Genomic DNA, 511,440 nt, shown 5'->3' with positions numbered 1-511,440 from the left:
CGATGTCGAGCTCGTCTTTCAGCAACGGCGTCGGGTTCACCGGGATTCCCACGGTATTCGCCGGGTCAACCATGATTCAATGGGATTGGATCTGATCTCGTCGGTGGATTTTGATTTGTTTTAGTTTTTTTAAGTCTCTTGAGAGTTTGATTTATAATAGATCTGGCGCGTGTTTAATGGTGGGCATGTGATAGAATGATGACTCGACAGATCTAATTGGAGAGGTTGTGTTGTTAAAGTGCAACGAGTTCAATTATAAAGTGACATCTGTAAAGTGGGTGATAGATAGATTTTGAAACGAATTTGTGATGATATCAAATATTTGAAGGGTTAAGGCTGCTAGAAGTTAATTTTTGGTTGAAAAAGGTTAATAATCAGGTTTAAACGATTAATAAATAACATGTGTGGTTAATTCATTGTTTTGTTACATTGTTGGAGTGTTAAATCATGTTTTTAGTTTTTTTATTTAAAAAAAGTTGATTCAGTGTGTTTCAAAGAAAAAATAAACAAAGTTTTGATTCAGTAGTTTTGTATAGTTTGATTTAATTTAAACGTATTAATAAGTATCAAGATAAAGAATTATAATAATTATTTGGCAAATTTGGTAAGATCAAAAACTAAGATTTGTTTTTTTCTTCAGTGTGGTTTGGGTTCAATACCATAAAAACTTATCTTTCAAACGGTATAAATATTTATTATAATTAATAAAAAAGTTAAACTATATATTATTTTTTATTAAAAAGGGGTTAAATTTGGGTATATTAAAGACATAGGCTTACCGCCTAATCCTCGGGTGGAAGGTGTAGTCCACGGATAAATTTTTTCTCGGATATTCAAATAGACTAAAAAACAGTAATTTATTTTCGGATAGAATAACTAGAAAAATGTGATTTAGTTTATCATGACAAGTGGATCAAACCTGAAATGTGATGACATCCAAGCCAAATTAATTTGTATTTATGGTTTTGTTAATGTAATTCTTGTTTAGAATGACTATATACCGTCTGTGCTAATCAAATGATAGTGAAAATGAAAAAAAAATAATAACAGTAAACTGACAAGTTTATAAATGCTCTGTAACGTAACGAAGTAATGGTGCATGTGGAGAGATATGGACTATGGTAGTCTCTTAAATTTTTTTTTTTTTTTTTTTTTTTTTTAGTGTCTTAAATTCTTCAACATGTAACATGTAATTAACTTACTTTTGAGTTAAAGTTCGTATATGCAAGTTAAATTGTCGTCAAAGAGTACATAATCAAGTTCTTTAATTTATTCACTAATAGATTCGAATCATTTGATAAAATTCCATGATATTTTCTGTTAGTAAAACAAATCCTCATTCATTTTAAACATATAGAATTAAACAAAATTGATAAAAGTTGAAGCGTAATCCTTACGTTGTGGTCGTGGACTCCTCGTTGATGCACGTCGTTTATGATTATTGCATAAATCATGTACCTATCATATAAACGAGAGTGCATTCACGTAGGTGATGCCGTGATGGTCCAATCACTGATGGAAACTTAATAGTTATTTTAGTCAAAAAAAATTATAGTTATTTCATCAATAATTAAGAGCTCCCTTGTTTAATTTCAAGTTAATATTTGCATTAATATTTTCCAATCTAGTCGGATTTGTTTTATAGGATGTAGAAAGAAAGAAAATCGCAATAAAAAGTAGGATATTTCAAAGAATATACTCACAGGGGAATATACGTTCGTGATATCTTAAATATCCCCGTATGTAAGATATTTTGTTTAATTAACTACGAGTCTATAACCATGCAATGTAGATAGGCTTTATGTTGGCCCAAATAACCAAATTATTCAAAGAAGCAGAGCTATACTAAAGTATACGAGCCCTATATTAAAGTATACGAGCCATAGTAGCAAGTTGATTGTTTTTATTTCACTAAACAACTTTTGAAGATTACTATGCTCATTGATGAGTCAGAGCGATGTAGCACAAAAATGGTTATGGTAACAGTGTGCTTGAATATGATGATGATTGTATCAACGAGATTGAGGATAGTTGTTGGAAGACATTGATCCAAATGAGAAGGCAACTTCAAGCAAAAAGAGACTAAGTTCTTGGATGTTATGGCAACATATCTACTATATAAATGATTATGAAAGTTGGAAAACTGATGGCAAAATGGGATTTCAAAAACCACTGACAGTGCTTCTTAAACTCTCAGAAGCTAATAAAGAAGAAGACCATTATCTAGCGTTTCTTCTGCTGTAAGAATACACTCCAAATACGCAAAAGAATGATTACAATAACGGAACTCACACTTCAAATCTGAAAGAATGGTCGGAATGTATAAAAACGGAAAGCTCCCAATAACCAAAATTCGAATCATGTCTATTCGAGTTAGTCCAAGGAGAAAAAACCAACGAATAGTAGTAGTGAGGCCTTTTCTAATCTTCTATTGCACACAGACGCTCTGAAACAAAATCAAGCAAGAACGAATTAAGTTAGAGAAAGAGTAGTAAGCATTGCAAAATGACTCAAAATGATATATAGCTTACTTAGGTATTCGTAAGTCAATATCATCGAGGTTCCCCAAGCGGACATGCTGAAGAATCTTGGACCTAAACCCCTATAGAACCCTTTCCACCCATCTTGCGCTATCAGATCCTTCACCACTTTTTTAGCTGATGGTCTATTCTCTTGGTGTCCCATCACCTGAATATTATATTTATTCAGCTACAATTACTTCAACATAAAAATCACATCTTTTATCATGAATGGGAGTAGCTAATACCTGCAGCCGAGTTTTGATTGTATCCAATGGTGTCGTGATCGAGGACGCTGTTGCACCGGCGATAATACCTCCCAAAGCCTGGACGAGTACAATTTTTGACTGACTAGGAGCAGCAGTAGCCTTCGAGTCATTACCATAGCCTAAGAGTCTGCTCAACATTAGCAGATACTGGATCAGTGAAACAAGTAGCCTGAAACAAATGTTGTTGCATTCAACATCAATTTTTATCAACAAACTTTCATGATTGTCTATAACCTCCAGATAACACGCTGACTTGATCCATAGCTAGCCCACCAAGCAGCACTTGAAGGAGAATACGTCATAACAGACAGACCAAACCCCCTGTATAATCCCCTTACGCCATACGACTTGATGATCTTCGTGGCGACATCAATACCACCAGTGTACTTAGTATGACCTGAGTACCCCTGCACCATCAACTTTTGGCTAACCTGAACCAAACAGGAGACATTAGCTCAACATTCACAGCATGAGAACAAATTGTGATAAATTACTTACAACATCAATAGGGACAAACACGGCCTGTGAGAAAAGAGAAGCCGTCATCCCAGCAATGCCGTTAGCAATAGCAGCTTGCGTAGGCTCGCTCAGCTCCAAAGGCGCAACCAACTTAAAAGCAGAGATCTTTGTAGTCTCCAATGCAGTTAGGAATATGATCCTCGCTGGCACAGCGCCTGTGATCACAGTGCCGAAGCCTCGGTAGAGACCAGGAACGCCGTCGTTTTTGAGAATGCCTTTAACCACAGAGAAGGCGCTTTTCTCAGCGATGTCTTTGGAAGCGACTTGAAGGCGTGTTTTGACGACGGAGACAGGGTAGAGAGCTACTGTGACGCCAGTGAAGAGTCCAGCTCCATTAACGTAAAACCTCCTTTTGTCTAGCCTGCATATTCAAAAAAAAAATTCAAATTATAGCTTTTAAATAAATAATCCAAGGCCTCTCTCTCTGATCGATCTTATCACCAACACTACAATTAGGTTAATGGAATCTGAAAATCGAGCAAGGAGCTATCTGGAATCTTTGATTACCTCCACCAAATCAAAGTGGCGATTACTCACGAATCAACTAAAGAGCCAATCACGAAGATCTGGATCGAATCAAATACAACAAATCGGAACTAACAAACGCTACGAAGAACAAAAATCAAATCGAGGAGACGTACTTGTCCCAGTTAATCTCCGTCTGACCAAACGATGCGACGCGAGAGCTCGGCGGCGTGTTCATGGCTCTCGGATGCGGCGGCGAGACTGGGCTGGAGGCGGAATTTAACTGATCTTCCCTACGAATCAGGAAGAAGACGGCGAAATGGAATTTCTAATTGGAGACTACTTTGGGAGGCAAATTCAACAAAACCTTTGGGAGAATTTTAAAAACGCACCCAACTTCTGCGTTTTGGTCAACTTGCTCCCATTTTTTTTTAATCTCAGTATATGTTAATAAGGAATTGTATTGTAAAATAAATATGTTAGTTCAATTCAGTCGTTTTTCGTTGCTGTATTTTAGCATCAATGCCATTCACATGGATATATAAAACGTTGATATTAACTGGTGTTAAAGAATTTTAACTTTAAAAATAAATAGACCAAGTCCGCTGTAAATAAAATATTTTCAATCAATGGAATAATATATGTAGATGTTATTATCTTAAATAGCCTTTCATTCCATTGAAAATTTATAGATTAAGCAAATGTTAGACTAGCGACTAAAAAAAATAGAACCATATGGAGAAAATATCTTTACAGAAAAAGTGTCTCCGCAAGCAAAACGCCGTTCTTGACCTTTTGCCTTTTCGGACCAACAAAAAAACATAAATAAAGCAGGGCCTATATTGGGCTTATCTTGGCCCAATTAAAAACGTTATTTGACTATTATATCCTTTCGTTCTTAGTCAACGTTTTTCACTTTTACATTTGAGACTTTGAGTAATAAACAAAAGCAAAAACAGCTTTGGATCTCCACCAACAAGAGTACAGAACCATTACACATCTCTAACCACATTCTCTTACAAAAAAAAAAACATTTTCTGGTTCTGTTTCTGAAACCCAGAAGGATCAGATCAAATCACCAAACGGAGATGAACACAAGAACAAGAATAGTGAATGATAGCGTCGAGAGAGAAGCCAAGCTTCCTCGTGCAGAGTTTGGTAGAAAAGGGTACGAATCTGGTGAAGGCAACATACATTCATCTCCATTAAAGTAAACTTTCCTCGGAAAAGCCCAACCTTGCTTGAAAGTGAAAGTCTTTTGATCTTTCTGTAGCAAAACCTCTGATTGAACATTCCCTGAAGGTCCAGCTTCCATCAAAAGATCATTATAAAACTTCGTTCCAAAGAACATTCCAGTATCATCTGCATAACAGATACAACAAAGTCTCAGTCTTTCAAAATATTTAACTTCAAAGGTTGAATCTTTGTAGTGAGAGAGAGGTTTACTTATGGATCCATAAGGAGCAACTGATTTGTAATCAAAGCTGAAAACTTGAGTCACGTTGTTGAGATTCGGGTGCTGAACTGCTAGAGTCCATAGCGTATGATTCATCCGGTAGTTAAAGTTTGTTATAGCTATCTTCACGCGCCAATAGTCTTTGTAGTTAGTTTTAACGTGCCAGTGAACTCTAATCGGGCACATGTGGTGTGTGCATTGTAGCAATGGTGCGTTGTCTTTTCTCGGTGTGTTGAGTCCTTTCTTGGTTAGAATCTTAGAATCAGCCCTGCAATAGTAAAATGATTAATAAAGTTTTATGACATGGATTTTAATTGATTTGTGTTTTTGTTTGCTCACTTGACGCAGCTCCTTTTGTTCTCGCAGCCACAAGCACAAGAAGGGCAAGGAGTTATGGTGTCGTTGTAGAAAGATGAGAAGGAGACGCAACAACTTGGATGCTTTCTCGCTAGAAACTGTGAGTATGTGCAGGTCACATTCCATGTCACTGCAGATTCACATGTATGAAATGTTGTTTAGAGATCAATGATGCTTATAGATTCTTTTCGTTCTAAAAAGATATATGTTTTTTTGGAAAAAAATTGTTTTAAATAGATACATTTTTATATTTTAAATGCATGTTCTGTCAACTAATAATGATTAATTGTAAACTAAAAAAAACTATTGCGTTTACCGATCTCTTATGGATTTAAAGTTATGGGAAATATGTTGTTACAAAAATTATTGATTTATAGTTAAAATTTAATGTGTGAAAACTCTAATACGTGCTTTATTTTGAAACAGAGAGAGCATAAGTTAACTTACTCAAAGCTTGTGTTTTCCTCCTTTTGTCAGTAGTGAGAAAAACAGTAGACGGCACGATTTTGGCAGGACCGCAAGTGTAACCAGGTCCAGGACCAAGCAACGTGAAGTTCTTAGGGAGCTTGACAGTCTTGTTTGTGGTTCCAGCCAAACCAACGCTAACCTGAAACTGTGACACAGCGGATGAAGGATCTTGACCCCAAGCCCCAACTACACCGCCTTTGCAGCAGTTTGAGATCTGTTGATTGTAAGGGACACCTGGCAAGAGATCAACGACGGTCGGTGTTTTCTTACAGCAGTGAGGTACGTTTCCTTTGAACTTGGAACAGTCTCCTTGTTCTGTTGCTTGTGCACCAACCATTGACCAGATCACTTCTTTCTTTGCCCATGCCCAGCCTAGTGTCCAACCGGGGGATTGTATGTGCCGGTAGATTTGGAAGTTGTTCATAGTTACCGTAGCCTGCAAGTAGATATAATGAGATGGTGAGAGTTTGTGTGGGGTTCAAACACACAGGCATAAGTTGGGGAAGGGGATTCTTACCACATAACCATCTGCTGTCCAGGACATGATGTCCCATTTGATTGTTATGTTCCCATTAGGATCCAATGGATCATAAGCAGCTGCAGAGAAGAAAAAAAACAGAATTAGAAAAAGAAGTTGTGGGTTTACAGATAGCTAGTGGAATTGAGTATTTAAAACTCACATGCGTTGAAGATGATCATGAAGAAGAAGCAGAAGCAGAAGAGGAGCCTCATCTTTCTGTAAAAATTTCTGAAAGATGGAAGGAAGTTGATTGCAGATATGGTTCTTAACGTCAGTTTCTTCTTGACTACAGGATTTAAACAGAAGCTTTTTCAAAGATTATTTTCTACCTACTTGTTGTTGCTGCATTCTCTAAATTTATTCTTTCTTTGTTTCCCTTAACTTAAAGCAATGTTTATGGTGATTGATAGTAAAACAGCAACAGAAAAATGACGTGCTCTTGTCCGAACACAACATCTCAACTGTCTTTTTTTAGTTTTAAGAAACGGAAACCCTAATGATCCAAAGATGAGAAGTGAGAAGGTTACTTGGGGTTGAAGACAAAAAAAGAAAATGAGGTCTAGCCATAAGTCAACTTCTGACACAAACATATCTCCCAACAAACCTTGCTACCTTCCTAAGCGATCATTTCCTCTTTTAAAACGTTGTCTAAAAATGTTATTAATTATATCACAACTTCATCAATGCTTTTTCACGTCCTTAAATCAGATCATATATCTTCGCATCTGCTTCACAGAGCCTACGTGTGGAGAAGGTTGGACTCGACATTATTCAATATGGATTTTTTTTCCGGGCGGGTAGGTAGTTTCTTATGTGTTTTGTTTATCGACGATTTTCTTCATATCAATTGAATAAATCAAAAATTCTTTCAGTAACTATTTGCAGCCTGATTTTAATATTACTAGATTCTTAGATTTTATATATGCAGCACTACAGCGTTATATTGCAACATGCCACACTCAAAAGAAGTTACCGAAGCACACCGTCGGTATATTTTTTGTTTGAATTTTCTTAAATATGTTTTTGTATTATTTTTTGTAATCATATTTATATTTAATATTAATTTAATTTAATATAATTTTTGGTAACCATATTAAATATGTCAAGTTACATAACTATACATTTGTGTCATATGTATTTTAGAAATTATTTTTAAACTTTATTCCTAAAGTTTGCAACATATTATATTTTTTAGTAGTTACCTAACATAATTAGTCAAGAATATTTGTGCCTAAAAAACCCGATTCGGAATCGATCCGAAAATCAAAGTTTCATACTTTATTAGACATGGCTTATATATTCGAACAGTTCTTAAAGTATTATACCCGAAAACCAATATGAAATCCAACCCGCACCGAAAACAGAACAATTTTCTAAAAAATCTTTGAAAAAATAATTTTAGTATATTCTGTTTAATATATATATGTATTTAATAGAATGGATATTACTTAATTTAAGCTTCTTATAAAACAGTTCTCGTTATATATTATTTAGCTTAATTGATTTTTATTTTATTGGTGTAAAATTTGATTTAATTTTGAAAATTATATATTATTAAATTATATTTTTTTTATATTGATTTTTACTCATGGGCTGTTGGGTAACTGTATATCACGATAATAACAAATATTAATTATAACTATTTATTATTAAGTTAACAAATACCATTGAAAGTGAGTTTATATTTATTTTAGGTTAGGCTTTATTAATGTAGCAGTTGTACTCTCTTTTTTATAATGGATCCATTTAGGTCAAGCAAACAAATATACAATTGCCCAACAATCGATGTAAACATATTGTCTTTGATCATATGATGATCGTTCAAGATTGATTGAAACAGAAAACAAATTAAAGCACGAAAGAACCTTCTTTTATGTTTGGGAGTTATGGGTCCCGACTCCCGAGAATATAGGAACTAACTAATGGAGGTGGTTACTATATTCGGTAGAAATATATAAGATTAACAGCAGTTAGTGTTTAAATAATAAAGAGAATAATAAAAAAACTTTTAAATAGAAGGAATAATAGTTGGACACAACCTTTATCAACTGGTCATACTGATGTTTTAATAGAATAGATACCTTCTACAGAGGTTAAAAGCTAATTAGTACTAAGACCTATGGATTTGGTGAAGCCGCTTCAAGCCATTTCCTCTTCCACCTACGCCATGCACCTGAAAATCAAAGAAAAAGTCAAGACTTGCACCTACACGGTCCTAACTCCAAAACATTTGAAATAGTCAGAGCTCTCATATATTGTGAACTGTAAACTGCCTTATGATGTTGACTCAAGTTCAACTTGCTAAAACTTCCAATAATGGAAATCTCACTTCGAGAAAAAGAAAGAAGAATAACAACTTGAGGGAAACACTCAAGACCATTAGATTCATAACACTTACCTTTTATAAAGTTTTGGGCTTTGAAGTTCCCCTGCTTTGCTCATAACTTGAGCTTGAATCCCTTGGACAGAAAACCATCCCCCCTGAGATTGTAACATAATATGTTAAAGCAGGTTGATTGATACATTTTACCATTTGCAAGCCTCAAAATCTCAAAGAATGAAGATAACCAAGACTCAGATTTGCATTATTGTCTTGTACACATCTAAAAATATAACCAGGGAATCAAAACGAGTAAGAAAGCACATTATAAAGATGAGCATACCCACCTTTTGTTACCCATCTTCTTCTCTTGAGCTCTGCGAGGATCACCTTTACATCCCAAAACAAGGCTACTCACAACAATTTCCATGTTACATGGAAGACCCTCACAGCCCTTTATTTCAAGCGTCTCAAAACTCTTACTCGCCAAATCAAACCAAAAGAGCTTCCCATTGTTTATCTCCAGCAAAATCTTGCTCCTGTCCTTAGAATAGATCAAAGGCCTCACAAACTCAAACGAAACCGCAGTCTCAGGTTTCGGCACCGAAATGAACTTAGACCATTTCCCTCGATATTCCCTCAAAATCCAAACACCCACATGGCTAGACTCGCTGTAACACATCAAGCAAAGGCAGCCATCTAACACACCTATGCCCATACCATCTTCATGGAGAAGCTCCAGTGGGTACCTGAGGATTCCAAGATCGTCAGAGGCGAGATCAAATCTGATCACGGTGTTCCAGGCTATATATCCTCGACTTCGAGGTAGAATCCAGTGAAGCCTGTTGCTAGCAAGAACACCATTTCCGCGGCGGTAAAGCAAACGGTAATATACTTTTGTGAAAAGAATCTGAACGTCAAATAGAAGATGGATTCTCTTCCATTTATTACTTTTCAAGCTGAAAACTTTGATTTCAAAAGCGCGACCAAAGCTTTCTCCATGGCCTTTATGCGTAGACTGAACCATCCTCACAACTTTGTAATCATCGCTCACCGAATCGTAGCCTAATCCGTAAAACACATTCTCGCGAGAGATGTAATGCTCAGGGAAATCGATAGGCTCAATCGGTAAGCGGTGGATTTTGCGAGACGACGGATTGAAAATCGCTAAATCAACCGGAGAGTTTGTTAAACCGATCACGCCGTTAACCGAACCGAAAACCTCCGTGAAACCACCGGCTTGCAGAGGATGATCGACGTCTGAGATTTTATCCGGTGCGTCGAGGTACACCGTACGTAGAAGGCGAGGCGATCGCAGTATGATCATGAGGTGCTCTTCGGTTTCGAGAACGCGTTTGAGATGCGAGGCGATGAAGTCGGGACTGTCGATAAGAGAGAAGCAAGGCTTCGAGAGGAGGCGGCATCGGACCAGTGTAGTAGCAGGCAGACGAAGGAATACATCGTTGACGATATCCATTGGCATATTCGCCATTGTTTTCTCTAGGAAGCTACGCTCTGAGTCACTGTGAAGGGTTTTACTACAATCCCTGGTGATTTAGATATTTGTTTCCAAGTACATTTGTGGGCCTCGTATTCTCGGCCCAATAAATCTCGTAAGAAAAAATGTAGTAATCTTTTCAAGTCACAACACAATCTCATGGACAAATTTGATCAAAGAAAAAAACAGATTGCCTCTTCTTCAACAAGACAGTCAATCCTCTGTTGACTTGTTAGCTTGAATCAACTCTGGTAGCTAGTTTCTTATGTTTTTGTTTATCAACGATTTTTTTCATATTATTGTGTATCTAATCAAATATTCTTCAGTAACTATTTGCAGCCAGATTTAATTTTACTAGATTTTTAATATATGCAACAAACTATAGTGTTGTATTGCAATAGTCCATACTCAAAAGAAGTTACCTACGCACACTGTCTTCTCTTAAGAAATATACCTTCTACAGAGGTTAAAGCTAATTAGTACTAAGACCTAATATGGGATTAGAATTTGATAGAGCTGCTTCAAGCAATTTCCTCTCCCCCCTAACGCCATGAACCTGAAAATCAAACCAAAAGTCAATTTCTGCAACTACACAGTTCAAACTCCTAAACACTTGAAATAGTAAGATATCTTATATACAGTGTTGTGAGTTGTAAATGTTAGATTCATTACACTTACCTTGATAAAGGTTTGGGCTTTGAAGTTCCTCTGCATTGCTCAGAACTTCAGCTTGAATCCCTTGGACAGAAAACCATCCCCCCTGAGATAGTAACATAAGATGTTTAAGCAAGTTACCATTAGCAATCCTCAAAATCTTAAAAAGACAATGCATACAACCTTTTGTTACCCTTCTGCATCATCTTCTTCTCTTGAGCTCTGCGAGGATCACCATTACATCCCAAAACAAGGCTACTCACCATGATTTCAGCATTACACGGACTCTCACAACCCTTTATTCCAAGCGTTTCAAAACCCTTACTCTCCAAATCAAACCACATCAGCTTCCCATTGTTTATCTCCAGCAAAATCTTGCTCCTGTCCTTAGAATAGATCATAGGTCTCACAAATTCAAACGACACCACAGTCTCAGGTTTCGGCACCGTAATGAACTTAGACCATTCTCCTTCATATTCCCTCAAAATCCAAACACCCACATGGCTAGACTCACTGTAACACATCAAGCAAAGGCAGCCATCCAGCACACCAATATCCATATCATCTTCCAAGTAAAGATCGTTTGGGAAGCTAAGCACTCCAAGATCATCAGAAGCAAGATCAAATCTGATTATCGTGTTGAAGGCAGTATGTCCACCAGTTCGAGGCAAAATCCAGTGAAGACTATTGCTAGCGAGAACACCATTCCCACGGCGATGCAGCAGATCGTAATAAAAGTAGATGAAGAGAATCTGAACCTCAAAGAGAAGATGGACTCTCTTCCATTGATTACTCTTTAAGCTGAAAACTTTGATTTCTAAAGCGTAACCAAAGCTTTCCTCGACTCCATCGCCTTTGTACTTGGATTGAATCATCCTCACGACTTTGTAATCATCGCTCACCGAATCGTAGCCTAATCCGTAGAACACATTCTCGCGTGTGATGAACTGTTCCGAGAAATCGATAGGCTCAATCGGTAAGCGGTGGATTTTGCGAGTCGATGGATTGAAAATCGCTAAATCAACAGGAGAGTTTGTTAAACCGATCACGCCGTTAACCGAACCGAAAACCTCCGTTAAGCCACCGATTTGCAGAGGATGCTCCACGTCAGAGAGTTTATCCTGTGCGTCGAGGTACATCGTACGTAGAAGGCGATGGGATAGCAGCAAGATCATGAGGTGCTCTTCGGTTTCGAGCGTGCGTTTGAGATGAGACGCGGCGAAGTCAGGACTGTCGATCAGAGAGAAGCAAGGCTTCGAGAGGAGGCGACATCGGACCAGCGTAGAAGCGGGGAGACGGAGGAAGACATCGTTGACGATATCCATCGGCATATTCGCCATTGTTGTCTCAGCGAAGCTATTCTCTGAGTCTCAAGTGTGAGTGATCAGCTCTAGGGTTTCTTTCAGATATTTGTTTCGAAGAGGGACATTTGTGTAACCGTAAAACTTTTCTATATTTGGGCCTCGTGGGTGGGCTCGGCCCAAGAAAAAAATGTATTTAGCTTTATAAGTCTCAACACAATCTAATGGAGAAAAATGAGGTCAAGGCTAAGTAGAATCAAAAGATCCAACGGTGGAACAAAATCTGTCAAATAAACTGAGAGCCTTCAACGGACAGTCGATCATGAGACGATGATGATGCATGAGTGCCTTTCTCTGTTGCCTCGTTAGCTTGAATTTGTGCTGATAACTAACATTTGAATCATTGTCCTGCACAACTCTGATAGCTCGTTACTTACGTGTTTTGTTTAACGGCGATTTTCTTCATCTATCATCGTGTGTAGCTAGTCAAATTTTCTTCAGTAACTATTTGCAGCTAGATTAAATTTTACTACATTCTTGGATTTTATAAATTCAACCAACTACAGAGCGTAGGACACAGTCTTTTCTTCGTGAATATACCTTCTACTACATAGGTTAAGCTAAATAGTACTAAGATCATCTAATATAGGATTAGGATTTGATAAAGTTGCTTCAAGCAATTTCTTCTCCCTCTTACGGCCCTGCACCTGAAATTCAAACAAAAAGTTAAGATTTGCACATACACGTTTCAAACTCCAAAACACCTGAAACAGTCAGATTTTTCATATATTGTGAATGCACATACACGTTTCAAACTCCAAACCACTTGAAATAGTGAGGTTTTTTTCATATATTGTGAATCGTAAACGTTACCCTAATGATGTTGACTCAAGTTCCACTTACTAAGATATCCAATAATGTACACAGGTTAAAAATTGGAGATCTCACACTAAGAGAAAGAAGAATACAAACACTCATCACTTACCTTTATAAAGTGTTGGGCATTGAAGTTCCCCTGCTTTTCTTATAACTTGAGTTTGAATCCCTTGGACAGAAAATCATCCCTCCTGAGAGTGTAACACAAGATGGTTTAAGCAAATTGATACAATTTACCATTTGCAATCCTAAAATCTTAAAAGAATGAAAAAGATACACAAGGCTCAAATTTTCTCCATATCTAAGAATCTGATCAGGGAATCAAAACAAGTAATAAAGCACAATATAAAGATGAGCAATAGCACCTTTTGTTGACCTTCTGCATCATTTTCTTTTCTCGAGCTCTGCGAGGATCACCTTTACATCCCAAAACAAGGCTACTCACAACAATTTCTACGTTCCATGGACGATCCTCATCATAACCCTTTATCACAAGCATTTCAAAACTCTTACTCCCCAAATCAAACCAAAAGAGCTTCCCATTGTTTATCTCCAGCAAAATCTTGCTCCTGTCCTTAGAGTAGACCAAAGGTCTCACAAACTCTAACGAAACCACAGTCTTCGATGTCGGCACCGTAATGAACTTACTCCACTTTCCTCCATACTCACTCAGAATCCAAACATCCACATGGCTAAAATCGCAGTAACACATCAAGCAAAGGCAGCCATCTAACACACCTATATCCATATAATCTTCATGGTAAAGCTCCTCTGGGAAGCTAAGGACACCAAGATCGTCAGAGGAAAGATCAAATCTGATGACAGTGTTGAATTCGATATATCCTTCACTTCGAGGTAGAATCCAGTGAAAACTGTTGCTAGCAAGAACACCATTCCCACTACGATACGTTAGATTGTAATAGAAGCGGACGAGGAGATTCTGAACCTCAAAGCGAAGATGGATTCTCTTCCATTTGTTACTCTTTAAGCTGAAAACTTTGATTTCGTAAGGATAACCTCCAGCACCATCTTTATGCTTACACTGAACCATCCTCACGACTTTGTAATCATCACTCACCGAATCGTGACCTAATCCGTAAAACACATACTGCCGAGTGATGGAATGTTGAGGGAAATCGATAGGCTCGAACGGTAAGCGGTGGATTTTGCGAGTCGATGGATTGAAAATCGATAAATCAACAGGAGAGTTGGTTAAACCGATCAAACCGTTAACCGAACCGAAAACCTCCGTGAAACCACCGGTTGGCAAAGGATTCTCAACGTCGGAGAGTTTATCCGGTGCGTCGAGGTACACCGTACGTAAAAGGCGATCGGATTGCAGCAAGATCATGAGGTGCTCTTCGGTTTCGAGCGTGCGTTTGAGATGCGATGCGACGAAGTCGGGACTGTCGATGAGAGAGAAGCAAGGCTTCGAGAGGACGCGGCATCGGACCAGCATAGAAGCGGGGAGACGGAGGAAGACGTCGGTGACGATATCCATCGGCATATTCGCCATTGTCTTCTCTGGGAAGCTACTCTCTCTCAGTCTCGGTGTGACTGAGAAAATCAAGGGTTTCACAAAATTACAATCCCTGGTGATTTAGATATTTGTTTCCAAGTACATTTGTGGGCCTCGTATGCTCGGCCCACTAAATCTCGTAAGAAAAAATGTATTAATCTTTTCAAGTCACAACACAACCTCATGGACAAATTTGATTTAGAAAAAAATCTGATTGCCTTTTCTTCAACAAGACAGTCAATTGACTTGTTAGCTTGAATCAACTCTGGTAGCTAGTTTCTTATGTTTTTGTTTATCAACAATTTTTTTTTTCTAATTATCACGCTTTTCTTTATATTATTGTGTATCTAATCAAATATTCTTCAGTAACTATTTGCAGACTGATTTTAATTTTACTAGATGCTTAAATTTTATATATGCAGCAGTCAACGACAGCGTTATATTGCAACATGCAATACTCAAAAGAAGTTACCTAAGCACACTGTCTTCTCTTAAGAAATATACCTTCTACAGAGGTTAAAGCTAATTAGTACTAAGACTGGGATTAGAATTTGATAGAGCTGCTTCAAGCAATTTCCTTTTCCTCTCCCCCCTAACGCCCTGAACCTGAAAATCAAACCAAGAGATCAAGATTTGCACCTACACGGTTCAAACTCCAAAACACTATAAACAATATGATTTTCCATATATTGTGAAGAATGCCAACTTGAGGGAAACATTCACGACCATTAGAATCATTAAGTTTACCTTTATAAAGTTCCCCTGCTTTGTTCATAACTTCAGCTTGAATCCCTTGGACAGACATTCATCTCTCCTGAGATTGTAACATAAGATGTTTTAAGCAAGTTACAATTTACAATCCTAAAATCTCAAAGAATGAAGATACTCAAGACTCAGATTTGCCTTATTGTCTTAACTATATCGAGAAATCTGATCAAGGAATCAAAAACAAGTAAGAAAGCACATTATAAAGATGAGCATACCCCCACCTTTTGCTACCCTTCTGCAACATTTTCTTTTCTCGAGCTCTGTGAGGATCACCTTTACATCCCAAAACAAGGCTACTCACAACAATTTCTGCGCTACATTGAAGACCCTCACAACCCTTTATCACAAACGTTTCAAAACTCTTACTAGCCAAATCATACCACACCAGCTTCTCACCGTTTATCTCCATCAAAATCTTGCTCCTGTCCTTAGAATAGATCAGAGGTCTGATAAAGTTATACGACTCCACAGTAATGAACTTAGACCATTTTCCTTGATACTCCCTCAAAATCCAAACCTCCACATGGCTAAACATGCTGTAACACATGAAGCAAAGGCAGCCATCTAACACACCCATCTCCATATTATCTTCAAAGTAAAGCTCCTGTGGAAAACTGAGGACTCCAAGATCATCAGACGCAAGATCAAATCTGATTATCCTGTTGCCGGCGATAAGTCCTTGACGCCGAGGCAAAATCCAGTGAAGACTGTTGCCAGCAAGAACACCATTTCCACTAGGATACAGAAAACGGTAATAGAAGTGAATGAAAAGAATCTGAACCTCACGGATTCTCTTCCATCTGTTCCTTTTTAAGCTGAAAACTTTGACTTCGAAAGGATAGCCAAATCTTTCAATACCTCTATCCTTAGACTGAACCATCCTCACAACTTTGTAATCGTCGCTCACGGAATCGTAACCTAATCCGTAAAACACATTCTCGCGAGAGATGGAATGCTCAGTGAAATCAATAGGCTCAATCGGTAAGCGGTGGATCTTCCGAGTTGATGGATTGAAAAGAGCTAAGTCAACAGGAGAGTTCGTTAAACCAACTAAGCCGTTAACCGAACCAAAAACCTCTGTGGAGCCATCGGTTTGCAGAGGATGCTCAACGTCTGAGATTTTATCCGGTGCGTCGAGGTACACCGTACGTAGAAGACGAGGGGATCGGAGTAGGATCATGAGGTGCTCTTCGGTTTCGAGCGTGCGTTTGAGATGCGAGGCAACGAAGTCAGGACTGTCGATGAGAGAGAAGCAAGGCTTCGAGAGGACGCGACATCGGACCAGCGTAGTAGCTGGGAGGCGGAGGAAGACGTCGTTGACGATATCCATCGGAAGATTCGCCATTGTTTTCTCTGGGAAGCTACTCTCTCAGTCTCAGTGTAAGTGAGCACCGCAAGGGTTTCACAGGATTCAGATATTTGTTTCGAAGAAGGACAATTGTGTAATTAATTGTAACTTTTTCTCTTTTTGGGCCTCGTGGGCTCGTCCCAAGAAAAATTGTATTTAGCTTTATAAGTTTCTTAACATAATCTAATACTTCCTCTTTGAACAAAAAAAAAAAAAAAAAAAAAATCTAATACTTCCTCTGTTCTGTTTTTATTTATAAGTAGTATTAGCTAAAAATGTGAATATTAAGAAAACTTTTACTTTTGAAAAAAATAGTATTTAATACATAAATTCAACCAATAATAAAAATGCATAAATTATTTGATTGGCCACATAACATGTAATAAATGTAAATAATGCTTTGGACTATGTAAATATCTTACATTGTGAAACAAATATTTTTTTGGTAAAACTACTTACATATCAAAACAGAGGAAATATACAAAACGAGGTCAACGCTAAGAAGAATCAAAAGAACAGTGGAACAAAATCTGTCGAATAAACTGAGCATTTTGAACAGCCAGTTAATCCCTGAGACGATGATGATGCATTAGTTGACTTCCTCGGTTACATTGTTAGCATGAATTGTGCTGATAACTTACCAATAATACATAAGGGCATTGGTTAAGAGATGATAAGAACAAGCATTGGTTAAGGGAGGATAAGCGCAAGAAAGTATAGTATAATCAAAGTAACTATGGTTTAATAACTTTTTGGTTTACTTATTTTGTCTTATATATTGAGTGGAGGGGTTTTGGTGGTGGTGAGGGTTTAGGGTGAGATGGGAGAGTGTGAGTGATCATTATCTCTTGTAATCAATCAATTAATAACATTCAAAACATTGTCCTGTGCACAACGCCGTAGATCGTTTCTACTGTATTTTGTTTATGGACGACTTTCATCATATCAATTGTGTATTTAATCAAATATTCTTCAGTAACTATTTGCAGACTGGTTTTAATTTTACTAGATGCTTAAATTTTATATATGCAACCAACTACAGCGTTATATTGCAACACGCCATACTCAAAAGAAGTTACCTAAGCACACTGTCTTCACTTAAGAAATACACCTTCTACAGAGGTTAAAGCTAATTAGTACTAAGACTGGGATTAGAATTTGATAGAGCTGATTGAAGCAATTTTGTCTCCCCCCTAACGCCCTGAACCTGAAAATCAAACCAAAAGATCAAGATTTGCACCTACACGGTTCAAACTCCAAAACACTTGAAACAATAAGATTTTTCATATATTATGAAGAATGCCAACTCAGGAAACACTCACGACCATTAGATTGCTTACCTTTATAAAGTTCCCCTGCTTTGTTCATAAATTCGGCTTGAATCCCTTGGACAGACATTCATCCCCCCTGAGATTGTAACATAAGATGTTTAAGCAAGTTACCATTAGCAATCCTCAAAATCTCAAAGAATGAAGATACACAAGACTCAGGTTTGACTTATTGTCAAATATACCAGGGAATCAAAACAAGTAAGAAAGCACTTTAGAAAGATATGCATACAACCTTTTGTCACTCTCCTGCATCATTTTCTTTTCTGGAGCTCTGCAAGGATCACCTTTACATCCCAAAAACAAGGCTACTCACCACGATTTCAGCATTACACGGACCCTCACAGCCCTTTATTTCAAGCGCTTCAAAACTCTTACTCTCCAAATCAAACCACACGAGCTTCCCATTGTTTAACTCCAGCAAAATCTTGCTCCTGTCCTTGGAGTAGATCATAGGTCTCACAAACTCAAACGAAACCACAGTCTCTGGTTTCGGCACAGTAATGAACTTGCTCCATTTTCCTTGATACTCCCTCAAAATCCAAACATCCACATGGCTAGACTCACTGTAACACATCAAGCAAAGGCATCCATCTAACACACCAATATCCATATCATCTTCACAGTAAAGATCCTGCGGGAAGTTAAGGACTCCAAGATTGTCAGAAGCAAGATCAAATCTGATAATCGTGTTGAACGCAGTATGTCCACCAGTTCGAGGCAAAATCCAGTGAAGACTGTTGCTAGCGAGAACACCATTCCCACGGCGATGCAGCAGATCGTAATAGAAGTAGATGAAGAGAATCTGAACCTCAAAGTTAACACGGATTCTCTTCCATTGATTACTCTTTAAGCTGAAAACTTTGATTTCTAAAGCGTAACCAAAGCTTTCATCGCCTTCATCACCTTCATCATTACACTGAATAATCCTCACAACTTTGTAATCATCGCTCACGGAATCGTAACCTAATCCGTAAAACACATTCTCGCGACTGATGGAATGCTCAGGGAAATCAATAGACGCAATCGGTAGGCGATGGATTTTGCGAGTCGATGGATTGAAAAGCGCCAAGTCGAGAGGAGAGTTCGTTAAACCGATCACACCGTTAACCGAACCGAAAACTTCCGTGACACCGCCGGTTTGTAGAGGATGCTCAACGTCGGAGAGTTTATTCGGTGCGTCGAGGTACACCGTACGAAGAAGCTGAGGCGATTGTAGCAGGATCATGAGGTGCTCTGCGGTTTCTAGCGTGCGTTTGAGATGCGAGGCGATGAAGTCGGGACTGTCGATGAGAGAGCAGCAAGGCTTCGAGAGGACGCGACATCGGAGGAGCGTAGTAGCAGGGAGGCGGAGGAATAGATCGTTAACGACATCCATCGGCATATTCATATTCGCCATTGTTTTCTTTGGGAAGCTACTCTCAGTTTCAGTGTGAGTGAGCAGCTCTAGGGTTTGACAACATAGGGACGCGGATATTTTGATTCGAAGAGGGTGTAATTTTATTCTTCATGGGCCTCGTTGGCTCGGCCCAATAAAAGTCCGAAAAATGTATTCATCTTAACACAATCTAATGGACAAAAAGCATTGGCAATTTTTTAATTGTTTGCACATTTCAGTCGCTGTGTGGATACATTTTCTTGAGTTTGGCCTTACTGTCGTCTTCCTACCCAATTATTTCCTCTTTTAATTCTTGTCTAAATGTTATTAAACAAAAAATATTAATAAGACCACTTTATTTCATAAATAATTTTTAACGTCCATGAATCATCCTGCAAATTTCATTCTGATCTTAGATTTGATATATGCAACTAACGAAACGAAAACGTCCTGAAAATCCCGTTTGGCTATTTAGATTTTTGATGAGGATGCGAGTCTAAGCGGAAACCAAATTACGTTATACTGAAACATGCCATACTCAAAAGAAGTTACCTAAGCACACTGTCTTCTCTTAGGATATATACGTACTACATAGTTAAGCTAACTAGTACTAAGACCTAATATGGGTTTAGCATTTGATGAAGCTGCTTCAAGCCATTTCCTTTCCACCTACGCCTTGCACCTGAAAATCAAACAAAAAGTCAAGATTTGCACCTACTCGATGTCACGGTTCGAACTCTAAAACACTTGAAACAATAAGATTCTTTCATAATTGTGACAGCACCTACACAGTTCAAACTCCAATAACACTTGACATAGTAAGAATTGTTCACCATATTCATATATTGTGCGACTCGTAAACGTTACCCTACGATGTTGACTCAAGTTCCACTTACTAAGGTTTCCAATAACGTATCCAGGTTAAGAATGGAAATCTCACACAAAGAGAAACAAGAATACAAACTTGAAGGAAACAGTCACGAGTCACGACCATTAGATTCTTTACACTTACCTTCATAAATTTTTGGGTTTTGAAGTTCCCCTGCTTTGCTCACAACTTCAGCTTGAATCCCTTGGACAGAAAATCATCCCTCCTGAGATTGTAACACAAGATGGTTTAAGCAAGTTATTACATTCGAACCATTAGCAATTTTAAAAACTCAAAAAAATTAAGATATGCATACAACCTTTTGTTACCCTTCTGCACCATTTTCTTTTCTTTACACCCCAAAACAAGGCTACTCACAACAATTTCCGCGTTACATGGAAGAACCTCACAACCCTTTATCACAAGCCTTTCAAGACTCCTACTCGCCAAATCAAACCAAAAGAGCTTCCCATTGTTTATCTCCAGCAAAATCTTCCTCCTGTCCTTAGAATAAACCAAAGGCCTCACAAACTCAAACGAAACCACACTCTCCGGCTGCGGCACAGAAACGAACTTGCTCCACTCTCCTCCATACTCCCTCATAATCCAAACATCCGCATGTCTAACCTCGTTATAACACATCATACAGAGGCAGCCACCTAACACACCTATATCCATCCCTTTAACATAAACATCATGCGAGAAATTGACGACTCCAAGCTCCTCAGTAGCAAGATCAAATCTGATTATCGTGTTCATGCCTATATCTCCTTCGTTATGAATCAAAATCCAGTGAAGATTGTTGCTAGCGAGAACACCGTTCCCGCGGCGATACAGGAGATGGAAATAGAAGTTGTCGAAGAGAATCTCAACGTCCTCGGAGAGAAGATCGATTCTCTTCCATTTGTTACTCTTTAAGCTGAACACTTTGACTTCGAAAGGATAGCCAAAGCTTTCATCACCTCCTCTATCTTTAGACTGAATCATCCTCACGACTTTGTAGTCATCGCTCACCGAATCGTGACCTAATCCGTAGAACACGTATTCGCGAGTGATCTGACGTTCGAAGAAATCGATAGGCTCAACCGGTAGGCGGTGGATTTTGCGAGTCGATGGATTGAAAAGCGCTAAATCAGTAGGAGAGTTGGTTAAACCGATTATACCGTTAACCGAACCGAAAACTTCCGTGAAACCACCGGTTCGCAGAGGATGATTGACGAGGGAGACTTTATCCGGTGCGTCGAGGTACACCGTACGTAGACGGAGATAGGTTCGCAGTAGGATCATGATGTGATCTTCTGTTTCGAGCGTGCGTTTGAGATGCGAGGCGATGAAGTCGGGACTGTCGATAAGAGAGCAGCAGGGCTTCGAGAGGACGCGACATCGAACCAGCGTAGTGGCAGGGAGACGGAGGAATATATCGGCGACGGTATCCATCGGAAGATTCGCCATTGTTTACACTCGGAAGCTACTGTCAGTCTCAGTGTGATCGAGCAGCTCTAGGGATTCAGATATTTGTTTCCTAAAAAGGCGTGTATTGTCATGGGCCTCTTTCTCTTCATGGGCTTGTAGGCTCGGCCCAAGAAAACTCGTAAGATTAGCTTTCTAAGAGGTCAACATTACTCAAAACCTTGGTCACATGCTTTTGTCTCCGGGTGGTAGCAAGATTCTTGTGTGTTTTGTTTATCCACGATTTTTCGTTATATCATTGTGATTAATAAATATTCTTCAGTAACTATTTGCATGCAGCAAGATATAGTTTTACTAGATTCATCGATTTGATATAAGCAACTAACCACAACGTTAGATGGCAACATGCTATACTCAAACGAAGCTACCTAAGCACACTGTATTATCTTAGGAAATATACATACTACATAGGTTAAGCTAATTAGTACTAAGACCTAATATGGGATTAGAATTTGATGAAGCTGCGTCAAGCCATTTCCATTCCACCTACGCCGCCTGAAAACCAAACCAAAAGTCAAGATTTGCACCTACACAGATCAAACTCCAGAACACTTGAAATTGTAAGTTTTCTATAAACTGTCAACGTTATCCAATGATGTTTGTCGACTCAAGTTCCACTTGCCAACACTCCCGTCAAGAAGACAATGACTTTGCCGTAACGAAAATTTACGGTGGCAGTAATTTGGCCCAAATTATTTATAATTTTCACTGTCAATGTAAGCTTCTGAAATAAAACATGTGCAGTTACTAAGATTAATGTTTATCTTCAACGATTAACGGAACTATGGATAAAAAGGCTACAATAATTGTAACCAGGTTAAGAATGGAATCTCACATCGAAAAGTGAAAGAAGAATACCAGCTTGAGGGAAACATTTCATGAGCATTAGATTTATTATAGTCACCTTGACGAAGGTTTGGGCTTGAAAGTTCCCGTGCTTTGCTCAGAACTTGAGCTTGAATCCCTTGGACAGAAAACCACCTCTCCTGAGATTGTAACATAAGATGTTTAAGCAAGTTGATACGTATAAGAAAGCAGTTTAAAAAGATGAGCATAGCACCTTTTGTTACCCTTCACCATTATTTCCTTTTCTCGAGGATCACCTCTACACCCCAAAACAAGGCTACAAAGATGAGCATACCAACTTTTGTTACCCTTTTGCAACATTCTCTTCTCTGGAGCTCTGCCAGAAACACCTTTACATCCCAAAACAAGGCTGCTCACAAGGATCTCCGCGTTACTTGGACCCTTATATCCCTTTATTTGAAGCGTTTCAAAACTCTTATCCACCAAATCAAACCACATGAGCGTCCCACTGTTTATCTCCAGGAGAATTTTGCTCCTGTCCTTGGAATAAATCAAAGGTCTCACAAACTTAAACGACACCACAGTCTCTGGTTTCGGCACAGTAATGAATTTACTCCAAGATCCTCCGTATTCCCTCAAAATCCAAACATCCACATGGCCATTCCTGATGTTGTGGTAGTCGTGACAAATCAAACAAAGGCAGCCGTCTAACACACCTAAATTCATAACTTCATGGCAAAGCTCCAGTGGGCCACTGAGGACACTAAGATCATCAGTGGCAAGATCAAATCTGATTATCTTGCTGAGGGCGAGAGGGTTTCCAGGCAAGACCCAGTGAAGACTATTGCTAGCAAGAACACCATTCCCACGACGATACAGCACATGGTAATACAAGAACATGAAAGGAATTTGAGGCTCAAAACGAAGATGGATTCTCTTCCACGAATTACTCTTTAAGCTGAAAACTTTGGTTTCGACAGGATAACCTTCCATTTGGAGAGGATAACCTTCCATTTGGAGAGGATAACCTTCATAGCCTTTATGCTTAGACTGAACCATCCTCACAACTTTGTAATCGTCGCTCACCGAATCGTAACCTAATCCGTAAAACACATACTCGCGTGTGATGGAACGTTCCGAGAAATCAATAGGCTCAATCGGTAACCGGTGGATTGTCCGGGTTGACGGATTAAAAAGCGCTAAGACGACGGGAGAGTTCGTTAAACCGATCACACCGTTAACCGAACCGAAAACCTTCGTTAAATTACCGGTTTGCAAAGGATGGTCGACGTCTGATAGTTTATCCGGCCCGTCGAGGTACACTGTACGTAGAAGGCGATGAGATTGCAGCAGGATCATGAGGTGCTCTTCGGTTTCGAGCGTGCGCTTGAGATGCGACGCTAGGAAGTCAGAACTGTCTATAAGAGAGAACCAAGGCTTCGAGAGGACGCGACATCGTACCAGCGTAGAAGCCGGAAGACGGAGGAATACATCGTTGACGATATCCATCGGAACACTCGCCATTATTCCCTGAGTCGCAACATTGTCCTGCACAACACAGACACAAAGAACATGCAACAATAAATATGCTATTATTATTACACAAGCATTCTCAATGTAGCTGTGTTCTAAAATTGCTAAGTCTTGTAATTACCCGCCAAGCTGCAAGCTTTGTTCTAAGAGATTGCCATTGCGTTTGTCCAAATTCACTCTCTACACAGCGACTGAAATGCGAAAGCAGTATTAGAATGCGTGCGACTTTATATAAACCGAAAGATAAAGCGTATAAAACTTGCCTGACGATTACAAATTGGTTCATCTGATCCATCTTACAATCAACCAGTTTCGCAGATATTGCCTTAACCACCCACAACTCAACCTCCTCGTCATTTACCTGCGGCCCACCAAAATAGATTCTATGACTCTGAGAAGCAACGAAAAAAGGCCTATCAACGTTTTATGTCTTGTTCAAGCAAAAGGCTTTACCTGTAGAATGTTCTTGATAGAGGCATATGGTATTTTGCCAGATTCATCTGATGCCAAGTCCACCAGTGACAACAATCTCATCTTCGCTACACAGTCTTCCTCAACAAGAACTGCAAACACCATCTAAACATTATTACGCTGTTCAACTCAAGAGATCACTAAGAATATATAATAAAACTGATAAGAAACTTACCATAGGTTTGCAGAAATTCTGAATTTGCATTTTGGAATTCCATGTATGCGTCCAGCCTCTGAGTAATAAAGATCTTAAGTAGCTGGTAAACTAGTGCACTGTTAGGATCCTTCTCCAGTTGTGCGACGGCTGGCATGTCTAATAAATCACACTGCACTTCGTAAAGAAGAAAAAAAAAAGCCGTAGTTAAAAACTTCCAATGACATTAGAAGTCAGAAGCAAGAATTTATACACATTTGAATCAGCTGATGCTTTCTGAATTATGATACCTGAAATATACTGGGAGCCTTGATAAAATCAATAGCTGCTCGTACAGCTTCGTCTTTGGCTTCACTCAGGACCTGGGCATCCTCATTTGAGAAAGTCGCCAAGTATCTTGTCACAAACTGAAGCGATTCTTTCGCCAAACTGGAATATTGATAGAACACAAAACCATTAACCTAAATGAGAGAGAACATCCACTGAGCAATGGGTAAATTTGAAAAAAAAACTTGTTGCAGACTGTACCTTTTATTTTCTCTAAGCACATTAGCAATGGCAAGAAACAGTTCCCTCTGATCTTTGATGTCAATATTCCACTCTTTCAAGAAGCTGTCAACCTTCTTAAAGGAAGGCACTATATCATCTGCCACCTTCCCGCTAACAGCCAGTTCCAGAGCTTTCATGTATACTTGGAAACGAGCATTTGGGTGGTCCAGCAGGTTATATAGATTGAAGAGACTGTACAAAGACAAACAACAGATCAGAAACGTGTAAAACATAAATGAAAAAATATGGCATATGCTTATAGAATCCAAAAAGTGAAATGCTGAAAGATTCATACGATCATACATTTTCAAACGCAATGAAGCTTTGTCATTCGGCTGTTGAACAACCTTAGAAGCGATCACTTTCACCATTTCAAGGACTTCCTCAGGGCTGCTCACATTCTTGACAAGGCTGCAAATTATGGTGTAGGTACACTCAAGATCTAATAAGAGGCAAACAACATCGAATTAAAGGATTGTAAAAGACACAAATGAGCCGATGCTATGCTAGAATGATTAAAGACTGACCCTTGTCAGAGATCTTGGATGAAACCAAGTCAGCTGAAGTTACCATCAACGTTGCCAAATCCAGCCACCTTCCTGCTACTATAGACTCTTCTGCCTCCCTGCATAGTCTTGTAACCTGAGGCTCTGCAGCCTAAGCAAATGAACACAATCGTAAAAGCAGATCAAGTGAGATTGATGTAGTCAATTAGTCACAGTACTTAGAACACAAAATTTCTCAATTCGAATTAGTTTCAGCTGTATAAGATCAGATCATACTTCAAATACACACATACGCATCAAAATATAAAATCGCCAGCCAAATTCTACAATTGAAAACATCCAATTCCTCATAATCTATCGATTCTAACTTCCAATGTATATGCATGGGAATGTTCACTAAGAATCAAATTATTCAATCGTTTGCACATGTTTGTGATCCAGAGACGAGGCTGTATACCTCGGGACCAGCGTCGACCCAGGCAAGCTGGGAAGTGAAACGGACGATCGCGAGCGAAGGATCCTCTTCAGAGGTGGGAACAACTGTCGTCATTGTTTTCCGCTGCGATTCGAATGCACAAGTTCTTCGGTAGCTGAGCACACAGTGTGGGGACAAAGGGATAAACGAATACCCTAATCGAGGGAAATCGACTAATTCCTACGTAACGATTTCCCTAGCATTTCTTTACTGAATTCGATTTGGCACAGTGGTAGAGTGAAGGATGAGTAAATGCTTCAACCTGGGTTCGATTTCTTTTTTTTTTTAACCAATTTAAAAGGAAAGCTGCTTTTTATTAATTATTAATTATTTTAATTGTAAAAACCAGTATGATTTTCTCATGGAGATAAGCAAACTGTAACTGACATGTTCGTGTATGTAAAAACAGTATTTCGCTAGTTCGTGTATTGAATTTGAATTAATTAATTGTTAGGCAAATATATTTGCACTGTTTATGTGTGTATGTACTAATCGGAACTGTTAGTTGGAGTTTGTTGATGTATGAATTAGCTGATTTTTCTTAGTATTTTTTTAATTAGTTTTGGATATTCCAAACCTATGAAAAAGTTCTTACTAATCTTTGGACGGAAGTGCAGTTCACAAATAAACTCTCTCCGAGTATTCTGATGAAATATGTTTCATGGTTTCATATTTGCATGACCACTCAGTGTTTAGTATTTTTTTAAACTCAGGTTGTTTAGCTTCCCAAATATTCTCTCTTTAAATATTTTTTATCACTTAAAAAGAACGTCTAGTTACATCTATGGTGAAGAAAAATGGAAACTGCATAATCTTATTCGCTTTTACTGATTTTTTTTTCTTAATTTTCGAGACATTATCTACTAGACAAATGTTTTGATGATGTCAGTAGTCATATCGGCAATATCATGAACGGCTTTGTTACGTTGGCTCACCGGTAATGGACAACTTCCGGCGAACTGGTTCTCACAATCACCCGTCGCATCCATAACGTCTTGCAAGTTAGCTATCGCAGCAGAGTATTTCTTAGCCTTTAGATTTGCCAAAGCCCCCGGTAAATACCTATCAATAGACGCACCGTAATCCTGATCAACACAGGTTCCGTACTCCTCAAAAGCTGCGCGATCTCCTCCAGTTCGGTCTAAACAATTGGCGAGATAAGTTAACGTCTCGTTCGTTTTCTTTGTCGTCGCATCGATAGAGATCGACGCAAGCCCTGATGCATGAAAAGTAAATCAAAATAAAACATATATATAAGTGTATGTGTTAGCTAGATATAACTTTGAAATATGCACGACAGCACGAGGGAATAACAGATGATGAGAAAGCTCACGTGAATCATATGTTAAATATCATAACCATATCTAGTCATGTGTTTACAGAAAAATATTATTATTAATCAAGTTGTTATGACACAATGATTTGTGATCTTACCTTGGAGATCTGAGGTTTTGCTTCTAGGATCAAGATTGAGAGTAGAGACGCATAGGGGTTCATAACGGTTTTTTTGGCAGAGTTGTTGTATAAGATTTTGTTGAGACAAGGCTAGCTGGGTTTGGATGAACAAGAACATTGCGAAGAACTTCATAAAGTTATTCATTTTGTTATACTGAGAACTACAAAAAGAAAAGAAAGTTAGTAAGAAAGACACTTTTATATATGGTTCTTAATTTATGCTTAATGAATTATGGAAAAGTTGACTACTTATCAAATTTGAAAAAGTACAATAAGTAATAAATTATAAAATATTTTAAATACATGATACTATCATATATGATTCCTATTATGTTTAATGAATTATAGAAAAAAATTATTACTTATCAAATTTGAAAAGTATAATAAGTAATAAATTTCATATCTTCTATATATTAAAAGAAAACATTGTAACATTTTGTCAATGACATATTCTCAAAATCTATAGAAAAATATATCGATCTACTGAATATATATTATATTTTTTATTAAATTAATTATAAAATTAATTAATCATGCACCGTCAATATTTTTCAATTTTCCTCAAATAAAATTTAAGAAATTACCATATATGATTATAATATATATAATAATAAATAATTTTAATAATAAATATTTACTAACAATTTATGTATTCTCCATCATTTATGTTTTAAATTATATTATTAACATAAAATAACTAATCATATTAAATATATAATAAAAATTAAAAAATTTCATACATTTTATAATTTGAATTTTTTTAAATGACTTTAAATAACTAAAACTATTAAAAGTCCAACATCAAAAAATTTGTGATCAAGGGTTCAAATTTTTTTATTACAAAACATATAAATGACTATAAAACCAATATTATTTCGACATATTTCTACTTCTTTTTTTTTTGAACAATTTCTACTTTTTTTTGAACATATTTCTACTTTTTTTCTTATGTTTTATGCTTTCCAGTTATTAATTAAACCGGGTCCGGTACGAAGATGTAATTTGAAAGTGGTGGGATGGGATTATTGAGATTCCGTCGCAAACCAATACCATTTCGACACATTTCTACTTCTTTTTTTTGCACTACCTCTTTGGGCCTACGCAGAGCCCACCTCCAGGATCCAAATGATCGGAGGTTAGTTTCGTAATTGAAGCCATTTCGTTAAACCCTTCTTCTTGAGTTAGAACCCTAATCTATCTCTGCGTCTTCCTTCTTGCTCTGTAATCCGCTATCGAAGAATTTAGAGGCGAAGATGAATGGCGAAGGAGACGATGCATCCAAAGTAATTCACGTGAAGTTCTTGACGAAGCTTGACTCTCCGTTCAAAGTTCCGGTCACCTCCGTCGTTATCCCTTCCAGTGTCACTCGTCTCGGCCTCTCTTCCATCGTCAACTCTCTTCTCACTCTCGGTATACCTCTCTCTCGCTCTTTACCTGTTGATTTTTTAGAGTTTTCAGTTTCAATTGCTTGCTTATACTTATGAATTAGAGATTTAGAGGGCACATGAAAACTTATCTATCACTGATAACTTGGATGAACAGAAAAGGCTGAGGCATTTGACTTCCTGATCGATGGGGAGCTTATTCGAATGTCACTTGAACAGTTTCTTCTCGCCAAGGGAATCTCAGCGGTAATGTTTTTAAATCATAATCACTAACTAATCACAACAACTTTTCATTTCGTGAGGCGCATCAAATTGGTGTAGATAGTCTTTATCTTGTAAATGTAGACTTAACTTAACGGTGGCTTCTTGCAGGAAAGGACTCTTGAAATCGAATACATAAGGGCTGTGGCACCACGGAAGGAGGAGAAACCTTCATTGCATGATGACTGGGTCAGTGCGGTTGATGGTTCTTCCCCCAGGTAATTTTCTTTCTTTTTATGTCTACTTCAATTACCATATGATGTAGAATGGTCCTACGTGTTCTACAGTTTTTCTCCTTTATAACCAGTAATGTCATTAGATCTTAGTCTATATACTTTATGTTACCACCTGCCAGTTGATGCCATATGGGAGCGTCATACCATTGTGTAAATAGTTAATGTACACGACTGCCATATCATTGTTATTGTGACTTGTGATTATACTTCCAACTGTTCCTTTTGTGGATTTTGTTAAAATTTAACAAACTAGTTTCATCCAGTGATTGCTATGATTTTAGAGGATAGTCTTTTGTTTGTTGTCCTGATCTCGTTGATGTCATTTGCAGGTTCGTTTTGACCGGCTGCTATGATGGTCTAGGAAGGTAATCATTTGAAATAATTTATTATATATCTGCTGCTTATCGTTTGGGTTTTTTTGTATTGCTGTCAACAACATTTGCGAGAATCTTAGATTTTAAGTTTTTTTTTTCTGATAAGGTTATGGAGCTCTCCTGGATCGTGTACGCACATTTTAGAAGGCCACACTGGGGCAATCTCCTCTATTGCTTTTGCTAACTCCGAAGGTATGAGCATTGCATGATAAATATATACTCTGCAGGTTCTTCACTGGCAAATAGTTTTAATCAAGAAGGACTCCACCTTTTTCCCCTATCTATATCACTTCCTTACATTTTCTAATTTATCTTTCGTGTTGATTTTTTTTCCATCCAGGTGCAGAAGGTGTTACCGTAGCAACCGCCTCTAAAGATCGGACGTTGAGATTGTTTAAGGTAAACATTGTTAATAATATATAATCGAAGGTAAAGGTTCCAATAACTAAAATCTTCTCTTTCTGTATAAAGGTTGATACAGCTGAATCTGGTGACACTACTACAAGACTTGGTGCTTACAAGATATTACGTGGACACAAGGCCTCAGTGTCAAGTGTTACAGCTCAGAAATACGGAAGCAAGGTTTGATGTTTTCCCTTGCGCTTGGCTTGTGTGTTGCAAGTGAAACTACAGTGTATTCCATCGCGCTCACCTACTGTATAATGTAACTCAGGTTTGCTCGGGTTCATGGGATTGCACGATCAATGTGTGGGACACCAATGAGTCGACTTCAGAGTTGTCAGTACCAGGGAAGAAAAGAAAAGGGAATAATCAGGCCGAGGAGCCTCAGTTAGAGGTACCCTCAATATATGCACACTCTTTTGAAACACGTTGTATGTGCTTCAGATCAAGATGAAGAGACAGGTGTACTCTTCAACAGTTAAGTTTTCTCAGTTTAAGTGTCTAATTGCAATTTCGATATTGACTTTCTTACAGGGAGAGGCGGAGACTACACTTGTTGGACACACACAATGTGTCTCATCAGTTGTTTGGCCAGAGCATGATGTTATTTATTCCTGTTCATGGGACCATTCCGTAAGGAGATGGGATGTTGAGACAGGGAAAGATTCATTGAACTTGGTATGCCTTCTCACACTTACTTTGCTTTCTCATGAATTCAGGCGCACACCAGACCCCCTTAAGCTGAATTTGTTTGTGCTTTTAAGTTGTTTCCGTCGAATTTTGAAGCCAGTTTGTTTCTGTCAAATTGTAGTACTCTGGAAAAGCTCTCAACACCGTCGATGTTGGTGGTGAAGGTTCTGCACTTGTAGCTGCAGGTGGTTCAGATCCAATCCTTAGAGTATGGGATCCTCGTAAGCCTGGTGAGTGGATCCATAAGAACACACGTAGAGTCAAAAACTCAAAATATATAACCAACCATACACCGAGTTTATCACACTATTAACTCTTTGCATTGTGTAGGAACATCCGCTCCCGTGTTTCAGTTTGCTTCACATTCATCATGGATATCTGCCTGTAAATGGCACAAAAGCTCTTGGTTTCACTTGCTCTCAGCTTCATATGATGGCAAAATCATGCTCTGGGATCTCAGAACCGCTGTAATTACACACACGCTCTCTTTTCTGTTATAACCCACCCGCAGTTTTCTTGCTTTGAAACTAATATTCTTCCTCTATTTGCAGTGGCCGTTGTCAATTATCGAAACACACAAGGATAAGGTAAAGCAAGCACACGCTCTTATCTTCTATCTTCTACTCTTCCATTTCGTTTTATTTTGTTGTTACTCAAAGAGTGCGAACATGTTGGTTTTGTAAGGTTTTATGTGCTGACTGGTGGAAAGGAGACAGCGTAGTCAGCGGAGGAGCAGACTCTAACTTTCGAATATCGTCTGGAATCTCAATTTCTTAGGTCTGAAATCGAAAATCTTTCGACCACTTCTTTTGTTACTAGTTGCTATTGTATTGTTTTTTGTGATCTTTGGATGGTATTCACTTTAAATGATTAATCTGTTGGTAAGTATTACATTTTCTAAACTGGTAATTAAATTTTGTTGGATGGAGAATGCTCATTTGTTGCACTGGTTGCGTTTTGAATCTAACATTTTCTCTAAAGTTATATCCTCCGAGCAACATATTTCAAATCAAACCAGGGGAGATAGTATAACACACCGTAAACGGAATTGTTTGGTCGAAATTATCCTAAAAACATGCAATAGTAATACGTCACGTGATTCATACAAAAAGGTGAGGAAAAACAAAAAAACGAAAAACCAAACCAACCTGACCGAAACAATTACATAAATGATTTTCAGCACGTCGGTATTAGCTAAAATGACGCTTCAAGGCACGATGGTAAACAGAGGCTGCAAAGTTTGTTGTAATAGTAAACCACAAGTTAACACTCTGTAAAACTAATTCTAATAAGAAAACCGGTATAAACCGGCGAGGATAGAGATAGATCGGTACCGTGTCAACGCTAACCGGTTTTCCATCTTCAGCCAGTAGCTCAGTGATGGTTCCTGATTTCTCAGCCTGTTTTCAACACACAACTTTCACAAATTAAAGACTCTGAAAGTTCACAACTTTAGTATTTGTGTAAAGAGTATCAGACCTCAATCTCATTCATGAGTTTCATAGCTTCAATAATGCAAACAACTTGGCCCTTCTGCACCTTATCTCCAACCTGCAAAGTGCAAACACAAAGTACTCACTCACACTCGATAGTTTCTCCATTGAAGCAAAGATTTTGTTTTGGAATCCTCTTGTACCTTGACAAAAGGAGGTTCACCGGGTCCAGGAGACCTGTAGAAAGTACCAGCCATAGGACTCTTTAGTGGAGGATGAGAAGAGGAAGGTGGGGTTGCTGGTTTAGCTGTTTCAGGGGCTGAGGAGGGAGAAGAAGCAGGAGGAGGAGCAACTGGTTGAGATGGAGCCATTTGAAGGCCTGCCATAGGAGGAGGAGGCATAGAGTGATAAACTGGAGCTGGTGGTGCAGCTTGCTGCTGTAAAGCTTCCTTTTTCCGAATAACAATCTCACAGTCAAGCTGCTTTAGTTCGAGTTCCACTATATCTCTTGAATCCACAAGCCTTAACAAGAAGGTAACAAAACAAATGTTTGATTAGAGAGGAACTAAACTAAAGGACTGGTAAGGACTCTTGGGATTCAGACTTACTTAAGAAGACCTGAAACTTTAGCCATAAAGTCAGAGAGTTCAGCGGATTCAGGAACATTGCTCTTCACGTTCCCGTTCAAGCACCCACCGTTAGTCACTGGGGTAGAGTTAGAGACAACCTTGGAAGGAAAAAAAAAAGAGAGAGTAAGAATGTTACATAGTAGTAGGGTACTACTTAACTGTATTGAACCTTGTTGGTAAAATACAAGAAAGCTTTATACCTCGTTGGTTGTCGCACGCAACCTCCAGATTGTAGACTGATTCTGTACCAGAGGAATGAAACATAGATACAACTTTATCATCACTGTAATATATATATATATATATAGATTGAAGATGGAAGACTGTACATGCAAAGTGAGTTCCATTGTTAAACTATGAGTGTCACAACAAGGTGCAGTAATCGAAACTTATTCTAACACTAAACAGATCATGATTACCTAATAAGATAAATCAATCACAGGAAAAAGGCTAATCTTTTCGTAAAGAAAGTCTCACACTTTTTAATTACAAGATAGAGAAGAGAAGCAGAGGAAACCTGAGATACATCGGAGGGAAAGGAGACGCCATTGAGTTGCGGCTGCCGTCGGATTCTAGGAAATGATCCGAAGCGCCGATTTGGCGCAGAGATCTTGGCGTAAGGTACGGACAATGACGACATTAATGTTGAGATAGATGAAATGCAGTTGACGATGAAACCGAGGAAGCAGCAAGAATAGAGAGAGAGAGAGAGAGAGAGAGAGAGAGATATGTTTTACACTATAGACTTCTCCTTTTTTTTTTCTTTTTTAGTTTGGGTAAAAGGAACCTGATTTCGATGCTTACGAAGAAAACCAATTAACTATAACTTCACCAAACCTGTCCAAGTGTTGTTGTAAAGACAATGCTCATTTTGTCTTGTTCTCAGGTCCATCGCTAGTGTCTGTATTTCTTTTTTTTTTTGGATAATGTGTGTTTGCTTATATATCACATCTATATACATTTACGTGTGTGTTATATAAGATAAATTAAGTATTCAGCTTAAACCCTCATTGATGTGTTCAGTGGCGGAGGCAGAATTTTATTTTAGAGGGGTCAATGTGATAACAGATGTATTTTGCAAGGGTCAATAAGCTAAATTCATCAGATTTTTCTTTGGAAATACAAGTAAAATTTTTTTTTTCAAAAATTGACAAGGGTCAATTGACTCCCCTGATTTTACATTGGCTCCGCCACTGGATGTGTTACTTGATCACTGGCATGAACCTCTGCAAATATATACACTTTCAGCTTCCATCTATTCTGCGTTGATTTTAAAAAAAGTCCAACATTCTAATCTTTGGTTTACCAATCTTTTGGACATAATGTAAGCAAGATTCAGACTTAGAGCCAAATCCAAGGTAGGCCTGGATTTCGGAAAGGTTTTCCGAAACCGAACCGTCGATTTTCGGTTAACCAAAATTTTGAAAATCAATTTCGAAATTAACCAAATAAAATTTTGATTTTGTTCGGTACGGTCATCGGATAATTTCAGTTTTCAAATTTATTTCCGAAAATAATCGATTTTTTGGTTTTCGACTAATTCCGGTCTAATTTTCCAAAAAGTCGATATTTTTGGTTAAATTCGGTTATGTCGGTTAAATTCAGATATTTTCGGATTTTTCGGTTAAATTTGGTTCGGTTTTTCGTATATTTTCAGATATCTGCGGTTATTTTTGGATAGGCCGAAAGCCAAATTACTTTTTAAAATCCTACCGATCTCAAAACTGAAACCGAAAACCAAAATTTTTGGTTCGGCTCGGCCTGTTCGGTTCGGACAAAAATGGCAGGGCTAATCGAAGGTAAGACCTAGGCTAAGTTGCGGTTCAAGTAGTGTCTGGTAGTTTGTGGATTTGACCTGAGATCCACCACTTTCTATTGGTCCTATGATGGGCCCCCAGTATTAAAGCTTAATACGCAAAAGGATCATATATATGATTTTAGCAGGACAGAATTTGAATCTTCGTCGAATGCCACGAAGCTTCTTGTATTGTGTTTCTTCTCTATTGTTTACTCACTTTTGGTAGAAGTTTGATAACAAGATAGATGTATGCTCAAATGAGCTTAATAAACTAGAGAGAGGCTGCACTCACGGCAGCCAAGGTTCCATAAACTTTATTTATATCAACTCTATCTTAACTAGAAACCCTGGATACATAATAACTTTGACAGCAAACAGCCTTGTATGATATTAGCCGTTGGAGATCATAGTCACGTCAAAATCTTCCAAGAACAATTATTTTCCATCTAATTGAAGCAAGGTGATAAACATGCTGACTTAGTCCACGTAAACTGTCACGTCGTATATTACTTTCCACAGTTATCGTATGCTTAATTAATCGAATAACCTACGTTCACAGACTACTTATCATTTCGTAGCCAATTAAGTTTTGTCACGCGAATGGCTTATCATCGATTTAATGACACCATAAAACCTTCATATATTCCCTCAAGTCTTACTTAACTAATAATGGATCAGAGGTCATTAGAAGCTGCTGCTAAGTCTGGAAACATCGACCTATTATACGAACTTATCCGTGAAGATCCATACGTCCTCGATAAAATCGACAACGTGCCTTTCATTGACACTCCTCTCCACGTGACAGCCCTCGCCGGAACAACAGAGTTCGCCATGGAAATGATGCACTTGCAACCTTCTTTTGCTAGGAAACTTAACGCCGACGGGCTTACTCCGTTACACCTCGCCATCGACCATGGCCACTTTTGGCTAGTGCTCGAACTAGTTAAGGTTGATCCAAGCCTTGTACGTCTTAAAGGGAGACAAGGTACGTACCAAATATATATATATATGTACTATTTAATTTGAGAGAATTTATAATACATATAATAATTTCTTTTTGGAACTTTCAATTCAAATAATAATTCTCGAATTGTTTATTTTATCTCTGGTTAAAATTCCAAATCTTTTAACCGGAGTGGTTTTGATTCGGAATTGATAACCTTAGCCTAAGTGAAACTTCACTTGGTTGGATTGTATGCACGAACTAAACATTATGTTTTAACCTGTAAATGAAAAAGGTAAAAATATTTTTTTATTTTTTCTCATTTCTAATTAAAAATTATACGGTTACAGTTCAACCAATCGTCCAATTGTTTTTATAACAAAATGGTTTTACTTGATTTATGTCCCACTCGGTTCAATTTGGTTTTGTTTAGATATGGGCAAGTTTTGGTGTTAGCTTATATCAGGTTTCGTTTGGTTTAGGATTAGTTTTTTTTCAAACTCAGGTGAAACTTTACAGATTAACCCTAATCTTTACCTTCATTTTCCTTGTTCCAAAAAGGTATGACGCCATTACTACTTGCGGTGAGCAAAAAGAAAATCGATTTAATATCAGAATTCTTTTTGGTTTGCCCCAAGAGCATCGTGGACGCAAACGTGAATGGAGAGAACGCTCTCCACATTGCTGTGAAGAACAACGAACCTAGAGAAGGGTTAATAGTCCTTAATGTTCTCATGGGATGGATCCTAAGATTGTGTCAAAAGGATGCAGAGCGGACCGAGACAAGAGTCATAAACTGTAGAGACAAAGATGGTAACACGCCTTTACATATTGCAGCGTACCATAACAACCACCAAGCTATGAGATTGATGTTAAAGAGTTCCAATGTTAATGTCAACATCGAGAACAAGAACGGTTTAACCGTTCTTGACGTTGCCGTGTTACTCAGAAGAGAAGGCAGCAGATGGGGTCGCGTAGAGAGAATGGTCAAGTGGCATGGCGGGAAACGTTCGGCTTCTCTGGTTAAGATTAAGACAACATCTGATATACTCAGCTCCAAGCTAACATGGTGTGAATCAAGGCGAACGAAGAGTATTCGGTCTTATTCTTGGATCTCCGAAGAAAGAAGAAACGCTCTTTTAGTTGTCGCCACTCTTATAATCACAGCTACTTATCAGACCGTTCTCCAGCCTCCCGGAGGCGTTTCTGACAGCGGTGAAAGCGGTAGAGAAGCTAGCAACGGAACAATTAGCCATGGAACAACTAGCAACGGGACAAAAGCGGGTTCCGTGGTAATGGGTGACGGGGATTTTGTATGGCTATGGATATGGAACAGTGTGGGTTTTAACATAGCCACAGCACTGACGCTGCGTTTGTTGAGCTTAGGACAAGAGAGTGGGTTTTGGTATATTCCTCTCTTCATACCTCTTCTACTGGCTTACTATGCTGCAGGGGGAGTGATCTCGCCGAACGAGATAATGCTCCACATCGGAAACGTGGGTTCGTTCATTATTCTGCTCATTTGGGCTTTGGTGGTCTGGTTTTGGGAATGGTTACAGTCTAAGCGAGGCAAGGTGCGTGGACCCAAGAGCGGATTGGTGTGGGAAGGTTTCGCCACGTTGGATCAAGCTAGAGGTGTTACTCCTAAGGGGTATGTGATTAAGTGATCTTAAATTGGTCTAATTATTTTATTGTGAATTTTGTACTTATTTTTAAAATGTGTAATATCCACTGGAGAAGATCATAAATAACAGTTATGGACGTAACATATTAAGCGGCTGGTAAGATGAACAATTTATTGTTTAAATTTTAATACCTAAAACTCTATGATCTATACTATTATTTGCGAAGTGAATTTTTTGGAATCGAGCTCTCACATTAAAAGTTATAGTGATTAATATCGTTTTTACCCTTAATGAATAAAATATATAACTAAATTAAAAAATAAAAACGAAATTTTAATTGATTTGATTAGATAATTGATTAATAGTACTAATAATAAGAATTATCCAAAATCTGAAAATATAATTTTAAAAAGAGATAATTTATGTATATATTGTATCGTTATCTGAAAAAGTCTTTTAGTAAAAAGTTAAAAACATGAATTATATAACTAAATATTAATCAAATAAAATTCTTAATTATATAACTAAAAATAGAATATTGAATTATTCAAAATCTAAAATATAATTAAAAAAAGATAATTTCTATATATATATTGTATTGTTATCTGAAAAAGTATTTTAGTAAAAAGTTAAAACATAGATTATATAATAAAATATTTTTTTAATTATATAATTAAAAATATAATATTAAAATTTATTTTAGTATAATAAATATAGTGTATAAAAAAAACTTTTCAAAAATTATGAAAATGTTTAAGCCCGCATCGCGGGCAAAACACCTAGTTCGAATAATATGTAGTAAACTATATTTATGTGTGATATGCTTCAACCTTTGTTGTTGTAAAGTATCACTTTGTAAAATAGAATTACTCGTCATATATAAAATTTACCATATATATCAAACAATTATATTTAACTAGATAACTAGTAAAATAATTAGGGGTTTAGAGTCATCTATAGATAAAATAACATAGCAAACCAAACTGAGTTGTATTACGAATCAGCTTCTTGGGTGATCAGCGTATACAAACCATGTTGTGTTTGCATTTTCAGAAGATTTGGTTTCAGTTTTTTATTTTGATTTTATTTAATGTTATATATTTTCAACCGCACTCTTGTTGGTATATTTTATTAATAGCTTGAAAACCACTTCATAAAATGTGACTGAGTTTTCAAGCAAAGTGCAATTAAATCTTTTATCTCAAGTTTGTCCAGCAGACTCCATTACACCAATCACGTAAGTCCTGATACAAATTTGGGTTTTAATAATAGTAGATTATGATGTACATTATTGAAACTAAACACCAACCTTTGGGCAGAATATTATAGACTACAAGAGGGACAGTGACGCACAGAAAAAAAATACTGCGGGTGAAAGAGAGCATTCCTCGTCAGATATAGAGATGATTCGAACATTATATTCTTCATATGCATGTGTTGGAGGGAGACTTCTCCGATCCATAGCCCAGAACATTGCATATAATTTCAGTTTATCTTCTTGGTGACCATCTAGAAAAGACTATATGACTATGATTTATGAGATAACCGTCATGATTTCTCAAGATCCAATAAGCACTGCAATTTACGTTTGAATTTAACCATGAGCATCTACAAGGTAATTAAAAATTATTCAACAATTTTTTTTCATTTTGGAGATCACGAAAATAGTCATATATTATATATTCAAATTGTTTCCAAAATTTCTGAATAATAAATGTATTTTCGAATTAAGTATTTGCATTAATGTTAGTCGAAAACACTAAATTCAAAGGAAAAAAAAGTTAGACAAACAATCAATGAAATATATTTTGTTTCCTACGGTGTATACATTTATGTCTAAAACAGTTAAAAATCCAGCAAAAGAAAAATAGATACGTAACTCCTACATACTGTAGCATAAATTAACTGAAAAACCAGTTACAAAAAAAAAATAACTGAAAAACGATATACAATTTTTTTTTTATTAATGTTGGTTGAGGTCCAATCATATGATGTAGTATGTCAAATGTTTAACGTGTCTTTAAGACACTGGACCTGGCAAACAATGTGAGCCCCATCGTTTTTCTACCTCTTGTCATTAAGCAAACCTTAACTGAAAGTTTAATTTAATTTGTAATTAGCAATAAATTAACCAAAAACACAGTGTCAAGGGCATTTTAGGAATATCCTCACGTATATAAACTCGCCACTCGCCCCGCTCTTCTTCAACATCGTCAGATTTGCGATTAATTTGGTTTCCCTGCAATTCCATATTCTCCGATAGTGTAGACCAGAGGCTACACAGCTTGCACAAAGGTACGATCAATCGTATCTTCTCTCTGTTCATAATATCCAATTTAGTGACTATCGCGATCCGATCTCGTTTCGATTTCGATCTATTTAGCTAGCTTAGAGTTGGTTTTGAATGTTTGTGTTGGTTGTTAAGAATTTTATGCGTCGAGGTTCGATCTGTGTCGGTGATCCGCAGAAAATTCACGTAATTTCATTTTCATGTACCAGATCTGAGATTTTGATTTGAATTTCTCTCTGCTTGTGTGGTTTTTCTCGCTTTGAAACGGCTCATTGTTAAGCTATGATCACGACGAGTATATAATCTCTCTGGGGTTCATATGAATTGGTAGCTTCACCTTATATACGGTTCATGTTTACGTATAATGCATTCTGTGTGCATCTTCTAATTCTTATGACACTGGATCTGAGTTTACTATAACCAAAAAAAGGTTAAAGTTTAGCCCTTTTATACAATTCTTCTTTTGAATGCTTATAGCTATAAGAACATTTTGTGAATTCATATTGTTGAGGCTTGTGTAAATTATTGAGCTTTATTTCTCAATTACGGTGTTTATTAATGACATTGATTAATGAGAGATCTGTAGCTTACTAAATATCTTTTTTTATTAGTTCAGTTAATTAGCAAAATGGTGAAGATTTGCTGCATAGGAGCTGGATATGTCGGTGGTCCAACCATGGCGGTCATTGCTCTAAAGTGCCCATCTGTTGAGGTAGCCGTTGTTGATATCTCTGTGCCAAGAATCAACGCCTGGAACAGCGATCAGCTCCCTATCTACGAGCCTGGTCTTGACGACGTGGTTAAGCAGTGCCGTGGAAAGAATCTTTTCTTCAGCACCGACGTTGAGAAACACGTCAGAGAAGCTGACATTGTCTTCGTCTCTGTCAACACCCCGACCAAGACTCGCGGTCTCGGAGCAGGAAAGGCCGCGGACTTGACTTACTGGGAAAGCGCGGCGCGTATGATCGCAGACGTTTCGGTTTCCGACAAGATCGTTGTCGAGAAATCAACTGTCCCTGTCAAAACCGCAGAGGCCATTGAGAAGATTCTTACGCACAACAGCAAAGGAATCAAGTTCCAGATCCTCTCCAACCCTGAGTTTCTCGCTGAAGGAACCGCCATTGAAGACCTTTTCAAACCGGACCGTGTACTCATCGGTGGTCGTGAAACAACCGAAGGGTTTGCAGCTGTTAAAGCCTTGAAGGATGTTTATTCCCAGTGGGTTCCTGAAGAGAGGATCCTCACCACCAATCTCTGGTCCGCCGAGCTCTCCAAGCTTGCAGCTAACGCCTTCTTAGCGCAGAGGATCTCATCGGTGAACGCAATGTCTGCTCTCTGTGAAGCAACCGGCGCTAATGTCTCAGAAGTCTCATACGCCGTAGGTAAAGACTCTCGTATCGGTCCCAAGTTCTTGAACTCGAGTGTCGGCTTCGGAGGATCATGTTTCCAGAAAGACATCCTCAACTTAGTCTACATCTGCGAATGCAACGGCTTGCCCGAAGTCGCAGAGTACTGGAAACAAGTCATCAAGATCAACGATTACCAGAAAACCAGATTCGTCAACCGGATCGTCTCCTCGATGTTCAACACAGTCTCCAACAAAAGGATAGCAGTTCTCGGTTTCGCATTCAAGAAAGACACGGGAGACACCAGAGAGACGCCAGCCATTGATGTCTGCAAAGGCCTTTTAGGTGACAAAGCTCGTATCAGCATCTACGACCCGCAAGTCACTGAAGAGCAGATCCAGAGAGACTTGACCATGAACAAGTTCGACTGGGACCACCCTCTTCATCTCCAGCCCATGAGCCCCACCACTGTGAAGCAAGTTTCGGTCGCTTGGGACGCGTACGCTGCGACCAAAGACGCTCACGGTATCTGCATTTTGACGGAGTGGGATGAGTTCAAGAAACTGGATTACGAGAGGATCTTTGAGAATATGCAGAAGCCGGCTTTTGTTTTTGATGGTAGGAACGTTGTGGATGCTGAGAAGCTGAGGAAGATTGGGTTTATTGTTTATTCTATTGGTAAGCCTTTGGACCAGTGGCTCAAGGACATGCCTGCTCTTGCCTAAACCATACAAACAAACCTCTTCCTTAGCTTTTTATTTCATTTTTTCCCCAATTATCATGAACTTTTTTTTTCTTTTCCTGTTTACTATGTTTTGATCAATAATTGTCCAGCAGAGATTTTAGGCTTGTTTTTTTTCTGGTAATTATGTACCTTGGATTATATCATATACTGTAAGCTTTTCAAGTATTATTTCTGTAATATAAAAATTTCTCACAATTAGAAGCATTTCTACTTGGTGTTATTATTTCAAAATATAATTTTGGACAAATCTCTTAGATAACACCTCAATAATTTATGAAAGAAATAGCACAAAGGAAAAATCTTCATAATAGCATTCAGGTAAAATGAAAAAACTACTTCAAATCTTAAACTATATCCTAACTACAATCATCTAAATAGTAAATTCTAAATCATAATGATCGTATACCGTAAACTTAAATACAAATTTTCCTTTTTGCTAAATATTATTTTTAAAATTTTCCATTTATATATATTTTGGTACAAAGATATATTTTTTGTTAATATTTTAAAGTATTTAATATTTCTCTATATTTTTCCATATATATTGCCACGTCGAACCTTCTAATTCCAACCAAAGTATCGCTCCCTCTGTTCTTGGCGCCACCTTTCTTCTTGTTCGGTAGCTCAGTGCTAGTTATAACGTCCTCCGCTTCTCTCTGTTTCAATTCTTCTCGCACACACTCGTTCTCCAGAAAAGTCAAAGAAACTCAAAACATCTTTCTTTCTCATCGTATCATATCTCTTCGTTAGCCTCAAGCTCCTCCCTCCTCCTCTCTTCTTTCTTCCTCTCCAAGAAAACTCTTTACTTCCCATGTCTTTGTGAGATGTTTTCGTCTTGCGTTTGTTGCCTCCTGCTACTCCTCTACATCATCTACCTCATCTTCTCCTTCTTCTACTTCTTCACTCAAGTTCCCCATGTCCTCCGCGCCTAAATGGAAGAACAACATCAACGAGGAGTTCTACGACCTCTCAAGAACACTCATTCACCTAAAGAAGATGCACCAACGCGCCAAAAGCGAGAACTATCTTGCTACTACGGCCTAAGGCAAAACCCAAAGAAGACAACCCACAAATCTTTCGCGTTAGAATCGTCAGAACCGAGGAAGAAGATCTTGTTCAGATGCGGAGAGTGTGGGAAAGGGTTTCGTTACGAGAAGTGTCTCTCGAATCATCAAGCGGGGGCGCATCTATCGACGGTACAGAGGGTTTGCGAAGAGTCGATCAAGAGTCTGTGTGGTAGCTTCAGTCTTGTGAGGAAGAAGAAGAGATCATCGAGAGTTGTCAGGTACAAGAAGACTTCGTTTACTACGTTTCTTGGATCGTCTTCTGTTTTTGGTGAGAGTGATGAGGAGTTAGAAGTGGCGGAGTGTTTGATTCTATTGTCTAAGAGTAGTCCTAAGATTGTAGTAGACAGAGGGAAACTTGTTGGTGAAGCAACGGATGCTATTCCTGAAAGGCTTAATGGTTACTTGAGAGGCAAGAAAGTGAGAAGAGCTGCTGAATTTGAATATGGGTTTTTGAGGGAAGAGAAAAAGCTTCTGGAAGAAGGGGAGAGTAACGAGATCGATCAACAGCTTGTTGGTGAAGCAATGGAGGCTGTTCCTGAAACGATTCATGGTTACTTGAGAGGCAAGAAACTGGAAGAAAGGGTTAGTATACACGAAGCTTCAAAAGAACCAGCTAGTTTCTTGGGAGGCAGTAGCGAGATCGATCAACAGGAACAGAGAAGAGCTTGTGGATTTGACTCTGTGATGATTAGTGGTTACGAAACATGGAAAGAGGCAGCGAGTTTCTTGGGACACAAGTTTGAGCTTGGAATAGGAGCTTTGGAGTGTTCTGATTCAGATGATGAGATTGTTACTGAATCATCTGGTAAAGGCAATGCTGAGCACCAATGCAGGCTGTGCAGCAAGGTGTTCTCGTCTTACCAAGCTCTTGGTGGTCACCAGACGTCTCACAGGATGAGCAAAAGCAAGAGCAAGAAGAGCTGCCGAGAGGAATCAGTAGAGCTTGATGATGATGCAGCGCAAGTGTAGCAATCTGCTCAAGGAAGGTTCATGCTTTAGGTTGTCACAGTAAGTACAACACTCTAAAACAGAGCATGATGAGGTTATGCTAAAACTCTGTTTTGAAGTTGTGAAGAGTTAGGTAGTCAAATTTTTACTCTGTTTTTTAGATGAGAAAAAAAAAAAGACATTTACTTTGAGTTTTATAAATTTCTGGTAAAGTTTGAATCTTTTACATTCTGAATCGAAGTTGTACATAATGCGATAAGTCAAGATCGAGACTTTTTGCTCTGTTTTTGTAACAGAGTTTTTCCTCTGTTTTTCCGAGGAAACTGTTATGTTCTTTGTTTCATTAACTCGTATTTGATTCTTCCGGTTCGAGTCAATTTTTGTGGATTTGAAAATTTGAAAAGTCTTAATGGAATGTGTCGGTTGGGTCTATGGTATTCAACAAAACTTTTGAGCATATAAATGAAATTAAATAACTACTTTTTTTTTCTTAATATGGTAAACGAAAACGACAAAGAGAATTGTACGTCATTCTTGTAATTAATTTGAAAAAGTCCATGTGGTGAAATTGGACCTACCAGGTGAAAAATAACATCAAATCATTATGTGTAATTCACTCAGTTTTCACGTGGACGACGCCAGTTTACTGTGCTCTGGTTTCTTTTCTAGAAGTATAAAATAAAGATTAGCTTCTAAATGTTAAGAAATTTTACAAATTAAGACTTTTAAGCAGATGGAGTAAATGTCATATTTATGTGTTTGTCAATTTTCATTAATAAGTAGTATATTTTATTACAATTGGTTTTATATCAATCATTTAAGAGGAAAGATGAAAAAGCAAAACTCTTGGCTTAGCCATGAAAATAGGTGGATGGAGACAATGTATAATTTTAGCACTCTATAAAACACAAAGGCCTAAACTCAAGGTCAAGACACCAATATTCATTAGCACTAGTATAATTTTAGATCTTTAATAAATTATTACAATTTTCTCTTGTTTTTTTTGGGATTTTTTTTTTAAAAAAAAAATGTTTTTGTTTTAATAAGTTTAGATCCACCGGCAAAATCACTTGAGAGAACAAAAGCTCCATATTCCTCCTCTCCTTTGTTTCTATTCGCTTCTTCTTCTTCCTCTTCCTCCTCTGCTCTTTGATTTTGAATCTTGATAAGGTCTACTCAAGACGTGAATTTGAGGCAAACCCATTTCGATTCACGTATTCAATTTGATTAAAACCAAGGCGGGAATCTCAAATTCGGATCTTCCAACTGGTGGGTCGGAAACCCCCAATGCGGTCTACGAGAAGACCACAAGGAAGAAGAATAAGAATAGCCATAAGCAACCGAACAGAGACGCATTTGGAGCTGAGATCGAGAATCGGGAGATCGGCGGAGAATCTGATCGGATCTGATGTTGGGATTGGGATTGTTAGGAATTAGGGTTTTTGGATTGGGTTACGAAAAAGGATGCAGCTTCACGTATCGCCTAGCATGAGAAGCATCACGATTTCGAGCAGTAATGACTTTACTACTGACTTGATGAAGATCAAGCTCGCAGCTCGTCACATCTCTTCCCGAACTCTCTTCCACACCATTTTGATCCTCGCCTTCTTGTTGCCTTTTGTATTCATCCTCACCGCTCTTGTTACCCTCGAAGGTGTCAACAAGTGCTCCTCCATTGGTAAATTAAAAAAATACCTCCTTTTGTTTATGTTTACACATTTGGTTGCGCTTTGTGTTCTTCGTTTTTACTGGTTCGGATCTGGATTAGATTGTGTTTTTTTTTCGTGCAATGATTGATGATTGGGATCTTACTTAGCTGCTGGATCTGACGCACAAGTTTGCATCTTTTATTGTCACAAGCATCATCTTGAAAGCTTTGTTTGGATCGTACTAAGAACCAAGTTTTTAGATTAGTTTTTGGACTTTTCTTGTTAGGTCCCCACTAATAAATGTTTGGAGGATCTTGGTTCTTTAGGAGCTGTACGACCTTGAATTTTTAGCACTCAGTACCTATGATTTTTCACTATCTATGTCTCACGTTTCCCCATGAATGCATTTTGTTTGAATGTGGAGCTTCATGACATTCTTTTGCAAAAATGCTTTTGTTTGTGTGTGGAATAAAAGCTACAGATTCCTCTGCATTACTAGTTTTGAACCAAAATGAATTGACTCTTTAGGGTATTTTCCCTTTAAATTTATCTATATGCTGATTAAGCTGGGTGTTTGATTTCATTGACTGCCCAGTTCCATTGTGATGATCTCATTAAAGTTTTTTTTATTTTCAGATTGTTTAGGGAGGCGGTTAGGTCCACGTTTCCTTGGTAGGGTAGATGATTCAGAGGTGAGCGTTTGCTTTCTTTAGTTTTTTTTCAGTATCTTTTTCATGTTCTAAATAATAGTTTTTTTTTTCGCCTCATGTTTCTCTTTGTTGCAGAGACTAGCTAGAGACTTTTATAATATTCTAAACGAAGTAAGCACTCAAGATATTCCAGATGGTTTGAAGCTTCCAGATTCTTTTAATCACCTTCTTTCAGATATGAAGAATAACCACTATGATGCAAAAACATTTGCTCTTGTCCTGCGAGCCATGGTACGCTTTGTTCTAGTCTGAATACAACTATGATGCACTATGATGCAACTAAACATTTGTCTTATGTGATTTGTTTATGTCTTTCTTAAAAACAGATGGAGAAGTTTGAACGAGATATCAGAGAATCTAAATTCGCAGAACTCATGAACAAGCACTTTGCAGCAAGTTCCATCCCCAAAGGCATTCACTGTCTCTCTCTGAGACTGACGGATGAATACTCCTCCAACGCTCACGCTCGTCGCCAACTCCCTTCACCAGAGTTTCTCCCTGTTCTTTCAGACAATGCTTACCACCATTATATTCTAGCCACGGACAATATTTTAGCTGCATCAGTTGTGGTCTCATCCGCTGTTCACTCATCTTCAAAACCGGAGAAAATCGTCTTCCACATCATCACAGACAAGAAAACCTACGCGGGTATGCATTCATGGTTCGCTCTCAACTCCGTTGCACCAGCCATTGTGGAAGTCAAAGGTGTTCATCAGTTTGACTGGCTGACGAGAGAGAATGTTCCGGTTCTGGAAGCTGTGGAGAGCCATAACGGTGTTAGAAACTATTACCATGGGAACCATGTCGCTGGGGCAAACCTCACTGAAACAACTCCGAGAAGATTTGCTTCGAAGTTGCAGTCTAGAAGTCCCAAATACATATCTTTGCTCAACCATCTTAGAATATATATACCTGAGGTGAATCTTATATCTCCTTTTTTTCAATTTTTCAGTTGTGATTCATTCATATGCTAATTTCATCTCTTTTTTTAATTTGAATATTAGCTTTTTCCGAACTTGGACAAGGTGGTGTTCTTAGACGATGATATAGTTGTCCAGAGAGACTTGGCTCCACTTTGGGATATTGACCTTGGTGGTAAGGTCAATGGAGCGGTGGAAACTTGCAGGGGTGATGATGAATGGGTGATGTCAAAGCGTTTAAGGAACTACTTTAACTTCTCTCACCCTCTCATTGCAAAGCATTTAGATCCTGAAGAATGCGCTTGGGCGTATGGTATGAATGTGTTTGATCTACAAGCTTGGAGAAAGACAAGTATCAGAGAAACGTATCACTCTTGGCTTAGAGAGGTAAAGCTTATACTTTATCAGAGTCTCAAGTTATATCTCACTCTCTTACTCTGTTCGCTTTTGATTTTTGAGCAGAATCTGAAGTCGAATCTGACAATGTGGAAGCTTGGAACCTTACCACCTGCTCTTATTGCGTTTAAGGGTCATGTTCACATACTAGACCCGTCATGGCATATGCTTGGATTAGGATATCAGAAGAACACCAACATAGAGAATGTCAGGAAAGCTGCAGTGATCCACTACAACGGGCAGTCAAAGCCATGGCTGGAGATTGGTTTCGAGCATCTCAGGCCGTTCTGGACAAAATACGTTAACTACTCCAATGATTTCATCAAGAACTGTCACATCTTGGAGTAGCGAAAACCGAGACTTTCAGATGATATTGAAGGTGCTGCAGGAGTAAAACACAGAGGGAAGGTATTAGGAAGTGAAAGAGAGGAGACAAAACAGGAGAACTGCAGGTTTTACTCACTATAAAGATTCAGAAATTTTAGTTTGCTACATACATAAGATACTTGCGGCGAAGGGGGGAAGCTGCCTGGATAAAGAGAAAGATATTAAAGATTCATTCTTTCTGTAAAATAGAAGGTACCCTTTTTTTGATAATTCTTTGGAGAACCCAATTCTTGAATCTTTTATATGATTAGAGAAAGATTGGAACTTTTGTATTACTTTTTTCTTTTGGGTTATTAAGGGGTCTCATGATGATCAAAAGGGGCCAGTTGTTGTTTGACAATTGAAGAACAGTTTATACACATTTGCTCCACATTTCTTATTATAATATCATTTGAGTTAATAATGTTGTACAATTCTCTATACTCTAAGACTCTGTTTATTGGATCATAAAATGTATCTTCTTTCTTAGCTTCATAATCATTTGAAGCTGTCATATTTATGATGTAATCTGTTGCTGAGCAGAAGTTGATGAATAAAAAAGGTCAAAATATTAGTATTTTTTTTTATTAAATAATTAAGAAGGAGATTATATGTACAGTGCATTTCGGATCTTTGATAAATAATTTTAAAAAGGAATGTAAAAAAGGTAAGAGCATTTTCATTGGCGTATAGAATGGGAAGAAGGACAGAGAGGAATGGAACATTTGGTTTCTATTGATTATCTTCTCTTCTTCTGAGATCTCTTAATCTCATCTCATACCTCTTCCTCTCTTCTTCTTCTCTCTGCTCGGAGATCCTCTGTATCATCAAACTTAGATCAGCTGCGACCCCCAAGTAAGAAAGTTAGGTCCTTTCTCTTCATTTCTGAGTGTGTTCGTGTTCGATCGATTAACCCAAATCGCTAGTTTTGGTGGGGTTGGTTTAAAGATTGTGTTTTTATTGGTAAACTTCAATTGTTGATTGATTATTCCTGATACCCTTTTGGAGAAAATATGATTCATGATTATATCTTTTATCATTTATTCACATCATTTAATCAAATGCTTTTATATTCAGTTACGCCTTTCAAGATTCAGAATGACATGATGATTACTTCATAGCTGCTCTTGTTTTGTAAAAACATTGTTCCCTTTTGCAGAAAGCAAAGAAGCAACGAGTTATAGTCTTGGTGCCTGACTCGAGCTCTTGTTAAGTCATTTGGTGAGAGGAGAGATTGGTTCTTTGGAGAGATATATATGGCAGAGGTTAAGGATCACTTAGAGATTAAGTTCCGTCTCAATGATGGTTCAGATATTGGTCCTAAATCGTTTCCTGATGCTACAACCGTTGCTGCATTGAAAGAAACTGTGGTTTCTCAATGGCCAAAAGGTTAGTACTTACTACTCAGTATAGTGTGTGTGTGCTTCTGCTTCACATTTGTGAGATTCATCTTATTCAGAAAAGCTTAAGACGTTATAATTGCATTATGTTTATGTGTTTAGATATTGGTCTGGACCGTAGAGAATAAGAAACCTGCTTTGAAACTGATTGTGAATCATTCAGTATGAGTGTTTTTTAATGATTTTGATCGGTTGTATGATTTAAGCAGAGAAGGAGAATGGGCCAAAGACGGTGAAAGATGTGAGATTGATAAGCGCAGGTAGAATATTGGAGAACAACAAGACGGTTGGAGATTGCAGGAGTCCTGTCTCCAATCTCTCAGATGCTGTCACCACTATGCATGTCCTCATTCAACCTCAGGTTACTGATAAAGGTAAAAAAGACTTTTAATATCTTCTTACAAAACTACTCCATTGTTATTACTGTTTGAGGATCTCAGCTGTCTAAAAGGTTATGTATTTGTATGATAGATTCTGATCTATTTGTTATGCTAATGTTTCTAAGCAGAGAAGAAGACGAAGAAGAAGCCTAAAGGTGATCTGAAACAGAACAATTGTGTCTGCTTATGTTTTGGACGCCGGTTATGAAAAGACTAGTAGAGCTCAAAGCTTTGGCAGATTCACATTCTCTTCTTCAGTCTCTTTTTGTGTGTGTGTGTGGCAACATTGGCTTTTTGGTCGCTTGAGATTTGGTTTCTAATGTAATTCTGATTCTTAAACACAGTGGAATCATAGATAACATTTCAAATTTGCAGACTAGAGTGAATCATTAAGAATTTTATAGTGGTTTTCTTACATTCAAATCACTATGATGTTCTGATCACAGTGGTCAGTAACCTCAGCAAAAGCTCATATTCATCAGTAAGATTACGAGTTGAGTCAGAAACAGCAGATGCAAAGCTTTCTCAAAACAGAGAAATAAAAATCCGACACCTTTTGAAACCCAAGAAGTTTTTTTGAAACCCAAGAAGTTTCAGACATTAAGTACATAACTTCTAGTGAGTAGCTTGTGACAGAACACAATAATAACATTTATCTCAATGCGAGTGTATACAAATCATAACCAGAGATTATGTAAACTGTTGATCATAACTTAACTGTAAAATGAATGAAATCTCTGAAGATGCAATAGAGTTAGTAGAAGAATTACACAAAATGACAACAAATTTACAGAACGTTTTCACACATCAATGTCACACTGATTCGAACTGGTCAGTCGTTTTTGAGGCGAAGGTCCATTCTCACTTCCACCCAACAAAGAATGTCTCCTTTTCAATCCATTTTCTTTAACCAAGCCATTGTCTGCACACACACAAACAAAAAAAAGAACAAACGTTAGCTGTTGTCAGGTGACAGAAGAAGCATGTCTTGGATTGTGTAAGATTACCTTGTTTCTTCTCTGTGTGATTGCTATCTTCACTAGGAACCGCCTCCTCTGAATCAGACAAAGGCGCCAAAGTGCAGATACCAAGCAAATGACCATTAAGGCAAACGAAATACTCAATGCAGTCTTCATAAGCCTCCAAACGAATGCAAGCACTCTGCGGTATGATCTTAGCTTGGAGCATGCTCCACAGTTTAGCTTTACAATACGGACAAACCTCAGACGGATGAAACGGAACCGCCTTGTTAATAATAACTTTCCTGACTCTAGACGTAGGAAACGACTTGAATATCCCTCGGAACAAACCCACGTCTCCTTCCTCTCCTTGATCAAGATGCTCACACGGATCACTAACGTAGAGCACGTCGGTTCTACACTGAGGCGGCAGGAGGCTTCTCCCTAAAGTTCTCGAGAATCTTGTTCTGTAAACAAAGTGGCCAGGGATTTGAACCGTGCTGTTGAAGAGGCCGCCTTGTGTGCATCCTGAGCAGTAGATGAGAAGCTTCCCTAGGGCTCTCCAGTTGCCGTCGATGCAGTGGCTGCCGCTGGATTGCAGATCGAGCATCATTCTGGGGGCGCGAGTCTTGCAGAACTCTTTCCAGAGGACTCGTTTGGCGAAATCGTCGAACCATTTGCATACGCAGGAGAGTGTTGCGACTAGTTTCGGGTTCCAGTTTAAATGCTGGAAGACTAGTAACAAGACGTCTTCGCTTAGATGGCCTCTTGTGCATTGGCAGGTAGGGGAGTGTGTGCAACGGTACTGCTTTGGTAGAATCATTTCTCTCTGCGTTTCAATCACACAAAGAAGTTACAAACTGCATAGTTAGAAACAATAGATCCATCAGCTCCCTAGTCTACATGATAATCATCCCGGCGTCATACAGTCTCTACAAGTAATGAAACAGCCAACTAAACAAGATTCAAGACAAAGCCTCAAGGGAACAACTTTCTCACTCCCATGTACTCTCTCTACACCCAAAAACGATCCTAATAGAAGAAGACAAACTTCAGAATCAATAGTTCTCTAGCCATCATCACTTGTTAACAAACAAAACTCAATACTTCTACATACTCAAGGCTAATATAAATCATCTACAACCAATAACAATTGAAGATAAACACTCACAATGTAAATCAGATCTATAAGAGCAAACACTCAGATTGAAAAAATCCAGAGAATCCATACCCTAAAACCTTATTCCCAGATCTTAAAAAGAGTAAAGGAACGAACTTTACCACAATAAAACTTGTGGGTACTTCAGCAAAACATCAACTTTGCTTCTGCTCAATCCCAGAAACCGCAAACTAGAACTCAGATTCCAGAAGAAGAGAGTTTTCGGTGGGAAGCAAGCAACGAATGAGGGAAACCTCGAAGACTCCGAAACAAAAACTCAGATAAGCAGAACAAGGGAAGGAGGAGACAACAAACGAACGATTCGCTGATAAAAGAGAAGTCGATAAGAGAGGAAAGAAATCTCAAACCTTTTTTTTTAACTTTTGTTTACTCCATGTAGCGAAGACTGGAATGGTAGTGCGACAGGCTGTGACATTAGTAAACGACAACAGCCAGTTGACAAATGACACGTCGGATAAAGAATCTGGGATGGTCAATGGCTTTTAAAGTACGGCGTGCCGTGGGGCCGAGGTTTTTAGTTGTTTCTTTTCCAGTCCCTTAGTTTTATGTAAACTCACAGATATGTACCCATAGTTACAAAATGTAAATACATAACCTTTAGTCATCTTTTATCTATTCAGTGACTGTTACAAATTTGACTTTTAGACATGATGAAGCTCACAAATTGTAGAGAGTTTTAGGCGAGCCATCACAATTTTACACATCTACATATGTTTTACATACATACATACACAAAGGTTTTATGTTTTCTTTTCTAGTCCCTTATTTTATGTAAACTCACAGATGTGTACCCATAGTTACAAAAATTAAAAACATAACCTTTCTTTTAATCACAGGATTAGTGAGCATGATAACGCTCACAAACTGTATAATTTTATGCGAGTGATGATTTCACTCTTATACATCTACATATGTTTTACATTACATACATAAACAATTGTGAAAAATATGAAAAATAATATTTAGTTAGAGAAGAATGATGTTTGTTGTGTGTTAGGTTGTTGTTGGAGAAGAGTTTCTTTCTTGGAGAGATATGACAGACTCAAAAGCACCAACAAGAGCCTTAACTTTGCTCTTGCGAGTCTCCACAAGCTTGTTAGCTGTTTCCTCGATCACATTGTTGAACAACAACGCTCTTGAAGAATCGATCTTCTCCTCTGTGTCTTGGTGTTTTAAAACAACTTCCAATGGTTTGGGGTTGTGCTGTTGTTGTTCTTTCGCGTTGCTGAAGTCTGTTCCTTTGGTCTTTAAGCTTCTCTGACTTGAGGCTTTTGAGGATGTGTCTGCTCCGGTGACGGTTTTTCCTTTCTTAAACTTGAGCTTTCTTGGACTGTTGTTGTCTTGTGATTCAACGTCCAGGACCTTTCCTCTTTTGAATCTCAGTTTCATGGACTTGCCGTTTAGAGTGGATTCTGTTGAGAGGGGTTTGCTTTTTACTTGCCTTGTTGTGTTCTCATCTTCAGAGAAAGACTCATTCTCATCAGCCTCTTCTACTTCCTCTTGTTGAGGAGATTCACCATTAGCTTCAGTCACAACACACTCAGATTCCTCTTGACACTTTTCACTCTTTGGATCATCAATAGGAGGATCCATGACACATCTTTGGTTCTGATCAGATGCAACAGTCTCATTCCCTGTGTTCATCTTAATAACATAGAGAGTCTTCTCTTCAACCAAGTCTTTACACTTATCCTCCACCAGCTTCCGGGTTTTGATTACTGTAACACTACGCAAGCTATTGCTCTCCTTCTTTGTCTTCAAGCTTCTAGAACACCGCTTTGGAGTCACTATAGCTCTCAAAGGCACAACTACTTTCTTTGGTTCTGAAGCTTCAGATCCTCCACTAACCTTCTTCCTATTCACAGTACTGCGTCTAAGAGCCTTAGCTGCTGTTTGCGCAACAGACTTCAGCTTCAAAGCAGTGACACGCTTGTTCTGCTCAACCATCTCCACCGCTCTCCTCCTTGACACAACAGTAGCTTTGAAAGAGTGTGAAACCGTCTTCTTCCTCTTAGAATCTGATAAAGACACAGCCTTTGTCCTTGACCTGTGTCCAGCTTTGCTCACCTCATGTTCACATCCACCATCAGAACCAAGAGAAGGACTCAACACTGATTTGGTCAAAGCCTTCTTCTTCCTCAAAGGTGAATCAAAGCTTAGAGTTCCAGAGAAGCTTCTGTTAACCCTCTTGAGAGGCGAGACTCTAGCCTTGTCTTCTTGAGATTCATGTTTTCTTCCGTACTTGCAGGCATCATGACAAGAACCAGTGGGAGACCTGAGGTAATTAGGAAGAAGGGTCTCTTCGGTGTATAGAAAACTCAGCTTTCTAGTGGAAAGCCTTCTCCATGATCTGTTTACATCCGGTGAATCAGGCAAACAACGTACTGTCTCCTCAGCCATTAATCAGCTACAGAGATTTAAAGGATCAGATGTTAAGAACAATTCAAAAGAAAAGGAGAATGCTTGATTAATGAAAACTAAAGGACTAACCTTTTTGATGGTCTTAATTACACATTTAGGCTAGAGAAGATCATCTACCTGAAAAAGAAGATACAATCATAACATTGTTAACGTTGAACATGAATCAATCCATTGCACACGAGAGGCTAATATCCATCATCATAATCATAATCATATACAAAGAAAGCATTTTGATTTGTTCCATATTCAAGAGACATTGAATGATTAATCGTTTCCATGGTTACACCCAAATCATTATGTTTAAAGCTAACAAAAGAAGCTCTAAAGCATAGAAACAAAAAAAATATCTCACCTTTTTTTTTGGTTTCTGCAGGATGTAAAAGACAGACATTGATTCTTGCTCTCATGTTTCTATTTCATAACCACCACGAACGGAGAGAACAAATCTGTTTCTTTTGTTTTGTTTTTTTTTTTGCGTTTCAGACAAAAATAGTTAAAAGTTTAAAAATACTCCGACACGTAGGAAGAAGCGTGTGATCACTTTTAATGAGCCTGATTTGTTAGACTGGCCCATAATAATTAGGCCCAAGTCTCAAAGCCCGAAACCACAGATGATCCGGGCCATTTAACGGGGCACATTTGACATCGGTTATGTTAATACCGGACATCGAGTTAAAGGCGATAATCGATGAGTTTGTGAGGTCCCATCAGTCTAAGAAACAAGCAAGGGTAGAAGATGGCAGCAACAAGGAGAGCCCGGTTAGTAATGTACTCTTAGGAATGTTAAATCGATAAGTACTGTACTATTAGGAATTTAGGAACAAACAAAAATGATAACTGAACCACTCTCTTTTTTTTTTGCCAGCCATTGATTTGATGCAATGGAACAAATTATATCTAACCTCATATTTGAGGTCTTGTAATTTTTATTTATAGGAGGAAAAATATATATTTATTTATAGTTATTTCCAAATGTATTACGAAAGTCAGTATTAACTATTGAAGCCACAAAATAATAAAATTGAGCTTTGAATAGTATCTATAATAACTAAACAAATTGACAAAAATTTGGGCAAAATTAAGAATAATCAATTGCGTAAAATGTGAACTGGAACGTTCATAAAAAAATTGTATCATCACATGCAAAGAGCGTATAAAAAAACCTGTGTTTGATAATTTGAAATAAAGTATTACATTATTAACTTTCACGATTATTTAATAAGAATACTTTAGACATGCAGCGTGGAGTTCTGGATATGGTCTGGATTTAAAATTAAGCATACTTTTTTTGTCAGCTCAGCCTTTACTGGATTTCCCCCCCCCCCCCCCCCCCCCCCTAATTTTTTCCCCTTTTATGTATCTCCATAATCTCTGAATTCGATTTAATGTTTATGGTTAGTCTATTTTTAAATAATTTATTTATTTATTTTATCATTATACAGCAACAGCCGTTGAAAAAAGGAAAAAGATGGGCTCCTATGAAAACCCACTAGTCTAGTCCACCTCTAACTCACAAGTTGCGCAACTAACAAGTCTAGAGTGAGAGAGAGACAAGACAGAGAGAAAAACATGGCGAGATTCACGGTGTTGATTGCGGCAGTGATACTAGCCTTTGTAGTGGCGGTGCCGGAAGTGACGGCGAAGAAGTACACAGTCGGCGAGAACAAGTTCTGGAATCCAAACATCAACTATACCATCTGGGCTCAGGGAAAGCATTTCTACCTCGGTGACTGGCTCTGTACGCTCTCTCTCTCTCAGCCTTCTCTCTTTCTCTACATTGTCTATACTCTCGGATCTGTTTACATTAGATCTGATTCTTAAATGGGTTTCACTTTAAATCTGGTAATGTTTTCAAAAAAGTTTCAAATTTTCTACTAAAGTTCAACTTTTATTGGGTTTTTTTCAATAAATGTTTCTTTATTAGTCCAGATCTGGTCTAGAACACAATGTTAAGGTTGTCTGAATGAGACACAGTAAACCCATGTCTTTCTCTCTATCTGCGACCATTGTCTGAAAATAGCAACCTTTCTTTGTCACACTAGTTAAAGTTTAAACCTTTGATCATACATTTCCATAATAACTAATCTTGTTTTGGGGGTCTCTTTGTTAGATTTCGTGTTCGACAGGAACCAACACAACATTCTCGAAGTTAACAAGACCGACTACGAAAACTGTAACGCCGACCATCCTCTCGTAAACTGGACTCGTGGAGCTGGGAGAGACATTGTCACTCTCAACGTGACCAAACATTACTATCTACTCGACGGAAAGGGTGGCTGTTATGGAGGCATGAAGCTCGCTGTCAAAGTCGAGAAGCTTCCTCCTCCGCCAAAAGCTGCACCTGTCAAGAGCATTGGTTCAGTTTCCATGGCCACTGGTGTGGCTCAGTTCGTGATTCCGTTTGCTCTTTTCTCTGTTTCGACGGTGTGGGATGCCATCTTAAGGATGTGGTAGTGACCACCAGTCTCGGAGTTCTTTACATTGGAATCCATTTTCGATTTGAGAGACATTAAATTCTTTTTCAGGGAAAGCATTTTAATTTAGAAAGTTCATCAGTTGAGTTTATGTTTTGTAATGTTGGATTGTTGGTTTTAATATTTTGTTTTGTTTGTGTCTTTGAATTAATTGTTGAAAAAAAAGTTGTATTTGATTTACTTGAGATTAGTTAATGGTTTAAAACTTTCATTTAAGATCCGAAAGTTCTCTTCTTTTTTTTACCCTTTTGTGGGAAGTGAATGAATTGGCTGTATGTAATAACCTTGTGTAATTGTTTGGTTAAATATCAATCTAATCTGGTCAGTGAAAAGAAGAAGAATCCGTTGAACTAATGGTTGAAACAGTGTGTATCTGGATTATGGCTTATCTGTTCCATGTGGGTTATCTGTGAATTGTAACAAATCCAACCACCACATGTACCTTTCACAAAGCTGTCAGATTCATTATCAATAGATTAAAATTAAATTATTTGTTTTTGTAATATGAAACAAAAATACGAATATTCATATAATGTGTGTTTAAAGGGATGTTAGTTAGGATTATGAGTAGATTTCACATGGACCCCTATAAGAATATTTAAAATGATGATATTGACTGGTGGGGACGTTGAGATTTGTAGATTTGATAGACAATGAAGATTCTGGACGATCTATACATGTTTTTCTCATTGTACGTCTTTGTCAGTGACGGTTTAGATGATGTGACTTTAATCTATTGCCCAAATGTGGATAAAACCAGAAACATCTGGTTCTCGAAGAAAAATCTACAGCTGTAAGAAAATATTATCTTCAACTTGTATGATTGTAGGTATCTTTGCAATGGCTATTGTTAAGCTTAAGAAAAACTTCTTTTTCTTGTATGTGTGAAGAGAAACTGTATTGTTAAAGCTTAAATGTAAGCTCTTTCAAAAGGCGCTACGTTACTCTGACCCATCAATAGACCCCGAGAGAGTCTAGAAATGATAGGCCCATTAATCAAACCTCGAGTGGATGTGGCCAGTGTATTGGTTTAGTTCATGAGAGGTCACACTCGATAAGGGAAAGATATCTACTCTAATTTGAATGAACTTGAAGGGATTAGATCAGTTGGTTATGTCCCTCATGTTCTGATTACTGGTGAACAGATCAAATTTCTGCTGGACAATACAGGTTCTTGAGACAGTCGAGAAAATAATTTATTAATGATCTATGAAGTATATTAGTTCCTTTTTCATGATAAAGATGAATCATACAAAAAAAAAAATGCTAACCAGGGCGGGTAGACATCCCCGCCCCAAGCGTTTGGTTTCTTATTGTAAAGACAAAACAATGGTTTAGTGATGAGCAGTGGCTTCAACCTTGTGTGGCTTCTTTGTCATCTGTAGGTGAAAAAAAAAACAATAAGTTAGTACGTAACTTAGCATACAGTAAGATTCAAGAACATTTAACATACAGAGATATCCACCTTCAGAAAAGAAAAAAAATTGTCAACGAATGCAAAATGAGCAAACAACACAATGCAACAACAAGAGTAAACCTTTTTGCAACATGATGTTGAAATAAGCCAGAGAAAGCGTTAATTCAAGATAAGAGTTCAAAGTGGTGGAAACATAACAAGACAACACTAAGAATCAAACCCTATTTAACAAAACTTTGCTCCTTTCACACGAACTAAGATCAAAGTCGGTAACTTTCGAAATATCATGTGGCCCACCAAACCAATTCAAAACGTCAGAATCATCAAAATGTAATGTATTGCAGATTCAATCAGCAGATACGAGCACTACTAATCATAAATTCGAAAGTGTTACCTTCAAGACCTTGAGCTTCATGCTCCCGTAGAGGAGACCCACGCTGAACGCCGAAGCACGAGCCACCTGATCCAAAAGACTCAGATTAATCACACAAACTCACAAAAATCGAATCAGAGAGAGATGATATACGAGAGCAAGGGAGCTGGTGCCGGAGTAAAGTCCTGGAGGCAACGCCATTGATTCAGAGAAGAAAATAAGATCCCAAATCAATCGCAATCTCAATTATGCCTTTTCTTCTCTTCCTTTTTACTTACCTTACAAACTTATTTCTTGGGCCTATAATGGGCCAACATTTAATATAGTAATTGGGTTATAGTATAGTTCTTGGACCTTGTTAGATCAAAAACACTTGTAAGTTGTAATTATCGTTTTTTTTTAATTTCACAAAAACTTTATCGTAGATTAAAAAAAACTCGAAGAATAATATGATTGATAACAAAAAGAATTACAGATGCGACTCTATATTTTTTTACAAATTTATTAAAAGGACAAAAGTATTTAAAAATATTTAACGTGTAATTATTTATTTTTGTAGCTTAAACTCTCAAAATACATATCTCCACACACACAAAATGAGTCTCTAAAAATCAATATTTCCTTCTTCTTTTTACAAATAAATATCCAGATTTATTTATAGTTTTTTTTCTTATTGTAGTTCTTATGAATATATTTGGCTTATTTAGTGTTGCACATTTATCATGGTGGTACGCGGTAGTGGTGACAGACTGATTAAAGCTCTCTAATGCTCAAGTTATATGAAAGGTGACACGATTGGTCAACGAGTTGTAATTCAAAAACAACTAAAGAATCAAAACAACGAAGCGTCTGTAGTCCAACGGTTAGGATAATTGCCTTCCAAGCAATAGACCCGGGTTCGACTCCCGGCAGACGCATTGAACTTTTGTTCCGTTTATTCAGAACATCATTGGCGTTGAAGGATCAACGAGACTGAAAATGCTGTCCAAGTAGTTCTTGTTGTCCTCGTAGTAGTTGCTGCAGTCACCACCACCACTCCTCTCTTTCACCGTTTCGTTTTTCTCGGCGGAGAAGCTCCGGCCTAGTGAATCTCCGGCGAGCATTAGACCGGTGAACCCTTCGTCCACTCCTCCCGCCATCTCCGTGGCTTCAAACTCGTGAACCGTTGAGTTGAACCAATCGTTTTCAGGTTCTTTGATCAAGTTTAGACACGTGGATGAACCAACCAACTCTATCTTCGCCGACGACGGCTCCTTCATCTCAGAAAACGACACTGTAGATGTCGGAGACTCAAGTTGTTGCTGTTGATGATCTGCATTACCTACACAAGATAGAGAATCAAACAAGTTTTCAAATGCAGTTACTCGTCTATGTTTATGGGCCGGTCCCTTCTGGGCCTCGGCCTGGGACACCTCAGGTCCATTAAAAAGCGTTTTTTTTTTACGTCCATATAAAAAAATGTTTATGTTTAGTCTACCTTGGTTTGTTTTACTTGTCCAAGTGGTTAACAATGTCTTATGAGTGAAACCATGATGATGATGGGATGATGGTTTGGTTTGGTAATGAAGAATCTTTGATTCTCTAGCTAACCTTGCTTCAGCTTCAAGCCTAGCACTTTCCCATTGAGCCATGTGGCTAAGTATGGCTGCGTTCTTGGTTAAACCAAGAGAAGACAAAGGAGTCTCGTTTTTGGGTTTATGAGTGACTGGATCAATCCCCATTTTAACTAACCGTTTCTTCAAATGAGTATTCCAATAGTTCTTGATCTCGTTGTCTGTTCTCTTCGGCAAATGAGTCGCAATCGCCGACCACCTAGTATTACAACAACGACAAAAGTTTTTTCAGACAAAGGTCATGGAAAAGAAGCTGTGTTTGTTTGTTTGGAGAGAGACCTGTTTCCTAAGAGAGCATGGAGTTGAATAATGGTTTGTTCTTCTTGCAAGTTGAATTTGCCTCTTTTGATGTCAGGTCTTAGGTAGTTAGTCCATCTTAGTCTGCAGCTTTTGCCGCATCGGTGAAGACCTGAGAGATTTAAGGAAAGATACATGAGAGAAAGTTTTTAATATAGAGAGGTAATAGAGCTAGAGTTTTGATGTACCAGCTTTCTCAGGCAATGAACGCCAGCTTCCATATCCATGTTCTTCAATATACGCCAAAAGTTTCTGGTCTTCTTCTTGTGTCCATGGTCCTTTCTTCAAACCTAATTTATCGCAGCACGGTGATCTACCCATTATTACAGAACTAAGAAGAAGGAAATGAGAGATATATCACATGATGATCATCATCATCATTATCATCACCATAAGAGCACAAAGAAATGGTCTTTTTGGCTACAGTTGTAGAAGTGTTACAAGTGAAGCATATCTGAGTGATACGGTATGATATATAGAGGTGAGAGAAAGACACACACACACAAGAAAATGAAATGCATCCCCTTTTTTCTCGGCTCTCTCACATGCATGAGCACTTATTAACAATGGGGTCTTGAGAAGTTATTGCCTTTTGTGGTTTTAAGACTTGGAAAGCAAGTCCCCTTTCTAAATAACTCAGAGAGAGAAAGAGATAGCCTTTATTACCTACCACTGTTATTTCTTGTGGTAAAAGTAAATTTAGGTCACTGCTATAGCTATTATTTATTACAATAGCCCTCATCTCTTTGATGATCTTGTGTATCAAAATGTAATAACCCTCTTAAATTTAATGGGTACTGCAACTTTTTCCCTTCAGCTATCCAGTTTTAGCACTCCAGTTTCATCATTCCATGTGCGATCATCCTTCTTAGGCCCTATAGAAGTTACCAAAAGACTAAAAATTTCAACTAATCTATTTGTAGACTATGTTTGAAAAAAAGAGGCCTTTGATTTGTCTAAGTCCTCCACAAACGTTCTCATTGTTTTTCTCTCTATGTATATAACGTACAAACTGGTTTTCTATTTTACACTTTTCTCTCATCAACCTTTACTAGAAAGAGCAAATTAGTAAATGCTGTTAAAAAAGTGGTGGCTAAGAGGAAACTGACACTACAGTAGCAAATCAATGAGACAGAGAGCATAAAAAAGTCAGAGAAGACTTAGTGGATGAAGTAAATTAATTTATGCAAAGGCCTTCTTTTCTCCATTGTTTCATTTCTATGAAAATGGTAAAATTCTATCCTGTGTAAGAAAACTAATAGAAACATTATGGCTACAATAAAAGTCACATGTAACACTGTATTACGAATGCACTAGATAATCCCTCTACTCTACCTACTATAGTAGTATTGGTTCAAATATAGTTGCGTGGAGAGATGTTTCTTCCACAACACATGAAACTATATACTTGAGAAAAAAGTTAAGGAAACTCTCTAACCTTAAAATGGTTTAAGGAGCATTATGTGGGTTGTGGAGAGATAAAGTACTTCTTGCTGAAAATCCTTCCCTTGTGCAGTGATCTATCTCTTCATTTAATGAAATGTTCATTGGCTGCTACACTGTTCTTGGTGTCAAGTCAGTCGAGTATCAAAATTTTCACGTTAGATCAAACAAAAACAAACAATGTCATCTTAACCAGAACCCAAGTCTGCTTGGATTGATGTTTGAAGTAATGGTGCATGGGCATATTTATCTCATTTTATGGTATAAATTCAAGAAGTCATACCTTGATTTGATCTCAACTGTTTGATCTTATATTAGTTATGGTACGTACCTTGCAGGAATACAAATGTTTTCAGCAAGGTAACTTTTCCTGCCAAGAAATGTAGATGATTTATGAAGGCCAACGGTGACATTAAAGAGATTTTGATTTTACTAGACCATGCAAACAAGGAAGAGTAGCTCAATGTGTTCCATGAAGGCAAGATTAAGATGGATTTATTGAGGTGGGCTTCAAGCATGTGGGGTACAAGAAGTATCTTCATCGAATCAGAGAACGATAAGAGACAAAGTCATAAAGATTTGTCCAAATAAAAACAAAAGAAAATCAGATTTATAAGAAAAGAAAAAGGAAAATGAATAAATGTGAATATGAAAGCTGAAGAAGAGAGATAGAGGGAGAGAGAGCTCAAGGATGAAAAGAAAATCATATTGGCTGCAAATGATGTAAAGGACAATGGGGACAAACCTCTATAAATGTTTTGCTGACTCCATATTGACAGCTTCTACACTCTGTATGGTCCTAACATACTTCAATATTGCCTTCATAAATGATGCCACTTGTCGATATTGTATCGATCCACGGCTTCCCACATTTGATGCTACAAATCTCCTGCATTAGTGTACTTGATCAGCCATTGCAAAAATCAAGAAGTCACACATGTGAAATAATAAACTGAGCCTTAAATCATGCCATGTGAGAAGAGAGTACTCTGCATCACGCTCGGTCTGAAACACCAGACTGAAAAGGTTTTAACACTTTTAGCTTGGTTTGTTAGTTGCTGAAGCTTTTTCAGGTGGTGCATAGGAACACGTTTACATTAAAAATCTCTTATCAAAACTACCATGTGATACAAAAAATTGGATATAAACAAGGTCCATTTTCAAGTCTCTGTTTGGTATCTTTCAATAGTGATAAGCATCATCATAACCCTGACGAACAGTAGCAATTAAGACGTGGAAAACAAGTTTTTAATCACTACCTTAATCAACTCTTTCAGTGTTTGCTCTCCTAATACTAAAATTCATGCTAGTTATATGTTATAACTCCCAAATATTTCAAACCTTTCTGCTCCTTAACCAAAAAATCACTAACCACAGAACTTCTTGGTTTCTTGATAAGACACTCTTTTTAAGTCTAATTCAACCTTACTTTCTGGTCGTAGTCACATCATCTCTTAGTAATGTGTTAACCACACTCTATTTCTTTAAAAATAAAACATGTTATTCAATCAATCACAACTACAAGTCAACAAAGGAAAAGAGACCAAACAACATTATAATGGCGTTAACCACAAAAGGCAAAACATAAGGCATTATTTGTGAGAAGTCAGTTCGGTAACAAACAACCAACTAACAAAAACTCACTAAAAGAAAACGTAGAGAGAAACAATTATGCAAACAACTTTGTACAAACAGAGCAATCAATTGTCAAAAGGACTAAACTTAATACAAGGCTGAGTAGTAACGGATCAAATCCTTGAAAAGCCAACTTCAAGTGAGTAATACAACATTGGAGAGATCTCGCACCAAGATAAGAAGTAGAAACACAAGTAAGTAGTAACTTAGAGAAACGAAGATTAATGTTCTACCACCAACAACAGCAGCTACGTTACAAGATTTAATTGTCTTTAATTGCCGTAAGGCGAATCAACAGCTCGTGTACTTATAGTAAATTTATACCGGTTAACTGGAATGGGAATAACCTGCAATGATATACTACACAATGATTATTTCCTGTTGACGTAATGAAACATAGCTTTTTTTTGTCTTGTCACACCATCTATTATGTTGATTGTGGATTTATCATAGATTAAAGCGAGAATAAGATATTGAATTGATGGTTAAACACACACAAATTTTGAAATAGTAACCCGTTACATACATCGCAATGGAGATGATAATAGAAAAACCACAAATACAGAGGACACACGCTGAAAACTCAAGTTCACACTGTACACACCAAACCATATATTTTTAAAATCAGGGGACAAACAAAACCCATATTTCGAGTTAAGACCATATCTTCAATGGCGTCGAGAAATAGCAATAGCTGATAGAATAATGAGAAGAATGAGGAGGACAACGGCGATGAAAGATCCAATCAAAGACCCTGAGATACGCTCACAGAAGGAGTTGAACTGCTGACAAACAGCGAACCAGTTTGTGTTATTGTTCCCATTGTGCGCCAAGTAGACAATATCTGCTGCTGAGGCTGCTCCCGAAGCTAGAAGACCCACCATTGCCTAAACATGAGGAAGAATCAATCATAAGCTAACGAGAAGACACATCCCTTATGAGACAGAACAAGTTTAGTTTGCTGATGGCTTACCACATCAAGAATGATAAGAAGTATTCTACTGTTCTCAGTCTTGTTCTTGACAATGTGGACAAATGCTAAAGGTAGAGTTAAGATTAGGTAGCCACTTACAACAGCATTTGCAACCACAAAGAACCTGATATATCATATATCAATCAAACCAAAAGCAAAACTCTTCAAGGATTAATAAGGTCATCCCCAAAAACCAAAAAGAGGTAAAATGAGTTTAAAAGAATCAAAATCACATACGTTAAAGCTGGAAGATCGTTGTAATCTGCATGGAACCGTATGAACTGAGTAAAGAAAGGCAGAGTTTCATTTGTGGTTGCCATGAGGATTGCACTACTTATGGTGTTAAAAAAAGCGATGATCCTTAGGATAAACTCGAAAATCGCAATTTTTCTGCTCATCAAACCTCTCTTTTTGATACCTTTGCTTGTTTCAGCGATTTCAGCCTGACCAGACTTCATTTTGTTTCTATTCTTGATGGGGTTTTAGGTTTCTTGTACAGGAAGTTAGGGCTATTTGAGTTTCTTGGTATGAAAGAATGAATAGTTTGGTGAGGGTTAAGAGCAATGACTGAGTGTGTATATATATTGCATGCATGTGGGACATATAGTGGTTGTGATAAGGTCATTATCGCAATTGTCCTTGCTAAAGGTATCCTTTTGAGTGTTATATAATTCCGTTACACAAAGGATATTCTTTATGGATCCATGCATTTAACCTTCCTAATCCACCAAACCAACATAGACCTTTCCAGATTTGGAGAACAAAACCCTATCTAATTTTGTATAAAGATCTTGAGGTCAAACTTAAAAAGTTTTTTTTTTGTTGAAGGGAACCATGCATGTGGAGTAGTTAAACTTTATACTTGATATATAGAGGGTGATAAGTTAGAATAATTGAATTAGTTATGTTGGCATATGATTTAACAAACCCCACTTGCGTTTAATCTTCTTTGAAAATAGCGAAAGTTGTGAATTTAGAACTAAAACTCCCAAATGATCGGAGATGTTGAAACCCAAATGGTTCTCTGTGTCAAAAGACTCAAAACACATAATTTTATTTATTAAGAAATAGACATCATTATATATAATGACCAAACACAATCATATCGAACTGAAGCAGGACACCTAAACCAATTGAAAATATTGAAATATTTACAAAAGTGTGTAGGCTTTACAAAAGTGTGTAGGCTTTTTGAATGAAGATATGATTATCACGCTTTCGAGCTGGCCTATTATCTGTTGCAATTCGTGTTATTTGTTCAAATAAATATTAGTCACAATGATCTTTCTCCCAGCATAAACTTTAACTTATCAATAGTTTAAATTAATAAACTGTAAAGAAATATTTACAGATCCAACTGGTTTTACAAAGGAAAAAAACAAAACTTTCAGTAATTCTAACTATTCTTGAAATAATATAATTGTTTCTACCAATTTAACTCATCATTCAACATTCTAGATATCAAGAGATTTCTCGGAGATAGGCAACAAAACCAGTTGGTTTAAGCAAGAAAACCGGACAGTCATAGAACTGAACCGGATTTGGAGCTGACAACGATCCGACTAGTGATCAAAAGATTGGTTTCCAGTTCCAGAGATAGAAGCAACCTGTCTTAAGTGCTGGCAGAGAAGCATATGTGCAAAGAAATAATGAATGAGGAGAAATTTATATACCTTTTCATGTGGACCAACGAGAACGGTATCTATATATTCTCACTTATCGCTTTCCCTGCATATGATCTTTAAGAACTCTGAAAAATTATCTAAGGTCATATTTTGAGATAACTGAAACCTGTCAGGATGCTGAAAACTAGGAGCGTGTTTAACATAAATTATATAATTCATACAAATGCAACTAAGCATAGCCAAACCAAAGGTTTCTGAATCTGATCCGAGGAAAGACAAAGGTAAACTGAAAGATGATACATAGATAGACAGCATTACAGGCAACTAAATATGGTTTAACGGGTAGGAGCTTGGTGGTAGTTTGGTCTCAAGCAGACATGGAAATATTTGAAACAAACTTAAATATGTCAACAACATGTAATCGGTGAGTTTGGTGGTTCAGCTTTGTCATCTTGTTTTGTGAAAAGGCTTCAGCTGTGGGCTGTGGGGTAGGCATCAGGCTTCAGGATCTCACACTGTTTTAGAGGTACGAGGGGAAAAGGTCACAAAGGGAAAAAAAGCAATGCACCGGGACAGATCAGATCAGATTATCTCATATACTTGGGGCAAAAAATAGCTAGGTTAACTAAGTTCAAAAGATAACTTAAACAAATCCATAATATAAAAAATCTAACCTTTTTCATCACCCACCAATAGCTTCTAGTAATCATAGTTTCTGCGTCGATGGGTTGATGAATGGCTGGATAACCTGTATGACAAAACCCATGATAAGGATCAACCACCAAAGAGTTGTAAGGCAACAGGTAACAAGTATGTGTAGTACATCGACTTTAGAAATAGTTGGTATGGTTGTTATAAATACATCAGGGAAGAAATAATCTCACCCAGAACTGCCACTGCGTCCAGATGCATAACCTCCTCCATACACTCCATATGGAGTACTACTACTACCGCCAACCTGAAAAATACACGTCAAAAGAGTCATTCACTGAGAACCGGTATGATAAAACAACATGTAATGGAACCTTTAAGCAGACATACCGGCGCACCATAAGGCGAATATTCAGAAGACAGACCACTTGAGCCATAACCACCAGGATAATGATTCCCGCGTTCAGGTCTTCTGCTATCTCTTCTATCATAGTCCAATCTATCACCAGTATCTGGTGCTACAGGAACATAAGGCAGGACCGGCATGATTGCAGAAACAGCTCCTTCTCTGTCAAAAACGTTGGCTCTTAATCTTGATGTAATTTGTAAGAGAGCTTCTTTGGCAACATCAAGTTCTCCGGAGATCTGAATATCAAATTGCTTCTACTGTTAGAAACTCCACGTAGAGGGCTTTAAGAGTGAAAACATGTAAACTGCAATAACTATGTTATTGTGAATCTTACCTGAACCATCTCATCATCTTCGGATGCAACTTTCGGAAGATTTTCCTTCCCGAGAACTCGGATGTTAGCTCTCGTCATTCTCCTCATCTCAGTAATGATAGCTCCTCCTTTACCAAGAAGACAACCAATCCTAGAGCTTGGCACAAGAATGCGAGTTGTAAACGAAACAAGTCCAGAGTCTCTTTCAATCTTCTCGCTGCATTTTGGTTGCAGACGCATAGCTGCCTCTATGGTTGGGGAATACGCATCGTCGAAAACCTAAGAAAATTAGACAGCGTCAAGGAAGAAAAGCTGGATAAACTATCTTTACAGAACCATTGAGAAAAGGTCAAACCTCTCTTGCTGATATAGTTATCAAACAATCATTTCCTTCGGTTCTGGCGCTATCAACTTTAATAGTTGCCCTGGTTTCCTGACGAAGCTGATTGATTAGAGCACCACCTTTACCAATAACACTTGCAATGTTCTCAACTGGGGAAACTAGCCGAATATAGAAATCTGTCGCCGGCGGCTCATTTCTCCGAGCTTCGTACAAAGGGCGTGCAAAATCTCCGGCTTCACTTTTGTACCCTCCGTAGGAACCCATCAGCGGTGCTATCCCCACAATTCGAGGACCACCCGCATGGCTCATGAGTGAGCCAGAAGGATATCCACCGGCAACTGCAGAGGAAAGTAGGTTCTGTGTACGTGAAGGATTCTCATGAAGGCGGGCGGCTATCTGATGCAGAGCCTTCTTAACAAGAAGCACTTCTCCAGATATCTAGAAATAAAAAGTGATAAGCTAAGTGAACATAAATGTGAAGACAAGGCAATAAAAGTAAACACATATTTAATCCGTTTCATTTTAATTGTCGTATAGATTTATACAGACAGATTAATAAAACATTTAATTTTGCGCATTTCCAAAATAGAAACATCATTACCTATACACCTAACCATATTTCAACCAACAGAAAAATAAACTAGAGAATATTGTTAATAAATTTTGCATTATAATTCTAAAACACACTTATTTTGAAACGAAAATTTTAACTCTACAACGACAATTAAACTGAAACGGGGGAGTATGTTCTTCGCAGTTACCTGAATGAGCTCATCTGAACTCAAGGCACAAAGAGGCATGTTCCTATCCTTGATAATACGAATCTGAGCACCAGTTTCACTCCTAATATTCTGAACAATCTGGCCACCTCTCCCGAGAATACACCCAATCTGATCCGAAGGAACAAGCAGCTTAGCAATAGCTTGCTGCTCTCCCTCAGAGCTATCTTCGCTCCGCCGCGCATCATCCGCAGCAACTCTGTCATGGATTTTAAACAAAGCATCCTGCGCAGGAGAAAGAGCTTTCTCTCCATCATCCCCAAAGGCATTGGTCTCATCGCTAGCGCTATAGATCGTGATCACTCGCTCGTCGCATCCAGGGATAGCTTCCCCTATCTTAATCTTCGCCCTAGTCTCCATCCTCAGCTGCTTGACGATATCGCCTCCTCTCCCAATGACGCTCCCAATCTTTTTAACCGGGCAGAGGTAACGGAACACAGTGTCGTCGCGATCGATCGTATGCGAGTCTCTATCGTCTCCTCCGCGGTGCCTCCTCTTGCTTCCACCGTTGTCGTCGTCGTCGGAGTGAGGACGCGACCTCTTTCGATGGCTGTCTCTGTGATCCGGTGACATTGTAAATCTGTAAATCAAATACAAATGTAGCAAATCACAAACCAATCAAACAAGTATGCAATCACAATCAGTAAACCGTAACAAACGAACAAGCTCCGAAGCAGCTATCGAGTAACGAAGACTCAGAACAACAAACGATGGAGTAACGGATTCAATTAGATTAGAGATTCAATATTACGATCTCAGCTACTTCGGGATTTGGAGGGAGCACGAACCTTGGTTATCGATTCGTCGGATTTGGGGATTAATCGATCTAGGGTTCGAGCTGACTTGATTTGATTCGGTTAGTTATGTTAACAGTTTTTCGATTATATTATTTTCGTATTTTACTAATACACCCCCCCCAAGAGTTTTGCCTGTTGTGATTATCTCCCCCTTTATTATCGCTTGTCATATTTAGACCCTTTTCTTGAAACAAATACTTGTATGCAGATGTTTTTTTCTTGAATATGTGCTATAGATCCTAGTCTTCAAAGGCTGTCAGATTTTCAGTTTTATAATCATATTGTTTTGGGAACAAAAATAGGGTATGTTTAACGCTTATTTTGAGTTATGGGGCAAATGAAGCAAATTGAGAAAAGTATTAGGGATTTATCAGCAAATATTTGCAAGATATTTAATGTAATTTCGGTTTGAGGATGAACGTAAGACCAAGGGTTTTCGTCGAAGTTTAACAACAAGGTTAAGGTTCTGATCAACATGCAAGATCTTAGGATTTTAAACAATTTAACTGTATGTATTCTCGCTACTTGTCTTTCGTATACTCTCTCCGTTTCGTATTATTTGTCGTTTTAGATTTAAAATTTTGTTTCATTTTAAATGTCGTTTTATGTTTTCATTGCAAAATTTAATAACAATATTCTTTATTTTATTTTTTTATTAGTTAAAATATGATTAGGTGTATAGATAATGATGTTTTGTTTTGGAAGTATGCAAAATTAAACGTTTTTTAATTTGTGTGTATAAATCTAAAACGACAAATAAAGTGAAACGGAGAAAGTATCCGATTGATAGTAATTTTGAAAAAAAGACAAAATATTTTCTAAGTGCAAAAATTAAAAAAACAACATTGATGTGTCGGAATTTAACTTTTTTCAGTCAAAGTGGCGTTTTACATGCGCCCACCAACCATACCAAACAAATATGTTACAGTTTGAACTCATATTTTCAACAATTGAGACAGTAAAACTTAACTTACCAAAATTACATTTTGTAACTTATTGCAAAAATATCAGATATCAAACTTTGTTTTCCAAAAAGAATCCCGAAAATAGTTTTTTTTTTTCGAAATTATGAAAGTGGAGGAGATTGGGGAGGAGGAGTGGCGACGAAACCATTCCAGTTGGTATTAGACTCCACCGGTTGATAATCCATCAGCTCCATCATGTTCCGCACACTCTCATCCTGTAGTTTTGGATATATGTCATAAATAACAATATGATTCTCCTCTCTTTAACATGAACAACAATATGGTTTTTCTTTATTTACATCCAATATTAGAAGTTCCTTAAGATCGTTATTTCGTAACATTCTGTGAAAAGAAGAATTAAGTAATTAACTAAATAGATGTGGAGGACAAATAAGTACCTTGGAGGGAGATAGCTCAGCAGCACTGTAAACTCCTTGTAAACTCGCAGTATGCAAGTTTCTCCCCATGGCTTAAAAATTCAGAAACAAATATCACAGGCTTATATATATACTCGAACCCCAATCATATAAGGGTCAAAAAAATAAACACTTAATACTAGCAGTGTAATCAAGAAGAAGATGACATAAGCTATTACCAGTGGAGAAGAAGACTAGTAGTAAAAGAGAGGAAACAATAAGAACATTGAAGAAACAAGATTGACCCATTGTTGTCTGTTTGACGTTGTGAAGATTTCATTTATAGTATTAAACTCTAGTAGTATTATTTTACTAATCAGATTTGTTAGTTATTAATCCATTCTTCTTATAATAGTAGTAATACTTTAACATGAGTAAAGAGAAAAGGGAACCTTTAGTTTCAAGGTTTACCATTTTTCCTGGAAACTGCGTCAGCTTCAGATCCAATGAAGAAAGATGTAATTAGTTTGATTAGAATACTCAATAAAACTTAACTATCGTTTAAATTGCAAGTTGACTACTATTATGGGGCAAAGTCGCACGTATGGGTTACACGAGTAACATAATGACTCCACGTGATGTGAACTGGAGTCAAGCTTCTTATGTCTGCCACTACCAAAGGATATCAATATTGACCGCGTAAATAAACAGTTAGATTTTTTGAAAAGCTGTTGATAGTATATGAAATCTGCCAGATTTTATAATAAAAGCAAGACTTTCTTCATTTATAGACACTAAGTTAGGCACTTAGGTAGGTTATTGTCCACGAGGTTGGCAATGACAAGTATTAGAATTGAAAGAAGAAGAAGAAAAAAAAACAGTTTGAGATGAAGAAAATCAAACAAAAGTTACACGTTCTCACGGACTCTTTGATTACCGTGTACTTATAGCGAATGAAAAAGGTTTGACTTGTATATCATGCTGCCATTTTACTACTATTACAAAGGAAGCAGTAACCTGTGTTATTTAAAGTTAAAATAATGTTGAAGCATGTGATTATGAGAGGTTTTATGAAAATCAATGCATTGGCAAATTTTATAAAATAAGCCAAAGAAACGCCTAGAATGGTATCCCACGAGCTCTAGAGAGAACGGAACGGGAAAATAGCCGAACAAATACGCTTCTCCAATCCACCATTTGTAGTTTAGTCAACTTTACAGCCTTTACACTCGAGTTTTTAGACTCTATAGGAAGTCAACTACAAAAATTGGACCTGGGCTTTTAAGTCATAATCTTGGGCTATTTATAGTGGGCTACGATATATTTTGAATTTAGAAAAGTAGAAAGTGAAGTCTGGCGGAAAAGAGTGGAACTTCAAATAAATTTTCCTCTAATACATGTCGAGTCTCCTAACTCCAGATTTATTCTCTGTTCCGTCAGTTTCTTATATTCAACGGTAATGCACTAGTCTCCTAACCACAGATTACGTTTCCATATTCGATTCGCCAGCTTCCCTTATTTATAATTGATTTAAAATGCTTTCGAGTATTGTGTTGTTGAGATTGATTTGATCTGATCAGATTTTCGAATTCTAGTTCCGGTAAGTTTCAATTGATTTTCGATCAAATCCAATCCAATCTGATTTCATGCCTTTGATTGATTGATTAGGATTAACCAAACCGGGAAATCGATTGATTTTTATAAACCGGTTTAGTCGATTTTCTGAGATGGTTATACATCCAGAGCTCAATCACCGTCGTCGAACAATCACCGATCATGGCGAACCACCACCACAAATCAATAACCACCACCAGAAAATCATCATCATCATCATCAACAACCGTCTGCTGCGAAGGATCTCTATCAGCAGCCATCGACGTCATCATCCTCCTCGCAGTCATCACATCCTCCGCCTTCTTGATCTTCCCTTACATCAGATTCATCGCCCTCAAATCCCTATCAATCTTCTCAGACCTCTCTTCCTTACTCAAGCAAGAGATCATCCGCGACCCGGACCCGATCGTGCACGGGCTAATCGCGTGGAGCGTCTTGTGCACGGCCTTATCCGGGTTGATGATTGTTCTGATACTGTGTAGTAGTCGTCGTAGATGTGGGAAACCTAATTGTAGAGGGCTTGGGAGAGCTAACGCTGAGTTTGATATTCAGATTGAGAGTGAGGATTGTTCTGTTAAGAGGTTGAAGAGTGGTGTTGTTAGTAAGAAGGGGTTGTTTGAGGTGGCTCGTGATCGGCATCGGGAGTTGGAGGCGGAGTTGAAGAAGATGGCTCCGGAGAATGGTAGGGCTGTGTTGGTGTTTAGGGGGAAGTGTGGGTGTTGTGTTGGGAGGTTGGTGGTTCCTGGGCCTAGGAAGATCAAGAAATGATTAGCTTATGAACAAGTTGTTATTTTCTGGTTTAGTTAATTTGAAAATTTCTTACAGAAACTTAAAATATGTTAATCTCCATGTGTTTAAATAAAACCTTAGAAAGAGGATACTGCGGAGAAAAAAATAGTTTCTACTTAAGAATAGTGATTTCATTTTGAAGTCTTGAATGTGTTGTGGTGTTTCTTGATTCTGTGGTTTTTGTTCCAACGTTCATGGTTAATGACTCGAGTCGTTACCCTATGCTCTGTGTTCTGGGGCAATGGGCATTTCTGTGTTTCTGGTATATGATATGGTTGGGACGTAGATCATTATCCCTATGCTCTGTGTTCTCGGCATTTCTGTGTTTCTGGTTATGATCTGGTTGGGACTTGGATCATAGTTGATAAACTCTTGGGACTGTTACTTCCATCAAAATCCCTTGAACTCTGAAAGTTTATTCAGTCTAGAGTTTTATCATGGATGTTAGTTCAACATAGAAGATCCAATTATGTGAATAGAGGAGGAAGTAAGAGACGATCTGGTCAGGAAGGTTGAAGGAGAAGAAAGTAGATTTGTCTGCTCATCTCATAGATGTACCAACTTGTACATTTTGGTCTTGCAAGTACGTTTTCTTGTAAGAGAAGCAAAGCTAAGTATGAGATTGTGTATTTGTTTGGGGAAAATTATTTGAAACACACAAAAATATTTAAGAAAAATATCATTCATAGGCCACTCTCCATTTTTTAGGATCTGAAACAAAATCCCAAAGGAGTGACATAACATTACAACATTTAGGAATAAAATAAGATGAGAAAAACATAACAAGCATTGCTCAAAAGTGAATAAAATTATCATCAGTTCATTTTTTTATTATAAAAAAGGAACAATATATCAAAAACGATTAGAAGAGGTTTTAAGGGCATTTTGGTCCACCCTCTTGAGTTTTCCAGTTGTTGTAGCAAGAGCAAACTTGTTTGTTTCCATAATACCCCGGAGGCACACACAAACACTTCCTGCAGCATTTGTTGCAGAACAAAATGCAAGCGTTGTGGTATTGTGTCTGGCTACACCTCCTATCACATTCCTTGGGGCATTCTGTTCATTTCACACATCATATGTTTTAGACATAAATTAACTGAATCACGTGAAAAAAAACAAGGTGAACGTTCATGTCATTCGGCCGTTTAAGGGTCCCACGACAGTGGGTTGCTTTGACTATTGGCCCATTAATCACGGGTAAATTAGTTTGTATCAAATCGTTTAAGAGGCTACAGATCTGACCAAACAGTCCACTTAACAATCCACTTTCAACTTGTTCAACTGTTTCTTTTTTTATCGATTTGTTTTTTCTTTTAATTTAATCCAGATTATTTAAGAAGAAACTGTGAAGTAAACACTTACGGGAACGTTTCAAGCTTCCTGGTCCATATCGTTTCTGAATGTTATCCAAAAAGTTGAAAGCCATTAATCACATTTGTTAAGAGATAGATAGGTAAAAACTATTAATTTTAAGGCATTCAGTTTGAGGAGTAAGGCTTACCGGGTTATACTTCACTCTAGATCCACTTGAAGCCATAACCTAAAGACCAAATAGAGTTCAAGAACGTTTAACATCTCATAAACAAGGCAATCTTTAAAGTATCACACCCTTGAGTGGATCACATTATCTTAATGAATTCAACAGGAAAGTATATGAGATGACTAATAAAATGAGAAGTTACCATGGTTTGAAGCAAGGAGAAGACAATGAGGGCCAGGAGGAAGAGAGCTCCATATGACTTAGCCATGTTTTGTTTAGGATATTGTTATCCAAAGAACCAAACACTCCTCTAAATATCTCAAACTAGTTTGAGGTTTGAAAAGAAGTGTGTACTGAGAGAGGAGTTTTGGTTGAGGACCCTATGATGTTGCATATAAGCTATATATACACACTCAGTTGCTTCTACTAAATTATTCCGTGCGGCGGTACATATCGTTATTACCATATTTCTCGAACTGAAATTTGACACGTGTACATTTGTCACTTGCTATAGCCTAGGTAACTAAACTGTGGTGATGGTTTGGTTGCACATGCTTTGCGAGAAGATTAAGTATAGTTTTGAATGCAATGTTGTGTAAAATATTATGAACTTTGCATAGATTTAGGTGTATTAAAATCTAAGAGAGATACTATTAGTGTAAGTTTCATATGCTGATAAATGATATGCTATAACTTATGTTTGCAATCTCACAGATTATCAGAGTAACAAGAGGATATTAGTCATTGTCTTTAAACCAAACAAAAAGGATAACCAGCAATATATTTTAAGAGGAAAAAGAAGAAATGGACGGTGCATTGAAGAAGGAGACGGGAGTTAGATCTGACCAACGGTCTCCCAACTGTAAATTGTAATCACAATCTTACTATACTATTGTTAATAAATACTATATTACTTGTTGACGGATCATAATTAACTAAATAAAGTTTTAGAATATAGTCAAGACAAACTCATTACTCAATTCGTATTTCTTAAGACTAATTATTCTTGTTTTATATAAAATCAGATCTAGATCCCCTGTTATGATCAGGGGTTTTTGGATTCATTGCTTATTTCAACTAAATCATTCAAATCTATAGATGAGCAAAATCGTGTAGTTCCACCAATAGATATATCATTTTGTGATATGAAAGAAAAATAAAATCAAGATTTACAAAAAGCAACTTGAAAGACATGCAACAACGCAAAACGTATATACTTTTTTTTTCTTCACAAAACGTATATACGTACACATGCATACACAAATGACAAATTCATTCACATCCCAACTTGTGTACTGCGTGAATATCAGATCATGTAAAGTTGTGTTTTTTTTTATGTTCAAAAAAAAAAATACAAAGCTGTTTTTTATACGTAAAATAAATACTAAAAAAGTTTGCTCAAAAAAAGGTTTGAAATGAAAGAAGAGAAGAAGGCATGTGCAGTTAACCAGTTCCACATGCTCAATGCTCACCCAATTATTGTTTTGAGTCACTCTGTTAGGAGAAAAGGAGGGAACATAGGGATATTTTTGGTTTAAGATATACTACTATTATCTTTTCTATAGTGAATAATAAACGAATAAAGTCAATTTTACCGGAAATAATAATAAGTATATTTCTTTGGTTGAATAAAAATGTAAGACTTATCTCCAAAATAATTGATGTGACACAAAATTGATTGCAAGGGTTATTATAAGAAACCTGTAGGGTCGGGGCACGGCACGGCCAAGCACGGACCGTAGAAGTGTAGAACCCTTAACAAGAATAAGCATTGAAATATCAAAATATTTGTATAAAAAGATTTCAAAGCATGTGATCACATGGGATATTGATTACTGTCTAAAAAAGCATATAGATCATGTCAAGTTGTTCAAACACATGCATACATATTTTAACAATATTTAGAAGTAAAAGATAGTGATCATCATGTCAACTTGCTCACACATACGGCCCTAAGATATTTACATGACCATTATAAACTGTGGGCAATTTTGGTTTCTTTCCAAAACTTGAGATTTTGAAACGAGACCATTTTTCTGTGTCACAGTGTTGTCAAATATATTTTTACATTACACACAATGCATGTTATGATACACGAATACGGAATAACAACTGCAAATTTGATCTCAGAGGTAAAACTTGGTTGATAAATCATTCCTCCAAAAAGTCACAGGGAAATTTTGGCTACTATGAAAATTGACACTTTTGTGTTAGATTTGTCACTTTGTTTAGAATACTGTAGACACAGCTTGTGCTTATTAAAATGATCAATGTCATTGTTTTCGAACAACGCATTGGATACGGTTTTTGGCTCTAAGTGTGCAACGACAATGAAAGTGTTTCACCACACAGTCACTGGTTCATCGACTTTACCCAATAAAATGAATGAACTTACCATAGAGTCGCTCTCCTCTTCAAGCTTGAAAGCAGGGGCTGATAGTGTCGTGAGATCTTTAGCAGTAACTGATGCAAGGAAGGAAGTAGATGCCTTTGCTACCCTAGCTGAGAAATATGTCTTGCAAACTTCATATTCGATTTTTGTTTTGTTTACTTGGCCACGAAAGAGTTTATCTCCATTTTCCTGAACTCTACTGGTTCATCATTTCATCCCCTTTGGTTTCTAACGTTGAAGCTTCTCAACAAATTGAGCACTTACCCTTATCAAGGTGAAGACATCTTTTCATGCAAATGTCTCTTCAAATATCACTAGTTTTCCAAAATTTAGCAAAAAAAAATATCACTAATTTTACAACAATGATCTAATTAAATACTACTACACTTTTTTTTTTTTTTTTGCAAATCATCTAACTCCAATAGATTTGTTGTTTGGATTTAGCTTAATTAAGCACACTTGGTGGAAACATGGTTTCAAGTTGAAACTTTCAACTCGTCTATCCTTTCCTTCTATGCTTTATGCTTTAGAATATTGTATGCTGTGTTGCTACTTGCTACTTTCCATTCTTGCTGAACTGTATCAAATTATACAATTTTGTATGTAAAAATAAAAATAATAATATCGAGAGCAATTTTTTATTTTTGATCCAAATTAAAGTACAGGGGTGATAATGTAAAAAATGGGAAACATCAAGGACCCACTCTGCCTAAAGTTGACACTTGCGAGTGAGGGTTTACAAGCTACGCCATTTCCCTCTCGAGCCGTCGCCGTCCCCGTCGCCATTTTCAACTGTAATCGAAAATTTCCGGTAAGTATCTTCCCTTCTCATTACCCCGCATCCGATTCGATTTCGTCCGGGTTGCAAAAATCCATTAGGAAAATTTCGGATTTGATCGCCAATTCATATAATTAGGGTTTTTGATAGACGGATCGAATCGAATTGAAGTCGAATCTAATGTGATTGATTGTATTTGAGTCTGATAAGTTATCTAATCGTTGCGCAGAAGACCAATGAGTTGTACACTTGATGCAGTTATGCATTTTCGAATTTGAAGTGGTATAAAAAGAAAACTCATTTGCTCTTCTTTTGTTAATTGCAGATTCTGAAAAAAAAATGAATTTCTTCAACTCAGCAGCATCCTTGTGCAGAAGAGTTAGCTTGAGGGAGCTTATCACCGAGGTTCCTGCTTACGGTGGCAGTGGCATTTCCGGTAATATATATATACTTCTATCAATCTTGTCTTTTGAGTCTGCTTTCGAAATCTATCCGTGTGTGTTTGATGATCCTTGTCTTTTTGATGTTTAAGATGGTTCTTCAAGTGGGTTGAGTTTGGTCTTTAAGCGTTGGGCTACAAAGAAAACCGCTGGTTCCACCAAGAACGGCCGTGACTCTAAACCCAAGAATCTCGGTGTCAAGAAGTTCGGAGGAGAGGTAACGATTACAGCAATGAACTCATTACGATGCAGAGAAACAAACTAATCTTTGCGTGTGTGTGTGTGTGGGTTTTGTAGAACGTGATACCGGGAAACATAATAGTTCGTCAACGTGGAACACGGTTTCATCCAGGAGACTATGTCGGGATCGGGAAAGACCATACGCTGTTTGCATTGAAGGAAGGACGAGTCAGGTTCGAGAAGAACAAGATCACTGGACGCAAATGGATTCATGTTGATCCCAAGGGAGGTCATGTTCTTCACCCTATCTACACTAGAGCTGCTGCCGCCAAGTCGACTAAGATTGAGACAGCTTCGTCGTGAAAAGACAACGATTCAACAAATCTTAAGGTGTCTTCTTTTGTTAGAGCATACGATCTCTTTGAGTTGTGATGGTGTCTTAGAACAGCAACGCTCAATTCAATAACATCTGCTGTTTTATGCAGATGATTGTCAATTTTTTTTCTTTCTGAAGTGGTTTTTATTCAATACTGAACACTCTCAACTTCTAAAGAATCTCGCAATTACTAGGAGAATGTATTCAATGTAATATTGGATGAATGATTTAGAGTTTTATATTTTCACTAAAAAAATCACCAGAAAAAAATTTAAAACATCACAAATCTCTTGAAATCAACTATTTAATGGGAAATAATGAATTTCAACAAATGATCACACGTCTAAAAACACTGGAATTGAAAGAATATTTTAAAATTCACATATGAATAGCAAATGATTTTTTATTTTAATACAAACCACTTAAACTCCAGATTGAATATTGATCTGACTTAAAATATATGTAAAGTGATAATTGATTTGATTTACTACTATATATAGATAGATTCCCTTTACACGGACAAATAAAACTTGGTAACAACAAACAAACATAGAACGAATTGTAATTTGAGCCCAGAGTCCAATACATATATTACAATTAAAACAGGCCCATATATTCAATAAAGCCCATTAAAAACCTAAACTTTAGGGTTTTAGACACTCGTATAAAGCAGTAGAGTTGTTCGTCTCCTCCATTTCTCTCTGGTTGCCCTAGTTTTTCCAAATCGCCGTGTCTCACTAAAGAAGACGAAGCCATGGTGCACGTTTGCTACTACCGCAACTGTAAGTCCCCTCTATCCATCTCTCGTAGAGGATTACTCTAAGCTTTTAATCTAGAATACGTTAAAACTATAGTCTATGTTTATTCATGAATCCCCGATGAATAGATCTGTTTCCGAGATCTCACATTGTTGATTGAACGTATGTTGTTTTACTAGATGGGAAAACCTTCAAGGGCCCGCGACGTCCTTTCGAGAAGGAGCGTCTCGACTCCGAGCTGAAGCTCGTCGGCGAGTACGGGCTCCGCAACAAGCGTGAGCTCTGGAGAGTCCAGTACTCCCTGAGCCGCATCCGTAACGCTGCCAGAGATCTTCTGACGCTCGACGAGAAGAATCCCAAGAGGATCTTCGAAGGAGAGGCGCTTCTCCGTAAGATGAACAGGTACGGGCTTCTCGACGAGAGCCAGAACAAGCTGGATTACGTCTTGGCGTTGACCGTGGAGAATTTTCTCGAGCGTCGTCTTCAGACTATTGTGTTCAAGTCTGGTATGGCGAAGTCGATTCATCACTCCCGTGTCCTCATCAGGCAGAGGCATATCAGGTAATGGGTGGGTTAAATGTATCTGAATTAGTTTAATTTTCTCTGGAACTTGTTCTGAATTATTTGATTATATGTTTTTTTATTACAGCTTGGTTGTAGAACGTTAAGCATTGTCTGTTTTGTCTTTATAATACCGCATTTTGTTTAGTGTTACTTTTTTTTTTGTAGTAACACATTTTTTGTTAGCATTACTATAAACTAGAACATATTCTGAAACTTATACTGAGATATATACTAAAGTATCGTGTATCACATTTTAATTATGGAAGTTGAAGCATTGTGTTTTTGTATTGAAAGCTTGTCTGAAACTTTATTATTGAATCTTCTGTTTTGGTTTTGTTCATTAGAATGGTTTTACTACATTGACTTTAGATATTCTTGTTGAATCATTTTCGTTGCACATTTGTCTTTTTTGGATTCATAGTTAAAATTTTTGAATAGTGTAATCGTCTTAACCTTGTTACTGATCTTGATTTTGGTTTTGTTTCACTATTTTTATAGGGTTGGAAAGCAATTGGTGAACATTCCATCGTTCATGGTGAGACTTGACTCGCAGAAACACATCGACTTTGCTCTAACCAGTCCCTTCGGTGGTGGCCGTCCAGGAAGAGTGAAGAGAAGGAACGAGAAGTCTGCCTCCAAGAAAGCCTCAGGTGGCGATGCTGACGGTGATGACGAAGAGTAAATCTAACTCTCGCCGGTTTTAGCTATGAAACAATCTGCGTTTTGATATTTTGTAGTCTGGAACTTCGTTTTCTGAAGGATTGTTTTGTGCTTTTTATTTCTCCTAAAGAGTTTGTCGAACCTTATGCTTATTTACATTAATCACATTATCTTTAAAAGCTTTCTTGTTTCTTGAATTTTCTGTATGCTAAGTTCCAAAAAATGAAATTATGACACATAAGGAGTGCTTGCGTTTTGCTTCTAAGTGTTTGCGTTTATTTGAAACTGATTGTATGATTTTTTTTTTAATTAGTGATATCGCAGTTAGTGATTACATATGAAATGGACAGTGCCAATTGTTTACTAACACTCGGTATTTTCTCCACACACGTGTTATATTCTATACCACGCGGAAAGCATCTCTCCATAGTAAACAATTAATACAATGGATTTGTTTGAACAACGTCGGTTATTGCCAGCGACACGTAAATGAAAGGGAAGTATCAGTAACCCTCGACTATAGTCTAGAGCCAAAAGGCAACCAAATCAATCCCCCAGTTTTACACGTTCAAAACTTTGAGAATCGTCTTTTAAAATTTAATAAATTTGAGAAAATCTGCTGCCGATGGATATGATCCTTACCCTTCTATGATCAATCATTCGACCATTACAACTCTGCCAATATTATAGGGGATACTTAGATGGTCAGAATAGTATTCATAGTTAGTATATGTTTTTTGAACTTTGATGATTAGTATATATATATATATATATTTTTTGACTTAATGATGATTAGTATATTGGTATTTTACTTCACTGATTAGTGTATTCTATCGAATGCTAACGATACATATATATTCATATCTGCTAATATCAATACTGACAATAAATAAATACCAGGAGTAGCCTACATCTGTACGAAATAACACGATGTTTGTAAAATATTGTTCATAAACATAATCTAAAGGAGTGTGTGTTACAAAAAAAGACATAATCTAATTATCTAAAGGGAGACTTTGTAGGATTGACGTGGCGACGGTCGTTGGAAGTTAACGAACTAGTTTATGGAAGCTGCCGAATAAAACGGCGCCAGATTGGTCGCTTTCAGATCCGATTTCCTCTTCTTCTTCCACTTCCACACGTCTCACTTAATCTCGGTCAAACGACACACAGAGAGATCCGGTTCGGTCCCCACCATTTTCTCTAACCGACCGCCTCATATAACTATCCACGTGTCAAAACATATATGGTTTAAATTTCTCTTGATGTCATCAATACAGACACGTCAACACTAGCTCAGTATATAAATGAAGAAGCAGGCTCCGCTTCACATGTCTCTCACACTTGACAATAAATTTCAAAATTTCGAATTTCTTAAGAGTTTTTTTTATAAAACGATGAGAGGAGAAGCTGATACTTGGCCAGAGATGGAGGCGGTAGCGAGGAAGATGGCGGAGGAGGTTGAGACAGAGAGCAGTGGATCATCGGAAGCTGAGACGGAGTCTCCGAGATCCGTCGGGCGTTGGGGAGCTGCTCCGATCACGGGGAAGACTGGTAAGGAGCGAGTACATAGCCAGGTTTTGAAGATCAGGGAGGAGGATCTCTGTGTTCTCGTGGAAGACAAAGCTGCGAATGGAAGATTTGTTCAGCATCCGCGTCGTCTCAGTTTTGTCCTGATCTCGAGGCCGAATCTTCCTTGTTCGCCTCTTAGTGGAAAAGTGAGATCCGTCAACGCTGTTCAGTGATGATGATTCGCAGAGATCAAAATCAATCAAAGGTTCGACTTCAGTAGTTCTCTGTATGGATCTAATGATGTAACTGAGCTTATAATATTTATTATTAAATCGTTGAGTTAGTTTTTGATTGTGCATCGTTTTATTTTAATTTCTCTGTTTTTCTTTCTTTTAACTCCTTTTGTTGGTTTTGTTTTCTTGTCATAGTGTCATGTCGTGTATATAAAACCGTGAATGTATATATGAGCTCGTGAAACTTTATGCTTTACCTTTTTTTTACATTTATTTCTCTGTTATGCCTTTATCAATTATGTTCACACATATTACATACCAGAACGTGTTCATGAAATTGGCTGATAAAGCTGGTGATATTATCAAATGGTGATGGTAATTACCTGGGCCGTCTCTTCTTCCCTTTTCACACGTAAAGCTGAAATAGTTGTTAATGCAGTTATATATTACGGGTTAATTTCTTTCAAAAAATATATTACGGGTTAACAAAACGGGCATGGAATGTCCAAGTAGCCTTATAGAGGCCCATAATATCCAAAGCCCAGTAAAAATAGAAGTTGATGACCTTCTCCCCGCGCTGGCTCTCCCCTAATCAATCTGTTGATGACACAATTAAACGGAAAGGCTCTTACATAATGTAAAAAAATGTCTGAGCCCGGGTTCGAACCGGGGACCTCTAGTGTGTGAGACTAGCGTGATAACCGACTACACCACCCAGACTTCGTTGATGACCATCTTCTGAATGATTATTCTATTAGTATAATCATAATAATTGAGAATTCGGCCAAAAAAAACCTCAACTTTACACGAATTGCCAAAACAAACATGAACTTTGGGGCTCGCCAAAAAAACACCAAACTTTCATTGACTTTAGAATTAATTAACAATGTTTTTGCTGACTTGCCAATTTAGCACGCCGTCAACAAATTTAACAGAAATATTTGACGTCGTTTATTATTGACGTTAAGTGAAACGACGTCGTTTTCAAACGAGATGAAACGACGTCGTTTTACACGATTTGAAATTAAAAATATGTAAACCCCTGGATTCGAACCCAGGTTGGTTGGTCAAATAGGAAGGTATTTTACCACTGGGCTACTAGCACTTTTAATGTACTTACTAACATGTTTACTTTTATTTGGTACATATTAAATATAAAAAATTCTCTAAAAACTTAATAAGATCTTTAAAATTCCAAAAAAATTAAAAAAATAAAGAAGATTTTTATAAAATTAATTTTGAAATTAAAATTGAAAATAAATTTTTTCTTTTTAAAAAATAAAAATTCTTCCAAAATTTTCTAAAAAATTAAAACGAACTTTAAATTCCAAAAAATTGAAAAAATAAAGAAATTTTTTATAACATAAATTTTGAAATTAAAATTGAAAATAAAATTTTATTTTTCTTTAAAAAAAATAAAAAATTATTTTTCTTAAAAAAAATAAAAAAATCTTCCAAAAATTTCATAAAAATAATTTTGAATTAAAATTAAATATTTGTTTTTCTTTAAAAAATCAAAAACAATTCCAAAATTTTCATTTTTTTAAAAAAAATCCAAATTTTTTAAAATTATAATAAAATGCAAAAAATTAAAGTTAGAATTATCAACTTTTTATGTGTGTATAATTAATTTCAACTTTTAGCAAATGTATTAAAAAAATTGAAAATTTTGGAAGATTTTTTATTTTTTTGAAAAGAAAAAATAAAATTTTATTTTCTATTTTAATTTCAAAATTAATTTTATAAAAATTTCTTTATTTTTTCAATTTTTTGGAATTTTAAAGATCTTTTTAAGTTTTTAGAAAGTTTTGGAAGAGTTTTTATTTTTTAAAAGAAAAATAAAATTTTATTTTTAATTTTAATTTCTAAATTAATTTTATAAAAATCATCTTTATTTTTTAATTTTTTGGAATTTTAAAGATCTTATTAAGTTTTTAGAGAATTTTTTATATTTAATATGTACCAAATAAAATTAAACATGTTAGTAAGTACATTGAAAGTGCCAGTAGTCCAGTGGTAAAATACCTTCCCATTTGACCAACCAACCTGGGTTCGAATCCAGGTGTTTACATATTTTTAATTTCAAATCGTGTAAAACGACGTCGTTTCATCTTATTTGAAAACGACGTCGTTTCACTTAACGTCAACAATAAACGACGTCAAATATTTCTGTTAAATTTGTTGACGGCGTGCTAAATTGGCAAGTCAGCGAAAACATTGTTAATTAATTCTAAAGTCAATGAAAGTTTGGTGTTTTTTTGTCCTGCCCCAAAGTTCATGTTTGTTTTGGCAACTCGTGTAAAGTTGAGGTTTTTTTGGCCGAATTCCCCATAATAATTCTATTGCTGAAGCTGTGGTGGTGAGATTGTTGCCGCCGGCGTAGAAAAATCGTTACTTACCGTTACGCTAGAGATCATAAATTTCTTCTTTTAATCGTTTTGTTATGATTTGGGCCAACTTAGAGAAGATCGAGAGAGCTTTTATAGGGTCCCCCAAAACGCTGCGTTTTACTTCTTCTTCTTCCTCTATACGCTTCACTGCAAAAACCAAACTCAGACACTCTCGAAGCTCTCCTTAATGGCATCCTCTCAGGTACTCGAATCAAAGCCCTAATCCTCACTCTCTCTCTCTTCCAATTGCCCAAACCTGAAACATCTCTTTCTCTTGATTCTGTCTCTGTTATACAGGTAGCGTATCTGATTCCACTGAAACCAGACCTAAAGGAAGACAATTCCTCCCCGAGGATAACCTTATCCGAAGGCCCAAACACCATCGGACGCCTCAACGTCTCAACCACCGATAAGCGCCTCAGCCGCAAACACATCACAATCACCCCTTCCGCCTCCGGCTCAGCCTCCTTATCCGTGGTATATAATAAAACCACAAACCCTAAACTTTTTCTCATCGCTAATTCGCTTCTCCGTAATCAAAGTTTGAATCTTTTCTCTATTGGGTAGGAAGGAACGAACCCTGTGGTTGTTAGGTCTTCCGGAGAGAGGAAGAAAGTTAACCCTCGTGGAGAGGTTTCGTTAGCTAACGATGATCTTATCGAATTGATCCCTGGTCATCATTTCTTCAAGCTCGTGTTGCCACGAGAGAGTGAGAGAGGAAGCTATGAGAGAGCTGCTAAGAAAGCTCGAAAGGTTACTTACTTAACTAAAGAATGGATCTTTATATTTTGTAAGCTTTGTTTTGATGTGGTGAACTTGTTCTAGGAAGGAGATGATGTGGAGGCGATTAGAAGTTTTTGTCCAGATAGTGAGAAGCTACCTTCAACGTTTCGGCTTTTGAGTGTTGATGGTTTGCCTGATTGGGCTAACACCTCTTGTGTTTCCATTAATGATGTCGTTGAGGTTAGTCTTGACAGTAGTTTAGTTGTTTTTTGTTCAGATGGTTTTGACTAAAGAGAAGAGACTTGTTAATGACAGGGAGATGTTGTTGCTGCAGTTTTATCGAATTATATGGTTGATCTAGACTGGTTGTTGTCAGGTGAGTTTTTTCTCGTAGTTTTAATTGTTTTAGTTCAGACGCTGTTAACTTATTAACTTGGATCACTGTATTGGTAGCTTGCCCGAAACTGGTGAACATTCCTCAGGTTATGGTCGTTCATGGAGAAGGTGATGGTAGGCAAGAGTACATTCAGGTTTGTCATAACCGTTTGCTGATCATTTCTTCTAAATGTCGTTAATGTTAATCTCCAATATCTGTGTTACTGAACAGAGGAAGAAGCCAGCGAATTGGATTCTTCATAAGCCACGTTTACCTATTTCGTTTGGGACACATCACTCCAAGGCTATCTTCCTCGTCTATCCTCGAGGAGTCAGAGTTGTGGTACACACAGCGAATCTGATCCATGTTGATTGGAACAACAAAAGCCAAGGTTTGTGGATGCAAGATTTCCCTTGGAAAAGTGATGATGATAACATAGATACACCTAAAGTTTGCGGATTCGAAGATGATCTTGTCGATTACCTCGCTGTGCTCAAATGGCCTGAGTTTACTGCATGCTTACCTGGTCGTGGTAATGTCAAGATCAATGCAGCCTTCTTCAGAAAGTTTGATTATTCCAGTGCTACGGTACCTTCCATCTCTCTACAATTGATTTGTATACTTACTGTATACTAAGATAAGCGATTTTCAGGTTAGACTAATTGCATCAGTCCCTGGGTACCACACTGGTTCCAACATGAGAAAATGGGGACACATGAAGCTACGGACGATTCTTCAAGAATGCATTTTTGATAGAGAGTTCCGCAGATCCCCATTAGTTTATCAGGTAATGTTCCATTTCTCTACCAAGTTCCTTTTTCTATTTTGTTGTTGTATTGCTTAAAGAGATTGTTGCAGTTTTCTTCACTCGGTTCTTTGGACGAGAAGTGGTTAGCTGAGTTTGGAGCTTCTTTGTCTTCTGGTATAACAGAGGACAGAACTCCTCTCGGTCATGGGGATCCATTGATAATATGGCCTACAGTAGAAGACGTCAGGTGTTCTCTAGAGGTAATCTTAAAGAATACATTAAATATCTTATGGTCCTTTATTCTAAACTGTGAATTTTGAAAAGGGTTATGCTGCTGGCAATGCAATTCCGAGCCCATTGAAGAACGTGGAGAAACCATTCTTGAAAAAGTATTGGGCAAAATGGAAAGCGGATCATAGTGCTCGCAGGTAACTTAAAGAACCAATCCTTTATGATTACTACTCAGTTTTGATCCTTTTTTGAATGTTTTCAGTCGTGCAATGCCACATATAAAGACATTCACACGTTACAGCGACCAGAAGATTGCGTAATGTTCATAAAGTCTCAATCTTTTAGTTAATAGAGAAGTGTCTGCACGTAGTGATCAGTGTTAATTGTTTTGCTTCGATAGATGGTTCTTGCTAACCTCATCGAATCTTAGCAAAGCGGCGTGGGGAGCACTTCAGAAAAACAACTCCCAGTTGATGATCCGTTCCTATGAGGTAAAGCCCTGGTGTTTTCCACGTGACCAAGTCTTGATCTTTTGCATAACCACTAACCAAGTTTTATTCACTGTGTGACGCTGTTAGTTGGGCGTCTTGTTCTTACCCTCTCCAGTAAAAACACAAGCTTGTAATTTTTCATGCACCGACAACAACTCGAGTACTAAGAAGGTGAAACAAGAGACGAAAGGTGAGGTGGAGAAGAGGAGTAAGCTAGTGACAATGACATGGCAAGGAGACAGAGATTCGCCTGAGATTATCTCACTCCCAGTTCCTTATCAACTTCCTCCTGAGCCTTACTCATCTGAAGGTTTTCTCGCTCCCATTCTCCAACATAGTTCAGTTCTTTGATTCCTAACGTTTTTATTGGCACTGTTATTTTTTTCAGATGTTCCTTGGTCATGGGACCGAGGGTACTCGAAGAAGGATGTGTATGGACAAGTCTGGCCAAGATAGTTGTCGTTTTAGCTAATTATGTTATGACTTGAAACTGAGAGAGTGGCTTTGCAGGTTTTACTACCATGACGTTTTAGAATTAGGCATGCAAATTTAAAAAAAATCAACGTTTTACTTTTTTTTTCTTAACAAAACATTAATATATTCTTACTAAAATAACATGATTAACCTAAAGTGAGAGAAATTGGAGACATAGTATTTCATTTTATTATGACAGAAGTGTGTCGTTGGTTAGAAGAAACCTACGATTCAAATTCTTGACATAAAATTACAATGTAAGAAAGATGAATTTTTGGTGGTACATATTCGATGGACATTTAGAATACAAACAGACGAAGACAAGCATTCACAATCAATGTCTTCATTTCCAAGAACACCCGTCCCTCCCCTTTGATGATTTTGCCTATATCATACTGCATCTAACAAAAAGTTGCGACAAAAAAGATTGCTATAATTAAAAGAGTAAATACATAAGTTACTGTTTGACATTGTAAACTAGTCCTTGGATCTTAATAAATAGTAATCATAAATTATTTATTTGATTGAGATCATGATCTTTCTTCTATGTCCTAACCATTCTAAAACTTGCCATGTCAGTATTCAAAAGTTTAGTTCGATTAATTTGTTCAGTGCCTTGAATTAGGATAGAAATGTATCAGAAGTTTGAATAATTTGATCCAGTGCCTTGAGCATTAGGATATCAATAATATCTAGAGAAATGATATAGAATCACCGAATATATAATTAAATTTCATTAGTTATGTTATGGTTTTCATAATTAGAGCACATATATGCATATCTATTATGAACTATACTAGTAAACTAGGTAATAACCCGCGCCTTGCGCGGAATGTGATTATTAGTTTCGTTATTTTTAATAAAAAAAACAATAAATCTGTTTAATCTAGATATTAGTTAGGTTTTACGTTTTTTTGTTTTTAATCTTATAAAATATAACTATTATTTTAAATTAATATTCATTTTAGTTTATTCAGTTAAAACATTTGATTTTTAGGTTTTTTCGGATAAAAACCTAAAATTAATATTATATGTTTATTTTTATATTATGAAGTTTAGATAGTCGTCATGTCGAACCAATAGTTTCATATTATAGTTTTTAAACAGATAATAGTTTAAGAAAAAGAAAAAAAATTATTAAGACAAATCATTTCACTACAATTTGGTCAATAGTGAAAGAAACATTAAGAAAAAATATTTCAACTTTTAAAAAAATTAGATACTTCAGTTGTGGTGAATACTTAGTTATAAGATGCTCACATCAAGGTGCACATGTATATTTATGTAAAAAGTATATAAAAATAGTTGAAAAATATATAAAGATATTGTTAATTAATATTAAATGACATTTTTGTTTAGAATAATACATGAAAGATAAAATTAAAATTTATTTAAAATAAAAAGACCTTGACATTGGTCATTTTTTCATCAAAAGAAAATAAAATTACATTCGTAAATAGGGGTGGACACATATCAAGTATCTGGATATTTGGAAGCATTTTTGTCGATTCTTAGCCACCTAGATATTCGGTGATTCGGATATCCGAAATGTTTTAGAATTTTAAAGAATATTCCATTTGATTCGTAAATAAAATAAAATTTTAAAAATAATTTAATAATAACATTTTATTACAAAAATAAAACATTATATAACCTTTTAATTCTAGTACCTAATATAATAAATTTATATTGTAAAACTGATATAAAGTATAATATATATAACATATATATATACTACATATATAAATAAAATTACATTCGTAAATAGGGGTGGACACATATCAAGTATCTGGATATTTGGAAGCATTTTTGTCGATTCGATTTTTAGCCACCTAGATATTCGGTGACTCGGATATCCGAAATGTTTTAGAATTTTAAAGAATATTCGATTTGATTCGTAAATAAAATAAAATTTTAAAAATAATTTAATAATAACATTTTATTACAAAAATAAAACATTATATAACCTTTTAATTCTAGTACCTAATATAATAAATTTATATTGTAAAACTGATATAAAGTATAATATATATAACATATATATATATAATTCTTTTCATATATGTATATATATGCATATAACATATCGAATTAGATATATGTTCCTAAAAATATTGGTATTAGTGATTTGCTTCTTTTTTGGATATTGTATTTTAGTATTTGATTTGTTTCGTAGAGTTTCAAATATCAAGATTTTTTGGTTCAAATCAAAACGGATAACAAATCGAATCAAAATTTATGAATATTTTGCTCAATTTTATCCGTAAACAATAAAAATAATATATATAGTTTAGCTTTTGATTCGTTATCTATTTTTATTCGAACCAAAAAATCCAGAGTTTTATTGGAACTATGTATGTGAGTTTTATATTAAAAAAAATCACAAAGTACATAGTGTGAACACATTTATGATTATAGTGTGAACGCGTTAGCATATTTATTATCAAATTATTGTAAAGCTTCCACGTGTCTATTATAATGTGAATGCATTTATTACAATGCTTCTCTTTTAATATATAAGAGATTAGTGATGCCCTGATTATGGGATTTTTTTTTTCTGTTGTTTTTCAAATAATTTTGAAACAAAGGAATCAAACAAAAAATCCACTGCGTAAGTTGTGGATATTTGGTGAGAGTCGTGTTCTCGTGAGACCATCCACTCTCCTTTTGGTCTACTGAGACGTTGAACTGTACAGTAGTTACCTACTTCACCTGTAAATATTCCGAAAGAACATAACATTTTTTTTTGTAATTTATAACCAACGACATCCCTATATTTATTATGTTGAATTTGTAGCACTACAAACTTCTTGAACAAAAGAGTCAAAAGTGTTTGTTGTAAAAAGAGAGAGAGCGAGAAAGAGAGAGTCAAAAGTGCTAAAAACATAGAGATTTTGATGAAAATGTAGAGATTTTGATGTTGTTATCTCGCTACAATGAGAAGAAAAGATAAAAGAAATAAACAAAAAGTGAGTCATGTGGTAGGAGGGGCGTGAAGGAGGGTGATGCTCCCTGATTATAGGGGAGAAAGAGTGTCATGTCATCACATGGGAGGTTAAAACTTGTTTTTGTTTGCAACAAAATTAACTTCAAAAGTATTTAAAACATAAATAGTCCCACCTTTGTGTGCTCATCAACAAACATTATTCATTAATGTCCAATTCATCACACCATCTCCTTGTTTTCTAGATATATAGCATGCATCTACTCATCATCATCATCATCTTTCATTCACATCGTTGGCATATCATCACCATCACCATGCGTTTAGATATCTACCAAATTCACATCTTAGAAAACTTTCGAAGTAAATGGGTTCGGTGTCGTGTCTAAATTTCATCGAAGGATACACTATCTATGGAGCTATACACACACGTGATAGAGTTTGGACTAAGAATAGCCCCTCCCTACTCCCTAGTGGTTAGGCTATAGATGTTGTACGGTCATCTCAAATGACCTAGGTGAAGTCATTGTTTTTATTTACCCATATCTATAAGTGATTCACAAAATCTTCTTGGTTTTACGCATCATCGATCGAATATATAATTTGATTCTTTCCCTACATATAAGACAAGCTTTACGCTAGTAATAATATATCAAAATCAAGTGATGATATCTCAAAGCTCTTTGTTTCATTGGTTGTAAACGGAAATCAAGTCCCACTGTAAATATTTTTTTTCTGTGCTTATAACAGATTTCAATTGAGATTCTAATTTACAAAAATATGAAATTTATTCCTGTTTCTGGATATTGTGGTAGTTTCACGTTTAGAGTTTAGTCCTTGAAATTACTGATACGTTCTCATATTTTTAGTCCTTGAAATTACTGATACGTTCTCACGTTTAGAGTAATTCAACTAATTTTTTTCGCTCTTTAGCAAAAAAAAAATCTCAAGTATGGTTCTGAGTTCTGACTATCGTTATTTTAGTTATTTTGTTTTTGATATACGACAAATCGTTTAATATAGTTTAATAATACACATATATACATCACAATCTGATAAATTGCAAATCACGTGTATTGTATCCAAGTCCCCAATTCTAAACCACTGCTCTCTCTTATGCGCTTGTCTTCGCATATCGAACATCCCTATTTAAGTTTTATGTACTCTCTCTCTCTCTCTCTCCTCTCTCCTCTCTCTCTCTCTCTCTCTCTCTCTCTCTCTCTCTCTCTCTCTCCTCTCTCTCTCTCTCTCTCTCTCTCTCTTCTCTCTCTCTCTCTCTCTCTCTCTCTCTCTCTCTCTCTCTCTCTCTCTCTCTCTCTCTCTCTCTCTCTCTCTCTTCTCTCTCTCTCTCTCTCTCTCTCTCTCTCTCTCTCTCTCTCTCTCTCTCTCTCTCTCTCTCCTCTCTCTCTCTCTCTCTCTCTCTCTCTCTCTCTCTCTCTCTCTCTCTCTCTCTCTCTCCTCTCTCTCTCTCTCTCTCTCTCTCTCTCTCTCTCTCTCTCTCTCTCTCTCTCTCTCTCTCTCTCTCTCTCTCTCTCTCTCTCTCTCTCTCTCTCTCTCTCTCTCTCTCTCTCTCTCTCTCTCTCTCTCTCTCTCTCTCTCTCTCTCTCTCTCTCTCTCTCTTCTCTCTCTCTCTCTCTTGATGTGGTCCTCGCCCTCTATATAACACCATTATTTCTTCTTCTTTTTCTCCCTTTCTGTCGACAAACACAAGCAATTCTACTTATTCCTAACCCCAGCGAGAGAGTGTTTTCTTAGATACATATACATGCAAATTCTTTTAAGTTAAACCAACCATATAAAAATGTCGTCTGGCAGAAGGTCGAGACAAGCAAGCTCATCATCAAGGATTAACGATGATCAGATCACTGAACTTATTTCAAAGCTCCGACAATCTATTCCAGAGATTCGCCAGAACCGTCGTTCCAACACGGTAAAATCTTCTTATACAATAATTACTATATATAGTATATACATCTATATTCGTAAGTTTGAACTTTATATATTATAAAATTTACTTACGTATGTTCTTAAACTCGCGTATACAACCAGTTTGAACAATGCATTATAGTCTTATAGTAATTGCATCTAGGAGATTGCAATATGGAGTTTCTTAAAGACTTTTGACCTTCTACCGAACTTAATTTGAGGAGAGGGGAACATATTTCCCCTAACTTCAGCATTAAGCTAATTATAATTAATTATTTTATTTATAATATTGATTAATTACATTGAATGTGAGACGACTATTTTACTTCACGGACTATCAATTTCTCAATACATTTATGTACATCACCGACTTATTCTTTTCATATTATATATTTAGATATCTTAGTTTCTATAACAAGAAAAGGACGAACTTTAGAAGGAACTGTACAGGCCGCTTCTATAAATGGAAACATCTTTTTCTTTTGGTCCACGTCACTACGTATATTTACCCTCAATGTTAAAAATGTGTTGTTTTGTTTGAATTTGAGAAGTTATGAGCATTATCTTAAGCTTTATTGTTTATAACAATGCATCATATATGTCTATATGCTATAGCAAATTAGCAATATTGATCTCGATCTTGTTTTACATTAAGACACACTATTACCTCATATTCAGACTTGTTTTGGACATATATAATTTGAGTTCTGACTTTTTTTTTTTTTTGAAACTAATTTGAGTTCTGACTATAAAATGTTAATTATTTGAAATATATAGGTATCAGCGTCGAAGGTGTTACAAGAGACTTGCAATTACATAAGAAACTTGAACAAAGAAGCCGATGATCTCAGTGATCGATTGTCTCAGCTTCTGGAGACCATTGATCCTAATAGCCCACAAGCAGCCGTTATTAGGAGTTTGATTAATGAATAGCTAAGATATATGTACTTTATATATCATTTTACAATATCGTTGCGAGGTCTATCCATCAGGGTTTCTGCTTAATTATCTGTTATATGTTTTATATATTAGTTACAAGTCTAGCTAGCTAGGGTTCTTATTGGACCCTATTCTGGTTTTAAATCATGCATGCAACTTAAGCTTTATAAATATATAATATGATGTGAGACTTGTGAGTTCATTTGTAAATCATATTTATATACAGATGAATATATAATGGACAAATGGGAACAAAACATGACGTACAATTTCGGTAAATTACACTTAAAAAGGGGGATAAATTACACTATATATTTTTTATAACTACTATACCGTTTATAATAGCAAAAATATTCATATATTGAAGTAGAATTTGATATCTTATATTTTTTAAAAAAGTAAAGAAATTCTCTAAACATCAGTTCAAACATAAGCACTATACACTAATACACACATAATTTATTTCAGTTGATAACACATAGCAAAAAAAAAGATTTTTTGATGACAAAAGAAAACACATATATAGCAAAAAACAAATCTGCCCTATGGCAGGCTTTTTCAGCCAGAATAGTTGCGCAAATGATGTATCGGTAGAATTTATCTTTTTCGGGTTTCAATTCATTTGTGTAATTATTTACAGTCAAGATGTGTATGCTCCTCAGCCAAAAGTAAGATGTGCGACTCTTTGGTTGAAATGTCAAGTGGCAGGATCACACGAATCTTGCTTATTAATGCTGCAATAAGGACACAAAATAACGCGAAATTAGTAAATTAAAAAGTATTGTATTACATTTTTTTGGTGTGTAATATTATTGTATTACATATTTACAAATAACTTAAATCAAATCTTAAGGAGTTTGTCTTTTGTGAACAGATGTGAAATTTGAATGACATTAATAATTAATTTTGTCGGATAACTGGGATCATGAGCCTCAAATTTTGCATAAATTAGCGTAGTAATTAAGTTACTTTCGCACATGCTATGGAGTGTATAAACAACAAACCAAGTATATGAATTTTACCAAAAAAAAAACAAGTATATGAATACGATTATATATATATATACTACTGCTTTCTAATTTGTTGCGTACCGATGTTTAACGAATTTGCGGACTTCGATCTCTTCCATTTATGGTATTTTTAATTGTAACTATACTACAAATTTTGTAGGTTATTATTATTTCTTTAAATCACCAAATTCTAAAGTTATGGGACACAACTGTTAAGTGGTTAAATCGGTTGAAACTGGATATTGTTTTGTAGCTTAACAACTAACGAGACTACACGAAAAATAGTTTTAACTAACCTAATAAGTCAAAGGTTCATGAAAAGTAATTCACTAAAGTAGAGTTTTGTTTAATCGAGTAACACAAATTTCGATGTAAGCACAGTTCCTCATTCGTAAGCTCAAATTTAGTAGCTTTCCAACCAATAGTCAACTAACAAAACCTGAAATGATTTGTCTACTGTTCGCAACGACTAATATCGATGATCTTTATTTTAATACACCTTACTCGTATCTTTATAGAGGTCCCTATATATAGTTGCAAATATGGTTTGTTTTTTTCTGCAAGGAAAATGAATGTGATAGTTTTGCAATTGTGACTGGTATACGAATCAAAATTATAAACTTCAACAGAAAAGTTGGTGGTGCCTAGGTACCCTATATGGTTACTTACAGCTGAAACCTGCATTAAAAATAATTTAAAATTAATATGTATGAATATTTGATTTATAATCTCTGATTAAAAAGTTGAGATATGCTCATATTTAATTTATAATGGCAACTACATCCTTAAAACCATTTCTATACCACATATATATTCATTTCTAAAAAAATTCTAAATTTTTTATATAACTAAGTTTACTCTAATGTTCATTTTTACGATAGAGTTCTTAATTCTATTTTAGGGAAAATATTGAAAATGTATTTTACTTTTTAATAAGTTTTTTCTATTTTTAAAATATAGAATAATGCTATTCCGTCTCTAGATATAGATGTTTAATAACATTTCTCTACTTTTTTTTTTTTTTTTTTTTGACAGCAAACATTTACAGACTCATGTAGACTCTGTAAACCAAGGTGGTAAATCTGCATCCATGTGCACGACGAAAGACGATTGTTGCCGAGCACTACGTGCCAAGCTATCCGCCCTTTTGTTCTCCGTCCTAGGAACATGAACGATTTCTGAGCTGACAAAACTTTGTCGCAGAAGCTTGATATCTTCCAGGTAGCTTTCAAATGCTGGCCATTCCTCTGGTTCCGAAACCATCTTCACCAGTTGAGAACAATCCGTTGCAAACGTAACCTGAAACTGCCTTAAATTTCGCATACATTCCATTGCCCAAATTAATGCCTCCATCTCCGAATGAAGAGGTGAGAGGGATGCCCTTACATTTCGTGCCCCCAATAAGCTATCAAACCCTGGTAGCGTACTAAGCCATCCTTGTCCTGAAAATAGATCTTTATCTTTCCAAGAACCGTCTGTGAAGCACCATCTTCCTAGGGTCCCTAAATCGGGCCTTACCTGTACTTCTTGTACCAACCTATGATTATTAATAACCTGTGCCTCAGCCCACAGTGTTGATTCAACTTCTGCCAGTCGCAGCGTGTCTCTTGGATCAGTGTCAAGGTTACTGAACACTTTGTTGTTCCGTCCCTTCCAAATATACCATAATATCCATGCAAACTGATGATTCTCCATTCTTGGATTAATTCTCCAAAATAGATGGTCCATATTAGCAAAAAGAGAGCCAATTGGGAAGATGTTTGGATTTGATGGAATCTTGGATAATGCCCACACTTGACGTGCTGGAGGACATTCAAAAAACACATGGTTTATTGATTCCTCCGGATCTCCGCACCTGGCACAGCAGGTGTCTCCTTGTATCCCTCGTGCTTTTAGATTTTTCGTTACCGCTATACAGCCAGACAACAACTGCCATAAAAAGTGCTTTAGCTTCGGAGGGCACCTCACCTTCCAACAAAATGCTTTGAGGATATCCACATTAGGACCATAAAAATCAGGTGGTCTCTCCTTGTCAGGATAAATCCTTTCTACCTGATACCCTGATTGTACCGTATATTTTCCATTCTTGGTGAAATGCCATCCATTCCTATCTGTCAACTGATTTCTACTCAACGGTATACTCTCAATTATTTTTGCATCTTGTGGATCCACCAAGTTTCTAATTGCCTGTACATTCCATGTGCGGGATTCCGGATTAATGAGAGAATCCACTGTGAGGTCCGGGTAATTATTATGAAGGTTTTTGTTAGCTGGTCTCGGGCGAGTGGATGAGAGCCAAGGATCATTCCATACTGAAATAGATGACCCTGTTCCAACCCTTTTAATTAGTCCTTTACAAACCAGAGATCTAGCAGAAATAATACTCCTCCAGCCATATGACGGGGAATATGAGCGAATCGGTTCCAGGGGTGAAGAATTCCTGTAATACCGTCCCTTGAAAACTCGAGAAAAAAGAGAATTTGGCTTCTCGATCAGCCGCCACAACTGCTTCCCAAGCATTGCCGTATTAAAATCAGTCAAATCCTTAAAACCCAACCCACCACTGTCTTTATGGGCACACACTTTATCCCATGATTTCCAATGCATACCTCTTGTACTGCCTCCTGGACTCCACCAAAATTGGGCAACTGCACCTGTGAGCTTCTTCACTGTAACTTTCGGCAACCGGTACACAGACATCACATGGTTTGGCAAAGCCGTAATCACTGATTTAATAATCACCTCCTTTCCACCCTTGGTAAAAAATCGAAAGGTCCATCCATTAACCCTACTATTCAGCCGTTCTTGTACGAAGCCAAACACTTGTACCTTAGAACCTCCTAGACTTTCGGGCAGGCCTAAATAAGATCCCATTCCACCTAAATTCTGAATTCCCAAAATATCCCTTAATTCTTGACGACTATCTTCATCAATCTTATGTCCAAATTGAATTGAGGATTTCTGGAAATTAATCTGTAGATGAACTATATTATATAACATGCATACAATAAAAAATAAGAGTATTTCAAATGGTTCAATATATTTTTCAAAATAAAACAATTTTATAATGGAGTTAAGTTATATTTCAATAGTATTTTATTTTAGAGCGAAAATAAAGTAATGACCAAAAAATAAATGAATTACTAGATAAACAGTTTTCGGGACATGTTTTGTCAAACCGCCCATAAAAATTATTTGTTTAAAAAATAAACCTATTTTTATTCTATTATAAAGTGAATAAAAAGTTTGATTTGAGATGCTTTAAACTTAGGGCATGCATATTGGTGTTTTTGTAAGTGAGTTTCTATCTAGAAAAACTAATAAAAAAAAACAGTAGAAGAGATAGAGAGCAAAAGAACAAATACGCTTCTTCGCAGAAGAGCTCCATAATAATCGAAAGAGACTAGAAAGCAATCTGACTGTCTCTCATCCACTGTAAGTCCTTTTAACTTTTCTAATTTAATTATTGATCTAACTTATTAATAAAATAATATGAGAAATTCAGTTTTGAGTGATTTACCACTAAAGATGTTCTTACATTTATAATAAGGTTTCTCATCTAAAAAAAATATATAAATAGGTGAGATGCTCCATTATGAAACATATTTAAGACACTGGAAAAAAACAAAATACTTATATACGATTGAATTAATTGTTTTAAAACAAATCTATACGTAACTGATGAGCACCCGTCATAAAATAGTGAATGTTGCCATACCCTACATTTTTATTGTGACTACCGACACAATTGTTCTCACCGTTGGTCAAAGGAAACATCTAAATCTCTCTTTTGTTTTCTTTCTGCGATTTAGAAAATACAGTAAATAATAGCAAAAGTAGAAAAGTGAAAAGGAAAAAGAAAAGAGAAAGGGGAGATGAAAAGACTTTACATCACGGTTAAGGTCGTTATCACTGTTTAACGGTATTGTCCTTTCCCGCGTTGTTTGACTTTTCAAAACCTAATTTGTTTTCATAGTTTTTTTTTTGAAACACTATTTGTTTTCATAGTTATATAACAAAATTAATTACGATAGCTTGGATTAGTAAGTAGCAATTACCAAGCTTTCAATGAAACGTAATATTATCTCCTATTTGTTTCGTCATTATTAAAATTGAAATACTTTTTGAAACGAAACGTTTGAAAACATAAATAAAAATATAAATGACAATTGTTTGAAAACATAAATAGTAGTAGAAAAAATAAAGTAAAATATTTTTTTAATAATTTCATTAATATATTACATTAAATTTATTTCCATATTTCACTTAGTTTAATAATTTTATTAATTATATTACTTTAACAATACATCACATCATTATTTATATTACCCTAATAATAATAATAGTTTATATTTTTATTTATTAGTTAATCAAAATTAATAAAATCAAAAATGTAAAATAAATGGATTTTGCATATAGTTAAACGTTTGGTTTAGTTGTTTTACCATAACTTTTTTTAGTGTCAAACAGTGAAAAATTACGTAAGCAAAAATATAATTCAAAAACATGTTTAATGAATAAAATAATAATTTAAATCAAAATAATAAAAATGTATTATTTCCTCTTAATTTTTTACTAAATAAAAAACTCTTTTTATTTCACTTGATTTAGCCAAACACATAGAAATAATTATTTTTATTAGTTTATAAAATTAGTTAGACATGAATATTGGCTATCCATTTAGGTACGAATTATTTTTTGGGATCATTTTTTTTTTAAATTAGGCACTGCTTTAATATTATAAATTTATGTGTGGGTTTTGAGTTGGATCCTACTGAGCCTGGATGAATTCAGTTCTGATGTATAGAAACCTAAAAATATCTAAATAATAAATGTACTTGAAACGAGTTCGGATATTTGTACCAAAAATAACCATATTACCGGATTCGGTCCATGTCTTTTGAATATAATTAGTTATATTACGACTCATCTAAAATATATAACACGAATTATGATATACAAATATAAATCTATACTAATAAAAGGGACCTTTTGAGGCTCCATAGAGAGTCCACATCAGCGGTAAAAACTTCTCCCAAAAAATGACACGTGGCATAAAATATAGTTTTATATTTTAATATTACTAATTTTCAAAAATTATAAATAACATGTAAACATACAGCATAAAAAATAGAAAAACTACATTAAACATATATAAGATTACCATTTTTCACTTAAAAAAAGACGGCTTATCTTCATAATGTAACATTACCGTTTTATAAAAAAAAACATTATATATAATTTCAAAAATAATAAATATATGTAAACATACAACATAAAAAATAAAAATACTACATTAAACATATGTAAGATTACCATTTTACATTTTTATTTTAAAAAAATAATATGTAAACATTAAACATATGTAAGATTACCATCTTTCACTAAAAAAAGACGGCTTATCTGCATAATGTAACATTACTATTTTGTAAAAAAAAACATTATATATAATTTCGAAAATAATAAATAATATGTAAACATACATCCTAAAAAATGGAAATACTACATTAAACATATGTATGATTACCATTTTACATTTAAAAATAAAAATAATATGTAAACATACAACATGAAAAAAATGGAAAAACTACATTAAACATATGTAAAATTACTATTTTTCACTAAAAAAAAACAGTTTATCTCCATAATGTAACATTACCATTTTATAAAAAAAAACATAAATATAACTATTTGACTATTTGTCCAAGTTCTTCTATAAAACATTGCCGTTTTACATTAAAAATGAAAAAATACATTAAGATTTAAACATCTATCTTAAAATATAAAATATAGATATTAATAAAATATAAAGTATAAGAAAGAGAAATACATAATATATAGAAAAATAAATAATAAGTAAATATTATAAATATACGAATTATATATACAATAATAAGTAAATGCACAATTTTAAAAAAATGGAAAGAGTACACTAAATATTAAACATCTATCTTAAAATGTAAAATATAGATATTAAGTAAATAGAAAGTATAAGAAAAAGAAATACACAACTTAAAAACAATGGAAAAAATTATATTAAGATTTAAACATCTATCTTAAAATATAAAATATAGATATTACGCAAATAGAAAGTATAACAAAAGGAAATACACAATTTAAAAAAATAGAAAAAGTACATTAGTATTTAAACATCTATCTTAAAATGTAAATCTATCTTAAAATATAAAATTATTAGTAAATATAAAGTATAAGAAATAGAAATACACAATATAAATAAAAATAAATAATAAGTAAATATATAATATAAGTAAATACCCAATTTAAAAAATGGAAAATTACATTAAGATTTAAAAATATATCTTAAAATTTAAAATATAGATTCTATACTAATAAAAGATACCTTTTGAGGCTCCATAGAGAGTCCACATCAGCAAAAAAACTTCTCCCAAAAAATGACACGTGGCATAAAATATAGTTTTATATTTTAATATTACTAATTTTCAAAAATTATAAATAACATGTAAACATACAGCATAAAAAATAGAAAAACTACATTAAACATATATAAGATTACCATTTTTCACTTAAAAAAAGACGGCTTATCTTCATAATGTAACATTACCGTTTTATAAAAAAAAAACAAAAAACATTATATATAATTTCAAAAATACTAAATATATGTAAACATACAACATAAAAAATGGAAATACTACATTAAACATATGTAAGATTACCATTTTACATTTTTATTTTAAAAAAATAATATGTAAACATTAAACATATGTAAGATTACCATCTTTCACTAAAAAAAGACGGCTTATCTCCATAATGTAACATTACTATTTTGTAAAAAAAAACATTATATATAATTTCGAAAATAATAAATAATATGTAAACATACATCATAAAAAATGGAAATACTACATTAAACATATGTATGATTACCATTTTACATTTAAAAATAAAAATAATATGTAAACATACAACATGAAAAAAATGGAAAAACTACATTAAACATATGTAAAATTACTATTTTTCAGACCCGCTTCGGTTGATAAAATATAAATAGACTCAAATGTATTCTTACAAATTTATTCATGGGAATTGAATTGCTTTTCATAGACTCAAATGTATTCTTACAAATTTAAATTAGTCTAATCTATAATTTTATTGTTAATATTCATACTAACTCTTTCATGATCAAACCATTTCAGTTGATAACCATTCAAGCGTTTATCCCGAAACACTTCATTCCTCGCCGAATCAGGTATTGGTTCATGTTGGTTTAGTATTGTTTTTGGTTTACTAACAGGTTTAGGATGGTCCTATTGTAAATATAATTTAAGTTAGTTTAGCATATATTATGCTTAAAATAACTTAAATTAAATAATAGTAATATTATGCTTAAAATATAATTTTAGAGAGTTTTCAAATATAGTTTATATAACATTATAGGTGATGAATTTAATTATTAAATTCGTTTATTACTTAAAACTAAGTTATTTTAAAAACATACTGAGTTATAAATATCAATGATGGATTGGTGAGTATAACTTGAAGACAAAAATATAAATATTTGATTTTCAAGATAAGAAATTCAGCTTTTACTCAGTTACTCAATATATAATATCTTAAATTATTTTTTTAAAAAATATACATAATTTATATATATAGATTAATCTTCCAAACTTAAACTATTATATTATATATGAATAATGTTTTTAAATAAAAATAATTTCTGATTTAAAAAAGAAAATAAAAAACAACAAATGGTTATTTTCAAATAATGGATATAATTTACATTATACTATCATTTAACAAGTATTAGATACGTTTTGATATATCATTATTTTCTATTTCCAGAAAACAATAAATTGTTAAACATCAATATCATCTAGATTAAGTATACGAACAACACAAATTCAAACATCACAAAAAATATTTACATAAACATTATAATACAATAATTTGATCAAAAAATACAATTAAAACAATATTTAAAATAATAGTTATATACTTAATATCTGAAAATCAAAGATATTTTTGCTAAAATTGTACTTACCTGGCCAAGGAGATCGACCATCTTTTTACGGATCGATTGATTGTTGAGCATGTGGTCGATCCGAAAATACTCTACAGTTTAATTTAATATCTAAAACATTTATGTTAACACTCAAGAGATAGTTTTGCTAAATATGATAATTAGATAGCCAACAAAATTACAAAAAATATTTAAATAGTAAAAAATATGTTAATTTAACGTGTTAAAATTTAAAAATAAATTTTAATTATGACATGTATCTTAACATTTATATAAATATATATCATAACCTAAATATAAATAATTTAACAACTTAAATTAGAAAAAAATAAAAATCCCGGGCGTAGCCCGGGTTAATCCCTAGTCTATATATATATAAATATGTTTGCCTCCCTCCTAGGCTGTCCACGTGGAAACTCCTTTTTTATATAGCTGACACGTGTCCACGCTTCTCTCGGCATCGTTTCATTTAAGTGAATTCTTCTTGGGCTTTATTTTGTTATAATTCGTGATGGGCTTCTAATCATAATACGGATTCACAAAAAAAAGGGCAAATCCTTCTTCTTCTTCGATGCCGCCGGGGACTTTCACGATTCTTCATTAGATCTGAAACGGGAAAGAGCTGGAGAAAAGACTGACGGAGACTGAGCGGTAGAGAAGACGAGAGTCACCACCACCGGTCTCCTCTCTCTCACCGCCTCTCTCCTCTCTGCGCCACGCCGGATCTCTCTCTCTCTCTCCCTGCCTCGCTATGTCACGGGCAAATCTCTCTCTCTCTCGCTCTCTGAATCTGTCTCTGTCTCTCTCTCTCTGCGAGTTTTGATTTCGATTTGTTTTTGTCTTGGTAAAGAAAGTTGGAGGAGGACGGAGAAGAAGCTTCACGGGGTGGAGGAAGCTGATAACAGACGAAGTCGCTTCCTTTTTTTGTCGTTGTTAAGGCTCTAAAGGACAATTTGGTTACAACAAATCGGGCTTATCATTGAGGCCCAAATAAGATGCATAAACTTTAAATCCAGCTAAAGATGCCCCTCATTTTCAGACTACACACGTGTCCAACTATAATATTTTCTGTGTGACATATGCTTGACACGGCGAAGTTAATTTCTCTTCTGGCATTTTAAGATGATAGTGACGAAAATATAAAAAGAAAGAGTAAATGGTTATGCAACCGTCCGATCAGATATTTAAATTTACATTTTCAAGCAAATAAAAAACAAATTGTACGATGTTCAAACTCTCAGACAGACCTGCATCTGTACTGTTTCAGCGCAAATGTTTTTTTTTTTCTATCATTCCACTGTTTTCTTACTGAAAGTTTGCTCAATGCTTTGACATAAATGAGACTGACCTTATGATTAAGGCACGTGACTTTTGATTGTGGTTCTGTGTCGTTGGATTTGTGATCAGGGTCTCTTTTTTTGTGTGTTATGAACTTTTTTTGGTTTAAGTGTGTTATGAACTTTTTTTGTGTTAAACTGAGTTTAGTGTCATTTCAAAAATTTAGAATACTTGGGGCTATGGATATCCTCTGTTTCCGTTTTTACTTTTGTTTTATTTTTTGTATTATGTGTAATAAGCAATATTACCGGCTAATTTAGCTGATTATTCACCACATCTCAATTATTTATTTGCACTTACGTAAGAACGAAACAAAAATCTTTTACTTTCCCCATTTTCATAAAATTTGAGAGTTCTATAATGTTTTTTTTTACCTTTATTGAATAGAGTTATTTAATTACGTTTAGATCAAAATCCAATTCAAAGAAATAAAAAAAAACAACTGTCTGTTTTCTGGATAAGTTCGAGTAATAATTCTTACATTTTTTTAATAAAAATAGTACTTTCTTCCGCTTGGAATTACATGATGGCTGCAAATAAATTAAAAAAGTTAATGTAATGTCTATTTTAATCTTTTCGTTAGTTTTCAATGCTAAATTAGGTTTATATCATCCCACTAAAGATCATTAATTACAAAGATAGAAAAAGTCATATTTTATCATTCTTTATTCTTTACATAGAATTCTGAGAACTTCGAATATATTGACAAAAAAATTATTTAGAACGTCAAGTAAATCCGAACGGAATGAGTAATAATTTTTATAGTTAACTTATGATAACAAATACACTGCATAATATTTTACAGTAACTACATAGTTTCCTACTGTTTGTGTCAAGGATAATATGGAAATTATTACAAAAATATCATAGACTAAAAGTTGTTATCTGTAGAAACTTAATTGGTGATAGTTATGTATATGTGATCAAATTTTCCTTAAAACTATTGGTTATGAAGTTATTTTTATATATACAGATGAAAAGTACTATTCATTACATCTTTTCTAAAACTTTTAATAATTAATAAGTTTACGGTTTTAAAATAAATAATTAAATTGTTTTAATAAAAAAGCATGAAAATTAATTTTACTTTCAGTTTAAAATAAGATAAATATTTTAAGTAATTTATTTTATTTGTTTATTTGCTAACCCGCCCGTAGGGCGGGCCTACCCTAGTATATAAAAAAGTAAGAACCAATACACGCACGGATGCACGGATTAATCTCTAGTTTTATTTAAGACATTATCTTCTATCTGTTTCACTCTATTTAAGTAGTTAAATATCGCACTTTACTTACCAAGAAAATGAAAGAAATACTAAGTTACAAAAAAAAAATGAAAGAAATATTAAAAATATATATATATGAAAGAAATAAAATTTGATGACATATAGGATATAGCCTTTAGCATTATCCTGGGCTACAGAACCGAAGTCTATCAAGGGCCGAATAATTAGGCCCATAACTTTCACGCGCGTAATTCAAACGTAAACAAGGAAATAAAAATACGTGGGCCATGTTCTTTCTGCTGACCGCTCAGCTGCTTCAAAAGGGGGTGGGGGAACAGTTAAAGCACCGAGTAGCGAAAGTGTAGCAAGCCCATATACACTGGTTCAATTGTTTCAGCCTGGTGAATTAATAAATAAAAAACTGTCAAATTTTTTTTTCCTCCACTACTTTCACACACAAACTAGCATTTGAATTTAATACTTAGTAAATTGTTTAGTGCACATAAACAAAAATACTTAGTAAATTGTTTTGTGTGTTTCTTCCCCCAACCTTTTTCAATACTAATATGTATCTCTTGAAAGTGATAAATAGTTAGTCCTCATACAGGCTTGTACCCTTAATCAAGGGAAGTTAATCATCTTTCAGATATTCGTTCAAACGTGACCCAATCTAGTTCTAGATGTTTTGCTTGCCGTATGATAATAGTTCTGTAAAACGAACGTATCGTTTTGGCTTTGGTTAATCAAGATAAGAAACAAAGATGATTAATAATACTAGTTTTATTTGAAAAATAATAATACTACGGTTAACATAAGAGAAAAAGGATTAAAAAAACTCGTTTTATACAACTAGGTAAATGTAATTTTTGGTCGGCCTTTTGTTTGCCAACGAGTTGCTTTTTCAGTCTCTGTAAACTTTTTGATGGTTTCGTGCTTGTCTGGGTGTCTGGTGATTGCCAGTTTCTTTGGGCGTAGGCTTTGTAATTGGATCTCATATATTCCTTTCTTAATTCTATAAAACTAGATGAAAATACATATATATATATATATCGAAATAAATAAACCCATCAATTTTTTTTTTTTTAAATATAGATTGGAGAGTTAAGTGTCCCAAGAGAGAAGCAGAGAGGTAGAAAAGAAGCAGAGCACATGGGAGCAGTGGAGCTAGTTGGAGAAGCTTCAGATCATGTATTTATATTTTCTTTATAATAACATCTAAAAGCATTCAATAATTTTCTGCAACAAAAGCATATTGCCAAAGAGGATAGATAGATAGGTTAATACTCTCAAATCTTCCTTATACAAGCATGTGAAAGACCTTGTTGTAGGACAGGTCTGTGACACTATACTGTAGGACCCATTCCTAAAATACTAACATATACTAACAAATAAGATCAAATTTTAAATATAATTTGATACTGCGAAAGCCCCCACAATACCACATAGATATGAGAACTGGAAAACACTAGTAACGGGTCTTATATCTTTTTCTCATATACCTTAGATACTCATAAAGACTCTTACCAACAAAATATAGTAGAGTGAAAGAAAGAGCATCTCAATCATCATTTTTTTCAACTCAATCAACATTTCTACTAACATACAGTTCAGAAAAACACATGTATAATATCATTATAGTCAAAAATCTTTTTTTGTTACTCGGGTAATCCAAACTAGTCTGATCCAAATTGAAAATATATAAAAATCTAATTTGAAAAGTAAAACGACTTTTATTTAAGTTTGAGTGGTTTAGAAAAAAAATATCCATTTATATCTAACTCAACTGTATTTTATAACAACTTTTTCTTGTTTATATCTTTAGCATAAATTCATATAACCTTTTTTATGTTTACAATATGAGATATAGAAGATGTTTAAAAAATATTTAGGTCAAGTGCAAAAGATATATATATATATATATATATATATATATAATTTCAGTAGTTATGTTAATATATTTATTTTGAGCCAACGTTTAAAAAATATTTAGGTCATATGTTAATATATATAATTTCAGTAGTTATAGAAAGATGTTTAAAAAATATTTAGGTCATGTGCAAAATTATATTATAATTTTGTTATAACTTACATGTTTGAAATGGTTTATGTTTTTTCTGTTGATATAATTGAGTTACTACTGAGTATTGATTACCACGAGTCTGAATAATAATTGATACGTTTGGGTGTTAGAACATACATAGGTCGGTGCATCCTGTGAACGCATTTACCTGTTGAGAAGAATCCACATGCCTTTAAGGTCTACTGTGGAATGTTCTTCCGAAAACCAATGAGTCAGCGATTGTAAAAAGCATTCAAACATTTTAAGAAACTTAATATAAATATGCGACGGTACGTAAAAACCTAATAGTTGATAGATTCAAGAATATAACGGTGATCTACGCACTATCGAGTCCCAAACCTTGTACGCACAAATTATCAAACAAAGTCCCACGTTAATAATTACACAAATAAAAATCTAATTTATAAATTTTCAATCTAATTAGTATGATATATTTAAAAAAAAACAATATGAATTTGAACTAGATTCAAAATAGACAATATTATATCATATTAGTCGGACAATATAGAATTAGACACATAATTTTACAGTCCCAATACATATTACATTGAGATATTCGAGAAGTATAGTATGCTTAATGAATGATTGAATTGTTATTCATATTCATTAATGTTAGTTAATGGCCTTAATAAACGAATTTAGTCCAGCAAGCATACCACTCCAACTCTCCAACACTATTAGTATTGATGGAATTTTCCTGATACTACGCCTACATTCGAGGATTAAGCGTAATGGGTGTCATTATTTTCTTGCTTATTTTGGCTTATATTCTTAAAAGATTACAGGTTTGTAAATAGTACTCTCTTTGTTTTTTTATATAAGTCGTTTTAGAGAAATTTTTATGTTCTAAATTATATGACGTTTTCAGTTTTTTATGTAAAATTTATTAAAACTTAATGTTATATGATCAATGGTAATATACCTTATATTTTATTATTGGTTGATTTGTAGTTAGGTAAATAATTAATGATTTTTTTATTTAGAAAATATAAAAAATTAATGATTTCTTAATCTATGTACATAATTGTAAGACTTATATTAAAAAAACGGATGGAGTACTAAATATGGATTTGAGAGTACATCTTAAAAATTAGGAAAGAGTTCAAAAATTAACATTGATTATTTATTTTTTGATCTGAATTTATTTAATCATACACCCGCGCTAACAGTGATCGTAAGGATTTTAACTGGGTGACAAAGTAAATGTAATTAAAAAATGTCAAATCAACTGTGTTAGGTGGTTTCATAGTCGTATGTGTATGGTGCACACAGAAAAAAGTTGTACATGTATGTATAACCTAAGCTGTATCTTAATATCACAACGTTAAACAGTGCATAAATGAAGTGGAAAATGTATATGTCAAAGATCCATGTGGTATTAACATTTAAAATTTAAATTTTCCCAAGTGTCGTATACAAATTAGATCAAAAGAAAGATCAGCAAATGCCATAGGGCCTAAATGGTATAAAAGGGTGGGTCCTATACAAATCTCTCATGAACTGATCTCTTCATCATTCTTCTTCTCCTTCTCACTAAACTATCAGAGAACTTCACGATCCTCCAAACAAGTTCTTGATCTAATAACAATTCCTAGGAAGAGTTAATCATTTGGTGGGCTTTGTGCGTGTGTAACATACACGTTTGTATGTATATGTATGAGGAGGAAAAGAGCAATATTGTTAATAGTCAAGCAGGACTGAGATTGGAGATGGCCTTTCCACAGCATGGATTCATGTTTCAGCAACTTCATGAAGACAATGCTCATCACTTGCCTTCCCCTACCTCTCTCCCTTCTTGCCCTCCTCATCTCTTCTACGGTAAGTACCTCTCTCTATACATATACACAATTACACATGTATATAATAGTGTGAAAAGGGAGAGGAGATTAGTCTGGATCTTGAACTTGATTTTAACTTCTTCTTTTTTTGGGTGTAGGAGGAGGAGGAAACTACATGATGAACAGATCAATGTCGTTCACGGGAGTATCAGATCACCATCATCTAACTCAAAAAAGCCCGACCACGACGAACATGAATGATCAGGACCAGGTGGGAGATGAAGACAATCTATCAGATGATGGGTCCCATATGATGTTGGGAGAGAAGAAGAAGCGGCTTAATTTAGAGCAAGTTAGGGCATTAGAGAAGAGCTTCGAGCTAGGGAACAAGCTGGAGCCTGAGAGGAAGATGCAGCTTGCTAAGGCCTTAGGGTTGCAGCCTAGGCAGATTGCGATATGGTTTCAGAACAGGAGAGCTAGGTGGAAGACAAAGCAGCTTGAGAGAGACTATGATTCTCTCAAGAAACAATTCGATGCTTTGAAATCGGACAATGATTCTCTTCAAGCCCACAACAAGAAACTCCATGCTGAGGTATATTTTATATTTCATCACGTAAATTCCAAAAGCTAAATATTTTCGATAAAAATGAGATGAATGTAACATAAAAATAAAATTAAAAATGATACGCAAGTTTTTAACAAGCCACTAGACTATGAATATAACTAGGTTCATATGTATATTGATTAATCATGAATTACTATCATTCATCAAGCATTTACTAAAAGAAATTCTTCATGGATTAACACGGAGTATCTGTAATATAAAATGCAATTAGATTGTTGACAGGCTCTTGATCCAACGCAAAGATGTTTGTCAAAATAACATTATTTTTTGATTTCCTTAAAATAAGATTCTTGTGTACATAAATTTTAAATTAATAAAATTCCCATGTGCTTGTGAGTTGACATTTACGATAAGTTATTTTAGTATTTAACAAATTAATAAATTTATGCGAGAATAAATTTCTCCGCTAACTTAAGTTTACGTGTGGTGATATTGGTACACACAAAAACAGGTTGTAGCATTGAAGAAACAAGACCTTAAAGAGTCAGGAAAGATCAAGAGAGAATCAGCAGAAGCTTCATGGAGCAACAATGAAAGCACGGAAAATAATAATAATAGTTCAGAGGGGTTGAAAGATCTTTTCCCTTCTACAATTCGATCTGTGACAACGATCACGACCTCAGCTCATATTGAACATCAGATGGTTCAGGATCAAGGATTTTGCAATATGTTCAATGGTATTGATGAAACGACGTCGGCTGGTTATTGGGCATGGCCTGACCAGCAACAACAACATCACAATCATCATCATTTCAATTGATTATATCGTCCAAGAAGAACATCATAATCCTGATCAACATCCTCATGATATCATCATTACCATCATCAAAAGAAAATTTCGTTGATTTTTTTTTAATTTGAGTATTTTTGAAATTATTTGTTACTGTTTCAAATGACAATCCATCGTTTTTTTTTCTCTCTTTTGCTGCTTCTTTTGGGTTTGTAGAAAGTGGGTGTATAGAGAGGATATTCAAATTTTTTAGAATGATAACTTCTTGTTTAATAAATGAAATTTGTGTCTTCCAAAATATTTTTTGAGATCAAGTATATGTATCTTATATAACAACCCACTACTTATTAAATTATTTCTGAATGATCACTACTTATTAGTTGAAATATATAACTAGAGATTTTTGCCAGTAGTGATTAATAGTAATTGCTAAGTTAATATTGTGACAAACTTGAGAAGTTGAAATGCATAATCGACAAAAAAAATTGATAAAAGAATAAATCAGATGCATGTGCTTTCGAGTGGGGTTCCAGCTCTGTCATTGACAGTTCGACACAACATATATAGTCATGAAATATATTTTATTTTACCAAATGCCATGAAGTATTTTATTATATCTGATATTTTTCATCCACTTTTTAGCCTAATTAATTATTTCGGTAAAATTTCCAAAATTATTTTACTAGATGTAAAATATTAAAAGACCAGAAAAGGAACATGTAATATGGAAGGAAGTTATTATTTGACAATTGTAGATAATAATGATAGTGGTAACTGCCGAACTGGTACTCTGGTAGATGAGAGAGGAAGAGTACTGGAATCACACATTCCAAAGACGAAGAAGAAAAGTCCAATAAGAGAACAGATTTGAAACTGTGTTTAGGAGAATCGTTCATTCATCTAGCTAGCTTTTTCGGATCTCTGGATGCTTTTGGGTTTAATTTTAAAACTATACTAAAATGTAATATTCATATATTTTATCATTATACAAGAAAACAAACAGAGTACGGAATATTTCTCTTCTTTGTGGCTCTCCATGTGACACCTCACTGCCACCATCACTTCACTTCCCACAGAAAACTCAAAACTTGCGACTGTGAAAGTTTTAGCTTAGCCGCATCATTTTAAAATACACAATATACATTTATTTGTTTTGAACCCACGCAGTGTTCGTTTGGTGTCGCATCCAGTTATTTAATATGACAAAGCATCCGAGTGAACTTTTCACCAAATAATCTGTAACGGATCGTTTGTGTGAGACCAAAGTTACTGAAAGATAATAAATTTATGATCAGATCCTAAAATCATTTGCCAACTGCGCTCGCTAATATATTCAGATGTGATCCATATTTACGTACATACGTAATATGTCCCACGTACTTGCATACGCAACTTTATGGAATATATATAGCTAGATAGCATGTGAGATCATGGGGGTCTTCATATATTTTATATGGTTTGTATTAGAATTTTGGTTAAGCGCACATGTTTATGTTGATGGATAATGGATAGGTCAACTGCTAAATTCTCTGTTTTCTATCGTTTCATTAGTAAACACCGTCATAACGAATAGACCCGCGTTAATGGCATTTAAATGTATTTTAATCTATGATCTTAAAGTTAGAAGTAATAAGATTTCATTCAAATATTGATATTTCATCCTTACCAGATACCACCATTTGTGACAAAATCTTACGAAAAATTCTGACATTCCCATTAAACACAGCGTGGAGGACATTAATTTATACCATTTTAAATATAATTGCTTGTGAAATGTACCTAATAATAACGTGTACGTATACATATAACTTTGAACAACAGAATGTACAAATTGATGGCCAATAATGAAACATCCGCAAAGGATTCTATACATCACATTTCATTCAACATCTGTAAATTGGTAAATTATAAACTCATTCTTCTTATATACTTTGATTATTTCGTTCAAAAGGTCTAATTACCAAACAAAAAAAATCTCAGAATATTCTATTCTTAATCACAGTTTGAAAAATAACAAAAGCTAAGGGGGGAGACGAGAAAGTCCACTCCCACGAGCGACATCTCAACATCTGCCTAAAAGGTAATTTGTATTTGATTGGCTAATAAGTGAATAAACTCTCCAAAACTATGCTTTGTATAAAAAAAAGACGTCAAGATTCTTTTTTTTTGGTAAAAGACGTCAAGATTCTTGAAAACACTTTGTGCATGTGAGCGCATCTCCTTGAAATTGATAGTTGCTAATGTGGCTCCTTTTTTGACGACATTCAATGTGTCTCTCAGATACAATTAAACCCTTCGAGGTATTGATGGAATTTTTTAATCTATGATATTTATATGGTTATGTGAAAGAAACGATATTTTTAAAACCAAAAATTACTTATGAAATGAATTTTGCATACCAAAACAAAAAGAAAATAAATAAAAAAACTAGTGTTACAAATGGATGCATAAACTTTGTACAGATGAATTAATTACACGTTATAGTTCCATGAAATTTGAAAGATCGAGAGCTATTATAGACTTACAATCTATCTAGTTTCATCTTTGTGAATATTGATTTTTTTGTCAGGTGAATATTGATTATAGTTCCAAAGGCACTCTATGAAACAATAGAAAACTTGAAGAGCATGGTGTGTTTGTATGTTTTCCCTGGTTCAACAATCTGTGAAGGAAACTTAGGATTATTTACTGAGTTTGGATAACCTTGCGTCTCTAGACATAGTCCCGCGAAAGCTTGGTAAGTCGTCCCATTCTTTCCCTTGATATCCTTTAACATTCCACCGGTATAGAATTGCAAACCGGGTTGGTTTCCGGATAACTCCATTTTTCTCCCAGATTTCTTATCTATGAGTTCCACGATCTTCCTCATCTTATCAGCTTTACCATCTAAGCAATAGTTTATATCATATCTGCAAGAAAAGAAAAATCAATAAATACAAATATACCATTAGACAGAGCTAGTTTTGATCAAAACCTCATGAAACATTCGTCTTGACTTCTAAACTCTAAAGAGCTATTAGTCATATGTTTTATAGCCTCCAAACCATAATTCTTTTAATAATTAAGATTGATCATAAATGTTTAATAGTCTCCAAAATCTACCTAAACTTATGTTTTCGCAAAGTGTATGTACTCACCCTGCTTTAAGATCCTTCATATTATCTTTAATAGGACGGAGTTGGAGAAAATCGTACGATGTTCCTTTCACTGGAGATATTTCTCCGGTGGGAATGAGTTCACCGTCGACAGGAGTGTAACTTGACCCGAGGATCTGTATTTCTTCAGACAAAATGTCTCCAGCGTTATGACCACCAAGATTCCAATAACTATGATGAGCTAAGTTTATCGGAGTTGCTTTATCTTTAGGCTTTGCCTCCATCACCACACTCAGTTCATTTTCTTTGTCAAGCTTATAAGTCACTGTGACATTGACTTCTCCGGGAAACCCTATTGATACAAAAAGAAATAAACTAGTAAAATCATTAAATGTACTTTCTAAAAAGGCCTTGGCGTGGAATGAAACAACTGAAAAGAAAAAAGACCTTGATCTCCATCAGGACTTGTGTAAGTGAATACAATATGAGGTTTCTTGCCATCATACTTGTGTTTTTTAACTCCCCACACAACATCGCCAAACCCTTTCTTTCCACCTAAATTAAACAAAAATGTTAATTAATCATCTATCATTATACTCTCAAAATCGTAATTAAATTAACTAATTATGTTTTAGTACTTATAATTAATTTACCATGAAGTGTGTTTTTGCCATCGTTGGCGGTAGTCTTGTACTCTTTACCATTCAGTTTGAACTGGGCCTTTCCTATTCTATTCGCTACTCGTCCCACGGTTGCTCCAAAATAGACCTTGTCGGTCTAATGTAGCATAATACAAAAGTCAAATAAGTCGTCGTAAGAAATAAAATTCATAATAAAATAACATCAAGCATAAAAATATAAATACATGGAAAATAGTTTTTTTTTTCACTTTTTCTACGTACCTTATAGCTTTTGACGCTATCATAACCAAGAACAATATCACCAGCTTTTCCTGAAAATTTAGTGACAAAATTTAAATAAAGTGTTTATAAAATAAGAGTTTGTTATTTGATTGCCAACATTCAAAATGTTTGGTTGACTAACCATTTTTGTCCGGGAAATGAAGAGACATGATTGAAGCACCCCAGTTTGTGAGTTTGATGGTTATATTTCCCTTCTTGAGCTCATATAATCCAATATTATCTTTTTCATTATCATCCGCATCAACCTCATCTTTATCATCATCGTCATCGTCATCATCGGTGTCATCATCCGTGTCATCATCGGTATCAGATTCATCTTCATCATCATCATGTTCACCCTTCTTTTTATCCTTATGCTTCTTTTCATCATCCTCATCATCATCATCATCCTTCTCACTACCATGTTTATGCTGATGAGCGCTCTTCTTCTTATCACCATCCTTCTCGTGATCACCCTTTTTATGCACCTTATGCTCTTTCTTTTCATGGTGATCACCCTTTTTATGCACATCATGCTCTTTCTTTTCATGTTCATCATCTTTTTTATGCACATCATGCTCTTTCTTTTCATGATGATCATCCTTTTTATGCACATCATGCTCTTTCTTTTTGTCCTTTTTATCAACATCAGAACCGGCTTTGTGATCATCATTCACCTTTTCTCCTCCTTTCTCTTCATGTTTACTTTTATGAACAACTTCAGTCTCTTTCTGACTACTCTCCACATCTTTTGATGTCACTTCCGTGTCGTGTGCATATGACAAACTTCCCACAAATCCTAATGTAACCAATATAACCAAACATAATAAAATAGAAACTCTCGCCATGTTCAAGAAAAAGAAGAAAAAAAAATTAAAAGTAATATGATTTATTTATTTATTTTTTATTGAAACAAACTAAAAGTAATATGAACTGAACAAAGATGAATGCTATGCGAGTATTTATAGGTTGAATGTTATTAGATAAAAGAAGACAAAAATAGGAAATTGCGAAGAATTGGTGATTCGTAGAGAAGTTAGGAGATAAAACCGGATTGCATCTATACTATTAAAGGAGGATCCTATTGTCATAATTACCTTAGCCTGCCTTTTCCTTCACTAACATTGCATGTTTCATTAAGGGCAATTAAGTAATATTAATAACAAATCTATATTGGGTCATTATTTTTGGATCCAGCCCACATCAAATCTCTCTTGGGCCATTTGGGCCTATTATAAATCAGATTCAATTCTCACTTTTTTTTCCTTTGGGCCATTGAGTCTAAATTCAAATAATTTTTTTTCAACTATTCTTAATTATTTTTTTTTCTTTTCTTAATATAATTTAAGCATTCATAAAAATAATTGAATTTTTTTATTGAAAAATATAAATCTTTATTAAAAGTATATCATTTTTTAATTAAAATATTAACCCCATGATAAAATTAATTTATCAGAGTTATACCAACTTAATTCATTAAAAAAATAAATTTTAATTTTTTAAACATAAATAGTCATTAAAATGAAATACGATAAATAAAGATAAATTTTTTAAGTCTTTTATAAAATAAAACACAAATATATGAAAATGTGACATTTACTAAATATTTGTCAATTGAAAAAAAAAACAAAAATAAACCCGCGCTTTGAAAGCGCGGGTCAAAATCTAGTCAAGCTTTTAAGAGATGAGCACAAACACACAATCGTTTCTATGTGCCTCAGCCTCACATAATCATTTGGGCCTTTTCGTTGAATATTTCTCATTTAAGCCCATTTTCTTAGGCCCACTAAGGTTGAGTCTACCTTTTTTTGTGACAGCAGGTTGAGTCTACCTAGAGGGAAAGCATTCATAATTTCATATTAATGCATTGCTACAACTAAGTTCACATCAGTTGTATATTTAATTTGGTGTATATGAATAGGCATCGCACTAACTCAAATAAAAACACTTATGAGAAACGGACTTAAAAAGAGTTAACATCTTTGGATACAATACTACAACACCTATTTAAAAAAAAAAACACCCCAAAAATTAACAATGGAGTTTCTTTTGATACAGCTACTAGCTTTTCTCTTCCTTGTTCACGAAACTAGTCGTGGAAGATGAAGAAGAAGAGTTCTTGAACATAGATAACGGAGGTTGCGACGGTGGTTGATCCAAAGACGCACCCGTTTGATTATTTGCTATTATGTTAGACATCAATAAGCTGCTAAAATAGCCTCCACATCCTTTGATGTTATTCGTCGTGGCGGTTTGCTGAACATTGTTGCTAATAGGATTCACGATCTGTTTCTCCCCGTTGGATCCAACCATGGATGAGATCGCAGCAGCAATCACGGTCTGGAAACTTGGGTCGGAAGTAAGCGCTTTCGTTAGGGTTTCAGTTAAGGACTGACTATTTTGGACTGTTTTTCCTACGTTGGACGTCCCAAATTGCACATTGTTGTAAGGATATGGAGTATAAGAAGAATACCCACTGCCCCAAACCGCGGGTATGCTGAGAGTAGTTGATGATGATAATGATGGATTAGAAGAGAAATTTAGGCTTGTGGATGGGAAGTTTTGGAAAGAGTTGGAGTATTTGTTGAAATTTAAAGAAGGCAATGAAGAAGAGGAAGAGTGTTGTGGTGTAGTGAGGTCTAGAGTGACTGTAGGATGTAATGGAGAATGAAGTGTGGGTGAGTAGAATGATTTGTTGTTGTTGATGAATCTTGAATTGTCGTAGAGGTTGTTTCCGATCATTTCAGCGGCTGATGAGGAGGAGGAAGAGGAGCCGGAGAGGAGCATGGAGGCGGCGGCTGAAGTAGTGGAGGCCATGGTGGTGGCTGAGAGAGGAAGAGGGTGGCTGTGTGTTCCTTCATAGGTTGTGATTAGTATAGACATGTCGTCTGCACATCTTTGAACCTAAAATATCCAATATAATTGAAGACAAATAATTAAAAAACACAATAGAAGACATGTCTTTTGCTTGATATAGTTTCTGTATCATATTATTGTTCTTCCATAATTATAAAATCATGATTAAAATGCTAGGAATAATTGATTGTTTTGTTTATATGTACCTGTTTTCTAACGGGACATCCAGGTGCAACAGTGCATCGATAGTATGCTCGTGGACATGGGTTTCCTTTTGCGATTTTTTGACCATATTTTCTCCATTGACAGCCATCATTCATCTACACATCATATAATACAATTTGTCCTAATCAGTGGTCATATATAAATCATAATCAAATAGTTTGCAGTGCTTAAAGTTATAGATCATATAAAATGTATATATAAATTAAAGGACGTACCGTTGGTGTGTCACATCTCGCTCTAACGCAAACTCTAGCTCTCTTTACATTATTCTGCTGACCGGCCTCTCCTTCAACATCGCCACAGGAGGCAGGTGCTGGAGAGCTTCTCTTCCCGGTCACTTTACCTGACGGCCAAGTTTCTCCGGAGCTATTTTCCTGGCTAGATAAACTCCCGTTACTGAATCCTAACGTCAAGCCAGCCTTGGTCAACTCTTCGTCAGCGTTGACTTCTTTATCTTCCTTTTTAGAGGTGTTATCACTAGAAGAAGAACTTCTTCTCCCGAGTGAAAGAGACACAAGCTCGTGTTCTTGATCAAAAGAACTCAAGTCCGTCGTCGACTTCTGAAGACCAACCATGTTTTGATCTTGTGTTGGGTTGTTTGAAGGTTCTTGTTGAACTATGTCGAAGAATCTGAGTTTGAGAGACTTGTAATCACTTTCAATTCGTTCGAGCATCCCTTTAAGCTTCTCGTTCTCTTCCTTTACCTCGGTCATCTCGGCCTTGGCAGATTCAAGTTCTTGATGATCGTCGTCACCCTAAGATCATTGAATATATATATTTTAAGATCCCAACTAAATCTAATTTGTTCCAAGAGAATTCTTTGTTACATAAATGATAATCATGGCGGTCCATACTAAATTTTAACGAATTATTCAAATCCTATATCAAAAATAAACTTCAGATGAAGAATATAATCTTCTAAATTTTTTAATGAACGGTAAATATTGAGTGTTTTAATATTAATTACGATACGCAAAGCCAATTTATACAGAGTATAAGATCTATCTCAGAATTACATAATCGCATACAAGAAAATAACAAATCTATTTGCCTTCCATATACATATAGAATTTTAAATATGTGCACATATGAGTTGGTACCTTACTAGCTTCAAGGATTTGAGCAGATCCAAGAAATTTATCCTTAAGAAGAGAATCTGAAGTGGGTAATTTCAGAAGAACCTCCATTTTTAGAAATAAGAAGAATGTTATCTTCTTCTTTGAATTTTGTTCTTCTTTTGTTGTCTTTTTCTTCTCCACAGACTTGATAAAACTCTTTTACTTATAGCCATTTGTGTAGTTTCTCTAGGGGACCCAAAACGTCAACACTTCAACATGTTCAATTTTTTATTCTATTTTTATTGAATTTCGGACATTTTCCTACAATCATATCTGTGTTATTTATTTTAAACTAACTAGCGGAATATAAATAAATTATTTCCTGACTTTGTTGGTGATAATACTACTTCTCTGTTGTAATAGGGACACAAAGAATATTACCCCTGAACAAAGAAAATAAATGATCAAAGCAAGTATAAGTTTTGTAATCAAAATCTCTTTTTAAAACAGTAATTAAATATCTTTGTTTCATATGTTTGAACATTAAGAAAACGCATTTTCAATAAAAATGATTCCCAATATATAAATATTTAACACTAATCCCACAATATTTATAATTCAATTTTCTTGAGCCAATATTTAAAGTAAAATTACAAGTATGACATTACTGAATTTAATGAATAGTTTTCAAAAGGAAAAATCTGATGATTTCACATAAAGTTCTATTTCTTGTTTTTTTCTTAACTGAACCATTTGTAGATAAAGTTATACATGGATCTTGGTTATTTAAATGTTTGGGTATTATGAAAATATCCTAATGCAGTAAATGAAATTAATACAAGAGCCTAATTTTACGGCGCCAAATAGAGATTGTATAATGTGAAGGGAGATATCCTTGAAGCTTCATGGAAGAAGACTTCTTCTATCTCTTGGCCTGACATCACATGAGCATTCGTCAACTCTTTAAATCTTATATTACTTGTTTAGTTAGTGAGTTTCTTAGCAGTCCATCATCATCGAAAACATGTTATATATATATATATATACATATATGATATATATTCTAAACATGAATAAGGTTGCACATTCATATACATAATTACATACAATCAATGCATTAAGTTTATCTAAGTGTATCACATGTCTGGTCAACAATCGACAGTGTTGCATAACAACGGTATAGTTCGTCAGCTTTTATGTTCCACCATTCTAGTGACAAAAGTTATTTTCTCAATTAGTGTTTCGAATATTTTTTTCTGTGTATTATTTTCACAAAATTTCAATCACAAGTTTGTTTATAATTAGCAATCTTAACTAAAAGGAACAAGATGACGTCATAAAATTATATTAAAAAAACAAGATATTTAGGCTATCAATACTTAAAAAAGCAATTTTGTATTAAAAATTATGTAACATATATAGAAAGCAAACAAAAATATCAGGCATTTTATTATAGTGGTATATATGTAAACCTAGTCATATGGTTAGGCCAAAGGGTGCGTATACCGGTCAATACGCAGGTCACACACGGTAATTATATGATTTTGTCAACTTTGGACAGAAAACTAATGGTTTCCAATGTTATTATCATATTTGTGTCGCATCTAATTTCATTTCATTATTTACATGAATGTCAAATGCTTCACATAGTTGTCATATTTCATCAGTGGCGTACGGCTGCATGGCGTTGAAAAGCGAACATGCATTATTTGCTCAATTTTTTTATCATTTGCTCAATTTTGTATAAAATCTAATAAATGTTCTAGTTTTTTTTTTTTAAGAAACAACGAAATAATTTCTACTATTATTTATAATTGTACAAATGAGCTTCGGTCGTATACACTATTATCGAAGAGAAAAACATTGATTTGTGTTTTAAAATAGTTGATTTTTTTGGTTGAAACTTGAAACACAAGAATGAAGCTATATTTTTATTCTGGAAAATAACATAAAAATATAAACTAATATTAATTTAGCCAATAAAAAAAGGGCAATTGTCAATAATAGCACCTTTTGAAGTTTATGTCTCAAAAATAGCACTAGAAGGAGAAAGTCACAAAAAAAATGACATTCATTAAAGTGTAAAATATCCCTAATATCCTTAGTTTAAAATTAAATAAACAAACAAAAATAAATAAAAATAAAAAAATGAAAAAAAGAAATTTTTTTTATAGTTTCAGATTATATGTTTTCAGATTCGAAATTTTTATAATTTTTTTTTAGAAATTTCTTTTTTTATTTTTTTTTTCAAATTTTCTTTTTATAATTTAAAATACTTTTTGAAACTGTTTTTTAAAATTTTTATTTTTTATTTTAGTATTTACTTTTTATAAAATTTTAAACCCTAATTCCAAAACCCCACCCCATTAACTCTAAACCCTAAAGTTTAGATTAATTAACCCAAGGGGTATAAGTGTATATTTACCTCTTTAATGAAACATATTTTTGTAACTTTGAGTCTTGAGTGCTATTTTGGAAACAAAAACTTGGTTTAGTGATATTCTAGTCTTTTTCTCATAAAAAAATTATAAAATATTATTAGTCATACAGTTTTAAATAAAATTAAAACTAATATCAAAATATTATGTATTTTGAAACATTAAAAAGTCTATATACTAGCAAATTGTCGTCTTTCCTGTCTCCAATTTTTCAAACTAGACAATTATTTCAAATCAATACTAATATTTTTGAGGAGCCAGTACATAACTAATTATAAGAGAACTGGTTTAGTTTTTGATGACACAATATTAAATAATTTTATTTCCTTAGGCCAAGTTGAATCTTGAATACTTAATTTGGTCTCTAAGACCAGCTCCATCGGAGCTTCTTAATCGAGGTTCTGAACAAAAAAGTGGAAAAAAATAAATGAAAAAAGAAAATAAACCAGAGAACCGCTCTTTAAATTGGGACTTTAAGGATCGGTAAGGAACCTTACGTGTCCCCTTCTAATTTGACGTCCTCTGTATCTCTCTCCTCCGTCGGAGTTTGATGCGAAATCCCGTTTTCTCTCTTCTTCCACCGATCTCTCCATCTTCTCTGGCGATTCTCTGTGATTCTTCGATCTCTCCATCACCTCTGTCGATTCTTCTATCTCTCCATCTTCTCTGTTGATTCTCTGTCAATTCTTATGTCGATCTCCATCTCTGATGAATCTCAACGACGACAAGGTTGAGAGGTTCGATATTCCTCCATGACAGGTTACTCTCAGTATCATCTAGACTTGTGATTATTTAAAAAAAAATTATTTTAATGTCTGATAAACCGAATCTTGTTTGTTTTTATTTGGTCAAGTTAAAGAATTTGGCTGTTAAGATGCTTGATACAACTGGTCATCAAGGAGACAAAGAGTTTCTCGTGGAAGTCCTAATGCTCTCCCTCTTGCGCCACGAACACCTCGTGACTTTGTTTGGTTACTGCGCTGAAGGAGACCAAAGACTCCTCGTCTATGAGTACATGCCTTTTGAATCCGTAGAAGATCATATCCACGGTAACGAGAACTATACTCTTATTCATTAAAGTATAAATCCTGAATATTGTTTTTTTGTTATGGTCAGGTTACGGATCTGAAGAAGAGGTTTTAGATTTGAGCACAAGGATGTAGATAGCTTTAGGATCAGCCAAAGGGCTAGCGTATCTTCACAACGTAGCACAACCTCCTGTGATCTACAGAGACTTGAAAACCGCAAACATATTGCTAGACCATGGCTACAAACCAAAGGGCTTGCTAAGTTTGGTCTGAGCGGTGACATGTCTCATGTCTCTACTAGAGTCATGGGAAGTCATGACTCGCATGGTTACCACAATGGCGGATGAAGAAGACGAGTCTCAGAGCATTGAGCCCACGGGTAACAATGATTTTGTAGTAAGTAGTATCTAGAGAGAACAACAATATGATATCTAATAAGTGAAAGTAATCATGAAAACCTTATGCTAGTTGATGTGTGACTTGTTTTGATCAAATGCAATCAGTTTGTTAAAAAAATTTCAAGAACCTCTTTTGAGGTTCTCCCATTGGACCATAAAAAAATTAATTACACTAACAAGGGTTCTAAACTTTTCAAATCACAAAATTAACTATTAAATTATTCATTAGAACCTATAATGGGTTCTAACCATTGGACTTGCTCTAAGTTTCCAATTTCTTTTGTTTTTGGGATCTGAGCTGCCGCAGCTTTTATAATAAAAATTCTTATAGTAAACATTTTGATGAACTCAACTTACATTATTCATTTGCTAAATTATTTAATATAAACAAAGACTTTCTTGTAACTATTATAAATGTGTACAGTTCATTATATGGTTAAGTAAACAATCGTGGTCGCAATGTGGTTATTGTTTAACCATATAAGCAATGAGATATAAAATTAGCACGTCTCACATTAACTCCATTAGCTAAGTAAAATTAATTAGTAGTTACTAGCGACACGGAAATTTCAAAGATTTATCTAATATTTTGTTATTTTTATGTCATTTCGACTACCGTCGGACTAATCCATAAATATAATTTACATTTTTAAAATCTAAAACTGCTTCATACCCTTTTGATAACTACTAATCTTTCAATTCATTTTAAAGACTGGTGATGAAAGTTTAATATTTTGATGTGGAAATTATTGATGGCTTAATCATCTATAATAAGACAGGACGATTATCAACATTTGGTCTTGTTTAGACATTAGAAGTCTTTGGTCAACTGTATTGATTTTTAACATGTTTGCCAAAAAATAAAAACTGTATTGATTATTTTCTACTAATTTGCGATAAGTTTGTTTATTTCAGTTCCAGTGTAATTAGTTATGTTCATATGGCCGCACCAGTTCAATAAAATCAGCAAGGAGAAAGTTTTTGATCTTTTTTCAGCAAATGAGTGAATGAAAGGGTCAATTACTACCATGTCTCAGCGACTCGCAAGACAGATCAGATCTTGACCCGACGTTTGCTAGTTTTCTAATTACGGTTTGTATTTGAATTACTCTCAAAATTATAATATATATATATATATATATATATATAATATTTCAAGAATATTTCACAAAAGTAAATGGAAATGAGTCAATGATCTTCTTGATTTTATTACTTCTTACGTAAGTCTCTACGGTATCTTTTTTTTTTGAATAGTCTATATGGTATCTCTAATATATGATCTCAAATGAATATTGATATATATGTCACACATTATAATAATAATTAGTGAACTGGATTAAAAAATCAGAATAATTAAATCAAACTGAGAACATATATAGTTTCTTGGCCTCATTATTCAATATATATATATATATATAATAATAATTATTATTATTATTATTATCAGAAATCATCAATATTTCCAGTTCTACCAAGAGTTTGTTTTACACATGATAACTCTTTTAGAAATAATCAATATTTTTAATTCTACCAAGAGTTTCTGGAAAATATCAATACATATATCCAGCTTGAGATATGTATAATTCTGTTAGTTGGTATAAAATGTATTTATATGCAGAGTAACGAAGAGGTCTTCCACAGGAAATACAACTATACTAGACTTATATATAATATTTGGGTCATCAACTTGCGACTAGATTTTACAATTTCTACTACTGACCTAAGGTCAATGGTTTAGATGTAGACATTGAAATTCAACAATTATCAAAAGATTTATACGTTTAAAGCCAGCTTGGAGATTCTCCATTGAAATTTAGGTCAATGGTTTCAGATTTGTCATTGAATGAGTGATTAGTTTATTATTGTTCTTGGGGTTAGACTCCCATATCCAAGAGATTTGAATTCAAATTTGATCGTTTTTTCTCGCAGAAAATAGTGATTAAGTTGAAGGAGTAATGTCCACATACAGCTAGTAGTACCACTACTTATTCTCCTCCGTTGAAATTGATCATATAGGCCGGTTCTTATTCAATTTTGTACCAACTATCCGGTTACCTGTTATTTGTTGAATATATATACCTGATTTATAAATTTCAAATTGGTAGAGCATCTTATGGACTATATCTAAGTACTTGTCCCTAGTACAAATATACACAATCCAAACCGAAACAAAACGATTACAATGTTAATTTTGGGAATTTGACACAAATTAATTGTGTTATTACTAGAATGACTCAAATTTTTAATTTGGTACCATGATGAAGGGTATGCTTGTGCTCAGGTTGTTAATTTTGGGAATTTGAACACTAAGGAGGTTGTTTGTGAAGTTGTGGAAGGAGATATTACTCAGCTAGTTATTCAGTTTCAAGATGAGCTTGGTAATGCGGTTAAAGGTAACACTCAAGTTCCTGTCGTGCCCAGGGAGTTGCCCAAGCAGGTATGTTGCTTTAGTTGATTTTAGTTCGTTGTTTGATGTGAGCTTTGATTACGGCAGTATCGTGAAAAATTGATGGACTTTGACTTGAGCTTGCCTATTAGTTCTAATGAATGTGAAAGGTTTTGCTTAGCTTAAATGAACTTACTTTATCAGGATTGATGCATTGGTTTGTTAAACCTTGAGGCGATAAAGTAGTTTAATTTGTCTTTTTTTTTTCTTGACAAATCTTGTGTGTATCATTTAGTTTTAGTGACAGTTATATATACATATATATATTGACAGCTTCTCCAAGGATATGTCTTTAACATTGAAGCTGGGAAGCAAGCTTTGACGAACATCAAACCCTTACGGCTCTTCTCTAACATCGAAGTGAATCCACGGCCAGATGAGAAAAACGAAGGAGCCATTGTCATTGAGATCATACTGAAAGAGTTTGAACATAAGTCAGTTGATGTTAGTACTGCGTGGAACATAGTTCCTGGCCTTGGAGGAGCTCCCTCATTGGTACTTAGTTTAATTATTCTCGATTTTCCCCAACAGTTTGGAAACTGATTTAGGCTGCAAATATATTGTTGGCTGAATAGAGAAATAAATTACATCTCAATATATAGTTCTGTTAGTTTCAGCCAAAAAATACACCATCTACAAATATATTGTATTTGTTGAAGAATCAGCAGAATTCAGATAATAGATGGGAAAACAAAACATTTTTAGCTGAAAATTATCCATCCATCCTCATAAGAAGAGAGAAACAGAGGGAACAACTTTTTTCTCTTAGGCCATCAGCATTGCAAGATACATGCTTGCATATCTTAGGATATATTTAATAATATAATTAGATTAAGAAGTTTTGGCAAGATACATGCTTAAAAGTAGGGATTATTGGTAGAAGTTTGTAGAGGTTCTTACCCCAAAATTATTTTTTTTTAATGAGAATGGATTAATAGGATTTTATACTAAAACTTATAACATTAAACATAAGAACATTACAAAAGTTTAAAAAAATTAGAAAAGTAAAAAATAAATTACAAAAGTTAAAAAAAATTACAAAAACATAAAATAAAAGCATGATTTTTATTTAATAGATAGAAACTTAAAAATGAGATTTTACCCAAACTTATCCCATATATGTTCGATCAAATCATGTTTCAATTGTTGATGGACTGGTCTACCCCGAACTCTTGCTCGACGATCAAGTGAACTGAAAAGCTCAGTAGGTTCCTTAACGAGAAAAGAAATATCTGCATCTTGAAACGTCTCATCTTGATCGTCTGTACGTCGTTCATCTTCTACAATCATATTATGGAGTATGATACATGCTCTCATAACATTAGATATCATGGATTTTTTCCATATTCTTGCTGGATTTTTAATAACGGCGAATCTAGCTTGGAGGACTCCAAAGGCACGCTCAACGTCTTTTCGAACAGCTTCTTGGGTTTCAGCAAATAGTGAATGCTTTGGACCTTGTGGTAGTCGGATAGATTTTATAAAAGTCGCCCATTCCGGATAAATACCATCAGTGAGATAGTAGGCCAAATCGTACTCCCTTCCGTTCACATGGAAGTTGACTTCCGGAGCAACTCCGTTAATAATGTCATCAAAAACAGGTGATCGATCTAGAATATTAAGATCGTTCATCGTACCTGGAGCTCCGAAAAATGCATGCCATATCCAGAGGTCATAAGAAGCTACGGCCTCGAGGACAATCGTTGGTTTATCGGTTCCTCGTGAGTACATACCTTGCCAAGCGGTAGGGCAATTCTTCCACTCCCAGTGCATACAGTCGATGCTTCCAATCATCCCGGGAAATCCACGTTCTTCTCCCTTATGTAGTAGTCTTTCAAGATCCTCCGCATTTGGACGTCTTAGATATTCATGGCCAAACAAGTTGATAATTGCGGCGGAAAATCGATGCAAGCAATTCCGAGCTGTTGTTTCACCAAGTCGGACATATTCGTCGACTGTATCGGCCCCACCACCATAAGCCAATAGACGAATTGCAGCCGTGCATTTTTGGAGTGGTGATAGACTTTGCCTTCCGACTGCATCTTCTGTTGGAGCAAAATACTCAACTTCCGTAGAGAGACGGTCGACAATACGCAAGAATAAGGGTTTACTCATTCGAAAGCGCCGTCGGAATATATTGGGAGGGTATGTAGGAGTTTCCGAGAAATAATCATTCCATAGCTGCCGGTCGCCTTCTTCCCGGTTTCTCTCGATAAATATACGTTTTTTTCGCTCTTTCGGTTCCGGAATATTAGCAGGGAAGTCATCAAATTCTTGAAAGAGATGTGAATATTCATCATCATCATCATCTTTTTGATGGTAATGGTAATGAGATGAAGATGCCATATTTTAATTAACAAAAAAACTAGTATTGAGATTGAGTAGAAGAGATTGTTGAGTATAAGAGATTTTTGATTAATATGTATAATGTTCGAACCATTCTCATATTTATAGAGAATGATATATCATCCCGTGTTGTGTTTATTGTCGACATATACATCTTGTGAAACAATAGTGACTAATGTTTTGTATTTTTGTGGTCACAGGAAAGTGAGTATGAGTCTGTTGTTTTGTATCTTTTGTGGTCACGGGAAAGTGAGTCTGAACATATAGCAGAAATGGGAAATCAACAAAGTCTGAACATAACAAATATTACAAACATGTCAAGTCTCACACAACAACAAAGTTGATAACAACATTACAATATTACAAAGTCTTCCCTCACTTATACGCGATCACCACACCTATTAAAACTAATACTATGACCATTACACCAACAAGTACTTCTAATCCACCGATAACACTTGATTTATTCTTAGCTAATATCTCCTCAACTAACTTCTCAACTCTAACATCCTTCTCTTGAACTTGCTTCTCTAGTCTACGTACCTTCTCCTCAGTTTCAAGGTCAGACATTAAGTTAAGATTTTCTACCTTTGCCTCTAATACCAATAGGTGGTTGGCCCTGGCCTTCATCTCCTCCATCAAGGCGACGTCCCACCACTTCCAGACATGGCATTCGCCGTCATCAACGTGGCCGCAGGTGTAGTACAGTCTCCCTGGAAACGCTGATGATCTTGACGCTGCAATTCTAGGTTCTGAGCCACAGTAACAAGTCTGAGGGAAACCGAACTCCACCTCAGGTTGTGGAGGGTACTGAACCACTTCAGCATATTTCAAGCTTATTTCAGCTTGGTCACGACGGATTAAGTCTTCCGTCTCGTTTTCACTGCTGTCAGGCCTGTCATACGGATCTGAGCTTGAAGGTTGGGTGTAGCTATACCTTCCCATATTTTAATACCTGCAAAAAACAATACGAAGTATTAATCATCAATAGCAGTTATGATTTTTAAAACAAGAGAAGCAAATGACAAAGATTAATTCAAACAATGAAGCAAAACAAATATATTAATTCAAACATTGTAGCAACGAAGCAAAAGACATAGATTAATTCATTATAACAAGAGACATTTTTTAAAACAAGAGGCGATCTAATCTCAGTACAACAGCTTTAGTAAGTTATTCTTTACAACTTCTTCAGCCTCTTTCAGTGGTTCTTTTTTGGCTAAAAGAGTGTCTAGAATAGCTAGCTTAGACAGTCTCTCCTTCCTGTCCAAATCATCCTTCTTCATCTCCCAATCTTCCCTCTTCATCTCCATGATGGTCTCATAATCAGCCACTGACTTTCCTTTTGCAGTGTTCCTTTTAGCCTTAGCCGCCTTTACACCTTCAGGCCGGACCTCATCATCAGCAGCAGTGGTGTTTGTACTTTGGCTCGGGGTGTCACATTCTTTTCGCTTTGAAGAACCAGTCGGTTTAGGAGTGTTCAGACTTAGCCACTTCTGTTCAAACCGCAGAATACACCACGCATGCTCAAGAGTAAATTTCTTCTTGTGATCAGCGAAGTAGATCTTGTGCGCCATCTTGAGAACATCGTGATCACTCTGACCAGAGCTGATCTGTCTCTCTGCTGCTGCATATGCAGCACAGAACTTGTTGGTGAAATCGTTTATCTTGTGCCACCTCTGTTTTATATTCAGATGCTCTCTTCGGTCACCACTCTGTTTTGCATGTGGAGATGCAGCATAATATTCACCTACTCGGGACCAGAAGGTCCCTAACTTCTGTGAATTTCCTACCACCGAATCCTTAGACGTATTTATCCAAGCGCTGATGATAACCTCGTCATCAGCTGGTGTCCACTTTTTTCTGTCCTTAGAGGCCAATGGTGTCGCGGTTTCTTGTGAACTAAAAGGAGGGATATCAGCCTGTTGTGACTCTCCAAAGTGGACACCCGATTGATAACTTTCATAAGGAAAGTTCTGACTATTCAGGAGGCCAACTAAACTAGGGGACTGACCATATGGATTCAATGGATTCCTTGAATCCATAACGATTACAAGAGAAGAGATTATAGAATGAGAAAGTATAGATATAGACTGGTTGTAAAATAGTTGAGAAAGTATGGATATAGACTGGTTTGATTTCGAAGCTGGTTGTTAAATAGTTGAGAAAGTACTAAAGTTATAATGACGGTGAGTAATTACGTAACCATCAACTACCACTGTCTAATCATGAGTTATTACAGTCATAGCAACCAAAAAAGAAACGAAGTAAAGTTAACTAGATACACACATTGCGGTTACAACCAAACAAGTTAACTAGATTATACTTGTCTATACTTGTCTACACTACAACCAAACAAACTAAAACACCAAACCATAGTAACGAAACATTTAACCATCTCACATACAAGACCAACCTGTTGGTGAAATCATCATTACAACCTTACCTACCAATGATCTAAAGTAAACTGAATTCCTCATAAAATCCTCCTAAAATTTAATTTCACCATGAAGATACATGTTTCTATTATAATGTTCGACTATAGCTTAAGACAATCCGAAATACGACAAAAACAACTATACAAATGACTTATGATGAACACATAACCGAATTCAAATTACCAACTCAACATATAAACCAACTCAAGGTCTCGTCTGTAATCCCTAAACTTTGAAATATATTTACTAAACCGAATTCACATTACAGTCACCTCATTACACCGAATTCAAATGACAAGGAAGCACCAATCATACAATTACACCGCGAAAGGAGAACAATTAAAGAAGACGTACCTGGTTTTGATGTGAATCGGAGGAGAAGCTATGAATCAGAGGAGAACCTATGAATCGGAGGAGAAGCTTTGTGTCGGAGGAGAAGCCGTTGAATCGGATGAGAAGCCTTTGAATCCGACGAGAAGTCTTTCAATCAGAGGAGAAGGCGTGAATCGGAGGAGAAGGCTTCCAATCGGAGGAGAACACTTTGAATCGGAGGAGAAGCTTTCGATTGAGAGCGGAGGTGAAGTTTTTGATGTGAGAGCAGAGACACACCGCTGCTCACCTAGTCGCCGTCGATAACGAGAGAGAAAGGGGAGACGAGAAGAATGAAGTCGAGACCGATCTGGAACTTTCCTCTACCCTCTTCGGTCTTCCTATCCCCTCTCGCCACGTATGCCCAGGGACGCGTTAACAAAACTTCTAATTTTGTTAACGTCCCTCTTTTAATTGGGTTTATTTGATTTAATTTTGAGCCCAATATTAACAAGATACGTGAGAAGATACAGCGATGCTGATGGCCTTACCATCACTATTTTTATTCCACTAATCATTATTTATCTCATTCCATTTTACAAAATAATCTTTTTAGGTTTAAATGGGTTTCTACCATGTATATCGAGATCCAAACCAAATTAATAAAAATGAAAGAATAAATCAAAATTTAAAGTAAACTAAAACAGATTCTAAACACTAACTCGGAAAATATCAAAGCCAAATCTATACGAAGTCTATTTTATTTTGGCTAAAAATAGAAAATATATATTATTTTTCTCGTTTCCCTTTCCTTTTTATGTACAAAGAAGAATTTAAACTAAGAAGTCCAACAAAAAAAAAAACTGATTCCAAATCTGAAAAGTGCAATAGATAGAAAAGCTCTCAATCCTCAACCTTTGGGCCTGTGTATAAAGCTCCAACTACGTTAAGATCCTCTGGATTATCACCTCTTTCTTGCAGCCATGCATGACCTTCTTTCTCAACTTCACCTCTCAAAACGTCACCTCCTTCTGAAAAAAAACATAATAAACTTTTTTATCTATCTGGTCTTAGTTACATGTAACTCGTGTACAGGCTATTATGATTAGTAAGTATAAAAAAAGCTGACCTGATGAGAAGTTGTCCAAAGGGAACTCTAAGAAGTAAGTACAATGTCTGCCTTCAGGATTACAATAAGGAGGGCCAAGCACGTCTAGAACCGCGCACGCTGTTATGGCTGTGAACCTATGCATGTTCCCACCATCTTCCGGGTACAAAATGGAGGCGTTGCATGGTGCGGTTAACGCTGAGTTCATCTTCAGTTTTGCCAGCCTGGTTTTCGGATCTCTCACTGCGAATTGAGATATCACTAAACGATAAATGTCTTGAACTGTAATAATTTAAAACGTGAAAATGGAATTGTATAACATTCAGAGCACCTATAGAAAAAAGGACAGAGTATCTTTAGTTCCTATTGAGACCAATCCAAATTTTTGACACAAGTAGGATGATGACCTACATTAAGAGTATGTGGTCGGTCCTAAAGTGAGATTCGAGTCATCATCACATCAGTGAGATGAGACCTATAATACTATTTAAGGTAGATGGACCAATCTATATTTCATTGAGATTCGTTTTTGACTTTTTGAGTAGAAACAGCATAAAAAAAAAACTTCCAACACTACCATTCCAAGTATCATCACTAATCAAAACCTATAATTTTCTTTTGCTAAATTGGGATTATATCTTTGAGATATTAAGTTAAAAGTGACTTCCTTATCTTCAAATATCTACTGAACCCTAATAAGTTTTCTTGGGACAAAAGTAAACTTACTTGGAGCATCAGCCACCCAATCATAGGACTTGATGTGCATTGTACCAAAGAGAAGCTTGCTAAAAACTGTCATCCCTGGATGGTTATGAAGAGGAATGACACCAGAAGGCGGCAAACAAAAAATCCCGATCTGCCAATAAAAAAACCCTAATGATGATTACTTACACCACAAGGAAAAAGGACAAAAACCGTGAGTGTGTTGTGTGTTTGGTGACATTACCGAGAATTGTTCACATTGGTGTAGATGCAGATACGTTATTGGTGGCGAAGACCCATCTTCTGGTCCGTAGTCTGGTCGGAAATAGGGCATGGTCGGAGCTAACCCGACATCCTCTGTTTTCATATTATCTAACATATTACATAACCAAACTCAAATCAAAACAGAAACTTTATGAAAAACCCAGAAAAATTCAAATGAGATTTGAATCGAAATTACAATACCAAGAATGTCTCGTAGCTGTTGGATTTTATCTTCAGAAGGAATAACTCCAGGACCGCCACTGGAGAACACTTCCTTGCAGGTATCAAACAGCCGCCGCACCGGAGTGATCTCATCCGCCGGAGAATCACTCCTCTTCCGTCGCATCCCCCTCTTCTTCGTCTTATCCTTATCCTTCTTCTTCTTCTTTTTCTTGATATGAGGTGAATTAACAGAGTTTGGATTAGGGCTTTTAACTTTACATTGATCTTTACTCAAAACATCTTTCTCTTGTTTCATTTCAAACCCCATGAATCTCACAAACCCCCCACCGAAAGACAGAGACTTTGTTCAATCTGAATCTGGTAATGAAAATGGGATTAAGGAGAAAGAATGAGATATAAAACAGGGAAAAAAAGATAGAGATACCATTATCGAGACAAAACCAGGGGCTGTTCTTTTTCTTACTATGGGCTTATGTTTTGTTTCAAACAGCGGATTCCTTTTTTATCCGTTTCGGTCTTCTCAAAGGGGCAAATGTGGAAATACACATACATAAAAAATATATATATTTATAGCATATACGTAGTTGCTTGCTTTGGTCGGTTTAAATCCGGTTATTCTTAACCGGAGATCCAGTTTTTATTACTTATTTTGGTCGCAGAAATTGATGATTCATCAGTTATGGTGTTTTTAGAAAAATAGAACTATTGATTTACTTTATTAATTCCACATGTATGAATATAAATACTATAGTATTTAATTTGTTTTTTTTTTCTGAACCTTGGAATTGTTTTGTATGTTTGCTTTAATTGAAAGCATTCGTATGTATTTTTAAGGAAATGTCGGGGTTGTCCCTGAAATTTCTTGTACTTGTCCCCCCCGGTTTATATGGGAATGCTAGTAGTTTGTACTTAGGAATGGCAATTGGGACAACCCGCCCCGCCGTGGCCCGCCCCGCTGCGGTCTCTATCTCTGGCGGATCTTTGCGGGTCAGCCCGCCGTAACCCGCGGTTCCCAAACCTCTACCCAAACCCGCCCCGCTTGCTATATAGGACTTTGCGGTCCGGCCCGCGGGTAGTGAAAATGCTGTCCTCATTTCTTTGTTGTTGCTTGACTCGTGTGGTGGTGGTTCATGTGTGTCTAATTTTGTAGTAAAGCTTCTCAGCACATCTAGTGACATTAAAAAAAAAAGATAAGAAGGTTGGTTGTCAAGCTTTTTAATGAGACCAAACAAGTGGTATACAATGGGTGCATACCTCTCACAAGTTACGAGTTTTTTATAACCATCATCATCAAGCAACTTATAAGACAAATGACAATTAACAGTAAAACTTTAAAACAATTAACCGTAAAACTTTAAAACTGATAACTTCTTATCACTAAAGTCTACAACCATCATGTTTCAAGTCAAGTAGTCAAGTCAAACAAAGCAAACGAACTCTTGAACTCAATACTGTAACTTAGTAGTAGATTGTAAATTTGTAATCTAATTACAGTATAGAATGGCGAGTGATATAAATAACATGCAAAGATTTAACTTTAACTCGTGTCTACTGAGAGGAAGAAATCATATACCTGTATAGATGGTAGATGGTGGTAGATCGAGGAAGAGGTGATGAAGATAAGGCTCAGTGGTGACTTTAGTCGACGAGTGGAAGAGAAGGTTCAGAATTGCCTCCACAGTCGCCATTTCTCACCTTTTTCGTCGGTTAGCAGAACACCAAACGTCTCTGGTGAAGAAGACACGCGGGTCTCGAATGCCCCGCAAACCCGCGTCGACCCGCCCCGCATTGGCCCATACCCGAAATTGACCAACCCGCAAGACCCGCAATATCTCGGGCCTAAGATATCTAAGCCCAAACCCGCCCCGCAGTGGGACTTTACGGGCTTAGCCCGCGGGCTAAGGTCCCAATTGCCATCCCTATTTGTACTAGGAATCTTTGCTCTTATTATTTTTATTTTCTTATAAATATACTCCCTCCGTTTTTTATTATAAGTCGTTTTAAAGCTATGCACATAGATTAAGAAAATCATTAATTTCTTATATTTTTGAAACAAAAACATCATTAATTATTTACCTAACCATAATTTAACCAATAGAAAAATAGAAGATATATTATCATTGGTCAGACAACATTAATTACTAATAAATGTTACATAAAAAACCGAAAACGACATATAATTTAGAACAAAAAAGTTTCTCTAAAACGACTTATATTAAAAAACGGAGGGAGTATTAGTTATTTTTGGCATAAGAGCATATCTTTGGCAATTTTATTCATTTGTATTATTTTGGTAGGTACTATAAATTATCCATTTACAAATTATATATTTGATAATTTGAGATCTTTGGGTCTTCAAAACCCACAACAACCTGGTATTGCTTGCCGACTCTGCTGAAATTTATTATTTTAAAAAGAGAAAGCAACTAGCAATTATATTAACGTTTAGAAAGCTCGAATATCATTTACATCCGTCCCTTTTTCAACACGTTTTGAGGACAACAATACTTAATGCGTAAGATATTTTTTTAGGTTGTTTGAAAGATTTTAAAAGGAGTAGACCTAATTATATAGCGAATGGAGGCTAGTACACATCTTTCTGTGTTCCACTTCTTTGGCAACATTTCTTTATCCACTATTCAGCATTTTGTCAATGAAGCTGAGAGGGTGGTACAGCCATACTATGTGGTCTCATTGGCTGATGCCATGTTTCCATAACATGTAAGTTTAACTTTCTTTGGTACATTTTCCGATTGTATGTTTATTAGGTGAGCAGATGGATTTGTTCTGCCCACTAGGGACTAGTAATGTTCAAGAGAAATGCTTCATGAGTCACTTATGAGATTCCTATAGCTTTTCCTTTCAGTTGTTTCTTCTAACTTTTTTTTTGTAATTCCATTTCTATCTTAATGGGATCATCTCTCATCGTTTGCTTCTCTTCATTAGATGTAAACCCTTCCTTAATTAGCTATAGGAACCAAAGAAGAGAGATATCACCACAAAATCAAACGTAGTACAAGAATTAGCTATATTTACTTACTCTTTTTACATCTTTTTTTGTTCATATACACAAAAATACAAAATACATTTACAAGTTATAACGTTTTTCATTTTCACCCCTTAATTCATTATTTCCTGAACTAGATAGAAGCAAAAAAAATCAAAAACGTTGTTGCCTTTAATTCAGACAAGTAATCAAAAAGGAAATGGTCTAACAGCGTCTTCCGACTCTGCAATCAAGTGCTCCTGCGTATTTGGTCAACTTTGAAACAGCGTATCCATTTTTCGGTTTAATCATGTTTCGTCTGGTGTGATCAGTTTCATAATTAGGATCTCCAGATTGTCTAAAATAAGCTCCATTCATGAATATATCTTTTTCAGATCTCCAGTTCCAGTGTTTCCACTCTTCTTCCGGAGCATAGTCTCTCTTTGTCACCTACATTTGTTACATTTTTTCACAAGTTAACAATCTAACATCCAAAATTTTGTTTTATGCATTGTTAAGCACTATTATTATGTTTTTAGTTACCTCTCTGTAATGAGGTAAGTGTGGAGGAGCAATGAATCGGTTTCCTTGGCTGAGAATTGTTGGACTTTGACTGCCTCCGATAGCGTAAAGCTCCCAATGAGTGTAGTCATTGTTCACAACATGAACAAATCCCCACCTGATCCTTGGCATCCTCTGCACTAGTCCTTTACCAAAATGGTTATAAGCCACTGTGACTTGCATCTTTTTGTCTAAGTCATAAGTGTTTTGAGCACCAAGCAACATCACCTACACAAGCAAAAAATCCAAAAAAAAAAAAAAAGTTTATAAATGAACTTACGATAGAGGCTAGTAGCAGAACTGGTTCTAGGCACTACCAGTTTTGGGTACAATCGGATGAAATATTTATCTTAACTCCAAATATTTTAAAATTTATTATATTTAAATCGTATGACCTCAAAATTATCAAAAAAAAATATTAAGATTAACCTAAAAATGTTTATAATGATGGAATAATATAATTTAGATTATATGGATAATGAATGTTTACGTCGTTGTGGTGAGTGAAGTGAGAGTTGGAGATTGTAATGGCAGTGGATCCAACAATGGCATCAATGAGTCCATCTTGACATTGCGACATGGAGACATGGTCAAGCCAAATGTTAGACGAACCGTATATAGACAAACCGTCTCCATCGGCTCTAGTCCTCATTCCAAAATGGTCTGCCGAGTCACGGATCATACCACCGCTACTCTCAGATATATGGTGAATATGCAACCCATGGATAATAACATGTCTCACGAACTGCATCGTGACCCCCGCGCCATGCGCGATATGGACATTAGCTCCTCGCGCATCGATAGTCTTGAAGCTATTAATCAGAAGCTCTTGGTTTAAACGAATGCTCATATCGTTCTTGAAAATGATCCAGAGAGGCTCCTTCTGAATCACGGCGTGACGCAACGTCCCGGGTTCAGGGTTCACCATGTCCTCGTCGAGGTTGCTTGTGACCACGTAGATGCGTCCATGTTTACCACCGACCGTCATGTGTCCGAACCCGCGTACACATTTGACAAGCTTCTTGCGACGCTTAGACCAGTTCTTACGGCAACGCCAACATTTATCTATAGGGTTACTTGCGGTACACGGTCCCTTGAGCTTACTCCATTTTCCTTTGCCTTTACCTCTTAAGCTTCGTCTCGTGCTGTTCGTCGAGTTATCTCCGGATCCGACCATTTCAATGACCTCGTTTTCCACCTCTTCAGGCTTCGTGTTGTTATCTTCCTCGGTCGGTGTAACATCAGTAGAGTTGCTATATACATACCAGACCAAACCAAGATTTTTAAACATTAGTAATGTTTATTTATTGATATAATTAAACTTGACTTACTCGTAGTGACGTTCGTGAAAGTGATCGATGATTTCATAAGGATCAGAATGATAAGCTTGAAGAGTGAATTCTCGGGCTTCATCAGCTCGTCCCGACCAATATTCGTCCAACTCAGACATGTCGGCTCGTATGGTCGGGATCAGACCAACAATACATAACACTAACATCAACTTTAACAGCCTAGCCATAACCATCTTTTAAAAATATTTGTGTGATCTCTTTTTCGCTAAGAGAAATAGTTTTATTTTAATATATAAGTTGTTTCCCCTGTTTTCTTAAGGGATTAAGATTAAAATGGGGAATTATTAAGCTTTCTCAAACATAGATCGTTTTCTGTTTAATTTATCTACTTCTTTGGAAGCCTATAGCCTTTAGATGATGGACCGTACTGCGAGTTTTTAGAAACGTGAACGAGTGGTGTTTAGATAAACTTGATCGAGAAGCACTCTCTAGTTTTAGAAAGTTACCGCTAATGATGGGTCATTGTTTATTTGTGGGCAATGTCTATATTTTATTTTTTAATTATTATATTTAGCTCCCAATTTATTTTTAGTTTTAGGTTTATTGGGACAAAAATAGGATTTGTTTTAAATGATCCCATATTTTGGATAAATTTTACATTAACTATGATCTATTATTTCAATAAAAAATCTAGACATATATTTCTTTGTTCATAAAGGTCATTCATTTCATATTATTAATTTATATATTAACAAAAACTAAGAATTAATTGAATGTTTTATGGGTTATGAAACTTTGACCTATGTATGAATCAAATCTTAAAATATTCTGAACCAAATTAGATAACTAGTTTCACATTAAAATCAGACTTCCATAAACAACCCAATTGGATTCACCGTCCTCCATCGTCTTTTTTACATTAATCCATCAAAGAGTTTACCATAACATCATTAGTTAAAAATTTATCTCCTTAGCCGCTTAGAAAAACGATAAAAGCTTCTTTGACCATTTAGGCTTTTGTCCACACAAGAGAGCTTTATGTAGTTGCTCCTTTAGGCTTTGGAGAAGGCACCTGATGTCGATAAGGCGAAGAACCATGTTGACCATGAGGACTAGACAGCGTCCTAAACACAGGCTGCGGCTGCCCGTTTCTTGATCCAAACCCGTTTCCTCCTCCCTGAGACCGACTCGACCCGTTTTTCAAACGCTCGGCTTGCATCGTCTGAAAGTAGTAAGAAGAGCTCGCCATGTCTTTAAGATGAGGAAGTGGTTTGAGCGCTTCGACGACGTCACTCATCTTTGGCCTAACCTTGGGGTCACGGCTCAGACACTGTGCAGCGAGCTGAGTCACCTTTTGAGCGCCTTTGATCGAGAAATGGCCCTCGAGTCTCGGATCGAGTAACCGGTAGAACCTTCTTTTGTCGAGTAGATGCGGTCTTGCCCATTCCACTAAGTTGTGTTCGCCGTTGGGGCGGTTCTTGTCCATGGACCGTCGTCCCGTAAGCATTTCGAGGAGAACCACACCGAAACTATACACATCGCTCTTTGATGTCAAGTGACCTTAACGAGTTCAACGGGAAGAAAGTCAACAAAGATGAAAAAAAAAACTAAGTAAATGGATGAAAAAGCAAAGAGGACACTCACCGGTCATTACATACTCAGGAGCAGCGTAACCATATGTACCCATAACTCGAGTGGAGACATGTGTTTTGCCTTCATCAGGAGCGTCTTTGGCAAGTCCAAAATCAGATAGTTTTGCATTGTAGTCCTGAAAAAAAAAATGGGAAAAATTAATAAATCTAAAAGTGTTCTCATGTAAATGGATAAGAGTAAAGGATACATACTGCATCAAGTAAGATGTTTGAAGTTTTGAAATCTCGATAGATGACAGGCTTCAAAGCTTCTTCATGGAGGAAGCTGAGACCTTTTGCAGCACCTACGGCAATCTTCATCCGGATAGACCAAGGAAGAGGCAACGACCCTTTGGAACACAAGGAAAAAAAAGGATTAAACATTGAACAACAATGAAATGGTTTGTGAATCTATATAAGGTTGTGGGGGGTTACATACTTCTGAAAAGGTGATTCTCCAAGCTTCCTCGAGGCATGAACTCATAAACAAGCAGCCTTTGATCATCTTCGATGCAATAACCAACCAGCTTCACTAGATTCGGATGAAGAAGGTTACCAAGGAAATTGATCTCAGCCTACAAATGCAAGACCACACATTAAAAAGAGAAACCAAGTGATAACAAGGAAGAAACAGAAGAGATTGTTCTCTTACAAGCCATTCTTTGTGACCTTGAAGTCCATCAGGATTCAAAGTCTTGACAGCAACAGTAAGCCCAGTACCGGGTTTAACAGGAGCAGTTCCATTCTCTTCGATCCATCCTTTAAAGACACAACCAAAGCCTCCTTCTCCGAGAAGACTCTCTGGTCTAAAGTTTCTAGTAGCTAGCTTAAGGTCATTGAAAGTAAAGTTCCTCAGGTTAGAATAAGCCTTGAGCTCTTCGCTGATCATTGGAGTTGATGAGGAGCTTCCTGCGTTGCTGGTCGTTGTGGTTGAGGAAACAGGACCAGCTGGTTGATCAGTTGATTTCTCATTTGCTGATTTACTTTCCATTGTCGTCACTAAATAAACCACAGAACAACATCCCACAAGTGAATAAAGCTAAAAAAAATAACAAATCAAAGATTAAAGCTAAGTTACTACCACACTTAACTCCAAAGTTCCTAACTTTGGTAACATCACAAGTTCTCAAACCAAATATGGAAATAAGAAAAAAAACCCACAAGGAAAGTTTTCATTTTTCGATTCAAAGGTCAAGACTTTGAGTTGTACCTGTGCTGGTAGTGGCGTAGAGAGAAGAAGAGGAAGCGTCAAGGTCTGATTTTGAAGGTAAGCAGCCAATCATGAACCTGAACTTGACCCAGCACCCACTTGGTTCTTCTCTTTCTTCGTCTTCTTCGTCAAAGGTTTCGCCTTTACTTTTGCTAACGACATCGTTCTTCTTCCTTTTCTGATGCTCAGCCTCGTTAGGTTTCTTCTTCGATTGAGCTTTGACAGGATCAGTATCGTTCAAACCCATCTCAGCAAACACAGTTACGCAGATGATTGTGTTTTGATCAGACCAACATAGTATAGCTTTGGAAGAATCGAAGAAGAACGAAACCTAAGGGGGAACTAGAGAGAGAGAGAGAGAGAGAGAGAGAGAGAGAGAGAGAGGAAGTGAGATTCACTAAGGGAATGGATCAAAGCCCCAAGTCGCGCAATTTTAGTCAAAAAAGGAGGAATTGATGTCTCCGGTGAGAGAGAGAGAGAAGATGTGCAGAAGAGAGGGGAGAGAGAGAAGCTTAAGGAAAAGTGAGATTTTTTTTCACATGTGCTACTACAGTAAACATAATTGAAATTATAAACAGTTTAATGACCCGTTTATTGATTAATTAATTCAGTAATTATTAGCTACCTACAAGAGTGATTATTGGTTTCAAATCTCCTGGTCCTGGGATATGTGTTTGGTGTGTTTTATTTTTGTCTGCTTGGAACCACCAATTTATCAAACACTGCTTATTATTCTTTGGGATATTATTAGGTACGAATCGTATTCCTTTCCCTTTTCTTTCCTCTTTTTCGGTATCCAATTAAAATGATTTTTGTTTTGAGAATATACTGTTGTACATAGAAAAGCTTGGAAATTTCATATATTGCTAACTCAAAACGGGAATTATTCAGAACAATTAACAACTAAAGATCAGAACTAAAAAATTGAAGATTTTAGTTTACTCAATTAGAAAAAAACATTGTCCAAAAAGAAATGGATTAGTCGGCGGTCGTCTAATTTGTTGCCTTTTTTGACTGTCTATTAGAGGTTTAGTTCTTGTTGAAGGGCCAGAGTTTTACAAGACGCTCGAGCACGGCGGCGCTTTTTGAAAAGTAACCGGAGAAGCCAGCCGGAATTGACGGCGGGGGGAAATCCTCTGGCGGCATTGCAAAGGGACGTATCATCTTCTCCATTGTCTCCAGTGTCAAACACGAACCAACCTCTTGAAGCCTCTCTGGTCCCATTATTGGAAGTGTGTGTTCCCTAAGTAATGATTTTGCTTCCTCGTCCTTCTTCTGTTGTACCATACAATACATTAAAACCATTTCTTCTTGTCAATAAATCAACAAAGTAGGTTGTTAAATATCTCTGTCACTACATCAAACCCCCACGAAGAAGAGTTTAGTCTTTGCTGTTATATATTACCTCTAAGGGAGACAAATCTGCGCCACGGCTACATGTTAGTTCGATTCTGAACCGTTCCGGGTCTTCCAGAGATTCCTGCAGGTAAAAACAATGTTATAAGGTTTCAGTGTCATATAAGTATATAACAACTTGAAATCATGAGTGGAAAAGGGGGAAAAAGACAGGTGAATTGTAAACCTCAGTGTTCTCGAACAGTCTTAGGACAATGTAGCTCATGTAATCAAGCTCTTTAGTCTTACAAAGGCGTTCCAAAGCGCTTTGGCAGACGAGACTTTCTTCTCCTTGAAGAGATTCGTCGAGGTTACAATACCGTAGAACGTTCATCAGAGAATGAATATGTGATTCCTGCCAATCATTACATAGCAAAAAGTTATGTATAAATGAATCCACTTGTGTTACACTGATTATAATGCTGCTACATAGTTCCATGATCTAGCCATATATCACAGTCTTATTTCAAAAAAGCATAAAAGTCACATGAAATGAAAATTAAGTTTTTCTATTTTTTCTAGCCGGAAGCTTTGCATGTGCAGTAAGTAAGGAATGGAAGAAGGAACTCACAGATGTGAAGTAAAGGCGTGTCCTCACATGACGTTCAGGCGTCATGACATTTGCATACCTAAAGGGAATACAAAGAAACTGAGAAAGATAGACAAGATATGAAGTCACTTAAGCAGGAAAAGAGACTTTTCAATTACTTTGGATCTAGTCGATATTTGGTTTCTTTATCATCATCTTCATCTTTATTCTCTCCATTTGTAGGCCGTTTCAACTCATCGCTTTTAATGTAAAGTTTCGGTTGACTATATCTATCCTCCTTTTTCGACGAATATAATGACACTGAGACTTGGTCTTGACTGTTCTTCAGTTCAGCAACACTCATGGCCTCTTCTCGAGTATTCCTCAAGTCGATCAAGATTTTACCAAGCAAGCGACGAGCAATCTTTAAAGTCAGAAAATAAAAAGAAATTAAGCCATTAGACCATCTGCAAAAACCATGGATCCTCCATGAGTGAAAGATTAGACATTATATGCCTTTGTGGGAATTAGAATTCCACGTTGAGAAGCCCACCTTTGAACCGATTTTGAGCTTTTGCTGTGGATTGATCCCATACTCATTTGGTATTACACCGTCTGCAAGTAACTGCAACCACAACACTTAACTGGCTCTAATCAACATAGTCCATGATCGAAATGCAAAACAGAGATGTAACAATTGCACAATTTGAATCTGGAAATCTACGATGCATGGCTCGGTATTGGTAGTAAAGTGGTACATTGGTAAGTACCATTTAAGTTTCAGAAAGTGAGAGAGAAAACTTCAAGTTTTTATTCAGTTCATACCTGAGCAATTTTGAAGAGTTCGTCTAGTCCTTTCAGGTCGAGATGAGAATTATGTAACAGATCATACCTGGTATTAATGACACATTGTAGGATACTCAGAATGGAGCAGTAATAAGCTAGGATCGATTTATAATACATTAAAATGCAAAGCTTACTTGCATGAATCGTAAACATCAGGAATCTGCGTTATGTCAAACCGGCTGCATTTAATTCCAACCATCAGTTCCATTTTAAAAAACTCATGCAGAAAATAAGGATAAAAACTTGACAAGCATTGATAAGTCCAATATAACCTACTCTCTTCTTTCGTTGTAGAGATCCCGTTCGAGTTTTTTCCACCGAGCATACATCAAAAGGAATCCTTCACTACCACAAGGTAATCCAGCAGCAATCCGGCCAACGTCAATGTTTGACTTGCCAAGGGCCTTTGCTTGATCATAGGGAGGGGCTAAATCATAAGCACTAGGCTCAGTGTGATTCTCCTCTTCATCTTTTGCAAGTAGCCTCACTTGTTCAGTAACCTTTTTAGCTAGTTTTATCTATTTATTTAGAAAGTAAAGAAACAAGTAACGTTTAGTATATATTTTGTGATCTCCAGCAAAACCTTTTCTATCCCTATGCACCTTTTAAGAAATAATATTATTAAAAATGGAAGAAACATGCAAATGATATTGACGATGGCATTTGAAATATGCCTTTTAACAGTAGATACGCTAGAAAGCCCTTCAGATTAAAATATGCTAATAGACTAACGTTTGCAGAAAAAAGTGTGATTACCAATTCAGGTAGGTGCTCATCAGCGTGAGGAGGAAGTCCAGCCCCATCAATCATCCAAGGTAATTCAGAAGAGACGTAATCATTTACCAACTTTGTGCCAGCGGTAATGATCTCATTCAACTGAGCCTGAAAGGCAAGTAAGGAAAGGAATCCAAAGCTGTTAATAATTACACATGATTGTTTAATGCATATTTGAGAGTATACTTCACCCTATTTTACACAGATGAAATTCAACAATCTAAAACATGCATATGAGAAAAAATGTTCAAACATCAGATGAGCAATCTAGAACGCTATGCATGTCACTATTGATTATTGGTTGATGCTTCAGACGTGTACCAAAACAGGCTTTCATTCGTCTCATATCTGCTGAATCCACAATAAAGTTGTCAATAATAATAAAGAGAGGGAAAAACCTTGGCTTCTTCCATTTCAGTGCTCGCAGTATCAAGGCCATCCAACATGGAAGAGTCCTTGCTAACCAGAGAAACCTAAAGAAAGAAATTAAGAAATTTAGTGATTATGACAATGCCAAGTACGGTACTACCTTGGTAAAAGAAACGGCGAACCAGGATTGGGGTCAGCTGTCCTTCTAGGTCCAGCAGGCCTTTAGCAAAAGCAGCTGCAGACATCTGCAAGCAGTGCAACCGATGAAGAATATACAGAAGACTGAATGTAATATCTCAATGTTCTATGGTCCATCTTCACTACTAAATCGATATACAGTTGTACCTGAACACGTCCCTCGTCAGAACTGTAAATTTTAAGGTCATGACGGTATGTACTATGGAGACGGAGCAAACCGGTACCTTCACCTGCAAGCATATCCCGTTTAGTTATAAACCAGTCAGAAATAAAACTTACACTGAACAACACAATAAACGAATTGTTTCAAAATAGTATGAACATATGGAAAGTGGAACATGAAATGATCGAACAAATTGAAGCAGATCAAGTGCCGGTCGTCACCTGGATACATATTGTTTCGGAAGTATCTACCAAGTTCTTCTGCCTGTGGAAAAAAGTAAGCAAACATTAAAGAATACGTCAACCCTCTGCAATAATGTTAAATGTCCTACACTAGAAGTCCATTAGCAATACCATTACTGAAGTTTGCATTTAACATCATCTTACGATACCAAGTAACAGTTTTACCTGCTTTCGACCAGCATGAGTTAGAACACCCCCATATTTCAGAACCATAAGAGCCTCCACTGGGCGTTCTTCTTCACCTTCGCCATCACTTTTTGTTACTTTTTCCCATTTTAGCGGCTTTAGCTGAACCTTTCTGTATATGCCAGAGAAATGTCCACCCTGCACGTTTTACACATCTATGATAGGAGACGGAGGTTGCAAAAATTGTTTTCCAAACATCCTTAGAAAAAGGTAACAATGTAGCTGCTACTGGGTAGAAGGACTATATTCAACAGAACGACAATGGGCTGCATAAAGATACACCTCAGAGAAAAGGAAAATAATTTTTAACCTCTTCAAGAACAGCTTTCACTTGCCGAAGCTTGTCAGCATGTTCAAGGTCTTCTGCATCACTATCACTTTCACCTGGTCTAAACATCAAACAGAAATACAATAAGGTAATTAGGTAGTAGGGACGCAGCTGGAGAATATTTAACAGAAACATAAGGACTGTTCCAAGAATGAGATAAGCTCTTTCATATCTATCAACCTAGACATGAAATCCATGGATCCATTGGCTATGGTCAGTAGTAAGGACTCACGCAAGGAAAATGCTCAATACAGGAAGTCATAAGATCACTATCAGAGGTGTACCCTGTGCGAGGAATTAACATTCTTGTAGCATCCAATAGATCTTGCAATTCGACGGCACTTTTAAGTTTTGTCTGCAAGTAAGAAAAAAAAAATGCACAGAATAAGAAAATCACTGTACGAAAGAATATGAAGATAGAAAAAGCCTGCGCCTCTTACCTCAGCTCTTGGCTTTCCTCCATTGTACTTCAGCATCAAGTTTAACAGCTTTTCCTCTGTAACTTTTAGTTTCACTTTTTGCTTAGGGGTTCTATCACCGCTGCCAAGAGAAGTTAAACACAACTCAGAGCCTGGGTGAATATAGAGGAGTTTAAAGAGGACAGGTGAACATATGCTTAGACATACTGCCGAATAACAGCAATGACACAACGTAGCTCTTCCGACTGCCCAAATGTTCCAATGATGCCACTCCCTTGGCGAGTTAAACCTTCGTTAGATAGGACAGGTTCATTGATCTTCCATGGCAGAATGGGAGGAACTGTCGAAGAAAGATGAGGAGCCTTTGCATCTAAAAACATTTTCCGCAACACACAAGCAGCATCGTCGTAGTACCTTACAGAAAAAGAGAACTAAAGACTTCAATGGAGTATGATAGAATTATGATTTGTGATTTTCCCTATGAAGATATAATTGAAACAACAGTCCGAAGCGAAATAAAAGTCCAGACTAGTACTCACTTATAAGAGTTCTTCACAAAACTCCATCCATTAACGTCACAAACGTATGAACTTCCCTCAGATCGTAAGAGATCAAATCCACAGACCTGGTAACATGAAAATGACTGCGTTAATGCATGTCATCAAGCAATAACATCTTCCGTTTTTCCTGGAAAAACCAACAACATGTGTGTATGCTTGTCCTTCTATTAGAAGATAATTTGTATCACGTTACCAAGCATTTAGTTGGAAGCAGTAACTGACCGATAGAGAAATTAAATTAGAGTATCTTTTATCACACTAAGTAATCATTCCTGCTAACAAATTGCAATGGAAGTAAGTACTTACCACGGATGCTATTGTGGAAGCGAGTATGAAAGAGAGCATTTAAATCAGCTCAATGGTAATTTACATTTCAAATCAGCGATCTTAAATCTTAAGAATTATGATAGAGAATAATAGGAAGTGAAGACACAATGACAGCCAGATAACTGGAATTCCAACATACCGCTTGCCTAAATGCAATGCAAACTTCTCTCGCCATTTGCTTCTCAGCAGGTGTTAGCAAAACTGGATACCTCACCTGTCCAATTAAATTACAATACCAGATCAAAGTTTGAACATCAGCGCTCATGAAACACAAGCTACGATTCCTCTATATAATCGACAGCCTTTGGTACCCTGTTAACCGTAGCTCAATTCTTATTGAGAGAAGAGCCACGTAAGGTTTCATATGTGGAACGGTTTCATAATGATCGGCAGACTTACTTCCTTTCCATCTGGGTTTCTCATAACAACACCATCAACAACAGGCGACTTTCTTGCTTCAGCGTGTGCGTATTCGGGACCCACAGTGTAGACCTGCATTTCAGTGTACATGAACAAACAGATTGAAAAAAACATAGGAAATTTAACAGCAACTTTTGACATATAAACGACCTGGATAATGACAAGAGCCTAAAAACACATTGCAATGCATTAAAGATTAAGTTGCCTTGGACTAGAACAGAATTATCTTATCTAGAAGAATCAGAATCAAAACCTTGACATCAGTTCCTCCAGTAGGCATAAACTCCTCATATATATAAGAACCTTCTCTCCTTACTCTTCTGACCTCAGGATGAAATTCACTTGAACGATTCCCAACCTAAAACAAAAACTTGGGTCAGAAAGATAGTTCAATCCAAGAAAAGCCACAGTTATGGGCCACAAATTATTACAATATGTTCAACTAGACAGTTCAATCCTAGAATAGCCAAGTTCGGAAGAAAGATGGAGTACCTTACGAAACAATTCTTTCATGCCTCCACCTGCTGAGCTAGGGTAGTATATCATTATGCTATGGTCATCTCCTTTACAAGCACAAAAAATGTCAATTATTAGTGGACAGTAAAAATAACTGCAAGTCAGAAAAGGAAAAAAAAGAGAGGATCAAGGCTGATAGCCAAAAACGATTAGACTAACCTAATACCATCAAAACAAGGAAGCTCGACCAATTTAAGATTCATTTATCATTTACACAAGATGCATATTGAAGAGAGAACACTGAAGTACTATATAAACAATATATGAAAAAAAGATGACCTAATACCCCCAAAAACGAAAAAAATTCAGAGAAACAGCAAACAATTAGAGAGATCAAAGATGTGAAAAGAGAAACTGACCATTGACGGGTTTTTCCACAAATGGCTTCCAGAATCGTTCACCTTTAACCTCAACAAAATCTTCATCCTCAACGAAATAATCAAGGTCTTGGTTGGGTACTTTTCTATTGACACAAGCATATCTAGGAACTGGAATACCATACATCTCCAGATGCTACAGGGAGCACATAAATACAATATTTTATTAATTTAAGAAGAAAGCTTGTAGATAATCGTTTTCATGAACAATGGAAATCTGTAGGAAAAAAGAAATGAGTGGGAGGCATGAAAAGTAGAAATAATATGGTGATACGAGATGCACTCTTATGCAGTCTAAAATGCATACCTCATACACTTTCCGGCGGTCATGAAGAAGGTATTGCGGATCCAAATCATTCACTAAAAAAGGCCTGAATCATAAGAAGATTGAAAAAGACGACCTCAAAATCTAAACAAAACTAATTCTGACCGGTAAAAGTGAGCAGTTTACTGAACCATCAACAAAAGTCAAAAAGGTATATAACTCACTTTCTTAAAGAAGAATATGCTTGAACTTTCTCAAGAGGATATCCAGAGGAATGGAAAGCAATCAGACAATCACAAATCGGCCAACTGAAACAGGAAAATCCCTGGTGAGGTATTGGTCCCAGTCTCCCAGAATCTTAACTGTACTTAAATAAGCTTTGAATAAACTTTCTCCTAATGAACTAATTAATTAAATTAAAGTGTTAACAAATCCATGCATCAGGCCAATTAAAATATAAATATGATACAAAATAGCACAAAACCAAATGTTAAAAAAAAAACGCAAACGTTCACACACATACCTTTCTACAGGATCTTCAAGAATAACCTTGTCCCCAAAATGAATGATCTAGCAATAAAGTTGTAACAGAGTTTCCATGAGGTCACATCCCACAAGCAAAAGAGGGAAATAAAAAAAAAAAAAAAAGTCTACACCATAGAATCTGTGACGACCAAAAACGACAACGAATTGGAATCACAAAATTAAAGGCATATTCATTTCTAAGTGGAAGAACAAGCTACAGGCTCTGAATCATCAAATCACACCCTGAGAAAACATCAGTGATTCTGTTCATCAACCGAGAGAAAGTGAGAGTTACCTCAAATTCGCCAAACGCTTGCAATCTATCCATGATTTGTCCCATGGGAGCCGAGAAAACCTGCAACGAACGATCTATGAGTGAAAAAAAAACAACAAGCTCAGTATCAGATTTGCTCGAGGGGGAGTGAGGATTCAAGCAAAATCAATCGCAATCATCTGTTCATCAGAGCTAAAACACGAGCACACGAAAGGGAAAAGAAAACCTCGGGGCTGCATTTCACCTTCTTTTCCATGACGCAGACTCCGATCGTTATCTTGTTATCAACACCAGCTCCTTCTTCCATCCCCATTCTTAACTCGAGATCACCTATACGCACCACCTCTTCTCCCCTTTCGTTCAACAATTCGTTCGATTATATCAAAGAGAAAGCACAAACAGAGACGAAATCGCTTCGGTTTTTGTACAACACGTGAATCATGGACGCGACTAAGATAGGATCAATCGAGAGAGAGCAAATGCGAGATCTCGCGGAGAAAAAGTCGGAAGAGACGTTACTGGGGAAAACGATAAACGCAAGCAGAGCAATAGCAATAGTGCTGTAAAGGCACGAGGGGAGAGAGAGAGAGAGAGAGAGAGAGAGAGAGAGAGAGAGAGAGGAGAGGAGATTCAGGCGTCAGGGGCGTTGCATTGAATTGACTAAAATAATAATTATTTGATTTTAGCATATTAGTGGGTATATATAGATTTTGTTTGTAATTAAAAAAGGTAAGATTACGAATATTTTAATTAGTCACCGACCCACAAGCAAAACCAACTATGCAAAACTATTTGGGAAAATATTGAATAGTGGTGTACATAATATTTTTTTTTTCCGTCAAATATATTATTATTCCAACATAAAATACAAGAGTTCATACATAATACATCGGCGACAAAACGAGATAGTCCTAGAAACCGAAAGCCCATAAGAAGCGGCGACTTGAGTCCACATCGGGACAACTAAAGCCCACACCGGAGCAACTTACTGAAACAAAGCTGAAAAATAGTCCGAAACTCATATAAACTACCACAAAAGAATTTTAAACAACAATTTCACAAACTTTCGAACCGAGTAAAGACCAATGATCGGGGAAATATCGTTGCTGCCCATAGCACGCCATACGATAACCTCCACTTCTAACACCCACACCACACGACTATCGCTGCTGCCTACGCCCGTCAAGCGATAACGTCCAACAAAACAAATACCTGAAACTTCATAACCCAACAGGGGGAACACTCACTCGGTTCACCTCCTTCGGATACGGATGTGCCGCATTCATACGACCACTCACCCTCGATAGAAGCTTTACTCTAATACCACAGAATGAAGTCTTGCCAATCAATCTCTCCTGACACGCTCTAAACACACGGCAAGCAATCACTGAACTCAACACCATATATGAAAGTCTGCTAAATAAGTTTAAAATTCTGTATTTTCAAGAACCAAAACATGATACCAAGTTTCAACAACCAGGAAATCGAACGCTCCACTCCACAACAACCCAATCCGCAACAAAACCACTTGGAAAATAAAGAAGAGAGGCAACCAACCCGTCACGCGCCGTCACCGCTATGACTCCGAATAGATCTAGAAATGGAAAATCAGATCTGTCGAAAGTTAAACCCATAAACACCGACTCAACCTGCTTTAGAACCTGCGATGCCTCGTAGTTACACCAGTGAAAAATCTCAAGACACCGGAACAAGCTCTCCCCGTAGCAGTACTAGGGAGCCGGCGGCGAGACCTTAACCAGTGCTTCCAACATATCAGCACCAACAGAAAAAGAAAGAGATGAGCAAATAAAAATGAGATAGGGAAGAAGGAGGATGGCCGGCAACGGACGCGCAGGTCACGCGCCGGCGGACTTGAAACTCTGAAAAAGTCGCCTTTGGAGAGAAGAAGGTGAGAGGATATTACGGTTTTTTTTTTCATATAAACTTAATATCGTGGTGTACATAATATTCACGCTGTTCTTTTTAGGAAATTCTCTAAAATGTCTAAATGAGTAAAGTCAATATAACGCGTATTAAAATAGTTTAGTTATTTAATTCTCTTTAGCAGCCATATAAACTTGTAAAAGTAATCGAAATGGTCCACGGTGTCTCTCGTCAAAATATATTGTAATCCAGTCAATGTAAAAAAAAAGAGCAAATGTTGAAGAAATATAGCAGTACTATATCGCAGGTGGAGCTTATATTTAAAAAAAAAAAAACAACTATAGCAGGTGGAGCTTATATTTTTTTTTTTAAATAAATCGTGTGTTTAATAAGCTAGAGCCATTTGTTTGTTGGTTGAAGCTATAATTCAAATCAATGTTGTTGACGCATGGTTGGACTGGTTCGTCCACTAATTATTTTTGAATTAGGTTTCTTGTAATTGTATCAAATCTGGAGAGAATAAACAATGGAAAATGAAATTAAGAAAAATGTACTGACGAGATAATAAATACTATGATTAGTGTTGTTAGATACTGAACACTTAATACCTTTTAATTGAGACTTTAGATAGTTATTGATCCAAGTATACTTTTTATAAAAGCTTAACACCTCTCCAAGAATGGAGTAATTGTTCACATGAAGCATGGCTGATTTGACTAGGCCATCAGCCTCAGAGACCAGAGTTAAGAAAACGTGGAATGAAACAAACACAAATTAATACAACAAAAGGATGAATGAGACCAAGCCTCTAATATCATCAAACAACTATCATAGAGCGACTGTTGAGGCATTCGATGTAACTAAGGGTCCGATTGGTAATGGCTATAGCTTTAAATATTTTACTGTAGAAAAAAATCTGTAGACTTTTTGCTGTGGCTTTAGATTTTATTGCTGTAGAATTTTATTGAAGCACTAAAAAATTGCTTTGGATATTTGGCTCTGCAGAGCACTTGTACAGCTGTAGGATATTTTAAGAGCTGTGGTTTCAAAAAAAAATTTAAAGCTTGATTGCTCTGAATTTGGTGCTGTGGAAATAAATAGGGCTGTGGACAGCACCTACAGCAACTACCAATCACCTCCTAAGAAGACTAACACCTTGTAGTCCCAAAAGACATTAAATTTTTGGATTTTTAAAGACGCATGGTTGTTGAACTTGAAGGGTGAGTTTGGATTTATGATTAAATAATGATTTAAGATAATAAATAAGTCAGAAATCTCGTTTGTATTATAACTAGATAGAAGTAAAAGGAGATTACAAAGGTAAAACATGTTTGATATTCGAATCGAGCACGCTCTGCTAAAAACATTAAAAAAGTTAAGTAAATTATATTTTTTTGCCGATGGAGAGAAAAATCGATCCTTTGCTATAAAAAAGACACTCCATATAAAACAAAAGATAGCTCATCTTGATTTGTGATGAGATCACTTATTCGATCTTTGTCATAATAAAGTTACATATTCGATGTGATGCGGATTCGACTCATTTTGCCCCTAAGCATTTAATGTGAATCATGGTATTATCCTGGATTTAATCTTAAATGGATTTTTCAGAACTAGATCGGACATAGATAGGACTGCGCTCCAACCATGGCTCATCAGTCATCAGCGCCGCCTTCATGGCCAGCGCTTCCACTTTAGATAGTTTTGTTACATTCTTATGGAGCCGAATCGAACACTTACCAAATAGCAAAACTACGAAAGGCTACATAATCACATACTAGTTTAAGAATAAAATAGTATATTTTAGTGGTTCTATTGTTTGTGATCAAAGGCGATCGATGCCTGCTCCATGTTTACATACGGGCTTTCATGGGTAATGCATGCCCTAACATTAACATGTGAGTGGGTTAACATGACAGACTAGTCAACTAATAGTGGAACAAATGGATCTGCAAGGCTAAATTTAATGCTCTTCATTAACCCTTACATTATTTATATGAATTTATTTAAGGACTTATTGGCCAAATGGCCATATTTTAGAGATAAGTCAAGGAAGTAGCTATGATTTTGACATAATTCATTGTTTGGCTTTTGTGCTTCCTTCTATCCGGTTATACCCCTTCAAATATCAAGTTACCGGTTACATATTATAAAATAAACGATGTGGCGTTTTTGTATGGCATCATAATAATCACATAACATACAGATCACGTTGTGCAGCTGTATTCAACACATATGATGTAAGGGTACGAATCGAGAGGAGTGGATAACAGTTGTAAGTGTGTCATAAACAATTCTAACCTAACGACAAACTGAAGATGACGACAAGTATATTCTATACCGATTGTATGAGTTTCCATACTATGTACCGTATGTGGAATAGTAATATTATAAATGTAGTTCCAAGTGAAATATGATCTTCATAATTTCGCTACTGTTAAAAAGGTACATAATGCAAGAAAAATACGTAATGCTTTACCCAAAATCAAGCCAAATATTCATAAATAAATTTATCAACCACACAGAAATAAACTAAAGGCCAAATAGTATGAAAATGTAAACTCTCGGTAAACCACACAGAACACAATATGTAACATAACCCAAATTTAATGGAATGTGGGCACATTGTGTTTGTTGTACGGAAAACCTTGTGACCTTCTATTTTGGTTAAATGAAATGATGCCAATGTTAACTTCTGATAATATATGTCCGTTATAAAGTGAATTAACGTTTATGACGTATATTACGTGAGAAGGTCTATTCCATATAGAATACACTATGTAATTTATCTGAAAACTGTTATTCCATATAAAATATACTATGTCATTTATATACTAGTTGCATACATTCATGATTGATTTACAAAATCTAATGGGGGATTGGTAGAAGAATACTTGATACTAAACACTAAACAAAAATTAGAAAAATATGAAAGTCAGATAGTTGGTGACAGCTACTCCTAATGAAAGAGTATGAGGATGCCACATGCTGAAGTCGATTTACTAAGATATTTTTACTGTGTAAATTTAAACAACTGGTGTAGGTTAATGATTATAAATGTGTGTATAGGGTTACATACACATTTGTACCATCCATTACGAGAAGACTTCTATACTATATACAATGTACTATTTAAAATGATACTATGTGCATACTAGAGCCAAGATTGGGTAACATGAAATACAAAGCTAATAGGAATGGTAATAGAACACTTAACATTAAACACTAAACCCAAGTTAGGGAAATATAAACCCCAATCCATAAGCAATCCAAATCTCTAGGAAACTGAATTCACATCTCATAATACTAGAGACATGTATTTACATTCCTCATGAGCCACATGAAATACAAAGCTAATGAGAATAGTAATAGAACACTTGACAGTAAACACTAAACCCAAGTTAAGTAAATATAAACCCCAATACATTGGCAACCCAAGTCTTTGTGAAATTAAATCCACCGGCCATAATACTGGAAATAGGTGTTAACCTTTTTTTTTTGCCGGTAGGTTCAAAGTCTGTCTCAAACAATCTACTTGGAAGGTCTGACTCGTCCATACCAAACCTGAAGAATGAAAAGAAATAGAGGCAAAGAGTGAGGACGGTTCACACTGTAATATTCAATATAGAAATGAATTTTGAGTCAAACAGAATAAAAATAGCTAACGAATGGAAAGACATATGATGTAAAAGTATGATTCCATATAAAATGGAATAATGTGAACCTTATACTATTCCACTTAACATGACATATAGCAATGAGATATACTGATACGGGCATACAATGAAACATCTATGTATTGCAGATGCTATTCCAAAAAATAATCGATATTTCTACACCATGAACTATGCATCGCAGAGACAAAAACCCCAATTCAAGCATAACTTAGAATAAGAACATCAGAGAGAGAACCACAACCGACCATAAATTGCAGCAAAGCAAAACATGATAGCAAGTGATAATATCCTCAGTGGAGTAGTTGAATGTGATAGGTATACTATTACATTTCAAATGGAAACCGGATTCAAAATATCATACTATGTGTACCGACTGAGCATTTCTAATCAATGATATTCCATGCATCTTCCCCTAAATTACTACACTACTTATTTCGCAGCACCGAGAACTTAGTGGGAGAGACTAATTCTGAATTGGGGACGATCGAATTCACATCAGCCGATGATACAGACCTAGAAACTATAACACTTTGATTATGAGACGAGCCCCAAATTGGAAGAAAATAAGCACATAGGACGAGACGGTGAAGAGAATCTACAACAGAGAATGAGAACTTATGAGGGGTTCAGAGATCTGAGAAGAATCGAAGGGTGAAGTTGGGTTAGAAAGGGTTTCTTACTACCGCCGCTGAAACCCTAACCAAGAACTGTAACACCGAAGAAGATTGAAAAGAGAGGACGGAGGAGCTGGAAAATATGTTGATTGCATGTAGAGTGGAGGCGATGGATGAAAGCGGTGCCGGAGACCGTTCGACTGCAGCAAAATTACCAGAGACGTTAAAAGGAGAAGATGTGAAGAAGGGTGAGACACGAGTTATTTTTGTGGGATGAATAATTAAAATATTTAATTATTTTTGTATCAGGTTGAGCCGGTTGTTTTTAGGGGTATTACAGTATTATTTTATATTTTTAACAGCGTCTATAGAATCGTTAGGTTAAATGGCTACATGGTGAATATTGGTTTTTTTGTGGTTATAGCCTCCAATTACCCTTTATTTAAATATATGTCATTTTTTCCAACAATATCTATTCTACGAAGATTCTATTCTACGAAGATTCTGCGAAGCCGATAATCATTGATCATGGTTTGTATGTCAAAGAAAGCAGATGTCTTATGGGGTTTCACAGAATAGAGTACGTCTACAACTTTCAAACTCTTCACAGGTGATCTCATTTTCATAATCTTTTTTTTTTCACTTTCGTAATCTTCCGATTTGGGTAATTAACATATTGGGAATATGTCTATAAATTGCTAAAAACAATGATTCCTAAATGTTATGGTGAGTACAAAATTCTTATCCCTGTGATAGGTTTGTCACACATTAGTAAATTGGTCATGTCCTTCACGATATTTAAATACGAAGCGTAAGAGTTCCTTTTATGTTACGTTCACATTCTCTGAATTATAGATGTCCACGTGACTATACATATTACACGAGCTGTAACGCAGTCCATGAGATTAAGGTCAGATAGATTTTGGAAGTCATATCAAGCATCAATTAAGTTTTAGTTTTTCAAGGGTATTACTAGTGATCATAATAGTATACTGTCTTCTGCAAGCGGCTTCACAATTAGAATAATGAAAACACATTAAGATCAGAGTTTGGTATAGAATTATCGTTCACGGTTAATCTGAAACACGGACCAAATTGTTACTCATCACATCTTTAGTTTCCAATATAAAAAAAATTGTAATGGAAAAAGTTATCATAAGACGAACATGAAAAACTCAAATCTTACTAATGATCGTAATATGGAGAAAGAGATTAACTTATGCTCAGAATTATGAATATTTATTCTCATCGATTAACATCTCTGAAGTCTGACATGTGAATTTTATTCAAAAGATCATCATAGCAGAAGTTTTGCAAGACTTTTATAAAGTATATAAATGTCAATTTCAAAACAAACACAATCAATGGCTCTCATTAAGTGTAAAAATATTTCTCTTCATACTGTTTTCAGAATAGCGTATACTGCCATAAAGGCAAAGTAATCACAGAGCCAATACCAAAAGCTATCGAAAACTGAAACATCAAAGCTTAAGAGATCAGAGTTTGGTTTAAAATTTTCGGTCACGGTTAAATCAGAAACACGGACCAATTTGTTGCTCATCACATCTCTTAATGCTAATCCAATAAACGAAAAAAACAAAAATCAAAGAAGGTAATCAACGAGAAGAATAAGAAGATCATCAGAGAATTAAAATACTAAGAATCATATAGATTTCTCCTTCATATTGTTGCAGTATTTGCTCATCAGCTGATCTCACTACGCATCAAAATCCAAAAACAATAAAAAAACTTACAAAACGAAGCAAGAAAGAGGATGATGTCATGTCCGAACCATAGTAGAGCTAATGTCTGCGTAACTGCGTTATCCGAGTCTTCCTTATATATCTTCGCCAACGAGTTATAAGAAGAAGCAAACCCTAATTTGTATTTACTTTTCAATCGGCCTTTTATGCCTATTAGGCCCAAATAAGTTTCGTAACAAACAATGGGCCTTTGAAAAGCCCATAATAAATATGAGGTCCATTGTTTTACTAATCAGCCAACAAAAAAAAAAGAAATTTGCTCTGCCGCTGAAACAAGTCAATAAAGGGAAGGATTTTGCCGTCGTTGTTTCTTCCCTTCTTCATATTCGAAACTCTCTCTCCTCTCTCCTCTCTCCTCTCTCCTCTCTCCTCTCTCAGTCGTAGCAGCTCCTTTGGACAATCTCTTTATCTCCGTCTTGCTTCTTTGTTCTGATTTAACTCTGTTTTCATCGCAATTCTTCTTCGGTGTATGCGCACAATCTGAGAGAATTCATGTGAATTAGTCGCCGGTGATCGAAGTTGTTTCTTCTCGATTTTGAGAGATCTGGGGTTATTTGGTTAGGTATCATTAAACTTCATCTGAATTTGAATTTCAAACTTTAGAATTTGGTTATTTACTAATTGATGATCTTTTTTTTTTATGTTTCAGCAGCAATGAAGCGGATTAGAGATGACGTGTACTCCTCCGGGTCTCAATTCAAACGTCCTTTGCCCTCTTCTCGTGGCGAATCGTGAGTTTCACCCTTTTTAAAAAAAAATCCAATTAATCATTAAGGTTTTCTAGGTTTTAGTTGGTGATCAATTTTGAAATTTTCATCACATGCATAGTGTAATTCAGTTTTGGTTCAACGCGATCTTGAGTTATAAGAGCTTTTTTGGTGCAGATATGTGCAATCTCCAGTCCCTGGTGATGAGGGAGTGAACTCTCAGAAGTTGACAACGGATGATGCTTTGTCCTACTTGAAGGATGTCAAGGAGATGTTTCAAGATCAACGGGACAAGTATGATATGTTTCTTGAGGTTATGAAAGACTTTAAAGCACAAAGGTGAGACCTTTTGCCTTTCCTATTATCATCAGATTGATTCTTTTTTTTTTTTTTTGTAGCTTCTGGAAACGTTTTTGATATTGTATTTTACAGGACGGATACATCTGGTGTGATTGCACGAGTCAAGGAGTTGTTTAAAGGCCATAACAATTTGATTTTCGGGTTTAACACGTTTCTGCCTAAGGGGTTTGAAATAACGCTTGATGAAGTAGAAGAAGAAACTCCACCTAAGAAAACTGTTGAATTTGAAGAGGCTATATCTTTTGTTAATAAAATTAAGGTATGCAAGAAGTTTCTAGTCTCGGTCTTCTTTCCAAGTGCCCTTACACCTAGTATCTCAGTGTATCTGTATTTGTTTGTTTTATCTCTCTGCAGAAACGGTTCCAGAGCGATGAAGGTGTCTATAAGTCTTTCTTGGAGATCTTAAATATGTATCGGAAGGATGATAAGGACATCACTGAGGTTTACAATGAGGTAGTGTCAGAGTTGGAGTCACTTTATCTCTTCTACACGGTTACAGTTGAAGTTTACCAGTTTTTTTGTAGCTCTAATATCTGTTTTTAGGTATCGGCTCTTTTTGAGGACCACCTGGATTTGCTTGAAGAGTTTACTAGGTTTCTGCCAGAGTCTTTGGCGGCTCATTCAGCAGCTCAGTTAATCCGGAGTCAGGCCCAACGGTATCATGACCGAGGATCAGGTCCTCCTCTTGTGCGTCGAATGTTAATGGAGAAGGTATGGTGGTATTGGCTACATTTTTTTCCTGTCTATCACTGTTGTCACGTCTCTCTTTTCTCAGCTGATACATTTTTCATCACCAGGATCGCCGACGAGAAAGGGCTGTTGCTTCTCGGGGTGACCGTGATCATAGTGTTGACCGTTCTGACCATAATGATGATAAAGCAATGGTTAAGATGCACAGAGAGCCGAAGAAACGAGTCGATAAGGAGAATAGAGAAAGGAGAAGCCGTGATTTGGACGATGGAGAAGCAGAGCAAGATAACTTGCACCATTTCTCAGAGAAAAGGAAGTCATCCAGAAGAACTGAGGGCTTTGAAGCTTATTCCGGTCCTGCTTCACATTCTGAGAAAAACAATCTAAAAAGTAAGCAGCTTTTGAACTATATAAAGATTCACACCTTTTCTGTTTTCTAGGCCCAACAATCATAATGCTTTATACAAGAGCTTAGTAACATGCTACACGTCTTCACGCTATCATCACTTCCAATATATAAGTTGATGTATTGTTGATTTTTTAAATTATCACAAGCTGATTTTCTAATTACTTGTCGACAAGTATGCTAGGGTTCAACTAGTATATTCCTGTTTTCTGATACTTACGACATAATCTTGTTTTCTGTGCTTCTTTCATTGTGTTAGGCATGTACAACCAAGCATTTGTGTTTTGTGAGAAAGTCAAGGAGAGACTATGCAGCCAAGATGATTATCAGACATTCTTGAAGTGTCTCAATATTTTCAGCAATGGAATTATCCACAGGAAAGAGCTGCAGAATTTGGTAGGTGTACAAATAGCTTTAGTGTTGATGGATGGGGGCGTAAAATTTGTATTTAACTCCACTCTCTTTCATTCAGGTTTCTGATCTGCTTGGAAAATTCCCTGATCTCATGGATGAGTTTAATCAGTTCTTTGAGCGTTGTGAGAGTAATGGTATTTAAAACTGCCTACTGTCTTTTTTCTAGTGAAGGTGTCTCGCTGTTTCTGATCATCATCCTATTTTGCAGATGGTTTCCAGCACCTCGCTGGCGTTATGAGCAAAAGTAAGCAGCACTTTCGTACCTTCTTATATGCTTTTTCTCTTGACTTTCTACGTCATTGGAACTACTAACACTGTTGGGTACACTTGCTGCAGAATCACTAAGCAGTGAAGAACATTTATCAAGGCCAGTGAAGGGGGAGGAAAAGGAAACGGAAACGGAAAGAGAACACAAACGCGACCTTGATGCTGCTAAGGAAAAGGAGCGTTCCAACGACAAGTACATGGGGAAATCTATTCAAGAGCTTGATCTATCTGATTGCGAGCGGTGCACTCCTAGCTACCGACTCCTCCCATCGGATGTAAAAATATTTTTGAAGTTCTATATTGCATCCGAGGCATTTTAACTGTACTTACTATTATATCTTATTTGCAGTATCCAATACCTTCCGTCCGCCACAGACAGAAATTAGGGGCTGCTGTTTTAAATGATCACTGGGTTTCTGTCACTTCAGGAAGTGAAGACTACTCTTTTAAGCACATGCGCAGAAACCAATATGAAGAAAGTTTGTTTAGATGTGAAGATGACAGGTACGTTTTACGGAGATTATATATTGTGTAGTTTTGAGTGATTTGTACGTTGTGGTTTACCTTCTTCTTGTTACAGATTTGAGTTGGATATGCTGTTGGAATCTGTGGGTTCTGCTGCGAAAAGCGCAGAAGAGTTGTTGAATAATATAGTTGAGAAGAAAATAAGTATAGAGGGCTCCTTCCGGGTTGAAGACCACTTCACAGGTCTGTAGGCGTTTAGTGATTGTAACACACTCTGTTTCATCTCTCTTTCCCTATCTTTGAGCTCTCATCTCTTGTCTTATACTTACTATTTTGTTATTGACTTATTACAGCCCTAAATTTAAGGTGCATAGAGAGACTCTATGGCGACCATGGTCTTGACGTGACAGACCTAATACGTAAGAATCCAGCCGCTGCACTTCCTGTAATTCTTACTCGTTTGAAGCAGAAACAAGAAGAATGGACAAAGTGCCGTGAAGATTTTAATGCGGTCTGGGCGGATGTATATGCGAAGAATCATTACAAGTCACTTGATCACCGCAGCTTCTATTTTAAGCAGCAAGATTCTAAGAACTTGAGTGCCAAAGGTAAATAAACTCTTGGAATATGTTTGGTCCATCAAGAAGTTTGTATATAAGTAACCACGATAGTTCTTCCTCACATTTTATTGCATACATCCATTTGTCACGTGTCTATTCTTGCATTTACTTATTTGTTCTCATAATTTTTTTTATTTAATACCAGCGCTGGTGACTGAAATCAAGGACCTGAAAGAGAAGTCTCAGGAAGAAGATGATGTTCTTCTGTCTGTAGCTGCTGGTCACAGACAACCCATAATTTCTCACTTTGAGTATGAATATTTGGACAAGACTATTCATGAAGATTTATTCAAACTAGTCCAGTTTTCATGTGAGGAGATATGTTCAACAAAGGAGCAGATCGGTAAAGTTTTGAGGCTCTGGAAAAGTTTTCTGGAGATGATGCTTGGTGTTCCTCCCAGGGCCAAGGGGTCAAATTCTGTTGAAGATGCAGTAGAAACCAAGCATCACGGTGCATTGACGAGTGGGGATGTTAATGTGAGCTCTGACTCGGCAAATTTGGTTTCGAGGCAACTAAAGTTTGCTGCCAATGGAGATGACTATGCTTCATCTGGGGCCTCCAAACATGGCGCGATTGGTCTGTTAAAGAGGGATTCTTCAGCGAAAGAAAATTGCAAGGATGGTGATCCTGCTAATAAAGATGGTGCCACCTGTTCTACTGTAAAACCTCAGAAAGATCAAGAAAATGGAAATGGAGCCGATAAACGATCTGGAGATGTTGATGATAGAGTAGCCACATTCCTAAGTGGGGTAGAAAACAACAATGGTAAAGTAGGGAGTGGAGATTCGTCAGGTACTTTCAAGATTGAACTTGATTTTTTTCTTCAGTTTGTGTGCAATGTCTACCTTAACATGACTGTTTCTTTACTTTTATTTTAAAGGTTCACGTGGCATTTTATCCAAATCAGGTGACGCTATAGAGAACACTGACACCATTGTTATCGCAAATGGAGTGCTGCCAGATGCTTCTAAAGCCAACAGTAATTATGATGAACCTGGTGGTCCACCCAATATTGAGAAGGAGGAAGGTGAATTGTCACCTACTGGTGATTCTGAAGACAACTTTGTTGTTTATGAAGATCGTGGCTTGAAGTCTACTGCCAAGCCAGAACATTCCGTTGAAGCTGAAGGAGAAAATGATGATGATGCTGACGATGAAGATGGCGATGATGCTTCAGAAGGTGGTGAGGACGCGTCGGGAACTGAATCTATTGGTGACGAATGTTCACAAGACGGTAACGGTATGGAGGAAGAGGGCGAGCATGATGAGATTGATGGTAAAGCTGAGAGTGAAGGAGAGGCAGAGGGGATGGATTCGCATCTTATAGAAGAAAACAATCGGCTGCTTCCGTTGTCAGAACGTGTTCTGTTATCCGTTAAGCCTCTTTCAAAGCATGTAGCTGCAGCAGCGTTGCTTGATGAGAGACAAAAAGATTCCAGAGTGTTCTACGGGAATGACGACTTTTATGTTCTTTTCAGGCTTCATCGAGTGAGTGCAACCGTTTCTTATGATTTGCTTTCTCAGATTAAAAGTCTGAAAAATAATTTTTACCTTGAAAAGATTAAGTAAATTTTAAAAAAAATTGGGTTTGAATTTCCAGGTCCTGTACGAGAGAATTTTGTCTGCAAAAACATATTGCACAGGCAGTGAACTGAATCGGAGAAACACGAAAGATACTAGTTCACCAGATCCTTATGCAAGGTATATTCCTTAGCCTACGTAGCATTTGGTTATTGCTTTTATATAGACTATGGAGGTTATTAAATTTATTAACTTGCTTTGTGTGTGTTGTGAAGGTTTATGAGTGCTTTGTTTAGTCTGCTTAATGGCTCAGCTGAAAGTTCCAAGTTTGAGGATGAATGTCGAGCTATTATTGGAAACCAATCATATGTTTTATTCACGTTGGAAAAACTGATATACAAATTGGTTAAACAGGTACTTTCTTGGTTTTAGATTTGATCATTTATACTTTCCAGGCATTATATTCCTTTTCTGACTTCCATTTCATCTATTGCAGCTTCAAGCTGTTGTAGCGGACGATATGGATAATAAGCTTCTTCAGCTGTACGAGTATGAGAAATCTCGGAAACCTAGGAGGGTCATTGACTCGGTGTATTATGAAAACGCGAGGATTCTCCTTCACGAGGAAAATATTTATCGGTTGGAATGTGTAAGAAACCTAAACAAATTCTCAGCTCTCTCTCTCTATTCATTGAGGTATTACGATTGTTCGTTGACCCTGAAACTTGTTTTCTGTGTGTTCTGATTCATATGCAGTCGTCCTCTCCATCCCGTTTGTCAATCCAGCTTATGGATAGTATAATCGAAAAGCCAGAGGCTTATGCAGTTTCCATGGATCCCACGTTTGCAAGTTATCTGCAAAAGGAGTTCCTTTCCAACTCATCAGGGAAAAAAGTAGTCCCACAGGCCATTGTGTTAAAAAGGTATATCGAGTTTCAGTACCTTTTTACCTGCCTCTAATCACATATAAACCCATCTCTTACTGTATAATTTGGTACAATTCAGTTACTTTTGGAATGATTTAGGACATTATACATAAAAACCAAGTCGTTTCTTTGTGTGCAGGAACATGCGTGGATACTCTGGTCTGGATGATCTTGCAGTAGCCTGCAAAGCAATGGAAGGAGTAGAAGTAATTAATGGCCTTGAATGCAAGATGTCTTGCTCTTCCTACAAGGTAACAGCGAATTTAGTCTTAAACCAAACCGGTACAGGTTTCATGTTTTGAGAATCTAGAACTAGAACCAATCTACACATTAATAAGTGCTGATTGCTTCAAAGCATCTCTTGTTGTAGATCTCGTATGTTTTGGACACGGAGGATTTCTTCCATAGGAAGAAGAAGAAGCAGAAGAAGCCATCACATGAAAAATCATCATCGGAGCAACGCAAGTTGTACAGAGTAGAAAGATTCCACAAGTTTCTCTCAGCTTCAAGATGACAGAAACAACAAGAAGAACATCAAAACGGATCTTTTATCAATTTACTTCAAACACAAGGAAGGTTAGAGGCTGACAAAGTTCTCTCTGCAACTACCCCAGGAATAAAAAGAAGTTTCAATACTTTCTCGTTAGTATACTATTCTGTGAAGAAGTTCCTTGCACAGTAGTGTGTATTTATCTAATTTGTATCTTGATGATTTAGGTAATGTGTGGATGTAAATATTGGAAACACATACATGTTTGTCCTCTTGGTTTGTATCTACAGACAGAAAAGTTCAAAGGAGAGATTCTCTCTTTTTATATAAATAAATGATTTGTCAACGTTCCTTGTTAGTTTCTTCTCTTACAGAGAATCATTCCCCAATAACACTTACTTATATAACTCTTCTCAAAGAAAAGTCAACCTGTTTTGATCAAACCTAACCAGAACTAGCTCATAAGAGAGAAGATGAAGCAGACGTTTATTCATCCATGGGCTTCTTCTTCCTTCCAAATTTTGTTGGGCCATTGAATTTCTTCAGCCCATTTAGTTAATTTGACCATTTCAACTCCTGCTGTTTAAAAAAAATTAGGAGAATGCGCATAGTGTGTTTTACTTTTACCTCGTCTAGCTATCTGAGAGCATGATTATTCAGAGATTCTTCGGATTTTTTTATCAGAATATAATAATCCGTCTCTTAACTTTTAACTAAAAATACTAAGAACTAGTTTTTAAATATAAGAACACCATCCTAAGAACTCTCCAATAATCATGTTCTAAAAGATTAAAGTCCTGTTCGTTTTGTAAACGCGGAGTCTAGCGGCAGCGGTAAAAAATTGTGCTATGACGGAGAACAAAATAACAGAATCAAGAGTTGAAATAGACGCGACTGGATTCCCGGAGACTTGAAAAACGAGACGCTTGTGTCGCTTATAATTTCAGCGTCCCCTTTACTTGTCGATAGTTGACTCTGCGACTGAAAAATAGGTAAGCCATATCTCACCGGCGTCTGTATTGCCGTGATAAAATGTTGGATTTTTGGTCGCTGCCGCTAAAAGTGGCGGTTATAAAACGAACAGGACGTAAGACTCTAGTCCCTGCGTCATCATCGAGCTCAATCAGATCAACATCGTACAGTCTCAAGAAACTAAAAGGTGTGTTTGGATATCAAGCTTTGTTCTGAACTTGTTTGGCGGGGACTTTTCAAACTATACATACCCGGTTGATGATTAAATTATACGGTTGACCAAAGTTGACCGGAATCTAGCTCGTGATTAAAAGACAATACTACCACTGACGACTACTCGAATTCACCGTAAAACCACAAGAAAAGTCCACCGTGGATGGATCATTCAGTTATATAAAACTCATAGCCGAAAGAAACTAAACGGATCAGGTAAAAACGACGTAGTTTCATTATTAAAAGACTTCGGAATTTCCGAGGAGAGACATGCCCTTCATCGGCGGCAACACCCGCCGTAGTCCCCCCGGCAGCGGAGGCGGAAGCGGCTGGGGCCAATCCCTTCTCCCAACAACAGCCTCATCCAAATCCAAACTCCCGATCAATCGAAAACCACGGAAACGAACAGCTCTCGTAAACTTCCTCTTCACCAACTTCTTCCTCGTCGCTCTCGCCGTCTCCCTCCTCTTCCTCCTCCTCACGCTCTTCCACTTCGGCGTCCCGAAACCGATCTCCTCCCGCTTCCTCTCCTCCTCCTCCTCTTCCAGATCCAACCGATTCGCAAAGCCGCGGAAGAGTATCACCAACCGAAGGCACGTAAACAATTCACTCTCCGTCGCCGCCGTGGTGGATATCACTACCAAGGATCTGTACGATAGGATCGAGTTCAAGGACGTAGACGGAGGTCCGTGGAAGCAAGGGTGGCAAGTGACGTATAAAGGAGACGAGTGGGAGAAGGAGAAGCTGAAGATCTTCGTGGTGCCTCACTCTCATAACGATCCTGGGTGGAAGCTGACGGTGGAAGAGTACTATCAGTTACAGTCGAGGCATATTCTCGACACCATCGTCGAGACTTTATCCAAGGTGACGAAAAAGTCAACATACCGTGATGACGTCAGCGAGAATTGCATTTTAATTTTAGTTTATTATTTTTTTGGTGTAGGATTCTAGAAGGAAGTTTATATGGGAGGAGATGTCGTATCTGGAGAGATGGTGGAGAGACGCTTCGCCGGGTAAGCAGGAGGCTTTGAGTAGTTTGGTTAAGAACGGGCAGTTAGAGATCGTTGGAGGTGGTTGGGTGATGAATGATGAGGTAATGTTTGCTTGATAAAAAAATTAAAAAATGAGATATGTTGAGATGAGCTAAGTGTCTTTTTTTGATGTTATGTGCAGGCTAATTCACATTATTTTGCTATAATTGAACAGGTATGTTCTTCATCTCTTGACTTTTCATTTTTATGCATTTAAGCTTTCTACTTGTGTTTGTTTTTTAGAAGTTTTTTACTTTTACTGAAATAAAGATGATGATGATGACAGTGGTTACTGTATTTCTCATTTTATGTTTTCCTGTTCTGTTTCTGCTAGTCATTTCGTTTGTATTTATTATGTCACATCTGGTTGGTTATAGTTAGTCATTACCTAATACCTCGTTTGAGCTCAAAACCCTCGTTTTGGTTGTGTGTAAATAGTGATGTTAGAATATCATTTGATAGAGATACTGCTAATTTAGCCAGCCGCTTGTTGCTTTGTGTTCGTATCATGAGTTTTTTTTTTCCTTTTTGGGTAAAGCATCTTCCAAGAGTTAGGGTTCCAGGTTTTTTTTTGTGTGTAAACCATATTTTCTCAATATACTGGCTTATGTATCTGATTTTGTACTTGCAGATCGCAGAGGGTAATATGTGGCTGAACGACACAATTGGGGTCATTCCTAAGAACTCATGGGCTATAGATCCCTTTGGCTATTCGTCAACTATGGCTTATCTCCTCCGGCGTATGGGTTTTGAAAACATGCTTATTCAGAGGACTCATTACGAGCTCAAGAAAGAGCTTGCCCTGAATAAGAATCTGGAATATATTTGGCGTCAGAGTTGGGATACCATGGAGACAACAGATATTTTTGTTCACATGATGCCTTTCTATTCATACGATATCCCACACACTTGTGGTCCAGAGCCTGCAATTTGCTGTCAGTTTGATTTTGCTCGGAAGCGGGGATTCAAATATGAACTTTGTCCATGGGGAAAGCACCCAGTGGAGACCACACAAGACAATGTGCAGGAGAGGGCATCAAAGCTTCTGGATCAGTACAGGAAAAAATCCACCCTTTATAGAACCAATACCCTTCTTATACCTCTTGGAGATGATTTTCGTTACATCAGTATGGATGAAGCCGAGGCTCAGTTTCGTAACTACCAGATGTTGTTTGATCACATCAACTCTGATCCTAGTCTAAACACAGAGGCAAAGTTTGGCACTCTGGATGATTATTTCAGAACGCTTCGACAAGAAGCTGATAGAGTAAATTATTCTCGTCCCGGTGAGGTTGGCTCTGGTCAGGTTGTTGGTTTCCCTTCTCTCTCAGGTGACTTCTTTACATATGCAGATAGGCAACAAGACTATTGGAGTGGCTATTATGTTTCAAGGCCTTTCTTCAAAGCTGTTGATCGTGTGCTTGAGCATACCCTTCGTGGAGCTGAGATCATGATGTCGTTTCTGTTAGGTTATTGCCATCGAGTTCAGTGTGAGAAATTTCCGACAAGTTTTGCGTATAAGTTAACTGCTGCTAGAAGGAATCTAGCTCTTTTCCAGCACCATGATGGGGTAACTGGAACTGCTAAGGATCATGTGGTACAAGATTACGGCTCCCGGATGCATACTTCATTGCAAGACCTTCAGATCTTTATGTCTAAAGCAATCGAAGTTCTCCTTGGGATCCGCCAAGGGAAAGACAAATCTGATCAGTCCCCATCATTCTTCGAGGCAGAGCAAGTGCGATCCAAGTATGATGCTCAGCCGGTTCACAAGCCAATTGCTGCGCGTGAAGGAAACGTACACGCAGTTATACTCTTCAATCCATCGGAACAGACGAGAGAGGAGGTAGTGAATGTAGTTGTCAACCGTGCTGAAATCTCGGTTCTGGACTCAAACTGGACTTGTGTCCCTAGCCAGATTTCTCCTGAAGTGCAGCATGACAAAACCAAACTGTTCACCGGCAGACATCGCCTTTACTGGAAAGCTTCCATTCCAGCTCTTGGTCTGAGAACGTATTACATTGCTAATGGCAATGTTGAATGCGAGAAAGCTACACAGTCTAAACTCAAATACGCTTCTGAGTTCGACCCATTTCCTTGTCCCCCTCCATATTCCTGCTCAAAACTTGACAGCGATGTGACTGAGATCCGAAACGAACATCAGACTCTTGTGTTTGATGTTAAGAACGGCTTACTTCAGAAGATAGTTCATAGCAATGGACCAGAGACTGTCGTGAGAGAAGAGATTGGTATGTACTATAGTCCTGATAGTGGAGCTTACCTATTCAAACCAAAAGGTGAAGCTCAACCGATTGTTAAATCCGGTGGACATCTAGTCATCTCCGAGGGACTACTAGCCCAAGAAGTCTTCTCGTACCCTAAAACCAGATGGGAGAAATCTCCCATCTCTCACAGCACAAGAGTATACACTGGAGGCAACACGCTTCAGGATCTAGTGGTTGAGATGGAGTATCATGTTGAGCTACTCGGAGAAGACTTCAATGACCAGGAACTAATTGTCCGGTACAAGACTGATATCGACAACAAAAAGGTCTTCTACTCTGATCTCAACGGTTTCCAAATGAGCAGGAGGGAAACGTATGATAAGATACCCCTTCAAGGAAACTACTACCCAATGCCATCTCTCGCATTCATCCAAGGATCCAGCGGTCAGAGATTCTCTGTACACTCTCGCCAATCTCTTGGCGTTGCAAGTCTTGCAGATGGTTGGTTGGAGATTATGCTGGACAGACGCTTGGTCCGTGACGATGGGCGTGGTCTCGGGCAAGGCGTGATGGATAACCGCGCAATGACTGTTGTTTTCAACCTTCTTGTGGACTTCAACATCTCTCAGGCGGACTCTGTTTCTAACCCTTCCCTTCTCTCTCACCTCGTAGGTGCTCACTTGAACTATCCCATAAACACATTCATTGCCAAGAAACCGCAAGACATATCAGTGCGTGTTCCGCAATACGGGTCATTTGCTCCTTTAGCCAAACCATTACCGTGTGACCTACACGTCGTGAATTTCAAGGTTCCACGTCCATCAAAATACTCTCTGCCATTGGAAGATGACAACCCAAGGTTCGCCATTATCCTCAACCGACGAGCTTATGACAAAGCTAATTGCCATAAAGGAAGAAGAGCAAACTGCACAAGCGTGGCTGATGAACCAGTGAACTTCTCCGACATGTTCAAAGATCTTGCAGCTACAAAGGTGAAACCAACTTCGTTGAATCTTTTGCAAGAAGACATGGAGAGTCTCGGATACGATGATCAAGAACCACCCCGAGATGGTTCACAAGGACGTGTCTCGATCTCTCCCATGGAAATACAAGCTTACAAGCTTGAGCTACGACCTCACAAGTAAAAAAAAAGTATCATAGTTAAGACTGATCGTTTGACTCTTTGGCTGGTTACAGCCTCACAAGATCGTTGACTAAGAGGTTGAGCTCAGAATCTGCTTCTTGCTAAAAAAGCTGTTCGGGAAACGTAAAACTGACAAAAGAGAGAGTAGAAGCTGGAGAGCCTTTGTGTGTCCATGTAAAACTACTGTAAGACCTTAGTTACATAATTTTCCTTAAAAATGAACTTTTAATTTTCATGGAAATAAATAGTTGAATACAATCAATCATCAACTTAACATGCAATGTAACTGATTATTTTACTGATAATAACTCTTCAGTACAACATTCTTCATCAGCAGGCTTGACCATAAGTCTTGTACTCCCCATTGATCATAAACTCGGTGAAGTAAGAAGGTGGAGAATGAACGGCTCTGATCTCCTTGTACTCTCTCCACCACTTCATGAAACTGCTTCCCTCCAAGAAAATCTCCGGCGAAACCTCACGTTTTCTGATCATCTCCCACACGTCTTCTTCAAACGTCATGAGCTCTCTACTCACCACTTGTGTTTTGGTTAGAATCATAGCGTCCTCAACTTTAGCCCAGAAACAAGAATCAAACGTCAAAAGATCACTCAGGTCACTGTTCTTCGGTCTATCCGGGTTAATATTTTCTGCCTTAAACAATTTCTCGAGCACAGCATAGTGGGGAGACCTTCCAGTGGTTTGATAATCTGTTTTACCACTGAGGTAATACTCGGCAATGTCGAGCGGCTCGACCATCCGTCTGTAATTGTTTGCGGCTAAGAGAGACCGGGTCTTGAAAAGCGCCTTTTCGCTCTGAGGCATCTTCTTCACTTCTTCAACCAATTCTTTCCAGTACTCATTTAGCTCTGTTTTGCGCTTCTGAGCATCCACTTTGTCTTGTGAAGGACAAGACTCCATAGTTCTATACCAATCGTAGAAACCCATCTTCAACTTCTTGCTTTTCTTCTTGTCCCATTCAAAATATATCATGTTTATCTTCATGTCGATTAGCTTCTGAAGCCGATCAAAACGCCGCTTCTTGTTCTCAGCACGTTCCGCCATTCGGCTGAAAACGCCATCATCAATCGTCAATGTTGAATCCACCACCACAGGTTGAGCCAGACGACCAGGAACTTCTCCGTAGTCTACTACGTCCGCGTTAGCACCGCCTAGCAACTCCGTGACAGTCACAGGGTCGTCGATGCAAACGCATTGGGAGCCGACCCAAATCAAGAACGTTCCAAAAGGCTTGAAATATTTGTTCACGGGAGTTTGGGCAGCGTCAGCCACGTGAAGGAAACATGAGTTCCTCCAGGAGTCCTCAAGAATCTGTTGCAGCTTATCGTCTCCTATGAAAGCCGAGCCAAACGTGATGCACAAGGGACGTTTGAATTTAGGCTCCACTTTCTCTGTAAGCCACAGCGTAAAGAGAGATGCCACAGATCCTCCTAACGCAGCTCCTGTTATGATCACTTGTTTCTTGGACTTGAGCAACTCAATCAACTGCAAAACAACTAATATGACTTTTACTTTCAAGGATTTGAATAAGTCTTTTATTTTTGAAACTGTTTCATGTTAAAAAAAAATAGTCAAAGAGAGTAGAGTTTGGATTGAGAACTTTTACCTCTGATTTGAAGTGAATGAGATCTTTCCTGGCAGAGTCAAAGAGCTGGTAAGCAGGTGTGTGAAAGGAGAACGAGGGGTTCTTCTCAGAACATAGAAAGTGAAACGGATTCTGATCTTCTGACCCAGACATAAGAGTGGAAGCAGCAGAATCTAAACGGCAACTAGGTGCCGCGAAAACCACAATTGTGTATATGCCTTCCTCGTAAGCCTTGATATCTGAAACTTGAAATCCAAGGGTTGTGATCTTACTCCATACCATGCCTAAGAGACCGGACTTCGACACAAACGTCCCTTGCTCCACAGATTTTCTTCTAAAAAAAACAATGAATTTAGAAAATGTTGAGAACAGGTTTGGATAAACAATTATGTATAGATTATTTAATCTCTAACTTTATTAAAAAATATATATATATACATTTTGATTATATAATCTTCTGATCTGTAATTGTTTAGAGTTCTATAAATTTCAGGATCAGCCTTGAGGTAAGTAACTGAGTAGTTGTACTACTTACAGTGTAGAAGAAGCCATAGCTTTCAGCTGGAGATGTTCGGTAGAGAAGAGAGATATAAAGAGTGTCTAAATTATTGGAAGTAGGAGACAAACGATGTTGAAAATGAGTTATTCAGAATTATACTATAATGGAACCAAATGAACAGCTATTTATTTTTCGCGAAAAATGAAAATAAATAAGAAAAAAAAAAGAATTCCTCTTTCTGAACTTTCCGCGAAGGATCCATCCGCAAAAGCATAGATTCGTTTCCCCACACGCTTTCGAGACGACATATTTAGATGATGTTCACACTAGTGCAATCGTACAATAAACACAATTGCATTTCAATACAGTTTCATGATGACAATGTCAATGCTGGTTGACGATTTGTTTAGTATTAGCACTGGTGGTCTCATCGATAAGTGAGATTAGTTTTGGGTTTTGGACCTTTAATCATTTGATAAGCCATGTATCTCTCTGATTTCTAACGATACGTTGGCTCAGTTGGTTTTATAGTAAGACTTTCGTTAGTATGCTTCCTTAATTCGAATCTTTCTGGCAGCATTCTTTATTTTTTTTTCTATAAAGGAAAATGTATGTCTCTGATCTTTACGACCTTCCCGTCTATTCCTAACTCTCAATCTGCATTGGCGATTTAAACATATGGGCCCTGATAAAGGCCAACAGTCATATGTTCCAATAGTATATCAATAATATTCTGCATAACCAATTACCCATGTCACATCCTCCATTTTTTTTTGTCATTCATATTACTAAACCAAAATATAGGACCAAAATTAAACGCATTGCAAACTTATATGAAAACACCAGTTTTTCTCTAACATCATCATTGATTTAACGATAACATTTTACATTAACCATCGTTTATAAAAGGGTTTTAAGGACACTTGGGTCTGCCTCCACGTGTCTTCATGTTGACGTAACAAGATCCACACTTCTCCTTATTACCGTACGTGCCAGGAGGAACGCACTTGCAGCGGTAGCAGCACGTGACGCACGCTCTCATACATACGTTCTTCCTCGAGTGTTGGCCACATCGAGTCCCACATAAAGACACGCAATCTATATACCGTCCGAAAAAGTAGTCCAATGTTACATTTTTTAATCAATTTATCGTTACAATATTACAAAAAAAATATTATTAGCTTAACTTACTTATCCGAGGTCTGACGGGAGGCGGTGTCGGAGGTTTGTACGGTGGCTTAACAGGTGGTGCATTGACCGGAGGTGATGGGATTGGGTTGACGGGTGGTTTAGCTGGCGGTGGTGTTGTGACTGGCGGTGGTGGGGTCGGTTTGACAGGTGGTGCCTTATATGGAGGTATTGGGGTTGGTTTAACCGGCGCTGTAGGTGGTTTGACTGGTGGTATCGTGGGTGGCTTAACAGGTGGCGTTGGGGGTTTGTACGTAGGTGGTGGTTTGACTGGTGGCATCGTGGGTGGCTTAACCGGTGACGTTGGGGGTTTGTAAGGTGGTTGAACCGGAGGTGGTTTGACCGGTGTTGTTGTAGGTGGTTTAACAGTTGGAGGTTTGTACGTAGGTGGTGATGTGGGTGGAACCGGAGTGGTTGGGGGTTTGACTGGTGGTGTAATGGTGGGTGGTTTAATCGGAGTAGTAGGAAATGAGGGTGGCTTGTATGACGGAGACGGTGGTTTGATTGCCGGGGACGTCGGTGACGTAGGTAACGAAACCTGTCAATTGCATTGGAATACCAAGTTTAAACCTTTTTTTAGAAAGCAGTTTTACCTTTATTACGTAATAAATAGTATATTAGCCTAACCAATGCTTAAAGTATACACATTTAAATAGTTAGAGCGGAAATAAGAAATTTAGAAACATACTAATGCATTGGATTCCTCGTTTGAAGCAGCAAAAACAACCTGCTCGGTGATTAATCAAAATATATAGTTAGTTGAAATGTACAAACGCATAATGCGCGTAAATAGATAATATTTGAAGTCTATTTTTAGTCCTTCACACACTAAATGGAATTGAAAACATTAAAATTACTAATAACTTACATTGGCAAAGACTTGAAGAAAGATGAAGACTGAAAGAAGCGAGAGAGACATTCTGTGTGAGATGAGGAAGGGGTGAAGTCTCATGTTGAAGAGCAATTCAATGGCCTTTTGTGCTATAAATAGAAGTTCTTTTATTAAAATAAATATTAATTCCTGTTATTATCCATAAAATACAAAGAAATAAAAAAAAAATTTGACGGACAAAGAAATAATTTTAATCCATAGTAAGTGCTAGGTCCAGAGTAGTTATTGTATATGCATGCCAGCTTTGAACTTTCACTGCATCATAATTTCTCAGACCCCGAGGAACAACATATCAGATTCCCAAAATGGGTTGTGTAGATAACAGTACATGAAAAGGATAATTTATCATAATACATGAACTTTCCTTTTTATTCGTACACCAACTTGGAGTACTTTTATCAGTACAAATAATTAATTTTATTAACTCTATGAACTATGGTGAAAATATTGGGGTGAACGATCTATTTCCCCACGAGAACTATCGTATAGCATCAGATCCCCACCAAACTATGACCTCGTGCTAAAACTCCATGAATTTAAAGTTGTAAACTTATTTCTCTCCAAATTATAAGTTGTAAATTGATTTCTCCCCAAACCGATATTTCAAAACGTAATTGTCCATAGACCATGGTTTTAATCGGTTAACCGACCAATTAAACCAATAAAAATCTCAAACTAATTTTTTATTAAAAAAAAAGCGATTCACAAAAAAAAAAGTGATTCCCAGAATTTTTTATTAGACAAACAAATTTTTTTGGCAATTTTAATTCAATTTTTTAATGAATCAGTTTTTTTTTAAAAAGGTTTTAATTAGTTTAAAATTGGTAGGTTAATAGTAAACCGATTAAAACCATGGTCTATGGACAATTAAGTTTTGAACTATAGATTTGGGGAGAAATCAATTTACAACTTATAATTTGGAGAGAAATAAGTTGACAACTTTAAATTCATGGAGTTTTAACACGAGGTCATAGTTTGATGGAGATCTGATACTATACGATAGTTCTCGTGGGGAAATAGATCGTTCACCCCATTGGGATATGTTTGCGTACCCCAAGAAACCAGCGGAAGGCAATTTGACATTAATAAACTGTTTTTAGGATACAAATAAATAGCATTCAATTTGCCCATAAAGCTGTGTCGCTTATATTATTGCACCAGTGAAAAAACCCTTGTCGTTTTATCTAGCTTTGCTAACATGCAGCAAAATGATTTGAAATATCTACGTTATCAACTTATAGTATGCTTTTACATGTCCTTATAAAAATCTGAAGTGTTATCAAATCAAAGATGGACAAGAGCACATGGGTCATTTACATTGTTTCGATGAACTTTTTTTCTAATAAATCGGAAACAAGGAAACAGTTAATTATAGCGAAGTCGACACGCGTAAAGATTTTATCATTATAGGTCTCGTGCCTGATAAAAAAAAAATCACGAATGAATGTTTTCTTAATCTTAATCTTAATTATACCTTTTAAAACTGTTATTGTATGTGATACAATAGATTATAAGACATCATAAACTATAAAATGCAAAAGTACAACTAATAGAAAAAGATACAGAAATGTGCATTACTAGAGATGCAAGTACAACAATGCTTATTGGGTCAATAAAGAAGGAAGCTTTAAAAAGAAAAAACTTCTCTCTCTAACAAACGCTCTCGTCCATCTCTAACATCAAAGCCGTGAAACCCTAACTCCGGTCCGGCGGTGCCGGTGCCGGAGGCTCCTCCTTTCCCCTCATCTCCTTTTTCCTTTGCTCTCTTCTTTTCTGTCTTTCATCTGGTCTCCTTGCTCGTTGATTCTGGGTTAGTTGGGATTTTCCCGGCGGATCTCCGGATCCGTTGGCGTCGCATTCCGGCTCCCTCTGGAACAGCGGCGAGGCTGTGGTGGCGACGAAAGAGAAGTGGGTCGGCGTTTAGAGCTTGAGGATGAGCAAGATCTGATTTTCCCTTTACAGATCTGTGGCGATTCCTAACCGGTGGTGGCGCGTGACTCGGTGTGATGAGTTCTCCGTCATGGATCTACCTTCGCACATGGAGGTGAGACTTTCGGAGGCAAGGATTGACGGCGAGTGAAAGGTGGTTTGTCTTCTGGTTTTCGGGGATAACATGTACCGAAGGTCTGCGACGAAGGAGTGGTCGACTGGAGGAGCTTACCTTTAAGGGGTACGTGGTGGTGGTTCGACATCCCAGCGCCGGCGAAAATCAATTTAGTCGGTGGTCCGAGCCCCACACCGCTGGAAACTTGGATTCACAGTTCCGGTTCGTGCTGGCTACCAAGGCTCGATCTTTCATTCCGGATAGGTTTTGTCCGGTTTTATGGCTGAGGATCAGCACGTTGAAAGCTGGTGGTACAAAACTAATGCGGGAACACGCCTAAGGTGATGATGTTGTTGGGTCAAGTTTATCACGCCGATCTTAAGGGACCAACAGCTTGGTATAATTTGTAATCTCGTTTTTAGGATTGTCTCATTAAGTTAGTAAACGTGTCTGTATCATGAGGTCTAATTAGGTGGTTTAAGAGATGGTTTGCTTCGAGTCGTGGAGCTCTCTCATCTCACTGTGGTTAAAAAATACAGCATTGTACTCTAGGCTGCGCTGGATCCGAGTGAGTTTTCACCTAGTGAGTGTTCCAGAGTGTTGCTAAGATGCAGTGTTGTATATGTGGTAGAAACATTGTGTGTCAAAATGTCTTGTACCAAGTTTATGGGTGAATGAATCAGTTGAAGTTGAGCAAAAAAAAAAAAAAAGTACAACAATGCTTGAGCTGTGATTCACTATATATTTTACTATGTACACACTGACACACAACCACATGCATTGTTTAAAGCATGGAACCCAAAAGTCTATAAAATTCTCAACCTCCATGCTTTGTGGGGAACCCATATGAATTATTATAGTATTTTCTTGTTTTGATATTTCTTCTTTTAAAGCAACGAAAATATTAAATTCCCACTTTTTGTAATCTACTACGTTGTCTTCTTGCGAGGAACAAATAAAAGAAAGTAATCCTAAAATATTGAACATTAATGTGTTTGTTTAATCACAAAACGGAGCAGGAGAAACATGATTCAATTATTAGACAAGAACCTCGTCTTCGTCTTCAAAGCTCAGATTCAAAGTTTGTAACTTAAAGCCAGCTCCTTGTATAGTCTCTACCAAGCTTGACGCCACTCCTGTTGCTTGAACCGTTGTTTGCTTTGAAAGCTTCACATATACACACATACAACATAACATAAGTCAGATTCCATAGTCTAATCCAAACATTAAACATAGAGATGTTCTGATTTTCATGCAGCGATAACATAACTATTCCTATAAAAAGCCCTTGGCTTTTCAAGGTTCAGGCCCGATCCAACTTTCTTATGCGGCCCTGAAGACTAATCCCGTGGTTAACCACTATTAATATCTAAAACAAAACCCCATCCCATACATCTAATCCATACATATTCAAAGTCTATCCTTGTGGGTGCTTAGGCATGTAAAGGCAATGTATCAAGAGAATGTTGGATGTGGACATACCTCAACAACGGCAACACCTTCAGAAACTTGAACCTTTAAGTTGGAAACTCCATCGATGTCCTGAGAGAACAGACAAGATTTCATATAAGCCAAGAAACAGAAGAGAAACAGATGCATTCAACAAAGATTCTCCGCTAGCTCTGAACAGATTCGCTAGTTCAATGAGAGATCTTCTCATTGCAAAGTAGTTTACCTGTAAGGCCTTTGTGACATTAGGAATAGCTGCTTCGTTCAAAGTTCCATCAGCCTTCGAATCAACCAAAAAAAAAAAAAAAGCTAACAATGGTCAAGAGTGTAGTAGTACTTAGCATGAGTCTTCAATACAATTTAACTACGGTTGTGCATTAATATTCGTTTCTAAGCTCTTATATAACAATAAGCTATTCGTTTACAAAGCATTCCAGCTTATAGTTAATCAAACAAAGTCAAGTACCTGAAAGAACATGGTGAGCATGTCTGAAGGAGAGACAGGAACAGAGACAGTCTCTTGCTGTTGTTGTTGTTGTTGTTGCTCTTCATCTGCAATCGCAACGCCTTCTCCTCCTCCTTCTCCAAGGCACGAAAGCTTCCTCAACCCAAGGCGACTCTGTTTCGTAAACGCAGAAAAGCTGCAAACTCTGCTGTTCTCGATGGGTCTGGTTCGAAAGGTGAGGTTTTTCGATAGATGGGTCGAAGAAAGGTTAGGGCTTTTGGCTGTTGAAAGCGAGTGAAAGGTAGAAGATGCTGCAATCGACGCCATTTTTGCTTACTACTACTACCCAATCTTCACTCGATAAGGTTACTCTGTTTCTCTATGCTCACATTATCCACCCGCATGTCAAAAGACATAAACACCCTCCAAAGCTGGGCCTCAAAACGACACGACTCCACTAAATGGGTCTAAGCGTGCTAAGCAGTCATCTGAAGTAAAAGCCCACACATACACCTCAGCTGGTTAAGACCAACTCATAACTGAGAGTAGAGTGGACATTGTGTTGATTTTGTTGAACATCTATATCAGCATTAACAACTTTATGGTAGGAGGGGACAATATTCTGGGGCTGTATAGTTACTGTCAATCGCGGCTGAGACATAATTAAAACCTTCCATTGCAACATCTCCATCTTTCCGATCAATTGTGGACACTGGTACTCATGGCCGGTCCAGAGCATAGGCAAATAAACTGATTGTATAGGACATCATGATTTTAACCGATAATTTTGTTTTTTTTAACCGGGGCTTCTAGTTCAGGTGGTAAAGGGTTCACGGCTGTGAGTTCCGCTACATAGATTTGAAATCCGGCCACTGGGAATTTACATGCGGACCCTCCAATGCCCGAAACCGAAGACCGTTAACGGTGAGCCATATGATGACGTCTTGGCAGCGTCCTTGCTCGCTTTTGTCTCTAGTCTGTACCACCACGGTGGAGCCAGAACACTCGGTTATCAAAAGAAAAAAACCCGATAATTTTAGCTGTATATAAGGTATTATAATTTTTTTTTGTATTAATAACAAGGACATGAAATTTTAGGTGAGTTTGGGACATCAATAAAATTTTAAAAATGTTGGACCGGCATTATGGAACGTAAATCTCTACGTGTTTTAGCTTATTAGCAAAAAAGACTTTCTCAATCTCTCCTGATATTTCTGTGAATTGAAATTGATCATAACGGTATTACTGTGAACAAGGCTCATAAACCCCACCGCTGTGTAGTGTCATTACTGTGAAATGAAAAAGATCATAACGTTATTACTATGAACAAGTCCCATACCAAACCAAATTACGTTCTAATGAGCAATGATCACCATGGTACAAACAGGTTTGGTTGTCTAGCGCTGCTAAATCTCTCTAGTTATCGCTTGACAATTTATTAACGTCATTAGTCTCTCTACTCACACATAGCTCTTCAAGGAGTGAATTTAAATTCTTCCAAGACGAACCAGTCCCTTGAGCCAAAGCTTCTTTCGCCATTTCTGCATATTCTTTCACAGTCTTCCCCGTATCTCCATCTATTAACTCTTTAACCTAAAATGGTACAAATAAAAAATGAAATAATTAAAGACAAATATAATTAGTGCCATAATCTAATATTAAATTCATTGAAATGTAAAAACAATTTGATATGTATACCTTTCGACTAAGTTCTTCTCTTGTCACTAGCCCTTCCACACTTCCATCTACCGTTTCGATCCTTACACCAACCTTTAACTCTTCCACTACCAACTTCGCATTGAGTGGCTGCTCAGCCATCATTGGCCAAGCCAGCAATGGAACTCCAGTGCAAATACTCTCTTGCACCGAGTTCCATCCGCAATGACTCAAAAACCCTTTGACACTTTCATGTGACAATATCTCCCATTGATCCACCCAATCTCTCACAATTATCCCATGATCTTTCACTCTCTTTTCGAACCCTAATTCTCCAGTCAATTCTTCCACGTCCACTCTCGTGACCCACAAGAAGTTAACCTTTGCATTAATCAATCAAAGGCCACGTAATTTAACAACATAATGCATGTTCTGTCATTTTTTTTGGAATAAAGATGCATGTTCTGTCATTCCATACATGCATTAATGAATACAACGGTGACAGTTAATGTCAACCACTAGTATGTTTTTCGCATTCTAAAATATTAAATGGTTGATAAATACAATATACTAGTAATTTTTGTTTTTTAGCATCTACTAGTAAATAATTATTAGAACATGATATAATACTTTTTCTACCCATTACAGCATCTTTCACGCGAACGCGTTTCTTAAGGAATAGACCCCGCGCTTATGATAAAAACGGGTTTCATAAATCGCGAGATAAAAAACGGTTTCGGTCCGTTTCTTACACTATTTTGCGGGTTCCACTGTACGTGGCAGCTCGCGATTGGTTCCGTTTTTAAATTTTTTTTTAATCAGATAAAAAAAAAGTTTAGAAACCCATTTCACCAGATAATCATACTCTTAGTTATTCATATTTTGGCATCGACGGTCATACATACGTACCTTGGAATCTTCTAACCCTAATGCTATTTCCTTGAGCTGCTCTTTTGAAATCTCCGTCTGCGTTCCAAACGCCAAATATAAAACCGGACATTTTTCCTCTTGTTTCCGGTCCAACCAATGAATCCAACTCGGTTTATCACTTTCCGGTTTATCTGGATTCACCAAACACAAAGGTCCAATACACCACGGTTTGGGGCCATCGCTATCACGGAGCCGGAAGTCAACGAACGCTGACTCGAGCTCGTAAAAACTGTTAACTATGACTCCGCGGCTTTTCCCCGTGGACACTATCTGGTCGACGAATAGCTCAAACTCTGGACCCGATCTATCCGGGTGGGTAAAAATAGGTGAGAACTCACACTTCTTAACCGATATCCATGGGAAATCCGGTACAGTAACCGGTTCGGTTTCGGATTTAATTATTTCCGGTTTGGTAAAGAGTTGGTGTACGTATACGGAGGAGAAGAGAGCTGACGCGTAGTTGTTCATGCCGTAGAACGCGAGGCTCGGGATACCGAGCTTAGCGGCGGAGTCCAGCGTCCACCAGAGGAACCCGTCGGCGACGATGAAAGAAACGTGTAGAAGATTCTTGAGTGTTTCTTCAAAGAGAGGCTGGAGAGACTTCGTTGCGCGCGTGAAGGGCACGAAGAGCGACATGGAAGGGAGCTTGTCGGTGGTCTCGACGCCGGGAGGGATACCGGAGATGTTTTCCGGGAAAGGGAAGGAGATTATTTTGGTGGATGATGAGACGTCGGAGAGGAAGTTTGAGATGAAGGGATGGTTTTGTGGGGTGGTGAAGATGGTGATGGAAATGTTTGGCTCTTCGCTTTGGTCGGAGGGGGAGATGACACGGTTGTGGCGGAGGAGGAGGAGACGGGCGAATCGGAGGAGAGGGATGGTGTGGCCCTTTGACATGTAAGGAAAGAGAACCACATGGTGAGGTGATGAAACTGCCATAGTTTTTGTTTTCTTTACGTTGATTTCACAAAACTACTTATAGCCGAGGTGACTTTTACTTAATTGTGTTTCCAAAAATAGTTACTGTGTTTTTGACTAGAGCATGATTAAAGAGGGAGTTTTTAAATCGGTTCTTAGCGAAATATAAAAATTTAACTTTTAATAAAAAAAAAGCTAAAAATCAAGATAAGAAAAGTAAATATTAGTATAGTAGAAAACTTTTTTTTTTACTTGAATGTCATTGTTTTTATGGTTCCAACATGCATTAATTGTTTTATGACTTGGACTTTACAAAATAATTTTTCATTGTAACATTCCATATGGATTTTCTTGAGTTCTTTTGTTGATAAAAAAGGAGGTCATCAAAACATTCTTTTTTTTCATCATCAAAAAATTCTTCGGTGGAATCAGCATTAGACAGGTAATAAAACAGCACACCAAAATAATTTGGTAGGAAAAAATCAACAGTAGACTAGATCTGAACTAATTTTGTTTAGTAAATGAACATAGAAAATTACATGTTTGCCAATAAAAAATGAAATATTGAAATTTGGCACCTAAATTGATATATATTTAAATGATGTATTAATATAGTCACCCCAACTCCATTAAATATGTGTTAATATATGCTGTGATGCACTTTCTTTTTTTAAACGCTGTATTAATATATGCACATTAAATGATAAATATGGGAGTAATATTCAAGAGAAGACTGTACAAGGTAAACGTTTTCTTTCTTTCATTTAATCACGTCTCCGCATGACAAGTATGCAATTTGTTACTGCTTTTTGGACATGTTTTTCGTATCAGTTTCTCTGGTAAGCAAAGTCCATAGCGTGATAAATTTTATTCTAGAAACCATGCTAAAAGAATAAATAAGGAACAAACTGAAGAACAAGAAATCTCTACTTTGTTCAAATTCACCTCTTATAGTTGATAATGATATCATTTCACTCAGAAACTAATACAACACTTACCTAGTAATATCATCCTACAAAAGATTCATCTTTATGATTTCGTGCTTACTTTGATATAAATTTTCTTAAATAATCGATCTTTCCTTATTATCTACTGTAAATAAATGCTTTAAACTAAACAACAAGGAAACTTAATTGGTTGTTAAATAAAACAAGCAAACAAGAAAAACATTTTACGTTACAAAACAAATACACGTGTACGTATTTTAGGTGTCAGCATGTATACTGGCATTCATTTAGTCACCATGTTGATAATACATATGTCATGCATGGTTCATGGATTCATGAGAAGGATAAGCGTTATAGACTAATTTCGTAAATAAGCTGTCCTCGTCAGTCGTGTTATACCATATGTCCTTCTCCTAAACTGAACGTGTAAGGAAAAAAAGAGGCTAAACTTGTTGCATCAAAGCGTTACGCAAAATTTTGTCGTATATTCATTTTTTTCTTTCTTTCTAGAAGCTAAGTTTTGTCAAACCTCATGGAGGACACTATTAATTAGCTCGTTAGTTAACTCAAGAATTCAAATAAAATTTTAGCTAATCAATTTTTAACTCACGTCATTCAACAATGCTGTATTTGATTAGAAAAAAGTAATGCCGGAAATGAAAATTTTGACGTTTTGATAGATTTATTTATGTACTACTGTGTACTAGTGGTGTACCGTGTACGTGATTACTGTAGTCTTAAAAATCCTCCATAATAAGATGGGCCTAAATAATTCAGAGCTTAGTTTATATTAGGCATTTTCTTAGCATACTATAAGCCCATTAATAATTGGATAGCTAAACAGTGAATTAACCCAACGTGTCCGAAGACTTCAGCTTCATTTTGGGCTTGCTTAATTTCTACCTTCTTCAATGGAAGTTAGGAAACGGAAGAACGCCGACGGTGGCGCGTCAGTTAACGCCGGCGATGACCGGACTCCGTCTAGTGTTTCTTCTACATCAGATCGAACAGTACGATCGAACGTTATGGTTAGTATGATTCTTCTTGATTCGGTATATACAGTGTTCTGTTACTTTTAAATGATGTAATGTATTAGTTTTAGCTCTCAGTGTGTTTAAATAACGGTAAATAGAATGGCTTGATGTGTTACAATCCTTTCTTTTTATGTGCAGAGCAAAGCTCCACGTCTCATGCAATCTGCATTTTCAACTCTTGGTGATCTCTATTTGTATAAACTCTCAGATGCTCTGTATGGAGAAAGTGTTGCAAGTTGGTCTGTATCCTTTCTATGCACCATACTGAGTCATTTTCTTTATTTCATTCAATTTGTATTTGCATTTTATAGTGCGGATTGCTTCCTTCTCTTTTATCAAATGGCAAACTGGTTCATGTTCTTCTGTATGAACCGTACCTTCTCAAACTGCTTGGAGACTGTTCTTACCATCATGGGGCTCTACTATTATAGATCCTTCCAAGGACTATCAAGTCAATCGGAAGTGAGGTTTGGTCATAGCGGCTCTAGCACGTGCCGTAAGACCAACAAGTGCAATCATATGGTTATAACTTATACGTTGGGACCCTTGAGCTAATTTTTTGACGCCTAATAAGGTCAAATTCATCTTCCTAGAGGTGATCCCGATCGATTGGGTGAGTCCAACTCATCAAGTGGTCTCCTAAACTAATACTTTCAGCTTTATTTTTGCTTGTGACCAATATCCCAATGGCACTATATATGAGTTTAATCCAATCTCACTTGAGGGCCCTTTTTTAAAAGTTTGTATCCTTTGTGTTGGGCCTTGGTAAGAAAATGGGCCACGTGATCTTCACGTGCACGCTTCAAACACTTGTCACTTTAACTTGAAACCAGTGACAACCCAAGTTCGTTACTTTCCGATGGAGAAACATCAGATACCGATGGAGTACTTGTCGGTTGGGTTCATCGGAGCTGGAAAGATGGCGGAGAGTATAGCCAGAGGAATGGTCGCCTCTGGTCTGCTTCCTCCGCATCACATCTCAACCGCCGTTCACTCGAATCTCAGTCGCCATGAAGTCTTCCAATCCTTTGGCGTCAATGTCTTCTCCAGTAATGAAGAAGTAAGCCGATCTCTCTCTTTATTAGATGTCCCACATCGGACAAATCAAATGTCTTTGGGCAATATATAAGTGTACGGGTAAACCTCCACTCAAAAGCTACCCATACACTTATATATTGCCCAAGGACAATTGATTTGTCCGATGTGGGACATCTAATACTCTTTAACTTGTCTATACAACTATCATGAATGTTAGTGGTACGTTGACAGGTCGTTGAAGAAAGCGATGTTGTGATTTTCTCTGTGAAACCTCAAGTTGGTATGTTTGTCTACCTCTCTCTGTGTTGTATTCTCTTTGGAATATCTTTGTACTGATTTAAAGCTGTGCCTGTTGTATTGCAGTTAAGAAGGCCATCACGGAGTTAAGGTCTAAGCTGACGAAGGATAAGCTTCTGGTTTCAGTTGCAGCTGGAATTACGCTGAAAGATCTACAGGTTTGTATAGAAACAAATGGTTATATATCACTATCAATGGCGTTGCAGTGTTAGTTTCTAGACTTCCGTTTTTGGTTTAAACGCTGAAAAGTCTCCTTTTGTTTTGTTTTGTTTGATGCTAGGAATGGTCTGGTCACGATCGATTCATAAGGGTGATGCCTAATACACCAGCAGCAGTTGGTGAGGGAGCTTCAGGTCGTTTCTCTCAGAGTCCCTATTTGTGTTTTTTTTCTTCTTCTGATGAAATTGTGTGTGGTTGCTTTTCTCTTTTGAAATTATGATATGCATACGGTTGCTGAAAATTATGTCTTTGTGTAAAACAGTAATGAGTCTCGGAACAGCGGCAAGTGAAGAAGATGGAGCACTTGTTGCTAAGTTGTTTGGCTCGGTGGGGAAGATGTTTAAAGCCGATGAGAAAATGTTTGATGCTGTTACTGGTCTCAGGTACGTAACGGTTTCTCAATGCTTAAGTTGTTCAAGTCGCCCACTAATCAAGTAATCATTACAGTGGAAGTGGACCAGCATACGTATTCTTAGCCATTGAAGCTTTGGCTGATGGGGGAGTAGCTGCTGGTTTACCCCGAGAACTCGCACTTGGCTTAGCTTCACAAACGGTCAGTGAACCGACCCATACAGCTTCTTTATTCACTTTCTTTTTCTGTTTGTTTGGTATTGAATAACTGAGGTGTTGGTCTCTGGCAGGTTCTTGGAGCTGCAACAATGGTGAGCAAGACAGGGAAGCATCCAGGTGTGTTGAAAGATGATGTTACTTCACCTGGCGGGACTACAATAGCCGGAGTTCATGAACTGGAGAAAGGTTCTTTCCGTGCGACACTTATGAATGCTGTTGTTGCTGCAGCTAATCGAAGCCGCGAGCTCTCGCAGAGCTGAATTATATAGAGAATGTTGCTCTTATTGTTTCACCCTCCTTGGTAGAGGTGAAAGCTATTTATCTTGACTCTATATTGGTCAAGATCTCAGATACTTTTTATTGTTTTTATTCTAATAAAAGTCAACTTCCAGAGTTGGGTGTTAACAAGGGTGGATCCAAACTCAGGTTGGAAGCTTGTAAATGACTAAGGTGGATTGACTTGGCTAAACCATCTGATTCTATTATTCAAGGTCTTAATCTAGGCAAAACTCCAACAAGGAAGATGCATATTTACAAAAAGTAAAAAACAATAACGTTGTGAAGAATCAGACTTAAATCGTTAAAGGGTACGACCAAATTGCATTAAAACAAAATACTCGGACTATCTTACCAAACATTGGTATGAATATATACACATAAGAAAAAACAAAAAAATAGAAGCAAAACACTGACAGAAGAAGACCAACCAGAAAAATAACAAAGATTTTTAATAACCGATTTTCACTCTCTTTACCGGTCCATAATTTGCCAATTTGGTTGATCATGGCCGGAGAATACCATGTAACCGTATGAGATCCGTAGCAAACGGTTTAAAAAAGAATTGAAAATGTAGTAGAGAAGGCTTATAACTATGATGAAGATGATGAACCTGTAGTAACACTAACCAACCCCTCCCGCGCAGTCACTGCCACAACATTGGTGACACGAAGAACGGCTTGTGCGCTTAGAGCAGACAGCTTTGACTGGCAGAAGATTTCCCAAGTAATTGGCTCTGCCTCTGGGATTTGATCTTCCTCTGGCGATGATGATGTCTCGGGTTTGACGAGAGGATGAGCTTTTTCGTACACGGTCTGAAGTTCTAGTAAGACGATCCGTGCAGCCTCGCGGGATTCAGGGAGCTGATCGCTAAGCTGAGACGCGGCTGCTTGAACTAATTTGTCGATTCCATATTCTTTAATACCTTCAACTCCCTGGAATATGTATAACATAGCGCAAGAAGTTGTTGGAATTGCTACATAACACGTGATGCCTTTGTGAGAGAGATATGGGGAAAGAACAGGAGTTGAACTTGTATTACCAGTCGAGGTACACTTCTGGAAAAGCATGATGATGCTTTTGCACGGATCCGAGGATTCCTGTTCTTGAGACAAGGTTGCAGCTTTGGTAACAGCAAAGTTGGGGAAACGTATTTGGTCATCGATGTTAAAGCCTTCTCTGCTGCCTCGCAGACAAACCTTTTATCTTGCGAAGACTTGAGGAGGAGTTGAGTAAGCTGAGAGTATGAAAACGTTTGTAATAACAAGTAAAATCCAATCAACGAACGCAATAAAGAGAGTGAACAAAGAGCTACCAGAGAATCCAACAGATCTGTTATATGGTCGTTGTATGCACTGAAGATGTCTGCAGACGTCATGCACGCCGTTTTACACACCGCACTTCTTGGATTTTTCAGTGATTTCACGACTAGTGGGATCACTTTCTCGCTGTGAAATGGGATATCATCATGAAACTTCCATTTTACAATCTACTCTAAGAGATAATAAAGAGAACATGGCTTACATCATATGAAGCATTGCTTCCTTGTGGAATATCGAAAGGCGACGAACGTTATTAAGAGCATCACAGACAGATACCCAATCCTTTGAGTCCAGACCAGCTAGAACCGACTGAAAGAAAAAGAATGAGATCAAACTAATTCGTCTTGCATTAAAAAAAAAGCATACTTCTAATCTCTAAATACATAGATACACCAGTAACAGCTTCATCACAGTTATAAACCTATGGGTTATACTAATGAAAATGAGATTTTGATGAAAACCATAACACATAAGCAAGAAACAGGAAAAAAAAAAACCTTGAGCACTGCATCAGCATCGTCTACATTATCCAAGTTCTCGGACTCAATGTATTCAACTTCCACGGTAGCTTTCTCTACCTCGGGCTTCTCTGATTCTCCAACGCTAGGTAATGGTCCATTCATTTTGCCAACACAAGGCTTGGCTAAGCTTGCTTAACATTCACTCATCTTCTCAGTTAAAGGAAGAGTATTCAAATCTTTTAACGTATTAGTGGCCATACGTGACGTCACCTGCGTAATCAATGAAAGATTAATAATCTACTTTGCACAAACACATTCTCTAATTTCTTCACACACACAGAGCTTAGAGGATACTGAATCTTCGTAATACATTCACACTAAGCCTAAACTGAGACATTCAAATCCGTTTCTAGCTCATCAACCTAACAATAGATCCTCGAAATTCAAGTGTATAAAGCCTAACTCACACCGGAAAACATCAGATTAAGAATCTATCGGAGTAAGTCTACTTGTCCACTTCGCAGACTGCTGAAATAAGATCAAAGCGGAGACCTATTCAACAGAAGAAAAAAAGGAATACGGCATAGATCTACATTTCGAGCTTCGAGCAATTTACCATTAACAACAATAGAACACGATCTCACTCGAGAACTCTCAGAAAGATCTCAATTCGTTAGCAATTTTTACCGGCGAATCACGCGGCGGCGAAAACGTAGGAGCTTCTGAGTACGATAGGGAAACGCCGTGGACTCGGAAGTCGCAGACCTTAAAATATAATTTAAGGAAAATCCCATTTTGGTTATGCCTCATGCTTATTTTTACTATGAGAAGAGAAAATGATTACATGTTTTAATTTTTATTATGACATATTATAATGTACATTTTTAATTCTATTATATATTCACTATTAATTAAAATGATAAACTAGTAATAGAATTGTAAATTAATATATAATTTTTACATTAACTTAGAACAAAATAAAATAAAATATGTAACTATTTATATTGTTCAAAGTTAATTGTAAATATATTTGTTAGTTAAGTGTTTAAATTGTACCTTTATTCATTAATTGGTGGTAAAAATGGCCAGCCTAAAACACTGTTTATTAGAAACTTGAGACAAAGATCATTTAAAATTAAAGAACTTGCAGTTGCTGTAGTGTCTAATTTTTTTTATTTAAAATTTAAATCTCTGATAGTTTTTTTGGTTTTCAGACCATAAGTTACATGGAAGACCGCATCGTTGATTTGGAATTGTTTTTCAGGTGGTGTTTTGATTACATACATTTAATTGTTGATTTTACTGAGCGGAGAGATTGGTGCAAAGACTCAAAGACTCAAAGTTCGTTAACTTTGTTTCATGTGTCTTGTTACTTGTACACAGGCAGAGTCTTTACAAACAGCAGAAACTGTTGTAATCGCCCTAATGTTGTGTCCCTCAAGCATTGCTTTTTTCTCAACGACCGAGAAAGATGAGTTGTACGTATCTCAATTTGGTCCTTGAATACGTTCCTGAGACTGTCTATCGCGTCTCAAAGCATTACAGTCGGGCTAACCAGAGGATGCCCATGATCTATGTTAAACTCTATACATATCAGGTAATGCTTTCTCACTCATCCCATGAGAATATGTTCGCATAATTTAGAACTAATTAAAGAAAATAATAACTATAATAATAATGTCTTTTATTTGGGTAATCATGTTTTTTTTTTTTTTTTGTAAAAGGCTTTCATATTAAAATGCATAAATGGTACAAGTATGAGTTTTCACTCATAAGTTTGAGAAAGTTTGCAACAAGAGGAGGGTTTTAGCACAACCCGAGTGAAGGGTTCACAAATGAAACCTAATAGGAAAGAAAAAAAAGACCAAACTAGTGGAAATGGTTTCCTCGGCCACGTCGACCTTTTTTACCCCTTCCTCTAACATTTGTCCATTCCATTTCTTGAACCTTTTGTGTTGGTTTTATTGGTCTTCCTCCTCTAGTTAAGTTATAACTAGAGGTTTCTCCAACCACTTCTAAACCAGTTTCTTTTCCATAAGCAAGAGGAGTCTCCGGCTCCATGTGGAAATGATGATGGTTGGGAGTGAGAGGCGAGAGAGGACCAACTTGTTGCTCATTTTCAGAAGCATGTGAAGCTTCGAAAATGTTAACTTGTGATGGAATTTCTTCCATAATTTGTGTCTGAGAGGGCGCAGCAATTGTGGCTGCTAACATAGGTAAAGTATCATCAATCTTTAAACAAGAGGTAGAGTGTACCTCATGTGAGTGTGTGATCGGACCAGAAGTTACATCCTCAGAGGGAGTAGTGACAGACAAGTTTTTTGGAGTCTCATGTGCTTGGTGACCAGAAGGTGATTGCAAGTTTGGTTCCAAGTGGTTGACATGTGAACTAGGGGTGTTTTGCAACAATCCTATATCCACTATTGGGATCTCTTCATTGGGACTAGGAGTTTCTTTTATAATAACAGCAGATCCCAGTGGCTTTGGAGGAAGTAAACACCTCTTCTCTCTATGGCCAAGTGCTCCACATCTTTCACACGCGCTAGGAATCCAAGAATACTCCACATCTACCAAGTAAATATTGCCTTGTTTGTCATCAAGAGCAATTAGCTTTGGGAACGGTTTGTCTAGCTCAACCTCAACTAAAATTTTTGCTTCCCCCATATTTGTTGGATCTAAACGAGGCCTATGCGTAAGCATTGGCTCTCCCAAACCTGATGCTATGTGGCTGATACCCAATCTAGAGAAGCATGAATCCGGAATATTCTTGAGGGTTACCCAGACCGGTAATGTAGAAATCTCCGGGATTTTGAAAGAGTTTACGGGACTCCAAGGAGCCACAAATAGGAGACAATCATCCACATGCCACACTCCCCGTTGAATAACCCATTTGCGAGTATTTTCATGAGGAATATGAAACAAAAACGACGACTCTCCTAATTTCCGACAAGATATCTTACATTCCCGTCCCCATAGTCTATTCAAGACAGCATGAATAAGGCCTCCTGGTGGGTTAGAACACCTGTGGAATTGTCCAACAACATATTCTTCCTTATTCTCAGGTCCTAGTCTAAGAACCTTAGAAGGAATTGTCACCTGAGGAGTTCCATCAAGTCGATATGTAGGTTCAGCAGCTCGAAAAAGATTTCTTGAGGACTGGTTCATGCGAGCAGACCATGGAAACCGAAGACTACCATCATCCTTGAGAGCCGGAGGAGGCATTTTATCCATTGGAGGATACGACAATTGCTCCTTCTTATGCTTGTGACCGATGATAGATTCATTAAGTGACGGCCAAAAGGAGGCTATTTGGCCTTTTACCACGTCTGAGACACCGAGCTTTGGAGTAGCAGGTACAGGAGGGGTAGGTGGAGGTGTGAAGTGTAGTGGTTTCGACCACGCTCCCATGGATCGGACAAAGACGGTTTCTGTTGCGGGCTCCTCATCAAGGTCACCATTTTCAGAAACGTCATCGTCAGCAGTAGGTACCATTGGTGGTGCTTCCTCATCAACATTAGTGGGTTCATCAGTTTGAGGCGGAGATTCAGTCGGAAGTTCGATGGTTACAGAAGTAGGAGGGTCTGTGATTTCAGAGACATGAAGAGGGTCGTTGGTTGTAGATGCAGGAGGTGGATCTGTGATTGCAGAAGGAGGAGCAATGGTTGCAGAGGGAACATCAGTTACTGATTCTTTCACCGACGAAATCGGTAACGTTGGAGACACGGGTTTTGGATTGGCTGACCATCTTCCAAGATACGGCCAGCGAGGATCCGGAGAAGGAGCATGTTGCAGGTCAGATACATCAGAGGACTTTTGCGCAGCTTCAGTACTACGCGATTCATCTCCATCAGCATCCATGGAAATGGAAATGGTGACACAGGCAGGAGAGGAAGAGAGGTCTGTCTAGTAGGATACGAGACGGCACCGGCGACGACTCCGGTAGGCTTGGTCGTCGACAAATCTAGAACGTGAATGTTGAGTTTCGCTTTTTTTTCGCCGATTTGGGGGCGCGTTCTTGATACGCGCTACTTTATCAGTTATATGGGGTAATCATGTTAAATCCATTGATTACATGCAGTTACTATTTCTTATTGTGTGTTTATAGGTTCTTGGAACACCAACTCGAGAGGAAATCAACTGCATGAATCCAAACTACACTGAATTCACAAGGCTCATCCTTGGCACAAAGTAATTAAGCAAACTATTTTCACACTCTCTTTTTTTTATTTGTAAATAGATGATATCATTGAACATAGAATTTAATCAAACTTTATATGTTAAAATGGATCCACATCACACCGTTGGTGCTGCCGCCGCCGATAACGTTAACTTTTTTATGGGCCGGGTCGTAGACAACCTCGATACGATATGTGCGGGGGGTGAAGTCCACGTCGTTATCTTCGGTGGCAGTGAGCACTAGCCTTCCTCCTTCTTTGGTGAATTCCAAATCATTCCCAGGGAGATCAATCCTAAGCCTGCTCCCCGGGAGGTCAATCCGAAGCATAATCCCATTTCCCTTCATAATCTCTATCATCCCTTTACACCCTCTTTTGACGAAGGGATTCTCACCTGCCATAATTATTTATATTATAAACGTTACAAGTCGTTTACTGTATACGTATGAATTACATGATGAGCCTTTTGATGTATATAATATGTTATGGATCTAAAATACTATAACTCAGAGGACAAGTCGTTTACTGTATACGTATGAATTACATGCAGCTTAGCTTCAACTTTTATTTCTTTTCATGATGAGCCCTTTAATGTGTAATATGTTATGGATCGAAAACGCGAAAACTCAGAGGACATGTAATGATCTTCTCGTTCTCTTAGTTTGGAAAAAAAAAAGGAAAAAGAAAAAGAAAAAGAAAAAGAGGGCGAATGAAAATGCATGATTGGTGAGACGATCGCATGAAGGAAAACGTATTCTCCATTTTTACTCGAATCAAAAGAAATTTACAAACGGTTTGATGTATTCATAAAAAGCGTAAAATGTGTGAAGCTGGTTGATCAGCGTGTACGATGCAACGGTCGGGTCAAAATCAATAGCTCGTCCTAAGAGAAAATGAGAACTTACACGTCGTCAGTTGGTTGTCCTGCAAATCAATAACTAGATGATCCGGCACTTCAACCGTGGTAGTACTCATTTTGAGAAGTTTTCCTTTTGTTTTTTTCTTTGAGGATGCTAAATGCTATGATAGAGAGATGAGTGAAAATGAGTTTTCGGGGTACATTTATATATAGTAGAACTATATATCTAGTACCAATTACAAGTCTTCATTCTTACAAAAACCAAGACAGGTTGTTGAGGGCTTGGAGTTGCAAGAAAACAGTTGGGTAAAGTGCATTCATAACTTATGTTTGTAGGAATTACTAAAAATGTTCATACTGAAAGTCTTTCACACACACACACACAAAAGAAAAGGGAAAACCAAATCGAGAAGAAGGTTCGAAGAATTGGTTAAAGCACATTCTACTTTATGTTGTAGGTATTACTAAAATGTTCATATATACTGAGACTCTCTGTCACACACACACAAAAAGAAAAGGGAAAACCAAATCGAGAAGAAGGTTCGAAGAGTTGGTTAAAGCGCATTCTAATTTATGTTGTAGGTATTACTAAAATGTTCATATATACTGAGACTCTCTGTCACACACACAAAAAAAAGAAAAGGGAAAACCAAATCAAGAAGAAGGTTTGAAGAGTTGGTTAGAGCGCATTCATAATTATGTTTGTAAGTATTACTAAAATGTTCAGTTACAAATAAAAAAGTACTACTAAAATGTTCATATATGCTTAAACTCTCTCTCACTCACACAAAAAAAAAAAGAAAAGGGAAAGCCAAATCGAGAAGAAGGTCTGAACATGTACGTAGGCAAAGACCGAAAAGGAAATATGAGTACACGAACCAATAAAAATACATTAAACAAAAACATTGCATGAAAATAAAATAACATGTTGTTGAGCATTGAACCAATCAAATTAAACTCAAGCGTATTAACCACATGATTCCAAATATACCTACCAATCAAATTAAACCAAGTGTACCTGCCATGTTAATCATAAAATTTTCTGAATTAGCAAAATCTTAATAACAAAATGAAAAGGAAAAAAAGCATTAAATAAATTGTATGTACCAAAATCCTATATATATACGCATTACTCATATTCATCGATCTATATCTCACTAATATCTTTTCTTAAACAAACAAAAACACAATGTTTTTCCCTAAATCCAGGGCCGTGCCTGAGAATTTTAGGCCCTAAAGCCCAATTATTAATTTGGTCCCTCAAAACTATGAGAATTTAAAATGTTATGGGGAAGAATCGAACTCGGCACCTTTTATACATCTAATAAGTACATTACCAACCCAGCCACTTAGTTATTTCTGTTAGGATTTGGCCCCTAATATTTATATAACTTTTCAAGGCCCCAAGCATATGCTTGATTGGCTTTTACTCAGGCACGGCCCTGCCTAAATCTGGTCTAGAAAAGATTGAATTTTCCAGCAGCTCCGCTGAAGAGCCAAATCACTTTGTGATTGATCTAGAGGAGGAAACTGATATCGTAAATGACCCTGCTGCGCGTAAGTTCGATCTGCTGTCAAAATCTCTTTCTGTTTTCTTTTTCCAAAATGTTAAATTGATTTACATTTTGGTTTGTTAGATTTCAATCCCTGTGTAACACAAGGTAGCCGAAAAGCGTATGCGATAAAGACGGCCACTGAGAGGAAGATTGTGGTGAAAATCGATATACCCGGTTGCACGAAGTTGGACACATTCGATATCCATCTCAACAAAGTTCGGTTTACCGCGACGGAAGTTCAACCTGGTGCGGTTGGCTTGAGTTTCAAGTTTGCGGCGAGGGAGTACGACGGCTCTATTCTCTTCAAGTACAAGGCGTACGAGAACAACGACATCACCTACAACATCACTTACGGCGTCCTCCGCGTAACCTTCTCCAGCACCAACTAAGTTTCTATAATTTCTATAGTTTTACATTTATCTAAAGAAATAAAAGTCGGCGGCATGACATGCTTAGTATTTATAATAAACAAAAGTTAATTTAATATCTATGGTTCGTCGTGTGGATTGAGTCGAAATGGTTTAGTTTTCTATTGGACTGATGAATGAAATCGTCGGATTGCTTGTATCCCTTGCTTGATAAACAAAAGTTAATTTTAAGATTTTAAAACACAAACAGAAAAGCATATTCTACGCCTCCTACTCCTTATACTTGTGGTAAAAATTGACTCACCCGACATACTTTGATCCGTTCTATTCCATTGCGAGTTTAATATATTATATATGACTAATTCATCTTTTCGGATTTATTGATATATGTTTTCAACCCATTTAACCAATTTGCTATATAAATATGCTTGGCCTTTCACCATTGACCCATTATGAGCTTAACTCATTAGAGTCGTCGGCTGGATTGGGTTGTATTAATCCACTATGACTCTCCTTTCACACACACACACAACAAGAAGGTTTGTCCAAAAGCAATGATGATACTTGCACTATTTGAGAAAAAAAAAGAGAGTTTCTTTTGATTAAATAATCATTAAAAATACTTAAGATAGACTAGGTAATTCTTAAAAATTATATAAAAAAGTTTAATATTATACTTATAAACTTTTATGGGAAAGTTAGCTTACATTATCAAAAAATAAAAATAAATTGTAATCTAATTTAGATTAAAGACTAACCCCTAAAACTTATAAAAATCTATTCAGAAAATCTAACATATATGATATACCTATAAAATACTTTTCATAACAACACCAGTAAGAGATTTCTTATAGATTTAGTTACAGTTAAATCTATAAAGAAATAAAACTATAATTAACATATTTTGAAGACAAAGATTTGATACATTCTTTAAATTAGATTAGTACATTAATTTATACTATGTCAATATCAAATTTTATAGAAAAGATCTCTATGTATACTTACATAATTGTATAATGTCAGTATAAAGAGGTTTAAACGGACAAAGAGATCATTGAGAAATTAAAGTATGGGCTTAAAACTAGGAGTGATGAAAAATAAAGAGGACAAGAAAAATTATGAAAAAGATGGTGAGTGTGATATTCCTCATGATCTCATGAGGGAGATATTACTGAGACTTCCAGCGAAATCATTGCTAAGGTTTCGATGTGTATCAAAGTTATGGTTCTCTACCACTACAGATCCAAGTTTCATTAATTTGTTCGCCACTCAGTCATCAACTCGTCCGTATCTTGAACTCTGTTTTACAAAAGAGGACAACTGGTTATTTTTCTCATTAGCGCAAAAGTCTTTATCTCATCATCATATGGACCATATCACCCTCCCAAAAGAAGACCGGTTCATCAATGATTTTGAGTCCATACTTGGCTTGATCTCCTTCCAATATTTAAATTATTTTGTGATCTGGAATCCTACCATAAGACAACATGTAACCATACCCAAACCCAAAGATTCATGGCATACAAGAAGCTATTTAGGATATGATCCTATTGGAGATACATATAAGCTACTTTGTATGTCAAATACTTCTGATTCCAGACCTCAAGTTCTTACATTAGGAGCTCAAGAATCATGGAGATTGATTAAAAACAGTCCTATGCATTACCAGACGAATAATGGAAAATACATCAACGGGTTCATCTTTTATGAAGCGTATTTACGATATGAATATTATGGAACTCTTGTTGATCGTGGATGTCCTTCGTATATTTATCGCGAAGGTCTAGATAGAAAAACCATAATGCGTTTTGATGTGAGGTCTGAGGAGTTTAAACCAATCCAAATGCCCCCGCATTTTAGTCACAAAACAAGGCATGCTCTGGTAAATTACGAGGGCAAAGTGGCACGTATTTGTCAAGAATCATCTTTTATAATTTTATGGATCCTTGAAGATGTTGACAAAGAAAAATGGTCATACAAAGAGTTCCATGTGCCTTTTCCCCCAGAAGATCCAATTGAAGCATATGACTATAGTATAAATATACTATCACAACAAAACGAGAACTACATTCTAAATGGTATCCATGATGACACTGGTGAATTAGTGAAATATATTCTAAGTGGTATTAATGATGACACTGGTGAATTTATTTTCATACCATTAACAATGTGGTGTGGTGACAAAGAGGCGTATGTCTTTTGTTATGATCCAAAGAAAAAATATCAAGGAAGATCAGATTTGAAGGAACTGGGTACGTTGACAATTTTAAGCGTGGTTATAAACTCAAACACTGGGTATTTGCTTATTGTTTCCCTAATCATATTGAGAGTCTTGTGTCTCTCAACAACCTAACTTTCCCGCATTAAATATTTTATATGGAGTTATTCTTCCGTTCACCTCATAGGGCAGTGGCATCATAGGGCAGTGGCAGAGTCAGAACTATTTTTAACTGGAGTTTTAATATGTATATATTATTATTACAAAAATATTTTTTTTTACAAATTTAATGGAGACATTTGAAAACTTATACATAAATTAGTAGAGTCAAATGCTATATTTTAACTAAATATTGTAATAACTTAAGAAAAAAATTGACTAATTTTTTTTCTCCAATTTGAGTGGGGTCATCTGATCCCACAATCTACTTTCCCTCATATCCTAGGGTGAATTTCTAAGTTCATCAATCAATAGAATTTTATTATTTTTTTTTTGATATATTTTTTTTAAAAAAATGTATATTGTCAAGTTATATTTAAAAATAAAAATATGTGTAAGTGTAAATAGACAGAAGTATGTGTAGATGTAATTTTTTCTATTATTTTCCGGGTATCATGCAAAATTAATCTAACTAGATTCTTTGTCCGCGCTACGCGCAGAAAATGCTTTTAATTAAATATATTAATTTTAAGGTAGAGATCTATTTGTGAAAAAGGTGGAAATCTCTTAAAATATTGAAAATGTATTTGCTAGTTTTAATTAAAATTTGATTGGATGCCTATAACTTTTTCTAGTTGGAGAGATAAAATCAGTGAATGAATTGATCAAGATAGATTTAGTGCACTTATTATATTCAAAGACATAGTACAATAATTTGATGGGATACGAATAAAGAAACAGAAAGAGGTTGGAGAGCGTATTTTCCTCTATTGCTTTGATTTGTCCTGATGTTTTTGTTTTGTTGAATAGGCGAAGTTGCTCTTGAGTTCATTATTTGGTTGACTTGTTATTCGTCCATTGAGGTGCTTGATGTATTTGATTAAGCTGTCAGAGTAAAATCTTGTTGTTAGTGATGAAGCTTAGTTGTAGTTTTCCCGCAATAGTGAGTGTAATATTTGTATGAACAATAAATTAAATATAGATCGCTTATCTTTAGATAGTCTTATACTTGTGACGATAACAACTTGAAATTTCCGAGCTTGTGACGATAAAATTATTTATTTAAATGCTGTTCCTTCTTATTAGTGAGTTTTTATGTCAAATTTGTATTTTGTATATTTAATAACACTTTGTTGTGTTTTTATGGTTTTATTAAATGTGTTTGTAATTTTATTTTTATTGCTACGATCATGATTTTTTAGTGATAAATGATAATGTAATTTTAACATTATGTATTATGTTTTATCATATATTTTCTATTTAGATTTTCCAATCTTCATGCTGTCATTTATTTTAGAATCATTTTAGTTAGGTAATAAGTTTAAAAAACATGTAACTAAAACTGTGTATGTTGTAAATTTAGACTTTTTAGCGTAACTGGGCACTATAAATTATGAAAATTATAAATAAAATTTTTTTGGAAATTATAATATGATTTTATCTTGCTAAATATTTCTGCTGTGTTTATTTTTTGTTTTATTTCGTATTTTTAAAATTTTATTGCCCTATTTTTAATTTGCAGAGAATTGCTATTTTCAATTTTTGTACCTCCATTCTATCTTTTTGTTATTATTTAAAGGATCTGATATTTTTTAGTAGTGTATATGCAAATGAACGAAACAATATAAATATATTTTAAATTTTAATAAATTTGCAGTTTATTTTAAATTATAATTTCACTATTTTTACTACAAATTTTACTATTTCTTCTTTTTTATAAATCATATATTTGTTACTACAATAAATAAATTTATAAAAAATATAAGTAAACTATATCACTTATTCCAAAATAAATTTCATAAGGAAGCAAATAAAAAACTTTTAAAAGTGTTGTATGAGTTAAATACGCTAAAATTTCTATGACTTTTTTTTGTAACACCTCTATGAAACATATTACTATTTACTATATCATTTGTTAAACTATAAACATAAAAAAAAATATTGCAATCTAATTATAGTTAAAATATAGTTATGGATTAAAACTCAGTGTAAAAAGATAATTAAGATATTTTAAATAGATATGCACAACTTATTTAATTTTTATTATTAAATTTCATTTTTTTACAATTACTATCTTTTCGAAATACCAATCAGGTTATCAACATTGTTATTAAAAATAAAATTTTATATACTTTCTAACTTAATCTTTTATTTTATATTTCGGTTACAATATTAAGCACTAATGTATCAGTTTAAGGATTATGTGAATTTTGAGTATATCTTCAGTCCAACATTATGATCCAAAAACAGCATTTTCTTTCTTTTTTTATCTCCAGTAAAAACATTCTATTAATATCACAAATTAAAAAATATAAATTTTATTTTTTTATAACCTCTATGTTTATTATTACTATGCAGTCGAGAGCACATGCATGATCTTCAGAAGACGATTACTGATATATTGAGTATATCTTCAGTCCAAAAACATCATTTTCCTTTTTTTTTATCTCCAATAAAAACATTCTACAATCTTGTATTAATATCACAAATTGAAAAATATAAATTTTATTTTTTATAACCTCTATGTTTATTATTACTATATGCAGTCAAGAGCACATGCATGATCTTCATGAAGAAGATTAGTGATATATTGTGATACATGGTAATGAAATTTAAAAGAATTGTCTAAAGGCCTAGTAGTTGGTAACTGATCTGCTACTTTGTTTGCCTCCCTCTTAGTCCATCAGAATGAAATTGCTTCAAACTTAGTCGACCACCATTTGATCTCCCTCGAGAACAGTATGCTTTGAAGAGTTTTTAAAGTTATCTTTGCTATAAACTCTACATCCATGTTCATCATCTTAACCTGTAATTCAAGAGTAAGAATAGAGAAATTAAAAGCAACACATTTGTGTAAAATGAAAATGACAAAACAGAGTAATGCAAAGCAAGACAATCTTGTGTTAGAGTTTTACCCTTTTGAAGTCATCTATGATTTTGATGGGAACCCATCCTTGTTCATCCATTAAGGAAATGAGGTACTGATCATTCTGAAGGTTTTCGTCACTGGAAAAAAGAATAAAAATACGGAAGGTGAGCACATAAAGGTAAGGTGATATTCTACCAACCAGCAAAGATGGACTCAAGGCATGGAAATACTCAGAGACATTCCATCAGAGGTGTCAGCTCAACATAGTATCAAAAGCACAAAATATATAGATGCAAACGCATAACTTGCCACAAGTAATATTCTATTTGTTTTATGACTCTATCCTTTAAGTCGAGTTGTTCAGGAGTCATACAGAGCTTGAGGACCCTGGTTACCAGGGTGCGGACCAAAGCGTGGAGGGTAGCCTCTTATAGCTCCAGGGGGTGGAACCGGGAAGTAGTACACAGGACCTATGTCAAATGAAGAAACAAAAAAAATACAGCAATTTAGTAATTATACTCTATCTTAACACCATGTATGCTCAACCTGTCCCTTGACAGAGAATCAACATCTTACCGGGAAAACCAGGACCTGGACCAACCATGAACCCAGGACCTTGCCCCATATACGGAGGTCTCACAAAGTCCCTAGGTCCAGCTCCATGCGGCATGTTTCTTGGGCCGTAACCCCTCTGATGCTGTCTAGGATATCCTTGAGGAGGAGGTGGTGGAAGAGGGGATGCTTGCACTGGCTTCTCGTTGCCAGACTCTGCAACAGGAGCTCCAGGAATTGGGTAAGGAGGATAAAGAGCATATGGAAAATCAGGACCAGTGGGATACGACATAGGTGGAAAAGGAGGTGGATGATAAGGTACATCGTGCATGGGGTAAGCAGGAGGAGGACCACTTTGGTTGCTCTTCTAGCCTGGCTTTTAATGACGTCCAAAAGTGAGAGCTCTTCATCAAGAAAAGATCCATCAGTGTTGCATTTGATCCACTCTCGAGGAGGCAGAATCCAGTGATGTTGTCACTGCACCTCAGCTGTTCTTCTCCTCTGTTAAGGCTCATCCCCTCCCATGCTCCCTGCTTGTTTCCAGTCCTTTGCATCAGATTTAGCATATTGGAGGAGAAATTTCCAATGAAGATTACTTTGTTAACAATATAAATGATTTCTAATTCGATAGTTAAAAAAAAAAAAAGGCAAGAAAGCGAGTACCTTCCAGCGAAAACAATAATACTTTGGCGCTGATTCTTATTTTGGCAATTTTTAAGAGCAAGCTGAGCAATCTGGATCGCTGTTGTCAAATTAAACTCTCCAACATCGAGGGGTCAAAAGACAGTAAAATTGATGCCTCCTTCAAAACAACAACAATTACAAAAATTGCTTTTGAGTAGAGAGACATACTGTGCATACAGGCCAGAATCTTGCCAAGATCAGCAGAGGTAGGCGTAGTCAAGACTCTAACTCCTTACCTGCCATTGTCAAGATCCCCACACTGTTCTCCGGATTCGACTACAATCGCAAAATACAAAAATATCCCCTAAATCACAGATAAAAAGGACAATTTAAAAGCTCTAATGGAATAGAGTGTACCTGGGTTTTGGCACCGTAGAGAAGATTGACAGCTTCGGTTTGAGTCTGTAAGAGAATTGTACATCAATGATGATCTCTTTCATCGCTGGTTTCTTCTCGTCACTAATCGCTATCAAGTAGTTTCTCCTCACCCACCCGATCCATCCCGCGATGTACATGAAAAAAATTCCTGGTGTTTTAAACTCTCCCCAATGCCTCTGGTCTCCGGTCTCTGTTCACTATCAGGTGTGCTGGCCCGTCTGCACCGCACAGAAGCCCGTACTTGCCGTAGTTGTCGAACCTAACAACAAACATAAACTTGAAACAAAGATAACTAATAACCATGACTAAACGTTTGAACTTGTTTCTATCAAAAGGAAAACTCATCTTTCAAGGTCACAATTACACTTGTTTTGGCACATAAAGATTTTAGAAAAAAAAAGTATTTCAAAACCCAAAACTTATCATTCATGAATATCACCCAAATTTCATCTTACGGGATCAAATATTTGGTTTTGGCCAATTAAAACGAAAACTCCAATGAAAGAATACAGAGAGGAGAAGATATACCTTTTCTTTGAACTCAACTTCTTCCATGGCGAGTAGAATCTCTTCGTTTTGAGGCTGAGGCCACTGAATGGGTAGCAGATGCGACACTGGATGATGGATCTAATAAGGACTTTAAAAAAGCTAAAAAAGAATGAGTTTATAAAGAATGAGAAAGAGAGGAGGCCAAAGGAAATCATCAAGATGGAATTAAAGTGAACGATTGATTATGTGTAACGAAGATTGGAAAAGAAGATGAAAGGAGACGATTGATTTTTTTTTTTTTTGATCAACAGGAGACGATTGATTCGATGATGATTTTAGAAGATTAGGGTATGTCAGGTTTTTAACATGGGCCGTATATTTTCTTAAGATTTGAAAGCCCAAACGCAGGATTTTTTAAAGAAATGGCCAAGTAGAGATGACATGGCATATTTAAATCTCTTGATTGGATGTTTTTTTTTGCAGACGTGGACATGCTCAATGTTCACTATATCTTGCTTTTAGTATAGGTTAGATCCTTGTTGGTAACTTGTTCCGAAACCGGTACACAAATTAACCAGCAAAACCGGCTTTCTGATATTGAGACGGTTAAACCGTTTCTCTGGGCTTGACGCTCGAGATCAATTCTGCTAAGCGAAAACCAGACGACAGAAAAAAAAAAGAAAAAGAAAAGCAACACAAGAGGAGGAGAAAACTCGAAAACGAAGAAGACGAGAAAGCGATACTCTCGTGCTACGAATTCAAATGATTTGTTTTCCTTAGCAGATCGATCGCAATTGATCTATCTCCGCCGCTGTTTTCGCCGTAATTGACGGCGGTGTATACAGTCTCTTTTGCTTGTGCGTGACATCAACAGGAGAAGTCATCTTAAGTAACGCCGTTTCTTTTGATCGCGATTGAGTTCAGCGTCGTTTCTTCTCCCAGATTTGCGTTTGTTGTTTATCTCGAATTCGTAAGGAGTTATCGAAAGAGTTTTTATCTTCTCTTCGTAATTTATACTTGCTGATTATAGATTCATTAGGTTATATGCGATTGATGATATCTTCAGGTTTGTTCTGCGTCGAAGAGATGTAAAATGCTGGCGAATTGGAACTTACGGTGTCAAAGGTTGCATAGTATAGAAAAACTATAAAGTCTGGTTCAGAGAAGAAGTTTCCTCTCAGTGCAAAAGACTACAAGTTAAACGAAGAGATTGGAGATGGCGTTGGTGCCACCGTGTACAGAGCTTTGTGCATACCGCTTAACGAGGTAGTTGCTATCAAGGTTCTTGAGAAAATGATTACATGTTTTAATTTTTATTATGACATATTATAATGTACATTTTCAATTCTATTATATATTCACTATTAATGAAAATGATAAACTAGTAATAGAATTGTAAATATATAATTTAGAACATTAACTTAGAACAAAAAATAAAATATGTAACTATTTATATTGTTCAAAGTTAATTGTAAATATATTTGTTAGTTAAGTGTTTAAATTGTACCTTTATTCATTAATTGGTGGTAAAAATGGCCAGCCTAAAACACTGTTTATTAGAAACTTGAGAGAAAGATCATTTAAAATTAAAGAACTTGCAGTTGCTGTAGTGTCTAATTTTTTTTATTTAAAATTTAAATCTCTGATAGTTTTTTTTGGTTTTCAGACCATAAGTTACATGGAAGACCGCATCGTTGGACAAGGTTCATTTGGAATTGTTTTTCAGGTGGTGTTTTGATTACATACATTTAATAGTTGATTTTACTGAGCGGAGAGATTGGTGCAAAGACTCAAAGACTCAAAGTTCGTTAACTTTGTTTCATGTGTCTTGTTACTTGTACACAGGCAGAGTCTTTATAAACAGCAGAAACTGTTGTAATCGCCCTGATGTTGTGTCTTTCTCAACGACCGAGAAAGATGAGTTGTACGTATCTCAATTTGGTCCTTGAATACGTTCCTGAGACTGTCTATCGCGTCTCAAAGCATTACAGTCGGGCTAACCAGAGGATGCCCATGATCTATGTTAAACTCTATACATATCAGGTAATGCTTTCTCACTCATCCCATGAGAATATGTTCGCATAATTTAGAACTAATTAAAGAAAATAATAACTATAATAATAATGTCCTTTATTTGGGTAATCATGTTAAATCCATTGATTACATGCAGTTACTATTTCTTATTGTGTGTTTATAGGTTCTTGGAACACCAACTCGAGAGGAAATCAACTGCATGAATCCAAACTACACTGAATTCACAAGGCTCATCCTTGGCACAAAGTAATTAAGTAAACTATTTTCACACTCTCTTTTTTTTATTTGTAAATAGATGATATCATCGAACATAGAATTTAATCAAACTTTATATGTTAAAATGGATCCACATCACACCGTTGGTGCTGCCGCCGCCGATAACGTTAACTTTTTTATGGGCCGGGTCGTAGACAACCTCGATACGATATGTGCGGGGGGTGAAGTCCACGTCGTTATCTTCGGTGGCAGTGAGCACTAGCCTTCCTCCTTCTTTGGTGAATTCCAAATCATTCCCAGGGAGATCAATCCTAAGCCTGCTCCCCGGGAGGTCAATCCGAAGCATAATCCCATTTCCCTTCATAATCTCTATCATCCCTTTACACCCTCTTTTGACGAAGGGATTCTCACCTGCCATAATTATTTATATTATAAACGTTACAAGTCGTTTACTGTATACGTATGAATTACATGCAACTTAGCTTCAACTTTTATGTCTTTTCATGATGAGCCTTTTGATGTATATAATATGTTATGGATCTAAAATACTATAACTCAGAGGACAAGTCGTTTACTGTATACGTATGAATTACATGCAGCTTAGCTTCAACTTTTATTTCTTTTCATGATGAGCCCTTTAATGTGTAATATGTTATGGATCGAAAACGCGAAAACTCAGAGGACATGTGATGATCTTCTCGTTCTCTTAGTTTGGAAAAAAAAAGGAAAAAGAAAAAGAAAAAGAGGGCGAATGAAAATGCATGATTGGTGAGACGATCGCATGAAGGAAAACGTATTCTCCATTTTTACTCGAATCAAAAGAAATTTACAAACGGTTTGATGTATTCATAAAAAGCGTAAAATGTGTGAAGCTGGTTGATCAGCGTGTACGATGCAACGGTCGGGTCAAAATCAATAGCTCGTCCTAAGAGAAAATGAGAACTTACACGTCGTCAGTTGGTTGTCCTGCAAATCAATAACTAGATGAGCCGGCACTTCAACCGTGGTAGTACTCATTTTGAGAAGTTTTCCTTTTGTTTTTTTCTTTGAGGATGCTAAATGCTATGATAGAGAGATGAGTGAAAATGAGTTTTCGGGGTACATTTATATATAGTAGAACTATATATCTAGTACCAATTACAAGTCTTCATTCTTACAAAAACCAAGACAGGTTGTTGAGGGCTTGGAGTTGTAAAGTGCATTCATAACTTATGTTTGTAGGAATTACTAAAAATGTTCATACTGAAAGTCTTTCACACACACAAAAAGAAAAGGGAAAACCAAATCGAGAAGAAGGTTCGAAGAATTGGTTAAAGCGCATTCTACTTTATGTTGTAGGTATTACTAAAATGTTCATATATACTGAGACTCTCTGTCACACACACACAAAGAGAAAAGGGAAAACCAAATCGAGAAGAAGGTTCGAAGAGTTGGTTAAAGCGCATTCTAATTTATGTTGTAGGTATTACTAAAATGTTCATATATACTGAGACTCTCTGTCACACACACAAAAAAAGAAAAGGGAAAACCAAATCAAGAAGAAGGTTTGAAGAGTTGGTTAGAGCGCATTCATAATTTATGTTTGTAAGTATTACTAAAATGTTCATATATATTTAAACTCTCTCTCACTCACACAAAAAAAAGAAAAGGGAAAGCCAAATCGAGAAGAAGGTCTGAACATGTACGTAGGCAAAGACCAAAAAGGAAATATGAGTACACGAACCAATAAAAATACATTAAGATAGACTAGGTAATTCTTAAAAATTATATAAAAAGTTTAATATTATACTGATAAACTTTAATGGGAAAGTTAGCCTACATTATCAAATAAATAAAAATAAATTTAGATTAAAGACTAACCCCTAAAACTTATAAAAATCTGTTCAGAAAATCTAACATATATGATATACCTATAAAATACTTTTCATAACAACACCAGTAAAAGATTTCTTATAGATTTAGTTACAGTTAAATCTAGAAAGAAATAAAACTATAATTAACATATTTTGAAAACAAAGATTTGATACATTCTTTAAATTAGATTAGTACATTAATTTATACTATGTCAATATCAAATTTATAGAAAAGATCTCTATGTATACTTACATAATTGTATAATGTCAGTATAAAGAGGTTTAAACGGACGAAGAGGTCATTGAGAAATTAAAGTATGGGCTCAAAACTAGGAGTGATGAAAAATAAAGAGGACAAGAAAAATTATGAAAGAGATGGTGAGTGTGATATTCCTCATGATCTCATGAGGGAGATATTACTGAGACTTCCAGCGAAATCATTGCTAAGGTTTCGATGTGTATCAAAGTTATGGTTCTCTACCACTACAGATCCAAGTTTCATTAATTCGTTCGCCACTCAGTCATCAACTCGTCCGTATCTTGAACTCTGTTTTACAAAAGAGGACAACTGGTTATTTTTCTCATTAGTGCAAAAGTCTTTATCTCATCATCATATGGACCATATCACCCTCCCAAAAGAAGACCGGTTCATCAATGATTTTGAGTCCATACTTGGCTTGATCTCCTTCCAATATTTAAATTATTTTGTGATCTGGAATCCTACCATAAGACAACATGTAACCATACCCAAACCCAAAGATTCATGGCATACAAGAAGCTATTTAGGATATGATCCTATTGGAGATACATATAAGCTACTTTGTATGTCAAATACTTCTAATTCCAGACCTCAAGTTCTTACATTAGGAGCTCAAGAATCATGGAGATTGATCAAAAACAGTCCTATGCATTACAAGACGAATAATGGAAAATACATCAACGGGTTCATCTTTTATGAAGCGTATTTACGATATGAATATTATGGAACTCTTGTTGATCGTGGATGTCCTTCGTATATTTATCGCGAAGGTCTAGATAGAAAAACCATAATGCGTTTTGATGTGAGGTCTGAGGAGTTTAAACCAATCCAAATGCCCCCGCATTTTAGTCACAAAACAAGGCATGCTCTGGTAAATTACGAGGGCAAAGTGGCACGTATTTGTCAAGAATCATCTTTTATAATTTTATGGATCCTTGAAGATGTTGACAAAGAAAAATGGTCATACAAAGAGTTCCATGTGCCTTTTCCCCCAGAAGATCCAATTGAAGCATATGACTATAGTATAAATATATTATCACAACAAAACGAGAACTACATTCTAAATGGTATCCATGATGACACTGGTGAATTAGTGAAATATATTCTAAGTGGTATTAATGATGACACTGGTGAATTTATTTTCATACCATTAACAATGTGGTGTGGTGACAAAGAGGCGTATGTCTTTTGTTATGATCCAAAGAAAAAATGTACGAGGAAGATCAGATTTGAAGGAACTGGGTACGTTGACAATTTTAAGCGTGGTTATAAACTCAAACACTGGGTATTTGCTTATTGTTTCCCTAATCATATTGAGAGTCTTGTGTCTCTCAACAACCTAACTTTCCCGCATTAAATATTAGCTCTGTTCGTTTCATCACCGCGGAACGCAGCGGTAGCGTCATAAAATTAAAGCTTTAACGACAACAACACAGAGCACAGATGAACCATGGCTGACTGATTTTGCAGTCTTGCGGCAACAAACTGAAGATAAAACGGACGCAGAAAATATCAGCGGCATCGGCTTCTCATTGCTTGTGTCTCTGGAAGTCCACCAGCGATTACAGCTGCGTCAAATTACTCTTATTTTTGTCTCGTTTACCGTATATTATTTTGCCGCTACCGCTGGATGTGGCGTCTATGAAACGAACAGACCTATTTTATGTGGAGTTATTCTTCGGTTCACCTCATAGGGCAGTGGCAGAGTCAGAACTATTTTTAACTGGAGTTTTAATATGTATATATTATTATTACAAAAATATTTTTTTTTACAAATTTAATGGAGACATTTGAAAACTTATACATAAATTAGTAGTCAAATGCTATATTTTAACTAAATATTGTAATAACTTAAGAAAAAAATTGACTAATTTTTTTTCTCCAATTTGAGTGGGGTCATCTGATCCCACAATCTCTTATCTACTTTCCCTCGTATCTTAGGGTGAATTTCTAAGTTCATTAATCAATAAAATTTTATTCTTTTATTTTTGATATTTTTTAAAAAAAAAATGTATATTGTCAAGTTATATTTAAAAATAAAAATATGTGTAAGTGTAAATAGACAGAAGTATGTGTAGATGTAATTTTTTCTATTATTTTCCGGGTATCATGTAAAATTAATCTAATCCTTGTTGGTAACTTGTTCCGAAACCGGTACACAAATTAACCAGCAAAACCGGCTTTCTGATATTGAGACGGTTAAACCGTTTCTCTGGGCTTGACGCTCGAGATCAATTCTGCTAAGCGAAAACCAGACGACAGAAAAAAAAAAGAAAAAGAAAAGCAACACAAGAGGAGGAGAAAACTCGAAAACGAAGAAGACGAGAAAGCGATACTCTCGTGCTACGAATTCAAATGATTTGTTTTCCTTAGCAGATCGATCGCAATTGATCTATCTCCGCCGCTGTTTTCGCCGTAATTGACGGCGGTGTATACAGTCTCTTTTGCTTGTGCGTGACATCAACAGGAGAAGTCATCTTAAGTAACGCCGTTTCTTTTGATCGCGATTGAGTTCAGCGTCGTTTCTTCTCCCAGATTTGCGTTTGTTGTTTATCTCGAATTCGTAAGGAGTTATCGAAAGAGTTTTTATCTTCTCTTCGTAATTTATACTTGCTGATTATAGATTCATTAGGTTATATGCGATTGATGATATCTTCAGGTTTGTTCTGCGTCGAAGAGATGTAAAATGCTGGCGAATTGGAACTTACGGTGTCAAAGGTTGCATAGTATAGAAAAACTATAAAGTCTGGTTCAGAGAAGAAGTTTCCTCTCAGTGCAAAAGACTACAAGTTAAACGAAGAGATTGGAGATGGCGTTGGTGCCACCGTGTACAGAGCTTTGTGCATACCGCTTAACGAGGTAGTTGCTTTCAAGGTTCTTGATAATATATGAGTAGAAATTGAATTGTGAATTTTTTTTTTGTCACTGTTAATGTTAATGAGTAGAGATTGAATTGGTATGTAGGATGGGATCAGGAGAGAGGTGCAAACAATGAGTCTGATCAACCATCCAAATTTGTTACAAGCTCATTGCTCATTTACCGCTGGCCACCACCTATGGGTTGTGATGCCTTACATGGCTGGAGGATCCTGTCTCCATATAATAAAGTCTTCTTATCAAGATGGATTTGAGGAGCCTATTATCGCTACTTTGCTCCGTGAGAGTCTGAAAGCTCTTGTGTATCTTCATGCTCATGGACATATCCATAGGGATGCCAAGGTATATGGTTGCTATAATTCCCTTTACTGCGGCGAAGGTCGTTTTGGTTTATTGTTGAGTGGTGAGGATGCATTACCAATACATATGGCTTCCTGTGCAGGCTGGAAACATATTATTGGACTCCAACGGTGCGGTTAAGTTAGCAGACTTTGGAGTATCAGCTTGCATGTTCGATACAGGGGATAGACAACGTTCCAGAAATACATTCGTTGGGACTCCATGCTGGGACTTTTTTTTTCTTCCAACTTTAGTAGTGCCATGTTCTGCTGCCATATGTGAATATACATCTTAGACATTATTTATTTTACATAGGATGGCTCCTGAAGTCATGCAGCAACTACATGGATATGATTTCAAGTAAGTTGATACGCTGTAAATTCTAAACTCTGTATTCAGGCTAAAACATTGCCTCCCTTCATGGTATCACTTAGGTGTATTGTCTGATACATTTCTTCCCTGTCACAGAGCAGATGTATGGTCATTTGGAATAACGGCACTTGAACTGGCACATGGTCATGCCCCATTTTCCAAGTATCCGCCAATGAAAGTAAAGTTATAATGATGCCATTTTATTTGTATTAATCATCACTGCTCTCTGGTACTCAGTTTGTGTATTTTCTTTTCTGGTAATCATCAAAACAAGATCTTTATATCGTTGAATGACACCACAACTCACTAGTTATATCAACCAAGAGCAAAACATAAACCATCTTCTCGTTATCCTTTCAACGGATTAAAATGTATTACCAAAGCCGATTCTCGATCACAGCCGCTACTATTTCCTTCAACGTCTCCTACAATGAAAGAAACACAGAATCTTATTAATGGTTTAATGCAGACTCTTTTCCATAACAAAATCAATTGTTTCCAAGAAAAGTGTAAAGTACCGAGGAATGATCTTTGAGACCAAGTGAGAGAACCAGCGGCTTCGAGGGAACATAAGAACTGAAGAAAGCAAATGAGATTGCTATCAGCTTTATCAGACATTAGGAAAATTCATAACGGAGGAGGAGCAAGAATCAATAATTGAAGGTGTGTGAGAGAGAGACCTTATGTGGTCAATGAGTCTTCTAGCAGTTGCTATCAGCATTGGCTTCAAGAAAACATAGTGAGCAAAATCTACTGTGAGATTTTTGTAGGTATTAACAATACAAATGTACTACAATATGATTAAGATTGTTACCTCATCACGCTTTCCAAATATCACCGAGACACTAAATGTTGGTTCAACAGACATCCCTTCTTCCTTCCTGTCAACAAAAAAACATATATAACCCAGATGTTCATTACCAACCACTAGATTTATAAAGAAAACAAGAGATGTATTAAATCAAGAACTCTCAAGTTCACTCCACAGGAAATAGTATAAAGATGTTTTTATGAGAGACCTTGCGTGCAATATAGTTCCCATGGCTCCAATCTGTGTTGCTATGACCTGAAACAAAGTTATGTCGAGCTTCAGACACTAAGACTTAGACATCAGACGAAGTAAGGTCTTAGAAACAGACACACTCACAAGGATATGATCTTCATAGCTGCAGATCACAATCTCTGTCTTGTTTCCCTTTCAAAACAAAATTTAAATCAAACACTCTCTGATTATCTTTGACAACAGCAAAGTACATTATTAACATAACCTGATTAAAATAACAGATTACACACAGTATTTGATCAAATAATCTTCACATTCCAGAATCGAGAAAAAAGGAAAAATCCGAAGAAAATTATTCGATTAGGATTTGAAAATTACCTTTGCTTCTAGCGAGACCTTTCTATGACGCACAGGAAAATTAGCGTCCAAACTTTCCATTCTCAGTCTTGGCCTACTTTGTCCTCCGCTGAGTATCTCTCTGTCTTCGGCCTCCTCAACTCCGACGAGAAGAAGCTGAAGCGCTCTCCAGTCGAAAACGACATCGTTTAAGATAAAAGCTTATAAATAAATATTAAGCCCAATAATACACGACTCTAAGTAAACTTATATCATTAGAAAGCCCAACTAATTTTCAACCAGAATAGCCCATACCAGTTTTAAGGCCCATTTCGCCAACGGTCACGACATCGTTGAGCGAACCTTTGTTTTGTCGTTATATGCTGACTTGGCGGTTTCGTAAACTCAGATTTCCTTTTTTTTCTCTGACAAAACAAACATTTACAATTAACAAATACCGAAAAAGCGAGGAGCGAGAATCACCCTACGCCATGCTTCACAATACGTTTCCTCATCCTCTCAATCATAACCGTACAATTGTTCCTTTTCCAAAATCTAACCGTTGATAAAAGAAGCTTACCATACACCCAACCACAGGCAATAGTTTCGCAAAACATTAAAAGCAGTCAAACACAAATGACGTGAGTCTAAGTTTATTCCAACCAAAACACGCCACGTGAGCGAGCACTCTTCCTCTAGCGCGGACGTCAAAACTAACTATCAACTATAACTTTGAAACTACCTATTGGGGTCCGCTTCCTCTGCCTATCAGAACATAGAGAGAGAGAGAGAGCGAGAGAGAGAGAGAGAGAGAGAGAGAGAGCGATTTTGCTATTTTCGGCAAGGAAGAGAGCTTTCTAGGGTTTCTAGTTGCTTCCGAAGCAAGATGTTGGAGTGATATTGCGGTGGATACATTCAGGTACGACGCCGTGTCGACAGAGTCGGCGGTTTCCTCTCTTTGTCTAGCTGAAAACTTTTAGTTTTGTAGATGAATGTTTAGACATGTTTTGTGTCTGAATCTATGTTAAACTATTGTAGATCTTCTTCACTATCTCTCTGTGTTTTGTTCTAAAACCTTTGTATTGTGTGTTTTGGCCTTCACAGATTTAACACGAATTGGATTTGAAGTTGTTGAGAATGGCTTCTGTGGGAACATTACCTTCTTCTACTACGGCTACAAGAAAAATGAATGATTCTGTATGTGTTGATAAACTACCTGAAGGGATTAATGAGATGAAGATTAAAGATGATAAGGTTTGAAGAATCTTAACATTCCAAGCTTGTGAACGTACTTGGTCTCTTTACTTTGTTACTAAAGTTTGTTTCTGGATTCTTTTGGTAGGAAATGGAAGCAGCTGTGGTTGATGGGAATGGAACTGAGACAGGTCACATCATTGTTACAACCATTGGTGGTAAAGATGGTCAGCCTAAACAGGTTAGCTTCCCTAACATTGAATATCCTTATTTTCTGTGTTTATTTATAAAGCTTATTAGTATACATTAATGGCGCAAGGACTAAATATTTTACATGAAAGCTAGAGAACTTACAGTTGCTGTAGTGTTGTCTAATCTGTTATTTAAATACTAAAATCACTGATATTTCTTTTGGTTTGTGCCCCTTTCAGACCATAAGCTATATGGCAGAGCGCGTCGTTGGACAAGGTTCATTTGGAATCGTTTTTCAGGTTGGTGTTTTGATTACATACCATTAACAGTTGATTTTAGAGTGAGTGATATAACTTTTTTTCTTGGTCTTGTTACTTGTCTGCAGGCAAAGTGTTTAGAAACGGGGGAAACTGTTGCGATAAAGAAAGTTTTGCAGGACAAGAGATACAAGAACCGTGAGCTGCAGACGATGCGCCTTCTTGATCACCCTAATGTCGTCTCCCTCAAGCATTGCTTTTTCTCAACGACCGAGAAAGATGAGCTGTATCTCAACCTGGTCCTTGAATACGTTCCTGAGACTGTCTATCGCGTCTCAAAGCATTACAGTCGGGCTAACCAGAGGATGCCCATGATATACGTCAAACTCTATACATATCAGGTAATGTTTTTTTCATTCATCCAATGATAATAATATGTTCTCATAATTTAGAACACTTAAAAAAATAGTAACAATAATAATGATAATAATAATAATTTAGAACACTATGGTTTGATTCATTATTAAATTTGTTTCTGCCTTGCTACGGTGGGTGCAGATTTGCAGAGCTCTAGCATACATTCATGGAGGAGTTGGAGTCTGTCACAGAGACATAAAACCACAGAATCTTCTGGTTCGTGTATTAAGCTGAGATGTTGGTTGATAACATTTAACGTCTATGTGCTCCTGGTTGAGTAACCTTGTGCTTCTTGTAGGTTAATCCTCACACACATCAGGTCAAACTCTGCGACTTTGGCAGCGCTAAAGTTCTGGTACAGCATCTCTTATGAGTTTTGAATCTGTTTTAATATGAAAAAAAGTACTGTAAACTGATTATAACTTTTTTTTTAATTCTTTGGCACTTTGTTACAGGTCAAAGGCGAACCGAACATCTCATACATCTGCTCCCGTTACTACCGAGCACCTGAGCTTATATTTGGAGCCACAGAATACACAACAGCTATTGACATATGGTCTGCAGGCTGTGTTCTTGCTGAGTTACTCCTTGGACAAGTACTTTTAACTTTCCAAATAATTTCCCACCATTTATCTTTTGTGAATCTTTGAATGATCTCTAAAGTTGTGTGTTTACCATTCTTCCAGCCTCTGTTTCCAGGTGAGAGTGGAGTTGACCAACTAGTAGAGATCATTAAGGTATGGTTTGAACACCCATAATCAACAATGAAGGGTCTCAATTTCGTACCACTGATTACAATGACTACATCGTATTGTGTGTTTACAGGTTCTTGGAACACCAACACGAGAGGAAATCAAATGTATGAACCCAAACTACACTGAATTCAAATTCCCTCAGATAAAGGCTCATCCTTGGCACAAGGTAAGCAAATTAAACATCGTCAGTTTCTCAATTTTCTCCATATTATTTATCGCCTCCCTAATTGAAATAAACTGTTGTTGTCTTGGTTCCTAAGATATTCCACAAGCGTACACCTCCAGAAGCAGTAGATCTCGCCTCAAGACTTCTCCAGTATTCTCCAAACCTCAGATCAACCGCTGTATGTCCATGAAACCATTTATATTTCTTATTATTCTCATATCCGTTCTGGTTGATTCAAAGGGTTAAATATAACTTTGTTGATTGTAGATGGAGGCAATAGTACACCCGTTCTTCGATGAGCTACGTGATCCCAACACACGTCTACCTAATGGTCGTCCCTTGCCTCCTCTCTTCAACTTCAAACCTCAAGGTATGTCTCCTCAAAATATTGAATATGCATTTGTCTGTTTTCTAATTTCGTACTTCCTAAAGTGTGTGTGTAATTTTTGTTATCTTCTTTTAAATTTGTAGAGCTAAAAGGAGCAAGCGTGGAGCTGTTGTCCAAGCTTATACCTGACCACGCCCGAAAGCAGTGTTCCTTCCTCGCTGTCTAAGTGACTAAACCTCTCTATGTGTAATGTACACATGCATATGCTTAAGTAATGGAGTTAGCCTTCTCAAGATTATTAATCTGTGTCGTTTATTGTCACTTGTCACAGTCCCACGGATGATTAGACATTTTTTTAAATCTAAAATAGCTATGCACTCTGAATGACTAATGTATGTAACGGTCTTTGCCTTGCTGCAGTTGAATGGGAGTATATGTAAAACTTGTCATCACCTTTGGTTCTAGCCAAAATTATTAGTACTCTGAATGATTGATATATCTCTCGTTCAAGTACCTAAACGGGCTTAAATTCCGCTTAGTTGAATCTAAAATTTAATACGGCCCAGTGACACAGGTTTAAATGGGCCTTTTCTTAAGTTTATATTTGGGCCCACTGAAATTATCTATTCGGTTCTCTCCTCTATTCCTTTATCATCTTCGCACGCTTCACGGCTTTTTGCAATAAAACTTGCCGAAGCTTCGTGTTCAGTGATCGAAGTTGAGAAACAGAAAGCGTAGCGCAGAGTCTCGGATGCTCAACAACCTCACACGCGGCGGTTTCATGTACCGTGCCGGCGTCACGATGTTATCTTCGGCTACTTCTTCCTCCTCCTCTGCTGCTTTATCGTCTTCATGGAAGTCTCCGCAATTTCTCAGCTCCGGTGTGTTCTCGGGCGCTGCGTCGAGGAATCGCGTGGCCTTTCCCGTTCGTTTTCATCGCGCTTTATCTGTTCGATGTTTTGCCTCTTCTGGAGGTTCTGATAGGATTCAGGTTCAGAACCCAATCGTTGAAATGGACGGTGAGATTCTCTAAACTCGAAACTTACAGTTGATTTAACGGTTGATTATTGTGTGATTACTTGAAGTTCTATTACGAACATAAGCTTGAGGTCTATTGAATTCAAGTGTTATATAGAATAATTGGTTAGAATTGTGTTCATGATAAATTTGTGAGGTCTAAGTTTTATTTATTTATTGTGACAATTAGGTGATGAAATGACGAGGGTGATATGGAGTATGATAAAGGATAAAGTAAGGATGAAGTCTTCATCAGTTGTGACCAAGTCTGCGCCTTTTGATTACGTTTTCTTAAAGAGCTCACGTGTTGTTTTCTTATGTTGTTGCAGCTTATTTTGCCTTATCTAGATTTGGACATTAAGTACTTCGACTTGGGGATTCTGAATCGTGATGCTACTGATGACAGAGTTACGGTTGAAAGTGCTGAAGCTGCTCTTAAGTAAGTGCTGATGTTTCTTTGCATCTTCTTTCGTTTAGATTCTCAAAGTATTAGGAAACGTCTGAAATTGCTAGTTTTGGCTTCTCATTTTTGCCTTAGTAGACTCCTTTATCAACAAAACTATTACCTATTTATGGCCTGATTCAGCGCTTAAACCTTGTCTGCGTGCAGGTACAACGTTGCTATCAAATGTGCCACTATAACTCCTGGTCTGTGATGTCCCTATCATTTGCAACACATATGCTGTCTTATTCTCTTTGAAGGAAGCATTTTCGTATATTCCTGATGATACTTTCTTTTTTTTTTTTTTTTTGCAGATGAGGGAAGAGTGAAGGAGTTTGGACTGAAGTCAATGTGGAGGAGTCCTAATGGGACAATCAGAAACATTTTAGATGGTATGTCCTCTGTATTACTGGGGGACAGTAAATTGCTCTGCAACATTTTTTCATCCAGTTAGCAAGTTCTTTGGGGATTCCAATTTTCAGTTTGTTAACACACGTTCAATGTTTTCTAGGAACTGTTTTCCGTGAACCTATCATGTGTGGCAATATCCCTCGGCTTGTTCCTGGTAAGTTATTTTGCATTACTATGAATTTGTGTTAGGATATGTATTTGAGATACCACATGAGGACTCAAATGTTTTGTCTTTACAGGTTGGAGAAAACCAATATGCATTGGTAGGCATGCCTTTGGCGACCAGTATCGTGCCACTGATACAGTTATTAAAGGGCCAGGAAAGTTGAAAATGGTTTTTGGTAAGGTCATAATAACTAGATCCATTAAACAATCTTCCATCACATAATGCAGATAATGAGTTCATATATTTCATTTTCTAAATAGTCCCAGAAGATGGGACCGCCGCTGAGGAACTAGACGTATATGATTTCAAAGGGCCAGGTGTTGCTCTGTCTATGTACAACGTAGATGAGGTATGTCTCTTTTTTTAATGGTTTTACTCTTTTTCGTTGTGGCTGTGAGAGTATTTTAAATTGTAACAACCATGCTGTGTTTTGTGATTTCCAGTCAATTCGAGCTTTTGCTGAGTCATCTATGGCAATGGCACTTGCAAAGAAATGGCCACTATACTTGAGCACCAAGAACACAATTCTCAAGAAATATGATGGCAGGTTTGTTATATAGTTTCGTGGTGATTTTCAAGTTCTAAGAGCTGGTCTAAATTGTGGTGAAACAATACAGGTTCAAGGACATATTTCAAGAAGTCTACGAGGCGAATTGGAAGCAAAAGTTTGAGGAGCACTCAATATGGTTGATATATATTTGCTCTTATCTACTTAAAACTTGTTGTATGCCTCTTTATTTTCATATACGGTGAAGGTAATATGTATTTGTCATTTGTTATTCCAGGTATGAACATCGGTTAATCGATGACATGGTGGCTTATGCAGTAAAGAGCGAAGGTGGATATGTCTGGGCTTGCAAAAATTACGACGGTGATGTTCAAAGCGATCTTCTTGCCCAAGGTATAGATTCAAAACTACATACTTCAATTTTATCTGTGTGTTGAAAAGTCAACAACATGCTCAACACTTGTTTTTTTTCTTTTCAAATGTAGGGTTTGGCTCATTAGGCCTCATGACCTCCGTTTTGGTTTGTGTCGTAACCCTTAAGCCAAGATTCAGTTTCCTATTGCAAAATAAAGTCTTTTACATATGATATGATGTTTTGTTCAGTTATCCTCTGATGGGAAAACACTCGAGTCAGAGGCGGCTCATGGAACCGTAACTCGACATTTCCGACTGCACCAAAAGGGAGAAGAGACCAGTACTAACAGCATCGCCTCCATATTTGCATGGACACGCGGCTTAGAACACAGGTTTAGCTTCTTTCACGCACGACTTTATCATCCTTTGTTTCTTTACCTATTCCACTTACAGCTGTCTCGTGGCGCATGTAATCATCTTTCTGTTGATCACCATTCTTTTTGCTTATAAAAGGGCAAAACTCGATAAGAACGAGAAGTTGATGGATTTTGTCAAGAAGCTCGAGTCATCGTGTGTAAACACTGTCGAGACAGGGAAAATGACCAAGGATCTTGCCCTTCTGGTCCATGGTCCCAAGTAAGTAACCTATCCTTTTTCTCACTAGCAGCAACTTTTCCGCTTAAGCTGGTTTTATGACCAAGTTCTATGTTTGGTATTGATGGTTTTAATAACTTTGTAATGCAGGGTGAGTAGGGATGTGTACTTGAACACAGAAGAGTTCATTGATGCAGTAGCCTCCAATCTCCAGTCACAGCTCAATTGAGCCTACTGTTGTCTGACCATTTCTGTCAACAATACAAAAAATAATACTCGCCACTATTTCATGTAATGAACAAACAAAAAAAACTAGTATTGGCGGGTCCAATGATTTTTCTTTTGGAATTACACTTTTGTTTAAGCTGAAAACTGAGTTTTTTCCTTACCAAAAGATGAATTTCAATTTAAACTTGCATAAAAAAAAGTTTAAAACTGTATTCCCCAAGTTTAAGAACGATTCTTACTTGGATTACTAAATTCACTTTCGTTATTTAAAGAACAAAAAGAAAAAAATTACTTTCGCTAACAAATACGTAACACACGCAAATATTCCGGTTAAATGTTAAAGAGAATTCGACTGTAGCCGAACCGTACCGTACCGGAATCGCTAAAACCCTTTTTGTATTTTGCTGTCGGCTCACCGGTGAGTTAAAACCTTCGCTTTAAGCCATTTCCGTTCTCTCTCCCTCTTCTCTCCGCATCTCTGTAAATGTCACTGATCGTGAGCCGAGCTAGGTCTACTCCTCTGCCCAATCTACTCGCATGGCGTGCCTTAGGTTTCCGCACCATCTGCTCCGGCCGCCTGGGCTTGGCGCCGTCTAGTCCATACACGCCGGCGCCGGCGGGAACCAAAATACTGGAATCTTTCAAGGAGGAATTCGAAGTCGGATCCGGAGTGATCACTCTCGAGACGGGGAAAATCGCACGCTTCGCCAACGGTTCGGTGGTGCTCGGCATGGACGAGACCAAAGTCCTCTCCACCGTTACTTGTGCCAAGTCCAAATCTCCTGGAGACTTCTTGCCTCTCACTGTATGTTGTTGCAAATCTTTTCGTTTCCTAAGATTATGGTTGTATGCATATGTTATGATCCTCTATAGGAGTGTTGGTCTAATTGTAAATGAGTGTCTAGTAGTTCGTTGGAAGAGACTATTTACATTGCTTGAGTTTCCGACAGAGTAGTAAAAACACTTTTTTAAAAGCAAAAAAAAAAGTGATCCTTTAAAGGAATCTTAGTGTGAGGAATGAAGAAAATGGTGTAGATATGTATTTTATATACACTTTGTTTATATAATGTCAGGTTGACTATCAAGAGAAGCTATACGCTCAAGGCTTGATTCCGAACACGTATATGCGGAGAGAAGGTGCACCAAAGGAGAGGGAGCTTTTATGTGGCCGGCTCATTGATAGGCCTATCAGACCGTTGTTTCCTTCAGGGTTTTACCATGAAGTTCAGGTATGGAGTTTTCTCAATTCCTTAGGAGATGGATTTTTTTTTTTTGGGTATCTTCATTTTTAAATCTTGTCACTTGCAGATAATGGCAAGTGTTCTGTCATTAGATGGGAAGCAGGATCCTGATATACTGGCAGCTAATGCGGCATCGGCTGCGCTTATGCTATCGGATGTTCCATGGGGAGGGCCTATTGGAGTCATCAGATTAGGAAGGATCGATGGGCAAATTGTTGTTAATCCAACTATGGATGAGGTACAAAAAGAGTTGTATATCTTTGTATATTCCTCAAATTTACAAATTGTAGTAACTGTTTGTGGTTAAACTTTGTGTAGCTTAGCTCAAGTGATCTCAGTTTGATATACGCTTGCACAAGGGATAAGACTATGATGATCGATGTTCAATCCCGTGAAATTACGGAAAAGGATCTAGCAGCTGCTCTGAGGCTAGCTCATCCAGAGGTGTGTTAGACAACTTTGTTTGATTCTTTAGTACAGTGTAATACTATATGGAGTCTTATATCTTTGTCTACACAGGCTGTTAAGTACATCGATCCCCAAATAAGACTGGCAGCTAAAGCTGGGAAACAAAAGAAAGAGTACAAATTGTCCATGCTCTCTGAGAAAACTTTAGAAAAAGTGGCTGACTTGGCTGCAACTCGTATCGAATCCATTTTTACGGACCCTTCAAAGGGAAAGGTGCGTGCTACTTTGTTTCTGCCTCAAGATTTTAACTTCAGTCGGCTTGATAGTTATATATATATATATACAGTTTGAACGTGGAGAAGCTCTAGATGACATTGGAAAAGATGTGATAAAAGTATTTGAAGACGAGGGAGATCAAGAAAGCTTGAGCATCCTTCCAAAGGCTGTTGACACTGTGAGGAAGAAGGTAATATTTTGTAAATTAGCATTAGGATATATCCTCTTGATATAGAACTTGGTGCTTGAATAATATTATTAAACATGTTTCATTATGGAATTGCAATATAAAATCATTTCTGTGTATTCTACAAAAGCTAGATAGTGGATGTGCTCTTTGTCACTTTGAGATGCATTAAGACTTACTGATCTATGACTTTCCGAGATTGGATAAAAGATCACAAGTAATGTGTTATAGGCTTTTGGATTTGTCCTTTTGCTCCTTGCCTTACTAATTTGTCCATTTAACTAAAATATCAGGTAGTTCGTTCAAGGATGATATCAGACGGATTTCGAGTCGACGGGAGACATCTTGATGAAGTTAGGCCCATCTCTTGCGAATCGCATCACCTACCCGCAACTCATGGTTCAGCCCTCTTCTCACGTGGAGATACACAGGTTGGTTGCTTAAAAAGTTTTAAGACTGAAGTTTGGGAGACAAATCTAAATCTTTTCAGTTCATTTAATGAGAAACCTTCTTAAAAATATGTTGCGTATATGTGTTAAAAGGTGCTTTGTGCTGTTACACTTGGAGCCCCAGGAGATGCTCAAAACTTGGATTCTATTGCTGGCCCCCCGAAAAAGAGATTTATGCTTCACTACTCCTTTCCTCCGTTTTGTACAAATGAAGTCGGGAAAAAAGGAGGCCTTAACAGGCGTGAAGTTGGCCACGGTAAATTTCTTTGTAGTCTTTCTCTATTTGTGTGTAATATCCTTGGTAACTTTTTCCAAATTAAATTTTACTGATATTCTTACCTTTGAGTTTCTTTATCTGCAACAGTTGGTGCATCTTTTCGTCATGTTTTAAGAGTTTAATTGGCTTAGACATATTAGTGTTTTTCTTTGACTGTGTTTTACATTTTCTGTAGGAACACTTGCTGAGAAAGCATTGCTTGCTGTCATGCCACCTGAAGAGGATTTTCCTTACACTGTTCGCATAAATTCAGAAGTGATGGCCTCAGATGGCTCCACGTCTATGGCAAGCGTTTGTGGAGGTAGTTATATCCTCTTCCTCCCAAATAAGTTTGTATGTTTTGTTTTCAAAGCCACAAGTTCACAATGAATGGTTGTGCCTCAGGTAGCATGGCTTTAATGGATGCCGGGATTCCTCTACGAGCTCATGTTGCAGGTGTCTCCGTTGGTCTTGTCACTGACGTTGACCCATCAAGTGGAGAAATCAAAGACTACCGGATAGTAACTGATATATTGGTGAGTTTCCTCTTGTTTATAATGTGATTAGTCTGTGAGGCATTTCAGTATTAACATTTATCTTGGGATGCATTGGTTGTATTACATTGGTGAACTAGATTTTATAGAGATACATGCATTGATTTTTCAGGGTTTGGAAGATCATCTTGGAGATATGGATTTCAAGATTGCCGGGACACGAAGTGGTGTGACCGCAATTCAGTTGGATATCAAGCCAGCTGGAATACCATTGGACATTGTCTGTGAATCCTTAGAAAATGCTCGTGAAGCCCGTCTTCAGATTCTTGATCATATGGAGAGAGAAATCAACTCCCCACGAGCCCAGGATGGGACTTATTCCCCTCGGCTAGGTTTCCTTTCCCACTTGCTTTTATTTTGGTTAACCTTAGCTGATAAAACTTCCTCTCCTCAAAACAAAAGATTATGTCTGTCTTGCAGCAACTTTGAAGTACACCAACGATGCACTTCGTAGCTTGATCGGACCTATGGCCGCTCTCAAGAGAAAGATTGAAGAGGAAACAGGTTCTTTCGCCCTTTTAACACTTGACTTTATGTAGTTTGATTTGAAGCTTTTCTTCTGATAAATAAGTTTCTATTAATCAGGTGCAAGATTGTATTTTGATGATGGAACATTAACTATAGTCGCCAAGAACCAGGCTGTGATGGATAAGGCTCAAGAAAAGGTATCTTTCAATCAACTGAGCTTTTATAATTGATAGAGGATGTTCCAGAGATTTAATTTTTATCAATGCATGTCCTTAGGTTGACTTCATCATTGGTCGTGAAATAGTTGTTGGTGGTGTGTACAAAGGCACAGTGACATCTATAAAAGAGTACGGCGCATTTGTTGAGTTCAACGGTGGTCAACAAGGCCTCCTACACATGTCTGAGTTATCTTATGAACCAGTAAGCTTTTTCTAGTGATATTGATAAACTGTGGTCGCTTATTTTCCGTTTTACTTACTATTGTCTTATTCAATCGTACCAGGTCTCCAAGGTCTCAGATGTATTACATATTGGCAAGTACATCACTATGATGTGCATTGACACCGATGTCCGCGGTAACATTAAGTTATCTCTCAAGGCGCTGTTACCCAAACCTGAACCCAAATCAGCATCTGGTCCTGAAAAAGTCCCTGTGGTGAAAGAGACAGTCTCTGTAGAAACGTCTAGTTTTGGAGAGACGGTTGCAAGTCTGCCCAGTGTCGTAGAGCCACCTCAGAAGTCTAAATTAGCAGTTCCTGCAGTTGTAATCCGCACTGCTGTGGAGTGTGATGAGCTAGAGAAGTCTTATCCTGTGGACAAGAACACTAAACCTAAACGCACTGCGGCTCTGAAGCCAGACCGGAAACTCAAATCAACTGCCTCTAAGCAGACTGTGACACAGAAGGAAGAGGAGGTATTCAAATCCATTGGTCCAGAAGAAACTGTGATCAGCTGTGGTGAGACACTGAAGAAACCTCCTAGGAAGAAGAAACAATCAGGGGACGAGGCTGGAGAGAGTGCCTCGGTTAGTGCTCGGAAACTGAAGATAGGAACAGAGATGACAGCCAAAGTCCACCAGGTTCGAACGCATGGATTGGTTCTTGATTTAGGTGGTGGAATCCGCGGGATGTACAAATTTGAGGTATGTTTTAGAACATCATCCTTTTTCACTTTGTTCTCCTACGTACTTAATACTTTGTATTGTATTGTTTGCTTACTGCTATTTATTCATATGAATGAGTACAGGGCGATGAGGAGACAGAGTTTGAGATTGGAGACGCGTTGCAGGTGAAATGTACAAGTTTTACTACTAAAGGAATCCCTGTAATGGCTTTGGTTGATGACGAGGAGCTTTAGTGGTGAGCTCTTTTTCTATCTAGAAGTATCTTAAACCGGAGGCATCGCTAAGAATCAATTATATTGATCATATGAGAGTTTAGTTTGGAACGGTTTGTCATATGGATGGAATCAAGAGATATTATTTGCTGTTTCTGTGGTGATTGGTGAACAATTCTAGATAGATAGGTTCATTGGCTTCACGAAGATTTTCCTTTGAAGAAAAATGGAGTTAATTAGTGTGTTGTGTTTGTTCTTGCAGGCTTAGTCTTTTAACAGGTTTAGTTGTCAGAACCGGAGAGTTTGGATGGAAGAGAAAGTGAACCAGACCGGTCATTCTGGTGTGCCATTTTGTTTCTCTTTTTGGGTGGGGGGATTTGTTGATGGAATGATTTGGTAAGGTATGTTGATGACTTGTGAAGTTAAGGTAGGTGCGTAACGTGAGTTTCATCTTATTTGTCCCATTTAACTTGTTACCACACTGCAGATAGAAACTACGCACTCCAGAATTATTTGTCCGTACGTGAAATCTAAATTACAATATCAGCAGGTTTATCAATCCTGAATTTATAGTTTTTGGTTCAAAGCAAATGTCTAGCAAAAAAAATGGTGTTGTATAATATAAAGATGGAAACTACATAGAAACTCACCATTTGGTGAATGGAGTGAAGCCACCGAGCATTGGTAAAGATAGACGGCAGAGAAAGAGCTCAGCAGGGGTGACCTGAGAACACATGAAAAGAGTGATGTATGTTACAATGACGTGGCGTCATTACAGTCTTTGATTACCATGTGTTCTCATGTCGACCCTGTCGAGGTCCACCCTCAAAGATATTTTCCTCTCTTTAACCCAGCAATAAGGATTGGGTTTCGGTTTTCCTCAAAACTTATGTGAACTTTATATACACACATTACGAAAGGAGTGTGTAGTACACAGTTACAATCATTAACGTTTTGTGTAGTACAAATAAAACGACAGAGACTTGTGTACTGCAAAATTGATTAAAGAAAGAAAAAGAATATCAACAGTGTACTTCTATGGGAGTACGACGGAAAGTTCTGTACTAGCAATTTTTCGGATTTTTCCATGGGTACTATGGAGTCTCTATGGTCCTTATTCTTACTAGAGTTTTTGACCGCGCTACGCGCGGAAAATGAGATATTTTAATTTCGTGGTTGATTTGAAATATTTTATTACTATTGGTAATCTTTATTTTAAGAAAAAATGGGTTATTTCAATTTTGTGTTTGATTTGAAATGTATTACTATTAGTAATTTTTATGAATTATTTGTAAAGTCAGAGCAAATTCTTCCGAAGATTATAATGTTCTGTTTGGAATACCATTAATTCACATTTTTAAAATTATATTAATGATTTTGTTTAAATTATACTAATGATGTTGTTGTGTTAACATCAAATATAACATCAAAATCATTACTATCATTTGACTTTTTTTATAAAATATTTGTAAAATCAGAGCAATTTCTTCTGAAGATTATAATGTTCTGTTTAGAATACCACTAATTCATATTTTGTTTTATATTTTATATGTAAACATAGTTAAAGTTTATATTAGTCAAATGGTATCAGTTGAAGAGATGGAAAAAAATGTTTATATTAGTCTTTTAGTAATCATACTTTATTATTTATTATAAATTAAAATACTTTGCTTTTTCTAAAGTTTTTTTTTGTGCTCATATGTATATCATTTTTTTAATACATAGTCTGGATATTATGAAACGCGGTATTATAACGTTTTATATTGCTATATTAAAACATATGTCATTGAATACTATAATGTAGTTTTTTCTTGTGCTAGGATGTAAAGTTTCATAGATACTTTTTTTATATGTAGCATATTGGATAATGAAACATTTGTTGGTTGATTTGCTGCAACAATTGTTTGATTTGTAATGTTTAATTGCATAATTTGTAGTTTTTTAGAAAATATACAATTAAAATTAATTTTTTTATTAGAAGCACGCACAAATCTCATACATAGGAAAAAGAAAAATATTGTGCTGAAGCAAATCAAACATAGAAGATCAAATTATAACATACCAAGCAAATATAGCATACTGAAGCAAATAAAACATTAGTGAAGCAATGGTAATACAAATATCACAGCATTAGGAATATTAGGTAGATGTTTTAGCGTCGACCCTTACGACCACGACCCTTTCCTCGTGCCGACTGTGGTTGAACTGAGTCGTATGCACCTATTGCTCTCAGATAATGCAAGTAATCTGGGTCGATGTCTTCTTCCGGTTTCTCAATGCGTGTCAATTGGTAGCTTCTGAGCTCGGCTTTGCTTAGCTTGTATAATATATTAGTTACTCCTGAGGCTGAGGTTTCTTGAGTGCTTATTGATGTGGCTGGTGGAGCTGTGTTGACTGCTAATTGTTGTGGCGGTTGTTGTGGGTGGTTGAGCTGTGTTGACTGCTTCTTTGCTTCCATTAGAGTTGCTGGAAAAGTTAACCAAATCTAGATCTTTAAATAAGGAAAAAAACGAAAATAAGAACATGCAATCCAAGTTAATTAACATTTAGTGTTGTCTACATATATTTGCTTGATCATTTAGTGTTGTCTACATATATTTTATAATGATAATATTTTGATCAAATGAGTTAAAGAACTTAGTTTTACACAATGCAAAGTGATCATCTAATATCATATTTTCAAATCACATGGTAAATTAAGAAAAATTACAAACTAATTCTAATCAAATCAAATAAAACCAGTTCTTCAATCCAGAATAATAGATGTGAACTGAATTCGAAATTTGAAATATTTCTGAATTGGTTTGCTATTAACCAAGTGATGTGGTCAAAAAAAGCAATGTAAAAGAAAAAATAGTAAAGAAAAAATATGAGTTATCAATTATATTTTCAAATTTAAAAGAAAAAACTAAATAAGTCAGCCAAAAATATTATTCCAATCCATAATCTTAATAAGAAAAAATAGTTGTAAGCTGATACATATTTGAAATTTTATTTTAGTATAGTCTTATGTGTAAATATACAATGAAATAAAATAATTATTAATAATATAAAATATTGTGTATCTTAAGATTGTATTTTTTATATAATTTTGCATGTTAATATATATTATACTGAATTATATTGATTTGAACAATTTTCGTTTAAGACTTTGTAAATTTCATAAAAAAAAATTCATTTTTCTCTGTTGGTCACAGATTCATGTTCCACGTTTCAAACTTCAGTAAAAGAGTATCATAGAGATGGTCCAAGTCATTGATTGTGGAGATGTGGATCGAGAGAACTGAAACGATGGAGAACAAACGGTGAAGACGAAGAGTTAGAGGCCTAGATCCTTGTGTTCACCGTCTTGGGTTGTTTTTTTTTTAATTGAACCGATAGATTGTATCGATAGGATAGCAAAGCCCAGTGTTAACCGACGAAGCCCAGAGGAAGCACATTGAAGCCCATACGAAATCAATAGTTTAGTTTAGTAGATCCAACGTGTATTAATTAAATGTTTTGATTGGCCAAATATATATGTCAACATGGACATGCTAGAATCCCTTTATATTTGCCTTTTAGTATAGGTTAGATATCTTAATTTCATCAATAATGTAATTAACTGTTTATGCATATATATGGTAAACATAAATTCATATTTTATTAGGTAATAAGAATTAGCACTACAAAAATGTACTTACCGTTATAGACAGCCAAAGTTATAATAAGTAAAAAAATATATTAAATCATTGTTATATGATTAGATAGATCAAGAGAAAGTGATTTGGTATTTTTCTAAGAAGTGATCATATGATCCTCTTCTCCTACTACTCTTTCACGCTCTTCCACTGCTTCATCTAATCTCCTCCACCTACTTTGTCGCTGCTCTTCCACTTCTTTCGATCTCGCTTGTTTCTCTTCATACTCTTGCTGGCATTCTTCAAAGAGCTCAGGGTCCATCTCCATGAACATTCTCTTTATATTCTTGCTTAGACCATGAACCGCTTGGTTCCAGTGAGACTCTGTGTTCTTCTCCAGGGAAGCAAATATGATGGGAAGTATTACACTTCTGTTCTGAGCTATTAGAACCACAATGTGCTCGCTGTTCCACAAGAACAGAGACCGCTCTGCAACCTGCATCGCAATGGTGAGTTATATATGTGAGCAAGGTAAATAAAAATATTAAAAAAATCCTAGAAACAGACAATCAACACACAACACATGTCTTTAAGAAGCTGAATAACAAAGGTTCCAGACTCTAAAGGTTTTGCCAAGATCTTCGCCTCAATATGCAAAGTACTAACCTGAAAATGAGAGCTATTAAGACACCGCGCAACCCGTTAAAACAAAGGAACCATACACCTCTGAAACTTAACGGGCTGCATAGCCTCAAGAACCTCTTCAAGCTCACCAAGAAACAAAACCTCCTTTGTACAATTCGTCACCGGCCAAAACTTCAACAACCCTCTAATCACCGTATCCGCAAGCCGGTAATCCTTCTCCACAAACTGAACAACACAGTAAGCCAACTGCTGATGGTACACACCAATAGGTTTAGGCTTATGCAACAGTATCAACGCCCTGATCAAAAACAGCTTATGCTCCTCCTTCATCGGCAAGGCGAAAACGTTTATAATACTCCCCATAATCTCCAGAAGCTCACCAATCCCACGGTGTCTCTCCGTCTCGTAAACAAACCTATAGAAGATATTGTTAATCCCTTTCCTAATAAAAGGTCTGTGAACCATAAACTTCCCGTAGATCCTATGGAGAATGGTTTTCAAGTAATCTCTTTCTCTAGGATCTTCGGTTTCGAAAAGCTCAATTAAAATTTAGTAAATAAGCCCCTAATAGTTGAGTATTCTTGATTTGATTATTTATCATTTCCTTCAGTTTTAATTTGATAAGCCAATTTTTTATTTTATAAAATTCATTTTTTTATTTTCTATTTTTTTTTGTTTTTGTGTGGCGCGAAATAAAACTTAATTTTTGTTTGCATTTATGAATTTTCTTTACGTATTTTTAAACCTTTTGTATATGGTGAACTATTATTAGTTTTTATTAATTTTTTATTTTTTTATAAAAAACTGATGTTATAAAATTAGATAGATTGAAAATTTATTAATATGATCAATTTATTTTTAGATATGATATAAGATTAATTATCATTTAGACTTTATCAGAAAATAATATAAATTAATATATTTTCATATTTAATCATGCCAATTTTGAAAAGAAAAATCAAACTGGCAGAGATTAGCTTTTACTAAATTAATATCTTCACCCTAAATTCATTATGTTTAGAATTAGATATATCATGTTCAGAAATATATTTCACCTTTTTAGTATTGTCTAAATATTCTCTTTAATATATTCAATAACTTTTTGAAACAAAAATAAATTCGATAACTCAAAACGGTCAAACCACATTTCTTTTATAAACAGATATATAGAGAAGGGGATTGATATAATAGGACTTTCCAGCATATAACAGATTCATCGTCCAAAGCAACAGTTGCAGCAGCATTGAACTTCTACCAAACTCGACATGTGTAAACCAATTTTGGTCAAAAAAAACCAAAATTTCTTTTAAAAGAATCAGGTAAGTAAAATGCACCAAAAGGTTCCCATTCCATAGATATATTGCCAGAACTTTATCCACAAAATCATTACAATGGTGTAAAGATCTTACCAGCTTTTGTCAAAAAAAGAAGATCTTAGCAGCTCTACCCCACAAAGAGAGCGTAAGATCTATTCCCCAGTGAGTAGCTTTGTACTGCCGGTAATCCAAGCTCATCCTCAGCCTGTTAATCACAAATTTAAATCTACCTTTAGGCATCCATAAAGAGCTAAATCATGCTTTAAAGCATTTTAAGTTCGATAAAAGGAAAAGGGTCTAAACACTATAACATGAACTCGAGCAGGTTGAGCTCCAGTCTGCCCTATTGGTTCTGGGGCAAGATAAGGTCTTCATCGTAATCAGTTTGATTATCGCGTTGGAGAGAAAAAGGCACTCCATCCACTTTGGACTCGTTTCCCATGTCAGCTTCAAGAGCCTCAGGCTCTAAAATACACCAAAAGCACCTTTGAAAGTTTAATAAACCAACATGTAAGAGTTATGTTATCCAATCAGGAAATTATGCCAACAAAAATCCACCTACCATGCAATAATCATCATGAAGGTCATCAGGAAAATCATTGCTACTACCAAGTTTTTCTTGTATTTTAGAACTCACGCCCATCAAATCCATATTCTGATCTTTCAAATTTATGTACCATCAGAGTTAGTATAAACGGAAACAAAAATACCAGTGAAAAAAATTCAAATGAAGAGATAAACACCAACATGTGGAAAAATAACTAAAAACGTACATCCATATTTACAGTTTGCATCATTACTTTTCAGTGGTGTTATATGTAGATTTTAATAGACATTCTTATTACTTGGTTAGATTCGATATGTTGTACAGTGGTGAGAGAGAGAGATACATACAGGTTGTTGAGCATCTTTCAGTCCTTCAGTGGCGAATGAAACTTGATTGAGATTGAAACCCTGGTATAGAGCATGCCACCTTGTACTTAATACATAATGAAAAGAATGCAACTGAGTTGTTGATCAAACACCAAAACTAACGAAGAGAGTAGTAAATGAGTGATGATTGGGTGGTTACATAGAAAAATCAGTTCCTTCATGACTCACATTAAGTAGTTCTTCAATCCTCATCTCTTTATGCACAAATAGCCCATCTGGATCTGAGCTTTGAGCATCACAAATTAATTACAAAAAAAAAAACAGATACAAAATCAAAAGACGCATTGAAAACCTAAACCACGTAAATCCATTGTTCTGGAGTTTTCACTTTGAATAAAAATAAAACTCAAGTTATGTAGCTGCCGTTAAACAAAGGAATAGAGAGGAAGTAGTGATACTAACATATAGATGAAACATAGAAGATCCAAGGAAACGTAGATATGATTGGCTGGAATTTGGTGCTCGCCATGGATGTCTGTCAACGTTTGAGGTCGATTTGGGGTTAAAAATCTCTGAGAGGACCACATCCAAGATCAATGAGACAAAGATTGGCGAACTCGCTGATACACCGGCTGTTGAATCAGTGAGTAGTAGTTGCCGGAGAAAGCAAGCGGAGACGACATTAGGAGGATGAGTTGTCAAGCATCGTCGTGGCAGCCTACGGTAACATTGTAGGAAATACGGATCAATTCTTAGATCATGATGACAGAATAAGGAATCGAAAGTTAAAAATAAAAATCTTAACTGTTTGTTTGATTCCTTCAAGATGGGCAAACCACAACCCAAAATCTTCATAGCTTAAGAGAGACACTGATTTTACTTTGGCGGAGATCGGTTTCAGCTGTCGTCTATAGAAATAGAGACAAAGAACAACATGGAAGCGAAGGGATTCATCGTTTGGTTTCTCAGCTTCTCAGATTAGGTTTCGTGGGCTAGACACATCAAACAAAACAGATCAAAAATATAAAGAGAAGCCCAACAATATCCAAGATCTGTGCTGATGTGGCAAAAAGCAAACTTTCTATTGGTCGATTATTTAGTCCTACGTGGATAGCTTCTCTGTTGATTATATTCAGCTTTTAGTATTGTATATACTAGGATCGTGTCCGCGCTACGCGCGGATATTGGGTGAAGTTAAAATTTGTATGACCATAGTTGTGGCTGTTTTTGGTTGTTGTTAAAATAGATGTAAAGTAATTATAAGAAAGAATATATGACATTGAGTTTTTTAAGATTGATTGTTCATTTGTTTATTCGAATGAAGTTGGAAGTCAATCGATAGAGATGTAAAAGTAGAGAGGAGTTGATGTTTTTGGTTGTGTATAGTGGTTTTCTGTAGTAATAGAAATTAAATTAACGTGTTGAAAATTAAAAATAGGTAAAAGTTCTTCGTAATTGAGATATTGTTTAGCATTATGGTGTTTTGAATTTGGAAATAATCTTTTAAAAGTGTGTTTAGGTCTTCTATTAATAAACTAATTGGAAATTTTATGAATTACATTGAAAAAGGGCCCCTTGAAAAAAACTTATGAACTAAAAAATCAGATAAATTGATCGAGAATTTAATACTAAGGTTTTGTTGTGTTACTTTCGTAGTATAACATACCAAATCAAACGATCTCTACGCTTGATTTTGCACTTAATAGTTAAGATGTTCTGTCCGGATTTTGGACAAATGATTTCTTGGATTCCAGAGAGGGGTGATTGGGTTCGTATGTGTTCGAGAAGTCTATAAACGCACAGTAAAGTCGTAATTTTGAATTACCTCCAGCAGGTTGAGGATCATTGTGGTTTGATTTGACCATCGTGTTGAGGAAAATGACCCTTTGACGAAAGAAAGAATTAGAAAATGAGTCAGCGAAAGAGAGAGATCTTGAAATGTGGAAATCCAATGATCGGGTAACTTACACGTAATAGTTGTCTCCGCCTTTCTTCTCGTTGCAAATTTCTTAGTGGAAGATGATGTGAATGTTATGTGGAGCTGAGGTTGTTAACCGGTTTGTATCAAATATGCAATGTTACTGAATTTATTCGTATATTTTGTTGATTTGTATTGATGAGACAAAAGATTTTTTTGAACTTTCAGTGCAGCCGGTGATTGTGGCAGGAGATGTGCTACTTGCCTTTCTGATATTATTGTCTATCGAGAAGAACATTTAGATATTATAATCTGTTGAAGATTTTTATATTTAATGTGATACGTTTAAAATTTGAAAGTCTTGTGTGAATTGAAATAATTAGTTACAGTCATCAAATTGAAGCGAGAGAAAATAAAAAGAAACAAACAATCCGATAATAAGAGTTCATAATTTGTCTTTGTTCATTACTCTTTGTCTCTGTTTTAAGGAGAAAAGTAACAAAACAACATAATAGGTTTTGAATTGCATAACCAAGATTCTGGTGCAAGAACAAACCACTATATTTTTTTAAACATACTTGATTGGTGTCTTTAATCTATTTTTTTTTGAGAAATTTAATTTTTAAATAAATATTAGGAGCTATATTAGTCTACATTTTGATCCGCGCTTCGAAAGCACGAGTTTTTTTGGTTAATAAAAAATGTGATACGAATAGTATTTTGATTATGATTTATATTATTAAGTTATATATAAAATATTTTAAAAAAAATTATATAATTTGTCAATTCTTTTATTTGAAATTTTGTGTGTACATTCTTATCTCACAACATCATCTTTATATTTTTATGCATTAGTCATCTTTATATTTTTATGCATTAGATAAGAGTTAAAAATTTTGGCATATTTTAGACTAATTTAAAAATATATATTTGCAGGGGTTACAAAATATATAGAATATAAATGTAGTTTCTAAATATAATTAGATTTCTTTAAGTTGGACACAAACTTTATTAACTGAACATGTTCCTAACTTAATAGTATTGACTTGAATTAGTAAAATAAATAGGGATTTTTACCACTATAGATTTTCGAGTTCATATATGTATTATTTATTGTAAAGTTCATACATATTTTTTTAGTAATAGTGCTTTTAAAAAATTTAATCCTATGATTGGATGAGAATATTTCATCCTATGTGGCACCTCTAATTGAGCTCTAAATTAGTACCTTTTATATAGTGGGACTAGAGATTTTTTCCGCGCTTCGCGCGGATTGTGTCTTATAAATTTATTTTATTTATAATATTATTTGTCGGTTTTTTTCTTTTACATTAATTTTTTATTTTTCCAATGTTAGTTTTTCTTAATTTAAATTTATATGTTTATAGTTTTTCTTTTTTCTGGTTGTAGATGGAGAATTATATTTTTTATTGATGGTTTTTGTATGTGACATAAACTTTTTGAAATTTTAAAATAATGTTATATATAGTACAATTAACACATTAAAGAAGAGAAACATATTTAAGCACATTTTATACAGGTTTTATATACATAATTTTAAACATTATATGTGTATATATTATAAGTTTGAAACATGTAAATGCTTTCTAAAGTTAAATAATTGTTCTGAGTTTACATAACTTATCGAAAGTTTTATCTTTTTTAAATTTAAATCACAGAAAAAATCAAAAAGTCAGTATAGATGGGTTTTCTTGGGCTTTTAAATCAACACTGAAAATTTACATGAATCATATAACAACAGTTTTATAAACAACTCGATAAAATTTGACCGAGCCAAAGATTTTCACACAATATGTTCTTTCTTCTTCAAATTGCGAAGCGCCTATAGGCACAAGAAAAAAATCATAATTTTTGTTTTCACTTATATAACATTTTTTTTCCTTTACACACGGATTTTATTACACTGCTATAAGCAATTGAGAACTCTATTCATATAAGATTCACATCTATGCATTTTGACAAAGAAGAATTTTAGCCATCTTTAGTTTCGGAATGAATCAACTTTAGTCATATACACTATATTTTCTCTATGATTCAAATCTTACAATTTTAATATATGTGCGGATTTCCATGTGAAAAAACACGCACGCCATCTATCGTTCAACCTATTACGTTTTCCAAAGTAAACACTATAATCCTCGTTTGGTTAGCTCCACAAACTAATCTCTTTGGATCAGTGTAACCTTTCAGAAAATGATAATCTTAACATCTTACAAAAAAAAACAACAAATATTGACTTATTTATATGAATATATATTATTTTAAATCATTATAGTGGACGAAGAAAGCACCATAATTTGTACAACAAATTTTCTTAGATTCACTTCATCATATTCACCATTTTACCATTTTAATTACATAATTTTATATGAGCTTCTTCACCTTTCCCGGTTATTTTCTCTTTATTTATAACTACAATATAAAGTTATAAACTATATATATATTATAAATTAATAATTTATTTACTCTTAAAGTAACGATTAAAAATAGAACATAATTCAATATAGATATATGATTCTATTAATAAATTAGCAGTTACAAATTTGAAATTTTTAGAAATATCAAAAGTTTTATATTAGTTAATTATCTTCTAAATGACATTTATTTTTAATTCTTTTTGGATGAGAATATTTTGGCTGAGGTGGATAGTCTCAAAAGCCTTGAATTTAGTTCCTTTTATATAGTAGGATTGATATTCTAAAATTAGTTTAACGTGACACCTCACAACTGTGAGAAGGGGAAACCGGAAAGTTATAAAGGGACATAGTTATTGACATGCGTAGACATAGAAAGGAGAGAGACCATATTTTTACATATGTTTTAAGTCCCACATCGTAAATATACCGGAGCAAGGCACTGAGAGCTAGACATATATAATATGAAGAGAGCATGTTGTCGATGGTCACGGAGCCGTGCGATAAGCACATAGCGAACTATTCTTTCGCCTTTTACTAAAGAATACCGTGTGTTTGTCGTACCAAGCGGCATACGCCTATTTTTGGAGGGTTGTCTCATATGAGATCATCCCTAACAATCCAGAAGCTTGAACTTTTCCCTTTGACTAGAAACTTATCATGGACAGCGTCTGAGTTGCTACTTTAAAAAAAAGCTAAACGTAAATTAATCTGAGCTGTTACATGTTACCTAGCTAGTCCCACACCAGAAGAGTACTACTACAAAAAAACGAAGCCAACAATTTTTTACTTTATAATGGAAGATAATATTCTAAGAAAAAGTGTAGCTATCTATGGTTCTCACTTTCTCCATCCCCAACGTCGGTGAACCACCAGGTCCTGTCGACCAACAACCTTCTTCTCAGTGACGACTTCATTGTTTCAACTGCGCACTTGTGTATTATGAAATTATTTTGACAATGAAGAACAAATCGGAATCATTACTGTTAAGAAATCACAAAAATACAAAGATCTATTAGATTTTTCTTTTTCGTTTGGATGCTGGTTACATTTACTAATTTTGCCTTTGTGTACTGCACATTTATACATTGAGACACACACACAAAAAGATAGCAACTGGAAAAAAATGCGCCAACTATTTTTTTTTGCATTTAAATTACTTGGGCTTCTTCCCATTTCGGTTGTGTGAGGCTATTGGGCCTGTAAAAAGCCCATTATAGTAACAAACCACACAAAATACGCGGAAGCAATAGCCCATTATAAATTCCTTTTACCTACTTGTTTTGCCTAAAACCCTAATTCTTTCTTCCTCTCTCAACCATCGTCTCCTCCTTCCCCTCTTTGGAGCCGTTTAACCATGCCGAAGCATTACAGACCAGCGGTGAGTGTTTCTGCTGTAATCTAAGCTCTACTCATTGATTATAGCTGTTTAAATCGATTTTCGTTTTCTCGAGAACCTTTTCGCTGAACTTTGTTGATGAATATTCGTCTCGTTAAATTATTCTTCAGGGAAAGAAGAAGGAAGGAAATGCGGCGAGGTATATGACCAGGTCGCAAGCTCTTAAGAGCCTTCAAGTTAACTTAAACCTCTTCAGGTTCGCCCTCTGACTTCTTTACCCTCCACATGTTATCATTGTCGGGACAAGCATATGTCTTCACTAGGTTTTTGAGGTTCTGTAATGTTCTTATAATTTTCCGATATTAAAAATATTAATGGCTAAGATTTTACGATTGGTGGTTCTTGTATTAATGTTTTTGTTAACAATTTATTTAATCTTCTTTTAAAAAAAAATTACTATACTCATTCTGTATTGCGTTTAAAATATACTAACATGTTATATTTTCAATAGGTGGCTTAGTTGTTATCTCTAGTTGGTTTTTTGTTTTGTTTTGTTTATATATTTGTTTCCATGTCTTCTCAACTTTATCTGTTGATTTTGGATTTTACAGGAGACTATGTATTGTGAAAGGTATATTCCCCAGAGAACCGAAGAAGAAGGTGAAGGGAAACCACCACACTTACTACCATGTGAAGGACATTTCTTTCCTTCAGCACGAGCCTCTCCTTGAGAAGTTCAGAGAAATAAAAACGTACCAGAAGAAGGTTCAGAAAGCCAAAGCCAAGAAGAACGAGGAGCTTGCACGCCTTTTGCTTACCCGTCAACCTACTTACAAGCTTGATAGATTGATCCGTGAAAGGTTTGCTTTGATGCACCACTCTCGAATCTGTTGTTCACGAGTCTAGACTATTCACACTCATTTCTGCTTGTGTTCTGAATAACTAGGTATCCTACGTTCATTGATGCGCTACGCGACTTGGATGACTGTCTTACGATGGTTCATCTCTTTGCGGTGTTGCCTGCTTCAGACAGGGAGAACCTTGAAGTTAAACGAGTCCACAACTGCAGAAGGTCAGAATCTCATATTTATCCACTTACAAGTCCCTTGTGTCTTTACTTATTTGAAGCGTCTCGTAGTCTCGTATGCATAAGCTTACTCTTACGCTTCTTTTGTGAATCAGATTGAGCCATGAATGGCAAGCTTACATTTCTCGTACTCATGCATTACGGAAAGTGTTTGTGTCTGTTAAGGGCATATACTATCAGGTATTGTGTTACTTAAATTTTGAAATTATTCTAATGGAGTTATCACTGTTTGATGAAACTTATCTAATTATCTTGATAGGCTGAATTAGAAGGTCAAAAGATCACTTGGTTGACTCCTCATGCCATACAACAAGTCTTCACGAATGATGTTGACTTTGGTGTTCTGCTAACCTTCTTGGAGTTCTATGAGGTTAACTTCCTAATCTCTTTTCCCCCTGACGTTTAAACTAATTCATCAGTTTATTATGAATTAAATAATTTGAGCTCTACATTGAAGTGTCTGACTTATCATTCACCTTTCTGTGCAGACTCTTCTTGCCTTTACAAACTTTAAGCTTTACCATTCTCTGAATGTGAAGTACCCACCAATCCTTGATTCTCGCCTGGAGGCTTTGGCTGCTGGTATGTTTTCCTTAGAGATATCACATTGGAGCTCATTACAATCCAAGCTACTGTGATTAATACTTGAGCATGTCTTCAATGTTTGTAGATCTCTATGCTCTGTCAAGATACATAGATGCTAGCTCCAGAGGCATGACGGTGGAACCCAAAGTTGATGCTTCATCTAGCTCACAGTCAAACGACCGCGCAGAGTCTGAACTGAGACTTGCACAACTTCAGCACCAGCTGCCTTCCAGTGAGCCTGGTGCGTTGATGCATCTCGTTGCAGATAAAGAGGTTGAAGAGGATGAAGAAACAAGAGCCTGCAAATCACTCTTCAAGGATCTCAAGTTTTTCTTGAGCCGTGAGGTATAATTTTTTTTTTTATTCATTCCTTCTGAATCACTTTTCATCACTAAATTTATCTGTAAAATAGCAAAAATCACTGACAAATTAAACTGGTATTCCTAGAAGTACTCGTTAAGTGGAGTTGGCACCTAAGACTATTGTTCAATCCTAACCTTTGATATATACATGATTTGGGTTTGGCTCTTGTTTTGATTATTTTGTATTCTCATGTAGGTTCCAAGAGAGTCTCTGCTTTTTGTTCTTCCTGCTTTCGGTGGAACGGTGTCTTGGGAAGGAGAAGGTGCGCCTTTCAAGGAGGATGATGAGAGTATTACACATCATGTAAGCCATTTAGCTTGTTGTCTAAAATTGATTAATATCTCCTAAAGTATCGGTTAGATAGATTTCAGTAACACCTATTCTGTTTTGTAGATCATTGATAAGCCAAGTGCTGGTCACATGTATCTCTCAAGGGAATATGTTCAACCACAGTGGATCTATGACTGTGTCAATGCCCGCATAATCTTGCCAACGGAAAAGTATTTGGTCGGAAGGTAACCTCATTCATAAGCCTTTGCTTATTTATTCGTTTTGCCAGCTGTTTAAACGTTCTGTTTTGTGTGCAAGCAGGATTCCACCGCCGCACTTGTCACCATTTGTGGACAATGAAGCAGAAGGATACGTTCCTGATTACGCTGAAACCATCAAAAGGCTTCAAGCAGCAGCCAGGAACGATGTTCTTCCGTTGCCAGGTGTTGGCAAAGAAGATCTTGAAGATCCTCAGAACTTGTTATACGCTGGTGTTATGAGCCGCACTGAGGAAGCTGAAGCTGCTGAAAACAAAAAGACGGTTTGACTTTCCACCTATAAATATATTATGTTGAAATAGTTACCAACTTTGTGTGGGTTGCTAACGTTGTGTTTGGTTTATTGAATGTAGATGGCAGAGCGGGAGAAGCAATACCATGAGGAGCTGAAAAAGGAGCTGAAAAAGGAAGTGACGGGAAGTGTAGTTGACGATGTAGCAGCACCTGTGGTGGAAGAAGGTGAGGGTGAAGAATCATCAGTTCCTGATGCAGCTCAAATTGCTCAAGATACTGCTGATATGCCGACATTGATGATGTCTCGTAAGAAGAGGAAGCTCTACGATGCCATGAAGGTACCATTTACATTTACCATTTTCATTATTAGCCTGACTCTCTATCTTTGTGTGTTTGTTTAAGCTAATGTTTAATTTGGTGAAATGTTGTGCAGATTGGGCAGAAGAAGAAGAGTGAAAGTGTTGAGCGAATCAAGCAGCGCAAGAAAAACTTGAAAGCTGATCAGTGATAAACTTGTTAAATTTTTGTTTACTTATCTATTTTCTCATGCTATTTTACTTGTCTTTTGTTTCATGTACTGCCAAATTTAAAAGTTATGAATTTTTCAAACCTAGCATAATGTCTTTCGAATTTCTCCATTATTATATGCACATCCGGTAGACTAGGACAATAATGAAGATTAGCTCTACCTCTGTAACCAAATAGCAAGCCTTTGTATAAGTGTATAAACGTTAGCGTAGTACATATACAATTGTTTCGTTGTCGATGATGGTTCACTGGCTCATTTCAACGTGAAAATTGCTATTCTCAAAATTTATAACATCGATCTTCCTAATCGTTAGGCACTAAAAGTCTAGCAGATAATAAACAATGAAAGTTTAGTTATTGTACCTTGTGTATGATATTGATAACTACTAACAAGTAACCACAAGTCCAGAACGCATATAAGGTTAAAAGACTTGTGCATCCGAAGACAATAATAAGATCATCAGTTCACCGTGCCAGACTTCATTTTTGTTTAATCAACACATATAGTAAACGTTCTTGTAATAATTCCAAGCCATAAACATTGGTTCTAGAATTATTATTTTTTCATAAGCATATATACAAATATATATTTAGTGTTTTTACACGCATGAGTAATAATAACAACAACAAAAAAGGTGAAACAAGAATTTTCTTAAAGACAAAGGCGCCGTATATCATGGAAATCAAAGGAACATTGAAATTCCAGTTTTTTATCATACTCGATCTCTTTTTCTGATCCATGAGTACACCTAAAGAAATAATATTATCCACCTAATAAATTCTACCAAATGGTAAAATAATAAATCACAAGTTTCGCATTGTAAACTTGAGTGCCTGTTTCTTTCTAGTTGTAGACGTTCTTTACAAACTTAGCGTAGTTTATAATATGTCATTGATTTTCTACAGATGTTTTAGTCAGCAAGATTACACGATATATTTTAAAGAATGCTATATGAGACTACATGTTGTATTCTATACTTCTTACTGAAGGAAATTAAAGCATACAGACATATTAGGAGCGGGGACCAATGTGGAGAGAAAGATTGATCATATTCTCTGTCCTAACGAAAAGGATAAAGATGTTAAACATTTGTTTATGTAGATATCATATTCAAAAACTCGTTTCATGCATGGGTCACACGGTCATTATTTATTAGACTACAAAATCATGATCGTTCACATCAGTTTACATGAATTTCTTTCATTAAAATATCCATTAATGCGTATGATGTGTCAGTTTATGTAGATTAGAGACAATTGATTTGCATTAATGAGAAAATTGACATAATTATTAGATATTATATAATTTGTGCTTTTAAAACAAGAAAGATACACGTTCACATCAACGATGTCAATGTAGTCAATGTTTAAGACCTAGTTCTAATATTGTTTTTTGGTTAAAACATAAAAGTGAAAGAGTTCAAAGATCAAGATGGTTAATCAGATTATAATAGCGTGAATGAATCACATTATATATGCAATATATAAAGAAAAACTAACTTTGTCATTTCTTAAATAACAATGATATTACTTACTGGAATCAATGACTCTAATAGTTAATGTAGATAAGCTTTTACCTTGCGTCTACATGAGGAAAGCAAAAGATTCAATCTTCTGGAATCAACATTGGATAGATCATGCAATCAAGAACAAAATATTCAAACAGATACTTGCTTTCCCTTATGGTTTTTAAGATCCTATAAATAATAAACTTAATATATCTACAAGCTAAACAAACAAAAAAAAGAAAGAAAAAAGCTTTAGGTGAGTTTGCTTCAACATGAAACAATGGATGCTCAAAAAAAGCATAACATTGCTTGTTAAAGCAACCAAATACTAACCAAGTTTTTTTTCCCTATTATTATATTTACTACACCAATCACCACCACACCTTCCCTCACTCTTCTTCCAAGTAAAGTTATCAACCAAAATTTACAGAGAGAGAGGAAGAAGAGTGCTCTGCTACACAATGGAGGAGATTGTTGTGGAGAGTCTTCTTAGAGGTAGCAGAGAGGCTCAAATAGAAGCAGCTATTGAGCTAAGCAATCTAAGCAGGAAGCAAAGGCAAAAAGTTTCAGAAAGAGACATTATTTCTCCTTTGCTCTCAATGTTACAATCTCAAGATTCTATCACAACAGAAGTTTCTCTATCTGCATTACTCAGCCTTGCCTTTGGCAGTGAAAGGTTAGTTTGTGTGAATTGTTACCATACATATCCATGTGGAACATAGAAAATAACAACATGGGCTTGCTGCTACTCTGATCTTACAGGAACAAAGTTAGAATTGTGAAAGCTGGAGCAGTCCAAATGTTGCTAGAGATTCTTCAGACAGAATCTAAGATGGTAATAGTTGAACTGGCCATGGCCTTTCTTCTGATCCTCTCTTCTTGTAACAGAAACAAGACCAAGATAGCATCAACCAAGTTGATTCAGCTACTAGTTGGACTCATCGGGCTCGATCAACTAACGGTTCAGGCCAAGCTTGATGGCATAGCAACACTACACAACCTATCAACTCTCCAACAGATTATTCCTCTCGTTGTATCTTCAGGAGCACCCTACGCTTTGCTTCAAATGATCAACTCTTGTGATAAATCCTCTGAACTGGCTGAAAAGGCAGCATCATTGCTCGAAAACATAGTTCATCATTCACCAGAATCGATCTCAGGCATCGGTGGAGCAATAGAGGTTCTGGTGGAAACCATTGAAGAAGGGTCGGGTCAATGCAAAGAGCACGCGGTGGGGATATTACTCGGTGTGTGCAGCTTTGATAGAGAGACGAACAGAGGAATGATACTGAGAGAAGGAGTGATGCCAGGGCTACTTCAAGTGAGTGTAGATGGGACGAGGAGGGGTAAAGAAATGGCTAGAGAGCTGTTGCTTCTGCTGAGGGATTGCTCTGGCTATGTTATTAAAGATAAACAGTCGAAGATTGAGATTGTTGAGCAGATTATGAGGGAGATTGATCAAGAAGGTGAGAGGATACCTGGAACTATGTTGAAGTTGGTGGAAGAGATGATCTCCAAACTCAGCACATAGTTACTTGTGGTTTGAATCCATGGTCTTGTATATATTTAAGCCATGTACTTTGTGTTCCCCATAAAGAAAATCTTCTTCTTAGGAATAATTGTTACATCTTATTGCTTTTGATCTCACTGATGATTTCAAACCCTTTCTTGTATTCCAAGCAAAGTAGTAAAGCTGGTAAACCGCACTGGTACTAGTACAAAAAATGATTGTCAATACCACCAAATTCATAAACGAGATCAAGCTGATCGAAATAAAATTCGCTACGTGGTAAGAGCTAATAAATATTTTTTATATAATATATTTTAGATCAGCTTCAATAAAACAAATTTTGATCGATAAAACAAAGTCTAGAGAACAAATTTAAACTATAATCATGTATAAGAAAAAGCCTATAATATAAAACGATACATAATGCATGTTGCATTTGGCATCTAGTCTTTCGGTTTGCCTTTTATTTTCATACTTTTAGTTTATCAGTTAATATTCGTTTATTTAAGAAAAATATAGAACGCATTTTTCCAGTCCCCACCATTCTCTGAATAGTTTAAATACTATAGTGCAATGTGAACCGTCTACTTATTTACATTCAATTTAGCATCAGATAGTGTAATTTAATTCTCAAAAAAATCATATAGATTAATATAAAGATTGCTAGTCTCATTTTATTTATTTTTCTCCTCTTACGTAATGTGGCGTGAATCAAAAGCAGTTTGAACACCATTGCATACTATTTAATATTAACTAGACTTGTTTTCTTTGTATATTGATGTGACTATGAATATATAACATAGTTGTTATAATAGATATGGGATGTCTTGAACAAAAATGATAGATATTGATCATTCAATGGCTTCCTCTTTCGATGTTTTCTTTGTAAAACGTACTTTTACGTAACGTATCGCTTGGCAGGCAATAGTGTTAGATTTGTGACAAAGCATTGGCACCAACTCGACGTGATTCAAAGTGGAGTTCAAGCATCATTCGAACATGGTTCTGACTTCTGATTATAAGAAGCTACGGCACTATATCAACTCTTAATAGCACCTTATATTTTAGGTTTCTTGGACAACTAGAAGCTCATTTTTGTTCTTGTAATAACTAATTAAACAACCTCTTTAATTTCAATTAAAACTGATTAACAAACATAAACCAGATTTAAAATGCGCAATGCATGAAAAATTATGCCATATAGCTTTTAATTTACTTTTTAAAACCTCCATAAAATACTCCCAAAATATAAGAAATTAGTTTACAGAAAATTATTCCTTTGTCAGAATTTTAGCTGTTGTTAATTTGATCCGGTAAAGCTCTAATTTGATATGCAAAATGAAACTTTTATAAAATAGGGTGTGGGGGGAGTGAAATCTGGAAAGCTGAATATAATTTTCCTCTTAATTACTGTTGGAAAGGAATAAAACGTCACAAAAGGAAAGGAATATTAATTTTGTTTGCAAGAGGAGAACATGACCACAGATTAAGATTGGGTGGATAATTTAATAATAATCCGTCGTCACACACATAACTAGATATTACAATGAAGAGATATGCGGTTATTAATCTATCATAATTAACTGATAGTTGCATTAAGACAAGTGGATTTATTATATTGGTTACTCAGTATATTCCATTGTTTTTATTTTTATTATTACATTTTTCTCTAAACGACTTTGTTAAGTATATATTATTCTCATTATCTACAAAAAATAAAGAGTTAATATGAGGAGAAAATACATTAAAAAAAAATCGTTTTCCAAAAAAAAAAACAAATTAGAAATGGACACGTGTCAACATCAAAAGCTTACGCAGTTACCAAGAGAACAACTACAAATGCGCAACAGGCTCTCTCCTTCTTCTTCTTCCTCGTCAAGCTCTCTCCCCACTGAAACAAAATTTTCCGAGAATCAAACAGAGACATCTTCGAACAATTCAAGGTCAGCATTTTTTCTAACGATCTCTATCACTCTCGATCTCCGTCTATCTCCTCTCTCGATCATTACAAGCTTTTTTTTTCTTACTTTTGATTTCGATATTTTTGTTGTTTTCTCAGTTTTATATTCGTTATGAATCATGATTAGTATTGATAGATATGGTTTAGTGTCGTGTAAATCATCGTTTTTGATTGATGCATGCATCTGAGCTTTTGGGGGATTTGTGTGTGTAGCTGGAGTGGAAGAGAGGGAAAGGAGGGAACCCGTTGGTGAGGGGAATGAGATCGAGGTTGTTAAGGCCCAAGTCGATGCCTTTGAATACTCTTGTCAACGCTCGTGACGGTTCCTCTCGTGTTGTTTTGTCCGAGCCTAGCGGTTCCTATGCTGAGGTTTTCACTCTTTCAATTTTATTTATTTATTTAGTTACTATGAGGCTTATATGTTTACTTTGTTAATAATTTTGTTGGTGGAAATGGTTTCAGGTGAGTCTATATGGAGGACAAGTTGTTTCTTGGAAGAATGAAAGGAGAGAGCAGTTGCTCTATATGAGCACCAAGGTATTTAAATTATGCTTTTAGAGAAGAAGAATGAGTTCATGTATCAGATGTTTTTTTATAACTAACTTCGTTTCATTTTTTTAGGCGCAAATGAAGCCACCTAAGGCGATCAGGGGAGGGTTACCTATCTGTTTTCCACAGTTTGGTAACTTCGGTGCACTTGAGCGACATGGATTTGCCAGGAACAGGTTCTGGTCTTTTGATAACGATCCTTCGCCTCTCCCTCCTGCTAACCAGCAATCAACTGTTGATTTAGTGTTGAAGTCTACTGAAGATGATTTGAAAATATGGCCTCATAGGTTTGTATCGTCCGTTAGTCCATGTCATCGTCTCTTTGGCTTAATATACAATTCCATGTTTGCTTATGTTGTTGCAGCTTTGAACTACGTGTTCGCATAAGTATCAGTCCTGGAAAGCTTACTATTATCCCGCGTGTGAGGAACACCGACCCCAAGGCATTCTCCTTTATGTTTGCACTTCGTAACTACTTATATGTATCTGACATAAGGTATGTCACTCGCTTTTCCTCTGTTTTATTTGTGACTCAGTCAAAAGCATCATGAGTTGTTGTAAACCCTTTAGTAACATCACGTTTGCAGTGAAGTGAGGGTTGAGGGTTTGGAGACGCTTGATTATCTGGACAACTTGGTGCGTAGAGAAAGATTCACTGAGCAGGCAGATGCAATTACCTTTGACGGTGAGGTATGTGATTCAGTCCATTCCTTTTGTTCTCCGCTGTAACTACTAAAAACAAAACAGAATCTCAACGTATTGTCTGCCTTCCTTGCAGATTGATAGAGTGTACTTGAACACACCAACAAAGATTGCGATCATAGATCATGAGAGAAAGAGAACTATCGAGTTGCGAAAGGAAGGCATGCCAAATGCAGGTTGATATAGAGAGATATCTTTAGTCCAGACATGATTCAAATAAGCTTAATAAGTTCTAATGTGAAAAGCTATGTTATGTTGGGTGTGAGCAGTTGTGTGGAACCCATGGGACAAGAAGGCAAAGAGTATTACTGATATGGGAGATGAAGACTACACAACAATGCTATGTGTAGACTCTGGTGCTATAGAAACTCCAATCTTGTTGAAACCATGTGAGGAGTGGAGAGGCAGGCAGGAACTCTCTATCGTCTCATCAAGCTACTGCAGTGGTCAGCTTGATCCACGTAAGGTTCTTTACGGGGATCACTGATATTCATCAAGCACTACAAACTAATATATAAAACATAAATATTTAATCTGTCTTCATGGATAAAAGCAATAATAATGCCCAAACAAATCTATGATAATGAGTTCCTGACTGACATACAGAGAGAGAGAGAGAGAAGGCAAATGTGTAGTATTTATGTAACGTTGCCTTCTGTGTGACTGTCAGGGACTCATCAATGTGTATGGTTTTACCCCCAGAAACATCAGTCTTATGAATGAATCTGTCTTTCTTCATAAGAACATTTTGTCTTCTTCATTGCACTGAATGGTCTTTATAGTCACTCGATGGTTCTTGTTTCTAATATCATGGAGAGAATTGCTTCTAGTCTAGAAGCCGATTAAACCCTTACTCTCACCGCTTAATCACATTACTTATAGTGTTCTTGATTCCTTTTTTAGGGTGGTTGCTTAGTGTTCCCATTCCATATAATATTAAATATTCCATTCGCACCTTTTTCTTTGTGACAAAAGTTGATGATGCTTACGACAAATATGCAAAGGACTACTTCTGCACCTTTTTCATTTAACAAATGATAAAAAGGAGATTCTCGAGAACAACATGGGCCTTAAAAGATAGGTCCGTGGACTCAATCTTTCTTAGTAAGAAGCTCAAGTAACATCGAATAAATTTTAACCCAAAAAAAAAACGTTTAACTAGTTATTAAAACTAACATAATAAATCAGAAAAATTAAATATGACTGGTTGTCATTCAAAGCTTTCCATACTTCACAAGCAACAGCTAGTTCAGGATTCCGAGGTAAAATCCATTTTTCATTTTAAAGAAAAAGTTAGAAAATATATTTATTCTGACATGTTAGCCAGATTAGTCAACATTTCGATTATATCTAGATATAAATCAACAACGTTCATTTAAGATTAACAACTCAGTGAATGATCACATCATCTTTAAATTTCTAAAAGTAATGATGAAATTGTTTCAATTTGTCAACAAGATTTAACAAGTTAGATATGATCGGTTGTCACAAATAGAGATATAAGTTTTGGTCCAAAAAAATAAAAACTCTCACTTGAGATGATAGGTCCACTTCCCACCCTTTCTCCCAGTTGAGGTTAATAAATTGCCATTTTTCACTACTTTTTTTGTTGATAAAAGGTTTGTCATTTTTACTACTTAGTAAGGTGATTGTTTTTTTTTGATTAAGTTTTTATTCACCTAAGTATAAACAACATGCTAGAACGTAAAGTGTTTTATATCGTAATCCATTAGTAGGAACGTAAAATAACGTTACAGCATGAACGTAATGACTGCAATGCCTTTATTTTTTAGTAGGTTAACCAATTAACTGAAAAATAATTGTTTTTACTGGTTACTAGTAAAAATAAATGTATAACTACTAAAGATAAATCAGTGATTTAAAACAAATTTATTTTTATTTTCATCAACTATTATATTGTAAAATAATTCATTTATCATAGTTTAATTATTTTGAATATTAAAACTAATAATAGATAGATTATGAAATGAAATGATGTGATTACTCAGTGAATAATCACATCATCTTTAAATTTCTAGAAATAATGATGAAACTGCTTAAAATTGTCAACAAAATTTAACAAATTAGATATGACCGGTTGTCACAAACAGAGATATAAATTTATTATTCTTTTGTATATAATAGATTTACTAAATAAGAGAAAATATTTATATTTTTTAAAAATACTTCTTTTCTTTTGATTTTGAATGACTATATCAGTTAAGCTAGTTTTAATTTTTATTATGTGAATGATCACATCATCTTTAAATTTTTAGAAGTAATGATGAAACTGTTTAAAATTGTCAACAAAATTTAACAAGTTAGATATGACCGATTGTCACAAACAGATATATAAATTTATTACTTTTTTGTATACGAATAGATTTACCAAATAAGAGAAAATCTATATATATAGCTGGTTAATTTTTATTATGTTCTTTAATGTTAACTTTCTCTTTTAACTATCCTAATTTAATCTCTCAGTTACTTTTATGTTTACCAATCATATCTCTTTCGCAGTCCAGGTGAAGTTTCATAATTTGCCATTTTTACCACTTATTAAGGTATTTCTTCACCGAGTATAAACAAGCAATGCATTAGAGCTAGAAATTAAAACGTTAAAACGTAATTTTTTTAAGCTTGGTGAACAAGGTAGCCTGGCCCTACGGAAACCACATACGTACATATAATAGCTCTCGCAATGCTTAGAAGTTGCACAGAACCTTACAAACGTCAGGTTCGTTATCCGAACCAAATATCTGAACCTGACGTTTTCTAATTGTGTTCTTGAGAAGCTTTTAGGTTCGGGAGTAAACGAACTTCTTGATTAAGTCCACTTTCCCGCTCATCAACACACGTATATACTTCTCACTCTCTCTCTCTCTCCAAAGTCTCTCTGGTCTTCAATCCATTTAACTTAGCCTAGTGGAGAAAAAACTTTCTCTCTCTCTCTATTCTTCTCTCGCTTCAGCATTCTTTGTCTTGGTTTTCACTATTCACCAACGATGAACAGGTAAGCTAGAAACGTGTAAACCCACCAATGTCAAGATCTTCTAAGAAACAGATCTTTCTGATATGATTTCACTCTGACCCTAAGCTGATTCCAGTGACTATATTCTATTAAGTTTCTTCTCTTATAACTCAGAAAGGTCTTATCTTTGTTCAAAGCCTCGAAAAGAATGAACCTTTCTATCTGGTTTGTGATTAAACATGCAAACTTTCAGCTACTTGCATTCTATTTTAGGCATTACTTGTATCTTTTACTCTGTTTTCAGCTTAAGAATCTAGAGAAATTTTTTTGAGTGATTCATGAAAGCTCAGCTGTCTTGTTTCCGACAAGAGATGTTTGAATCTAGTACCATAGTTCATAAACATGTTACTAAAACCATGGAAACTAGTTTACAAAAAAAAAAAAAAACCATGGAAACTAACTCTTGGCAGGACTTGGATTGTGGATGGTCCATGGATTGTGAAGAATGTAAAGAATGTGTCTGTGTCATCAGATCTGCAGATTGAAGACTGCGGAGCATATATAGACTGTCCCAACTGCGGTTACCGGAACGACAACAGAAATGTCAAGAACTATTTACGACATATGTAATGACTGCAAGTTAATGGTCGTGTCTAACGTTGACACTTGAGTTTGTTTATCTCAGGTACTGACTCCATGGCCAGGCCTTCCTAAAGGTGTAAAGTTCGAGCTAACCGACGAGGAAGTGATCGAGCATTTGGAAGCCAAGTGTGGGATTGATGGGTCAAAACCAAATCCTTTTATTCAAGATTTTATCTGTTCAGTAGATGATATCAATTACACTCACCCTGAAAACCTTCCAGGTAACAGTTTATTTTCATAAAATGCAAATTTCCAAAATAACATTTTAAAAGAACTTCAAAATAGCCACTTATTTTAGAGGAAAAAACTATATTCCAACTTCACTCAATTTCTTACTCCAAAATAGAGTTTATAATAAAATATTTTTCAACCATAATAGAATAAAGGGAAATACTTTAGGATATCGTTAAAAAAGTTTATGTCACAAATATAGATCCTAAGGATCAAAATGACTAAAATATTTCATTAAAAAGATAAATATCACTTATACTCTTAGGGTTAACTAATCCAAACTTTAGGGTTTAGACCATTTCCAATGGTTTACTCTATTTTTTACTCTAAAATAGAGTAACTCTATAATAGAGTTTGAGTTTGCTTCAATGACACTCTATTTTAGAGTATAAAATAGTGATGAAAAAAAAAAACAAATGACTCTATATTTGGAGTAAACTTATTTTTCACTCTATCATAGAGTGATAAATAGAGTACCATTGAAGCATTTTTTTACTCTAAACTCTATTTTAGAATGAAAAATAGAGTGAGGTTGGAGATGCTCTTAGAGTTGAGGGGTGGAGATTTGGGATTGAGATTTAAAATTTTATAAAATAAAAAATAAATATTAAAAATTTGAAAATAAAAAAATTAAAAATAGTTTCAAAAAGCATTTTCGAATTACAAAAAGAAAATTTGAAAAAAAAATTTTTAAAAAAGTTCGAAAAAAAAAATTATTAAATTTTTTTTTTATAAAAATAGTTCGAATTTGAAAACAAATCTAAAACTCTAAGAAATATATATTTTTTTTATATATATAGGGTATTAGTGTTCTTTTACCTATTAAATAAAACATTTAGGTCATTTTCCTTCTTGTAGTCTATTTTTGTGATCAAAACTTGATGAAATGATCTATTTAAGAAAATTACCCTAGAATAAAAATAGGTTTATCCATAAATAGAATATTTTATTTTTTGTTCGTTCATTATTCCAGTTTTACTTTAAAATGGAATGGAGTTGGAATAAAACTCAACTACATTACAGAAATACTATATTTTAAAAGAAAAATGTAGTCTTAGATTGGCTATATACTCTTAAACCCCAGTCGCATCCACCGGTTAAATACTAAATCAAAAAATTTAATAATATGCTAAAATATTTTTTTAGCTTTTAATAATGAGAAAAAGACTAGGATAGCATCAAACCAAGTTTTTGTTCCCAAAGTAGCACTCAAGGATCAAAGTCACAAAAATATGTTTCATTAAAGAGGTAATATACACTTATACCCCTTGAGTTAACTAATCCAAACCTTAGGGTTTAGAGTTAAGGGGTGGGGTTTTGGAATTAGGGTTTAAAATTTTATAAAAAATAAAAAATAAAAATTTTAAAAACAGTTTCAAAAACTATTTTTAAATTATAAAAAGAAAATTTGAAAAAAAAATAAAAAAAAAATTTCAAAAAAAAAATTTCAAAAAAAAATTATAAAAATTTCGAATCTGAAAACATATAATCTGAAACTATAAAAAAAAATTATTTTATTTTTATTTTATTTTTTTATTTTTGTTTGTTTATTTAATTTTAAACCAAGGGTATTAGAGATATTTTATCCTTTAATGAATGTCATTTTTGTGACTTTCTCCTTCTAGTGCTATTTTTGAGACATAAACTTCAAAATGTGCTATTATTGACAATTGCCCTTTAATAATTGGTATTTGAAGAATATTCATCTGTTGCTTTTGTGTTTCAAGTTGGTAAAAATTAGCAAGTCTTTTGTTTTGAAGGGGTGAATAAGGATGGAACTAGTGCCTTTTTCTTTAACGAGACGGTGCTTGCATATCCCAAGGGGGAAAGAAAACGGAGACTGATCACACCGTCAGTTCTGACAGATGCGTCTGTACGTTGGCGCAAGACTGGTAAAACCAAACCCGTGATGGTTAATGGAGTCCATAAGGGTTGCAAAAAGTTCATGGTGCTCTACAAGAGCGCGAAGAAGGGACTAAAACCTGAGAAATCTAAATGGGTTATGCACCAGTATCACTTGGGAAGAGAAGAAGCGGAGACTGGTGAATTCGTTGTTTCCAAGATCATGTATCAGCAACAACAGGTTATAGTTCCTTTCTCTGCACGTAACGTCGACGTTATTTCATGCACTATAAATGGTTTATGTTTTTCTGGTAAAATCAGGGACTGGAGAACACTCCAGAAGCTTCATCGTTTCTTGTAGAGAAGAACCTTAATTACTGGGATTTCAACATGAGTTATGGAAACTGCATGGTTTCAGATTTGGAGGATGCTGATTTAGGGTCTCTCCCTGATATTTGTTCCGTAAGATCTATTTTAAAGAAAACATTTGTTTTGTTTATATACCTAAAAAATTGTTGAGAAACTTGACAAACAAGTTATTCTTTTTGCGGAGTGCAGTTTGCTTCCGAGGACAGCTTAATGAATTGTCTGGAATGGATCTGAAGCGTCAAAGTAAGGATTATATAAGATGGTGTTTTCTTTTTGTTCGGATAAAGGAAGAAGAAGGAAGACAAAAAAGTAGAGGAATGTAAATAGATTAAGCAGCCAGTAAAGTTGAGATCAGTCGCCATCTTCTGTTTCTGTCACTCGGCTACACCAAGAACTAAATTTTCAATGGCTTCAGATCTCCAACAGATTGTCATGTTTTTTGTTTCCTCTCATTTGCTTTGTTCCTTGTTCTTTTGTTAAGTTCGTGTAAAGCCTCTACCGCATGTTCTGCCTATGTCTATCTTCAGCGTGTTTGCGGTCCAATGTAATCTGAAATGACTTTATGATAAGTAGTTTATCACTAAATGGCTCCAGTCCAAGCACGGTTAATTATGAAGTTCCATTTGTATAAGTCTACTTTGTTGACATATTAATCAAATCAGTTTTAAAGCATTTTTCACATGTACCTCTCTTTATGAGATGTTATAGTTCAATGCTTAAAGAGACAACTGAACAAATGGTCATTTGATTTGGAGAACGGAAACGCTATAATAATACTATAGTCAATGTAACCTTGCACGGTCAGAAGCTCACCTATTTCATGAGTTGTAGAAGACTAGAAGCTAATTAGTAAATGCCTCTACACAAATAGTATATAAGCTTTCTCTTCAACATAAATTAAAGGAAGCAACAATAGGAGATCAATTTAAGAATTTTTAAGAATAAAGATTACAAAGAATCTGAGGATAATGTAAACAACTCACTAATAGATTGTACAGACTAAAAAAAAAGAGATAAGAGATGGAAAGACTATTCCAGCAAAACTTCCCAAAAACAACATGGGAACATGAAGTCAGTAAAATGTTATATACCCTCACCAGAGACTCCACTTATCAGATCACTCTCCTCAAATAAACTGTACCAAACCTCTGGTTCAGACTCCCCCACTAAAAAGACTGATGATGATAAGCACAAACCCTTATCAGCCACTGTCTCTAACGCAGTTCCCAGGCAACAAGTACTTATAACTCTCAGCTTTCTCTATCAAATGCCCCGGGAGATGAACAGCCGAGTAAGACCTAGGGATCGGCCCCAGCTTCCCGATGATCTCCCTAAACGTATGCTCTTCCGGAAGCATATCGAACAAATCAGTCCCTCTGCATATCACATCTTGTATCCTCTTCGGATTCAGATAATGAGAGAATCTCACCCTATCGTTGTGGCTATACGCTTTCATCTTGAACACAAACTCGCTTATGCGCCTGAAACAGAAACTGCAATGCCAACCAGAGTCGGCCAATAGAGTATCCCCTCGTCGAAAATGAGCGTACCGCGTCTTCCCGGGCTTGTACAGATGAACAGAAGCTCTCCAACTCTTGTTATCGACAAAGTACTCGAACGAGTAGAGGTAGTTCTTGAGCTGGAGATGGAGAACGGGAGGGTAACCATCGCACCATCTAAGGAGGTTGATGGTGTGCGCGCTGGGGATCTCATCAACATCAGACATTATCAACAGATCATCTTCTTGAATCCCCGCGAGTCCTATCAGCTGATCAAGCGCGATCCTCTGGTAAGCCTCTTCAACAAAAGGGTTCTCCCCTCTCTTGAACCTCCCTCCTATGTTCCCATACGTCAGCCTCGGCTCCACAAACTCGAAGTTCTTCTCTCGGTTCGCCGCGAAAACCAGCGGTTTAGGCAAACCGGTGAAGGTGGAGTTAGATTCTAGTATCACGAACTGCGTGACGTAAGGGTAAAGCTCTTTCCAGCGGATGGTGAGCATGTCGACCTCGTTGCTGAACAGCACGGCGTCGAAGACGCGCCGAGGAGACTCCCGGTGCGTCCACCCGTGGAGGCTGCAGAGAGTCTCCATGGAGGCGTTGTGGTGGTAGTAATGTGGGAGGGTTTGAAAGGGCTTGGGCGGTGATTCCCAGAGGGGTCTCAAGAAGTAGGTGAGTTTCTGTCCGTGCAAGTAGACTCCGAGGATGAAGATGGGGACGATCGTGAGGAAGATGATGTATGTCTTGAAATCGAGTCCGCGTAGTACGCATCTCACTCTTGAGAAGGCCTTGGCTGCTCGAGAACCATCCTGTGAAAACAAAACAAAGCAATGTCTTTTCATAAAAATCAATCCTTTGTACTGATACAGAGATCAAACAAACTATGTTTCAGACAAAACAATCCAATCCCGACAAGAGCTACAAAACCCTATGACGATATGTAATAAACAATCAGAATCACAACCGCATTACAACCAATTCTAATCTAATCAAATTGGTACCAGACACCAAAAACCGATTCAACACGAAATCGATAAGAAGATTAGAGCGAAGATTAGGACTCACCTGACCACAAACATCTTCGCAGATATCGTCTGTTTTCTTACAACTATAGTACCCATCTGACATGATTGTGACACCCACAATAAAAAGGAGGAAACTTTATGCGAGGGAGAAGAGATTATCGAACCCAGAGATCAAAAGTAATCCTCAGAAACTCGAACAATAAAAAATAAAACAGAGAAGTGCCTCTGCGTATAAATAAATATCCGAGAAAATAATAATCTTAATCCCTCTCGTCTTTGGAAAACTGTAACGCCAATTATAGCCGTTTGATGATACCTTTTGCGTTTATATATTCCCAAAACTGCTCTAATTAATATAATTTTATTTGACTTTCATTAATTTTTATCAGCTTAAACAGCATATATATATATATATATAAGCAAAAATATTACTAGAGATCCGTTTCTAAAATACTTTATTTTTCTCTTTTCTTGTCAAAGTGAATACATATTATTGGAGATATATACTAGTAGTAGTTTTATATGCTACTTGGTATAAATCAAACAAATATATTTTTATGATTTTTTTGTTGATAATTACTAGTATCACATACTACTTGGTATATTTTAGAAAATTTGAATATCTATTTTGAGTTTTTTTTTTTGTATTTTATATTACATGCGCAGCCGGTTTTGTAGAATACTATTTTGAAAAAGTGTTATAAGTAAGAAAAGCGTAGAATATTGGATGAATAACAATTTGATTTCTGAATATGTTTAGGGATATATTTTTTTATTTTAGTGATTATTTGCAATGTCAAACATTAATAAAACTATAATTTGAACTGGGTCTTCGTCTCCTCTATTCTAGCTAGTCAATGTTACATGTTCCAGGGGACCAAGTATTAGTATCTTGATGTATATATGAAGACAAAGAACTTGAATGCATGATAAGGAGGACAAGTTTCTGCAACCAAGTGTACATATATATGGACTTTTATATCTTATCTCTTTACAGTTTCCTCTCCTTTTCCTAAACATAACATTAATTTTTTTTTTAACATAACGTTAATTATGCTAATATCTTCTCAACTATTTGGAAATCTAAACATTGAAAATGATATGACTCTGCATTAACATTTGATTATATATTCAAAGTTTGACTATAACTACGTGGCATTGCTTGTTTTCTCTTTGTTTCGACTTTCAATCCTAAAACTTATCAACTAAATAAATGAAAAGCGTGATGTTAATGTCGAGGAACAAGCAAGAAAAAGGAGGAAATTGTATAGGAAACTTCTAAGGAAAATACCGCATTATTACTAAATTTAATAAACATTCATGTTCATGATATGATGAAGGATTTGTCTACAACATTGTTAGGGCTGAAAATATATAAACGGGACTGTTGATCCTGCAACAACTCTGGACCTAGATTCGAACAGAGTGGTTTGTTGACCCAACAAGTTAGATTAGATATCCAACCCTCTTTCATTGCTAATCATTACGTATTCTACACATATATTTATTTCATACCTATCGACCACAGTTCACAAAACACGCGTTCACGAAGAATAGAACCTGGTCCATCTGTTTTTTTTCATTAACGATCACACCCACCAGTTTTGTAGTAACATAGTTTGTCCCTTTAGCGTTTTTCAAAACATCTCTCTTCTGTGTTTACTTGTTAGCACTCTTATTGAGTTAGAGCCAATTGGTTGGGAAATTATCTAAACTAAGCTGTAATATTTTATAACATGTTTTGAACCATAAGATAGGAATGCGAGAACTATGTATATAATATGTTATCTCTAATATTATGTGGTCTTGGGTATGCTTTTTGGTTCTTAAGGACTAATCTGTTCTGAACTGGAATGGTGAGTTTTAATTTTGTTTTGAGTGATGATCAGAAAGATAAAATAATTAGAAAAAAAAGAAACTTAATTGTTTTCTTATAATTTGACAAATATATTTATTTGTGTCTACTAGACTATTTTAGTTTCAATTCAGTTTGACCAGGTTAAAAAAAATCCACCAATCATTATGTTATTTAATTTAATATAGATTCAAATCATTTAGGTTCATATCCAGCAGTACATGATCTGAAAATTTGAGAACCATAAATATTTTTTTTATGAACTTCTATACAATTTTTTTTCATAATTTGAAAAAAATGTCAAAAAAAAATTTGGGGGCCAAATTCTATGTTTCATTGGACCATTCTACATTGTGAGCAACTAAAACACCAGAACGAATCAGTGATACAGAGACAGAAATGAGCTGTGTCTTGTGTCATGAGGGCTGGACCGGACCGGACCAGAGTCATGAGCTGTGTTCTAGTCAGAACTCAGAAAAGGCGCTAACGGTTATCATTATACATTGAAACTGTTCTTTTGTATTTAGTGGGCCAATATTGAGACCAATAGGCTCATATATTGCTTAAAACTTTGATAAGCCAATATAAACAAAACGGCGTGCAACTGATTTTAGAAACATTAAAACGGCAAGTCGTCTCATTCAATACTAGTTGCAGTCTCGTTTCAGTGAACACAAACCGCACATCAATGGCGGCTGCAGGGGAAGAGACGACGACGTCGGTTAAGGAAGGCGCCAACCTGTTGGGGAAGCCAAAGTACAAGAAAATCGAAAACGGGAGATTCAGATGCGTACAAACAGGTCACGAGCTACTCGAGAAAGACAAGACGGTTTATTCAGAGAGTAAACGGTGCCGTTTAGGGCTTATCGATCATGCCTTATCCCACAGCAAGCCACCACTTAACTTGTTCGAGCAAGACCCGAGCTCTCGGTAATCTATTGCTTACTGTTATGTCTCTTCTCGAAAAGTTTTTCGGTTTAAGGTTTTAGACTATTGTTTTTTGGCTTTGGTTGTTTCAGTTCGAAACTGAAATGTAAGCTAACGGGTGATACGGTGAACAAGACTGAGGAACATATTTGGAAGCATATCAATGGACGACGCTTCCTCAACAAGTTAGGTTTGTGACTTTGAAGCTTGATGAGAGTTCTTTATGTTGCAAAACTTGTTAACGGTTGTTTTGTTGGTTATCTAACAGAGGAGAAGGAGAGAGAGAAAGAGTTTGGTGCTATTCCAGAAGAAGGTGGAGAAACTGTGGTGAAGGAGAATGGCGTAAAGGAAGAAAAGAAGAAGAATAAAAAGAAGAAGAAGAAGAATAAGAAGAAAAACAAGAAGTTAGATGAGAAGGAAGAGAATGGAGAGGATGTTGTTATGGATGAAGTTGAACATGAGAATGATGAAGATGTTGGAGAGCAGGAGGAGCTTGACTTTTGGATGCCACCAGATGGAGAGAGGTGGGACTTTGATGATGGAGGAGACCGTTGGGGATCAGATTCAGAAGAGGAAGAAGAAAAGAATGGGGAAGAAGATCCAATAGGTTTGTTTTTCACTTATGTATCCCATTACTACTGCTCTGGTATTGTGTATTCATGCTTCAAATCTCAAGTTGTGAGTTTCTTTTTTCTTTTTGTAACATGGGAAGTTGGTGAAATGGATGAAGATGGAAATAGTAGCTTGGATGACTGCATACTTGGTGAAGTTGATGAGGATGAAACTCTCGAAAGGTACCATGAATTTTCATTGATTTTTTATGTGTACTAGATAAAATAGTTTTTGACATCCAAGTAATCATCTCAAGTTTGTTGTTAATGTTGAAGTTAGACAAAAGAGTATATAAGTTTTGTTTAAATGGCTGACCAAAAAAAGTGTTGTTTAAATCAGAAAATTAGTTGACTTTGGGAGTTTTAGTTTAGATTGTGATGTATGCTTATAGACAGCGAATGAATTGTGTTGAAGCAAAATCGGTTTAATGATAACGTTTGTGTTCTTTAGCAGTAAAAAGAGGAAGGCTGAAGAACTCAGTTCCAAGAAGAAGAAGAAGATCAATACAACAGCTTCATAAATCTGATCTCTCTCTTATGCTCTTCCTGTTTTTTTTTTGCATTTTCACTTAGTACTACGTATTTCATTCACCTTTATGTGTTCAGTTTTGATAGTATTTAATGGTGAGAATAAACAGGTTAATGAATCCTCTAATGAGTCGATGTTTCGGCCACTACATTCACAAAGCAAATACTTTTCGAGAAAACAATTTTAAATTTTAAATTTGGACTAGAAAATCGAAAACACGATGGCATTTTTTTTCCTACAACAAAATCAAAATCATAACTACGTATGAATCTTGTGCAATTTACAGTTCCTCATATCAAGTAGATAGATGGCTTGCAATAGAAGTAAACCTTTTCACAACTCTGAAATGGCCGCCACGCTCCAAAGTTTCTTTCTGGCTATCAAAACTCTCTCGTCTTTGGCCGCCGACAGAGAGTCACCATTTGGAGTAGTCTCTGTCATCCATTTGTCCCATTTCAACAATGTCAGATACTTCTTGATGTAGCTAATATTCTCTGATGTGTCACGAATTATGACAAACCCTTCTGGGCGTAGTATCCGGTCCATCTCGATAAGAAGATCTTCGATGCTGCATCCACGTGCTTGGGTTTCTGTGAATGTGTTCCACGCGTGGATAAGGTCAAATGTTCGTGGGTATGTGTCAAAGGCTTCACACCTGCAAATATCACCATCAAGCAACGAAGAAGAACATGATCGGATTATGTGCTCAATGTTTAGAGGTTAAAGCTCATTAACATACCAATCATGAGTGGCTCCGATAAGGCCACGGTCGTAGATGATCTTCATTCTCGGTTGGGATTGTACGGGTATGACGTTCATTACCCATACATCTTTATCGTTTAGAGCAGCTGCAAAACCGCCGAGGTTTGAGCTCATGTCCATCACGTTTCTAATAGAGTTCTTTTGCACCATTGGTTTAAGCAGCTTCCAGTATTCCATCACTCTATGCCGCCATGTTTCCTGCACCAACACACATACTTTAGTGAACGATAAAGAAGTATTTGGACGTAAAGAGGCATTGCTGTTTTATTAAACTCTAGTTCTTCAAAACTAGATTACGGAAACAAAGCTTTCAATGTAGGGAGAGAAAAATTACCGTATCTTCACGGAATTGCTCGGGAGTGACACCGATTTCTTCAAGACGTGGTGGAGGAGCTGTCAGTCTCCGTGGCCAGGGAACAAGCCCACTCCATCTTTCTTTATGCATCCCTGGATAAAATATAGCAAACAGTATGTAACGGATAACAAATAGTATCAACTTAATGAGACTTGATACTATAAAAGTTGAGGTTAAGATATGTATACTTACTCACTGAGTACGGTGTTATGCAAGCTTTCATGGAAACGTTCCAAGTTGCATCTGGGTCATCTCCAGAAGGACAAAGCGGAGGTTGGACACCTGGACCCCTCTTCAAGTAACAGCTGTTGGATATCGGTTTTCCCCATATAACAGATTGGTCTCGTTTGGCCACAACCCTCCAACACATTCTCCTGAAGAGATCATGCATCGCAGTCCCAATCTTTCTGTTTTCTGGGTCGTGTGCGTAAGCTTCAGGGGACGAGTATACAAAGTAACCGCCAGGTCTGAGCAGCCTATCAAGTTCCAGCAACAAGATCCCATCTCTTTGAAGCCAATCTATCCGACATCTAGAGCAGTGAGCAAGTTCAAACGATCTGCTTGGGTATGGAAGCCGCTTAGTCCCAAGAACACCAAGTGTTGATGGGATCCCTCGTTCTAGAGCAAACTGGATCTGGTTCTGGTGGACATCATTAGGAGCAAGAGACATGGCTATGATGTCGTGTGAGAGAAGATAAGCTCCGAAGCTAGCTACCCCGCAGCCAACATCAAGAACATTTCGAATGCTTCCTCCATTGTTGAGTTTGTCACCAGGGAATTTCAGCATCTAAAGCAATAAGTAGTTTTTTTTTGGTCATCTGAAAGAACTAAAAACGGTAAAAAATAGGGCCAAAACCTACTGTTAATTGTAGAACTATGTTCCCTGGTATGTTTAATGAACTATAATATCCCACATAATTTTCAGTAGATATAGAAAATTATGTTCAGAGCGTTAACATCATTCCCCTTGCAATAATAGACAACTAAATACTACTTTTGGCCCATGCAGCAGAATGCTATACGCTTCTACCATAAACTTTTGCACGCTAATGCAACTTCAGTAACAACAATCAAGCAAAAAAGGCGTGGTGGTTCTAGAGGATTGGCTATATTTCCTTGAGATTCAATTCAATAAAGCAAATGATGAAAATAGTTAGTACCTGAGCAAGGGAAACTATGTACTTGTCAGCTCCGTAGTGGAAATGTGTTCCTCCCCCGGGAAAATTGATCTTATCACCATTCACAACCATCCAATTCTGATCAGATTTCTCTTGCGCAAGGTGTGTATGCGGAATGTTCGCCTTCCACACCTCGTCTCTACTAACAGGCCACTTTATAGGTATCTGAAAACAACTCAATAAACAAAATCATCGTCAACCACTTAACACCAGAGCCATAAGGCCCATAACATATCCAAAAATGCTCAAATAAGATAAAGAAACACAAGTCCGACCATATAACCAGCTGGAGGAGGAACAAGGCAATTGAAACGGCGTTCCGGTGGAGGGCAGTGATGCTCATAGTGCTCCATTAACGTTAAGTTGAGTCTCAGTTTCAGCTGGTGATAAAGATCTCTATCCAAACACGGTATAAGATCCGAGTGTTTCGAATCACATATCTGCCAAAGTTATAGCATACACCAAAGCAGGATCAAGAACGAGAGAGCAACGAAGACGAAGACCACGAGATCAAACTAAACTCACTCAAAATCCACAAAGATCACTCACTCATCACCCCCTAGCAATTTCAACAGAGTAATCACTAGAAGAACGAGCTAATCTCCACAAAATCTCACTTAAACACTACGAATCTGGAACGATCACTATCTCATCCACTACCAATTTCAACAGAGTGATACGTAGATAAGAACGAGCTAATCTGCACAAAAACCTCACTTAAGCACTAGGAATCTGGAGATTCCCACTCAAAATTTCTAAAAAAAGAAACGAATCGATGCTTGGATACGAACCGGAATGCTTCTAGGAACTTCGACGCGGCTCTCTCCATCTCGATTGCTCGCGAATCCGGCGCGAGCGGGGCTAGATCCGTCGAACTCGTCGGACTTTCTAGATCCGGGAGCGAAGGAAGAGCCATAGTAGAGGCAAGTCAATCCGAGAAGAGCGATGAAGCCGACGAGGACGTAGGTGAAGAGCTTCGGAGGAGTCGCGCGGACTCGCTCGCTCCTGGAGGGCTTCATAACTCAGCGCGAGTCCGGATCCGGATCTAGATCTGACCCGGAAATCAGCTGCGGGTCGAGAGAAGGATAGTGTGTGAGTGACAGTAGATTCCCGCGGAAGGTTAGATGACCAGTGTCGGGATTTTATGCTCAAGGGAATATTTGTGGTAGTAGTTGTGATCCTCTGCGACTAGGACTACGATATGTTTCTGTTAATGCGGTTAAAATTCATGGGCCTGTGGATACCATTGGGCTTTGATATTTTAAAAGTTTCCTTTTTGTCTAATTGGGCTTTCTATTTGTTTCTCTAATTATAAAGGATACATTAACAATTATCCTCTAATTATTTGGTAAACATTTTCGAAATCTCAAGACTAATGGAGAGGATAATTCAAAAGTCTAAAATTTCAATATTTTTAATTCTATAAGGTGAATATTCGCCGGTAGTTACCTCGAAAGAGCAACGAATTTAACCGTACGACGAAAGAAAGAGAGATAAATACTGAAGATAGGCAGCTTTGCCACGTGGACGGAAACTTCTACCAACCATCCATTTTCCACTAAATAAAATATTATTTTAATTAACTTTTAATTATCCCAAACCATATATAATAGGATTAGCGTGCTTGACAAAAGAAAAGTGATTATTCTCTTAATGATTTGATAGCAACAAAAAAACAAAACACAACAGAGAAGAAAGTGAAATTGCTTTCGAGCAAAAAGGGGCAAGCAACTTCTTTTTATTTTTAAAGGCGAACTCTGCAAGATTCAGTCCGCCATTGAAGCTCCTTCACTCTCTTATTCATCTTCTTCCTCAAGTTAAAGGTAGACACTTTATATTCTCTATCACACTCCTGATCAAAAATAGACATTTGTGTTAAATAATACTGTTTCTACAGAATGTCGGTGGATTCAGCCTCTGAACATTATGTTTTGGTTTCTGTCTTTTAATCTGATTAGAACGGTCGTAGTTTCGTCTAAATCTGGGGTTAGACTAGAGTATGTGCAGCAAAGTTTGGACTTTATCTCAATCTAGAAAAACACTTAATGGCGTCATTATTGTTTTGCCCAGTCTTATGAGGAAACTTACGTGGCGTGTTTGAATCTCTCCTTTCTTTATATAGAACACCACACCAACCTTCGATTTAAAAAAAAAAAAGTTGTTTCGTAAGCGGTTAGAAACTTCAACATCTTATCCCCAAAGATCAAAGCTTTCACCTTTTTGTTCTTACCAGCAGTCTCCACCAAGTTTCATGAATATATACTAATCTTTCTGAATCCTTTGTTTTGTAGGTTACTAAACTGACTTGAGAGGGTTTTGATTTGAATCAAAAGGGTTTGATGGGGACAGGGAACTCAAAGGAAAGCTGGAGACAGGAGTCTTCTTCATCATCGTTTAGGTCAGCTTCAGCTTCATCAGCATCACCGTCTTCATCTTCATGGGCTTCTCATCAAAGCTATCCTCAGTACGGTCCAGAAAGCTATAATTATCCTCCTACGCCTTCATATGCTCCTCATCCACCTCCTGAGTATGCGCAGCCTCCTCCTGCACCTTCTTATAGCACTCAGCCTTATTCTCAGCCGCCTTCTTATAGTCATGGCAATGATAAGAAGAGGTTGGAGCGCAAGTTTTCTAAAATCTCTGATGAGTACTCCTCTTTGGAGCAGGTGAGCTGAATCTAATTTGCTTCTTGATGATTACAAAGCTTCACATTTATTGTTCTGTTTCATTTAGGTGACGGAGGCTCTTGCACGTGCGGGTCTAGAATCTTCAAATCTCATTGTTGGTATTGATTTCACTAAGAGCAACGAGTGGACAGGTTAGTTAGGTTCAAGATTCTGTCTTCTGTTGTAATGCATCAAATGATTTTTCAAACTCAAAAGCGATTTTTTTGTTGTTGTTGGTAACAGGGGCTAGGTCCTTTAATAGGAAGAGCTTACATTACATAGGCAATAATCCCAACCCTTATGAACAAGCGATAACTATCATAGGAAGAACATTAGCCGCTTTTGACGAGGACAACTTGATTCCATGTTACGGTTTTGGAGATGCGTCAACGCACGATCAAGATGTGTTTAGTTTCAATCCTGAGGATAGGTTCTGTAATGGGTTTGAGGAAGTGCTTGGTCGGTATAAAGAGATCGTGCCTCAGCTTAAGCTCGCAGGGCCAACTTCGTTTGCTCCCATCATCGATATGGCTATGACCATTGTTGAGCAGAGTGGTGGACAGTACCACGTCCTAGTGATAATAGCAGATGGGCAGGTTACAAGAAGCGTTGACACTGAAAATGGACAGTTAAGTCCGCAAGAGCAGAAGACTGTGGAGGCTATCGTGCAAGCGAGGTTTGAACATTGTCTGATCTTTGAAAGAATCTCTCTTTGTTAGTTGATTATATGATTTGATTTCTTTGTCTATGGTATAGTAAGGTTCCTCTATCAATAGTCTTAGTGGGGGTTGGGGATGGACCATGGGATATGATGAGGGAGTTTGACGATAATATTCCATCCAGAGCTTTTGATAACTTCCAAGTAAGTTATCTTTTGAGCTAAAGACGTCAAAGATATTTTTGATGTTCTGATATGATGTTCTGTTTATAGTTTGTGAACTTCACAGAGATCATGTCAAAGAACAAAGCACAGTCCCTGAAGGAAACAGAGTTTGCCCTCTCTGCTCTCATGGAGATTCCTCAGCAATACAAGGCCACATTAGAGCTTAGCCTTTTAGGGTAAAATCCACAAAACTTAGTCTTTATGGATTGATTCAATCTTTACACCCAAAGATCTCAACTTTTTTTCTTGCTCAGCAGAAGAAGAAATGGGAATATCCAGGAACGATTCCCTCTTCCACCTCCAATGCATGGTGGAGGATCATCCTTCAACAACAAGCCAAAGACTAATCGTGTTCCAAGTTTCAAACCGAGTGTACCTCCTTATCCATCTGAAAGCTATCCCGTAAGGTCTAGTCCTGCACCACCACCAGCTACAACCTCTGCTTCTGATAACCAGGTATATATATATCAAAATCTGTTTTGAAATGTTGTTTAGAATGTTTTGAAGCTTCATGTTGTTGGTTCTCTGTAACAGCTGTGTCCGATTTGTCTGAGCAGTCCTAAAGACATGGCCTTTGGTTGTGGCCATCAGGTAAACTTTAGGAACACAGTTTTAAACTTCTTCTTATTTACTAACTCGATTGAAACGTGGACCTAACTTGGTTTCTGTTTGGGATACAAGACTTGTTGCGAGTGTGGACCGGATCTTGAAATGTGTCCAATTTGCCGTGCACCGATCCAGACAAGAATAAAGCTCTACTAACAAGCAGGCGGCCAAAATCGACTACGCTTCTCTCTTTGTGTTAGTTTTGTTCGTTGATTCACTTTTCTAACTTGATCGTTTACAAAATCTTGTCTTCTTTGCTATCAATGCTTGATCCTTTGTCCGTTTTTCAGTTCTTTTGATTGATTTTTTTTTTCTAATAAATTTGAGTCCTGAAATTGGCTATACACCAGTAGTAGATACCGTAGATACCATCTACCTACTTCCTTCCTTTTTAGCTAAATATTGAAAAAAATCAGTACTATCCTAAAAACGTGGGATTATAAATCAAATGTAAATGTTGTTTGTTTTCTCTATATTAACTTGGCCAACAATACAAACAAAATGATAGAGTCAAAGAGATGTTCTGTTTTGAAACTCTGTTAAAAACATTAACAAATGTCTTTGAATCCCTAAGCTGCAGAAGACTTCACCATGCGGGACTTTCTATGTGTTACCAGTGAAGTGTGTCTGTCAGTGTGTGAGAGACATATATTTATCTCGGTGCAGCTAAAGTATTGGATATTAATTTGGGGGAACAGCACAATAAACTCTTGAAGCAAAAGCCTAAAATGTATTCGTGAGCTCTAACTCTTATTTTCTAAATACAATCAAACAAGCGTCATAATCTCAGTATTCTTTTATAGAGAAATTAGGATAACAAGAATTTTTGTTGATAGATGAGTATTCTTTTAGATTTTTTGATCATTAGGTTGTATTTTTAATATAAAATTCTCAAAAATTCTATTTTAGAAAAAATTTCATTTTTATTGAGAAATATTTTACATTTGGGGTTGTGATTTATAAATTAGGATAACAACAATTTTTGTTGATAGATAAGTATTTTTTTTAGATTTTTTTATCAATATGTTGTATTTTTTAAATTAAATATTCAAAAATCTATTTTTATTGGGAAATATTATAGATTTGGGATTGTGATTTAGAAATTGGGATAACAATAATTTTTGTTAAATAAATGAGTATTCTTTTAGATTTTTTGATAATTAGGTTGTATTTTTTTAAATAAAATTCTCAAAAATTCTATTTTAGGAAATTTTTCATTTTTATTGGGAAATATTGTAGATTTGGGTTGTGATTTCGAAATCAGGATAACAAGAATTTTTGTTGATAACTGAGTATTCTTTTACATATTTTGATCAATATGTTTTATTTTCTAAATAAAGTTTTCAAAAATTCTATTTTAGGAATTTTTTTATTTTTATAGAGAAATACTGTACATTTGGGGTTGTGATTTAGAAATTAGGATAACAAAACCATTTGTTGATAGATGAGTATTTTCTTAGAATTTTTTATCAATACATTGTATTTTTAAATAAAATTTGCAAAAATTCTATTTTCTGAAAATTTTCATTTTTATTGGAAAATATTGTAGATTTGGATTGTGATTTAGAAATTAGGATAACAAGAATTTTTGTTGTAGATGAGTAATCTTTTAGATCTTTTGATCAATATGTTGTATTTTTTAAATAAAGTTTTCAAAAATTCTATTTTAGGAAAGTTTTTAGTTTTATGGATAAATATTGTACATTTGGGGTTGTGATTTAGAAATTAAGATAACAAGAATTTTTGTTGAAAATAATGTAAATTTGAGATTTTTATTGAGAAATTAGGATTACAAGAATATTTGTTGATATGTGAGTTAAAATATACTATATATCTATGTCCATGTCACTGAAATTATTATATACCATTTAAAATAAATGAAATGATTGTTTTATTTCTTTACCAAAAAAAACAATAGGTATTATTTTGATTTATGTGTTTACTCTGATTTAATTATATGCATAATACATAGATGAACATGAATAAATAATAATATAAAAAAAATTTATCCCGCGCAATTAACCTAGTATTAGTATATTCAATAAATAGTTTGCTTCGATAATTTTTAAACAAGAGAATTGGTTTGTGTTTTTTTTTAGAATCTATTTTTGGTCAGATCATTTTAATATAATTTTTAAAAATAGATTACAAGCTTCATTTCTCCTCTCATATCCATCAATTTTCCTAAATTTTCTCATCTTCCAAAACATTTAAATTGACTTCCCCCATGTCTTATTCTTGCATCCTGAGCTTTTGCAGTAAGAAAAAAAAACAAGTTAAAATAAAAATACTGCTCTAGCTTTTGGAATATATTCCTTTTAAATCTCAATAAGAACCTATAAAAATGGCACGTCAATTTGTCATATTGGCCCTATTGGCTTTAACCGTGGCCACCGTTTTCGCTGCTGACGCTCCCTCAGCCTCTCCCCAAAAATCTCCATCACCCACCACTGCCCCAACCAAGGCTCCCGCCACACCAACCAAAGCTCCGGCCGCCGCACCTAAGTCAACCTCAGCCTCTTCTCCCAAAGCATCTTCCCCTGCTGCAGAAGGACCCGCTGCCGAGGATGACTACTCTGCGGCTAGTCCCAGTGATTCTGGCGAGGCACCCACCGACTCCGCTGCCTCTCCTCCGGCTCCCACACCCGATAGCACATCCGCCGATGGACCAAGTGAGGCAGAGGCACCAAGTAGCAGCGCCGTGACCACCGTCAAGCTCTCTGTTGCCGGCACTATCATCACCGCCGTTAGCTTCCTATTCTTTTCTCTCTAAGTTAAAAGGAGTTCAAGTTTTGTTTCAAGGGATTACCATACAATTTTTTGAGATGAGGCCGTAAATGTATACGTTTATAAATCGAGATTTATTGGAGTTAATAAAAACTTAACTATCTATATGAAATTTTGTTTAATAAAATTAAATGTTGCGGAAATGGTCTTCTGTCGCTTAACTATATACATTGATATCTTAATACAGAAGACAAAGTGTTAGAAGACAATTAGTCAATGTAGGTGGGACCCTTACAATTGCTCTTTTTCCACGTATGTTTCGCTCTGATTGGTTCCACTACTCTCTCTGCATGCTTTATTGTTTCCTCTTCAGCATTTTCTTCTTGTAACTCCAGTGTCTGTCCACGTTATAATTTCACGGTTTCACCTGTAATACTAGTATTTTGCTCGAAAAAAATAATCTATCAACTAGTATTAACCAGAATTTTCAAAATTAATTTCACAAAATAACGGAAATAAATTTTACATTTGAAAACGGCATCGTTTATATGTTCTTGAGTTCTTGTTCAGGTTAATTCATACAAGATTGCAATGTCCAGTTTTTCTTTTTATGTGAAAAATAAATTTATAATATTTATTTGGTCAACTGAAAAGATTGAAACATATATGTATATGAACTTGAACTTTGATGCGACATCCTAAATATGTTTACTATTCTATCACGTTAAAATAGTACTTAACCATGAACTTTATATTTACTAGAGTACACTATGATTTAACAAGATAACCAAGATTCTGCAAAGTGTATCCCCAATCTCCTAAAGTAAAGTTTGTATAAACTAATTACTGTTCGTGTAACCTTACATAATTGCAGCCTAAAGCAAAGGTAAGGACAAAATAAGTATATTAATGTTTGATTTCACGTGAATGCTATAAAAAAAAAAAGAATACTGGAGTACATGCGAAAGATGTCATCAAATGACAGCAATAGTTCAGGATGCTACTGTACTACAAAATCACTTCGTGCCATTGCTGTCGGTGGTAGGAAATTTAAGATGAACACAAGTTTAAAAGATCATTCCCATTTACAAATTTTTGGTGCAAATGTTAAAAAAATATCTAACTTTTTATATAAATCCATGAACTTCATAAATTATAAATGCTGTGTGGTATCTAAAAAGTAAAAACAAAGTGCTTTCTCAAAAAGTTGGAAAAAACTTGGAGTTATCATAGTTAATCAAAAGTCAAGTCTACTCAACATTACTCCCTCCCTGCACATCCAAACACAATCCAAAATTACAACACCATTATCCAATGACTGATCGACACGCGTCAAGGTACAATCACGGTCAGCTTTCTTTTTCCCTCCACCTACATACTAGAGAGATAATTAGAAAGGAGTGAGAAACACAGTTAGAGAGAGAGATGTGTGACAAACTCAGTCCGGTCGGCGACGAGAAACAGAGTACGAGAACATCGAATAGGATCAAGAAGCGGAAACACATGGAATCAACTTCCATATACAAGTCTCCTTCAAATATTCAAACGTCTCCTTCAAATATTGAAACGTCTCGTAAGCACAGAAAGAACAACAAAAAGCTCAAACAGAGCAAGACAAAGGGAGCTGATGCGACGCCGTCTAAGGAGAAGAAGAGAGCGGAGACTGTGGGAGGAGAGAAAGAAGAAGAGCATTACGACACCGTTGCGGCTTACCTCTTTAACTCCGCCAACGACAGCACAATCTCTTCGATACTCCCTTACTCCTCTTCCGCTGAGTTAGACTGCGACGGAGGAAGGAATCATTCTCCGTACGATCGTCAGGATCACGGGTCGTCTTCTTCTTCTTCGCTTCTAAGGACGGCGATGAAGAAAGGAGCGAGCAAGGAGGGAGAGACGACGGAGGAGCGGTGGGTGAGTTATTCCGAGGTTGTGGATGAGGTGGTGAGTCCGAGCGGAACTCCACGGTGTTGCGGCGGAGATGGAAACGAGGGACGGTCTTCTCTGGCTCTGAAGCTTGATTATGAGCAGATCATGGAGGCTTGGTTGGATAAAGGTACTCTTTATGTTGACGGAGAACCGCCGCAGACGGTGCCGGACTTGCATACTTCCGCTGACGTAAGTAAACATCTCTTTTGGTTATTTATTATATCGTAATCAAAGGTTAACGTAACTAATTGCCGGTGAAATATTAATGAGATCAAGGGTACTTTCTTGAAACTGTAATAATGATAACCTAACTTTTTGACAAGTTGTCACAATATTATCACGTTGACTATAAATAAATAAATGTAACGGGAAAGTAACAGTATGGTTTTTTTTTTTTATCGTTGTTATTAGTTAAGCTGGTTCAAAGATTTGATACTAGGCAAGTGTGTATTTGATGATGGTTTAGGTGTTTACCAGCGGTGGAGAGGCATTATGGGCGGTGCCGAAGATGGAGACAATGGAGAGGTTATGGAGAGGGCATAGGGAAGCTAGTTTGCTTCGGTATAAAGAGAAGCGGCAAAGCCGCTTTTTCTCTAAGCGGATTCGATACCAAGTTCGTAAGCTCAACGCTGAGAAACGTCCTCGTAATAAAGTAAACTTACCTTCTTTTCTTTTCAACAAATTACACACGTACACTACTAGATAGTCTGTATTTAATTTTGGGTTATGAACGCGATGGATGTACTAATCCAAACTATTAGGCTACAAGTAATTGACTGAACTCACTGAGAACAAGAAACTGGTTTGATGCGTGGAACTGCTGGTTCTAATTATGGTTTTGGTTAATTTCTTTTCAGGGCCGGTTCGTGAAGAGAGATGATTTATAGACCACTGAAAACTGGTGGTTTAGACTTGCGGTTTGTGGACATACTACTAGTCTTTTCGAAATAACCAAGCGGCGGATGTTTGGTACGTAGTATAATATTAGAGACGTTAGGGCCGAACTGGATTATACCGAGATATGAAAGGTGTTGGTCTGTATAGGGGTACTGACCAGCTCGGTTATGCAGAAGTTTTCGGTTTGTTTCCCCGTTTTAGTTCTATTATTATAGAAAACTTTTAACTAATCTGTACCAAATCATCTGAACAAATAATAATAATGAAAATGGATATTGACGTTTAGAGATAATGGAGTGCATCATATTTCTTGTGTTATCGTTTTCAGCATATAACGAAATTATCTCATACTAAGTAAATAAAACAAACTAAGAGTATGAAACTTTCTGAAAACCTTAAAATATATTACATGTAAACATTAATTTTACAAATTCAATATAGAAATTTATATGATTAGTATAGTGCATTATGTATGACAATCCTATCTAGTAACTATTCTTGGCTGCTTTTATATTTTACTTAGAAGTACTTAACAAACAACTAATTTGACAAATTTGTTTAGTTGTTTATACGATTATAGTGAGACAAGAAGCGGAAATGTTGTTACGATCAAGAAGCTTTTTCTCTTTGAAGGCAGGATCTTCTAACAACAACACCTTGTCTTTTTCTCCAACACCAACCATGTGTAGATATTCATCATCCTCTCTTTCTTTCCCTTTGAATAATAGCCTTTGTTGTTTTGGCTCTAAACCGGTAAGCAGTGATAGTACCATCTTAAGTTCTCCTGTAAATCCGTAAGTATAAATTAGTTGTAATATCATGAATATTTGTATGGCCTATAATTTCTCATTAGAAAAATAAATTTGACATTCTATTTTATATTTTCATCTTTTAGAATGGTTATCTAGTTTTTGAAATAAGAAAAATGCCACAGTTCCAAGTTTTTTTAGCGTGATTTTAATAAAGGATAGCTTTTGTGAACTCACATATATTAATCTAAGATTTTAACAAATTCTGTAATTTGACCAAATTATAAATAAGTCGAGAGATGAGAAATTTACCAAAAGTGGAGGTTGCTTCAATGGATAGATCATGAAAATTAGCAAAAGTAGAGACTCTAATGGAGATCAAGTCATCACCAATGCTCTCTTGTCTTTTTTGAACAAGCATACCTCCTGGTCTAAGTTCCCATTTGATTTCATTATTGCAGCAGCTAATATTGTTGTTGCTATTACCCAATCCCTTTTGCTGTTGATCTTGTTGTGTGCCTTTGTTGTTGGTTCTTTTACCAAAACCAAATCTAATCCCAAATCTCTTAGACTTGAACTTCATCATCTCTTTCTACTTTGATTTCTGGTGTTTTCTGTTTAATATTTTCTTCTGTTTTCTCTCGAGCTTTGGGATACATAAACATGGAAACATTTAGGTGGTTTTTATAGGAGACAAGAGGTTAAGTAAAGGACAAACCCACATACATACTTGCATGTGCAAGCTGCTTTTTGCAATTTACAAGTCCTCCTCTTTTAATAATGTTTGTAAAGTAATAATGTGGAGTCACTTAATATACAATAAGAAAAGCCATGAATATGTGCCGACAAAGGAAAAATCAGATTTAAATATGATTAATCGAGTCTGTTAAGAGAAGAGCTTCAGGCACATGGGCGATGGTTCGACTGATAATAAACAATGGTTCCTTGATTGAAGGATCGAACACGAAAAAAATGCAAGCAAAAACAATCAAAATTATAGGATTTTTATTAATTATAAGTTATTATGGGTAGGCTGTGTTTTATTTAAATTTTTGGCGGACCGACCTTGTTGTATTAAAATTTATCTCAGTTTGACGAATTAATTTCATAATTTGTTGTTTTTTTGTTTGTCAATACTATTTATATATTGAATGTACAAAAAGCATATACCACGCCTTTCGATGGTCGTAGATGATAAAAGAAAAACATAAAAAAGTAGCGATGATAGTTGTTTAATCATATACCTAATCAAGTAAAACGGACAGTAGTTTAACTTGTTCTGTAGTGCCAATCAAGGTGATTACGATTCTCGGGTAAACTTGAATCTTGGTGTAAACATCGCCATGTGGTAGGACCAATTTGGAAAATTAATAATGCATGAAAACTTTTGAAATAACGACAAATTCACAATTTATAAAATATAGCTTACTGATTAACTCAGAGTTATAAAGTATAAGAAACTATCATAGTGATCTTGTATGTAAATATGATGAATCTAAAATAAAATCTTCGACAAGATATAATTCCTATATGTAAGAGATCAAACAACTCAGCTTATAATTACATAAGATTTGCCAAATCTGATCATGTAGAAGTTATTAGTAGAATATCAATCTTTCTATTGCATTCCCAACAATTGTAAATCATTTTGTAGCGCTAAAGTTCTAATTAACTTTAACAAGTTTTGTATTCGGTGTTATAGTTTTTACATTGTCCATCGAGTTCTTGACCCTATTTGTTTTAGGTTGTCTTAGCCACCAGATTAGTGCTCGTCTCGTTGTATGTTACGTTAGATTAATCTCCGATCATATTATGGATCTTCAACGTAAACCATGCAGGCACATGTATGAAATCAAAACCATGTACTATTTGATTATTAATGGACAAGGTGATATGACACATCAACATGTTGTAGTAGCTAGAAGACGGTATCTGAGATATGGTGAATCCACATTTATATTTCTCGACCCACCAACATGGTTGTCCATATATAAATATATAATACACTAAAAATATAATGCATATACATAATATAATTTGAATATTTATCTACGCACACAATAATGTGTCTGTGGAAGTTTATACTTGTATTATTTACATGTCTATGTGCATGGGCCAGGCTTGTTTATTGGATTTTTACGAAGGAACATATATCCTTTGTACCCAACCGTTAAGTATGGTCTTCAATGCAATTGTGTCAAGTACTCATATGGAACTTCTAATTCTATTTCTGTTTATATGTAAGAAACCCACTTTAAAATCAGTCGTCTAGTTATCAAATTCACAAAATTAATGACTAAACTTTTAAAATCAAAACTAACACATGCGTATGCACATATATTAGATAAATACATTGTATCTACTATACTTTTAACGATTAAAATTTTCGAAAACAACACCATCGAATCATCGGACATAAAAAATGGAAAAGACAATGCATAAATGGCAGCAAGTTCTTAATTAAAAAAAAAAAAGATTATAACCGTGAAGGTGTAGATTAAGTTTTGTTTCTAAAGGCCCAAAACATGTTGTTGGGTCAAGTTATGGACTTAAATGAAAACAAATAGTTGGGAACGGCACCGTTTAAGTGATTCTCTCTTGCAGCAGTTGAAGCTTACCCGCTCACAGAAAATTGAATGGTCACAAGCGCACCACACCATCACTAAACTAATGAGACGCTAAACCATCTCTCTGGTGTGGCTGCGTCTGACTTTTCGAAATGCTTCATTGATAAGCATTGGCACGAATATATATCGAGCGATAGTATAATGATTGGTCGTGTTTGATATTCACCTATCTGTTTCTCATACAAAGATTCATCTCTGTTAAGGGTCATCTTGTTTTGCTGATTGTTGTATGAAGGTGTAAGCATCTGTGTTTGCAAAGGTGCGACCTTGAGGAGTTTAAGTTCATGGGTTATTATTGGTTGATTTAGCTGGTGAAAGATGCAAGCTTTAAGCGTTTGGCCATTAAAGTTTGGTCTTTTGGTTGGATCAAGATTGGAATCTGAGTTGGATTGTTCTTGTTTCGTAGTTAGCCGTAAGATTAGAAAGAGACATTGTAACTTTGGTAGTAGTATCAGCCATACCTCAAAGGTTCTGTTTCTGTGTGAGCCAAAGAGAAGTTTGTTGAGATCATCCGTTGGAGTAGGATGGGCCACGGAGCAACGAGAAGAGGAAGAAGCCTCCAGGGACAAAACCAATTCAAGAGTTAACGTAAGAGAGCTAGCGTATAGTCTACGAGCTGCCAAGACTGCTGATGATGTAGACGTTGTTCTCAAGGAGAAAGGAGAGTTGCCTCTTCAAGTCTACTGCGCTATGATAAGAGGCTTCGGCAAGGACAAGAGACTAACGCCAGCAATGGCTGTAGTAGACTGGCTCAAGAGGAAGAAGAGCGGTCCAAACCTCTTCATATACAACAGTCTCTTGGGAGCGGTGAAAGAGTCTAATGGGTTTGGTGAAACGGAGAAGATACTAAGCGACATGGAGGAAGAAGACATTGCTCCAAACGTCGTCACTTACAACACTCTGATGGCTATTTACATGGAACAAGGAGAGTTTCGCAAGGCCCTCGAGGTTCTTGATTTAATCGAGGAGAAAGGCTTTGAGCCTTCACCTGTAACATACTCAACGGCCTTGCTGGTGTACAGAAGAATGGAAGATGGAATGGGAGCGCTCGAGTTCTTTAGTGAACTAAGAGAGAGATACTCTAAGAGAGAGATAGCGAACGACGCTGAACATGACTGGGAGTTTGAGTTTATCAAGCTTGAAAACTTCGTTGGTAGAATCTGCTACCAAGTGATGAGACGCTGGCTGGTGAGAGACGAGAACTTGACCACCAAAGTGCTAAAACTTCTGAACGAAATGGACAATGCAGGTGTGAAACCGAGCAAGGAAGAGCACGAGAGGCTTATATGGGCGTGCACAAGAGGAGACCACCACCACGTGGTTGGAAAGGAGCTCTACAAAAGAGTTAGAGAGAGGTTCCCTGATGATGAGATAAGCTTATCCGTCTGCAACCACTTGATCTGGCTGATGGGGAAGGCCAAGAGATGGTGGGCGGCGCTGGAGATTTACGAGGATCTTTTGGAAGAAGGACCTGAGCCTAACAACTTGTCTTACGAGCTGGTGGTTTCTCACTTCAGCATCTTGCTGGGGGCAGCTAGCAAGAGAGGGATATGGAGGTGGGGTGTTAAGCTGCTTAACAAAATGGAAGATAAAGGAATAAAACCGCAGAGCAGGCACTGGAACGCTGTTCTTGTAGCGTGTTCAAAAGCCTCAGAGACCGCGGCGGCTATACAGATCTTTAAAGCTATGGTTGAGAACGGGGAGAAGCCGACGGTTATATCTTACGGTGCTCTCCTTAGTGCGCTTGAGAAAGGGAAGCTGTATGATGAAGCGTTTAAGGTTTGGAACCATATGATTAAGGTTGGGATCGAGCCTAATCTTCACGCTTACACCATCATGGCTTCTGTGCTGACGGGGCAGGGGAAGTTCAATCTGTTGGATACGCTTTTTAAAGAAATGGCTTCCAAGGGTGTTGAGCCTAGCGTTGTGACGTACAACGCGGTGATAAGTGTTTGTGCGAGGAACGGGCTGAGCGGTGAGGCTTACGAGTGGTTTGGGCGGATGAGAGGAGAGAAAGTTGAGGCTAATGAGATTACTTATGAGGTGTTGATTGAGGCGCTTGCTGATGATGGGAAGCCGAGGCTTGCTTATGAGTTGCATTTGAAGGCTCAAGGTGAAGGGCTTAAGCTGTCTGCTAAGCCGTATGATGCGGTTGTTAGAGCTGCTGAGAGTTATGGAGCGAGTATTGATGTTAATCTGTTGGGTCCGAGACCAGATAAAGAGAAGAGAGGTTAAGCAGTGTTTACGTTAGAGTCGAGAGAAGATGATGAAACTGGTTTTATGTTAAATTGATGTAACGAACATTGTACACGAGACAAGATGATGTAACGAACATTTGTGCAACAGCGGAGAGCCACAGTACTTGAATACACCGTTAAGTTCAAGTATTTGAGTTGGTTAACTGTAAACCGAATTTGAACCAGGCTTCAACCGGCTTTTGATTAATACTATACATTAGTGAGTTCTGTCTTTTTTCTTTCCCTCAAAATAAATATATTAGCACAAGAAAATTTACAAGTACAAAAGGTGTTCATAGAGCCACAATGGTACCATCATGAAGGAAACCAATCAAAAAATTTAAAAGGAGACATAGATAGAGGACTAGCCTTTCTCATTAGCAAAAAATAATCAAATAACCAAAGAGGGGATCCCACAACAACATAAGATTGACCAAACTGATCAAGAGTTGCACTCTTGGCAATAATAAGAAAGGCTCCTCTATTAGTCTACTTAGCTTCCAACTTCGCTTTCAACTTCGCTTTCCACTTTGGTGTGGTCAATATAATGTGGTGTTTGGAATTGAAGATGCTGTGTTTTCAAGTTTTTTTTGGAAAGACCTTTGGCGTGGCCGTTTTTCAAATTTGACAGTGTTCAACTGCTTTCTGCCCTTGATTACATTACATAGTGAGTTCTTTCTTATACAGTAACTAATTCTTTATAACAATGTAATTTGAATATAAGTATATAACAGTATATTGATATAAAAAAATATTTATTAGTTTATAGATGGAATTAAGATAAATTTATCGCACTCGAGGTTTTGTAAGACAACTGGTAATATAATTATAAGAATTAATACAATGATTGCAAAACTCCAAACACTTGACGGAAGCAACATTGTCGTCACTCTCTTTTATCCCAACAACTACAGTCACCGTGATTTTAATATTATGTTTCAACTTAATTTATGTCGGAACGATCAAATCAAATCTTCTTAAGAAAAATTATAATAGTTCTCGAAATTTTGGAAGAAGTGATTACTTTAGTTGTTTTTGTTTTTTATTCAAAAAGAAAAATAAAATCAAATGCATGCTTTCGAATGAAGTTGGTATAGTTTTTATTTTATTTTTGTGAAAGTAGAGGTAGGTTCATTTTATTTGGGAACTCATTGTTAATTTGAAACGGGTCAATTTTCATATGTTTTCTTTATAGATATAATATATGTCTATTTCATTTCATGAAAGGCCGCATTGACCTAATTCACCTAACTATAAATAACACTTTGACAGCATAATGTCATATATACTATTAATTAATCCAAAACTTATTGTGTTGCACATGTAGAATTGATTTGCGGTATATGTTAACCCGTTTTCTTCCAAGAATTTTACAGTATCTATCAGTACTGGTTTCTATACGTCTCCATATATAGTTTGAACTTTGAGAAATATATATATGCATACATCTTGTATGAGAAAATATACATCATCGCGCGGTCGCCATGCATAATCCACATCTTACGTACATACATGAAACTGAGCTACAAATTACTTAAGATTATTTATATATTTATAGATATATTCAGATATATTACAATGTTATATCACATTTTGTCATTAAAGGAAAATATTATCATCAAGATTGGTGAAGAAGTCCCATGGTACCAAAGGATCTGTCATATAGGTCAATTCCCATTGCTCTAAAGAGATCGAATCTTCTGCAAAATTTGATGAAGATTCGCTTCTTGAAATATTACTATATAAAGAAGAAGACGAGATAGATATCTCGTTGCCTTGCACTTCGAATAGAGATCCGATGTCTACTTCATCTTTGAGAGTCTGTTCTTTGGTTTCTTCTCCTTCCTTGATGGTAGAACACATGTTTGGTTTTGTTATCTTGTTAGATTCGGGTTGGTCGGTAATATTATTCATTGGTTCGTGCGTAGTCGGATCTAAACCAAGATGTTTCATCTTCTTCTTGATCTTCGTGTTCCAATGGTTTTTTATCTCGTTATCCGTTCTACCAGGGAAATGAGAGGCAATTTTAGACCACCTGCAACGTCCAAAACATTCATTAAACATGTAATAAGTTGAAGGCGTGATTAAAGGGTTCAGCATATAACGTGATTATATCACACACTTTATATTACGTCTCCAAATCAACTTACCATTTTACCCCAAAAAAATCAACTTACCATGCAGAAGTTTTTTATATTTATAAGTCCATGCAGAAGTATATGCGTCAAGCTCAGGTTTATCTCATAATTTATGATATAGAGTAGCGGTAATATATTATAAAAATGAAATGATCGTATACCGGTTGCCAAGTTGAGAGTGAAGTTCCATAATACGTTCTTCTTCAGCATCAGTAAACCCACCTCTCTTGAGATCCGGTCTCAGATAATTAATCCATCTCAGTCTACAGCTCTTACCACATCTCAACAAACCTTCATGCACACGTAAACATTTAAACAAACACAAATAACATAAGAAATAAGCCTAATTATGGATGCTTAAATAAGCATAAATATATACATATATCTGAAGGTATAAGCAGACAAGTACCTGCGAGTTTGGGGACAATTCTCCAGCAGTGGATGCCATTGTTAAGAATGAAGTTCATGAGTCTATGATCTTCTTCTATAGTCCATGGACCTCTCTTCAATCCAATTTTCTCACAGCAAGGTCTCCTCCCCATTGGCTTTTTCTTTTACTAAAAAGCAAGCTCTATAATGACATTTATCAAATGTAATGCATATAGCTATAATGCTAATATAAAGCAAAGCGAGAGAGCTTGATGTGTTAGCCAGAAAATATAAAGAAGAGAGCTTTGAATCAGGTCATGGGCAATACCTATAAATAATAAGAGGTGAGTTGGGTAGGGAAAGATTCTCTCTTTTGACAGGTCACTTACAACGTAAAAGACAAATAAATCCAAAATTAATGCAAAACACTAATAAGTGAAGCAGTAAACAATGATTACGGAGACGCTTAAACAAAGATTTAGTGAGAAGTGTGTGAGGTTGTTTTAAAGTATTATGAACTAGTCGACAAATTTAGCTTATAATCAATTAGTTATCAAAGGCTGCGGTAAAGCAATACTTAAACTGAATGCGTATAAGTAATTTTTTTTTACTTTATAAATAAATTCTTGCATCAATATGTTGTAGTAGTATATAGCCATTGCAAGTTATTAATTTGTTTGCTTTATTGTAATAAAAAATTCTTATTGTTGAGTTGATGATATATAAATGGTTTGTTTACTTTAATTGGTTACTATGAATTAACTGATTATTGTTTTGTTAAAAGTTTGATTAAAAGAAAACTGTTTAAGATTTGTTTTGATCTATCGGTCCCCTCCTCCAGGACGTTGTGCTTATTCTGTCATCAAGGCATCTTTTATTTTTCAACTATTTTCTGTAAACATTTTGAATAGTTGTTGTGAACATTTGATGACTCCACTTATTACGTCATCATTTGTTAAGTTTGCAATTCACGATTAGGCAACTTGCTTAATATAGAATGTCAATATTTCTATTCGTTTGCTAAGATAAATTTACTAGTTACTATAAGTTTAACGCTCTCAATTAAGAAAAGTAGAACTGGTATGTTCAGTCGTACTGAAATAAATCCACAATTCATGATTAAAAGAAAACAGTTTAAGATTATTGTTTTATGTCATCATCTAATATTACATGTTTGCAATATTAGATGTTATTAATTAAGCTACACTGGTTGGAACAAATGTTTTTAATAAAAAATAGTTTGGGTCAAAATTATACTATACCTCGAAACTTAAAAAAAAAACAGATATTGTTACTATTTAAGATGTATACACTAGTGACTGAAAATGTAGTGCAAATACTTTAGTCATCAAGGTAAAGCTTCAAGCACAATATCAATGTATCACCATAAACTAGTTTGCAATAGCTATTAATCTAAGTAATATTTTCATTTCATAGTTTATACAGAACTGGTATGTTCAGTCGTACTGAAATAAATCCACAATTGCATTAAAAATACTAAAATTGGAGGGGTTTCGGGTTCATGCACGAAGGAATATTCTCGAAGTACTCTAAGGTATATGCATATATCAAATAAATAGAAATCTATCTAAGCATATGTTGTAAAACAATTGTGAAGGTTATTAGGCTATATGTCATAATCTACTATTTAATCGTGAACTACCAACCCAAATGATTTTAAAAGAGAAAAACGATCATATGTATCTAAATTTTATTATTCTTATTTCCTTTATCAAATACTTAATCCCGTATACCTCATAATGGTATGTGAACATTCATTTTGCATCAAACTATATTCTACTGTTTGTATTATGTATTACACTACTGCTATGTGACTTTATACGGCCTTAGTCAACAGAATAACTATATTTTAATTACTCGCATTATCATTTGCGAGGTGCATCATAATCTTGACGAAAACAAGATTGTAGCTAACCAAATATTCGATTTTGTTTCGGTTCACTGAACTGAACTACATTTTAGACTAATATAGAGTATTAAATACGTGAGGGACCGTTAAGCTAAAAAGTATACGAGAGATGGGTCAGAAAAGTATTAATACGAGAGACCAAATCAAAAAGTCATCAACTTTAAGCCCACTAATAAACAAATTTACGTTTGTAGCCCATTAGTTCCAACCTAATCCTGTATCTTCACTAACTTGTTTGCTATCAAACTTGTTGCCAGAACTTGGAAATTGGTAATCAAAGCCATGAAACTGAACTAAACCAATATTATATATTGGCTGCAACTGGATTGTAAATATGTGGGGTAAAAGCTTTTGGAATGGTTTATTCTATATTCTTTTTTATCATTCCATCAATTCTACAAAATATAAAAAAAACACTCATAGACATTTTTATAATTTTAAATATATAAAAAAATACCAAAAAAATCTATAAAAAATGAATAGAATGAATATATTCCACTTTCAGGATGTTTCATTCATTTTTATTCCATCAATTCCATTTTATACCACACCACTAGCCAAAAAAAGCAGACCGGCCTCATAGAATGTGCATTACCGCAATTGCTATTTGGTTTGGTAGCAGTTTAACAAAACCTGAGCTAGAATCGATCCCTAATCAATCCGAAACTATTTGGTTTAGTCAAGACACGTTCCTCGTTATATGACGAACAAGTAAAATACATGTTCCAGAACATGAACCAACATATTACATGTAAATGGATGCCACTAACAAATTCAGACAGATCACCACGTTCACCTTTCTGTCCTTTCATTTTTTTTTTTAAATGTCTAAGCGATTAACATGTAATGATAACGACTTAATGATCATTTCGATACCAAGACTCGCTCTTAGGCGTTGACTTTTAAATATACTAACCATTTTTATACAACCATTCACTCTCTATAAATTGAGTCCCCTTTATTGATAGATCCCACAGAGAACAGCAAAGAAAGTCATCACAGACGACGAGGAAGGAGAAAGAAGAATTCAAATGGCAGCAAGAAGTTCATTGATCCGCTTTGCCTTCGTCTGCATTGTCTTGGCCGTATTGGTCATGACTGCCGAGTCACACGCCGGGCACCACCATGGTCCAGCTAAGGCTCCCGCTATGGCTCCAGGTGCTCCGGCTCCAAGTGCTGCCACTTTCTCCGCATATCCTCAGCTCATTGCCACCGCGTTGGTCGGTGCCTTGTCTTTCGTTTTCTAAGATGTGTTTCCCATCATCTTCCGAGTGTTTGCCTTCTGAGTTGTTAATTACTTTTACATTTTAATGTCTTCCTTGTTTTTGTTTGGTCATTAACCAAAACAAAAAGTTTGTGATGTTCTGTGTTTATCACAATAATTAATATCTATAAAACATCTATCATTTTATGTTTTATCATATTCATCTCTTTATATATACCAGATCTTCTTCTGACAAATTAATGCATTATAAATTCATAATGGATCGTTCAGACTTGTTTTATTTCATATTTTTCTTTATAAAGACGTTCACTGGCATGTTACCTTGGACTATTTAATTGCTTTTAATTAATTCTATAGCCTTGCATTCATTTAAGTAAAAAAAATTTATCCAATATAAAGATGAAAATCAGCTTTCTAAACAGAATAACGAGTTGCAAGCCTTAGGAGTTAGGACGTTACAAATTTACAATAATGGGCATGTTTTCTACAAAATATTCAGATGTCTGTGTGTTACGTGTTTGTGATAATCTGAAAAGTGCATATCGGACATTGGTTTTGTAAGCAATGAGTATCTCTACTTCGGCTACTAAAACAGTGACAAGCTTTTTATATAGTTTTATGGATAATATCTCCAAGCACCACGAAGCAAGATAAGAAAAAATACACACCAGAAAGCTGAATTTGCAGCCAAAATCATAAGTACAAACTCCACTGAATCAAATGAGCAAAATGAACAAAAGCAAGACAACTTAAATTTCAGTAGAACAACATGTAAACGTTAACGACCATCTTAGTAGTGTTTCGTTTCTATAGATAACCGTCCATCTCAATAGTTAACAAGACTCATTCTTCTCCATTGACTTTGCATGCATCCACTACTCCATTATTATTCTCTCTCTCTCTCTCTCTCTCTCCAATTTTAATTGATGTTGTAGCCTTATACTCACTCAAAAGACATAGATAACTGAATAAATAGTAAAAGTAATTATGGGCATGATGACTCAACAAAGTAAAGGGTGTGTATTCATGCCTGTTTTTTTTCTAGGTAGACTTTGTGTTAGTCCACTAACCATTCTTTTATACATTCAATCTCTCTATCTCCGACTCTTTCTAGTATTGTACCCTCCTTCCCCTCATTTAAAAATACAGAGAGATAATTGAATAAATATTGAAATTGGGGACTGAAAAAGAAAATATTTGTGTATTAAAAGGGGATTAATTCATCATTCCAGGCCTTTCGATAAAATAATAATGGGCTAGGCCCAATAAGTATTTATTTTGATACGACGTTTGCCTTATCCGTTCAGCTCATCATCTTCTTCCTCGCCTCTGAAGTTTCAAAAATCCAAAGGAAGAGGATAGATAGAACAATGGCGCAGATGGTTGCGATGCCCGTAGCGCACTCGCTCTCCCTCATTTGCAACTGGACAAAACCCAATCCTCTCACTCGCAACACTGTTGCTCTCCCAGCTTCAAACGCTCCCAATGTAATAATTTCTCAAAAGACTCTCTCTTTCTCTCTCTCTCTCTCTCTCGCGTATGAATGATTGTTGTGATTGAGAAGTTCTCAACTTTGATTCCTTTGTGTCGGAATTGCAGAAGCAGAGTCTGAGCATCAGATGTGCTCGTGTTGGAGGTGTGGAGATTCCGAGTAACAAGAGGATTGAGTACTCTCTTCAGTACATTCATGGGATTGGTCGAACCAGAGCTCGTCAGATACTCGTTGATCTTCAGATGGAGAACAAGATTACTAAAGACATGGCTGAGGAAGAGCTCATCGTTCTTCGTGATGAAGTCTCCAAGTATATGATCGAGGGTGATCTGGTACATTCACTCTTTTCTCCTAAAGCTTTTTTTTTGTAATATGTTCATAATAAATGGTTTGTCTCTTTAGAGATAAGAAAATTACTTTAGACTGAACTGTGAGATTGTTTTTACTTTGTGTTTTGTGCAGAGGAGGTTCAATGCTCTTGCTATCAAAAGATTGAAGGAGATACAGTGTTACCGTGGTGTAAGGCACATCCAAGGCCTGCCATGTCGTGGACAGAGAACCAAGAACAACTGCAGAACTCTTAAAGGCAAGAAAATTGCTATTGCTGGCAAGAAGAAAGTTTCCAAGTAACCAACCCATCTGATCTTCATGTCCTTCTAGTTTCTCTGCTTGAAATGTAATTTGTAATCACTGAGACCTGGCTCGAATTGAGCCCTTTCCATATTATCTTCCGGCTTATTATTATTGTTACATATCTTTCATGAGTCATGATCTTTAAGTTCCAGAGAAAGTGGAAGCTTTCAGCGTTCAAGAATGGTTCAGTGGATTCAAGTGTTTCTAATCTCCAAGATGATGTCAAATCAAGAACAAAAATGGTTTATTCAGAATACGTACATAATGACTACATCATAGAACACCCCCAAGAAATAAAAAAATTGATGATATTTTGCAAAAGAAGACTCATAATCTTAAGTCGTCCGTAATCCTATTCACAAAATCTTTCTACATACAAAAAAAGGAAGAGAATGAATGATAATATAATAACAGGATATATAATCTCAGTAAGAGAACTCATGGCCTCGGAGAGAAATATATTTCTTGACCCATATAGCAATATCTTCGGCGCAGGCCTGCGCCTGAGGAGTCTTGAGAAGCATATCTAGCGTTGCAAACTCATGAACCGCGTCTTTGTATTCTAAAACTGGTGAATCTACGTTTACCTTCCTAAGCTCCTCTGCGTAAGCAATGGCTCGATCTCTCATCCAGTCGTGCTCAGCCACTACTGTGAGAGTTGGAGGCATTAGCTTCAGAGGCGGTCCGCTGCGGTTATGGGCTAGTGGGTTTGCTGCCGGGTGGTCAAAGTCGAACTCTTTCTCTGGTAAGAAGAGTTTCCAGGCGAGGACGGAGACGGGCTTATCGTAGAAGTAGGAGTTTGCCAGCTTTATTTCGGATTGTGTTGGGTTGTTTCCGATGAAAAATGGGTACATTAGAACCTGTGCAACGACTTTAACGGGATCTAGAAGTTTCCCAGCTTCCACTGCTTTCCGAGCTACGTAGTCTGCTATGTTCCCACCACAGCTCACCCCCAGAAGAACACATCTGTGTTGAGAGTAAAAAATGCAACAAGTTGATAAACAGCTCTTGATGTGAAATTGCAAGCAATTGAAGATCAGCTTATCTAAGTGCATCTAACTAAATAGTTATAACCTCAAAAGTTAAAACTATTCTAAAGATCTAATCTGCGGAAATGTGTCTAAATTCCATAAATCAATTTCTGCAAACAAAATATCAAATAGCTGAAACAATCTAAACCAAAGCGTGTTCTTAGGTCAGTTAACATAAACGTTCCATGAACACATCAAAGTCCAAATATTTGAAGTGGACATTATCTAAAACCTTGAGAGCAACTCACTCTATGGTCCATTACAGCTTTACTTTAGCTGTCTCTAACTAATACCTCTTAAATTTTTATACGTTGTTTGTCTTTAAGCAAACACAAACTTGTGAAAAGAAAGATACTCACAGCAACACATCTGTTTTAAAACCATAAAGTGACAAACAGCTCTTGATGTGAGATTCCAACCAATGGAAGATCAGCTTATCTAAGTCCACCTAACAATTTGTTCCTAGCTATCCATAGATAATCTCAAAAACTATTCTAAAGATCTAATCTTGCTAAACATGTCTACATTCCAGAAATCAATATCGCTGTAACGATCACAAACCTGGAAGGATCGGCGTGAGCAGCGAGCCAAGGCTCAACCATAGAAGCACCAAAAGCATCAACAATATGCCCCTGAACATTCACTTTCTTCAACTCAACGCCATTCACACGTCTATTATTATTCCCCAAAGACTTACAACAATCAGCCAAGTTAGCCTGCTTCCCAAGCCAATGCAGCACCTTGACCCCATCCTCAAACGCCGCAGGATACCTATTCTCGGGAGCAAGCCTATACCCAACCGCCAACACAATCACATCGCACACTTTCGCGATCCTCCGGCAAAAGAAGTCGTTCGCCGCCGAGTCCGAACCCCCGCTCACCCACCCTCCGCCGTGAAACTGCAGCATCACCGGCAGTTTCCGCGAGCTCCTCTTCGGAGACGGCGCGTATCCTCCGTACGGCTCCAGATTCTCGGATCCGTAGCTGTTTCTTCGAGTCTCCGGCGCCGGAGAGGAGTGATTGAGAGGGGTGAGGCTGTGTCTCCGATCGGATCTGGGCTCGGTTGGGGAGAGAGCCGATTCGGGGAGGAAGATGCGGACCGTGAGCGAGGTCATCGGATCGATGTGGATGTCTTTGGTCGCGACCCCGTCGGCGAAGGAAGGGTTCGCGGCGGCGACGGATTCGTCGGATCGGGTCGAGACGCCGAAGGAGTCGGGTGGGGCATGATCCGGTGAGATTGAGATGAGGCTCTGGAGACGGTGTTTGAGGAGGAGCTTGAAGAAGACACTGTAGAGTTTCACAGCTACGCTTGGCATTGGTGTTGAGCGGAGGTCTCGCCTCCGAGTTGAAATTGAACGGAGACTGAGATCGAATTTGTTTGAAAGATTCAAAATTGATGATGCCCAGTTTCGGGTTCTATGACTAATTTACAGAGAATATGAAATGATGATGACGAAGGAGAAGAAGATAGATAGAGAGAGAGGGAGAGATGATTGTGGACGAAGTGTCGTCGTTGCCTATTGGTATGAGACGACAAAGTTATCACCTGCAACGCGTTTACCGTAAGTTAGAAAGTCCTGTACGTTCTAGATACGTACATTTGCTAAAAGTATTTTTTTCTTAGCGTATATATGTTGTTCACTGATTATGTAAATTTATGGAATGAGATTCCAAATCATTAATCATAGAGACTGCCATTTCATTATGTTTCATTGTTTCAATCATGGACTTATATGGCATAAAGACAGCTCTAGACATGAATTATTTTATTATAACATCCATTACTAGCCCATCTTGGTTATATTCATTTTTGAAGCTGAAATCTTTTGTTTTTGTTAATCAAAAGTTAAACGTAAATTTGGGAATGTAACAAAGGATGCTACCCTGAATTAGTCTTTGAATAATTGTCTGACCATCTTGCTCAAGGACTTAAAATGGTTGATAATTTTATTCAATATTCAAATGAAACTCTTGCATAAAAATAATTACGGGAAAAGAAAAGAAAGAAAACCTTGAAAAATTCCAAGAACTTTGGTCGCTCCTGGCGAACTTGACCCTGCGTTAAAAATCAAAGACTCTAGAGAGAAATGAGCACGACATACAGAATATTAAACTCGCACTAATTGTCATTCAAAATAAAGAGTTTTGACACTAATTTCCAATACTATACTCGGTCGGAAAGGGCTAGTCTACAATAGCGACCCGGCATACGTAAATGATTAAGAAAATGGCGCGGCGGGAGAACCTTTTAATTTCTGGTAATGGGCCTTAAACTAGCCCAAACCCAAATCACAACGGGACGACAACCTATCAGATTTCCCCAAAACGACAGCAGTTCAAAATCTTTATAAAGCAGAAAGGTTCCTCTCCGGACAATCAATAATGCAGTTTAGCAAAAGAGACAACTAATCGCATTTTTAAGTAACGATAAAAGATTTAACAGCGGTTCAAAATGTTCTCTACTTGTTGGCCATTGTGAGAAAAAAATAATATTAAACTTCATAACCAACACAAAAGAACAAAGAAACGTTGTCCAGATTCACAACTACGGTTCTCTCTGAGCCAAGTTTAGTTCCTTCAGGTTTACATGGAGAACTTCTGAGGGACTGTATCAAAATCTTCCCCAAAGTCATACCTTTGCCTTTCCCTTCCAACCTGAGATAAAGTCTTCAACGGTTTAGTCTGAGAAACTTAGGTTCCAGGACCGAACAATCTATAAAACATGGCATTTAGTTACCTTTCCCAAGTATAAAGGATCACATGACAAGCTCTCATCCATGGCTATGAGATTCTTCGACAGCCCAATCGTCCTGAAAATCATATAAACAAAAAGCTTATTTAATGATATTACTCTACACAGACCAATCAATTCATTTCTCTATCAGTTTGATTCCATGTGACAGCAGAGTACTAGGTTTGTAGACAGACCTTTGAATGACAGAATCCATTATCTCTATCATCTCACTGGTTTTGTACTGCTCAGGGTCCTCCAAGAATCTGACCATTCCATCTTTCTGGTTGATAAGGGCATGTATCTGACCATCCTGGATCTGCAAGTTTGGAAAGAAAACATCATATTGTCATATAACAGTTATGGTAATAAATCTATCTTCCAAAAAAATTAAGTGTGGGACACAAAAGATACAGTACCATCTGGAGCACACGCATTTCCGCCTCCTTAGCATTGGCAAGCTGGACCATGTTGGCTATATCTTGAAGCGACAAGGTCAAGTACTTCTGAGTCAATCTCAGAATGTTCCGCTTGTAAAGAGATGCAACTGCTTGCTTAACTAATCCAAGGTTATTGTCCTGAAAAATGGAGTGAATGAAGCTCAATCAATGCAAGTTATAGGGTGAATGAAGATTTAATATCAAAACTACAGTGAGAACTTTAGGGGAGACTTTTACCTTTTCAAAATCTGAGCTGTTGGCCACAACCACTGCCTCTAGTTCACTGATTTTCCCGTCGTTGTAACGCATACCCACCTCAATGTAAGGCTGAGAAAAGAGTGAATGATAAAATTATAAGCTTATATATAAATCTAGCTAGTATATGGGTACAAAGCAGCTGAATAAACTGGTCTGAACTGAAAAGAACTCATCATAGGGGTAAAGTGAAGACATCATAACGTAGACAAACGATAAATGTATAACTGATACGGTTCAAACTTACTGTACACCAGGTTTTGAAGCTACTCTTAGCTGTTGTAGAAGCGCACTTGGGGAGACTGATGCTAAACTGCACAAGTCAAAATAACACAATATAATTTAAAAAAAACACCATAAGATAAACCAACGTTACTCAAAACATCCAATGGATCAGGCTCATGCAATATGCTAGCTCTCACGACAGAAAACTAGATAAACAAAATATCAAAACATGAACGTAGCCTTACCTGTCCAGAGTGAATGAGAGTCACCAGTATGTACTTTTTGTACGCCTCAAGAGCTATGGCATTGACAATATGCATTGGAGCAGTGACAACCTGAAAAAAAAAGCACTTCGATCGAGTTAACTAAAGCAAAAGTCCATGATGGCTTAAAACACGTGAAAAAGTAAACAGGATGCATTACATTGTAAAGAAGCTCCAATGCTTTCTGGAATCTCTTCAACCCAATGCATATCATTCCCCTGACAAAAATGGAATCTATAAGTTACTTCTGGTGTATTAACATAGGGGTCAAGAACGAATGAGGGAAAACTGGCATACCCATAATAGCAATAGAGATAAAATTCCCTTGGCTGGTCAACCTCCAAGATATCATCACTAAGAACGGAGAAACCAGCTTTATAGCACTTAGCCAGCAAACACAGCTGAAGACAATCCGGATGCAACGCAGTCAAACGTTTGGTGGAGACCTGAACCTTATGAACAGCTGCCAACAGTGGCGCCACACCTAGTAAAGGATCTCTGAGCTCCAAAACTTTGTCTTTGAATCTCTTACAAAGAGAAACAACTGCAAGAAATCAAAATAACAACATCATCACCATCATCATAAACCCTAAAGATAACAACACAGAGAGAGAGATACGAGATTACATTTCTCGCTCGCTAAACGAATCTGCACAGCATCACAAGCGTTGATGAACCGAGCAATTAACAAGACTTTCTCCTTCGACACTGGACCATACGCAAGAACGTCGCTGAAACAATCAAAGCGTAAACAAAGGAACAAATAAACATCCTTGGAATCTATCAAGCTCATCATCACACAGTGATAAACTCACAGGAGATAGAGGTAGCCGAGGGAATGCTTCGAGGGATCGAGCTGGTCAAGAGTAGAGAGCTGAAGCTCCGAGTCGGTTCGGAGCGAGTCCACAGCTCCTTTCAAAAGATCGTGAAGTGCATATAGATCACTGGAGCTCGCTGATAGACCTTGGATTGACGTTACCACAGCCTCCACCGTGCTCATACCTCCGATCGTATAGAATATTCCGACGAATACAAACCCTAATCGATCGCCCTTTCTCCCTCTCAAAAACACTTTCACAAATTAATTATCCTGGAGCTTCTCCATAAACAGCTCTTAAAGTCCAAACTCATAAACCGATTCTAACCGTCTTCTAAATCAGATATTATCGGACCGGTATGAATCAGATAAGAAATAGCTACTTCGGTACTGTTCGGTTAACTAGACCATTTGCGGGTCTAACATTTACCACCACATGGTTAATTTATCCCAGCGGCAGCCCGGCCCTTGGACCAAGCCAAAGAAGCCACTGCTTCCGGTCACATAATTATAAGAATAATTTCGGCTACAAAATACCTACAGTTTTCTTTGGTCTAATGATAAAAACTTAAGGGTTCTAACTTTCTTTGCTTCCAACCAAAGTTCGAATCAGAGAAGGTGGCCACTTTTTAAAATTTTGCTTCCAATCTAATATTTTATACTTTATAGGACCGGCTCTGGCCAGCAGATTGTTTAATTATCTCTAGATCTTCTCATAACTTTTATATTTTGTATAGATTAATAAAAATAAAATTTAAAAAGTCTTTGATTGGACGTAATCCAAGTTGGATTATGGTAAGGCAGATAAAACCATTCAAGATAGAATCATTATTTTTTACAAAATTTTTAGTATAGTGGTAAAATTTTCGGTTATAATGTTTTCATATAAAAATACTTTTCATAATTTATAAAATAATAAATTTGTTTAAAAAAATTAGTTCTTAGTCCAAAAACCGATTGCTAACCGTGTTATAATCAGATATACTGTCGGACCGATATGAATCAGACAAGAAATAGCCGCATCGGTATTGGTCGGTACAGTAAAACCATTAGCGGGTCTGAGTAGTGAGTAGTGACCTTTACCACCGGCGACGAGATTGCGATTACAGAGTGTCAAAGCAATCTGCTTTTTTTACCTTTTTCTCTCAGATTCAAAGCTTCTCTTTAAACGGAGATTAGTTGAAGCTTCGTAAGTTGTGAAATCAATGGCGGATTATCATTTCGTGTACAAGGACGTCGAAGGAACGTCGACGCAATGGGACGATATCCAGCGGAAGCTGGGGAATCTCCCGGCGAAGGCTCCGGCTTTCAAACCTCCGGCGTATACTCCGGAACAAGACGAGTCTTCAGCTCCAAAGGACCAAGCTTGGTTCGATAAGAAAACAGAGGAGGAGCTCGAGGATCTTGAGGACGACAAAGATCTCGACGATGATCGCTTCCTCGAAGAATACAGGTTTGCAGATCGAATCAAACATTCTAATTTTATATTACCATCTTAGTTGAACCTAGTGAACGCTTTTGAAGAGAAAAAGACTAGAATAGCACCAAATCAAGTTTTTGTTCCCAAAGTAGCACTCAAGGCTAAAAGTCACAAAAATAGGTTTCATTAAAGAGGTAATATACACTTATACCCCTTGGGTTAATTAATCCAAACCTTAGGGTTTAGAGTTAAGGGGTGGGGTTTTGGAATTAGGGTTTAAAATTTTATAAAAAATAAATACTAAAATAAAAAATAAAAATTTTAAAAACAGTTTCAAAAAGTATTTTTAAATTATAAAAAGAAAATTTGAAAAAAAAAATAAAATAAAAAAATTTCAAAAAAAAAAATTTCAAAAAAAAATTATAAAAATTTCGAATCTGAAAACATATAATCTGGAACTATAAAAAAAATTTCTTTTTTTTAATTTTTTTATTTATTTTATTTTATTTTTATTTTTATTTTTATTTTTTTGTTTATTTATTTAATTTTAAACCAAGGGTATTAGGGATATTTTACCCTTTAATGAATGTCATTTTTGTGACTTTCTCCTTCTAGTGCTATTTTTGAGACATAAACTTCAAAAGGTGCTATTATTGACAATTGCCCGCTTTTGAATCCTCTGTTTTTCTGGATCAAGCTCTGTTTTTTAATGGATTTGTTTATGTTTTGGATATGAAACGCATCGTTTAGTAATGCCTGTCTATAATGTTTTGGTGCTTTGATAGGAAGAAGAGGTTGACAGAGCTGAGAGAAGCTGCTAAAGTTAAAAGGTATGGATCAGTGACTCCCATCTCAAGCTCTGATTTCATGCGGGAGGTTACACAAGCTTCTGCTGAAGACTGGGTTGTTGTATGTCTCTACAAAGATGGGTATGTTTTTTTTGTAATAGTCCTGGATCTTATTACATGCTTGAGACACTAACCTTTTTGTTCATTTACTTGTTTGATCTGGTAGTTTTGCGGAGTGTGGTTTGCTATTGGGTTGTTTGGACGAATTGTCTAGCAGATACCCGGCAACGAAGTTTGTTAAGATTATATCCACTGATTGTATTCCTAACTACCCTGATTGCAATCTTCCTACCTTGGTGGTGTACCGTCATGGTGCTGTTAAAGGAACACATGTTGGGTTGAAGAGTGTTGGCCGTAGGTGCACACCTGAGAGTAAGTTTGAAGCCTTCTTGTTGTTTGATGTTTGATTCGTCTGATCTAAATGATGTCTGAACATGTTTGTTGCTTTTGCAGGTGTAGCCTTAGTTTTGTGTCAGTCAGAGCCGGTTCTTAACGATGGTAAAAGTGGAGATGATGACTCCTCAAGGGAAGCTGTGATGGCTGGAGTTCGCAGACAGTTCATAGAACGAGTGGTGAAAGACCATGAAGATAAGGATAACGATGATGATGGTTACAATAGCGATTAGAAGCTTCTCTACTTATCTCTGTTGGTTATGCTTTTTGTCTTTTGTGACTGGTAAACAAAAGTGATGACTTCACTTGTGTTTTTTTTCTTTTTCAAATGAACCAATCTTCTTATTAAGCAAACCAACAACCATAGACACAAGCACACTACCTTCAAAACCTCTTTATCAAAACTTCTTTATATATACAAACACAACAAACTAATTCTGAGTCTGAGTTCACCCACAAATAGCCTCTCTTGTCACAAGTCTTATTCCCCTCACCCACATCTCTGCACCCACCAAGCCACCTTCACACACAAAATGAACTTCTTTGTTAGCCGTAGTCACCACCCGGAAAGTCCCTTCTTCCTCCCTCACCGCATCGCCTTTCCCCTTGCGGTTCTTCCTGAACCGTTGGCTCATCCCAATATCTACTTCCTTGCACACCACGTTTCTCTTTCCAGACTTCCCCCAGCTTAGTACTCCTGATTCCAACATCTTCAATCCCTTCACATGCTTCTTACCTTTCCCTCCCTTGGTGTGTTTCATCACACTACTTCCCTTTGCCACAAACCTTCGAGACAACTCGTTCCGAATCACCTTCTCAGCATCACCAACCGCGAGATCCAGCAACGTCTTCCCTCTCCCATTCTTAGCATTACAGTTTGCGCCACGGGAGATCAGGAACTCACACATCTTTCCATGTCCTTCTATAGCCGCAAGCATCAAAGGAGTGTAGCCATCTCCATCAGGGACGTCCAGACCGTATCCTTTCCCACTCAAAAGCTCCACCGCTTTGACGTCTCCGCGCCTTGCCGCACAGTGCAGAGCGTAGAACCCACCCGCCATGTTCCTGTTGTCCTTCTCCAGAGCAAACTCGAGCATCACTTTCTCGATCATGTCAAGATACCCGTTCTTCTCGGACAGAGAGACCACTGTCTCTCCGGATTTGCTGACCAGCTTCACGTCTGCGCCTGCGTAGACCAAGACTCTGAATGCTTCAACGTGGCCGTTCATCGCAGCTAGCATTGCAGCCGAGAAGCCTTCCTCGTCTTGATAATCTATAAAGACTCCTTGAGCCTTTACAAGCGTTTTGAGCGCCTCGGAGTCTCCTGCTTTAGCTACGTACAGCAACGGAGAGAACACTGAAGCGTTGCTTGAATATGGAACCACACCAAACCGGATCAGTTCAAGAACTACTCGTTCTAATCCGAGACACCACTTGCTTGACTCAGCAACCGAAACAACAGAGTGGCCAAACTTGTTCACTAAGCCGAAGTCAGCACCGGCGAGGGCTAGTACCTTTACGCACTCTGAATGTTTGCCTCTTGTTGAGATCAGCAGAGACGTGTCCTCATCACCAGTCTTTGAGTTTATATCGCAGCCAAAGCCAACAAGCTCTTGTATGATCTCCACTGATCCGTAACGTGCAGCAATATGAATCGGTCGGAGTTCAACCCCTCGTGAAGTTCTAATAGGAGTTTCTGGATCGGCACCACAGTTGAGGAGGACTCTGACGGCTGCCTGGCTACCGCAGAGGACGGCATGGTGGAGCAGAGTCCGACCGTTGTGAGGAGTGTTTGGAGATTGGACTTTGAGAAGTAGACGCAATATGTCACCGCTGGTTTCAAAGAATTCGACAGCACACCAGGTTAAAGGGTATGGCTCAGCCACTCCAGCTCCCACTCGGAACTCTTCTCCAGTGTTAGTGTCCCATGACCAAGCTCCAAGCCTCACCATGATATCTGTCTTCACACCAGCCTGTTGCAAAACATGTCTTTAGATACCTACTCTCCTTGCAAGGACATTGTGTTAAGAGCTTAAGTACCTGAAGTAGCAAGCGGACGGCAGAGACCTGTCTGTTGACAATGGCAGCGACAAGAGCTGTACAGTCCACATTTGTGTATAGAGAAGGTTTTGAAGATTGAAGGAGAAGCCTATCCGTTGAATCAGCATTTACACCGCACTGTAATGAATCAAGAACAAAAAAAAATCTGTAAGATGTCTATTGAACAACTCTGAACTGGTCAAGTATGATGAACTTACTTTGAGCAAGGTCTCTACAACGCCCACAAAACCTCTGCAACAAGCAGTGGCTAGAGCGTGCACAGCGACCTGAGGCCGGATAAGATCAGTTCCCATAAGCAGCTCAGCGAGCATGGGGCGTCCGTGATAGCTAGCTCCCATTAGAGCTTCCTCACAAGCCGGCTGAGAAGCACCCGCTTTGAGTAGAATTTGAAGCACCTCGAAATGACCTTCCCTTACAGCTACAGTAGTTGCAAATCCCCTGAAGAGCTTCTGGTTCACATCAGCTCCAATGTTCTGTGATATCACGTTGTAGTAAAAGTCAAATCACTGTAAATACTATACAGTAATTTTTAAAAGCCATACACTGATAAGTACTAAAAAAACAAGAGCCAGAAGAAGACAAAAAAAATACAGTGTATAATAGCAAGTCATGTGAATAATTGAAATGAATCTACAAGAACATGAGGGAACAACACTGACGCAAAAGGAACATGGCTTGGCTTGATCACAGATATGATGATGATATAAATGGAAAGAGAGGGAGTATGCGAATAAAGTATTCATGTACTTGAGATGCAGCCAATGACAAGTGACAGGACCATATGGGAGGGGCCTCAGGTTCTGTTTATGACACTAGCTACAACACTACTTGTCATACTAAATATCATCAGTTGCTTTCAAGAAACAATAGAATCAAATCATATCATTCAATTATCACAGCAGACAAAACAGTAAAGCTTTGAAACTATTTTGTCTCATAATATTCATCAACAAAGATCCAAGTTTTATACTTTTCCCCAGATTTTAGCTATAATTAACTTTGGGACTTTGGGATTAAGCAACTAATCACAAATCCAGCATTTATAATTAGAATTTCATAAAAAGCGCAAAAGATAAAGTTGTGTGACTCGAATCTTGATAATGATGCATGTCTAATAAGCAAATCTGACTCGCTTAAAGATGAAATCTTTCCGTATTTTCTATTTACGTTTTTAAGCATCTTGGAAGATCCTACCTAGTAACACCCCTCCCCAGTGAGAGTGAAGCTAGTCAACACACTATGAGTTTTTAAAACACTCGCACGGAATCCAATCCACGTTTTCTAAATTAAACAAAAACGGTTAGAGCTAAGCTAAGTATAAACAAATACAACTATACAAGTAATTTAATATGCGCAGATATCTATACTATTATTTGCGAAGTAAATTTTCGAAATCGAGCTCTCACATTAAAAGAGATAATTTTTATATATATTGTATTGTTATCTGAAAAAGTATTTTAGTGAAAATTTAAAATAGTGTACAAATAACTTTTCAAAAATTTATGAAAATGTTTAAGCCCGCTAAACACCTAGTTAATCAAAATTTGCAGAGAACAAGTTCTTTCGTATGAAAAGCAGAGATAATTTAACACGTCGGATCTAATTGATACAAAACTAAAAGCAGGGTCTAAAATTTAAATTTCGAAAAATAGGAAAAGTAAAGTAAAGTAAAACAGAGTAATAACAGTTTTTAACTCAACGAAAGAAAATGTTTTTTTTTTTCTGATTCAAATCAAAATGTAAATGCGAAACTGAAAGAAATAACGGCGAATCGTGTAATATTAACGGTCAACGCAAGTTACGTGTTTGATCGGTTTCAAAATCTTAAGCTAAAGACGTTACCAGTAAGCTCTTCACGAGAGTCACGTTTCCGAAATTAACGGCGAGGAACAGCGCCGTCACGTCGGTTTTGAATTCCTCGTACTCCACTCGGACATCGCTCGCCGATTCGTCGCGGAGCACGACCTCGCTCCTCCTCGTCTTCAAGCTGACGGCGCCGACGAAGTTCACGTCGACGAGCGGATCGGAGATGTAATCCGACGCCGTTTTGGTGTCTCCGTCGAGGATGGCGTCGAGAAGACGCTGTGATGTAACTGCCTCGTAATCCATGGGAACGATTTTACCGGAGAAAACCGTCATTGTCGGAGTTGAGATCGTTGCAGGTCGTTGACCGAATGCTAGAAGCTAACCAAAACGTCGTCGGTTTTGAGGATCGTGTTTTTGTTTTATTTTTTTAAACAGACGCGAGGCTCGAGAGAGGAAGAGAGGGGGATGACTTGAAAAGAAGTGAGCGCCAGGGATGTGGAAGAGTGTGGAGAATTTATTGAAACAGATTTTTTACAGCATTAACCGCGGTTAAAAATGAGGTAACCGTGGGTAACATAGTGCGTTGTCCCCACTTTATTTCAGTGTTAAAAAAAATCTAAACAGTTTAAAGGGGTGTTAGAGTAACAAATCCACTGTTATTAAAATATGAATTTTAAAAACTCATTTAAAATCTAATGATATTAAACTTGACATTTTATAAAGTACTATGAAATCTACTTTTATTGAAAATATTTTAAGTTGAAAATTTTTAAAGTTTTCAGGTGATTTTAGAGTGTTTGGTTGATATTCATTTGGTAATATTGTAGAGTAGTTTAACAAAAATCATTTTATTCTTTGCAATTCCTTAAAATCATCTAAAACTTTATTAAAAATCAAATCACCTCAAATTTTAGATTGAATACATCCCTTAAGACTTGATTGCAGACTTTGGAATAGGTTAATTCCGAATTATTTACACTTAAAATAAATAAAATATTTTTATGAACATGAATATTAACGAATATAGAATATTTAGAATAAAAAACAACTTAAATTATAAGTGTCAACCTTTTGGGTTGAAGTTGGTATGAAATCATCTAACTGATAATGATATATAATTCTATATAAATGCATAGAAACAATACTAGCTTTCTTACAATTGGCAGTTTTTTAAAAAATATTTCATGTCAAATTTAGGTAAATATTAGCTGGGAAAGAAGGCAGTAATGGAATGAAATTGGATTGTGGTACTTAAAGGAAAGTTAGATAGGACTGTTATGACATTGTTGAAATTTTGATAATACAGAAACTCATCAAATCGAAACAGTATTTACTTGTTTTGTTGATTTGTTCAATGAGTCCATACTCATTTGTTTACTCCTCCAGCTACAATCCCAGTCCAGCTAAATGTCTCAGGCTATGTTTTTTTGGTAGCTATCTATTTTATATTGTTTGGGTATTAAATTGCGATATTTGGCCATGTGTCTTTTGGCCTTATGCTAGATGCATCGCAGTGAATTAATGGTGTTTTTTTTTAATTATATGTGACATGCCAAAATAACCAATAGTTTTGTAATCAGATAAATATCTTCACAATTATTACTCTTCTTTTTTTGTCGTGGACGATGTGAATCGAGTAGAATACAGGTCATAGTAATAAAAACGCTGGGCGATTAAAATTAAATGCAAGAAGAGATATAGAAGTGATGTAAGTGAGATCTTTGGAGGATGCAAGGAATATCAAAGTGTGGTAGAGAGAGTTTTAGAGAAGTCGGTGGTATATATAGGATATAGAGGACCATACCTTCGTAATCGTACGTACGGCAAAGACCTTGAGGTTGACTCCTCATCAACCCTTAACAGTACTCACTCGTGCAATACGTCTATGTAGATATGGCTATTTTGCTTTACTCAATGCTGCTCAGTGCCCACAACTAGCTGTATCTGAATTGACGGCATGCCGCATGCTCGTATGAGCTCAACCAAATATTTTGTTAAATATTTTGGGATATGGTTTAAATTATGAAGGACCCTTGCATGAAAATGAGCTGACCAAAAGAACGTGATTCATCTAGTTTGGAGGTTCATGTCGCCGAAAAATCCCGTGATCCAGGCTGCCACGTGAAACTTACATGTTTGATTCCTTTTTTTAACAAGCGCAGTATTATATAATTGTGTAAAAAATGTCCAACTTCTTTTGGTTTACAAAACGCTATTCATCGAGACATCAAACACACATAAAATATATTCAGAATTCATATCATCACATTTTTCTTCTTAATTAAGAAAGTGTAAGCAAACAAAGGCAATTAATGGAAAAAGGATCAAGGTGGTAAAAGGAAAACAACTTGCACCCAACACATCTTAGGCCTTATGACCTTTTCAGTTTTGAATTTGAAAAAGATAACAGAAGACAAGCATGAATTGATTATACGTGTAATCAAATATTTCAAATTCATATTTGGGGCAGAGATTAAATATTTAATTAATTGGGTTGCTTCCATCTTAATGGTCCACGGCGCAAGCAAATATCATGTCTCTAATGATCTAAAGTTAATCTTCAAAAAGACATTTAGTCTTACCTTAAAGCAAAATGACTAATCCATTACCTTCACTACCCATGCGATAATCTCCAATCTATTGAAAATTGAGATCCGAATTTGTAAAAATGGGCCACATAATGTTCTCGTAATCACAGCAAAATGTATTGTTTAAGTTTTCTTTTGCTTTTGAGCATATATATGTGTTAATATTCAAAGTTGGTATGCTGCTCTAAAAAGCGATTATTCGTAGTACTGTTGCATACTTTGCTCACAATAAGACCAATTATGATCTTATCGAAAAAGTACTTTTCGTTTCATGAATTAAATTAACTACCGTGATAACTACCAACAAGATTAGCTTCCCTTTAGACGCCTAAACACACATTAAAATAAAAATAATTGCGCGGGGAACTTTTTTTTAATATCCGAAGCATTAAACAAAAGCCCGTTAAACATATAAGTGACGATAGTGGATCCGTGGGCCTGAGAATCTGAAACGACCCCGTTTGTTGTCGTTTTTAAGACGCCTGTTCAGTGATTTCGACGCTGGATTGTGTTCGTGCTTGAAGCTGATGGAAGAGTAGGCGGGAAGCTGAGAAGTGTTATGCATAATAGCTTGGTTTTGGACGAAGGAGCAAACAATATGGTAATTTTTTCGTTTTATTTCGTTAGACACATCTGTTTCTGTTGGTTTAGATGATGGGGATTTGTTGATAATGTTGTGCACTAAGGCTGAGCCAGAAATTGGGAGTTTTTGCTAGATGATCTCGGGGGTTCGTGAGGAACAGCAGTTTGTGAAAACTTTCTTTGGTCGTTGATGATCATCCCTTGCTCATTAAAAGACATGTTATTTACATTGATTCTCAATGTGTTTCTGTATTGTTTCAGCCAATGTCACAGGAAAAGGGATATATTGTGCGGAGTAGGTTGCCTGTGATGGTAATAAGCCTACTCCTTAAAGATGTCTGCTTCTTTATATAATAAGGTGTTCCTGTCTAATTTCTGATAATGATTTGTTCTCCGTTTTCATGCTAGATACCCATCAATACCCATGGAATTGGTCACAAGTAGTGTGCTCTCTACCCAATCCATTGTATATTTCGTGAGATAGAAGCGCACTTATTATTTATTACACTAGAAAGACTTGTCTTGATGGTTTTGTCTCATATGTATTATTTCTTTCAAGTTAAATGCATCATGATGTTGATCTTCTTCATCAACTCAAAATAACTATATGCACCTCCTGGTTATAATCACTACATTCACAAACCATAAAGAAAAGAGACCTCTTCGCCTCTCGAAGGTTTTGACTGAGGTACTTATTTCATCTAAGTAGCACAAGCATGGCTCTCTTTATGTAATTTACCAACACTTCACAATCTTCTATACACAGGTACACTCTTTTCCTCAATAATATATAAACAGTTGATCTCTTGATCATCTCATACTTGGAGTCCTGCTCGAATGACAAGAAACCAGAGCAGTGGCGGAGGCAAAATTTTATTTTAGAGGGGTCAATATGATAACAAATGTATTTTGCAAGGGTCAATAGGCTAAATTCACCAGATTTTTCTTTGAAAATACAAGTAAATTTTTGTTTTTGCAAAAATTGACATGGGTCAATTGACACCCCTCATAGCACACTGGCTCCGCCACTGAACCAGAGGACAGCTTATGAAAACATTGCCGAGGTTAGTCGTTTTTAATCCCTTTAGTTTGTAAACTTGTAAAATGCAATAAGCCCCGGATAATTAGTGAACAAACTCAGCAAACCCCAGACTCTCTTAGTCTCAAACAAATTGCCGATCTCGTCTTATCTTGTAAGATATTATTTAGTTCTCTAGACAACTAAGATAAGTTGGAGAGAAACTTGTTTGGTTTCTGGTTAGAATGTGATGTTGATGTTTTGATTGTTTATTCTCCAAAATCAAAAACCATCACTGGTCCCAAAAGAGTTGTCCTAATGTTAGATGTTGGTATCTTAATGTCCAGGTCTCTTCATCTCACATGCTCTGCCATTCCCATTCCATGGAGTCTTCTGGTTTGTCTTATCTTCCTTCTCTAAAGCTTCTTCTGTCTTGAACCTCAGTTTTGCAGTGTTAAGTCTCGTTTTGATACTAAAGCAGCACCAATACTAGAGCCTACGTTGTTCTCATCTTTTTGTTCTTTTTCATATATGAAAATGCTAAAAAACAGATTAGAGAAACAGCCAAAAAGTACGACTTTTTCATAATTACACATTTCACAATTTGATTCATAGTTTTCATAATGAAATACCAGATTGTTATTAGTATTTTTCAGAAGAAACAACTTAAAATTTTCATATTTTTTAATTGAGGCATGAGAGACAGAAAGTTAATTAATATGATGGTCCGGTCTTTGAGGGTCAGACCAGTGGGATCTACATGCGGGCCCCACTAAAGTGGGATTCAACCATTGTCTTTTTCTTCTCTCTTTAACCTTTAAACAAAGCCTAATCAGTACTACCTTTGCCTGAAAATACACACTTGACCCTTATAACCCTACAACTTCTGGTGTACAAATAATTTGTTTCTGGAAGAAAAACACACGTTACAACCTAAACATGGTCGTTGTAGATTAGGTCACTGATGAAATTATCTTACTAGATGTACTATTGTATGGAGTATTATGGTTAGGAATGATATTATCTACGGTCATATTTACACTTCTATGAAAGCTACTTCTACTGAACATTGTTCCGTTAAGCAAAAGCTTCTTTTTGTCATATATTTGGTATCGTATAAGAAGGGCAGTTCGGTGAATTAGCAAAAGACATGGAATCTAATCACACACATGTGTCACGGCATCTTCCATGATGCATGACTGCTTCCATGAGTCAGTCAACCAAAGTTCCACACTGCATTTTTACATATTATAATTAGTAAACATATTATCATCCATACAACAATCATACTTTATCTGATAGTACCAAATTTTAAATTCAAATTTATTTTTTCTCTTCTCTTGTTTAAAGTTAACATTGTTTTTTTTTTTTTTTTGAACAAAAAAGTTAACATTGTTTTATTACTGTTGTTTTACACTAAAGAGAAAGGTGAAACCAAGACCAAATTGCTCATTAAAGTAACAAACTTTCATCAAATTGAGTGCACATTTTTTTGTTTCTGGTGTGACCCACACTCTCAACTCACTCTTCCTTTCCTAAAGAGAAGAAGAAGATTCTTTGCAATCTCTTCTTTTTGTCAAAGTCTTCTCAGTTATAAAGATCACAGAAGCCACCATTAATGCTGTCTCACCTCTCTGTCTTTAATGTCCTTATCACCTTCTTCTCTTAGCTTCCCCCAACTTCTTTCTTGTGTCTATGTGTTAATCCGACAGCCAAACATTCTCATCCACGGTTCCTGCATTTATCTTCACTGAGTTAAGTTCACTCAAAGGCACTTTATATGGGTCTCTTTATCATGGCTCATTCAAAGGTCTTACCTTTACTCCTTCTCTCATGTCTCTTCTTCTTACAAAACACCCACCAGCTTCAAAACTCTCAGACCCAAGTCCTCTACCAGCTCAGAAAACACCTAGAGTTCCCCAAAGCTCTCGAGTCTTGGGGAAGCTACTACGGAGACTTATGCCAAATCCCTCCAACTCCCCACATGAGCATCTCCTGCGAAGGCAACTCCGTCACGGAGCTCAAAGTCATGGGAGACAAGCTTTCAAAACCAGCTGGTTCTATGTTCCATGGATCTTCACTCCCGAACCACACTCTCTCCAAAGCCTTCTTGATAGATTCTTTCGCCACGACGCTGACAAGGCTCACGAGCTTGAAGGCTCTCACCTTAGTCTCTCTAGGCATCTTCGGCGAGCTCCCAGGGAAGATCCACCGCTTGTGTTGGCTCGAGTCCTTGGATTTGAGTTCGAATTATCTCTTTGGTTCTCTCCCTCCTGATGTTTCAAGATTGGTTAGGCTTCGGAGTCTGGCGCTTGATGGAAACTACTTAAACGGCAGCGTTCCGGACGCGTTGAACTCGCTGAGTAATCTCACTGTTCTTGCTTTGTCACACAACGAGATGTCTGGTGAGTTACCTGATCTCAGTAAGTTAGATCATCTCCATATGCTGGATCTAAGAGAGAACCGGTTTGATTCTGAGCTGCCTTTGTTGCCTAAGAGTTTAGTTACTGTTCTGTTAAGTAAGAACTCATTCTCTGGAGAAGTTTCCAGATGTTTTGACGGTTTGTCTCAGCTTCAGCATCTTGACTTGTCGTTTAATCAACTTACTGGAGCTCCATCTCGGTTCTTGTTCTCATTGGCTAACATTAGTTACTTAGACTTGGCGTCTAACAAGCTCAGCGGGAAGCTACCGGTTGATCTGACCTGTGGAGGGAAACTTGGGTTTGTGGATTTGTCTAATAACAGATTGGTTGGGACGATTCCTAGTTGCTTGGGAGGCTCTTCTGGTGAGAGAGTTGTGAAACTCGGTGGGAACTGCTTATCTATAGATGGAGTTCATGATCAGCATCAGGAACTGTTATGTGAAGAGGGTGAAAGTAGGGGAAGAGAGCTGCAAGGTAGAAAGATTGGGACTTTAGTTGCTGTGGTTAGTGGAGCTGTTCTGGTTCTTGTTTTGGTTGCGTTTGGACTACTCATGTTATGCACAAAGCGCTGCTCGTGTTGTAGTTGTTGTGGTTCAAAAGAGAAGTCAGTGCAGCAAACTAGGCTTAAGGCTGTGACTGATAATAATACACAGACCAGTCTCTCCTCTCAAGTTCTTGCTAGTGCAAGTGAGTAGCTTTAACTCAAAATGTTAAAGGTTTTATTTTCCTGCTAGCAATTAATATCCTTGAGTGGTATGTTCTTGGCCAGGGCTAATCTCTCAAACAGCAAAGCTAAGTGCACAAGGTGTGCCCTCATGCAGGTCTTTCTCTTTTGAAGAGTTAAAGGAAGCCACAGATGATTTTGATTCATCACGTTTCTTAGGTGAAGGCTCCCTTGGAAAGGTATTCACTTAGGCTTGCGGTTTCGGTTAGTTTGGGTTACTCGGTTCAGTTCAGATAGTTCGGTTCAACATAAATCTTGCCGAATTCACATTCAGTTTTTGGTTAGTTCGGTTTTTGAAATTCCTACCAAAGCTTTTGATTTCAGTTAGATTTTGGTTTAATTTGTTAAAGTTTTGGATAAATTCGGTTCGGATAATTATGATTTCTTTTTTTTTTTAAATAACCCAACTTCTAACCAAAGTACCGAACTAACAGAAATTTTGGTTCGGTTCAGTTCAAAATCCCATGCTTAGTTCATCTAACGCAATGTCCTCATCATCGTCCATTTGCTTGACACTGCTTGTTTTGTTTTCTTTGCAGCTATACAGAGGAACGTTAGAAAATGGAAGTTCCGTAGCTATAAGATGTATGGTCTTATCAAAAAAGTTCTCAAGCCAAAGTATCAGAAGTCACTTAGATTGTCTGTCTAAGCTCAACCATCCTCATCTCCTTAGCTTCTTAGGCCACTGCACTCGAACAAACCTAGAGTACGATCCTACAGCCACCATACTCTACCTTGTATACGAGTACATGCCCAAAGGGACATATCGCACACATCTATCAGGTTCGTTTGACATACGTTTTAAACTTGAATCTATCTACTTTGAAACTGAATGTTGTTAGAATATTTGTAGAGTCTTGTCCGGAGAAGATCCTAACGTGGCCAGACAGGCTAGGGATTCTGATAGAGATAGCAAAGGCAGTTCATTTTCTTCACACTGGTGTAATACCTGGCTCCTTTAATAATCAGCTGAAGACGAACAATATTTTGCTTGACCAACACAAGATTGCTAAGCTTAGTGATTATGGAGTCACTGCGATCCTTGAAGAGAACGAAAAGCTTGAGGTTTGCTCTTTTCTATCTTAAGTTTGTATTCTCTTCTTTGATACTAATAAGTCAGGACTCAACTTTGCAGATAAAGTCAGAAGGACACAAGTCAAAGTATGACGTGGCTAAAAGAGAGGATGATGTGTACAACTTTGGATTCATACTTCTGGAATCTCTCGTAGGACCGTTGCCCACTACAAAAGGAGAGGACTTTCTTCTCAACGAAATGGTAAGACCTTGATCTTTGATCATTACGTTGAAACCAAGTTAGTTAATAGCTGTTACGTTTTTTTTTTTTTGCAGACGTCGTTTGGGAGCCAAGACGGTAGACAGAAGATAGTGAATCCAACGGTGCTAACAACGAGTTCTCAGGAGTCTTTAGCTATTGCCATCTCAATAGCCAACAAGTGCGTTTTGCTTGAACCTTCAGCAAGACCTTCCTTTGAAGATGTTCTCTGGAACTTACAGTACGCAGCTCAAATGCAGTCCGCCGCTGACGCTGAGCGCAAATCCGACACGTCCTCGTGAATCCGGAGAGTTGGTGATTGATAGTGTTTTGTTTTTGAAGTCTACAAAATGTAAATTATAGAAGTTCGGGTTTTCATGAAAAAAGTAAGTCTTTAGCGAGTAAAAATCATATTGAGTTTGTAGCTGGAGAATTTGACAATCTTCAAGAACAAGGTAACAGTGAGGTAGGAGAAATGTCCAATTCTGTACCATAACTACTATAGTTTCCATAATGTTAGAACATGCGCAGTAGAAGTTTAAAGGAAAGGATTACACGTTTTAAAAAAGCAAAAGCTATGTGCTCGGCTTGTTTCGCCTCTCCTGGGTGATACCCTTTCTCCTAAAGTTCATCACTGTAGTGTAGGCCCCACGACACGTAGTGACCCACGATTGATCAATTTTTTTTTTTTTTTTAAAAATCAAAAAAAAGGAAAAAAATTAATAATAAAAGATTAAGAAGATGATTCACTGATGCTCTTGCTCTTAGTTTCCAAGTCTCGTCTTTTATGAATGTTTTGAAACCGGACCGGATCATAACCTGAATATATTTGAGTCACGGGTTAATCGTCAATCGGTTCAACCGGGTTTGTAATCCACAGTAGTAAAAAAGCCATTACAATTGGGTTATAGGGCCATCTATAATCGTCATATTAAGTATATTAAATTGGGCCGAAGGCCTAATAGTATCAAACTTTTTAACAGTCGCTGTGGGCTCTGACATTACGGGTCGGGTCTGAACACGGTTTATAAATAAAATATCTCCGGTGAACAATTTATTTCCTCTCTCGACTGAGAAGCGGCGGAACACCGGCGAAGAAGAAATAATCAGAAGAAGAAACAAAGCTGCGAATCTTCTTCTTTTTCGTCTCGTCACATTTGGTAAATAACCTCTTGGGATCAATTCTAACTCATTAAACTGTGCACCAACCTTAGAAAAATCTAGGGTTTTTAGGCTTCCGATCTCTCTAGGTAGCTGATCTATCGCGTCTGCATTCATCTCAATTGTTAGATTAATCGATACTGAAGATGGTTACTGAGAATCATTAGTAAAGGTCTTCTCTTTACTTGATTCTAAGCAGATTTTTTGAAAAGAGTGTTATTTTCTTCTGAATTTCACAGGGCACTGATGTCTGGTAACAACAATAATCCTCAAGGCTCTGCGCCTTCGCCGTTCAGGAGCCCTGGGATGATGCCCTCTGCGTCTGTCCCTGGAGGCTTTGCTCAGTCTCATATAGCAACTAACTTCCAAGCTCCGTTTCAGTTCACTCAAGCTCAGGCCATGGCTCAAGCACAGTCTAAAGTTCATGCACAGATGCAAGCAGGCATGGGGATAAACCAAGCTCAAGCCCCCCAGGAGATTGGTGGTTTGGGTCAGTCTTCTTCACCTTCTATGACCACTCCTGGAAGTAGTTCAAACGTGAAGAGGTTAATGAGACCTCCTTCTGGTTTCCCTAACAACACTGTCTCCCCCATGAGAACAATGGAGTTGACCCCTGCCGCACGGAAGAAGAAACAGAAGCTTCCTGAAAAGTCCTTGCAGGAACGTGTGGCGGCGATCTTGCCTGAGTCTGAGTTATACACGCAGCTTCTTGAGTTTGAGTCTCGTGTTGATGCTGCGTTGAGTAGAAAGAAGGTTGACATCCAGGAAGCTCTCAAGAACCCTCCTTGCGTACAGAAGACGCTTAGGATCTATGTGTTCAACACGTTTGCTAACCAAAACAATAATCCAAACGCTGACCCTGCAACATGGACTCTTAAGATTGTTGGTAGGATCCTGGAAGATGGGGTGGATCCGGAGACTACTAACCCATTGCATCCCAAGTTCTCGTCTTTCTTCAAGAAGGTTCAAGTTAGCCTTGATCAGAGGCTGTACCCTGAGAACCCGTTGATCACATGGGAGAACTCTCGTTCACCTGCTCCTCAGGAAGGGTTTGAGATAAAGAGGAAAGGGAATCAGGAGTTTGCAGCTACTATTCGTTTGGAGATGAACTACGTCCCTGAGAAGTTCAAGCTCTCTACTGCGTTGATGGATGTTCTTGGGATTGAGGTTGAAACCAGGCCAAGAATCATCGCTGCAATTTGGCACTACGTCAAGGCGAGGAAACTGCAGAGCCCAAACGACCCTTCTTTCTTCAACTGTGACGCTGCGCTTCAGAAAGTGTTTGGGGAACAGAAGTTGAAGTTCACAATGGTCTCTCAGAAGTTATCTCATCACTTGTCACCTCCACCACCGATTCACTTAGAACACAAGATCAAGCTGTCGGGAAGTAGCCCGGCCGTATCAGCGTGTTACGATGTCCTAGTGGATGTACCTGTCACTATCCAAAGGGATCTGAGCAACTTGTTGGCCAACGCAGAGAAGAATAAAGAGATTGAGGCTTGTGATGAAGCGATATGTGCAGCCATAAGGAAGATCCATGAGCATAGGAGGAGACGAGCATTTTTCTTGGGGTTCAGCCAATCACCAGCTGAATTCGTAAACGCGCTGATGGAATCGCAGAGCAAGGATCTGAAGGTTGTAGCGGGAGAAGCTAGTCGAAATGCTGAGAGAGAGCGTGGATCAGACTTTTTCAACCAACCTTGGTAAGCTCATTGCTCACTCTGGTTTCTAGGATCTTAAATTCACTTGAGTTATATGTGTACTAGAGTTCATTGTTGTTACGTTTCTGAATTATGAAATGTTGCAGGGTCGAAGATGCAGTGATACGTTACTTGAACCGGAGGCCAGCAAGGGGGAACTAGGGGCCAGGGAGCTAGTGAGTTTACTTGCTGGGTACCATAGGGTAGAAGTCTCTTCAGCTGTTTGAGCTCTTTTAAAAGAAGAAGTGTTGAAGATCAAACTGCTTTAAAAGGAAAGTAGTAGTGTATTGTAATCTTTTGTCTGATGAAACAAGATCAATCTGGTTTGAAAGGAAAGTAGTAGTGTATTGTAATCTTTTGTATGATGAAACATTAGTACTTATGATCTAGCTTTAATTTGTAGCTTTGACTTTAGTCAATTCTTATCTATATTCTGATAAAATGTGCCAGACTCGATAAAGATTTTGTTAAAGCTTAGTATAGATGCCAAGTACATTCAGTTTTGTTTTATAATAAATGGTCAAATGTATGCCAGCTTAACACATGATACAACATCAATCATTCTTTTTTGTCAGAGATTACAGCATCATTCTTCTCTTTTATATAATTTACTAAGACACAATCACTTGAGCTTGATCCAAGAAGCGTTGACATTCAAAGTTTTGTCTGAAGCAAAATGGCGATTTGGTTTCACAGAACTTTCTTGTTGCTTCTCGTTTCTAGTTGCGCCTCTTCAGGTACATTGAAACCTCAAATGCTTAAGCATTTCTATTTCTACAGGATCTGTTGTAGTATACATGTCGTTGGTTAATGTTCTCGTATTAATTAACTAAGAGTTTGTGCATTTTGATATGCAGATTTTCTTGAAAATCCAGACTTCGAATCTCCACCATTGAACTTATCTTCAAATGCAAGCTCTGGCGCGTTCGTGTTGCTGGATCAGAACACTACACTCCCTGGATGGACATTCCAAGGGACAGTTCAATATGTTACTTCACCTGACCTGCCTGATTCTGGACACGCGGTTCAGCTCGGTGAAGATGGCAAGATCAATCAAACATTCATTGCCAAAGGTGATGATTTAAACTACATCCTCACGTTTGCGCTGATCCCAGGAGGCGAGAACTGTTCCAGCTCTTCTGGTCTCAGTGTCTCTGGACCAGACAGCAATTCGGTTTTTTCTTACAAGCAGAACTACAGTAAGGTTCCGTGGCAGAGTTACAGTCATAACTTGGGTAAGTGGGGGAATGGTGAGCCTATCAACTTAGTTCTTGAAAGCCAGGCAATAGATTCTGATACAAACTCCACATGTTGGCCTATCGTTGACACATTGCTCATCAAGACTGTTGGTGTAACACTGGATCAAGACAGTGGTAAGTTACTTCTCCTTGTTTGTTCAGTTTTCTCTCCTTTCTCAAGTCATCAAATCAGAGACTGCTATAGCTGAATTCATACTTGCATAGATTCATTGATTCTGATTTTGTTGGTGTAGCTAACCTTTTAACCAATGGTGGATTTGAATCTGGACCCGGTTTCTTACCAAACTCAACCGAGGGAGTTCTGATTGACGCAGTGCCAAGTCTAATCCAGTCAGCATTAACGCAGTGGTCTGTCATAGGAACAGTCAGATACATAGACTCGGAGCACTTCCATGTCCCAGAAGGCAAAGCTGCGATAGAAATTCTGGCTGACACAACTCCATCAGGCATACAGACAGCAACAAGAGACACAAGTGAAGGTTCGAGATACAACCTCACATTCACATTAGGAGATGCCAACGATGCGTGCATAGGTCATTTCGTTGTCGGTGTTGAAGCTGGATCAGCAGCTCAAAACTTTACACTAGAGAGCAATGGGACTGGCTCTGGTGAGAAGTTTGGGTTAGTGTTTGTAGCAGACAAAGCTGCAGCGCAGATAAGTTTCACGAGCTACTCTGTTACAATGACAAAAGAGGATGTTCTTTGTGGACCTGTGATTGATGAAGTGATTGTGCATCCTCTTAGTGGAACAGCCTCGTTAAAACCCACGTGGCTGCTACTTGTTTTAGCTTTGTTGTATGTTGCAGTTCTCTGATTGAATCTGTTTGGGAGAGATCATAAACACTTTATTTTTGCAAGAAGATGTGTGAACACATTGATTTATATCGTTTGGTACTCAAATGCATTCTTCATAGACTCACTCAAACGTTAACAATGTTAGTAGAGAAAGATAATTTTTTCTTCACCATGTTACATAAGCTTTAGACTAGGAAGAACCATAAGACCACGGTCAAGTCTTTGGCCCGGGTGTAGACGAAGAGTTGGTTGGTTTTTCCCTATGAACAGACCGTGGAACAAAGGTCAGCCCACGACCATGGCGTCTCCCAAAGCTTACATTCGAAGGAGTTGTGTCTGAGGTGGTGAGCGTGGACAGTGCTGAGACAAGACCGTCAAGGCTGGCTTTGTCCTCCACTTCCATGGCATCTGACGAAGCTTCTTCTTTGTCTTCCTCGTGCTTCAGCTTTGGTACACGTTGCTTCTGGAGTTTCTCTCTTCGCTTCTTTGAGAGTTGGGTCCTCTTGAAGAATTCGAACGTCGTTGGGAACTTGTGTTTGTCAACTAAGTGCCGATGCCTGGCTTTGTAGTTCTTGAACTTCAATCCACACCCTTCCACGAGGCATTCGTACTGCAAAATTATGTTCATGAAAAGCATAAAAAGGAAGATTCAGAGTTGGATATCAGGTGAAGGTTAACGCCATCCATATAACGCAATGACAGGAGCACTATCACAGTCACCACCTATCATAATTGCACAAGGAGATAAGAGTATAGAGTGGATACCATGTCATAACCTCGAGCAACTTTAGCTTGAAAGAAAGAGTCATGTGCCTCGGAGATGTGGATACTTAGTAAGCGAGAAGTAGGGTAGACCCTTGAGCATACTGAACAAGACGCAGTGTGCCGTGCCTTATAGTGATCTTCAAAATTATCCAGAGATTTCAGACGCTCAGGACAGCCAACAATGGGACAGGAGATTCTTCTGTTCAAAAACAATCAAAGCTCATTACCATTGTGGAGAATTGTAAACCAAAGTTGAAAATGAAACTAGTCTCTACATAAACTTGATCAGTGAAAAAAACAATCATTGCTATATATTACTGGTCGCCACTACAAAGGTAGGTAACAATCTAATCTTAAAAATTCAATTCTTCACAAAACAATCACAGCAAAACGAGCTCATGAGTGAAGAGAATAATAAAACTACCTGCTTTCAGTTTCCACTATGATCTGCAGATTGTTGATCTCATCTTCTGTGAAGTCCAAAGCCACCTGCATATTCAAATCCTCCTTAGAACTCAACTCTTGCAAGCATATGATTTTGTAGATGACAAATATGCTAAACGGTTGGTCATACATCAGATACTTTTCATCAAAATAACAATGAGATAAATCCAAACTTTAGAAGACCAAAAATTGAAAGTTTCTTCCAACCAACTATCCAAGTGAAGATAACAACCGAAGAACTGTCTACACTACGGAGATGAATTCTCCAAAATCGATCCCGGAGTCTATGAAAAACAATCTCGACCTTAGAAAATCTCAGAACCGTTCGATTTCAGCCAAGCTAATACGAACAACATCATCATCAATGAGTAAACGATAAGCTAAATTAGATTGAACATCGGATCATGGTAGAGTATTATTATAACCTAGAACAAGCATCCGATTCAGAAGCCATACGTACCTGTTTAGCGAGTAGTTCGCGCTCGACGTTTCCGGAAGCGAAGAAAGGAGAATCGGGAGGAAACCTTCGCCGGAGAGGATTCCAGTACGGAAAGCCTAACTCCGCCATCCCCATAGCCATCGCCCTCCGTTAGCTCTCAAGTGTTAAATTCAAACTAACTTCGTTTTCGTCTCACCAACAAACTGAACATTTGCTCGGCTCCGGCCCAACTCAGGCCCATTTCTAGAATAAAATTAAACTAGCTATAAGCCGAGTTATTTGTGGTAAAAGTAAAACAACACCAAACTTAATTTGATGGGTCCAATGAAAGGAGATACAATTTTGATAACTCAAGTTCAATGAATCAAAAAAATTAAGAGCCTAAACATAGTATCGGCCTCTTTCTTATTTATACCTAAATTGCTTTAGGTAATGCTTGAAAAGAAGTCTCCATTGTTAGCCTAAACATTGTTATTAATTTAATAAAGAACAAAAAAGGTAATTAGTACAGTTGTCATCTCTTCGTGAGAGTTTCTTGGTACGCTACACAATGGTCACTGTTTGCCTGTTCCTTACCGAAAGCTCACACATCTCTCTCTTTATTAGACTCGGATCAGGGCCCCTGCCTTTGTTGGCTCACCCAACATTCCCCCACGCAGCCTAAGTGATACAGTGTTTGATACAATGTTACAAACCTGTTTGCATGAAACCCACAGCCCTGTTTCTACTAGACTCGGATCAGGGACTTGTCGGTTCACCCAACACTCCCGCACGCAGCCTAAGTGAGAAACAGTGTTACGAGACGCAGGCTCAGGGAATGGAACAGGCATGGGGGTCCTCGGGCTGGGTAAGCTAGAGATCCCAACTGTACTAATTACCTTTAGAGCCTCCACTAGGATGACAAGCTTGCGTTACTAAGCTCGGCGACTCAACTATTGTTTTCTTAGCTATATATGAGACTCTATTATTTCTGCTTCTTCCAATGTGGGAGGACGAATATAAAGTTGGTTAAATTCTTGGAAAAATAAAATAAAGGCCCATCTCACAAAAATTTGATTACATAATATATAGTATATACTTTGTAAAGAATCTCAATATTTTCCTTCCTTATAACTTCAATTATTATTATAATTTTTTAAAGGAAATCAACAAACAAAAATTGACAACATCAACAACAAAAATCGACACAGAATAAAAACATCCGTATCCGCAAAGACAAAACCAAAGAATAAAGAAGCTGAGCATGATCATACACATACATAAAAACAACTTAACATATCAGGTGCGGGTCTTGCCATAGAGCTGAGTGTAAACAGGCTTGGTACGACGCACGAGGAACAAACTCAAGATGCAAGCGATGATGCAGAACCCAGACATTATGAGTGACGTCAAGAAGTAACATATGTAACCATCGCATTTAAGGACATCATCCGGATTAAAAACTGACCCGTGTGCTTGTTTCTCTGCTTCCATATCGTATATAGTGCTTGCAATCATACCAGAGAAGACTAGGGACCCAGCTGGATTGGCTAGAGTCAAGAAGTTGTATAAAGCTCCAAAGTTTTTAAGGCCAAAGAGCTCAGAGGCAGTAGCTGGTACAATAGCCCAGTGAGCACCGTACCCGAGTCCTATCAAGAGAGTGCCAATGTACATGGCTCCAGGCCATCCAAACGCAAAGAAGACGTTTCCTATAGCCATTACTACCTGAGCCACGGCTAATGCTACTGGCCTTGGGTACGCGTAGTCTCTGCACATCATGCAACTCAATATCATAAACAGAGTGATGTAGATATAATATATGGAAAATATGTCAAATAACTTATCTAGTTTAATATTTATTAATAGGATAAATTTTCGTATATGTTTAAATTTGTATTCGGTTTATAATTTGATTAATAAAAGTTTTAGAAATCTATATTTTTGTTCCTTGTTTTCGGTAGATCTATAGTAATCTCAACAAATTTAAGAAAACTTATTTTCGGAAATTCAAAGACTAAACGGATAAACTTTCTGGTATTTGGTATTCTCAGAATCGACCGATCACTGATTCTATCCTGAAGAATCAGCCCACAGAGCACAATAAACAGAGATGAAAATGAGGATCTTAACAAACCTGACAACGAGCTCAGAGAAATAACCGCCGGAGATACGTCCAAGGAAGTTCCAAATGCTAATCATAGACACAAACACATGAGTGTTGTTATAACCAAGAGACTGACTCATCTGACCAAGATTGTCAATCACAGTCAAACCAGAACCACCACCCAGGAGCAGGGAGATGAAAATGAGCCAGAAGTCTGCCTTCACGAGCGCCTGCATTAGAGTAAAATCTTCCCCTCTGTGAGGCCCTCTGCGTCCCTTCACACGTACAGCTCCTTTAGCAGCTGCCTGCATCAGCTGCGTTTGCAACTGAGCGATTCTCTTATGCCTCTCTGAGGCAGGAAGCGAATCCACATCGCTTGGCTTCTCATCTTCCACTTCACTCAAGATCAAGTCAGGTGTCCTCAGTCCTGGATCTTGGTCTTCTTCGGGTTTAGGTACAAGTGGTTCTTCTACCGTATCAACAGGACCGTTTGAGTCCATGAAGAAACTTGTCATGATCGGTACCAAGACCGGTACAACAAGAATGACAAACAAGACAATGGTGAAAATGGTGACAATGTTGTGGCTAACAACGACCAGATCTTCAATAAGCATAACGGCCATGAGATAGACGGCGAGGAGAATGCAGACACCGTAGATGAAAGTGAAGCTGGCTCCATCGGTGGGACGGAGCTGCCTGTGACCACCAACGGGTCTGATGAAAAACATAAGGGAAACAGCGACAACCGCAGGCGCAACAGCAACCATCAGAATGATAGAAGCAGGGTCAGGAGAGTGGATCATTGTATATATCTGAGAGAGGATGGCACCGCCTAGGCCAGCAAACCCTTTGAGGATACCCACCACTGGACCTCTGCTCTTGGGGAAGTTCTGAACACCAGAGACTAGTGAACCCGTATTGAAGTAGGTTTCTCCATTGTTCCCAGCGAATATGAGAAAGCACATCTGAAAACAAGAGAGAGGTTGTGTCAGCACAACAGAATACACTAGTTCTCAGAGATTCTCTAACACTTCTTCCACTAAACCAACCAAGCTACTACATTATCATCGTAAAATATAGATTTTCAAGAGACAGAAAGATTTCGACGAATGATGAACAGAAATGAGGAACAACAGTGTTCAAGAAATTACTAGCTGGTAAAAAAGTAAAAAAAAACACTAGCAAGTAGTTAGACGCTTTGTAAGAACTACTGACTAAACAAATTATCTGGAGCTATGCCAAATCTAGACTTAACTAGTTATTGATTTATTCTATGCATATTTTACATTTATATAAAATATTTTAAGTTTTTGATTTAATTATAAAATTATTTTGATGAATTATCAAAATTAGATATACAAAAAAAAAATCAATTAGACAAACTTATGGACTCGTATTAACATTATTACTTAATTTAATAGATTTACAATTAATTTTAATCAATTTAGACCAATTATAATCGATTTTAACCAATCTAATACTTTAAATTAATTTAATTTAAGTCGTATAATCGGATATAGTATGGAGTTACACCTGAGTAACAGAACAACAACAAAAGCATACTCTTTGCAAGATTCTCCCACACAGTAATAGAAAGTCTCAAACTTTATTCAGTACTTACAGCCCATAACGGAAGAACCGGAGCTCTGCCGGTAACGATAAGCCAAACCCATCCGTAACCGACGAGGTTCTGAACAGCGCCGACGAGAAGAGCAACCCAGAGAGGAAAATTCTCAGAGAGAGACCCGGCGATGAAGCCAACACTGTCTCCAAGATCCTTGGCGACTCCGAGTCTAGCAAGCTCCTTCTGGTTATAGTTAAGGGAGCTTTTGATGACGGGAGAAATGCTACCGAACAAGTAACCGTTGCCAGCGCAAGACTGTATCCACATGGCGGCGACGAAGACAAGCCATCTGTTGTTTATGAAAGATGCAAACTTTTCTCGCGTTGTTGACGCCATTGAAAAGAATCAGATCAAAAGTACGATCGGTGAGGTATTGTTGTCTGAGAAACAAAAATTTTAAAAAGGTTTTTTTTTTTGGGTATATGTTTTGTCTATCTGTCTGCCTTTTAGATATGGTTTTAAATCCCTTTATAGTCTTAAATTAAAAAAAAGACAAGAAGACAGTGACGGGTAGATACTGTAATAGGGTGATTAAGTTTCTTGATTTACATTAAATAAGATGATTAGAACATATAGATCTATTGTTGATAAGGGAGACGACGAGACGTGTACAACTTGTAAAACAAAAGGCTCCATGATAATTATCAGGAGCAGTCAATGTAGAATTGTTATATGATTGGTCCAGTCTTTTTAAGTAACGTTGATATTTCTTGTCTGTCTTTACTGGACCAGGATTAATACTAGTATGTAGTATGTTTTACTATAATTTTTCTATTAAAAATTAAAAAACACGACTAGTATGATTTGAGTAATTTGAATAATGAAAGCGAACATTAGTGGATGCTTGAAAAGTAATTACCTTAAAGTCACTGTCAGTACCGATAAGTTGAATTGAATCTTATCACAATTGTCTTTTTTTTTCTGGCTGAGATTAGTTGAGACAAGAAACGAGATAAATGTGAGAAAATATGAACGGTTCTGTACTCCTATTTATCAATGAGCTATCATTATTTGCTGGAAATTTTATCAAGGAACACATATTTTTATTTTAAAAAAATCCAATCAAAAGAGTCTGTAAATTAATGCATGATGGTGTGACTTATGTCCTTATCAATTTTAAAGATCATAACGTCTGAACTATTATTTCTAACCTACTTTCTACAGAAAATGCTTATTATTTTCTGATTCTACCCTACTTACTTTGTGATCCACGGAGCTGTATTGTGGTGGTTGCCGTGGCAACTTAACGGCTTAGTTAAGGTTCAATCCATCCCCTTTTAATTAACGAGATGAAAATGTAGTAAAATGTAATAATGTCTATGCAATACACAACTCGCATACATGTCTTTTTCAGTAGATTTATATGAACGCAACTTGCATGCATGCATGCATGCCTTCTCTGCAACCAGCATGAGTATGTTTTCTTTTTTTTTTGGCACTAACTCAAGTAACGAATGTGATTGGTTTACTTGGTTATACGTTTTCTTGTCAAGGATTATACGTTTTCTTGTCAAGGATCGCTTTTGCAATTCAATAATTCGGTGAAGAGTCGTTTTCCCGTGTGCTTACATGAGATATCGATTTATATAAAAAGCTGTAGAGTAGACCAACATGCTATTAAAAAACATGGGTTAAACATATATTATAAAACAAATACGCTAGCAGCTTGACTCGGATATGGATAAGTTACAAAATTATGTGGACAAGAATTAATTTTATCATCTTTGTTTTTTTTGGTAAATTATGTCGTCTCCTAACTATTCGAAAACTTATCCACTTGATAATGTATACAAATAAGTCAGGGAGAACTTCTATTTTGTAAAAATATACCTGCATTGATAAAGACAGAAACTCAATTCTCAAAGGGCAAATGGCCTTACAACAAAAGAAAAAGAGGCCAAGTGTCTCTTCTAACAAAACATATAAAAAACAAGAGATGCTACATACCCACTAGATCGAACCAGATTCTTAGCATACCCAACACTCAATAAAAAGTGCGACAATATTATTATACATAGTTATGATACGATCGAGTAGCTGCAGAGAATCGTTATTTTCTTCACCTCGCAACCTCCTAATTTCGTCCAGTTCAAGCCAATGTTTCATCAAGATCTCAATCTTGATTCAAGCATTCTATAAAGTGACATACATGAGTGATGGGTGTATTTAATACATCCACTTGCTACATCTCCCACAATTAACTCATAGTTTCACATACCAACTTGGTTGCTTATAGATATCGAGATGGCGTTGAATTGGGGACCAGTGTTAATGTCGGTGATTCTGTTCATCGTATTGACTCCCGGAGTATTGTTTCAGCTTCCGGGGAAGAGCAAAGTGGTTGAGTTTGGCGGTTTTCAGACAAGCGGCGCAGCCATTGTCATACACACTCTCATATTCTTTGCATGTATCACAGTCTCCCTTATCGCTCTTCATATCCACATATACGCTGCCTAATTAATTCAACTTTGCACCGATCGCTATGTGCATCCTTAATTATACTTACCACTAATTTTGTTATTGTTTTTGATCAACTGCGCTTCCTGATTCCCATTTAAGTACTTGTACTGGAATTACAATAAAATTATATGATTTCATTTACCGTTTTTTTTTGTTAGTACCCTCTATAATTATATCATTTCATTTCTATATAAGAACCATCACTGCATGCGTGGACGAGTATACTATTCATTTTCCTAAACTATAATCTACAAATATGAATACGGAGACAGAGACAGTAGTAATGTAGTATAGTATTAGTAACATTGTTGAAAACTATTCAGACAAAGTATAATATTAAGATATACTATATAATAGCATCGACTTTACAACTTGATCATAAGATGTATTAATTAACGTATGAAAACAACATGCGAGTATATATACTCTGATGATATCTTCAAGAAGCAACATATGTTAATTAATTAGTATCCCTCCCATTAACTTGCACTCAATGATAACCAGCTATCCTCACGTCAAATGTAGTACAGCTTATCAAGTTGAAGTTTTGTTATTTTTGAATTTCAGTCACGACTTGATTAATACAGCAGCTTCATAAAGTTTAAAATAACTACGGCCACTACATTAACTTTATGTAACGCCGTAGACATTTGGGCTTTTACAAGGGCCCAAATAATTGCAAAAACAATGGCCCATATAAACGGGATACCAGAACAGTGAGTGAATCACACCGTGAACGAACGAATCACCTGCCTTGGTTGCTTCTCCAAGTAAAAACATAAACCCTCTTTAAATCCCCTAGCATCCGCCCAGAAACAGTGCTATCTGAGAATCTGATCCTTAAATCGAAGAAGAAATTTCCACAGCCTCCCAAGTTAGTCCTCTCTCTCTTTCTCTCTCTTCGAGTATACTTCCTCCTGATCTCCTTTTCACTGAACGAGTTGGTTGAGCGCTTGTGATTATGTAATTTTGAGTATATTTGTCTCAGCTAGCTTAGTTATTGGGCTGAAACTTTATGATGTATTAAAAGTTTTCTACTTGGTGATATTATGAGCATGTGTCTACTAGTTTTGAAGTAATCTTTGATCGAATTTGTATCCAAATTTTCCGACTAGAGATACTTGACGATAAATTCAAACTTAAGTGTAGTTTCTTTTGTGATTATCTGTTGTATTATCTTCTGAGGTTTAGGTGTGCATAAGAGGATTGTGATTAATCAATGCTGGTTTTGACGATATATCAATGTGTGTGTGTTACTGATGAGTTTGATGCGGTTTTTTTTCAGGGCAGCGCAGTCCATAAAATCAAAAGAGATTGAAACGAAGGTTCCGAAGAAGGACATCCCGAAAGAGAAGGATTAGTGTGTGTGATTTGTTGTATACACCATTGTCTACTTAACTATTGTAGCTGTGAATACTGGACACGCATCTCTTTGGTTGTTTGGACATGTATACGTATGGTCTCGGATACGATAGTAGTAGCCACTACAAAATCCTGAGATTTATTGATTATCCCCCAAATTTCGTTGAGTTCAAAATCTATGACTTCAAATCATGGACGATTCTTGATCTCCCTCCTCGTCCAGACAACTGGAATATAGAACTTGGTGAACGCGGGCTATCTTTGAAAGGAAGTACCTACTGGTTTGCATCAGAAGCTTTGAATTTTGATGCCATTTGTTTCTTAGTCTGTTTTGATTTCACAACAGAGACATTCTCCCCGCCTTTGCCTCTCCCCTTTGAGGCTTTCCCTGACGATACTTTGATTCTATCATCATCATCATCATCATCATCATCATCTCCGCAGCAGCTTGTGGTTTTATTCCAGTCTATGGATACAATGGAGATGGAGATCTGGATTTCCAATACGATTGAGCAGCCCAACGCAGGCCTGTCCTGGAACAGCAAGGTTTTCTTATCGGCCAATATCAAACAACTCATTCACCCCATTGGCAGTTTCTTCAGAAATCTGTGAGTTTCTTCATTGACCAGGAGAAGAAAGTCGCGGTGGTTTTTTGATAAAAACGCCCATAATGGTACCTCCACTCGTGAAATAGCTTACATCTTTTTTGGAGGAGGAGTGGATGATGATGGATCATCCTTGAAACAACAAGTTGTTAAAGAATCTAAATACCCATTTTGTTATTCACGTGCTTGCTATTATGTTCCAAGCTTAGTGCAACTCAACTAGTCCACCTATTATTATTATTATTTATCTCTGTTTGTTTCCCAAGTTTGACTATTAAGTTTTTTTTTTTCCTTTTTGCCAGTATTTGACTTGGCTTCACAGCATATTGCTTTAGAGTGCCTGCCTCTCTTTGTCCAATGTTTTGATCATTCTAAGGAATAATAAGATGAGAGTTTGTGGTGAAAGCAGTGAGTTCTTGCCGTTGGTATATGATACTCTGCTTACTAGGGGGAAACCGCCTCGTGCTGTTGCTAGTCGAGTTATCCAGTTGCTCTCAGTCTTGCAGTGGATATACTCAACAAGAAAGTCAATGAGTCTGTATATGATCAACATAACTTTGATAGATGTTGCGTTAAACCATCCGTTAGGCAACTGCAGTAGTATTTAACTTGGTTTTGGGTTTTTAGATTCTTGTTAAAAAAAAAGAGTTTCAATTATTTTATGTTTTTGGGCAATGTTGTATGCAGTTTGAGTATCATTTTCAGAATGATGTTTCTAGGGAAATTGATTTGAGGGAAATTGTTACTTCCTTAGATTACATTTGGTTACATTTTTTTTTATCATAACACGAGTATATTTTCTTCTATGATCACATCACTAGGACCCAGGCCCGCAGTACTTGTTCCATGTGTAACAGAAGAAGACAAAAGTCATCTTGAACAATGTTCCGAAAGCTCCATGTCAGGTTAATCTCATAAATCTCTCGTGGACCTTTTCATATAATTGAGATCCTATGTGTGTTCATCATCATAAAACAGGTAGTAGATGTATCTCAAGTGGTTCGGGAACTGCTTTCTGTTTTGCCTGGAATCTCATGTGCATAGATTCCAGGAGATTCTCCATTTACACATATACTTATTGTGATAATTATAACAAATCTATACTATTAAAAGAGAAACATTTTGTAATCATATAATTACACATATGCTAGTTTTGTAGTTTTGAAGTTTTCCGACCAGAGATACTTAACGATAAATTCAAACGATACTGTAGTTTTATTTATGAAATTAAAATCATATAGCTGGATTTGAAGCAAATGGTTACAAGATTGTTTTCTCTTCATTTAAGTACTCCAAACGATGGATATGAGATATCTTGCTGCTTTTTAAATTATTACATAGAGGGGGCGTAATGAAACATTCCCGCTAAGTCTTGACCACATTTTTACTATACCACACATGCATGAAATGACACAATACACTCACACTTCTTAGTTTGCGTTTTTTTCTTCTGATCCCTTTTCTACAGCTCCAACACGAAGTCTGCAAAAGCAATTATGGATTATTATTATTATTATCTGGTTTGACCACAATCAGAAAACTAGTGGCCTAACATGCCAATGGATCAGATGGTGAACTTACAGTCTTCGTCTGTTTTGATCCAGTGTTCTCCGTTTTTAGCTGAATCGGAACTTCCTAGCTCATACTGGATCCATGGTTTACTTCCCTCGTTACAGGTGCTCACCTTCTCAGACATTAATCCAGTAGAATTCGCTTGGCTGTTTTTTGGATCTGTCATGCTGCTGTGTATTTCGCTTTCCATGATGGAGTCTTCTGGATATACTTTTCTCTGAAAAACTTGTGCCATCTGCATTCACAATAAATGTTTTTTAGAAGCAAGCTTTTTCACTAGAGCTAATTATGCAAACTGTACTATAGATGTGCTCTAGTTAATGCTATCTAAGTAAGGGATTAATCATTTGGTGAATATTTCATGCAGGCTCTATTAATAATAGGTTCTGAAAAAGCTGAGCAACCTTTTGGAACTTCTTCTTTGTGGAAGCCACTTCAGTTTTACCACTGCCAGGACTCTTGGAGGATGGGTGTAACTTCTTCAGTACCTTCTTCACAAGATGCTTTGCAGATTTGTGGGTTGTACTGGTTTGCTTCTTTTTCTCCCCATATTTGTTTTCTGAATGTTTATCTTGCATTTCTGCTGCCTGAAACAGCTCTCCAAGTGATGCCCGTTCCTTCTTCCCTGCAACCTTTGTTTCAGATAATTCGATTAGAGAACCAAAGAGATACTCTTGGAGCGGGAACTTCATTGGCTGATTATCTTCTTCAGCATCTAGTCCCTCAGCAGCCTCAATGGTGGATGCAATAGTGTTAGTGTCACTGTTTCTTCCTGATGGCTGGTTGTTTCCTTCTTTAGCCTCAGCCTCAAGGAACTTCTCCAGTTCATCACTGATGAGCTTCAGATCGTTCTCTGTCACTTCTGCATTATCTGTCGCCGGGTCCCCAAATGTCGGTGTTGCTGGTTCATCCAGATATGTCTCTCCACCAAGGGTTCCAATGGCAAGAAACCCATCAAAAAAATCACTGTTTCTCTCATCCTTGGGTCCTGGGAAGGAGTTTTCCTGGAACCTGTTGAGCTGCTTGGTTATTCCAGTACTGTATCTGGGGCCAGCACATGCTGCCGGGTAAACATCGTCGCTATCAAGGGATGGATGAGATGAAAGGGAGAAACGGCTGTTACCTGAAAGAAATGTTTATTCAGAAAGTATGAACAGACACTGATGGCTCAAGGTTGGAAAAAAAAAATGCATTTGAGTTTGTTGCAACAGGCAGGTGGAGACATGGCATTTACATACAGCCAAGACAAACTTAAGCTTTTTATCATGTCAGCAGTTTAATTTTGTACCAATGGAGTTGAGAGTAGTGAGACAATTACTAGGCCTAAAGTGCTTGCTAAGTCCTATTGCCATTCTTCTAGAATACACGCCCTAACTATTTTTGTTCCCACATATTTGACAGGAAAAGAAGCATATAGAGTAAGAGAAGTTACCAGTTGTAGCATCTTTGAATTGCTCTTTGCTATTCTCCGGGAACTTATGATGATGAATCCAGCCCCAAAACTGCCAGAAAATTAAGCATTGGTAAGTATTGGCTACAAAGTTAGTTGATATATTTGTAAATATAGAACGTACCTTCATTTTCTCTTTACCACACAATACTAATGGAGAAAGTGACTTTATAGAGAACCATCAAAGGCCTTAATATAGCAGTGAACTAGTTGTTGCTAACAGTGTCTCTGACCTTTTAGGTTGATGACAGTGGAAGACCAACACGAAGAAAGCTACAAAACTTTGGTTGGCCATTCTCTTTCAAGTTCACATCAAGAACAAGTTGGAGGGCCATTACAGACATAAACCTACTGTTGTGGTTACATGACACGTACATTTATTGGCGTAGCTATCCGTAGTTACAATCATCAATCATTTCAGGTATTGCTATTTGATCTTTGATTTTAGTTTCTAAATATCATAAAACTTTATGGATTTTATGTGGCGTTCCTGGTATCACAATTTGAGCTTCATTTGAGTTTCTGTATCATAAAACGTTGTAGATTTTATCCGGCGTTCATGAGCCACTGATAGTAAATTAACTAGTCATTTTACATTCGATATACATAAATAGTGGATGCAAAATGAATATTGCCATTGCATTGTGTTGTGTAGGCAAGACATTTTTTTCCTGCGACTTTTGATAATCCAACAATCTCATTTACGCTAGAAGGGAACATGTATTCTGTCTGCGGTAGTTATAGAAGAACTGTAAACTCTGTTTTTACATTGGTGCTGCTTTCCATAGATAGATTAATTGATTTTTATCTGAAAGAATAATTAATGCTGGCTCCTTGGTCATTTATAGAGTGATTGACAATGCATTATGTTCAAATAATTTCCAATGAAAAGAGTACTGTTTCGTTTTGCCTTTGTTGACTTGGCTGTCTCTGACAAGAAGAAAAGGCAGATGGATGATGACCAGAAAAGTAAAGAGAGTGCTTTCTCCAGGAAGCATATGGAAAGCTCCGTGACAAAACAATAACGACTGCTTTCGTACTAGTTGATTCAGACAAGTGAAGCTGTCAACGACATCAGGTACTATAGTTTCGCTTTCATGTCTTGAAGCATTATGATATCACAACTAAATTTAATTAATGGGTTTATTCTCCTCAATAAATTATAACAAGGACAAAGGAACAAACAGAAGTAGTTAGTATTGGGTATGGGACCAAGAGGGAAGCAGTGCACTTTTGTTCCAGATTAAAGCAAACATACAAATGCTAAGTTTTGCAATCTAGAGTCACTTCCATTGCTCCCACACGCATTATCTTATGTTATATTTCTTAGAATGTGATCTACTTGTGTCAAATTCACGTGGACATTTTTCTTTGTCAATGTCCTTTCATGTTCCTCAATCATATATCTTCTTTTGGTCTATCTCCAACGTTTTCACTTTTCTTATTATATCACAAGGTATTATTCCCAGGTAGATGATATCTATTATTTAGAAATTAAAGGGACTTATTGTGAAGCAATTACAGATGTTTTAACCTGTTATTGGGCCAGATGATGAGGATCAAAATGGGATGGGCCAGAATGAGTTTTGAATGTTAATCAATGGACTGGCTGATTCAAAATGGTGAGGTAGCAATTAAGTCTTCTAATGTGTTTATTTTATTGTCTCAAGTCAAGTTTCTGGCTGATTCTTTGGGTGTGTGTAGGCCATTTTGGTGAGGCGTCGCAACTGCTGTGCGGACGATAACATTCAGAACACACAGGTGCAGATGTAATGTTGCTGAGACGCATGGCTGATGTGAAACAAGTTGAGATTGGTACCAGACAAATGAAATGGATAAAGGAGGTATCACCATCTCTTGTTCTCACCATTTCTTCTGACCTGTCGACGTCTTTATGTTCATCATCTGGTCCTGATTCTATCTTTCCGTTTATTCATGCACTTGAGCTAGCCCACAACTACACCATAGATTCCCCAAATTGTATTTCCCTTTATTCTGTGTAGATCCTATTCCCCTATGATGTAATCGAGTTCTATGGGTGGGATGTATACGTTACAACTCGTTTATTGTCTACGTACGAATTATTCTAATGAATAGAATATATTTTTTCATAATGAGCCCTTTAATGTGTTACTGATCTGAAAGGTAAAAATAAAGCTTTCTGGATAAGGTAATCTTCTAATTCTCTAGTTTGAAAAAAAGAGCTTGTCTAGTTCTCTAACAACGATTTGATCTGTTCATAATAATTGTCAAATAAAAGAAGAAAAAGTGAAGCTATTGGACCAGCATGTACGGGCTATATAGAGCTCATCTCTGATGCAATGGTCGGGTCAAAATCAGAGACTATTGCTGGTGGGTATCCACGTCATCTGAAGTGGGGACCCCTGAGGCAATTATTTTTCCCCACAGTTAACAGTTATAGCGGTTAAGATCTTATGTCATGAAAATAACCTTGCTCTTGTCTTAATTTGACCACAAATTTTGCTATTTTTAACAGTCAAACTTGTAAAACGTGAGATAAGCTATCTTAATTTATATATTATAGTGTGATTAAGATGGACAAGGAGCTATGCTTAATACAAACGCACTTCACCCCTCACTGTCTCTAATTCGACACTATGATTAACCTAATCTTTTTTTTTTTGTTCTTGAAACCAAGAAAGTAAAGAAACAAGAACACGAAAAGAGAAAAAAAAACCGTAGAAGGTGGACTTTGGGATTAGAGCCAAAGAGCACCAGCATCTTTGAGAAGAGGGACGAGGGAGCCGTTGATATGAGAAGCCATCACTCTCTCCATTGACCCCACCATCTTCCCACCGATGAATACCACTGGAAGTCCCCCCGGAGAAGTGGAAGCGCCGCTGGAACAGCCGAGGAGACGAAGGAGAGCTCGGTGGATATCGACGCCGTAAGGGTGGAGGTCCAGCTCGTGGACGGCGGGGCTGACTCCCATTCCGCGGAAGAGACCCTTGACGGCGTGGCACATGCAGCAAGTGCTCACGCTGAATATAACCACCGCACTTTCTGCAGCCATGGACTCTATCCTAACGAGACTGTCCGACGGAAACACTCCCATGTTGTTCACCTTGTTGTAGGACAACGAGCCACGGGTTTCGGTTCTGTATTGCATTTTGTGTTTCTGAGTTAGAGAGATAGAGAGTGTGTGTGAGTAGGTTGGAATGGAGATAGAACAAGAGGCATGCATGCTATTTATAGAGGGTGAGTTTCTATATCTTTTATTTAATTTAAATGCCAAATGATAACAAAGTAATTGATTTGATAGCCGTGGTTGTTAGCTTTCGGGATATTGTAATATTTTTAATGTTTACATAATGTTTTTCAAATTTTGCTCTGCAGTGTAAAAGTCGAATATTTCTTTTATATAATTTTCAGTTAAATAGAAAGAATAAAGGAATTTGTAAGAGATATATATCCTTCTTGTCACGCCGAATTAGAACTTTGATGCTGCCAACATTATATGGGCAAGCCGTAACGTTGAGATGAGGTCGAATGTTTAGATATGGCCGGTGGTTATCCATTATATTCCATTTTTGCTTTATGCTCAAATCCTCTAATCAACCTCTATAAACAACCTATACATATAATATCATTATCAAACGATCATAAGGGAGGAGGAATATTTTGTTTGGAATGTAATCCAATTAGAGCATTGATCCCACTAACATAGCTAGGCATATATATACACACACATGAGTTGGAACTTGGAATATGTAATCAGAATAGAATTTCGTATAATCATTTATCTTAGACCAATGGGGATATAATAAAATTGGCAATTTGTATTAAAAAGGAAATAAAGGAGTCATCAATATGCTTGGAATAAGTTGTTTAAAAAGAAGTCACTATTCATTGTGATATAGTTCCAACCAGTGTTTACTTGCTACCATCAGAATGTAGAGTGTTCTTGATGTATGGAAATTTACAAATTGGCATGGCATGCGTTCATGCTAGCATCTCTATATTTATAAATGATAAATTTAAAGTAGTAAGTTCCTTTGGAGAAAAACTGTATAGCTCATATTGTTTTAGATCGCAAATGTTTGATAAGTTTACGAAAAGCCTGAAAAAGGTAGAGAGTTTGACAAAGTTGGTCGTCACATGCAACTTTAGCTTCCATGCATGCGTCTGCCTTTTCTTATCTGCGAATTCGCCTTCTTGTTTCTCATGTTTGACCAACCACTCCTCCCAAAAAAGAAAAAGGTCAAATTAGAATATTATTGTTGTCAGCACAAACAACTTGTTTTGAAACTCATAGGTACTAATCTACAATAAAATAATAAAAATCCTAAAAAAATATTCATATTCTCCATCACCTGATCACATTTCTGATTATATTTTAATGAATAAAAAGCATGCTTATTAGGACATAACACAGTTTAAAGTGTGTCCGAAGAGTTGTATGTCCCTTCATCGGTTTTAGATTTGGTGAATAAACTAAAGCTGAGATAATTTAGGACTAAATCTTTAGCTCAAGGTAGCACTTAAAAGCAATCTCGTGGGATTACGCTCGTCGGGCTACATTATTTATTTTAAATAAAAATAATTTGAACGTCGTTACAGAAGCCTTACGTAACACATGTCATCAGATGTGTATTTTCTGTTGACCAGCTGGTCGGCCGATTAGACGATTATAACCCTGGATGAAACAAGAGGTGTATATGCTTTTGAGGAAGGGTATTTTCGGAACTTTTTTCTATCATTCAAAGCCTGCACCTTCTTGAATATCCCCACTTTTCCATATCCCTTGCTCTTTTCCTTCTGTTTACCGTTATATTTGTTGAAAGACATTTATTGATTATAGAGTTTGAAACACATTATAACCGTAACACAATAACAACTAGAACAAGGGGAATGTGAAATAGTTCCAAGTCTTAGTAGACACAGTCTTATTAGCTCTGTGTCTTGCATTAAGAAGGCGGAGTGAAGAGCCCTCACACATTGCTCTGCCTCTTCATCATCCACTATCAATGAAATGTTCACCAGGAAAAACACATTTCACACTCATTATCAAACCATAACACCACTAATATTCATCGGTATTTATATACACATGTAGCAGTAGAGTTTCAACCTTAGATGCACCCTGTGAGATCACAGATATTCACTCCATTGCTTCTAAGTACTTTAAAAACCTGTTTTGTTCATTCATTCTAATGTAGCCAATTTTTTTTTTTTTGGATCAAATGTAGCGAATACTTTATAGGATAGAACTAGAGATCCGTTGATTATGAGAATATCCGAAAAAATACGATAACACAACGATTTTATTTAGTCTAAGAATACCTAAGAATCAATACATTCGTAAATTCGTTAAGATCATCAATGATCTACTACATTAAAACACTCAAAGGTTTAGAGTTTAGGATTTAGGGTTTTAGTATTTTTGATTTAGAGTTTAAGAATTATCCAAGAGTTTAGGAATTATGATTTAGAGTTTAGGGATCATGATTTAGTCTTTAATGTTTTGCTGACGACGTTAAAAATATTATTTTTTCTGTAAGTACTCTTTTTTTATTTTATTTTATAAATATAATATAACTTGACAATATTTTGTTTCATTTTCTAAAAGATATCGAATTTTAAATAACAAAATTTTATTGGTTGGTGAACCTAGTTGAACCCAAAAATAACTCTTGATTTTTTTGCTATGAGAATGATGTAGTTATACTTAAGTCTTTCTCCAATTTTTTCTATGTGAGACAAAGTTACAAATTCTCATTAACTCTTTAGCCAAAAGTTGCAAGATATTTTAAACAATTTTTACACAATTTGACTTAGAAAAAAATCTCAATTTGTAGCTTCGACGCTACGACGTGATGTTTAATTGGTAGTTTTAAGGGATTTTCTTTATTTACAATGAATTGTGAGTTCTTTTGTTGAAATTATTAATACACTAAAGCATTTTTAGATTTTCTCTTTTTTAAGATGGGCTAGTTAGTACCATAATCGTAATGACCCACAGTGATTTTCAAAGAAAATCTTGCAGAAGCCAGCAACTTGTTCATCTCATTCCTCTGATCGGCCTATAATGATGCTGAACACGATCATCTACTGAAGTGAATCGGAGTCCCCTTCGTAGGTTGGGAACATGATTTTTCCAGGGTGGTGGAGCTGGAGATTCACGATTTATACGGTGAACTGGAACTTTGGGTCGCTTTCAGAACTCGATCTCTCTCCGAAGCAAAGCTGGTAGCTTGGTGGACTCATGACGTCATGTCCCAAAGTAATGCATGTAGTTCTTGGATAAGACATTGTATCACAACTGATGGTAAAGGCCCTTTTCTCCGTCTGATGCGAGTTTATGCTTTGGCAAACATGTTTCTTTGCAGCTGTGTGGTGAGTTTGGTTGAGTGTCGTATGGAGGGTTGACTATACGATGTTCCTAGTTCGCCGATATGGTTATAGCAGGTTGCATGCATGGCTGAGGGCGCCACTACAATATTATGGCAATATTTATAAATAAAATATAACTAAATTTGATGATGTACCATTAAATAAATTTATTAAAACCAAAATTAAATTAAATTAAATTAATTGTTAAGAGAAATAGCAAAAAACAAAATAACGTACGTTTATTTATCATTTTAATTTTTTAGTTTTTGAACAAAAAATTCTAAAATTTTAAAAAATTCTAATTTTTATTGGTACTTAAAATTTAATATAAATAAACTCTATGGGAAATATATTTTATAATTATGTGGACAGAATATTTAAAGCTTTTTGTCTTCACAAAAAAATATTTAAAGCTTAAGATTTATCTCATATATTATATAGTCAATATTTATGATTTATCTAAAATAATATTTTAAAATATTATTCAAAAATACTTATTTAGTGGACTAATGTAAAACCAATGTAAAAAAGAAGAGTATCCTAAAAATTGCCAAAGATATTTGATTGAATGCATGTTTAGAATCTGATATTCACTGAAAGTTGGTCTGTAGAATTCTGATACATAAGGTTTAGTACTTCACCATTTGTTCTTTTTATTTTTGTTGACCGTTATGTTTGTTGAAAGACATTTATTGATTATAGAGTTTGACACAAATCTTATGTAACTGTATCACAACAACAACAGCTAGAATAATAAGAATGTGACGTAGTTCCAAGTCTTAGTAAACACATTCGTAGCTGTGTTTGCATTAAGAAGAGGTCTCAAAGAAGGCGGAGTGGAGAGCCCTCACACACTGCTCTGCCTCTTCATCATTCACTATCAATGAAATGTTTACCTGTAACAAAAAACACATTTCACACATTATCAAACCATAACAAATACTATATACACATGTAGCAGTAGAGTTTCCAACCTTAGATGCACCCTGTGAGATCATCTGCACATTCACTCCATTGCTTCTAAGTACTTTAAAAACCTGTTATGTCCATTCATTCCATCCCCATTAGCTTAAAATAAACTTCATAATCGAAAGAAAACCACAAAGGCTAGATCACTTACCTTCTCTAATATGAGTGATGATTTTTGAACGTTTCCTATGAGAGAGATGATTGATCTTCGCTGAAGCAGCTTCACAACAGCAATCTTCTCTAGCTCCTCCACCACATGATCCAGCTCCTGTTTCACACACCAAATCATTTTACAGATATTACAATGACCCTCACAAAAAAAAGTATCAGCGTAGACTTACGTTTGCCCGCTGAACTAACTCTCTACCCCAGAGTTTTGCTGGATCCAATGTCAGAGATATACTAACTTCACTTGTTGCCACAACATCCACTGATATGCCTAAATCTTCAAATGTGGTAAACACCTGCACACAGAGACAATATGTATGATTGTACTGTGACACTAATCAAAGGTTGAATAAAAATATCATTATACCTTGGCGAGGAAACCGTATTGGCCAAGCATACGAGTGCTTGCTATGTCCAACATGGTCACATTACGTTTCAGAACGATGCTTGTCAGCACAGCCTACGAGAAGGAGGGAGAAGAAGAGGTGATTGATAGTATTTGATATAACGGAGTATAAAAATTACCATTGTTTCACAAACCTTACTCATGTCTCTGGATCTGGTGATGACAGTTCCTGGAGCATTGGGGTTGTACGAGTTTTTAACTCTAACGGGAATGTCACCGTCTCTTGCAGGCCTCATGGACAGTGGATGCAACACCTGCAGTGAAGGAGAAATCTGCTCAGCCATTCAGACAGAAAAAGAGCTCATCAGCAATATAGATAATCTACCTGAGCACCAAAGTAAGCAAGCTCAGCTGCCTCATCGAACGTTAAGTATGGAACAGACTGAGCTCCAGAGTATATGTTGGGATCACAAGTCAAAACTCCATCCACATCTTTCCACACCTACACCAGATTAATATTTGATCATCAAGATTCGATCCCTATGATGCAATCTTGGCTTAAACCTATACCTGAATCTCCCTCAGTCCCAATGCTTTACCAATCGTTGTTGCTGTCAGATCGCTACCACCCCTTCCCAATGTCGTTATAGCACAAGACCTCCATCCCTGTTGATACAACTCATAAGCAAAAAGCCTTGCAATAGTCAAACAATAACATGAAGTGGAACAGTAAGAAAAATTATAAAAACCTTTCCGAGGAAGCCAGTAACTACAGGGACTGCCTTGTCCTTGCTCCAGTTATTAAGCAGCGTTTTGGAGACTGCAGGGTACGTTGCTTCAAGTATATCAGCGTTTGTGAAATCGTCTGTGGTTATAAACCCTATCTCAAATGCATCATACTGCCAACAAACAACTCATCAAGTTAATGACTTTAATAATGTTCAAACAAGGGAAACTACAAAGCAAACATACTTGACGAGCTTTATGGCCAATCTTGTTGAGGTACGCAGAGAAAAGCCTAGTGGACATGCACTCTCCGAACGAAACCAAGTAGTCCCTTGTACGCAAGGTTAACTCTTTCATCATCGATATGCCTTTCAGAAGCTGGTGTAGCCCTTCTAGGTGCTCTGCAATGGATTAACCATGAAAGTGGATTCAGAGACAAAGGTCAATAATGTAAGCATTGAGAAACAAGAAGCAAGACACTTACGTGCAATAACCGTTGTTTCCACTCCAAGCTCATGAGCAGTTCTGAACACACAGAGAGTTTTGTTTTTTGTGAGCACTAAGTAACAATTACAAGAACATGACAAACATTGTTTTTATACTACCTTAAATGGAGTTCCTTAATAAAGCTCAGTTCTTCAATACTTTCAACATTTGTGACACCACAAGTCACAGCCTTCTCTCCAGCCTAATGAAACCCAAAAATCCAAAGAAAATAATTAAATATACCAATAGGAAGTAGAAAAGATTAAGAATGTTTTTTTTGGTACCTTCAAAAGCTTATTAGTAGTCTTCCCCATAGCTGATAACACAATAACAGGCCTCTCATCAGGAAAGCTGAGTATGAGATTAGCAACTTCTTTCATCCTCTCTGCTGACTCCACCGATGAGCCACCGAACTTCATCACACATGTCAGCTCCTTGCCGGTTCCGCTTACACTGGAGGTTTCAGTCTCTTTTCTCTCGATCAAATCGACTCTTGCAGCTTCACAACTAACTCTCAAAGCTATGTTCCTACAAGAATGCTCTATGGTTCTAAAGATCGCGCTACTCGAGGTCTTCGCGCCAAACTCAAGCCTCTTTGAACTTAAAGCAAGCCCTGGAGTTTGAACTCCGTACAACTGCAGTGACGCCGTCATTAAGTCAATACTGAAGCTTGCTTAAACTCAGTGTTGTGGTCTCGGCGAATGGTACAGCTGTGACTGTTCAATGAGGGAGCCTGCAACAACAAAAAGTAATAGAATAAGAAGTAAAAGATCATGTCTTTCTTTCTTATGGGTATCTAAATATCATAATCATTTAACAATTAGGTAGAATGATTATGAAAATTTTAACTCTTTCTTTAACCAATTAGTATACAATGTAAGTTGACTAGGAGAGACACATGACGACTACTTCTCAAATCAAATCAAACCAAACAACCAATTATACAAGCGATCATAATAAGTAACATTATAAGACATATAACACTTTTGTTCAAAAAAAAAAAAAGAGGAACACTTTTGTACAGAGTTCTTTTGTAAGGACTCAAACCCAATTAGATCTGTTCTGATCAAGAATCTGATGAAGCATGCAAACAAGAAAATGTGTTTCTTCATCACCCAAATGCAAAAAAAAAGAAAAGAAGGATGAATCATTTGACGAATTGAAAAGAAAATAGCAAATGGTGACTGTAACAAAGATCAGAACAGAGAGAAGAGCATGCATCCGAAGGAAGACGATGAATGTAGACAAGCACCTTGGCTCGATCTCTTCGGACACAGCTGTATCGACCGGTCGGATTCGCCGGCCTGGCTCCAAACGATATATTGATGCCTATGTGTGTTTAAGAAGTGAAAACGGCGCTTAAGACAGTAATTAAGAGGACGTGGAGACACAACACTGTTGTGTGTGTTGCCCTTCTCAAAATTGCACGGTCCAGATTCAATCTCTGATTCGAGATACCCTTTCAGCCTCGGGTAAGCCACTAACATTGTTTTTGAATGTGTTATTTAGTGAAACAATGACGACATGTTACTTCTTCTCGTGCACTTATTTTAGATATGAGAATAGTCTCGATAGTGACACAACGTGAGAAAGACTTGGCCCCGCTCAATTCCAATAATCACAAAGACGATAATGCAATGATCGATAAATGTTAAAAGGATATTTGATAACAGAAGTGTAATGCGACAAAGGAAACGGGTTTCATCAGTTTATTTAAAAGATTTAGGGGTAGAGTGGTGTTCGGGTATTTATTCGGGTTCGGTTTGCGTCTATTTAAGTTTTGGATTTTCGAGTTTAAAGATTTTAGTTTCATGATTTTGGTATTTACAAATTTTCATTCGGAATTGATTCAAATCATTGCGAGTTCAGTTCAGGTTCATATAATCGGCTTAAATTATTTTTAAAAATTTTAAATTCATATGTATTTACAATTTCTCACAATCTAAAAATAAAATAATGTATTACATGTAAAATTAAATAATTTATGCAAAAATATCTAAACTTAATATATAATATTGGTTTAGTTTGAATATATGAACTGAAAATTAATAGATATTTTAAGTATTTTTGATGTTTTAAAATTATTTAGTTATTTTGATTATTTGTATATATTTTTAAGTATTTAGATAACTTTAAATATATTAGATATTTTACATAGTAAATTTAAAAATAATTAATATATTTAAATTTATAAATATGATTCAAATACATTTGGATACTTGAAATATTTGGATTCGAATCAGGTTCATTTCAAGTTCTCTCGTTGCCAAAATTTTAAATCGATTTAAGCAATTTTAGTTCGAGTTGGATACTACCCTTTGAGATTGGATTCGATTCGGTTATTTTTTTTCCCAAACCTAATCTTGGGTTTTAGAAGTTTATTTTCCAACAAAATAAATGAAAAATAAATAAAAATGAAAATTTCCGTTATATTATGGGTCAACGGGGTTCACTGCCCCTTTGAAAAGCCCATGGGCCATAATAGAAATCTAAATTAAATAAATAAAGTTGGAAATCTTCGTTATGCAGCCTTTTTAAATGAGTCAACGGGTTTACACCCCTTAAAAAGCCCATGGGGCCATAATAAAACTATCACGATGGCATTTCCGTGATTATTTCTAACTATATGCCTTGTCTCATCCGAATCAAATTGCCCAATAAAGCGCTGAGATCCTCTCGTCAATAATCTCATTGGTGTTCTCATTAGGCCAGCGTGAAGAGATCGCAGATCGGACATCGCCACCGCATCTCATTTCCTACGCAACCTTTTTTTCTCCGTTAACCGCCGCAGCGATGGAGTCTCGCAAGCATTCTCTGATCCCGAGCTTCCTCTATTCCTCCTCCTCATCGCCGAGATCCCTCCTCCTCGACCAGGTCCTCAACTCCAACTCCAACGCTGCATTCGCGTCCTCCAATCTCGAGAAATCGCCTTCTCCTGCTCCGGCGAAGACGGCGACGATGGTGTCTCGGAAGAATTTCTTGATCGCGTCTCCCACGGAGCCAGGGAAGGGGATCGAGATGTACTCGCCTGCCTTCTACGCCGCGTGTACCTTCGGTGGGATTCTCAGCTGTGGTCTCACTCACATGACCGTTACTCCTCTCGATCTCGTCAAGTGCAATATGCAGGTATCTTTCTACGTAATCGTTTCCTCCGATCTACGTCCCTATGTTGTTTAGGTGTTGAGATCTACGTTTTAGCCTTCTTTCTTGGTTGAATAGATCGGTGATTGGTACGTTTAGCCTTCTTGATATCTGCTATACGTATATTCGTTCATCGAGTTCTAAACTTGAATAGACGCCATTCTTGTGCTGCTTGATGTGCGTGATTATGCGTGATTTAGATCACTTGGGATCTGGTTGATTTAGCGTTTTTCTTTTACAGAGTTTGTTACTTGACGTTGTATTTGTGGATTGATTCAGTTAACACTGATATGTTCATTGGTATCTAGATTGATCCAACGAAGTACAAGAGCATCTCCTCTGGTTTTGGGATCTTGATGAAGGAGCAAGGAGTCAAGGGATTTTTCCGTGGATGGGTTCCTACTTTGTTGGGTTACAGTGCTCAGGGTGCTTGCAAGTTCGGATTCTACGAGTTCTTTAAGAAGTACTACTCTGACCTTGCTGGACCTGAGTACACTGCCAAGTACAAGACCCTCATCTACCTTGCTGGTTCTGCCTCTGCTGAGGTTATTGCCGATATTGCTCTTTGCCCGTTTGAAGCTGTTAAGGTTAGGGTTCAGACACAGCCTGGGTTTGCGAGGGGAATGTCTGATGGGTTTCCCAAGTTTGTCAAGTCTGAAGGATACGGAGGGTGAGTGTTTGGGCACCAATAATATTCTCTCTCCTTGTTACAGCTAAAGCTATTTGTGTCTGATTTTCTTGTTTTTTTTCTGTTGTTGCAGCCTGTACAAGGGTCTTGGTCCACTCTGGGGACGTCAGATTCCTTGTACGTTCCTTTTGAACTATATATATTTCTTTCTTTAAGCATTACATGATTCTTTAAAAGCAATAGAGTGCTGATTGGTATCTGGAAATGTGATAGACACCATGATGAAGTTTGCTTCGTTTGAGACCATTGTTGAGATGATCTACAAGTACGCGATCCCCAACCCAAAACACGAGTGCAGCAAAGGTCTGCAACTTGGTGTGAGTTTCGCTGGAGGTTACGTTGCTGGAGTGTTTTGTGCAATCGTCTCTCACCCTGCTGATAACCTAGTTTCGTTCCTCAACAATGCTAAGGGAGCAACCGTTGGAGATGTAAGTCTATGTTTAACACAGTTGCGAGAAACTATTGATTTTTGTGTTGCTATAAGATCAACATTGAAGTTTTGATGTAATGAAATGTTGTTGCAGGCGGTGAAGAAGATAGGGCTCTTGGGACTGTTCACAAGAGGACTTCCTCTAAGGATTGTGATGATAGGGACATTGACTGGAGCGCAATGGGGTTTGTACGATGCCTTTAAAGTTTTCGTTGGCCTGTAAGATCCTCTCTCTCTCAGTCTCACCTCACTTCCTTTCATTCCCTTCCTCCAAAATGCTAACTCTCAATTCTTTTGATTTGTTTCAGTCCAACCACCGGTGGTGTTGCTCCAGCGCCTGCCATCGTTGCTGCTGAAGCCAAAGCCTGAAGACTAAATGATGATGAAAAGGCTTAGGATTTTTTTTTGACAAAATAAAGAGAAACGTTTGCAGTGAGGAAGACTGAGCTCATCCTCCCGGTTCCAACTTTATTATTTTTTCTTTTTTGAATTTTATGTTTCTGAATTCAGGATAGTGCTCTCTCTTTCACATACTCTTTTCGGGTTTTTGGGATTGTAATCATAAAAAGATGAGAGGGACACATTGGAAGATAGGGAGAGTGAGCACTCCCACTTACTACTTTTGGTTATATTTCATTTAAAAATCTCTTGTTTCATTTTTGTTGGTCTCCACCATCTACAATCTACATTGGAAGATAGGGAGAGTGAGCACTCCCACTTACTACTTTGTTTCTTCTTATATAAGCATCAAATTATCTTGTGGATTCTGCATACACCGTAATAACTGAATGAATGATTATGCTTACTCTAGAAAGACAAATAGTTTACTAATTAACAAAAAACTGAAAAAAGCTAATGTCGCCCACCGTGGGGCTCGAACCCACGAACCCACGACCACAAGGTTAAGAGCCTTGCGCTCTACCAACTGAGCTAGACGGGCTTTGATGTTCTTATGTTTAGTAAGTTCACTTGCAGTACTAAATTTATGCTTTTTGACAGCGCAAATGGATGCCGACAAGTCTACATATCATATGATTAAAAGCTATCGGATTGACGAACCTATTGGTTTAAATGAAATTGGAAGAGGTCAGAGAAGGTCAGGCTCGAATCATCACCCATAAGGAGCTTGCACGCACACGAGCTCGCTCTTTCTATTTTACACATAGAACCTCTTATCTAAACTTTGATCAGAAAACCATAACAAAAAAAAAAAAAAGAGAACTTCATGACTATGCAGAAGAGAGTGCAGACTAAGCCATATGAAGCAGGAGACAGAATGAAAGTAAAAGAAAGACCTTCATGACTATGCTCTTATCACGCAAAACCAAAATAACTCTTTAAGATAGTCCTCTAAAACACCAAAATTAAAGTATATTCTCTAATTCGTACAAGTTCTGAAACTGTGCTTAACTGCTAAACACAACAAAGCACCACGCAAACCTTTCTCACCATAGTTTCACTAATTTAGCGTTTCTTCTTGCTGCTCCCTTTTGCTGCATTGGACTTCGATGAAGGTGTTGCTACCAAGTGTACGAACAAAACCACCATGGAGATCACTGAAACAAGTGATCCGTATTTTGCCAGTACCCTCTGCAACAGTTGAAACACAGAAAGATTATAAACGGTTATATTCAATGATTTCACTGGGAGGGGAGAATTTCACATCAAGTTACCTTTGCCTGAGATTATTACAGCAGCACCAAGAGAAGCATCAAGTACACAACACAAGACAACAATGAAATTTAATAATGAGATGGGGAAAAATATGATTGAAAGAACAACCCTTAAGAAATCAGATTTACCAGAGCAAGCAGGTCTGTTGGAGGCACGTCTTCGAGGATGTCTAGAGGTAGTAATGGAGTTGAGTACGCTTGCTACAAACAAAAAACATAGCACATGATGACATCAATACGCAGATTTTACGTAACAATAGTCACTATAAGACTTAAGTATTTCTTATTGGAAAATTAAGTCGATGGTTTATAAACTCATGAAGCTTTGTTCCTTTGTTACCAGTTCGGGGTGTATTATGTATGTCTCTAACGATACTAAAAAAAATCACTAAAGGGGCGGTAATAAAAGGCAAACCTGTAGAGCTGCCTTTGTGGGGATGCGGAAAGTAACGAGAGCAGGAGCACCATGGAAGCGTCCTTTAACCTTGGCCTCTAATTCGAAAGAATGAGACAGAATACCTCCTCTGCGTACAAATATCAGATCAGTGACCAAAGCAAGCAGCTAGAAAACACTTTAAAGGAAGAAGAACTCACGCATCAAGTCTCTCCCATGTTCTTGAAGTGTTTCCATTAACAACTTCAAAAGTTTTCTTATCCCAGGTATTATCAGTCAGAGTCACATCATACGCCGCCCTGAGAGAAAACACCAAAACTATCTCACACTTTTAGCCGAAATTCATTTAAAATACGAAACTCAAAGGATCAAATCAAATGGCGTTTCGTTTACTAATCCATACGATAGATCTAACGATAGCTCAAGTACAACGTCGTGATTCTACAGTAGCTAATCTCTTCATGCAATTAGACGATCATGAACTACACTAGATCGGAAATGCAAGCATATATGAATCAGATCAAATGGCGTTTCGTTTACAAGCTACCAATACAGAATCGCACGTCACTCATCCACACGATAGATCTAACGATAGCTCAAGTAAAACGTCATGATTCCACATCAGCTAATCTCTTCATACAAATAAAAGATTAGCGGAGAGGAAGAGATCTTACGCAGATCCTTGATTGTAGATATCGAAGGAAACGAGGACGCGCTCGGCGCCAGATTTGAGCCTGTTGAGAGTAGCTTTCTTGTGAACCACCATGAACGGCATTTCCGAGGTCGCGAACGAAGCGGAGACGAGCATGAAAACCGCAACGGCGGAGATCAGAAGCTTAGCTAAGGGGATCGCCATGGTGTTTGATCCTTCGAAGAAGATGCAGATGCGAAAACAGATCTGTGATTGATTGATTGATTTCTCTCCACTCGTGAACACTCCGACGACGACGATATTACCACACTCGGACACGAAAAAAGTCAACGATGGGCCCAATTTGTGTTTCACCTGATAATGGGCTATTTAACCAAGGCCCGTTCTAACTAATTGATTAATTTCAATTGGGAAATAAACTCTATAAATTAATACTACATCCGTACATTAATAAAAAAAATTCGGAGTTGACAAAAGAAATTTCGATTCCGAATTATATTTTAATTATTTTTTTTATAAACTAATAAAAATATTATGGGTTTCAGTATTAGTAATTTATAAAAGTTATATTGTACAATACACGTTGTAACACACAGACTGTCTCCTGCCACAATCTAAATAGAACATGTTTCTCTCTAGCACCACCACATTTCCATTGGAGTCAGATATTCCCTGATATTTATTAACATGATTATCTAATAATAAAGTCTACGCGCTTGCAAATCTGATAATGGTGCAAGCTAACGGTTTGTTCATTCAAGACTAGCACGTACAAGCCAACGGTTTTTTATTACCACAATTTCATATTCAACTCTAATTATTTATTGGTTGGAGTAAGAAAACAGTGTAAAAAAAAGTGATTTGATTCAGTTAATCAAGGTGGCGGGAAGGTTAAGGAAAGAAAGCAAGTGAAGTACTAAAACTAAGAACCGGACAGCCAATTAAAATGAAGCAAGTGGGAATGAGAATTCACATAGTTCCATAAGAAACATAGTTAAAACTTGGATTAAACCGAAAGGCATGTGACGTTTCTTTTATGGTTTTAATTAAATCATATAGTATCTACCCCATTTGACATTAAATAGTGAAGCATGTGGGTGGATTGCATCGAACTATGAGAGACCTAAGTGAATCTGTTTCCACCTTCTTCTCTGCTTTGGAACCTTCAAACCAACCTTCCCTCACATGCTCCCTCTGTATAGCTCTCTGAGATTCTCCTCCTTTTTATATTAATCTTAAGCTTCTAATATCAGGATCTATCTGTGTTCAGGTTGTTAAAAAACATCCATATTTTAGCTTTATGTTTTTCAATGTTGCGTATGTATTTAGGAAGATGATGATATCTTGTGATCAAAACGCATAGCATAGAGAGAGATAGGGAGCATGGGGTGTGCTACATCTGTTTATGCTTCTGTGGGCAAGAAGAAGAGGATCGTTCAAGAATCTGTAGTGTTTGTTCTGCAGCTCCGTGTTCCTGTTCAGTCTGATCTTCAGCGTCAGCTCAAAGGCGTTGCTCCCAAGACCACCGTTGAGCGTTTGGCATGTCTAAGGAATCAGATTCAGTTGGTAGCCGAGGACACAGGTACTCAAGAAATGAAATCATCTTCTTCCTCTTTTCTTGCGTGCCAAGACAAAGGGTTCCTGTTTTGAAAACATATTCAAAGTTTAGGTTAAAAAAATTGCAGGTGGTTCTGCCATATCTGAGCTGCGTACAGCTTTGGAGGAGTACTTATCTCTTCTCACCGGTATTGTCAAGAAAAGTATGGCTTCTCAAATTTTTGAAAGTTATAAATTAGTGTGCTGTAAAAAGTCAAATGTCTTCTTTTTTTTTTGCTGTAAAAAATGAAATGATTTTTTAGATTACTGTGCTGTAACAAAATCAAATGTTCATATCCGAGTTTTTAACTTTGTAGAGAATGATGGCATGGAGGGATGTGTAGAGTTCAAATGGAAAACCCTAGGAGATGGTCGAAGAGTAAGTTCTTGTTAGGTTTTGGATTTGTTAGTTGTTATGTGTTGGAGTTAATCAAAAATGTTGAAACAGGCTGAGTTATGTTTCACAAACCTTTGGATGGAGATGCTGACGGTGATACACATGATGGCTGCTTTGGCATTGACTGAAGCTAACTCTCTCATGATTCCAAAGGCTTGCTCTGATTCTAGCAATAGCGTCCGTGTGGTCTCCAGTGGTCTGTCTTCTTGGATCTTCACACTTTCTGTTTTGATATCTGTTATAAACCTGATTACTCTGTCATTTTCAATCAGATTGCAGGAGAGATGCGGTTGACTTGCTGCTCAAGGCATCTGGATACTTAGAGTTCTGCATCAGAGAGATATTAACTCGCTTTCCTCCTGATATAAAGTATGAATCACACAAAAAAATCTAGGATCAGACCATACATATATATACTTACATAGGTGAAAATGTGCAGGAGTAAATTGCCAGATGACATGCAGGAGAGTGTTTTACAAACTCTCTCTATCCAAGCACTTGGACAGGTTACAGACTTTGAAACATTGACTCATAAAACTGAACCTTGTATGGGTTTTAATTTGTTTAATCTTATTGAATATCACTGCAGGGAACTGAGATTCAACTAGGATTAGCAGTTGATAGCCAGAAAGCAACACTGTCTGTGAAGAGGAGACTTGCATGTGAGCAAGTCATCTACTTCTCTCAGGTCCTCCTCTTAGTTTAATACATTACTTGTGGCATAATTTTAGGTCAATCATGGGGTTTGCCCAAATCTCTGTATTAACTTCTTTAAATGATCACATTATCATTTCAGGCATATCAATGCTTGTCTGGTTGTGACGTAGTCAGTCATGGATGCGCCAAGAAGCTTCTCCGGTTCATCTACTGGAAGTTTCTTGAAGCAAAGGTATGTTATGAAACATAAACTTTTGGAAAGTGATCATACAGGTTACAGTTCATTTAACTTCTCTGTTATGTTCTGTTTTTTCTTTTACATAACAGGCTGCGGCATACTACTACCATGGACTGGTAATAGACAAAGGAAACGAGCCAGCTTGCCATGTGAGCGCGGTGTGTTGCTTCCTTGCAGCTGCAGAGCTCTTAGCAGAAAGCAAGAAGGCTTGTTTCAGCTTCTGCTTAGCTCCTCCTGTCACCAGGTTTGTGTTCTTATCATAAATATCAAACACACACTTATAAAGTGAACTGTGAATTGAATAAGTATGTTTTTTTATCAGGGCTCCTCCTATGTGGGGTGTTATGAAACATTTGAGTCAGAAGATTCCAGAAGTTGCTTTTAGAAAGTCTCAAACATATGGATACTTGCTTGAAGAAGAAGAAAAGTAAGCCCTTAAGAGTATTGATCTTGTTAGCATTATTTAAACTGATTTAAGTTAAAGCTGATGGTATGATAATAAACCACAGGGCAATGCAGTGTTTGCCAGAGCTCCCAGACTTTCAATTGTCATTGAGACCAGAAGAGTTTGAGCTACCTGAGATAGAAGCGGGCTCTTCTGAAGGAAACCAAACCCATTTGCTTAGTGAACATCTCGAAGACTACTCCGATAATCATGATGATGATGAAGATAATGATGAGCTTGATCATTGAGCAGCACTCTCTATACATATTCTTTGAGTATCTTACCAGTTATATATAATTGTAATGTAATAGAGTTACTTCTTTTGCAGTACTAGTTTCTTTCGTGTCAAACAAACGTATGATACTTGTTTCAGTTTTTAGTATAGTATGCATTATCTATCTGAGTGACTAATTACTTTTTGCTAATAAGAATTTGGAAGAAGTAAGAGAAAGGATGGTGTTATAGAAAACGTTTTCACGCATACGTTGGAGTAAAAAAGTGGCTGTCGTGTGAGGCACTTAAAAACGGCACACAGTATACTGTAAAATCGGAAAGAGCTATATAGCATGAGCGTCACGTCACGTCATTGAGTAATGATGAGATGTTGGATTCCGCACGTACCAACTGTTGTAGAGGCGGTTAAGGATTATTCAGCGCTGAACGGAAAACGGTGATAGAGACGATATGTTCATCCATCTTTTCAAAGTTCAATTAATGTTTGATCACAAATGCATCATCCATCAACGATAAAATAGTATATAGTTTATCAAAAAGACTGATGCATGGATTTTAAACTTAAAATCAAAACGATCATTTATCAAAAAGGTAGCCTTTTGAACTATCCTCTTCCTTGTTGTGTCTTCGGTTGTTTTTTTATCTACGAGAATCACAAACAGGAAAAGGAAAGATTCTTTTTCTTTTTGGTTTTTTAATCTCCTAGTCTGTCTTAATTCGAATCCTGTTCCTTGAGGGTTTCTAATTTTTTTTTTCTTCTCCTAATTAATTTGGGTTCTTCTATCCTAATATATATCGAGAGGAGAGGCGGAAGAAATATATAATCTCAAGACAGAGAGGACAAGAAATAAGTTGCTTTTTTTTTCCGTTGACCTAATTTGTTCGGACAAGAAGGAATATAGTGATTTGGTTAAATAAATTTTATGAAGAAGAAGAAGATGATGATGTCGGATCTTCCAAGGGATATGGAGGAAGAGGTGCTGTGTCGAATTCCGTTGACATCTTTGGGACTTGTCCGATCTACTTGCAAAAGGTGGAACATGTTGTCCAGATGTGATCACTTATTTGCAAACAAGCACCTCCTTGCTCATCTAGCAGCAGAAGCAAAGAGGAAGGACCCTCTTGTGGTTACGATGATGAATTATAGGGTTGAGTTGATGAGATTGGATCTCTCCAACGAAGACGACGTTGCTGTTGTAAATTCTGAAGCTAAACTTGCTGGCCTAGATCAAATCGATGTGCGTGAAATCTTTCACTGCGACGGTCTATTGTTATGCATTCCCAAAGAAGACGAGTATAGGCTATTGGTTTGGAATCCATATTTGGGACGGGGGCAACCCAGGTGGATCGACCACACACATAATCACGACTTACTGGACAAACGTCTCTGTGGTCGTTTGGACAGGTACACGTATGGTCTCGGATACAACAATAGTAGTTCCCAGTACAAAATCCTGAGATTTATTGATCATCCCCCAATTTTCGTTGAGTTCAAAATCTACGACTTCAACTCTGATTCATGGAGGATTCTTGATCTCCCTACTCGTCCAGACAACTGGAATATAAAACTTGATGAACGCGGCCTATCTTTGAAGGGAAATACCTACTGGTTTGCATCAGAAGCTTTGAATTTTGAAGCCATTTGTTTCTTAGTCTGTTTTGATTTCACAACAGAGACATTCTCCCCGCCTTTGCCTCTCCCCTTTGAGGCTTTCCCTTACGATACTTTGATTCTATCATCATCATCATCATCATCATCATCATCTCCGCAGCAGCTTGTGGTTTTATTCCAGTCCGGGGATACATTGGAGATGGAGATCTGGATTTCCAATACGATCGAGAAGCCCAACGCAGGCCTGTCATGGAACAGCAAGGTTTTCTTATCGGCGAATATCAAACAACTCATTCACCCCCATTATAATTTTCTTCGGAAATCTGCGTGTTTCTTCATTGACCAGGAGAAGAAAGTCGCAGTGGTTTTTGATAAAAACGCCCGTATGGGTGCCGCCACTCGTGATATGGCTTACATCTTTGTTGGAGGAGGAGTGGATGATGATGGATCATCCTCCTTTAAACAACAAGTTGTTAAAGAATCTGCATACCCATTTTGTTATTCACGTGCTTGCTATTATGTTCCAAGCTTAGTGCAACTCAACTAGTCCCTCCACCTATTACTATTATTGTTATCTCTCTTTGTTTCCTAAGATTGACTATTACTCATATATATATATATATTAAGTTTCTTTTTTCCATCTTCTTTTTGTTTCCTGTGGCAAAAAGTAATCTCTCAGGATTGCATATATCCATATATAACCTTGTCATAGCCTTCCTCCAAAAAATGGAATAAAGATTTATCTGGACTAGCCACAATGTATATGCAGGCTTAAGAAACTTAACCATATATAGCTTTCTCATTCATTGCACCGTCTACAGTGCAAAATCACACCAGTATGTGCTACTCATAAAAATAACTATCCAGCCCAGAAGAAAGCAAGAAGCGTGTTTACCAGAGCTCCCAGACTTTCAATTGTCATTGAGACCGGAAGAGTTTGAACTGCCTGAGATAGAAGCTGGCTCTTCTGAAGGAAACCAAACCCATTTGCTTAGTGAACATCTCGAAGACTACTCTGATAATCATGATGATGAACTTGATCACTGAGCAGCACTCTCTACACATATTCTTTTGAGTACTTTACCACTTATATAATTGTAATGTAATAGAGTTACTCCTTTTACAGTACTAGTTTCTTTCGTGTCAAACAAACGTCTGATACTTGTTTCACTTTTGAGTTTTGAGTATAGTATGTAATATGAATCTGAGTGACGAATTATTTTTGCTAATAATAAGAACTTGGAAGGTCTAAGAAAATGGTGTTTGGTAAAGAAAACGTTTTTACATACGTTTGAGTGAAAAAGTGGTTGTTGTTTGAGGCTCTTAAAAACGGCACGCAGTTTACTTGTTTCAATTTGGAAATATTTATATAGCATGAGCGTCACGTGAGAGTGAGTCACGTGGGGGGTAATGATGACATGTTGGATTCCACACGTACCAACATTTGTGGAGGCGGTTAAGGATTATTCAGCAGATCAGAAGACGGAGATAGAAACCTCCGATGGATGATGTGTTCGTCCATCTTAAACTTAAATTAATGTTTGATTACAAATGCATTACCGATCCATCAACGATTAAAAAAAAAGCATCAGTTCTACATTTAAGTAGAGACCGATGCATGATTATAAAACTAAAACTAAAACCGAAACGATCATTATCCAAAAAGTAGCAGGCAGCTAGTTTGTCCTTTTAAGTAAGAAGATGAACACTAAAACGATAGAGAGATGGAAACGTTATACAGCTCCAAAGTAGTACTTAGACGAGAGCTGAACAAAGACAAAAACAGACGAAACAGAAATTAAAAGCAAAGATTTACTTTCAGAGATGGAGAGAAAGATCGAGCTGTGGCTCGTCTTCAATGTAGTAACCAAACGGGTACGGATACGGATCGACGTAACCACCACCACCACCACCCACCATCATCGTCGTCTGTTGATTATCCGGTACGATCCAGGTTGATCCGGACCATCCGGTTGCTGTGACGGATCCTTGAGGAGGTTGGTTAGGGTAGAAGTTAGGACAAGCGAAAGCAGCTTCGTCGTGGAGGATTGACGATGGAGGAGGAGGATGATGATGATCGACGCCGAGGTTGCGGCGAGCAGCGGCGCGTTCGCGTTTGTGAGCGTTCTGGTGACCGCCGAGAGCTTGAGAGGTGTAGAACTTGCGTGGACAGTACTGGCACGGGAAGAGGCGGTGGATGGAGGGAGGGTGGTGAGATCCGGGGAAGGAGTAGTGTTTCTTGTTTGATGATCGATGGTGTTTTGGTGGAGGAGGAGGACACATGAAGTGGTGATGGAAAGACGACGGTGGTGGCTCCGCCATTTTTCAACAGAGAGAGAGAGAGAGAGAGAGAGAGAGAGAGAGAGAGAGAGACTGTGTGTGTGTGTGAGAGAGGTTTTATGGAAGGGTTTAAGCTGTCTCTCTATATTTGTTTGTTTGCGTCGTTTGTTGCAGAGAATAATATCTGCTTTTTAAATTACTATTTTGCGCTCAGTTTCTTCTCTCTCTCTTTAACTAATTTCACAGATCCCAAGTAAATCCTTTTTGCTCCATCCATGTATGCATGTATATATGTGTATGTATACACTCGTTTTCAATATATACACAAAAAAATATCTCGAGTGAAACTTAAACTTGTACAGTTGTACTTCCTCTCCAAGTTTCATAATGAAGGGGTAGGATTGAGAATTTTAGATGAGATGGTATGTTTAATAATGTTTTATTTTGTTGATAAATAATAATGTTAATGGTGAGTGCGTGTTGTTAATCTCGTTTAATTATCTTGTGAAAATAGTAATGAACGTAGAGTCTGATACACTATACAGTGATTGATGAGATACTAATTAAAGAGGATCTATATCGAAATTTGCGTCGCTAAGATAAATAGGAGAACCGAGTGGAAAAGTGATTTGAAGTTGTTGTTGATGGGATCAGGACTTCTCCCTTTTTATTTGCTTTTAGAATACAAAGTATAAAGAAAAATAAGTATAAAGAAAAATAGAGATTGGTTGCTTTTTGTGTTTGGACTGCTACATCCTGCAACGCGAGATAATCTGGTAACGACACGTTCTGACTAAACAGTTGTGTGCACGGTACACAGTACACATACAACACGAGTGAATACACACCCTCACACTTGATTGAACTCAATTAAAAGTGTTTGAAAATCCTTAACAATACTCTTTATTAGTGAGAGTGTTTGTTTGATTGATATGATATGATAGTACCTTGGTGTTGTGATGCTAAAGAAGACAAGAATCAAAGAAAGAGGACCAAGTCCAAAGATGGAATTGCCAAACATGGAAGGTTTCTATGTTTCTCTAACCCTGTTTATTCTTTCCATTCTCTCACTACTTACCTATCAGTCTATCACTCTCTCTCTCCCCTCTTCTCACATCATTGCATTTTTCCTTTTCTTATTCTTTCTGCTCACTTACTTATTGGATTTACAAAAAATCTCTATCTCCATGCACTCTTAGCCCAACATCATTATAGCTCTCTTCTAAGGCCCATATACACAAGGAATACACACAACACAAGGCTTATTGACTTCAAGTAGCTCTTAGTTAAGAAAAACAACAACAAAGCTTTTATGTTTACAGTCCATAGCTTCATCCAAATTCCAAACCACTCTGTTAGAGGGCCAAAATTTTCTTTACAAGTTTCAACGATAGTACTTATTTTTCTTTTCTTTTCAAATTAAGGAACTTAGGTGTTTTAGGGTGATTGTACTTAATAACAGGGACCATCTATTACTTTATCTAAATGCATATATAAACTTGTTTTGGTTGCAAAAACACCAAAACGAATGCTATTTCCTATAATAGATTACATATAGATAATAAGATCAACATGGTATGTTTTTATGCAACCAAGTTATTCGGAGATATATCACTCCAGCTATGTACTTTCTTTTTAACTAAGAAAACTTATTGCTTAATTAATTCTCACAGTATCATCTGTCTAAATGATCTTTGGATATCTATAATTAGGGTGTAGTTAAGTCTTGGTCAAAGTAATAAACGTTTGCTTGAAAACGAAGCAATCCCACATCTAATTTACCTTTTGTGTGCTGAAAAAGTAAAATTGCTTTCTCTGTCAAGCATATTCTAAAAGCTCATTGGCACCTAGTTACCTCTTCTCACACACAATACACAGACTTGTTCACATTCACTTAGTACCTCCTCATCATTTCATTGCTTATTTCTTTTATTTAGTGCAGGCAAGGTAACTTTATTACATTTTTTTTCTTTGATTACATTTGAAAACCAAGGATTGCTTCGATTAAAAGCATTAGAGGACATGTTTATGGTAATATGTGTATTTGTGTGGGAAAGAGGAGAAACCTAGATTGCCTTAATCGATGTTGTCTTTTTGTGGATTGTACATTGGAAGATGGTGCACAATGCACATGTAACTTGTCGTTGACCTTCTACACCATTTTCTAATAATTATTTACAATTGTTAGAATGTATATTATAAAACTGATTCAAGATTTGTTGTATTTTCAATTAATCATTATAAATTTATAATGTTCACATACATACACCCATGTTATGTCCCTACTCTGTTCTTGTATAAACCAAGTTCAATATTTTGTCTTTTCTCATCAATCGAGCCTTTTTGTTGGCACACATGAATACATGATACATGTTTAGTTTTCTTTCATTGTTTTTTTTTTGTAAGAAAAAGTTTTCTTTCATTGTTATATATAGATAGTTGAGAAGTTTTGGGTACATATTTTCTCTAACGAATCATGAAATTCATTCAATCAAGTATAAAGCTCTTATATAATACTCGCATTGTTTTTACGGTATACAAGTATACAACTCACACACAGATTACTAATTAAAACAATCATGTCCAAGAAATTGGTCCTTAAACATTATAAAAATTGTGTCAATGACAATAAATATATAAAAAAATATTTTTGGTTATTTAAAAATGGTCGACACCAAGAACTTAGCTTCTCAACACCACATGCGATGGCTTCTTCGGTTATCCCATTTATTTTTAATTTCAGTTTCAACTCTTTCTTTTGTCCCTCTGTGCTATCTAACACATCTTTATTTGGAAGTCTCCAATCTATATTTTTATTTTATTTTAACACGTAAGATATATGTATGTGCATCAACTTGTTATAACTTATAACTAAATACAAAATGCATCTCCATCTTATATGAGTAAATCAATTTTCCATACATATTGATATTGATATTATAAAACAAGTCTATATATATTCTTATTCTATATAAAAAGAAAGGGAATCAAGTTCTCATCCAAGAATACATCTTTTTCTTTCAATTCAACTTTACTTCCTATTACACGGCTATGTCACTTTTAACTCTGATATTGTTAAAACAACTTCAAGTAAAAGTTAACAAGTTTGACATATACTTGGTTTGTTCAACAAATCTCCACTCACACAACACTTTCTGATAAAAATTGACCCCTCTCTAGCCTCCTTTTACTTGTTTCTCTAAGAAATGAATCAAGACGTGACAGAAACGTAAGTGGAGTAGGTTAGGGCTAAGGAGCAACGTTTAAATAATGCTCCCTGACTCATCAGCTGAGGTAGGAGGAGATGGCGGTGGAGGACCAAATTCATGATTGGACCCAATAGTAAATTCTTCTTCTTCAGCATCTCTCACTCTTGGTTTCCTCTGTCTTCTTCCTTTTGGTTCTTTCCTCTTATACACTTTGTACACCGCCCATTCTCCAAACACCTGTTTTACAATACAAAATCAAACCTATTAGTCTAAAAGTTCAGAGTCTTATTTCTTATTATGGTCTAGCATTACCTTAGTTGATGAAAACCCAGCAAGGCAATACTCTGTCATGCACCATCTGGTTTTGTTGGAACTAGAAGAAGAATTGTTTGTTCCACGGAAAACAAGTGTTCTTCTAATCCCAACTGTTCTACCACAAGCAGTGATGTCTCTTTCTTTCCTGATAGGTTTCCAATAACCGTTACCAGATGAAATCTTGATTCTATGGTCATTACTTGAGACTTCTTGTCTCTTCTTGCAAAAGAAGTACCTCTGCCTCTCCTTTTGATCCCCTGAAAAAAAGAAAAACCCAAACACTATAATATGATAATAAAAAAAAACATAATCTGCTGTAAAGTTACAACCCTTCTATCAACCCATTTGAAAAAGAATAACAGGAGACATATGCTAAAACAGAAGGAATAAAGATAGATAGAGACCTGGGAAAGTGAGAGGATGAGAGAAGAAAACGTCAAAGACAGGGATGATGGAGGAAGGCAAAGGAGAAGCAAAGGCCTTTGGGAGCAAGTAATGAAGGATGAGCTCCTGCTCTGTTGGGTGAAATCTGTATCCAACTGGTAACTTCATGCCTCCATTGACCATTATACTCTTCTCCACCTCCATATCTTGTCTCTTCTTCTTATTCTTATAAACTGTTTCTTCAAATATTATTTAAAATTTTAAAATTCTTGACAAGCATGTATCCATCATTCCATCTAAAAAGAGGAAACAAGGGAGAGAGGGAGAGAGAGAGAAAGAAGATTCGTGTAGCCTTTTGTTTGTGAGGCTAAATGACAGTAGGAGAGGGTTCTATATATATGTATAGATTCCCCATGGGTACACACTACACATATATATATTATATAGTTTTGTAATATAAATGGTTTGAGTGTTAAAAAAAAGAAGACAAAAAGGTAGAAATGGCTTCTTTGTCTGAACATTTCGTTAGTTCATAATAAGAAGGAAGATGATTACATGAGTAAGAGAAAAGGAAGGTGCATTTGAGGGATGTTTATTGACTTACAAAGGTACAAGAAAATGTCATACACATATTCAAAAAATTAGAAAAAAAAAAAAGAAGAGATGGAAGGACGAGAGAAACGTACAAGTTTGGTGTTTACTCCATATGCAAAAGGTTTCTTTCACTCGTTACAACTTGATCATTTATTCCCTTCAGTTTTACATTCCAACTGATCTTCAACCATACCATTAAATCTAACACAGTAAAAGTTAGATCTCTTTTGACAGTTGTGAGCCACCCCACGTCCGGTTATTCAATTAATAATTTACAATATACAGTACTCTAGCCTGATCTAAATGTTAATTTCTTTCTTTCTTTTTTGAAAGAAAAAAAGAAGTTAGTTTCTCTCTTTTGTAAAAGTGTGCTTAATCGCATTTATTTGTACGTGTGGAAAATATGAGACACAACACCGCCTACTTGTTCCCCCTACTGGTTTAGTTTATTGAAGCAAGCAAGTCAGGGGAGACTTGATTAAGGACCATTTAACATCGAAGTTTACTAGGCCTAATTATTATTTGGGTTTTTAATGAGCCTTTTCTTTCTCCTCCACAAGCTATCCTCTTATTTGACTGATATTTCTTTTTTTTTTATAAAGAAATGAAAATGGTTTATGCATGCACGTATATAAATAGAGTTGTGTGAGGAACATGCGTGCGCACCATATCCCACGTTATCCGCTTTTTTTTTATCAAATCATTGTTCATATATACCTTCCATTTAAATCTTTAATATATCGGCTAATCTATGTACAATTTTAAACAAAAGTTAAATAATTACGAGGTATTTTTCTTTATATTTGCCGGTTAAAAATAGAACACACGGTATTGGTGTTGAGATGAAAGAAAAAGTCAAGGCTCCCCTACTTCTTCGATTCATCCATTGCGACCATCTTCATCGCCTCTCTAACCACACAAACCACAAAGCCTAATGTCTAAACGAAAACACAACACATGAGTCTCTCTTTTCTTAACAATTTTTAAGCTTTACGTAAATAATAATACTAATAAGCTATGGAGAAGAACGACGACAAGGACCCTGATCTTCATCATGATGATGATCATAATGACAAATCTAAGGAAGAGGAGAAAGGAGACACCGTTTCAGATGATGTCGATGTTGATAAAAAAGAAAATGTCGATGTTAGTAATGCTGAGACAGATCACGTCGATCCAGGAGACAATGCCGACAAGGTTAACTCACCATTAGGACAGGAAGAAGCACCACCAGAGATTCCTCAAACCATCGAGTCCTTATCCGAAGAGCTCGACCAGCTTCTCACGAGCCTCTCCCTTCACAAAGAGGAGCACAAAGACGTCACCGAGGAGGAGAAAGGAGAGGATGGTAATTATTTTCAGATCCCACAGTTCGTTGGCAAGTTCTTGGATCTCTTCGAGGACAAACTCTCCAAACACGACACCGTCGACCCTAAAACGACGTGGTATCAAGATCCAGAGGAGGTCTCTTCTCTTCTCGAAGCTGTTGATCGTGTCTCAAAGCTTATGGAGCTGTTGCTCAACACCAAATCTTGTTTGGACCATCACGAGTCGTTGATCAACCACGCTGGATCGATCCAGCAGCGTGCAATGGCCTTCTTCGAAGACGAGTTCCGTGTCCTTTTAGAAGAGTCTGTGATCAAGGAGCCTGCGGTGGTCACGGAGGATCAACAAGATCACCACAACGACTCGCAAGATCAGGACAATGTAAACAACGTTCCTGAAGGCGGCGATGAGAAGATTGAATACCCTGGCTACTCGGAAGAGATGGTTGTCTTGCTGAGGAAGATAGTGGAGAGGATGAAAGGAGCAGGGTACGGATGCGAGTGCAAAGAGGCTTACTTGGTCGGGAGAAGGAACATCTTGATGCGTACGTTGAAACAAGAGTGTGAGTTTGAGAAAGTTAGCATAGACGAGGTGCAGAAGATGAGCTGGGGGGAGCTTGAGAGAGAGATACCTATCTGGAACAAGACTGTTAAAGACTGCTCCTCCCTCTTTTTCCCTGGGGAGCTCAAACTCGCGGAGAAGATCTTCCCAGGGGACGAGGGGAGCTTGTTCAACATCGTCACGCACGGGCTAGCCATCCAGTTCTTGGGCTTCGCCGAGGCCGTGGCCATGACCAGACGGTCCACCGAGAAGCTCTTCAAGATCCTTGACATCTACGAGACTCTTAGAGACGGCTTCCCAGCCATTGAGGAGCTCTTCACTGAAGAGCTCCGCAGCGAGCTGAGGAGCGAGGTGACCAGCGCTCGCTCCCGCTTAGGAGAGACAGCTATTAACATATTCTCGGATCTCGAGAACTCTATCAAATCAGATTCTAGCAAGACCCCTGTGCCAGGGGGCGCGGTGCACCCCCTCACCAGGTACACCATGAACTACCTCAAGTACTCGTGCGAATACAAAGGCACGTTGGAGCAAGTGTTCAAGTCTCACTCCAAGATGGAGGAGGAGGAGTCTACGGAGAGAGCCTTTGCGAACCAGCTGATGAGGATCATGGACCTGTTAGACGGGAACATGGAGGCTAAGTCGAAGCTCTACAAAGACATACCACTGAGCTGCATCTTCATGATGAACAACGGGAGATACATAGTGCAGAAGATCAAAGGCTCTGCAGAGATACACGAGGTGATGGGAGACACATGGTGCAGGAAGAGGTCGTCCGAGCTGAGGACTTATCACAAGAACTACCAGAGAGAGACGTGGGGGAAGCTGCTGGGATTCTTGGGGCACGAGGGGCTGATGCACAACAACAAGATAGTGAAGCCTAATTTGAAGGAGAGGTTCAAGAGCTTTAATGCGACGTTCGACGAGATACACAAGACGCAGACCACTTGGGTGGTTAATGATGAGCAGCTGCAGAGTGAGCTGAGGGTTTCTATAACCGCGGTGATGATACCTGCCTATAGGGCCTTCATGGCTAGGTTTGGACAGTACTTGGATCCTGGTCGTCAGACAGAGAAGTATGTTAAGTACCAGCCTGAGGATATAGAGGATCTCATCGACCAGCTCTTTGAAGGCAACACTTCCTCCTCTTCAACCGCCACCGCCAAGCGAAGAACGTAGTAGCTTCTCTATTTCTTTCTTGTTTTGCAAGGAACACTTTCTTCTTATGAATAAAAAATTTGATGTATCCCTTGTTGATAGCATAATGGTAAGTTATGTGAACTCAACTCATCTTTTATTAAAGTTACTAAACGTCTAAAGTAGAAATACAAGAGGAACGAGACATGAGACTCTTTATTCTTGAAACTCACTTATTTAGGCTTTGCTTGAGTCTCAAGCATCGAATCTGTATACGTGAGAGTGGGAAGGTGGACGCTCCAAGCGGATCAACACTGTCCTAATCTCCATAGGGTAAAGCTCCATCACTAGCTTTCTTGGATCTATTTCTCTTCCTCTCTTCACATTCTTCATTTCTTCACTAGATCCTTCACCTTCTACTTTCCACACCAACCTCTTCTTCTCCATCACGCTTCTTTCTTGGTTTGCTGACAGGCTCATCTCAGTCACTTTCGCTATCTGTAACACACATTTTTTTAATTATTTTCCACCTCAAAACAACACCATCTTTTTAAAAATGCTTGTTACCTTTTTGCCGGGGAATAGCTTCTTCAGTTCCACTGTTGCCACTCCTGAGAGATCTTTGTCCTCTCCCACCTGATTCCATAAACCTCAGATGTATCATTCTTCTACCAAACCCACAGAGAGAACTTGATATTAATTTATTAATACCTCGTAAAGATGAGCTAGACGCAGGAGCACGTTCCCATCATCCAGTTCCTGAAAATTGTGAACAAAACGTTATCTACTCAGTTCATCCAAAAGATCTATCACTTTTGAGTCTACAAAAGAGGCACCTGAAGAGTAAGAAGTGCGACATTGTCTGGTAAACTGTAGGATGAATCAATCCCCGAGAATGATGCTGCACCAAAACTCATCGGCTTTCCATCATCCTAAAACATTTTAAACATACGTTCTATAAATGCTTTAGACAGCTATATAGTAACACACTGGTTAGGCCTTTTACTCTTGTTTTCACCTGATGAGCAAAGGCCAAGAGGAGTGGGGAGTAGATCTCTTGTCCGAAAGTTCTTCGCCATTTTGCACCTTCTCCAGATGGATCGATTCTATAGTAATATTTTCCTTGGATCTGTAGTAATTTTCAGAACCTGCAACTTAGACCAGGAGAAACAGAATGTGTTCTTAAAGTGCATAATTTTTTTATAGTGTATGTCCTTACAGTTAGTCCAGTACACTTGTCTTTAACACACGTTGTCTCGTTCAGAGACTCAGCTACACCTCTAGAGTCATCTAGGAGCAGTCTCCTGTGATTTGAGGTGATATAGTCTGATTAGACCCATGGAGAGAACGGTAGTGAAATTTTTTGATATTGCTATGTCCAATACCTATGAAGCATAAGCTCAACTTGTCCGTCCACAATGCTCGACCCTCCAATCGCTCTGTCCACCATCACTGAGAACTCCTTCTGACTGTCTTGCAGGTATATTCCATGATTTATCTGAGAAGAATATATAATTTATATTTCAACTGATCATTTTCAGAGAAACTGTAAACTACTGGATCAGTGTCAGTGACCTCCATACCGGGTAGTAGTTTCCTGCAACAGGTTGGTTGACTTCTAGCTTCCAGTCTGACCGATAATCACGGATCTGCAAAACAATGTTTTAGTTTATTCAATGACACAAAAGAAGAGAAAATTGACATCATACCCTTTTGATATAGTCACGGCCACTTGAGTCTGTGTAGAAAGTCTTGTCACTTTTCAGGGAGCTTGAGATCTGGGTCACGACTTCTTTGCCAACTCCATCTTTAATCGGTATGTTACCAACCTACGCACACAGATAATGCCAAAGCCTTTACTTAACAATGGAATATTAAGACATAAAAAGTGGTAAAGGGATAGTTAATGTATGAGGCTTACAATAAATTCAACTTCCACATGCTCCTTGCCCTTGTAAACTCTAGTGACCTATAGACAATTATGAAGTCGGACAGTATAAGAATCTGCAATCTGCACTTCTGCAAGAGAGCATACGGGAAGCATAGGTACCTGAGAGATCCACGGATTTATTTGTTGATGAACTTCATCCACCAGTGGCCCACGTATAACAGTCAAAGGAACCTGAAAATTGAGACGGTTTGTTAACATTGAAACTCTTTTCTATGATTCGTTTGAAAGATTAATATCTTTTAGAAGTGAGTATGAACCTGTCCTTCCGGTTTGATTGGGAATGTGCCATTTGGACGGAAAACATACGCACCCGAGTTCTAGTAGTTGCAAACCAGACAAGAAGGCCAGAGAAAACATGGGGTAAGTGTACTGAACTTTAGCCAGGAAAGGAAAGTGTAGAAAATAAAAATATCCACTTACCTGAGGTTCTTTGTCATTTGTTCCATTGTATGAAGAGTAGTAGCTAAACGTCTGTTTTAGTGGTTCTGTCATCTTTACAAATGAAAAAAGATTTATCAGCTATTTATGGATCATTGCAAGTTAATGTTTGAAAAATAATGACATACCGAGATTCTGCTGTTATAATAATTGATTCCTTTCCCTTGATCAGTGGAGAAACTAAGCTTCAGATGCTCATGACCAACGTCAACAGTTGATTGTTCGCCGTTTTGGTATCTGGAGACATGTGATTTGCTAGAATATCCACCTAAACTTGGAACAAAAAGTGATAGTGATCAAGTTCAAAAGCTTGTTACATTAGACCAAATAGATATGTCTTCACCATTGTACCTGTTTTCTTAGCACTGGAGATAGTGTAAGTAGTGAAACCAAGAGGAGGCACAGAAACCGAAAACACAAGCCAATACTTTGGCACCTGCGTAGGGGCATGACCTAAGTACGCCTCCACGTGATAGCTCCTTAACGCCGCATATTCATCCGTAAATGGAACGAGTTGAGACTCAACTTCGTGTCCCTCAGAGTCATGCACCGCAATTTCTCCGTCCACAACCTAATCAAAGAACCGTCATATAGTTGTTTCACACATAAAGTGATTTTTAACGAAGAAGAACTTGATTGACTCACAGGAAGCCGGACAATGTCCACTCGCTTCCATCCAAGTGGGTTATAAGCCAATACGGTCTGCAAAGAAGAAGAAGAAGTACAAGTCAGGAAGGAGGCACAGAGCTATAATAGATGACCTGATAACCGGAGGAACCTTACCAAACTTTTCCCCTCGGATAAGTTGATTTCGCTTGCGGGGCAGTAACTTATGTTCAGCAGCAAACACTGAAAGAAGAAAGGCCAAGCTATTACTATGAGTTACCTTTTATCAAGAGGATGTAATGTAAGCCTTCACAATACATTGATAAGATTCTTCTGAGAAAAATGTTTTAGCAAGGAGATTATTTTTACCTGTTTGAACGTTGCAGGATCTAGTTTAGTCAAATGAGCAAGAGAAGTAGCAACCACACTCTCAGCCTGCAAGGTGAACAGATTTTATTAACTTCTATATAGAGCAAACAAGGCCATTAGAAAACCACAATCCACATAGCAATTAGGCACACTACCTCAACATAGCCTATTGCCAGTCTTTTGGCATAATCATTAGCCACATGCTGTTTCGATGTACCAGAAACAGCGTCATGATGCTGAGCAATAGCTAGGGCATCTGCTAACGAATCTGTATTCGGACCCTTCTCACTTCTCCCTTTGAAAAACTCGAGTTGCCTTGCCGCCTAAACTCTCCAAGTAACACACATGAATAAATATTACAACTTCAAAAAGTATTATTTGGAACGTGGAAGAACAAGTACCAAGTAGTAGCCACTCATCACTCTGACATAACGCTTAAGTGCTGGCCTACTTGTAAAATATCCAGTCCAGTAAGCATTTATACGGTCTGCATAACTGGAAGTAAAGATTTGGTTCAGTCTCTAAGCAAAACCTGTATCAAGTAGTTAGATAAATTACTCACGGAAAATAATCCTCTGTTTTCAGAGGCCAAGCCTCATTCGCCGCGTGTTTTGCATCTGTATATATGGAAGGAGTAGAGTAGAGAGCATTGACACGCCCATCCTGCAATAATCAACGGTCCACGAGTTAGAAATATCTCGTTTGTTGTAAATAATCTACTAAAACTCACTTAATGAAAATTTTCTTTGTTTTCATTCCGCAACTTTTATTAATTGACAAAAAAAAACTTAAAACGCCATTCCGCTATTCCGCAAGATTACCAATCAGAGGCCATAAAGAGGAACATTATATTTTAGACAGCTGATTGGATGACTTACGAGGTTAACATAGTGAAGAAGCTTGTCCATTTGTCGAAACCAGGTGTGTGCATACTGGTACCTAAAATCTGTTCCCATTGTGAACATGATGTGATTCGTTCGAGTAATGTTGGCCTGCAGACAACCAAAAAACATGTCACAAAACCGTAAAAAGAAAACTCTACCAATTAAAATAAAGGAACATTCTCTCCAAATCTACCTGATCTAAAGCTGCAGCTACAAAGGCATTCACTCGCTCTTGAACATTGTAATCAAACAGGTCCGGATCATCCTTCATGGATAAAGATCCACACTTATTATAATTCATAAGAACAGAATAAATACAAGAAAAATAGTAATCAACTGGCGAGGAAAGTACTTGGACAACGGGGGAATCATCGGTGATTTCATAGTAGAAGCCACCAGGTGGAGGTTCATAGTTCTTAGGGAAAGCACCAGCAAATATCTGTGAAGAAGAGCCGAGACTCTTGGAGCCTCGCCAGACAACTTCAAGGCTCTTGTCCCCTTTACGCTTCTCCCTATCTTGGTAATCTATCCGACCAAAAAAGACTGAGTCGAATCCAACCTGCGGTTAAATCAGTAAACAAACAACATCTTCACACCTCTAAGATCCATACACAAAACATAAAAACTAAAAGGAAGGGAGTTCTTACTCCAGCGCCTAGCAAGTAAGCCTGCACTGCAGAATGTCCAAAGGGATCAATCTGCCAACCGATTCTTGGAGTCACATTGAACTCTCTGATGATGAAACGATGCCCGAGAGTCGTCTGGTCAATCATGTCTATGTAGTGTGGCGCTGCTTCATCATGCATACACATACCACCGTTTCTACAAAAAGAGGCAATGTTAACTTACAAGTTACAAGGGACACGAGCAAGGTGAAGAGACACATACATGTGCTCTAGCTGGCCTGAGCGGATAAGTCCCTTCACAATGGTTTTGATTTCCTCACTTTGTTCATTCCACCATCGCTGAAAAAACGCCTGCATTCATCACAACAAAGTAGCCATCATTCATCTTGAAAGATTGTGAATTTGTGATTGTTCTACACTAAATCTTCATTTCATAAAAGCTAACAACTTCAATTAGGAAACAAAAAAAGAAACTAAATTTACCTGTTCAACATAAATGAATCTGCGGTTCTTATCAGCCAGCAAGGCAGGAACAATTGAATCCAGCACATTCTGAACACAAGCAACCTACAAGCAAAACAAAACAAAAACAAGGTAAGTGTACAACAGAATCTGATCCGTAATAAGAAAACCAGAAAGGAGTTGACCTGGATAGAGTTGTTAGAGCCGACATAGTACTGATCAACAGTCTTGAGCCAACCAACATCATCGTGGGAGTGAGGAACCACATGGACATTAAGTTTACCTTGGACCATGGTATGTGAAGTATTGTAGACCATGTATCTTGATTCCACCCTTGAGGAGAAGATTCCCAGTAGCAAAACAACCCAACAGAGAAACTTGGAAAGATCCATTCTCTCAAACTCGGACTGTGCTCAGTCAACTCCCCAGTTAGAGTGACGATGAAGAAGAAAAGAGTTGCCCTTTTTAACCCTCGAAGCTAATTTTTTTTCTTTCTAAAGTGTTGTCCCTTTTTCTCTTGTTCTTTAATAATTCACATTGCTTACTTTATAATAAGTGACCCTTATCCATAGAGAAAGCTTACAAGGGAGGTTAGGTTACGGTCCAACATACACATCATCATATCAAACAAAATCATCCCAGAAAACAACATCATTCTGCAGCTTGCATCTGCCATATGATTCCATATTGAAGCAGCAAGCACGCGGACGCGTGGACGTTTATGTTAAAAGGGCCCAACCTACCAATAAGCCCACTATGTTAACTGGGCCTCAATCTAGCCCGTTATCTGGATGAGGCAGTAAGAGGGAGGAGCTGAGTCAGAACTACTTAGGAGTTAGATTAACAAAAGACATTAGACAAATACCAAGTTCTTAAACCAGCAATAGATATAAGTTTATATACTGTTGGCCTTACAAGTTTATATGCCACTAACATAAAAGAGTTCAAGGAAGGGACAATGCCCAAAAAAGCAACAATAGTTAATGTACGCTGCAGACGAATATGCCTAAGTCCCTAAAACAACATTGTCAAGGGGATCCGCTTGGGGGATAGTTTAGCCATGTAGTCCCCAAAAAATATGTTCAGTCTTAATGAGATTCATACTACAAAATATGTTGCCAATAGCCATATAGATTCTTCTACTCCTTTGCTAGTAGAGGCGTTTTCTACAATTAACTGCTCCACAGTAGCAAGTAAGCTTTTTCACCTTCCCGTCCGGTCCATGAACGCTATCAAGAGTATATCCATAGTCGTAAGTCAGCTCCTGCAATAGAAGACAAGAGAATGCTTCAAGTTTCTGAATATAAAGAGCATATGTTCGAGTTAGTAACCACAGGGGATGAGTTTATCAGTACCTGCAGTGGTGGAATGTTGTCAGCTGCGAAAAGAACCACACGGGCAAGCTTGATATCCTGGTGAGAGCTCAGGACGCACTGGACAAAGAGGTTTGGTTCGCAGCTGTGATTAATGAACCTAGCAAAGTTCCCTGTTGAACCAGCGTCGATGCAGAACTCGGGGACACTCTCATCTCCATTGCTTTCACTGGCTTTGTTATCCGTTGGTACAGCTACGTCCCCTAGCCTTCTCTGTTTGCAAGAATAAAACAATATATTCCTCAAAACTAAAACATGATTGATTCAGTAATGATCACAAAGCAAAGTAATATTTTCTCTATGTTACCTGTCTTCCATCAAGACCTTGCATTGTCTGTTGACAGTCAATCTCAAATATGTAGTCATTGTCAGTAAGAGTATCCACATCGTCAGTTCTACGGAGGACTCCTATGTACTCACATACTGGTGAGCCAGCTGGTATGAAGTCCCATGATCTAACTGCCCAGCCCTTCTTTGGGGAACGAAAGACCTATTTGATGAAGCCACAGCAAAATAAACCAAAGGGAGATAATCAGGCTTCAGATTGTAATTTGTCTTCTAGACATAATAAGCTTTATTTCCAAACAACGCCGAAGATAACAGACTATATATAATGAAATACAAATGTACTTTGGTTCTTTCTACTCAAACAAAATCCAGCTTTAGTTAGTTATCAAGGTCTTGTTTTGACCAAACATACCTCCAGATGAAATCTTAATCGCTTCTGAGAGGTTCTGTTGACACATTCAGGCCCACACCCACAGTTTGGACCACATTCAAATACAACGTCTCGAGGCTCAATTAATCTGAAAAAGAAAAAAAAGCCAATCAATGTTCCAACTGTACCATTTACCGCAACAGTACACCAAGAGCCTGCTGGCCAGTGCTCATGGAAAGGAAGTATAAGACTGAAGTAGCAACCAGTTTTTACTTCTCTCATTGCAAACTTTAGTTCAGAACATTACGCAAAGGTCACACAAACTAATGAACAATGACAGCACAAGGAATATCACCTGCCATCATTAAGGTCGACATATGGAAAGTTTCCACCATTAAGCCTAGCACAAGCACATTTCTTTGAATCAGTGCAGCCGCCTCGGCAGTTACACCCAGCTGAGCTCTTTGGAATTTTGACATTGGGCTCAATCTTCAGAGAATTGATATATGTGAACCCTGAGACATGAAAAGAGGATAACTCAGCTCGTTAAATATAATCAATCAAATAATAATGAAAATTATTACTTTCTAGATCTGCTTCAACTTGCCTGATGATGAAAATGGTGTCTCATCCACACGATTGGTGGCTGGAATGCGCTTAGATTCTAGCCCATTAGAGATGTCCTCGCACACCAAGCTTCACAAAAAACCATCGGCATTATTTAATGATAAAATGAAATTAAATGTGTAATAATACTACTTGGATAAAAGCTAAACAGATACCCCTGAATCTCGGAAGTAGACTTTGGTATGCGTCCGTACATAAAATTGACCTGCGATGACAAGAAACAAAAGTAGAGTAAAGTGCATTCTTTAGGCCCAGTAATAAGTCAGAACATAATAAATATAGCCAATGAAACAGAAGCAATCTTATAATCAAAATCATTCAAATACAAGTTTTGTAGTTTGTGAATGACCTACGCTTATTGTTGTTCATAATATGCAGGAACTATGACGACTTGAGGTAACTTATCAACACAATGCCACAACAGATATCCATACTAAATAATTAGAATACAGAATGACTTATAAAACGATTGCAGCTATCATAAATCATAAGACAAGGGAACAGACATACCTGATTAGTAGTTAGTTCTGGTTGTCCCTCCTTTCGTTTCAACTGATACTTGTACACCGTAAATCCTGAAACGCCTTTCTCTGCCCAGTACTTTACAACCTATACGAAGAAGGTAAGAAAATAGGACCAGAGTCACCTTTAAAATAAGATTACAGATAAAAAGGAACTCAAGAACAAATAATAAAAGGGATATATATGTACAAGTACCGTGTATAATCCATCATAAGTGTATACTCGTTTGCTATAGCTGCTTTTGCAATTGTGACCACGAATCACTCTGACAGACACCCCATGTTCAAAGCAATTCTGAGAAATGGAAGCAAGTAATACATAAGTAAGGAGAGTTAAAAATAAAATCTTACATTATAAAGAAAAAGTAGATTGCATTCATAATGAGAACATTAAAGAGAAAACAGACCTTTAAGCCCAGATTCCCTCGAACTAACTCTTGATCCTTAAACTGACGTTTATCACCAGTTAAGTTATGCCCTCCCTGACCAGTGTAAGTCACCACATCTGCATTGTCTAGGTCATCCTCGTACTGCCCCGACATAACAATGGAAACAGCAAGCGGAAACTGGTAAGCAGCATAGTCCTGCAGGAGAAAGAAAAATAGCAAAATCAATGAATAAAAGAGAGGTTACAATGTACCTTATAAATATGATAAGAAAAAAATATTAGAAAAAGGGTACTCTTTGGTATTCGGCTGCTCCCATATAATCTATGCCATTTAGCCAGTGGCTATGGAATCCTACAGCAACCATTTCGGCTCTTGAGAAAAACCGATGTCCAACATCAATACCTGCAACAAGCAAGTTGTGATCAGGGTATCACATCAAACCTTTGAACAAGAAAGTAAAAGCACAATCATAAACCAACCTGGCAGGTCACCAATCATTTTTCTTGGGTACAACACTGCATTGGCTTTCATCACCTGGAAACAACATACATTGAAGGTTACAGAATAGAAGAAAATAAATAAAATGTAACAACAATACTTGCCTCAGTGACCCCCTTCAAGTCAGGTCTGCTCATCTTACCCTATAGACAACATTGAACCAAACACAAGTCATCAACAACAACAACAACAACACATCAGAAACAATTGCGAGGAAAATGCACAGACCTGGACCATGAGGAGATACTGCGTGTTGAAGAACCGCAGATTCCTCCTGACTTTGAGGTGAGGATCCTCTTCACTACCGTAAAAATCCAAATTGTTATCATTCCCATTCCGCATTGTAATTAGGGTTCCTTCATTGGTGCTAACATCATCTTCCTTGGCGTCGTCACAAAGCTCAGAGCTTTGATCGCTGAGGAACTTAACCCTCTCGCGAGCTAACTGTTCCTTCTCGTCACGCTCCTTTTGTCTCAGCTCCTGAACACGTGAGCTCAATCGACGCTCCTTTGGCTCCTCGGGACTCTTCGCTCTCTTCCTTCTTCCAGCCATTTGATTTTAACCCTAAACGAAACCACGATAATCACAATCCGACACGTTATTAGGGTTTCAAATCGAGACACGATCGAGACAAGACAAGGACGAGATTCAATGATCTGGAGATGAAACGAGGAGATTAACGAACCTGTGAATTGTTGTCAGGAGATTAGGGACTGGAGAGAGTGATGAGAAGCTGTCACCAGACGAAGGCGTGTGGAGACAAGAAGGAGATATTTTCGCACTTGTGGATTTTGTTTTTGTTTTTTTTTCGGACAATTATGTCCTTTTTCCAGCTGTTGCAACCTTTCAGTTTCCCTCCAAAGATAAAATTTTGGCGGACGACGAAACGAAAAAATAAATAGTTTCTATTGGGCTTTATAAAGCCCATATTTCCAAAGGCCTAGTTTTGTTCCAATAAAGAAAAGATCTGTTCGGTTCGGTTATGTGTAAACCGAACCAGTGGTCCATGGTGGCAAGGCAGCAAGGTGTGTTGACGGAGACCCAAAATCCTCCTCCGTCCATACAAATCTCTCGCTCCTAAAATGATTTATGTTCCTTGATTATCAATGTACAATACATCGTCAAATATATACACAATGTCGTTCGTCTGTTCCACTATTACAGGAGAACTAATATAACAAACTTATGTGATCCAAGGATCTCGGAGAATCTTGTTGAGCATATTCTATCACCCCCCCCTCAGTCGAATCGTTGGGTGACCGGACGGAGAGACTGTGCTTGAAGTCGTTGAACAGTGAGGACGGGAGTCCCTTAGTGAATATGTCCGCAAATTGAGAAGAAGATGGTACATGTAGTACTCGGACTTGTCCCATAGCCACTTTTTCACGCACAAAGTGTATATCTATCTCTATATGCTTTGTTCTTTGATGTTTGACAGGGTTGTTGGAGAGATAGACCGCGCTGATGTTATCGCAGTACACAAGTGTAGCCGTGGTCAGGGGGCAACCTAGCTCGAGTAAGAGATTGCGTATGTAGCAAGTCTCCGCAACCACATTTGCTACGCCTTTGTATTCAGCCTCAGCACTAGAGCGAGATACCGTGGGTTGTCGTTTGGAGGACCATGACAAGAGGTTGTCTCCCAAGAAGATACAATATCCAGAGGTAGAGCGGCGAGTATCCGGACAGCCAGCCCAATCTGCGTCGGTATAGGCAGTCAGTTGCGTAGACGTGGACTTGAATAACTGAAGACCTTGGTCGAGAGTGCCTTTGAGGTAACGCAGGACGCGCTTAAGAGCATTCAGGTGAGGTAGTCTTGGGTCATGCATGTACAGACACAGCTGGTGAACCGCGTATTGTATGTCTGGACGAGTAAGTGTAAGATACTGCAACGCACCAGCAATGCTTCTGTATTCAGTGGGATTATGAATGGGATCGCCATCGTCTTGTGATAACTTTGATTTGAGGTCCACCGGTGTTGTTACTGGATTGCAATTCTGCATCGACATACGAGCAAGAATATCTTTGGCATACGCGGATTGAGTCAGCAACATACCTTTGGAGTTCTTCTCAATTTTGATTCCAAGAAAGTAGGAGAGGGGTCTGTCGTCTGACATTTCAAACTCAGCTTTGAGCAGATTTGTGACTGTGTGTCTAAGCGCTGGTGTTGATGCCGTGAGAAGAATATCATCGACGTAGAGGAGGATGAATGCTTGATCGTTTCCTTTGTTGTAAACGAAGAGAGAGTGGTCGCTGTTGCTTTTGTTGAAGCCAAGCTTTGTCACAAACTCAGAGAAGCGAGCATTCCAGGCACGAGGTGCTTGTTTCAAGCCGTAAAGAGCTTTTTCGAGTTTACATACGTGATGAGGTTGAGACTTGTCGATCATTCCCGGTGGTTGATGCATATAAACTGGTTTGTCTAACCTGCCATGAAGAAAAGCGTTCTTTACGTCGAGCTGATGAACAGCCCAATCGCGCTGCAAGGCCAAATGTAGAACCGATCGAATAGTGACTGGTTTAACAACTGGACTGAATGTTTCGTCATAGTCGAGGCCTGCTTCCTGAGACTTGCCGTTAGCTACCAATCTTGATTTGTGTCGAGTTGGGTTGCCATCTGCATCAACTTTATGCTTATATAGCCACATGGAACGAACAATATTAGTATCGTTGGGGCGAGGTACGAGCTTAAACGTCTCATTCTTAATTAAGGCATCGTACTCATCAGTCATAGAAGGATTCCAGTTTGGATCTAAAAGTGCTTTTAAATGACTTGTAGGAATTGGAGAGATTGAAGTAGAGAGCAAGGAAGTGACCTGTTTTTGTTTTCGAGTGCCGTCTCTGCTCCTTGTTGTCATATGGTGACGAGGTTGAGATGGAGCAGGAGGAATGGTCACCGAAGGAATGTTTTGTTGAGTGGGAGCGGAAGTGATCAAAGGAGGAGGCTGAAGAAAAGGACTCTCAAGAATGGATTTAAATAGAGGAGAAGTTTCTGAGAGAGAGTCAAGAAAATGATACTCTTCTTTCTTGTTGGCAAGAGGCTGTGCCGTTGGAAAGATTGTTTCATCAAAGACCACATGACGAGAAATAATGATTTTCCTTGTCTTGAGGTCTAAGCAACGGTACCCCTTATGGTTCGCTGGATATCCGAGAAATAAGCAAGGAGAAGAGCGAGCTGCAAGCTTATGAAGATGATCATAGTTTATGTTAGGAAAACACAAACAGCCAAAGGTTTTTAGATGATCATAAGTAGGCTTTTTATGGAAAAGAATAGTGTATGGCACTTTGTTGTGTATGGAGGTGGACGGGAGGATGTTGAGAAGATGGACAGAGGTGTGAAGAGCTTCAACCCAATAAGTAGGTGAAAGGCGAGCTTGAAAGAGAAGGGTTCGGATCGTATTGTTGATGGTACGAATCATACGTTCCGATTTCCCATTTTGTTGGGATGTGTGGGGACAGGAAAAACGTACAACAATGCCTTTGGAAGAGAAGAAGTTGTGAAACTGAGTGTTGTTGTACTCCCCACCATTATCACATTGTAGTGATTTTATTTGACACTTGAACTGCGTTTGAACATAGTTAGTGAAGTGTATGAATTTTGAGAACACTTCAGATTTTCTACGCAAAGGAAACACCCATAAGAAATGTGAGTAGTGGTCTAAGAAAAGAACATAGTAACGGATTCCACTTAAACTCGAAATGGGTGATGTCCAAACGTCTGAATGAATCAGCTCAAAAGGTGATGAAACAGTGGTTTTTGATTCATAAAATGGAAGTTTCAAGTGTTTACCCAACTGACAGGCTTCACAAATTTCGTGAGATACATGTTTATTACAAGAAATAGAATTTGAAGAAATCAAAGAGTGAAGAGAAGCTTTATTGACATGTCCGAGCCTTTTGTGCCAGAGTGAAGATGGGGCTGCAGTCATGAGAGCAGTAGCCGGTTTATTGAAATGACTTGGTAGAGAGTAGAGGTCGCCATCACTCTCACTGCGGAGAAGAATTCTCCTGGTGCTGAGATCCTTTATTGTAAAGCCAAAAGGGTCAAATTCAACAGAGCACCAATTGTCATTAGTAAACCGACGTACTGAAATGAGATTTTTAATGATATTAGGAGCAACAAGGACATTTTTCAAAGATAAAGGACGAGAATTTGCTGGAATAGAAGTAGAGCCAAAGGAAGTAATTGGAATTTGAGAACCGTTACCAACTATGACTGTCTTTCCGGTGCAGTCTTTAAGAACAGAGTTAAGCATACCTGAGGAAGATGCCAAGTGTGCTGTTGCACCAGAGTCCATATACCAATTTGCCGCGCCAGGGTCTGCAATCGTCATGGTGTTGAAGGCCTGTGCGAAATCGGTCGTTGGTTGAAGCGGGGCATTAGCGAAGTGAGCTTGAGGAGGTCGTTGAGGCTGAGACCCAAGGATTCCTCGCGTGTCCTGCTGTGCCCATGGTGTAGGATACGTTGGCCACTGTGGCATTGAGCCGGGGTAGAATGGTAGAGGCCACTGAGCGTTGTTGTTGTTCCAGTTAGGATTCCAGTTGTTGTTCCATGGCCGTTGATTGAAACCACCGCGACCACGTCCTCGATTTTGCTTGCGGTTGCCTCTGTTGAATTTTTGTTGCTGAGGTTTCTCTGTGGAGGCAGTAAGAACCGTAGAGGAGGAGGCAGTATCAGTAGTGGCTGGCGCTTTTTGTCCACGTTTAAGACGTGTTTCCTCATTCAGCAACATTGATTTTGCGATGTCAAAGGCTGGAAACGGATCTTTGTGTTTGATAACGTTGGTGATGTTGTCAAACTTCTCGTTTAGACCATTCAGTAGGTACATAACGAGAGTCCTATCAGGGACAGGAGCGTCGAGGTTGGCCAAGAGGTCAGAAAGAGATTTGAGTGTTTGGCAATACTCATGAACGGATCGGTCTCCTATCTCGGTGGTGCGCAGATCGTGATCCAGTTGCAAAGCGCGTGCCTCTTTGTTGTTCCTAAACTGATTCTTGATCCGCACCCAAATGTCCCTCGCAGTCCCGCCGGTCTTGAATGTTGAGCGAAACAGAGGTTGAGTTAGGGTTCCGTAGAGCCAAAGTTTGACCAGTCCGTCACGTTTCATCCAAGGAGTGTCGTTGTCATCCGCTGGTACGCTTGTTCCGTCGATATGACCGACGACGTCAAACGCAAGGCAGTGAGTGTGAAATAGCTCACGCCATGCATCATAGTTGTGGTCATCGAAGTCCAAGATGATAGGAATGTGGGACTTGATGTTAGTGACGCCAAAGGCCCTTTCTTTTACCGGAGGATTGACCGCCATGGAATTGAAAAAGAGAAAGATCGATGAGAGAATAAGAAGAGAAGAAGAAGAGAAGGAGAAGAAGAAAGACGAGGTCTCAAGAGCTATAGCTCTGATACCATAAAATGATTTATGTTCCTTGATTATCAATGTACAATACATCGTCAAATATATACACAATGTCGTTCGTCTGTTCCACTATTACAGGAGAACTAATATAACAAACTTATGTGATCCAAGGATCTCGGAGAATCTTGTTGAGCATATTCTATCAGCTCCATTCTCTTCTCTGCGGCCATTGACTCTCTCTCTCTCTCTGTATAGGTATACTCCTCCTCCTTTTGCTTCCCAGCTTTTTATTCAATCTCATCACTCTCTTCTCCAATTCATTAGACTTGGTTTATTGATCTATTGCATTATTGTATTTCTTCTTACCCCTTATCTTCACTTTCTCCTTCTGGGTTTTGTCTGAGATACACCAAGAGATTGAATTTTTACTTACCCAATACCGCTCTCTTCATATTCAGCAGTAAAGGTCAGTACTTTTTTTGTTTCAGTTCGATCCATGAATCAGATGTTATTACTTCATCTTGGTCTCTCTTGTTAGACTGCATGAATGTTTGTGGAAGAAGAACAGAAGAAACTGAACACTCACTGGTCAGTGTTACTTGTTGAACAAGCAGCTTCCTTCATAATGCCTTTAGTTCTCTTTTTTTTTTGTTAAACTTCAGTTCTTTCATGCAGGCTACAACTGGTTAGAGATCTTCCTGCAGCATATGCAACCTGGAAAAGGCTGCAGTCACAAAAACGAGATGTAATCAACTCTGTGGGAAGAGAATTCAAGGACAAAATCGATCCGTTGATGGAGGTTTGCTTTCACGATAAACATGTATTATACATAGTTTCTGCATTCCAATGTTATTAACTCCTTTCTCGGGCACAGGATAAATAACTGCACTCTGCAGAAAGTTTGAATCCAAACCAGAGTGGTGATTTAGCACCAGACGATGAAGATTCTGGAAGTTTTGGTCAAGTTAATGCCAAGACTCACTCCCTTTCAGAGGATTCTTCTTCTCACGTTGACCAAATCACAGATTCAGGTCGCTGCGTGCAAGTTGGTACCTATCCCTCAGAGGTTTCGTCACCAGATTGTGACAATGGCAATCCAAGCAGGTATCATCATCCCTTTAATCGAAAGGATGCTGAAGCAAATGAGTATTCCAGCTCAATACAAAGCCATTCTCTCCCACAAGCTTCATTTTCTAGTGACCCCCACCGTTCCAGATCTCGAAGATACAATTCATGTAGGCAAAAACTGTGTACCAGAGGTGGAGAAGGCTTCGTTAGTCACTTCAAGCCATGGAGAAGAGTTGCAGTTTCTTTCTGGTGGAGATGTGTGGCAGCCACTGGGTGGAATCAGGCAGTCCTACATTGGCCACCAAGCTTACACCCCCAGTGGTGGATTGTCAATTATACACCATCCTGAAGGTGGTGAAGATGAGAAAAACGGTTTCATACACCTTGAAGAAGTTAATGGAAGGAAGATGTTGCAGCCTAAAGCAAACAACAGCTTTGGCTCTTTCCCTAACAACAACCAAAATGAACTGCTCCAGTCTCTATTTAAAGGCCACCACCACTGAGCAGCTTCGCTTTCTTCTTAATGTCCCGGAGCATAAACAAATTATGAACATTGGTTTTCAGCAGGAAGGAAGCAGCAATCTGATGGAGGGGGGTCAGTTTCCTGGTCAGTTCCAGCATCAGATGACTGCACCACAGGGACTTTCTCAGGACCGGCAAAGACATGTTGATGATATCTATGGCCAAGGAAGCATGTCAGAGAACGTTTACTATGATGGACGTGGATTATTGATGCAGCGGCCGGACTGGAACACCAGTGTTGCTCAGATTGGAGTCACCACACAACAGCCCCTGTTGAACGCTGGCTCTTTGCTAAATCAGAACTGGCAATTTAAGAGCATGTGGGAAAGCCAAAGCAATCATACCGGGACGACCGAGAGAGATCTGAACCTTCTCAGGGGTGCTACTAACGCTGAGCCGATCATTCATAGGGGAGCTAGTTCAGATCAGAGCTTATTCTCTGTTTTCTCCCAGTGCAGTCAATTGCGCCGCTCCAGCTCTCCTTTTGAGCCAGAAAGATCGAATGGTAACTATGAATTGCTGATGGGGGGAGGCACAACTCAGGTAGGCAGCAGTTTGGTTCAGCCTACTCACAACCCGCTTGATTACTTGAGCGGTAGCAACCCGGTAGCATCTTTGATGCCAGAGGATTCAACGTGGATGAACAACCAGCGTCGCCAGAACTCTGGTGGTCTCCATGACCCACTAGGCAAGCTGTATCCAAGGTCATGGAATCCATAAACCATGTTTTTGAAGTTTTGCATTTCAGAAGACGCACTTGGGGTCATCTTTAAGATTATACAAAACTCAACATGGGTTTCTAAGTTTCTATTTTTTTTTAATCTGTTCATGTACATAGAAAGATACAGAGGAACTTTTGTTTTGTACATATTTAGGTTCCTGGTCAGTTCCAGCATCAGATGATCTTACCTTTTTATATTGGTTTTTACATTGTCCTTTCACCTTCTCTCTCAAGTTACTGAATGTTCAATTCGTTTTCACGTAAACATGTGAACTTTCTTTAATAGTATCTCAAGTCTCATTCCATTTGTTTGGAGTAAACATGTCTACTAAAAAAAATAACATTTTTTCTTATTTTCATCTAATAATAGAGGAAAATAAACCATATATTGGTGCAATTCCATCTCTATAATATTGTTATTCTATTTTGTAAGAAAAATTAGGATTGGGTTCTTTTAAGTATATAGAATATTCAAATGTGGGTTTAAGATAAGATCATATGAAAGCTTACTTCTTCATATGAATACTAATTATTTGATTGTTCATAATGACACAGCAAAAGAGAAAAAAATCTAGGTCATACTCCACTGGACATTTGATATTGTATCAAAAAGACAGAAAGACAATTAAATTGAAAGAACCCATCTCAGCGAGTCCACACACTTCACACTAAATGAATTCTTCATTAGTTATTGGCATTACATATTCCATATCAAATTGAAAAACATTAAAAGACACGATGCAGGGAAGTATGTATAGGTTGGTAAGGCATATAGAAAGAGATCTGTTCAAACAGGAACGCTGTGCAAGACAACAGTCTCTACGGTGAGACCTGGTCCGAAACCAAACAAGACACCCCACTCCAGACCTTCTCCCGTCGTGGCCACACCATCTTTCGCTGACTTCCTCCTCATCTCATCCAATATAAAGAGAACGCACGCGCTCGACATGTTTCCGTACTCACTCAACACCTGACGCGTGGCTCTCATCTTCTCTGCCTTGAGTCCTAGCTTCTTCTCAACCTCGTCAAGTATCGCTGGACCACCAGGGTGAGCTATCCAAAAGAGGGAGTTCCAGTCACTTATCCCTAGCGGTTTAAACGCTTCTTCAAGACTCTTCTCTATGTTCTTGGAGATGAGCCCAGGGACGTCCTTGAGGAGATGGAAGGTGAGTCCCACTTCCCTCAAGTGTCCATCTATGGCTCCATCCGAGTCGGGAAGAATGGTCTGAGCCGCAGACACCATCTCAAAGATTGGCTTCTCCCCCACGGAAGCATCAGGATCCGAACCAACGATAAGCGCAGCGGCTCCATCACTAAAGAGAGCCTGTCCAACGAGGGAGTCAAGGTGAGTGTCAGAGGGACCACGGAAGGTGACGGCTGTGATCTCGGAGCAGACAACGAGGACACGTGCGCCACGGTTGTTCTCAGCGAGGTCCTTGGCGAGACGGAGGACAGTGCCGCCTGCGAAGCAACCTTGCTGGTACATCATGAGACGTTTGACGGAAGGACGAAGACCAAGGAGCTTGGTGAGCTGGTAGTCAGCACCAGGCATGTCGACTCCTGAGGTGGTGCAGAAGACAACGTGTGTGATCTTGGACTTAGGCTGACCCCACTCCTTAATGGCCTTCACTGCCGCCTCCTTGCCTAGCTTAGGGACTTCAACAACCACAATGTCTTGTCTGACGTCGAGAGAAGGAGCCATGTAGGCGCACATGTTGGGATTCTCCTTCAAGAACTCCTCGGTTAGGTGCATGTGTCGTTTCCTTATCATCGACTTGTCACCTGTTATAGTAACAATACGTACAGTTGTTAGTTGTTTCAGGGCATAACCAAATGAAAAATCGGTTGAACCCCATTTTTTTAAAAAAGAATATACATAAACATAAGCTTCAAATTTATATTTTTTAAAATAATATACATAAGCATAAGTTTCAAAATTATTTTTAAAAAATTATTAACCACACTTAATAAATGGTTTCCAAAAACAACTTCTTATTTTTTGAACACTACTATCTAAATAATAACAGAATAAAAATTATTAAGACATACACATGCGCTTGAACTTCTCCTTGAGGTCAGTCATGTGTTCACTGTTGGTGATGCGGAAGTAGTAGTCTGGATACTCCGCTTGGATCACATGGTTCGCAGGGTTGGCCGTGCCTATAGCCAAGATACCTGCGGGACCATCAGCTCTTTGTGCCTTTCTGATCTCATCCAACGATGATGACGGCCTACTCATCACCATGTTTTACAAGAGTTTGATAGATGTGTGATCTTGTGTAGTATGCAAGTTATGTGTATATATTTAGAAAGCAAACGGTGAGTGAGATTATATAACAAGAGGACAAAGGAGAAGGGGGATGGGAGTGTGGTAGGTTGAATGGATGGGCAGATGGAACATTACGTGTTTCTCTGTTAGGTCTCTTTTCTGTGGCTCTCTTTATTGCTTCCCTTTTATTTCGTTACTTACCAAGAAAATTGAATGGTTGGTTACTTGGTTTGATTGATTTTACGTTTTACACAACAAAAAGACATTTATTTATATGTTTGTATTTATTATATTATTCGATGTGTACGTCAAATTAGGATACGTCAACTACGAGGGGTTAGGTGTGCGTAGTTTCTTCACCATACTTCCTACACATGCATACTTAACTGCATCTTACTAATCTAATTATCCTTCTTCATTTACCTTCTAATCCTACAACTAACTAACTAACAAAGATTACGTTAGCACTTCTCGTTTCTCTCCCCATCCATCATAATGATACTTGAATAATTGAATCCACTTAGTTAGCTGCCTTTGAGCTTCGGCGCTTGTCTATGTACTTAACCATCATCGGACAGATAGAGTGTTAGTAGCTAGCCTCTTCTGGCTAGTGTAATCTCATCTTAGATTTAGATCTAACAAAGTTAGGTAATCAACGTTGATTAGATAGTTAGGTTAAGGAATTTGTAACCACAAGTTGTAACATCTGAATTCTTGTTTATAATTTAGAAGAAAATAAAAATCTGCTTAGTTTTAATTTGATGGGTTTAAATCTTATAATCTAATATGGCCCACTTAAACTCTTAATGGGCCACATCAACGAGCAAATCATTGGGCTTCAAAAACCAATTACCATAAGCTCAAGGCCCATAACAACATCATTGAGAAATGAGACGGAGGTTGGATGTCGCCGACGAGTGCGTGACGACGGGATGCAAACCGGCAACTGCTTCCGCTGCCGTCGAACCGGCCACTGGATCAGCGACTGCCCTCTCAAATCCAACGCCGACGACGATCCTCCTCCACCGTCGATCCACTGCCCTTGCGGCGGAGGTCTCTGCGAAACCAAGCTCTCGAACACTCACGAGAATCCCGGAAGAAGATTCTACAAATGCCCTGCTGTTCGTACTCCTTTCACGATTCCATCGAATCAAACGCGAATTGAATTCTCTCACTTAACGATTTGAATCTCTCTCAGGCTCAGAAGTGCACTTTCTTCAAGTGGTGTGACAAAGCAACCGACGAAGATATCAGATTCCGCCCCGCCTTCACCATCCCCGATTGCCCCTGCGGCTCTGGACCTTGCCGGAGAGTCGTGGCTGATTCTGGACGAGCTTACTTGCAATGTGGCGTCAAAAAGGTTTTTTTTTTATTTGATCAATTGATAACTTTTAAGCCTTAGAGTGTTATGGTTTTATGAAAGTTAGTGTTTTTTTTAGGGTTTTGGGGCTTGTGGATTCTTCAAATGGGTGGATGATGTTGAGGTGAGGTGTGATGCAGCTGATGAGATTGGTTTCTGGGAGGAAGCTGATCTTGTTTTGAGCGATGTGGAGAGCAGCTTCCTGGCTGCTGCTGCTGGTGTACCGGAGAATACAGAGGATAACTCTTCTGTTTCTGATGTACATTCTGCTCCTGCTGCTGTGAACCAAGGTGATTGATTCAGTTATGTACAAAGTTTGACTCTTTCTTGTTGTTTGTACTCTCATGTTGTTTATTAGGTATCCTTATGTCTGATCCGGTTGTGATTGAGCAACTACATGGTGATTGTGCTCTTTCCAAGCGTAGTGTGGAGGAAGAAGCAACGAGTGGTTTGGGAAGAGATACGGTCTCTAATGGTTCCGTTGCGAAACGTGAGATGATATGCTATGAGCAACCTGTTGAAGAAGCTGAGTGGTCATTCCCCGATTTGGATGACCTAATGGAGCAGTACAACTCAGAGAAGCTTCAGCTGGAGAGTGTTTCAGCGAAACATGCACAAGTGTTGAGTGAGTTTATGAGTTCATACAGTCGGTTAAGGTTACTTCATGAGAAAACTGGTAATCTGAGGAAACTGTTGCTTGAGACGGAGAAGGAGATGGCTTGTTGTGAGGCCGAGGCATTGGAGCTTGGAGCGAGTTGCCGGGAAGTGGCTGGAGAGATGGCTGAGGCTCAGAATAGGATGCAGGTGATGGCAGCGATACTAGGAGATGAAGTGGAATTGTTGAAGCAGAAAGAGTTTGTTGGTAGGAAGAGAAGAAGATGTTAAGGTTGCATGCGAGTGTCATTGTAAGTGTTGGAATGTAACTATTACTGGTTACACTTTATTTTAGCCAAGTAATTAATAAATTCATCTAACTCCTTAATTCAGACACTTTCAACTAAATCAGATCATATAACTTATACAAACTAGTTGGATCAAGGGATTGATTGATTTTCAGGTTTAGATAAGCCAGAAACACATTTCCTTTGTTTCAAAACTTCTTAATGTGGTTGAGAATTGTGAATCTACATAGTGCGCTCATCACATGGTCGCTTGATTAAAAGAGTAATTAGATTTGGACAAGACAAAAGATAATTGTGTAGGTAATGATTAGAAAAAGGATTAATGATGTTAACCGTCCAAGAGAGTGTTTTTCCACGTTGGGCGCACATGCGTTCTCGTCTTTCTTACTTGCCTACTAAAACACCATTAGAGGTCCAAACCCATATTAGATACTTGATCATCATTAGTTACATGATAGATACTTCGACATTGTAAATGAATTTATATTTCACCGTAAACCATGAGAAGTCGGTATTAATTTTGTAAAGAAAGCTAGAATAAAGGATAGGGGAATAAAATCAAAAGGAGATATAGAATGGAATCGTAAAATGCAAACAAGATTCAATGTATCAAGGCTTTGAATTACATATAGAACTAAACGAAACAAATGAGAGTTGGTCAAAAGGGGAAACATAAAATGATAGGACTTGTTTTCTCCAATGAAATTAAGATTAACTATGAAACTCAAAAGCATGAAAGATTGCTCACATGCAACCCAAATTCATTTGTTCTTAATAATGCATGGTTATAAATAATGTTTTAAAATAAAGTAATACAGAGCAAACGAATTTGAATGGATTAATTTGGTCAGAATATATATTAAGAAATCGAATTTAGGAAGAGACTATTAGAAAAGTAAATGTTAAAAAAATTGATAGATGCCTTGGGGACTAAAACAATAGGGAGATGAAAAAGGGTGTGGCCTATAAAATTGAGAGCACATGCATCACCCCTTGTTGTTTTAAATTATTCTCTAGTTTATATAACACCCACTTTGGATTATTGTACATGTAGACTAATGGGAGTATATTATAAAAAAGAATAAGAATAATACGATCCACCATCACCGTCCCTAACGTTGGTCGTGTAGCCATGCATAACTGGTCTTTGGTCTTCTTCTTCTGACACAGAATAAGATCGTCTTAGAAAGGCTACCACTTGCTTCCTTAGATACTCTCGTATCAAATATGATTATCATAGTCTTACCCCAAAAAAATGATAATCTTTCTCAAAGACTTTCTCTTTTAATTTGTGTTAGTCAAAAGTCAAAACCCGACACTGGGTGATTAATTCGTTTTACAAGATTTATACGCATATAATAGATGCTTAAGTAATGACTTCATGATCCCATGATAAAGTCGACTACCTTCAATCATATGACCATCATTGCGCCCTTTCTTTCCAAATTGTTTTATTATTTTTGAAACACCAAACTCATTGTTTTTCGAGTTGTATGATTGATAAGAGGAAAACCGTTTACGTTTCATGAAATAATTAGGAATTGCTTCTCTTTTTCTCTGGAGAGTGTATGATTACAATCGCAGTTCATGCATATTCCATATCATTTAAATTGGACCAACACATGCAATAGTATTTGGATATTCTCCGAATTTAATAGTTTACTACTGCCGACTACGTTATTTATCTATAATTTTTGTTTATCTATCAACTGCGAGATCATATTATTAGACAAGTAAAGTTGGTAGCTAAAGTAACATGCTAATCATGGCTCCCCTTATCATTCACCATCTTTTATTTTCAGCTTATTATTGTTGACGAGTGATGAGTACACAGAGATGTCAGATGTATCTAATTATAATGCTAACTCATTGCTATATGCATTTATTTTTAATGGTTTTTCTTATTATTTGTTCGCTCTCATTTGTAACAAAACCAAACTCCTTTGTATTTTAAATAAATTGGAGTTAATATACTAGCAGCTATGATCAAAGTTAGTCCGATCTAAGCATTAGATTTGAGCGGAACCATTTATGAAATCACTAGTATACAATCCTTGAGAAATGAATAAAACATGCTACCAAGTGGCAAATCATTTGATAATTATATATTTCGATTGACTGATAATTGATATATCATAGCCTCATAGGCCACAATTAACTCAACAGCAGTGCTGTTTTTTTAAATGATGTTCATATTGGAATAAAGATAAAAATATATTTATATAGAATATAAAAATGAGAAAAGGAAAGGAAAGGTGCATGCAGCTCTTATATAAAAGGGTTGTCAAAGGGATACCAACACACATTCCTTCCCTCATTTTTCTTCTCCTTCAACTAGAATAAATAATCTAAACCGGATATCAAGAATATAAACCGGATACAGAACGATGAACACATCCAAGACCAAGAAGAAGCAAGAAGAGGTTGGAACAAAGTTTCTTGGGGTAAGAAGGAGGCCTTGGGGAAGATACGCAGCTGAGATAAGAGACCCAACTACAAAGGAGCGTCACTGGCTTGGTACCTTTGATACGGCTGAGGAAGCTGCCTTGGCCTACGACAGAGCTTCTCGGTCCATGCGTGGAACTCGTGCCCGAACCAACTTTGTCTACTCAGACATGCCTCCTTCCTCCTCCGTCACCTCCATTGTTTCTCCTGACGATCCTCCTCCACCACCTCCTGCTGCTTCTCTTACTTGTCCAAATGATCCTGTCGATTACATGATGATGTTTAACCAATATTCATCCACGGATTCGCCAATGCTTCAGCCTCATTCTGATCAAATGGAGAGTAGTTACATGTTTGGTGGCTCTCCTTCTTGTTATTCTAACAGCAGCTGCGAGCTGCCTCCTCTGCCGAGCGACTTGTCTAGTTCTTGTTATAGCCAACAACAATGGAGCGTGGAAGACTTCTCCTCCGCTAACTATTTCGAGGGTGAGTACGTCCACAGCCCAATGTTCAGTAGAATGCCTTCGGTTTCTGACTCCTTGCCTCATGGTTTCAACCACTTTTATTCCTATAATTAACATCTTCTCATCCATATTTAATTTATTTTCACCTTTGTTTCTTTTTTTTTCATCATGTTTAGCCGTCCTTGATCTCTTTCTATGATCAAAGTGACTGTTTGTCTTTCAATAAGGAGTTATCCCTTTTGTATCTTAACCAATGGAAAACAAAATTTACATGCATATTACATATGGGCCTTAGAATTCAAGGCCCCAAAATGCCTGATGGGCTATGGCTTGACATGACATACTCTGTTTATATTATTCATGTTCGTTCCTTATGGTAGAACTAGATTTATAGGTTAGACATACTACATTTTTGGTTTTTTGGTGTATATAATAAGCTAATGTAATCCGAAATGTTTGGCATACTAATTAGGGAGGCCGACTAGTTAATAAAGAAGACTTGGCCCTCGAGTCATTTGCTATAATAGGCCAAAACTTAGGCCCAGATGTATCATGTAATGCATCTGCACGGTTCGATAATTTGAAATCTAGAGTACGTGTGGGACTGGGAAGGGTAGTGGTGAAACCTCCTTAGTGGTTAAGTCATGGAGAAAAAAAAGAAAAAGGTTGTTTTTTTTGTCACAAAAAAAGGTTAAACAATAAAATGAGAGCTTGAAACGGCCAAAAAGCAACGTTATGGTGGTGGTGCGAATATTTATGTGTATTATTCGCTCTTTCTATTCAATCAAATGAAAGTTACGTACATGTCTTAAGATATCGTTTCCGAAAGTCACATAATCTACTACTTTCTTTGTCAATAATATATATCTACTCCAGAAACACCGAGACGGATGATGATGAGTACATTACATTCACGCAAGTTATTGGTGTTTGGTCAAAATATATCGAGACTTGTCTGAAATCTTTCACCAGACATTACACAACAGAAAAAGGAGGCGCGCGAATATGATAATAGTAAAAGGCAACAAAAGCTAAATAAAGAGAGAGAAAAGTAAAGCGTTTTAGCCTCAATCAACGGTAACGTATCTTAATTTATGAGGTTCGTCTTTCTTTTACTTTTGTCACCAAGAGTTTGCGGCAATGGTTGACTAGTTATGCATGGGAACAGAAGTAGCAAACAACAGTGCCGTGCGAAGGTTTTCGGAGGCCCGAGGCGAGTTCAAAAATATAATTTACATGATATATTTTCAATAATATATATATATATATATATATAACACTCAAAAGTTTTGACTTATTACGTAAACGTTTTCAAAATTTTCTTCACCAAAATTTTATAAATAAAATTTTTAAATCATGAACAAAAAGTATGAATTTGTAATATAAATACAAGGATATAAATTTTTGAATGAAATGTTAGTAGCTGTCAAAAATGTAAATCTTAGCATTTAAATTAACTATAATAAACTATATATTGAAAATATTATATTTTCTTTATCAAATTTTCATAAATATATAAAATAAATCTAGCTCATAGCATATAAAAGAAAAGACCAATGTGATCAAATATTTACAGTTTTTTAGAAGTAGAATCTTTATAGTTTTATTTAAAATATAGCAAAAATGATTACAAACTAGTTACTTTAAATAGAATTCCAATTTAAATTCAAATAAAAATAAAAATCTAACTAATAGAATATGTTAACTACCATGAAAAAGTATTTTTGTTTTTGTAATTTGGGGCCCTAAAATTTCTACAAAATTTGGGGGCCCTAGGCGAATGCCTTTTTCAAAAGCCTCTAAGCACGGCTCTGGCAAACAATATGAAAGAATATTTGTCACTGTTTACACCTTCACATTGCTTCCTTAACGTTGAATCAAACCTTGTTCATCAACTTCAAACGTCTTCATCATCATCCATTACAAAAACTTCATTTAAAAGGATAAGATTGTGAACAAAAAGATGGTTTGAGTAGTGTGAAAGAAGTGGTCCCAAGATTAGGGATTTTGAATTGTGATAATTTAAACCAGCCAGGTACTGACACGTGTCATCCTAGCTTTATGGATTTCCTTAGCCATCACCTTGATTGTAATTGTATAAATGTAACTCTACCTTCACCTCTTCCATTTTCCATTCTCCATACACATTTTTTTACAACAGAAAGATATATATATATAAAAAATACATATACATGCATAGGATTCAAAAGGGAAGGCAAGCAAACATAAAATAATGAAGAAGGTAGCAGAATTCGTCAAGGATGTAGTAAACATGTTGAAGAGGAAGACAAGAGCGTTTAAGACACGTCTTGTAATATTCTCGCTGCTCCACGACAGAAACATGATGGTGAGCTCATGGTCTCACAAGCTTAAGGCCAAACCAACATCAAGAAAGCTAGATGGTGGTGGTAAGGATCATGATCAAAACATGGTGGTGGTTTATAGTCACAACGCCAATATGTCTCGCACTCCTGCTGCCTCTCCACAATATGTACAATATTCAGAAGAAGAGGAAGAGGAGGAAAAGTATCCAGACATGAGACACTCTCTCTTTGAGGCAGAGGGTTCGGTGATAGACATGGTGAAACACTCCAAGGAGGACAAGGGAGAAGAGTTTAAGTTGGAAGACGAGATCGACAAAGTGGCTGATCTTTTCATTTCAAGGTTTCACCAACAGATGTGGTTGCAGAAGCAAATCTCTCTAGAGAATATTCAAGATACACCCTGAGCACCACACCACATCATCATCTAAGCACTTTGACTACACCATAACTACCGTTATCTATCGTTTCATGGTCCATTAAATTATTTACGGGCTCGTGTATATACGAATTGCACGCATATTTCAGCTTTCAAAGCCTGTTAAGGCCCATTCACCAATCTAATACTATGTTAAGGTCACACAGTGAAGAGTAACGAGGGGTGAAGTATATGGTGAATTGCACATGATGCTTCTTCTCTAGTCATGTGATGATGTCTCTGTATCCTTTTTTTGAAATTTGAACCTTTTATTTTTGTTTATTTCTCCCCCCAAATATTTCTCCTACTATCTCTCTATTGATTCATTCTGTGGTTACTCTCCATCGTGATATGTTACCAATTTTTAGGCAAGTTTGGAGTCTAAATGGAAATTATCAGCAAATTGGAGTCAAATAGTGTTTGTTTATTATGTTCAGCCCATAGATCTAAAGGTTAAAGTATCCAAAGATGCATTAATTAACGAGAACATGGGGATGAGGACCTTATTATCAATTTATCATGTCAGCACAAGACTAGTCAGTCCATGTGCATCTGGAACACTCCCTAAGTTACTAACAAGGCTGTTGCAAACATTGAAAGTAACCCCAAAATGCTCTGATAAATAATAATTAATAAACCATATATTATGCTAAGCCTAGCTAGCTACCTAGCTGATATGGCTATAAATAGAAACGTCCGCACAATGGGTGTTTGGTGCAATGAGGGTGATCAAAATGGGTCGTCTTCCACTTACTTTTTGCCTCACCTTTCTGCTTATGGCGACGGTAACGTTTGGTGTACCTCCTAAGAAGTCCATTGATGTTCCTTTTGGCAGGAACTATTTCCCCACTTGGGCTTTTGATCACATTAAGTATCTCAATGGTGGTTCTGAAGTGCATCTCGTCCTTGACAAGCACACTGGTGAGTTTATTTGCCTTATTTTATATGTTTCTCTGACACGAATATATCTAAAACCTCTCTTCTGATTGTTCTAAAGGCACTGGCTTTCAGTCAAAGGGTTCATACTTGTTTGGCCACTTCAGTATGCACATAAAGATGGTTCCTGGAGACTCTGCCGGAACTGTGACCGCCTTCTATGTAAGTGAAAGTCGTTTACTAAATTATCTAGAGCATGTCAACTGAAAAAATGCTTGCTGTTTCTTGCAGTTATCATCACAGAACTCAGAACATGATGAGATAGATTTTGAGTTCCTAGGGAACAGAACCGGTCAGCCTTACATTTTGCAGACAAACGTGTTTACAGGAGGCAAAGGAAACAGAGAGCAGAGGATCAACCTCTGGTTTGACCCTTCCAAGAACTATCATTCCTATTCAGTTCTCTGGAATATGCATCAGATTGTGTAAGTCAACACTAGTCTCTGCTCTATAAATATTTCAAAGCTAAGTGTATAGGAATCATTATAGGAACGCTTCAAACAATGTCGCATTATTTGTAAAAGAAATTTTTTGATCTGAATAAATTTAACATTCATTTTAAAAAAAAAAATTTCAAAGCTAAGTGTATATAGTTGTAACAACAGGTTCTTTGTGGATGATGTTCCCATAAGAGTGTTCAAGAACAGCAAAGACATTGGGGTGAAGTTTCCATTCAACCAGCCGATGAAGATATATTCAAGTCTTTGGAACGCAGATGACTGGGCCACAAGGGGAGGGTTAGAGAAGACTAACTGGGCAAAGGCTCCTTTCGTCGCCTCCTACAGAGGCTTCCATATTGATGGATGTGAGGCTTCGGTGAGTGCTAAGTTCTGTGAGACGCAAGGGAAACGTTGGTGGGATAAGGAGGAGTTTCAAGACTTGGATGCTAAACAGTACAAGCGTCTCAAATGGGTTCGTAAGAGATACACTATCTATAACTATTGTACCGACCGTGTCAGGTTTCCTAAGCCTCCTCCTGAGTGCCGCAGAGACCGTGACATTTAGTGTTTTTCTCAGAGTTCATTTTTATATATTTTCCCAGTTGTTGTATCCACAAGCTTGCGAGCTAGAGAAACTTGAATTGTTACAATGGTACTTGTGATGTAAACTAATAATAACCATTCACTCAAAGTCAATGCGTCCAAACTAATGGTGCATAAGTATAACGATACAACATGCACCAAGACCCGTTTGGTTTTATTGTATTCAGTCCTTTTTGTTATACACGGAAACCAGAAGATAAGACTCAAAAAATTTGGGGCACAATAATAAAAAAAAAAACATTACCATAAATTCATCATCTCGCCGTCTGTGGGGATCGAACCCACGGCCACGGGATTAAAAGTCACGCGCTCTACCGCTGAGCTAAGACGGCTTTGTTGACAACTATAAAAATTTTATTAACAACACTTCAATACATCGTATCCTTAAGAATTTGACCGTTAGAGCGAACACCAAATCAGTAGTTATCCAAATGAGACAAGACACACGGTTCCATAAATCACTGTAATAATTTAATGAGAAACACTATATTTAGGTATCAATTAAAAAGAAAATAAAAAAAGGGACCCAGACAACGACGCTCCTACATTATATAACTGATCTCTACTACCACCACTAGAATTTGACCGTTGGAGAAGAAGAACATCTCTCTTTTGCAAAAACTAATTTAAAACATTATTAAGCTTCTTCTGCAATCTTCTTCTCCTTCGGTTGTTAGTTTTTTTTCTTTATATCAATCAATCGATCACAATCAAAGTGTGATCAGAGAAAATGGAATCCCCACAGAAAACCAAAACCGGTTTAAACCTCCCCGCGGGGATGAACCAGACCTCTTTACGTCTCGAGACGTTCTCGAGCTCGTTCCGCGGGATCTCGACCTTATCCTCCCCCTCAAAATCCACCTGCAGCGACAGATTCATCCCCTGCAGATCCTCATCGCGTCTCCACGCTTTCGATCTGCAGGACAAGGAGCCGACGACGCCGGTGAAAGAGGGAGGGAACGAAGCGTACTCGAGACTCTTGAAATCTGAGCTTTTCGGATCTGATTTCGTTTCTAACTCTTTGTCTCCTGCAGGTGGTGGTGGTGGTCAAGGAGGATCTGCTTCTTCTCCGATGAGTCCGTGTACTAGTAACATGTTGAGGTTCAAGACGGATCGTTCCAACTCGAGTCCTTGTTCGCCGTTCTCTCCTTCGATTCTGGGAAACGATAATGGTCTCTCTAGTGATTCGTCTCCTCCTCCTAAGCCGCCTCGCAAGGTTCCTAAAACGCCTCACAAGGTATAACAATCTTTGGTATATGTGATATGGTTATTGATAGATAGATTAATAGATTAGACCGGTAGTCTAGTGGAAATTGGCCCCAAAATTTGAAAGAACCAATATACATAGTTTTGATTTGATGGACACTAAATTGTGGAAATTTTTCTTATAAAAGTCTTCCAAAATATTCATAATTTTTTATTATTATCTTCAGTTTTTAAGTTCTCCCTGCTATTCTTGGAATTTGTATATTTTTTTTTTCTTATACGTAGTTTTGATTTGATGGACCCTAAATTGTGGAAATTTTTCTATAAAAGTTTTCCAAAATATTCATAATTTTTTATATTATCTTCAGATTTTAAGTTCTCCCTGCTTATATATTCTTGGGATTTGTAAAATGAAATTATTTTTATTTTTTTGCCAAAGGTTTGTAAATTTTCACAATTTTCACATTGCTTCCTTAGTCTTCAGATTTTAAGTTCTCCCTGCTTATATATTCTTGGAATTTGTAAATGATATTATTTATTTTTTCTTATACATAGTTTTGATTTGATGGACTCTAAATTGTGGAAATTTTTCTTATAAAAGTTTTCCAAAATTTTCATTTTTTTTTTATTATCTTCAGATTTTAAGTCCACCTTGTTTGTAAATGAAATATTGATTGTTTGTTTTGATTGTCTCAGGTGTTGGATGCTCCTTCATTACAAGATGACTTCTACTTGAACGTTGTGGACTGGAGCTCACAGAATGTTCTTGCGGTTGGGCTTGGTACTTGTGTCTATCTCTGGTCTGCTTCCAATAGCAAAGTGAGTTTTCAACCTCTAACGTTTATGCATCAATGTTATTTGGTGGGGTGGAGGTATTGAACTGTGTGGTTATGATGGTTCAGGTGACGAAGCTATGTGACTTGGGGCCTAATGATAGCGTGTGTTCGCTTCAGTGGACACGTGAGGGTTCATATATATCTGTTGGTACAAGTCACGGTCAAGTTCAGGTGTGTTGTTTTTTTCAACCTTTCAATCTGTGGTTGTGGAAAGTTTTTGATTGGATGCATTGAAGTTGAATAAAAGGTTGATTTTGTGTTGGCAGGTTTGGGATGGAACACAGTGCAAGAGAGTCAGAACAATGGGAGGTCATCAAACGAGAACTGGTGTCTTGGCATGGAACTCGAGGATCTTATCCTCAGGGAGCAGAGACAGAAACATCCTCCAACATGATATCCGAGTCCAGAGCGACTACGTCAGCAAGCTCGTGGGACACAAATCTGAAGTCTGCGGGCTGAAATGGTCTCATGATGATAGAGAGCTTGCGTCTGGAGGCAACGATAATCAGGTCATCTTGAAACCTAAGCTATTCACAGATTAGAGCTACATCAGTCCTAGGCTTATCATAACACTGGTTGGTGCTTGTTCTTTTGTAACAGTTATTAGTATGGAACAATCATTCACAACAACCTATTCATAAGCTGACTGAGCATACAGCAGCGGTTAAGGCGATTACATGGTCTCCTCATCAGAGCAGTCTCCTTGCTTCAGGAGGTGGAACCGCAGACAGATGCATTAGATTCTGGAACACCACAAACGGACATCAGTTGAACAGCATTGACACTGGAAGCCAAGTCTGCAATCTGGCGTGGAGCAAGAATGTCAATGAGATAGTGAGCACTCATGGATACTCTCAGAACCAAATCATGCTCTGGAAGTATCCATCCATGGCAAAGGTACATAGTTTTTTTTTCTAAACTTGAAAACCCATTTCTTGATCTTTCTTTCTATCTTCTAGTTGTACTATATAACTGATGCATTAACCGATGACTGTTTTGTGTAGGTTGCAACGCTTACAGGGCACAGTATGAGAGTACTATACTTGGCTACATCACCTGATGGACAGACTATAGTGACTGGAGCAGGAGATGAGACCCTACGGTTTTGGAATGTCTTCCCTTCAGTGAAAATGCAGGTTTGTATTCCTTCTTATTCCTTTCAATCAGATCTTCTAGGTGGATGTTTCTGGTCAGTTGATTAATGACTAGTTTTTAATGTTTGCAGACACCGGTGAGGGACACAGGCCTCTGGTCATTAGGGAGGACACAGATCCGATAACACTCATTTCAATCAACCTTTAAATTTGTTATTCATTTGTGTATGAGAGAGACATATATATAGAGGAGCTGCAATGTAATCCGCAAAATCTGCATTCTATTTTATTTATTTTTTTCTGATCCTTTGTAAACAGAGATACCATTGAATGAGATAGTTTTTTATGAATGAAATGTCTGGCAATTCTAGTTCAACTTCTCGTGATGATGATCTTGTAGCTTTTGGCCAACAAGATGGGATTGGCAAAATCTAAAACTAAAAGGAACAATGTACATTTGTAAGCAGAGATGCATCATTTATTTCACTTGTATATAAGTTGGACTCTATTCTTACAGTTGTTGGCTTGTTGCCTTACCTTGAGCATCCTCACTTTCTAGAAGTACTACAGAGGAGCTTGGTTTGATGAGCTTATACTGTTTTTGAATCTGTAGCTGCAGGGAGAGAAACAAGAATCCATATATAACCAGATATGATGTATATAGCTGATTAATATTTCAGGATAAAAACATACATGTCAAATGATTTGAGATTGATAAAATCATTATCTAACAAAATAAGAAGGTAGATGACGCTAACAATTACACTGCCATGGATTGAATAACGAACAACAAATTAAAGAATTTGTCTAAAAATTACATGTGAATATTACAAATAAATAAAAGAATGTATTCAAGGACCTACCAACCAATACCATATTACAGAATCAAATCAATTAGAAAATGAAATGAACAGAAGTAACTTACAAGTAACCACAAGTACGTCTAGTTTCTGCCAGCTATGATTAAAAATCTCAAATTGGAAAAAGAAATGAATAAAACTATGCTTCTGTTGTTTTGCCTTTTGTACAGTTGCCCCCACAATGCTTCCTTAATCTTCAAGTGAAAGTTATTGTAATTACCTTTCTCCCATCTTTACATGAACGCACCTGATTCAACCACCATCATCGCAGCCGCTTGATGTTTCCCATTCTGTTTCACTTGGTGCTGCGACCAATACCTATGTGCTGCCAAGACTCTATCTAGCAGTTCTTGAGGCACTGGTTGTCCTCTTCTCTGCTGCGGTGATATACTCGCCGTGTGAACAAGAGTTTTCCACTTATCCTGCAAACAATCACAAAGTTCAGTAAGCTACAGTTTCTAGTGGCTAAGATTCAAAGTGTTGTATACCTTCAAGTCCACGTAGGTTCGATGACTTGCATCATCAAAAGAACGCAGTTTCACATCACGCCATCTGTTGGAATAAAAGAGTATCTCGATCATTAGTTGATACACAACCAAGTTAATAGTAACTGAACTAGTCTGCTTACCTTCCGGTCCCAAGCTCCTCAACTGCATGCACTAGAGCTTCTACCTCAGACACAGAGAACGGTCTCCTGGTCCTGCGCTGTGAAATCTCTGTACGCTTAGGTTTCTCGTTAAGTGGGACAACTGCAAGAGCCTCCGGTTCCAATGGTGGAACTGGAACTATAGCTCTTGAATCTGATGAAGGTGGTTGTTGTTCATCAGCTGTTATGTCACTCTGATATGGAACTAATTCCTGCTTACTCTCCACACAAGTTCCTGAATTAATCACGTGATCTGCATGTAGGAGACGCAAAGGAACTATAGAATCTAACGCTGGAGAAGAAGCTGCAGACCTGGCAAGATCAAGTGATTTTACTTAGGAATACTCTAAAAAAAAAAAGAAAAAAAAAGATGTTACTACCTTTCTGACAAATTTGTCGAATCAGTTGGCAGAGAAAGGACAGGATTTTCAGAGGAACCAGGCTCCAAGGTGAAGCCAAGGTTGTCTAGATTCTCTCTACACGAGAGACCAGTCTGTGAGAGAGTGTTGGTGTCATCTCTAACCTTCTTCCCTTGGACTAACACCCCAATACGTATCCCATCACCGAGTAAAGCAGTGACAGCCTCCATCACCGTCCTCTGTAACCAAAAAGTGTCAAATGTCACAACTAGTGCTATGAAATTATAACACTTCGTGACATTTAATCACACACACACCTTGAGTGAGCCTACTGTTGCTGTTTCCGGAACTTCAATAAAAAGCTCTGGAATCCTAAAGGACTTGATGCTTAACTTTACTGCAAACAATTGAAAATAAACATGAGCACCACCACTCCAGCCAGATAACGAAGCATCTGGGTCATATAGATAGGTACCTGACTCTCCCTTCTGAGGTGAATTGGTAACACTTTCACTACTGAGTCCTCCATCAGAAGTTACTACTAACCCTTTGTCAGATAATCTTCTCTTCCTATGAACGGTCTCATGCTTCCATGGGTTGTAGCCATAACATAATTTTCTCTTGCGGTACAGAGACTTTAAACAACCATCTAGACAGATACACACCAAAGCAGAGTAAGAAGAGAGAAACAGCTAAAAAGGATGTATCAAAGAGAAACACGGTAAGATCCGATACTAACCTGTTCTAGTGTCTTCAAAGCACTTCGATCTGGAAACTGCTCTACCGTGTTTTGTCATCATTGACTTCTTGATTCTTCGATATCCAACACGAGTCATAGGCCTATATGACTTATTACATTTGTCACCAAATTTATAGTATGTACAATAGTTTTCATCATCATCATCTCTACAAGCTAACTTAGAATGATTCCTATATCCTTCCAAAGAACCATTAGGCACACCATCCAGGTGGACTGATTCGTGACTTGGACCCTTTAAGCTGAAAGTATCAGCGATCAAGCCACCGTCTTCCAAGCCATTGGTTGCTTCTCCTTGTTCAACATGGACAGCACAATCCTCTTTCTTGTTTCCACACCCTACAAGAGGCTGCTTCAGACCAAGAGCCATCTTACAATCAGAAACTGGCGTCTGCTCTAAAACGCAATCATTTTCCAAAGAGGAAACTTGCAAACACGTCTCGCTAGTGTTATCACTAGGCGACTTTGAGGAAAGGTTTCCTTGATGGGAAAGCTCAGATTTACAAGGCTTATCATTATAGACAAGCTCATGTTCTTGTTTGATCTTTACAACCAGATGATCTTCTTGACTATCCCCATAGGTCGACGTTGAGGAGCTTTCGCTTTCTTCTAGCAACTTTCCAGCCAGAGAAGCGAGCAAATCAAAGGCAGTGAGCTGACTGTCAACGTCATCTCTCTCACTTGATACCTTCCTCTAGAAAACATCAACCACAAGTCATCAGATATAAATTAAAAAAAAAAAAAAACATTAAACTAATCGAAATGAAGCACACGAATATTCATTACCCTGGTTGAACGAGGAGCCTTGGGAACACCGGAGAAATCAAAGCCACAGTTTAACCTCCTCTTGACCACCATCTCTCAGACAATCTGCAAAGATTCAGCATAAATCTTTTAAATCTCCACTAAAATAAAGAGTATAATTTTTTAAAAAATTGTGAAACTAATAACTCTACAGATCCGAAGTAATCATTCAGGTAGAGTTTAATGAATGTTGAAGGTCTGATGAAACGACAGAGTATACAGATCAGAATTAACAACGCAACATAAAACTCAAATATATGAACTTTTTTAAAACAATTTACGTAGAAACAAACGAACAAAAGAAAAAAAAAAAACTGATCAGATCTCGCTGAAAAATGCCAACTTTCAGACCAGACACGAAAACATTTATTCAAAATTTCCAATTTTTTTTACGTCAGATTCAATTAATTTACCATCACAATTCACGTAAAAAACACATTGATATTAAGCAAACAAAAAAAGAAAAGAAAAAAAAGACTCGTGATCATGAATTGTGATCATGAGAAGTCACTTACCCCTTTCACGGATCTGATTCAGAAGGATAGCTACCTCTACAATGGAGAAATTAACAAACAAATTTACGCAGACTTCAGAATTTCTCGAAGATTTTAGGATGATGATTTCGCGATCATCCTCTGTTTTTTATGTTTCGTTTTACTCCTCTCGTTCTCGTTCTCTCTCTCTCTCTTTCTCTTCTAGAATAGGAGTAACGAAGAAGAAGAAGAAGACATAAAACCCTCTCAAAAGAAACCACAACCGAAAACAATGGCTTAAACCCCCATTTTATTCTTCTTTTTCCAGAAAAAATAAAATAAAAATATTAACCACACAACCGGGTATGGTGGTTCGTGGATATTGATTTTACCGGCTGAAGCCGGTCGCTTTTCTAACTTCTCCATCTTTATTAACGACACGTGGAGCATCCTCTCATTACACGAAACCTATTTTCCAATGCTACTAGGGATTAACCCGGGCTACGTCCGGGATTTTTTTTTTCTTTAATTTAAGTTGTTAAATTATTTATATTTAGGTTATGATATATATTTATATAAATGTTAAGATGCATGTCATAATTAAAATTTTTTTTAAATTATAACACATTAAATTAACATATTTTTTACTATTTAAATATTTTTTTTTGAATTTTGTTGGCTATCTAGTTATCATATTTAGCAAAAATATCTGTTGAGTGTTGGAATAAATGTTTTAGAAATTTAATCAAACTGCAGAGTATTTTCGGATCGACCACATGCTCAACAATCGATCGATCCGTAAAAAGATGGTCGATCTACTTAGCCAGGTAAGTACAAATTTAGCAAAAATATCTTTGATTTTTAAATATTAAGTATATAACTATTCTTTTGAATATTGTTTTTTTTTAATTGTATTTTCTGATTAAATCATTGTATTATAATGTTTATGTAAATATTTTTTTGTGATGTTTGAATTTGTGTTGTTCGTATACTTAACCTAGGTGATATTGATGTTTAACAATTTATTGTTTTCTGGAAATAGAAAATAATGATATATCAAAACGTATCTAATACTTATTAAATGATAGTATAATGTAAATTAAATCCATTATTTGAAAATACCATTTGTTGTTTTTATTTTATTTTTAAATCAGAAATGATTTTTATTTAAAAACATTATTCATATATAATATAATAGTTTAAGTTTGGAAGATTAATATATATATATATATATATAAATTATGTATATTTTTAAAAAAATAATTTAAGATATTATATATTGAGTAACTGAATAAAATCTGAATTTCTTATCTTGAAAATCAAATATTTATATTTTTGTTTTCATGTTATACTCACCAATCCATCATTGATATTTATAACTCAGTATGTTTAAAAAAATAGTTTTAAGTAATAAACAAATTTAATAAATTAAATTCATCACCTATAATGTTATGTAAACTATATTTGAAAACTCTCTAAAATTGTATTTTAAGCATAATATTACTATTATTTAATTTAAGTTATTTTAATCATAAAATATGCTAAACCAACTTAAATTATATTTACAATAGGACCATCCTAAACCGGTTACTAAACCAAAAACAATACTAAACCAACATGATGTAATGGTTTCGGGATAAACGCTTGAATAGTTATTAATTGTAATGGTTTGATCATGAAAGAGTTAGTATGAATATTAACAATAAAATTATGGATTAGATTAATTTAAATTTGTAAGAATACCTTTGAGTCTATGAAAAGCAATTCAATTCCCATGAATAAGTTTGGCTTTTGGAAGTTGCGGGTTTCCCAACAATGAATCCACCTAACAAAAAGTTCGTTGTTATAAAAAATCTCCTTCAAGGTCATTAAAAGTTTTTGGGACGGCAATAGTTGATGGTGGAACCATTTTTTTGCTCGAGTGTTTTGAAGTTTTCCTTGATAGTGTGAGGTTGATGTTGATGGAATAGTGAGTTTTATAGAGACTTTCTTGATGTAAAACTATACATTTTTATTTTTTTTGTTTAATATGGTATTTCCATTTTTATATAGTTTACTACCATTTTAAAATAGATTTACATTTTAAGATAGATGTTTAAATCTTAATGTACTTTTTCCATTTTTTAAAATGTTTATTTCTATTTCTTATATTTTTTATTTACATAATATCTATATTTTATATTTTAAAATAGATATTTAAATCTTAAATGTACATTTTCCATTTTTTTAAATTGTGTATTTACTTTTATTATATATTTTACATTTTACATTTTAAGATAGATGTTTAATGCTTCATGAACTTTTTCCATTTTTTAAAAAATTGTATATTTACTTATTATTATTTATATAATTCATATATTATATATTTATATTATTTACTTATTATTTATTTTCCTGTATATGTATTTCCATTTCTTGTACTTTTTATTTACTTAATGTCTCTATTTTACATTTTAAGATAGATGTTTAAATCTTAATGTATGTTTTCCATTTTTTTTAATTGTATATTTCCATTTGTTATACTTTCTATTTACGTAATATCTATATTTTAAATTTTAAGATATATTTTGAAATCTTAATTTAATGTTCCATTTTTTAAATTGGGGATTTACTTATATTATATATTTACTTAATATTTATTTTTCTTTATATTGTGTATTTCTATTTCTTATACTTTCTATTTACTAATAATTTTATAATTTAAGATAGATTTACATTTTAAGATAGATGTTTAAATACTAATGTAATTTTTCTATTTTTTCAAATTGTGTATTTCCTTTTCTTATACTTTCTATTTGCGTAATATCTATATTTTTCATTTTAAGATAGATGTTTAAATCTTAATATACTTTTTCCATTGTTTTTAAGTTGTGTATTTCTTTTTCTTATACTTTCTATTTACTTAATATCTATATTTTACATTTTAAGATAGATGTTTAATATTTAATGTACTCTTTCCATTTTTTTTTAAAATTGTGCATTTACTTATTATTGTATATATAATTTGTATATTAATATATTTATAATATTTAATTATTATTTATTTTTCTATATATTGAGTATTTCTCTTTCTTATACTTTATATTTAGTTAATATCTATATTTTATATTTTAAGTCTTAATGTATTTTTCCATTTTTAATGTAAAACGGTAATATTTAATAGAAGAACTTGGACAAATAGTCAAATAGTTATATTTATGTTTTTTTTTTTTTTTTATAAAATGGTAATGTTACATTATGGAGATAAGCCGTTTTTTTAAGTGTAAAATGGTAATCTTACATATGTTTAATGTAGTATTTTCATTTTTATGTTGTATGTTTACATATTATTTATTATTTTTAAAATTATATATAATGTTTTTTTTACAAAATAGTAATGTTACATTATGGAGATAAGACGTCTTTTTTTTAGTGAAAAATGGTAGTCTTACATATGTTTAATGTAGTTTTTCCATTTTTTATATTGTATGTTTACATATTATTTATTTAAAATAAAAATGTAAAATGGTAATCGTTCATATGTTTAATGTAGTATTTCTATTTTTTATGTTGTATGTTTACATTATATTTATTATTTTCCAAATTATATATAATGTTTTTTATTTTTTTTATAAAACGGTAATGTTACATTATGGAGATAAGCCGTCTTTTTTTCAAGTGAAAAATTATAATCTTACATATGTTTAATGTAGTTTTTCCATTTTTTATGCTCTATGTTTCATATTATTTATAATTTTTAAAAATTAGTAATATTAAAATGTAAAACTATATTTTATGCCACGTGTCATCTTACGGGAGAATTTTTTTTCGCTGATGTGGACGCTCTATGGAGCCTCAAAAGATCCCTTTTATTAGTAAGGATTGTCCGAAAGCGAGTTAATTTCGGGATCGGATAAAAAGAAATATTCCGTTTCAGGGAATATTATTTATTATGATACTGATCCGTGCACGTTTAAACCTCATTGGTCCACGTCATTTTCTTGCTGATTATCTGGAATTTTCAATTCGGAATTTTTTTTTTGTGGTTCTTGATATTGAAGTCAAATATTTGTAAGGTCGTGTAAGGTAGGAGTAAGTTTATTAGATTTGATTTCTTCCCCATAAACATTTTTCAAAGCTCTGTTTATGACTTTTTATTGGGGTCAAATGTCAATATTGTAAGTTTATTTAGAGTATTAATAATAAATGGTTTAAAATGCGAAATCGTTTAATATTGACCGGAGGCCGAAAACAAGTTAATTTTTTTCTTCGTGCAAGGATCTTGAATTTTCTCATTTTACGTTATTACAAACAAAAAATACTTTATATTTCCAGGCTAATAATATAGCCACAATTGATTAATCACCGTATTCCATATGTATTCTGAGATCCTCTTTTAACTAATGCTACTAGTGTGTGTCCGGAAGGAGACAACACAAGAGTAGAATCTTTCCAAAGTTTAAACATCTTGTAAAACATAATAATCATCCATTACTTTTTAATAGACATTTTATTGTTTTTTTTTTCTGTTAAGCATCTATTCCTGACTGGATGGAAAAAGCGTATTTCTAGTTGTTAAATCACTGGATATACAAAATAAAATATTAATTTGTGTCTTGTTGTTTTATTGTTTATAACGTACATTAGATCCAACAACCTACAAATCCAGGATATTCAATTTAATTTGAAAGTCAGTTGGCATAAGCTTATCGCCAGATATAGTAAAATAACAATTAAATAAAGCAAAAAGACTAAGATAATATATAAAAAAGCAAGATTTCACATGGTTGATTGTCACACTCAAGCCCCCTAGCTCATACATTGTCTAGTTTTTTTTTTAATACGTGGGTAATGTTGGATTTATATCCATGTATATATCCATGTCGCTGTGTATGAAAGAAATACATGTATTTAGTGTTTCATGTGCATTGTACTTTATTTCAGAACTTTACACATATATATATATATATATAATATTTACAGGAAAACTTCTCTGTTGGTAACATGTCCCTTCTACATGTTTTTGGTATCTCTACTAATAAAAGAGAGCTTTTGAGGCTCCATATGACGTCCACATCAGCGGAAAAAAATTCTCCCAAAAAATGACACGTGGCATAAAATATAGTTTTACATTTTAATATTAATTATTTTCGAAAATTGTAAAAAATATGTAAACATACAGCATTAAAAAATGAAAAACTACATTAAACATATGTTTTTTTTTTTGATCAAACCTTTCCATTAGAAACTTAAACAACCATTACATCTCTAGGAACAGAGTTTTGTAACGAAAACAGAGCATCCTTAGCCAACTGATCAGCGGCCACATTACAGGTGCGATTAATAAATTTAAAAGAGATAGAGGTCAAGGAATGACTCAACACGCAGATGTCATGGAGGATTCCTTGGAGTTCGATCACAGACTTGTTTCCTGTGATGAGAGAGATGAGACTTTTTGAATCAGAGAAACAAATTAAGTCTTTTACTTCGTGGGAAATTGCAGCTTCCATAGCTGCCTTCAAAGCCAGCGCTTCCGCAATCAGCACAGATGCTACCACTTCAATTGAAGCTGAGCCCTGGTCTAGCGTAGTTCCGTCTGGTTTCAAACAAATCCATCCCAAGCCTCCTGCACCTGTGGAGTTGTTCCAAGCGGCATCGGAGTAACAGGAGAAGATATTGTTGTTTACCTGAGGGACGTCTGGAGTATGTGTTCGATCTGTTTTGCTTTGACAGTCTTTGAGCGAATCAGAGGGGTTATTTGTACTAGTGTTGGCATCTTGCCATTCACGAGCAGTCTTGATTGCTTTGGTCAACACCTCTGATTCCGAAAAAGACTTATCTTCAAAACAAAGTTGGTTTCTGCTTGTCCATAGAACCCACAAGATCCAAGGGTACAACGGTACCGACAGTCCCACCGGCGGGAGATTTTGCATTTTTGTACATGCCTTGAGAAGTTCCTCAACCGAAGAGACTGAGTTAGTGGATGGAACAAACATAGCTGGGCAAGCTTCCCAGATTTTCTTCGCAAATGGACAGTGGAACATGACATGAAAGACGGATTCACTTTCTCCACATCTCTTACATTTGCCATCCACCTGCATTCCACGTTTGATGAGAGATTCACCTACTGCCAGTGCATTATGCGTTACTTTCCAGAGGAACTGGCGAATCTTCGGGGAGCAGGTGACATTCCATACGCATTTCCTCCAGTTAAAGTCCTGGTGCTTCCCTTCTCGATTGAGTTTAGCAGCAGCATATCCCGTCTTCGTCGAGTACTGTCCATTTTTGCTCAAAAGCCATACCCTTTCATCTTTCATTTGGAGAGAGCTCGGCACAATCTTTCTGATGAGAGTCTCATACTGAGGTAGATGACGTCTAAGTTTAACTACATCCCAGGTGGTTGTGTTCTGATAGAACAGATCACCCACCAACAATTTCTGGCCTTCTCTCGTTGGAGGGCCCGTAGGCCCAATCTGTTGGTTTGGGGACAGCCAGTGTTCACCCCAAACTCTAACCGAAGCTCCATCACCAATAACCCAACCTAATCCCTTCTTTAATAGATCCCGTCCAGCAAGTATTCCTCGCCATCCATGTGAGGCCGAGTTTGGTGCAGAGCAGTCTAGGACCTCTTCGTAGCGACAATACTTGTTAAGAAGGGTCTGGCCAAGGAGGGAGTCTGGGTTTTTTAACAAACGCCAAGCGTGTTTCGCAAGAAGCGCATCATTGAAGATTTCAATTTCCTTAAAACCCAACCCTCCTGCTCCTTTGGGTAAGGTGAGAGTATCCCAAGCAATCCAGCACATCTTTCTAACCTCCGGTTTCACATCCCACCAGAACCGGGTAAGGACACTTTGGATCTGCTTACAGAGGGATTTCGGTAACTTGAAGCAGGACATAGCGTACGTTGGCATCGCAGCGAGCACTGTCTTGAGTAAGATCATTTTCCCTGCCCCCGAGAGGAATCTTGTCGTCCAGCTATGTGCTCGTTGCTTGATTTTATCCACGATACTAGCAAAGATGTCCCGTTTGCGTCGTCCAAAGTGCTCTGGAAGGCCCAAATACTTCCCTATCCCTCCTTCATTGGTGATGTTTAGTTCTCGTTTGGCTCTATCCTTGGTCGCTTGGACGGTTTTGGAAGAGAAGGTTATAGCAGATTTAGACCGGTTGATACTCTGTCCTGACGCCGACTCGTATCTACTAAGGATAGACGTTAAAGCCGCACAACTCGAGGAACTGGATTTGCTGAAGAACATCGTGTCATCGGCAAATAACAGGTGGTTTATTGGCGGGCAGTTCCTAGCAACTTTTACTCCCGGGAGAGTACCGTTACGTAACGCTTGCTGGCATAAGCCGGACAGAACCTCCGTGCAAAGGATGAAGAGATACGGTGACAGCGGATCACCTTGCCGAAGCCCTCTCGACGGGATCACCCTCCCCTGAGGACCACCGTTTATTAGGAAAGAGTAAGAGACAGATGAAACGCATTCCATGAGCCATAAGATCCAAGTTTCATGGAACCCAAAGCGGGTTAGGACAGCTCGAAGAAAGTTCCATTCGATCCTGTCGTAGGCTTTGCTCATATCCGTCTTGACCGCCATAGAAACATGCTTCCTTGCTCCGGAGACTCGTAAGTAGTGGAGGATTTCGTGAGTGATCAGCACGTTATCAGATATGGCCCTTCCCGGGATAAAGGCAGATTGGGACGGGGAGATAATCGAGTGGAGCAGTGGTTGCAGTCGCTTTGATAAAATCTTAGCAATGATTTTATAGTGCGTGTTGCAAAGAGCTATTGGTCGATAATCCGAGACCCGTTTTGCACTCAGGATTTTTGGAATCAGTCGGAGATGAGTCTCATTTTGTCTCGGGTGAAGATGGCTTGTCTCAAAGAAACTCCGGATGTCCCGGTAAATATCCTCTCCGATTACATCCCAAAAGGATTGATAGAATCCGGCTGAGAACCCGTCAGGTCCCGGGGCCTTGTCAGGATGAATGGAGAAGACGGCCGCCTTAACTTCAGCGATCTCCGGGATAGCAATCAACATCAGGTTCGCTTCCTCCGATATCCTAGGGGATATAGCTTCCCGGACTACAGCCTCAGGATCAGTGTTTCCTGAGGTGAACAGGCTTGAGTAGAAGAGACCAAACACTTGTACAATCTGCTCTTCATCATAGAATGCTTGGCCTGCTTCATTTTCAACAACTGAAAATTTATTTCTTGCCCTCCTTCCTCTTGTAACAGCATGAAAAAAGCTGGAGTTTTTATCTCCCTCATGGAGCCATTGGATGCGACTTCTTTGTCTCCAATAAGCCTCTTCCTCCGCATACGCTTCTGTAAGAGCAAACTGAATTTCTTTTATGCGTTCCTGATCTGGTATGGAGGCAGATAAAGCTTGTTCCAGTAGAGACTGGTTTAACAAGAGAGCTGCTTTGCTGTTAGCCGCCTGTGCTTTGACCCACTCAATTAAGCTCCTCCTTATTGAATTGATCTTCGATAAAACAGAATCCAACGACTGCTTCCAGGTGTCCTCCACCAGCTTCCGCACTTCTGGTTTCTCACTCAGTCTTCTGTCGTATCGAAAGATACCTTTTTTCTTTTTCAGATTCAGGTCGAAGTGGGTGAGGACCGGTCTGTGATCAGATCCTTCAAAATTTAAGTACTCGCTTCTGGCTGCCGGGAACATCTCCATCCACTCCACATTTGCCATAGCTCGATCCAACCGAGACTGAATGAAATGGGAGTATCTGGTACCTCTCCATGACAGGGAGTTACCCGAGAACTGGAGATCCCAAAGGCCATTTTGCGCCACGAAGTTCCTGAAAGAGACAAACGACCCTTCCCATCTCAGAGGGCCGCCCACTTTCTCTGTGTTATCAAGAAGGTCGTTAAAATCTCCGGTCAGAAGCCAAGCTTCCTTACGCTGTGCCCCTATGGTAGACAGTTCCTCCCAAAATTTCGCTCGGTGCTCTTGTTGAGGAACTCCATAAATGTACGACACAAAAAAGGTTTTGTCATTATGAGTAATCTCCGTATCGATTACATTTGCTGAGGCTGCTAGAATTTCTACATGAACATTGTCTTTCCAAGATAAGGCTAAACCACCACTAAGACCAACTGGTGGCACAGTGAAATGATTAGAAAAATCAGTGCCTCTATACATCCGGAAGACGTCTTCGTCTTGACGTTTAGTCTCCATTAGGAACATTATATCCGGGGAATTTTTAGTCCGAAATTCCCTAAGACGACGAACTGTCAGGTCGCTCCCAATACCTTGACAGTTCCAGCACATATTGACTAAGGAAGAGGATTTGGACCGGACCGAAAATCCGCTCCTTTTTTCCTTGACGATGGGAAGGCAGTCGTACGAGGTTGTGCTCTTGTAGTTGTTCCTTGGGTTGCTGTAGCTTGCCCAGCAGACGGTGTGGCAGGTGGGGTTCGGCGTTTAGGAGAGTTCCCTTTCGTAACTCTCCTTTTTTTCAGAGAGATGCCTTGAGTTGAACTCCTCGCTACACGTTTCCTGGTACCTGCTGGGAGACTAGCTTTTCCTTTGTCAGTAGTTCTAGCAAGAAGTGGAAAATCCTCTGACAGCGAGGTTTCCTGCTCAGCTGCTCTTGGATCAGAGTAGGGTTCATAGACTGGTCCCAGTCTCAGGGAGACATGAACTCTGTCTTCACTCAGGGTACGAATAGGTGATCTATCAGTTATTCCTCCTTGCGTAGCTGAGGTTCCAGTTCTTGGGGTTTTCGAGGTAGAAGCTTTGTTACTTCCTCCAGAAGTAAGCAGATTAAGGTTCTCCTCTAAGTACTGAATCTGGACTTCTTGGAGTCTTCCACTCGCTGTATTTGCAACTCCATCCTGGAGTAAAGGAACTCTCTCCACCGGCAGAGATAGTCTTGCCAGAGCTGACCTTCTTTCAGCTGAGGGGGTCCCATTTCCCGAATTTTGTCTAGCATCTGTAGTCCCTGCCTGGGAGGAGATGTTCTCCCTCTGGGGTCGTGGGGAGGGGGTGTGGGACATTTGAGAGTGCGCTGAGTGCGCTGATCTATCCAGGGTCTTGGCCCCTTCCGAGACAGGTCTCCATTCAGTTCTTTGAGCAGAAGTAAAGCTATTGGAAAGGTGTCCTCGATGGGAGGCAGTTTCGCTATCTCTAGTGAAGGTAAGTCTCTCCCTAGCAGACGGTCTCCCCTGACGCTCACGGTCTCTTACATTTGGAGACATCCCTCGTCTGTAAGGTTCTCTTCTGACGCCGTAATCATACTTCCTACTCAAGTCGCATCTCCTCGAAGGTTCATAGTGCTCTTTAGGTCTCACACTGTGTGGATAGGCTGGGCTTTGCTCCTTTGGACCTGAGAGGTTTCTGGCTCCTTTTCTTACTTCTTTCCTCCTCCTGTCAGCTTCCAATCTGTCCAGAGTGCGGTTTTGTGAGATTCCCATGTGGGTTTCTCTTCCATTTCTGCTCCTATTCGGACAGTCATCACCTTCATGGGTCAAAGAGAGACAGTAGAAGCAATGTTTCTGCAAGTTTTCATACTCAAGTTCTACTTGTTTTATCTCTCCTGCCACATTGATTTCCAGCTTCATTTCTAGTGGCTGGAGTCCGTTAATAGATACACGGACCCGGGCCTGATCGACATCAAAATCTTCTACTGGTCCCAATTCCTTCCCAATAGTCTCCAGGGTAACTTCCGACCAATAATGGAGCGGAATGCCATGGACTGTGATCCAGAATGGAATTAAGGCCGGGAAATTGTCGGAGACTACAGGTTCCCACCTCTGTAGGATCAACATCCATCTCTTAAAGTGGTAGGGTCCTTTCTCAAGAATGAGTTGCAGGTCGCGCTCATTTTCAAATTTGAACTGAAAGAGGCTGGGCCCCAGAGCTTTCCCGGTAATCTGGCCTGAGACGTGCCAGTGTTGGATAAAGAAATCCACTAAAGCTCTTGTTTTTTGAACCGCCGGGTTCGTGACTCTGCCGATGAGCGTAAGGCGGTTTTCTTCAATCAGGGCATTAGTATCAGCCACCGGGATTTTGACTGGTGGTCGTCTGACATGCCTAGATTTCTCAGCGATCCATTTTTCTTTATCTCCTCTGGTCAGTCTGTTCGCCATTTATACCGAAGAGAGAGAGATAAGCAAGCAAGTAAATGGCCGCAGTAAATGTTGAGCAGTAAGATTCCAAAAAACTTAATGGTAAAATCCTCAGTGACGAGGTAAGAAACTGCACAAGACAGTAAAGGGTTGACTAAGGATAAAGAATCGAATCTCTCATTCCATTGCTGTAGAGAGGAGATAACTTTTCCTTCCGTACCCTTAAACCAGAAATTAGATCTACGTCGGATAAGGCCTGTAGTCACACATCTGGAACTGGGGGGGTGTTAGATTTTCCCAGGAGCAAACGTAGGCTGAAGAAGTAGAAATTCCGGTGGAGATTCCGGCGAGTCAGGAAGCTTTCCGGGTTGTTTTCGAAGTCGGAGCGGAGGTTTTGCAAAAGTCAACTCGGGGAAACAGTAGACTTCGAATCTTGTGCCTGGGAGCTTTTTATCGAATGTTTGATGTTGCCAAATAGTTTGTCCTACATTAAACATATGTAAGATTACTATTTTTCACTTAAAAAAAAAAATGGCTTATCTCCATAATGTAACACTACCGTTTTATAAAAAAAAAAAAACATTATATATAATTTCGAAAATAATAATTATATGTAAAACATACAACATAAAAATGGAAATACTACAATAAACATAAATATGTTTGACTATTTGTCCAAGTTCTTCTATTAAACATTGCCGTTTTACATTAAAAATAGAAAAATACGTAAAAATTTAAACATCTATCTTAAAATATAAAATATAGACATTAACTAAATATAAAGTATAAAAAAGAGAAATACTCAATATATAAAAAAAATAATAAGTAAATATTATAAATATATAAATATACGAATTATATATACAATAATAAGTAAATGCACAATTTTTAAAAAATGAAAAGAGTATATTAAATATTAAACATCTATCTTAAAATGTAAAATATAGATATTAAGTAAATAGAAAATATAAGAAAAAGAAATAAACAACTTAAAAACAATGAAAAAAATATATTAAGATTTAAACATCTATCTTAAAATGTAAAATATAGATATTACGCAAATAGAAAGTATAAGAAAAGGAAATACACAATTTAAAAAAAAATGGAAAAAGTACATTAGTATTTAAACATCTATCTTAAAATGTAAATCAATCTTAAAATATAAAATAATTTAAAAAAAATGGAAAAAGTACATTAGTATTTAAACATCTATCTTAAAATGTAAATCAATCTTAAAATATAAAATTATTAGTAAATAGAAAGTATAAGAAATAAAAATACACAATATAAAGAAAAATAAATAATAAGTAAATATATAATATAATCTCGAAAGATGACACGTGACATTAAACATATGTAAGATTACTATTTTTCACTTAAAAAAAAGACGGCTTATCTCCATAATGTAACATTACCGTTTTATAAAAAAAACAAAAAACATTATATATAATTTCGAAAATAATAAATATATGTAAAACATACAACATAAAAATGGAAATACTACAATAAACATAAATATGTTTGACTATTTGTCCAAGTTCTTCTATTAAACATTGTCGTTTTACATTAAAAATAGAAAAATACGTAAAGATTTAAACATCTATCTTAAAATATAAAATATAGACATTAACTAAATATAAAGTATAAAAAAGAGAAATACTCAATATATAAAAAAAAATAATAAGTAAATATTATAAATATACGAATTATATATACAATAATAAGTAAATGCACAATTTTTTAAAAATGAAAAGAGTATATTAAATATTAAACATCTATCTTAAAATGTAAAATATAGATATTAAGTAAATAGAAAATATAAGAAAAAGAAATACACAACTTAAAAACAATGAAAAAAGTATATTAAGATTTAAACATCTATCTTAAAATGTAAAATATAGATATTACGCAAATAGAAAGTATAAGAAAAGGAAATACACAATTTAAAAAAATAGAAAAAGTACATTAGTATTTAAACATCTATCTTAAAATGTAAATCAATCTTAAAATATAAAATTATTAGTAAATAGAAAGTATAAGAAATAAAAATACACAATATAAAGAAAAATAAATAATAAGTAAATATATAATATAATCTCGAAAGATGACACGTGGCATAAAATATAGTTTTACATTTTAATATTACTTATTTTTGAAAATTATAAAAAATATGTAAACATACAGCATAAAAAAATGGAAAAACTACATTAAACATATGTAAGATTACTATTTTTCACTTAAAAAAAGACGGCTTATCTCCATCATGTAACATTACCGTTTTATACAAACAACAAAAAACATTATATATAATTTTAAAAATAATAAATATATGTAAAACATACAACATAAAAATTGAAATACTACATTAAACATATGTAAGATTACCATTTTACATTTTTATTTTAAGAAAATAATATGTAAACATACAACATAAAAAATAAAAAAACTACATTAAACATATGTAAGATTACCATTTTTCACTAAAAAAAAAGACGGCTTATCTCCATAATGTAACATTACTATTTTGTAAAAAAGAAAATTATATATAATTTCAAAAATAATAAATAATATGTAAACATACACCATAAAAAATGGAAATACTACATTAAACATATGTAAAATTACCATTTTACATTTAAAAATAAAAATAATATGTAAACATACAACATAAAAAATGGAAAAACTACATTAAACATATGAAAGATTACCGTTGTTCACTAAAAAAACGGGTTATCTTCATAATGTAACATTACCATTTTATTAAAAAAAGAAAAAAAACATAAATATAAATATTTGACTATTTATCCAAGTTCTTCTATTAAATATTGCCGTTTTACATTAAAAATGGAAAAATACGTAAAGATTTAAACATCTATCTTAAAATATAAAATATAGACATTAACTAAATATAAAGTATAAGAAAGAGAAATACTCAATATATAGAAAAATAAATAATAAGTAAATATTATGAATATATAAATATACGAATTATATATACAATAATAAGTGAATGCACAATTTTTAAAAAATGGAAAGAGTACATTAAATATTAAACATCTATCTTAAAATGTAAAATATAGATATTAAGTAAATAGAAAGTATAAGAAAAGGAAATACACAATTTAAAAAAATGGAAAAAATACATTAGTATTTAAACATCTATCTTAAAATGTAAATCAATCTTAAAATATAAAATTATTAGTAAATAGAAATTATAGGAAATAGAAATACACAATATAAAGAAAAATAAATAATAAGTAAATATATAATATAAGTGAATACCAAATTTAAAAAATGGGAAATTACATTAAGATTTAAAAATATATATTAAAATTTAAAATATAGATATTACGTAAATAGAAAGTAAAACAAATGGAAATATACAATTTAAAAAAATGGAAAACGTACATTAAGATTTAAACATCTATCTTAAAATGTAAAATAGAGATATTAAGTAAATTAAAAGTACAAGAAATGGAAATACATATACAGGAAAATAAATAATAAGTAAATAATGTAAATATATAATATATGAATTATATATGTAATAATAAGTAAATACACAATTTTTTTAAAAATGGAAAAAGTTCATCAAGCATTAAACATCTATCTTAAAATGTAAAATATATAATATAAGTAAATACACAATTTAAAAATGGAAAAAGTACATTAATATTTAAATATCTATTTAAAAATATAAAATATAGATATTACGTAAATAAAAATATAAGAAATGGAAATAAACATTTTAAAAAATGGAAAAAGTACATTAAGATTTAAGCATCTATCTTAAAATGTACTTCTATCTTAAAATGGTAGTAAATTATATAAAAATGGAAATACCACATTAAACAAAAAAAAATGTATAGTTTTACATCAAAAAAGTTTCTATAAAACTCATTATTCCATCCACATCAATTTCACACTATTAAGGAAAATTTCAAAGCACTCGAGCAAAAAAATGGTTTCACTATCAACTCTTGCCGTCCCAAAAACCTTTAATGACCTTGAATGAGATTTTTTTATAACAACAAACTTTTTGTTATGTGGATTCATTGTTGGGAAACACGCAACTTCCAAAAGCCAAACTTATTCATGGGAATTGAATTGTTTTTCATAGACTCAAAGGTATTCTTACAAATTTAAATTAATCTAATCCATAATTTTATTGTTAATATTCATACTAACTCTTTCATGATCAAACCATTTCAGTTAATAATCATTCAAGCGTTTATCCCGAAACACTTTCTTCCTCGCCGAATCAAGTATTGGTTCATATTGGTTTAGTATTGTTTTTGGTTTACTAACCGGTTTAGGATGGTCCTATTGTAAATATAATTTAAGTTGGTTTAGCATATATTATGTTTAAAATAACTTAAATTAAATAATAATAATAATATTATGCTTAAAATATAATTTTAGAGACTTTTCAAATATAGTTTACAGAACATTATAGGTGATGAATTTAATTTATTAAATTCGTTTATTACTTAAAACTAAGTTTTTTAAAAAACGTACCGAGTTATAAATATCAATGATGGATTGGTGAGTATAACATGAAGACAAAAATATAAATATCTGATTTTCAAGATAAGAAATTCAGCTTTTATTCAGATACTCAATATATAATATCTTAAATTATTTTTTAAAAAATATACATAATTTATATATTTAGATTAATCTTCCAAACTTAAACTATTATATTATATATGAATAATGTTTTTAAATAAAAATAATTTCTGATTTAAAATAAAAATAAAAACAACAAATGTTTATTTTCAAATAATGGATGTAATTTACATTATAATATCATTTAACAAGTATTAGATACGTTTTGATATATCATTATTTTCTATTTCCAGAAAACAATAAATTGTTAAACATCAATATCATCTAGGTTAAGTATACGAACAACAAAAATTCAAACATCACAAAAAATATTTACATAACCATTATAATACAATAATTTAATCAAAAATACAATTAAAAAAATATTAAAAAGAATAGTTATATACTTAATATTTGAAAATAAAAGATATTTTTGCTAAAATTGTACTTACCTGGCCAAGGAGATCGACCATCATTTTACGGATCGATCGAATGTTGAGCATGTGGTCGATCCAAAAATACTATGCAGTTTAATAAAATCTCTAAAACATTTATTCCAACACTCAAAAGATAGTTTTGTTAAATATGATAACTAGATAGCCAATAAAATTACAAAAAAATATTTAAATAGTAAAAAATATGTTAATTTAACGTGTTAAAATTTAAAAATAAATTTTAATTATGACATGCATTTTAACATTTATATAAATATAAATCATAGCCTAAATATAAATAATTTAACAACTTCAATTAGAAAAAAATAAAAATCCCGGGCGTAGCCCGGGTTAATCCCTAGTATCTAATTAAAATAGATCCCAATGTTTTTGGATATAGACAACGTATGTATAAGGCGGAAATATCCAAAAGAGTGGTAATTAATAACCGGGAAAATTACGGTTGGGTTCCAAACCATTGTGGGTTAAAACCTACGTTGCACGGAAGCTTCATCGGACGTCCGCTTCCCGCTTCGGAACCGGAATCAGAATCGGAACCTCGTGGAAGCTTGCGGAATCTCGCTTCCAAAACGTTTCTAAAATATTCTATTTAAAAACCTGTTGGAAGCTTATGATTCCGTTTTGGAATCACGCTTCCGTTTAAAAAAAAAATACAATGTATATCAATAAAATATAAAACCATAGTTTTCATCTATATAAAATAAAAAAAATTAATAGTAATGAATATTGAGTTATAAATATACAAATATCAAAAATAATACTATAAATTATCTTTATGCATTGAGATTTTTTATTAAAGATATAGCACATATTGAAACATATTGTGTCAATTATTTATGAAGTATTAAAAATAATTAATATAATATTTTCTGTAAACATAATTTATATGTATTTTTACAGTTTTAATATAAAATCATTTCAAAATTATTATAAATGAATAAATGTTTTATTTCAAATTTAAATCATATAAGTTTTAGTCCTAATTTTTTTAAAATTTTACATATATATATAAATATATAAATATATAAATATATAAATATATAAATATATTTATATATGGATATACGCTTCCAACACGTACCCGCTTCCTAATATTTTAAAAAATCTCGCTTCTGCGCTTCCTTACGCTTCCGCTTCCACGTATCCGCTTCCGTTTCCATGTAACATAGGTTAAAACTTAAAAGCAGAGAAATCTTCTATTCTACGTAAAAAGTGCATGAATGATAATTTTGTTAACCATGCAGAAACATTTACATTTTTTTTTGGTCAAAAAACATTTACATGTTATAGTAAACTAATAAGCGTCCAGTTATTTTTGATTTTTGGCATGGAGAATATTATACCAATCTTCCATCTAGCTATGTGGATTAATTAACTAGCTAGCTAGTAGTGATTCTCTCAACGATTCAGTCACCATGAGTTGGTTACATAATTTTTTTTGGAGGGTTAATTGGCTACAAACTTCTTTTTTTTTAAATTTTTTTTTTTTTGAAAAAAGGGCATTCTAATTGGCTACAAACTTGCATTACCAAGAATTTCACTCTTTTTTTTTAGTTTATTATCTACTACATATCGCAAGGAAGAAGATGTAGTGTATATATAATAGAAACCGAAGAGGAATAGATCTGGTATTTACTCATTTGCGAGTTTGCTTGGTTGAACAGCTTTCGCTCCTTTATTTATCTCTCCTCTCGGCTCTCGCCAAGTTAAAGTAAAGCAATCACGAGTGATCACATGGTTCTCATTGATATAATATTCCGTTAGGCCAAAGAGTCTCAATATCTTACATTATACCCTATCGTCTACACTATTTAAAAAAAAATATTTTTAATTTTTTAATTATCCAGCAGAGACTTTGACATGGTTTCCTATGCTCGACGGCCGTATATATATATATATGTTGATGTAGTGTTCGACGTAAAACTTACTTGACATTGTCAACTTGGAAATTGGAATAGTTACCCGATCAAAATTCTTTTGCGTGGAAATTATATCCCAACCTATACCACCATGAATGTAATTTTGTGGATAGAAGAGATAGTATGATTTTCAAAAAACGAAAAGCTAGTAAAGTTATATATCTAGTGGATAGTAAATTAAGGTGTGCATTAAACTGGAGGAAGATGCGTGAGTAAAGAAGATACCTACAGTAGCTCAACTGTTCACGTAAGCTTGTGACTAAAGTGGAAAGCGTTGCGTGAAAAACAATATATCTATAACCGTCAACTCTGACTAAACTATAAAAGATAGGAAATATGCTAATTCTAACGTAAAGAGGATTTCCTCGTGCCGAAAGAAAAACTGATATTTATATATTGGATATTTGGATTAGCTGAGTAAAAAGGATCAAATGCAAAACGACCATTTTAAGTTTATAACAAATTTTTCTCTTTTCCAAAAACGACATTTTTACGATAAGTAAATTAGCTTTTTATCTGTGTATAATCGTTTCTTGTGAGACGGTAATGTCAGTTTTAAAAAAGAAAAGAAAAATACATTTTTCACAACATCTATACGGTTTTAAATTTTAATTCATCTTTCGAATTATTTGAAATTTTGCTTTGAAAAAATTCTCGAATGCATTGCGGAAACTTAAAATGAAAATATCAGACTGAGCATTGGCTCAACTGCAAGGGATGGCAGCAGGGAAACGATGTGAGAGTTTTGAAACTAAGATAGATTGATGCTTATAAGAGATAGAAATAGAGATATTGAAATAGCTTATTAAAGCTTTATTGAACAAGAAGTAAAGAAAGGAAAAGGCTTTAGCTTTGTCACCAAGAACACAAGAACTTGAACTGATATTTCATTAAGGATAAGAGGGGCTGCCTTTCACGGCAGCAAAATTACCTTATTCATTACATAACAACTCTATTTATACTACTACTAACTCACTTGCAAGAAACCCTATCACACATGGGTTTACATCATAGTATTGGGCTTGTTAGTATTATCTTGGGCTTGGTCTTGAAATGCTGTCTTGTGTTAATACTCCCCCGCAAACTTGGCAGCGGGTGAACACAAAGCTGACAAGTTTGAATCCACATGAATTTGGCTTTGGAGGAGGCATCAGTCGAAGATGATCATACAGTAGACTTCTGAACCAGATGACAACTTTTGGTGTATACTTGGAGATCTATCATGACTCCCTCAGAGGTATCTTTGACTTGGAGAGTTTAGTATAGTCTCTCAGAGGTATTCTTTCACCATTGTTCATCACACAATTCTTGGTTCCTCTGTATCCATCACCAAGCAAATGGGAATGTCCCCACAAGCTATCCTTGCTAACTCCTATCCATTAGCCAACTATAAACTACCGCTGAACCATTCTAATTTTCTTTGTGGCATTTTATCAAGCACCTTGTGTGCCTTCTTGAAAACCAGGAACTTGCAGCCACAATTTAATTGTTATCAACCCAAAACAAGCATACTTAGTTCAGCGTTCCTTTTCCCAACCTATCTTAACCTCAGAATCTAAACTAGCCAGCAACTCAACCCAACACACAAATTTCCTTTTTTTTTTTTTTTTTTATCCTTTGTTCTGTCTCATGAGAAAAGAACATAGAAAATACCGTGGATAAGTGATGAAGAAGCTGACTATGTCTTTATTCTTCTCTGTCCCTTCTGGTTTTGTTTTGTCGTTGAAGAGAAACAAAACCTTTTTTTTTTTTTGTTCTTCAGACACGGACTTTGAACTATAAAAGGAGTAGAGGCTTGACTGAAAAGACAAAGCTTTTCTTTCCTTGTTTCAGACAGTAGGCGGAAGCTCTAGAAAAAAAAAAAAAATATAAGACCCATGAATCGACTGAAGCTCTGATACCATGTGAGAGTTTTGAAACTAAGATAGATTGATGCTTATAAGAGATAGAAATAGAGATATTGAAATAGCTTATTAAAGCTTTATTGAACAAGAAGTAAAGAAAGGAAAAGGCTTTAGCTTTGTCACCAAGAACACAAGAACTTGAACTGATATTTCATTAAGGATAAGAGGGGCTGCCTTTCACGGCAGCAAAATTACCTTATTCATTACATAACAACTCTATTTATACTACTACTAACTCACTTGCAAGAAACCCTATCACACATGGGTTTACATCATAGTATTGGGCTTGTTAGTATTATCTTGGGCTTGGTCTTGAAATGCTGTCTTGTGTTAATAAACGAAACATTGGATGGGCTCATCATCACTATTACATGTAGGCTTTTCAAGAGTGGAACTTACTTTCCGTTTCAAGGATCAAACATTGGGCTTAACGAAAGATAACAGTTGGGCCATTTTGGAAATGTATGCGCAATAACTCTCGACATTGTAAGAACCGAGTTCATAAATCTCTAGCAAACAAGCAGACAAGATCGAGGCGTGTGATTGTAGAACACTTCTCAGTTCTTACCAAGCTGTCATGAACAGACTATCATGCGAACAACTTAAGGGATCATATAGAAGACGATTACGGTCGCAATCAAACACAATACCAATAAGCACGCTAAGTATCTACACTCAAATACATATCACAAGAACAAGAGTTGTTTCTTCACAACATTGACACGCAAGAGCCGAAATGCTTACTACCCCTTTCAGACATTTCGACAAACACAAATTACATTAGTCCTCAGTAGCAAGCAAACACACATTATCTAAATCAACGATCATCAGCATTCCCAATACCGATGACCACAACAAACCTTAAAAGCCGAAAGTGAAATGTAGCTGCTGATCCAAAAGAGATTTTCAGATACTTGCAGCATCATCATCATTCACTTTGATCTACACACCAATGGATTACATTACATCACATCACATCACAACACAAAATAAAATACATCTCTATTTTTCTTTTCCTTTTTCAGGTTGTCTTCTCTTCCCCTCAAGAAGAGCAATCAGGACACCGTATCAACCCATTCTCATTACAATCCGGACATCTCCTGACCCTATCTTCATCCTCATCATACAGTTTCTTACTCCCACTACAATTCAAACACGGAATAAACCTTACGTCCCCACAACACCGACACACAAACCCCGGCTCTCTCACAGGGAAAGCCTTAAGAATCTTAGCAAGCTCACCAATCTCAAACAAGCTCTTAATCACATCAGCACCACCAACATACTTCCCCATTATAAAAACCTGAGGCAACGACACACTACTCTTCTCCCCCATCGCAATCTGCAGCTCCTTCCTGTAAGCAGCGTCCATAGAGACATCACGCTCGTCGATCCAAACCCTAAACCCTCTAAAGATCATCCTAACGGAGTAACAATCCTCATACGTCCGTCTGATCCCTCTCAAGCTCGTGAAAAACACCACGATCCTGTCCTCCGTACCAGGGAGACGAGTCACGGAGTTGCTTAGGCTCAGGAACGGAGATAACCGCGATTCGGATAAAACCGATTTGGTTAATTTCTGATGCTTCTGAGGAGGAGGATCGGTTGAGGATGGTTTAACGGATTTGGAGCCTTCGAATAATCTGCAAAGGTCCTTGACCTTGCCTTTGAGAGAGCTTCCGACTGATTCAACGGGGGTGTAGTATTTGGTGATGGAGGTGGTGCGGTTCAGGGAAGGGTTGAGGGACGAAGCTACTGGCCTCCCGTGATGAGTTGTCATCGACCTGCTGAAGAAACTCGTCTTCTTCAGCTCCGCGTTTTTCTCTAACCCCGCCATTTGATTCACGATCAACGATGACCTAACAGAATCAAAAACCCTACGATCAAATAGATGAATCTCAAGACTTATAAGATAACAATCGCATCCTCACCGATCGATCAGAAATGGAAATTGATGATTCCGCTCAACGTCTGCAGAGAAATTTTTTTTTTTAAAAAAACGATGTCAGTTTATCTGATTTGAGTCGTAAACGATCGGCACTACGTTTTCAAGGAAATGATGTCATACCTATGATCAAAAGAAAGATAAATCGATGGAATGATGTACGATGATGATGATGATTTGATTCTGGTGGAGAAGAAGAAGATTGTGGAGGAGGAGGAGGAGCTCTGAATTAGGCTTTTGCCTTCGTTGTAAAGCAAAAAGAAGTTTTCTGTTTCTTTTCTTTCTTTCTTATTTTTTTTTCCTGTCAAACAAATTATTATCTTTTCACAATTATTATTATCTTTCTCTTTTTAGTTTTTACTTGACGAGAAGAAATGGGACTAAAAAAAAAACGCGGTTTGCGTATTTAAAACTTTATTCGAAATTGTCAACGGTATTGGACGAACCGGATTATACGGTCTTATAGTTGGGTTTAGTAATGGGTCTTCTTATTTGGGCCTAGGATATGTAACCATATTATCTATCTATGGTTGTTGTAACAAGAAAAGAGAAAGGTTAGTAAAGACTGAGGGTGAGTTGTGTTAATTGTTTTTTTTTTTTCTGTTATCATTGGTTGTGTTTGTTAGAAGATTCATAACCACAGTTATACCAATCGTTTTAATATAGCCTTACCCGTCTAAACCGCACTAGATCGAATCTATTTGGACGCCAACTGGAAGAACATGCGAAAATAATGAGCAAAACAAGTAAAAGTAATTAAATTTGATTGAAATAGTAGTTGTAAGATTGTTTTGTGACAAAATCCACCTAACAAATAACTCAAAACGCTTTTGTTGCGACACTTGCCCCTCGTATTGTCAAGTTAGCAAAAGTGTCATATTGTGGAAGAAATGAGACCCCCAGGCCCAGGGCCAGCACGAATTTTGGAATCCTTGGAAAATAATAAGAGCTCGACAAAAACGTTGTTGTCGGTTTGCACCGAACGTTAACCAATGCAACAAGCAAGCAAACTCTTTAACCTTCTTTCCTCACCGTCCTTGTAATAAAATCGACGGTTTTAATTTCTACCAAAGCGTGCGAAAACACCCCATCATCATATGAAGCTTCTAGCATCCGCAATCTGAAAGAAGGTACAAGCTACACCTCTCTTTAATTTCTTCGTTGATGAATCGGGTGGTGTTTAATTTCAATTCGACCGAAGATTGCTCGAAACTTGAATTGCTATACTCCAATTTTTTTTTATATGTGATGAATTTTAAATCTGAAATACAAACATAACCATAAAACTTGTCTCGTTACAGGATATTTTTTTATTTGTTATGGAGATAATCTCACAGAACCTCCTGCCTCAGTGTTCTCTTGTGACTTGGAGTAGTAACAGATTGGTCCCAAATAGATCGAACATCTTGTTACCTGGTGGTGGGATCAAGAAATCAAGATTTGTGATTCGAAACGGAACTTCAGATGGTTACGTGGTCGGTGAGAATGAGGACTTGGGGAGTTTAGCCAGACGAGGAGACTCAAAATCAAAGCTTTTGATTCCTGGTTTGCCTGACCAATCAAACGGTGAAGCTGCTCGAATCACTACTTCTCACTGCGAGTGGAAGCCTAACCTCACGGTACACTACGAGAAATCTGGATGTGGCAACGTGGAGGCTCCCGCGTTGTTGTTTCTTCCTGGGTTTGGTGTTGGTTCGTTTCACTACGAGAAGCAGCTTACTGATTTGGGAAGGGATTATCGAGTGTGGGCGGTTGATTTTGTTGGACAGGGTTTGTCTCTCCCCACTCAAGATCCCACTACCACTACTAGTACTAGTACCTTATCTGAAGAAACAAGTGGCTTGGAAGATAGTGAACCGTTTTGGGGGTTTGGTGATGAAGCTCAACCATGGGCTGATCAACTCGTATACTCTCTTGATCTCTGGAGGGAACAAGTTCAATATATTGTAGAAGAGGTAAACAATACTCTCTACCACTATTCTTAAGAAAGTTGTTATTTTTTTAAAAAGTAGCATTTAATTAATAAATTAAACCAATTATAAAAAACGTTATAGTATTTAATTGGTCATTAAAAAGCTGCATTGAAATATGAAACAGAGGGAGTATTTGTCAAATTTTTTACTTTGGGGTCTTTATCAACTTTGGTTATAGGTTGTGTTTTGTCTTGGAAACTATAAGTTACTGAGTGGTTAAGAGTGTGTGGTTTTTGTTGTACAGGTTATCGGTGAGCCAGTGTACATAGCAGGGAACTCGCTTGGGGGATATGTAGCTCTCTACTTTGCAGCAACCCATCCTCATCTGGTGAAAGGTGTTACGTTGCTTAACGCGACACCTTTCTGGGGTTTCTTCCCTAATCCAGTAAGATCCCCGCGGCTAGCACGTCTCTTTCCATGGTCTGGAACATTCCCTTTGCCGGCAAGAGTTAAAAAACTCACAGAGTTGGTGTAAGTGTAACTCTTCTTCTTACCTACCTGCAAAGTAAATATTTTTCTAGCACAGTCTGAGTAATATCTTCTATGAATCGGCAGGTGGCAAAAGATAAGTGATCCTGAAAGCATAGCTGAGATACTCAAACAGGTCTACAAAGACCATTCCACCGATGTGGATAAAGTATTCTCACGTATTGTGGAGATCACGCAGCACCCGGCTGCTGCAGCGTCGTTTGCGTCGATCATGTTTGCTCCTGGTGGAGAACTATCTTTCTCCGAAGCTTTATCTAGGTATAAGACAGCTTGGTTTCTCTTGTTCTATATGTTTTTCAACCTCTATATGTTTGGTCTTATTATTTGATTGTGTTTGCTAGGTGTAAGGAGAACAATGTTCAGATATGTCTAATGTATGGAAGAGAAGATCCATGGGTGGGACCAATATGGGGAAAGAAGATAAAGAAGGAATTGCCCAACGCTCCTTACTACGAGATCAGCCCAGCGGGTCACTGCCCGCACGATGAAGTCCCTGAGGTACAAAATGAACAAGTCAAAAACTTTTCTCAAAAAAAAAACTGTGGATATGAATAATGAACCTCTTTTGAGTAGGTGGTGAACTATCTGATGCGCGGGTGGATCAAGCACCTGGAGTCTGGTGGTTTTGAAGCGCTGCCGCTATTGGAAGACGGTGAAGAAGATTGGGAGCAGTCCAGCATTGCTAGGGAGATGGAGTTTCCGAGAGGAGAAGGTTGGAAGAAGTCAGTGAAGCTTTGGTTGTACGGGTCAAAGTATTCGTTCTGGGGTGGAGTTGGAGAAGCCTTCAGAGCCAGTTTAGTAAGGGTTCTTCGAGGGAGGTCTGTATAGAAAGTAGCAAGCAGAACATGTTGGCCTTGTCTAATGTAGATAGTTGTAATCAGTGGTGCTACAATGTTGTCTGATGGAATTAAATTTCTAAATGGTCAAAATGAAAACGTTGAAGAAAAAAAAAACAATTGTGTATAGATGATCTTCCTACTTATATCATATGATCTGCACGAATTAGAATTGTGTTTGAGAGTATATGATCTGGATTCTTTGTTCGTTTAAATTTCTGAGTCATTTCAAAATCATATTTTCCTTCGTTGATAAAATTATGTGTTCACTTTTTCTAGCTCTGTACAAAAATCAATCAACTGATTTGTTATTTGTTTAGTTATTTGTTTTTTTACCAAGTCTTGCTCTGATTTTTTTTTTAGTCTTGCTCTGATTTATACCATCAACATCAAGTACAATTTTTTTTGTGGTCAAACATCAAGTACATTTTTTTTAATATTAGCGTAAAATAAATAAAAAGAAATATTGTTTTTGTCGGCAGAATAAAAAGAAATATAAAAAAAGACAATTGGTAAAGCAATAAATATATTTTTTTAAACAGTGGAAAAAAGAAGAAGAATCTCAACTGTTATGGCAACAAAAGGAAACGTGGGTCCCAGAGGAACTGGCAAACCCTCTAAATGTGGCGAAAAGGTGTCATGCAAATACTCTAAAAGAGAGAGAGAGAGGAGCACGCAAAACAGTGCTCATGCAAACACAAACACAGTTAAGTTTCTTTGTAGTTTGTACTAATCTCTCTTCTATATATTACATCCAAATATAGCAAATCTTTATGTCTTCCTTTTATAGATTGTAACCCCAAAAAAGGAGTTTCAATATCCATTTTAGGGAAGAAGAGAGATTGAAACTCCTTTTCTTTCTTCTTCTTTTTTCTCTTCTGTGCTTGAAGATGGGTCGTGGAAAAATTGAGATAAAGAGGATTGAGAATGCGAATAGCAGGCAAGTTACCTTCTCCAAGAGGCGTGCTGGTTTGCTCAAGAAAGCTCATGAGCTCTCTGTTCTTTGTGACGCTGAGGTTGCCGTCATTGTCTTCTCCAAGTCTGGCAAGCTCTTCGAGTTCTCAAGTACTAGGTGGTAATTAATCAATCGTTTTCTTGATTCCATTTTCCTTTTTGCATGTCTACGTTTGATGGCTTCTGAGAGTTAAAATGTGTTTGCTCTTGGTTAACCTGGTTCTTGCATGTTTGTTTAGATTCATTAGTCCTAATTAATCTCACATTTGCTTCTTAGATCTAATTTCTCATTTGGTTTTCAGCATGAAGAAAACACTTTTGAGATACGGAAATTATCAGATCTCTTCAGATGTTCCTGGGATTAACTGTAAAACAGAGGTTAGAAACTCATGTGGTTTTTGCCTAGACTCAACTCAAGTGTTTTTGACTGTTTTGTCTCGATGCATCAAAACTTTGTTTAGAACCAGGAGGAGTGTACAGAGGTGGACCTTTTAAAGGATGAGATCTCAATGCTTCAAGAGAAACATTTGTATGGAACCCAATCCTAATTTATATTATTTTTTCCCCAAACCATCCACCACTTTTGTGTGTCTTATATGGTTTGTCTTTGTGTGTGTTTGTAGACACATGCAGGGTAAGCGCTTGAATCTTCTGAGCTTGAAAGAGCTGCAACACCTTGAGAAGCAACTAAATTTCTCATTGATATCTGTGAGAGAGCGAAAGGTAAAAAACTAGTAATATCACTCTTCCCCATTTCTTTTCTCATTAAAAACATATTTGCATTTTTCTGAATAAAAGTTTATGTGATTTCAGGAACTATTGTTGACTAAACAACTTGAAGAGTCACGGCTTAAGGTAACTCTTGAGTTATATGAAACACTTGATTTTTCCTGATTAGCTTCTAAGCATGCAAGCTTATGTGATCACATGATTCTGATGAACCGTTTTAAGAATGCATGTCCCCTCTTTGCTGCCTATTGTATCCTTTGAGAGGGTTCATGTTGTAGCTAGCTATCTTAACTGCGTATGATGCAATAGTTGATCATCTAGAGCATTGAAACTCTGCAGGAACAGAGAGCAGAGCTGGAAAACGAGACCTTACGTAGACAGGTGAACGAAACCATTCTTATAATTTGTGTTGTATCATCTCTCATCACCAAGTCTTCTTTTTACTACTTCTAATCAGCTTCTCTTGAAAATAGGTTCAAGAACTAAGGAGTTTTCTCCCGTCGATCAACCAACACTATGCTCCATCCTACATCAGATGCTTCGCTATAGATCCTAAGAACTCACTCTTAAGCAACACTTGCTTGGGCGACATTAACTGCAGCCTCCAGAACACCAACTCAGACACAACTTTGCAACTAGGGTATGTGCTCTTTTAACTCTTTTTGCTACCATTGGTTGCACTATAGTTAGCCTTTTGTACTCTTCTAGTATACATATGCATTAACACTATTGGACTTATTAATTCTCACATGTGTTGTTTTCTTGAAGGTTGCCGGGAGAAGCACATGATACAAGGAAGAACGAAGGAGACAGAGAGAGCCCATCAAGTGATTCTGTGACAACGAGCACAACCAGAGCAACTGCACAAAGGATCAGTCTAGTTTAGAAACTATTTCATCTGAAAAAAAAAAAAAACCCAAAAGGTTCTCTGATTAGCCCTTTGCGAAATATGGAAGTGAGGTACATTATGTATCCTCTGTAGTGTGATACTTGAAGAAAACAAGAGAATGTCGTCTAACCTCACTCTTTGTCCTTTATCTTTTATTAGCTTAGTTGAGAGTGTTTAATATCCATAATCTTTTACAATTAACTTTGTGTGTTTATTAATTAATCACTAGCTACTAGAGCTTGGAATCACACATGTGAGTGCATCGCCTTCCAACTATATAATCTTTGTACAATTTAGTTGGCATAATGGATAAAACTCTTAGACACAATCCACACCCTCCATGCATGAAGGCGCAGAACCATGACAATGAAAGCTAAGAGTGTTAATGTTTTTATCGTATTATTGTTCAAACAAGTCTTCTCTGATCTAACTTGACATCAGGCTATAAAACAATCTAAAATAAAAATACAAATCGGATGTATAATTTGAATACCATCAAAATTTCATCGAAATCTACTGCTTTGTTTCAGCTAGAAATGGTTTGAACGTCAATACAACTCCCAGTGCCAAGACCGTATTCAGAATAAAGAATACCATTTGTGTGCCTGCACATTCAAAATACACCATTTTCTTCTTTATAGCCCTGAACTTATGTAAGCTAATGAACACAATAGGGATAAAATATAAAGAGATCACATTACCAGGAAGAAAAGTAGCATTCTGACGTTTCTCACTCCAAGAATATCTGCCACCAAACCCAAAAATGAGTGAAAAGTGAGAAACCTATACATCGCTTAACAAACAAGTTCTTGTCGGTGAGAAGTTATGTTAATTTGAAGCATTACATGATTCCTGCTGCGGCTGGACCTATTGCTTTAAAAAGAGACATCCCTGTCATGGCAAGCCCATTGGCTGCTCCTCTTTGGTCTTGTCCCTGTTTTTTTTTATTAAAGAATGAGGCAGGTTAGTCTTAATTCCGGTGTTACCTAAATTTTTAATTGAGTCAACGTTCTGAAAACACTTACTACGGCATTGTTTTGAAGTATGAATAAGCCAGTTATAGCAGAAACCTGCACAACTGTTGAGATGAGATACTAAATCCATAATTACACATTCTTCCAAAGTTATAATGAGAGACATACGCTTAAAACATTCTTTGCTACGGATGCACAGTTTAGCGTCAGGGTAAGGGCTAAACCAGATAACTTTGCTATTAGAGGGTAACTTGATAAGAGAACTAAACCCAGACTCTGTTGAGATATCCAAAACAAGCACAAGATTAGAACGTTCCTGCTCAATGTCACATGGTTTGTCAGTAAGAACAAGAGAGGATAGTGGTTACCCCAGATATACGAGTAACAACGATTGGTCCTAAAAGCCTCTCCGCATAAGAGTAGAGTGAAAGCTGAAAGACAAGAAGACCAAACCCTAGAAGGAAAGTAATAGTAGTGTTTAGGTGATCAGAACATTTCATTTCTGTTGAAAGGGCTAAGCATTGAGGAGTATGAACACACCAGAAAATGCAAGAACGGAACCAACATCTGCAGAGGTGTATCCCAAGCCTCCATATTTCCTGGGGCTGTTTGCCCACAATGAAAAGACCTAGCAAAGAACGAAGATATTATGTTTTTTTTTTTGGGGGGGGGGGGGGGGGGGAATAAACAAATATGAATGCGGAGGAAGTGGAGTCAAACCTCTGTGTAAGCCATATCATGGAGTGATAAGATGCAGTATACAATAATAGATGAAATCAATGGCCAGTTCTTCAGGAGAGAGTTTTTTTCATTTCTCTCTGTCACTTTATGAGACTCAGGGTCATGGGACAAAAATTTCATAGACTCATCATGTGATGATGCATCATCAGCTATCTTGTGATTGTGCAATGTTTCCTGAAGAATAAAAACAACCATTTATAGGATTAAGCTAACGCACGTTAACTAGAAATCTCAATGGAGCATGAAGAAGTAAAGTGCTTACCGGAATCCTCAGTGAGACAATGGTCACCAAAAGTGCAAAACAAGATATTACTAAGCAGGGCAAGAAGTAGGGAAACCTGCATTATGATTTATAGACCAATGAGACTAAGTTGAATGAAAGTGAAGAGGAGGTAATGAAAGTAATTACTTACTTCCCAAAAACTGATTCCTCTGAGAATAAACTTGGATATTGCTTGGCAGGCTACACGGTCCAGAGATGAAACAAGAAGCAATCAAGAAGAGTGAAACAAAAAGATTGAAATGCATTTTGTTAATGAAGAAAAACCTGAGCAAGAAAACCTCCCATAGCAGGGCCAATGATGAGTCCAATGCCCCATGCTGTGCTTACAGCTGAGAGTGCTAAACCTTGATATTCATCACGGAATATTTCTATTGCGTATGCCTGAAATTTCATCAAATGTTGATGAGCTTTGAGAAGTTAAAAATGTTAAAGAGGAGGACATGAAAAACGACCTTTATAGGACCAAGTAAGCCGTTGAAACTACCGAGGCAGAATCTGGTGATGATGGCCATCCAGAAATTTACACTTAGACCAAAGAGAGTATTGAAAATGACCCTATGACAAGAAAAAATTGAAGCATTGTTTAGATAAAATAAGAAAACAAATGTATGAGAGAAATATTAAAGAATCAAAAATGTAAAAGATTACTAACACTGACGCAGTTCCTATGAGAATTACTGGTTTTCTACCATAACGATCAGCCATGATTCCCCAGATGACAGATGTTAACGTTCGTCCAAGCATGAAAGAGCAACCTTCAAAAGGTATAGACATCATTACTTTGTACACTGATAATATAGCCTAAGGTGGTCCACCACTTGGTTATATATAACAAAAGAAGAGATCAATATGACGATGACTAACCAACAAATCCAGCATAAAACCCAATGTCCTCTTCCTTCTTTGCTATGTCAAAATCACTAATCTACCAACACAAAAAGCACACCAGATATTATGGTTACAAGTCTTTACTAATCATTACCAAACTCAACTAAGCGTGTAACAGAAAGATCCAACGTAAGTAAACTACTCACCATAAAGTAAAGGAATGGGAAAAGAGAAGAGATGGGCAGAGCTGAAACAATGAACCAAAAAAAAACAAAAACTATTTGTTAGACAAAACAAAAACATGTTCTTCTACGTAACATTATGGTATGGAGAAAGAATGTACCGGTGCAGAGGACGATGATCCAAACGGACAAAAGCTCGGAGAAAGGGAATCCTCTGCGAGACTTCTTCATCTGATCAACCTTGCAGCCAGGGCAATGCTCATGGTACATATTATTCTCCAGCAAACATTCTGTATACTCTTCGGCCATTTTTTTCAAATCAAAACCCACCTCGGGATCGATATGAATCCAGAAAAATTGGGAAGATGCAATGTGTTTTTTTTTCCTATGGAAAGGAGCCAAAATCGTCACGTTCTCTAATATTCTTCTGTCAAAACAGAAATGAAGGAATAATATTTTATTATAGAGAGTCCTCGAGGGACATGTGAGTAGGTATTAATAATGTCAACTTATTAATCTCTTTCGCATTTATATTGTTTTCAGTAAATTTATTTCCTCGTCACCTTTCAACCCTGTAAATAATGACATCCATAGAAATTATAAGACCACACTCCATGAAATATTTGTTTCAAATAATTGTAAGGGAACCTAATTGTAATTAGGTAACAATGGTTATTTTGACCAAAAGAAAAAAAAGGTAACAATCGTTATGTGGTGGTGATATATGAGATATGTTTGGTGAAAACAAAATGTGAGTTTTTTTGGTCAATGTGATTATGCTTCTCAGGAATGCAAAGGTTCGGCGCCCATATTTTGAAATTTGACTAAAAGAGAGATTATTTACCTTTTTGATGGCCTGGCTTTTATTATGGGGTCAAAGTGTCAAACCTCATTGTCTGTGATTATAATCTTATACTAGATTTTGACCCGCGCTTAAAAGCGCGGGTTATTTTTCAGTTGATAAAAATATATGATATGAATTAGTATTTTAGTTTTATTATACATTATTATGTTACAAAATTATTATTATGTATTGATTAGACTCAGTGCGTCTGTTATTTTATAATAAATTATTTTCAATTAGATGAGAACAATACTTTTATATTAAGTTTGGACCCGTCGTCGAACCAGTAAACACGATGACTTGTACATAAGCTGGTTTAGATTTAATGAAAACTCGTTAATTTAAAGCATGCAAACTTCGAAAAAACATGCAATCAAGTGTGACCCGGCATTTGGTTTATATGGTAGAAAAAAAATAATCTTCAATAATATTTTAAGAGATGAATGAAACTTCTAATATATTAATGTAATAAAAAATAATTTAACGTAAATATATATAATTTTGTTTTACCAAATGATTTGCTAAAGTGTTTTTTTTTATTAAATTTGATTTTGTAAATATTTAGAATTATATAATGTTAGATGACATGATATAATATGTTGTATGATATATGATTTCATTTTAATAATTGATATCTAAATATTATATATCCATCTTTGAGCATAATATATGATGTATATAACGTTATTGAATAACAACAATAACATTGGATGATAATAAGAAAAATAATTAGAGAAGTGTATCGTACAAAATGAGAAATAATAATAGGATTTATTTAAACTATTTATAGTTATTGTAATTAATGGTAGGATAAAAAATAAAGAGTTTTATATAGATGTTATAAATTTTTTTATAAATATTTTTAAAAATATTTTCTTTTAATAATATAAATTTTCAATCGCATCTATAATATATTCTTATCAAAAATCATTATAACAATATATTTAGAATATATATATTTAGAATATGTTATTAAACTAAATTAGAGAAATATAAGGTAATTGATTATTGCATAGTTAGAGAAATATAAGGTAATTGACTATTGCATGGTTAGAGAAATATAAGGTGAGACCAAAAAAAATAGTTAAGTTTAATTAAAGGGTCCAACAACTTTTCATAGGTAGATTTTTTAAAACTCCTTCCCTTTTAATAGTATAGATTGTAACAGTCAACTTTACTTTTTCTTCATTTTTTTTGGTAAAATACTTTTTTTTTTCATTTTATTAACCTTCAATACAACAAGTTTTATTCTCTTCTAATTTTGACTCCCAAACGCATCTCAGTTCAATAACTTTGACTCCAACGCGTTTTCCATAAAGTTAGCTAACTAACTTTCTTTTCTTACATTTATCAAATTTTCACTATGTAATTTATCATGTGCTGGAGAAAAATTTCATTCATGCAACACGTGAAATCAAATCCATATAGAATCTCCCAGTAATTGGTCTCTCATGCCATTCTATCCGGTAGATCTGATCCTTCACCCAACTACTGGTAGCGTTTAAAAGTTCTTGACCAATGCAACCACCACGACTCAACCGTGCAATGGATTTAATAAGGAACAGTACTATTGTACTTACATTTGATGTGCCTTATCATGTCATTGATGTTTCTGTAATCTTTTGGTCCAAAATTAGACAATGCAAAACAAAAGTAAAAAAAAAAAACTGAAATCCTAAGGTTAGTGAAATTCGATAACTTTTTATTCAATCTAAACTTAAAAGAATCGACGAGTCGCATATATTTCACTATCACCACAAACTCCAATAAATTTCAACTTCTAGCTGTTTTAAGAAATGGCTTGAACGTGAGAGCTACACCGACCACGACTATCACATTCAGGACGAAGAATACCATATGTGATCCTGCACATGTGTTCAATTTATTTGTGTTTAAGCATAAGTATTATTTGAGCATCATAAACCATGGCTAAAAAAACTTATGTGCATGAAACCTGGTAGAAATGAGGCATTCAGTCTCCTCTCGCTCAACGAAAATCTGCCATCAATAGAGATTTGTGTATTCAAGACATTATTACTGCTTTAATCCACGTAGTATATGTTCATTCAGAAGAGTCACTTACAAGATGCCAGCTCCAGCTGGTCCAACGGTCTTAAAGAGAGACATCGCAGTCATAGCAATTCCATTAGCCGCCCCTCTTTGCCTCTGATCCTGTTGTTTTATTACACAAAAATATAGTAAAAGTTTAAGTTAAGAGAGAGTTGGTCTACGGGTTACGAAAGATAAAACAATGTTTTATTTGTTTTACCACAGCTTTGTTTTGTAGGATCAACAAACCAGTTATGGCAGACACCTGAAAGGATCATAAGCACGCAAGAAATATTTTATCATGGCCTGTCCTTTTTTTATATGTAAACCATATACACACAAAGGAGAAAGAGGGAAAGGATTAGGTTTTACTTTTGAACTTACACTTAGTACATTGATGAGGATTGATGCACAGTTCAACATTAAGCTTTGACTGAGACCTGATAAGTTAGCTATAAATGGATAACTCATTTGTATTGGTATCATCAATGCCTGAAACAAAAGAAATCGTCAGAAGAAGATCTGCCTCTTGTTGCACTCAAATGCACTAGTATAATATGCAGATAAGCATCAAAGAGAATATCAACTAACCCCAGCAAAACGGGTGACCAGCACAGGTCCTAGCAGTCCCTCCGCCAAAGGATAAACAAAGACTTGAAAGCAGAATAGGCCGAGACCTAATGCAGATTTTTTTATGAGTACACAATATCAATTTTATTAGTAAGGATTCAACTCATTCATGACTGCTTAACTACTCACAAATCAAAGCAGACTCTAATCGACATTTTCACAAGTTCTTATCACTAAAACACGAGACATATCAAGGATGTTATGCATACCTGAGATTGCAAGAACTGTACCGACATCATTGGTTGAGTAGTTAAGACCTCCATATTTCCTTGGACTATTAGCCCATAAAGCAAATATCTGCATAGTCAAATCCCAAGTGATGAAGATTTTTTGTTCAGACAAAAAGCACAAGACTATGAAATAATAATGGATCTAATACTTACCTCAGAGTATGCAGTATCATGTAGACACAACACACAATAGACAATGATAGATGACATTAGAGGCCAATTCTTCAACAGAGGCCCTTGAGAAGCCTTTTCGTGTTTTTCTGTCTTCCCGGTAGAGTCATGAGCTGCAGCTTCAATTATTTCATACGAGTCATCATCTAAGGTGTGGTCTTGTTTATGATTGTGCAGTGTTTCCTACTCAGAGAGAGAGAGAGAGAGAGAGAGACATAAAGACACTGGCTCGTTAGAGAACTCTGTGAGAAATATAGAAACAAAGAAGAGTAGACAATGAATACCGGAATGAAGCAACATAGTAATGTCACAACCAATGCAAAAGCTGATATGGTAAAGCAAGGCAACGCATACGGGAACCTGCATTGCGATTCACATATTTAAACCATGAGGTTCCACTTAACTGTTAAATCATAGGAGTAAGAATACACACCTCCCAAAAATGGATTCTTTAGAGAACACATTTGGATATTTGTCTGCCGGCTGATAACATTTGAAAATGCATTAATCAGAGCGGTACAAAGCTTAAAATGAAGCAAGGCGAGATTGAGACCTGATATAGCCTTCAAGCATTTAGATGGTAAGGAATGGATGTCATGATCAAACTTACCTGTGCTAAAAAGCCTCCTAGAGCAGGGCCAATGATCAGGCCAATGCCCCAAGCAGTACTAACCTGAAGTAGATAAAGTTACCAGCGTCATGACACCAACAGTCAAAACATGAAAGAAAATATATCTGAGGGGAGAAGCTCACAGCTGACATTGCTGTTGCTTGATATTCATCACGAAATATCTCTGATGCATATGCCTAAAGAATTTCACATTAACGATATTAGAAAATTGCAAATGACAATTTGGTGTGCAGAACAAAATTATAAACCAAGGGTTGAAAGAGGCAGCAAAGAGGTCACCTTCATTGTTCCAAGCAAACAGTTGAAACTACCTAGAAGAAACCTCGTGCCAATTGCCATCCAGAAGTTTAAGCTCAAGCCAAAGAGAGCATTGAAAACGGCACTGCAAAAAAAACAACATAAACAGTTAATTAAACATGAAAAGTGAGATAGATTACAAAGTCAAAAAAATCTTAAAGGACACTAACATGGAGATAGTTCCCAAGAGTATGATAGGTTTTCTTCCATAACGATCAGCTACAATCCCCCAGAAAATTGACGTTAATGCTCTGCCAAACATGAATGAGCACGCTACAAAGCAGAAAGAAAGAGACCAATTAGAACAAATGGTAATGCATAGTTACAAGTGACTTGAGGAAATGTTATCTCACCTATAAATCCAGCATAGAACCCAATATCTTTCTCTGTCTTTGCAACACCAAAATCCTCAATCTATGAAAACAAATTAAAGGAGACATTATAAGTGTCTTGCAAGCGACGTGGTAAGGCTGTTAAGCTCTGTAATCAAATTGCGCACCATGTAATAGAGGAAGGGATACAATGAGGAGATGGGCAGAGCTGCAACACACATGAATTCAAATGAGAGAAAGCAATGAGAAATTGCATAATGAATCATCACATAGCAAAAAAACAATTAGCCAATCATTTTCCTTAATCTCTTGTTCGAACTAGTCGACAAGGTCATGTTTAAATAAACAAAACTAGTCTTGTCCCTCTGACACCAAACTCATAGAAGAGACAAAGTTTAACAGAATGAAAGCGGTTTGAGAAACAAAGAAGCACTTACAAGTGGAGAGGACGACAATCCAAACGAAGGAAAGCTCCAAATAAGGATATCCTGTCCGGAGCTGCTTCATCTTCTCGACCTTGCATCCAGGACATCCCTCGTGGTACGTCGTCTGCTTCTCTAACAACGCCTCCTTGTATTCATCCGCCATTTTTCACCACTCTCCGATTCAACTCAGGAAATCACCAGGAGCCTTATAATTCAATGAGAAGTAACCTAAGAAATATGGAAATAAAGAGAGGAATTAATGTAGAATAGAATCGAAAACGGCAACATAATATATTCATAACCGTAAAGGAAGATTCAATGAGTACCACACAGATTCTCCCTATCGTCCTGGAGTAGAAAGACAGATTCTCTAGTGAATACATGTATGTATTAAGAGTGCCTATATATATAATACAGAATGGAGCTAAAGGGCAAAAAAAGGTGGTCACACTCACAAGTGTCATCTTAAGCTCTTCAAAATGTTCACGGACCTAAGGAAGGGTCCTCTACACCCCGTTCTGTAATTCACTCATCAATTTCCTCACTGAAAATTACAAAATTAATATTCAAATTTTGAAAAGTAATTAGTTTATTTAAAGTAATACGTAAATCTTATTATATACGTATGATAATATATAGTTAAGGGATACAGGAACCGTAGGTAGGAATGTTTTTTGAAGTCACATGAGAGATAATGGAGACATGAAGAAAGAGACAACTGAAAGTTCGTGGATATATATCACAATATAGAAAAACTAAACAATGTTCTCAGCCTCATCTAGTCATCTACTTGGAATGCTTTATCCCATTGTGCAAATCAAATTCCACCACGTGTGTATTATAATGTTTTTTGATTTTTGTAGATTATAACGTTATTGTGCACTGGATCTATCTTTCTCTAATGTTTGTTTCAACAATGATCGTTTGTATTGTTAGGGGATAAGATGCATCATCCTGCTTTGAGATTACACTTTTGATGCACTGCGAGAATGATACATTCGTGGACTTTCGAAAAGAAAAAAAAACGTCATAGAAGGACGTACAAGCCTGCTTCGGAATCAAAACTGAAAGGCTTTGGCAATTGCACTAAGCCGCCTCAAAGGTCGAAAAGTCTACTTTTTTTTTAAAAGCTAAAAAACACTGATTATGTATTATCTATGACATCTAATGCCTGACGTTCTATGCGTGACGCCCAGAGCCGGCCTTGGAAGTAAGCCAATGAAGCTTGTGCTTCCGGCCACCAAATATTAACAAAATAAACGGCCACACATGGACATTAAGTACTCAGTAGCCTAGTGGTTGGCTTGTGAATACAAGTATTACAGTTCACGAGTTCGAATATCTCCAGCCACATATTTTATTTTGGCTTCTGGCTTCATAAATACTAGGACCGGCTCTGGTGACGCCTTTAGTGCTTTGAGACTTTTATCACGAATAGACTGCTTTACCAATTCCATGCATGTATAGATAAGATAGTAGTGTACTTAGTTGACTCGGTCTCGGTGTGTGTCGTTCGTCCAAAGGCGGCGATAGTGATAGGTAAGTGGAAAAATTTCCACGTCAGCGATATTAGTGGAGCCCATAATGAGGAGCCAAAGAGATACGCGTGTTGCCCACACAGCTTGCCTACAACCGCGCGGTTCTCCCACCCTCCAGCACGTGGGGTCAAAGACAGTGACACTCGATCCTACGTGGAAACCCAGTCATGTAAAAACAATACTCTAATTTTGATGGGCCTTTTATTTGGGCCCAAAAACCATTGAAAATTTTGAGCAACAAGCATAAGATACCCAGTCCAAGTTTTGGACTTTCATAAGATTTCCCTAACGATCTTATTATGCTAATTAATTTCTTCGAAAACTATCTAGTCCGGTGGTGATGGTAAACCGATCTTCATCGATTTTAGTCTCTCCTTCATGGAAAACATTCCAAAGAGAGAGAAAAAATAATTGTAAAAACCGGGAGTGAAATTAATTTAGACAATGGTTTAAGTTAAAAAAATAGCTTACGAATCATTAACGTAACGGCTCCAAAAAAAACTACTTACTAAATGTTGGTGGGCTTTTTATGTGATGTGTGACGATACACTGTGCCACGCTGTAAGATTTGACGGACTTTTGTCGTCATCTCTTTTATTATTATAAATAAATAAATAAAGGTGAAGCCAAGTCACAGGTAAGCTCTTCCCCACTAACTGCTTACTACTCCGATTCATTCGAGAGAGTTTCAGGTAAGTCTTCTCCTCCGTCGATACATCTTCTCCTACGATTCTCATATTCCATTCTCGCGTTTGTGATTGCAGATCTCCGTTCGTTGCACAATGTCGAAGTCTGGAGCTATGGATCTCGCCTCGAACCTTGGTGGAAAGATCGATAAATCCGATGTTCTCACCGCCGTCGAAAAGTACGTTTGTTTCCTCTCGATCGTAAACGTAGTTTCGTTCTCCGATTCAATTAAACAACACTCGTTTTGTTTACCATGCATATTGATATTAGTGGATCCACTATATCGTTACGAGAATCTATTTCTATCCAATTTTTTGTTTGTTTGTGTTTTTTTTTGCCAATTAATGGAAAATAATGCATTGAATATTCTTTGGAAGTGAGCTTTCGATACAGCAGAAAAAGGAAGGGATACTGAGATGGTCCCTCTTTCTTGTGCTGTATCTTATATTTGACGTGTATTTGGCTGTTGTCACGCTCTGGAGGGCCCGACTCGTTGTTTTTTCTCTTGGCCATTAACGACTTTTGGTTAAAAAGATAACAAAAAAAAATATTGGGTTGCTTCTAGTTTCATCTCTCGAAGATGTAGAAATGTATGCGTCTAGACGATGATTTTCTTACTGGACATTATACTAACTTATAGTGATTCGACGACGATTCAGGTATGAGCAATATCATGAATTCCACGGAGGAGACGAGGAAGAGCGAAAAGCTAATTACACTGACATGGTATATAATCCCTACTAATATATGTTTTCAGCACTTTAAGACATTTCATTTTCTTAATAATTCCTAATGCCTGATTACGTCTCTCTCTCTCTCTGCTTTGATGACAAGCGTATATGCACTTCTCACCCTTTGAATGAGCTTATCATTAGTGTTCATCTTCTTTACAGATATAATAGTAGTAGTAAGCCAGGTATTGAAATGAATCATGCTGACTAATCAACTACTAACAATATTGCAGGTTAATAAGTACTATGATCTTGCTACTAGCTTTTATGAGTACGGATGGGGAGAGTCCTTCCATTTTGCACACAGGTCAATATCTTAGACCGTTTCCACTTTTCTAAAACTCCGTTTGAAGTTCTACCGATAAATCTTTCTTTCTTGCTGCCACAGACATCGATACTACTCTAGTTATATTTAATTAGCGTGAGTTTTTTTGTGGGTTTGCAGATGGAACGGAGAATCACTTCGAGAGAGTATCAAACGTCACGAGCACTTTCTTGCTCTTCAGCTTGGTGTTAAACCAGGACAAAAGGTTTGATAACTTTAGCTGAGCGCTCGAAAAGTGGAACCTTCACCATCAGTTGCTCATTTCCTCCCTTTATATTTCTCAACAGGTACTGGATGTAGGATGCGGAATTGGTGGACCACTGAGAGAAATTGCACGATTCAGGTAAAATGATCACACATTATTATTTTCATCCTCTACACTAGATTTAGAGTACATGTCATGGTTAGAGCATCTCCAACCCCACTCTATTTTTCACTCTAAAATAGAGTTTAGAGTAGAAAATGCTCCAATGGTACTCTATTTCTCACTCTATAATAGAGTGAAAAATAGGTTTACTCCAAATATAGAGTAACTTGTTTTTTTTTTGTTCATCACTCTATTTTCTACTCTAAAATAGAGTACCATTGGAGCAAAATCAAACTCTATTATAGAGTTACTCTATTTTAGAGTAAAAGATAGAGTAAGCCATTGGAGATGGTCTTAGGAAAGTATTTCAATAATATAAATTCTGTTTGTGTTTGCTCTCTTACAGCAATTCATCTGTTACCGGGATCAACAATAATGAATACCAGATCACCAGAGGCAAGGTAACATATCTATATTTGTGTTAGATAATGCATTCCTTTTCCTGGAAATGCTTGGAAGTGTTATTTCCTTTCTTTGAATTTGTTTTTGATTAATTCAAGAATGTGGACTATGTGACTCTACTTTCCATCATTTAATATCTGGTCTTTTTCATTAGTGCCTGTTATATAATTCACATTGGCATTCCTTTTCCTCGCAGGAACTAAACCGACTTGCAGGTGTCGACAAGACATGCAACTTTGTCAAGGTCAGTTGATTTCAAGGTTCTTGTATTTACTACATAAGTTGTAATTCCTCTGTTTGACAGGAAAATACTTTGTAACTGGCAACGTGATGAGGGTCTTGCTTTGTTAATCTTCCAGGCTGACTTCATGAAGATGCCATTCCCTGAAAACACTTTTGATGCTGTTTATGCTATAGAGGCAACCTGTCACGCACCTGATGCAGTAAGTCAAATTATAAACATCTATTTGTTTGTTTTCTTCCCTGCATTCATAATTCGTCATTATGATCTCAACAACAGTATGGATGCTACAAAGAGATCTACAGAGTGCTAAAGCCGGGGCAATGTTTTGCTGCCTATGAGTGGTGCATGACTGATGCATTTGACCCTGACAACGCCCAACATCAGAAGATAAAGGTTTAGTGTGGTCTCTTGCATCTATCCATACATATTATGTGTGATCTATTCTCGACATGAATAAAGCAAAGAGTGCATTGTGCAGGCAGAGATAGAGATTGGAGATGGTCTCCCTGACATCAGGCTGACTTCAAAATGCCTCGAAGCTCTGAAGCAGGCCGGTTTTGAAGTAAGTATCATCTAACTACAGATCCTCTCTATTTCCTAAGTCAAACAGTTCAACATCTAAAGATACTATTATCATCTGCGTTGTTGTAAAGGTAATATGGGAAAAGGATCTGGCCAAGGACTCGCCAGTCCCATGGTACTTACCTCTGGACAAAAATCACTTCTCGCTCAGTAGCTTCCGCCTAACAGCTGTTGGACGATTCATAACCAAAAACATGGTAAGAAGAAAGAACTTGCTCTGACTCAACTGCCATATCTCACCAGCTAATACTGTTAGTTGTTCATATATCCCAACTTGTCATTGTTGTTTATAGGTGAAGCTCCTTGAGTACATAAGACTGGCACCTAAAGGAAGCCAAAGGGTATCAAATTTTCTGGAGAAGGCAGCAGAAGGATTAGTCGACGGTGGAAGGTGAGAGAATCCCAACTTATATATCATTCCCCTTCAAGATTTAAAAACTAGATCTGTTTTCCTAAGGCGAAAATGCTAAATCAATGTGTGTGTGTTATAACAGGAGAGAGATATTCACGCCAATGTATTTCTTCTTGGCCCGCAAGCCAGAATGAGCCTGGTGAGAGATGCTTGTCCGTAGGTCGAGTGAAGTTTGTTCTGTTTCATCTCCTTTTGTTGCAGCGTTTCTCTCATTTCCTAAAAAGAAAGACCTTGTTGCAACTTTGTTTTGGATAAGTCTTAACATGTCACGTGCTGCAACTCTGTCACTGAGTCACGTGCATATGCGCAAAATATCTTGGAATCCTTTATCTCTTTCTATTTTAGATCTCAGAAACTTCATTTCTCGACTTCTGTTATGATCCAAACGTGGAAACACTTCCACGAACAGACGTGGTCCTTAGATTATATTTTTGGGTTTACTGAGATTCGCTTAGACAAATGGTAAAAAGATAATGTTCCCCCTCTTATTAAAGTCCTTAGAGCACCCGCAACCGTGGATTTTGATCAATCCTTAGACCAAATCCGTAGGATTAGGGTATTAAAAAAATAATATTTATGCTTAATGGAGGAAGGACTGGGCCGTCGCGAGGGTTTAGACGGATCGAATCCTTAGACACGTGGCTTCTTCTGAGTGGGTGCGTGGGCTATGCGTTTGGGTGGGGTCAAAAAAAAAAGTCATTTTCCATCGAAACCGAAAAAAAAAAAGTTAAGGAGAGAAAGGCGATTTACAGGCGATCTCTCTCGATCTCGCTCCCTCGGCTCCAGCTAAGGTAAATCGAAGCTTTAACTCCTAGATTTCTTGATTAAGATCACTCTTCATGTTCTCTGTTCTCTATTAAGGGTTTGGTGGTGTGGTTTCGACAGAATTTAGTTAAATTGAGAAATTAGGGTTTGGAAAAATTTTGGGGATAAATCGTTATTTCTTGTTTATGGATTGTATCGGTCTCGGATATCCTCTTTGTGTCTATACGGATTGAAACAGGTTGTAGTTTCAAGCGATTTGCCGTTTCTTAACTGTTTTCAATTGAAACCTTTTTAGTGATATTGTTATCTTATATGTGTTCGAATTCACTTTGTTGATGTTGTTTTCGTTCCTTCTAGCCAGTTTGCTTCCTTCTCGTCAATTTGTTTTAACTCTAGTGGTTGTTTAACTCTGTCTGTTTTCAATTTCTTTTCAGGTTTACGATAATGGGACAATACAGTTACAACCAGCCATCTTCATCATCAAACTCTCAAGACTTAAACTCCCTCCTTCAAACCGAAGCAGAGATGTACGCGGCTGAAGCTGAGATAAGTCAGTGGAATGCAGAGGCCATTCACAACTAACCATCACCAGAGGGTGATGATGAAATCCCCAGGACATGCTACTGTGGGTCGGAGCCTGTTCACAGTTATTCCCAAACTCCTAAAGATCCATACCGACGGTACATTACGTGCCCCAATGCTGATGATGGAGACTGCCACGTCTGGAAATGGTGGGACGTGGCCGTCGAGGAGGAGATGAGGGACATTCAGACGGAGCTTAGTGAGCTTAAGGGTGAAGCCAATGAGCGTGAGCAGAAGCTGCTCATCCTTGAGAAGAGAATAGGCGAGCTTACAAAGAAGAAATCAGGAGCTAAGCTAATGGTCTTTACCATAGTTTTAGTAGGGTTGGTGTTACTTATAAATGTGCTAGGTTAGTTTCTTTAATTGTTTCATCTCTTTTAGTTATCAAATTTTATAGTTTGAGAAAGTTGATTGTTTGTTCTTCTTTTTCAAGAAAAATTGAGAAGGATTCAAAGGAGTGGGGCGTACCAGCTATGTTTCTTTAACGAGGTTATTTTTTAACTTTCTGGTGTTTTAACTATTGAAAACTATTAGTGGTGTTTTAGAAACCGGAAGGAAAAATAGCTACAAAACTTAAGTTGCTAGCTACGGTTGCGGGTTTACTTAGTCAAAGAGTTAATGAAACTCAATTGCTTTCCACCCTATGAGCTGGTTTGATTTGATGTGCTTTTATTGGTGTAGAATAGTTAAAAAACTTAAGTTGCTAGTAGCTACCATTGTACTTTACTTAGTAGAATAGTTAATGAAACTCAACTGCTGTGGTGTGATTGCTTTTAATTAGTTAAGTGATAGAAGGCTTATTAATAAGCCCTCTGTGTCGCTAGTAGAGTGTCACAGAGAAGCAATTGAAACCATGGCTAATAACTCACAAAGTTTTACTAGCTTTCTCCTTAGTCAAAATACAGTTGACCTTGATTCACCAGAACCTTTTTGGTTCGGTAGTCAAGGTCCTGATGTGTCTGGTAGCGAGGTTCCTGTTGCGTCTCCTGTGCTGTCTGGTACCGACGTTGGTGCTAAGTCTGGTATGAATTCTAACCCTGAGAGGAGGAAATGGACTCTAGCAGAGGATAAAATCCTTATTGGTGCTTGGCTAAACACCAGTAAGGACCCTGTGGTGAGCAACGAGCAGAAAGCCGGTGCTTTCTGGTTCCGTATAGTTGAGTACTACAACGCCAGTCCCCTCCTCGCTGGGACAATACGGAGAGAACTAATGTCTTGCAAGCAGAGGTAGGCAAGGATAAACAGCGACGTTGCCAAGTTTGCTGGCTCCTATGATGCGGCTCTGAGGGAGCAGAGAAGTGGGCAAAACGATGATGATGTGATGAAAACTGCGTTAGACATTTTCTTCAAAACGTTCGGCTACAAGTTCGCCATGGATCACTGCTGGAGGGAGCTGAGGCACGACCAGAAATGGTGCTCCTTATATCCGGCAAAGGAGAAGCGCAAACAAGCTGTGGAGGTGGATACAGAAGAAGAGCAGTTTGTCGATCCAGAGGTTAGACCACCAGGGGTAAAGGCTGCGAAAGCTGGTAAGAAGAAGAAGAGTGGCAGGGAGGAGGAGTTGTCGCAGCTACAGGGGGTTTTAGAAATTAAACAAAAACTGTCAAAACAGAAGCTTCTTGATCGTTTACTCGCAAAAACAGAACCTCTCTCTGAAATGGAAATTAGTCTTAAGCTCAAACTAATGTCAGAAATGTTATGATTTTTTATTAATCTTGCTTTTTAGGTATTATAACTAATTTGTGTACTTGATCACTCTGTTATTTGATCGAAATTGATATTTTTTAAAATGCTTACTAACTCTTGTCACTCTGTTTTGACAGGTTGACGCATGTGGGAAGGAGTCACGGGTGCATTTGGTCTGTAGCTCTTGTGGGAAGGAGTCACGGGTGTTGCAGAAGCCACGGGTGTTGTAGGAGTCACGGATGACTCTGTTTCCTTTAGTATAAGTAGTAGTGTTGTAGTTGTCTCTGAGAGTTTGTATTAATCAACTCTCTTTGTTTTCCTCGGAGCTGTTCTTATCTACCACTGCACTGAAGTTTAGGTAATCTACTCTATTTGTTTTCAAATTTGGAAAAAAACGTGTATCCTCTATATTTGAATGATTGTCTGATCCCTTCTAGTATTTGCTTGTTCGGACTAATACCATCAAATAATATTTAGAAATTCCTTCTAGTGCACATTTGAACCATATAGAGTTTCAAATGACTATGATTGATACGTTTTAAATGGTATCACGATAATGAGTCTACACGTTTTAAATGGATGTGAACATATAATAGTTAGAAATTCAGTTGATTACGATCACGATTATGAGTCTTGGGTTGTAGTCTTACTTGAAATTATTATTAGCCTGTAGCACAAATTTGATTACGAGTCAAACCAAACCAATAATGAACTTTAATGTGGAGTAAACCAATGAAACCAATGTTGAAATTTAATGAAATTTGATTATGTAACATTGCCCTTTTGTTTAAAATAATATTTTGGTTAAAACTATAATAAAAATGTCTATCCAATCTTATTTGTTTAAGATAATTATTTTCTAGAAATGTCATCATCTTCATCCGATGAAGTCGATGCAAGATTGGACGAAATTTGTGATGAATACGTGGAAGAAATATACAACGACATAGTGGAGACCCAAACCATACCACAAAGGACACGTCAGTATGTTGAACGACACCGCGAAGGAGGACAAGACCAGTTATGGAATGACTATTTCAGCGAAGATCCGACATTCTCGACTGCAATTTTCAGACGCCGTTTTCGCATGAATAAGAATTTATTCTTGCGTCTTGTTCATGGCCTAGAAGAGTACTTTCCATTCTTCCAGCAAAGAAGAGATGCAACCGGGAGATGGAGTCTTACGGCACTACAAAAATGTACTGCTGCTATTCGACTGCTTGCTTATGGTAATGCGGCTGACACCGTTGATGAATATCTCCGACTTGCTGAGACCACTGCACTTTCGTGTTTACATAATTTCACAGACGAAATTATACAATTATTCGGAAATGAGTATCTACGACGACCCACACCGGAGGATCTCCAACGGCTATTAGATATTGGAGAGAAACGAGGGTTTCCTGGGATGGTCGGGAGCATTGATTGTATGCATTGGGAGTGGAAAAACTGCCCAACCGCTTGGAAAGGATAATATGCACGTGGATCGGGAAAACCGACAATTGTCTTAGAGGCGGTAGCTTCTCACGATCTTTGGATATGGCACGCCTTTTTTGGTCCTCCAGGTACCTTAAACGATATTAATGTTCTCGATCGATCTCCTGTTTTTGATGACATTTTACAAGGTCGAGCTCCGAGGGTAAAGTACATGGTCAACGGACACACGTATAAGTTGGCATACTACCTCACAGACGGTATATATCCAAAATGGTCGACATTTATCCAATCTATCACACTCCCACAAACTCCTCAACATGAGTTATTTGCTAAAGTTCAAGAAGCAACCCGAAAAGATGTGGAGCGGGCTTTTGGAGTTTTGCAATCTCGATTTGCAATTGTTAGAAATCCGGTTAAAACATTGAACAAAGAAAAGATAGGGAAGATTATGAGAGCCTGTATCATACTCCACAATATGATAGTCGAAGATGAACGGGATGGATACTCTCGTATTGATATATCTGAATTTGAAGAAGGAGACGCCTCCAGATGTTCAGAGGTGGAAACCGAGATGCCAACAAATCTGAACAATATCTTTCCCACTCGGAATGATCTTCGTGATAGGCAAACGCATGAAAGATTGAAGAATGATTTAATCCAAAATATTTGGAATAAATTTGGTGATGAAGATTAACAATTGTTCTATATTTATGTAAAATTTTTGTTTTTATGTTTAATTAATGTATTTTATGTTTAATTATTGTTTTAATGTAAATTTATTGTATTTTTATGTTAAGTTATGGATTAATTAATGTATTAATTAATGTATTTTATGTTAAATTAATGTATTTTTTGTTTATTTATATTTCACTAAAATAAATATTTTTTTTTCCTAAGAATTCTAACTTAAGGATCACCATTGTACACACATTTTTAACAAGAGTCCTTAACTATTCAAAAAAAAAAAAAAAAAATTATTACTTTAATAATCCTATGGACTCCACAATGGGTGCCACCATTGTGGATGCTCTTAGAAACACTTCCACTAACAGACGTGGTCCTTAGATTATATTTTTGGGTTTACTGAGATTCGCTTAGACAAATGGTAAAAAGATAATGTTCCCCCTCTTATTAAAGTCCTTAGACATCAAAACAGGGAAAAGAATATTTATACATAAACCATTACACAATTGTTAAAAAAAAAACCATTCCATGTGTTGTTTGCTATTATGAAGGTTCTATATAAAATTTTACCGTCTAAATTGGTATTTTATGATTTGAGTTAAGAGGCAACCTTCATAATAGCAAACAACACATGAAAAATAAGTTTGGTTCTCACAAATAATGCAAGCAAGTAAAGCTTTGATGAGTTAGACAACCGTGTTTCTTAGAGCTTTCCCTTTTCTTTGCAACAACATAAACGTGATTGATTTTTAAAATATGCATAATATGTTGGGAATGGGATTACGTGCCGGAGCCTGGAATCTTCATAACCAATGTATTTTGATTTGTTGGCAATTTTTTTTTTAAAATTTTAAAATAACACTAAGTAGTGGGCCTTAGTATATGTAGAGCAGGCCTAATAAGATACACCTGAAAACTCAATTGAGGTTGCAGCCCATTTAAACCCGACCCGGGAGGATACTACCAATCATGGCAACTAGCTCGACACCGTGTCCTCAAGCGCGTCCAACACACGCGTTCCACTCTTTATTTAATTTGGAGTTCGAGTTGTTGTCCAAGTATATAATTCCTCCTGCCTCTATAAATACTTACAGAGGCCAAAACAAAACGTAACAACAACCTATCTCCTCTCCTCTCCTCTCCTCTCCTCTCTCAACAAACAAAACACCTCTTCTTCCTTCAACCTCACCATGACGACCGCCTCCGTAATTATCATCGGCGCCGGAATCTCCGGTTAGAATCAACCCTTACTCATTCAAACTTATCCTCTTGTAGTTATCTGTAGCTTGAATTTTTTTTTAAACCGTTTTTTTTTCAGGAATAACCGCGGCGAAGGAGCTGGCCGAGAAGGGAGTAGAAGACGTGTTGATCCTCGAGGCGACGGAACGGATAGGAGGGAGAATACAAAAGCAGAGTTTCGGTGACGTGTCGGTGGAGCTCGGCGCCGGCTGGATTGCAGGCGTCGGTGGTAAAGAGTCTAACCCTGTTTGGGAGCTCGCTTCTCGTCTTAACCTACGTACATGCTTCTCTGACTACACCAATGCTCGTTACAATATCTACGATCAAAGGTTATCTCAATCTTGATTAGCTTCTTCCTCCTCCTCCTGAGTCTTTTTATTTTATTTTATTTTTAATTAAACTCCCGAGCTTACTCAGTTTTGATGGTTTCTGTTTTCTCCAGTGGAGAAATCTTCCCGACTGGATTCGCTGCTGACTCGTATAAGAAGGCGGTTGACTCTGCGATTCTGAAGCTAAAGAGCCTTGAAGCTGAATGTGATGGCCAAGAAGCTGAAGAAGCTCCTTCGTGAGTCTTCTTCCTCTCTGTTTTTTTTTTTAAATATATTTTTTCATGAAATAGTGCGATTATTAATGTGGTGCTTTGGTTTGGTTTCAGGTCACCAAAGACGCCTATAGAACTCGCTATTGACTTCATCCTGCATGATTTCGAGATGGCAGGTAATCATTACATCTAATATTTTGTCTGTTTTATAACAGTGTTTTCATCATTACATCTAATAGTAGCGACACGGTAAATTGGATTTAAAGGAAATAATTTTTTTAACGGATTTTTGAAAAAATCGATCTAGACATTCCAAAAAGGACAATTGTCAATAATAGCACATTTTGAAGTTTATGTCTCAAAAATAGCACTAGAAGGAGAAAGTCACAAAAATGACATTCATTAAAGGGTAAAATATCTCTAATACCCTTGGTTTAAAATTAAATAAACAAACAAAAAAAAATAAAAAAAAAAAATAAATAAATAAAATAAAAAAAAGAAATTTTTTTATAGTTTCAGATTATATGTTTTCAGATTCGAAATTTTTATAATTTTTTTTTAAAAAAATTTTTTTTTATTTTTTTTCAAATTTTCTTTTTATAGTTTAAAAATAATTTTTGAAACTGTTTTAAAAATTTTTATTTTTTATTTTAGTATTTATTTTTTATAAAATTTTAAACTCTAATTCCAAAACCCCACCCCCTTTAACTCTAAACCCTAAGGGTTTGGATTAATTAACCCAAGGGGTATAAGTGTATATTTACCTCTTTAATGAAATCTATTTTTGTGACTTTGAGCCTTGAGTGCTACTTTGGGAACATAAACTTGGTTTGGTGCTATTCTAGTCTTTTTCTCTTCCAAAAATTGGTATAAACGCCTGCCTAATCAATAAAACGCATAATTACCATCTAGCAATTTCTTAACATTGTATTTGTTACGGTGTTGTTCAGAGGTTGAGCCAATATCGACTTACGTGGACTTCGGTGAAAGGGAATATTTGGTTGCTGATGAAAGAGGTTACGAATCTTTGCTTTATAAAATGGCCGAGGGCTTTCTCTATACCTCAGATGGTAACATTTTGGACAACCGCCTCAAACTAAACAAGGTACTGTAGATTTTTTTTAAACTATTTCTTCTTCAACACCTGTGCACCAAAACTATCTTTTGACTGTTGTTAATGATGAGGGTTTGATGGACCTCTTTTACTTGAGTTAAAAGGAGTATATTATGACGTTATTTTGGAAAAGCTCCTTTTTGCCTTTTAGCTGTTGTTGATTTGCATTTTCCTGCTAAGTTTGACAACTAACCACAGCTGCTAGGTTTCTCTTCAGTCTCAGCCTTTGTTTTGTAGTGAAATTGTATTTAAGTTGTGTGGGGTCATGTTTTTATTTATTGCCTCTCAGAAACCAGCTGGCTTAGTTTTTGGAACCTATTGCTATGGTAGTAGTATTAGTAATCTTATAGTATTAGTGGTGAATTAATGGCAGGTGGTTAGGGAGGTGCAACAGTCGAGGAATGGTGTTGTGGTGAAAACAGAGGATGGTTCCGAATACGAGGCCAATTATGTGATCGTGTCTGCTAGTATTGGTGTTCTCCAATCCAATCTTATCTCATTCCAGCCTCCTTTACCGGTTAGCTTACTTTCTCCTCTTCTCCTATTCTTACTAGTTTATAATCAACTACTTACTTATTTGTCTTATCTTTTATGCTTATTTAACGCTAAAGATAACACAAAAAGGGGGAGGTTTTTTAATCATTCAATGTACATGAACCTAGGAAATATAATATTGCGTTAGCCATTAGGTAAAGAAAGTCAGAATTCATTTTTTTTTATTTTTATCAAAACCATACATCAAATACAACGGGTTGGTTTTGCATGGTTGATCCACATAATTCAAGAGAGAGGCCTTTAAGATAACATAAACAATTAACAAACATGCATGTTGAACTTTGTCTCAGAAGTCAGAATTTTTTTTTATCTTTATTCAAGTGATCTTACTAACCAGTACTATTATTGGTGACAGAAATGGAAAACAGAAGCTATACAAAAATGTGATGTGATGGTGTACACCAAGATCTTCCTCAAATTCCCTCGTTGTTTCTGGCCATGTGGTCCTGGCCAAGAGTTTTTCATCTATGCGCACGAACAACGCGGCTACTTCACCTTTTGGCAGGTTGATTACCTTAAAAAATTTTTAAATATTATTAGTTTGTTAATCTCAATGCATCTTTTTATTCAGTCCACATACGTGAGAAACGTGGCACACGCACTCTCTACTAATCTTAGAATTAATCACCTGGGGGGTCCCTTTGTTTATTATCATCATTGCTTTAATTATCTCGAGTGTCTAACCAGCTGCATGGTCCATGTAGCTTGTTATATTATTATTACAAGTTGCTTGCTCTCTACTCTCCAGGTTGCAGTCTGTAAATCTAACTGTTGCTTTCTTGTTAATCAGCACATGGAAAATGCGTACCCGGGGTCTAACATTCTGGTCGTGACGTTGACCAACGAGCAGTCAAAGCGCGTGGAGTCCCAATCCGACGAGGAGACACTGAAAGAGGCAATGAGTGTTCTCAGGGACATGTTTGGTCCCACTATTCCTTACGCAACTGATATTCTTGTCCCTAGATGGTGGAACAACCGGTTTCAGCGCGGTAGCTACAGCAATTACCCTATGATATCTGATAACCAGCTTCAACGAAATGTCAAGGTATAATAACACCATCTTTTGTTGTCTTTTAGCACATACACACACACGTGTGGGAATTTATGATTTGGTTTTGTGATTCAGGCTCCATTTGGAAGGATTTTCTTCACAGGAGAACACACAAGTGAAAAGTTCAGTGGATATGTGCATGGAGGATACCTTGCGGGTATGGACACAAGCAAGACTTTATTGGAAGAGATGAAGCAGAGTTTGTTGTTACAACCTTTACTCGCCTTCACCGAGTCTTTAACACAAACAGACCAGCGCTCTAATCCTCAAATGTACTCTAATGTCAATTTAATATCAGGGAGAAGCTAGACACCTAGCCCTTTTTTTTATTATAATTCTTTTTGATCTACTTTTGAGCAACTCATGTGAAGTACTTAACGTAACAGATGCCTTGAAACAGCCAAGGTGTTTCCTCTTGCCTTAACCGGATAAACCTCTGATAAACTTTGATACCATTTGTGTGACATTGTTATCCATTCTTTTTGCCATTTTATTTATCTCAAGTGTTTTCTTATCTCATAAGCTTTTCAGCATTTTATTGAAATCAAATGTCTCTCAGCGTTAGTACTAGCTTCAAGTAAAACCTACTCCAGAATTTGTTTGCTGACGTACGTTGATCACAAAAATATAACAATTCTGTTATCAATATCTCATTATTCGATTATTGTGAATTTTACTGCTTAATGTGATTTGGTTATGACTTATGAATAATCTAATCTGTAAGAATGTTTGGGCTTAACTACGCTTTAAATAGTTGATTTTCACTAAATGGGCTTCCTAAATTTGCAGAGTTTTGGATCAGTTGTCTAGTCATTGGAAAATATTTGGTACTATGAGGTAAAACCGTAAAAGCAAAGACAAGAAGGGCAAGCTTCAACCAAAATCTGTGTCCAGAGACTGTGGTAAAAATAGAACAGATCTGTTCCAATGACTGATAAGAACAACATATCACCCAACAGTGACCAGTTAACGAGCCCAAAGGCAGCAACTCAGTCTCATGAGTCTATCTGAGATGCTGATTTTGTTGCAATATCTCTATATATTGCAGAACAATTTTAATAGTAGTATTAATAGTATAGTCCACCAGAACTAGAGCAAGCAATGCGGTGTGCATAAAGTCTCAAAGAAGCTATCTGCATCTTAAAAAATATTGGAGTGCTTGCAGAAGTTTAAATACTTCAAAGAGAAACTAAACTCACCAGACAAGACATTATAGTTACAGAGAACAAGAACTGATTACACTTACAACATAAAACCCCTCTCAGTTCACAACTCCTCCTTCTCAAGATGCCAAAGTGACTACAGCATCCTTCCCATAGATACGCTGAAGCTCAAGGCTAGCGACTTGATACGATGCTGTAAAACAGACAATAAAAGTAGAAAAAACAAACTTTTCAGCTGCTAGTAAATATCTAATTTAGAATGTCTTTATGTTAGCTATATATATTATACCTTTCCATGTGTTGAAATTTTTACGGTTGATATCAGATCCCGTTACGTTTTGAATAGCATCGAACAGCTTCTCCTGAGGCGTATTCTTCAGCTCTTGAACAACGCCATAAATGGTCTTTCCGTTCTCAAAGTAAATGTGATTGTTTGGGTGTTTTGTCTTGCAATTAGCATGCTGCTCGAACTCATACGCATTAAGAACCTGTTGCATTAGATTTTGTATTAGATAGACATGCCAGTAAATGACTCCAAGAGTGTTGGTGGTATCACGTTGCTTACTTTATTAAGGTTACAGTTGCTGCAACCACATAGATACCCAGTCCCCTTTATAACTCCTTTGAGATTTTTCTGCCAAGTTACGTTGTTAGCACATGGTAAAGGTGAAAGGTTGATTCCAGGTTAAAAGAAGAGACTGACCTCACGTGACCAGGAGTAGTACTTGACAGTAACCCCATCAAACATTCCTGTTGACAACAAGGACTTAACATTTGAAGGGAATGTGTTTGTGGAGGAACCCTTCTTAGCTGTCTTTGAATCTTTACTTTTGGGGGCGAGCAATGTATCAACTCTAGAGCTATTGGCGTAAGGAGGATACTGAAAAGACATGTTGTCCTCTGCTGGAGAATGGCTGAAGTTCTCAAAACTGGTAATAACAGGAACTGAAGACACCATTGTCCGTCTTCTAGCCTCTCGACTAGTTTGATCACTGTTCTGGTCTGCTTTTTCTTGGCTAGGAACCATAAATGCCATCTCACAGCCTTGTGAGAACACAACATTGGCATTATCTTTGTGGTAGGGTGGTTCGATCATGAAAAGGTTTTCAGATGCTTTGTCGCAAGGGAGAAGAGACATGACGTTCTCATGTCCCTTGTCATAAGAGAATATGTTATAATCAGCCTTTCGAAGAGACTGACCCAACAAAGCAAAGCTTTCTACTCCATTTGAGAAGACATTTTCATCTCCTTTATCATAACTCAAGTTTGGCCCTGGCAAGGTGAAGCTCCTGTCAATACTACTGCAGGTTTGACCAAAGGAGAGCGGACCTGTTTCAAATGATCTTGAAACTCCCTCACCATAAAACTGAACCATGGATTGGGGCATGTTTCGAGATTCACACACTTGATTGAAATTAACCTTTCTAATGGTGTCAAGATTAAATGAGCAACCATGAAGCACATCCTGGTCTATAGGAGAGAAATTTCTACCGAGGAGATCTGATGAATGCTGCAAATTAGCAGGATGGAATAAGCAATTAGGCACAAGTGAGCTGTCCCAAGCAGACATAAGAGAAGGAGTTAAGAAACTCGTCCGGGAACCACTATCAGTCTCAACCACTTGTCTCTTATTACTGAATAGTTCTGAACCGGAGGAGTCTTCTTGTGTCAGCCACTGATGAATCCGTTTTAGCTCCATTCTCGAAGAGACGGAAGAAGGATTCTCCTCAACATCATCTTCTTCTCTATCAAGATCTGTACTCATCCTCTGTCAACAAACCAGCAAGAGAAATAATCAACAACCACACACTCACTCGCAATGAAATAGTCTTATAACCAATAAGAAGAGGAGTAGAAATAAAAAAACTATAGGTTTCTATAAACTGCATATAGGAGCGTGAGCATGACGTCATCGATAACTTTGGTTGAAATGAACAGTAAAATTAGGAACTTTGAACCCTAAAACCACGAACCACGAGACGATCTCGAGTCTTTACCTTTTTGCAACACTAGAAATGAAATGGCAGAGCTGTGCTTAAAGTCTCCAGTACCTCCAACGGCGAATCCAAAAGAGAGAAGTCGCGAGGAGAATCCAAAGGCTGAGGGGAAGAGTGAACACAAGAGAGAGAGGATCATCAAAGACTCTAAAAGGGACTTGAATCGTCCGGTCGTTACGAGTATGTAGAGAGTTACAATTACAAGTAATGCCCCTTGTCAGATTACTTGACGATTGTTCTTTTTTCTTGTTTGGTAGGAATCATTTGGTGTGAGTGTGACTATTTTAGAAGAAGAAAAATTAACATGATGATGATATATTTGAAAATATCTGATAGATTGGGTCAACTTATCAATTATGATACTGGCCCCACACAGTATCTCATTTCTTTCTCCATAGGGTTGTCGCAAGGACATTTAGGATAAAGTGATTTTTACCATTTTAACTTAACATCCATCCTTATTTTGTTAGTGGTCTATTTACAAGTTGTACAATTTTCATGTAACATAATGATCAAAGATGGGAAGTAGTACAGATGGGATATGGAGTCTTTTCCAAAAACATCAATCAGATTACAAGTGGCTCATAACCAGCTTTTACGCTGCTCACCAGAACTGCAACAATGTCAATACAAAATGCTAGTTTGCCTAAGACAATATTTCTATAAGCAAAGCAAAGAAGTATGGGATTCTGGGCTTTCCATATTATAAAACGAATGTGGCCCATATTTCTTTTTTTCTTCTTATTAGGCCCAATTCGTTTTATAATATGGGCCACAAGACTCGGCTGAATTCGTTTTATAATATGGAGGAGGGAAGTCATAATGCTCTGCACCAGTATGGCCTTCTTGTTCTTTATAATTCGTGACCAAATAAAATGTACCGGGAGATCCAGGTTTCAATCGGGTTTTGGTTCAGTTTTATTCGGATTTTGGGTTTATGAATTCCAGACTCATTTTGTTATTATAAAAGATTGGACCGGGGTCGGTTCGGGTTTAGTAAGATCCGGTTGAATCCAAAATAATTCGGTTTCAGATATTAATCAGGTTATCAATTCTTTTTTTTTTTGTCTAAATTTATTAATTTATCTTTGATTAAACTCAATATTTCCAATATTTGTGTCTTAGCTTACTCAAACCATATTGTTGTCCTTCAAAAATAATTTTGAAAGACTCTTCTTTCAACAATACGAGATTCGTATTTGGACTATACAGACAAATGATGATGCATGACAAACCGAAGTTTTGTATGAACGAAAATCATACATAATAAAACGTAAACAAATTAAAGTTAATAACTAGTAACTCTGTAACCATAAAAAACACTATTTAAACTTAAAAAACACTAACATTGTTTAAACTATGCAATTGTCAAAGCATGAAAAACTAATATTTGACCAAACAATAAAAAATATATTAGATTATTAAGTTAATTATTCATGTAATAGATGACTATTTTAGGTACTCAATAATATTTTAGTGAATTTTGAATACATATTAGAGATTGAGATCTTTTTGGTACAAGTTTTTCTTTTCTGTATTTTGGATTTTTGGATTTTTTCGAATATTTATTTGGGTTCGAATTTAGTTCGGCTAAAACCCATAACCCGAAGTATCATAAAACAAGATTCATTCTATTTATGTTGGGTTCAGATCAGTTTGAATTAATTTTATCGAGTTAGGTTCGATTCAGATTTTTAGATCCGGTTTATTTGCGCAGCACTAAGATCTTCAGTGGGACACATTTCAGAGTACCGGGTGATAGCAAATGCAAACCGACCGGTCCAGTCCTTGTTTGCAACAGAGCACTTAAATGGGCTAGGATAAGGCCAAATAATCTTTTACATGGCTGAAACCGAAATAAAATCTCAAGACAACTACAAAAAATAGTAAAATAATACTTACACACTCAATATCCACGCGCCCAAGCCAATAAAAAATATGAATAGAATCCAATGAACCAATGAGAAGCCAGTAAACTCCATCGCATTGTCCTAAGCGGATAAAGATCGAACAAAACTCAACCTCACAACTCGTACGTACTCATTCGTCCACGTGTTCTTCCTTCCCACCACTTACCTTCGAAACCAACGCTTCTTTTAGTTCTCCCTTCTTCTTCCCCACAGAAGCAGAAGATCAAACGACAAACAACAACAACAACGAGATCAGTTCTCAATCTCTTCTCCCATCTATCTGCCAGACAATGGCTTCACTTATGTATTCACCCTTCACTCTATCTACTTCCAAAGCAGAGCATCTCTCTTCCCTCTCCAACACTACCTCCAAACACTCATTCCTCAGGAGAAAGTCTTTCTCCAAACCAACCAACTCTTTATTCAAAGTGAAGTCCGCTGTCTCCGGCAACGGCCTCTTCACGCAGACAAACCCCGAGGTCCGCCGTATAGTCCCCGTCAAGAGAGACAACGTCCCCACCGTGAAGATCGTCTACGTCGTCCTCGAGGCGCAGTACCAGTCCTCACTCTCCGAAGCCGTGCAGCAACTCAACAAGACTTCAAGATTCGCGTCCTACGAAGTCGTCGGATACTTAGTCGAAGAGCTCCGCGACAAGAACACTTACAAGAGCTTCTGCAAAGACCTGGAAGACGCCAACATCTTCATCGGGTCTCTCATCTTCGTCGAGGAGCTCGCGCTCAAAGTCAAAGAGGCAGTCGAGAAGGAGAGAGACAGGATGGACGCTGTCCTCGTCTTCCCTTCGATGCCCGAGGTGATGAGACTGAACAAGCTCGGATCGTTCAGCATGTCTCAGCTCGGCCAGTCCAAGTCTCCCTTCTTCCAGCTCTTCAAGAGGAAGAAGGGAGCGGGCTCGGCGGGCTTCGCCGACAGTATGTTGAAGCTTGTAAGAACCTTACCTAAGGTTTTGAAGTACTTACCTAGCGACAAGGCTCAAGACGCTCGTCTCTACATCTTGAGTCTACAGTTTTGGCTTGGTGGTTCTCCAGATAATCTCCAGAACTTTGTTAAGATGATCTCCGGATCTTACATCCCGGCGTTGAAAGGTGTCAAGATCGAGTACTCGGATCCGGTTTTGTTTTTGGATACTGGAATCTGGCATCCACTTGCTCCGACCATGTACGATGATGTCAAGGAGTATCTGAACTGGTACGATACTAGGAGAGACACCAACGCTTCTCTCAAGAGGAAAGACGCGACGGTTATTGGTCTAGTCCTTCAGAGGAGTCACATTGTGACGGGCGACGATAGTCACTACGTGGCTGTGATCATGGAGCTTGAGGCTAGAGGCGCTAAGGTCATTCCTATCTTCGCTGGAGGGTTGGACTTTTCCGGTCCGGTCGAGAGATATTTTGTTGATCCGGTTACGAAGCAGCCTATTATAAACTCTGCTGTATCTTTAACCGGGTTTGCGTTGGTTGGTGGACCGGCGAGGCAGGATCATCCGAGGGCTATTGAGGCGTTGAAGACGCTTGATGTTCCTTATCTTGTGGGAGTGCCGCTGGTGTTTCAGACGACGGAGGAGTGGCTTAACAGCACGCTTGGTCTGCATCCTATTCAGGTGGCTCTCCAGGTTGCTCTCCCTGAGCTTGATGGAGGAATGGAACCAATCGTTTTCGCTGGTCGTGACCCTAGAACAGGTATGCACAAACGCTAATTAACTAATTCGAAGAAAGCAATTTAACTGCATGATTGAGGTGTTATGGTTTGTATATTGATTATGTGAATGATATAAGTTACTATCTCTTAGGAAAACGAATATGTTTCTTTTTACTGATGTATAGAGTCATTACAAGTGTAGAAATGTGTTTTTTTTTTTTACTGAAGAAGTTTGTCACCATTTGCTGCAGGGAAGTCACATGCTCTTCACAAGAGAGTGGAACAACTCTGCATCAGGGCTATTAGATGGGGAGAGCTCAAAAGAAAAACTAAGGTAATCAATCATTAACACTCATCCTTTGTGACTTTATCAATGAATGTTGTAATGAGTATAAATATGACTCATTCATTGCAGGCAGAAAAGAGAGTGGCTATCACTGTTTTCAGTTTCCCACCAGACAAAGGAAACGTAGGAACCGCAGCGTACCTCAACGTGTTTGCGTCCATCTACTCGGTCCTAAAAGACCTCAAGAGAGACGGTTACAACGTGGAGGGGCTACCCGAGACAGCAGAGACTCTCATCGAAGAGATCCTCCACGACAAGGAGGCTCAGTTCAGCAGTCCTAACCTGAACGTTGCTTACAAAATGGGAGTCCGCGAGTACCAGAGCCTCACTCCTTACGCAGCCGCCTTGGAAGAAAACTGGGGGAAGCCTCCAGGGAACCTTAACTCAGACGGAGAGAATCTCCTTGTCTTTGGCAAAACGTACGGTAACGTTTTCATCGGCGTGCAGCCGACGTTTGGGTACGAAGGTGATCCCATGAGGCTCCTCTTCTCCAAATCCGCGAGCCCTCATCACGGCTTTGCAGCGTACTACTCTTACGTGGAGAAGATCTTCAAAGCTGATGCTGTTCTTCATTTTGGCACACACGGCTCGCTTGAGTTTATGCCAGGGAAGCAAGTGGGGATGAGTGATGCTTGTTTCCCGGACAGTCTCATTGGGAACATTCCCAATGTTTACTACTATGCAGCTAACAACCCTTCAGAAGCAACCATCGCAAAGAGAAGAAGTTATGCTAATACAATCAGTTACCTGACTCCACCAGCTGAGAACGCTGGTCTCTACAAAGGTCTGAAGCAGCTGAGCGAGCTTATCTCATCGTACCAGTCTCTCAAGGACACTGGAAGAGGTCCACAGATTGTGAGCTCCATCATCAGCACTGCTAAGCAGTGTAATCTTGACAAAGACGTGGATCTTCCTGACGAAGGAACAGATCTTTCGGTTAAAGAGAGAGACCTCGTGGTTGGTAAAGTCTACTCCAAGATCATGGAGATTGAGTCTAGGCTCCTCCCGTGCGGGCTCCACGTCATTGGAGAGCCTCCGTCCGCAATGGAAGCTGTTGCTACTCTCGTCAACATCGCTGCGTTGGACCGAGCAGAGGAGGAGATCTCATCTCTTCCTTCTATATTAGCTGAGTGTGTTGGAAGGCAGATTGAAGATGTGTACAGAGGAAGCGACAAGGGGATCTTGAGCGACGTTGAGCTTCTCAAACAGATAACTGACGCCTCGCGTGGCGCGGTCTCAGCCTTTGTTGAGAAGACTACAAACGACAAAGGACAGGTTGTTAACGTGTCTGACAAGCTTACCTCGATTCTAGGGTTTGGAATCAACGAGCCCTGGGTTGAGTACTTGTCCAACACGAAATTCTACCGTGCCAACAGAGATAAGCTCAGGACAGTGTTTGCCTTCCTCGGAGAGTGCCTGAAGCTGGTGGTGATGGACAACGAGCTCGGGAGCTTGATGCAAGCCTTGGAAGGGAAGTACGTTGAGCCAGGTCCAGGTGGCGATCCTATTAGAAACCCCAAGGTGTTGCCAACCGGTAAAAACATTCACGCGTTGGACCCTCAGGCTATTCCCACGACGGCGGCGATGGCGAGCGCCAAGATTGTGGTGGACAGGCTGGTGGAGAGGCAGAGGTTAGAGAACGAAGGGAAGTATCCGGAGACGATCGCGCTTGTGCTATGGGGAACTGATAATATCAAGACGTATGGGGAGTCTCTTGGACAGGTTCTTTGGATGATTGGGGCTAGACCGGTTGCTGATGGTCTTGGGAGAGTGAACCGGGTTGAGCCTGTGAGCTTAGAGGAGCTTGGAAGGCCGAGGATTGATGTCGTTGTTAACTGCTCAGGAGTCTTCCGTGATCTCTTTATCAATCAGGTAACTAGATTTAAGCAATGTTCTAAAAATAGGTTTAGTCAAAACAATTTTCTTAATTAGTTTAAAACGATTTTTTAATGTCCGATTTATACTGTTCAAATCGGTTTAAATCATTTTAAATTAGTTTAAATCTATCTAAATTTTTCTAAATTAATCTAAAGTGGAATCTATTAAATTAACTAATAATTTTTGTATAAATCTGCAAATTTGTCTTGTTTATTCTTTTTATGTATATATATTTTATAATTAATCAAAATAATGTTATAACTAAACTCAAAAACTAAAATATTTCATATAAATGTAAAATATATAAAAAAATTAGTCAATAATTTGTTAATTTTTAAGAGCCTCACCTATGCTCCTAATAATCCACCTAGTAGATGAAGCTTATTGTTAGATTTTTTGAATATTGGATTAAAGCATTCATTTTAGTTTCTTGTCGTTTAGTGTCTCATGGTGCTTCTTCTTTCTTGCAGATGAATCTTCTTGACCGAGCAATCAAGATGGTGGCTGAGCTAGATGAGCCAGTTGAGATGAACTATGTGAGGAAACATGCCATGGAACAAGCAGCAACGCTTGGCGTCGATATCAGAGAGGCAGCTACAAGAGTTTTCTCAAACGCGTCAGGGTCATACTCGTCAAACATCAGTCTCGCTGTTGAGAACTCTTCATGGAACGATGAGAAACAGCTTCAGGACATGTACTTGAGCCGCAAATCGTTTGCGTTTGACAGTGATGCTCCTGGAGCAGGGATGGCTGAGAAGAAGCAGGTCTTTGAGATGGCTCTTATGACTGCAGAAGTCACGTTCCAGAACCTGGATTCTTCCGAGATTTCGTTGACTGACGTCAGCCACTACTTTGACTCTGACCCGACGAACCTGGTTCAGAGTTTGAGGAAAGACAAGAAGAAGCCTAGCGCTTACATTGCTGATACAACAACCGCAAACGCACAGGTTAGTGAAACTTCTCTCTCCTCTCTTTTCTTCATGCAATGTCTTATGTCTATGGTTGGATGCAATAACTGGACTTTAAGTTAGGCCTGCTGTTTATAACTGAACCGAACCTAAATTTTGCTTAGTTAGGTAATGATTTTGGTTCAATTCGGCAAGTTTATAAAAAAACTTGGGTTTTCGGTTTGGTAAACAGTTAATTCGGTTTTTCAAGAAAAAAAAAGAAGAAATTGTTACCAAATTTCGAACCGAACTAACCAAAATTTTGAATCCGCAAACTAACTGTTAAGGACTTTTTTTTGTAACAATGTTAAGGACTTGAACACTATAAAACAGAACACATTTGCTTATGCTATGTTGATATTGTCAGGTGAGGTCACTATCTGAGACAGTGAGGCTGGATGCAAGAACCAAGCTGCTGAACCCAAAGTGGTACGAAGGGATGATGTCAAGTGGATACGAAGGAGTTCGCGAGATAGAGAAGAGACTGACCAACACTGTGGGATGGAGTGCAACGTCAGGTCAAGTAGACAACTGGGTCTACGAAGAGGCCAACACAACTTTCATCAAAGACGAGGAGATGCTTAACCGTCTCATGAACACTAATCCAAACTCCTTCAGGAAGATGATCCAGACTTTCTTGGAAGCCAATGGTCGTGGCTACTGGGAAACTTCAGAGGATAACATCGAGAAGCTCAAGGACTTGTACTCCCAGGTTGAAGACAAGATTGAAGGGATCGATCGATAGATAAACAATGTGAAGACTATTTCTTTTAAGTAAATGGAAACAAACTGCATTGATGTTTTTATTTTTCAAACAATGACATCATCTCTATGTGAATAAGAGAATGTTTTTGCTGACATTTTCTGACTTTATATGAATGTTGTGGAGTTTTTTTATTCTAAGCCTAAGAGGCTGTATATGATGTTTTTTTCTCATTTGGAGCAACAGCTTTAGTCTTCTTGATCCATTTTTTCGTCCACTATCACCTTGTATGTATGCCCGAATCTTGATTAACTTGGAAGGATGATTAGATGAAGATTATCAATCGGATAGAGTAGTATAATGACATGAAAGAAGGAATAGTTCTTTGTTCCACATGAGAAACTAAACAAACAAGGAAACGAGAGAACATTTATAGAATAAAATAAAAATAGATATTTGGTTCATGAATATGGTGACTCTTACTAAAGAAATTGAGCTTTGTCAAGATACATGTTCACCATTTCACAGGGTTCCTTTTATAATCTCTTACCAGTTACCACCCAGTAGGCTTATATATAGTTATCTGCTTGCTAATTAAAAAAAAAAAAACTGGCATCTGCATTTGTGAAAAATAAGTAATGGATTCCTCATCATCTTCAACCGCAAGATTCATCACGAGAGGACGCTGAATCAAGTACTAATCAGTTCTTAAGTGGTCAGCAAGAAACAACTAATCATGTAACAGGAACAAACAAGGTTGAGGGTGAGCAAGTAAATACAGATGATAGGGCTATTTTCCTCACATTTTCTGGAGGATACCCAGTCTCTAAAGAAGAATTGCATGCCTACTTCACCAGGTACTAAATCCATTTTTAAACTATTTAGGCATGCAAGACCAAGGCTGTGACTGGCTCTTTTATAAATAAATAAAAACTGAAACTGCAGCCTCATACTCCCCCAAGTAAAACTTTATATTCTGGCTGGAATGGTTTGGAACGGCCCTGCATGAATGTTTACGGTAGAGTGTTAACTGCTAGTGTTTTTTTTTGGTGAGGGAATTTGGGGATATTGTTGAAGCGATATTAATAAAAATTTTGTTTTTTATTATATAATTAATTATATATATCATCGATTGTGAAAATTTACTTAGCAAAAAAATAGTATAGATAACTTACCAAAACAAATCACAAATAAACAAAACCAGAAAAGAAAACTCATCTAAATTTACTTCGGTTACTCAAAGTATCCAAGAACAAAAAGAAAAGAAAAGTAAAGAACAGAGCTGAATACCAAAACACACATGCCTACATATGCAAATAAATTTATCAGTTCTCCTTTGATTTTATGGTGATTTGTTGTCTTGATTAGCAAATTATTTTCTTTTGCTAAGTTATCCTTAAGCTTGGATGCATAGACCAAGTCATCGTACTGCTTCACTAGTCTTTCTAATTCATAAAGATGGAATCCATTTACTCTAGCCATCTCGTCTCCGCCTTTGAAGACAATACTAGCCGGGACATTGAATATGTCGTAGCGTATTACGATGCCTCTCTCTTGACGAACGTTGAGTGTGTAGAATTTGAACCGACCAGTGTATTTCGAGTTGAATTCGTCCATTACATGCCTCACGTATCGACATGAGGGGCGCCAATCTTGTATGAACATAACCAACACCGGGACTTCTGACTTGGTCACAAGCAAATCCCATTCCGATGTAGAGATCTTGTTTATATCACAAGATTCACTTAGCTCGAAGACACTGTCTATTACAGAGAGCTCCGTTTCAGTTGTGTCTGAGCCACAGAAAGCAGTCCAGTCATTGACGGTCATTCCCGCAGCTATAACTTCACTACCACGGTTCACAGTCCCCGCAACGAGCGGGACTCGAAGCAGCGCCGAGAGCTCGTCCAACTCTTCCTCCGAGATGTAAGCATGGACGATGCCACCTCTGTTGGACAAGGCACAGTAACAGCCTACAAGAATGTTGCCTGCAATCGTCTGACGGAAAACTTCGACACCGAGAACGTCCGATATTATTTCCTCAGTCTCCTCGTCGAGATCGATGTGAGCAAGAGCAACATGGTCGTTGCAGACGATGCAGTCTCCAAGAGCAGGCAGAGGCGCCTCGATTCTCTGGACCACAACTTGATCAGGTAGACTGTTCCTCAAGTGTTGAAGCTCTTGGTAAGTAGTTGTATGAGGCACAAGAAGCCCGTTCCTGTTTCCAACGCATAGGCGCCCAATGATCCGTGTTTCTCCAATAGAGGTTTTAACGATAGGGATATCATCAGCTAACTCTGACTCAAAGGCACTATAGAAGTTCTCAGAGGCTCCAACAGCAACTAAGCAATAGGCATTAGTGAGTTTTGAAAAGAGGCCAACTTCGCAGCTGTTCTCAAACTGAAGACGGGTGGCCATGGAGGTGGGCAACTTTGCTGACCTAAACTTGGGAGAGGGATGTATCGAGAGAGAGAGAGAGAGGGATTGCCTCTTAAGCCTTCTTATATATTAGATATATTTTAGGACCCAAATTATAAAAGCCCTTTAAAACCCATAAAAAAAATTGAAGAATAAATGGAGAAACTTGGAGAGCAAGTCGATATCATTCTAGCATATGTACATTATTACTATATATATTTACATATGTGTTAGATTTGGATTAGGTAAGTTTACATTATATTATATGGTATTATATGTTAATTGGTTCGTTTGTAACTGTAAAACTTTTACTATAAAATTTGAGCTGTAGTTTTTTCTTTTATTTAATTTTAAAGGATGTACTTTTAAAAAATTTCACATTTTAGATGGGGATTTATAAAGTAAGGTTGTTACAATTTTTTTTTTTTTGGCTGTAGCTTTAAAAACCAATTAGAACCTGATCCGTGCATCCGCGTGCGTTTATTTTAATAAAATATATATATGAAATTCTTCAAAATACAAAAATGTAATGGTTGTACAAACATGCATTCATATCGGTGTTCATTTTCGATTTGTAATATATATTTATGACAGATCGACGGTTTTAGTTTTATGTAATTTGTTAGTTACTCATATTATGATTGGATACTAAACCAATCAAAATCATATGTTATATAACATATCCGTCAATTAGTAATTTAAATTAAATGAAACATTTTTGATGTATTTATTTATAAATTAAAATACCAATTAGTATGTTTCTCTATACTAATAAAATTAATCTTTCCAAATTAAAATATTTTATGTCATAAGCTTTTAATAAACCAAATAAATTTTCTTATATTTTTAATTTGAGGAAAATATTAAAAGATATTGTTTCGTACAATACTAATAATGGTCAATATATGAATATCGATTTGGTTAAATAAGTTTTGGAAGTGTAATTAATTAATTAATTTAAATTGATTTTAAATACAGTGGTAGAATCTGTAAATAAAAAGAAACACATAAAAAAAGTAATTAATTTATTGTAAATGTAATAGCTAAATATGTAAATAAAAAGAAATACTAAATAATATAGATAATAATATCTGAGATCCGGCCAAAGTTTCTATTGGATACACCAAGGAAAAAAAGTAAAAAGAAATTATATTTATTTTTACCGCTGTAATAAAAACATTGTCTGTGTCCACCCGGCTGACCAAGCCGAGCCAAATTATTCCAATATCGCATTGTAAGAACCGGTTCTTAGTTTTTTTTAGTTAAAAGTTAAAAATGGTTTTTTTTTTTTTTTGGTAAACGAAAAAGATGGTTTTTTATATTCTTCTAACAGCCCCACTTTTAAAAGATGGTTCTTAGCTTTTTTTAATTAAAAGTTAAAAGATGGTTGCTATCAAGATTCATCATGAGTCCTAAACTGTGACGTTTCACCATATTTTTAACTTGTTGTTGCTCTCTATAAGAATAATATGACACTAGAGTTGCATTACTTTGAGACTTGCATGTATAATAATTTGGACTGTGACTTTGTAGCGTGTTAGCGTTTAATCAGACAATTCAGAGATTGGAAGAAGCTGCAGTCTCATACAGAGGTCATGAAAGGGCACTGCTGATTATCAGATCGATGGCTCTCACTGAGTCACTGTTCTTAAGGAGATTGATGGAGCTAGTGAAATTTCTGTCAAGGATAAAGAAATGAGTTCGGAGGAACAACTTGCTTCTGATGAAGCAAAGAGACGTGAATGGGTATTGTTTTGTATTACGATCCAGATATAGGAGGCGAGCCACTAAAAGCAATGCTTCACCACCCAAATCCCCATTCCCAGCAGTAGCATTGATGCTCCTACTGAATCTACTATTTTGACCCAGACACCAGAGTTGAGCAATCCTCCCGAGGAACCGTCTACTACTGCTGGTTCCAGTCAAGAATTCAACCCTGAAGCCGAACTAGCCGAGCTTGGAACTGACGTTGGTAAGGTGGCTCGTGATTACCCTGCAGATGAGGTTGATGGATGGCAATTCGATGAACTTGAGAAAAAACTGCAATAGTAGTAGTGGTGATAGCAGCAACACAGAATAATATGATCATCACACATGCTCGCCATGTACTGATATGCGTCGTAAGTAAAGCTGGGGGCTTAAAACAGAAACATTGAAAAACTCAGGGTGTGTTTTATGAATAACTTTTTTTATTATTATTGTAGTGAATTATGATGGGCCCGACATGAGAGTTGACCTACTTTACTCATCAACATCGTGGATCTAGACGGTTTAACGTCCATCTTCATCCCTAATCTTGTTTTCTTACTTCCAAACACATTTTTCATGAGTTTCCATCACTTTAAAAAAATCTTCAAACTGGCACGTAAGCCACTTGTAGTGGATGACTGTTTTGTAGTATTTGAACGTGACGAAACAAACAAGTTATTCTTTGCAATTAACTACTGATTAAATACGTAAGTACGTCACTCGAATGGTTTTATTATACGTGAATTAAACTAATCAAATTTTACGTGGATGTAATTAACAGCTGCATAAAAATTGATTATACTTATATAATTTTCTATATTAAGTTTGTTGGAACATGGAATAAACAATGATATGATACGATACGATTGCTCTTTCACATACATACATTTTGAACTAACGTGCGCCAACCAACGGTGCGCGCAGAGCCATGTCCTACGCATCCCTCAGCGTCAAGGACCTGACCAGCCTTGTATCAAGATCCGGAACCGGTTCGACTTCTTCTCCCAAGCTTCCGGGTCAGAACCGACCCGTTAAGGTCATCCCGCTCCAGCACCCTGACACCTCCGATGATGCTCGTCCTCCATCGATCCCTTTCGACGATATCTTATCCGGATGGAGGGCGAAGATCAAGCGGATGAGCCTCGTGGATTGGGTTGAGACTCTGTTTCCTTGCTTCAGATGGATTCGAACTTATAAATGGAGTGAGTATTTTAAGCTCGATCTCATGGCTGGTATCACCGTTGGTATAATGCTTGTTCCTCAGGTATTAATTATCTTAGCTTAAGAAGCTTGAATCATCAAACATACCTTACCTTACTTGTGTTGATATGCCTTGAATTTGATCTGACTATGGTCTGAATCAGTAGCATTAGTTAGCTAGAGATCTTGTTTTATCCGTAACCAATGTGTGGCTGGAGAACTAAATGTGAAAAAATAATTGTTGTGTAGCTTAAGAGGATTACTAATTTAATTATTTTCAGTAACAATATGCATTACTATGTGCCTTTGTTCGATTTGAATAACGTTTGATGGATCTGAGCAGGCAATGTCGTATGCAAAGCTAGCTGGCCTTCCACCAATATACGGTCTATGTGAGTTTTATTCTGAAACAGATTCTTGTGCTCTTGATTTTTTAAGGAAATGTCTAGCTTGATTCAGTTTTGTAACCTTTGATGCAGACTCATCGTTTGTGCCGATATTTGTCTATGCCATATTCGGCTCATCTCGTCAGCTTGCAATCGGACCTGTGGCATTGGTGTCTCTTCTTGTCTCCAATGCTTTGGGAGGAATCGCTGATTCGTCTGAGGAAGAATTACATATTGAACTTGCTATTTTGCTGGCTCTTTTGGTTGGAATATTGGAGTGCATCATGGGGCTCTTAAGGTAATAATAACATTAGTTTTTCTTGGATTCAGACAATGGAGATGTTGTCTGTTTAATCAAAAGTCCTCTGTTTATAGCTGTTTCATGAGCATATCTTCCTTGTTCGTGTGTTTCAATACAGGCTTGGATGGCTTATTCGTTTCATTAGTCACTCGGTCATATCTGGATTTACAAGTGCTTCGGCCATTGTGATTGGATTATCTCAAGTTAAATATTTCTTGGGGTATAACATTGCTAGGAGCAGCAAGATTGTGCCACTAGTTGAGAGCATTATAGCTGGAGCTGATAAGGTGAAACTTCCATTATCAGATTCAAATAATGATTAAAAAAAAAAACTTATTCTACTTGTACTTTATAGAGATGGATCTTTTTTTTGGTAGTTTCAATGGCCACCTTTCTTGATGGGATCTCTCATTCTAGTAATCCTTCAAGTGATGAAGCATGTGGTATGAGCCTTGTTCTTTTTTCCAATGAAACAGTAGTTTCCATTATTAGAGTGTGATTATAAGGTCATGGTGTTTTATGGCAGGGGAAAGCAAAGAAGGAACTTCAGTTCTTACGAGCAGCAGCGCCACTCACAGGGATAGTTCTCGGTACAACCATTGCGAAAGTGTTCCATCCACCTTCCATCTCTCTGGTCAGATCGCTGTAGTTTCTTTGTTGAGATGCATAGTGGTTGAGTATTTGCAGTAATTGTAAAAGTCTTAGTATATTTCAGGTGGGAGAAATACCTCAAGGACTTCCAACTTTTTCTTTCCCAAGAAGCTTTGATCATGCAAAAACATTGCTTCCAACATCAGCTCTCATTACAGGTGTTGCCATCTTGGTGAGACATCAACATCATTGCTTTTATCAGAATGGGCAAATGGGAACTCCAACTGAACCTAATCATGTGAAACCATAAATTGATAGTGACTTCATAAGGAATTAAAGAAAATGACAATTTCTTCTTTAGATTCTGGGTGAAGTAACACATGGCAATTGGTATTATGTTGTGTTGTTCCCTAATTAAGTAGCTCTACACTTTTTTATCCAGGAATCTGTGGGTATAGCCAAAGCACTTGCAGCAAAAAACAGATATGAGTTGGATTCAAATTCAGAGGTATTCTGCTTGACTATAGAATAATTGAGTAGTGCTGCTCTTATTTTCTTTTCTTTTACGTCTGTTTTCATTGAAAGCTCAACTGTTTATCCCCTTACTTGACAGTTGTTTGGTCTTGGTGTTGCAAATATATTGGGGTCATTATTTTCAGCATACCCATCTACAGGTATATTATCTTGATATGATCAAAGCCATCAACAATTGCCAAATACATGTATCAGTTCTTCTAATATTACTTATTGTCATACAGTTCATTTTGGAGTTAATAACCTTAGTTTGACGAATCTGTGAATGTCCTAAATGCAAAAAATAGGATCATTTTCTAGGTCAGCTGTGAGTAATGAAAGTGAAGCTAAGACCGGTTTATCAGGACTTATAACAGGAATCATCATTGGATGTTCTCTACTGTTCTTGACACCAGTGTTCAAATACATACCACAGGTCTTGTCTGCACACTCTTTCTAAAACTTTGGATCATTGCAAAAATAGATTCTTAATATTTGACTTTGTTGCTTATCTCTCTTGAATCCGCAGTGTGCTTTGGCAGCAATAGTGATCTCTGCTGTTAGTGGCTTGGTAAGTTCATAACAACCCACCTGCCAAGGAGAGAAGATGAATTTGCTTCTGTTTTTTTTTTTCATTTATACTTTCCGGATGTTTATCAATATAGGTAGACTATGATGAAGCTATCTTCCTATGGCGAGTGGACAAGAGGGATTTTACACTATGGACCATCACTAGCACCACAACTTTGTTCTTTGGAATAGAGATTGGTGTCCTTGTTGGTGTAAGTATTTAAAGACTTATTATGCTCGGATTCGCCTAACTAATGTGTAAATTTATATAAGTTCTGTAATGTCTTCTAAGGACTCACGCAGTTGCAATACATTCATTTTTGTAGGTTGGTTTCTCACTAGCATTCGTTATCCACGAGTCTGCAAACCCTCATATTGGTATGTTCAATTGCCTCTTGGTCACAAGCGTTTTAAGAGTGGTGCCTATTTTCTAACTTTCACTTTAATTTCTTATCATGATTGCTCTCCTGGTAGCTGTCTTGGGGCGTCTTCCAGGAACCACAGTGTACAGAAACGTGAAGCAGTATCCAGAGGCTTACACATACAACGGGATTGTGATTGTCAGAATCGATGCTCCTATTTACTTTGCCAACATAAGCTACATTAAAGACAGGTGAGAGTGACATTCTTATTCCTTGTGGTGCGACTCAATAAAAATAATAACAAGCCGTTTTTTCGCAAAGTGCAGACTTCGAGAATATGAAGTTGCTGTTGACAAATACACAACCAAGGGACCAGAGGTGGAGAGAATCTCTTTTGTTATCCTGGAAATGTCACGTAAGGCCCTCTATTCTCTACTGAATCTGAATGACTCATGTTTATAGACAATACCTAAACATAAATACGAACAATGGCAGCTGTTACTCATATTGACTCGAGCGCAGTGGAAGCCTTAAAAGAATTGTATCAGGAGTACAAAGCAAGGGACATTCAGCTAGCGATCTCAAATCCGAACAAAGACGTTCACATGACAATAGCGAGATCAGGAATGGTGGAGCTTGTTGGAAAAGAATGGTACTTTGTGAGAGTGCACGACGCAGTACAAGTGTGTCTTAACTGCGTACAGAGCTCTAGCTTGGAAGAGAAGAAACCAAGTTTCTTGAGAAGGTTTAGCAACAATAACGGTTCATCATCATACAATGATCTTCAATCCTACAACACTTTGTTGAAGGAGCCATTGTTGCCAGTGGAGAAGTAAAGTATCATGTAATGTATAAGTATCTATGTATAGTTGTTGCCATTTTGTAATCAACAAAATATACTGTTATTATTTTTCCTCTTAACACAGTAATATCAGAGGCTAAGACCATTCAAAAGGCTTGTTAATAATACTGAAGAAAGGATTCATTATTTTATACAAACAACAAACAAAGAAAAAGATAATAGATGATACAACTCCTAAATATCTCCTACCACTCTATAGTTTTTAACTTTATTAACAAAAGTATTAATAAATCATCATGAGAGAGACAAGAGATATAGATAGATTACATGGTTGGCACAAGGGCTTAAGAGAGCTCTTTATGTCTTTTTTGTAATGCACAGATCAGCCCTAATGATCAAATCTTCCAGAATTCAAAAACATAATCATACACTCAGCCAGAAGGTTCATCTAGAACGATGTCAGCAGGATCACCAATCCATGGCCTCCCTTCTCTCCAGAGGAATTTTATTCTCAGCTTCCCATTTGCATCAACTCCCACAACGTGTCCTTTACTTGCATGCGTCTCCATTCCCCAACCCCACCGAGGTGTGACCAGACCGTTCTTTATCTTAACCTTGTCTCCAATTCCAAACGGTCTTATACGTTCCATTTCCACGGCTTTGCAAAGCCATAGCCTGTCTAGGAAACAGAAAGACACCCACAAGTCTCCGTCCTCCATTCTGTGAACCACTCCTATGCTTGAAGGGTTCACTTCTCCCCACTGGTAAGTAGGTGTTGTGATGCTCGGCTTCACCCTGACCCAGTCCCCGATCTTGAGCTCTTCTTCCTCTATGGTTTCCACTTCCGATGGGTCTAGCATCCATGTTTTGGAACCGGCTGGTGTGTATATCCGTAGCTTACCATCCGCGTCGATGGCTGCTATGGTTCCTACACTCCCGTGGCTGTGACCTGACCAGCCAAACCTAGGCTGCTTCACCGCTAGTTTGACACGAGTTTTTTGTCCGACTACAAGCTTCTTTGCTTTCTCTAGATGCGTAAAGGACCCTGTCCATCTCTCTTGCTCTCCACAAAACGAAACGGAGATAGTTCCGTCCCACTCGTCTCCCTCATATCCTACTCCATGGACTACACCAACACTTCCTGGTCCAATGGACTTCCAGCTAGGAACACCTTCTTTGAGTCTCACCCATTCTCCAACCTCAAACATACGCTCCACTTCTAAATCCGCTGGATCTCCTTTCCACAGCCCAGGCAACCCAAAGAAAGCAACTCTCACCTCTCCATCAGCGTGAACAGTCGTTATGATGCCTCGAGTATCGGGCTTAGCTCCTCTCCAGCCCCATCTTGGCTCCGTTAAGCCCTTCTGGAAACGCACAAACTGGCCGGCTTTCAGAGATGGGATCTTCTCTAAATCTGTGTAATGAGTGCTCCATCTTCCTTTCCGGAAACAACAAGCCAGCTCCAAGTAACCTGCTTCTTGTATGCTGTGAACAACGGCGATGCTGTCTCTTCCTACACTAAACCAATCGTAACTCGGTCTGCTTCCTAGGCTTGGTTTTGAGCGCACCCAGTCACCGACTTCAAAGCCTGATAGCATCTCTGCATCCCCAGGTGAGACCTTCCACAATGTCTGTCTACCAGTCACCTGTGCCTACAGGAGAACATAGAGTTAGTGCTGAATACGAAAAGCTGTTTGGGAAATGATACATTACAGAAACTTACACTCAGAGTCCCATCCATGTCGATTCTCATAATTTTACCAATAGTTGCTGGAGTCTCGTTTGACCATCCAAGCCGTGGTTGGGCGATAGATGGTATCATATGAATCTCTTGCCCAACATGAAACGGTACAACTTTCTCAACATCTGTCACCGAACATGAAAACGGCTTGCTCCTGAAACAGAACGCTATCCCCACATCACCATCTTCGTCTAAGCTGTGCATCACGCCAATACTGTTTCGAGTAATGTCTTCCCATCCATATTTTGGGGAAGAAACTGACGCCTTCACTCTGACCCAGTCCCCAACCTGCTTGTAGTATAAAAGGCTCAGCGTTAAAAGGAATCAAAGCTCCTGAGATGCTGCATGAGAAAACCAGTTTTACCTTGAAATCATCAATCTTCTCCATGTCTGAAGGATCTGCCTGCCACGGTATAGGCCGGTTTGGTATTTCAATTATTAGGAGACCATCATTCTCTATTTCACTAATTTTGCCAACACTGTGGTGAGTCTCACCGCCCCAAGCATAACGAGGTTCAGCAACTGACCGCTTTACGCAAACCCGATCACCAATCTATAATATAAAAAAGGTTTGTTGGCACTAAACTTCTCATATGAAGTATGAATTGTTTTGTAATATATCTAATCAAAGTACATTACCCTAAAGGGAGTAGCGGGTTCAACTTCTTCAGGCTCACAATGCCATGGATTTGGAAGATAACTCAGCTCCACGAGGAGGCTGCTATCTGGCCTCACGCAATAAACAATCCCCATACTCCCTGGGACAACAGATCCAAAACCATGCTTTGCTGACGTCAGATTCTGACGAATACGGACCCAGTCCCCAACTTTGAACTCTTCCACACGCTCCATTTCGGCAGGATCAGCTTTCCAGCCTCTAGATGCTCCAGGAAACCCAACTCGTAAGATCCCATCCTCATCAACGCATAGAACAGTACCAACACTATCACGTGATTGGCCACGCCAACCAAACCTAAAATAAAATAAAATCAATCAACACCATATAATATTATCACTTCAGAGAAAAATTCACAGTGGAGAGCAACCACAAACCTTGGCTCTTTAACGTCTTTTCTGAGTCTTACATGCTGGCCCCTGTCCAACGGAATCAACTTAACAACTTCACTTGCTAGCACACGAGCTTCACCAGAGCAAAATGCGACAATCATGTCTTCCTTCTCAAGAATGGTTTGCACAAACCCAACGCTCTTAGGCTTAGCACCTTGCCATCCATGTAAGGGTGTTGTTATGCCTCTCTTGAACTTCACCCAATCTCCTATCTCATAGCTGAGAATTTGAAAACCAGCGTCAGTTAACTGAGTAAAGGTGTATATATTAGTAGAAAGGTTTAAGAGGAAGTCCTCACATTGTAGGCGATAGATGAACTCCCCTTTTTAAAAGTGCCTCCATCAGATCCTCGGAGATCCATTCTCTTGGAAGGGCTTCTAAGAAGTCACGTACTGTCTTCCCACTGTTTTCCAATAATTATATAAATTATGATCTTAGAAGAAAAGGGCAATTGCAATTCAAAATACCAGCTTCTGAAGTTAATTATATACACTATGATTGTAGAAGGAAACTAACATAACCCCAGAGCAACGAGTATACCCTCTATTTCAACTATTTAATATTTATAATAGTATCAGATTAGTGCTTGCCTGTGGTTTCTGACATCCACAGCAGCATCAGGTCTCCTAAGCATCACAATTAGCCAATCAAGGTTTTCACGTATCATCTTTGCTGCATCTGCTGCTATATGGAATGCGTTGTCTCCTTCATCATCCTTATAAAATGAAAACAGAAGAAGCAAGTCAAATGACAAAGTAAAAACAGCACTTGTTAACCGATGTGGAACCTACAAACATCAGAAGCACAAAGCCTTGCCACTACTTATGCAAAGAACATATATTCCGAACCATGTTATTCATACCAAACGCTAACTTACTTACAATAAACTGATCATCATTAAACATCAATAGGAAACGAGCCACAAAGAACTATTTGTATTTATATCAACAATTCAACATTCTCATGCGACTTGACTAGAGATTAAAGCACTAGCATATTAGCTTAGCCTCTTTATGACTAAAGAATTAAAATAATATTACCTGTATATTGCAGTCCGAGCCAGACTCTAGAAGTAGGCTAACACAGGCGTTCGCCCCTCTGGCCAAAGCCATGTGAAGGGGAATTGTATTGTGAACATTCCGGATGTTCGCATTCACACCAGCATCTAGAATTACCTATCAAATTAGAAAAATGTGGTTGGCTGTAGACACAATATAAATGAAAGATATGAGTGAAATTTACGGAAGTCTATCAGCACTGAAGATACTCTTCGTCAAATTCCTCAAAACTATTTATGAAGTGTATGGTGATCCGCAACAACATATCTATCAACACTGACAAAACATAAAACTACTCTTCCTCTTTGAAACATAAACGTTTAACATGTTCTTGGAAGGAAAGCATCTTACTCTCACAAGTTCCACATTGTTAGCCATAGCAGCAGTATGCAACGCTGTTCGCCCATGCTGAGCATCTTGCGCAGTTGGATCTGCCCCAGCCGCAAGCAATATTTGGACTAGCTCTCTACCTTCTGCAGCAGCATACATGCTAAGTAAACTGATATATATATAACAAATCGAATAAAGACATAGCATGCAATAAATTCAAACTCGAAACGACACAATTGTAAGAAATAGTAGGAAAAAGTTCAAATAACATCCTTTTTCGTCAATGGAGCTTGAAAAAAAAAACAATGGAAATGGAGCTTGAAAACATTCTAATCATTTAGGGGTGAGAGTAACCATCGTGTCTAGCCAATAAAAAGATAATACTTCGTAAAGGTCCACACAAAAAAAGACCAGATATTCATAATAAACTGCCAGAAATGGCACTGAAAAATAAGTACAGGACTCGAGTAGACAACACAAAAAATCGTGATACTTATATAAAGCAATTTACTTAACAAAAGATACTATAATTCATTACCCTTTTCATGATCCTTCCTTATAGCAGCAGCCATACATAGAGCAGTGCCAACTGGACTTGGGATGTCAATTGCCTGAGAAATTTCTTCTGGGCTGGAAACTTCCACCCACCGCTTGATAACAGCAACATTCCATGTTGATACACACATATGTAACGGTCTGAAAAAAGGTATAAAGATCTAAAGCATAAACAATGGAAACACAGGTCTACAAATGGAATATGTATTCCTGAGAAAAAATGGAAGCGTATAGGTAGCATATAAGAGTTCAGTTATGTACTTACGTAAGGCCCTTTCCATTTGAAACGGCCATTGATCTAGATCCCCCATTTTCCAATATAACAATGGCACAATCTGTGTACTTCTTGGTAACAGCTCGATGAAGCACAGTTTCACCTTCATCATCCACTGCGTTTGGATCAGCTCCAGCTACCAGCAATTCCTATCAATAGAATCAATAATGAGAGGGGAACCATTAACATGGTCATAGATATAAGACTAGCCTAAGTTACAATATACTTCAGATAAGTGGAAGATTTGTGAACATGTGGTGGAAGCCTTAAAGTGATTGGTAACTTCCTCAGGAGCAGAGACTTACACGCATACAATCAGGCTGTCCATGGTACGAACACACATGAGCAACAGACGGACCTGATCCTTCCCGCAGTCTAGACCTAACATTAGCCCCCTTTTTGATAAGAACATGAACACATTGTGGAGATCCAGCTGCCAAGGCAAATACAAGAGGAGGATCCCCATCTTTGTCCACAATATCTACATTCGCCTCCCCATACTCCAGTATAGCCTCCACAAGCTCGACACTGCCGCGTCTGCAAGCTAAGTGAAGAGCAGATTGACCGTCAGCGTTTTGCGCCTCTAATAGATACCTCACAGAGCTTCCACCGCTCCCAGTTGCAGCCTTTGCTAGTATATTTCTACTCCAAAACAAAAAATCAAACCAATGTAGTTGAGAAAAGGTTGTTTATCTTTACCCAAAACAAGTAACAGATACCAACCTTACACCCTCGGAGTCTCCCTCCAAAACAACCCGATGTAGATTGATAGGGTTATCTGGTAAGACCCCCATGTTAGTAGAGCGAGTTTCTTCTACAACATTTACTCTACACACTTTGATAAACCCACTACATCATACACGGTTTGTAAAATTGTTAGGCGCATGAATATAAGGCATAATGACACAAAACAATCTTCGGCTTTGATGCTATAACTCTTACTTATCAGGGCTTGCTGAAGGGCTACGTGGTATCTCCTGTAAATGACGAAGAAAGGTAGCAAGCATTGCATTAAAAGTAGGTCTCTTCGAGGGTTTAAACTGAAGACATTCACCAATCATTTTCCATAACTCTCGAGGGATCCCCACGCCCACTATACGTTCATACTGAGGTGGTACTTTCCTTGCTTTCACAACAGCTTGAAAAATCTCCTCTCTACTAAGACCATCCCACCTGCCAAAATTCAAGTGATAGTTACAGCACAACGGATAACACAAAACACACAAGTGAAATAATCTGCAAGTAGGAAGAGGCTTCTTCACGTACGGAGTGGAGCCAGTGCACATCTCAACCAACGTGCAACCAAAACTCCAGGCGTCCGACTCCGGAGACACGCCACTTGCGTCCTCCCAAAAGAGCTTTTTCACTGGCCCCCAAGCCTCCGGCGCAGTGTAGTGTGGACTGAGTGTTACACAGTCCGTGTATGGAGTGATTTTGGAAGAATCAAACTCTGGTCGAGTTTTCTGGCATATTGGCTTCTTGAGGATGGGAGCGAGGCCATAATCAGAAACCACGGCGTTGCCACTTGCGTCCAAAAGAAGATTTGAAGGCTTTATATTCATACATATCACACCTGCTGCGTGGAGCTCTGCAACCCCTCGAGCAACATCCGCCCCATATCTACAGTTGTTAAAAAATTAATATCACAACAATAGCAATGAAATAATACATAGGTTGGTTACTGGAGGTAATTTTTAAGTTGTTAATAATACAAAAACAATCATTTATTCACTTGTTCTTTAAGTTAGCAGTTCCAAACAAGTGAACTAAAGGCAGGGCCGGTCCTGGGCACTGGCCTATGCCCCCAAAATTTTTGAAGAAAATTACATAGAAATAGAAATAGACCCCAAATTTATATATATAAAATTATTGAATCTCTTACTAAATTGGCTACAGCCCCGAAATGTCAGGGCCTGCCCTGACTAAAGCTAACCTTGGAACCAAAAACATACTATGAACTCTCACTAATCTGACAAAGAGAGATGACAACTACTTCAAGTTTTCTCCTAATTTCAAGATAATCAGAGTGCTCAGCACTAGAACATCCAAACCTCAGTTACCTAAAAGGCTTAAGTTGCCTGTTTCACTAAAATCTGAAAGCGTGCCCAATTCCTATAGAATTTATAACAGTAATAACACAAAAAAAAAACACAAGTCTGGTTTAGTCCAGTAATTTGCAATTAGGAGACACGCGATCAAAGTTTGAAGCTTTATGCAAATAAATTGAGTAATGAGATTAGGCACAAAGCACAAAAGAAGTAACCTTAGGATCTGCTCTAAAGTGAGTCTCCCTTCATTGCGTTGCATCTCAGACTGAACAGAACCAAAGCACCTATCCATCAATAGACACATAGATCCATCCATCTTCACAACCCCATGGAAAGTACAAACATTCCTACACCACATCGAAGCCTTCCTCAAACTCTCCAGCTGCCCCTGCATCCAATCCACATCCATATCCTCCGTCAAACACATCTTCTTCACCGCCACTCGGTGCTTACACCTCCCCCCACCTCCCGCCACCGTCGCATCCCACATCTCAACACCCCCTCCTCCACTCCCATCTTCCCCAATCCGCTTCACAAGCTTCATCTCCGGGTGAGCTCCGACCTCAATCACAGGCCCACACGAGCTGCTCTTATCACCACCACGCGAGCTAGAAGCAGCATAACGATCATCCTCCTCGTCGTCTTCGTCTTCGTCGGAGTCAGTGTAATCGCAATCGAAGTTCCCCCCGCCGACGAGGGCGAGCATAGCGAAGTTCTTCCGGAGGCCCTGGACGGAGTTCCCCACGACGGACACGTGGCGGCACCGGGGGCAAGCGAGGGAGGTGTCGGAGGAGGAGGAGAACATCTTGGAGAGGCAGTCTTTGCAGAAGCCGTGTCCGCATTGGAGGAGGAGAGGGACTCTCTCGTCCTCGTTGTACCGCGTGTGGCACACGGAACAACAGGGGACCTTCATCTTCGCCGCCACCATTTAGAGAAAGCCCTAGAATCGCGAGAGATCGGAGAGGAGAGGAGAGTAGAAGGAAGGAAGTGTGTGAAAAATCTCAATCACTTGAAGATAGAGAGAGAGAGAGAGTTGCTTTAGGACATAACGACAACAAACAAACAAATTAAAAAAAAAAATTCTAGGGACTTTCGATCTGGATCAGGGAGAGAAGAGCAGATCCATGGAGTAGTAGAAGAAGGAAAAGGTAGATCAACAATTGCTGAGGAACCAGACACGTTGAGTTATCGAGCAGGATGAAAATAAAATAATAATGTAAGAAAATGTGAAAAAGGTTCTTCTTCAAGGTTTTATACTCTAGGATATTATGATTAATGCTCGAAATAATTATTTATTTACTGTAGGATGATTTTTGTTTTTTTTTTGTTAGAAAATTATTTACTGTTGGATGATTATGATTTTTTGTTTTTTGTTAGAAAATTATTTACTGTTGGGTGATTATGATTTTTTTAATTTAATTTTTAATGGTGGATGTTAGTGTTGGCTCGTCGGTTTAGGTTTGACGGGTGGGTGCCTTTGGTGGTGGGCAGAACCCATTTTTTGACCAATTGTCAACCATCGCATTTTTTTGTATGAACCAATTTTAACCATAAGGTTTATGGTAGTAAAGCAATATTAGTTTTTACTTTTTACTGAACCGAAAAGATATTTGGACTTTATACGAAAAACAATAAATTAATAAAACGGGCCTTCGTTACGAGTAAAAGTGGGCTTTAGACAACAATTAAATGGGTTTTTAGTACCCGAGGTTTCTAACCTATGACTAACACCCAGGTTGCTTATCGGTGGATCAGGGCCTTGGAGAAGCAATACAGAATATCAAAGGACTACGAAGTGAAGGTGTCAGTTTCTTCAACTTGCAATATCATCAGAGAGTGTCATGGAGAAATAGAGAAATCTCTTCACTGCTATTGCACAAGCTGGTTGAATCAAAGAGAAGCAGCTAGCAGCAAAACAGGTCTTTGCAGAAGCTCAAGAGACTTACCACTCCATAGCTCATCGGAACAAGATCATCTTATATAAAACCCAATGACTATAATAACAACTTGCTGCTCGAGTTTCAGTTGACTGTTTTCACCATCTAACTATCAGTATCATATTATCATCTAACCATTTCTTGAACATTTTCTGAAACCAGATTTTCCATAATTTACTCTTGAGTTCATCATTTAACTGAAAGAAAAGAAGTAAAGGGAAAAAAGAAAAAGAAAAAGAAAAAGAAAAAGAAAAAGAAAACTCTTCATTTAGCAAAATATGATGTATGGATTCGTTGTCCTTTCTATGGTTTATGTCTTGTGGATGTAAGTTAGAGAGTTTCCCAATTAGGGATATTTGCTGTAGCTTCATTCACCATCTTCACTAGAGTCACCTGCATCACCAAAACACAACACACAGATGCATTTAGGCAAGTCATTCACAGCTAGGCTTCTCACTCGCACACTTCTTGTGTATGATTTGACCACCGGTACCATGTATGAGAAACCTTAAACTCCTAAATATATTGGAAACTACTTAAACAACTTGTGCATACAATTCTTGAAAGCTTACAAACTACATCACGTCTAGGGTAAGTATCTGCTTACGAAGTTGCTATATAGTCTCAAATCTCAATGGACATGATGCGAATAAGTATCCTTGTGAGCTATAGATGAACCTTACAGCAGTATCTTGTTCTATATAGGATTAGATTAAGTGGTGAATATATATAACATACCACACTTTCTGGAACACCGGGAGGCGGCATGGAAATGTTCCTCGGAGGAGGACCTCGTAGATGTGATCTCTTATCAAAACGCCACTCTCCTATTTTGCCATATGTCAGCTCACCCTGTATATGACAGTCGGTAAAGTACTTCTATTAGAACACATAGGAAGCTGTTATATAAGTAAAACTAACATGGACCTTGTATAAGGTTGCGACAAAACTTAGTGGTCTCAAGAGCAAGAAAAGTAAGGTGTACAAATTATGTTCTCTAGTCTATCTGCCAGAATAAAATTAAAACAATCGTCTCAAAATCACCTTCATGTTGTAGTCGCATCCGTAAGTGTAATGGATGATAAACTTGCCCTTGGTAGACAAATCCCATGGAGGCTGAAAGATATGGTGATAGCACTTAGGAATACGGAGCAAAGATTATTTTCTAACTATACGCTGAAAAGGATAATAGATAACAGTAATCAAATTCTTACCTGAAGCATGAAGTCCTTTCTAAGTATGTGCCTCACCCCATGCAGAGCAGAGGCAACTGCGTAACCGTACCTTATCAAGCAGAAAAGAGAAGAGGCAAGCTATCTCAGTAAACAACGATGGGATTCAAAAGGCTAGAGGAGTCAATTTATGAATAGACAAGTTTGTTTCTAGTGCTAACATTTCCAACACCCATCCAAAAGCCTTATCAGTATCTGGATCATTTTTCATTGTTAGAGAGACATTCATCCATGTAGGAGCAATATTTTCAAGTGATTCCTGCATAAGAAAGTAACTGCTGTTAATGCATAAAGAACCAAAACAACATGTTCCTTGACACCAACATCACATCTTAGCTAAATCTCTCTATAAATGTTTGGGGTTCAATTCATATGTGTTAGACAGAGATAACCAACATAAATCATTATATCACAGATAATCAAATCTCACCTTGCTTATAATAACAGGAGAATTGCCTATGGGATCGATGTTCGATACCGGGCCCATCTCCACAGGATAATACTTTCTGACAATGTTCTCGTACTTTTCAGGCGTAATATAGAAAAACGGAAAAGCGGCTGGGTATCCTCCAACAGCCAAGTTGGGAAGAGGGTTAACAAATACATGATCAGGCTCTGCCATCAGCACATAGCTGCACCATAATTAACAACAACCAGAAGATTCAGCAAACAATTAAATAACGTTTTTTTTTGGTATGAAGTGAGACATGACTTACTCTTCCTCGATGGTAGCTCTTTCAAGCCATTGCACAAACGCCCACGGTCTATTTAACACAACATACCCCTAAACACACAAAGAGTGAATCAATCAATAACAGATAAACTCAACACCCAACGAAGAGAGGGAAACAAAGTTCTTCTTCTCACCCTATCAAGACCTGGAGGAAGAGGGTCAACAACAAACGTCGGTATCTCATCCATCAAGTTATCACGATTCCCAGAATGCAAAATGCGAGTGAACCCTCCCATGTCAGAACCAGGAAGAGCTTTCTTCTGCTTATACCAATAATACATAATACGACACTGCCACTTGTTATAAGGAGCGTCGGTAGCTGTCAAGGCAACGTGAAAGGGCGCAGGAGAAGAAGTCTTGGCCTTTCTGTTAGGCATCTGAACAACGGGATCTAGAAGCGGACTACTCACACTACCAGATCTATTGTGGACTATAAGGGTCATAAGATTGTATGTGACAACAAAGAAACCGAAACCTAACAGAAAGAGAAGCAGAGAGGATGCTTTTCCCATATTGTTGTTTATATTCTAATTGATCAAAAACTAAATTAAAAATACAAAGCAGTGGCTCAGGTGTTGGTGGACCCCTCCTCCTCCACCCACAAACTCATTCCTGCATATACAGTGGAAGGAATTGAATGTGAAATCGTTTAGAAGCAAAGCTAAATTGAGAACCTACGCTAAGATCCATGAAGCTTGAAACAATTAATAAAAGTTTTTTCTTAATTAATTTGGGGGCTAAATGATATAATACATGTTAACACAAATTTTGTTAGGCTCGCTCTGGATCCAGCCATCAAAAACTATTTAGAGAATCAATCGGCGAAGAGAGTAAATAAAACGAAATCGGCTAAATTCCAGTAACGCATTGATTTTGACATAATCAATCATCAATTATCATCAACTATTAACTATACTAAAAGATCTGAAGGAGCAGACACCATAGATAAGCGAAATTGGGAGTAAGAGCTTGGGAGCTTACAGATTCGAAGGTGTATGAAAGTCGCCGGAGAAGGAGAAAGATGAGAGATCCGAGGAGTGATTTTAATGCGAAGAAGAGTTGACTAACGGAGCCATCATTAACGATTTATTCTAACACTGACTACGCATATGACAAAATGGTGTTAGGATCGTGCCAATGAAAACAGAAAGAGAGGAATAAAACAATTATTGTTACAGGAAGTGTAGTGTTTGTGGAGGCACGTCTTTGGAAAAAAAAATTTTTACTTTAGCATGAATAAATATTCATCAACACTAGATCTTTTTCCTTTTTGAACATCTGAACATTTAGTTGGAAAAAGGAGAAGATTTACCGTAGTTTACTGTCCAAGGAGAAGTTATTACCAGATGGACAGATGGTCTAAATACAGCGTGAAATTGGTTTGATTTGTATTGTATTTGTTTCTGTCTTCACGTCTCAATGTGCTTTTGGAAACGTGCTCCTCGCTATTGTGCCTGTCGGTATCTGACTGTAGCTTTCAGCCGACGCTATGCGCTGAAAAGTATACGTTTCAAACTTGTTTTGACACAACTCTTCTTTCATCTTACTCCTGGCATGTTTTTTCTCAAAGATTAACACGTAATCAAGAGTACTGAACTAAGCGACGAACAATGTTGATCACGTTAAGGTTCAAATATATACAACCACCGATAATTAAAACTAGGTATTATTAGTCTTCACATTACGTTCCTTTATGCAATTCAGTAAATAACATTACTCTGTGTTACAAAAAAAAAAAAAAACATTACTCTATGCTATTGGCAACAAAGAGGGTCCTCAAAGAAGTTAAAACATAAACAAACAAAAATTCATAGCTGTAAATTAGTTTGGAGACAAAATCTCCAGCACATACAAAACTTATTTCGAAATGATAAAACTTTTCCCAAGCTACTCTCTAGTTTTATGGCAAAAGGTTTCATCAACGTCTTTATCTTTTTAAAAAGTCTGGAACTGCAAATAAATCGAGATAAAAAGAAAAAAAAATAAAGCCACAGCTTTATGGTGGTGGCGACTGGTGAATAGTATTACTTAACCAGATCCAGATCCGTACTTCTTTCCGAGAAGAAGTAACTGGAGCTTGTCGTATCCAGAGAGCACACCAGCACCAGCAATGGCACGCAGGATGTTGGCACCAGCACCCTTGAAGAGTGACTTGGGTCCTTCCTTCTTGAGAATCTGCTGGAAGGCATCCATGGAACTCTTGTACTTCACGGCTTCACCTGACGTCATCATCATTCTTCTACGAACAGTGTCAATGGGGTAGGATGCAAGACCAGCTCCGTTGGTGATGAGCCATCCAAGGGCAAAGCTAGCGAAGAAGCTGTCCTGAAATTACCCAAAAAGGAAAGACAGATAACAGCATTAGAAACAAACAAGGAAAGTCAGGATTGGGTTTCTAATTGTCAATTTATGGATCAAATAAACAAACCTGGAGGTCAGCAGGGAGGAGAGGCTTCAAAGAGTCGTAGAGTCCAAAGTAGAGACCACGGTAGACGATGATACCAACACAGGAGATGTTGAATCCACGGTAAAGTCCAGCGATACCATCAGACTTGAGGGTCTTCTTGTAGACATCGACAAGACCATTGAACTGCCTTTCACCTCCCTTCTTGGCTGCCTTGGAGTCATTGGCGAGACGGGTACGTGCATAGTCAAGAGAGTACACAAAGAGAAGTGAAGAAGCACCAGCAGCACCTCCAGATCCCAAGTTACCAGCAAACCACTTCCAGTAGCCATCCTTGTCCTTCTTGAAGTTGAAAAGCCTCTTGAAATAATCTTTGAACGCAAAGTTCAAGGCCTACAGAAGTGAGAGACATATCAGTAACCAAGTAATAGACATTTAGCAAAGATGTTAAACTTGACCAACCTGAGTGGGGAAGTAACGGATAACGTTAGCAGTGTTTCCTCTCCACAAAGAACCAAATCCCTCATCCTTAATGGTCCTGCCGAAACAGTCACCAATACCCTTATAAGGCTCAGAGAGCCTACCAGCCTTAAGCATCTCATCCTGATTCTGAATCAAAAGCTTGACACGCTCAATAGGAGCAGCAGCGGTCTTGGACACAGCAGCGGAAACACCACCCATCAAGAAATCAATAGCAAAGCTAGAGAATCCTTTCTCTCCTGGAGCCTGGACGAACACAGGGGAAGTAGTCGCCACAATCCTGGAACTGGCCGCAAGAGGGTACTGGAACGCAGCGTTGGAGTAGTTTCCGTACGTTGCACGCCTCTGGAAACCAGATGCGTAGCCATGGATGTCCTGGGAAACACCGGAACGCAAGATCTGGCCAGAAGCCTTCTGGAAAATCGTGGGCTGCTGAGTCTGTTCAACCATTTTGACCTCTGCAAGAGAAAACAATACTACATTTTAACACACATAAAAGATAACAATAATAGTAAGACGTTCATGTCAATAGAGATCTAATGCTATATCAAAATCAATTTTACTATATGATATACGTTACGATAATGAATCAAATACGACTTTCACTAGTAGAGATCCTCGTAACAGATCCATACATGAGTAACAGAATGGCACAAGATATAAGCAACAGAGACGAATCATTTCTAGATCTACACAGGCAGATCGGAGAATCATAATTCAGATCTATTCTATCGAAACATTCACACTCTAGACTCAATTCAATCGGAAAATGAGCAGCTAAATCATCAGATCGTCATCATTTTACCTTGTTGATATAATAAAAAGCAGATCGATAAAGTCAGATGAACAAAACGGGAGAGACAAGGAGATATAAAGCGGAGCAGAGATCTAAACTTACCAAAGGGAAGCGATGGCAAAGCAAAAGTCAAGGAGGTGAGATTCTTCGCCCTTTATTGTAGGAGCTGAGCGAAGAGGAAGAAGAACGAGAGAATTTTCTATGGTGGCGATGAGGGCCTTTTATTGGTTCGAGAAATAGGGCCGCAAGTAGTGATTAGAAATGATCGGGTGTGACGCGCTCTGAAACGGTTAGGTCCGTTAGATCATCGAGATTGCTATAAAATGACTGTAAGCCGTTGATTGTGAATACTAAAGGAAATAATAGTTTTTAGGGAAATGAAAGACTATTTTATTGACCCTAGATCTTGCCGGATTTGTTTAATATTGGGCCTGGTGCTTGATAGTTATGGGCTCCCGTTTACCATTTGTATTTTGCCCATGTTTCTAGAATTCAATATAGTATATGGACTTTGGGGACTGTGCCTATGTGTATGATCGTATAGATTATGGTTAGTCTTAATCGGTTTAGTGCTTGTATATGTGTACGGAAATTACTTTCTCCAGTTCATGTTCTTACTCATATTTTGTGATATATATATGTGTAATGTGTTTGAACGAACACTGGATTAGAGTAAGAACATTTGTACAAATTAAGTTTAAGCAAAAATGAAAAATAAAATTTTATTTAAAAAATTGAAAAAATAAAAAAACATATGAATTTTTACTTATTTTGTTCCTCGTCAAAATTGCAGAAGGAAATTTTTCTTTATAAATTTATTTTTTCATGAAGAATTTAGAAAAAAAATTATGGGATCTATTTTTCAATAATTTAACTACAATTTTAATTGATATAAATTTTGATGAACAAAACATTCACCATAATTTTTTTCATTTAACAAAGTAGCCAATTAGAGCTTAAATAGACCAAAATACAGTACTTTTGGTTAACGTTTAAGATTAACCCCAGTCTTAATTTTTTTTATCTTTTCGGCGGGTAAAAAGATATGGTAACGGTTTAACCGTTGAACCGGATTATTAAGAACCCAGATAAACCAACCGGAGAACCGATCGTTACTTCCTTTCCTTCAAGGCTCGAGGAATCTTGAGGGGTTTGGTTTGCCGAGAAGAAGCAAACCCTAACCTTTCGACCGTTATTCGCATCTTATCTGCAACAATGTACGGAGGAGATTCGATGCAGCAGCAGCAGCAGCTCCCACCGATGCAGAATCAACACCATGTAGCCGCCGGAGGTCCACCGATGCATCCCCCACCGATGATGCGTCATCCCTCAGCCTCTTCCACCAATATCAATCCCGACTACCACCATCCCTCTGCCCCAAATCCCTTCGACTGTAAGTAGTAGACTCTCGCTTTTATTTTCAATTAATCCATGGCTACGAGATCTGATCTCTCTATTGTGTGATGTTGCAGCACATGTTGACAGTTTTGGTGCGAAACGAATGAGAAAGCACACACAGAGAAAGGCTGTTGATTACACGAGTACCGTTGTGAGATACATTCAGGTAATGTCACAAAGTTAGAGCCTTTTGTCACTGATCGATTTCAATTGAAAAGCTCTTACTTTGTGAATGTTTTTGTTCAGGCTCGAACATGGCAGAGAGATTCAAGGGATATGACCTCCTTGCAACCAACCCCAGCTGCTGCTGTTGATGTTGGTTTTCTTTTTTGTTTTCTTGGATTATGCTATAGTTTCTTGATCTCCTGTATTTTAATTTTTTTTTTTTGTATTGATGTTTCAGATGCTTCCCCCAGTTGCCTATTCAGATAATCCTTCTACAAGCTTTGGTGCAAAGTTTGTTCACTCGTCTCTTAACAAGAACCGTTGTTCAATCAACTGTGTTTTGGTATATCCCTTGAACTGTATTATATTCTGTTTGCCTTGTTTATCTGTTGAAGAAAGCAACATTTTTTTTTACTACTTTATGGCTGCTTATTGCGATCAATGCTGATTGGTTTTGTTGTATATAGTGGACACCTTCAGGAAGACGTCTTATCACTGGCTCCCAAAGTGGGGAGTTTACTCTTTGGAATGGGCAATCTTTCAATTTCGAGATGATTCTTCAGGTTTAGTTTTTAGTTTGTATATTAATCTATTGGGGGCTCCTGTTTTGTTTCCTCTGTAGTTGTTGCTCCTTGTATTGACTGTTGAAATCTGTTAATATCAGGCACATGATCAACCTATAAGGTCGATGGTATGGAGCCACAATGACATTTGGATGGTGTCTGGTGATGATGGAGGCACGCTAAAGTATGTTATCTCTCTCAACCCCTTATTAATCCATGTAAAGGAAAAGCTCGAAATTCTATGATTCAAATTTAGTTTTCGTTGTGATAGTGAGGATCATTTGCTTCTTATTTAACAGGTATTGGCAGAGCAATATGAATAATGTGAAAGCCAATAGAACTGCTCACAAGGAATCTATTCGTGATCTAAGGTAAAAAGTTCAATTTCTAAACTGCATTTGATGGATATCTTTAAAAAATTTAACATTGTGTATCAAACAGTTTCTGTAAAACAGATTTGAAGTTCTGTTCGTGTTCTGATGATACAACTGTTAAAGTTTGGGATTTTACCAAGTGCCAAGAAGAAATTACATTAACCGGTAATGTGATTTGCACAGATTGGCGAACCTCTAAGTCGAATGCTCCTTTGTTACTAATTTAGAATCCAGTTGAGATGTAATTTAGCTCTGTGTTATTAGAACTGCACCCTTAGGCTTCATAGAAAAAGGTGATATTGAGATTTGCTTTGGTGTCGCCATGTAAAACTTGTGTTCTTGACAAGTTTTATATCCTTTTAAAGGCGTGATGTTGCTGTTTTTTAATTTGTATGAATTCTGAGAATTGTTGAAGTGTGACCAAGGGGTTCTTTATATTTTGAACTCAGGCAGGCCATGGTTGGGATGTCAAGTGCGTCGACTGGCACCCCACAAAATCCCTACTAGTTTCTGGTACATCATTTATAGAATTCTTATTTCGAATGATGGAGTATTTATTAACTGTTTTAATTTTTATTTTCAGGTGGGAAAGATCAACTTGTCAAAATCTGGGATGCCAGAACTGCGAGAGAGCTTTGCTCACTGTAAGTGATACAAAATGTATTTTTATCCTATTAATAATTGCAGGGTCGAAGCTTTGACGAATTTGATCGTTATCCTCACTTTTGCAGTCATGGTCACAAAAACATGGTGCTTAGTGTGAAGTGGAACCAAAATGGCAATTTGCTTTTAACAGCCTCGAAAGATCAAATAATTAAGGTGAGCTCATTTTTTTGGGTGTGTCGATCTGTGAACAAGATATTTTCCTTGCATTTGTATGACACCTATGCATGTAATCTGCAGCTGTATGATATAAGGACTATGAAAGAGCTTGAATCCTTCCGTGGGCACACGAAAGATGTAACATGTAAGCTGTCAAATTTTGTAATGGTTATGTCTTCAAACACGTGATAGCAGGCAAATTGCCTGTAGACATTGCGTTTCTGTACATTGGCTAGGACTCTAAAGTGTATATGCCGTCAAAATATTATTATTATACCCATTCTTTTGTTAATGTCCCATGACGGTTCTCATTACTTTCTTCGACATTTCTTAGTTTCAACTGTTTCTTATCAAAAGTTGTTGACCTCTTTTACAGCTTTGGCGTGGCATCCATCCCACGAAGAATACTTTGTTAGTGGGAGCCTTGACGGATCCATTTGTCATTGGATTGTGGGGTAGGTACTTCAGTTGATTTAAATCATTTATGATGATTTGTCAAATCATGTTCCTTGTCTACATTTTATATCCAGTCATGTCTCATCTGCATGCTAGTAGCATCTTTCTCTAACTTTTATTTTGTGGTTTTGTTTGAGGTGTGTCTAAATATGAAACTACTCTTAATTTTCAGGCATGAAAACCCGCAGATTGAAATCCCAAATGCTCATGATAACAGTGTTTGGGATCTTGCATGGCATCCTATTGGATATCTTCTTTGCAGGTAGTACGATTACCTGATGCCTGAGTTCTTTAACAGTTTTATTTTATGATGGCCTGTGGTTAACACCAGATTACTGATTCCCCCCCCCCCCTAATCTGTGCAGTGGTAGCAACGATCACACAACCAAGTTTTGGTGCAGAAACAGGCCTGGGGATAATCCTCGAGATGCTCTTACTATGCAGAACCAAGGTTTTTATGTGCTATTGATATCTGATTTTTTTGTAGGCATAAGTGTATAGGTGGTGTGCAAATATTATGCCCTTATCCATATGAGTAATTGAGTAAATAGTAAGGATGTTCTGATAAGCTTAACTGGTGGGACCCGTACATTCAAGTTGTATTATCGCCAGAAACTTTTTATTTATTTTTTGTGTATGAACTGAAGTTTGTAATTTGTGTGTACTAATTAGTGTAATATATATCAGGCTATAATGAACAAGGTTTTGGCAATCGCATGCCTGATAATTTCCAACCATCTGAGGCATCGCCAACTCCTGGAGCATTTGTTCCTGGGCTGACACGTAATGAGGGGACCATCCCTGGAATTGGAATAGCAATGTCATTTGATGGATCCTCTCAAGGGGAACATAAACAGCCTCTTCCAGGTGGCATGGCTCCTCCGCTGCCACCTGGTCCCCACCCATCGCTTATAGGGATTAGCCAGCAGCAAGGGTATCAGCAACAACACCACCACCACCAAGGTCATCCCCAGCAAATCCCTCCAATGCCCAATATGCCTCATCTTCAGCGACCACCATCGTCTCATATGCCATTACATCCTCATCATCCCCGGCCTATGCAAGTACCTTCTCACGGTCACATGCCACCTTCATCAATGCCTATGCCTCATCAGATGCCCGGACCAATGGTATGGCTCTTTTGATCTCTTGTAATTCGACCACAACTTATGCCTTTGGATCGTTCTTTTGTTTGAGTGACATTAGTACTCTCATACTTTTCTACTGAAAGAGAGATTAATATCGTCACTTGTTGTTGGATCAGGGAATGCAAGGGGGTATAAATCCGCAGATGTCGCAAGGCCATTATATGGGTCCTCCTTCTGGAGCATTTCAAGGACCACCAAGCAGTGGTGGACCAATATATCCCCAAGGACGTGGTTTCAACCGTCCACAGATGATGCCAGGGTACAACAACCCTTTCCAACAGGTCTCTTTAAACACTTTTCTACTACTGTTAGTTAGTATACTACAGATAGGCTCGTTTGAAACATACTGGCTAATAGTTTCTATGGTATGACTAGATGTTGCAAAGGTAGAGCTGAATGAAAATTCATCGACTAATCCATTCTCTTTATTTTTGCTTTATGCAGCAGCCGCAACCGCCTTTGCCTGGAGGCCCTCCACCAAACACCAATCAACAACATCAGTAGACCACCGTTGTAACAGTATATATTCTGTTTGTAGACCAATTCTTACAAGAAGTTGGTTCTAAGATTTGTCAACGCTGTGAAATGGGTTTGCTGTTTATGTTTGATTTTTCTTAGCTGAACAAGTTACTATAAGAAAGTTTTAGTGACTTCGCATGTCAAGTACTCCAGATTGGTTTTCGTTAACAAAACTTAAGGAAAACTTCTTTTATTTCATAGTTCTTTTTTCTTTTCTACATAAAGATTGATAGTCATTACATTGTCCTTGGGCAACTTAATCAAATGAAATTGAGTGAAACAGTGTAAAAAAAAAAGAGAAACCAAAGAAGATGTGATGATACACATGTGGGTGTGACCCTCTCAACAAAGAAACATTGGAAAGTATGTAAGTGTATATACAGGGCTCAAAGTCCCACTCATCATCTCAAGCTGCTCTGCTTGCTCCAGCTGGGTAGAGATCGTTCCGAGTTAATGCTGAGATCGTTCAGTAGACCACCATTATTGCATGATTTCAAAGGGCCTATGCTAAATCCCCTTAACCCTGGAGACCTTTGCTGGTATGCACTTGCCCTACTGTTATTGCCATTGCTATTCCCAACTCTCACTCTGCTTGGTGCTTCGCTCATCACCGAAGTTGTCAGGCACAGCTTGTTCTTGTACGGCGAGTAACTCTCTGACTGCGTGTCGAAGCTTCTCGGTCTTATCCTTGGTGAGCTCAGAGATCTTGACTTTGCCTTTGCTGACTCTGTTGCAACCATGTAAGTTGGTGTAGTAGTGACAGTGACAGCAGCCACAGGGTTTTGTGGTTCCTCTTCACTTATTGAAGCTTGTCTTCTATGGTTATTACTATTACTCACCAATCTTCTCGGCGATGAGTTCCTTGGAGTTTTATTCATAGTTTCGTCTTTAGTTTTTGTTCTTAAAGACAAGTCGAGATCTTCTAGCTCCTTGCTCTTGGTTCTTTGAGTATCTACCCATTCATCTAACCAGTACTTCCACTTCGTGTTACTCCGTTTCTGGTACGACTCCGCGGATTTCTACATAAAACAGTTTTCAGGTGATATTATGAAACTTATAACGCAATCAAAAACCAACAAAGCTGTATAGACAGATAGAAATACCCGGTGAGTAACTGCATATTCTTTGATCCTTTCTCTTCTTAACGCAGCTTCTCTCTTGCTCATGACCACAGCTCTCGCCTCTTCCTTTGTCAATAGACTATCGTCCCATCTCTTCTGACCGTTTGTGTCAACCTGATAATATCATATCATCTTAACCTACTAGTACAGTACTTCCCCCCCCCCTCCCCCCCCTTTTTAATATAGATCACGTAACGTACCTTGAGTATGTTCTCGCTGAACATGTGGCTCTCTTCGTAATCTCTGTGAGAGCCTCTGGGAGGAATTTGAGTTCTCTTACCGCAGACTTGTGACTGAATGTTCACAACGGATTGCAAGCATTTTAGTGTAGTCATCGCTTGGCGTCTCACTGCACGGCCTCTTATATATGCTTGGAGCTTTACTATTCCCTTCAACGCACGTAGAGCTTTCCTTGCCTGATAATGAAGTTTCAAAAAAAATATTATTAACTAACCAGAAACCAAAAAAAAAGTAAGAAAGACAATTGGCTTACAAAAAAAATGCACATCTATTTCTCAAAACTACATAGTAGTTCACATATATGACTGGTAGCAGTTCACTCTCAAACATTGTCCAGAAACAAAGATCCTAGACCAATCCAGAATCCCTAGCTGTTTCTGTTCTGCCTAAACTTCCATCTAACATGTAGTTAATCTACTAAACTCTAGTTCCTGAGCAATTGACCGGATCTGAGATTTTGGAAGCCATAAACATTTAATAAAAAATTTAACCAATTTTTTTTTTTATATAACCTCTATAAATTTCGAAAGCCAAGGCTGTGTCCTGTAGTAACACAATTACATCATCTACAGTACTAGACTAACACAAGACTAACTCTAGTTCCTGAGCAGTTAACACGATTAGATCAACTACAGTACTAGACTAACACAAGACTAACTCTAGTTCCTGAGCAGTTAACACAATTACATCAACTACAGTAGTAGACTATCAACAAGGCCATCACGTGAGATAAAGGGAACAGAATCTTACAAGATGGCCACGAAAAGCTGTCTGAATCCGAGTAGCAGCAAGAGCTTCTTCCTCTCTATTTAGAAACAGTTGATACTGGGCTACCAGATGAGCAGTATCCGGGGATGTTGAACCTTCTAACTTTTCTATGGAATCTAACTTTTGACTTGAAGATACATGGCTGACCTCACCAACCTCTGACACGCTTTCCTCTTTCTGTTCCTCATGGGATTCGCTTCTTGTCCCGTTCTCTGTAGGTGGTGCAGTAATGGTAGGTAATCTTTTTCTTACCTTAAGCTTCCAAAATGTCCATCTTCTTCTCTTTTCTTTCTGCATATAAATAATGCATAACAAAAGAATGAAACAAGAACATCAAAACTCTCACCAGCAGAAGAATGAGATCTTTTGAATTACCTTTTCTGAGTTAGCTTCTGAAATAAAAACTCTTTTCAGTAGAGTGAATAATCCCTTCTTATTTGTCATTGTTGCACAATCATCAGCTTTGATAATTTGATCTGAAAACACAATCAACCAAATCTGAACTAATGATTCAAAACAAATCACATATTGAGGGCCAAATCTCTGAGTACCATTTTCCAAATCACATATTCCAGATCAATACTCTAAAATAGTTTGATTCTAGGATAAATAAAAGCAGCAAGTCTTGTATGAAAACTCATAAAGATCTACCTAGAAAATTGAAAGTTTTGTCTCCAAGATTTGAAACAAAAGCATTTAAGAAAGAAAAGGAAAAATAAAACTTACTTGGTGAAATGAAGGTGTTAAATGTTTATCAAAAAGGTTATAGCTAAAATGAAATTCCAGAAAAATCAACAGAGTGCAGATTCAGACAGCGAAGATATGTGACTGTTCATCACAAATGATGTATGTGAACAGACAAGAGAGAAGGTTGTTCTCTTCTCACCACTGTGCCGACAAGGTAACGTGACACTTCATTTTTGCACCCGAAATTATGCTTTTACCCCTCCCACTTCCTCCCATACTCTCTCCTCTAATCCTTGTTCCCCATCATTTATTAAAAAAGTTGAAAAACTGTTTTTTGAGATCTGCTGCATCGCTATCGATTTGTCATTAACTGTCAATCACAAGTTCTATATAAATATCCTCTGACAGTTACTGACTCGGACACGACTGCATTATAGGTGTTAAGATGAGATTAGCGACCAACCATGAATAGCTAAGCATGCTTAACTAACTTTGGTATATGACCATTATATGTTTCTCTTGTTACCTAACCTAATCATCCTCCTTTTGTGTCTTTGACACTTCTATATCAAGTCAAATTTGAAGGCTTATTTGTGATAATAATTGGGTACGTATGATGGTGAAACTTATAAAAATGGTCAAATGAAACTGACAACGCACTGCATGTTTGTTCACATGGCTAGCAAACAAATGATCCAACTGTTATCGCTCTCAATATACTTCTTCATCACAAATGTAACCGCATCTTCCTATAAATAATTATTCGCATCTTTCCTATAAATAGTTATTTCTATTTCCTTGTAGTATACACAAAAATAAATACAATTTATGTAAAGCACTAACCATAACAGTTCCAACGAAATCAAATTAAAAAAAAAATTGAGTAAAAACAAAATATAACACAAAGACTTCTTCACTGTTTTGTTTTTAAATTATGAGATGGTAGTTGTAAGCCCAATAAAACAAAGCCTGAGTAAGGCCCAATAGTAGAAGCGAGAGGCTAATGAAGCCCAACTCATTAAGTTACCTTCCTCCTCTGACCAGTCTTCTTCTCTATACTCTGAATCGACTTTTTATCATTTGCTAGGGTTCGAATCAGATTATCTGCAACAACCAAAAAAAATGGCGTTGGCTGGTCGTATCAGATCCGGGATCTCCTTCTTCAAGACCATCTCCGTCTCTGATTCCGTCTCCTCCGCTAGATCTCACCTCCGTGGAGCGCCGCTTATCCCCGCGGTAATCGCATTCTTAGAAAACGAATTTAAAGTCAAATGTTCTTTTTTTATAGAATCAATTTTTACAAACAGTAAGAGTATTGAAACGTCGTCGTTTTCGAGTTTATGTTGTTAATCAATTTGTTCTTTGATTGTGTTGTTCGTTATTGCAGTTGAGAGATTATGCTACAGCTTCTGCTCAGAAGACAGGCAATGTTAAGGTAAGCGTGATTGCATCTGTAAATATTAACCAGCAATGTTAAGGTATGCATTGTGATATGTTGTTGTTTCAGGTGCCTGTGGCGTTAGTTGGTGAATCTGGGAACTTTGCTTCGTGGCTGTACATTGCAGCTGTGAAAATGAACTCTTTGGAGAAGATTGAGTCTGATCTTTCTGAGTTGGTTGAGGCTATGAAGACAAGTCCTACTTTTTCGCAGTTTACTAAAGATCCCTCTGTTCCTAGAGAGACGAGACTCGCTGCTATTGTGGATGTTTGTGATAAAGCCAAGTTTGCGGAACCCACCAAGAACTTCCTCTGTATGTCAATTGAGTTCCTGAAAGTTTATGACTTTGAGTGACCATGTTTCGATTTTGATCAAAAGTTGTTTGCTTTCCGAACAGCTTTGTTAGCTGAGAACGGGAAGCTGAAGAATTTAGACGTGATTGTGAAGAAATTCATGCAGCTGACAACAGCACATAGGGGAGACGTCAAGGTTTTGGTTACCACAGTCATGGTAAGCTAGAGTTCTTCTTATACTGTTTAGAGTTGTAACTGAGGATTGTGGATTTAAAATAAGAAATGTTTTGTGACAAACAGCCGCTTCCCCCTGCTGAGGAGAAGGAATTGAAGGACACACTCCAGGAGATAATTGGAGAAGGGAAGAAAGTAACTGTGGAACAAAAGGTATGTAATCTGATTATTGGCTTGTGATTATGAAGCTGGAGTGTAATACATGGTTGTTTTGTTGGCAGATTGATCCGAGTATCTATGGAGGGCTAATAGTAGAGTTCCAACAAAAGGTGTTGGACATGTCTATCAGGACAAGGGCGCAGCAGATGGAGAGGCTCCTCCGTGAACCTGTTGACCTCAGCAACCTTTGAAGATTTTGTGGTGATGCTACTACCACCAGTTGACAAATAAAATATGACACTCATGAGAAACAACAACAAACAGACACTTGTGTCGTGTTTTAAATTTTATCATTTCATTTTACAATTGTTGTTTTCCTTCGAAATAAGCTTTTTTGAAGACATCAAATTTCAATGATATTTGGGTTTACATTTGAGAATTAATGGGCAAATTGTTAAAACGATGAGTCAGGACTCGATCAAGGTGAGAGAGCCACGAAAACAAAACACAAGTGCATAAAAGGTGCCACGTAAGCATAGAGCGTATGTAATAAAGAAAACAAATCGGGTTAACAAAAGTTAAAACTAGGCCTGGGCATTCGAGGTCCCAATCGGATTTCGGTTTTATCCAATCGGGTTTCAGTTTTTCGGGTTTATCAAAATCAGTCACATTCGGATTATATGAAAGTTCGGTTCGGGACCGGTTCGGGTTCTATCGGGTTCGGGTCGGGGTTAGTAAATCTTCAAAGAACCAGTACAACCCAATATATTTTTGGGTTCGGGTCCCAATCGGTTTTTCGGTTTAAAAGTACCTGATTTTTACCTATCTTATAACCAAAAAATGAGTAAAATCGGTTCTTCAGTTTTAAAATACCTGATTTGTACTTATTTTGTAACCAAAACTTAAGTAAAATCGATTCAAAAATAAGGAACATCAACCGTGATCATTCAAAATCAAACGAAAAGTAAACATATTTACTGATAAAAAGAAAACCAAATAAATAAAAACATAAAACGAAAACCAAGTCCTCATGAAATGAGAAACATTGTTTAACGAAAAAACAAAATCAAAATTTAAATACTTCAAGATTCAATGGCCATCTTTAACTATCAAACTTCATGTAATAGAACCACCAACCTTCATGTAATAGATAAGTATTTTAGATGTTTAATATTTCTTAGTGTATTTTGGATACATATTAGGAATTGAGATCATGTTTGGTACAAGATCTTTTCGAGGTTTTGAATGTTTCGGGTTATATTGGATATCCATTTAGATTCGAGTTTGGTTCGGATAATACCCATAACCCGAAATACCATAAAACAAGACCCATTCGGTATTTACGTCGGATTCGGATCGGTTCGGATTCATTTTTATCGGATTGGATTCAGTACGGGTTTTCGGGTTCGGTTTATTTGCCCAGCCCTAGTTAAAACCAAATTGATTGACGTTTTCTCGAACAAAAGGACTAATCTTTTTTGTTTTGTTTTTGCATAGGCAGGCCAAGCCATCATCATCCCTAACCTTAGGATTGAGCGAAGATGCTGCGAGTTGCAGGGCGGAGGCTTTTCTCTGTTTCACAGAGATCATCTACGGCGACCTCCTTCGTACTTTCCCGAGATCATCCCATCTCCAATGGAGGCGACTCGTCTTCCACCCACAGATCTGTTCCCTCTGCAGATCTTTCATCTTTCAATTCTTACCACCGGAGCCTTATAAGAGGTCTTTATCTTTCTCTGGATTGATTTCATAGTTTATTTCAGGCGTTGATTGTAAGATAATTCTTGAAAAATCATTACTTTTTCCTCGTATGAGTCCTGGTAATGATTTAGATTCCAGTCCTCGTATCTACGCGTGTATCATTGCTGGAGAAAAGTTATTTCTTGTGTGAATTCGTCAGTCTAGAAGGAGAAATAAACATTTGAGTTTTATTGATCGGATACGAATTGTCCTGTGCTGAGATAATCTTTCTGTTTGATGTGAAAAGTTTCTCATTTCCTAAAGTTTGGATCTTGTGTCTAAATGGCATTCTCAGGAACTTGCATCAGTAAAGGAATCTGGAATGTAGTTTTGTTTACCTAAGGAGCTATGCTTTTGGATGTTTGTTGCGTACTAGTGAACTCTCTGATGCACATCATCTCATCTGATCATTTGATTAGTGTTAGATGGTAGAATTGTTTGGATAAATCTGTTACTATCCTGATTCCTGCATCATTCGTATGCCACATGGATTCAGTTTTTATGTTTACCTTTTGTTTTCTCTGTCGAAACGTATGCATTAATGTCATAGTTTAACGTTTTATTGCTTAAATGTATAGAACATTAGAATGAATATGCGTGGTATGATATTTATTAATGCTTCATACTGTTTTCAGGTTTCTCATCTCAAGTCATTACTCAAGGGAATGAGTTAGGTTTTGCCTCCGAAGTCCCAGCCACGGTCGACGCTATCAAAACACCTAACTCAAAGATTGTCTATGACGACCATAACCATGAGCGTTACCCACCTGGTGACCCTAGCAAGCGTGCCTTCGCTTATTTCGTCCTGTCCGGTGGGAGGTTTGTTTACGCCTCTGTTCTCCGCCTTCTTGTTCTGAAGCTCATTGTCAGCATGTCCGCAAGTAAAGACGTCCTTGCCCTTGCTTCCCTCGAGGTTGACCTCGGGAGCATCGAACCAGGAACTACTGTGACGGTGAAGTGGCGTGGAAAGCCTGTCTTCATCAGGCGACGGACAGAAGATGACATTAAGCTTGCCAATAGCGTGGATCTTGGTTCTCTGAGAGACCCGCAAGAAGATGCGGTCAGGGTCAAGAATCCGGAGTGGCTAGTCGTGGTTGGAGTCTGCACTCATTTGGGGTGTATCCCCTTGCCTAATGCTGGTGACTACGGTGGTTGGTTTTGCCCGTGTCATGGTTCGCATTACGACATCTCAGGAAGGATTAGGAAAGGTCCTGCACCTTACAACCTGGAAGTACCAACCTACAGTTTCTTGGAAGAGAATAAGTTGCTCATTGGTTGATGAATAAAACAGACACTGCCTGTGTCTTAAAGACCCTCGTATGTTTTTGTTTTCTTTATATATTTTCACGCTAAAATTTTAGCTAGCAAGCTTGCTTGCCTCACACTTTTTGGTCTCTCAGCAAGTAAAAGATTGTCTTGGTTGTGCCTGAATAATACAAACTTTTGTCATTTGTATGGCTTTATCATCTGGTAAATTTGTTGAAAACATTTTTCATATATCTGTCTTTACTGTTTGACAATAATTTTTGTATTTGAATCACCTATTTTTAATAAAATAATTTTAAATACTTATATCTAATGGTTCTATTTGCATTACTCTAATAATTTTTTCTTATGAAAATTTACACAAAAAAATTTTTGTCTGTGCCATAAATTTAATAATCTACATAATTATTAATACTTCCTTTATTCAAAACCTTTTTAAAAAAAAACATGAACTCTATTTTTTTTTTTAATGTCATGTTGAATATCTTCTGAAAAAATAAATAAACCAAAATATTCGAGTAAAACCAAAATATATGTAAACAAAAAAAAAAAAACTTTAAATACACTATAGTAAAATCAAGTTGACCATTTCTTCCATGAAAGACTAATTATACGGAACTCTTCTCCCCTGTTGCATCGGTCGTGTCCATAACCTTTGAGAGCCTGTTCTCGCTTGAACCAAACACCCTAGATTCGGCCATTACACCCTGAGAGCAGAGATGCTGCGAGTAGCAGGGAGGAGGCTTTTCTCTGTTTCGCAGAGATCTACTAATGCGACCTCCTTCGCCCTCTCCCGCGACCATACCCTCTCCGATGGCGGCGGCAACTCCTCCTCCTCCTCTTCCGCCACCAGATCTGTCCCCTCACCTGCCCTTTCTCGTTTCGGTTCTTACCACCGAAGCCTTGTAAGAGGTCTGCCCCCCTGTTCTCTGGATTGATTTTAGTTTTCATTTCAGGTGTTTGATTTTAGTGCTATCAAAAAGGTTCGATTTTTTTTTAGTTTTTTTTTTTGCTTATATGAATGAGTTACGGAATGAACTAGAACGGACGTGTTATAGGTTTTGATTCCCCATGAATTAGAGATTGATGTCTTCTCCTTGCCCCCTGGATAGTTTTGCCTTCTATGATTGCTTCTTTCTTCTAGAAAGGAATGGACTTTTGAGTTAATTTATCGGATTTGAAATGAGATTATAAAGAAGCTTACCAAAGTTTTGATCTTTTGTATCCTGATTTATTAAAAAGGCTCCGAAATTTATATTTTCTTATCATATTTGCTTGGGAATTTTTTTTTTTTCTGTAATATAATATACACAGCATCTGATAACTGAATTTGTTTTCTTGCTATTTTTCCTTGATATTGTGGTAGAGTATTGTCTTGATGAATCTGTTATGCTTCTACTGTTACTCTGTATGATTCTTATACCGCATGGATGGATTCCATTTTTATGTACTCATTAATTGTCACATCTTGATAGTTGTAGTAGTCCCTTTGTTGCTTAATTGTTGTAGAATTATTTGATCCCAATGTAAACTATATTAAGTTTTCATGCTATTTTTAGGTTTCTCATCTCAAGTCCTTACTCAAGGGAATGAGGTAGGTTTTGGTTCGGAACCAGCCACCGTGGAGGCTGTCAAGACACCTAACTCTAAGATTGTCTATGACGATCACAACCATGAGCGTTACCCACCTGGTGACCCTAGCAAACGTGCATTCGCGTACTTCGTCCTGTCAGGTGGGAGGTTTGTCTACGCCTCTGTTCTCCGCCTTCTTGTTCTGAAACTCATTGTCAGCATGTCCGCAAGTAAGGACGTCCTTGCCCTTGCTTCCCTCGAGGTTGACCTAGGGAGCATTGAGCCAGGAACCACTGTTACAGTGAAGTGGCGTGGAAAGCCTGTCTTCATCAGGAGAAGAACAGAGGATGATATCAAGCTTGCCAATAGCGTGGATCTTGGTTCTCTGAGAGATCCGCAAGAAGACTCGGTCAGGGTCAAGAATCCGGAATGGTTAGTGGTGGTTGGAGTCTGCACTCACCTGGGATGCATCCCCTTGCCTAATGCTGGTGATTACGGTGGTTGGTTTTGCCCTTGTCACGGATCGCATTACGACATCTCTGGAAGGATTAGGAAAGGTCCGGCTCCATACAACCTGGAGGTACCAACCTACAGCTTCTTGGAAGAGAATAAGTTACTCATTGGTTAATGACGAATAAAAACACAACAGACTGTCTGTTTCTCAAAGATTCTCATCTGTTTTTTTTTTTTAATATTCAGGCAATTTAGAGCAAGATTGTCTTGCTTTTTTTGTTGAATAATAAGAAACTTTGTCTATTTATTGAACGTGTACTCAAAGTTCTGTTTTTCCATTTCTTGATGAAAGACTGTTCATAGTCTGTTCTTATTGTATGAAACAGATCCGTTGGCATCTCTCTTTAAGTTTCTAGGCGTCATCATCACAAATAAAAAGATTTATGTGCAACAAGGAGTTCCGTATCTCAATTCATTTTGTCTTCTAAACGTTTGACCTTTATCTAAACTTAGGTGTCCTGATTGTACACATATAAAAGCCAAAATTTGACCCTTTCAAAACTAACAACAGCCATTACAAGTTACAAGACCTAAAGCAACCTCTCATGTGTATCGTAAGACATCATTTACTACTCTAAATACATGTTTTTGTCTCAGACAACTCTCTTAAAGCAGCAATCCATCACCATCATCATATTTACTCTTCCACGTAGCTCACCATTCCACCAAACCTAACCCCATTTTTTTTTTCCCTTTTTCTGGTTTTTATCATCCGATTAAACCAAGAATAATACTTTTCATACTTCCCCAGCTGAAAAAATGGCGTCTGTTACCAATCTCACCAACCTTACACCCGCCACCACTTCTGCCGGCTCTAGATCTTCCTCCGTCTTACCAAGATCCTCCGTCAACCTCCGAAGTTTTAACGCCAAGCTTTCTTCTGCTTCCCATCTTTCTATTCGTTACAACCAACAGACCAGACCTTCCCTCTTGTAAGTATATATATCAACTTAACTGCTGCATGTGTCTTTGTCTCTGTATAGTCTGTTTCTTGCTATGAAGTTGATCTTGCAAGCTTTGGTTGATTTGAAGTGTGAGGTGTTCAGCCTCTGGTGGAAACGGAAGTACTACAAAGAGAACTACTCTTCACGATCTATATGAGAAGGAAGGCCAGAGTCCTTGGTATGATAATCTATGCCGTCCTGTCACTGATCTTATCCCCTTCATTGCCCGTGGCGTTCGAGGTGTAACTAGCAACCCTGCGGTAATTTTTTATAACCATCTCTCTCTGTGCGTCCTCTTTTACCTTTTGCTTTACTCTCTGGTTGTTTCATTTTGTCTTAAACTCCTTCACTCTATTAAAACCTTTGTAGATCTTCCAGAAAGCCATATCCACTTCAGATGCTTATAATGATCAGTTCAGGTAATAGTGTGGATGCATATCTTTATGATGCTTTTTTGGCTGTATTAGAATCAGTTTCTTTTTGTTTTTATTTTTGTTAGGACACTTGTGGAGTCTGGAACAGCCATTAAAAAAGCGTACTGGGAGCTTGTGGTGAAGGATATTCAAGATGCTTGCAAGCTTTTTGAGCCAATCTATGACCAGACTGATGCTGAGGATGGCTATGTTTCTGTTGAAGTTTCACCTCTGCTTGCTGATGATACCAAAACCACTGTTAAAGCTGCTAAACTTCTTCATAAGTCTGTGAACCGTCCTAATGTCTATATTAAGATCCCTGCTACTTCTCCATGTATTCCTTCCATCAGAGATGTCATTGCTTCTGGAATAAGTGTCAATGTCACGGTAAGTAACTTGTCCTAAACTGAGTTATAATACTTAAAAAATTTGTAGAGTGTAATGGCTTATCCTGAAACCAGAATAGTTATTGTTGGGAACAAACGCGAATAACTTTACAATCCATTAGACCCATATTATTATGTGAATGAATAACTTTACAGAGTGTAATGGTATGTATATTATTATGTGAATGCATAACTTTACAATCCATTACACCTATACTTATAACAGCCTCAAAACCCGAAACGAATGCTGAGCTTTTTATTGGTGTACAGTGATATAAACCAGTTCTGTTCTGTTTCAGCTTATATTCTCAATAGCGAGATATGAGGCAGTGATTGATGCATATTTGGATGGACTCGAGGCGTCTGGACTTGATGACCTGTCAAGAGTTACAAGTGTTGCTTCCTTCTTTGTTAGTCGTGTGGATACACTCATGGACAAGATGCTTGAGAAGATTGGTACCCCAGAAGCACTAGACCTCCGCGGCAAGGTAAAATCTCGGTTCATTGCTGTGAATAAGTTTATGAGTTTGTGAACACCTGATGTGTTGTTCTTGCAGGCGGCTGTGGCTCAAGCTGCATTAGCATACCAACTATACCAGAAAAAGTTCTCAGGCCCAAGATGGGAAGCTTTGGTGAAGAAAGGTGCCAAGAAGCAGAGGCTTCTCTGGGCATCGACAAGTGTCAAGAACCCAGCTTACTCTGACACTTTATATGTTGCTCCTCTCATTGGACCTGACACTGTGAGTCATCTTTTGTGTTTGCCGTCTCATGTTTCACTTCCCAAAACAAGTGTTTATATTTTTGGTTTGGGTTTAGGTGTCAACCATGCCGGATCAAGCGCTGGAAGCGTTCATTGACCATGGAACGGTGAAGAGGACGATAGATGCGAATGTGTCAGAAGCAGAAGGGGTTTACAGTGCACTAGAGAAGCTGGGAATAGACTGGAACAAAGTGGGAGAACAGTTGGAAGAAGAAGGTGTAGACTCGTTCAAGAAGAGTTTCGAGAGTCTGCTTGGTACACTTCAAGACAAGGCCAACACTCTCAAACTAGCCAGCCATTGAAGAAAAGATAAGAAAACGCTTAACGTCACAGAATTTGAACTTTGGCTCTTCGTTTTGTTTACTGTAGTAATAATGCAATAAAAGAAGAGCCTTCGGCTTTGTTCTTCAAACACTGTGTTTCCTAGAGATGTTATATGGCATTTGTTTCATGTTCACACTTGTTCTTGTATTATGTTGTTTTAATTGGAGTTTCTTCTATTTATAAGTAACTTTTTTTACATATTGTGAGTAAGCTCAAAACTGAACCGAATCTGAAAAAGGAACCCAGAATCAAACGGATGTTCATAAATATTTAAATGGTTTCTATATCTCGAAAACCGAAACCGAAGCAAGTTGGTATGTAACTATCTAAAATACAATTTATATCATTTAAAATTTACTAAATGTTCTAAAATATCATTTATAAACCAAATTATCCAGAATTTTTTTATCTGAAATACGTGAAAGAACTGAATTGTTCAAAAAAAATATTTGTATGAAAAATATTTAAATTTATCCGAATCAGCCGATATTTTATTCGTATTCGATTACATATTCAATGCAAGGTTCTGTTTTCTCTTATTTATTTGTAGCCGACATTTTATTTATTATTAGCCCTTCTCTCATGTCCCATGCACGCTTGTTGTAACAACGGTTTTATCGACTGGAATGCAGCTCATGTAGCTCCCAAGACGGAGTCTTCTTGCTAACAAACTTGGAAACTACACTCGCCTCTAACACCTTCAACGCTTCTTCATTCGTCACTGATCTCGGCGTCTTGTACTGACTCACAGAAGAGCCTCGAGACACAAAGAAGTTCATAAGCTCATCAAAGGCACCACTCTTGACAACCTTAATCTCAAGCGGTCCAATGTTCTTATCATTCTTACGTCCTTTTCTATAAATAGAGTCGAGAGACTCCTCCATGGTGAAGCAGCATTCCTCCATAACCTCAGCGTCAGGCTCAAGCTTTGCGTCATTGACTTTGCTCCCTAGTTCCCAGTAGAGCACGTAGTGTCCTGGAAATGAAGAGGAATCCACACGGCTAGTGAAGTCAATGAGCATTAGGTCATGTGGCTCGAGGAGGAGCTTTGCGTTTGTTACGGCTTTGAGGAGATCTTCTTCGTAGGTCTTGTCCATGTCGATGCTCAGGACAACTTTTTTTCTTCCCGCGACTTGAAACTCTGGCGCGTTGTTGTAGAAACCAGTCACACGTAAAACATCACCCAAACGGTATCTATACAGACCTGTAAATCAAATAATATAAGTTAATTGATAGTGTAAATAAACGGTCGAACGTGATCCGAATCTCCAAGTACAAAATTAAAAAATATACATAAATTATAGTCCAAAACTTTAAACTCTTAGATATACTGCTAAATTTACAGCTTGTAATTTCAAAAAAAATATAAACGCCAAACATATATATAAGAAAGTTATTCTTTTAAAAACTATTTTATTATATCGTTAAATATAATGGAACTTAAAATAATTTGAGACTGCACTTGTTATTGACACACATTAAGAAAATAATTGAAAATAGACTTACCTGAAAAGGTTGTTATAACAGGTTCATAGTCATGTCCAACTTTAACATCAACAAGATCCACAATGTTCTTTGTGGGATCATGACTAGTTTCTTGATGGTCTTTCTCGACCTCTATGAACTCAAAATATGCCATACTTGGGATAATGGTGTAGGCCGCATCACTAGGCTTTCTCAGAGTATTTAAGTTAAGACCTAGGAAACATTCAGAGCTGGCATAGAATGATGAAACTAAAGGAAGACCGCCGCAATAGAAATCCATCATCGGTATATACTGTGCCATAGAGCCAGTAACAACGGCTTCAATGCATTTTGCATTAGGCCATAGTCTCCTCACTATTGCCTCCCATGATGTTTTACCACATTCTTTCTCGATTAGGCTCGCTAGTTCTGGATTTGGAGCGCCGAGGAACTTACCAACCCCTGAAAGGCATTGAGGGTCTGTGATCCAGTCGCTGACACGACCTGTCGTTATGTTGGAGCATAACTCCTTCCAGTGATCTTCCAAGAACTTGATTACTTTGAGAAAGGAAGAAGCAAATGGTGCACCAAGGCGAGATACATTTTCTCGCTGTAGAAGTCCACAAAGCAATTGGCAGTACATGCTTTGGGTAGTGTCGTCACAAGTATAAAGGCCATGTGGGCTTATCTGTACTTGATCCCTGTAGATCATGTAAGAAACACAATAAATAAACACTAGCAGAAAGAGTGAACGTAATCAATGTTCAAAAAAATCGTAAGGCGGTGATTATAGAGGATTATTGTCTAGGCGGGCGCTTAGACTCCGCTAAAAATGATTTATGACCAATTTGCCGCCTAGACGGATACGGCTGAATGATTTTTAGAACATTGAATGTGATATGGGAGCAAATGTTTACCAGACATCTTTGTTGGCTGAGCCGGCCATTTTTATAACACAAGTAACCATAGTCCTGACCATCAAGCCAGAGGCTGTCTTGCCTTCTCTGGTAACAAAGAAAAAGCTGAGAGATTTTCCTTCACTAATCCCTTCTATTTGCCTGCATTTTGCAAAACGTTACCAAGAACGGGTTTGAGTTTTCATAACAACTAAGAAATAAAGATATTACAATGGACTTTTGGAACTCATTACTTGGAGATGAGAGGTCTATGTAGAGATGAAAACAACATCCTCTGTTCTAGTTCCTCTGCTGTCATAGGTATCAACTTTGGAACTCCTCCTGAAGTACCTGAGCTGCAAACACACACACGATTGCTTCCTTCACTCTTTACATATTCTATTCTAATCTGCATAGTTTTTTTAAGATTTAAAAAGGTATACCTGACCAAAAGAACAATGATGGGTTGATCACAGATGAGATCAGAGGACTCTCCATTGGCAATACGATCAATATAAGGTCTATAGTCTTCGTAGGTCACAACGGGTAGGTTGTTCTTGAAGCTTTGCTTATCGAGCTGACCGTTGAGGAAGCCTTTAAGATACTCGGTTTGAGCATTGCGTGAAAGTATTGCTTCCAACACGGAATCTTGAACCTGCTTTGCGTTGGTTGTCACATCCTCAAGAATGGACAGGCACGCTTTTGAGTTTGTTGGATCGAACTTTGGCAACATGATTGCCTGCAACAGTAATAACAGAAAGCAAAACACTGATTCTCGCTTACATATGTTAAAGCAAAGTCTTAGCACTTGTGGACTTACAAAAGAGTGAAGAGCTCTGTTCAGGAGAAGTGAATGAGATTATGTCTCTCCACCCATAACTTTGGATGAGATCTTGGAGGAAGCAGACAAAACATGTCAAAAAAGTGTGGCGTGGAGAACTGTGCCAGAATATCCCAAATGATAATATTCTTTTCTTTTTCAAGAAAGAGGATTTGAGTAAAAAAATCTAGCCTAATAGTAGTAAGCAATTTCATTTTTGATTTCATGATTGGTACATGTACCAGGAACTGCTTTGAAACTTTACTTTTGGACCTTTGGTGTTTACAAAGGACATTTCTATAGCCATTAATGTTAGATATCTAGCTGGATTGTGTGGTAAAAGATTTGTGGTTCAACACGTCTTCATAAAAGCAAGTCATGATATTTGTAAATTGTAGGTACAAAAATTTGTAGAATATGTGACTCGACCACTATAACAGGGCCTTTTTGTTGACAAACCTAATCCGAAGTACGGTTAAGTTCTTCTTTCTTTAATTTCGTCCGACAATGCAACTTTTTTGTCCATTCTCTAGTTTTTTTTCAATTCATTCTCTAGTTTTTAACAATGTATTACGTAACTTTGTGTTTTTGATTAAAAATGTATTACGTAACTTTTGAAACAACAAAAACAAACTTTTGTTTTGTATGATTAAGTCCTATATATACGCATATATATATAACTATTACCAAAAAAAACTTTTATGTAAGTTGAAATTATTTGAGAAATCCAATTATTTTTTATATGTATTCAAAAGTTCTACTAGAAATGCTATGATCTCAGATTGCCACTTTAATTTATTTAAGATTGCAGTGGTGGTTAGGATTAGATGATTTCTTGCCATTCGTAGAATTATTTGTCCTGAAAACTCTCTCAAGGAAAGAAATCTTTAATTGAAAACTAATTTGGATCAAAATGCTTGAATTGAACCGCAAACGAAGCCGGTTTAATTTGATGTACCGGTTCATCTGCCCGACTAAGCAAACACATTGAACCGATGAGTTGTTGAACAAAAAAGCTCCAGATCCATTGACTAATCAAATCATTATAGGTTGCCAATGGCTCGAAACACTCGCGATCTAGGTCCCGTCTCACCGCCGACATTAATCTCGCTCACCGCTCACTCACAGCCATCGTACTAGGGAGACCGCAGCCGATAACCATATTCATCAAGTTATCAAATGGAAACAGTTAGCGTTCCAAGTTGCACTTAAGAATCAAAGCCTAATCTCTTCTTGGGTTTATAATTTTCACTGTTTTTCAGATTTTGATTTAGATTACACTTATTTTGGGCTTATTCCTCCCGTAAACTTATCTTGGACTTTAGGTGCGTAAAAAGGCTTTAATTTGTGTTCAATGATTTTGACAGCCTTTGCATGAGCCATCAGCTTTTTCCCTTACGTAGTAGCATCATCTCATGAAAGCCTTGACAGAGAAAACGTATATACATGTGTACAAATTACAAAACCATTCTTTTAATTTTTGATATTAACCAATTAAAATCTTTAAAACGGATAGAGGTACATATAACATGCGACTTATTTCCAACCTTAGAACATCCCCATTGTATTGCATGTATCTATATTTTTCTCTAAAATAGAAATCTCTATTATAGTGGTAGACCTCTATAATAGAATTCTTTTATTTTAGAAAAAAATATAAATAAAATTATTTTTTATTTTATATTTAGAGGTGAAAATAATATATTTCTATATTTTTCTCTGTAAATAGAAAAATTCTATTATAGAGGCATATATTGGAGTAAATCCACGTCTATATAATAGAATTTCTCTATTTTAGAAAAAAATATAAACATGAAAGTAGAGATGGGTTGGAAATACTTTTACACTATATAAAAGAAAAAAAATCGGTTTTACACAAATTTTAATAATCAAAAACAGATTTTGTTGTTGGTTAAGTAGTAAGAAAACGGAAAAAATATTAAATTTTGAGATTGTATATATATGTGTAAACTGATATGTTTTAATCGATTAGAAAAACTGTCTTCCGTTTAGTATGAATACCAGTGAGAAAGAAAAAGAACAAAGCAGTAAAGATGCACGTAGATGACTGACAATATATTGAAATCAATCCATGCACATAATAATAAGAGTGCATGTGCATGCGAAGATCATTATTGTATCTGGGGAAGTTCCACTCTATGGAATCATCGCAAAGCAGCCGCAATGTTTGAATTTATTGAAGCCGAAAGCATGCTTAAAGTCTTCGTGTGTCATAGATACCCGAAGACTGTTGAAAATAGCTATAGATCGATAAAGATATATAGATCCGGAACTTCATCATATCCCTTTCAACTTCTCTCGTGTTATCATTTTATGGGTATTGTTTTGATTCTTAGTAATGGCCTATCACTTTCTGAAAAATAACATTTCGGGAGAAATAAAAATAGTTAAAATTAGAAGTAAATACTGATTATGGAGTGACTTAGAGTATATTAATAAAATGATTTGGTCATCATAGACATAAGGCGGATTAAATCGTTATAAGACTAACATTTGGGGGTATGTATCCAAAAAAATTGTTGTACAGTATGTTTTAATCGATTAGAAAAACTGTCTTTGGTAGATAATGAAATTTTCATAAACGGAAAAAATATTAAATTTTGAGATTGTATATATATGTGTAAACTGTAAAGACTTGTAAATTGATTTATTCACATTATCAATATACAAATTCTAAAATTAGTTTTTTTTTTAAATCGTCTTTTTCTCTAAATTTTTTTATTTTTCCATGTTAATCAATGTTTGTTTACAATAGTATAAAATATACAATCTCTTTTTTGAAGCTGATAGAAACTAACTAATTACCGAAAATGGCTCACAGAACACTTGGTCAGATTGATCACATAAAACAACACCCTGCTAGACGTAGTGCAGAGTAGAGATTGTGTGTGAAACTGTAGTATCATAATCGAGTTAGAAATTTGACTGTGGAAATTTTATACTACATAAACAAATAAAGAATTGGAAAGATATGTATCGGGATTTGCAGATGATTATAACTGGGTCATAGGATCTCGAAGATAGCCCTCTCAAAATAACACCACTTGACGTAACCAAGTGGGATGGGACCCATTTCCTTCTGCCTTTCCGCATGCGTAACTCTCAAGAAGCTCTTCACTTATCGTTCTACATCATCGCATCTAATCTCAATATCTCATACATCAATTATCTAGGAGTAAGATACCGGGAATATATCTATGTATTTACTCAATTTATAAAAGTTTCACTTTTTTTGTATATCCAGTACCTTTCAGATGAACATGTGTGGATATTATAATGTAAGTGTTATGGTGTATTAATATATTTGATTAAATGAATAGTATAACTGGTGAGGAATGTATGCTGAAAAGTGCTGAGACGATCAGAAGAAAGACCAATCAAATACAATAATGAGAGTTGCACGGTGTTCAAACTACTATCTTTGGTGGGCCAAGCTCGATGTACATCTCGAGACCAAGTTTGCTTGTCTTACTCTCACATGTGCCAATAATCCAAATAAACGTCATTTCGTGAAAAGAGTATAAATGATAAAAAATTAAAACTAGTGGGACGACTCACATATAGATGCATGTATTTACATAAATGCGTTCTAAAGAAGACACATGAATATGTGGAAAGATAAGTCTCACTATATTCTACACACTTTTTGGTTTTGGGAATATATTCACAGTTGAACACGTTTTTTGTTTTTTAAATGATTAGCGATTGCGATATTCCTACTGTGATCGTTTGTGATTGTTTAATCACACTTAAACAAGAAAAAAAATGTTTGACCCTATTTACTCAATGCTTACCTATCTTTTTTTCTTATAAGACTCTTTAGAATGAATGAATCAAATTCTCGAATAGTTTCCACGCTTTTTTTTGTCATCTATCCATCTAATCTAGATCAAGTGGAGAACATACAAACTGATTCTCCTAAGAACATTTTCATCTGTCCGGATCTGATATATATAAGAAAAAAGGTAGCCTCTGATCTTTGCATCCTTTGCTAACGTATATACCCTACCATTCCGACTCCAAGGAATATGAGACAGACTCACATCCTCAAAGTCTTCCTGTAGCTTCTAGAAAACTTCGATCTCTGCCGCGAATGCTGGCAATCCATCGGTTTTTTGTCATATCCACTAAGTCCGAACAGTCGTCTCGAACCGTACCGAGGTTATCCTTCTGTTTCTCATACAAGAGGATGTCTAAAGTAAACTTTCCATTTCAATATACAAAGCTGAGAGGCTCCTGTAATACGTCATTGGTCTGAAGTATTCTGAGTCCATTTGATCCTTAAGACTCCATCCTAAACCACTGACGTTGCCATAACTGATCCATGATGCATCAATTTGACAGGTAGGGATTCAGGCATCCAAAGAGGCACTGTACTTCTCCTATTTTTTATAAACCTGAAATATACTATACATTTTTTATTTTTTATAATATATTATTTTTTTGTCTCAATACATATAAATTAATAAATTATTTTTAAACGTATCACTAGAATAAAATTTAAAATAATAGGTTTTCTAAAGGTTAAATTAACAAGATGATTAAAAATATCTTATATTGTATAATAGAAAAAAATATTTTTCTTAAAACATTTTTTTCTATTAAAACAGAAGAAATCTTATATATTATAACAAAAGTCATAACCTTAATTAATGTGTGATTTTTAAAAAAAAAATGGATCTAGTGGACATATTCCTAAATACGCATATTATATTTAATTTATAATCTTATCATTTAAATTTTGGGTATATCAGAAATTTTTATTGGGCTATGAATAATTAAGATTTATGATTCTAGATATTTAAGATTACCTTGTTAAAACTTTTAGGTTAAACCTATTAGTTTAAAAAAAATATGCTAGAACCAAACTCTTTTCTTTGTTCAAAAAAAAAACTAACTCTTTTTTTTTGCAACTGAAAAAAAACTCTTTTCTTGATCGATCAAGTAAAGAGAGACCACTAAATACTTAACCTTAATGTCTCGGTTTCTCAGCTAAGTTATACGTTCGTGGTCTAAACGCCAGGTCTAATTACCTCTAGATTAGCAATCCACCCTAGGACAAAACTAATTCCTTCGAACACCATTATATAAAAATACACTATCAGTTCTCATGCATACTTGTTTTCTTTTAGAGGTTTATTTACATATTTGGTTCTTATTCTAATGACATAGACTTATATAATATTAATATAACTATAGATCTAACTATATATCGTTTTTTTCTGAGATTATCGTCTTTAACTGGTCATCTAAAAATATGTCCATAAAATAAAATATATTTTGAACATTGTATATGCCTTCTCCGAATTTAAATTCTAGGAATTACATGTGTCAAAACAGTGAACTTCAACAAATCCAAATCTTACTAACAATTAAGGAAAAACGAAAAAAAAACGATACACATGCGTCTCGTTCATTCATTTTTGTTGCAACGTCCTTGCCTCTATATAGTAACAAAGGTTACGGAAGTAAAAACCGAAATGAAAATACAGTAGAGATTTATAAAACTTATTCGATAGGCAATAATAATAATTGTATTATTCTCTTGGGTAGTTATAATAGTGGTAACCATAGCTCTTCTCGTCTTCGCGCTGCTGCTGTTGTTGCTGCTGCGTTTGTTGGAAAGCTAACGAGGAAGAAGAAGATGAAGATGGCGTTGAGAAAGGCTGCTGCTGCTGACTGAAGAGACTTGATGTGTAGTACGACAAATCAACGTCACTATTACTTGTAAGCAACTGAGCGTACTGAAGTATGTCCTGGTTATAATTCACTGGCCACGAGGTAGTAGTGGTAGTAGTAGAAGATGGACCAAGCTGAGGAGGTGAGCTCATTAATTCACTACCTCCTCTTGGGGCATGATCAGTGCCAGATTGAGATGCAACATAGCTTGTGGTTGATGGGCCTTGAACACGTTCAGGGAAGTTGAGTTTAGCCTTGGTGCCTTTGAATTTGAGGGCGGCTCGGTCGTAGGCTAAAGCGGCGTCTTCTGCTGTCTCGAAAGTCCCGAGCCATACACGGGCTGCTTTCTTTGGGTCACGGATCTCGGCCGCCCATTTTCCCCATGGTCGCTGCCTTACCCCTCTATAGTGTCTTTTTCTTGGTTGATCTTGAAGAACGTTGAAATAAAATAATTATTTTTGCATGTAACACAGAAATAATAATAATAATAATACTGCATGTGAGCACTACATGCATGAGAAGATAGTATACGTGTGATTTTAATTGTACTTACAGCAAGGAAATAATTTGAGAAAAATTAGTTTAAATGTTCATTAACAGCTTGAAAGGAACAAAAGATGATTTAATGAAAGAATGCATCTAAAACTACTTCAGATTCATAAAATATGTCGATTATACAACTTTCCAAAATATACTAAAACTATTCTTCCTCACACTCTTAACATTTTAACTTTTTATTTAGATGCATATTGACAAAAAAAAAAAACTAATTAAACTGAGCAAAATAAAACTTATTAGTAATCAACTACCATTTAAAAAAAATCATCAACTTAAATTATTTTTCTCTAGAAAGAATAATACATGAGTTTTTATTTCTATGAATGATTAGTTTCAGTTGTATTATTGTGCATACAGGATGACATGACACATCTATAAATACAATTTAGAATTCAAAGAACAAAATGTGATGTTGTGAATATCAATCAACAAAAATATAAACTAAGACTTGACTTTTGATAACTACTTTTGAGTATGAGTCGTATGACATTTTTGGTCGTTAAACTCACCTTAAACACAAGTTAATCGTGTTTACATAAATCAAAATATAGAATAAAGGACATACATAAAGTTGATAAAAGAATAATCGATCAAATACAACAATTAGTACTAATTGATTGAAATGAATCAAAGAACCGTGCGTGGTTAAAATTACTCACATCTAGTTAGGTAAGAAGCCATATGTAGACTATATATATGTTTGACGAGTTAAAGCCTACGTTGATAAAATATCATCTAACTAGTACTTTCAAAAGAAACAAAAAAGAAGTCTAGATGTATTAAAAAAAGACAGACACGTAGAAACCAGATCGGTGGTTCAATTCAAAGACGAGAAGTAAAGTTCTTTACGGAAAGTAAATTAAATGACAGATGCATTGAACTTGAACCTGAACTTGAGCCTAACATACCAATTCCTTTTTTCCCCTAATTAATTTTATTATTAAGCAAGCAAGTAAGCAACTATCGAAAGAGTTATTAATAGCAAGTTAAGTTACTTAACATATTCTAACAAGTTACATCAGCTAGCTAAAAGATTAAGCTGTTATTAGAGACATATGGTGAAGAAACATATGGATTTAATATGTAACTACTTAATTACCTTGGTCTTGTTGTAGTTGATCCGATTTATCAAGCTCTTCTTTGACCGGGTCGTGTCCGTCGGCTGTTGGATACTCGATGGCACGACTTAGAGAGGAGATCATGGCGGTGACATCTGACTCGTTCCAAGAAGGGTTCTCCGCCGCCGACGTTTCCGGTGGAACCAATCCCTTTCCATACCTTCGATCCACTTTTACAATTCACACACACACACAGAGAAAGAACAACACGTGTTTGTGGTACGTATGTGTACAAGACCTTGGAAGGAACCAACTAGTTTGAACAAATTGATTGTAAGCTTAGTATTCTAGGGAGCGACTAGAAGTCTAGAACATGGAGTTGGCTTGGTGATGAACAAGTTGGAAGCAAACAAGGGTTTTCTTTCCTCTAGGCTATTGATATTATGAGGAAAGAAGAGGTCAAGAAATAGAGGGTTTTTAAAGAGAAGGATCTACAAGAAAAGAGGATATAATAATTAATAAACTAAATCTTTGGAATGGTGCGGGGTGGGACCGTTCATTTGAGTTCATAGTTCTCTTTTTCTTTTTCTCAATCTTTATTCTTGGGAGCTTAAGCTTCGCATGTTTTGGTGCAGTGTTACGCACAAATTTGGAATGAAAACGGAACTAGTCATTATTCTGGTTTTTTTTTGGTTTATATTTGTTTTTATCCATGTTCAATTCAAAGTTAGTTGGAAAATAAATAAAAATTTAAGGAAATTATATAAATGAGACTAAAGTTAAAGATTCAAATTCTTTATTTGTGAATTTTGATAGTTTAATAATTAATTTGATAAATAAGCTATCAAAAACTAAAAGATATAATATATATTCTCTCTGTTATGAAATGTAAGATGTTTAGAATAATTTTTATTTTCCAATATATAAGATTGTGTAGTCTATCAAATTTAATAATTTTATTTTGTAATTGGTTGAGAAATTTTTACTTTATAATTTTAATGATATTTTTTAGGTAAAAAATAATTTTCTTAATAAGTGTGTACTACCTAAAACATCTTACATTTCAGAACAGAGGGAGTATAATCTAATATATTACAAAAATGTATATAAGAAAATATTTGGAGCGGATATTCACATATGGTACATATATATGATTTGTTATGTTTGTTTTACCGGTAACTGTTTATAGTATTTGATTTGTTTTCTTTTTTTAAAGGTTTTCATCTATATTATTTAAGGGGAGTACAAAAATGCACAAAGAAGAGAAACACACATTACAGCTTTCAAACACAAAGAGAAAACGAGGGGGAGGACATTGTGCCATAACACAATGGAAACGACTGCTCTGCAGAAATAGAGATAGTATATGATTTCTTCATAAATATAGCATAATTAAAACCACTGATTTTTGTAATGATATCACGATATTATCGCTCAGCCATATCACAATAAGTCAAATGTTATGAACAAAAACCACCTGAAATTCGAATTCTATTTCGATCTTACTATGTGCATATTTGTAGTTTTCCTTGTGAAGTTAAAGAGAACATATCCGAGGTTGATGACGCAAAGTAAAAGAGAAACAAAGGCAATTTTATTTTTTTGAAAAGGAACAAAAGCGGCGTGATTCGTGAATCCAAAAATGGCCAGAAGAGAAAATGAAATAAAATAACTAAATTATATATAATGGAACCCGTCCCAGTCGAAATCTCAAAATCCGCTTCTTCTTTCTCCACGATTAACACAATTCGATATTACTCAAATAGTCAAATCCAATCAAATCAAATTAATATTTATTAACTAATATTTAAAATTTTAAATATAGAAAGAAACAACCAAAGCTGAACCAAATACCATTCGAGTACTACCGAGCCACATCCAATAAAAATACAATCAAATCTACAAAACATTTTTTTTTACAAAACTTTTTCTTGATCAACAAATTTATTAAAATTTTATATCTGTTTAGTGTATATCATCATAATACATGTTATCGTACTGATTCGTAAATTATATTTAAGATGTTTTTTAAATAGAAAACTGAGTAAAAATAACTAAGGACAAATCAAACCAAACCGATAAAAAAACACTTCTATTTGTATTTTATCTATAAGTTTAAAAATTTAACTCAGTTGTAGAATTAATTTAACATATACGGATATACCCAAAAATAAACTAATCATAATAAATTTAAATTTCATTAAACTTTATCTTAAATATACATATTAAATATAGATGTAATCATGTAAATAGAAATGTTACTAGAGTATTTGTCATGTATATTGTTTAGTTTCGAAAGAGAAAGTATATCGACCAAACCGTAACAACATCAAGCCGAACCCAAAAACCAATCAAATTACAAACAATTTTATTTATTTTCGGTTAAAACATTTTTAAAGATTCTCTAGAACGTCAAATACATATAAAAATCTGAAAAATAAATATACTGAACCGAAACGAAACTGTAAAACGGATTGTTCTCTAAAGTCTAAACTCTTTGGTTGTGATTACTTTTTTTTTTGATCAACGGTTGTGATTACTTAAGTGTTAAAGAAGGCTTTGGGTTTCATTTAAAAGCTAATTGGGCTTTATTAAAGCCTGATACTTTTTGTGTGTGTACAAAGCCTGTTACCGCAACACCATTCTATACATCCATTTCCACCTTCGATATTGTTTTGTTTTTACTTTTTATCAAGACACTTCCCATTCAGACAAACTAGTACACAGCATAGGCACATGTACAAATACAATACTACCGCAACACCATTCTATACATCCCCCAACAAACATATTTATAAGCAAATCTTGGACCTATAATCAAAGAAACAACAATTTCAAGTACTAAAGAACCTGGCAACCACACACTCCTCCATAAATTCCAAGGCCTTTACTGATTTAATGCATCTAGGAGTCTTGTACTGACCTATGGAAGCACCTTGTGAGATGAAGAAGTCCATGAGTGAATCAAACATCCCTTGACGCACCACTCTTATCTCCAGAGGCCCAACCGAACCGTCTTTGAACCGACACCTCTTGTAAACATTGTCAAGCGAATCCTCCATCACTGAACAACACTTTGAGAACACCTCTTCACTGAGCTCCACATTATTCTTCTTGTTCTCTCCCTTTTTTTCCTTTATTTCTAAGTAAATCACGTAGTGACCCGGAAATGTTGAGGTGTCAGCATAGCTGGTGAAGTCCACCAGAATGAGATCAGATAACTCCAGAACGAGCTTCGCTTGACTCAATGCCTTAAACAAATCTTCTTCGTTGGTTTTATCACTATCGATGCTTAAGACCACGTTCTCTCTTCTTACAAACTTAAACTGAGGCGCGTTGTTGTAGAAACCAGTCACCACAAGAACATCTCCCACTCTCATTCTATACAATCCTGGAAAAAAAAAATTCAAAATATTTAGTTAAACCATATAAGTAAAATATATTGAATTTTGTTATGTTTATTAATCTCACCGGAGAAGTTGGTGACTACTGGTTCATAAGTGCACCCAAGTTTCACATCTTGAAGGTCAACCACATCGCGCTTGTCTCCATCCATTGTTATGAACTCAAAGTAAGACATGTTAGGCATGAAAGCGTAAGAAACATCTTCAGGTTTGCATAGAGGATCTACGTTAATCCCGAACGTGGTCTCCGAAGAACCGTACGTTGTTGACACGAGAGGCAAGTCGCTGCAGTAATAGTTCAACGTGGGAACGTACTGTCCCATTGAACCAGTAACAACGGTTTCAATATACTTGGTGTTTGGCCAGAGTCTTTTGACTATACCTTCCCAAGAGTTCTTGTTGCATATTGTTTCAATTGTGTCTGCTAGGTCTGGACGTGGCCCTTCAAGGACTAAAGACACCGAACTTCGACAACCGCGGTCTGTGATCCACTCGCTGAGATGGCCTGATCTGATGTTTGAACACAACTCTTCCCAATAAGTTTCAAGAAACTTGATTGCTCGGACCATGACTGAAGCGAAGATGGAACCCATTCTCACAACCTCGTCTCTTTGGAGCAAGCCACATAGCAAATGGCAATAGAGACTTTGTGTGTTGTTAGAACATAATATGACTTCATCAGGGCTTGTGTACGAGTAATACCAGTTAGATGGTCGGTTCTTGAAATAGTCGCTCTTGAAATAGCTGCTGGTTGCGACACGAGCAGGCAAGCCAGAAGGAGTAATGGCTTCTTGTTTAGTGAAAAGAAACATCATTCCTTTTCCTTCCTCCAAACCTTTCACATGCCTAAGAATAACAAAGAGGAGATTTGTTATAACCAAATATCAATACAGAGAATTGTTATCACCAACCAAACAAGAAAATAAATAAATTGACCTACTGTTCCAAAGAATAATAAATAAATAAATTGACCTACTTGGTTATAACGTGCATACGAAGATCGTATGCGAATGTTAAATTGTCTAAGTACTTGTGGTTCCATGGCATCATCTTTTGTGCACCTCCTGAAGTTCCCGAACTTCAAAAATACAAAATCAAGAGTTTAGTTTTTTTTTGGTTTTTGTATAAGAAATTAAGAACTAATCAATTGAGAGAGCATCTTTATGTACCTTAACAAGAAACCGGTAATAAGGCGGGCTGATATGACAGCTGATGACTCTCCATTAACGACACGATCAATGTAAGGCTTAATATCTTCATAGGTCACCACCGGTACGTTCTTCTTGAAGAGCTGTTTATCAAACCTATCCATGTGAAAACGTTGGAGGTACTCAGTTTTTAGGTTAGGTGTGAGTATCTCTTCCAAAAGTTTGTCTTGTATTTCCTTCACGTTGAAAGTTAAATCTTTCAGCTTCTCCTCCCATCTCTCGTTGTTGTTGGATATTGGCTTCATGTTTGCTTCTCTCTAATTCAGATGAGAATATAGAGTGAATACTTGGTCATATATATAGCGATAAAATAACTAAAATATTCGGTTTGGAAAGCAGAGATTGTTTAGATGATATTTTGACTCTATAAAAGTCTTAGCGAGGAACACAATTTTATATGTTTGATTGAATACTAGACTCAGACCTTACCGTGTGAACCGTGCTACGTAGAATAATAATACACGTAAAATATATGAGAAATGTAATGATATAGAATAGGAATCAGGAAAGAAATAATTGTTTTTTTTTTACAATTCTATAAGCTTAATAATTGTGTAATTGTATGTGAGAACGCTAGTGATACGAATTTGTTAAACTAAACTGAATCATGGAAAATATATGATTTGATTGTGAGAGCAATAAATTAATAATGCTACAAGTTTATAGAAAAATATGTAGATCATCATCTTTGGTGCATAAGTTTTTCATGCATTCACTTTTTGAAATATGATTTCATTTTTTTTACACCATTCATGTTTTAAAATTAAAAAGAAATACCCTGATAAACTCTTCGTATAAACTGATCCTCAATGTGTCAAAACGTTTAGAACTTCAAAATTATTTTTAATTATTTAAAATAATTTAGACAAGTTATCTAGTACTGATTATTCAACAGTCAACGTTTTGCACCTGTCATTACATTAAATATGAAGAAGATCAATAGAGTCAGGAAAACGTGAAAAAATAAAAGGAAATTCAACATGAAATTTCTGCCACGAAATATTCTTCCACATTAAGTTGAAACTCTTGCTCAAGAAAATAATATTCATAGACAGAGACAGGGACCAGAAAGCCTCTACATTGAGAGTTCAATATAATTCTTGTCCTTTTTGTTTGTCAACCGATAAAAAACTATTTAGTTGCGACTCTTGTGAGTCATGACGAAAGTGTTGGCGACTAGAAATTACAGACGAAGTTTTAGTATAGTAATAACTAATGGGAACCATATAGTTTTTTTGTGTGATAAGTATACCTTTTTTGTTAAATTGTAAATATTCACTAGTGAAAATGAAAGATGATACATTAGTTCTTTAAGACCAAAAAATGTGAAAAAAAATCTTAAAGAACAACACATATATAGGATTAAAACTGGAACAGTTTCAACTGAACACAAGACTTTTAAACTTACCTGCAGCAGACTCTTCTCTCGTTTCCAGATTTGATTCACTCGATTCAATGGACTTTTTTTCGTTTTGGAAATTTAGTGTAAATGCACAAGACCAAAACAAAGGTTAAAAATAAAAATCAAGAACACAATAGTATAGTACGATACAATTTGGTAATGTTATTGATATTATATGGTTCTCGCGTTAGCTCCATTCGTAGTCTTATCCAGTTCAGTGGTACTGGTACTATGTTTTAATTTTTAACTAAGCAACTCGAACATGGTTAAATCATCTTAAACTAATAATACGAATGCGTGTTTAGCTCAGAAGAGGAAAACAATTCTTGTCTTTTACTCTCTTACTTTATTATCCTCTCTATTTTCTATAATTATAAATCATATAACACTTGTTTTCCTATTCCACCAAGTCTATTCTCTTTTTGTTCTAATGTATACGACCGTTTCTTTTTTTTTTCTCAATTCAAATTATATTTTTGACATACTTATTTATAATAAATATTTCAATAAAATATACAAAAGAATTATAGAACACCAATCGTATACTCTCTATGTATTAGAAAAATTGATCTTATAGAAATTGCAAACATATTAACGAAAAAAATAAAGGGATTCTTTGTGAAATTAACCAAAAAATAATGAGAAATTAGATTTTTAGTAAGAATGTATGGAGAGATAGGAAGAGAAATAAGGAGAAAGGGAGTGACTTTGGTTAGTTAGTGAACTTGTGATTTTTTCTTGTATATTGGGTCTAATTTCCCAAAAAACAAATTCACATTATCTATTGATTTTTAGTTTTTTTTTTAATTTTTGTTTCTTTTTCAAAAAGTTATACCATTCATATTTTAGATTTTAATTTATATTTTAGTTTTAAAGCAGATAGATTAATTAAAGTTAAAACACCAATTTTGAAAAATATAAAAGCAAAAGTTAAAACATTTTGTATACGAAGGGAGTATTTATTAACTAGTTTGAAGTTAATATATTTAGAAATTAACATTTGATCATTTATCAACATATAATAATTTTGTTAAAAAGCTAGATATTTTAGTAACTTTTAAAATTACGTCTTCCCAACAAAACTACTTCGGGATTTATATACTACATTTTCCTAAGGACAAAAACGATTTTGACCTTCCAACTAAAACCTTAAATTTACATTTAATAAAGAAAACCTTATATTAGTGGACTTTTTGTAGAGGTATATTGCCTAGAAACACACTGGAAAAAGAAAACGAATTTCCAGGTAAATTTCAGCGTTGAAAGGTATTTCTTAATCAGCAACAAGGAGTTAAAGATCATTTCTTAGTGACTTTCAGTTTAGTATGGTGACTTGTGTCAGGTTAGGTCGTCTCCATCTTCTACTATAAGTCTCTATTTTTTTAGTTTAATATGCATAACCTGAACCAAGTCACCAAACTTAAACTAAAGAAAACGTGAGTAAAATGACTAAAATATCTGACTTGTGAGAGTTTCCCATGGATTTGTGATTTGTCTATAACCATATTTCACAAAAGGATAAATGTGCTACGATTTATGTTCACATATGTACCGAAAGCTTGTAAAAGCCTTTTTAAGACTCAACAAGAGTTTTAATAAAATCTTTGAAGAAACGAAATGGTACCCATGGTATGATTTATCAGTAGTCAAAAGAGTAAAAAACTTGTTGACACGAATCAAAAGAAACTAAGAAAGTAAGAAGAGGATACCTTATTTTTCAATGTAAATGAACTTTCTTTAATAACATCTCTTTGAACAGCGAGAGAGTCCGAATATATTTTGTAAGTAACACCTCAAATCTTGGGGATTCTACTCTTACAAAATATTTAGGACCATTTGGTATAACCATCTTTCTTTCATTCTCTGTCAAATGCTCTCAGCCTCACTAAAATTTTAGAAGATGCTAACATCAATATGTCTATTTTCGTAGTAGTTTGGCAAATTTGAGTATGGATGTGTTTAGAATCTTTTAAAGAAACCCCATTTATCAAGATAGCTATTCAGCGTAATCTACCAAACAGTCTCAAAACATATTCTATCAACCAGTCTCAAAGGCAAATTATTGCTTCCAGTTTGGTAGTACTGTACTATGTTGTCTCTACACTGGGGGAAGAAAACAAAGTAAGGGAATCAAAACTGTCTTTACATATGCTGCTAAAATGCTACATTGACTTTAATCTCATATCCGTGTAACCAACTTGGTACTACCGTCTACGTAGCTCCATCTCATTCCTAACATGCAAATGCAATTTTCCAATGGAGGTATAAATGTATAATTAGTTGATACGGGTGAGATCTAAGCAAACCGAAAGATCGGACATCTGTTTCATCTAAATGGACTTTTACCAATTGGGCCTGACATTATGGAACTTCCTTGTTTAGGCCTTCTGAAAATCCTCGGAGGGAGTTTTGGTTGGTTATATAAACTTATAATAATATATTTTAAGGTTGGATTAAAAAATAGGCCCGTCTCAGGTCTAAAAGGAGATGGAAGAGGGGACAGCTAAAAAGAAAAAAAGAGTTATCTTAGGAGTCATTTTTATTAGAGTACTAGGTCGGAAATCATTTGAGATATATAATGATGCGAGAATCTGATTAGAAAGACCAGAATCAGATAGAATAAATTACGACATGTTGAATATATGAACATGTTGGTTGGTTACTTGGAAAACGATATACTAGTGTAAAGTACCTAACGATGATGAAACACACTCTACTGATAAACAATGGTTTTGATAATTGTTACCGAGTACAATCTTTTTTTTTTTTTTTGTCGGGGATTTATTTAGATATTACAATTAGAGAAAGATTACAAAGACGATTCGATAACCGGCAATACTACCTGCCTTATGAGGATCTACGCCTAACTGCATCAT

The 511,440-nt window shown here is 36.9% G+C and overlaps 125 protein-coding genes, 6 long non-coding RNA genes, 11 other non-coding genes and 3 pseudogenes across 224 annotated transcripts in view; 66 read left to right on the top strand and 79 right to left on the bottom strand.

Annotated features, from left to right (window-relative positions):
* The window catches only part of LOC103856155 (UDP-arabinopyranose mutase 2), a 2,029-nt gene extending 1,861 nt beyond the window's left edge, over nucleotides 1-168 (bottom strand). Inside the window, exon 1 of the mRNA XM_009133241.3 lies at nucleotides 1-168. This exon is cut by the window's left edge and continues 269 nt beyond it. Coding sequence (XP_009131489.2) covers nucleotides 1-73 — 73 coding nt within the window. The 5' untranslated portion in view covers nucleotides 74-168.
* Nucleotides 169-2,141: 1,973 nt separating this feature from the next.
* Nucleotides 2,142-4,400, bottom strand: LOC103856153 (solute carrier family 25 member 44). The gene is made up of 6 exons (XM_009133239.3): nucleotides 3,949-4,400; nucleotides 3,287-3,668; nucleotides 3,023-3,219; nucleotides 2,768-2,915; nucleotides 2,532-2,688; nucleotides 2,142-2,446 (listed from the first exon to the last, which is right to left on the bottom strand). The coding sequence occupies exons 1-6, from the start codon at nucleotides 4,008-4,010 to the stop codon at nucleotides 2,421-2,423; spliced, it is 972 nt and encodes a 323-aa protein (XP_009131487.1). The 5' UTR covers nucleotides 4,011-4,400; the 3' UTR covers nucleotides 2,142-2,420.
* A 270-nt stretch (nucleotides 4,401-4,670) lies between these two features.
* On the bottom strand, nucleotides 4,671-7,034 carry LOC103856152 (COBRA-like protein 4). The gene is made up of 6 exons (XM_009133238.3): nucleotides 6,734-7,034; nucleotides 6,571-6,650; nucleotides 6,033-6,489; nucleotides 5,568-5,715; nucleotides 5,219-5,496; nucleotides 4,671-5,134 (listed from the first exon to the last, which is right to left on the bottom strand). Exons 1-6 carry the CDS (start codon nucleotides 6,783-6,785, stop codon nucleotides 4,848-4,850), a joined length of 1,302 nt encoding a protein of 433 aa, XP_009131486.1. The 5' UTR covers nucleotides 6,786-7,034; the 3' UTR covers nucleotides 4,671-4,847.
* A 313-nt stretch (nucleotides 7,035-7,347) lies between these two features.
* On the top strand, nucleotides 7,348-8,758 carry LOC117132726. Its single transcript, XR_004456250.1, has 2 exons — nucleotides 7,348-7,592; nucleotides 8,651-8,758. It is a non-coding gene; the product is annotated as an uncharacterized LOC117132726 (long non-coding RNA).
* LOC108868761 (F-box protein At4g22390) lies at nucleotides 7,440-26,945 on the bottom strand. 19 transcript variants are annotated; one of them, XR_004456239.1, is made up of 13 exons: nucleotides 26,379-26,945; nucleotides 25,943-26,072; nucleotides 25,719-25,857; nucleotides 25,395-25,607; nucleotides 25,157-25,295; nucleotides 24,888-25,038; nucleotides 24,695-24,804; nucleotides 24,505-24,602; nucleotides 24,363-24,432; nucleotides 22,962-24,256; nucleotides 20,576-20,657; nucleotides 20,084-20,245; nucleotides 7,440-7,497 (listed from the first exon to the last, which is right to left on the bottom strand). XR_004456239.1 is itself a non-coding variant. In XM_033287572.1 (13 exons), exons 1-12 carry the CDS (start codon nucleotides 26,469-26,471, stop codon nucleotides 11,109-11,111), a joined length of 2,355 nt encoding a protein of 784 aa, XP_033143463.1. In that variant the 5' UTR covers nucleotides 26,472-26,945; the 3' UTR covers nucleotides 8,568-8,746; nucleotides 11,070-11,108. The 19 variants fall into 19 exon arrangements, 11 of the variants coding, with proteins under 11 accessions (XP_033143463.1, XP_033143461.1, XP_033143466.1 ...); XM_033287572.1 differs by lacking the exons at nucleotides 7,440-7,497; nucleotides 20,084-20,245; nucleotides 20,576-20,657 and adding exons at nucleotides 8,568-8,746; nucleotides 11,070-11,151; nucleotides 11,229-12,383 and having other exon boundaries at nucleotides 24,200-24,213; XR_004456241.1 differs by lacking the exon at nucleotides 7,440-7,497 and adding an exon at nucleotides 10,734-10,933 and having other exon boundaries at nucleotides 20,233-20,245.
* On the bottom strand, nucleotides 8,563-10,476 carry LOC117132723 (F-box protein At4g22390). 4 transcript variants are annotated; one of them, XM_033287584.1, is made up of 3 exons: nucleotides 9,241-10,476; nucleotides 8,972-9,060; nucleotides 8,563-8,746 (listed from the first exon to the last, which is right to left on the bottom strand). In XM_033287584.1, the coding sequence occupies exons 1-2, from the start codon at nucleotides 10,383-10,385 to the stop codon at nucleotides 9,012-9,014; spliced, it is 1,194 nt and encodes a 397-aa protein (XP_033143475.1). In that variant the 5' UTR covers nucleotides 10,386-10,476; the 3' UTR covers nucleotides 8,563-8,746; nucleotides 8,972-9,011. The 4 variants fall into 4 exon arrangements, 2 of the variants coding, with proteins under 2 accessions (XP_033143475.1, XP_033143476.1); XM_033287585.1 differs by having other exon boundaries at nucleotides 8,972-9,054; XR_004456247.1 differs by lacking the exon at nucleotides 8,563-8,746 and adding an exon at nucleotides 8,831-8,870 and having other exon boundaries at nucleotides 8,903-9,054.
* LOC103856149 (F-box protein At4g22390) lies at nucleotides 10,736-17,022 on the bottom strand. Of its 2 annotated transcripts, none has more exons than XM_009133236.3 (3): nucleotides 15,731-16,911; nucleotides 15,489-15,555; nucleotides 10,736-10,947 (listed from the first exon to the last, which is right to left on the bottom strand). In XM_009133236.3, exons 1-2 carry the CDS (start codon nucleotides 16,852-16,854, stop codon nucleotides 15,513-15,515), a joined length of 1,167 nt encoding a protein of 388 aa, XP_009131484.1. In that variant the 5' UTR covers nucleotides 16,855-16,911; the 3' UTR covers nucleotides 10,736-10,947; nucleotides 15,489-15,512. The 2 variants fall into 2 exon arrangements, with proteins under 2 accessions (XP_009131484.1, XP_009131485.1); XM_009133237.3 differs by lacking the exon at nucleotides 10,736-10,947 and adding an exon at nucleotides 15,126-15,347 and having other exon boundaries at nucleotides 15,731-17,022.
* LOC103856148 (F-box protein At4g22390) lies at nucleotides 12,869-14,787 on the bottom strand. Its single transcript, XM_009133232.3, has 3 exons — nucleotides 13,588-14,787; nucleotides 13,332-13,413; nucleotides 12,869-13,053 (listed from the first exon to the last, which is right to left on the bottom strand). The coding sequence occupies exons 1-2, from the start codon at nucleotides 14,736-14,738 to the stop codon at nucleotides 13,371-13,373; spliced, it is 1,194 nt and encodes a 397-aa protein (XP_009131480.2). The 5' UTR covers nucleotides 14,739-14,787; the 3' UTR covers nucleotides 12,869-13,053; nucleotides 13,332-13,370.
* Nucleotides 17,883-19,650, bottom strand: LOC103856151 (annotated as a pseudogene).
* Nucleotides 26,946-27,181: 236 nt separating the features above from the next.
* On the bottom strand, nucleotides 27,182-28,205 carry LOC103856144 (pectinesterase inhibitor). The gene is made up of 2 exons (XM_009133226.3): nucleotides 27,831-28,205; nucleotides 27,182-27,612 (listed from the first exon to the last, which is right to left on the bottom strand). Exons 1-2 carry the CDS (start codon nucleotides 27,994-27,996, stop codon nucleotides 27,260-27,262), a joined length of 519 nt encoding a protein of 172 aa, XP_009131474.1. The 5' UTR covers nucleotides 27,997-28,205; the 3' UTR covers nucleotides 27,182-27,259.
* Nucleotides 28,206-28,648: 443 nt separating this feature from the next.
* LOC103856143 (ribosome biogenesis protein WDR12 homolog) lies at nucleotides 28,649-32,166 on the top strand. Its single transcript, XM_009133225.3, has 13 exons — nucleotides 28,649-29,261; nucleotides 29,394-29,482; nucleotides 29,609-29,715; nucleotides 30,063-30,098; nucleotides 30,214-30,299; nucleotides 30,448-30,506; nucleotides 30,579-30,689; nucleotides 30,781-30,903; nucleotides 31,044-31,187; nucleotides 31,321-31,429; nucleotides 31,530-31,666; nucleotides 31,751-31,786; nucleotides 31,884-32,166. Exons 1-13 carry the CDS (start codon nucleotides 29,105-29,107, stop codon nucleotides 31,974-31,976), a joined length of 1,287 nt encoding a protein of 428 aa, XP_009131473.1. The 5' UTR covers nucleotides 28,649-29,104; the 3' UTR covers nucleotides 31,977-32,166.
* A 35-nt stretch (nucleotides 32,167-32,201) lies between these two features.
* On the bottom strand, nucleotides 32,202-34,040 carry LOC103856142 (biotin carboxyl carrier protein of acetyl-CoA carboxylase 2, chloroplastic). Its single transcript, XM_009133223.3, has 7 exons — nucleotides 33,779-34,040; nucleotides 33,462-33,503; nucleotides 33,241-33,359; nucleotides 32,836-33,154; nucleotides 32,679-32,750; nucleotides 32,534-32,599; nucleotides 32,202-32,430 (listed from the first exon to the last, which is right to left on the bottom strand). Exons 1-7 carry the CDS (start codon nucleotides 33,899-33,901, stop codon nucleotides 32,407-32,409), a joined length of 765 nt encoding a protein of 254 aa, XP_009131471.1. The 5' UTR covers nucleotides 33,902-34,040; the 3' UTR covers nucleotides 32,202-32,406.
* A 1,279-nt stretch (nucleotides 34,041-35,319) lies between these two features.
* On the top strand, nucleotides 35,320-37,824 carry LOC103856141 (ankyrin repeat-containing protein BDA1). Its single transcript, XM_009133222.2, has 2 exons — nucleotides 35,320-36,044; nucleotides 36,564-37,824. The coding sequence occupies exons 1-2, from the start codon at nucleotides 35,729-35,731 to the stop codon at nucleotides 37,667-37,669; spliced, it is 1,422 nt and encodes a 473-aa protein (XP_009131470.1). The 5' UTR covers nucleotides 35,320-35,728; the 3' UTR covers nucleotides 37,670-37,824.
* A 537-nt stretch (nucleotides 37,825-38,361) lies between these two features.
* LOC103856139 (UDP-glucose 6-dehydrogenase 3) lies at nucleotides 38,362-42,204 on the top strand. Of its 4 annotated transcripts, none has more exons than XM_033287580.1 (3): nucleotides 38,362-39,922; nucleotides 40,069-40,103; nucleotides 40,534-42,204. In XM_033287580.1, the coding sequence occupies exon 3, from the start codon at nucleotides 40,546-40,548 to the stop codon at nucleotides 41,986-41,988; it is 1,443 nt and encodes a 480-aa protein (XP_033143471.1). In that variant the 5' UTR covers nucleotides 38,362-39,922; nucleotides 40,069-40,103; nucleotides 40,534-40,545; the 3' UTR covers nucleotides 41,989-42,204. The 4 variants fall into 4 exon arrangements, with proteins under 4 accessions (XP_033143471.1, XP_033143472.1, XP_033143470.1 ...); XM_033287579.1 differs by lacking the exon at nucleotides 40,069-40,103 and having other exon boundaries at nucleotides 38,364-38,864; nucleotides 38,947-39,922; XM_033287581.1 differs by lacking the exon at nucleotides 40,069-40,103 and having other exon boundaries at nucleotides 40,529-42,204.
* Nucleotides 42,205-42,444: 240 nt separating this feature from the next.
* On the top strand, nucleotides 42,445-45,479 carry LOC103856137. Its single transcript, XM_009133220.3, has one exon. The coding sequence runs from the start codon at nucleotides 42,941-42,943 to the stop codon at nucleotides 44,042-44,044; it is 1,104 nt and encodes a 367-aa protein (XP_009131468.1). The 5' UTR covers nucleotides 42,445-42,940; the 3' UTR covers nucleotides 44,045-45,479.
* LOC103856136 (probable galacturonosyltransferase 14) lies at nucleotides 45,097-48,467 on the top strand. Its single transcript, XM_009133219.3, has 6 exons — nucleotides 45,097-45,701; nucleotides 46,309-46,364; nucleotides 46,458-46,613; nucleotides 46,709-47,299; nucleotides 47,387-47,689; nucleotides 47,765-48,467. The coding sequence occupies exons 1-6, from the start codon at nucleotides 45,488-45,490 to the stop codon at nucleotides 48,044-48,046; spliced, it is 1,602 nt and encodes a 533-aa protein (XP_009131467.2). The 5' UTR covers nucleotides 45,097-45,487; the 3' UTR covers nucleotides 48,047-48,467.
* Nucleotides 48,468-48,692: 225 nt separating this feature from the next.
* LOC103856135 (membrane-anchored ubiquitin-fold protein 2) lies at nucleotides 48,693-50,261 on the top strand. 2 transcript variants are annotated; one of them, XM_009133218.2, is made up of 4 exons: nucleotides 48,693-48,919; nucleotides 49,224-49,453; nucleotides 49,674-49,838; nucleotides 49,973-50,261. In XM_009133218.2, the coding sequence occupies exons 2-4, from the start codon at nucleotides 49,321-49,323 to the stop codon at nucleotides 50,050-50,052; spliced, it is 378 nt and encodes a 125-aa protein (XP_009131466.1). In that variant the 5' UTR covers nucleotides 48,693-48,919; nucleotides 49,224-49,320; the 3' UTR covers nucleotides 50,053-50,261. The 2 variants fall into 2 exon arrangements, with proteins under 2 accessions (XP_009131466.1, XP_033143478.1); XM_033287587.1 differs by having other exon boundaries at nucleotides 48,733-48,927.
* A 213-nt stretch (nucleotides 50,262-50,474) lies between these two features.
* On the bottom strand, nucleotides 50,475-52,527 carry LOC103856134 (EID1-like F-box protein 1). Of its 3 annotated transcripts, none has more exons than XM_033287586.1 (3): nucleotides 52,076-52,527; nucleotides 50,852-51,663; nucleotides 50,475-50,766 (listed from the first exon to the last, which is right to left on the bottom strand). In XM_033287586.1, exons 2-3 carry the CDS (start codon nucleotides 51,624-51,626, stop codon nucleotides 50,645-50,647), a joined length of 897 nt encoding a protein of 298 aa, XP_033143477.1. In that variant the 5' UTR covers nucleotides 51,627-51,663; nucleotides 52,076-52,527; the 3' UTR covers nucleotides 50,475-50,644. The 3 variants fall into 3 exon arrangements, with proteins under 3 accessions (XP_033143477.1, XP_009131465.1, XP_009131464.1); XM_009133217.3 differs by having other exon boundaries at nucleotides 52,085-52,527; XM_009133216.3 differs by having other exon boundaries at nucleotides 50,852-51,632; nucleotides 52,085-52,527.
* Nucleotides 52,528-52,780: 253 nt separating this feature from the next.
* LOC103856133 lies at nucleotides 52,781-55,023 on the bottom strand. The gene is made up of 3 exons (XM_033287582.1): nucleotides 54,757-55,023; nucleotides 54,474-54,521; nucleotides 52,781-54,390 (listed from the first exon to the last, which is right to left on the bottom strand). The coding sequence occupies exon 3, from the start codon at nucleotides 54,381-54,383 to the stop codon at nucleotides 52,977-52,979; it is 1,407 nt and encodes a 468-aa protein (XP_033143473.1). The 5' UTR covers nucleotides 54,384-54,390; nucleotides 54,474-54,521; nucleotides 54,757-55,023; the 3' UTR covers nucleotides 52,781-52,976.
* An 834-nt stretch (nucleotides 55,024-55,857) lies between these two features.
* Nucleotides 55,858-57,096, top strand: LOC103856132 (lamin-like protein). The gene is made up of 2 exons (XM_009133212.3): nucleotides 55,858-56,142; nucleotides 56,515-57,096. Exons 1-2 carry the CDS (start codon nucleotides 55,974-55,976, stop codon nucleotides 56,856-56,858), a joined length of 513 nt encoding a protein of 170 aa, XP_009131460.1. The 5' UTR covers nucleotides 55,858-55,973; the 3' UTR covers nucleotides 56,859-57,096.
* Nucleotides 57,097-58,052: 956 nt separating this feature from the next.
* LOC103856131 lies at nucleotides 58,053-59,064 on the bottom strand. The gene is made up of 3 exons (XM_009133211.3): nucleotides 58,822-59,064; nucleotides 58,690-58,755; nucleotides 58,053-58,257 (listed from the first exon to the last, which is right to left on the bottom strand). The coding sequence occupies exons 1-3, from the start codon at nucleotides 58,867-58,869 to the stop codon at nucleotides 58,213-58,215; spliced, it is 159 nt and encodes a 52-aa protein (XP_009131459.1). The 5' UTR covers nucleotides 58,870-59,064; the 3' UTR covers nucleotides 58,053-58,212.
* A 343-nt stretch (nucleotides 59,065-59,407) lies between these two features.
* On the bottom strand, nucleotides 59,408-64,310 carry LOC103856130 (transcription factor MYB16). Its single transcript, XM_009133210.3, has 4 exons — nucleotides 60,767-64,310; nucleotides 60,561-60,690; nucleotides 60,146-60,480; nucleotides 59,408-59,989 (listed from the first exon to the last, which is right to left on the bottom strand). The coding sequence occupies exons 1-4, from the start codon at nucleotides 60,897-60,899 to the stop codon at nucleotides 59,607-59,609; spliced, it is 981 nt and encodes a 326-aa protein (XP_009131458.1). The 5' UTR covers nucleotides 60,900-64,310; the 3' UTR covers nucleotides 59,408-59,606.
* TRNAG-UCC lies at nucleotides 59,514-59,585 on the top strand. The gene has a single exon. It is a non-coding gene; the product is annotated as a tRNA-Gly (tRNA).
* Nucleotides 64,311-64,324: 14 nt separating the features above from the next.
* Nucleotides 64,325-65,685, bottom strand: LOC103856128 (casparian strip membrane protein 5). Its single transcript, XM_009133209.3, has 3 exons — nucleotides 64,867-65,685; nucleotides 64,630-64,753; nucleotides 64,325-64,543 (listed from the first exon to the last, which is right to left on the bottom strand). The coding sequence occupies exons 1-3, from the start codon at nucleotides 65,085-65,087 to the stop codon at nucleotides 64,325-64,327; spliced, it is 564 nt and encodes a 187-aa protein (XP_009131457.1). The 5' UTR covers nucleotides 65,088-65,685.
* Nucleotides 65,686-65,943: 258 nt separating this feature from the next.
* LOC103856127 (RNA-binding KH domain-containing protein RCF3) lies at nucleotides 65,944-69,716 on the bottom strand. 7 transcript variants are annotated; one of them, XR_004456245.1, is made up of 8 exons: nucleotides 69,538-69,716; nucleotides 68,732-69,329; nucleotides 67,983-68,408; nucleotides 67,649-67,906; nucleotides 67,280-67,550; nucleotides 67,139-67,212; nucleotides 66,929-67,002; nucleotides 65,944-66,379 (listed from the first exon to the last, which is right to left on the bottom strand). XR_004456245.1 is itself a non-coding variant. In XM_033287578.1 (8 exons), exons 2-7 carry the CDS (start codon nucleotides 69,320-69,322, stop codon nucleotides 66,954-66,956), a joined length of 1,653 nt encoding a protein of 550 aa, XP_033143469.1. In that variant the 5' UTR covers nucleotides 69,323-69,329; nucleotides 69,538-69,716; the 3' UTR covers nucleotides 65,944-66,379; nucleotides 66,929-66,953. The 7 variants fall into 7 exon arrangements, 4 of the variants coding, with proteins under 4 accessions (XP_033143469.1, XP_009131456.1, XP_033143467.1 ...); XM_033287578.1 differs by having other exon boundaries at nucleotides 67,296-67,550; XR_004456244.1 differs by lacking the exon at nucleotides 65,944-66,379 and adding an exon at nucleotides 66,428-66,769.
* Nucleotides 69,717-70,092: 376 nt separating this feature from the next.
* On the bottom strand, nucleotides 70,093-71,311 carry LOC103856123. Its single transcript, XM_009133203.2, has 3 exons — nucleotides 71,107-71,311; nucleotides 70,910-70,980; nucleotides 70,093-70,726 (listed from the first exon to the last, which is right to left on the bottom strand). The coding sequence occupies exons 1-3, from the start codon at nucleotides 71,174-71,176 to the stop codon at nucleotides 70,613-70,615; spliced, it is 255 nt and encodes an 84-aa protein (XP_009131451.1). The 5' UTR covers nucleotides 71,177-71,311; the 3' UTR covers nucleotides 70,093-70,612.
* A 38-nt stretch (nucleotides 71,312-71,349) lies between these two features.
* On the top strand, nucleotides 71,350-73,459 carry LOC103856124 (uncharacterized protein At5g19025). 2 transcript variants are annotated; one of them, XM_009133205.3, is made up of 2 exons: nucleotides 71,350-72,323; nucleotides 72,536-73,459. In XM_009133205.3, the coding sequence occupies exon 2, from the start codon at nucleotides 72,644-72,646 to the stop codon at nucleotides 73,247-73,249; it is 606 nt and encodes a 201-aa protein (XP_009131453.1). In that variant the 5' UTR covers nucleotides 71,350-72,323; nucleotides 72,536-72,643; the 3' UTR covers nucleotides 73,250-73,459. The 2 variants fall into 2 exon arrangements, with proteins under 2 accessions (XP_009131453.1, XP_009131452.1); XM_009133204.3 differs by having other exon boundaries at nucleotides 71,350-72,467.
* Nucleotides 73,460-73,932: 473 nt separating this feature from the next.
* On the bottom strand, nucleotides 73,933-75,178 carry LOC103856125 (gibberellin-regulated protein 4). Its single transcript, XM_009133206.3, has 4 exons — nucleotides 74,953-75,178; nucleotides 74,772-74,810; nucleotides 74,633-74,666; nucleotides 73,933-74,326 (listed from the first exon to the last, which is right to left on the bottom strand). The coding sequence occupies exons 1-4, from the start codon at nucleotides 75,016-75,018 to the stop codon at nucleotides 74,145-74,147; spliced, it is 321 nt and encodes a 106-aa protein (XP_009131454.1). The 5' UTR covers nucleotides 75,019-75,178; the 3' UTR covers nucleotides 73,933-74,144.
* Nucleotides 75,179-77,779: 2,601 nt separating this feature from the next.
* LOC103856126 (50S ribosomal protein L27) lies at nucleotides 77,780-79,157 on the top strand. The gene is made up of 4 exons (XM_009133207.3): nucleotides 77,780-77,953; nucleotides 78,246-78,356; nucleotides 78,453-78,577; nucleotides 78,658-79,157. Exons 2-4 carry the CDS (start codon nucleotides 78,260-78,262, stop codon nucleotides 78,901-78,903), a joined length of 468 nt encoding a protein of 155 aa, XP_009131455.1. The 5' UTR covers nucleotides 77,780-77,953; nucleotides 78,246-78,259; the 3' UTR covers nucleotides 78,904-79,157.
* Nucleotides 79,158-79,549: 392 nt separating this feature from the next.
* On the top strand, nucleotides 79,550-81,095 carry LOC103856122 (40S ribosomal protein S9-1). Its single transcript, XM_009133202.3, has 3 exons — nucleotides 79,550-79,698; nucleotides 79,854-80,235; nucleotides 80,737-81,095. The coding sequence occupies exons 1-3, from the start codon at nucleotides 79,671-79,673 to the stop codon at nucleotides 80,918-80,920; spliced, it is 594 nt and encodes a 197-aa protein (XP_009131450.1). The 5' UTR covers nucleotides 79,550-79,670; the 3' UTR covers nucleotides 80,921-81,095.
* Nucleotides 81,096-81,344: 249 nt separating this feature from the next.
* LOC103856121 lies at nucleotides 81,345-82,910 on the top strand. The gene has a single exon (XM_009133200.3). The coding sequence runs from the start codon at nucleotides 82,206-82,208 to the stop codon at nucleotides 82,641-82,643; it is 438 nt and encodes a 145-aa protein (XP_009131448.2). The 5' UTR covers nucleotides 81,345-82,205; the 3' UTR covers nucleotides 82,644-82,910.
* Nucleotides 82,911-83,289: 379 nt separating this feature from the next.
* TRNAV-CAC lies at nucleotides 83,290-83,363 on the bottom strand. Its single transcript has one exon. It is a non-coding gene; the product is annotated as a tRNA-Val (tRNA).
* A 1,612-nt stretch (nucleotides 83,364-84,975) lies between these two features.
* Nucleotides 84,976-88,251, top strand: LOC103856120 (tyrosyl-DNA phosphodiesterase 1). Of its 2 annotated transcripts, XM_009133198.3 has the most exons (14): nucleotides 84,976-85,235; nucleotides 85,331-85,510; nucleotides 85,601-85,786; nucleotides 85,859-85,996; nucleotides 86,072-86,132; nucleotides 86,210-86,286; nucleotides 86,364-86,720; nucleotides 86,785-86,919; nucleotides 86,991-87,140; nucleotides 87,205-87,308; nucleotides 87,374-87,427; nucleotides 87,512-87,602; nucleotides 87,690-87,912; nucleotides 87,991-88,251. In XM_009133198.3, the coding sequence occupies exons 1-14, from the start codon at nucleotides 85,221-85,223 to the stop codon at nucleotides 88,056-88,058; spliced, it is 1,839 nt and encodes a 612-aa protein (XP_009131446.1). In that variant the 5' UTR covers nucleotides 84,976-85,220; the 3' UTR covers nucleotides 88,059-88,251. The 2 variants fall into 2 exon arrangements, with proteins under 2 accessions (XP_009131446.1, XP_009131447.1); XM_009133199.3 differs by lacking the exon at nucleotides 87,991-88,251 and having other exon boundaries at nucleotides 87,718-87,912.
* Nucleotides 88,252-92,664: 4,413 nt separating this feature from the next.
* LOC103856118 (transcription factor PRE2) lies at nucleotides 92,665-94,095 on the top strand. The gene is made up of 2 exons (XM_009133197.3): nucleotides 92,665-92,950; nucleotides 93,724-94,095. Exons 1-2 carry the CDS (start codon nucleotides 92,822-92,824, stop codon nucleotides 93,877-93,879), a joined length of 285 nt encoding a protein of 94 aa, XP_009131445.1. The 5' UTR covers nucleotides 92,665-92,821; the 3' UTR covers nucleotides 93,880-94,095.
* Nucleotides 94,096-103,154: 9,059 nt separating this feature from the next.
* LOC117132917 lies at nucleotides 103,155-104,665 on the bottom strand. The gene is made up of 2 exons (XR_004456663.1): nucleotides 104,442-104,665; nucleotides 103,155-104,133 (listed from the first exon to the last, which is right to left on the bottom strand). It is a non-coding gene; the product is annotated as an uncharacterized LOC117132917 (long non-coding RNA).
* On the top strand, nucleotides 104,132-111,673 carry LOC103856117 (homeobox-leucine zipper protein HAT7). The gene is made up of 3 exons (XM_009133196.3): nucleotides 104,132-109,358; nucleotides 109,477-109,910; nucleotides 110,395-111,673. Exons 1-3 carry the CDS (start codon nucleotides 109,187-109,189, stop codon nucleotides 110,701-110,703), a joined length of 915 nt encoding a protein of 304 aa, XP_009131444.1. The 5' UTR covers nucleotides 104,132-109,186; the 3' UTR covers nucleotides 110,704-111,673.
* Nucleotides 111,674-112,843: 1,170 nt separating this feature from the next.
* Nucleotides 112,844-115,713, bottom strand: LOC103856116 (aldose 1-epimerase). The gene is made up of 6 exons (XM_009133195.3): nucleotides 114,813-115,713; nucleotides 114,671-114,720; nucleotides 114,422-114,545; nucleotides 114,216-114,323; nucleotides 113,811-114,120; nucleotides 112,844-113,582 (listed from the first exon to the last, which is right to left on the bottom strand). The coding sequence occupies exons 1-6, from the start codon at nucleotides 115,516-115,518 to the stop codon at nucleotides 113,273-113,275; spliced, it is 1,608 nt and encodes a 535-aa protein (XP_009131443.1). The 5' UTR covers nucleotides 115,519-115,713; the 3' UTR covers nucleotides 112,844-113,272.
* Nucleotides 115,714-116,600: 887 nt separating this feature from the next.
* On the bottom strand, nucleotides 116,601-120,933 carry LOC103856114 (probable WRKY transcription factor 72). Its single transcript, XM_009133192.3, has 4 exons — nucleotides 118,852-120,933; nucleotides 117,967-118,506; nucleotides 117,733-117,846; nucleotides 116,601-117,574 (listed from the first exon to the last, which is right to left on the bottom strand). Exons 1-4 carry the CDS (start codon nucleotides 118,936-118,938, stop codon nucleotides 116,732-116,734), a joined length of 1,584 nt encoding a protein of 527 aa, XP_009131440.1. The 5' UTR covers nucleotides 118,939-120,933; the 3' UTR covers nucleotides 116,601-116,731.
* A 5,284-nt stretch (nucleotides 120,934-126,217) lies between these two features.
* LOC103856113 lies at nucleotides 126,218-127,465 on the bottom strand. Its single transcript, XM_009133191.3, has one exon. The coding sequence runs from the start codon at nucleotides 127,463-127,465 to the stop codon at nucleotides 126,218-126,220; it is 1,248 nt and encodes a 415-aa protein (XP_009131439.2).
* Nucleotides 127,466-128,616: 1,151 nt separating this feature from the next.
* On the bottom strand, nucleotides 128,617-129,510 carry LOC103856867 (glutathione S-transferase T3-like). The gene has a single exon (XM_009133995.2). It carries the CDS (start codon nucleotides 129,508-129,510, stop codon nucleotides 128,617-128,619), a length of 894 nt encoding a protein of 297 aa, XP_009132243.2.
* Nucleotides 129,511-130,944: 1,434 nt separating this feature from the next.
* Nucleotides 130,945-132,948, bottom strand: LOC103856111 (plant cysteine oxidase 1). Its single transcript, XM_009133188.2, has 5 exons — nucleotides 132,488-132,948; nucleotides 132,267-132,394; nucleotides 132,047-132,176; nucleotides 131,342-131,563; nucleotides 130,945-131,243 (listed from the first exon to the last, which is right to left on the bottom strand). Exons 1-5 carry the CDS (start codon nucleotides 132,774-132,776, stop codon nucleotides 131,116-131,118), a joined length of 897 nt encoding a protein of 298 aa, XP_009131436.1. The 5' UTR covers nucleotides 132,777-132,948; the 3' UTR covers nucleotides 130,945-131,115.
* A 227-nt stretch (nucleotides 132,949-133,175) lies between these two features.
* Nucleotides 133,176-135,192, bottom strand: LOC103856866. Its single transcript, XM_009133994.3, has 2 exons — nucleotides 134,043-135,192; nucleotides 133,176-133,637 (listed from the first exon to the last, which is right to left on the bottom strand). The coding sequence occupies exons 1-2, from the start codon at nucleotides 134,155-134,157 to the stop codon at nucleotides 133,273-133,275; spliced, it is 480 nt and encodes a 159-aa protein (XP_009132242.1). The 5' UTR covers nucleotides 134,158-135,192; the 3' UTR covers nucleotides 133,176-133,272.
* A 280-nt stretch (nucleotides 135,193-135,472) lies between these two features.
* Nucleotides 135,473-137,908, bottom strand: LOC103856110 (probable pectate lyase 19). Its single transcript, XM_009133187.3, has 4 exons — nucleotides 137,348-137,908; nucleotides 136,507-137,269; nucleotides 135,999-136,244; nucleotides 135,473-135,905 (listed from the first exon to the last, which is right to left on the bottom strand). The coding sequence occupies exons 1-4, from the start codon at nucleotides 137,539-137,541 to the stop codon at nucleotides 135,681-135,683; spliced, it is 1,428 nt and encodes a 475-aa protein (XP_009131435.1). The 5' UTR covers nucleotides 137,542-137,908; the 3' UTR covers nucleotides 135,473-135,680.
* Nucleotides 137,909-138,146: 238 nt separating this feature from the next.
* Nucleotides 138,147-140,698, bottom strand: LOC103856108 (probable serine/threonine-protein kinase PIX7). The gene is made up of 6 exons (XM_009133186.3): nucleotides 140,150-140,698; nucleotides 139,592-139,938; nucleotides 139,379-139,514; nucleotides 139,153-139,289; nucleotides 138,953-139,076; nucleotides 138,147-138,868 (listed from the first exon to the last, which is right to left on the bottom strand). The coding sequence occupies exons 1-6, from the start codon at nucleotides 140,394-140,396 to the stop codon at nucleotides 138,345-138,347; spliced, it is 1,515 nt and encodes a 504-aa protein (XP_009131434.1). The 5' UTR covers nucleotides 140,397-140,698; the 3' UTR covers nucleotides 138,147-138,344.
* Nucleotides 140,699-140,983: 285 nt separating this feature from the next.
* On the bottom strand, nucleotides 140,984-149,523 carry LOC103856107 (inositol hexakisphosphate and diphosphoinositol-pentakisphosphate kinase VIP2). 2 transcript variants are annotated; one of them, XM_018657446.2, is made up of 30 exons: nucleotides 149,089-149,175; nucleotides 148,884-148,943; nucleotides 148,587-148,633; nucleotides 148,288-148,371; nucleotides 148,106-148,169; nucleotides 147,781-147,934; nucleotides 147,398-147,468; nucleotides 147,159-147,263; nucleotides 146,885-146,977; nucleotides 146,625-146,699; nucleotides 146,138-146,223; nucleotides 145,806-146,012; nucleotides 145,620-145,719; nucleotides 145,464-145,534; nucleotides 145,162-145,240; nucleotides 144,831-144,989; nucleotides 144,645-144,687; nucleotides 144,408-144,490; nucleotides 144,245-144,307; nucleotides 144,092-144,166; nucleotides 143,676-143,801; nucleotides 143,196-143,437; nucleotides 143,054-143,098; nucleotides 142,899-142,965; nucleotides 142,627-142,698; nucleotides 142,253-142,497; nucleotides 142,116-142,173; nucleotides 141,732-141,899; nucleotides 141,555-141,629; nucleotides 140,984-141,424 (listed from the first exon to the last, which is right to left on the bottom strand). In XM_018657446.2, exons 1-30 carry the CDS (start codon nucleotides 149,173-149,175, stop codon nucleotides 141,179-141,181), a joined length of 3,150 nt encoding a protein of 1,049 aa, XP_018512962.2. In that variant the 3' UTR covers nucleotides 140,984-141,178. The 2 variants fall into 2 exon arrangements, with proteins under 2 accessions (XP_018512962.2, XP_018512963.2); XM_018657447.2 differs by having other exon boundaries at nucleotides 141,179-141,424; nucleotides 149,107-149,523.
* A 176-nt stretch (nucleotides 149,524-149,699) lies between these two features.
* Nucleotides 149,700-150,815, bottom strand: LOC117132806. The gene is made up of 2 exons (XR_004456399.1): nucleotides 150,326-150,815; nucleotides 149,700-150,227 (listed from the first exon to the last, which is right to left on the bottom strand). It is a non-coding gene; the product is annotated as an uncharacterized LOC117132806 (long non-coding RNA).
* A 5,438-nt stretch (nucleotides 150,816-156,253) lies between these two features.
* LOC117133202 lies at nucleotides 156,254-156,346 on the bottom strand. The gene has a single exon (XR_004457037.1). It is a non-coding gene; the product is annotated as a small nucleolar RNA R64/Z200 family (small nucleolar RNA).
* A 57-nt stretch (nucleotides 156,347-156,403) lies between these two features.
* Nucleotides 156,404-156,489, bottom strand: LOC117133198. The gene has a single exon (XR_004457034.1). It is a non-coding gene; the product is annotated as a small nucleolar RNA U54 (small nucleolar RNA).
* Nucleotides 156,490-156,529: 40 nt separating this feature from the next.
* LOC117133108 lies at nucleotides 156,530-156,606 on the bottom strand. Its single transcript, XR_004456949.1, has one exon. It is a non-coding gene; the product is annotated as a small nucleolar RNA SNORD18 (small nucleolar RNA).
* Nucleotides 156,607-156,672: 66 nt separating this feature from the next.
* On the bottom strand, nucleotides 156,673-156,751 carry LOC117133192. Its single transcript, XR_004457028.1, has one exon. It is a non-coding gene; the product is annotated as a small nucleolar RNA Z199 (small nucleolar RNA).
* A 301-nt stretch (nucleotides 156,752-157,052) lies between these two features.
* Nucleotides 157,053-164,018, top strand: LOC103856106 (paired amphipathic helix protein Sin3-like 2). 2 transcript variants are annotated; one of them, XM_009133185.3, is made up of 22 exons: nucleotides 157,053-157,362; nucleotides 157,453-157,531; nucleotides 157,685-157,846; nucleotides 157,940-158,126; nucleotides 158,222-158,320; nucleotides 158,411-158,578; nucleotides 158,665-158,947; nucleotides 159,223-159,359; nucleotides 159,436-159,511; nucleotides 159,586-159,621; nucleotides 159,714-159,919; nucleotides 159,994-160,148; nucleotides 160,225-160,352; nucleotides 160,463-160,717; nucleotides 160,875-161,522; nucleotides 161,638-162,218; nucleotides 162,331-162,431; nucleotides 162,527-162,665; nucleotides 162,748-162,900; nucleotides 163,008-163,174; nucleotides 163,317-163,428; nucleotides 163,548-164,018. In XM_009133185.3, the coding sequence occupies exons 2-22, from the start codon at nucleotides 157,455-157,457 to the stop codon at nucleotides 163,689-163,691; spliced, it is 4,014 nt and encodes a 1,337-aa protein (XP_009131433.1). In that variant the 5' UTR covers nucleotides 157,053-157,362; nucleotides 157,453-157,454; the 3' UTR covers nucleotides 163,692-164,018. The 2 variants fall into 2 exon arrangements, with proteins under 2 accessions (XP_009131433.1, XP_009131432.1); XM_009133184.3 differs by having other exon boundaries at nucleotides 157,057-157,362; nucleotides 161,611-162,218.
* An 898-nt stretch (nucleotides 164,019-164,916) lies between these two features.
* On the top strand, nucleotides 164,917-169,554 carry LOC103856103 (alpha-mannosidase 2). Its single transcript, XM_009133181.3, has 4 exons — nucleotides 164,917-165,716; nucleotides 165,796-165,945; nucleotides 166,026-166,058; nucleotides 166,515-169,554. The coding sequence occupies exons 1-4, from the start codon at nucleotides 165,123-165,125 to the stop codon at nucleotides 169,251-169,253; spliced, it is 3,516 nt and encodes a 1,171-aa protein (XP_009131429.1). The 5' UTR covers nucleotides 164,917-165,122; the 3' UTR covers nucleotides 169,254-169,554.
* LOC103856104 (senescence-associated carboxylesterase 101) lies at nucleotides 169,464-171,615 on the bottom strand. Of its 3 annotated transcripts, none has more exons than XM_009133182.3 (3): nucleotides 171,394-171,615; nucleotides 170,880-171,192; nucleotides 169,464-170,758 (listed from the first exon to the last, which is right to left on the bottom strand). In XM_009133182.3, the coding sequence occupies exons 1-3, from the start codon at nucleotides 171,408-171,410 to the stop codon at nucleotides 169,583-169,585; spliced, it is 1,506 nt and encodes a 501-aa protein (XP_009131430.1). In that variant the 5' UTR covers nucleotides 171,411-171,615; the 3' UTR covers nucleotides 169,464-169,582. The 3 variants fall into 3 exon arrangements, with proteins under 3 accessions (XP_009131430.1, XP_009131431.1, XP_033143883.1); XM_009133183.3 differs by having other exon boundaries at nucleotides 170,880-171,189; nucleotides 171,394-171,565; XM_033287992.1 differs by having other exon boundaries at nucleotides 171,297-171,395.
* Nucleotides 171,616-172,121: 506 nt separating this feature from the next.
* On the bottom strand, nucleotides 172,122-173,622 carry LOC103856102 (gibberellin-regulated protein 14). Its single transcript, XM_009133179.3, has 4 exons — nucleotides 173,414-173,622; nucleotides 173,234-173,272; nucleotides 172,549-173,083; nucleotides 172,122-172,455 (listed from the first exon to the last, which is right to left on the bottom strand). The coding sequence occupies exons 1-4, from the start codon at nucleotides 173,495-173,497 to the stop codon at nucleotides 172,271-172,273; spliced, it is 843 nt and encodes a 280-aa protein (XP_009131427.1). The 5' UTR covers nucleotides 173,498-173,622; the 3' UTR covers nucleotides 172,122-172,270.
* A 2,761-nt stretch (nucleotides 173,623-176,383) lies between these two features.
* LOC103856101 lies at nucleotides 176,384-177,763 on the bottom strand. Its single transcript, XM_009133178.3, has 4 exons — nucleotides 177,397-177,763; nucleotides 177,157-177,210; nucleotides 176,964-177,023; nucleotides 176,384-176,648 (listed from the first exon to the last, which is right to left on the bottom strand). The coding sequence occupies exons 1-4, from the start codon at nucleotides 177,700-177,702 to the stop codon at nucleotides 176,520-176,522; spliced, it is 549 nt and encodes a 182-aa protein (XP_009131426.1). The 5' UTR covers nucleotides 177,703-177,763; the 3' UTR covers nucleotides 176,384-176,519.
* An 831-nt stretch (nucleotides 177,764-178,594) lies between these two features.
* On the bottom strand, nucleotides 178,595-181,367 carry LOC103856100 (UDP-glycosyltransferase 90A1). Its single transcript, XM_009133177.3, has 3 exons — nucleotides 179,941-181,367; nucleotides 179,074-179,412; nucleotides 178,595-178,968 (listed from the first exon to the last, which is right to left on the bottom strand). Exons 1-3 carry the CDS (start codon nucleotides 180,895-180,897, stop codon nucleotides 178,792-178,794), a joined length of 1,473 nt encoding a protein of 490 aa, XP_009131425.1. The 5' UTR covers nucleotides 180,898-181,367; the 3' UTR covers nucleotides 178,595-178,791.
* A 2,302-nt stretch (nucleotides 181,368-183,669) lies between these two features.
* On the top strand, nucleotides 183,670-185,471 carry LOC103856099 (pyrroline-5-carboxylate reductase). The gene is made up of 7 exons (XM_009133176.3): nucleotides 183,670-183,917; nucleotides 184,127-184,175; nucleotides 184,259-184,350; nucleotides 184,473-184,545; nucleotides 184,674-184,794; nucleotides 184,859-184,964; nucleotides 185,053-185,471. Exons 1-7 carry the CDS (start codon nucleotides 183,717-183,719, stop codon nucleotides 185,239-185,241), a joined length of 831 nt encoding a protein of 276 aa, XP_009131424.1. The 5' UTR covers nucleotides 183,670-183,716; the 3' UTR covers nucleotides 185,242-185,471.
* An 82-nt stretch (nucleotides 185,472-185,553) lies between these two features.
* Nucleotides 185,554-187,874, bottom strand: LOC103856098. 3 transcript variants are annotated; one of them, XM_018657458.2, is made up of 6 exons: nucleotides 187,728-187,874; nucleotides 187,077-187,310; nucleotides 186,782-186,888; nucleotides 186,573-186,705; nucleotides 186,300-186,494; nucleotides 185,554-186,192 (listed from the first exon to the last, which is right to left on the bottom strand). In XM_018657458.2, exons 2-6 carry the CDS (start codon nucleotides 187,200-187,202, stop codon nucleotides 185,851-185,853), a joined length of 903 nt encoding a protein of 300 aa, XP_018512974.1. In that variant the 5' UTR covers nucleotides 187,203-187,310; nucleotides 187,728-187,874; the 3' UTR covers nucleotides 185,554-185,850. The 3 variants fall into 3 exon arrangements, with proteins under 3 accessions (XP_018512974.1, XP_018512973.1, XP_018512972.1); XM_018657457.2 differs by having other exon boundaries at nucleotides 187,657-187,845; XM_018657456.2 differs by having other exon boundaries at nucleotides 187,077-187,182; nucleotides 187,728-187,843.
* A 5,121-nt stretch (nucleotides 187,875-192,995) lies between these two features.
* LOC103856092 (putative F-box protein At4g21240) lies at nucleotides 192,996-196,606 on the top strand. Of its 2 annotated transcripts, XM_033287976.1 has the most exons (3): nucleotides 192,996-193,277; nucleotides 193,525-193,631; nucleotides 193,712-196,606. In XM_033287976.1, the coding sequence occupies exons 1-3, from the start codon at nucleotides 193,264-193,266 to the stop codon at nucleotides 194,017-194,019; spliced, it is 429 nt and encodes a 142-aa protein (XP_033143867.1). In that variant the 5' UTR covers nucleotides 192,996-193,263; the 3' UTR covers nucleotides 194,020-196,606. The 2 variants fall into 2 exon arrangements, with proteins under 2 accessions (XP_033143867.1, XP_018512981.2); XM_018657465.2 differs by lacking the exon at nucleotides 192,996-193,277 and having other exon boundaries at nucleotides 193,520-193,631.
* A 2,258-nt stretch (nucleotides 196,607-198,864) lies between these two features.
* On the bottom strand, nucleotides 198,865-201,770 carry LOC103832626 (la-related protein 1A-like). 11 transcript variants are annotated; one of them, XM_033287989.1, is made up of 8 exons: nucleotides 201,387-201,770; nucleotides 200,838-201,117; nucleotides 200,460-200,756; nucleotides 200,119-200,342; nucleotides 199,821-200,012; nucleotides 199,618-199,714; nucleotides 199,291-199,381; nucleotides 198,865-199,181 (listed from the first exon to the last, which is right to left on the bottom strand). In XM_033287989.1, exons 5-8 carry the CDS (start codon nucleotides 199,912-199,914, stop codon nucleotides 199,059-199,061), a joined length of 405 nt encoding a protein of 134 aa, XP_033143880.1. In that variant the 5' UTR covers nucleotides 199,915-200,012; nucleotides 200,119-200,342; nucleotides 200,460-200,756; nucleotides 200,838-201,117; nucleotides 201,387-201,770; the 3' UTR covers nucleotides 198,865-199,058. The 11 variants fall into 11 exon arrangements, with proteins under 11 accessions (XP_033143880.1, XP_009106928.2, XP_033143877.1 ...); XM_009108680.3 differs by having other exon boundaries at nucleotides 200,119-200,326; XM_033287986.1 differs by having other exon boundaries at nucleotides 199,821-200,342; nucleotides 200,460-200,538; nucleotides 200,649-200,756.
* A 299-nt stretch (nucleotides 201,771-202,069) lies between these two features.
* LOC103856089 (shaggy-related protein kinase epsilon) lies at nucleotides 202,070-214,425 on the top strand. Of its 3 annotated transcripts, XM_033287977.1 has the most exons (14): nucleotides 211,298-211,428; nucleotides 211,461-211,555; nucleotides 211,741-211,890; nucleotides 211,979-212,071; nucleotides 212,262-212,321; nucleotides 212,408-212,680; nucleotides 212,838-212,912; nucleotides 212,995-213,051; nucleotides 213,152-213,292; nucleotides 213,383-213,433; nucleotides 213,522-213,617; nucleotides 213,712-213,795; nucleotides 213,885-213,987; nucleotides 214,089-214,425. In XM_033287977.1, the coding sequence occupies exons 3-14, from the start codon at nucleotides 211,774-211,776 to the stop codon at nucleotides 214,169-214,171; spliced, it is 1,233 nt and encodes a 410-aa protein (XP_033143868.1). In that variant the 5' UTR covers nucleotides 211,298-211,428; nucleotides 211,461-211,555; nucleotides 211,741-211,773; the 3' UTR covers nucleotides 214,172-214,425. The 3 variants fall into 3 exon arrangements, with proteins under 3 accessions (XP_033143870.1, XP_033143868.1, XP_009131419.1); XM_009133171.3 differs by having other exon boundaries at nucleotides 211,299-211,555; XM_033287979.1 differs by lacking the exons at nucleotides 211,298-211,428; nucleotides 211,461-211,555; nucleotides 211,741-211,890; nucleotides 211,979-212,071; nucleotides 212,262-212,321 and adding exons at nucleotides 202,070-202,317; nucleotides 202,414-202,613; nucleotides 203,014-203,073.
* On the bottom strand, nucleotides 203,508-204,655 carry LOC103856094. Its single transcript, XM_009133174.3, has 2 exons — nucleotides 204,545-204,655; nucleotides 203,508-204,008 (listed from the first exon to the last, which is right to left on the bottom strand). The coding sequence occupies exons 1-2, from the start codon at nucleotides 204,612-204,614 to the stop codon at nucleotides 203,710-203,712; spliced, it is 369 nt and encodes a 122-aa protein (XP_009131422.2). The 5' UTR covers nucleotides 204,615-204,655; the 3' UTR covers nucleotides 203,508-203,709.
* LOC103856090 (serine/threonine-protein kinase OSR1) lies at nucleotides 205,710-209,616 on the top strand. 5 transcript variants are annotated; one of them, XM_033287975.1, is made up of 6 exons: nucleotides 207,090-208,272; nucleotides 208,369-208,568; nucleotides 208,674-208,928; nucleotides 209,029-209,153; nucleotides 209,241-209,285; nucleotides 209,399-209,616. In XM_033287975.1, exons 3-6 carry the CDS (start codon nucleotides 208,701-208,703, stop codon nucleotides 209,427-209,429), a joined length of 429 nt encoding a protein of 142 aa, XP_033143866.1. In that variant the 5' UTR covers nucleotides 207,090-208,272; nucleotides 208,369-208,568; nucleotides 208,674-208,700; the 3' UTR covers nucleotides 209,430-209,616. The 5 variants fall into 5 exon arrangements, 2 of the variants coding, with proteins under 2 accessions (XP_033143866.1, XP_009131420.1); XM_009133172.3 differs by having other exon boundaries at nucleotides 207,968-208,272; nucleotides 209,394-209,610; XR_004456397.1 differs by having other exon boundaries at nucleotides 205,710-208,272; nucleotides 209,029-209,285.
* LOC103856091 lies at nucleotides 209,507-210,868 on the bottom strand. The gene is made up of 7 exons (XM_009133173.3): nucleotides 210,679-210,868; nucleotides 210,445-210,492; nucleotides 210,317-210,363; nucleotides 210,112-210,178; nucleotides 209,978-210,021; nucleotides 209,816-209,873; nucleotides 209,507-209,722 (listed from the first exon to the last, which is right to left on the bottom strand). The coding sequence occupies exons 1-7, from the start codon at nucleotides 210,736-210,738 to the stop codon at nucleotides 209,672-209,674; spliced, it is 375 nt and encodes a 124-aa protein (XP_009131421.1). The 5' UTR covers nucleotides 210,739-210,868; the 3' UTR covers nucleotides 209,507-209,671.
* Nucleotides 214,426-214,591: 166 nt separating the features above from the next.
* LOC103856088 (isocitrate dehydrogenase [NADP], chloroplastic/mitochondrial) lies at nucleotides 214,592-217,849 on the top strand. Its single transcript, XM_009133170.3, has 15 exons — nucleotides 214,592-214,964; nucleotides 215,153-215,196; nucleotides 215,292-215,401; nucleotides 215,573-215,610; nucleotides 215,719-215,796; nucleotides 215,916-215,969; nucleotides 216,055-216,156; nucleotides 216,242-216,330; nucleotides 216,425-216,528; nucleotides 216,599-216,667; nucleotides 216,767-216,882; nucleotides 216,975-217,009; nucleotides 217,093-217,235; nucleotides 217,357-217,479; nucleotides 217,588-217,849. The coding sequence occupies exons 1-15, from the start codon at nucleotides 214,697-214,699 to the stop codon at nucleotides 217,664-217,666; spliced, it is 1,452 nt and encodes a 483-aa protein (XP_009131418.2). The 5' UTR covers nucleotides 214,592-214,696; the 3' UTR covers nucleotides 217,667-217,849.
* A 70-nt stretch (nucleotides 217,850-217,919) lies between these two features.
* On the top strand, nucleotides 217,920-223,414 carry LOC103856086 (polyribonucleotide nucleotidyltransferase 2, mitochondrial). Its single transcript, XM_009133168.3, has 17 exons — nucleotides 217,920-218,470; nucleotides 218,739-218,894; nucleotides 218,974-219,144; nucleotides 219,225-219,350; nucleotides 219,426-219,587; nucleotides 219,661-219,780; nucleotides 220,071-220,208; nucleotides 220,320-220,482; nucleotides 220,679-220,804; nucleotides 220,888-221,018; nucleotides 221,149-221,368; nucleotides 221,457-221,540; nucleotides 221,622-221,701; nucleotides 221,781-221,924; nucleotides 222,007-222,645; nucleotides 222,750-222,862; nucleotides 223,102-223,414. The coding sequence occupies exons 1-16, from the start codon at nucleotides 218,150-218,152 to the stop codon at nucleotides 222,858-222,860; spliced, it is 2,892 nt and encodes a 963-aa protein (XP_009131416.1). The 5' UTR covers nucleotides 217,920-218,149; the 3' UTR covers nucleotides 222,861-222,862; nucleotides 223,102-223,414.
* A 124-nt stretch (nucleotides 223,415-223,538) lies between these two features.
* MIR398 (microRNA MIR398) lies at nucleotides 223,539-223,662 on the bottom strand. Its single transcript, NR_128651.1, has one exon. It is a non-coding gene; the product is annotated as a microRNA MIR398 (primary transcript).
* A 2,801-nt stretch (nucleotides 223,663-226,463) lies between these two features.
* Nucleotides 226,464-228,371, bottom strand: LOC103842776 (annotated as a pseudogene).
* LOC117132805 lies at nucleotides 226,464-232,598 on the bottom strand. 4 transcript variants are annotated; one of them, XR_004456398.1, is made up of 7 exons: nucleotides 229,752-232,598; nucleotides 229,493-229,574; nucleotides 229,315-229,399; nucleotides 228,983-229,075; nucleotides 228,732-228,885; nucleotides 228,514-228,625; nucleotides 226,464-227,519 (listed from the first exon to the last, which is right to left on the bottom strand). XR_004456398.1 is itself a non-coding variant. In XM_033287981.1 (6 exons), the coding sequence occupies exons 1-6, from the start codon at nucleotides 230,146-230,148 to the stop codon at nucleotides 228,621-228,623; spliced, it is 816 nt and encodes a 271-aa protein (XP_033143872.1). In that variant the 5' UTR covers nucleotides 230,149-232,598; the 3' UTR covers nucleotides 226,466-228,620. The 4 variants fall into 4 exon arrangements, 3 of the variants coding, with proteins under 3 accessions (XP_033143872.1, XP_033143873.1, XP_033143871.1); XM_033287981.1 differs by having other exon boundaries at nucleotides 226,466-228,625; XM_033287982.1 differs by having other exon boundaries at nucleotides 226,466-228,885; nucleotides 229,752-230,011; nucleotides 230,099-232,598.
* A 1,542-nt stretch (nucleotides 232,599-234,140) lies between these two features.
* Nucleotides 234,141-234,257, top strand: LOC117133092. Its single transcript, XR_004456934.1, has one exon. It is a non-coding gene; the product is annotated as a U5 spliceosomal RNA (small nuclear RNA).
* A 644-nt stretch (nucleotides 234,258-234,901) lies between these two features.
* On the top strand, nucleotides 234,902-238,443 carry LOC103856085 (pescadillo homolog). The gene is made up of 13 exons (XM_009133167.3): nucleotides 234,902-235,027; nucleotides 235,156-235,241; nucleotides 235,597-235,845; nucleotides 235,932-236,057; nucleotides 236,168-236,252; nucleotides 236,332-236,442; nucleotides 236,561-236,654; nucleotides 236,743-237,002; nucleotides 237,216-237,323; nucleotides 237,414-237,535; nucleotides 237,612-237,831; nucleotides 237,922-238,140; nucleotides 238,236-238,443. Exons 1-13 carry the CDS (start codon nucleotides 235,004-235,006, stop codon nucleotides 238,308-238,310), a joined length of 1,779 nt encoding a protein of 592 aa, XP_009131415.1. The 5' UTR covers nucleotides 234,902-235,003; the 3' UTR covers nucleotides 238,311-238,443.
* A 240-nt stretch (nucleotides 238,444-238,683) lies between these two features.
* On the top strand, nucleotides 238,684-241,501 carry LOC103856084 (U-box domain-containing protein 2). The gene is made up of 2 exons (XM_009133166.3): nucleotides 238,684-240,514; nucleotides 240,601-241,501. The coding sequence occupies exons 1-2, from the start codon at nucleotides 240,300-240,302 to the stop codon at nucleotides 241,367-241,369; spliced, it is 984 nt and encodes a 327-aa protein (XP_009131414.1). The 5' UTR covers nucleotides 238,684-240,299; the 3' UTR covers nucleotides 241,370-241,501.
* Nucleotides 241,502-243,075: 1,574 nt separating this feature from the next.
* LOC103856082 (putative glucose-6-phosphate 1-epimerase) lies at nucleotides 243,076-245,297 on the top strand. The gene is made up of 8 exons (XM_009133163.3): nucleotides 243,076-243,291; nucleotides 243,522-243,677; nucleotides 243,771-243,845; nucleotides 243,930-244,144; nucleotides 244,222-244,353; nucleotides 244,445-244,547; nucleotides 244,636-244,735; nucleotides 244,829-245,297. Exons 2-8 carry the CDS (start codon nucleotides 243,567-243,569, stop codon nucleotides 245,044-245,046), a joined length of 954 nt encoding a protein of 317 aa, XP_009131411.1. The 5' UTR covers nucleotides 243,076-243,291; nucleotides 243,522-243,566; the 3' UTR covers nucleotides 245,047-245,297.
* Nucleotides 245,298-245,573: 276 nt separating this feature from the next.
* Nucleotides 245,574-251,768, top strand: LOC103856865 (SUPPRESSOR OF GAMMA RESPONSE 1). The gene is made up of 4 exons (XM_033286363.1): nucleotides 245,574-248,133; nucleotides 248,216-248,393; nucleotides 250,164-250,486; nucleotides 250,567-251,768. The coding sequence occupies exons 1-4, from the start codon at nucleotides 247,933-247,935 to the stop codon at nucleotides 250,762-250,764; spliced, it is 900 nt and encodes a 299-aa protein (XP_033142254.1). The 5' UTR covers nucleotides 245,574-247,932; the 3' UTR covers nucleotides 250,765-251,768.
* LOC103856081 lies at nucleotides 251,528-255,371 on the bottom strand. The gene is made up of 2 exons (XM_009133162.3): nucleotides 253,176-255,371; nucleotides 251,528-252,919 (listed from the first exon to the last, which is right to left on the bottom strand). The coding sequence occupies exons 1-2, from the start codon at nucleotides 253,236-253,238 to the stop codon at nucleotides 251,816-251,818; spliced, it is 1,167 nt and encodes a 388-aa protein (XP_009131410.2). The 5' UTR covers nucleotides 253,239-255,371; the 3' UTR covers nucleotides 251,528-251,815.
* Nucleotides 255,372-255,614: 243 nt separating this feature from the next.
* LOC103856080 (myb-like protein X) lies at nucleotides 255,615-257,205 on the top strand. 4 transcript variants are annotated; one of them, XM_009133159.3, is made up of 5 exons: nucleotides 255,615-255,920; nucleotides 256,010-256,107; nucleotides 256,186-256,524; nucleotides 256,630-256,711; nucleotides 256,980-257,205. In XM_009133159.3, exons 1-5 carry the CDS (start codon nucleotides 255,679-255,681, stop codon nucleotides 257,047-257,049), a joined length of 831 nt encoding a protein of 276 aa, XP_009131407.1. In that variant the 5' UTR covers nucleotides 255,615-255,678; the 3' UTR covers nucleotides 257,050-257,205. The 4 variants fall into 4 exon arrangements, with proteins under 4 accessions (XP_009131407.1, XP_009131409.1, XP_009131408.1 ...); XM_009133161.3 differs by having other exon boundaries at nucleotides 255,616-255,920; nucleotides 256,983-257,205; XM_009133160.3 differs by having other exon boundaries at nucleotides 255,618-255,920; nucleotides 256,633-256,711.
* Nucleotides 257,206-257,390: 185 nt separating this feature from the next.
* LOC103856079 (probable methyltransferase PMT9) lies at nucleotides 257,391-260,371 on the bottom strand. Its single transcript, NM_001302031.1, is given in 7 exon segments — nucleotides 257,391-257,712; nucleotides 257,797-258,017; nucleotides 258,154-258,266; nucleotides 258,367-258,961; nucleotides 259,335-259,517; nucleotides 259,628-259,792; nucleotides 260,144-260,371. Coding segments are annotated over 7 exon segments (1,827 nt in total).
* A 577-nt stretch (nucleotides 260,372-260,948) lies between these two features.
* Nucleotides 260,949-263,882, top strand: LOC103856078 (E3 ubiquitin-protein ligase RGLG2). Of its 3 annotated transcripts, none has more exons than XM_033286360.1 (9): nucleotides 260,949-261,174; nucleotides 261,642-262,018; nucleotides 262,086-262,170; nucleotides 262,262-262,694; nucleotides 262,775-262,880; nucleotides 262,950-263,077; nucleotides 263,156-263,357; nucleotides 263,436-263,492; nucleotides 263,583-263,882. In XM_033286360.1, the coding sequence occupies exons 2-9, from the start codon at nucleotides 261,692-261,694 to the stop codon at nucleotides 263,661-263,663; spliced, it is 1,419 nt and encodes a 472-aa protein (XP_033142251.1). In that variant the 5' UTR covers nucleotides 260,949-261,174; nucleotides 261,642-261,691; the 3' UTR covers nucleotides 263,664-263,882. The 3 variants fall into 3 exon arrangements, with proteins under 3 accessions (XP_033142251.1, XP_033142253.1, XP_033142252.1); XM_033286361.1 differs by lacking the exon at nucleotides 260,949-261,174 and adding an exon at nucleotides 261,506-261,524 and having other exon boundaries at nucleotides 261,644-262,018; XM_033286362.1 differs by lacking the exon at nucleotides 260,949-261,174 and having other exon boundaries at nucleotides 261,503-262,018; nucleotides 263,159-263,357.
* A 1,859-nt stretch (nucleotides 263,883-265,741) lies between these two features.
* Nucleotides 265,742-266,437, top strand: LOC103856077 (classical arabinogalactan protein 6-like). The gene has a single exon (XM_009133154.3). The coding sequence runs from the start codon at nucleotides 265,852-265,854 to the stop codon at nucleotides 266,278-266,280; it is 429 nt and encodes a 142-aa protein (XP_009131402.1). The 5' UTR covers nucleotides 265,742-265,851; the 3' UTR covers nucleotides 266,281-266,437.
* A 1,178-nt stretch (nucleotides 266,438-267,615) lies between these two features.
* LOC103856074 (zinc finger protein CONSTANS-LIKE 6) lies at nucleotides 267,616-269,346 on the top strand. Its single transcript, XM_009133152.3, has 3 exons — nucleotides 267,616-268,349; nucleotides 268,627-268,812; nucleotides 269,018-269,346. Exons 1-3 carry the CDS (start codon nucleotides 267,660-267,662, stop codon nucleotides 269,045-269,047), a joined length of 906 nt encoding a protein of 301 aa, XP_009131400.1. The 5' UTR covers nucleotides 267,616-267,659; the 3' UTR covers nucleotides 269,048-269,346.
* A 70-nt stretch (nucleotides 269,347-269,416) lies between these two features.
* LOC103856076 (BAG family molecular chaperone regulator 2) lies at nucleotides 269,417-271,312 on the bottom strand. The gene is made up of 2 exons (XM_009133153.3): nucleotides 270,119-271,312; nucleotides 269,417-269,841 (listed from the first exon to the last, which is right to left on the bottom strand). The coding sequence occupies exons 1-2, from the start codon at nucleotides 270,390-270,392 to the stop codon at nucleotides 269,624-269,626; spliced, it is 492 nt and encodes a 163-aa protein (XP_009131401.1). The 5' UTR covers nucleotides 270,393-271,312; the 3' UTR covers nucleotides 269,417-269,623.
* Nucleotides 271,313-272,413: 1,101 nt separating this feature from the next.
* LOC103856073 (protein LOW PHOTOSYNTHETIC EFFICIENCY 1, chloroplastic) lies at nucleotides 272,414-274,903 on the top strand. The gene has a single exon (XM_009133151.3). The coding sequence runs from the start codon at nucleotides 272,752-272,754 to the stop codon at nucleotides 274,666-274,668; it is 1,917 nt and encodes a 638-aa protein (XP_009131399.1). The 5' UTR covers nucleotides 272,414-272,751; the 3' UTR covers nucleotides 274,669-274,903.
* A 1,297-nt stretch (nucleotides 274,904-276,200) lies between these two features.
* On the bottom strand, nucleotides 276,201-280,082 carry LOC103856072 (transcription factor MYB20). Its single transcript, XM_009133150.2, has 3 exons — nucleotides 277,218-280,082; nucleotides 276,970-277,099; nucleotides 276,201-276,705 (listed from the first exon to the last, which is right to left on the bottom strand). The coding sequence occupies exons 1-3, from the start codon at nucleotides 277,348-277,350 to the stop codon at nucleotides 276,270-276,272; spliced, it is 699 nt and encodes a 232-aa protein (XP_009131398.1). The 5' UTR covers nucleotides 277,351-280,082; the 3' UTR covers nucleotides 276,201-276,269.
* Nucleotides 278,700-280,525, top strand: LOC103856863. The gene is made up of 2 exons (XM_009133991.2): nucleotides 278,700-278,732; nucleotides 280,076-280,525. The coding sequence occupies exons 1-2, from the start codon at nucleotides 278,700-278,702 to the stop codon at nucleotides 280,352-280,354; spliced, it is 312 nt and encodes a 103-aa protein (XP_009132239.2). The 3' UTR covers nucleotides 280,355-280,525.
* Nucleotides 280,526-281,572: 1,047 nt separating this feature from the next.
* Nucleotides 281,573-282,588, top strand: LOC103856071 (30S ribosomal protein S13, chloroplastic). Its single transcript, XM_009133149.3, has 3 exons — nucleotides 281,573-281,819; nucleotides 281,932-282,156; nucleotides 282,287-282,588. Exons 1-3 carry the CDS (start codon nucleotides 281,703-281,705, stop codon nucleotides 282,452-282,454), a joined length of 510 nt encoding a protein of 169 aa, XP_009131397.1. The 5' UTR covers nucleotides 281,573-281,702; the 3' UTR covers nucleotides 282,455-282,588.
* Nucleotides 282,589-282,684: 96 nt separating this feature from the next.
* Nucleotides 282,685-285,648, bottom strand: LOC103856070 (probable carboxylesterase 16). Its single transcript, XM_009133148.3, has 2 exons — nucleotides 284,050-285,648; nucleotides 282,685-283,423 (listed from the first exon to the last, which is right to left on the bottom strand). The coding sequence occupies exons 1-2, from the start codon at nucleotides 284,802-284,804 to the stop codon at nucleotides 282,883-282,885; spliced, it is 1,296 nt and encodes a 431-aa protein (XP_009131396.1). The 5' UTR covers nucleotides 284,805-285,648; the 3' UTR covers nucleotides 282,685-282,882.
* Nucleotides 285,649-285,883: 235 nt separating this feature from the next.
* Nucleotides 285,884-288,656, bottom strand: LOC103856069 (COP9 signalosome complex subunit 3). The gene is made up of 11 exons (XM_009133147.3): nucleotides 288,218-288,656; nucleotides 288,030-288,133; nucleotides 287,700-287,946; nucleotides 287,563-287,620; nucleotides 287,385-287,474; nucleotides 287,162-287,227; nucleotides 286,897-286,986; nucleotides 286,639-286,797; nucleotides 286,417-286,538; nucleotides 286,226-286,298; nucleotides 285,884-286,143 (listed from the first exon to the last, which is right to left on the bottom strand). Exons 1-11 carry the CDS (start codon nucleotides 288,400-288,402, stop codon nucleotides 286,072-286,074), a joined length of 1,266 nt encoding a protein of 421 aa, XP_009131395.2. The 5' UTR covers nucleotides 288,403-288,656; the 3' UTR covers nucleotides 285,884-286,071.
* Nucleotides 288,657-289,071: 415 nt separating this feature from the next.
* LOC103856067 (phosducin-like protein 3) lies at nucleotides 289,072-291,244 on the top strand. Its single transcript, XM_009133143.3, has 4 exons — nucleotides 289,072-289,672; nucleotides 290,425-290,568; nucleotides 290,654-290,859; nucleotides 290,941-291,244. Exons 1-4 carry the CDS (start codon nucleotides 289,425-289,427, stop codon nucleotides 291,111-291,113), a joined length of 771 nt encoding a protein of 256 aa, XP_009131391.1. The 5' UTR covers nucleotides 289,072-289,424; the 3' UTR covers nucleotides 291,114-291,244.
* LOC103856068 (serine/threonine-protein phosphatase 6 regulatory ankyrin repeat subunit A) lies at nucleotides 291,201-298,742 on the bottom strand. 2 transcript variants are annotated; one of them, XM_009133144.3, is made up of 4 exons: nucleotides 294,784-298,742; nucleotides 293,139-293,414; nucleotides 292,921-293,058; nucleotides 291,201-292,853 (listed from the first exon to the last, which is right to left on the bottom strand). In XM_009133144.3, the coding sequence occupies exons 1-4, from the start codon at nucleotides 295,078-295,080 to the stop codon at nucleotides 291,330-291,332; spliced, it is 2,235 nt and encodes a 744-aa protein (XP_009131392.2). In that variant the 5' UTR covers nucleotides 295,081-298,742; the 3' UTR covers nucleotides 291,201-291,329. The 2 variants fall into 2 exon arrangements, with proteins under 2 accessions (XP_009131392.2, XP_009131394.2); XM_009133146.3 differs by lacking the exon at nucleotides 294,784-298,742 and adding an exon at nucleotides 294,136-294,388.
* A 1,174-nt stretch (nucleotides 298,743-299,916) lies between these two features.
* LOC103856066 (probable inactive leucine-rich repeat receptor-like protein kinase At3g03770) lies at nucleotides 299,917-303,923 on the top strand. The gene is made up of 6 exons (XM_033287254.1): nucleotides 299,917-302,045; nucleotides 302,128-302,261; nucleotides 302,622-302,865; nucleotides 302,936-303,147; nucleotides 303,218-303,358; nucleotides 303,433-303,923. Exons 1-6 carry the CDS (start codon nucleotides 300,716-300,718, stop codon nucleotides 303,655-303,657), a joined length of 2,286 nt encoding a protein of 761 aa, XP_033143145.1. The 5' UTR covers nucleotides 299,917-300,715; the 3' UTR covers nucleotides 303,658-303,923.
* A 425-nt stretch (nucleotides 303,924-304,348) lies between these two features.
* LOC103856064 (SWI/SNF complex component SNF12 homolog) lies at nucleotides 304,349-306,637 on the top strand. Its single transcript, XM_009133142.3, has 3 exons — nucleotides 304,349-304,515; nucleotides 304,756-306,219; nucleotides 306,324-306,637. The coding sequence occupies exons 2-3, from the start codon at nucleotides 304,763-304,765 to the stop codon at nucleotides 306,376-306,378; spliced, it is 1,512 nt and encodes a 503-aa protein (XP_009131390.1). The 5' UTR covers nucleotides 304,349-304,515; nucleotides 304,756-304,762; the 3' UTR covers nucleotides 306,379-306,637.
* Nucleotides 306,638-306,778: 141 nt separating this feature from the next.
* LOC103856062 lies at nucleotides 306,779-308,357 on the top strand. Its single transcript, XM_009133140.3, has 3 exons — nucleotides 306,779-306,953; nucleotides 307,074-307,589; nucleotides 307,709-308,357. The coding sequence occupies exons 1-3, from the start codon at nucleotides 306,893-306,895 to the stop codon at nucleotides 308,287-308,289; spliced, it is 1,158 nt and encodes a 385-aa protein (XP_009131388.1). The 5' UTR covers nucleotides 306,779-306,892; the 3' UTR covers nucleotides 308,290-308,357.
* Nucleotides 308,306-310,141, bottom strand: LOC103856063 (zinc finger protein 511). The gene is made up of 4 exons (XM_009133141.3): nucleotides 309,940-310,141; nucleotides 309,460-309,524; nucleotides 309,036-309,234; nucleotides 308,306-308,880 (listed from the first exon to the last, which is right to left on the bottom strand). The coding sequence occupies exons 1-4, from the start codon at nucleotides 310,057-310,059 to the stop codon at nucleotides 308,485-308,487; spliced, it is 780 nt and encodes a 259-aa protein (XP_009131389.2). The 5' UTR covers nucleotides 310,060-310,141; the 3' UTR covers nucleotides 308,306-308,484.
* An 863-nt stretch (nucleotides 310,142-311,004) lies between these two features.
* LOC103856061 (protein NUCLEAR FUSION DEFECTIVE 4) lies at nucleotides 311,005-314,092 on the bottom strand. Its single transcript, XM_009133139.2, has 3 exons — nucleotides 313,623-314,092; nucleotides 312,032-312,966; nucleotides 311,005-311,665 (listed from the first exon to the last, which is right to left on the bottom strand). Exons 1-3 carry the CDS (start codon nucleotides 313,959-313,961, stop codon nucleotides 311,197-311,199), a joined length of 1,743 nt encoding a protein of 580 aa, XP_009131387.1. The 5' UTR covers nucleotides 313,962-314,092; the 3' UTR covers nucleotides 311,005-311,196.
* Nucleotides 314,093-314,328: 236 nt separating this feature from the next.
* LOC103856060 lies at nucleotides 314,329-318,297 on the top strand. The gene has a single exon (XM_033287261.1). It carries the CDS (start codon nucleotides 315,870-315,872, stop codon nucleotides 316,080-316,082), a length of 213 nt encoding a protein of 70 aa, XP_033143152.1. The 5' UTR covers nucleotides 314,329-315,869; the 3' UTR covers nucleotides 316,083-318,297.
* Nucleotides 317,532-318,059, top strand: LOC117133066 (F-box protein At3g19470). Its single transcript, XM_033289108.1, has one exon. The coding sequence runs from the start codon at nucleotides 317,532-317,534 to the stop codon at nucleotides 318,057-318,059; it is 528 nt and encodes a 175-aa protein (XP_033144999.1).
* Nucleotides 318,298-319,244: 947 nt separating the features above from the next.
* Nucleotides 319,245-321,372, bottom strand: LOC103856058 (protein LAZY 1). Its single transcript, XM_009133137.3, has 5 exons — nucleotides 321,199-321,372; nucleotides 321,057-321,126; nucleotides 320,029-320,747; nucleotides 319,634-319,859; nucleotides 319,245-319,534 (listed from the first exon to the last, which is right to left on the bottom strand). Exons 1-5 carry the CDS (start codon nucleotides 321,202-321,204, stop codon nucleotides 319,515-319,517), a joined length of 1,041 nt encoding a protein of 346 aa, XP_009131385.1. The 5' UTR covers nucleotides 321,205-321,372; the 3' UTR covers nucleotides 319,245-319,514.
* LOC103856059 lies at nucleotides 321,026-323,191 on the top strand. 2 transcript variants are annotated; one of them, XR_004456215.1, is made up of 4 exons: nucleotides 321,026-321,147; nucleotides 321,315-322,152; nucleotides 322,624-322,696; nucleotides 322,779-323,191. It is a non-coding gene; the product is annotated as an uncharacterized LOC103856059 (long non-coding RNA). The 2 variants fall into 2 exon arrangements; XR_004456214.1 differs by having other exon boundaries at nucleotides 322,624-323,191.
* Nucleotides 323,192-323,514: 323 nt separating this feature from the next.
* Nucleotides 323,515-325,859, bottom strand: LOC103856057 (glutaredoxin-C8). Its single transcript, XM_009133136.3, has one exon. It carries the CDS (start codon nucleotides 324,277-324,279, stop codon nucleotides 323,794-323,796), a length of 486 nt encoding a protein of 161 aa, XP_009131384.3. The 5' UTR covers nucleotides 324,280-325,859; the 3' UTR covers nucleotides 323,515-323,793.
* A 4-nt stretch (nucleotides 325,860-325,863) lies between these two features.
* On the bottom strand, nucleotides 325,864-331,637 carry LOC103856056 (aspartokinase 2, chloroplastic). 4 transcript variants are annotated; one of them, XM_033287255.1, is made up of 14 exons: nucleotides 331,376-331,637; nucleotides 330,408-330,856; nucleotides 330,243-330,325; nucleotides 330,122-330,162; nucleotides 329,884-330,038; nucleotides 329,661-329,810; nucleotides 329,482-329,577; nucleotides 329,297-329,413; nucleotides 329,106-329,225; nucleotides 328,933-329,025; nucleotides 328,739-328,861; nucleotides 328,549-328,665; nucleotides 328,403-328,465; nucleotides 325,864-326,075 (listed from the first exon to the last, which is right to left on the bottom strand). In XM_033287255.1, the coding sequence occupies exons 2-14, from the start codon at nucleotides 330,774-330,776 to the stop codon at nucleotides 325,884-325,886; spliced, it is 1,719 nt and encodes a 572-aa protein (XP_033143146.1). In that variant the 5' UTR covers nucleotides 330,777-330,856; nucleotides 331,376-331,637; the 3' UTR covers nucleotides 325,864-325,883. The 4 variants fall into 4 exon arrangements, with proteins under 4 accessions (XP_033143146.1, XP_033143147.1, XP_033143149.1 ...); XM_033287256.1 differs by having other exon boundaries at nucleotides 330,408-330,862; nucleotides 331,376-331,626; XM_033287258.1 differs by having other exon boundaries at nucleotides 330,408-330,868; nucleotides 331,381-331,617.
* A 1,165-nt stretch (nucleotides 331,638-332,802) lies between these two features.
* LOC103856055 (mitochondrial phosphate carrier protein 3, mitochondrial) lies at nucleotides 332,803-335,040 on the top strand. The gene is made up of 6 exons (XM_009133133.3): nucleotides 332,803-333,249; nucleotides 333,573-333,934; nucleotides 334,026-334,069; nucleotides 334,166-334,380; nucleotides 334,477-334,601; nucleotides 334,691-335,040. Exons 1-6 carry the CDS (start codon nucleotides 332,917-332,919, stop codon nucleotides 334,749-334,751), a joined length of 1,140 nt encoding a protein of 379 aa, XP_009131381.1. The 5' UTR covers nucleotides 332,803-332,916; the 3' UTR covers nucleotides 334,752-335,040.
* LOC117132572 lies at nucleotides 334,168-334,672 on the bottom strand. Its single transcript, XR_004456213.1, has 2 exons — nucleotides 334,443-334,672; nucleotides 334,168-334,411 (listed from the first exon to the last, which is right to left on the bottom strand). It is a non-coding gene; the product is annotated as an uncharacterized LOC117132572 (long non-coding RNA).
* A 201-nt stretch (nucleotides 335,041-335,241) lies between the features above and the next one.
* TRNAK-CUU lies at nucleotides 335,242-335,322 on the bottom strand. The gene has a single exon. It is a non-coding gene; the product is annotated as a tRNA-Lys (tRNA).
* Nucleotides 335,323-335,596: 274 nt separating this feature from the next.
* On the bottom strand, nucleotides 335,597-337,392 carry LOC103856052 (translocon-associated protein subunit beta). Its single transcript, XM_009133132.2, has 6 exons — nucleotides 337,124-337,392; nucleotides 336,650-336,748; nucleotides 336,471-336,579; nucleotides 336,185-336,256; nucleotides 336,056-336,061; nucleotides 335,597-335,972 (listed from the first exon to the last, which is right to left on the bottom strand). The coding sequence occupies exons 1-6, from the start codon at nucleotides 337,303-337,305 to the stop codon at nucleotides 335,847-335,849; spliced, it is 594 nt and encodes a 197-aa protein (XP_009131380.1). The 5' UTR covers nucleotides 337,306-337,392; the 3' UTR covers nucleotides 335,597-335,846.
* Nucleotides 337,392-340,729, top strand: LOC103856049. Its single transcript, XM_009133128.2, has 11 exons — nucleotides 337,392-338,683; nucleotides 338,787-338,861; nucleotides 339,015-339,076; nucleotides 339,146-339,290; nucleotides 339,367-339,463; nucleotides 339,534-339,600; nucleotides 339,684-339,782; nucleotides 339,891-339,983; nucleotides 340,079-340,233; nucleotides 340,312-340,416; nucleotides 340,499-340,729. Exons 1-11 carry the CDS (start codon nucleotides 338,485-338,487, stop codon nucleotides 340,680-340,682), a joined length of 1,281 nt encoding a protein of 426 aa, XP_009131376.1. The 5' UTR covers nucleotides 337,392-338,484; the 3' UTR covers nucleotides 340,683-340,729.
* LOC103856051 (putative F-box protein At3g23420) lies at nucleotides 340,410-342,924 on the top strand. The gene is made up of 2 exons (XM_009133131.3): nucleotides 340,410-341,515; nucleotides 341,587-342,924. Exon 2 carries the CDS (start codon nucleotides 341,592-341,594, stop codon nucleotides 342,825-342,827), a length of 1,236 nt encoding a protein of 411 aa, XP_009131379.2. The 5' UTR covers nucleotides 340,410-341,515; nucleotides 341,587-341,591; the 3' UTR covers nucleotides 342,828-342,924.
* Nucleotides 342,925-344,098: 1,174 nt separating this feature from the next.
* On the bottom strand, nucleotides 344,099-344,602 carry LOC103856048 (zinc finger protein KNUCKLES). The gene has a single exon (XM_009133127.3). It carries the CDS (start codon nucleotides 344,600-344,602, stop codon nucleotides 344,099-344,101), a length of 504 nt encoding a protein of 167 aa, XP_009131375.2.
* A 2,858-nt stretch (nucleotides 344,603-347,460) lies between these two features.
* Nucleotides 347,461-348,901, bottom strand: LOC103856047 (NAC domain-containing protein 41). The gene is made up of 3 exons (XM_009133126.3): nucleotides 348,489-348,901; nucleotides 348,082-348,341; nucleotides 347,461-348,006 (listed from the first exon to the last, which is right to left on the bottom strand). Exons 1-3 carry the CDS (start codon nucleotides 348,670-348,672, stop codon nucleotides 347,824-347,826), a joined length of 627 nt encoding a protein of 208 aa, XP_009131374.1. The 5' UTR covers nucleotides 348,673-348,901; the 3' UTR covers nucleotides 347,461-347,823.
* A 303-nt stretch (nucleotides 348,902-349,204) lies between these two features.
* On the top strand, nucleotides 349,205-352,186 carry LOC103856045 (exocyst complex component EXO70B1). Its single transcript, XM_009133123.3, has one exon. It carries the CDS (start codon nucleotides 350,080-350,082, stop codon nucleotides 352,123-352,125), a length of 2,046 nt encoding a protein of 681 aa, XP_009131371.2. The 5' UTR covers nucleotides 349,205-350,079; the 3' UTR covers nucleotides 352,126-352,186.
* Nucleotides 352,187-352,214: 28 nt separating this feature from the next.
* On the bottom strand, nucleotides 352,215-357,811 carry LOC103856046 (probable alpha-mannosidase At5g13980). Its single transcript, XM_009133125.3, has 28 exons — nucleotides 357,605-357,811; nucleotides 357,441-357,524; nucleotides 357,220-357,308; nucleotides 356,979-357,153; nucleotides 356,684-356,890; nucleotides 356,525-356,596; nucleotides 356,326-356,439; nucleotides 356,010-356,110; nucleotides 355,849-355,942; nucleotides 355,603-355,770; nucleotides 355,448-355,513; nucleotides 355,256-355,321; nucleotides 355,118-355,174; nucleotides 354,824-355,043; nucleotides 354,601-354,740; nucleotides 354,455-354,526; nucleotides 354,292-354,351; nucleotides 354,134-354,205; nucleotides 354,005-354,052; nucleotides 353,793-353,912; nucleotides 353,667-353,732; nucleotides 353,469-353,581; nucleotides 353,303-353,387; nucleotides 353,102-353,212; nucleotides 352,920-353,015; nucleotides 352,795-352,842; nucleotides 352,651-352,719; nucleotides 352,215-352,581 (listed from the first exon to the last, which is right to left on the bottom strand). The coding sequence occupies exons 1-28, from the start codon at nucleotides 357,809-357,811 to the stop codon at nucleotides 352,339-352,341; spliced, it is 3,063 nt and encodes a 1,020-aa protein (XP_009131373.1). The 3' UTR covers nucleotides 352,215-352,338.
* Nucleotides 357,812-358,275: 464 nt separating this feature from the next.
* LOC103856044 (histone-lysine N-methyltransferase, H3 lysine-9 specific SUVH4) lies at nucleotides 358,276-362,376 on the bottom strand. The gene is made up of 15 exons (XM_009133122.3): nucleotides 362,171-362,376; nucleotides 361,714-362,049; nucleotides 361,590-361,628; nucleotides 361,467-361,521; nucleotides 361,280-361,389; nucleotides 361,006-361,182; nucleotides 360,795-360,893; nucleotides 360,588-360,686; nucleotides 360,233-360,282; nucleotides 360,058-360,146; nucleotides 359,806-359,965; nucleotides 359,493-359,598; nucleotides 359,100-359,282; nucleotides 358,775-359,005; nucleotides 358,276-358,683 (listed from the first exon to the last, which is right to left on the bottom strand). The coding sequence occupies exons 2-15, from the start codon at nucleotides 362,035-362,037 to the stop codon at nucleotides 358,570-358,572; spliced, it is 1,836 nt and encodes a 611-aa protein (XP_009131370.1). The 5' UTR covers nucleotides 362,038-362,049; nucleotides 362,171-362,376; the 3' UTR covers nucleotides 358,276-358,569.
* Nucleotides 362,377-367,055: 4,679 nt separating this feature from the next.
* Nucleotides 367,056-369,409, top strand: LOC103856041 (annotated as a pseudogene).
* Nucleotides 369,410-369,717: 308 nt separating this feature from the next.
* LOC103856040 (chalcone synthase 3) lies at nucleotides 369,718-371,507 on the bottom strand. The gene is made up of 2 exons (XM_009133121.3): nucleotides 371,194-371,507; nucleotides 369,718-370,926 (listed from the first exon to the last, which is right to left on the bottom strand). Exons 1-2 carry the CDS (start codon nucleotides 371,387-371,389, stop codon nucleotides 369,932-369,934), a joined length of 1,191 nt encoding a protein of 396 aa, XP_009131369.2. The 5' UTR covers nucleotides 371,390-371,507; the 3' UTR covers nucleotides 369,718-369,931.
* Nucleotides 371,508-371,740: 233 nt separating this feature from the next.
* On the top strand, nucleotides 371,741-373,759 carry LOC103856039. The gene is made up of 4 exons (XM_009133120.3): nucleotides 371,741-372,534; nucleotides 372,612-372,773; nucleotides 372,853-373,063; nucleotides 373,132-373,759. The coding sequence occupies exons 1-4, from the start codon at nucleotides 372,220-372,222 to the stop codon at nucleotides 373,656-373,658; spliced, it is 1,215 nt and encodes a 404-aa protein (XP_009131368.2). The 5' UTR covers nucleotides 371,741-372,219; the 3' UTR covers nucleotides 373,659-373,759.
* A 244-nt stretch (nucleotides 373,760-374,003) lies between these two features.
* On the top strand, nucleotides 374,004-378,042 carry LOC103856038 (ethylene-responsive transcription factor LEP-like). The gene has a single exon (XM_033287260.1). It carries the CDS (start codon nucleotides 376,063-376,065, stop codon nucleotides 376,696-376,698), a length of 636 nt encoding a protein of 211 aa, XP_033143151.1. The 5' UTR covers nucleotides 374,004-376,062; the 3' UTR covers nucleotides 376,699-378,042.
* A 383-nt stretch (nucleotides 378,043-378,425) lies between these two features.
* On the top strand, nucleotides 378,426-379,603 carry LOC103856037. The gene has a single exon (XR_004456211.1). It is a non-coding gene; the product is annotated as an uncharacterized LOC103856037 (transcript).
* Nucleotides 379,604-379,937: 334 nt separating this feature from the next.
* Nucleotides 379,938-381,390, top strand: LOC103856036 (probable xyloglucan endotransglucosylase/hydrolase protein 5). The gene is made up of 4 exons (XM_009133117.3): nucleotides 379,938-380,244; nucleotides 380,321-380,421; nucleotides 380,491-380,684; nucleotides 380,865-381,390. Exons 1-4 carry the CDS (start codon nucleotides 380,043-380,045, stop codon nucleotides 381,262-381,264), a joined length of 897 nt encoding a protein of 298 aa, XP_009131365.1. The 5' UTR covers nucleotides 379,938-380,042; the 3' UTR covers nucleotides 381,265-381,390.
* A 172-nt stretch (nucleotides 381,391-381,562) lies between these two features.
* Nucleotides 381,563-381,634, bottom strand: TRNAK-UUU. Its single transcript has one exon. It is a non-coding gene; the product is annotated as a tRNA-Lys (tRNA).
* Nucleotides 381,635-381,877: 243 nt separating this feature from the next.
* On the top strand, nucleotides 381,878-384,810 carry LOC103856035 (protein FIZZY-RELATED 3). Its single transcript, XM_009133116.2, has 7 exons — nucleotides 381,878-382,539; nucleotides 383,205-383,327; nucleotides 383,411-383,515; nucleotides 383,611-383,853; nucleotides 383,945-384,241; nucleotides 384,349-384,480; nucleotides 384,570-384,810. Exons 1-7 carry the CDS (start codon nucleotides 382,033-382,035, stop codon nucleotides 384,621-384,623), a joined length of 1,461 nt encoding a protein of 486 aa, XP_009131364.1. The 5' UTR covers nucleotides 381,878-382,032; the 3' UTR covers nucleotides 384,624-384,810.
* A 388-nt stretch (nucleotides 384,811-385,198) lies between these two features.
* On the bottom strand, nucleotides 385,199-388,693 carry LOC103856034 (telomere repeat-binding protein 4). The gene is made up of 9 exons (XM_009133115.3): nucleotides 388,380-388,693; nucleotides 387,847-387,930; nucleotides 387,043-387,754; nucleotides 386,779-386,952; nucleotides 386,621-386,700; nucleotides 386,325-386,542; nucleotides 385,927-386,256; nucleotides 385,787-385,850; nucleotides 385,199-385,720 (listed from the first exon to the last, which is right to left on the bottom strand). Exons 2-9 carry the CDS (start codon nucleotides 387,916-387,918, stop codon nucleotides 385,532-385,534), a joined length of 1,839 nt encoding a protein of 612 aa, XP_009131363.1. The 5' UTR covers nucleotides 387,919-387,930; nucleotides 388,380-388,693; the 3' UTR covers nucleotides 385,199-385,531.
* Nucleotides 388,694-408,903: 20,210 nt separating this feature from the next.
* LOC103856033 (uncharacterized protein At5g39865) lies at nucleotides 408,904-410,808 on the bottom strand. Its single transcript, XM_009133114.3, has 3 exons — nucleotides 410,357-410,808; nucleotides 410,220-410,259; nucleotides 408,904-410,147 (listed from the first exon to the last, which is right to left on the bottom strand). The coding sequence occupies exon 3, from the start codon at nucleotides 410,123-410,125 to the stop codon at nucleotides 409,331-409,333; it is 795 nt and encodes a 264-aa protein (XP_009131362.1). The 5' UTR covers nucleotides 410,126-410,147; nucleotides 410,220-410,259; nucleotides 410,357-410,808; the 3' UTR covers nucleotides 408,904-409,330.
* Nucleotides 410,809-411,120: 312 nt separating this feature from the next.
* On the top strand, nucleotides 411,121-413,718 carry LOC103856032 (pheophytinase, chloroplastic). Its single transcript, XM_009133113.3, has 6 exons — nucleotides 411,121-411,363; nucleotides 411,535-412,188; nucleotides 412,451-412,677; nucleotides 412,762-412,953; nucleotides 413,037-413,193; nucleotides 413,269-413,718. Exons 2-6 carry the CDS (start codon nucleotides 411,553-411,555, stop codon nucleotides 413,521-413,523), a joined length of 1,467 nt encoding a protein of 488 aa, XP_009131361.1. The 5' UTR covers nucleotides 411,121-411,363; nucleotides 411,535-411,552; the 3' UTR covers nucleotides 413,524-413,718.
* Nucleotides 413,719-413,967: 249 nt separating this feature from the next.
* LOC103856031 (agamous-like MADS-box protein AGL15) lies at nucleotides 413,968-416,300 on the top strand. 2 transcript variants are annotated; one of them, XM_009133112.3, is made up of 8 exons: nucleotides 413,968-414,603; nucleotides 414,788-414,863; nucleotides 414,947-415,014; nucleotides 415,109-415,208; nucleotides 415,299-415,340; nucleotides 415,554-415,595; nucleotides 415,688-415,854; nucleotides 415,983-416,300. In XM_009133112.3, the coding sequence occupies exons 1-8, from the start codon at nucleotides 414,422-414,424 to the stop codon at nucleotides 416,098-416,100; spliced, it is 795 nt and encodes a 264-aa protein (XP_009131360.1). In that variant the 5' UTR covers nucleotides 413,968-414,421; the 3' UTR covers nucleotides 416,101-416,300. The 2 variants fall into 2 exon arrangements, with proteins under 2 accessions (XP_009131360.1, XP_009131359.1); XM_009133111.3 differs by having other exon boundaries at nucleotides 413,968-414,606.
* A 184-nt stretch (nucleotides 416,301-416,484) lies between these two features.
* On the bottom strand, nucleotides 416,485-420,559 carry LOC103856030 (protein ZINC INDUCED FACILITATOR-LIKE 1). Its single transcript, XM_009133110.3, has 16 exons — nucleotides 419,273-420,559; nucleotides 419,136-419,176; nucleotides 418,966-419,026; nucleotides 418,754-418,856; nucleotides 418,554-418,656; nucleotides 418,366-418,482; nucleotides 418,232-418,281; nucleotides 418,081-418,156; nucleotides 417,798-417,992; nucleotides 417,618-417,705; nucleotides 417,446-417,531; nucleotides 417,246-417,353; nucleotides 417,129-417,173; nucleotides 416,949-417,037; nucleotides 416,805-416,848; nucleotides 416,485-416,708 (listed from the first exon to the last, which is right to left on the bottom strand). The coding sequence occupies exons 1-16, from the start codon at nucleotides 419,418-419,420 to the stop codon at nucleotides 416,617-416,619; spliced, it is 1,446 nt and encodes a 481-aa protein (XP_009131358.1). The 5' UTR covers nucleotides 419,421-420,559; the 3' UTR covers nucleotides 416,485-416,616.
* Nucleotides 420,560-421,450: 891 nt separating this feature from the next.
* LOC103856029 (protein ZINC INDUCED FACILITATOR 1) lies at nucleotides 421,451-425,734 on the bottom strand. 2 transcript variants are annotated; one of them, XM_033286579.1, is made up of 18 exons: nucleotides 425,023-425,734; nucleotides 424,733-424,948; nucleotides 424,463-424,503; nucleotides 424,317-424,377; nucleotides 424,134-424,236; nucleotides 423,946-424,048; nucleotides 423,789-423,842; nucleotides 423,646-423,708; nucleotides 423,469-423,518; nucleotides 423,320-423,395; nucleotides 423,018-423,218; nucleotides 422,844-422,931; nucleotides 422,596-422,681; nucleotides 422,389-422,496; nucleotides 422,225-422,269; nucleotides 422,039-422,127; nucleotides 421,910-421,953; nucleotides 421,451-421,820 (listed from the first exon to the last, which is right to left on the bottom strand). In XM_033286579.1, the coding sequence occupies exons 2-18, from the start codon at nucleotides 424,881-424,883 to the stop codon at nucleotides 421,729-421,731; spliced, it is 1,455 nt and encodes a 484-aa protein (XP_033142470.1). In that variant the 5' UTR covers nucleotides 424,884-424,948; nucleotides 425,023-425,734; the 3' UTR covers nucleotides 421,451-421,728. The 2 variants fall into 2 exon arrangements, with proteins under 2 accessions (XP_033142470.1, XP_009131357.1); XM_009133109.3 differs by having other exon boundaries at nucleotides 425,047-425,727.
* A 1,026-nt stretch (nucleotides 425,735-426,760) lies between these two features.
* On the top strand, nucleotides 426,761-430,378 carry LOC103856028 (cycloartenol-C-24-methyltransferase). The gene is made up of 14 exons (XM_009133108.3): nucleotides 426,761-426,950; nucleotides 427,023-427,123; nucleotides 427,605-427,671; nucleotides 427,910-427,983; nucleotides 428,122-428,206; nucleotides 428,289-428,344; nucleotides 428,715-428,769; nucleotides 428,967-429,014; nucleotides 429,130-429,213; nucleotides 429,291-429,407; nucleotides 429,493-429,576; nucleotides 429,668-429,793; nucleotides 429,890-429,987; nucleotides 430,091-430,378. The coding sequence occupies exons 2-14, from the start codon at nucleotides 427,041-427,043 to the stop codon at nucleotides 430,140-430,142; spliced, it is 1,029 nt and encodes a 342-aa protein (XP_009131356.1). The 5' UTR covers nucleotides 426,761-426,950; nucleotides 427,023-427,040; the 3' UTR covers nucleotides 430,143-430,378.
* A 468-nt stretch (nucleotides 430,379-430,846) lies between these two features.
* On the top strand, nucleotides 430,847-433,480 carry LOC103856613. The gene is made up of 3 exons (XM_033286612.1): nucleotides 430,847-431,704; nucleotides 431,789-431,844; nucleotides 433,179-433,480. The coding sequence occupies exons 1-3, from the start codon at nucleotides 431,530-431,532 to the stop codon at nucleotides 433,269-433,271; spliced, it is 324 nt and encodes a 107-aa protein (XP_033142503.1). The 5' UTR covers nucleotides 430,847-431,529; the 3' UTR covers nucleotides 433,272-433,480.
* A 2,558-nt stretch (nucleotides 433,481-436,038) lies between these two features.
* Nucleotides 436,039-440,176, top strand: LOC103856027 (polyamine oxidase 1). The gene is made up of 9 exons (XM_009133107.3): nucleotides 436,039-436,395; nucleotides 436,481-436,730; nucleotides 436,844-436,966; nucleotides 437,057-437,118; nucleotides 437,893-438,047; nucleotides 438,430-438,573; nucleotides 438,967-439,116; nucleotides 439,402-439,656; nucleotides 439,738-440,176. Exons 1-9 carry the CDS (start codon nucleotides 436,353-436,355, stop codon nucleotides 439,969-439,971), a joined length of 1,416 nt encoding a protein of 471 aa, XP_009131355.1. The 5' UTR covers nucleotides 436,039-436,352; the 3' UTR covers nucleotides 439,972-440,176.
* A 576-nt stretch (nucleotides 440,177-440,752) lies between these two features.
* On the bottom strand, nucleotides 440,753-443,240 carry LOC103856026. Of its 3 annotated transcripts, none has more exons than XM_033286574.1 (5): nucleotides 442,826-443,240; nucleotides 441,529-442,595; nucleotides 441,391-441,459; nucleotides 441,115-441,313; nucleotides 440,753-441,018 (listed from the first exon to the last, which is right to left on the bottom strand). In XM_033286574.1, exons 1-5 carry the CDS (start codon nucleotides 442,959-442,961, stop codon nucleotides 440,945-440,947), a joined length of 1,545 nt encoding a protein of 514 aa, XP_033142465.1. In that variant the 5' UTR covers nucleotides 442,962-443,240; the 3' UTR covers nucleotides 440,753-440,944. The 3 variants fall into 3 exon arrangements, with proteins under 3 accessions (XP_033142465.1, XP_033142466.1, XP_009131354.1); XM_033286575.1 differs by having other exon boundaries at nucleotides 441,529-442,593; nucleotides 442,877-443,240; XM_009133106.3 differs by having other exon boundaries at nucleotides 441,529-442,593; nucleotides 442,823-443,230.
* Nucleotides 443,241-444,896: 1,656 nt separating this feature from the next.
* On the top strand, nucleotides 444,897-450,496 carry LOC103856025 (magnesium-chelatase subunit ChlH, chloroplastic). Its single transcript, XM_009133105.3, has 5 exons — nucleotides 444,897-446,430; nucleotides 446,641-446,723; nucleotides 446,805-448,607; nucleotides 449,084-449,560; nucleotides 449,928-450,496. Exons 1-5 carry the CDS (start codon nucleotides 445,023-445,025, stop codon nucleotides 450,303-450,305), a joined length of 4,149 nt encoding a protein of 1,382 aa, XP_009131353.1. The 5' UTR covers nucleotides 444,897-445,022; the 3' UTR covers nucleotides 450,306-450,496.
* Nucleotides 450,497-451,496: 1,000 nt separating this feature from the next.
* Nucleotides 451,497-452,722, bottom strand: LOC103856024 (eukaryotic translation initiation factor 6-2). Its single transcript, XM_009133104.3, has one exon. The coding sequence runs from the start codon at nucleotides 452,679-452,681 to the stop codon at nucleotides 451,497-451,499; it is 1,185 nt and encodes a 394-aa protein (XP_009131352.1). The 5' UTR covers nucleotides 452,682-452,722.
* Nucleotides 452,723-455,358: 2,636 nt separating this feature from the next.
* On the top strand, nucleotides 455,359-459,300 carry LOC103856022 (sulfate transporter 4.1, chloroplastic). Its single transcript, XM_009133100.3, has 16 exons — nucleotides 455,359-455,694; nucleotides 455,974-456,022; nucleotides 456,110-456,314; nucleotides 456,436-456,604; nucleotides 456,695-456,760; nucleotides 456,844-456,951; nucleotides 457,033-457,140; nucleotides 457,351-457,416; nucleotides 457,522-457,582; nucleotides 457,730-457,857; nucleotides 457,951-457,992; nucleotides 458,087-458,203; nucleotides 458,318-458,369; nucleotides 458,466-458,604; nucleotides 458,680-458,768; nucleotides 458,849-459,300. Exons 1-16 carry the CDS (start codon nucleotides 455,359-455,361, stop codon nucleotides 459,187-459,189), a joined length of 2,076 nt encoding a protein of 691 aa, XP_009131348.2. The 3' UTR covers nucleotides 459,190-459,300.
* A 17-nt stretch (nucleotides 459,301-459,317) lies between these two features.
* On the bottom strand, nucleotides 459,318-467,787 carry LOC103856023 (E3 ubiquitin-protein ligase KEG). 3 transcript variants are annotated; one of them, XM_033286561.1, is made up of 16 exons: nucleotides 466,445-467,787; nucleotides 465,448-465,801; nucleotides 465,124-465,354; nucleotides 464,905-465,030; nucleotides 464,487-464,823; nucleotides 464,173-464,330; nucleotides 463,891-464,048; nucleotides 463,374-463,495; nucleotides 463,005-463,139; nucleotides 462,555-462,679; nucleotides 462,263-462,367; nucleotides 461,950-462,183; nucleotides 461,536-461,869; nucleotides 461,261-461,449; nucleotides 460,879-461,184; nucleotides 459,318-460,801 (listed from the first exon to the last, which is right to left on the bottom strand). In XM_033286561.1, the coding sequence occupies exons 1-16, from the start codon at nucleotides 467,155-467,157 to the stop codon at nucleotides 459,587-459,589; spliced, it is 4,842 nt and encodes a 1,613-aa protein (XP_033142452.1). In that variant the 5' UTR covers nucleotides 467,158-467,787; the 3' UTR covers nucleotides 459,318-459,586. The 3 variants fall into 3 exon arrangements, with proteins under 3 accessions (XP_033142452.1, XP_009131350.1, XP_009131351.1); XM_009133102.3 differs by having other exon boundaries at nucleotides 459,318-460,807; nucleotides 466,445-467,780; XM_009133103.3 differs by having other exon boundaries at nucleotides 459,587-460,807; nucleotides 463,374-463,492; nucleotides 466,445-467,784.
* A 421-nt stretch (nucleotides 467,788-468,208) lies between these two features.
* On the bottom strand, nucleotides 468,209-471,621 carry LOC103856021 (hydroxyproline O-arabinosyltransferase 3). Its single transcript, XM_009133098.3, has 10 exons — nucleotides 471,444-471,621; nucleotides 471,113-471,232; nucleotides 470,266-470,743; nucleotides 470,115-470,182; nucleotides 469,829-470,030; nucleotides 469,560-469,657; nucleotides 469,381-469,450; nucleotides 469,211-469,282; nucleotides 468,905-469,018; nucleotides 468,209-468,559 (listed from the first exon to the last, which is right to left on the bottom strand). The coding sequence occupies exons 3-10, from the start codon at nucleotides 470,641-470,643 to the stop codon at nucleotides 468,497-468,499; spliced, it is 1,065 nt and encodes a 354-aa protein (XP_009131346.1). The 5' UTR covers nucleotides 470,644-470,743; nucleotides 471,113-471,232; nucleotides 471,444-471,621; the 3' UTR covers nucleotides 468,209-468,496.
* Nucleotides 471,622-471,913: 292 nt separating this feature from the next.
* On the bottom strand, nucleotides 471,914-474,149 carry LOC103856020 (ADP,ATP carrier protein 2, mitochondrial). Its single transcript, XM_009133097.3, has 4 exons — nucleotides 473,914-474,149; nucleotides 472,998-473,473; nucleotides 472,560-472,928; nucleotides 471,914-472,456 (listed from the first exon to the last, which is right to left on the bottom strand). Exons 2-4 carry the CDS (start codon nucleotides 473,463-473,465, stop codon nucleotides 472,160-472,162), a joined length of 1,134 nt encoding a protein of 377 aa, XP_009131345.2. The 5' UTR covers nucleotides 473,466-473,473; nucleotides 473,914-474,149; the 3' UTR covers nucleotides 471,914-472,159.
* A 756-nt stretch (nucleotides 474,150-474,905) lies between these two features.
* On the top strand, nucleotides 474,906-479,449 carry LOC103856018 (flowering time control protein FY). Its single transcript, XM_009133091.3, has 18 exons — nucleotides 474,906-475,204; nucleotides 475,284-475,375; nucleotides 475,456-475,524; nucleotides 475,613-475,717; nucleotides 475,842-475,937; nucleotides 476,039-476,121; nucleotides 476,237-476,308; nucleotides 476,379-476,476; nucleotides 476,765-476,824; nucleotides 476,895-476,955; nucleotides 477,043-477,130; nucleotides 477,215-477,278; nucleotides 477,510-477,588; nucleotides 477,762-477,851; nucleotides 477,955-478,040; nucleotides 478,277-478,719; nucleotides 478,854-479,018; nucleotides 479,182-479,449. Exons 1-18 carry the CDS (start codon nucleotides 475,027-475,029, stop codon nucleotides 479,239-479,241), a joined length of 1,989 nt encoding a protein of 662 aa, XP_009131339.2. The 5' UTR covers nucleotides 474,906-475,026; the 3' UTR covers nucleotides 479,242-479,449.
* Nucleotides 479,431-482,369, bottom strand: LOC103856019 (protein IQ-DOMAIN 1). Of its 4 annotated transcripts, none has more exons than XM_009133095.3 (6): nucleotides 482,272-482,369; nucleotides 481,761-481,861; nucleotides 481,368-481,676; nucleotides 480,578-480,793; nucleotides 480,360-480,491; nucleotides 479,431-480,275 (listed from the first exon to the last, which is right to left on the bottom strand). In XM_009133095.3, the coding sequence occupies exons 2-6, from the start codon at nucleotides 481,827-481,829 to the stop codon at nucleotides 479,658-479,660; spliced, it is 1,344 nt and encodes a 447-aa protein (XP_009131343.1). In that variant the 5' UTR covers nucleotides 481,830-481,861; nucleotides 482,272-482,369; the 3' UTR covers nucleotides 479,431-479,657. The 4 variants fall into 4 exon arrangements, with proteins under 4 accessions (XP_009131343.1, XP_009131341.1, XP_009131342.1 ...); XM_009133093.2 differs by having other exon boundaries at nucleotides 482,112-482,363; XM_009133094.3 differs by lacking the exon at nucleotides 482,272-482,369 and adding an exon at nucleotides 481,937-482,107.
* Nucleotides 482,370-483,073: 704 nt separating this feature from the next.
* On the top strand, nucleotides 483,074-484,576 carry LOC103856017 (ATP synthase subunit O, mitochondrial). Its single transcript, XM_009133090.2, has 6 exons — nucleotides 483,074-483,308; nucleotides 483,460-483,507; nucleotides 483,580-483,823; nucleotides 483,908-484,020; nucleotides 484,104-484,190; nucleotides 484,259-484,576. The coding sequence occupies exons 1-6, from the start codon at nucleotides 483,195-483,197 to the stop codon at nucleotides 484,385-484,387; spliced, it is 735 nt and encodes a 244-aa protein (XP_009131338.1). The 5' UTR covers nucleotides 483,074-483,194; the 3' UTR covers nucleotides 484,388-484,576.
* Nucleotides 484,577-485,585: 1,009 nt separating this feature from the next.
* LOC103856016 (cytochrome b-c1 complex subunit Rieske-2, mitochondrial) lies at nucleotides 485,586-487,407 on the top strand. The gene is made up of 2 exons (XM_009133089.3): nucleotides 485,586-485,858; nucleotides 486,512-487,407. The coding sequence occupies exons 1-2, from the start codon at nucleotides 485,678-485,680 to the stop codon at nucleotides 487,153-487,155; spliced, it is 825 nt and encodes a 274-aa protein (XP_009131337.1). The 5' UTR covers nucleotides 485,586-485,677; the 3' UTR covers nucleotides 487,156-487,407.
* A 213-nt stretch (nucleotides 487,408-487,620) lies between these two features.
* Nucleotides 487,621-489,545, top strand: LOC103856015 (cytochrome b-c1 complex subunit Rieske-2, mitochondrial). Its single transcript, XM_009133087.3, has 2 exons — nucleotides 487,621-488,054; nucleotides 488,702-489,545. Exons 1-2 carry the CDS (start codon nucleotides 487,862-487,864, stop codon nucleotides 489,340-489,342), a joined length of 834 nt encoding a protein of 277 aa, XP_009131335.2. The 5' UTR covers nucleotides 487,621-487,861; the 3' UTR covers nucleotides 489,343-489,545.
* Nucleotides 489,546-489,771: 226 nt separating this feature from the next.
* LOC103856014 (transaldolase) lies at nucleotides 489,772-492,252 on the top strand. Its single transcript, XM_009133086.3, has 7 exons — nucleotides 489,772-490,159; nucleotides 490,260-490,431; nucleotides 490,541-490,590; nucleotides 490,671-490,971; nucleotides 491,270-491,458; nucleotides 491,528-491,710; nucleotides 491,787-492,252. The coding sequence occupies exons 1-7, from the start codon at nucleotides 489,987-489,989 to the stop codon at nucleotides 492,030-492,032; spliced, it is 1,314 nt and encodes a 437-aa protein (XP_009131334.1). The 5' UTR covers nucleotides 489,772-489,986; the 3' UTR covers nucleotides 492,033-492,252.
* Nucleotides 492,253-492,500: 248 nt separating this feature from the next.
* Nucleotides 492,501-495,475, bottom strand: LOC103856013 (indole-3-acetic acid-amido synthetase GH3.15). The gene is made up of 6 exons (XM_009133085.3): nucleotides 495,235-495,475; nucleotides 494,858-495,153; nucleotides 494,669-494,770; nucleotides 494,436-494,576; nucleotides 493,561-494,219; nucleotides 492,501-493,258 (listed from the first exon to the last, which is right to left on the bottom strand). The coding sequence occupies exons 2-6, from the start codon at nucleotides 495,145-495,147 to the stop codon at nucleotides 492,669-492,671; spliced, it is 1,782 nt and encodes a 593-aa protein (XP_009131333.1). The 5' UTR covers nucleotides 495,148-495,153; nucleotides 495,235-495,475; the 3' UTR covers nucleotides 492,501-492,668.
* Nucleotides 495,476-495,730: 255 nt separating this feature from the next.
* LOC117132473 lies at nucleotides 495,731-500,631 on the top strand. The gene is made up of 2 exons (XR_004456037.1): nucleotides 495,731-497,572; nucleotides 498,245-500,631. It is a non-coding gene; the product is annotated as an uncharacterized LOC117132473 (long non-coding RNA).
* Nucleotides 500,596-503,333, bottom strand: LOC103856012 (ethylene-responsive transcription factor ERF113). Its single transcript, XM_009133084.3, has 2 exons — nucleotides 502,592-503,333; nucleotides 500,596-501,361 (listed from the first exon to the last, which is right to left on the bottom strand). The coding sequence occupies exons 1-2, from the start codon at nucleotides 502,692-502,694 to the stop codon at nucleotides 500,793-500,795; spliced, it is 672 nt and encodes a 223-aa protein (XP_009131332.1). The 5' UTR covers nucleotides 502,695-503,333; the 3' UTR covers nucleotides 500,596-500,792.
* Nucleotides 503,334-503,413: 80 nt separating this feature from the next.
* On the bottom strand, nucleotides 503,414-509,946 carry LOC103856011 (4-substituted benzoates-glutamate ligase GH3.12). Of its 2 annotated transcripts, XR_004456032.1 has the most exons (5): nucleotides 507,124-509,946; nucleotides 506,931-507,032; nucleotides 506,022-506,800; nucleotides 505,304-505,941; nucleotides 503,414-503,426 (listed from the first exon to the last, which is right to left on the bottom strand). XR_004456032.1 is itself a non-coding variant. In XM_009133083.3 (4 exons), exons 1-4 carry the CDS (start codon nucleotides 507,405-507,407, stop codon nucleotides 505,385-505,387), a joined length of 1,722 nt encoding a protein of 573 aa, XP_009131331.1. In that variant the 5' UTR covers nucleotides 507,408-509,946; the 3' UTR covers nucleotides 503,672-505,384. The 2 variants fall into 2 exon arrangements, 1 of the variants encoding a protein (XP_009131331.1); XM_009133083.3 differs by lacking the exon at nucleotides 503,414-503,426 and having other exon boundaries at nucleotides 503,672-505,941.
* Between the last annotated feature and the right edge of the window lie 1,494 nt (nucleotides 509,947-511,440).

Source organism: Brassica rapa, chromosome A03 (genome assembly GCF_000309985.2).
Source record: "Brassica rapa cultivar Chiifu-401-42 chromosome A03, CAAS_Brap_v3.01, whole genome shotgun sequence".
NCBI classification, from domain to species: Eukaryota; Viridiplantae; Streptophyta; class Magnoliopsida; order Brassicales; family Brassicaceae; genus Brassica; species Brassica rapa.
Note: the sequence above shows the minus strand (reverse complement) of the source record. Positions and strands in the feature narration are given on the sequence as shown.

Excerpts from the sequence above, each read along its gene's own strand:
- LOC103856153 (XM_009133239.3), bottom strand. The coding sequence starts at position 4,010 with ATGAACACGCCGCCGAGCTCTCGCGTCGCATCGTTTGGTCAGACGGAG. Across the intron at positions 2,916-3,022 it reads AGTCAGCGTGTTATCTGGAG|ACTCTTAGGCTATGGTAATG; the intron begins GTTATAGACAAT and ends AATGTTGAGCAG. Across the intron at positions 2,689-2,767 it reads CAATCAAAACTCGGCTGCAG|GTGATGGGACACCAAGAGAA; the intron begins GTATTAGCTACT and ends TATAATATTCAG.
- LOC103856152 (XM_009133238.3), bottom strand. The coding sequence starts at position 6,785 with ATGAGGCTCCTCTTCTGCTTCTGCTTCTTCTTCATGATCATCTTCAAC. Across the intron at positions 5,716-6,032 it reads GAGGAAAACACAAGCTTTGA|TGACATGGAATGTGACCTGC; the intron begins GTAAGTTAACTT and ends GTGAATCTGCAG. Across the intron at positions 5,135-5,218 it reads TGCTCCTTATGGATCCATAA|ATGATACTGGAATGTTCTTT; the intron begins GTAAACCTCTCT and ends TCTGTTATGCAG.
- LOC117132723 (XM_033287584.1), bottom strand. The coding sequence starts at position 10,385 with ATGGCGAATATGCCAATGGATATCGTCAACGATGTATTCCTTCGTCTG. Across the intron at positions 9,061-9,240 it reads AAGAAGATGGGTAACAAAAG|TCTCAGGGGGGATGGTTTTC; the intron begins GTGGGTATGCTC and ends ATTATGTTACAA.
- LOC103856148 (XM_009133232.3), bottom strand. The coding sequence starts at position 14,738 with ATGGCGAATATGCCGATGGATATCGTCACCGACGTCTTCCTCCGTCTC. Across the intron at positions 13,414-13,587 it reads ATGCAGAAGGTCAACAAAAG|GAGGGATGATTTTCTGTCCA; the intron begins GTGCTATTGCTC and ends TTACACTCTCAG.
- LOC103856149 (XM_009133237.3), bottom strand. The coding sequence starts at position 16,854 with ATGGCGAATCTTCCGATGGATATCGTCAACGACGTCTTCCTCCGCCTC. Across the intron at positions 15,556-15,730 it reads TTGCAGAAGGGTAGCAAAAG|GAGAGATGAATGTCTGTCCA; the intron begins GTGGGGGTATGC and ends TTACAATCTCAG.
- LOC108868761 (XM_033287570.1), bottom strand. The coding sequence starts at position 26,471 with ATGACGACAGTTGTTCCCACCTCTGAAGAGGATCCTTCGCTCGCGATC. Across the intron at positions 25,296-25,394 it reads GTGCTTAGAGAAAATAAAAG|TTTGGCGAAAGAATCGCTTC; the intron begins GTACAGTCTGCA and ends TCAATATTCCAG. Across the intron at positions 20,658-22,961 it reads ATGGTGAAGGGTAACAAAAG|GAGGGATGATTTTCTGTCCA; the intron begins GTGCTATGCTCA and ends TTACAATCTCAG.
- LOC103856144 (XM_009133226.3), bottom strand. The coding sequence starts at position 27,996 with ATGAATAACTTTATGAAGTTCTTCGCAATGTTCTTGTTCATCCAAACC. Across the intron at positions 27,613-27,830 it reads CAAAACCTCAGATCTCCAAG|GGCTTGCGTCGATCTCTATC; the intron begins GTAAGATCACAA and ends TTCATGCATCAG.
- LOC103856143 (XM_009133225.3), top strand. The coding sequence starts at position 29,105 with ATGAATGGCGAAGGAGACGATGCATCCAAAGTAATTCACGTGAAGTTC. Across the intron at positions 30,507-30,578 it reads GGACGTTGAGATTGTTTAAG|GTTGATACAGCTGAATCTGG; the intron begins GTAAACATTGTT and ends TTCTGTATAAAG. Across the intron at positions 31,188-31,320 it reads GGAAAGATTCATTGAACTTG|TACTCTGGAAAAGCTCTCAA; the intron begins GTATGCCTTCTC and ends GTCAAATTGTAG.
- LOC103856142 (XM_009133223.3), bottom strand. The coding sequence starts at position 33,901 with ATGTCGTCATTGTCCGTACCTTACGCCAAGATCTCTGCGCCAAATCGG. Across the intron at positions 33,504-33,778 it reads TTCCCTCCGATGTATCTCAG|AATCAGTCTACAATCTGGAG; the intron begins GTTTCCTCTGCT and ends CCTCTGGTACAG. Across the intron at positions 32,600-32,678 it reads AACTCATGAATGAGATTGAG|GCTGAGAAATCAGGAACCAT; the intron begins GTCTGATACTCT and ends TGTTGAAAACAG.
- LOC103856141 (XM_009133222.2), top strand. The coding sequence starts at position 35,729 with ATGGATCAGAGGTCATTAGAAGCTGCTGCTAAGTCTGGAAACATCGAC. Across the intron at positions 36,045-36,563 it reads ACGTCTTAAAGGGAGACAAG|GTATGACGCCATTACTACTT; the intron begins GTACGTACCAAA and ends TGTTCCAAAAAG.
- LOC103856139 (XM_033287581.1), top strand. The coding sequence starts at position 40,546 with ATGGTGAAGATTTGCTGCATAGGAGCTGGATATGTCGGTGGTCCAACC.
- LOC103856137 (XM_009133220.3), top strand. The coding sequence starts at position 42,941 with ATGGAAGAACAACATCAACGAGGAGTTCTACGACCTCTCAAGAACACT.
- LOC103856136 (XM_009133219.3), top strand. The coding sequence starts at position 45,488 with ATGCAGCTTCACGTATCGCCTAGCATGAGAAGCATCACGATTTCGAGC. Across the intron at positions 47,300-47,386 it reads TTAGAATATATATACCTGAG|CTTTTTCCGAACTTGGACAA; the intron begins GTGAATCTTATA and ends TTTGAATATTAG. Across the intron at positions 47,690-47,764 it reads ATCACTCTTGGCTTAGAGAG|AATCTGAAGTCGAATCTGAC; the intron begins GTAAAGCTTATA and ends ATTTTTGAGCAG.
- LOC103856135 (XM_009133218.2), top strand. The coding sequence starts at position 49,321 with ATGGCAGAGGTTAAGGATCACTTAGAGATTAAGTTCCGTCTCAATGAT. Across the intron at positions 49,454-49,673 it reads GGTTTCTCAATGGCCAAAAG|AGAAGGAGAATGGGCCAAAG; the intron begins GTTAGTACTTAC and ends TGATTTAAGCAG. Across the intron at positions 49,839-49,972 it reads ACCTCAGGTTACTGATAAAG|AGAAGAAGACGAAGAAGAAG; the intron begins GTAAAAAAGACT and ends GTTTCTAAGCAG.
- LOC103856134 (XM_033287586.1), bottom strand. The coding sequence starts at position 51,626 with ATGATTCTACCAAAGCAGTACCGTTGCACACACTCCCCTACCTGCCAA. Across the intron at positions 50,767-50,851 it reads TCACACAGAGAAGAAACAAG|ACAATGGCTTGGTTAAAGAA; the intron begins GTAATCTTACAC and ends GTGTGTGTGCAG.
- LOC103856133 (XM_033287582.1), bottom strand. The coding sequence starts at position 54,383 with ATGGCTGAGGAGACAGTACGTTGTTTGCCTGATTCACCGGATGTAAAC.
- LOC103856132 (XM_009133212.3), top strand. The coding sequence starts at position 55,974 with ATGGCGAGATTCACGGTGTTGATTGCGGCAGTGATACTAGCCTTTGTA. Across the intron at positions 56,143-56,514 it reads CTACCTCGGTGACTGGCTCT|ATTTCGTGTTCGACAGGAAC; the intron begins GTACGCTCTCTC and ends TCTCTTTGTTAG.
- LOC103856131 (XM_009133211.3), bottom strand. The coding sequence starts at position 58,869 with ATGGCGTTGCCTCCAGGACTTTACTCCGGCACCAGCTCCCTTGCTCTC. Across the intron at positions 58,756-58,821 it reads GCACCAGCTCCCTTGCTCTC|GTGGCTCGTGCTTCGGCGTT; the intron begins GTATATCATCTC and ends CTTTTGGATCAG. Across the intron at positions 58,258-58,689 it reads TGAAGCTCAAGGTCTTGAAG|ATGACAAAGAAGCCACACAA; the intron begins GTAACACTTTCG and ends TTTCACCTACAG.
- LOC103856130 (XM_009133210.3), bottom strand. The coding sequence starts at position 60,899 with ATGGGTAGATCACCGTGCTGCGATAAATTAGGTTTGAAGAAAGGACCA. Across the intron at positions 60,691-60,766 it reads TTCATTGCCTGAGAAAGCTG|GTCTTCACCGATGCGGCAAA; the intron begins GTACATCAAAAC and ends TAAATCTCTCAG. Across the intron at positions 60,481-60,560 it reads CATGCTCTCTTAGGAAACAG|GTGGTCGGCGATTGCGACTC; the intron begins GTCTCTCTCCAA and ends TTGTAATACTAG.
- LOC103856128 (XM_009133209.3), bottom strand. The coding sequence starts at position 65,087 with ATGAAGTCTGGTCAGGCTGAAATCGCTGAAACAAGCAAAGGTATCAAA. Across the intron at positions 64,754-64,866 it reads AACGATCTTCCAGCTTTAAC|GTTCTTTGTGGTTGCAAATG; the intron begins GTATGTGATTTT and ends ATGATATATCAG. Across the intron at positions 64,544-64,629 it reads TTCTTATCATTCTTGATGTG|GCAATGGTGGGTCTTCTAGC; the intron begins GTAAGCCATCAG and ends CCTCATGTTTAG.
- LOC103856127 (XM_033287578.1), bottom strand. The coding sequence starts at position 69,322 with ATGTCACCGGATCACAGAGACAGCCATCGAAAGAGGTCGCGTCCTCAC. Across the intron at positions 67,551-67,648 it reads AAGATGATGAGATGGTTCAG|ATCTCCGGAGAACTTGATGT; the intron begins GTAAGATTCACA and ends TTTGATATTCAG. Across the intron at positions 67,003-67,138 it reads GGACGCAGTGGCAGTTCTGG|GTTATCCAGCCATTCATCAA; the intron begins GTGAGATTATTT and ends TTTGTCATACAG.
- LOC103856123 (XM_009133203.2), bottom strand. The coding sequence starts at position 71,176 with ATGGGTCAATCTTGTTTCTTCAATGTTCTTATTGTTTCCTCTCTTTTA. Across the intron at positions 70,981-71,106 it reads ACTAGTCTTCTTCTCCACTG|CCATGGGGAGAAACTTGCAT; the intron begins GTAATAGCTTAT and ends TGAATTTTTAAG. Across the intron at positions 70,727-70,909 it reads CTGAGCTATCTCCCTCCAAG|GATGAGAGTGTGCGGAACAT; the intron begins GTACTTATTTGT and ends CCAAAACTACAG.
- LOC103856124 (XM_009133205.3), top strand. The coding sequence starts at position 72,644 with ATGGCGAACCACCACCACAAATCAATAACCACCACCAGAAAATCATCA.
- LOC103856125 (XM_009133206.3), bottom strand. The coding sequence starts at position 75,018 with ATGGCTAAGTCATATGGAGCTCTCTTCCTCCTGGCCCTCATTGTCTTC. Across the intron at positions 74,667-74,771 it reads CTAGAGTGAAGTATAACCCG|AAACGATATGGACCAGGAAG; the intron begins GTAAGCCTTACT and ends GATAACATTCAG. Across the intron at positions 74,327-74,632 it reads AGGAAGCTTGAAACGTTCCC|AATGCCCCAAGGAATGTGAT; the intron begins GTAAGTGTTTAC and ends TGAAATGAACAG.
- LOC103856126 (XM_009133207.3), top strand. The coding sequence starts at position 78,260 with ATGAATTTCTTCAACTCAGCAGCATCCTTGTGCAGAAGAGTTAGCTTG. Across the intron at positions 78,357-78,452 it reads CGGTGGCAGTGGCATTTCCG|ATGGTTCTTCAAGTGGGTTG; the intron begins GTAATATATATA and ends TTGATGTTTAAG. Across the intron at positions 78,578-78,657 it reads TCAAGAAGTTCGGAGGAGAG|AACGTGATACCGGGAAACAT; the intron begins GTAACGATTACA and ends TGGGTTTTGTAG.
- LOC103856122 (XM_009133202.3), top strand. The coding sequence starts at position 79,671 with ATGGTGCACGTTTGCTACTACCGCAACT. Across the intron at positions 79,699-79,853 it reads CGTTTGCTACTACCGCAACT|ATGGGAAAACCTTCAAGGGC; the intron begins GTAAGTCCCCTC and ends TTGTTTTACTAG. Across the intron at positions 80,236-80,736 it reads ATCAGGCAGAGGCATATCAG|GGTTGGAAAGCAATTGGTGA; the intron begins GTAATGGGTGGG and ends CTATTTTTATAG.
- LOC103856121 (XM_009133200.3), top strand. The coding sequence starts at position 82,206 with ATGAAGAAGCAGGCTCCGCTTCACATGTCTCTCACACTTGACAATAAA.
- LOC103856120 (XM_009133198.3), top strand. Across the intron at positions 85,787-85,858 it reads CTGCTAAGAAAGCTCGAAAG|GAAGGAGATGATGTGGAGGC; the intron begins GTTACTTACTTA and ends AACTTGTTCTAG. Across the intron at positions 87,309-87,373 it reads GCGGATCATAGTGCTCGCAG|TCGTGCAATGCCACATATAA; the intron begins GTAACTTAAAGA and ends GAATGTTTTCAG.
- LOC103856118 (XM_009133197.3), top strand. The coding sequence starts at position 92,822 with ATGTCGTCTGGCAGAAGGTCGAGACAAGCAAGCTCATCATCAAGGATT. Across the intron at positions 92,951-93,723 it reads AGAACCGTCGTTCCAACACG|GTATCAGCGTCGAAGGTGTT; the intron begins GTAAAATCTTCT and ends TGAAATATATAG.
- LOC103856117 (XM_009133196.3), top strand. The coding sequence starts at position 109,187 with ATGTATATGTATGAGGAGGAAAAGAGCAATATTGTTAATAGTCAAGCA. Across the intron at positions 109,359-109,476 it reads CCCTCCTCATCTCTTCTACG|GAGGAGGAGGAAACTACATG; the intron begins GTAAGTACCTCT and ends TTTTGGGTGTAG. Across the intron at positions 109,911-110,394 it reads ACAAGAAACTCCATGCTGAG|GTTGTAGCATTGAAGAAACA; the intron begins GTATATTTTATA and ends ACACAAAAACAG.
- LOC103856116 (XM_009133195.3), bottom strand. The coding sequence starts at position 115,518 with ATGGCGAGAGTTTCTATTTTATTATGTTTGGTTATATTGGTTACATTA. Across the intron at positions 114,546-114,670 it reads ATAGCGTCAAAAGCTATAAG|ACCGACAAGGTCTATTTTGG; the intron begins GTACGTAGAAAA and ends ATGCTACATTAG. Across the intron at positions 114,324-114,421 it reads TGGCAAAAACACACTTCATG|GTGGAAAGAAAGGGTTTGGC; the intron begins GTAAATTAATTA and ends TGTTTAATTTAG.
- LOC103856114 (XM_009133192.3), bottom strand. The coding sequence starts at position 118,938 with ATGGAGGTTCTTCTGAAATTACCCACTTCAGATTCTCTTCTTAAGGAT. Across the intron at positions 118,507-118,851 it reads AAATCCTTGAAGCTAGTAAG|GGTGACGACGATCATCAAGA; the intron begins GTACCAACTCAT and ends CAATGATCTTAG. Across the intron at positions 117,575-117,732 it reads GATGTCCCGTTAGAAAACAG|GTTCAAAGATGTGCAGACGA; the intron begins GTACATATAAAC and ends TGGATATTTTAG.
- LOC103856113 (XM_009133191.3), bottom strand. The coding sequence starts at position 127,465 with ATGGCATCTTCATCTCATTACCATTACCATCAAAAAGATGATGATGAT.
- LOC103856867 (XM_009133995.2), bottom strand. The coding sequence starts at position 129,510 with ATGGATTCAAGGAATCCATTGAATCCATATGGTCAGTCCCCTAGTTTA.
- LOC103856111 (XM_009133188.2), bottom strand. The coding sequence starts at position 132,776 with ATGGGGTTTGAAATGAAACAAGAGAAAGATGTTTTGAGTAAAGATCAA. Across the intron at positions 132,395-132,487 it reads ACAGCTACGAGACATTCTTG|ATAATATGAAAACAGAGGAT; the intron begins GTATTGTAATTT and ends GTAATATGTTAG. Across the intron at positions 131,244-131,341 it reads TTTGGACAACTTCTCATCAG|AAGGAGGTGACGTTTTGAGA; the intron begins GTCAGCTTTTTT and ends GTTTTTTTTCAG.
- LOC103856866 (XM_009133994.3), bottom strand. The coding sequence starts at position 134,157 with ATGGCGACTGTGGAGGCAATTCTGAACCTTCTCTTCCACTCGTCGACT. Across the intron at positions 133,638-134,042 it reads ACCATCTACCATCTATACAG|ATGTGCTGAGAAGCTTTACT; the intron begins GTATATGATTTC and ends TAATGTCACTAG.
- LOC103856110 (XM_009133187.3), bottom strand. The coding sequence starts at position 137,541 with ATGGTTATGGCTAGGCTGTTAAAGTTGATGTTAGTGTTATGTATTGTT. Across the intron at positions 136,245-136,506 it reads ACTTCACTCACCACAACGAC|GTGATGTTGCTTGGTGCTCA; the intron begins GTAAACATTCAT and ends TTGCTTGTGTAG. Across the intron at positions 135,906-135,998 it reads ACTTACCTCATTACAGAGAG|GTGACAAAGAGAGACTATGC; the intron begins GTAACTAAAAAC and ends TAACAAATGTAG.
- LOC103856108 (XM_009133186.3), bottom strand. The coding sequence starts at position 140,396 with ATGGGTTTGAACGATACTGATCCTGTCAAAGCTCAATCGAAGAAGAAA. Across the intron at positions 139,515-139,591 it reads AAGGTCACAAAGAATGGCTT|GCTGAGATCAATTTCCTTGG; the intron begins GTAAGAGAACAA and ends TTGCATTTGTAG. Across the intron at positions 138,869-138,952 it reads TCCTGAGTATGTAATGACCG|GTCACTTGACATCAAAGAGC; the intron begins GTGAGTGTCCTC and ends GAACTCGTTAAG.
- LOC103856107 (XM_018657446.2), bottom strand. The coding sequence starts at position 149,175 with ATGGGGATGGAAGAAGGAGCTGGTGTTGATAACAAGATAACGATCGGA. Across the intron at positions 146,978-147,158 it reads CTGGAGGAACTGATGTCAAG|GTCTACACTGTGGGTCCCGA; the intron begins GTTTTGATTCTG and ends ACTGAAATGCAG. Across the intron at positions 145,720-145,805 it reads GTCATTGCTGTTATTCGGCA|CGGTGATAGAACCCCTAAGC; the intron begins GTATGTCTAAGC and ends TTCTCTTGGCAG.
- LOC103856106 (XM_009133184.3), top strand. The coding sequence starts at position 157,455 with ATGAAGCGGATTAGAGATGACGTGTACTCCTCCGGGTCTCAATTCAAA. Across the intron at positions 160,353-160,462 it reads GGTTGAAGACCACTTCACAG|CCCTAAATTTAAGGTGCATA; the intron begins GTCTGTAGGCGT and ends GACTTATTACAG. Across the intron at positions 161,523-161,610 it reads AGGGAGTGGAGATTCGTCAG|GTTCACGTGGCATTTTATCC; the intron begins GTACTTTCAAGA and ends TTTATTTTAAAG.
- LOC103856103 (XM_009133181.3), top strand. The coding sequence starts at position 165,123 with ATGCCCTTCATCGGCGGCAACACCCGCCGTAGTCCCCCCGGCAGCGGA. Across the intron at positions 165,717-165,795 it reads TCGTCGAGACTTTATCCAAG|GATTCTAGAAGGAAGTTTAT; the intron begins GTGACGAAAAAG and ends TTTTTGGTGTAG. Across the intron at positions 166,059-166,514 it reads ATTTTGCTATAATTGAACAG|ATCGCAGAGGGTAATATGTG; the intron begins GTATGTTCTTCA and ends TTGTACTTGCAG.
- LOC103856104 (XM_009133182.3), bottom strand. Across the intron at positions 170,759-170,879 it reads TCATTCACTTCAAATCAGAG|TTGATTGAGTTGCTCAAGTC; the intron begins GTAAAAGTTCTC and ends GTTGTTTTGCAG.
- LOC103856102 (XM_009133179.3), bottom strand. The coding sequence starts at position 173,497 with ATGAGACTTCACCCCTTCCTCATCTCACACAGAATGTCTCTCTCGCTT. Across the intron at positions 173,273-173,413 it reads TTCTTCAAGTCTTTGCCAAT|GTTGTTTTTGCTGCTTCAAA; the intron begins GTAAGTTATTAG and ends ATCACCGAGCAG. Across the intron at positions 172,456-172,548 it reads TCCCGTCAGACCTCGGATAA|ATTGCGTGTCTTTATGTGGG; the intron begins GTAAGTTAAGCT and ends GACGGTATATAG.
- LOC103856101 (XM_009133178.3), bottom strand. The coding sequence starts at position 177,702 with ATGGCGTCGATTGCAGCATCTTCTACCTTTCACTCGCTTTCAACAGCC. Across the intron at positions 177,211-177,396 it reads TGCTCACCATGTTCTTTCAG|GCTGATGGAACTTTGAACGA; the intron begins GTACTTGACTTT and ends GTTGATTCGAAG. Across the intron at positions 177,024-177,156 it reads ATGTCACAAAGGCCTTACAG|GACATCGATGGAGTTTCCAA; the intron begins GTAAACTACTTT and ends CTGTTCTCTCAG.
- LOC103856100 (XM_009133177.3), bottom strand. The coding sequence starts at position 180,897 with ATGGCAGTTTCATCACCTCACCATGTGGTTCTCTTTCCTTACATGTCA. Across the intron at positions 179,413-179,940 it reads TAGGGTTAGAAGATTCCAAG|GTTAACTTCTTGTGGGTCAC; the intron begins GTACGTATGTAT and ends ATTAATGCAAAG. Across the intron at positions 178,969-179,073 it reads GAGAAGAACTTAGTCGAAAG|GTTAAAGAGTTAATAGATGG; the intron begins GTATACATATCA and ends GTACCATTTTAG.
- LOC103856099 (XM_009133176.3), top strand. The coding sequence starts at position 183,717 with ATGGAGAAACATCAGATACCGATGGAGTACTTGTCGGTTGGGTTCATC. Across the intron at positions 184,795-184,858 it reads GATGCTGTTACTGGTCTCAG|TGGAAGTGGACCAGCATACG; the intron begins GTACGTAACGGT and ends TAATCATTACAG. Across the intron at positions 184,965-185,052 it reads TTGGCTTAGCTTCACAAACG|GTTCTTGGAGCTGCAACAAT; the intron begins GTCAGTGAACCG and ends GGTCTCTGGCAG.
- LOC103856098 (XM_018657456.2), bottom strand. The coding sequence starts at position 187,834 with ATGGGATTTTCCTTAAATTATATTTTAAGGTCTGCGACTTCCGAGTCC. Across the intron at positions 186,889-187,076 it reads ATGCTGATGCAGTGCTCAAG|TCGGTTCTAGCTGGTCTGGA; the intron begins GTTTTTTTTTTT and ends TTTTTCTTTCAG. Across the intron at positions 186,706-186,781 it reads GAAGCAATGCTTCATATGAT|CGAGAAAGTGATCCCACTAG; the intron begins GTAAGCCATGTT and ends CCCATTTCACAG.
- LOC103856092 (XM_018657465.2), top strand. The coding sequence starts at position 195,068 with ATGGGCTTAAAACTAGGAGTGATGAAAAATAAAGAGGACAAGAAAAAT.
- LOC103832626 (XM_033287983.1), bottom strand. The coding sequence starts at position 200,127 with ATGCACGATGTACCTTATCATCCACCTCCTTTTCCACCTATGTCGTAT. Across the intron at positions 199,382-199,617 it reads AACCAGGGTCCTCAAGCTCT|TGACGAAAACCTTCAGAATG; the intron begins GTATGACTCCTG and ends TCTTTTTTCCAG. Across the intron at positions 199,182-199,290 it reads TCATAGATGACTTCAAAAGG|GTTAAGATGATGAACATGGA; the intron begins GTAAAACTCTAA and ends CTTGAATTACAG.
- LOC103856094 (XM_009133174.3), bottom strand. The coding sequence starts at position 204,614 with ATGAGTACTACCACGGTTGAAGTGCCGGCTCATCTAGTTATTGATTTG. Across the intron at positions 204,009-204,544 it reads GGACAACCAACTGACGACGT|GTGAGAATCCCTTCGTCAAA; the intron begins GTAAGTTCTCAT and ends TAATTATGGCAG.
- LOC103856090 (XM_009133172.3), top strand. The coding sequence starts at position 208,701 with ATGAGTCTGATCAACCATCCAAATTTGTTACAAGCTCATTGCTCATTT. Across the intron at positions 209,154-209,240 it reads TTCGTTGGGACTCCATGCTG|GATGGCTCCTGAAGTCATGC; the intron begins GGACTTTTTTTT and ends TATTTTACATAG. Across the intron at positions 209,286-209,393 it reads CTACATGGATATGATTTCAA|AGCAGATGTATGGTCATTTG; the intron begins GTAAGTTGATAC and ends TCCCTGTCACAG.
- LOC103856091 (XM_009133173.3), bottom strand. The coding sequence starts at position 210,738 with ATGGAAAGTTTGGACGCTAATTTTCCTGTGCGTCATAGAAAGGTCTCG. Across the intron at positions 210,493-210,678 it reads AGGTCTCGCTAGAAGCAAAG|GGAAACAAGACAGAGATTGT; the intron begins GTAATTTTCAAA and ends TTGTTTTGAAAG. Across the intron at positions 210,364-210,444 it reads GCTATGAAGATCATATCCTT|GTCATAGCAACACAGATTGG; the intron begins GTGAGTGTGTCT and ends ACTTTGTTTCAG.
- LOC103856089 (XM_033287977.1), top strand. The coding sequence starts at position 211,774 with ATGGCTTCTGTGGGAACATTACCTTCTTCTACTACGGCTACAAGAAAA. Across the intron at positions 211,891-211,978 it reads TGAAGATTAAAGATGATAAG|GAAATGGAAGCAGCTGTGGT; the intron begins GTTTGAAGAATC and ends TTCTTTTGGTAG. Across the intron at positions 213,293-213,382 it reads CTGAGTTACTCCTTGGACAA|CCTCTGTTTCCAGGTGAGAG; the intron begins GTACTTTTAACT and ends CCATTCTTCCAG.
- LOC103856088 (XM_009133170.3), top strand. The coding sequence starts at position 214,697 with ATGCTCAACAACCTCACACGCGGCGGTTTCATGTACCGTGCCGGCGTC. Across the intron at positions 215,611-215,718 it reads ATGTGCCACTATAACTCCTG|ATGAGGGAAGAGTGAAGGAG; the intron begins GTCTGTGATGTC and ends TTTTTTTTGCAG. Across the intron at positions 215,797-215,915 it reads AATCAGAAACATTTTAGATG|GAACTGTTTTCCGTGAACCT; the intron begins GTATGTCCTCTG and ends AATGTTTTCTAG.
- LOC103856086 (XM_009133168.3), top strand. The coding sequence starts at position 218,150 with ATGTCACTGATCGTGAGCCGAGCTAGGTCTACTCCTCTGCCCAATCTA. Across the intron at positions 218,471-218,738 it reads GAGACTTCTTGCCTCTCACT|GTTGACTATCAAGAGAAGCT; the intron begins GTATGTTGTTGC and ends ATATAATGTCAG. Across the intron at positions 219,781-220,070 it reads TTGACACTGTGAGGAAGAAG|GTAGTTCGTTCAAGGATGAT; the intron begins GTAATATTTTGT and ends CTAAAATATCAG.
- LOC117132805 (XM_033287980.1), bottom strand. The coding sequence starts at position 230,148 with ATGAAGATTTTGGGTTGTGGTTTGCCCATCTTGAAGGAATCAAACAAA. Across the intron at positions 229,575-229,751 it reads TATGTTTCATCTATATGTTA|ATCCAGATGGGCTATTTGTG; the intron begins GTATCACTACTT and ends CTCAAAGCTCAG. Across the intron at positions 229,076-229,314 it reads TGAAAGATGCTCAACAACCT|AATATGGATTTGATGGGCGT; the intron begins GTATGTATCTCT and ends TTGAAAGATCAG.
- LOC103856085 (XM_009133167.3), top strand. The coding sequence starts at position 235,004 with ATGCCGAAGCATTACAGACCAGCG. Across the intron at positions 236,443-236,560 it reads CCTTCTTGGAGTTCTATGAG|ACTCTTCTTGCCTTTACAAA; the intron begins GTTAACTTCCTA and ends CTTTCTGTGCAG. Across the intron at positions 237,536-237,611 it reads GAAAAGTATTTGGTCGGAAG|GATTCCACCGCCGCACTTGT; the intron begins GTAACCTCATTC and ends GTGTGCAAGCAG.
- LOC103856084 (XM_009133166.3), top strand. The coding sequence starts at position 240,300 with ATGGAGGAGATTGTTGTGGAGAGTCTTCTTAGAGGTAGCAGAGAGGCT. Across the intron at positions 240,515-240,600 it reads CTTGCCTTTGGCAGTGAAAG|GAACAAAGTTAGAATTGTGA; the intron begins GTTAGTTTGTGT and ends CTGATCTTACAG.
- LOC103856082 (XM_009133163.3), top strand. The coding sequence starts at position 243,567 with ATGAGATCGAGGTTGTTAAGGCCCAAGTCGATGCCTTTGAATACTCTT. Across the intron at positions 244,145-244,221 it reads TTGAAAATATGGCCTCATAG|CTTTGAACTACGTGTTCGCA; the intron begins GTTTGTATCGTC and ends ATGTTGTTGCAG. Across the intron at positions 244,354-244,444 it reads TTATATGTATCTGACATAAG|TGAAGTGAGGGTTGAGGGTT; the intron begins GTATGTCACTCG and ends TCACGTTTGCAG.
- LOC103856865 (XM_033286363.1), top strand. The coding sequence starts at position 247,933 with ATGTTACTAAAACCATGGAAACTAGTTTACAAAAAAAAAAAAAAACCA. Across the intron at positions 248,394-250,163 it reads TCACCCTGAAAACCTTCCAG|GGGTGAATAAGGATGGAACT; the intron begins GTAACAGTTTAT and ends TTTGTTTTGAAG. Across the intron at positions 250,487-250,566 it reads TCATGTATCAGCAACAACAG|GGACTGGAGAACACTCCAGA; the intron begins GTTATAGTTCCT and ends TGGTAAAATCAG.
- LOC103856081 (XM_009133162.3), bottom strand. The coding sequence starts at position 253,238 with ATGTCAGATGGGTACTATAGTTGTAAGAAAACAGACGATATCTGCGAA. Across the intron at positions 252,920-253,175 it reads GCGAAGATGTTTGTGGTCAG|GATGGTTCTCGAGCAGCCAA; the intron begins GTGAGTCCTAAT and ends TTGTTTTCACAG.
- LOC103856080 (XM_009133159.3), top strand. The coding sequence starts at position 255,679 with ATGGCGGCTGCAGGGGAAGAGACGACGACGTCGGTTAAGGAAGGCGCC. Across the intron at positions 256,525-256,629 it reads TGGGGAAGAAGATCCAATAG|TTGGTGAAATGGATGAAGAT; the intron begins GTTTGTTTTTCA and ends TAACATGGGAAG. Across the intron at positions 256,712-256,979 it reads GAGGATGAAACTCTCGAAAG|CAGTAAAAAGAGGAAGGCTG; the intron begins GTACCATGAATT and ends TGTGTTCTTTAG.
- LOC103856078 (XM_033286360.1), top strand. The coding sequence starts at position 261,692 with ATGGGGACAGGGAACTCAAAGGAAAGCTGGAGACAGGAGTCTTCTTCA. Across the intron at positions 262,019-262,085 it reads AGTACTCCTCTTTGGAGCAG|GTGACGGAGGCTCTTGCACG; the intron begins GTGAGCTGAATC and ends TGTTTCATTTAG. Across the intron at positions 263,358-263,435 it reads CCTCTGCTTCTGATAACCAG|CTGTGTCCGATTTGTCTGAG; the intron begins GTATATATATAT and ends TCTCTGTAACAG.
- LOC103856077 (XM_009133154.3), top strand. The coding sequence starts at position 265,852 with ATGGCACGTCAATTTGTCATATTGGCCCTATTGGCTTTAACCGTGGCC.
- LOC103856074 (XM_009133152.3), top strand. The coding sequence starts at position 267,660 with ATGTGTGACAAACTCAGTCCGGTCGGCGACGAGAAACAGAGTACGAGA. Across the intron at positions 268,350-268,626 it reads ACTTGCATACTTCCGCTGAC|GTGTTTACCAGCGGTGGAGA; the intron begins GTAAGTAAACAT and ends ATGATGGTTTAG. Across the intron at positions 268,813-269,017 it reads AGAAACGTCCTCGTAATAAA|GGCCGGTTCGTGAAGAGAGA; the intron begins GTAAACTTACCT and ends ATTTCTTTTCAG.
- LOC103856076 (XM_009133153.3), bottom strand. The coding sequence starts at position 270,392 with ATGATGAAGTTCAAGTCTAAGAGATTTGGGATTAGATTTGGTTTTGGT. Across the intron at positions 269,842-270,118 it reads TGAAGCAACCTCCACTTTTG|GAGAACTTAAGATGGTACTA; the intron begins GTAAATTTCTCA and ends ACGGATTTACAG.
- LOC103856073 (XM_009133151.3), top strand. The coding sequence starts at position 272,752 with ATGCAAGCTTTAAGCGTTTGGCCATTAAAGTTTGGTCTTTTGGTTGGA.
- LOC103856072 (XM_009133150.2), bottom strand. The coding sequence starts at position 277,350 with ATGGGGAGGAGACCTTGCTGTGAGAAAATTGGATTGAAGAGAGGTCCA. Across the intron at positions 277,100-277,217 it reads AATTGTCCCCAAACTCGCAG|GTTTGTTGAGATGTGGTAAG; the intron begins GTACTTGTCTGC and ends GTGTGCATGAAG. Across the intron at positions 276,706-276,969 it reads CACTCTCAACTTGGCAACCG|GTGGTCTAAAATTGCCTCTC; the intron begins GTATACGATCAT and ends TGGACGTTGCAG.
- LOC103856863 (XM_009133991.2), top strand. The coding sequence starts at position 278,700 with ATGCACGAAGGAATATTCTCGAAGTACTCTAAG. Across the intron at positions 278,733-280,075 it reads TATTCTCGAAGTACTCTAAG|ATCCCACAGAGAACAGCAAA; the intron begins GTATATGCATAT and ends CTTTATTGATAG.
- LOC103856071 (XM_009133149.3), top strand. The coding sequence starts at position 281,703 with ATGGCGCAGATGGTTGCGATGCCCGTAGCGCACTCGCTCTCCCTCATT. Across the intron at positions 281,820-281,931 it reads CAGCTTCAAACGCTCCCAAT|AAGCAGAGTCTGAGCATCAG; the intron begins GTAATAATTTCT and ends TCGGAATTGCAG. Across the intron at positions 282,157-282,286 it reads ATATGATCGAGGGTGATCTG|AGGAGGTTCAATGCTCTTGC; the intron begins GTACATTCACTC and ends TGTTTTGTGCAG.
- LOC103856070 (XM_009133148.3), bottom strand. The coding sequence starts at position 284,804 with ATGCCAAGCGTAGCTGTGAAACTCTACAGTGTCTTCTTCAAGCTCCTC. Across the intron at positions 283,424-284,049 it reads GCTCACGCCGATCCTTCCAG|ATGTGTTCTTCTGGGGGTGA; the intron begins GTTTGTGATCGT and ends CTCTCAACACAG.
- LOC103856069 (XM_009133147.3), bottom strand. The coding sequence starts at position 288,402 with ATGAGCACGGTGGAGGCTGTGGTAACGTCAATCCAAGGTCTATCAGCG. Across the intron at positions 288,134-288,217 it reads CTCGGCTACCTCTATCTCCT|CGACGTTCTTGCGTATGGTC; the intron begins GTGAGTTTATCA and ends TGATTGTTTCAG. Across the intron at positions 286,539-286,638 it reads AAATGCGTGTGCTCCAGATG|ATCCAGGATGGTCAGATACA; the intron begins GTACTGTATCTT and ends CCAAACTTGCAG.
- LOC103856067 (XM_009133143.3), top strand. The coding sequence starts at position 289,425 with ATGGCGGATTATCATTTCGTGTACAAGGACGTCGAAGGAACGTCGACG. Across the intron at positions 289,673-290,424 it reads CGCTTCCTCGAAGAATACAG|GAAGAAGAGGTTGACAGAGC; the intron begins GTTTGCAGATCG and ends GTGCTTTGATAG. Across the intron at positions 290,569-290,653 it reads GTATGTCTCTACAAAGATGG|TTTTGCGGAGTGTGGTTTGC; the intron begins GTATGTTTTTTT and ends TTGATCTGGTAG.
- LOC103856068 (XM_009133144.3), bottom strand. The coding sequence starts at position 295,080 with ATGACGGTTTTCTCCGGTAAAATCGTTCCCATGGATTACGAGGCAGTT. Across the intron at positions 293,415-294,783 it reads CTCTCGTGAAGAGCTTACTG|AACATTGGAGCTGATGTGAA; the intron begins GTAACGTCTTTA and ends GTGATATCACAG. Across the intron at positions 293,059-293,138 it reads TTGTAGAGACCTTGCTCAAA|TGCGGTGTAAATGCTGATTC; the intron begins GTAAGTTCATCA and ends GATTCATTACAG.
- LOC103856066 (XM_033287254.1), top strand. The coding sequence starts at position 300,716 with ATGGGTCTCTTTATCATGGCTCATTCAAAGGTCTTACCTTTACTCCTT. Across the intron at positions 302,046-302,127 it reads TCAAGTTCTTGCTAGTGCAA|GGCTAATCTCTCAAACAGCA; the intron begins GTGAGTAGCTTT and ends GTTCTTGGCCAG. Across the intron at positions 302,262-302,621 it reads GTGAAGGCTCCCTTGGAAAG|CTATACAGAGGAACGTTAGA; the intron begins GTATTCACTTAG and ends TTTTCTTTGCAG.
- LOC103856064 (XM_009133142.3), top strand. The coding sequence starts at position 304,763 with ATGTCTGGTAACAACAATAATCCTCAAGGCTCTGCGCCTTCGCCGTTC. Across the intron at positions 306,220-306,323 it reads GACTTTTTCAACCAACCTTG|GGTCGAAGATGCAGTGATAC; the intron begins GTAAGCTCATTG and ends GAAATGTTGCAG.
- LOC103856062 (XM_009133140.3), top strand. The coding sequence starts at position 306,893 with ATGGCGATTTGGTTTCACAGAACTTTCTTGTTGCTTCTCGTTTCTAGT. Across the intron at positions 306,954-307,073 it reads TTCTAGTTGCGCCTCTTCAG|ATTTTCTTGAAAATCCAGAC; the intron begins GTACATTGAAAC and ends TTTGATATGCAG. Across the intron at positions 307,590-307,708 it reads AACACTGGATCAAGACAGTG|CTAACCTTTTAACCAATGGT; the intron begins GTAAGTTACTTC and ends TTGTTGGTGTAG.
- LOC103856063 (XM_009133141.3), bottom strand. The coding sequence starts at position 310,059 with ATGGCTATGGGGATGGCGGAGTTAGGCTTTCCGTACTGGAATCCTCTC. Across the intron at positions 309,525-309,939 it reads GCGAACTACTCGCTAAACAG|GTGGCTTTGGACTTCACAGA; the intron begins GTACGTATGGCT and ends TTGAATATGCAG. Across the intron at positions 309,235-309,459 it reads ATAGTGGAAACTGAAAGCAG|AAGAATCTCCTGTCCCATTG; the intron begins GTAGTTTTATTA and ends GTTTTTGAACAG.
- LOC103856061 (XM_009133139.2), bottom strand. The coding sequence starts at position 313,961 with ATGGCGTCAACAACGCGAGAAAAGTTTGCATCTTTCATAAACAACAGA. Across the intron at positions 312,967-313,622 it reads CGGTTCTTCCGTTATGGGCT|ATGTGCTTTCTCATATTCGC; the intron begins GTAAGTACTGAA and ends TCTTGTTTTCAG. Across the intron at positions 311,666-312,031 it reads TTCTCTGAGCTCGTTGTCAG|AGACTACGCGTACCCAAGGC; the intron begins GTTTGTTAAGAT and ends CATGATGTGCAG.
- LOC103856060 (XM_033287261.1), top strand. The coding sequence starts at position 315,870 with ATGGCGTTGAATTGGGGACCAGTGTTAATGTCGGTGATTCTGTTCATC.
- LOC117133066 (XM_033289108.1), top strand. The coding sequence starts at position 317,532 with ATGTATACGTATGGTCTCGGATACGATAGTAGTAGCCACTACAAAATC.
- LOC103856058 (XM_009133137.3), bottom strand. Across the intron at positions 319,860-320,028 it reads CAAAGAAGAAGTTCCAAAAG|ATGGCACAAGTTTTTCAGAG; the intron begins GTTGCTCAGCTT and ends TTGTGAATGCAG. Across the intron at positions 319,535-319,633 it reads GATCAAAACAGACGAAGACT|ACTTCGTGTTGGAGCTGTAG; the intron begins GTAAGTTCACCA and ends TTGCTTTTGCAG.
- LOC103856057 (XM_009133136.3), bottom strand. The coding sequence starts at position 324,279 with ATGCATGCCTCTTGTTCTATCTCCATTCCAACCTACTCACACACACTC.
- LOC103856056 (XM_033287255.1), bottom strand. The coding sequence starts at position 330,776 with ATGACGGCGTCACTGCAGTTGTACGGAGTTCAAACTCCAGGGCTTGCT. Across the intron at positions 330,326-330,407 it reads CTACTAATAAGCTTTTGAAG|GCTGGAGAGAAGGCTGTGAC; the intron begins GTACCAAAAAAA and ends GGGTTTCATTAG. Across the intron at positions 330,039-330,121 it reads GGAAACAACGGTTATTGCAC|AGCACCTAGAAGGGCTACAC; the intron begins GTAAGTGTCTTG and ends AATCCATTGCAG.
- LOC103856055 (XM_009133133.3), top strand. The coding sequence starts at position 332,917 with ATGGAGTCTCGCAAGCATTCTCTGATCCCGAGCTTCCTCTATTCCTCC. Across the intron at positions 333,935-334,025 it reads AAGTCTGAAGGATACGGAGG|CCTGTACAAGGGTCTTGGTC; the intron begins GTGAGTGTTTGG and ends CTGTTGTTGCAG. Across the intron at positions 334,070-334,165 it reads CTGGGGACGTCAGATTCCTT|ACACCATGATGAAGTTTGCT; the intron begins GTACGTTCCTTT and ends GAAATGTGATAG.
- LOC103856052 (XM_009133132.2), bottom strand. The coding sequence starts at position 337,305 with ATGGCGATCCCCTTAGCTAAGCTTCTGATCTCCGCCGTTGCGGTTTTC. Across the intron at positions 336,580-336,649 it reads ACATGGGAGAGACTTGATGC|AGGAGGTATTCTGTCTCATT; the intron begins GTGAGTTCTTCT and ends ATTTGTACGCAG. Across the intron at positions 336,257-336,470 it reads CCACAAAGGCAGCTCTACAG|CAAGCGTACTCAACTCCATT; the intron begins GTTTGCCTTTTA and ends TTTTGTTTGTAG.
- LOC103856049 (XM_009133128.2), top strand. The coding sequence starts at position 338,485 with ATGGGGTGTGCTACATCTGTTTATGCTTCTGTGGGCAAGAAGAAGAGG. Across the intron at positions 338,684-338,786 it reads GTTGGTAGCCGAGGACACAG|GTGGTTCTGCCATATCTGAG; the intron begins GTACTCAAGAAA and ends AAAAAATTGCAG. Across the intron at positions 339,601-339,683 it reads CTATCCAAGCACTTGGACAG|GGAACTGAGATTCAACTAGG; the intron begins GTTACAGACTTT and ends ATATCACTGCAG.
- LOC103856051 (XM_009133131.3), top strand. The coding sequence starts at position 341,592 with ATGAAGAAGAAGAAGATGATGATGTCGGATCTTCCAAGGGATATGGAG.
- LOC103856048 (XM_009133127.3), bottom strand. The coding sequence starts at position 344,602 with ATGGCGGAGCCACCACCGTCGTCTTTCCATCACCACTTCATGTGTCCT.
- LOC103856047 (XM_009133126.3), bottom strand. The coding sequence starts at position 348,672 with ATGGAGGTGGAGAAGAGTATAATGGTCAATGGAGGCATGAAGTTACCA. Across the intron at positions 348,342-348,488 it reads TCATCCTCTCACTTTCCCAG|GGGATCAAAAGGAGAGGCAG; the intron begins GTCTCTATCTAT and ends TCTTTTTTTCAG. Across the intron at positions 348,007-348,081 it reads CTGGGTTTTCATCAACTAAG|GTGTTTGGAGAATGGGCGGT; the intron begins GTAATGCTAGAC and ends ATTGTAAAACAG.
- LOC103856045 (XM_009133123.3), top strand. The coding sequence starts at position 350,080 with ATGGAGAAGAACGACGACAAGGACCCTGATCTTCATCATGATGATGAT.
- LOC103856046 (XM_009133125.3), bottom strand. The coding sequence starts at position 357,811 with ATGGATCTTTCCAAGTTTCTCTGTTGGGTTGTTTTGCTACTGGGAATC. Across the intron at positions 355,943-356,009 it reads AAAACAGAGGATTATTTTCC|TTATGCAGACCGTATAAATG; the intron begins GTGAGTAATTTA and ends CTTTACTTCCAG. Across the intron at positions 352,720-352,794 it reads GTCTAGCTCATCTTTACGAG|GTGGGAGAGGACAAAGATCT; the intron begins GTATTAATAAAT and ends TTATGGAATCAG.
- LOC103856044 (XM_009133122.3), bottom strand. The coding sequence starts at position 362,037 with ATGGCTGGAAGAAGGAAGAGAGCGAAGAGTCCCGAGGAGCCAAAGGAG. Across the intron at positions 360,147-360,232 it reads TCTACTTCCGAGATTCAGGG|CTTGGTGTGCGAGGACATCT; the intron begins GTATCTGTTTAG and ends TTTTTTGTGAAG. Across the intron at positions 359,283-359,492 it reads GATTAAGATTTCATCTGGAG|GTCTTTCGTTCCCCAAAGAA; the intron begins GTATGTTTGGTC and ends TTCATCAAATAG.
- LOC103856040 (XM_009133121.3), bottom strand. The coding sequence starts at position 371,389 with ATGGTGATGAGTAGGCCGTCATCATCGTTGGATGAGATCAGAAAGGCA. Across the intron at positions 370,927-371,193 it reads GGAGAAGTTCAAGCGCATGT|GTGACAAGTCGATGATAAGG; the intron begins GTATGTCTTAAT and ends TTACTATAACAG.
- LOC103856039 (XM_009133120.3), top strand. The coding sequence starts at position 372,220 with ATGGGCCACATCAACGAGCAAATCATTGGGCTTCAAAAACCAATTACC. Across the intron at positions 372,774-372,852 it reads TGCAATGTGGCGTCAAAAAG|GGTTTTGGGGCTTGTGGATT; the intron begins GTTTTTTTTTTA and ends TGTTTTTTTTAG. Across the intron at positions 373,064-373,131 it reads TCCTGCTGCTGTGAACCAAG|GTATCCTTATGTCTGATCCG; the intron begins GTGATTGATTCA and ends GTTGTTTATTAG.
- LOC103856038 (XM_033287260.1), top strand. The coding sequence starts at position 376,063 with ATGAACACATCCAAGACCAAGAAGAAGCAAGAAGAGGTTGGAACAAAG.
- LOC103856036 (XM_009133117.3), top strand. The coding sequence starts at position 380,043 with ATGAGGGTGATCAAAATGGGTCGTCTTCCACTTACTTTTTGCCTCACC. Across the intron at positions 380,245-380,320 it reads CGTCCTTGACAAGCACACTG|GCACTGGCTTTCAGTCAAAG; the intron begins GTGAGTTTATTT and ends ATTGTTCTAAAG. Across the intron at positions 380,685-380,864 it reads TGGAATATGCATCAGATTGT|GTTCTTTGTGGATGATGTTC; the intron begins GTAAGTCAACAC and ends TTGTAACAACAG.
- LOC103856035 (XM_009133116.2), top strand. The coding sequence starts at position 382,033 with ATGGAATCCCCACAGAAAACCAAAACCGGTTTAAACCTCCCCGCGGGG. Across the intron at positions 383,328-383,410 it reads GGTCTGCTTCCAATAGCAAA|GTGACGAAGCTATGTGACTT; the intron begins GTGAGTTTTCAA and ends ATGATGGTTCAG. Across the intron at positions 384,242-384,348 it reads AGTATCCATCCATGGCAAAG|GTTGCAACGCTTACAGGGCA; the intron begins GTACATAGTTTT and ends TGTTTTGTGTAG.
- LOC103856034 (XM_009133115.3), bottom strand. The coding sequence starts at position 387,918 with ATGGTGGTCAAGAGGAGGTTAAACTGTGGCTTTGATTTCTCCGGTGTT. Across the intron at positions 386,953-387,042 it reads CTTTGAAGACACTAGAACAG|ATGGTTGTTTAAAGTCTCTG; the intron begins GTTAGTATCGGA and ends GTATCTGTCTAG. Across the intron at positions 386,701-386,778 it reads ACCTCAGAAGGGAGAGTCAG|TAAAGTTAAGCATCAAGTCC; the intron begins GTACCTATCTAT and ends AATTGTTTGCAG.
- LOC103856033 (XM_009133114.3), bottom strand. The coding sequence starts at position 410,125 with ATGGCGGGGTTAGAGAAAAACGCGGAGCTGAAGAAGACGAGTTTCTTC.
- LOC103856032 (XM_009133113.3), top strand. The coding sequence starts at position 411,553 with ATGGAGATAATCTCACAGAACCTCCTGCCTCAGTGTTCTCTTGTGACT. Across the intron at positions 412,678-412,761 it reads AAAAAACTCACAGAGTTGGT|GTGGCAAAAGATAAGTGATC; the intron begins GTAAGTGTAACT and ends ATGAATCGGCAG. Across the intron at positions 412,954-413,036 it reads TTCTCCGAAGCTTTATCTAG|GTGTAAGGAGAACAATGTTC; the intron begins GTATAAGACAGC and ends TGTGTTTGCTAG.
- LOC103856031 (XM_009133111.3), top strand. The coding sequence starts at position 414,422 with ATGGGTCGTGGAAAAATTGAGATAAAGAGGATTGAGAATGCGAATAGC. Across the intron at positions 415,596-415,687 it reads ACGAGACCTTACGTAGACAG|GTTCAAGAACTAAGGAGTTT; the intron begins GTGAACGAAACC and ends TCTTGAAAATAG. Across the intron at positions 415,855-415,982 it reads GACACAACTTTGCAACTAGG|GTTGCCGGGAGAAGCACATG; the intron begins GTATGTGCTCTT and ends GTTTTCTTGAAG.
- LOC103856030 (XM_009133110.3), bottom strand. The coding sequence starts at position 419,420 with ATGGCCGAAGAGTATACAGAATGTTTGCTGGAGAATAATATGTACCAT. Across the intron at positions 417,174-417,245 it reads TAGCAAAGAATGTTTTAAGC|GTTTCTGCTATAACTGGCTT; the intron begins GTATGTCTCTCA and ends ACAGTTGTGCAG. Across the intron at positions 416,709-416,804 it reads GAATGCTACTTTTCTTCCTG|GCACACAAATGGTATTCTTT; the intron begins GTAATGTGATCT and ends TTGAATGTGCAG.
- LOC103856029 (XM_033286579.1), bottom strand. The coding sequence starts at position 424,883 with ATGGCGGATGAATACAAGGAGGCGTTGTTAGAGAAGCAGACGACGTAC. Across the intron at positions 424,504-424,732 it reads GATTGTCGTCCTCTCCACTT|CTCTGCCCATCTCCTCATTG; the intron begins GTAAGTGCTTCT and ends TGTGTGTTGCAG. Across the intron at positions 423,396-423,468 it reads AAAGAATCCATTTTTGGGAG|GTTCCCGTATGCGTTGCCTT; the intron begins GTGTGTATTCTT and ends ATCGCAATGCAG.
- LOC103856028 (XM_009133108.3), top strand. The coding sequence starts at position 427,041 with ATGTCGAAGTCTGGAGCTATGGATCTCGCCTCGAACCTTGGTGGAAAG. Across the intron at positions 427,124-427,604 it reads GTTCTCACCGCCGTCGAAAA|GTATGAGCAATATCATGAAT; the intron begins GTACGTTTGTTT and ends ACGACGATTCAG. Across the intron at positions 429,408-429,492 it reads CCCAACATCAGAAGATAAAG|GCAGAGATAGAGATTGGAGA; the intron begins GTTTAGTGTGGT and ends TGCATTGTGCAG.
- LOC103856613 (XM_033286612.1), top strand. The coding sequence starts at position 431,530 with ATGAGGGACATTCAGACGGAGCTTAGTGAGCTTAAGGGTGAAGCCAAT. Across the intron at positions 431,705-431,788 it reads GTTACTTATAAATGTGCTAG|AAAAATTGAGAAGGATTCAA; the intron begins GTTAGTTTCTTT and ends TTCTTTTTCAAG. Across the intron at positions 431,845-433,178 it reads AGCTATGTTTCTTTAACGAG|GTTGACGCATGTGGGAAGGA; the intron begins GTTATTTTTTAA and ends CTGTTTTGACAG.
- LOC103856027 (XM_009133107.3), top strand. The coding sequence starts at position 436,353 with ATGACGACCGCCTCCGTAATTATCATCGGCGCCGGAATCTCCG. Across the intron at positions 438,048-438,429 it reads ACCGCCTCAAACTAAACAAG|GTGGTTAGGGAGGTGCAACA; the intron begins GTACTGTAGATT and ends AATTAATGGCAG. Across the intron at positions 439,657-439,737 it reads AGCTTCAACGAAATGTCAAG|GCTCCATTTGGAAGGATTTT; the intron begins GTATAATAACAC and ends TTTGTGATTCAG.
- LOC103856026 (XM_033286574.1), bottom strand. The coding sequence starts at position 442,961 with ATGATCCTCTCTCTCTTGTGTTCACTCTTCCCCTCAGCCTTTGGATTC. Across the intron at positions 442,596-442,825 it reads TTCATTTCTAGTGTTGCAAA|AGAGGATGAGTACAGATCTT; the intron begins AAGGTAAAGACT and ends TGGTTTGTTGAC. Across the intron at positions 441,314-441,390 it reads GCAACTGTAACCTTAATAAA|GTTCTTAATGCGTATGAGTT; the intron begins GTAAGCAACGTG and ends CTAATGCAACAG.
- LOC103856025 (XM_009133105.3), top strand. The coding sequence starts at position 445,023 with ATGGCTTCACTTATGTATTCACCCTTCACTCTATCTACTTCCAAAGCA. Across the intron at positions 446,431-446,640 it reads TGGTCGTGACCCTAGAACAG|GGAAGTCACATGCTCTTCAC; the intron begins GTATGCACAAAC and ends CATTTGCTGCAG. Across the intron at positions 449,561-449,927 it reads CAACAACCGCAAACGCACAG|GTGAGGTCACTATCTGAGAC; the intron begins GTTAGTGAAACT and ends TGATATTGTCAG.
- LOC103856024 (XM_009133104.3), bottom strand. The coding sequence starts at position 452,681 with ATGGCCACCCGTCTTCAGTTTGAGAACAGCTGCGAAGTTGGCCTCTTT.
- LOC103856022 (XM_009133100.3), top strand. The coding sequence starts at position 455,359 with ATGTCCTACGCATCCCTCAGCGTCAAGGACCTGACCAGCCTTGTATCA. Across the intron at positions 456,952-457,032 it reads ATCCACCTTCCATCTCTCTG|GTGGGAGAAATACCTCAAGG; the intron begins GTCAGATCGCTG and ends AGTATATTTCAG. Across the intron at positions 457,858-457,950 it reads TGTTCAAATACATACCACAG|TGTGCTTTGGCAGCAATAGT; the intron begins GTCTTGTCTGCA and ends TTGAATCCGCAG.
- LOC103856023 (XM_009133102.3), bottom strand. The coding sequence starts at position 467,157 with ATGGTGGCGGCGAAGATGAAGGTCCCCTGTTGTTCCGTGTGCCACACG. Across the intron at positions 464,331-464,486 it reads GACAGCCTGATTGTATGCGT|GAATTGCTGGTAGCTGGAGC; the intron begins GTAAGTCTCTGC and ends TTCTATTGATAG. Across the intron at positions 460,808-460,878 it reads ACATGGATGGGACTCTGAGT|GCACAGGTGACTGGTAGACA; the intron begins GTAAGTTTCTGT and ends GTTCTCCTGTAG.
- LOC103856021 (XM_009133098.3), bottom strand. The coding sequence starts at position 470,643 with ATGGGAAAAGCATCCTCTCTGCTTCTCTTTCTGTTAGGTTTCGGTTTC. Across the intron at positions 470,031-470,114 it reads AGAGCTACCATCGAGGAAGA|CTATGTGCTGATGGCAGAGC; the intron begins GTAAGTCATGTC and ends ATTATGGTGCAG. Across the intron at positions 469,283-469,380 it reads GAAAGGACTTCATGCTTCAG|CCTCCATGGGATTTGTCTAC; the intron begins GTAAGAATTTGA and ends CATATCTTTCAG.
- LOC103856020 (XM_009133097.3), bottom strand. The coding sequence starts at position 473,465 with ATGGTTGAACAGACTCAGCAGCCCACGATTTTCCAGAAGGCTTCTGGC. Across the intron at positions 472,929-472,997 it reads TCCGTTACTTCCCCACTCAG|GCCTTGAACTTTGCGTTCAA; the intron begins GTTGGTCAAGTT and ends TCACTTCTGTAG. Across the intron at positions 472,457-472,559 it reads TCCTCCCTGCTGACCTCCAG|GACAGCTTCTTCGCTAGCTT; the intron begins GTTTGTTTATTT and ends GGGTAATTTCAG.
- LOC103856018 (XM_009133091.3), top strand. The coding sequence starts at position 475,027 with ATGTACGGAGGAGATTCGATGCAGCAGCAGCAGCAGCTCCCACCGATG. Across the intron at positions 477,279-477,509 it reads GCACACGAAAGATGTAACAT|CTTTGGCGTGGCATCCATCC; the intron begins GTAAGCTGTCAA and ends CCTCTTTTACAG. Across the intron at positions 477,852-477,954 it reads ATTGGATATCTTCTTTGCAG|TGGTAGCAACGATCACACAA; the intron begins GTAGTACGATTA and ends TAATCTGTGCAG.
- LOC103856019 (XM_009133095.3), bottom strand. The coding sequence starts at position 481,829 with ATGACAAATAAGAAGGGATTATTCACTCTACTGAAAAGAGTTTTTATT. Across the intron at positions 480,794-481,367 it reads CAGCTTTTCGTGGCCATCTT|GCAAGGAAAGCTCTACGTGC; the intron begins GTAAGATTCTGT and ends CTTCATTATCAG. Across the intron at positions 480,492-480,577 it reads TCAGCGAGAACATACTCAAG|GTTGACACAAACGGTCAGAA; the intron begins GTACGTTACGTG and ends TGATATTATCAG.
- LOC103856017 (XM_009133090.2), top strand. The coding sequence starts at position 483,195 with ATGGCGTTGGCTGGTCGTATCAGATCCGGGATCTCCTTCTTCAAGACC. Across the intron at positions 483,824-483,907 it reads ACCCACCAAGAACTTCCTCT|CTTTGTTAGCTGAGAACGGG; the intron begins GTATGTCAATTG and ends CTTTCCGAACAG. Across the intron at positions 484,021-484,103 it reads TTTTGGTTACCACAGTCATG|CCGCTTCCCCCTGCTGAGGA; the intron begins GTAAGCTAGAGT and ends TGTGACAAACAG.
- LOC103856016 (XM_009133089.3), top strand. The coding sequence starts at position 485,678 with ATGCTGCGAGTTGCAGGGCGGAGGCTTTTCTCTGTTTCACAGAGATCA. Across the intron at positions 485,859-486,511 it reads CCACCGGAGCCTTATAAGAG|GTTTCTCATCTCAAGTCATT; the intron begins GTCTTTATCTTT and ends TACTGTTTTCAG.
- LOC103856015 (XM_009133087.3), top strand. The coding sequence starts at position 487,862 with ATGCTGCGAGTAGCAGGGAGGAGGCTTTTCTCTGTTTCGCAGAGATCT. Across the intron at positions 488,055-488,701 it reads CCACCGAAGCCTTGTAAGAG|GTTTCTCATCTCAAGTCCTT; the intron begins GTCTGCCCCCCT and ends TGCTATTTTTAG.
- LOC103856014 (XM_009133086.3), top strand. The coding sequence starts at position 489,987 with ATGGCGTCTGTTACCAATCTCACCAACCTTACACCCGCCACCACTTCT. Across the intron at positions 490,591-490,670 it reads GCTTATAATGATCAGTTCAG|GACACTTGTGGAGTCTGGAA; the intron begins GTAATAGTGTGG and ends TATTTTTGTTAG. Across the intron at positions 490,972-491,269 it reads GAATAAGTGTCAATGTCACG|CTTATATTCTCAATAGCGAG; the intron begins GTAAGTAACTTG and ends GTTCTGTTTCAG.
- LOC103856013 (XM_009133085.3), bottom strand. The coding sequence starts at position 495,147 with ATGTTGCCAAAGTTCGATCCAACAAACTCAAAAGCGTGCCTGTCCATT. Across the intron at positions 494,577-494,668 it reads CATAGACCTCTCATCTCCAA|GCAAATAGAAGGGATTAGTG; the intron begins GTAATGAGTTCC and ends TGCAAAATGCAG. Across the intron at positions 494,220-494,435 it reads TCAGCCAACAAAGATGTCTG|GGATCAAGTACAGATAAGCC; the intron begins GTAAACATTTGC and ends CATGATCTACAG.
- LOC103856012 (XM_009133084.3), bottom strand. The coding sequence starts at position 502,694 with ATGATCTCCTCTCTAAGTCGTGCCATCGAGTATCCAACAGCCGACGGA. Across the intron at positions 501,362-502,591 it reads TCAACTACAACAAGACCAAG|ATCAACCAAGAAAAAGACAC; the intron begins GTAATTAAGTAG and ends ACGTTCTTCAAG.
- LOC103856011 (XM_009133083.3), bottom strand. The coding sequence starts at position 507,407 with ATGAAGCCAATATCCAACAACAACGAGAGATGGGAGGAGAAGCTGAAA. Across the intron at positions 506,801-506,930 it reads CGTATGCACGTTATAACCAA|GCATGTGAAAGGTTTGGAGG; the intron begins GTAGGTCAATTT and ends TGTTATTCTTAG. Across the intron at positions 505,942-506,021 it reads AGTAGTCACCAACTTCTCCG|GATTGTATAGAATGAGAGTG; the intron begins GTGAGATTAATA and ends TTTTTTTTCCAG.